At 35.4% G+C, this 576,716-nt stretch overlaps 7 protein-coding genes, 1 long non-coding RNA gene, 2 other non-coding genes and 2 pseudogenes across 28 annotated transcripts; 8 read left to right on the plus strand and 4 right to left on the minus strand.

Moving 5' to 3' along the window:
* Window positions 1-436: 436 nt before the first annotated feature.
* Arfgef1 (ADP ribosylation factor guanine nucleotide exchange factor 1) lies at window positions 437-119,659 on the plus strand. Its single transcript, XM_047547485.1, is given in 44 exon segments — window positions 437-1,132; window positions 28,027-28,057; window positions 28,714-28,870; window positions 30,073-30,219; window positions 31,950-32,129; window positions 44,210-44,372; window positions 44,375-44,404; window positions 44,407-44,427; window positions 44,430-44,483; window positions 46,679-46,789; window positions 50,801-50,802; window positions 52,321-52,411; window positions 52,414-52,493; window positions 53,509-53,645; window positions 62,904-63,138; window positions 66,658-66,757; window positions 66,866-67,005; window positions 67,113-67,221; window positions 68,403-68,604; window positions 75,716-75,827; window positions 76,206-76,411; window positions 76,684-76,768; window positions 79,324-79,495; window positions 81,337-81,488; window positions 85,344-85,472; window positions 86,415-86,573; window positions 86,796-86,946; window positions 92,062-92,152; window positions 97,035-97,075; window positions 97,170-97,339; window positions 97,687-97,838; window positions 97,972-98,144; window positions 99,130-99,290; window positions 100,125-100,255; window positions 101,862-101,991; window positions 102,889-103,024; window positions 103,105-103,243; window positions 105,269-105,341; window positions 108,232-108,364; window positions 112,670-112,809; window positions 113,806-113,974; window positions 115,336-115,474; window positions 116,703-116,820; window positions 118,210-119,659. Coding segments are annotated over 44 exon segments (5,541 nt in total). The 5' UTR covers window positions 437-1,008; the 3' UTR covers window positions 118,375-119,659.
* Window positions 119,660-121,127: 1,468 nt separating this feature from the next.
* On the minus strand, window positions 121,128-247,136 carry Cspp1 (centrosome and spindle pole associated protein 1). Of its 7 annotated transcripts, XM_047547442.1 has the most exons (32): window positions 247,022-247,074; window positions 237,230-237,293; window positions 231,926-232,034; window positions 229,823-229,922; window positions 214,850-214,953; window positions 213,988-214,011; window positions 210,249-210,329; window positions 209,033-209,131; window positions 207,931-208,367; window positions 199,819-199,917; window positions 198,656-198,726; window positions 191,621-191,714; window positions 190,621-190,678; window positions 188,602-188,810; window positions 186,406-186,527; window positions 185,571-185,649; window positions 178,989-179,118; window positions 177,044-177,191; window positions 167,092-167,244; window positions 163,952-164,064; window positions 158,925-159,074; window positions 158,072-158,218; window positions 153,338-153,442; window positions 151,323-151,389; window positions 150,616-150,733; window positions 148,556-148,695; window positions 139,123-139,263; window positions 137,223-137,269; window positions 134,024-134,087; window positions 125,248-125,357; window positions 123,121-123,259; window positions 121,128-121,639 (listed from the first exon to the last, which is right to left on the minus strand). In XM_047547442.1, the coding sequence occupies exons 3-32, from the start codon at window positions 232,022-232,024 to the stop codon at window positions 121,428-121,430; spliced, it is 3,660 nt and encodes a 1,219-aa protein (XP_047403398.1). In that variant the 5' UTR covers window positions 232,025-232,034; window positions 237,230-237,293; window positions 247,022-247,074; the 3' UTR covers window positions 121,128-121,427. The 7 variants fall into 7 exon arrangements, with proteins under 7 accessions (XP_047403398.1, XP_047403387.1, XP_047403404.1 ...); XM_047547431.1 differs by lacking the exon at window positions 237,230-237,293 and having other exon boundaries at window positions 247,022-247,136; XM_047547448.1 differs by lacking the exons at window positions 213,988-214,011; window positions 237,230-237,293 and having other exon boundaries at window positions 247,022-247,136.
* A 2,068-nt stretch (window positions 247,137-249,204) lies between these two features.
* On the plus strand, window positions 249,205-265,356 carry Cops5 (COP9 signalosome subunit 5). 2 transcript variants are annotated; one of them, XM_047529814.1, is made up of 8 exons: window positions 249,205-249,477; window positions 251,807-252,041; window positions 253,207-253,335; window positions 253,927-253,992; window positions 254,970-255,055; window positions 260,566-260,677; window positions 264,098-264,246; window positions 265,121-265,356. In XM_047529814.1, the coding sequence occupies exons 1-8, from the start codon at window positions 249,335-249,337 to the stop codon at window positions 265,203-265,205; spliced, it is 1,005 nt and encodes a 334-aa protein (XP_047385770.1). In that variant the 5' UTR covers window positions 249,205-249,334; the 3' UTR covers window positions 265,206-265,356. The 2 variants fall into 2 exon arrangements, with proteins under 2 accessions (XP_047385770.1, XP_047385779.1); XM_047529823.1 differs by having other exon boundaries at window positions 249,346-249,485.
* A 12,778-nt stretch (window positions 265,357-278,134) lies between these two features.
* Window positions 278,135-331,539, plus strand: Ppp1r42 (protein phosphatase 1 regulatory subunit 42). Of its 5 annotated transcripts, none has more exons than XR_007110358.1 (9): window positions 278,135-278,187; window positions 284,100-284,316; window positions 286,795-286,961; window positions 288,275-288,413; window positions 289,818-289,934; window positions 311,933-312,050; window positions 317,865-317,996; window positions 325,262-325,374; window positions 331,296-331,327. XR_007110358.1 is itself a non-coding variant. In XM_047565601.1 (9 exons), exons 2-9 carry the CDS (start codon window positions 284,188-284,190, stop codon window positions 331,339-331,341), a joined length of 1,008 nt encoding a protein of 335 aa, XP_047421557.1. In that variant the 5' UTR covers window positions 278,135-278,187; window positions 284,100-284,187; the 3' UTR covers window positions 331,342-331,539. The 5 variants fall into 5 exon arrangements, 3 of the variants coding, with proteins under 3 accessions (XP_047421557.1, XP_047421561.1, XP_047421560.1); XM_047565601.1 differs by having other exon boundaries at window positions 325,215-325,374; window positions 331,296-331,539; XM_047565604.1 differs by lacking the exon at window positions 278,135-278,187 and adding an exon at window positions 278,248-278,287 and having other exon boundaries at window positions 325,215-325,374; window positions 331,296-331,539.
* A 1,311-nt stretch (window positions 331,540-332,850) lies between these two features.
* Tcf24 (transcription factor 24) lies at window positions 332,851-340,092 on the plus strand. The gene is made up of 3 exons (XM_047538352.1): window positions 332,851-332,985; window positions 333,556-333,947; window positions 339,509-340,092. The coding sequence occupies exons 2-3, from the start codon at window positions 333,579-333,581 to the stop codon at window positions 339,620-339,622; spliced, it is 483 nt and encodes a 160-aa protein (XP_047394308.1). The 5' UTR covers window positions 332,851-332,985; window positions 333,556-333,578; the 3' UTR covers window positions 339,623-340,092.
* On the minus strand, window positions 339,063-339,162 carry LOC124968467 (uncharacterized; annotated as a pseudogene).
* A 17,759-nt stretch (window positions 340,093-357,851) lies between the features above and the next one.
* Window positions 357,852-360,571, plus strand: LOC124988993 (uncharacterized). Its single transcript, XR_007109534.1, has 4 exons — window positions 357,852-357,988; window positions 359,768-359,891; window positions 360,136-360,198; window positions 360,411-360,571. It is a non-coding gene; the product is annotated as an uncharacterized LOC124988993 (long non-coding RNA).
* On the plus strand, window positions 359,972-360,055 carry LOC124968728 (small nucleolar RNA SNORD87). The gene has a single exon (XR_007105826.1). It is a non-coding gene; the product is annotated as a small nucleolar RNA SNORD87 (small nucleolar RNA).
* A 1,848-nt stretch (window positions 360,572-362,419) lies between the features above and the next one.
* Window positions 362,420-392,023, minus strand: Mcmdc2 (minichromosome maintenance domain containing 2). Its single transcript, XM_047558869.1, has 16 exons — window positions 391,992-392,023; window positions 390,940-391,018; window positions 389,935-390,120; window positions 389,713-389,843; window positions 389,578-389,637; window positions 386,118-386,313; window positions 385,662-385,784; window positions 385,337-385,441; window positions 381,803-381,928; window positions 379,665-379,902; window positions 374,849-375,054; window positions 374,067-374,233; window positions 373,364-373,543; window positions 370,112-370,254; window positions 367,559-367,668; window positions 362,420-362,624 (listed from the first exon to the last, which is right to left on the minus strand). The coding sequence occupies exons 3-16, from the start codon at window positions 390,026-390,028 to the stop codon at window positions 362,458-362,460; spliced, it is 2,046 nt and encodes a 681-aa protein (XP_047414825.1). The 5' UTR covers window positions 390,029-390,120; window positions 390,940-391,018; window positions 391,992-392,023; the 3' UTR covers window positions 362,420-362,457.
* Window positions 381,170-381,278, plus strand: LOC124968429 (U6 spliceosomal RNA). The gene has a single exon (XR_007105719.1). It is a non-coding gene; the product is annotated as a U6 spliceosomal RNA (small nuclear RNA).
* LOC124988319 (proteasome maturation protein-like) lies at window positions 387,425-389,818 on the plus strand (annotated as a pseudogene).
* A 29,681-nt stretch (window positions 392,024-421,704) lies between the features above and the next one.
* Sgk3 (serum/glucocorticoid regulated kinase family member 3) lies at window positions 421,705-532,678 on the minus strand. 8 transcript variants are annotated; one of them, XM_047516931.1, is made up of 18 exons: window positions 485,362-485,431; window positions 478,131-478,241; window positions 470,205-470,430; window positions 464,753-464,836; window positions 461,178-461,250; window positions 455,890-455,965; window positions 451,573-451,660; window positions 447,060-447,109; window positions 443,877-443,934; window positions 439,180-439,263; window positions 438,946-439,077; window positions 434,592-434,704; window positions 434,454-434,490; window positions 433,805-433,891; window positions 431,203-431,298; window positions 428,401-428,556; window positions 425,777-425,866; window positions 421,707-423,728 (listed from the first exon to the last, which is right to left on the minus strand). In XM_047516931.1, the coding sequence occupies exons 3-18, from the start codon at window positions 470,280-470,282 to the stop codon at window positions 423,558-423,560; spliced, it is 1,473 nt and encodes a 490-aa protein (XP_047372887.1). In that variant the 5' UTR covers window positions 470,283-470,430; window positions 478,131-478,241; window positions 485,362-485,431; the 3' UTR covers window positions 421,707-423,557. The 8 variants fall into 8 exon arrangements, with proteins under 8 accessions (XP_047372912.1, XP_047372929.1, XP_047372921.1 ...); XM_047516912.1 differs by lacking the exons at window positions 478,131-478,241; window positions 485,362-485,431 and adding an exon at window positions 532,319-532,672; XM_047516922.1 differs by lacking the exon at window positions 478,131-478,241 and having other exon boundaries at window positions 485,362-485,496.
* Window positions 532,679-576,716: the final 44,038 nt, after the last annotated feature.

Here is a 576,716-nt window from a genome sequence, read left to right on the forward strand (position 1 = left end):
CCAAAAGAGAATCCTCCCTGAGGTGATCGGAGGGCACGGTGCTGTATAGCAATTTCGAGCCCCTGGGAACGAAATTTATTAGAGTCGAGAACGGCAGGTGAAAACCCAGCGCGGCTGAGAATGAGCGATGCGCATAGTTCTGTGACCCCTGGAATGGAAGGGACTATGCTCCTACCGACAGGTTCACCAAAAAGTCGAAATAGGTGCAGCGTAACCAGCAGTTTTGTGCAGCCGACTGGAGCAGGGGCGCCGGGGGGTTGCTCGAAACCCTCAAACGAGAGGCCGAAAGGAGCCCGAAGTGCCAGGCTCTGCGCCGCAGGACGCCCGCCACGCCCCACGCCGCCCTGCAGGCGAAGGAAGGAGGCGGCGAGACCCTGCCCGGCCGCCGTAGCGCTGCGGTTCGGGCAGCTCCTCCCGCGTCACCCTCCGCCCCTTGCCTCCCGGCGCCGCGGCAGCTCTGGGCAGGCAGCACCGCCACCGCCGCTTCCTCCTCTGCAGCCGTTCGGCCGCTGCGTGACGCGTCGTTTCCTCCCAACATGGCGGCCGGGGCAGGTCGGCGGTGATGGAGGCCAGTTCGCGGTCGCGGCGGGTGCTAATTCCCACAGCAGCCAGGGCAGCCCTGCTCTTGCCGGGCCTCTGAGCCGCCGCCGCCTCAGTCCTCGGTCCTTAGAAGACGGCTGCCCAGGCCGGGCTTCCTCGCCGCCACCGGGCCGGAGGAACGAGTGAGGGGGGCGACCGGGAAGCGACCCCCGGGCTACAAGAAGCGGAGGCCCGACGGGCGCGGCCCTCAAGGGGCGGCCTTTCGGGGGCGGCGGTCCTCGCCGCCCTCGCCGGCACCGCGGCTGGTCCCGCTCGCCCGCCCCTTCCTGATCCTGCCGCTGCCCTCCACGCCTCCTCTCCCCCACCTCCACCTCCTCTCCTTTCTCTCTTCTCTTCCTCCCCCACCTCCTCCCCTCCAGCCGCTGGGAGCCGCGGGTCGGAAGAGCCGCCGCCTCCTTTTCTGCGTCCATGTATGAGGGGAAGAAGACGAAGAACATGTTCCTGACCCGGGCCCTGGAGAAGATTTTGGCCGACAAGGAAGTGAAGAAGGCTCATCACTCCCAGCTACGCAAAGCTTGCGAGGTGGCGTTAGGTGAGCTGGAAGGAGGCCCGAGGGCTGGGTGGCCGAGAGGGGAGGGCGGGGGGCGACCCGGCGGGAGGTGGGTCGCCGGGAGCTTGTCCTAGGCCGGCGCGGCTGACCTCAGGAAGCCCTCGCGGAGCTCTCCGCTGTCTGGCTGGAGTTGACACTAACTCGGCTGGATATGGGGCACTGGAGGGGTGGAGGAGGAAGGGCATCCAGCTGGATTCGGGGATCACGGCACGGTTTAGGATCACGGGGCACCTGTGTTTGAGGGTTCGACTGGAGAGAGAGGATTTTGTTGATGGACCGTGCGGTGCGGACAGGCTACCACCCTTTGTGATGAAGCAGATGAGCTGTTGTTTATTAGCTTGGAAATTGAGGTGGGGCCGATATGTCAAGATTGGGCGTGGGAAGGGTTCCGTATCGTAATTACAATAACTTTATCGTTTGGCGTGGTACTTTGGGAAGATAGGCTGAAGTTGTTCCCTTGTTGACGGTCTCGAGAACGGGTTTGCAAGAGGTGCAGCCCGTTCTGACATCTCTCCGCCTCCGCCACAGGAAAAACATAGAGTAATGTTGTAGCTGACTGGACTGACCTGGAAGAACAAGACCAGAGGTTAATGGGTGGGGGCGGCGGTGTCAAAATGGGGAAGGAACGAATCTTTAGATAAACTAACTTTAGGTAACATGGGAAGGGAAGGTTTGAAATGGGGAAAATGAAAAAGACAATGACACCCACCAGCCACATGTCTGGACAGTGGCAGCTGCTCTTAAGCTTCAATTGTGATTTATAGTTCAGATGGAAGAGATCTAGTGTAATGAAGCCTGCAGCAGGGTAAAATCCAAACAATACCTACAGTCAGGGTAGGCTTGTAAGGATTTGTTATAGGGAGAACAGTGATAGATTGCATCTGTCCAAGGTGATATTGTTAAGGAAATACCAGGACATTTAACTCAAAGATAAATTGCTAATGCTTACACTTTATTTTATAGTACTTGAAATAGACTAGGTCGAATTGGCAAGCAATGAAACTTGTTAAATGGGCTTTGGAGAAAAAACGTTCATGAAGGGGGGGGGGGACCCCATAATAGCTTATGTATGCTGAAGTAAGAGGTCAAATGCAGCTTAAAACCAACTTTGCCTTTTAATTATTAAAGTAAACATAATAGCTTGCTATAGTATTCTGTGCAGTTTTTTTTCTTTCCTAGATTCTTAAAATTGATGATATGAAAATCAATCAAAAAATTTCAGTTTAAAAATTTTTGAGTTTGTAGTATAGTGGGCTTAGGTTTAGTTTTTTGCCTCCCTCATTGATCAAAAGTTTCCATTTTGTTTTAACTAACAAAAGACTATTCCAGGCAGATGAGAAGACAGTTGTATAGTGGCAAAAGTTAAAATTGTATCTGGACCTGAAAGGAATAATTATTAAATTGGGGTAGCATGAGGGAGGGAGTGATTTTAAGATTTCTAAAAGAATTATTATATGTAGACTTGTGAATAACTTGGCAGGGAAAGAACATAAGAGATTCAAATTAAAGTTTTAGTTTTTGAGAACTCATTTTCCATGTTAGAATATCTTTTTAATGAGTTAAATTATAAATATCTAAAGAAATGGAGCACGTTGTATATCTATATATATATTTTACCCCTCTCCAAAATGCTAACATAAGTAAGCATGTTTTAGTGGAGAGCTCATGAATCCGGGAACCTGGGTTTAAATCCCTGTACTGTTACACTGAAGTATTATTGGGCAAGTCCCTAGGCCTTAAGTTCCTTCTCTGTAAAATTAGAGTGTTGAACTTAATGTTTATGTGGTCACATTCCCTCTAATGTGCCATGAATGTGAATGGACTTTCGGTTAACTTGTGCATTTAGTGTTCATGCCACTCCAGATTGGCATCTTGAGAGGGCTTATAGCTGTCAAATAGGTCCTCACCATTTCCAAAGGTAGAAATTACTTGGTGCTGTATGTACCTGCCTTACCAGGGTTGTCTGTTTCAGATTTTGCCAGTTTACTTTTTTGTCCCTGCTATATAGTTAACAGATGTTTATTTGGAGAAATATTACCACCTCAGCAGGGGCTTGGTACTAGAGAACTATCTTTACTTGAGATGTATCAGGTATTTCCTCCCTATTTCAGAAAAGTTATATAATCTTAGTGTTCAACTTCATGGTAGCTAATTCCTGATAAACATTGTTTCTTTTAATCATCTATATTATCACTCATGTATAAGTTGATAGGGATATCCTGTTTCATCTTTGCAGAAAGAATAATATCCTGCAGTAAGATGGCATCCCCAAATACGTGTTAACCCTAGAAACTACTGTAGACCTCCCTTCTTTTCACCCAGGCCAGACCCACTTTGGTCTCTTGATAATCTCTCAAGCAGTATGGGAAAGCTAACTGGAATGGCCTGATTTGTTCATCCACAGTCTAGAGTGGGTAAGAGGTTGGTGGCGGAGATACAGAGGTCATTTTGTGTGTTGTTATAACTCTTCTAAGTATGCATGCCTGTATTCATTCTCCTATCAAATGCTTATTGAGCACTTACCATGGAGTTGAAGGGAGATGGTCAATATACAAGCAATAAGTGATATGCCATACTTAACTTTTTTAAAAATTTTGAGAAAATCATCTTACTGGTATATGAGTAGATTTCAGAGCATTGGGTATTCAAAATAATTCAACTGCTTTTTAGCATAATGACTAGTTAAAAAATGAGATTTTTTTTTTTGTAAATAATTGTGAATTTGTAGCTTATGTGTATTCTTAAGAACACGATTTTTTTTGCTAAAAACTATGACTTTTAGAAAACATCATTTAGGTTAGGGGAGATTTTTCTTCATTATCACAACATTCATTCTCAAAGACACTCTATAAAGGAACTTTTATTTTCACACAAACAAAAAAGGAAAAATAAAGGGTATATAGAGTTATTTAAAACGTTAGATTTTCTTAACCTGTCAGATTTGACTTTGAAGAATGGTAAAAACAACAACAACAAAGAACTCTCCCCCCTTTGTTGTTAGAATTGATGTGAGTGAAGCCCACAGGCCCCTGAACAGCTCCAGGTTGCCCTCTCTTGGTACCTGTCTTACCACAACTCTTTGCAGTGAACATTGAGCTCTACTGAGTGAGGAATGTCTAGGCTGCCCTAGCTTAGTCTGATCCACTCCTGCTCTTGAGAATCTTGAATTAAAAATAGTCTGGCCATCTGCTGGCAGATGAGACAACAGCTAAGCTATTTTTACTTTCAAAGAATTTAGGATTGTTGAGATTGGGCTTGAAGGTAGCATTGTTTATCTCTTGAGGAGGGTGCAGGTGGGACATATTCTAAAAGTTTCTTCAATGTTAGGACTGTGATAGTTCAGCTTCTACCTTCTGAGTTCAAATTATCATGAAGATGCTCTACAAATGTTATAGAGTCAAGGTTGGGAACTGGCACTGATGGAGAATAGGAGTGAAGGGGTGATCAAAGAAGGTTTTAAAAGGAAGGGAGTCACATGGGACAGTGATTAAGGGGTTTTCCTGTAGGAATATGGAAGGATGATAGAGAAAGAATTGTTAGTCATTTTTTGCATCAGAGATGGTATGAATTTATATTATTCATCATATTAAGGGATCCTACTGACTTAGTTATCTTATAGCATGACTATATTACCTATAGTTACAGTTTCCCCCAGAAATGTAACTATAATACTGAGACTCAACTTCATAGAATGCTCTTCCTACTGTCTCACTAATTCCACTCTTATTTTGGCTGCTTGTATTATAAAAAAGGGATAAATGAGTAGAGGGGAAACTACCTGAGTGCTTTTGGCCCTGGTTTTCTGCTGCTTTTGATAACTTTATTATTGTCAATCTTTGCCATTTGTATGAAAAAAACGACTTATCCTCAAGCAATATGCTGCAGACTCTTAACTCTTTAGTTATAATTTAAATCAGTTAGCAAGTTGCCTTTTAACCGTTTTTGATATCTGAAGTAAAAGTAAGTTAGGCTATCTGAATTTTTGAGATGGCTAAGAGAGATGAGTATAATGAATGAAAGAAAAATCCTGTTTACTTTTTTTTCACATCTCAGATTGGTTTTAAGTATTCTTGCTCTAGGATAGCACTGAATAAAATGAATGTCAAAGAATTCTAGTTCTTAGAGAAACTCTAAAAAATTTATTTGGGTTGAAAATGTAAGTTTGGTTTACAGTATATAATCTATTTCCATTTTATAAGTTTACATTGTGCGTACGTAACTTTTAGATTCTGAAAAGTTGTTCAAAGAAGAAACTTGTTCAATTTTGTTTAGTTTTTCCTAAATGTACTTCACCCTTTTTTAATCTGTTAAGGCAGTTAACGCCTTTAGGACACTTTATTCCTGGGAGATTGCTTTGGTGCACTGAGGGGAAAGAAAGGTGAAGTGAATGTAATCTTAACTACTCATACTCTCCTTAAGAATAGTCCTATGTTTTGGGAAAGCAGTAGTCCTGTTGAAATTATGAGAAGGAAAAGAAAGAAGTAAGGAGCAGTTGGAATAATCAAGATTGGAGAACTAGTTTGCTGACTAGCTCTTTTTTCTTACTCCATCTAGTGGCAAGTAACTGTAAGGTTTTACAGAGAAAACTGAATGATGATTAATTTGGGGAAACATTTGTCTTAGTATTCCTCACATAATGGAGGGAGGGGACAGTGGAAAATAGTAAGTAAATGAGTAAATTATTGCCATTTCAAACTAGGCATATTCTTGCTGGGCATGGTGACACACAGTCCCACACGTAGTCCCATCTGTTCCAGAGCTGAGAGGGGAGAATTGCTTGAGCCCTGGAGTTACAGACCAGCTTGGGCAGCATAGGGAGGACCCAATCTCAAAAAATCAAGTGAAAGAACTATGTATATTCTTCACTCGGATATTTGTGGAATTCCTCATTTATTTTAGGTACTACCCCAGTACTGTTCATAGAGCAGTGAACTAAACATGCTTTCATGGAATTTAACATTCTAGTGGGGTGAGGATGGTAGAAAACACAAACTAATATGTGTTGTGTTATCAGATTGTTAGCTGAAGAAATAGTTTAGAAGGGTAAAGGGAGGGCAGGAATGCTACTTTAGATAGGGTTGTCTGGAAAGGCCTCTTTGTGAAGTGACATTTGAGTAGAGAGGTGACAGAGTGAGGGATTCAGCCTTTCACATACCTGGATGAAGTGGAAACAGGGAACAAGCAGATAGGTTTGTGGTTGATACGTTTTTAGGGTGTAAGGAGGCTTGTGTGACTGGGGGAGAGGAAAACTAATTTGGAATTTTATTTTAACTGTAGGAATCCCCTGGAGAGTTTTGAATAGGGAAGTTATAGAACATTTATGTTGTACATGCCCACCTGGCCAGAGATAATGGAGACCTAGGCAAAGCTGGTGGTAGGTGAAGAATGAGAATTGTTTGTATTTGAAATATATTTTGAAAGGATCCTCAGAATTTGCTGATAGGTTGATTGGGTGATCAAGGGGATGATATCTAGTTTGTAGCTGGAGTCCAGGGTGGTTGGAGATGGCATCACCTTGATGGGGGAGTACTAGGAGAGAAATAGGTGTTTATATAGTAAAACATTTTCATCCTACATTTTACATGTATTTTGGAATTTTTTAATGATAGAATATCTTGATGGATATTGACTACTGAGAAAAAGACACAAAAAGGTAAGATATTTTCTGCTGAGAATGATGCAAAACAATTTCAAAATGAGTTTTCAAGTTTTTTCAGTGAGTTTTTGGTTTGTTTTCCTAAAGAGAATGAGCTTTTAACTTGTCTGATTCCTTTCTGGAATATGATCTTTGCAGAAGAAATTAGTTAAGACTCTCAATATGAAATCATCTTGGATTGAGAGTGGGCACTAAATCCAATGACTATTATAAGGAGGAGGGGGGCTGGGGTTGTGGCTCAGTGGTAGAGCGCTTTCCTAGCATGTGTGAAGCACTGGGTTTGATTCCTATCAGCACATAAAAAACAAACAAACAAAAAGTAAATAAAATAAAGGTATTGTGTCCATCTACAAATGAAAGTATTTTTAAAAATTAAGGAGGAGAGAGGACACGCAGGCATACAAAGAAAGAAGACCTTGCAAATATGGAGGCAGAGATTGGAGTTAGACTTCGTGCATACTAGGAAAGTGCTCTATCACTGTTGACTCTTAAGATAAAAAAAAAACTTTTTTTTCCCCTGCGGTGCTGGGGATTAAACCCAGGGCCTATGCTTATGAGGCAAGCTATATCCCCAGTGCACCCCCCAAAAAGAAAAACAATTTTATTAAGACATAGTTTACATACTATAAAATTTACCAATTTAAGGCGATAATTTTTAGTATGTTAGAACATTTCCATCTCCAGTAAAATCCGAAATACCCATTTGTGGGTAATCTTTGTTGCCACCCCAAGCTCCAGACATCTATTAATCCACTTTCTGTCTCTAGATAGGCTTTTTTTCTGGGCATTTCATCTAAACACAGTTTACAAGGATGGTGTTTTGTGTCTGACTGCTTTTACTCATTTTGTTTTTGAGGTTCATTCATTTTGGTGCATGTATCAATACTTCATTTCTTTGTATTAGTGAATAGTATTTTATTGTTTGAATAGTATTTTATTGTTGAGTGTCCCTTATCCAAAATGGTTGGGTCTAAAACATTGCAGTTTTTTAGATTTTGGAATATTTGTGTAGATTCACTGGTTGAGCATCTCTAATCCAAAAATCCCAATATGAAATACTCCAAAATCTGGAACTTTTTGAGTCCTGACATGGCATCCAGAAAATTTCAGATTTTGTAGTATTTTAGATTTCAAAGTAAGGATGCTCAAACTGTACCATATTTTGCCTATCCATTCACCAGTTCGTGTACATATGTGTTGAATGAATAATGTTGGGATTATTTGTGTGGACATAAATTTTTATTTCTCTTGAGTAGATAACCTAGGAATAGAATTGCTGGGTTGTATGATAAGTTTATGTATGAAGTGTTATCTCACTGAAACATTGTTAACTTTTTGAAATATTTTTTCCAGACTTTATTCTATAGATACACACCAGAGTGTGGGTACACCTGCACTGAACATATTCTTCAAAACTTTGAGCTATTTAATTTCTAAGGCAATCATAGGAGAAAGGAAAAGTTAACATTTATTGAGTGTTTGTTGTATGTATGTCAGGTTTTGTGTCAAATACTTTTTTGGTTTATTGTCATTTTTTCTCACAAGAACCCTGTATGCTTAAATACTATTATTGTCTGCATTTTTCAAATGAAGAAACTGAGTTTGGAATTTATGTTTGGGAGAGTTGGAATATGACACTTACAGAATCTACACAACTTTCTTGGAACTTGTGCAGTGCTTGCCTTTTGGCGTACTGTGGCAGTCCTAATGTGCACTCTTAACTACCTCACCAAATAAGTAACAGGTTACAAAAGGGAAATTAAGAGCTGCTGTAAAAAACAAAGGTATTGTTGAAGAAGAAAAAGGATAAAACACATAAAAGGCAGAGAAACAAATAGTAAAAATACAGGAAAATGTTGCTCTGTACATGAGTCAATCTCAAGGATACTTGTGTTCTTCATGTGTTCAACATAATGGCATTCCTAAGTCTTATCATGTAAATATGATTATAGTTCTGTGTACTACGTAAAAGTCGAGAAAATTCACATGCATTCCCAAGTGTATCTTAAATTTTTTAAGCAAAAATTTTTGATAATTTAAGCCATTTGGATATTTTGACTGTTCTGCAACTTCCCCAGAATTCTGGATAGGTTAGTTTTTATTGTACTTGTATCCTTAACCCTTTAAAAGTACTTACTTTTTATTTTAATGTTTTATAGCATTTCATATCATTTTGAGAATTGAAATAAAAACAATCATTAAAATGTCATCTTATGTAAAATTACAAATATGCATTTATCTAAAAATAGTTTATATGTATCAGTGGCTTCTTCTGTCAGTTCATCAATGTAATTATTATATAATTGTCATGATTTTCAGTTTTCTTTCTTCAGTATTTCATATGCATTTTCTATATGTCTATGTTGTCTTCCTGTCAAGCATTTTAGTACCATCATTTGTTTAAATGATTTTTAGTATGAGGGCATTTACATTCTACACAGATTCTTTTTATTAATTCCTGCAAAATTGTTTGAGTTCTTATTGTGTATACAGAACTATTTAAAATAACTTTTAGGATTGAGGACTTTGGGTTAGAATATGTCCACTTATAACTCATCCCTAACAGTAAAGTTGCCACAAACATACTATACCTGTAATAATATGTACATGTGTACAACAGAGTACTGAGAAAACAAGATAGTGCTTGGTCTATTCAAATTTATAGTTTTGATCTATTTTTCATCTTTCCTTTGCAATTTTTCTTTTCTAAAAGTAAAATAGACAAGAACTCTATAGTTACAGTAATTGTACTTTCTATAAATTTTATTCATTTTATTCATACTTTTTCCTTAAGATTTATTATGGTTAGGGTTAGTCTTTTCTGACTGCTATAACAAAATACCCTAAGTGGAATGATTTAGAAACAATTATTTCTCACAGTGGGCTGGGAGGTCAAAGATCCTTAACTGGGTATGGTTCCATTACTTATAGACAGACAGCACCTTCTAGTTGTGATTGTACCTGGTGGAAGAAGCAATGGGTTTTCTCAGGTCTCTTTTATAAGAGACCCCATTCATGAGATCTCCATCCTCATGACCTAGTCACCTCACCAGTGGCCCTGCCTCTTAATAGCAACACATTGGGGATTAGGTTTCAAAATATGAATTTGGGGAGAACACAAACATTCATATCAAAGCAGGGTAGGTTATATATTTAACAAGTTCATTTTTTTCCCCTCTGAATTGATAGGTTATTTAACTGTAAGATTTTTACTCAAATAATTTAAAAATAACATTAACTTACTCAATGAGTTATTTTCAGTTTATATTAGCATAGTATCTGACACTTATCTGGTAAAATTGATGAGTCTTCACTGTCCCCTTATTGTTTTATAATATTGTTTGATGCTTTTTTCCAGATAATTTTAGAATTTTAAGTTGTCCAGTGCTCACTTTTAACGTGTTATTAACATATTAATCAGCATTTTTAAACTTTTATTCTTATATATTAGATTTAAAGTGTTACAGTTGAGAAGTTGATTATTTTGTTTCATTTATATTAGATCCTCATGCTTCTGTTCCATAAGTTTTATTACTTAAGCTGTTGAGAATGTGTATAATGCAAAAGGTTATATGTAAATTCTAACATGCATTTATCTTTAGTAATATGAATGGAATTGTGTGCATCTTCTGGTAATGTGAAGAATAAAAATTGAATTGTATTTTTTGTAACATCCTCCCAAAAGGTTTCTACAGATTCAGCCTCATTGAAGTTATCTATCCTATATTTATAAAAGTATTATCTTTCATAAATAGCAAATAAGGAGCTTTGTTTGATTTTGCCACTCTTGCTTGCCTAATTTTGTTTTGTGTAATTAATATATTTTTCACCAGTTTGCTTGTTTAAAACTTTTTTATGAAAGGTTTTGTTGATTTAGTAAACTAATGTTCCCAAATGTTCTTAAGAATGTTGCTTTTTTCAGTTCTTTTGAATTTTTAAATTCTTGCACTTCCCTGTAATCCTCTCTACTGGGACGACTGAGTGAGGTGGAAGGATCTTGAATTTGAAGCCAGCTTGGGGCATTGTAGCAAGACCCCATGTCAAAACAAAACAAACATACACACACACCTTTTTGTAATTCTTATTTTTTTATTTTTTTATTTTTAAAATTTTGATTCTTTGTACCCAAATGGGGTACAACTTTCTTTTCTCTGGTTGTACATGGAGTCACACCATTTGTGTAATCATACATATACATAGGGTAATGATGTTTGTCTTATTCTATTATCTTTCCTTCTCCCACCCCCACCTTATTTTCCTCTATACAATCCATCCTTCCTCCATTCTTGCCTCCCCCCATTTGTATAATTCTTATTTTTAATAATGAATTTTTTATTAAAAATTATCATAGCATTTGTATTAGTCAGCTTTACATTGCTACAATGAAATAGCTGTGACAACTAACTTAGAGAAATAAAGGTTTATTTGGCTCACAGTTTTGGAGGTTCAAAGGCATGATGCCTGCATTGGGGGTTGTTTTGGTGAGGGTAGTAAATGATGGTATTTCATGGCAGGAGGATGTGTAGGAACAGAAAGTTACATCTTTAGCTAAGAACAGAAAAGCTACTCTCCTGAATATCCTAAGGACCTCTGAGTAGGCACCACCTCCTGAAAATTGCACCACCTCCCAACCATGGTACCCTTCAATCATGGACCTTTGGGAGACACTCAAACCAATATCCAAACCATAGCAGTATTTCAAGTCCTTTTTTTATTTTCTTTTTGAGAGTAATTCTCACTGTAGTACCCAAGCTGGCCTTGGAACCCTTGGACTCAGGCCATCCTCTTGTCTCAGTCTTCCAAGTATTTGGGACTATAGGCACATAGCACCAGGCATGGTGCTCATTTCCATTTTTTGAACCGTTCTGTTTATATTCATTTCCTCTGAATTGTCCTTTTCTCCTTTCTTGGTAAACTCTCAGAATCTCTGTCAGCATTGATAAATGAAGACATTCTTGATTCATGAAGACAGATTTTAAAGAAATTGAGACAATTTTAAAATGAGAGTAACTTAAAATACAAATTAGCATGTAGTTAACAACCCTTGATGTGGCCCTCCTGGTGACTGCTAAATTGTGGAATGAAAAAAAAAAAATAAGTTGATGGCAGGTTTTTGCTAGACCCTAGGAAGAATGAGAAGCAGCTAACAGGATTAAAGAAATGAGTTAGGTATGAAAACCAGAGGACACCAAGTCATATGATGACTGTAGAAAACCCAGTATTGAAAAATCAGTATCAATTTTATTCATGCAAATTTTTGGATCTGCATTCTCTCTGGAGTTGGATACCAAGTTCTTTTCAGTTATAGAAACTGCAACTTATTGAATACTTTCTTGTTTATTTCATTTGAATTAAAAAGCAGTAATGTGAGTTGTAGATGTTCTTATTGATAAGTGCTTTCTTGAAATCAGTGAGCTGAAATTTGTGTCTATTGTATAATTTCATTACAACTCATTTAGTCCAGTGTAAATGAACTATGTTTTCCTTCCCTTCCTCATCCATTAGGGAATGTCTCAGAAAGCTGCTTTCATATTACATTAATTCACTATTTATTTGCATTTATAACTACCTCTTTTAAGATGCATATTCTTTGAGGAAATACTAAACATTAGTTACTGAAGTTGGATGCTGTCCTTAGGTTTCAGAAGAGGACTCTCTTGCCTTCATCTCATTTTTGCCCCACTGAGAGAATGATAAATTTGAAATAATGAGAGAATGGAATAATTTTGGAGCATGGGTTATTATAGGGCATGGCAGGACTGGAATAGGCCTGAGGGAAACTCCTAAGGATAGCTTGAGGTTATAGTGAGAGAGAGAATAAATAGGCGCAGAATGGTGCAGTGAGAAAGCATTAAAAATAACTTTTTTTACTTTGCACTTAGGAACAATGCATAGTCTTTAAAAGGTGTAAGTACTCATCATAACTTGCTAACTTATTTTGTGTATGTCAGGAATGAATACCTATTAATTAGTTGTTTTCTTTTTTTAAAAGCAAAATAGATTTTTGCTTCATTGTGGCTTTTTGAGACAACCTAATGTTTAGTATACTAAATTTTGTTAGTGTGAATTCTGATTTCATCATAGGGTTAAAAAAACAACATAAAAGCTGGGCATGGTGGCACATAATCCCAGTTGTCATCCCTGTTATTCAGGAAACTGAGACAGGAGAATCACAAGTTCAAGGCCAGCCTGGGTAACTTAATGAGACCTTGTCTCAAAAAAGAAAAAGGACTGGGGATGTAGTTCAGTGGTAAAGTGTCTTTGGGTTCAATCCCTAGTGATGGAATAAGGGGACAACAATATAAAGACTGATTAGCTTTTGTCATTTTATTTAATAACATTTATTGAAGCTTTCAGTGTGTCTCACAATTGTATTAGATAACTAGGGAAGCCAGGGAACATTCATATATGGTTCCTGCCTTGAAGGAACTGATAAATTTCCTTGGGTGGAGGGAGACAGATTTGCAATAAATTGATGTTATAAGTAATAAGTAGGTGTTATGTAGACATATATGAAATTAATGGAAACCTAAAGGAAGAATTGATCAGTTCTTTCCAGGAATAGTAGTGGGTTGGGGTCATAGATTAGGAATACCTTTGTAGAGCAGTTAGGACTTTTATCACCCTGGACCTCAATCTTGAAAGATTGCCAAATGAGTATGCTATAGAATTTTACAGGTAGAACTTGAGTACAGAGGTATGAAAAAGCATGACTGCACTTCAGGAATTATAAGAAATTCAGTTTGACTGTGAGATATAGTTTAGGGAAGAAAGGAGGAACCAGATCATTGAAGACCTTTTTATGCCATGCTAAGGAGTTTCCACTTTTTCTTATAGTCAGGAAGGTGCCAAGCAAAGGAGTGAAATGATGATGATATATTTCAGAAAATCACATTGCCATTATGAAAAAAAGATTGCTAGGATTCAGAACTGTAGACAGTGAGACCATTAAATTAATAAATTGTTGCTATGCCCAGGTTTGAAGAAGCAGGTGCTTGAACCTGAGACACTGAATTCGGAAAGCTTAGATCTCAGCAAACCAAGGACATTATAACTCTTTGAGTATGTGAAAGGAAGGATTTAGAATGATATTGAAGTTTCTAATGAAGTGATTTGGGACTCTTGGATCGGTTAAAAAAAATGACAATACTAAGAAAGCACTTTTGAAGTGGGTTGAGGAGGAAAAGGGATTGCTATGTTTAAATTGAGTTTGAGATGCAGGTTGGACATGCAGTTAAGATATTTAGTTGACAGTATATAACTTGATAAGCTTAGGAGAGTGATTTCTGAGCTATAAGTAGAGGTTTAGGTGTTACACATAGTTAGACACTTTTGTCCTTTTGGAGAAAAGGAGATGTATTATCTGGTAAAATTTCTCTTTCATTTATTGCTGTCCTCAAGAAACCCTTAAGTGCTTATTTGTTCCAGATTTTATGTTAAGCTAAAGGAATATAAATATATAAATTGGTCTTTGCTCTTAAGGAGCAAATTAAAGGAGATGAAAAATAAATTCAATATTCAAAAAATTTCAATGTAATAAGGTAAGTGCTGTGATTATAATAACTGAAGAAAGTTATGAGAATAGAGAAGTATAATTATCTGGGCCTTAAATGCAGGAGAAGACTTCTTGGAGATAACAGCTGTTTGTTTTAAAAGGATGCATGGGATTTTTGCCCAGGAAAAGATGAGTGGGAAAAATATTCTGGGCAAGGGGGAACATCATTAGCTAAGGTGTGAATTGTGAGAGGTGTGATAAGAGATGAGGCTTATGGAAAATGTGATAGGTGATGGAAAACCACTGAAAGAATTTTAGGTTGGGGAGTGACATAGAACATATGACAGAGGCTGTCTTGAGAAGAACTTGCTGGGTAAATTGATGGTGAAGTGGGTTTCAGGCAGAGAACACAGTTTGAACAAAGCCTAGAGGTATAAAATAGCAGGCCATTTTTAGAGGAGTTGCAACATTTCTTTGTTATTGGGTTGTGAAATACAAAAAAAAAAAAAGGCATAGAGAGAGGTGAGAGTGGTAAACAGGTCAAATCGTGGAGGTCTTATGTGCCATACTAAAGAGCTTGAACTTTATCTTGTCAAAGATCACTCTAGCACTAAGTAGAAGATGAATTGACTTGATGAGGCTTGAGAGTTTGACCTAAAGAAGTAATAGAATGAGAAATCAACTTTAAGGAGTAATAGATAGAGAAATCAACTTTAAGGAGTTAAAAGTACTCACCCTTATCAAATTTATCATGTTAAAAAGGAGATACACCAATATTACCCAAGGAACTTCTTAAAAATGCAACCAACTGCATTGCAATTCTGGAATTTCTGATTCACTAAATCTTGAGAATGAGCCCAGGCATCTTATTTTTGTTTTACAATTTTGCTTTTTATATGGGCATACCATGAAATTGCCTGTATTTATGGTGTACAATTCCATGAATTTTAATACACGTGAAAATTTCCGTAACCTTTATTATAGTCAATATACAGAACTGTATAAGCAATCCAAAAAATTCCCTTGTGCTGCATCTTTATATGCACACACCTCCTTACATACCTGAACACTGACAAACAGTTCATGTAATTTTAATGACTTATGAATGTCATATACATAGGATCTATAGTGTGTGATCTTTGAGACTGGCCTCTTTTACTCAGCATGCTTTTGAAAATCATTTAATTTGTTGCATGTATTAGTAGTTTGTTCCTTTTTTAAATTACTGAGTACTATTCCATTATGTGGATGTATTAGTTTGTTTTTCCATCACTCATTGAAGAATATTCAAGTTTGCAGTTTTGGGGAGTATGACTAGAGTTACTGTAAACATTTGTGTACAGATTTTTATGTGAACTTAAGTTTTCATTTCTCTAGGATAGGTACCCAGAAGTGGGATTGCTGGGTCATATGGTAAGTATACGTTTAACTTTATAAGAAACTTCCAAACTGTTTTCCAAAGTGGCTATACCATTTTACATTCGCACCAGCAATGTGTGTGAGTTCCAGTTGCTCCACATCCTCACCAACCCTTGATAGTGTGTTTTTAAACTATAACTATTTTAATAGATGTGTAGTGGTGTCTCATTGTGGTTGTTCTTTGCATTTCCTTAATGACTATGTTGAACATCTTTCCTTAATGACTATATTGAACATCTTTTCATATGTATGTTTGTCTTATGTACATTCATATATGCATTCTTTGGGGGAATGTCTGAATCCTTTACCCATTTTAAAATTTGGTGGTTGTTTTCTTATTGCTTAGTTTTAAGAGTTTAAAAAAATGTTTAGTCTAGATAAAGGTACTTTGTCAAATAATTTGCAAATAGTTTTCTATAGCTTACCTTTTTATACTTTTTTTTTTTGTACTGGGTATTGAGCCGGGGGTCACTTTACCACCAAGCTGCATGCCCTTGTCTTTTTATTTTTTAATTTTTAATTTTGAGACAGAGTCTCACTAAGTTGCAGGTTCAAAGAGATATTTCTTGAAGATTTTTTGGAATTTTTTACTTAAGACAATAATGCCATCTTTGGAAGAATAATTTTTTTCCCCTTCCAGTCCAAATGTTTCTATTCCTCTTCTCTCCCTTCCTCTTCCATTCCCCTCGCATTTTGTACAAAGGTGAATAGAAGTAATAAGGGTACAAGTGTACTTGCCTTATTCCAGATCTTAGGAGAAAGTATTTATTTTTTCCATCAAGTTCATGTTGTTGGGTTTCTTTTTTTAATAGCTACTCTTTATCAAGTTAGTTCTACTTTATACAACAATCTGATTTTATTATCAAAACAACATTGAGTTCATTAAAGGAGTTGGGAAGCTTTTTATAAATATGTATAGAATTGGTGTTAATTCTTTTATAAATATTTGGTAGGATTTTTCAGTGAAACTGAGTTAGGAGATTTCATATTTCGTAGTTCTTGAACTATTAATTCAGTCAATGTCTTTGGGAGTTATAGAACTGTTCAAAATATTAATTCCATGTTGGGAGAAATGTGGTCATTTTTTTTTCAGGGGGATGGGTCCATTCGTCTCAGTTGACAATTATATGTTTGAGTTTGCACCTTGTCCCTTTCATGTCTACATTATGTGTAATAATATCCTGTTCAATTCCACTCTTCTGAATCTTTTTTTTCCTGTGCTATCCTGTGACTCTTACCACTGTTAATCAGAATTTTTCATTTGTATCAATATTTTCAAAGATCTGGGTTTTTTTTTATTTTTCCTATTTTTATTTTCAATTTAATTGATTTTTGCTCTTGTATTCTTTTTTTCTACTTGATTTGGTTTTATTCCACACTTTTCCCCCTAGTTGCTTAAGCTGGGAAGCTTAGGTTTGGAGCCTTTTCCTCTTTTCTAATGAAGCATTTGATGTTGAATCTCTCATTCAGCATGTTTTAGCTGTATCCCACAAAATTCATTACATTATCGGTTTTGTTCTGTTTCTTTTGTTTTTTAAATTGCCCTAGGGACTTCCTCTTAACATGTGGATTATTTAGAATTGTGTTTAATTTCCAAGCATTTGGAAATCTTACTGTTACTCCCCTTGATTCCTATTTCATTATGCTTAGAGAACCCACTTTGTATGATCTCAATTCTTTTAAATTTGTTGAGTTTGTTTTATAATCTAGTGTGTGGACTGTCTTGGCAAATATTCTGTGGGTGTTTGAAAAGAATGTGTATTCTATTCTTGTTCAGTGGATTATTTTATAAATTTAAATCCTGTTAATGGTATGTTTAGCTCTATCGCCCTGGTGGTTTTTTAGTCTAATATTTCTGTTAATAGTGAAAAGGATATGTAAGTCTTTGGTTATGATTGCAGATTTGTCTTTTCTTTCTGTACGTTTCAGTCATGTATTTTGAAGCTTTTGTTTATTGCATTTAGGATTACTTATGTGTTCCTGATGTTTTGACTTTTATCATTATATAATGAATTTTTTTCTGTAATGTATTTTATTCAGTTATTTTCTTGTTATGTCCACTTCGGATTTAGCTGACATTAGTATAGCCACTCCTGCTTTCTTTTAATATTTTTTTCCATCTGTTTTCAACTTACCTGTACCATTACAATACAGTATTTAAAGTTAGTTGCATGTTACTAGCAAAAATAGTAGTCCACTCCTACATGGGGTTTTGCTTTCCACAGTTTTAGTTGTCAGCGGTCAATGATAATCCAAAAATATTAAATGAAAAATTTCATAAATAATTTTTAAGTTTTACATCTTGCACTATCCCACTTCATTTCATACAGGATACGCATCATTACTTTGTCTGACATGTCCACATTGTATAAACGATTCTCACTTATGGGTCCACTGTCAAAACAGTACTTGTGTTCACATAACCTTTATTTTACCTGATAATGCCCTAATACACAAGACTAGTGATGCTGGCAGTTTGGATATGCCAAAGACAAACCAGAAAGTGCTTCCTTTAAGTGAAAGATGGAAGTTCTTGATTTTTAATAAGGGGAAAAAATGTCATATGTTGAGGTTTCTAGAATCTACAGTAAGAATGGATCTTATATTCATAAGTTTGTGAAGGAAAAATAAATTCACACTAGTTTTGCTGTCATATCTCAGACTATAAAAATTACAGTCATAATATATGATAAGTCATAAAGAATGAAAAAGCATTTGTTTTATGTATGCATTGTATAGGTAAAACATAGTATATGTAAGATTTGATACTTTTCCACAGTTTCAGGTATCTACTGGTGGTCTTGGAATGTATCCCCCTGGGGAGGGGAACATTACTTATAGTAGGTTCATGTTTTTTAAATTTTATTTGCCAAACTCAGTCTTTTAATTATTGTACTTAGACCTTTTATATTTAATGTAATATTGGTAATGTTATGGCTTAAGTCTGCCATTTTACTTTTGTTTTTTGGTATTTTTCTTTCCTTTGTCCCTTTTCCTACTTTCATGTGGGTTTCTCAAAATATTTAGCCTTACATTTTAATTTTTCTGTGGAGTTTATTTAGTGTATATTTGATTTTTTAAATGGTTGTTAGACTTTACATTATTCATTCATAACTTACAACATTATATTGATGTCAGCATTATATTAATTTAAGTAAACTGTAGAAACTTTAGCTCCATCTCTTTACCTTCCCACTTCATAGTATTATCTTAAAAATTTCCCCCGCATACACGAAGAGCAACAACTGACATTATTTTTTTTTTCTTCAGATGTGTAACATATTTAGAAAACTGAAGAGGGAGGATACTGTTAAATTTCTCTGTATCTTTACACTTTTCATGTTTCTGATGTTTCAAAATTTCTTTAGCATTTTCTTTCTGCTTGAAGAACTTTACAGATTCTTTCAGGTAGGTCTGGTGGCTACTAGGTTTTTTTTTTATTTCATCTGAGATCTTGATTTTATATTTCATTCCTTCATGCATAACTCTGTGTAATAGTTCTTTTCTTTCAACTCTTGGAAATATCCTACCACTGCCCCCAGATGATGGTCACCGTAAAGTTCTGTGAGAAATCCATTGTCATTCTAAGGCATTGTTCCTCTGTAAATAATGTGCTTTTCAAGGTACTTTTCTTTGTGTTTAATTTTCTGTAATTTGATTATAATGTGCTTTGGCATTTATTTCCTTGGATTTCTATTTTGTTTTGATTTGCTCAACTGCTTGTGCTGCTCCCCCCCCCCCCCCCCCCGGCCTTTATTTTTAATCCTCACAATACTGGGGATTGAATGCAGGCATGCTTTACCACTGAGCTGCATCCCCAGCCTTTTTTATTTTTTCATCTTGGGTCAGGGTCTCACTAAGTTGCTGAGGCTGGCCTTGAACTTGTGATCTTCCTGCCTGAGCTTCCTGAGTTGCTGGAAGCACAGGTGTTTGCCACCATATCTGGCTCATTCAACTTCTTGAATCTGTAGGTTAGTGTATAGTACCAGCACATTTTGTATTAGTGGTTACAAACCACCATAGTTTGTGAAGTCTCTTTTGTGTTTTATGTCTAATATTGTTGTTTTTAATAAAATAGAATAGAAAATTACACTATATTGAATGTAATAAGAGTAATAATTTAATTTTTACTTTTGTAACATATGTGTAGTTGTGTTCTGGGATCCAGTCTAAAATATTTCTTCCTGTGGTTTGCAGTTAAACAATTTTGAAAACCATTGATTGTGCCCATTCACTGTTTTGTTTTGTTTGAAGAGAAAGGCTGCTTAGTATCTTTGGATTTGAGACTGAAGCCGATGAGCAAAAAGTGTTTGGTGTTTTTCCCCAGACTCACCTAGGTTCTTAGCTTTGTTTCTTCTAGCCAATTAAATGACTTGAAAACCCATGAATTTAAGTACAGGTTATGCTCCAAATGAATCCAAAACAGGTAGCTTTAGAAAATCACAGCATCACTTTCTACCTCTGTTGTTAGATTTAAGAACCATAAGTTGGGAAGGTGTGAAAAAAAGGAAAGGAAATAATAGAGAAAGACAAGGAAGTTGTTACTTTCTTCTCTAACAGTTCTCCTTAATTTGGTAACATTTACTGAACATCTACTTTTTGTTTCTCACACTGACTAGGTGTCAGGAATTAAAAAAAAAAATTAATGTTCCTATTTTTTACAGTAGATCACTAAAGTTTATTCCTCTTGTCTCACTGAAATTTTGTACCCTTTGATCAACGTCTTCTTCCCCAAACTCTGGTAACCACTATCCTACCCTTGTTTATTTAAGTTTGACTTTTTAAGATGCCATATATAAATGAGATCATGTAATATTTGACTTTCTATACCTGGATTATTTCACTAATCATAATATCCTCTAGGTTAATCCATGTTGTTTCTGATGACAAGATTTCCTTCTCTTTCAAGGCTTAATAGTATTCTGTTAATAAAACACGTTTTCTGTATTTCATTCATTCAGTGAACACTTAGGTTGTTTTCAGATTTTATCTACTGTGACTACAACATTTATTGTATATATCAGAATTACTGAGTAGATTTTTAAATGTTTCACTACAAAACGTGATAAATACATGAAATAATATTTTCATTAATTAGCTCTATTTAACCATTTGACAATGCAAACACATCAAAATATCATATTGTACTACATATTGTATTCCCCTTCTATGGGAACACATAAGCAATGATGGTGAGGGTGTGAAATGGTGGGAAACTGTTGCTGATTATGGAATTTTCACCTAGGAAGTGAATTTTGAGTTCCATCTCAAAGGGAGAAGTCAGTTTGCCAAGTCAACTGTAGATTATCCAGATTCCGAGGAGGTAGATAAAGAAGCATTACAAGGAATTTAGGGGACAAAGCAGTAGGTGTATTTTATTAAACATATTTCTTAGTTATCTGCTTTCTGTATCCATATCCTTACAACACATTAAAAGAACTTTCCATGTTCTTGAAAGTTCTTTGTGCCTCTCATTTATCTTGCCCTCCCATTTACTAAGAATTTGTTTCAGACCCCAGTCTTCTTATGCCTCTTAGCTCTTTTTGTTTCAGTTATCTATTGCTGAATAATAAAGCATCCCAAGACTTCTTGATATGACACAGTGACTGTTTTATGTGACTGTTAGAAGTTCTGATGGGACAAGTCTGGAACAATGTTTGGAACCTCAGCTGGGAAAATTCAAATGACTGTGGGAGTTATGAATGGTGGGGAACTGAAAATTGGGGATTCTTCATTCACATGCATGGTGCCTGGGCTGACCTGAAAGCTGGTCTCATCTGGGACTATTGACTGAACCTCTTTTATGTGATTTCCAACTAGCTTGCTTGGGGTTCTCACATCAGGGCCTCTAAGGTCCCAGGAGGGATGTTTGGAGATCCAGCTATTCCAAAAGAATCAGGCAAGAGCTACATGTTTTTTTCTGACCCAGCCTTGACAGTTTTACACTGTCACTTTCACTGCATTCTGTTATTTGTAAATGAATCTTTAAGGCTAACCCAGATTCAAGGGAAGGGGAATTAGATTCTATCTCTTCTTTGGGTTGTGGCAAGGTCGCTTTGTAGAAGAATATGCATGGCAGATATCATACTGGCCATTTTGGAAAAAAATGGTCTGCTACTCTGTCTCCCAGTCTTCAAATTCCTACTCAGGTTGAATATCCCTAATCTGAAAATCATTTCAGAATCAGAAATGCTTCAAAATCTAAAACTTGTTTCTCAGAAAATTTGTGATCTCAGAGCATTTATGATTTCACAGATTTAGATTAGGGTTGTTCAATCAGTAAAGTCTATGCAAATATTCCAAAATATGAAAAACTATAAAATCTCAAACATTTCTTGTCTTAAGCATTTCAGATGAAGGATACTCAACCTGTCTTGGTTCCTGCCAATTATTGCCACTTGAACATAATCCAAACTTACTTCCTCACCTTTTCTCCCCACTGCTATCCTGACACTGTGAGAAAATTGCATTTTATGTCTTAAGTTAATGATACCTTTCATCCAGTCATGCAAGCCAGATCTCTTTTTGCTAACCACCCTCCCTGCAACAAACGAGGTGATTGTATTCTTCCTTGCCTGTGGAATTTACAGTTTTTCCTTCCTCTTGTGACAGCTTTGGTTCAAGCCATTATCTCTGCCATTAAACAGTAACTGCCATTCTGTTTAACTCCTGTATTTTAATTCTTATATGAAATGTATTATTATTATTTTTTCCTTCTTGAAATGTGTTTCTAAAGTCACACATGTGGTTTTGGAAAAGTCAACCTTTAAAAGGAATGCTATTTTCTAGAGTAATTCCTTATATTCTGCATTGTTTTATTAAAAAGCACTTTCATATTTTAGTAAAACATACTTTCATATATATATTGTCATAGTTGATTCCACTCATTGTTTTTATTAACTTTTTTTTAAAAAAATTTTTGATGGACCTTTATTTTATTTATTTATTTATATGTGGTACTGAGTGAGACTCAAACCTAGCACCTCACACATGCTAGGCAAGTACTGTACTACTGAGCCACAACCCCCGCCTGTTAACTCACTGTTTTTAATCATAATTGACATATAGCAACTTCATATAGGGTCATGGGCTTCTTTGTTAATCAAATGAGAATTATGCACTTTTCCCCTGGAATAATGCTTGCATACACTTTTTTTTTGTGGGGGAGTACTGGGTATTGAATTCAGGGCTTTACCTTTTTATTTGAGTCAAGGTCTCATTAAATTTCCGAGGCTGTCTTGCCTCAGACTCCCAAGTCACAGGATTACAGCCATGTACCACCACTCCCAGCTTTGTATACACAATTTGAGATGGATCATAGTACTAAAGTAACACTTCAGATGTATAAATTCTAATGTGTTTATTAAAAACTATTCCTGTGACTGAAATCTTTCCTTATATCACCAGTTTAGTCAGCATTGAGTAACGCTGGTTTTCTGTAAACAACGCTACGAGTAAGATGAAATTGGTGTTGAATTCATGCAGGTATTGTGTTGAAGTTGGTATTTGTATGTCAGTTAGGAAGGGAGCTTCTAAATAAGTTAATAGTAAAAATAATAGGGAATTTTTAATATTTTTAGGAGATCAAATATAACTTGAATATATTCAGTTAAATTACTCTGTGCCTCATGAACATTGTTGTCTTGGTTTCAATTATTGACTGTATCTGAAAGGAATAAAACTTGTGTTCCTTTCAAAACACTTTAAAATCTATTCTTATGCTAATTCACAGTGACCCATTTCCTCCAATTTTGATTAAAAAGATTTTCCACCTGTAATGCACTGCTATGTTTCTAAGAGGTTATTTAAAAATCGTATAAAAGCAGTTCTAAAGGAATAGAAATTAATTACTGAAAGAATTTCAATATTCAAATTGTGGAATTTTTCTAAAAAGAGCTATGGTTACACAGTTAAATATCACTGAACAAATCAAGTGTCTTTGTATCTTATTTCAGCTCAGAAAAGGTAATATCACATATTATCTGGTTATAATGTCTAGTATTTTCAGAGCATTGTTGGAAATATTTAACAGATTGTGGTTATGTTACTCAGCTTTCTGTTACCATAACAAAGTACCTGAGACAATTATAGGAGAAAAAGACTTAATTTGTCTCATAGTTTTGGAGGTTTCAGTCCATGATTGATTAACCCACGTGGTGGCAGACCTGTGGAGAGGTACCAAATCTGGCAGGAGCACATGGTAGGGCAAAACTGTTCACCTCATATCTAAGAAGCAAAGAAGCTTGAGGAGGGGATTGGGAAGCACTATCCACTTCAAGGATAATGACCTAAAGATCTCCTGCTAGGACCTCCTCTTAAAGGTTCCATCACCTCCCAATAGAGCCACTCTGGGCACCAGACTTTAACAAGGGACCTTTGGGGAACATTCAGTATCCAATTATAGCAGTAGCCAACCTTGTTTCTGAATTTAATGAGAAAGTATTTTATAATAAACATGGTATGATTTTTGTTTTAAATATGCTGCTTATTTTGATGCTTTAATAGTTTTTTCTTCTGATGTTTTTCTGTAATAATTGAGAATTAGTTTATTTCTTGAGTGTACTGTAAAACCTAACCCAAATGGTTTCCAAGCTCTAATTTGTTAAAACAGAGACAGTATCAAAGATTGTGTTATAGGACATTCAAAACCTAGTCAAAGAAGTCTTACAGAAACAGTAAATGGCTGTGGATATGTTAGATGAAACCCAGCTGTTTTCCATTTGTTTTTTTCAGTGACTTCTTAGCAGTGATAAACTTGCTTGTGTTTTAGAATTCCCTTGAATACTTTTTAAAATACAGATACAGAACTTTACCTTCAGAGTTTCAGTCAGTCGGTTTGGGGGTGGGGCCTAAGGATTTGCATTAGTTGAGAGCTTGGGAGGTTCTAGCAGGGGAGCACAGCTATTCATATACCCTTGACTGAAGAACAGTTCTTTTGTATCTGGTCCCCTTTGACCTAGTGTATAGCTTCAGAAGGGCTGCATATGGAGTGGTGGGGTAGGGGTAGGGGATACCTGCCTAGCCAGCAGTTCAGCTAGGCTGGTATCTGAAGAGTGACATGTTGCTATCAAATTGCCCTCCCATCCATGATTTGCATTTCTAACAAACTTCCAGGTGATGTCGATGCTGTTGGTCCTGGGACCACACTTTGAGAACCACTACTTTATAAGTTTGCCCTGATAATTTAGAATGATTTTTTTTTTTCAGTTCAGTTGCACCACTTAATAGAAATTTGCTTTAATATAGCACAGTGTAATGGGTACTACATTAAGACAAGAAAAACCAGTTTCTGGATCACTATTTCCCAGCTGTCTGTCCTCAGAATCAGCCATCATTTAATCTGATCCATACTTTCCTTATTCACAAAATAAGCAATTATCCTATGAGAATAAAATTAGTTAAGGTGTGGAAAAGTGTTTTAAACTGTGTATTGCTGCACAAATATAAAGTACTATTGCATATTCTTTTAATATTCAGCTTGTTTTAAAATATTGTGCATTTTAGTATTTTGATAAATAATAATCTCTCTTCCATTCTTCCATTGCCTCTGGTCCTTTTAATCTTGCTTACATTTTAATTTTACTGTCTTTCAGTTTAAGGGACCTTGAATGCCTTTGAAAGGAAATATATTAAGAGGAATACAGGTAGTCTTTGTGTGACTGTAAAAATATAGACATTTTTCAAGAACTAAGGATAACTATGTAGGCTGAAAACATGCAAGCTATTTTAATCATCAGTGGGAATAATTGTGATTGTTATGTGACCTTCAAAATTTTTTGTCAAAACATTAAAAACTTAGATGTATAGGGAAATGAAGAAAAATACTACAGCTCATATTTAGTCTATTGTAATTCAAAGCGTTAGAAACATTGAGAGTTAAAGTACTTTTATTTCTTTGTAATAAATTTATCAAGAGTAGTTTTGAACAGGGCTTCCCTCCTTGTCATAAAACTTACAATATAGAAAGAGAAAAAGGGAATATGAGAGAGGAAGTGGGGAGAAAGAAGAAAATTATGATGGTATCTGAATTAGTAGAGAAACACTACATTCAACTTAGCTTGTATTGGAAGTATTTTATTAGAGTATTTAAACAACTAATGGAGTCATACAGTAAAATGGTTTGTAGGGTCTATAAGATCCTTTGAATCATTTTGGTTTAAAACGAGTCAGCATATTTAGTTTGCAAAGGGCTTTTGGGGCCAAGAGGAAGAATCCAAGGATGTTATGTAGGGTACTTAAATAACAAGATAAAAAGTCTAATACAAATTTTTATTGATGAAATTTAAAATAATTGATATGATTTTTCTAATTCTCATTTAATGAAAAGTAGAGAATTCTTTTAAGGGGAGAGAATATTTGTCTTCATTAGGGTTCAAAATTAGTGTTTCCTATAATTAAGTTAATTGCAAATGTTAGACTGGAAAAATCATAGTAAAGCTCATGGACCATACAAGAGCAGGTGGTGGGGCTGTTGTCCAGTCATGTTTTAGGATATGAGGGACCTTTACAATCTTCTAGTAGTGAAGTGAGAGTTTTTTCTCTTGATCACACAGTTACTTAATGACAGAAGGTATCAAACACAGTGTTCTTTAAACTGTTTTGCTTCTTTTGATATTCTTAATATAAAATTTACTTAAACAGAATACCCTTCCTAATCATTTTATGAATGGAACTTCACCTTTTTTAAAAAACTGCCACCTCTTTTTTTTTTTCCCTGCCTCAAATCTTTTATTTTTTTTATCATACCTACCTGTATTTTAGTCAGAGCTTATCCACTTAAATAATGTAATATTTTAAAATGGAAAGTTACTGTTTTAAAAATTATTTTACATGGATATGTAGGGTAAATAGTACAGCATTTTTCTTTATCCATACTTTTTTTTTGGGGGGGGGGGTGCTGGGGATTGAACCTAAGGTCTTGTGCTTGTGAGGCAAGCACTCTACCAACTGAGCTATATTCCCAGCCCATCCATAAGGTGATATAAACTTTTACCTTTTTGTACTGGTGATCTGTGTAATTTTAGTAGTCAATATGAGATTTCAACTAGACTTTGAAAACCTTTATTAATTAGTATTTTAAGTAGTTCCAGGTAATATTTTTTATACTGACCCTCTTTTTTTACTACCACTGATAAAATGGAAAAAGACTTTGGTTCACAGAGAACTAGACTGAAATTCTGAAAATCAAGTGCCTGGCACATAGTTGGTAATGAATAAATTATACATATTTTATGCATATATTGCATAGCAAGGTGATTTGGCAACATCACTTTATGGAGGTCTTAGTATAACTCCCAGTACATAGAAAATATTCAATGAAGGATATTTTTAATATTACTAAATGTATAGACCTGAGTTGTATATAATGTCCACATTTTACTTTATTCTTAGATACTGCTATATTCTACAATGGTTAATAAACCAGAATCTGCAGTTTGATTACCTGGTATTGAAATCTGGTAAAATGCAGTTAGCCACACTCAACTCATGCAATACTCAGACAAGTTATTCAATCTCTCTACTTTGATTTCCTAATGTTTAAAATGGGAATATCATAGTCCATACCTCATGGGCTTGTTGTAAGGTTTAAATATCTTACTATATGTGATCAGTAATGATCTATGTAAAGTTAGTACATGTCAAATTAACAGTGCTTGGCATGTATTATAGTTGAATGTTTTTCTTCCAGATTTCAAGTAGGTTTAGTCAACTGGAGTCCCCTGTATATCGATTAAATTTAAGGGTCTTCTGTTATAGGTAGGGTTTATCTAATTCAGCTCATTCCTTATTGCATAAATAGTGAAAGGGCAAATTCCCTGTAATTTAAATTGAGCCTGCATATTTTATTGTACCTTTTATGGTCATAAATAGAAAAATTGTTTAAATATTCATACACATAAACATGTTCAAGAAGTTATAGTTCAGGCTTGAGATGCACAAGACTGATACGTTGAGAATTGTTTTCCCTGTCACTCAACATTTGCTTTACATTTTGTGACTTCAGTATATAATATGTATGATATTTTATTCAATACTTGTGGTTAATAGAGTTTCTTGACAGAAAAGGAAATGCTCTGAGAAAGGTGAATACGTTGGGAATTTCACATCTATGGTTGTTAATGTTGGGTTTTGTACTAAATAAATACATATATTAAAACACCCAATTTTCTTTTCAATTTGTATTTCCCCAACTTTTGTAGAAATTCCAAATGAGTTTATAAAGCATAAATTCAAATTACTTAGTGACTTTTCTGTTGTCTGTTGTCAAGTTTTCTAATGTATGCTTCTTTTCTTTTCCCCCGACAGAGGAAATAAAAGCCGAAACTGAAAAACAGAGGTTTGTGGAATTTTTTTTTCTTTAATAAAAATAATTTGCAAATTTGTTAGTCTGGACTGAAATATTAATACAGTCACCTGTATTTTTAATGTAGCAAATTTTCTGTATGTGAGCTTACATTTTTCTTAAAAATGGTTTTTAAGAAATATAATTTGAAAGCATACTTAAATATAAAACAATCTTATATAAATAAGTACAGAAAGATACTTCTGAAATATTATGAGCTATATTTTCAAGTCTTTTCTTGAAGTCTTTGATTTGTATTTAGAAAAATTGTATTTCTTTGATAGTATTAGCCTGTTTAGAGCAGGATTGAATAACTCCAAAGGTCAGTTTAACTTCAGGACAAGTAGAAAATCCATTGCTTTTAAGGTATTATGATCACAAATTTAGATGGCAGTGGGATATTTTTATGAAAGTTCTAGAGATCTTTGTCAATTTATTAGACAAGACTCTTATATATATTCTGTTTAGTAACAGCTCTGGCCACTACTTTTTGACCTTGTGGTAAATCAGCTTTGGTAGCTTTGGTTTCCTCATGACATGTGGTAAGGTAGAGAATTGCTTTAGCAAGGTTCCTTTTAGAACTGAAATTCTAAGTTTCTGTATGTCTCAATAATAAGTGTGATATTCTAATTAGACTCTTTTTATTTTAGTCCTCCTCATGGAGAAGCAAAAGCTGGATCAAGCACCCTTCCACCAGTGAAATCAAAGACCAATTTTATTGAAGCAGACAAGTACTTCTTACCCTTTGAGTTGGCATGTCAGTCCAAATGTCCCCGCATAGTTAGTACATCTCTAGATTGTTTACAGGTGTGTATAAAATAGTATCTAAAAACTCTTATTTGGAAAGTGTTTTTAAAAGACTACTCAACAGTTGATGATTCACATATTTCCATGAAAGCCTTGAATATTCTTTTTTTGAGATGAGAAACCAAATAGTTGCTTATATTCATTAGACATAATACTTGCAAAAAGATTTTTCTGGTTTAGTGATAACAAGATCATTAACTTAGAGAGACTTAAAGTCTTTTCTGAGGTTATCAATAATGAAAATGTTGATTTGGATTTTTTCTATCAGTGAAATGGAAGAACCATAATGCTTATAACCTAATACTGATTTTATATATGTCATTATTTGGAAATGATTTTACTAATTGCCTGCTATTTTAGTTAAAGCAATAGGTTAATATTCCACAACTTAGTATTTCACTGCTGGACCTCAGCTATGGCATTCGTTTATATCAGAAAAATTACTGAGTGCTTTCATCCTGTTTTACATACACACAGACATACACCTACACACAAGATCCTCTTAGATATTTTATAAAACAAGCCAACCTCCCTATAGAGGGATACTTACTTTGGAGATTACACAAATTCAACCAACGATTCAGTGGCTAGGAATTCATGTAATTTGTCCTTAAGATAAGTTAAAGATTAGTTCATCTGGTATCTGACCTTGTTTTCTTCAGAAAATTGAAATTGCAGTATTAGTGCTTTCCTTCCAAGGTATAATGGTAATGATGAATGAACAGATAGGTGTTTTATTGCAGCCACTATATAGAAATAGGGTTTGCTGCAGATTGATAGATCTAATTTGGAAAGAGATTTTGTTATCATTGAAGTGTTAAAATACTTTCCACAAAAGCAGTATCAATAAAACCCTGTTTAGATAGGAGGCAGTAAGCAATTCTAGCACATCAGAGACAAGTTCTCAAGAACTGGCTTTTTCAAAGTATTGCCTGTTTCTATTTTGTGATTATTGCAAGTATAAATAATTTTACCTGTTTATAGGTAGTAAACTCAATCAAAAAAGTTTGTATTGCCTTTGATTTTGATCAAACCTTGAATTTTTTTTGGTGAAAATTTTAATATATATTCAATCATATTGTAGTTTCTATTCAATTTGCGTATATGTATGTGTATGTATATATGTGTGTGTGTGTGTGTGTGTGTGTGTGTGTGTGTGTATATATAAAAGGTTATTAGAATTTTTTTTTTTCCCATTTCAGAAACTTATTGCTTATGGGCACTTGACGGGCAATGCTCCAGATAGCACCACACCAGGCAAAAAACTGATTGATAGAATAATTGAAACAATATGTGGCTGCTTCCAAGGTCCTCAAACAGATGAAGGAGTTCAGTTGCAGATAATAAAGGTAATTAGTTTTATAAAGTGATTTGTTGTTCATAATCTATACTTTTTAAAATCAGAAACCTTTCTGATATACCTTGCAGTATTAGGTAAGGTCCCTTTACATGCATTCTTGCTGTACCAGAGATGATTGGGTGTTTTTCAGACTCCACATCCAGGGATTTTGTTGAATGCCAAGAATTCATTAGAAGACAACTATATTCCTGTATTCCTTCTTTAGAATGTCCCAATTTAGGTTTGGGCCCCAGAGTCTGTTCCAGAGTTTTTCTATTTCTGGTGTGTTTGTCATATGTATTCTACCCTTCAATCTGTAGGGTGGTTCTTAAATCTGTGAGCTCGCTACTTCTTTTTATTGGACTCCTCTCAACCCATGAAACAATCACCACATGAAATACTGTCCACCAGCTTTCCTGATTGCCTTGCACCTATCTGTGTACTGAACCTGCTCAGCAAAACTCTATTCTAGTTTCATGCTACAATGAACCTGGATGGTTGAATTCTTTTTTTTTGCGGTGTTGGGGATTGAACCCAGGGCCTTGTACTTGCAAGGCAAGCATTCTACCAACTGAGCTACCTCCCCAGCCTGGTTGAATTCCTATAGAGAAAAACTAGTTATGTTCAGTTTATTAATGGTAGTATGTTATAGATCAGTAAAAGTTTAATGTGCTATATAGTACTTTTGAAAATTATTTGCATGTATAAAATATTTGATGTGTGAATATAGCCCTTTCTGAGTCTTTACGTTTCATAGCTGTGTTTACATCACACATCTTTATTTTAGAAAAAACAGTTCAATTATTTTGAACTATCACATGCAGTTTGATGGCATTTGGGATTTACTCCAGGTGTACATTTATTAATGCTGACTGTTTTTATAGCATTGTACAAGGTGGAAGATAAAAGCGTTTTTACTTGCTGGGTGCAGTGGCACTCACCTGTAATCCCAGTGGCTTGAGAGGCTGAGACAGAAAGATTGAGAGTTCAAAGCCAGCCTCAGCGAAAGTGAGATGCTAAACAACTGAGTGAGATCCCGTCTGTAAAGAAAATGCACAATAGGGCTGGAAATGTGGCTCAGTGGTCGAGTGCCTTGAGTTCAATTCCTGGTAACCCCCTCACCAGAAAAAATTGTTTTTACTTCAGAAATTCCAGGTTAACCTAGTGTGTGAAAATTCACATATATGAAAGTTGATCACTTTATTGGAGAGGTCACCTTAGAATTATTTTAAATGCTTTATTCTAAAAATTCATAAACATCTTCAACAACAATGTTAATTGAGTCTAGTCAGTAAAAACGGTATCAGAAATATTAGAGGTGAAAAAGGCACAGTGTTTATCCTCCAAGGTTGACAATCAAGTTTAATAGATACATTGTATGAGATTTATATCTGTGCTGTACTATTACAGAGTGCAAATGCCAAACATTTTAATTAATTAAATTTAAAAATATTTATATTAATGAAACCTAGGTTAAAACATATTAATGGTTAAATGGTTTTCTGGTGTTTTGCAATTGGGAAGATAATGTGAAAACTACTGCCAGAATGAGGAAAACATCAAATATTTTAATAGTTGATGACATATTCAAGGCAGGTAAAATATATATGTATCACCTGAAAGCAATAATTGTTTCTGAAAGTTTTAATTCTAATATGAAAAATCTCATTTTTAAAAATTTTTTGCTAAAACTATGGATGCATAAAATTGCTTTGACTTTGCTTTTTGTTCTCCCCTAAGGCTTTACTTACTGCAGTCACATCACAACACATAGAAATTCACGAAGGAACTGTACTGCAAGCTGTGAGAACATGTTACAATATCTATCTAGCAAGCAAAAATCTCATCAATCAGACAACAGCCAAAGCTACTCTTACTCAGATGCTGAATGTTATCTTTGCACGCATGGAAAACCAGGCAGTAAGTATTTAAAATAGAAAAACTGAGTAAAGCACTATAGGCATCAAATACAGAAAGGAGTTTACAGTAATTACAGTTAAATCTTTGTTCTGTGGAGAAGGGCATCTTTCATTTACATTTCTCTTTACTGGAGATATTTTTTTTCCATTAAATATTTTAGGTTTACTGACTTGTTTGACTTTGGACAAAATGTATTTTTTGGTTGTTCACAAATAGAATGTGGTTGCCATCTTCCTCAAGGAAGTGTTTATGAATTGAGACTTTTACTGAATTTCAGCTCAGTTAAAGTGTAATGTAGAAATAAAACTACCTAATTTAATCTGTTCTGGTATAAAATTACATATTGGACCTTAAAAAAATAAAGATCTATATTTGATTAAATACATTTTTTTCTTTCATATATCAAAGGTCTGTGATATTCCTTATACTTAAAACTGTTTCAGGTTGGTTGGCAAGAGGTCAACAATTAGAGAATTATTTAAATTTTATTCTGTTTGGTTTTGTTTGTGTTCTGTTGTCTAGGTCTTCATAATTAAACCAACTTCCAACTTTTCATTTTGAACTAATTTTAAACTTATAATTTAAAATATTACAGAGGGATCCCCTTTACCCTTCATCTTTATTCCCTAAATACCAATATCTTACCTAACCATAGCATAATTCATCAAAACCAGTTTAATACTGGTACAGCATTAATAATTAAACCACAGACCTTACTTGAATTTTACAAATTTTCCCACTAGTGTCCCATTTTGTTTGTGATCTGACAGGATCCTGCATTGCATTTAGTGTGCATTTGGTTGTTGTGTCTTAGTCTTCTCCAGATTCTGACAATTCCTCCATCTTTCCATATCTTTCACGATCTTGCTTTTTTTGAAGGGTATTAATCAGGTTTTTTGATCCAGTGTCCTTTAGTTTGCTTTGTTTCCTATTTTCTCACAATTAGAGTGAGGTTGTACTTTTTTTTTTTTTTGCTAAAATATCTCTAAAATAATGTCTTTTTATGTGTCATGTTAGGAATTGATGTTGATATGTCTTTCTACTGGTGGTGTTAACTTTGATCTCTTGGTTAAGTTTGTATCTGTCAGGTTCCTCCACTGTAAAATTACTAGTTTTTCTCTTGCACTTAATGAATGTCTTGGGAAACATATTTTAAGACTATGTAAATAGTCTGCTGCTCCTCAAATCCCCCATCTCCACAGTTTTGATACCCAACAGTAGATCTCGTTGGCAACATTTATTTCTGTGGTGTTTCTGTAATGGTAATTTTGTTTCTCTTTTTTCTTTTATATTTATTAACTGCAGTTCCTCCCCCTTCCTAATTTACTTGTTTATTCACTTACTTACTTTGGCAATCTGTACTCATGGATATTTAGTTTATTCTGTGGATCATAATCTGATACTGTCATTATTTTTATTGCCCATATTTTCACCTTTGGCCTTGTGTCCTTTGACAAGCTCTCATTTTTTTCAAATACTTCCATCTTCTTCTGGACTCTTAGAATGTTCCATACTCATTTTCAATTTTCCCGCCTTCAACTCTGGAATCTACCACTTCAACTGGGAGCCCTCACTTCTTCAAGTGAAGAATGATGTTTGGAAACCAAAATTTGAGTGCTCAGTGTGTTCATTGTCTTTAGGGTGTTATTGCTTCTAGGCCCTCAGCAGATAGAGCTGGAAAATATATGTCTGTATACTAACCCTTACCATGTTCATCTATCTGTATATATTTAAAACCATGTGTTTGTACTGACACCCTTTTCCTCTACATAGGGTTCATTCAAGGCTTCTCCCTTCTTTTTTTTTTTTTTTTTTCTGATTAATGTGTCTGTGATTATTTTTTATTATTTTTTTATTTTTTTATTATTGTATACAAATGGAATACATGTTGTTTCTCTATTTGTACATAGAGTCAAGGCATATCATTTGTGTAATCATACGTTTACATAGGGCAATGATGTTTGATTATTTTTTTTTCCCTTCCCCCCCCACCCCTCGCATCCCTCTTTTCCCTCTATACAGTCCTTCTTTCCTTCATTCTTACTGCTCTCCTTATCCCTAACCCTAAACCTAACCCTAAACCTAATGCTAACCCCTCCCACCCCCCATTATATGTCCTCATCCACGTATCAGCGAGATCTTTCGTCCTTTAGTTTTTTGAGATTGCTTATCTCACTTAGCATGATATTCTCCAATTTCATCCATTTGCCTGCAAATGCCATAATTTTATCATTCTTCATTGCGGAGTAATATTCCATTGTATATATATGCCACAGTTTCTTTATCCACTCATCAACTGAAGGGCATCTAGGTTGGTTCCACAATCTGGCTATGGTGAATTGAGCAGCAATGAACATTGATGTGGCTGTATCTCTGTAGTATGCTGATTTTAAGTCCTTTGGGTATAGGCCGAGGAGTGGGATAGCTGGGTCAAATGGTGTTTCCATTCCAAGCTTTCTGAGGAATCTCCACACTGCTTTCCAGAGTGGTTGCACTAATTTGCAACCCCACCAGCAATGTATGAGTGTTCCTTTTTCACCACATCCTCGCCAACACCTATTGTTGCTTGTGTTCTTGATAATCACCATTCTAATTGGGGTGAGATGAAATCTTAGGGTAGTTTTGATTTGCATTTCCCTTATTACTAGGGATGTTGAACATTTTTTCATATATCTGTTGATTACTTGTACATCTTCTTCTGTGAAGTGTCTGTTCATTTCCTTAGCCCATTTGTTGATTGGATTATTTGTATTCTTCGTGTAGAGTTTTTTGTGTTCTTTATAGATTCTGGAAATTAGCACTCTATCTGAAGTATGGTTGGCAAAGATATTCTCCCATTCTGTAGGCTCTCTCTTCACATTGCTGATAGTTTCCTTTGCTGAGAGAAAGCTTTTTAGTTTGAATCTATCCCAGTTGTTGATTCTTGCTTTTATTTCTTGTGCTATGGGAGTCCTATTAAGGAAGTCTGATCCTAAGCCAACAAGTTGAAGATTTGGCCTACTTTTTCTTCTATAAGATGCAGGGTCTCTGGTCTGATTCCGAGGTCCTTGATCCATTTTGAGTTGAGTTTTGTGTAGGGTGAGAGATAGGGGTTTAATTTCATTCTATTGCATATGGTTTTCCAGTTTTCCCAGCACCATTTGTTGAAGAGGCTATCTTTTCTCCATTACATATTTTTGGAACCTTTGTCTAGTATGAGAAAATTGTATTTATTTGGGTTTGTGTCCATGTCCTCTATTCTGTACCATTGATCTACCTGTCTATTTTGGTACGAATACAGTGCCGTTTTTGTTACTATTGCTTTGTAGTAGAGTTGAAGATCTGGTATTGCAATACCCGCTGCTTCGCTCTTGCTACTGAGGATTGCTTTAGCTATTCTAGGTTTTTTATTCTTCCAGATGAATTTCATAATTGCTTGCTCTATTTCTGCAAGGTACATCATTGGGATTTTAATTGGAATTGCATTGAATCTGTATAGCACTTTAGGTAGTATAGCCATTTTGACAATATTAATTCTGCCTATCCAGGAACATGGGAGATCTTTCCATCTTCTAAGATTTTCTTTAATTTCTTTCTTTAGTGTTTTGTAGTTCTCATTGTACAGGTCTTTCACCTCTTTTGTGAGATTGATTCCCAAGTATTTTATTTTTTTCGAAGTTATTGTGAATGGGGTAGTTTTCCTAATTTCTCTTTCTGAAGATTCATCACTTATGTATAAAAATGCATTGGATTTATGAGCATTGATCTTGTAACCTGCTACTTTACTGAATTCACTTATGAGTTCTAAAAGTTTTCTGGTGGAATTTCCAGGTTCCTTTAAATAGATAATCATGTCATCAGCGAACAGGGATAGTTTGAGTTCTTCTTTTCCAATTCGTATCCCTTTAATTTCTTTGGTTTGTCTAATTGCTCTGGCTAGAGTCTCAAGGACGATGTTGAATAGAAGTGGTGAAAGAGGGCATCCCTGCCTTGTTCCAGTTTTTAGGGGGAACGCTTTCAGTTTTTCACCATTTAGAATGATATTGGCCATGGGCTTAGCGTAGATGGCCTTTACAATGTTAAGGAATGTTCCCACTACCCCAATTTTTTCTAGTGTTTTGAGCATGAAGGGATGCTGTATTTTATCGAATGCTTTTTCTGCATCTATTGAAATAATCGTGTGATTCTTAACTTTAAGTCTGTTGATATGGTGAATGACATTTATTGATTTTCAAATGTTGAACCAACCTTGCATCCCTGGGATAAAACCCACTTGATCGTGGTGCACTCTCTTTTTAATATATATTTGTATGCGATTTGCTAAAATTTTGTTGAGAATTTTTGCGTCGATGTTCATTAAGGATATTGGTCTGAAATTTTCTTTCCTCGATGTGTCTCTGTCTGGTTTAGGTATCAGGGTGATATTGGCTTCATAGAACGAGTTTGGGAGGGTTCCCTCCTTTTCTATTTCATGGAATAGTTTGAGGAGTATTGGAATGAGCTCTTCTTTAAAGGTTTTGTAGAACTCGGCTGAGAACCCATCTGGTCCCGGACTTTTCTTTGTTGGTAGGCTTTTGATGACCTCTTCTATTTCATTGCTTGAGATTGGTTTATTTAAGTTGTGTATGTCCTCCTCGTTCAGTTTAGGTAATTCATATGTCTCTAGAAATTTGTTGATGTCTTCAAGGTTTTCTGTTTTGTTGGAGTATAGATTTTCGAAAGCTTCTAATTATGTTTTGTATTTCACTCGTGTCTGTTGTGATATTTCCTTGTTCATTCTGAATTTTAGTAATTTGAGTTTTCTCCCTCTTTCTCTTTGTTAGTGTGGCTAAGGATTTATTAATTTTATTTATTTTTTCAAAGAACCAACTATTTATTTTGTTAATTTTTCCGATTGTTTCTTTTGTTTCGATTTCGTTGATTTCGGCTCTGATTTTAACTATTTCCTCTCTTCTACTACTTTTGGTATTGGTCTGCTCTTCTTTTTCTAGCGCTTTGAGCTGTAGTGTTAAGTCGTTTATTTGTTGATTTCTACTTCTTTTTTTGAATGCGCCCCATGAACTAAATCTTCCTCTAAGTACTGCTTTCATAGTGTCCCAGAGATTTTAATATGATGTGTCTTTGTTCTCGTTTACTTCTAAGAATTTTTTTATTTCCCTCCTGATGTCTTCTGTTATCCATTCATCATATAATAGTGTATTATTTAATCTCCAGGTATTGGAGAAGTTTCTGTTTTTATTCTGTCATTTATTTCTAATTTCAATCCATTATGATCTGATAGAGTACAAGGTAGTATCTCTATCTTCTTGTATTTGCTAACAGTAGCTTTGTGGCATAAAATATGGTCTATTTTAGAGAAGGATCCATGTGCTGCTGAGAAGAAAGTGTATTCGTTCTTTGTTGGATGGTATATTCTATATATGTCCGTTAAGTCGAAATTGTTGATTGTGTTATTGAGATCTATGGTTTCTTTATTCAATTTTTGTTTGGACGATCTATCCAGTGGTGAGAGGGGTGTGTTAAAATCGCCTAGTATTATTGTGTTGTGGTCTATTTGAATTCTGTAATTGAGAAGGATTGTTTGACGTACGTGGATGAGCCAGTGTTCGGGGCATAGATATTTATGATTGTTATGTCTTGCTGATTTATGCTTCCCTTAAGCAGCATGTAATGTCCTTCTTTATCCCTTCTGACTAGTTTTGGCTTGAAGTCCACATTATCTGAAATGAGGATGGATACTCCAGCTTTTTTGCTGTGTCCGTGTGCATGGTATATTTTTCCCCATCCTTTCACCTTTAGTCTATGGGTGTCTCTTTCTATGAGGTGAGTCTCTTGCAGGCAGCATATTGTTGGATTTTTCTTTTTAATCCAATCTGCCAGTCTGTGTCTTTTGATTGATGAATTCAGGCCATTAACATTCAGGGTTATTATTGTGATATGATTTGTATTCCCAGTCAATTGACTCATATTTGTTTTTGACATGATTTGGTTTCTCCTTTATTTGGCTATTCCTTTAGGCTAGCGCCTCTTGTTGCTGATTTGCATTGTTGTTTTTCATCTCTTCCTCATGGAATATTTTGCTGAGAATGTTCTGTAATGCTGGCTTTCTTTTTGTAAATTCCTTTAGCTTTTGTTTATCATGGAAGGATCTTATTTCATCGTCAAATTTGAAGGTAAGTTTTGCTGGGTATAAGATTCTTGGTTAGCATCCGTTTTCTTTCAGGGCTTGGTATATGTTGTTCCAGGCCCTTCTAGCTTTTAGGGTCTGGATTGAAAAATCTGCTGATATTCTTATTGGTTTCCCCCTGAATGTAATTTGGTTCTTTTCTCTCGCGGCCTTTAAAATTCTGTCTTTATTTTGTATGTTAGGTATTTTCATAATAATGTGCCTTGGTGTGGGTCTGTTGTAATTTTGTATGTTTGGAGTTCTATAAGCCTCTTGTACTTGGTTTTCCATTTCATTCTTCAGATTTGGGAAATTTTCTGTTATTATTTCATTGAATAGATTGTTCATTCCTTTGGTTTGTTTCTCTGTGCCTTCCTCAATCCCAATAATTCTTAAATTTGGCCTTTTCATAATATTAATTCTTGTAGATTCTGTTCATGATTTCTTACCGTATTCTCTGTTTAGCCAACTTTGTTTTCAAGATTAAATAATTTGTCTTCAATGTCTGAGGTTCTGTCTTCCAAGTGTTCTATCCTATTGGTTATGCTTTCTATGGAGTTTTTAACTTGGTTTATTGTTTCCTTCATTTCAAGTATTTCAGTTTGGTTTTTTTTTCAGTATCTCTAACTCTTTATTGAAATGATCTCTTGCTTCCCGTATTTGGTCTTTTAACTGTTGATTGGTGCGATCATTTAATGCCTGCATTTGCTCTTTCATCTCCTCCTTCAATGCCTGCATTTGCTCTTTCATCTCCTCATTTGCTTCCCTGATCATTTTAATTACGTACATTCTGAACTCGCTTTCTGACATTTCTTCTGCTGTGCTGTCATTGGGTTTTATTGATGTAGTATCTAGGTTTGTTTGGGACATTTTCTTCCCTTGTTTTCTCATATTGGTCAGCTGTCAGTGGGACCCTGAGATATTGCAGATTTCCGCTATTGGCTTATAGTGTCCCGGTAGATTTCCAGTGTATCACTTCCCAGCCTTCAGTAGCCTGATGTCTTGGAGGAATTTGATAATGCAGTGCATCCGAAGAAAGCTGCTCCTAGCCCCCTACTGGTTCCAGGGTTTGGAGCTGGCTCTATGCGGAAAGGCTCTCGCTGTGGGCCTGCACCGTGCAGCTGGCCATGTGGGAGGAGCCCACTGCCGGAGTGTGGAAGGCTACCTGGGGAAGACTCTAGCTGCCCTGCCCTGCTCTGATAAGCCACCTCTATCTGTGCCTGCCACCCAGGCCGAGCTTTACCCAGTGGGCAGACTTACCCGTGGCTCTATTTCAGTCTGAGTCTCTCAGTGCCTCCCCTTCTTAACTCCTGGGTTCTGGAGCGACTGAGGGTGCAGTTACCCTCTAGTCCGCCATTTGGACCGCCCCGTGGAAAGAACCTGGGGCCGGAGTGGTCAGAGCCACCTGAAGAGGTCTCTGACTGCCCTGCCCTGATCCCAGAGGCTGCTTGCGGATCGAAGCTCTCCATTGGTTCGGGGACTTGTGGCTGGTTCTATGTAGAAAGCCTCTCACTGGGCGGTCTGGTTCGAGAAGCTAGCCTTGAAAGGCACCTCCCACCACAGGGGTCTAGGCTACTTGGGGAAGTTTCTGGCTGCCCTATCCTGGTCCCTGAAGCTGCCTGCTTGCTGGAGTACGCTGCGCTGCGCTGGCTCCGGGACTTGGAGCTTATTCTGGTCAGAAAGGCTCTCACTAGGGGGCCTGCTCCGAGAACCTGGAGAAGCTGACTGTGTGGGCGGGGCCCACCCCCGGAGTGCGCAGGACTGCCTGTGGAAGACTCTAGCTGCCCTGCCCTGCTCCGATAAGCCACCTCTATCTGGGCCTGCCACCCGGGCCGAGCTTTACCCAGTGGGCAGACTCACCAGTGGCTCTATTTCCGTCCGAGTCTCTCAATGCCTCCCCTTCTTAACTCCTGGGTTCTGGAGCGACTGGGGGTGCAGTCACCCTCTAGGCCGCCATCTTGGACCGCCCCGTGGAAAGAACCTCTCAAGGCTTCTCCCTTCTTTGTAAATTCTTTCTCTAAACAGTAAGAAATCTGGCTTTAATTTTCTTTGTACTAATTGTTCAATCCTGTTACATATGTTAGTTTTAGAATTGCTAACTTATACCACTGGAAGAAGCAAATTTACTAAGTATATTATAGCATTTATATTCAGTTCTCTGTCTGTATATTTTATGTTCAAACTATTTTCCAAAGTTACTTACGTTAGTTTCTTTCTTCCCCCCACTGTTCAACTTCAGAGGGGTAATTTTATCTCTTTATAATACATTTTGGTCGATAACTTTTTTCATTTTCAGAAACCCTTACATCCCAAATAGTTTTACTTATCTATTTCGGGGGTATGTAAAACATTACAGTGATTTAAGAATCAAAACTGTATAAAGGCATATTCAGAGAAGTTCCATTCCTTTCTAGTTTTTACCACCCCATTTCTGTTTCTCCCTTCTTTCTACTCCTTGAATATAATTAATCTCTTTAGTTTTTAGCTTATCCTTCCTTCATTTCTTAGCAAGTGAGTAGATACATGTATTGCTTCCTATGTCACTTTCTTACATTAAAGGTAGCATACTATGTTAGTTATCTATCATTGCATAACAGATCACTTCACATTTTAGATTTAAATAGCAAACAATCACCTCTTAACAGTTTTAGAGTGTACAGAAACCACAGGTAGCTTAGCTGGGAGGTTCTGGCTTGGGTTTTGCACAAGGTTGCCATTGGCTGCATGGGTCAGAATACCAGATAGGGCTACAGTCATTTAAAGACTTAATCTCGGTCTGGGGTTGTGGCTGAATGGCAGAGCACTTGCCTAGCACAGGTGAAACACTCGGTTCGATTTTCAGTACCACATATTAAAAAATAAATAAATAAATGAATAAAATAAAGGTCTATCAACATCTTAAAAAAAAAAAAGACTTAATCTCCTGGGGAGAGGCCTTAATTCTATACCTTGTATGTCTCAAAGGGCTGCTCCTGACATTGCAGTTAACTTCCCTAGAAAGAATGATTCAAGAAAGAAAGTGACAAGACAGAAACTATTATGTATACCTTATAAGCAGAAATGCTCACACATATTATGCTTAGTAATACAGTGTGGAGGGGAATACACAAGGGAGTGAAAATCAAATAGACTAGAAAGCCACATCATGGTGGCCATCTTAAAGGCTGGGAAACCACACTTGCTATAGATACTCTTTTGTACTTTGCTCTTTTTACCTAACAGTGTCCTGAAAAGCACATTTCATGTCAGTCTTTAGACATTGTCCTCATGCTTTCTTATAGATGTATAGTTCTCCAGGATATACTATAGTCTGTTCTTTTATTCGCCTATATATTGGTTAGTTTAGTTCTGTATTTTACAACTACAAACTGATCTTGCTACATTTTCGGCAGTGTGAATGAAAATAATTTTGTCAATTTTTAATGACAGAAACAGAAATTTTACTGGTTTAATTTGTTCAATAAATTTTTATTGAAATTTTTTGTATGTTCCTAGCACTGTTAGACTTCAGTTATTTAGTGATGAGCAAAACTGACCTGACCACTACCTTCAAAGATCTTACAGGTTGGAGCAAAGGAGGGGAAGATGAGCCTTAAACAGATAATCAGATATGTAACTGAATTGTGGTAAAGGTGTGAGCATGTTTTATGTCATGGATAATTTTAGAAAAGTGGAAAGATGGCAGAGATAAAATAAGGGAGAAAGGAACACAGATAATTTAACTAATGTATTGGCTAAAATCTTCCTAGCTGGAGGTCTAATTCATTTGTATATACTATTGCTAACCCTCACTCTTTCCCTGACCCCCTAACAATAAACTCTTTTCTCTCCACATTTTTTTATTATGTATTATGGATGTACATATAACATAAACTTTTGACAAAACAAATCTTCCTAGACTTTATCATAAAATACTAATTTAAATTTTTTTCAAAGGAGAAAATCCAAAGAAGTTAATATATTCAAAAGCAAGTGTGGGCTGGGGATATAGCTCAGTTGGTAGAGTGCTTGCCGCAAGCACTAAGGCCCTGGGTTCTTATCCCCAGCACTGCAAAAAAAAAAAAAAGAAAAAAATGGATTCCAAAAGCAAGTGTGGTTCCCAGCCTTTAAGATGGCCACCATGATGTGGCTTTCTAGTCTATTTGATTTTCACTCCCTTGTGTATTCCCCTCCACACTGTATTACTAAGCATGTGAGCATTTCTGCTTATAAGGTATACATAATAGTTTTGAATGTATATATTCAAAATCTGGGGGACAGGGAGGCTGCCTCAGGAATATTGTAGACAGAGTTCAGTGATGCTAAACTCTCTGGGATACACGGAATAGAAACCCATAGCAAAGAAATACCTGATCCCAAATGTTAGTAGTTCTGATGTTGAGAAACCATACATTAGAAAGAACAGAAATGTATAGAGAATGTTATTTTTATAAAAGAGAATTTTTCTCTTTTTTTAAGATATTGCAAAAGTTTTTTAACAACTTTGGAATAAATGAAAAACACTAGAATTGATGTCTTTTCCAGACCATGTACTTGCCCCAAGAAACCATGGTGCAGATTGGTTAAAGTTGGGCCAAGGGTGAAATTTAATTGCAAGTCATAGATTTCTCACTGATAATTTGGAAATGGACTTTTCCATGAATGGGCTAAAGTATCGGTTGAGAATTCTGTTATCATCTTCATTGTCACACTAGTCATGCTCATCATTTTCTTTATCTATAAAGTAAGAAATTTGTACCATATGGATTTTAAGGCTTTTCCTGTCTTTTTGGGCATTAAAATCTTTGGATTCAGATTTCTTTTATAAATTCATGTATTTAGTTCCATAACTTGGAATATTAATGGAAAGTATGAAATGTTCATATTTGATACTGTGAAAATTCTGTTAGAATCATTCTTCTCGGGTCATGAGGACTAAGAGAGATGTGTGAGGGGCAGTAAAGTGCTAAAAAAGCAAACTCTATAATCCTGGTTGATGTTTTTAGTATCTTGTAAGAAAGCCAGTTTTATAGATAGTGTTATGTACATTAGAATTACAGGTCTGCTAAAATAAAAATCAGAAATTTGTAGGCACAGTGTTTTCATACTTATTAGGTGACTGGGCAGAATGAGTTAAGCACTCATTGTAACTTATTAAATATAGTTTTGTCATTTTTAAATTAAAAGATTTTTACAAGGTAATATAAGAACATGCTACAGAAAAGCTATATACCAGGCGTGGTGGCACCTGTAATCCCAGCTGAGGCTGAGGCAGGAGGATCGCAAGTTTAAAGCCAGCTTCAGCAAAAGCAAGATACTAAGCAACTCTGTCAGACACTGTCTCTAAATAAAATACAAAAATAGGACTGGGGATGGGGCTTAGTGGTTGAGTGCCCTGAGTTCAATCCCTGGTACACAAAAAAAGAAAAGTGTGTACCAAAAAGTTCCCACCTACTGTTTGTTTCCCATTTGGTCATTTCTGATCCCCATCCTCTATAGTTTCCTATGTATCTTTCTATACTTTATTTAAGTATGTGTAAGTAAAAGTGAATGTGTGCATACCCGTGTATGTGTTTTTCATCTATCCTTTCCTCGTTTAGTGGAATTTTTATTTGATTTGAGGTAAATCCATTATTGGCAATAAGCCAGGTATTACTCTGAGGCTTTTTAGAAATTGTTTCATTTAATTAATGCATTCATAACATTAAATAGCAAATATAATCAAAAGGATATATGTAAAAGTCTTCCATCTGTGTTCTTATGCACCAGTTTCCAGCCACCTAAGGAGTAAACATTATCATTTTGAGTATATTTTATGTTGTTTCTGGTGGGCTATAATTTCCAAGTCTAGAGAAAAGGTGACATCTTACATAAAGGATTATAGTTGGATGAAAGAGCATTCCTCTAGATTTTGAACTGTTTGTTTTACAATATTGAAAATATTATTTTTTTATAGTTGCAGGAAGCCAAACAAATGGAGAAAGAAAGGCATCGACAGCATCATCATCTCTTACAGTCTCCAGTAAGCCATCATGAGCCTGAATCACCTCAACTTAGATATTTGCCGCCTCAGACTGTTGATCATATATCCCAAGAACATGAAGGGGACCTTGACCCCCATACAATGATGTGGATAAAAGTCTCCAGGATGATACGAGCCTGAAAATGGATCTGATATTCCAGTGCAGAAAATGAGCAGACTGAAGCTGATCAGGCAACTGCAGCTGAAAGTAATCTTGAGACGGGGGTGCGGGGTGGTATGGTGGTTAAGGGAATGCTTAGCAATGAGATATTTTGATGAAGAAATGTAGAAAGAATAATATGATTTAATGAATATCAGATACATTATAGTAATTGTGACCTTTTTCCATACTAGGTAGTAAAGTTCATTTGAAATCACACTCACAAAAAAAAAAAAAAAAAAACATCTATTAACTGGAGTCTGCATTCAGTAGCATCTCATAAGCATGCTACTCATAAAAAAAGACTTCTGTGTTTTTAGCTGTTGATTTTTGACCACATCTTTTCCATAACTTAGTAGTGGCATGAATAGATGCCTTTTTACTTTTTAAATAGTACTGTAGTGTTTATTTGAAAAGAGGTGACTCTTATAACCACCCATTCACAGTAGTGAAGCTAGTAGTGAATCCACAATGCTTATGTGATTTACATTTGTCAAGCCTGCTTTTGCCAAAATCACCTGTACCTTTCACTGTGTACTTGGAAAGGAGCTGATTCAAAGAGGTAATCTCTGATTAAGTGGAAATATTATTTATTCCTTCATTTGTTTACCCATAAATTCAGCAACATCCATTGAGTATCCACTGTTTTAGACACAGAGCTAAGATTTGGAATTAATATTATAGATAGAATGATTGTTTTTAGTGTGTTTTTACCCTACCTGGAGGGTCAAGTGAGCATGAAGTATATACAGTGTGATAAGTTTCCTGAAAGTATGCATGGGGCAGTTGTGCTGAGTAGAGTTAGTAAACGTCTTCATAGAAAAATGAGGATGTGTTAGGTATGAATCATGATAAATAGTCAGAATTGGCTAACTAGAAAAGTTGGGAAGTTTTCTAATAGAGGAAACTACCTGGGCTAAGAATAAGAAGTGGGAGCTTCTACTGTATGCATCTGATAGAACTGTAGGTGCCTTATGGAACATAGAATTATAAATAGAAACAGTTTACTGCAATATTATTGTGATTATTTTGACTATAAGGGTGTTTTCCCTCCCAACAGCTGTTACAAATGAAAATTCTTCTTGAGAGCAGTTGGTTCAGAGTACATGTTCTAGAGCACATTCTGTCACTTACTAATTTGTGACTTTGGACATAATGGTTAACTTCTCTAAGCTATTAGTATATGTAATAAATATTAGTGACTTCATCTAATCTATTTGTGTCATTTACTTTGAGGATTTAAATTCACTAATCATTTTGTGCATACTTCTAAATAATGACTGTAAATTTAGTTTATAATTGAAACTTAATTTTTAGACTCAAGGTAATTTATCAGTTTTCCCTTGTGATATTCAGTATTGTGTAGACAGACGGTAACAGATTAGGAATGGTGAAGTTATAGAGGGGACTGGCTTCTGGAAGCCAGAATTATAAATAGTGGTCCTTTACAGTAGTGATAATGTGGAGAGGTAGAGATAGAATCACTACAAGATTTACAGTCTGATGCCTTTTGGTGTGAACAGTGGCTCCCAGGACAATTCCAATCCCAAAGCATTTTAACTTGCTAGTTGAGCCACCATGAGTTATTTTCAGCATTTCAGTTGGATTTCAGAAAATCCAATTGAAATCCTATTTTTATCATCATCAACTTCTTTTAGGCTGTTAAGTTCTGATCCACAGTGCTTATTTTGTTTTGTTTTTTATTCAATTGGAGAATTCTTTTTTTAGTTCTCAAATTTAGTTTTACATTGGAAATTTAGATTTTTGGGGGAAGAAATAGTAAGGAAAGAATTGGTGGAGGCCCAAACAGCCCTGTCTTTGTCTCTTTGAGGATCTCACTATTCTAGTACAATATTAATCTTATTAGTAATCAAAACAGATTTTAATTACACTTAATATATTATTTGAGGAGTAATATAGTATGTATACCATGTATAAATAAACATGTATAAGATATGTTAAAAATGTTTCATTTAGAACATTTGAAGTTCGATCTTAAAAGAAATAATCTGGGAAGTTAATTAAGTTGAATAATCATTTAATAGCTTCTTAAGTGAATCATTGTTAAAATTGGCATGAATTTTAAAAATATTTCAGTTTTGGTTTGTTTATAAATTTTGAAGATTTAATATGTAATTGCTTCTAATTTTATTTTTTTCTTCATTTTTTAAGGAACTTTCTCATCCTACATATTTAGTAAAAGTTTCTAAAAAAAATTAATGTTCTCTTGAATTTTTTTAAAGCATTATCTAAAAATGATATGATATATGATGGAGAAAACCAAGACTGTGAGGAAAAGCCACAAGACATTGTACAGAGCATTGTAGAAGAAATGGTGAACATTGTTGTTGGAGGTAATATAGTCATTGAAGTTAAATTATTGTTTATGGGATTTCATCTGACTATAGAGACCACATAATGTGTTGAACTGAAAGGGCAAAATTATAAGACATTTCTATAAATTAGTGATTTTATATGTGTGTCTAAAAAAAAAAAAAAAAAAAACCACATAGGATACTTTCCAAGATACCTTCCTCCACTGGATATTTATGACCACTAGATAATACCCAACTCAAACATACTATATGAACTGTTTTTTCTTGAACATAGGTACACAAATTTAAAGGTACACAGTGCACCATGGTCATAACTTTTGCAGTTTGACATACAGCAGCAAAACTAACATGATCTTATTTTTCTTTATTCACAATTTTAAGGATAGAAGTTTCATTCTTACTGTAGACCTTGGTAACCACAGCATATGATATTTTTTCTCTTCTTATTAAGTTGAAAAATTTTATCCTTTTACTTAAAGAAAGTCCTTCACAGCTTTTCTTCAGCATATCTGATAAGCCAGCATCCCTGCTTTTGTGCTTTGGGGCCATTGCTAAGTAAAACGATAGTTACTTGAATATGGTCTCTATTGTTGTGACAGTGGATCTGGTAACTAAAGCAACTACTAAGTGACTAATAGATGGGACGCATGTGCACTGTGGATACACTGGACAAAGGAAAGGATGATTCTTATCCCAGGCAGGATAGAGTGGTACAGCAAGAGATTTATTACACTTCTCAGACAGCACACAATTTAAAATCTAGGAATTGTTTATTTGTGGAGTTTTCCATTTAATATTTTTAGATTGCAGTTAAATGTGGGTAACAAAATGTAAAAAAGTGGCCATAGATAAGGGAGGACTGATATCTCTGATTATAGAAAAGTACTCCTTTTCTTCTCTGATTTGTTATATTCTTTTATAAAAACCCATTTTCCCATCCTAATAAAAAAGTTGATTCCATTTTAGTTTTAGTTCTTGGTAAAAGAGGGGCAAGACTGTTTTCCGTCATCCTAAATATGCTAAATTTTATGAACTAGAAAATACTTGAATTGTTTTGGTTTTTGAATATTTTGTATCTGTTGGAGAAAAACATGATTTCTTATAACTTTATCATCACAAATTAGTTGACATAGGGTCAGTACCTATCTAATGAATTCAGTACAATTATTTATAAAACTGTTGTAAAGTTTGTTATGAATATCACTGTTTTTCATGAATACTATTGTAGCTTGGGTTAGATTTGAGACCAATCCATTGAAACTTCTTTAATTCATAATATTTTACACAGGGCTAAGCATAGTCCCTTGCTTATGTATACTTTTAGAAATAGGATTAAATGTATAGTATGGATCTTGGATAACAGTATAAGCATTTCAACTATACCTAATTTCCATTTATAAAATTTCTAAGAACATATTTCCTTAGTATAGATGAAGCAGGCATTCATCTATTGCCCAATCTCATTTTTTTAATCCATCTTTTTATTCAGCAGGTACTTATGGAGTGCATACAGCTGTATGGCTATATAGGGAAATACAAAAATTTAAACCAAGGTAGACCATGCTCTGGAGTAGAGTGGCATGTGAATGTGTGTGTGTGTGTGTGTGTGTGTGTGTATGTACATATATACATACATACATAAATATATATATCACTAATATAATGATAAGTTTTGTTAGAAACAAAAATTCTATTTTAAAATCCTATAAAAACTTAGGGAACAAGAGTGATTATTTGTAGCTAAAATAGTTCAGAAGAACGTCACATAAGTGGTGACATAAGAGACTGAATTCATACAGATATAGGGAAGTGGTATTTCACATATATACCTAAAATCTAAAGACTTACTTTTGGAAATTGGCAGGTGGTGGTTTGCCTGAAGTATAGCATATGTGATGTCATATAATATAAAAGATTATAGAAGTAGTTGGAAGCTAACTAACAGTTTTATAAACTTCAGATTTAGGATTTTGGACTTCATTCTAGGACAAGATAAATTGCCATCGAAGATTTTATAGCTGAGAAATGAAATGGATCAGCACTATGCTTTAAGAAACTAAATCTGAAAAATAAGTTCAGTAGGAGACCAGCACAGTAATTTAAGCCTGAATAGGAAACAGTAACGGTGAAAGTTGGGGGAAAAAAAATGGTTGATAAGGGAGATAATGTATGTTACATCAAAGAGATTTTGGCAGTAGGTCTTTCTAAGGATAGGCAGTAACAGGCCTGCTGTATTACCTCTTTTCAACATGGGTGGTCTTTCAGTTTTGAGCCTAAAAGATTAAATGCATGGTAAAATTATTGGTAGAATTGAATCATGTTAACATTACTTAATATTCCCCCCCACCTTTTTTTTTTTTTTTTTTTTTTGGTACAGGAGATTAAACCCAGGGATGCTTTACCACTAAGCTACATTCCCAGTCCTTTGTTTTGTTTTGTTTTGTTTTGTTTCTTTTAAGACATTGTCTTACTAAGTTGCTTAGGGCCTTACTAATTTGCTGAGACTGACCTTGAACTTGCCATCCTCCTGGCTCAGCCTCCTGAGTCTCTAGGATTACAGGCATGCTTCACCACGCCTGACCTGATATTTACTTTTGGTGTACTGCATTTGATCTTCAGATTGGCCATCCATGTGGAAATGATTATGAAATATGTTATGGGAAATAGATTTTTGGCCTAAGAAATATCAAGGCAAGTGCTATAGATGGAATTTATTGTGTTCAAATTGGTAGTTGAAACCAATAAAATTATTAAGTGGGAAAATGTTAGGGACTAAAGAAAGGTATGAATTTTTTAAAATCACTTTATACTTAGGGAAGAAAGAAAATGGTATATGCCTTGACATTCTTTAAAATTTTAATATTATATGTTAGGGGTTGACAGATTGTTGGCCCATGTGCCAGATTTGGCCCACTGCGCCCTTTTTTTTTTTTTTTTTTTTTAAATGAAGTATCATTGTAACAGTCATGTTCATTGGTTTTCTTATTGCCCATTGTGACTGCTAATTGCATTTCCAAGGTAGAGCTGAATAGTTGCAACAGAGACTGTATGACCTATGAAGCATAAAATATTTACTGTATGATTGCTTATAAAAAGTTTTACTGCACCTAATGTATACAAGTATAGACTATGTATTGAAAGGAGTGTTTTATTTGCAACTTTTTACTTAGAAAAATGTCAAATCTAGAGAAAAGAACAAAAACAACATAATGACCATGAGATGCCCTTCACCTGTATTCACTAATGAATAATTTTACATTTGCTTATGTGTCTTTGAATACACATATAGCATAGCTAAGTCTTTGCTGAACCATTTGGAAATTGCTTGTATACATTATGTCTTTGACCCCCTCAATAGCTTTTTTTTTTTTTTTAAACAAATGAATGTATTGTCAAACATAACCGTAATTTCATTTTCACACCTAAGAAAATTAACAGTTTTTTAAGAATATCTAATATACATGAGTTTAAGAATTTTCCCACTTGTCCCAAAAGTGTCTCATATGACCATTTTTCCTTTTTCTCTTTGAAGTGCAAGACCTACACTCTTATTTGCTGTGTCTCTTTGGTCTCTTTAGTTTAGAACAAGTCCTCTTTATCAAAGTTTCATATTCCTTTGATAAATTTGATAAAGAGAGGGAGGAAAATGGATAAGGGTTGAGGTATGGCAAAAGTTGAAGAAAGATTTTTTAGAATGAAAAGATTTGAATATGTTTTTTGGGCAACAGGAGAGATTCAGTTGTATAAACAAAATTGAAAACATACTGTTTTTAAAAAGAAAATATTCAGTGGAGGAAGATCCTAAAGATAAGAAGAGTAGATTTGAGGACAAATGAATGGATCACCTTAGAAATGCAAAGGAGTATCTCTCCTTAAATGAGAGGGAAGGAAAAAGATTTTTGGAGTTGTCAAGGAACTTTGTCATAATGCAAGATACGATGAGGGAAAACATGTGAAGTTACCTAGTTCTTGACTAAGTTGACAGTGAAAGTCATTTGTTAAGGGGAGGTAGAGAAAGGACCTTAGGAGATGTAATTGGGTATTAGAGAATAAGGTTTGGAATGAGTGCTTTGGGGAATGAGATAGCAACTCAGTTTCTTATTGTTAAAATTTTTTGTGGCTCCTGCAGAGAGTTCTTTGCATATGTAAACATTCTTAATATGTGTAACACATATATGTTACAATAAAAGCCTTGAAAGTATTTAGCATATCAAACATGATATTAAAGCTCTAAAAGGTCCATGTGAGGAAGTGACAAGTTTTGTGTAATATTGAGCTTCTCAAATACATTGTATTACTTAGTATCTTTTTCATGTAATACTTGATAATTACAAAACATGCTTTGGAATTATCCTGTTTAATACATTGTAGTGTACTCTCATTTTTTAAAGAGCAGAAAGCAACTTCATGGAAGCTGGCTCCTCAGAAGCTGTTTCTGGCTTCTCATCCATGAAGCTGCCATTTCTTTCATATTACTTGAACCCACTCAAAAGTTAGAGTTATCAGTTAATAACAAAATTAGTAATAACTACCACTTATTGATCACCTGTTGTGTTCTTTATGTGTCCGTGTGATTTGATGGTTCCTTAGAAGACCTTATTTTCTCTGTTGCTAATGAAAAGCCTGTAACAAGGAAAGGTGAACTAACATAGTGAAATGGTAGAGACATAATTAAACACAGGTCTTTCATATTCCAGAATCTGAGTTCTTTATAGTGGAGTGTGTTTCCTTGGTACAAAGTTATAGTTTCTGTCATTGGTAGCATGAAAGGAACAGTTTCTTACCAGTTAGCTACTAAATTGTGACCACAGACATGGATGTATTGCTTTTTCTTTTTTAAGGCTATACACATTATACCTAGTATAGTTCTAGAACTTGGTGGTATTTGCATTATCTGTGTTTGTTCTACTAGAACTCATTTGTTTCTGTTTATTAATTACAAGTATTGATTATTCAGAGTCACATAATAAAAAGCATTCAGTGGTATCGTCCATCCTTTCCCCAGCTACATTCCAAAGAATATATGTTAGTAGATATATTAATTAATAAGTATTCTTTAAAAAGTGGAGGAGTTTTTGGTAAAACATATTTTGAGAACACTACATAACGTGTATCCCCTTTGGAGAGATTGGTATATATTAGCAGTCTAAAGTCTTTAATAAAACAACCTATTTCCCAGTATCTCCTAAACTTATTTGACAATGGGATATTTTTTCAAGTCATTTCTTTTAAATTTCCAAGGAATTAGAATTCATAAGTACCCAGTTTACAAAGCACTAATATAGACTGAAAAAAAAATCTGCTTTGGTACATCCTGGGTAGTGTTTCATCAGCTGAGTGTGTTTCATTGCCAGAGCATCTTAAGGATCATATTTGTAAGTATGCCAGATGCATTTACTTAGTAGTAAATATGCTGACCTTTAAATGGTGCCAGTATATATTTTACTTCACTGTGCTTTTCTGCCACTGTTTTATTTTAAATAATTTGTGCTTTTTAAATACACTTCAGTTGTTATATGTAATTGCATTTTTAAATTTTATTGTTTTAGATATGGGAGAAGGACTACTATAAATGCAATGCAGACAGCACCATTGGATCTATGAGGATGGTAGTGGACAGGGAAAATATTCAAGCGAATGGATTCCAGGAACACCAATTTCTGTTGCGTATACACCATCCTTACCCGACGACAGATTGTCTGTCTCTTCTAATGATACTCAGGTATAAATTGGTGCGGGGAGAGAGACAATTTATGTTCTATCAACACCTTTAGTACATCTTTCCATTGTTACTGCTGATTGATTTCAGCTTGGGAAATTAAAAAAAAAAAAACTTGATTTTTTTTTTTCTTCCCCTCACGTTATAAAATAGAGCATTTATTTTCCTCATACTATTAATATTTTCATTTCAAATCTAAGGTATGTTTCATCTATGCTCACCCCCCCACCTCCATTGAGTTACATTTGAAAAGACTGTTATATTCACAAGATAATGATAGTATCATGGGTAACAAAAACTTTTAGAAAACTAGGAACGAAAAAAAAAAAAAAACAAAATGACTCAAACAACATTACCCTATGTAAATTTATGATTACACAAATGGTATGCCTTGACTTCATGTACAAACAGAGAAACAACATGTATCCCATTTGTTTATAATAAAAAAAAAAAAAAAAAAACTAAGAACTTCATCTTAACCTTTGGTAAGGGCTACAAAGAAACCAGCTATGATAATGACAGTTCTTCCTAATTCTTCCTCTATACTTTGTGTGCTTTTTTTTCTATCTTTTAGATCAGTGACCTATCTTGAGGAGTAGGTTTTCTTGGCCTTGTTGATCTTCAGCAGTTAACAACTTTTAAACATGGTCCTAACAGTCTGTACTGCCATATGTCTGCCCACAGTAGATAAAAGTAAAATAAAGAAGCATAATACACTCAGTGACATATAGTAGAAAACATAGCTTAGGCTTTTTAAATAGGTATTTTGTGAGGGCATGATGTGCTAGTTTTTTGTCAATAGTAGTATGAACTTGGTAGATTTTTAGAATTTGGTGGCTACATTTTTAAAGATATTATTATTAGGTCTCAGAATGGCTTATCGGATAAAAAGAGCAGTGTGGCAGATTGCTTATCTGGATTCCTTCTAACAAATGAGGAAACCCCAACTGTTAGTGAATTGAATTACTCAGTTAACCTTGGAAAAGGCATTTTATTTCATGGTGTATTACTTCTTTAGGAATCTGGAAATTCTTCAGGACCTTCACCTGGTGCTAAGTTTTCCCACATTTTACAAAAGGATGCCTTTCTAGTATTCAGGTCATTGTGTAAACTGTCAATGAAACCTCTGTCAGATGGACCACCAGATCAAAGTAAGTCATTAACTGTTTGCTTGATAAATAGAGGTTTTTAAGCTTAAAGTTTAATTTTTTAAGAGTGTTTGGATTTCTTCTGCTATTCTTGTTCTATAGAACCATACAAAGTGGGATGGTTATTCTACCTTTCAAAAAAAGAATTGAAAACAGGAAGTTCTAAAACTGCTAGAGAAGATACCTTACACTATATCCCAAAGGGTAGGACAACATTGTAGAATAGTTCCGGATACGTAGTAGGTTATCAATGAATTCTTGAGTGAAGAAATAAATGATTCATATTGTAAGTAACCTTGGAGACAGTATAGCCCTTTTGAAACCAGCCTTATGCTAGACTTCAGAAAACTACAAGTCAAAATGTAATAAAACCTACTGTAATAAAAATTATTCTACTATAACATACTAAAATTACTCTTAAAAAATGTAGAGTGTTTGAGTTTATCCACTGAGGAGACTAGGAACAATAAAAATAAAACCTTTTAAGCTGGAAACCACATTTGTCATAGTTTCCATAAGTTTTATGTTGTCACATTGTTCTGGTTTAGGGAGGAAGACATTTTTAAGTCCAGAGGCACAAGTTCTAAAATCTTTTCAGGCCCAAATCCTGAGAGTCCAAAATACAGTATATTGGCTCTTCTATATTTTGAAAACATGAACTTTACAGAAAAAGGATTAGGTTACATTATAGAATAAACTTGATTATACCACATTTACTTTATAAGAATGTTTTAAAAATTATCAGTTCTTATGAGGGAAATTTTTTTCACTCAAAAATTGATAATTTTGACATCTTTAGAGTTGAAGATCTACTTTAAGAAGGAATAACAAGAAATTGGTATTATTTTTTTTCATTTTTTCATTTTTATTTGTTCTAATTAGTTATACATGACAGCAGAATCCTTTTCAATTCATTGCACATGAATGGAACACAACTATCATTTCTCGGTTGTACATGATGTAGATTCCATACCATTCGTGCCATTATACACGTACCTAGGTTATGACGTGAATCTCATTCCACCATCTTTCCCACTTCCCTGCCCCCTTCCCGCTCCTCATTCCTCTCTGCCCAAAGTTCCTCCATTCATTCCGCCCACCCCCTATTAAGGATCAACCTTCACCTATCAGAGAAAACATTTGACCTTTGTTTTTTTGGGATTGACTTACTTAACTTAGCATGATATTCTCCGACTTCAACTACTTACCTGCAAATGCCATAATTTTGTTTCCTTTAAGTCTGAGTAATATTCCATTGTGTATATATGCCACAGTTTCTTGATCCATTCATCTATTGAAGCACATCTAGGTTGGTTCCATAGCTTAGCTATTGTGAACTGAGCTACTATAAACATTGATGTGGCTACATCACTAGTATGCAGATTTTAAGTCTTTGGGGTATACACTGAGGAGTGGGATAGCTGGGTCAAATGGTGGCTCCATTCCAAGTTTTCTGAGGAATCCCCATACTGCTTTCCATAGTGGTTCCACCAATCTGCAGTCCCACCAGCAATGTATGAATGTACCACCTTTCCCCCCACATCCTCGCCAACATTTATTGTTGCTATATTCTTGATTGTTGCCATTCTGACTGGAGTGAGATGATATCTTAGAGTAGTTTTGATTTGCATTTCTCTACTAGAGGTGTTGAACATTTTTTCATATATTTGTTGATCAGTTGTATATCTTCTGTGAAGTGTCTGCCCAAATCCTTAGCCCATTGATTGACTAGGTTATTTGTTTTATTTGGTATTCCGTTTTTTGAGTTCTTTACATGTCCTGGAGATTAGTGCTCTATTTGATGTGTGTGTGGTAAAGATTTTGTAGACTCTGTAGACTCTTCACGTTTTTGATTGTTTCCTTTGCTGAGAAGAAGCTTTTTAGTTTGAATCCATCCCATTTGTTGATTTTTTATTTATTTCTTATGCTTTAGGAGTCTTGTTAAGAAAGTCGGGTCCTAAGCCAACATAATGAAGATTTGGCCCTACTTTTCTTCTATTAGGTGCAGGGTCTGTGATCTAATTCCTAGGTTCTTGATCCACTTTGAGTTTTCTTTTGCGCAGGGTGAGAGATATAGGGATTTAATTTCATTTTGCTGCATGTGGATTTCCAGTTTTTCCAGCACCAATTGTTGAAGAGGCTATCTTTTCTCCAAGTATGTTTTTAGTGCCGTTGTCTAGCGTGAGATACCTGTATTTATGTGGGTTTGTCTCTGTGTCTTCTATTTTGTTCCATTGGTCTTCCTGTCTATTTTGGTGCCAGTACCATGCTGTTTTTGTAACCAAAGCTCTGTAGTATAGTTTAAGGTCTGGTATTGAGATGCTTCCTGCTTCACTCTTCTTGCTAAGGATTGGTTTGGCTATTCGAGGTCTCATATTTTTCCAAATGAATTTCATAATTGCTTTCTCTATTTGCATGAGGAAAGATCTTATAATTTTAATTGGAATTGCATTTAATCTGTATAATGCTTTTGGTAGTATGTCCATTTTGACAATATTAATTCTGCCTATCCAAGACTGTGGGAGATCTTTCCATCTTCTAAGGTCTTCTTTAATTTTTTTTTTTTTAGTTTTCATTGTAGAGGTCTTTCACATCTTTTGTTAGGTTGATTCCCAAGTATTTCACTTTTTTTGAGACTATTGTGAATGAGAAAGTTTTCCTAATTTCTCTTTCAGAGGATTCATCACTGATGTATAGAAATGCATTACATTTATGGGTGCCGATTTTATATCCTGCTACTTTGCTAAATTCATTTTGAGTTCTAAAAGTTTTCTGGTGAAATTTTTTGGATCTTCTAAATATGGAACCATGTTGTCAGCAAATAGTGATAATTTGAGTTATTTTCCTATTTGAATTCCTTTAATTTCTTTCATCTGTCTAATTGCTCTGGCTAGAGTTTCAAGGACTATGTTGAATAGAAGTGGTGAAAGAGGGCATCCCTGTCTTGTTCCAGTTTTTAGGGGAAATGCTTTCAATTTTTCTCCATTTAGAATGATGTTGGCCTTGGACTTAATTAACATAAGTAATTTTTACAATGTTGAGGTAGGTTCCTAGTATTTTTCCTAGTGTTTTGAATATGAAAGGGTGCTGTATTTTGTCAAACACCTTTTCTGCATCTATTAAGATGATCATATGATTCTTGTCTTTAAGTCTATTGATGTGATGTATTATGTTTATTGATTTCTGTAGGTTGAACCAACCTTGCATCCTTGGGATGAACCCCACTTGATCATGTTGCACTATCTTTTTAATGTTTTTGTATGCAATTTGCCAGAATTTTATGAAGAATTTTTACATCAATGTTCATTAGGATGTTGATCTAAAGTTTTATTTTTCTTTATGTGTCTTTGTCCGGTTTTGGTATCAGAGTGATACTAGCTTCATAGAATGAGTTTGGGAGGGTTCCCTCCTTTTCTGTTTCATGGAATACTTTGGGAGTGTTGGTATTAGTTCTTCTTTGAAGGTGTTGTAGAACTCAGCTGAGAATCTGTCTAGTCCCAGGCTTTTCTTTGTTGGTAGGCTTTTGATGGCATATTCTATTTCATTGCTTGAAATTGACCTGGTTAAATTGTGTATGTCCTCCTGATTCAGTTGGGTAATTCATATGTCTCTAGGAAATTTGTCCATGTCTTCGAGATTTTCTATTTTGTTGGAGTACAAATTTTCAAAGTACTTTCTAATTATATCCTGTATTTCAGTAGTGTCAGTCATGGTATTTCCTTTTTCATCACAAATTTTAGTAATTTGAGTTCTCTCTCTCCTTCATTAATATGGCTAGGGGATTATCAATTTTATTTATTTTTTTCAAATAACTTTTTGTTTTGTCAATATTTTTTCAATTGTTTCTTTTGCTTCAATTTCATTAATTTCAGCTCTGATTTTAATCATTTTGTGTCTTCTACTTTTGGTGTTGATTTGTTCTTTTCTAGGACTTTGAGATGTAACGTTATGTCATTTATTGACTTTCATGAATGAGCTCAATGCAGTGAACTTTCCTCTTAGCGCTATCTTCAAAGTGTCCCAGAGATTTTGATGTTTTATCAGTATTCTCATTTACCTCTAAGAATTTTTTAATCTCCTCCTGATGTCTTCTTTTGTCCATGTGTCATTCAGTAGCCATATCATTTAATCTCCAGTTGTTGGAGTATTAGCTTCTGTCTTTATTTTGTCATTGATTTCTAGTTTCATTCCATTGTGATCTGATAGAACGCAGGGCAGTATCTCTATTTTATTTGCTGAGAGTTGCTTTTTGGCATAACATATGGTCTGTTTTAGAGAAGGGTCCATGTGCTGCTGAGAAGAAAGTGTATTTGCTCATTGATGGATGGAATATTCTATATATGTCTGTTAAGTCTAAGTTATTGATTATATTATTGAGTTCTATAGTTTCTTTGTTTAGTTTTTGTTTGGAAGATCTATCCAGTGGTGAGAGAGGTGAGTTAAAGTCACCCAGTATTATTGTGTTGTGGTTTATTTGATTCCTGAAATCAAGAAGGGTTTGTTTGATGTACGTAGATGCTCCATTGTTTGGATCATACATATTTATGAATGTTATATCTTCTTGATGTATGATTTCCTTAGCAGTATGAATGTCTTTATTTCTCTCTTTGGCTTTATCTGATACGAGGATGGAAGCCCCTGCTTTTTTACACAGACCATGAGAGTGATGTTTTTTCCCATCCTTTCACTTTCAGTCTGTAGATGTCTTTTCCCAATGAGATGGGTCTCTTGAAGGCAGCATATTGCTGGGTCTTCTATTTTTTATGATCTCTGTCTTTTGATTAATGAGTTTAGACCATTAACATTCAGAGTTATTTTTGAGATACGATTTATATTCCCAGTCATTTTGGTTTATTTTTAGTTTTTAACTTGGCTTGGTATCTTTTGATTGGCCTTTCCTTTAGTGTAGTTCCCCCCTTTGCTGTTTTTCATTGTTTTTCATTTCGTCCTCATGGAATATCTTGCTGAGAATGTTCTGTAGTACAGACTTTCTATTTGTAAATTCTTTTAACTTTTGTTTATCGTGAAAGGTTTTTATCTCACCACCAAATCTGAAGCTTAATTTTGCTGGATATAAGATTCTTGGTTGTCATCCATTACCTTTCAGAGCTTGGTTTATGTTGTTCCAGGACTTCCTAACTTGGAGGGTCTCGGTTGAGAAATCTGCTAAGATCTGAATTGCTTTCCCCCTATATGTAATCTGATACTTTTCTCTTTCAGTCTTTAACATTCTATCTTTATTTTGTATGCTAGGCAATTTCAGTATAATATGCCTTGGTGTGGGATTGTGGTAATCTTGTGTTTGATTTTCCATTTCATTCTTCAGGTTTGGGAAATTTTCTGATACTACTTCATTGAAAAGATTGTTCATTCCTTTGGTTTATGTCTCTGTGCCTTCCTCTATCTGGAGCATTCTTAAATTTGGTCTTTTCATGTTATCCCATATTATTTGGAGGTTCTGTTCATGGTTCCTTTCCATCTTCACTGTGTGGTCAACTTTATTTTCTAGATTTTATGTTTTCTCTTCCTTGTCTGAGGTCCTGTCTTCCAAGTGATCTTATGCTTTCTATTGAGTTTTTAATTTGGTTTATCTTTGTCTTCATTTCAAGGATTTCTGATCTTTGTTTTGTTTTGTTTTGTTTTTTCCATTATCTCTATCTCTTTATTGAAGTAATCTTTTGCTTCCTGCATTTGCTCTCATGGCTCTTTATCGAAGTGATCTTTTATTGCCTGCATTTGTTCTCATATCATCCTTTACTTCACAGATCATTTTAATTATGTACATTTTGAATTCCCTCTCTACTGTGCTGTCAATGAATTCTTTTACTGTGGCATCTTGGTTTGTTTGGGGCACTTTCTTCCATTGTTTTTTCATGTTGTTCCTGTTTTTTCCCCTCTAGTAGTACAGATCCAAGGTATTAAGGTTTCTCCCTTACAGATTTATAATGTCCCTGCAGGTTTCTAATACTTGGCCTTTAAGGAGGAGATCAATATTAACAGCACCCAGTGCAAATAATATGCAGCTTTAAATTGATGAGCCCCTATTAAGATGTTTACAATTTTGTCACAATAAACAGAACTGATGTGTTCAATTATTCTTTATAGTATAAACAGTAGGTTTGCAATAGTGTCTACAGTTTCTAATGGTCCAAAAGAGTATGGGGGTGCAGAGTTTGGTGTTTTTTGGGGAAGGTAGGAATATAGAGGTATTAGATCATAAGAGTGAAAGAGGAATCAGCAGAAAGTTGACTTTTAGCAGGAGAGATGAGAGAAAGGGTTTCTCAGGTATAACTAAGCCTGTAGGGTATAACCAAACCTGTAGGGACTTTGGAAGTCGTCTTCCAGGTTCTGGCTATTGTCCCTAGATGGAAATGGCCACGTCTTGGTTGGTGCTGGCAGCACTGGCTTACCTGTATAGGTACCTTGATATTGAACTTCTAGTCTAACTGGTGGCCCTAACTGAAGATGGTAGTGGCAGCAGCAGAGGTAACCCAAGATGGCTGCTGAGGTAACTTAGGATGAAGCTGACCACTTTCAGAGATGGAGCTGCCAGAGTGTCTTGTTCAGATATGTAGAGCTGTGGTGGACTTTGTTACAGTGGGCTGTTGCCTCCAGTCCCTACCTGTTGTCCTAGGGTGGGGGCTACCATGTGGGAAGTGGCTGTGGTATCAGGTGCAGTGTCCCAAGATGGAGGCCGACCTGGGGAGTAATGGGGATCACAGCTTGGGCACTCTTCTTGCCTCCCAGAGGTCTGCCAGCTCGGGGGGTGGGGGTGGGGCAGGTGCTGTCTTTTCCTCTGGGCAGGCAGATGGCTGGGTAGAGGGGCGCTGTCCTCTCCTGGGGAGGGGCACAGGGTATGGCGGGCTCTCTCCTCTGGTGGGGAGGGGATCCAGTGCTCTCCTGGGGGGACAACTGGTGGGGGGAATCGTACTCTCTACTCCTCCTCACCTAAAGCTGGTATCATTATTGATGATCATTTTGCCATAATTTTAAAATATTAGTGACATTAAATTAAGCACCTCAGACACTTTTAGTTTTTCCAAATGTAAAAATTGTGATTTAAAGAAAAAAATGGTAGAAACAGAAAAAAACAAATTTTTTAAAATCCCAAGGATAAATAGAACAAAAAATAGATGATTCTGAAGAGTTCTTTGCAAGGGAGTGTTAATTTAGACCTGCAAAAAGAGTGATGTTATTTTGGAAAGTTGAAATCTTTAATACTACAAAGAAATCTTATAAGGAATAATGTAAAATAATTAATTCTCATTGTTGGTAGATATAAACCAAATATTAAGAATTTTTCGTTGAAGACTTTCTTACTTGACCATCAGGGCCATTAAACTATTGTAATTAAAAACGGAAAGAGGTCAAATTTTCTACCCTTGGAAACTGTTCTTTTTCCAAAATAGAATATATGGTTTTCTTTGTTGAATTTTTTTTGCTAAAATTCAGTGAGCATTTATAGTAATATAATTTTCTTTTTTTGTCTTTCCTTCTCTTTGTTTTCTGGCTTTGCTATGATCCAGGAAGCATTATGTAAACTTGAATCAATTTGAAACTATCCCATGAAAAACTGCAGGCCTGAAATTTCCAGCTTAGTTTGCCTCTCAAAAGTATAATTTAGTATATCATAAGATAATCATTTGATGTTCTGCCATTTGTTAATGCCTTGCACATAGTAGGTCTTTAATAAATCAATGAATAAAAGAGTAAATTAGTTAATGCTTTTAAGCACATCTATGCACAGGTATTGTTTTAGATACCAGGAATATAAGGATAAAACATTAAAAAAAAAAAAAAAACCTTACATGTTAGAGAATAATAAGTTACAGAATTTAATTACTATAGAAGTGAAGCAGAAATGGTGATAATGTGAACTAGACTTGCAAGTAGTAGTTTGTGTGAGCCTTAGTACCCTACAAACCTGAACTTGACTCACTATATTTTCTGATAGCTATTCAAAGTCAATATTTTGCTGTTTCTAACTTAATTTAAGCATTTTTTGTACTGATTTATTTGCTGCATGTATAGCAAATAGATTCAAAGTAGCTAAGTTGAGAACATGATTTTATAATAAGGATTTAGTTTTATTTTAAAAAAGGAAGGTTTTTTATATATATAGGCCTTTTTACATGAAACAAGTATTCCAACAGAGCATGGTAGCACACACCTGTGCTACCAGTGGCTGGGGAGGCTGAGGCAGGAGAATCACAAGTTCAAAGACAGCCTTAGCAATTTAGTGAGGACCTTAGCAGCTTCATGAAACCCTGTCTCATAATAAAAAGGGCTAGGTTTGTGACTCAGTGGTTAAGCACCCTGGGTTCAATCCCCAGTACCAAAAAATAAAATTAAGTATTCCTTTACTTAGATCCTTGAATTATTTGATAATTATAACCATAAAAGTTTTAAGATAGAGATTAAGAGCAATTAAGTTCCCTTTACTGTGTAAATGTGACTGCAGCATTTGGGACCAAAAAAAATTTTTTTTTCTTTTTTCTTTTTCTTTTTTTTTTTTTCTTTTTCAAAGAACCAACTGCTAGCGTTTTTTAAGTGTGTCCTGTAATTGAAATGTTAACCCTGGGATAAGTCTCTTTGGTCTGTTGGGCATAAAAGACCTGTTTCAGTGAGAGAGAAATCATATTTTTGAAATTTAATTTAAATGTTAGATAGCAGAAGCATGATACAGTATATTGACCAGAAAAATAAATTTTTATGCCAGAAGCTTATTTTTCAGCTTTTCATTACAAAAAATATTTAAAATAAGCTACTAACGTTTACAAGAGTTTTTAAATGCTCGAAAAGTTTACTTCAAAAGAAAACAAACTTGAAGGTAGGCTTGAAGTAATGCTATAACTTGTTAGATGCAACCAAACTTTGTATTGTTCTTTAGGATTTTTGAGTAGCATAACTAGGAAAAAAGCATGGTACTTAGTCTGAGAAAGTTTATGGTGATTTCTAAAGAGAAATTTAACTGAAAGAAAAGAACAAGGCATAAATCTTTAAATTATTTTTTGTGTCCTAATGAAAGAGAAACTTGATGTTAAATATTTGTGAAGGATGTTTTCCTCTTTTAAAAAAGTTTTGAAATTATGTAGCATGAGTGAAGTATCCACGGTTAGTGGCTAAGCTTTTTCAAGTACCGTACTTGTTTTATCTGTTCCTCTCCATTTGAAAAGTTTATGAAATTATGTAGTAGCAGGAAGCATTTTTGGATTACCATAATGTTAAACTTGTCTATATACTGTGCTTCTCTTTTGTATTTTAGATCTCATGAATTACGATCCAAGATTCTTTCATTGCAGTTACTTCTATCCATTCTGCAGAATGCAGGACCTGTTTTTAGAACAAACGAGATGTTTATTAATGCTATTAAGCAGTATCTGTGTGTTGCACTCTCAAAAAATGGAGTCTCATCTGTTCCAGAAGTTTTTGAGCTTTCTCTTTCCATATTTCTTACTTTGTTGTCAAACTTCAAGACACATCTGAAGATGCAAATTGAGGTATGTTCTGCATTCAGGCATTAAAGATTATACAATTGGATATTTCATTAGTTTTCTTTTAAATCAGATTATTAACACACTGGAAAGTTTTCTAGAATGTGAAATAATTGTATGTTGTGATGTACTACTATTTTTTTTTCTCCATTCACCTATTCATGTAACACATACCTATGAAATTCTGGATACTCATTAAGCACTGAGAATGCAAAATGAACTAAGACACAGCCCCTGCCTTCAAGAAACTTACACTAGTTGATGAGTGGTTTTAGCTCTCTTAAATTAATTTGGCCTTCGCAATAGCTTTGCCATTGTATATATGTTTTGTAATAATGAATTTGGCAGTATTTTAAAGAAAGTTCCAAATATATCCTGGGTCTGCATGGTTTTACCTCATTTAAATATTAGGTACTTTAAAAAATGTGATCAAGGGGTGTTATATTTTAGGACTTTTAAAAAAATTAATTTTTGCTTTTTTTATTTTTGGAATGTTGGAAGTCCAATTATCATTTATCTTTGAAAACAGAACAACAGTCATGTGCTTCTAAAATATTTTTAGAGATATAGCATTAATAAAGTTAGAAAATCTTTTGACCATGTCTGTACATATTATGCAGGTATATTAGTTTCTGATTTGTTTTTGTTTTCATCCTCAGATAATTCAGTATTTTAAAATAGTACTTTATGTTTTACTGATTTAATAGATGCTTTTCCCAACTTCTTATTTGTTAAATTATTGTTTTGATTGAGATAGTGCATATTTTAGAAATATTCTTTTTTATGTTGGCCAATTTTCACATTCATGTTAGATATGGTATGCAGGTATATTTAATTTTTGTCAATTTTATATTTAATCCTAACTAAAGACTAAGAATTCATTAGATCAAAGGAATAAATTGTTTTCCCAGAATTTTTAAATAGTTAAAATAACCATATTACCCTTTTGTATTAATACTCCATATGTCTATCAAATTCATTTAGAACATTGTTATAGTAATGAAACAGAACAAGGACTTCATATTTTACATATAAAAAACAAAATTTGGTCCATAGTTTTGGACACAAAATGATTTCTAATGTCTATATGTTGTCAAGATTTAGAAGTTTGTCATGTCTGTGAAAATAATACAAGACATTTAGGAATAATTGCTATTTTTAGTTAGTTTTTTCTGCTTTATCTTCAAGAACTACAAATAAAAGAGACATTTTAAAAGACTTTTAGAACTTTTATTTCTGAAACCAGAAGTCTTTCATTTGATCATGACACATTTTAATGATATTAGAGAATTTTGAAATACTTTATGCATTAAATTATAGATTTTTGAACACTAAGACTCCCATAAGGACTGTTTAAACTGTGTGAAATATAAATTCTTCAGCAACTAGGCATCATAAAGATCATTTAAGTTGTGATTTCTGCTTTACTAAAAAAATGAATTTAAAAGGAAATACTCTAAGAAATTTCCTGTTGACTCATAAGTAAAAGATTGTTATCTTAGAACTGCTATAATGTTGTTCTGATTTTTTAAAAGAGACCAGGCGTATTATACTCTTCATTATCCCTGAAGGGGAAATAATGAGAGTAAATGAGATGAGTGTAGATATGCTTTTGAAAATATTAAAGATACCCAAATTCAAGATGAGTTTTGTTCTACTTGGAGAAAATCCAACATATGATTTGCAAAATTTATTTTGTGAGAATATTTGCTTTAGAGTTTTCATAATATGATTTTCCATGCCCATTAAATTATATACCTATTTCAGAAAATACAGTTTATACATAACTTCTTAAGAGAAAATCTGTTGTAGGAACACAGTGCTATGATAAAGCTATTCTCCACATACATTCTAGGTGCTCAAGAAATCATTAAAAGTTTTGATGCATAAAGTATTCCAAAAGTTTTAAAAGCCCCTGTTGTTAGGCATGGTGTATTACAGTAATGGGCTTTTGTTTATTTGCAATTTGATAAAGTATAGATAGTAACTAAAGTTTCTTTTTTCCCAGTGTCTCCAGATCTGTTATTTATTATGTAAATCAGAGTTCCAAACTTTCTGCTTCATGACATCATTAAAGACTCTAATCTTTTCATGGTTCACTTAGAAAGAAATACCTAGCAGTTCGTTTATTAAGCATCTAGGGCCAAACAACTCAACAAATATTTGTCTTAGCCTAGTGTCTGTTTCAAAACAAGTAGTATACATAAATTCAAAGAAAAAATAATGTTTTTGTTTCATTCATAGCTAGAATTCCTTACTACTGGGATGTGTGTGCCTATTGGACACTGCTCAACTTCTTGTATCTTTGAATCAGATTGGACAATGCCACCTATTCTTCAGTAATTTTCACACAATATTTGCTTTTTATCATAGCAACTACCATAACCCAGGTTTGCAAAGATAATGATGTCATTCAAAGGAACTTAGTGTTATCTGATAAAAACTGAACAACTTTTTGAGGTATCCAAATTTTGTCTTAGAAATTCTTATGGTGCCCCTACGAGTTTGCTGCAAGCATTCTGGGATGACTTGATATCAGTGTTCGAAATTGTGACCATTTAACCATAAATATTTATTGAATGCCTGTTTAAGTGCCCTGCAATGTGAACACAGTGCTTAGCAAGAAAGAACGGGTCCCTATCCTTTTAGAGCTTATAGACTATAGGAGATATGTACATTAAGCAAGTAAACAGAAATATCTTGAGTTTTTTGCGGGGGGAAGAAAAGCAAATTATAGAGATACCTAACCCTTGGGGGGAGAAGGTGTCAGTCAACTTACATTATAAAAATGATTATTTCTGAATTTATGTATATTCTATAAATGCTAATTTGTTGCTTTGTTTTGTGATTATCCCTTTGTAGGTCTCAGTCACTTCCAAAATAAATTTGAATGTGAAAATTCTTAGTTGCTAAATTGAAATCTACTTCATTAGGTTCACACCTTTGTGTATAAAATTATTTGGTATAAAGAATAGTGGAAAATAGTTTGTATGTAGTTTTCAGAAAGTAAAGATTTTCTCTTCTGTGAGTAATTAGAAAAGTACACCACCATATAAGAATTAGACCCTTTTTATTGCTTATTGGACTACCATCTACATTAGAATCTAGGAATAATTAGACTTGCCCAGTATTAGAATGTCTAAGAAATATGACTGGATAGAGTATATAAATTATACTCTTGGAGGGAATTTTTTTTTTTTTAACGATGTGTGAGTTCTTAGTTTTGTTGTTAGGTTCAAGAAATTTTCACCCTATGGAACTCCAAATCTTTGCACATTTCATTTGTAGTAGCTCTGTGATGGTAAACAAAAAACATAATATGCAATGCTGGCAGTAGAAAGCAGGTTTAAGTCAACCACCCAAATTATTGTAGTCCTGAGATTTTAGAGATAGAACTTAAATAGAGTTGAATTCCAGAGAATCCTGGGTCCTAATCGCTGCTCTCCATCTTTATAACATTTAAAAGTGATCACACAACTGAATTCTAAGCAATATTTTAAACGGAAGTTTCCCCCAATCTCACAGGTGTTCTTTAAAGAAATTTTCCTATATATTTTGGAAACTTCTACCAGCTCATTTGATCACAAATGGATGGTTATTCAGACACTGACAAGGATTTGTGCAGGTATTTGGATATATCTTTATCTCTTTCTTATTACAAGGTATTTGAAAGACCAAATATACTCATGTACTGGATGCATTTTGTTAAAATTAATAAATTATGTTGTTACAGATGCTCAGAGTGTAGTGGATATTTATGTAAACTATGACTGTGATTTAAATGCAGCAAATATATTTGAAAGACTAGTAAATGATCTCTCAAAAATTGCTCAAGGAAGAGGCAGTCAAGAACTTGGTATGAGTAATGTTCAGGTAAGAACTTTAAAAATGTTTTCAAATTTAAACTTTGCCAAGGAAGAGGAATGCATTTTCTTTAAAAGATCTTTTTGTTTTTGTTCTCTCTTTGAATTATTTTATAGGAATTGAGCCTAAGGAAAAAAGGTTTAGAATGCTTAGTGTCAATTTTGAAGTGTATGGTTGAATGGAGTAAGGATCAGTATGTGAATCCCAACTCTCAGACAACTCTTGGTAAGGTTACATTTTGAGTTATATTCTTCATTATAAATGATTCTTTGGTGAATAGTTACATAAACAGGTTCATGACATATTTCTTTAATTTATAGAAAGCCTTCTTAATATTCAAATAACTAGCTTTAAAATTATTTCTACTTTAGTGTGTTGGTTTGTTTGAGATGTACTCTTGCTGTATTGTCCAGCCTCACCTCAGACTTGTAGTCCTTCTGCCTCAATTCCCTGAGTAGCTGGGATTACAGGTGTATGCCATTGTATACCAGCTAAACTTGGTTAAGATTTTCAATATTTTGAATATTATACAAAATATAGCATATTTATGCAACTTTGTTATAATTATAAAAGAACTTTAAAAAGATTGAGTTGTTCATCTGTTTGATGTTTGCAATCACTCAGAGAAAATTTCAGAACTTGAAAGGCTACTGTAATGTTAACTTAGCCAAGAGTCCTTTGAGGAAAACTATTCCTCATGAAGCACATGCTGATTGCAAAACCTTAGTGTATATAAAACACTGTAGCTGCAAAAAGAATTCTTCCTAATGGTGCAAATTGTATGTGTGCAAATTATGTTTTAATATTAAATATACTCTTTATTTTAGCACCACTATAATTTATTTTGATAAAGTTATCTAAACAACATGAAATACATCACCTTATTCAAGAATTCATTTTCTCTTTCACATTTTTTCCTTTGGTAAATACAGTAGTAATTCCATCCTGCAGTGTTTTTTTTCCATGATTATAGTTATCTGAGGTCAACCACAATTTATGATGAAGTCTTCCTCCATCCTGCTTGGGACATGAATAATCCCTTTCTCCAGCGTACATTGTATGTGTGTCAGCAATCCACTAGTCTTGTAGTGACCTTCTCAATAATCAGATCAACTGTCATGGTACTAAAGTGCTTATATTCAAGTAACCCTTATTTTACTTACTAATGGCCCCCAAACACCAGAGTGGTGATTCTGATAATCGAGATATATGCCATAAAGTGAAAAGGTGAAAGTTCTTGACTTAGTAAGAAAGGAAAAAGAATCTCATACTGAGGTTCCTAAGGTCTATGGTACAATAAGATATTTTGAGAGACTACATTCTCAAAACTTCTATTTTAGTATATTGTTATAATAGTTCTATTTTATAATTAATTATTGCTGTTCAATCAGTTTTTCTTCTTACAGGTCAGGAAAAGCCCTCAGAGCAAGAGATGAGTGAAATTAAACACCCTGAAACAATAAACAGATACGGAAGTTTAAACTCTTTGGAGTCAACATCATCATCAGGCATAGGCAGCTACAGTACACAGATGTCTGGCACTGATAATCCAGAACAATTTGAGGTCCTAAAGCAACAAAAAGAAATAATTGAACAAGGAATAGATTTGTAAGTGTCAAATTGTAAGGGGAAATGTTATTAATAATTCCAGTATTGTACCACCTCTATTCTGGGTTTCTCCTCAACCACTCATGATTTTTATTCCTTTCTTATTACTGTTTACAGTGAGTTAAATGGGGGTTAGTTCTCTTGAATCCAAGAATTCTAATAACTTCTTATTTAGCTTCCCTTATTCATGCCATTCTAGCCCAAACAGACTGATAATACCCGATCCAGCATCTCTTATCATAGAGATTAAATGAACTTCAACTGTTCAGTTTTTCCTTCCACTTTTAACTTCATTATAATATCCCCCGTTGTATTTCCTAATCAGAGGATAACTCAAAAAAATGTTTAAATACTAAACTTCTAATAATCAGCATTGCTCCTTTATAGATTTTATGTTTCCTCCAGTTGTGTTATAAGCATATTGCTCTTATTAGGGATATGATCTTGTCAATGTTTTCATTTTTTTGTTGTTGTTAATGAGGTAATCATCTTCCTTTTCATCCTAATTACTATGCCAGACCCTGATCTTATGAAATCAGTTTTCCTGCTAAGTTTTGTGATGTCAGCCTACTTCTAGACTATTTCCTGTGTGAATATCACCCAGCAGGCTCTTCCTTTTAGTGCGCCCCCCCCACCCCCGCCAAAGAGATGCAATAAGATGAATCTGGTTACTGTGGTGGTAGAGCTCTTACCTAGCATGTATGATAGAGGCCCTGGGTTCAATACTCAGCCCTTGGGTTGGGGATTGGGGTTCTAGCTATTGTAATCTGTTTTTAAAAAAATTCCCTTGCATGTTTACTTGGTTTGCTACTTCTGCTTTAAAGCTTTCCTTCCTGATACTTTTTAATGCCTTCTGTTGTAAACCTATTAAGTCCCAAGTTTTTAATTCTGCGGGTATTTCAACAAAATCATCACGTGTACATTAAAATAGGTTGGAAATCATAATATATGTAGCTTATATATTCTTTATTATCATTAACAATGAAAATACGGATTGTCCTATAAATAGGACACTAGGACAATATAGTATCTTTTACACATATAGGCTATTTTACAAATAGGATATTGGGCAAATGTGATATCCTTTCATATATAATATAATATATAAATAAGGGCATTTCATGACCTTTTCAACAGTAATTTTGGTAGAAGGGAGTGAAATACTTCAAACAAAGGGTTACATTTCATTATTGACAATATATTGTCAGTTTTGCACAACATGGCTTGTTCTGACATTGTTGTTCTTGTCGTTTGAGAGTAATATGACTTCTCATGAAAATCTGTTATCTTAGAAAATAGTAGATTGGAGCTGGGGCTGGGGCTCAGTGGTAGAGTCCTTGCCTAGCATGTGTGAGGCACTGGGTTCCATCCTCAGCACCACATAAAAATAAATAAATAAAGGTATAAAAATACAAAAAAAAAGAAAAAGAAAGAAAATAGTAGGTTGGGAGTATTATCCCTACTGGGTTCTCACTGCTTTGTTTTAGGTAAGCTAACTAGATGTCTCTTTTGAAATCCAACAAATTTATGAGATCCTTCTTGTTCATAAATTTGTGCATTTACAATACACATGTGAGTTATTCAAGTGAATAGAAGCTATTATCATTTTTTGCCTCTCCTAAAAGTGAACTATTTGGAAACCAGCCAATTGTTTTTATCCATACTACCATTGAAATTATAGGTACCCACTACCTTTGGCTGAGGCATATTGACTCTATTCTGTATTTTTTTCCGTCATTTGAACTTTGCCCAGTGGTTTTACTGTATCATAGTTGGTTCTAACAATGACATGTTTTTTATCTATTTTAAAATAAGAATTTCATGATTTATATCAAATCTGTAATCATACAACCCTCCTGCTTGTTTTTTCATCAGTGTTACTGGTTTTAGATGATGCTTCTTTAGACTTTTTTTTTTCCCCTCATGTAAGTTGGAATCCAATATCTCCAAAGCATACCAACAAGTCAGAACCAGCAAATAGATTGTTGAAAAGTACAGTGTGATACTTCAGCATTTGTAGGATTACCTTACTCCCAAGCAAAAGATCATTGTTGGGTCCTTCTTGAGCACTTTTCCCACAATACAAGTCAAAGTTAAAGCAATATCCTGATACTGTTCACAATCCCCAGAATTTATAACCAAATCTATGGGCTTCCCTCTTATAAATTGTTTCAGTGAATTGTGTCTATAATATCTGATAATAATTTCATCCATATTCTTCAGAGATACAAAATTTCATGCATTACTTTAGAATTACACTTGTTAAAGGATGAACTTAAAAACCTTTAATACTCTTCTGCTATTCATTATTGTTGCAAAAAAAGTATGATACTTATTAGTTCCTGGAAATAGTTTCTTGACATAGCATTTTTGACAGTAGGTACACCCAAATCACATCATTTGACCAGTAGTTTCTTGTGGAGGGTAGCTTATGATAACCCGAAAAAAATTAAGAATTCCTAAAAACGTTTTTACTCATTTACACTAAGTTCTTCAGATTGATTCTATGAAATACTTCAGATTGGTTCTTTCTTTTTGTAGTAGTACACATCATATATTTCAGGTGTCAAGAGTCCTTCAAAAATCTCTACCAGGCTGATATTACTCTTAACGAATTTATCATTTTTCTCAAGCATTCAGAATAAGTGTTTTGTCTAATGTTCTTTGGAGTATAGAAACACAGGTCATAACTTGTCAACAAATACCACAAGTAAGCAACAACTTGATATTTTTTCATGCATTCTCCTATTTATAGAATAGCTATTTTTGAACATGGATAATTTGAAATACGGTGTATTCTCTGAAATGAAATAACAACCAGTTCTAAGAAATCCTTTCATGAATGTGGTTTTTTTTTTAATTCATTTTTATTGTAAACAAATGGGGTACATCTTGTTTCTCTGTTTGTACATGAAGTAGAGGCATACCGTTTTTGTAATCATACATTTACCTAGTATAATAGTTTTTGATTCATTGTTATTTTTTTTCTTCCCCTCACCCCTCCCACCCCTCTTATCCCTCTATACAGTCCCTCCTTCCTCCATTCTTGCCCCCCTCCCACCCCCATTATGTGTCATCATCTACTTATCAGCGAGATCATTTGTCCTTTGGTTTTTTGAGATTGGCTTATCTCACTTAGCATCATATTCTCTAATTTCATCCATTTGCCTGCAAATGCCATAATTTTATTATTCTTTATGGCTGAGTAATATTCCATTGTATTTATATACCACAGTTTCTTTATCCGTTCATCCATTGAAGGGCATCTAGGTTGGTTCCACAGTCTGGCTATTGTGAATTGAGCAGCTATGAACATTGTTGGGGCTGCATCTCTGTAGTATGCTGATTTTAAGTCCTTTGGGTATAGGCCGAGGAGTGTGGGATAGCTGGGTCAAATGGTGGATCCATTCCAAGCTTTCTAAGGAATCTCCACACTGCTTTCCAGAGTGGCTATACTAACTTGCAGCCCCACCAGCAATGTATGAGTGTACCTTTTCCCCCACATCCTCACCAACACCTATTGTATGAATGTGGTTCTTATGTGACATATTAGTAATGTATATAATATTTTGTTCCATTGAACATTTAGTAAAAATAACTTTTGCAATAAAGTTTATGCCATTTTCAATAATGAGTTTAAAAATACTTTCCAAGCCAGGCGTGAGCCACACCTGTAATCCCAGCAACCGGGAGGCTGAGGCAGGAGGATCACAAGTTCAAAGCCAGCCTTAGCAACTTGGTGAGACCCTAAGTAACTTAGCAAGACCCTCTCTCAAAATTTAAAAATAAAAAAGACTAGGGGTGTGGCTCAGTGGTTAAGTGCGCCTGGGTTCAATCTCCTATACTCCCTGCTCCACATTTTTTCTTTCTAAATCTCTAATCATTCACCCATTTTCTCAAAAGAGTAGAAGTCTAAAAATATAAGTATTTCAGCATTAATGATAAGTGGTATGGGTTTTAATTAGAAAAAAATTTCTAAAAACATGCACATATTCTTTGTTATAAAATTATAAAATCTTATAAAATGGTCCCAGGAAATAGCCATCAATATTTCATTATTTCTAGGTTTTCAGTCCATATTTGTCTAAGTCCCATCTTTTTCCAATATTATGCTAAGTCCTAGGGAAACTAGATGAATGAGTTGACCTTTCTTTCTGAAGAGCTCACTGTCTAGTATATAAGCAACCATGTATATTGAAATTCTGTTGGTCATTCAGCAAGCATACATTTGGTACTTGGAATTATGTGCACTGGTCATTGTATTCAAGATTATAGTCCAAATATGAGCAAAATATATAATTTTAAATCCTACATTAGCACAGTGTTACACAAAGTGCTGCCAAGGTAAGATAATTCTATTTGAAGTCTTGAGGAGTGAGGGAGAGTAGTTAGGCATAGTCATTGGGCTTCAAAGTGGAATCTCCCTAGTTTTCTGTCCTCTCAGCCACTTTACTTGCTTTTGCCATCATGTAGTCATGAACGAGAATGCTTTTATGGAGCTATGGTCCCTGTATACTCCTTTCCTGACACCACTGTATCCTGTTCCCTTTGGCTTTCTGACCACCTCATCTTAGTCTAGTTATGGGGTATTTTTCTCCTGAATTCTTCTTAACGTTGCCATAGTTCTTTTCTCCAGCCCCTTCCTTTTCTTGTTTTGTCTCTCTCCTTAAGTGATTATATTCTTTTTCTTATCTGTGTGATAATACCTCACAACTCCCGAGCGTTAATTTTTAACATACACACCTCTACTGAGGTTCAAGACTCATTACTAGCCTGTTAGGATCTCCACTGGATATTGCATAATTTCTCATGCATAGCATGTGTATGACCAAAATTATCAGTCTCTATTCTCACCATAGTCAATACCTCCATACTCTTATCCAAAACAGTAAGACAAATAGAAATTCCTATTCTTTCTGTATTTGTCATTTAGGCTAATGACTCCAGCATGCTACTAAATTTATAGACTAGAATCCTAAGAGTAAGCTTTAATTTTCCCCTTACTCTTAGATCTAATATGTCACTATGTCCTGTCAATTCTACTTCCTGAATATCTCTGCAGTCCATACTCTTTTTCTGTATCTTCCACAAGGTATATCATTTAAAGTCCAACTGCTACCAGTTCTTGCCTTGACTAGTATAACCTTTTTCTTCAAATTTTTATTTTTTTTTTAGTTGTCAGTGGACCTTTATTTTATTTGGATGCAGTGCTGAGAATCAAACCCAGTGCCTTACACATGCTAGGCAAGTGCTCTACCACTGAGCTACAATCCCAACCTCCAGTATAATCTTTTAATTGGCTTGCTTTTCTTCAGACTTTTCTCAAATGAAAAGTTTTTTCCATTTTCCTTGCTCTTGAAGAATAAACCAAAGCTTGTTGTGATAGCAGGTTGTACCTTCAGTATTTGGAGCTGCAAGTCTCTAAACTTCATTTCCTGTAAAGTCTCTGTCTCACTTAGTTCCAAAAATGCAGAGCTATTTATTACTGTTTCATGCTGTTTCATGGTTTTGTATATGAGTATGACTTCTTTTCTGGGATGTTTCTTCTATTTCTTATAAAAGTTGTAATCATTCATCATAATCCAGTTCTAGAATCACCTTCCACAAGAAATATATTGTGACCATCTTAGTTATTAGTCACCTCTTCCATGTTGTGTTCTTACTTTGTTCCATTTGTTCTATTTTTAAAATTGAGTTTTCTTTCATTAGAGTGAGAGCTTCAGGAAAGTGGGGATCATGTTTTATCTTGGTGAAAAATGTTTGCTTTTAATTAACAGAGTGGCTGTGCTTCAATTAGAATGCAACAGGGGACTCATTAAGAACATTCCAGACAAATAGAATGACTGTGCACCAGCACCAAAGGAGAGGGAGGACATTTGAGGACTTTTATTCAGTATGGCAGTGCAGGGTGAGGGAAAGTGGCAGGAGGTAAGATGAGAGAATTGAGTTGAATCTGGATTATAGAAGGCCTTACTCTCCATGAAAAGCAGTTTTTGTCTTGTTTCTTTTGGCATTGGCATGCTGATGAAGGGTTTTAAGCAGAGGAGTGGCATCAGATTCCTGTTTGGAGAAATGACCTTGCAGCAAGCCTGAAAGGGTAGACTAGAATGTGGGCAAAACAAGACACAGGGAGATCATTTAGGAACTCTTGCAGTAACCCAGATGACAGGTGATGAGGCATTAAGGTAATGAAAGTAGGAAGAAAATTTGTAAGTGACATTTGAGTTGACTCTTTAAATATATGGGAAAGTTCCCCTATGAGTGGATCTGATAAAGAGCATATAGAAAAATAGTCTCTACAGTTCATTATGTTTAGGGAATGCAATAGGACATATAGGAGCAGGTGAGAGATGAACTAGAACTATGTTTTGTTTTGTTTTGTTTTGGTTTTGTACTGGAGGTTGAACCCAGGGCCTTGGGCATGCTAGACATGCACTCTACCAACTGAGCTATATCCCCAGCCTAGAAGTAGAACTGTATTTGAATTTTGTGTGCCATTCTAATCTGTTTGGACAGATAAGGCAGGGCTACTTGAAGATTAAGGGAAAATGTATATTGAAAAGTATGAGGTAATTAGTACTCACATCCTTACCCAAAGTTCATCTACTATGTGACATTGTCTCTAATCATGTAATTGAACACTGTTTTTATGGATCAGAAAATATGTTATCTTACAACAAAAAGTCTGTGAAATGACCTGGATCAGTGATAAAGAAGGCCTTCCACGGGAGACTTCTTTTTCTTTTCTGTTTCTTTTTGACTGGCAGTTGAATCCAGGGACACTTTACCATTGACCTGTATATCCCAGTCCTTTTTATTTTTCACTTTGAGACCAGGTTCCATTAAATTACTAAGGCTAATCTTGAACTTGGGATCCTCCTGCCTTAGCCTCCCCAGTCACTGGGATTACATGTGCACCACCATACCCAACTCATGTGAGACTCTTCTAAGAAAAAAAGAATAAAACTTAGTAAAATGTAGCATTTTTGTACATTCATGTATTGATTATCTTAAATAAGATCCTGTGTTCTAAGTGCTATCAGAAAATTAATTTACTATAGTTTAAGATCCTCTTTTTTTTAATGTTCCTGTTAACATTAACATCATCTAGATTTAATAAGAAACCAAAGAGAGGAATACAGTACCTCCAAGAACAAGGGATGCTTGGCACCACACCTGAAGATATTGCCCAATTCTTACATCAAGAGGAAAGATTAGACTCTGTAAGAATACCATTTTATTTCATTTCTTCCCTGCAAAATTCTTTTTAAGTTATTAATACATACTATAACCCCTTTAAAATGCATTCCTAAATATGTAAGAAAATAAAACCTAAAGAACAACCTGGATTACATATGAATGTATGTTTATCTAAATATGTAAATATTACATAAATTTTGCTTTTTGTATTTTCTAAAGGTAGAATATCTTGATTTTTTAAACAAATCTAAGTACATTGAGCGCATTTAACTTTTATGTTTAAAATTAATCTGGTAGTTAAAACCTGTGAATGTTACAGGTTTTTCTTCTTTTTAAATGGCTGTGAGGCAAATGCAGTAAACTATTAGAATATCAGTTTCTATCTTTTGTTTTTATGTTAGACTCAAGTGGGTGAGTTCCTGGGAGATAATGATAAATTTAATAAAGAAGTCATGTATGCATATGTGGACCAACATGACTTCTCAGGAAAGGACTTCGTTTCAGCCCTTCGAATGTTTCTTGAAGGATTTCGTCTTCCAGGAGAAGCTCAAAAAATTGATCGATTAATGGAAAAATTTGCTGCAAGATACCTAGAATGTAACCAAGGGTAGGTAAGATTCTTATATTCCTTTTGTGAACTATATCCATGATAGTGTGCTAGGAAGGATCAGGGTTTCGGAGATAATAGGACATAATCCCCTTCCCTCAAGAAAATTTACGTTATCTACAGGTAGAAGTAATAAGTCACATTAATAAAAATTTTATTATGAGATACAACATAAATTCTAAGAAAATTAAAAGTATTTTGGTTTTGTGATGACTTACTCAAGACTATGAAACAGTAAAAGTTTATAATAACATGTGCATTTATTTTTCTAGACAAACCCTTTTTGCTAGTGCAGATACTGCTTATGTTTTGGCTTACTCAATTATCATGTTGACCACAGACCTTCATAGTCCACAGGTATGTGTTTTCTTCTACATCAGTTTTACAATGAGGAGTAAAAATCACATATATTCTTTTGAATTCAGTAAGTACTAGTTGAAATTTTATCTTATAGAGTTAAACTGGTTAGTTACCAAATTGGTACTTTTAGAGTGGGTGTACATTTTACAAAAGCAATCTGTTAGTTAATTCTAAGTAGACTTTTGAGTATATGAAAAAATGTATTTATCATTCCATAATTGACAGTTTGTAACAGTTTTAAGATAAAAGTTGTTTGTATATACTTGTCACAAGAAAAAACACTTTTCATAAACCATCTTTTTTTTAACGTTTCAAACTTAAACAATGGAGAAATCAGTGGCCTTCATAGTTGCCAATTTATGGCCAGTCTTCTAGTTACATCCCTTACTTCCTCCAAATAATTTTGAAGTGAATTCCAGAAATCATATATCATTTCATCTGTATTTATTTCAGTATGTACCTCTAAAAGAGAAATGTTATATTTAAACCATAACCACAATTTTAAATTTTTTTGCAGTTTGAGATTAAACTTTGCAGTACATGGATTTTTTTTGGGGGGGGGGGTGTTCAGAGATGTTTAAGATTGGGTTGATAAGGAAAGTATATGTTAACTTGAGATGGAATTCACCAGAATGAACAACTGTGAATGTGCCACAGATTGACTTGGTTTTATATTAGCTTTTTTTTTTTTTAAATACATTAAGATTGTCATCATTTAACACTTACTTTTGGCATATTATTCACATTATTGTCAAAGCAGCCCATCTTTGGCATTTTTGTTATCCAGTATGATTACTTTTTCCCATGGCAATCCATAGATAATGATTTATTTAAATATCGTTGTTATCAAAGCAATCTGTTAGTTAATTCTAAATAGACTTTTGAGTATTTGAAAAAATGTCTGTATTTTTGAACTTAGAACCTGGACTAACATATCTTTATTTTTAGATTATTCTTTTAAAGACATTTGGTTTTATAAACATAAGCAATATCACATATGACTACGCCATATCTTCTAAACGTGGGAATTTGTGTTATTTTGAAAAATGTTAAAAATTCCTTTTATATCTTTTCATAAGCACTCAGATTGTTAGAGTTGTTGAACATATACCAGTGAGGGAGCATTATCTTAATAGCATTTTGTCTTCAGACTAAGAGATTTGTCCATGAAGTATGCTTGATGTTCTAGCCTAGTGGTAGTAACTGCTTCTCAGACTGTTCCTTATCAGACCTCTAGTGTCCATGTACTGATGTGCATATGAGTTCCTATAAAGCTAAGTAGTCTGTTAGAAAATTTAACTCATAATCTTGGCCCCAGGTGATTTATGAGTAAGGACCATAAGAACCATAACTAGTAACATCATTTTTTAAAAATACAGGTAACTTAAAGGAATTCCATAAAACCAGTTTTTCTCATTGTTAATTTTTTTCAAAGTTCAAATATCGGTGAATTTTAGCAAGCTATTTATCTACCTTATTCACCTAAAATATTTACCTTTTGTATATAATATGAATCAGAAGGTTTTATTAAAAAAAAACTTGAGGTATAATTAAAATATTTGTGTGTATGCGTTTACCTTAACGTTCACTGGGTAGTATCAACCAGCTTTGTGTGATTTAAACACTGAAATAGGCACAGCTTATTTCAGGTAAGTGAGAATAAAATTCAAGAGTTGAGCATTGCATAAAAGATGTCAGGCTAAGAAAAGTAGGATTATGTTTTATACTGCTTCCACAATTCTACCACAGCAGAAATGTGCCACGGTGTGCTTCTGCTCAAACCCAAATGTACAGACATTTTGCCATATTCAAAATTTATAGATGATTTTTATATTCCTTTACCTTTTATTGACAGTTTCATTATTCTCAGTCTCTTTTTCCAAATGCATATGTCAGAACTTCAGGGAAATGGCTTGCTTACATTCATATTTTTTAGTGCCATGATTCAATGAGTTTTTAAAGTTATAATATTCTAGGTCCTTATTTCATTAATAATAAGTTCCTTGGTAATGTTTTTATATTTTTAAGGGAAAGCACTCCTACTAGTGCTTTTCTGCCTCCTTTACAAGAATAATGTCTCATAGAGATTAATCTCTCAGAGAGAATGTTATCTGGTTTTAAATAAATTTCAACTATAGTTATTTTTGCATCTGCCATTTTAGAAAATCAGCTTTTAATTCATTGGCAAAATGTTTATGTTCTTCTGCACTAATATTTGAATCTTCTTGATTCTGTTTCAGACAATTGTTTTGGCCTTAAAAGAGAGCTCTTAAATCTTAGGCAAAACAAATTCATTATCTAGTCGTCCTCCTTTCTTATCACATACTCATATCCACATCAGAGCAAGGTGAATCCCTGTATGCCAAAAGGGGTCTTTTCTTTATTCCCTTCATTTTCCATGACTTCCTTTTTTTTTTAGAGAAATGTTTTATTGAATGTTTTCTACTTTCAGTCTTCAGGGTATTTATAAAATCTCCTGAATATTCAGTTTCCTAAAAATGAGTGAATTTTTAATGTTAATTTTAGGGATTATAATGGTTTTTCCTATCTAGGTTAAAAACAAAATGACAAAGGAACAGTACATTAAAATGAATAGAGGTATTAATGACAGTAAAGACCTTCCTGAAGAGTACCTGTCAGCCATCTATAATGAAATAGCTGGGAAAAAGATATCCATGAAAGAAACAAAAGAACTAACAATCCCTACAAAATCAAGTAAACAAAGTAAGTATCTGAATCAATTGAACCCTGGTGTGTACTGGGGAAAAACATGGTTTCTTAAAAGAGTTTTTTATTTGATTTAAAATAAAGCAACCCCGTATAAATTTGGGATAGAACCATGTTTTGACAAGAAGTATTATACACAGTTTGGTGATTTGATTGTATTGTTTTCCACATTCTGAAGAAAGTACACTGACCAATGATCAATGAAAAACTAAATAATTGCACATTAGTGTTCATTTTATATATACTTGTTTAGCAGTTAATCTTAGCAAGAATTTGGAGGCCAAAGAGTTTTGTTAGACCACCCCACAATAAGATTTCAACTCTGTCTTATTTTCCTGCCTCCTTTTCATCTGTAATCTACATAATCTTCTTTATATCCATCATTAAACATAAACGAAAACTGAAAGTAACAGTGACTAGAAGAGGTGGGGAAGGTTAGGATCACTGAAGTTGGAAATGATTACTTCAGTCTACAAATTATGCCACTGTTGAGTCCCTAGATCTAACCAGTAGTAGGAGCCAACTGTGGACCCATTTCTGGTCTAAACACTAAGTACATGTAGGCAGTGGTGATTAAATTAGAGCTATGATCTGTTCACAGGACATTCCTGGCCCTTTTAGGGTAATGACTCTAGAATATAGCCATAATATATATAGAAAGAGGATTACTATCTTTCTGATCATTTCTATTTGGAAGTGAAATCTCAAGCTTGAGCAGATTACAGTAACTGCTGACAGGAGAAAAGTAATAAAGTTCTTGAGCTCTGTCTATTTCTAAAAGTTGAATTTTAAGAATCAGAGGCTAGGGAGATAATGTCAGTAAGGATATAATATATTTTCAAATACTACAGGGCATTATATTCTAGGGGATTTTGGTAAATTCACCCTCACATTACAAATGAGGATACATGTGTCCAGAGAGATTAGGAAAAAGAATCAGAAACTATTAGCTGACTATAGAATAAAAAACTTATTCAGTCTCTGTTCCTAAAACAGAGAAGGTAAGTGGTAAAGCCAACTCTTAAACTAGTTCATCCTTGGCTGTTACTATGGTTGTTAGTGTTTTTTTCAGCTCTGCTTATAACATTAAGTACGTTAATCAAGGCTTCATTTTTATACTTGAGTAGGTGCCTGTTCTGTATTTAATGTTCTTCCTCTTACCTGTGTTATAACATACTCATATCCCTCTTTCTCTGCCCTCTTTTGTCTGTGATGGTACGAAATCCATGAGAAGCAGAAGGAAATGGTGATGTGCTAAAAATAATAAAATTACCTAGGAGTGTTAGGGACAGTGTTTTCTTGCTAACTCAGGACATCTTTCAAATGCACGAGGTACAAGGATCCCATTGCTTTTACCTCTTTTCTGCAGTTCTCCTATCCCACATTTGGAATGTTCCTTTAACACTTTCACTGTGACAATTCACCTGCTGTTGCTTACTCCTGACTCCTAGTCAAGGAATTATTTTTTAAAATTGTTCACCATTTAAAAGTGAACATTTCTATTGATATCTAGTAATTTACAATGTTGTGCATTCACCACCTCTGTCTAGATCTGAAATGTTCCATTAGCCAAAGTAAAGCCCTGAACCCATTAGGCAGTTATTCCCCATTTCCTTTCCCTCTAGACCCCTGGCAGATACCAGGCTACATTCTGTTTCTGTGGACTTAATCTATTCTGGATATTTCATGTAAGTTGAATCATACAATATATGATCTTTCGTGTCTTAGCTTCTTAGGACCATTTTTACTTAATATTAATTAATGGTGTTTATTTGACAGTAAAAAATCAAAATAGCATTTTAAATACTTAATAATGCCAATTATGTTTATTGTTTCAGATGTAGCCAGTGAAAAACAAAGAAGACTTCTATATAACTTAGAAATGGAACAGATGGCCAAGACAGCTAAAGCACTTATGGAGGCTGTGAGTCATGTTCAGGCACCTTTTACAAGTGCAACACATTTGGAGCATGTGAGGCCTATGTTTAAGGTTAGAATTACTAGTAACTTTTGATTACAATATACATTTATATAATTTTATTCAGCATGTTTTTCAGTTAAAGTATAGTAATAGAGCACATTTGACCTGGAACAATAGCCTGTTACTTAAGGCATAGTGGATATAAAATGAAAGAAAATGAGAACAGGTATGTACTATAAGTAATTAATAGGCACATGATCTTAGGAATTAGAAATCTTTTGAAGAATGATCATTAATCCTTGGCTTGTTTTTCTCTAAGTGACTTGGACTGAAACCTTTGAGTTTAACTCATATTTCAATATGATGCTAAGGCTCTTGCTTCTAGTCTATGAACTAACGTAAGGGTTCTGAGTGTGCCTGGAATCCAAAAAGCAGGTTAAGGATAAGAAGGGAATATTATTTGTGTTTGTGGATTGATTTAGTAAGACTGATGCTTATTGGTTCTTTGCAGTTTGATTTCCCTTTACTTCTTCATTCTCCTATTCTGTCCTTCTCCAAATTCCAGAATGAGTAAGCAGTGTATCATTAGTATTAAAGGGAAGTAGACGAGAATCAGTTCATTTTGAAAAGACAAAGTGAGTGAAGTGTTTCAGTTCATAAGACAGTCTGGTAAGATAGTCTGTGGAGACTGAAGATCATAATTCCAGTTGTCATTCTAATTCTAGCTATATATGTATAGGTAGTGAAAAATGACAAGATTTCTATGCTTGCTTTTAGCTCTAGTATTTTCTAGTTCTGCCCCAACTTTAAGGTCTCAGTGTTACTAAAAGTATCTATAAAAAGTTGATGAAGAATTATGGGGTAAGAGAGGGAGCTAGGGAGACAGTATTAAAAGGAATAGTGAAGTGTAGCTGGCCATATCTTTTAGAATAAAACAGAGAAAGATATTGAAACAAATACTTTTAATCATGAAATTTTTGAAGAGCTTTTGTTTTAAATAATTGTATACCTTTATTTTGCTTTTCTTTTCAGATAACTCTTTTTTGGTGAGGGGGAGTTTTTGTCATTGTTAGACAAAATAAGAAATGTACCATAATCTGCTCAGAAAAAAAAAAAATGACTCTGTTTAGGTACTACTTTTCTACCTTAAATAGTTTGAGCATACCATGTATAGAATTTTATATCTTGCTGTTTCTCATATGAGTGTTTCTCTGTTTAATTAAAAATTCTTCTAGACAACTTTTATAATCTAGTCTCTGGATTAACTGTAGTTATCTAAACATCCTCCAACCTAAACTTAATCTTTCACCAGACTCAGTGGTGCACACCTGTAATTCTAGCAACTCAGGAGGCAGAGGCAGGAGGATTGCAAGTTCAAAGCCAACCTCAGCAACTTGGCGAGACTCTAAGCAACTTAGTGAGACCCTGTCTCAAAATAAAATATAAAAAGGACTGGGGATGTGGCTCAGAGTTCAGTGCCCTGGGTTCAATCCCCGGTACCCCTGCCCCTCCAAAAAAAAAAAAAAAAAAAAAAAGAATCAATCTTTCCCCTGAATGCCATTTCTACTACCACTGCCTTCTTCCAGAAATCCTTATTTCCATCTTTGATCACTATAGTACTCTCCTAACTGGTATCCTTACAGCAACTTTTATATTCCTCTATCCATTTACAAAGGCCATAGTGATTTTTTAAAATACAAAATGAAATGCCACTTTCTTCCTTAAAGCTTTTTTTTTTTCATTACCTCTTTTTATTAGATTTTCATAACTGAATAGAAATAGGTAAGGCGGGTACTATTTCCCCTAGTTTTATGACCTAGATTATTGAAATTTAGAGTAACTTTGTGACTGCAGTGTCCCCTAGACCAAACAGGTACCTTAACTCAGGTTTCCTGAATCTCCTTACATTGACTTTGAATGATGTTATGAAACCTAAAATTTCTGTGGTCTTACTCCACCTACTTCTCTGAATGTCATAGATGGACCTCTTCTCTTTCTATTCTATAATCACATTAGCATTCTTTCAGTTTCTAAAATGTCTCACATTCTTTTCAGAGTGTTCATATAATGTCCTTTGTCTAAAATGTTCTTTCCTTTTTCTAAGTAATTTTCAATTTGAATGTCATCTTCTCAGAGTTCTGCCTCTAACCCTTCCATTCTAAATTAGTTTCCTTTTTATAACATACTATTCTTTTCCCTCATTATATTTACAATGGTTTGTTTGATTATTTATACATTTACACAGCACACATACACACACGTGTGTTTATGAGGCAAGGGATTATGTTTGTTCACTTTTTCCAATATATAGCATAACTCCTGGCTTGTGGTAATTACTCAATAAATAAGCCTTGGCCAAGGAGACAGACTGAATGATAAATTCCTCGAATTAAATTTATGATATTAAGGGTGTAAATATTTGGGGAGGGGCGCTTTACCATTGAGCTACATTCCCAGCCCTTCTTATTTTTATTTTGAGACAGGGTCTCACTAAGTTGCTGAGGCTGGCCTCGAACACAATCCTCCTGCCTCAGTCTCCCAAGTAGCTGGGGTTATAGGTGTGTGCCCCCATGTTCAAAGGGTATAAACAATTTTAAGATTTTTTTTAATGCATTGAAAATTGTATTTCACAAAGGTTCACAGTTATAAACAGGCAGTTTCACTATCTCCAGAATATTATTTAGGTGTAATTTGATAAGAGATACTGTCTTTGATTCCCAGTGAAGTTAAACCTTAGTTGATAAGACTACACTTCATATGCTTCTGATAGCATCCCTCTGTGGTGTCATCTTCAAGTATTATAATTGTAAAGAATATGAGGTTTGGAGAGATTAAGTAAGTAACAGGGCAAAGACTAATAAGAAAATAGATACTGTGGATTATATTCCTTTTGTTTAAAGATTATAAGCGTTTACTTCTAAATTTTCTGGAGTTCAGAAGCAAAGCTCTTGAGTAATTCTATATTTCTTAGAAATACTAAAAACTTCATAGACCTTTAAAAAATTCCAGTTGTCATTTCTCTAGTACACTGATAAAAACATTTTTCATCTTCTTGGCTGTATGGATGCACAGTTTCGCTGCTGCTGCTGCCTTTTGAAAAACTTTTGTCAAGGTGGGGATAAAACCTAGGGGCCTCACCACTTGCTACTCTAGTGATTTTTGCTTCTTGATGACTTATTAAAAGCAGTGAATATCCTTACATCAGATATTTCAAAATGTATGTTTTGTTTTTTAATTTGTTGTTGTCATTGTTGTAGATGGACACAATACCTTTTTATTTATTTATTTGTTTTTATGTGGCACTGAGGATCAAACCCGATGCCTCACAAGTGCTAGGCAAGCTCTCTACCACTGAGCTACACCCCCAGCCCTCAGAGTATATGTTTTGATATTAGGATTTTCCATAGTCAAAAAATAACCCTTTTTGGTTTTATATAAGCTTTATTAAGTATTCAGAGTTAATATTGTCTACCTAGTAACCAGAGATATCACTGTCTTGATGTAAAACATTTTTTAAAAATAAGCTAAATAATGTTCAGGCTTAAAGAAAAGAGAATAATATAATTTGTTGCAAATAGGAAAATGATTAAAAGAATTTTATTGGAAATAAAGAATCTATGAATTATTGCTAGGATCAAAACTTGCAAAGAGAGATTTCTCAAGTCAGGGGTAAACTAATATTTTTTACAAATATTCACTATTCCCAACTTTTATCAATATGAATAATTTTATAGATGTTGTTCTTAAAAATATGTCCAAGGTTATTTACTGATTTTGTGATCTTTCTTTCCCACTTAAGTTCAGACAGCATTTTATAGTTTGCCTCCCTTTCTCTAAGATGGCATTCTCTAAGATGGCATTCTAGATAACTATGCCATTTTTAACTTTTTAATTTTTAATTTTAAACATTTTTAATTTTTCTAGTTGGCCTGGACACCTTTTCTGGCTGCTTTCAGTGTGGGTCTGCAAGATTGCGATGATACCGAAGTAGCCTCTCTTTGCCTAGAAGGAATAAGATGTGCAATCAGAATTGCATGCATTTTCAGCATTCAGGTAATACAGAATTTTACCTTCATAAATCAGTCTGCAAAACATTGATTATTTATTATTTAGTACATTTCAATAATATTTTATGATGAAATCTATGTAGTTCAGTTTACAGTACATTTTAATATCTAACTTATTACAAACTGATTTCAAATTTGTGATAGCATTTAAATGAATCTTAATGTTTAATTTTTGGAAACACTCTGATGGAAAGGGAGGTTCTATACTGATCGTTCTAAAATTTGTATCTTTGATTACAGTTTTTTCTCTATAGAATATTAGCTATATAAAAAGTATCCAAGACTTTGAATTTCTATGTATTAGAGTACTTATTTAAATGTTATTTCTTCACACTTATTGAATCATATTATATAAAATTTTTATTTATTTTATTTTAATTTATTTTGTATTATGACTTAAGCCGAAGAACAAATTATCTTTAAGTAAACCAAGTACCTAGGACTTACGTATCAAGAAAATGGCCCTTTTTTTTAGTATATATACTGTATCTGAGGATAAATTTTAACCAAACTTTTCTGTATTTTTTTGTAAACCCATTTCATATTTAATTGTGAATGTTTTGGCTTAGTACATAACAAAGCACAGTTGAACTGTACAGAAAACAATTAGCAAGTTTATAAATCAGGATTTTGCTAATCTTCACAGTACTTAACACAAAAGTGCTCAATAAATATTTTTTTACTGTATGACTTCATTTGTTACAGCCAAGATCTCAGCTTGAATTGATGCCTCCATTGCTTTTGAATTTTAGGAAGTTATACCTTTTCTGTTTTATCATTTTATAACATTGTGGCATTGTGTGTAATTCATGACATATGATTTATAAAAGCTAAACAATGACTTGTTAGTATGGATTTAGAGATGAGTCAATCTGCTGTATTTAAAACCATGTAAATATAATTTTTTCTTTTTCTTTTTTTTTTTAAGCTGGAAAGAGATGCATATGTCCAAGCACTAGCAAGATTTACCTTACTCACAGTGAGTTCTGGTATTACTGAAATGAAACAGAAGAATATTGATACAATAAAAACACTTATCACAGTGGCTCATACAGATGGAAATTATTTAGGAAATTCGTGGCATGAGGTATAAATATTTTATTTTCCACTTTGCAATTTGGTTTATAAAATGAGCATTAACTAAATATTCTGTCACTGACATAGTTAAGTGGGAAGTTACATTTAAAATAAGTACATTTTTATAATATTTTATAATGAAATCTATGTTTAAATTCTAGCTGCATGTGTTTAAATATTTTACAGGATATTTAAAACATAGAATTTACATTTTCTTCTTTTTTTAATGAAGATTCTAAAGTGCATCAGTCAATTGGAGCTGGCACAACTTATAGGAACTGGAGTGAAACCTCGGTACATTTCCGGAACAGTGAGAGGCAGAGAAGGATCTCTGACTGGGACAAAAGATCAGGCTCCTGATGAATTTGTAGGTCTGGGGTTAGGTGAGAATTTAAAAAAATTTTTATAAAGTATCAAAAATTATTTTTAAGCTGTTTATTATAAATCACTTTATTGTAGCAATGAGATATAATTAGAGAAATTAAATAAAATACCCTTCATCTAGTCTTATGCAAGGTGACTAAGCAGGAAGCTAAGTCTTTTTGGCCTGATCTGGTTTGCAATTAAATAAATGACCCTTAATTTCAGTCTCCTACTTGGACCTGGGAGAAAGGTACAGTTAAATTATCTGTGTGAAAGGTAGTATAAGATAATAGATAGGTGGGACAACTGAAGGAAGTATTCACATTCATAAGCTTTTAAAGACCCTATGCAGGCCTACCCAAACTTATCTGCCTGTATAGAACCTTTACCTAAGGTTCCCCTACTATTCAGTATGGCCAAGAACTTGCAGATTTAACCCAATAGAACAAAAGAAATTAATAGCAAAAACAGAGCAGAAAAATTAAAGACAATACCCTTTTAGTCATAAATGGAAGAAATTCCACTAGGGAAGAAACAAAGTTTAACCTTTGGCCCTGAGTACTGTATTTCTGGGTTTGAATTCTGAATTGCTATCTGATTAAACGTGATGTTACTTTAACTGTCTCTCAGGTTGGGTTTCCACTTTTGTAAACTAAATATCCACTCATAAGATTGTTAAGATTAAATATGAATATATATGAATGGATTTAGCACGATTGTTGGGCTGTTAGACACTTTTGGAAACTGTCCATCCTCCCCACTCTACTTCCAGATAAGAATATAGAGGCATGATTTAAAGAGAACAATAAGGAATATGCTTATGATCCAGGAATGTTTGCCTTTTAAGGCTTTGCACTGTAACTTTACATTTCTGGACATTTTTTATCTTTTAGCAATTTCTCTGTTGCTGCTAGCAGGATAAGTTCTTAGGCAATCTAAGAAGATTTCAAACCTGGAAAAGGATCCATAGGGGAAGAAGTAAATACCAGGACCATGTGCTTTAAATGGACTGAGAAGAATTAGTTCCTGGTGCTAATCCTACTGCATCAATTAACAGTGCAGTTTGTCTCTCATTGATACCATAGAAGCTAGGTAGTATGAGGTCTGGGAGGTTTAAGGTTCCTACCTGATTCCTAGGTGATCCAGCAGCAGGATTTGGAATTGCCTGAGCACCCACATAGTAACTTAACATAACCTGAAAGTCCAACTTTAAACATTAGAACTGTAATTACTTCATGAGGTAGCATAAAGGACAATGAAAACTATTTACAAGCAAGGGAAGTGATTGTGCACTGATTGAATAGCTTTGCATAGGGAGTATGAGAAGGCCACAATAATTCTAAGTGTTCATTGCTAATGCTCAGTTTTGGTAAGTAGGACTATGGAATTAGGTTACTGTAAAATAAAACACTGGTAGAATATTTTAATCTTCTAAAAGTTTTAATAGACAAATAATGATATATGTTAATAATGTTTTCTATTATACTTGAAACGAGTTAAAATTAATTTGTTCATGGTGGTGTTGTGTAACTTGCATTACAAGGATATGAGAAGACTTGTCTTCTCCTTTCAGAAAAAGGGAATTTATGGAAAGATACATTTCAGAATTAGAAATGAAAAAACAGTTAAGGCTTTAGGACCACTCCAAAGACCAGTTACTCTCTCATACTTTATGCTTTCTCTTATACTATATACTTTTCTGTTTAGTCTGATCCATTTTCCACTCACCTCTAGTTCATTGTGCTCTCATTTTTTAGTTATACCCTGGAGGGGAACTAGCCTGTTGACTTGGCCCACATTGGACAGAGTCCACTCTTTAGGCTATCTTCATTGGTTATCATCCAGCTCATGTGGCAGATCTCTACCCCATCCCTCTGTGCCCACCTTCTTTGACAGTAGTTGCTTTTCTAAACCAGGTGGTATTGTGAGAATTTAAGCCAGAAGATGATGCATTGTAATCGAGTCAGTTGAAAACTAATATTCTCCTTTAACAACAGTATCCATGCACCAGTATCCATGTAATCAAGTTGACAGAATTGAATACAGTCTTTCAGTATCCATTTGGGATTGGTTCCCCTGAGCATACCAAAATACATAGACACTCAAGTCCTTTATATAAAATAGTGTAGTATTTTCATATAACCTATGCACATCCACATGTATACCTTAAATCATCTCTAGATTACTCACAATACCTAAGGCTTTTGTGAATAGTTATACTATATTTCTTAGGGAATAAGAAGAACAACAAAATGTCCATATCTGTTCAGTTACAGATATAATTTTTCCCCCAAATATTTTTCTTTCTTTTTTTAACTGCTGGTCTACATCCCCAAGTCCTTTTTATTTTTTATTTTGAAAGAAGGTCTCATTAAGTTGCTGAAGCTAGCCTTAAATTTAAGTTCCTCCTCCTTAAGCTTTCTAAGTTGCTGGGATTACAGGCAGTATTCCCACTGTGCCTGGCACCCCTGCAAATATTTCAGTCCACAGTTGGTTGAATCCATAGATGTTGTAACCCATGGATATGGAGCACTGACTGTATATATTTTTCCAACTGTGATGAAAGTCTTCACTTTTTGGAAACTTGAAGCTTACCACTTTTAAGAATACATAGCATATATAATTTTAAAAACTTATTTTCCTGTACTGGGGATTGAACCCAGGGGTGCTATCCCACTGTGCTATATCCCCAAAACTTTTTTTTTTTTATTTTGAGGCAGGTTTACTGCAGAGGCTAGCCTCAAACTTCTGATCCTCCTGCCTTAACCTCCCAGGTAGCTGGGATTATAAGTAGGTACCACTGTGCCTGGCTTAATTTTAAAATTTGAATCATATTCATTCTGGTTTTTAAAGGTACGTTAATATTTGAAAATGCAATGGCTTAATCTTATAAGTGTTTAGACAATACTCACAGCACATACATCTTCACTACTTAGCCTAAATAGGTTTGAGTAATTTGCTTGGTAAAACTAGAACTGTTTGACTATAATACTGTCATGCAATTATTTGGAAAACCTTCACATATTTGTGAAATGAATGCTTTGAATTCCTAGTCATTTATGTATCCTTTAATTTGTTTAACTAGTTTTAATAATAATTATATATTGTATTAAATATAAAAAGTATAGAAAGCTCTAGAAAGGACATTTCATTTGATACACAAAGCAGGTTATGTGATGATTGGCATGATTTTCTTTTGTAGATTTTTCCTCATATTCCTATAACATGTTATGTGTTCTTCTAGCGTTCCTTAACACTGTTTCCCTACTACTCCAATTCTCTGTCACTTACTTCAGACTCTCATCTTTGCTTTCTTGTGTCATACAAAAAAACTCTTAATTTGTCTCCCTGATTCCAATATCACTTCCCATCTCAGTGTTCTCTAAAAACTACTGGAGTTATTTTTTGGAAAATATATTGAAGTTTGTCAGTCTTATAAGAGGTCTAATGTTCTCAAAAGTAGTACATTAAATGTAATAGTCAAAACTCTTCACATTCTGTCTTTACAACTTCATCATCTACCTTTTTCTTCCTTCTCACCTGCCAAATTCGTTGTTGGGACTACAGCCAACTATGGTGAAACATGATGTGGGCTTACATGCTTGCATTTCATTATATAGTTACCCATTCTAATTTTCTTTTTCTTTTTTTTTTTTTTTTTCTTTCTGCTTTTCCACGTGGTCATCCTTCTAGGTCTGTACCTTGAATCAGTATTTCATCATATGAGGAAACTTTCCGTAGCCAACACCCCATGTGCTCCTTTTCCCTGTCAAAATCAGTTCTTATTTTTAAACAAACTTACTTGTAGTTCATTTCAGCCAGGAAGTAATCATTAAATTATATTAAAGTTTGTTGTAAACTTGCCTGTCTCTCCTAGTAAATTAACTCCATGAAGAGTGTGATTTATCTTTTTCACACTGTTCAGTTCCTATTATAGAATTTGATTTCATCTGATTTAAATGACTTCTTATATGATTTAAATGACATTTTATCTGCTGTGTTTGCATTCAGAAGAGCATCTATTGAGTGTTTGGTCAGTTGTATCAACAAGTGTTTGTCAAGCACCTGCTTTGAATTTAATATTGAATAAGGTAGGAGGGTACCAAAAAAGTTTATGACTTGATTGTTAACCTTTAGGGAACTTATCTGTGTGATAAGGCAACATTGATATACCTAAAATAACTTGCATGAAACTGGAAATAATTCTGATTGGAGTATGCTTATTAAGTAATTGCTTAGTTCAGAGCCATATAAGTATAACAAAGAGGAATCCTTCATTGAGAACTCAAATTGAGTTTTTGATGGTTGAGAGACAGCATGACACATATTTAGAGACACATATTGGTTAAAATATTGAAGAGGAAGTGCCTTAATAATTACTAGGCTACAGTTTATACTTTATACTGTAAATAATAGTAAATAAAGGTAATAATTCAGAAGTATTAATCTGGCAGGAATGAAGGAGAGACTGAAGAGGGAAATAATCAACAGTAGCAAGGTAATTCTGATACTGTTCAATAATCCAGTACTGAGATTACAAAGGTCCTCTGCTTAGTAATGGAGACAGACAGACAGTAATTAAAACAAATCAAAAGAAAGGTTAGTGACTAGTTGAACACTGATGATGGAGGGAGGGGAAGGATATCAAAGATAACTTTATGGTTAAGATTTGAAAACTGGGGATATTATTTCACTGTCCAACATTTAGGACCACTTTTGGGGATAAAGATAAATGATTCTTTTGAATAAGAGAAAGAAATATAGGTAGAATTTCTAGCAAGAATCAGGTTGGAGATTAAATGACAGGAAAACTTTAATTATATGGAATTGGAATCATCCACAGAAGGTGTCACTGGAACTGGAATTAATTTTGTGATCTAAATTTACAGTGCCCCTAATTGGTGTGATCTTTGCTGTTTGTGCCTTACAATTGTGTCTTATATACTACTTTGTAGACCTCACTAAGCATATTTGCCCTTGAAATATGTCACTGCTGCCAAAAGAATTGTTCACCCAAAGTCTTACTTTCATTGAAAAAATAATTAATTTTAGAAATGTGTTTTAGAACTATAAGTGTATTCTTCCACTGAAATAATTATTTTCAAACTGAAACAACTCTCTTTTATTTGTGCTAGTGGGAGGAAATGTGGACTGGAAGCAGATAGCAAGTATTCAGGAATCCATTGGAGAAACCAGTTCTCAAAGTGTTGTTGTTGCTGTAGATAGGTAAGATATTCATTTTCTTCCCTTTGCAGATGAGTACTATTTCAATTTTGTAGCATTTAGATATATTTTGCTCATTAAAAAAAAGTGATTGCCAAAATAATTTTACTAAAATAAACAAGATTATATTATGACATGCCATGATTTAGATAATGAAGTTCATATACTAGATGGGAAGAAGGTAAAATGGTATGAAAATTTAAGTTATAATAGGTACTAATGGGCATTAGAGATATGGTAAACTTGATGAAAAAGAACATAAATATTTTATATCTTTTTATAGAAAACATTATTACCTTTCTGGGTACCTCATGTAAAACTGAAGTATGGATAAAGATGAAAGGGTTTTATTGGAAATTTTCATAAACTTATTTGGAAAGGACTTCAGAATTTACATAGCATGTACACTGTTAGGTATTCCCCATTTTAGCTTGTTTTCTTGAAGAAAACACATACTATGCTTTATTTTACTATGGAATACTTCTGATTTTAAAATACCCAACATGTAAAACCATATTCTTTTGAGGATGAGCTTTTCCCAGATCAGTGTCCCCCAAATTGAAAATCATCATTTTATAATAACAAAATTTAATTTTTTTAACCCTTTGTGTTGGAAACTTTCATAACTATATAATCTTTGAAGGCTGATGCCAACTCATTATTTTCTTTAGATAAAACCTTTTACTCTAGGGTATCCAGTAGTTACTGACCTTGAAATCACTTCCTGAAACTTTTTCCTTGAAAAGAATTCTTAACATGCATTTGCTTTTCTGGTTTTTTGTTTTGTTTTGTTTTGTCTTGTCTTGTCTTGTCTTGTCTTGTCTTGTCTTGTCTTGTCTTGTTTTTAGGAGAGAAGGATCATTCATCTTTTTCTTGTGAAGGTTGAAGAAAGATTGTATCATGCCTACTATATATCATGAAGGCTTGCCACATGTATTACTTCACTTAATCCTTTTACTAACGTCATGAAATGAGTATAAATTGATTCCTCAATTTATAAATGAGAAAACTGGGACAGAAGACACTTAAATAACTTGGCAATAACCAGGCCATTCTTATCTTGATTATTGTGATAACTTTTATTCTTTCACTCACAGAGAATTTCGAGGGGTGGAACCTGCCCATCAGGCAGCCTTTCATTTACCTTTCTGCACTCTTCTCTGCCTTTCTGCCTTTGTGTACAACTTCAGAGTTGTGTAATAGCTGCCCTTCTGCTATCAGGCTATCTTCCAATGATTTTCTTGCCTTCTAGAAAATCATCTTTACTGTCTTTATGAGAGACTGTTTAGGCATTATAAGATTCTGGCTTGGGCAAGATTTAACATTTTTACCTTCTCCTTCTTTTTCTTTATTATTCTTCATATGACCATACCTCATTTTAATTTGTCCTACTATCCACTGTTCTGTTATATAAGGACGTGACACTCATTTGAGCAAATTACACATCTCTTTTAAGAATGTATGTTATTTCAGGGAAAACTTTGCACAATTCTCTTTGTACTTTGTCACCTCAAGCGTGTCATCACTAGATACTTCTGCAAAGACAATTCTAATGTCCCATTTTATATAAAATCTTAATATTTAAATTTTAACTGAGAGTGAAAACATTAAAAGTTATCTCTTTGATTTAGTGTAGTATTTATATTCTTCTGTATTTCCCTTTCTCATTAAATTTGTTCTGATTTTCTTTCTGAATGTGTTGTATTTTCATGCTGTATTCCAACTATAGCCCATAAACTGACTCATTGAGATAACCCTGGTAGTCAAGACAGTAGTGAGAATATTGTCAGACATCATCCAGGAGAGTTCTGTACTTGTCCAGCAAAGTCTTTTTTCCTGTCCTCTTAGGCTTGTTCTGAATACTGTAATCTGTTATCACACATATAGGAACTAAACAAGAAAAAATAAAAATTCTTCTATGTTTAATTCTTTATAGATTATGGAATACTTCAGATTTTGAAATGCCCAGCATGTAAAACTGCATCTTCTAGTATTCTTAACCAACTGAAAAATATGATTCCATGAAAACTTTTAAGATGATAAAATTTTCTAACTTTCTATTTTTGTATGAGAAATCTAATGGTAGAGCACTTGCTAGCATGCACGAAGCCCTGAGTTCAATCCCCACCATTGCAAAAAAAAAATTTTTTTTTTAAGGAAACTAATAGACATTTTAATCTAGTACCTGATCCTCCTGCATTTGCTAGGATAGAATTTTCTAAGTACTGTTAGACTGGACCTATTTCATAAGTATTACAAATTGTATAGGGGATAGATTTTATGCAAAAATGATTTACTTCTAAAAGGCTAAAAATGTTACTTAGCACCAGAGTTTTTGTTTTTATTATTGTTTTTTTTTTTAAACATACCAGATCTAGCCTTACACTGACACACCTCATACTTTGTCTCACCTATTAGAAAATATGTGCAGCACATTGCAACTGAGTTTGCTCATAAATATCTTTCAGTTAAGTCAAAAAAAGTAAATGTTACCTCTCATATTTCACTGTGAAAAACCTTTTTACAGGTATGGTAATCTTGCCAACCATTTTATCCAGAGGGCAGGGGAATTGGTATTATGATATGGATAAAGTAGTCCGCTTATCAGTTTTTTCCCCCTCCTCTTGCTTTTTAGGGCATTTCTTTTAATATTAGCAAGGAAGACTTTTATACTTTTGTCCTTTTGACTTTCCATTTCATAGACTGATTTTGCGAAACCTAGCTGTGTTTTCCTGCCTTAGTATATTAAGGCTTAACTTTAAATGCCTCCGCAGACTGCTGTGCCCTCCCACATGGCTTAACTTTAGTGGAACATTGCTAGAAATAGAGTGACCCCTCAGATGCTACCAAAGTGAGTAGGAATTTGAATGACCCTACCCAGGATGCATGTTCCCCTACCTTCCACCATCACCCCAAGTATACAGAACTTACTTGTCTGCTGATGGTAGTTTTCTGTCCTTGCCCTGTTCTCCACCATTTCACCACCTTCAGAGTTTGTTGCTTCCTTTCCCTGTGGTTGCCTATAATCTCCATCTCTGCTTCTGTTCTGTCTCTTCTACACTTTGCCATTTGCTTTCCTTTCAGTTAAAAGTAAATCCCTTCTTGTTTCTTTTGTGTCTTTTCCTGTCATTTCTTCTTTACTATTTAATTTTGAGTCTGTGACGTGGTTTGTTTATAGCCTTTGCCTTCCCTGGGAATACCTGTAGTTGGAGAGAAATCAGCTGACTACAGCTGTATAGTTTAGTCTGGCAGTTTTCATTTTTGCTCATGTGAGAATGTTGTAGGCTTTATATATTTTAAATTTCTGAGTTCATTCCAACCACTGGATTAAGTGGGACCTGTTTACTCTTGATTTTCCCCCTATGTTGTTTTTTCTGCCAGGTTTTTGAATTACTGGTTCATTCTACTGAAAAGAATATAGACTATCTTAAGACATTCCTTTCACAGGAGCTCAGCTTTTGAGTTTCCTGCCTTGTTTTTGTTACTTATTACCTGGATACACAGACAAACATTCAAGGACATTGAGGTTAAAAGATCATAATATGTGAGAACATTCAGATTGTAGTAGTAAGTAAAAACCAGAATACGTTTAAAATATTTAATTCATGTTTTGTTCAGGTAAGTATGAGGCTGTGTACAGAAGTGGTTAAGAGGGTAGACTCTAGAGTTCGCCTGTCCTGGTTTGAATGATGACTCTAGCATTTACTAGTTCTGTGACTTTGGGGAAGTTATTTAATATCCTTTTGTCTCGGTTTCTATGTTTACAAAATTGGGGCTATAATACTTCACAGGGTATTTTTGTTTATTAAATGAGTATATATGTGTGTTATATATAGCACTAGAATAGTATCCACCTTGTTATTGGTGGTTTTTATGATTACCATTATTTTTAAGCTTAGTATTTGACCTGTTTCTGCCTTTAAAGTATCCTTTTTATCATGCAAATTATATTGTGTGCATTTTTAAATTGAGGAATATTATCCAACCCGTGAAGGTTTAGTCACATTAAATCCTTGCTTACAAACTCAGAATATGGGGAAGAAGACAGATTTTAGAAAGAAAAAAGACTAATATGTTTATGCTGAAATTTTTTATGAAAAAAAAGTCAGCAAAGAAAACTGGGCAAAGCCAGGCAGGATAGTCTATCAGTGTCCTAAAGAAGTGACTAAGCAAGCCACTTGCTTAAACTAAGATTTTTGCAGGTTTATATCAAATCACTTCTAACCATAATCAAATGTATATTATAGCAATAAAGTGTATATATATGTGTCAATATATTTTTATATATATATATATATATTTTTTTTTTTTTTTTCTTTCCCCCAGTACTGGGGATTGAACCTAGGGGCACTCTATCACTGAGCCACATACCCAGACCCTTTTATTTTAAGACAGTCTCACTAAGTTGCTGAGGCTAGCTTCAAATTTGGGATCCTCCTGCCTTAGCCTCCTAAGTAAGTAGGATAGTTGGTGGGCACCACCATACCCAGCATTTTTTTTTTTAAGAACTTGATTAATGCTAGTAGGTAAATCAGGTAAAATGAAAAAGTCTTCATTTCATAGTGTACTAGTTCGTTGGTTTTACAAATTAATATTTTTATTTTTCTTAGAATCTCCTCACATACATATGATATTTGTAAATTAATAAAATTACAACTATATGTATTTACTCTAGTAACATTGGATACATTTGGAGATAGGAGGGAAAAACATTTAAACTGCTATTGTTACTAAACTATATGATGAAAAAATGTTCATTTGACTACCTGATTTGTTTTCCCCTAAAACAGATAAAATGGCTAATACCTCAAGCCACTTAACTTTTGAATTGACATAACAGGAGTAAAACTTTATAAATTTTTAAAACATATTTTATTTTCCCCAGAATATTCACAGGGTCTACAAGGCTAGATGGAAATGCTATTGGTAAGTATATATATTTGTTCTATTTACAAACATGACTTTTAGCTAAAAATTTTTTAAGTTGAGTTTAAAAAATGTATATGTATTTTTGTTATAGTGGATTTTGTCCGTTGGCTCTGTGCTGTGTCTATGGATGAACTACTTTCCACTACACATCCGAGAATGTTTAGTCTACAAAAAATAGTAGAAATATCATACTACAACATGGGAAGAATAAGATTGCAGTGGTCTCGGATTTGGGAAGTTATTGGAGATCATTTTAATAAGGTATTTGAATAATTACAGCATTTGTTTACATTTGTAATATTTCTCTTTGTTTAAAATTGAGACTATTTTCCTTACAAGCAGTTGCCTGTTACTTTTTGTAATTAAGTTCAGAAAACCCTCTGAGTTCTGTTCTTTTTTTAGAAGTGATTACTCAAGGTTTTAAGAATTTAGTTAAAATATCTGTTTTTCCTGTTAAATATTTTTTACCATACCTAGTGCCTTTATGGAGACTTAGGATTTACCTACCTTTGCTGCTAATTTTGTACTTTTTCTAAGGCAAATAAAGGAAAAAGAAGTATAGATTTTACCACTTACATTAGCATTTTGCTTTTTTGTTGCCATTACAGGTTGGCTGCAATCCTAATGAAGATGTAGCTATTTTTGCAGTAGACTCTTTGAGGCAATTGTCAATGAAGTTTTTAGAGAAAGGGGAGCTTGCAAATTTCAGATTTCAGAAGGATTTCTTAAGACCTTTTGAACATATAATGAAACGGAACAGGTATTATGTTTGTCGAATTGCTTAATACCAGAAAAACCTTTTGATTTTCTACAATAGGGTTAAAAAATAGAAGCGGGGAGGGACTCGTGAATTTATCCATATGCCTATGCAAGCAATTATGTTCATATTTTAGGTCTCCAACAATTCGAGATATGGTTGTACGGTGTATAGCACAGATGGTTAATTCTCAAGCTGCTAATATTCGGTCTGGATGGAAGAACATATTCTCTGTATTTCATCTAGCTGCATCTGATCAAGATGAAAGCATAGTGGAACTTGCATTTCAAACAACAGGGCACATTGTCAGTGAGTATTCTTTTAACTGTGTTCAAGAAAGAAAAAAAGCCTAATGTATTCAGATAGTAATTCCAGTACAGTTAAGATTAAAGGCTTTATGTTTACCATATTTTGCCTACAGAACCAGAGTAAACAAATAGTTCATTTTTATACTGAACACTGATTAAGAGTTTGCTGCAAACACTTTCCATGTATTTTCTTTAATCTTCAAAACTCTTCGAGGACTGGGGTTGTAGCTCAGTGGTAGAGCACTTACCTAGCATGCATGAGAACCTGGGTTCAATCCTCAGCACCACCTAAAAATAAAGGCATTGTATCCACCTACAACTAAAACAAAAATATTAAAAAAAAAAAACAAACTTTGCATATCTTTATCCCCACTCCTTTTCTAAAATAGATTAGGAAACTCAGGTGCAGAGGGGTTAAGTAATTTGCCTAAGGTCATAGAACTAGTAACCGATGGAGCCTTCTTTTTGTTTACTACATTGTACAACCTCCTTTGACTTTCGGGGGTACTGAAATACTAAGGATATAAGTTAAGCCTGAATAGAAGATGATAACGATAACCATCGTCAACATCAAGAGTCATTATATTGTTAGCTATCATTTATTCAAGTGTTTGTTTGAATTAAGTATTATTCTAAAGCTTTTAACTTACAATATTTTATGTAGTGCTTAATAACTATCCTGTAAGGTATTATCTCTATTTTATAGGTCAAGAAGCAGAGAGTAGTTACTTTGGCATATTTATTCAACAAAATTGATTCAGTACATCTGTGTTCCAGTCACTTCATTAGGTGCCATGCTTATAGTGTAATCAAAATGGACATGTTTCATTGCCTCCCTACTGAGGACAGACTTGAATCCCATATTTGTTGGATATCAAAACCAACATAAGAAGTTTGTATTACATTTAGAGGTTGATGTATATTGGGAACACTTAGAAATGATTGAAAAATTATAGTCATCTTGGTTTATTTTTTCTCTCTTTTAGCCCTTGTATTTGAAAAACACTTTCCAGCCACCATTGATTCTTTCCAGGATGCAGTAAAGTGTTTATCTGAATTTGCATGCAATGCAGCTTTCCCAGACACAAGTATGGAAGCGATTCGACTTATTCGCCATTGTGCAAAATATGTGTCTGATAGACCTCAGGTATAGCATCATTTGGTAAACAAAATTTTCCTGAGTACTTACTTCTAATTAGAAATCTTAATTTGGGAATTTGAGGATATATGAAGCATTTATTTTTCAGTGAACCCAAAAACAGTCTGAGCTTGATTCCAAGCTATGAAGATTAGTAGTTATTTACCATTATAGCAGGTGTCATATTTTTCTTTCATATGTATTCACTTGTTTAATCTTTATAACAACTTTATGGGTCAGGTAGTGTTATGCCTTCTGTAGATAAGGGAACACAGAGGAGTTTTAAAATGTGCCAGTGTGCTGGTTGTCTGCGTATGTCCTGCAGCATTAAAGTTAACTGACTGAATAAATATAGACTTATCTCTTAATCAAAGGTTGAATTGATAATCTGGCTGCCAGAGTTAACTTGCATATCTGAGTCAATCTTTGTAAGCAAAAAGAAATGATACTTCATAGATTTGGCAATAAGATTTTACAGCATACAAACTTGCACCTTTGGAGTGCTTAGTACTGTTTATATCAATGCATTTAACCTTCACACCTTCCCAATATGGCTAATGTAGCTGTGTGTTATCATAATTATTTAAATGATAAAAATGGGAACTAAATTAGCCAGGCTAATAATGCAGAGAACTACTGACAGTTGAAGGTAAAGCCAATTTTTGGATTTTAGTCCAGTGTTCTTTGTAGACAATTATAGTCTTCATTTTTTAAATTAATTATTGTTTGTTAAATTGTTCACTTTTGATTGGTAGAGCATTTAAATTTTTTTCTTGAGAAATAATGTACTGAATATAAAAGTATTTTGTTTTGCCTTTAATAATCCTACCTTTCTTATTGAAGGCTTTCAAGGAATATACAAGTGATGATATGAATGTGGCACCTGAAGACAGGGTGTGGGTGAGAGGATGGTTCCCAATTCTCTTTGAATTATCCTGTATCATCAATAGATGCAAATTAGATGTAAGAACCAGGTAACAATCAGTATTTGAAATTCAAGTTTTGAAGGATTTAGTTTGACTTTAACCTTTCTTTTGTGAATACATGTTCACAGTTATGTTTTTTCAAATATAGTAATTATTAGACAGATTTTAAAGTTATATATTAGCAAAATGTATTAACATGATTTTAAAATGTGTTATGTAAGTATAGTTTTTCCTCACCCTGTACTTTTGACTGCTAAATTGAAATGGCCAACTTTCATGTCCTAATATCTCAACAAATCTTCAAGCCCATCACGAGTACAACTTCTGTTAAACAAAATCCCTTTTAGTTATCTTGCCCTTTTTTTTAGGAAGAATTATTCTTATTTGTACATGTATCTTTATGGGATTTTTAAAGAAATTATAAAGATAGTTCAAAATTATACCACATCAATGATAGAAATTCAATAAAAAATGCATCTCTCCTTCTTCCCCTACATCAGAGCCATACTCATCAAGGTTAAGCTTTTCATTTTTATAGCTTTATTTATAACATAGTCTTAGGAAATAAATAATCCAAAATCCATAATTATTAAGAACTTCTACATGCGTTCTCATTTGATTCTCCCACAGTTCTGTAGATTTTGGATTAAATAACCAACCTAGAATCCTAGATATTCTTTTTTCCTATGCCAGCTACTATAAAATATTATATCTTTTAAAAATACAAGTTTTTAAAAATATAAGCAGAAAAAATTCTTGGAGACTGTTGATTTCTGTGTTTATTTTGGAGCCTGGGGAAAAAACCAACATTGCGTACGTCTTCTTATCCACCTAAGTCATGGAAGATGGTAGCATCCATTTACCTTGAATGGAAGGAAATGAACTTCAAACTCAGCTGATGGAAACAAAGGAGTCTTGTTAGAGTATGAGAAGGGAACTATAGGTCTGGTATCCAGGGTCAGAACTCTCACAAGGCTCTCCTGTGGAAGATTGTGTCTTTCCCAGAGTATCTTATTACAGTGTGTACCACTGCATATATTACACAGTAGGTGTCATAGGGATCAGATAGACTGTTGTAAATTTGCTGTAGGACTGAACACACATAATGTCATTTTACACATTCACGTAACAAATATTTATTGAGAACCTACTATGTACCAAATGTGTTCTAGGTCAGGGATAGCAAGCATAGCAGCAAGTAAGCTAGACTGTACCAGTCCTTATGGAACCTTTCAAAGAGAAATTTTGTTCTGGCTGACCATCACATTTTTGGAAACAAAAACCATTTCTAAATTAAAAGAATGCCTAAATTTTGCCAGCAAAGAGTAGCATATAGAGGGGAAAAATCAAATGTTTTTTAATGTTTTATTTTAAGAAAGGTAAGTTTCAAGTGCTATGGGATGGTGAGTAGGGAGGGCGGAAGTAATACAAAATAAAGAAATGTACATCCAGGGCCTTTCAAGTTTTTTTCCTGAGTGATATTTCCTAAGGAAACCTGTTGTTTTACAACTTAATTTCTTAAAATCCAATATCATGTGTTAAAGACCAGTTTTAAACTTTCTGATTTTAGTAGTTTTGTGAATTGTGAAAACTATCTTAGGAAGGGGGTGCTTTTTTGTATTATAGCTTTCCTAATAATGTTTTGTCATTTTAGGGGTTTAACAGTAATGTTTGAAATAATGAAAACATACGGCCACACTTATGAAAAACACTGGTGGCAGGATTTATTTAGAATCGTTTTCAGAATCTTTGACAATATGAAATTGCCAGAACAGCAGACAGAGGTAAGAGAACACAAAATCTTCATTCAGCCTATTGAAGTTAAAAGTTTCTTAATATTTTCAGTACATTTTAGAGGTTCAATTTAAATACATTATACAGAGAAGAATTTCTAGAAAATTTTTCTGTAAATAATGAGAAATAATTAATATGTCTTTATAAACAACACTACTTGGAAATATAAGTGAGATAATTTTTTTTTTTGTTTTCATTTTTTCTATTAAACTTTGTTTCTTTTCCACATTTTGGTATTACAAATATAAAATACCAATAACTTTCTTTAGTATTATATTGTGACTTCTTAGTCTGAATTGAGTAAAGTTTGTTGTATTTATTTCAATGTACTTTTTTATAAACCAGTTATAGTATACATTTTAGGCAGTATAGAAAGATAGCTTCAAATTTTTCCATTTTGTCTAATATAGCATTATTAAATGCAAACTTTTGCAATTATCCTTTATATTTTTGGAGAGAAGGAAATTCCTTATACTTATTTTGTATAAACCTTTTTAACTTTTATGGTGTTTTGAAGTAACTATACTTCAGGAAAGTCAGTTTTTTAAACCTGCTAATGCCACTTGCATAAATTCTTTTCTTTATTTCCTTGTTCTGACATACCCCAGAGCAAGGCCAGCTATAAAACTCTCAAAAGTCATGATGTTAATATCAAGACACTGTCAGTGATAGTTTTCTAACAAAGCAGTGCAAAAAATAGCAAAGTTATTTCATATAAATAAATAGATAGATATTAAGTTGAGATGAGTTCAGTGTTTTAGAGGAATTTAAGTGACCTGAAAGGAGAGCACTGACAGTCTCATGTTTTAAATATGCAAACACATTTCTCTTTTAATGCTTGTAGTCGATGAATGGTATGACCTTAATTTAATGACTTTTTTCTTCAGAAAGCTGAGTGGATGACAACAACTTGCAATCATGCACTTTATGCAATCTGTGATGTATTCACCCAATATTTAGAAGTGCTCAGTGATGTACTTTTGGATGATATTTTTGCCCAGCTATACTGGTGTGTGCAGCAAGGTAGGTCTGTGCCATCTGTGTGAAACAGTGTTACATGTGAACCTGGTAATATATAAATGAATTGTTCTTTTCTTTTCTAGACAATGAACAGTTAGCACGATCTGGTACAAATTGCTTAGAGAATGTGGTTATTCTGAACGGTGAAAAATTTACACTAGAAATATGGGATAAAACTTGTAACTGCACACTGGATATCTTCAAAACCACAATCCCACATGCGTAAGAGAATTATTACAACTTTGTATTTGTATATGAGTTTATAGTTAGCAGGGTTTAAAAGTATGATAGTGACTAGTGACTTACATAATGAAAATCCTGTAATCATGCTCAGTGTTACATGAATTCAGATTTTTTATAAGTCAGATTCACATAGAAATATGTGAATTTTTTAGGGAGGAGTTGCTGGGGATAAAATATCCAGGGGCATTTAAGCATTGAGCCACATCCCCAGCTCTTTTTACTTTGAGACAGAGACTAAGTTGCTGAGGCTGACTTTGAACTCACTGTTCTCCCACCTCCGCCTCCTGAGTTGCTGGAGTTACTGAAATTATAGGCATGTGCCACTGTTCCCAGCTGAATTGAACTCTTTATGAATCAAAAGCTTGGGTCATAATGGAATGACTCCACTGACTTTTTAAAAGATTTTATTTGTACACATCCCAACAAGTGGTAATTTTTAATTCAAAGGAAGGAAACCTCCTCAGCATGTGTTTCAGTTGCTGTAGATTTATTATCCAAAGTAAATCTTTCTGAATATTTTATTTTATAATAAGTTGCCATCTTTCTAAAAAGGATATGTTTGGAATTGAATTATAATGAGATAGTTTTTATTGATGGGGTGATGAGGGGAAAAAATTGAGAGTGTGGCTATTTAGCACCTGGGTTATTTGTAAGACTGACTAGAACTTACTGCCCAGCTCAACCTTGGATATGTCTAGTCTGTAGGTAGTTTTACCTTGTATTTATAATTTTTAAATCTGTAGATAGATTTTTTTGAAATATCTTATTAAGTAGACATATGGATATTTACTGATTTGAAACCATATGTGAAAATTAGTAGTTAGTTCAAATTTTTAAGCTTCATAAACTTTCTTGAAATCACTATGTTTGCAGTCTTATAATTCCCTTGTAAATATCATGATCAGTAGTGAATAGGAAGTCAAACAGAAGAATTGCATTCCTAAAAAAGCAGTTCCTAGGTAGAATAACACTGAATGGGCACACAGTAGGTTCTTTCACCTATTTCCAGATGTTGGATAATTTTTCTTTTTTTTCTGGAGTACTTTTTTGTTGGAGCAATATGAATAACTGAAAAATGATGCACGTCTGTCAGTTTATCTATGACCTGATGTCAAAGGTAATATGAATTCTTGCTTTACAGTTGTCACTATGAGATCTTTACAGAACCTAACTAGACTGTGTATTCTTTTTTAATTGCATTTTTATTTTTATGTATGTGCAGTGCTAGGAATCAAATTCAGGGCCTTGTGCATTCAAGGCAAAAGCTCTATCATTGAGCTAAATCTCTAGCCCCTCTCCATTCTTTTTTATAAGAATTACTTCTATTGTAATAAGTTACATACTCAAGACTACATGTACACCTATATCTATATGTGTATATATGTGACATTAAGTAGCATCTAATAAGCATATCTTAATAGAAAATATGCTTCAGCACATTCCATATTGAACTAAAGTGTTCTGTTTGCTATCTGTCTACCCTTTCCCCACAAGCTCCTCAGAAACAAGAACTTGGCCCTTAATCATGTTTCTATTTTAAACACCTAATATGAGGTTGGCAACTTAATTTATCCTTTGGGCCAAATGTTGCTTTATGTATTTTTATGTATTTTTTTAAATAGACTCTGATGAGTCCTATGAATTTTTTTATTTTTAAGTCTATGAATTTTTTTGAAAAGTCTCAAAGTTTTCTAATTCTTGCCTGGAAAAATATTTAAAGATGTTAATACTCAGAAAAGTTCTTAAAACTTCTCAGAAAGTGTATTTTACTATAAAATTGATAACCAGATTATTCCTCTAAATATATTAGATTCTACTAATTAGATGCTACTTAACTACTTTCTGGAAATACATAATATAAACTTTTTAATAGATGTCTTTCAGCAAATTGCTTTTAACAGTAATCAAGGGTAGAATATATAATATAGTCTCATGACACTTACATGTCTATTTCAAAATGTGGCATACCCTCTCAGTGATTGTTGTGATTTTGTTATTTCAAAGGCTTCTAACCTGGCGTCCTACTTCGGGAGAAACTGCTCCCCCACCTCCATCTCCTGTGAGTGAAAAACAGTTGGTAAGTAATTATTTATGATAAGTACCTTTTTACCTTGGGTAAAATTCTTATACATGAGTGTCCTAGGCTGTTCCTACTGCTATGCCAACATACCTGAACTTGGGTAATTTATAAAAGAAATTGTTTTCTCTCAGTTCTAGAAAGAGGTATGAATTTGCTGTCAGGTTAAATTTCCTATTATAAACTTACAGTTTAACTCCAAAGTGCCATAGAAAGGCACACATAATATATATAATATATATAACTTATAAAAATTATTTTTTAATATAAAACATAGGATAAAATGGTTTCAAGAACTGTGAATGGCAGGTACCAGATTACATAGGGATTTTCATGCCAACTAGAAGATATTATTGGATCTTATTTTATGTAACATTTGTATTTGGATAAAATTTTACCTTATAGGAAAGTTGCAGAAACCATACAAGGATTTTCAATATACCCTTTATCCAGGGTGTTGGTTTTCTAAGGCTGCTGTAAGAAATTACCACAAACATGGTTGCTTAAGTTCTAATGACCAGAGGTCCAAAATCAGCAGGGTTACCACCACATTTCCTCGGAAGTCTAGAAAGGGATAATCTTCTTTGCCTCTTTTAGCTCCTTGTGGCTGCTTGGCATTTCTCATGGCTCTTTTACTCTGTGCCTATAGCTCTGCTCTCTGAACCATTCCTCCTTTTTCTTTCAGTTAGCACATATTTACAGCCAAGTAGTTCTGTCAGCCCATTTCCTGATATAGTACCAATACCTTTTTATTTAACAGTTCTTTACTCAGTTTACCTCGTTCTTGTTGCATTTTACTTATAAGCAGCAAGGAAAAACAAGGCCACACCTTTAGCACTACTTAGAAATCTCAGTTAAATATCTTTAGTCAGTTTTGTAAATTCTGCTTTCCACCCCACAGTACAACACAATTCAGCCAACTTTTATTTATATATATATTTTTGTTGTTATTGTTGTTGTTGTTGATGGATCTTTATTTTTATTTATTTATATGCAGTGCTGAGAATCAAACCCAGTACATACTAGGCAAGTGTTCTACCAGTGAGCCATAACCTCAGCCCTCAGCCAGGTTTTCTTCCACTTTATTACAAGGGTTACCTTTCCATCAGTTTCTAGTAACATGTTCCTGATTTCCTTCTGATACCTCTTAAGAAGTACCTGTTAACTTTGATATTTATGTAAATATCCTATTCTTGACCATGTATATTGAAAGATAGAAGAAACTTTCTCTACTGGGCATTTCTCTTTCTTCTGAATCTTCACTAGAATTGCCATTAATGTTTGTATTTCCACCAACAGTCTCCTAAAGGAAGTCTCTGCTTTTTCTATTATATTCCTCAGAACTCTTTGAGCCTTTCCCATTCTCCAATTCCAAAGCCACTTCCCCATTATTACATATTTGTTATAACAGCTCCCCACTTCATGGTATCAATCTTTATCATTCTAACAGAGAAACAACATAGAGGTCAGGGGAAATTTATGGGACAGGTCAGCAGGTTGGAAACTCAAATAGGATTTGAAGTTGCTGTCCACAGGCAGGATATTTTTCTAATTCAAGAAAATATGTTTTACTCTTTGAAATGAGGCCCTTCCAGATTTATTGAGAATAATCTCCTTTACTTAAATCAATTGATTATGAATATTAACCATGTCTATAAAATACCTTCAAAACAATACCCGAATTAGTTTTTAATTGAATTATTTGGCTTAGGTATTTGTCTTAAGTAAGTATATAGTACTTGGTACTACATCCTAGCCAAGTTGACAGAACTAATCATTCCACTGTTTTTCCACCTTATCATTTTACCTCATTTGCTTTTATCATTTCATCCTTTTTTTTCCTCATTCCTCTACCTCCCCCCACATTTTACTAAATTCTTTGAAAGTAATTTGCAAATACAATGCCTCTTAATACTAAAACTTTTAGATTCTTTTTCCTTGATGGGGGAAAAAAGATGTCTTACATAACCAGAGTGTGATTATCAATCATTGAAACAATACTATTATCTAATTGATAGCCCTTATTCAGATTTCTACTAATACCTTTGAGTGTTAAGCCCAGGAGACCATAATATAGCAAAGTAATGCCCATTGACTTGATTTGTTCCCCATAGCTTTTAAATTTCTTAACAAATTATCAACAGCTAAACTTAGATTTCACAGAAAAATAGCATTTTGAATTTCTCTTGGGAACAATGTCAACTGGTATACAGGACCCACATTGCTCTGTGGCTGATCTGGCGAAGCTATTTATTCATCACAGATCCCACCACTTCTTAGGACATCTAGTTGCAAGCCTAAAATGAACTTGCACTCATTTTTGGTTTGCTCCTACTACTGTACAGTATAGAATTTGTAGTGTGGGCTTTGCTGTTTGTCCAAACAAAATCTTGACTCCTCATGGGTCTAGTTCTGTGTCCTTCAGTAAGTCACTCACCCTCTGGGTAAAGTAAGACTCCTGATGAGGATTAAATCAGGTAATGTAAAGCCACACAGTGTCTGTGCCTGATCCAGGATCCAGAGTGGTGAGTACAGGGCTCACAGACTCCTCCAAGTGCTGCTTCTGGTCTCCTGAGCTGCTCATTGTTGCTACTGCCACCACTTCTGATATCCACCTCTTCTTTTACTGTCTTTTCCTTGTATACTCCTCTATACTGCTTCAGTTTTGCCAATAAATGGTGGTGCTTTTTTTTCACTTTCATTCTCAGATGAATTTTCTTGCTGTGCACTTAACGAGTACTCTTTTAAATTAGAGGTAAAAAAATAATACCCTATCACTGTAAAATAATATATATTGGTCTATATACACAATATGATTTTTTTACAACAGTGTAATAGAAAATATTTTCATCCTTTCAGCATGCTTAATGATTTTTTTCTTATTTATTAGGATACAATATCACAGAAATCTGTAGATATACATGATTCTATTCAACCAAGATCTGCAGATAATAGACAGCAAGCACCATTGGTTTCTGTCACCACTGTGAATGAAGAAGTCAGCAAAATTAAATCTACAGCAAGTGAGTTATTTCTCTTAGTAAAAATAAGCTATGTCTTCTATATAGATGGATAATGCTCTAATCGAATAGTCATTTCTTTACTGTACCCACCCTAACTTGTACATACATCACTGACAGATAAATTCTCTTGTCCAAGAACCAGACTTATACTTGCAGTATCAGTTTTTTCCACAATACATTTGGCTAATGTTTCTATTGAGAACATGGGTTTTCCTTCTATATCTCCTCCATATATCAGACCTATTTTCTGTCTACACAGGTAGGGTCCAACATTGCCACTTCCTACCCATCTGTCAGGGCACTTAGTGAGGAACCCCCAGTCTCTAGGCAGGAATACCCAGTTCTAAGGATCAAGCCTTGCCACACTGTTGCCCACTCCACGTATCTACATAGGAAGCCAAGGGCCACCTTTAGTCCTCTCACCTTTTTCCCCAAAATGGGGGAAACTCCTTCAGGGGGAAAATCCTTCACTTTTACTAAATTGGTTCAGTTTCATTTGCTGCAGGAAAATAACGCCTCAGGGAAGACTGTCACCTCCTTAGAAGGGAACAGGACAGCTTTAAGTACTTTTAAAAACTGAGGTTAAATTCACATACCAACAACTATTTTAAACAATTCAGTGACATTGAGTACATTCAGTATGTTGAGCAAGAGCCTCCCCTGTCTAGTTCTAAAACATTCTTTTACCCCAAAAAAGAAACCATGATCACTGTGCAGCCACTATCTAGTCTCTCCTTCCCCAGTCCCTGGTAGCTACCATTCTGTTGTCCACTTATGGGTTGTTCTGTATATTTCATATAAATGGAATCCTACAATGTTTGACCTTTTGTGTCTGCTTTTTTTCACTTAACATAATGTTTTTTTTTATTGTGCTATGAATCAGTAACACATTGCTTTTTATTACTGAGTAATAATCCACTGTATGTGTATATGTAGGTAACCATATTTGGTTGTGCATTCATCAACATGCTGATACATGTTGAGTTTGTTCCACCTTTGTATTGTGCATAGTCCTGTTGTGAACATTCATGAACAAGTAATGCTTGAGTACCTGTCTTCAGTTCTTCTGCAAGTGAATCTAAGAGTAGAATTACTGGCTCATTTGTTAATTCTGTGTTTGACTTTGTGAAGAACCATCAAACTGTTTCCCTTATCCAGTGGCATTATTTTATATTCCTACTAGTAATTCCATATCTTTGCCTACACACACACACACACCCTTTTTTTTTTTTTTTTTTTGTAATTGTAGCCATCCTAGAGGTGTGCTTTTGATTTTCATTTCTGTAATAATAATTAGTGATGGTGAGCATCTTTTCATGTGTTTTTGGCCATTTGTATCTCTTTGGAGAAATTTCTACTCAGGTCTGTTGTTCATTTTTAATTGGAATTGTCTTTTTAAGTTGTTACACACTCTGGATATATTAGACCCTTATCAGATGTGAGATTTGCAAATATTTATTTTCTCCCATTTTGTAAGATGTCTTTTCAGTTTCTTAATGCCCTGCAATGCATAAAAGTTTTTAATTTTGATGAGATCTAATTTATCTGTTTTTTCTTCTTCTGTTGTTGGTCATACTTTTGGTGTCATAGCTAAGAATCTGTTGCCAAATTCATGAAGATTTTACCTTATCCTAAGAGTTTTATTCTTTCAACAGTTACATTTAGGTCATTGGTCTGTTTTGAGTTAACTTTTTTCAGGAAATGTTTTCTTAATTCTGGATGCTTACATTTGTTCTTGGGAGAATATAGGCCTCTGGTAACCTACTTGAAAGAAACTTAGCTTTTGTAACTATATCTTGCTAACTCCTTCAAGAGGTAGGTGGTAGAAGTGGCCCATTTCCATTTTTCATTCTTGTTCTTTGGATGAGAGAATGGGTCTTATAGAAATCCAGTGCAGCTTCAGTCTGCACTGAAAAAATGCTATTAGGATGAAATAGAGACTTTTCTCTCTGATTAGCACTAAGTCTGAACTCGAATGTTCTCATCTTGTGTGACTTGATGGCCACTCATTAGAAAGTTTTCACTTGACTAATGTGGGAATACACCTTTTCCCAGAGCAAGGATACTGTTCTCTTGCCACCCGGAGCCAAGTGCTTTGACTGATGTCCTTGCGTTAGACAACCTGCCCCCTCCCCCCCCCCGCTCCCTCCCCCACCCCGCACGGTTCCCCTGGAAGTGTTTCCCTGTAAGCTGCATCCTGGACTTAATAAGTGATGCCAAAGGAAGAACAAGTGGCCACCATGTTCCCATAAGCTTTTACTTGGTGGGCAGGGTATGGTTCCTCTGTCCAATGAGAATGCCAGCTGTCTTCTGACTCTCTCCTACTCAGAGAGAATGACAGCACAGTACTTCATCTATCTGAAAGGCAACTGCACCCTTTTTTTCTACATACCTTCAGAAAACACCATTGCTCCATCTTGTCTTGTTTCTGTACCTATAGTCCCATGTAGTTAAAATCTATCTTAGTTTGTTTCCTGTCCTGTGGTGAACCAGTGAAATAGTCACATGATATAACCTTGACACTCTCAAGCCTTGTTGTATCAATAGAATTTGTCCAAATAGATTTTGTCTGCAGACCTGTTTCTGGTCCCTACTAGTGGACTATACTTAGGATTTCTGTTAGTTTTCAAAGGGCACCAGAAAGTGAGACCAGGCAAGTTCCCTGTTCAGCCACAGCACAGCCTCATTTGCCAAACTCTCAGTTGTTAGGAGTGTCTGGGTACTTGGGTGCTGCTGAAAGCTCTTAACACCCACCAGCAGCACATGTTGGAACTGAAGAGGACACATCTTCCCTTAGACATCTGTCTACTGTTAAGTCCTTTCTGGAGTCAGGTATACTAGGAGTCTATCCCAGACCAGGTGCTTTAATGACACAAATAAAGGAGTGAGTGCACCTTGTCAGCTGTGACTGAAGTAGAGGAAGATGAAGACTACACTTGGGGAAGAAATAACCATGGAGACCTGTGGGTTCCTTTGTTTGAATCAAATATTAAATCGGACATTCTTTCTGAAATATATCTGGAAAGGAACCTTTTTTTAATGACCTAAGTAAGAATACATTTAATGTCCACAAATTGCTTTTAGAAAAGAGAATTTTTAATGTAATAATATCTTTTATGGTAGAAACTGAGGGATTTTAAGTTATCCAGAGCTGAAATCACTGCCCTGAAACTGATTAACCTGCTGTTGCTCTTGGGCAACTGTGTGGCCTGGCTGTCTGGGCCTTTCTGCCTCTACCAGGGCCACTGGGCAACCACTTGGCAGCCACATTTTCTTTCCTAACATCATGCTTCTATATCTGCATGGTGATTGAAATGTAACATTCTCCTAATGAAATTGTCCTTACAGGTTTGGGGGTTGTCAGAACTGCCCTGTTAAGGGAAATAAGCACAATGGGGACCACTTTTTTTATACCAGGCATTGAACTCAGGAGTACTCAACCATGGAGCCACATCCCCAACCCTGTTTTGTATTTTTATTTAGAGACAAGATCTCATGAGTTGCCTAGTGCCTTGCTATTGCTAAGACTGGCTTTGAACTCTTGATCCTCCTACCTCAGCCTCCCAAGCCTTCATTTCTTGAGGGTTTGTTGTTGTTGTTGTTGTTGTTGTTTGTTTTTGTTTTTTTGCAGTGCTGGGGATTCAACCCAGGGCCTTGTGCTTGCAAGGCAAGCACTCTACCAACTAAGCTATATCCCCAGCTACTTGGTTATTTTTGTAGTAATATGCTTGATATAACTTTTTATAACTTCTTTGCTGTTGAATCCTTTTGAAAATGAGAGGTTTGGCTGCAACGTAGTAATCTAAACCCAAGTGGAATGTATCCTATGGCTAAACTTAGGCATAGTTGATCAAAATTCTTGGCTGTCCTACTTCCAGATCTCATGTAGATCTGGTTCCTATTGTTTTCTTATGGTCCAGGTTTGTATATTACTTATTTTCAAAGATGAGAGTTGGGTTTATAGTAAATGCTATTTACATTTTTAGGTTTTTATCCATTTGCTACATTTATTTTGAGAATATCTGAATCTTATTTAAAAATTGGTGGTAGAACCAACTTGAACATATTCACTGTTCTAAATCATGTAAGGCATTTGTTTATTTAAAATTTTACTTTTCTAAAATTGGTCTAAATATTGATTAAACTTTAATGCCTATGTACCAAAGCAGTATATTCTTCTCAATGTGATGTGCAGATTACCTGAATATATGTTAATGTTTCCTTAGCATTGTAGAGTCATAGAAATTATAAAGGATTCAAAATAATGTTTTGTTTGCATGTGCATTGGGGGGGGTTTCCTCACAGAATTTCCAGAACAAAAATTGTTTGCTGCCCTGTTGATTAAATGTGTTGTGCAGCTGGAACTTATCCAGACCATCGACAACATTGTGTTCTTCCCAGCCACAAGTAAGAAGGAGGATGCAGAAAACTTAGCTGCAGCCCAGGTAAGGACCCTAAAAGAGCCACTGTGTGTGAATAAAGAAGTTAGCGGAAAAAAAAAAAAAAAGAAGTTAGCGATAATGGCCTGGGCTTCAGAGCAGAGGCCAGACTAGAGATATAATTTGGAGGACCTTCATCACAGAGATGTCACTTTAAACCTCAAGAGTGGTTGATATCTTGAGGCATTGAATAGCTACAGCAGAGAGGAGGATCAGGGACTGAGAATGAGAATCAGGGAGTCAGGGAGAAAGTCATCCTCGAAGTCAAATGAAGAAGTTTTCAGAAGGATGTGATCTGATGCTCTGGACAAGTCAAATAATATTATAGCTAAGAATTGCTCTCTAGAAATTTGGAGGATTGCTGACCTTGACAGTATGTCAGTGTTTTACATTGATGACAAAAGAGTAACTGAAGTAGGTACAAAAGGAAAGGATTGAAGGCAGCAAACATTGTTAACTCTGTCCAGGAGTTTTGCTGTAAGAGGATACAGGGAAATGCGGTGGTAACTGGAAGAGGAAGCATGAGAGATCAAGAGAGGGTTACTTTGTTTTGTTTTCCACATTGGCAGTATGGCAACATATGTTCACTTGTGAAAGTTTCCAATAAAGAGCAACAGTATGTCTGAGTGACTGGGGATGGTACCTCGTGTAGGGGTAGGCATCACAGGGACAGTCCATTCATGGTAAATAGGGGGAAGGCAAAGGGTGTGGGATCCAGATGCAGGAAGGTTGGTATATTTGTGGTAGGAGTTTGTCAAAGTTTGTTTGTTGAGAAGAGATGGGAGAACCTGAGGGCTGGAAATAGGCAGGGTGACCAGTGACCATAGGGCCTGGGAGGATGCTTGGTGATCAGAGGGTGGAGAGTTCCCTACTTTCTTTTAATTAAGGTAGAACAGATTTGATTTTTTATGTCTTACTTGAAGAACAGGTTTTTGAGGGAGGGTTGAGTTTTAAATTTACTAAAATTGTGATGACTGTACTGTGGTGGTTTGTTTTTCAAAGAGAGATGCAGTGGACTTCGATGTTCGAGTTGATACACAAGACCAAGGAATGTACCGCTTTTTAACATCACAGCAACTTTTTAAACTACTAGACTGCTTATTAGAGTCACATAGATTTGCAAAAGCATTTAATTCCAACAATGAACAGAGGACTGCTCTGTGGAAAGCAGGTAAACTGCTCAGGTCTCACATGGTATTGTTCACTGTGAAAGGATATACTAGAAATGTGTGCATTATCAGAATTCACCAATTGTGCACTTCAGGTATGTTAATAGTCATGTCATCAGTTTTTTCTAGTCAGCAGTAAACCAAATAACTACCTGGGGGAATTCATTTCCCGTGTGTTTAGCTTTCTCCTTTGTTAATTGACTGACTGGATTAATTGTTCTTTCATCTTGTTACCCCAATCTGGGCCTTCCTGTTATGATACCCATCAGCAAAATAATTTGTTTTTTATTTAAAAAAAAAAATTTAAAAAACATGATATGGGAAGATCCTGCCCATGAAATCTGGCATATGTATTTGAATGACTTCTTTTTACTTGGGAACTAGCCATACCTCAGAATAGAAGTGAATGTACTAGGACAAGAGAGGTCATATTTGTTTTAGACAAATTAGCAAATTTAAATAAGAAGTAAGCTTTACAAATTATACTTACATTGTTAATTTTTTTATGTAAGAGATAGTTATTTGGGCTGGGCACAATGGCACGGGCCTGTAATCTCAGTGGTTCAGGAGGCTGAGACAGAAGGATCTCGAGTTCAAAGCTAGCCTCAGGAAAAGCAAGGCGCTAAGCAACTCAGTGAGACCCTGTCTCTAAATAAATTACAAAATAGTCTGGGATATGCCTCAGTGGTCAAGTGCCCCTGAGTTCAATGCCCAGTATCCCCCCCCCCAAAAAAGTTATTTGATGTCTATTAGAACAAGACAGGGGCAGCAAAATACAGAAAAATAAGGGAGCTGATGTTTATTTAACATCAAGTTTTGCCTCAAATAGAGTGCTTTACATTTGTTTATTTAATTTAAAATGCCTTTTGCATCCTTTTCACCTTACAACCTAATTTCCAGAAGAAACAGATGGTACTTATTTTTTCTCCTTTCCTCACCTTATTGCAACTATTTTTCTGGGACTCTTCTTGCAAAGGTGACCGACCAGGCTCCTTGTTTCCACGCATACTGTGCCCTTTACACCTCTGATATTCAAGCAGTGTTCCCCTTCCTCCTCCTCCCCACCCTGTGCTCTGTTCATCCGGGAGCCCTGCCACTGGCAGACCTCATTGTACTTCTGCAGCTTTGACTGCAGGACTTCAGATACAGTTCATTTGAAGGGTTCTGCTTTCCCAGACCACAAGTTGTTTTAAATCTTATATCAGCTCTATAAGGTCACAGGTCTGTGATTTAAAGCAGTCCTGCTTTATAGACATCTGATGCCAACAGATGAATGCACACAGAATTTGCCTCCCAACAGGCTGTTTGCCTTTAAGTTAAGAAACCTTTCCAGTCTAATCCGGGAAACTTTCCCTTTCTGCAGGCTTCAAAGGCAAGTCCAAGCCCAACCTTCTTAAGCAGGAGACAAGCAGCCTGGCCTGTGGGCTGCGCATTCTCTTCCGGATGTACATGGATGAGAGCCGGGTCAGTGCCTGGGAGGAGGTCCAGCAGAGGCTTTTAAAGTAAGACTCTTGATTGATTTCTGCCTTTGACCCACGTGACTGCGTGGTGCCGAGCAGGAAAGGGACAATGGCAAGATCAAGAAGGTAGCTGAACCTTTGGGGTCTTGAAGCCCCTATTTTACAGATCAATTATAAAAGTTAAATATAGTTTTACAGGTGAATGTGCTTATTTTTTTTTTTTTGAGATAGGGCCTTGCTATGTTGTTCAGACTTGCCTCAAATTCCTGGGCTCAAGCGATCCGCCTGCCTCAACCTCCCAAGAGTCTGGGACTACAGGCATGTGCCACCATGCCTGGCTTAGGTGAATGTGCTTTGTACAACTGGTAACATATAAGCTGATTATGTCTAACACACAGTATGAAGGACAAAACTTTATCTCTAAAATTTAGAAACTTCAAGATAACAGTTTCTAGGTCTTTGTAATATTTTTAGATAATCCATTTTTATAGAGCAATAATTTGTGAAAACGAGAGCCTGCCTGCCTGCCAGCTTTCCTGCATTTGAAAAAATATTTGGGTATTTTATTGGTTTGACTTTTTTTCATTGTTTGACTTTGTGACAACTAAAATTTAAATTCATGCTAAGAATGAAACATGCCATTTAGAAAGAATACTGTCATCTGCATTATATTTTTCTGTCTACTTGGAAAATAGGTTTTTTTAGAGACCAGTTAAATACTTTTTAGAATTTTAAGAAATCACCTAGTCTGTATTCTCCCATTTTACTGTGGTAAGACTATTCAGATCCAGAAGCGTCTGGGGCCTAATAAGAAATGGAGAAGAGCCACCCCAGGTTTCAGCCTAGGTCTCTTGACATCAGGCTTGTGCATACTGTGAAACATTGACTTTAAAGTCATTGAAACTTAGAAAGTTTATAATTATTTTTGTTTGCTTGTTTTTGTGGTACTGGCGATTGAACCCAGAATACTGTACCACTGAGCTACATCCTCAGTCCCTTTTTCAATTTTGTTTTGAGATAGGGTGTTGGTAATTTGCCCAGTCTGGCCTTGAACTTGTCCTCCTGCCTCAGTCTCCTAAGTTATGGGGGTTTTTTAATTTATGGAATGTAAATGTTAATGTTGACACTAATTAATGTAAACACGTGGGATCTAACAATTAGTTCATTAGTAGTTAATGTAAATGTTCCTATTTTCCTAATTATTCTTTCTCAGTGAACACACAAAGCAGCAGGTATGCAAGTTATGTGAAAGGAAACCTTTCTTTTGCAGCGTCTGCAGTGAAGCACTGAGTTATTTCCTCACTCTTACATCAGAAAGCCATCGGGAAGCCTGGACCAATTTACTGCTGTTGTTTCTAACTAAAGTTCTAAAGATCAGTGATAATAGGGTAAGTTTGAGGCCTTGTGTCCCACCTTGCATTTCTAGCCCAGTATTGTTCACTCTCAGAGTCCATGCTGCCTGCTCCTTGTTGCACATTGGGCCTATCTGTATCTCCCTCATTCCTCCTCACTTTGCTTTCTCCTTACTCAGCTTTGCTCTGTAATCAGCAGTTCGTTATAAGGGATTCACTGGGGGAGGAAGCAGAATTCCTTAGGATACCTTGATGAACTCCTGGGCTCCCCCAACATTGAAATTCCCATTCTGACCACTGAAGTCATTAACTTCCTCCATTTTGAAAACAGCTGTCCAACAGCATCATGGCCTTGCACTGCACCCTCTCTACCTGAGACTGTGTCTGTTCCCTGGGCCTGTGCTCCATGTCGCAGCCATCATTTGGTGTATTTAGTGGCTCCATGTGACCAGAGCCTCTAATGAGCTGACTCTTAACTCATGTAAAAGTTCTATACCAGTAGAAAGGTAAAATACAATTATATAACTGTAAATATAAATGCATATTTAAAGATTTTCAAAAATATACATTTCACACACAAAAAAAAATAGTAACTTATAGCTTACATGTAAGGAAACAGGGTCTGCTGTGACCATCTGAGTAAGTTGAAAAGTGCCTTGACACTTTAAACCTCAGGACCATGTTGGGGTAGGATGATCCCACTCAATAGTCAGGTGTTAATGCCCAGTGTCCAGAAGTGTTTCCATCAGATTTGTGAGTTAGGAAAAGCTTGAAGGACTCCAAACTCTCCCCACCCACACAGTGTCTAAATTCACTGCCTGCTTATTTTGCTCTCAGCATGTCATCCTGCATCCATCTATGTGGTGCAGGAAGAGAGAAAGCAACCCAGTCCTAGTGTTCAGAGATGAGGGAACTGCAGCAGATTACAGTACAAATAAATAAATGGAGCTGTAAAAGTGGAATGTACTTTGCCTGGAAAATATTTACATATTTTATATTGTAATGTTTGGTAGAATTTTCCCTGAAATGTAAAAATTATTTTAACAATTCCCTATAACTTAAAAATTGTTTAACAAACAAAAGGTATAATTTCAGTAACCCATATCTGATACAAACTCAACTCTAGTTCCTATTCTGTTTTTCTTTTGCTAATTACTGAGGTTACTAAAAGTTTGTCAAAGATATGTAGTGGAAAATGTTTTTCAAAATGATGATGGAAAACTAACTGAATTGAGTTTGTGTTGAGTCTGTTGAATTCTTCTCAGTCTTTTAGTTCCATAACCCACGTGCTCACTGCTTGATGCAGACTCAGCCCTTCCTTCATCTTGTGATCAGTGCACACCTCAAGTGCTGATTCCAAAGGCAGTTTTAGGCTTGGTTTGTAATGTAAGCACTACTAACGGAGAAATTAATTTCCCCCCCCAGTTTAAAGCTCACGCATCATTCTACTATCCTCTCTTATGTGAAATTATGCAATTTGACTTGATTCCTGAACTTCGTGCTGTTCTTAGAAGATTTTTTCTGCGAATCGGAGTTGTTTTTCAGATATCACAACCACCTGAGCAGGAACTGGGACTATACAAGCAATGATGGGAACTTATTTTTTTCTGTTGGTGTTTACATCCCTCTGCTCTTTAAAAGGACCCTGGAGCTGAGGTTTCCTACCTGAAAAATGGTTTCACAGAATTGCGGCATTTGAGGGTTACTGGTAAATATGCTTAGAGCTATAAATCAAACTTGGAACAGTTCAGTCCCTTTTAGTAATCTGGTGGATTCTTTGTCATGTTGGGCTCATGTTGAGCAGAAAGCCTATTTAAACTGTGTCAGCTTATGCTCATGGGTCCTTTCCTGTTCTCTGAGGCAGGGAGAGCCCCACATATTTTTGGCAGGTGTGGAAGTAAAACTTACCCAAAGAACTATAGATGTAAAGATTGAACTTCTGCAAGAAGTACAACTCAGGAGAGCTGTATTTTGAAGGATAAAATGTTTATAATTAGGGGGGGTTGGTGGGGGAAAAATTATTGATGGTAAAAGATATTTAGCAACTATGGTATTCTTATTCTGAAGATTTTTGCACACTCAGGCTATCTGAGATTCTGGTAATCATCCTTCTGTGAAAAATGTACAGAGATGCAGGTCTGTAATATAAAAATCTTAAAACATTATATAGTTCTTCCTGCACTGTTTTATTTTATTTCTTTATTTTCTTATCCAGTTGCTAAACACCCATAATATTTTGTCAAATGCACTAAACATTTGGGTTGAACTTTTTGTCTTTTATTTTGTGGGGAATTTTAGTTTTGCCCTTTTGGGGGGCTAGAAATTTTGAGTTTGACATGTCCAGAAGCTGTTGTGAATGACACTTGTCAAGATCAACAACGGGGCGGGGGGGAAATAAAGGTAGAAAATATCCCTACTGACAATAACTACCTGTAATATACTTCTCTTAGGGCTTTTAAAGATGAGCCATTAAAATAGAATGATCCTTCATGGACAGAAACTTGAATCACTGCAAATGAATCTAGGTTGCTGTCACTTTCTTTTCTTTTGGGTGGCGGGGCTTGATGTAGATTTTACTCTATGTACAGAATTTAATGTTGAATATATTAAAATAACAAATCTGGCATGGTTTGGGAGGTTAGATTTACTGGAATTGTATTCATACTGTGAATTGTGCTCTGATGGTTAAAAAGACAAGATTGTTAAGCATTCCGTATTAAAAGTGGATGTAGAAATTTTTTTCAGATGGATAAAATGTATATGGTACAGATGTAAAGTTTTCTATGTAAAAAATTCTGTACAACTTTATGTACAATATTCTCATCTGGCATATTCTAATCAAGTTATAGGTCAATAAAGTTTTTGAATTATTTCATCAGTGCAATGAAAACCTGCATAACCCACAGCCCCATGTTTTATTGATTTTTTTTTTCTTAAAAGCCAAAGTCTAAAAATTAGATCCTCCCACACACGTTGCTCTCTTAACCATAGTATATTCAATAATTTTTTGTGTATATTCACTAATAACTCAGAATAAGGCAATATCTTATTTGAATGCTGGGAGAAAAAGCTGAAAGTTCCTTTTGGGGCAGTTTGCAATGTGAGATTCTGTGTTCTAGAAATCAGTTAATGTTATGTGGTGCATGGCTTTAAAGAAAATGGAATATGTCAGTATACTTTGAAGGTTTTGCTAAAAAACAGGAAAAGTTTTCAGTCTTTGCTTTCACATCCTCTTGGATAATGAAGAGTATTAAACAATGCAGTTACACGTGCACTGTATTTATTACTGGTAAGACAGCTTTGAGTGCAAGCTTAGCTGGATGCTAGAGCCAAGAGTTACCTGCCTTGGTGGCTGGGAGCCAACATGACCTTCTGCTCTGAGGGTAAGTGCTTCACACAGCCTGGCAGTTTATTGTTGCTGTAGTATCAGGCCTCTCCACAGAGGAGAGTCTTCTGACTTTCAGATATTGATAGAAGTCTTTAATAATAAAGCAAGAAATAGATAAGATGAACACACTGAATATAAAATTTACCTGTAACCAAAACTTGAAATATCAGAAATGTTCACAGTTGTGATAAACTTCTGTATTTGTCTGCCACTGATGTTTGCGGAAATATTGGAAAAGGTGGTGCCTGGGAGTATTCTCAGCTGTCATGGTGAGTGCTGAAGACTTGACTCCAAGTAAGAATTATTTTCCAGAATTTGAATAAGTACCACTTATCAAGTGATTAGAAAAACTTTATCTTAAAAAAAAAAAAAAAAAAGAAAAACTTTATCTAAGGTCCATGGTGGTGGAGCAAAACTTCCAGTCTCTGTCCTTCACCCCAGGTGTTCCTACCTCTCCAGCTCTAGAAACCTCAGTTCCCATTAAAATAAGAAACTTGAGATTGGTAATAAAAATAATTTATTTCTAAGAAGTAGTTGAATCGTATAAATTAGTAACTTGAGACAGCGCCCTCTGTCATTAGCATAAAAAAGGGGCAGACATAACATTTAGTGCATGGCTCACGGGAGTAAAATAGTTTCCTTAATTTCTGCTGATTCAGTAACTACAAATGACATGAAAATAACTAGCATGTTTGAGTCCTTCTTGGCAACCAGAATAGTCACAAATGTATTTACTAAACGAATTAGTTTGAACAGAAATAACAAAGGCAAATGTGCAAGTAACAGGATATTCTGATTTTACAGTACTCTTCAGACACATTTTATCTGCCTTAATGACTAACAGAATTTTTTTTTTTTTTTTTTTTTTTTTTTGCGGTGCTGGGGATCGAACCCAGGGCCTTGTGTTTGCAAGACAAGCACTCTACCAACTGAGCTATCTCCCCAGCCCGCAGAATTTTAAAATAATGCACATATGGTAATTGAATTCAAGAGTTCATTATCACCCTGATTTTATGGAAAAAACTGGGCAAAATCAATCTATACAACTCTATTATATAAATCAATCAATCATGGCCTTTTATTTATGTACATAATATACATCATATACATCATATGGAAAAATACATTTTATATACAGATGAACCTTAAGTAATTAACTTTTCAGGTAGGACCCAAAAGTAGGATATATTAAAAGGTATAGATTTAACATTCCTTTCACCTTAAAAGGCACTACAGGGTTCAATACACATTTATTTTAACCGTGTGCAGTAGACAGTCCCTGCCAAGTAAAAGTGCCTGGTTTTCCAGGAACCTGCTGCTGCTCCTGGTTCAGCTGTTCTGCCATGAAGTGTTTCAGTGTTTCTGAGGTGCCAGGGCGGAGCCAGGGCTCAGTTGCTACAGAGTTTGATCCATCATCACCCATGTGTCTCAGGATGTCATCAGGGTCCACTAGTGAACTGTCATCATCTATAGGAGACAAGAGACAACTAAGGTGACACAGACACAGTCTGACCTACAGCTCTGCATTCTGCCACATATCTTTTGAACTAGAAGAATGTTTTCTTCAAGCCCTCCCACACACACCCCTGCAGAGGTAGCAGAGCAGGCCCAGGGAGGGGCCACATTTGTGAAGCAAAATATGATCAACTGACTAAATTAATGGACTCCGTGGCATTTGCATCCAGAAGGATTCTACGTAGCTCAAAGGCTCCCCAACCAACCAAGCATTAAGCTAACTGCAGAAGAACAAGCCATCATATTTTGTAACTGTTAGCAAAGTTAACAATGCTATATGGAAATTGAGTCATTTTGGGAAAGTAGTATTGGGAGGAAATTACTTCCATTCTTATACCTAATTTAAAGAAGGCCATGTCCTTATTTGAATTTGACTGTACTTCCATATCTGTATTTGAATTATTAGGTATAATAGGAAAATCTGTCTTCCTACCCCATGATGTCAATGTCTTTAAAAAAAAATAAAATTTACACCTCCAGGTCTGTGAAGGATTAGCCCAGCAAAGAGATATGTATAATTTAGTGATCAGTCAATCCACACCGTACCAAAAAGCTCCTGTTTGAAAGGATAGTGTTAAATAAAAAACAGTTTAGACAATGAAAAACCTTCTCAAAGTAGAATCTTAAAATACTCTTATCTTTTCCCAAATATATCTGTTAAAAGTCTTAATTCAGTTTATTGGTTCTTTAATAGAAATAGAGGCAGTTCTCAGAACTCATTTAAAAAAATGCCTTTAGCTAAAAAGACATTCCTACTATTCTACATTTTTTAATGCTATAAGTTGCAATTACAATATTACAATGTAGTTTGATTAAAGATATTGTCCAAAAAGACCACTCTACTATTTGCTAAAGCTAATAATTACTAAAAATTGTTCCCATTACACTAGGGACTAATAGCATGACAGGGCAGGCTGAGGAATAAACTGTTCTGTCTCCTGTACTCCATGACAAGGTTCAACTGTAAGTCACCAAAGTCCACTCATAATGAAAAGTCTACCATGACTTAAAATACCAGCTATCTTGTTTTGTCTATGGTTCAAAAAGCCAAATTTTTTAAAATGGTAAAGATTTTCTTAGTAAGACACCAATCTATATTATCTTTAAATGTATTATTTAAAGACCTCAAAAGTATCAATTTCTGATAATCTCTCACTTTAGTAATTATCAAATATGATACTAATCTGCACTTTCCCTACTGAAAACAAAACCTGAGCATATTTCATATGCAAAAACTATTAACTGTTTAGAATGTACTCTGAAATATTTTGTCTAGTAGAAGAATCTGATGCAAAATTAATCCTGACATCTCGTTTTGCTGGATAGTTACTGTGCTCCAAAGCCACACAGCTCAAAGGACTTCAGCTATCAGTGAAAGCCAAGATGTAAGGGTTCTTATAGGATTTATACTCTATATGCCACTAAACTTTTACCTGCATTATTATGTTTATTCTGAAGTTCATTTAGTCTTCGCATTCGTTCCTCATTTCTCATTCTAAGCTGATCAACATTAACACTGGAGACAGATTTCAAAGAGAGACCATCTGGTGGTATATTAGGATGACTATTATCCTGTAGTTAAAGAGAATTTCATAAACACTCATTAATAATGAATTAGTGAATCAAAATATGCCTTACTCTCAATAAATTAATAAAACAAAACAGACCTTTTATATTCTGATTCTTATGTTCATCCATACAAAGATGACTTTAGTCAGGGAATAACATACAGCATTTGTGTTGACAGAAATGCTACTAGACTGGATACAGTGTGGGAATTACAGGATCTAAAAGGGAAAAAGCCCTGAACCAATGGGCTCAGATTCAAGATAGTGAAGTTCTGGCAAAGGGGGAGACATAAAGATCAATAAAAGAGAAATAAAAATCCAGAAATAAATTCTTACATGTTTGGATAGGGAGCCAACAAAATGCAATTGGGGGGGGGGTCTTTTCAGCAAATGATGCTGAAACAAAAAAGTGTATCAGTGACATTAAGAGCAAACTATAAAATGATCTTGGGTTAGGCAATGGTTTCTTAGGTAAGACACCAAAAGCCTGAGTGATGAAAGATTGGTAAGTTGGACCTCATAAAAATTTAAAACTTCTAAAAGGATACTACTGAGAAAGTGAAAGACAACCAACAAAATGGGAGAAAATATTTGCACATACATCTGGTAGAGGACTTACAGTCAGAATGTTTAAAAACACAACACCCAATTAGAAAATGGGCAAAGGATCTGAATAGACATATCTTCAAAGAAGATTACATATCTCCTGAAGATGTTAACTGGCTAAGAAGCGCATGAGACAATGTTCAATGTCATTAGGGAAGTGCAATTTAAGATACTACTTCATACTCGGTAGATGGCTACAATAAAGTCAAGAAGTAAGTTATGTGCTAGCCAGGATGTGGAGAAATTGGAATCTTCATACACTGCTAGCAATGTAAAACGTTTGTAAAAGATGTAAAATGTAGAATAGAACAGCTACTTTGAAAAAACAGTGGCAATTCCTCAAAATGCTAAATATCAAGTGACCGCATAACCCAACAATTCTAGGTGTATAGTCAAGAGAAATGAAAATAATAGCAGCATTAAGTATAATAGCCAAAATGTGAAAAAAAAAAAAAATCCATCACCTGTTGAATGGATAAACAAGAAGTGGACTATATATAACACAGAATTCAGCAACAAAAACAACTCATGTACTGACATACTTTAAAGAAGCTAGTCACAAATGCTCACATATTATATGATCTCATTTATAATGAAATATTTGGAAAAGGGAAATCTATAGAGACCCAAGTAAATAAGTGGTTGCTAGGGCAACAAAGTTTCTGCTACCTGGTAAAGTTATACATATAATAATACTAATTAACAGCAGCATCTGTTATTTGCTGGGTCCTTCTGGCATACTTGGGTCAGTGCTAAATGCATTAACATTTGTTATTTTCAGGTCATAGAGAAGGAAATAAACAGAACTTAAGAAACTGCCAAAAGTTGCCTACCCAATGGGAAAGTGACATCATTGGAACATGTATGTACTATATGGGTTATTGACTACATCAGTAGTCAGTGGAACAGTGACCAGAACATGGGTTTGAATTTCAGTCTACTTGTCTATGTAACTTTGGATAATTCACTTGACCCAAATGGAGTTGACACCTATATCATAGTTAAGCTATTAAGAGGCCATAACAGGCTTTCAATATGGTATACTGCCTTTTCTGAAATTCATGTATTCTATAGGGGGAAGGGTTGAAGCTTGGGATAATGAATTAACCTTTATAGGACAGATTTCTGTTCCAGTTCCAGAGCTTCTACTTTACAACCATCCCAAGAGGCAGTAAAATATCAAAGAAGTCAAGGCAGCAAGCTACAAGGAGCTACAAGGTCATCAAGTTAATTGTTGGTAGAGCCTAGATTCAGACCCATGTCCACTTCACTTTCAAAACAAGTGCTTTCTTTTATTGAACCACAAGAATTTATCATGAGTCAGAACCTAAACCCTTCACCTTTTTGAACTGAAAAGAATCGGGGGATACAATAATTCATACATACAAAGTCCAGTCCTTTTAATTTGTTCCTCCTGCGCTCCCTTGCAGAGGGTAGCTGTGTTGGTGGAGGGAGAGCATCATCTTCAATAGCAGGGTAAGTCTCACCATAAGCACCTAAATGGCCACACAAGGGAGAAGTCTTAAGTATTTAAAATCTTTTACCCAGAGCTTAGTCAAAAGCCTATTTTTAATCATTTTATGAAGATATTATTTACCTACCATAAATACACTCACTCCAAGTATACATGGGTTCAGAGAGTTTTAGTGAATTTACAAAACAATCTAGAATGTTTTCATCAGAGGGCTGGGGAGGTAGCTCGTGGTAGAGTGCTTGCTTAGTATAAACAAGACCCTGAGTTTGAGACTCAGCACTATTGGGGAAAAAAAAAAAAAAGGCTAGACTATTTCCATCACCTCAGATAGCTACCTGGAACCCATCAGCAAGCACTTCCAAGCCCCACACCAACGCTATCTACTCTCAATAAATTTACCTTACCTAATGTTTCATGTCAATGGAATCATCTTGTTTTTCATTCAGCATAATGTGTCAGGTTAATGTATGTTGTACTATGTATCAGTAATTCATTGTTTTATTGAATAGTAACAATGTATCATGGATACATCTCATTTTGTCTAAATTTATCAGCTGAACATTTGCTAGATGGTGGTATCATGAATAATGCTGCTATGAATGTTCATATACAAGTCTTTGTGTAGGCATGTTTTCCTTTCTTTGGGGTATATACCTAGGAATAAAATTGCTGATATTAATTATAACTCTCTTCAGCATTTTGAATAAATACAAGGTATTTTTTTAAATGGTTGAACCAGTAGGCTGGGGAGATAGCTCAGTTGGTAGAGTGCTTGCCTTGCAAGCACAAGGCCCTGGGTTCGATTCCCAGCACTGCAAAAAAAAAAAAAAAAAAAAAAAAAAAAAAAAAATGGTTGAACCATTTTACACCAAAATTAGGTTACAGGTTCCCCATATCCCAACACTTGGTGAGTTTTTTTTTTTGTTTGTTTGTTTTTTAACTATACCCATTCTAGTGGGTCAGTAGCCTATTTGACCATAAAGATATATATAAGATTTAGAATCTTTCCAGCTCTTTTTTGGGGGGGGATGTAAGCCTAGAGAAAGTTATATAATGAATACTTAGAATCACCATTTGTGATTTTGCCAGTTTCAATTTGTACTTTGGGGAATGCTGCTGCTTATTTCCTTTTGTTGAGCCAATTTGCTAAACCAGTAAGGTAGAGATATCATAACATTTCCTCCATTAATACTTTAGCATGTATTTTCCAAGAACAAGATCAACTGCTAACAGCACCATCCTAATTATTATTTAGGAAGTTTAACATGTATTTGATATTCAGATATTCCAAATTAGTACTTTATAATGCTTTTAAAAAACCAGAATAACTGCATTTTATTGAGTGAGACATGAGATATTCTATAATTCCAAATGTTTTCTACTTTCTTTATATATGCCCCATTTTGGGGGGTGGGGGGCACCAGGGATTGAACCCAGGGGTGCTTGACCACTGAGCTATATCCCGAGCCATTTTTATTTTGAAACAGGGTCCCTCGCTAAGTTGCTAAGGCTGGCCTTGAATTTGCAGTCCTCTCCTGCCTCAGTCTCCCAAACTGCTGGAATTACAGGTGTGTGCCACCACACTCAGCTAATTCTTTTTTTTTTTTAAGACTTTATTAGATGTAGTCTTAAGTGCACAGCAAAACTGAATGAAAGCGTACAGTACATAGCCTTTTCTGGTTAACTTTTTTCACATAGAAGGTTCTTCCATGTATTTTCATAGTACCTTGGTAGCTGTTTTATTCCCACAACTTCACGTGCTGGAGGTAGAACCCAATGCCTCATGCATGCTAGGCAAACACTCTACTGAGTTATAGCCCCTGCCAACTGGTAGCTCATTCCTTTTTAGCACTGGACAATATTCCATTGATGTACAGAGTTCATCCATTTACCTACTGAAACACGTCTTGGTTGTTGCTCATTTTTGGCAAATATGAATCAGGCTGCTATAAATATTCAGGTACAGGTTTCTGTATGGACATAAGGGTTCTATACCCTTGGGTAAATACCAAAGAATACTGAATTGTATGGAAAGAGTGTTTATTTTTGTACAAAACTGTCACCCTGTCTTTCAAAGTGGATGTTCCATTTTGCATTTCAAACCAGCAATGAAACAGTTCCTGCTGGTCAGCATCCTCACCAGCATGTGGTATTGCCAGTGTTTTGAATGTTGACCCTTCTAGCCAACATTCTACAATGGTATCTCATTTTAACTTAAAAATCCCTGATGACATGTGATAATAAGCACCTTTTCATATGTTTATTTGTGTATCTTCTTTGAAGAGGTGTGTGCAAGTCTTTTGCCCATCTTTTTTTTTTTTTTTTGGAGGGGGGGTTGTTTGTTTTCTTATAAATGAGACTATTTTCTCTAGTAGTCTCTTACTAGGTATGTCTTGTGCAAATATTTTCTGTGCCCTGTCTTTTCATTCTCTTGGCAGTATCTTTCAGAGCTGAAGTAAGATTGTTGTTTTGTGGTGCTGGGGATCAAATCCAAGGTCTTGTCCATGCTAGGCCAAGAGTTCTACCACTGATTTACATCCCCAGCCCTGGATTTTTTTTTTTTTTTTTAACAGAAATCTAACTTATCAGTTATTTATTTCACACTGACTTTAGTGTCATCAAAGTTATAACCAAATTCGAGGTCACCTATAATTTTTTACATTGAGGTCTATAATCCATTTTTTATATTTTTTGTGAAAAGTTAATTTTTGTGTCTTTTTTTGCATGTGGATATTCAGTTGTTCCAGCACCATTTATTTTAAAAATTACCTTTTCTCCATTGTAGTGCCTTCATTCCTTTGTCAAAGATCAGTTGACTACATTTATGTGGATCAGTTTCTAGGCTCTCTATTTGTATATTTTTTCATCACTGCCATCATTCTGTCTTGATTAAGTCTCGAAGTTGGGTAGTAGTACTATGTGGAATGTCTCCAAGAGATCGTGTGGAGGTAGAAAAAAGTTTAAGAAGTGGGGCTTAGTTTTAGGTCATTGAAGGAATGTTGTCAAAAGGGGATCAGGGAACTTTGACCCTTCCACTGTTTTTGTGTCTTGGCCATGAGGTGAGTGGTTCTGCTCCACCAGATGCTCCTGCCATGATGAGCTATTCAACCTCAGGCCTAAAGAAATGTGGCCACCAGTCATGGGCTGGAAACTCTAAAAATGTAAACCAAAAATCCTTTTTAGGTTAGTTTATGTCAGGCATTTGTTATAGTAACAGAAAGCTAACATAGTGACTACTCCAATTTTCTTCTCTTTTGATATTGCATTCATTGGCTATGGTGGATCTTTACCTCCTCGTGTAAACTTTAGAATTGGTTTATCAATATCTGCTCAATAACTTGTTGGGATTTTGATTGGAATTTACACTGAATGTATAGATTATATTGGCAAGAAGCAGCATCTTAATGACACTGAGTCTTTCCTATCCATGAATATGGAATGTCTTCATTTGTTCTTCATTTTCTTTCATCAGCTTTTTATGGTTTTCCTTATACAGAACTTATTTGTGTTGTTGGATTGACACTGCAGTATATCAATCAATTGACACTGCAGTATATCTTTTTGGTGGGGAGGGGCTAATGTGAATGGTATTTTTATTGATGTGTTATAATATACATAATAGGATTCATAATATTAGTCACACATGCACATAACTTGGTCACTTATTCCCCAGTACCTCCTCTCTCCAACATACCCACATTGTGATATGTTCATACATGAACACACCATGCTTAGTAATTTTGTTCCCCAGAACTTCCCCATGCCCTCCTTTCTTCCCTTCCTCTTAATCACCTTCCTCTACTCCATTGGTCTCCCTTCTGTTTTTTGAGGTCCTTTTTTTTCTCCCTCTCTACCTTCCACATATGAGAGTAACATTCAAATCTTGACTTTGTAATGAGTCTGGCTTATTTCAATTGGCATGAATGTTCTCCAGTTCTGTTACCAGAAAATGACATCATTTCATTCTTCTTTATGGCTGAGTAAAATTCCATTTCATTCCCATACCACATACCACATTTTCTTTATCCATTTGTCTATTGATGGACACATGGGCTGGATCCCCAAGTTGGCAATTGTGAACTGCACTGCTGCAAACATCAGTATGCATATATCACTCTATAGTATGCTGATTTCAATGCTTCGGGGTTAATAGCAAGGGAGATAATGGTGTTGTATGGTGATTCCATTCCTAGTCTTTTGAGGAATGTTCATACGATTTCCAAAGTCATGATACTAATTTGCAGTCCCACCATCAATGTACAAATGTACCTTTTCTCCCACATCCTCATCAGCCTTTACTATTTGTATTCTTGATGATTGCCATTCTAACTGAAGTGAGATGAAATCTCAGCATGATTTTGCTTTGCATTTCCCCGAGTGCTAAGAATATTGGATATTTTTTCATTTAGTTGTTGGCCATTTGTATTTCTTTTGAGAAATGTCTAGATCATTTGTCATTTATTGACTGGGTTGTTTTTCTGGTTTTAAGTTTTTTAGTTCTTTACATATTCTGGATATTACTCCCCTGTCAAAAGAGTAGCTGGTAAAAATTTTCTCTCTTCATGCTTTTAATTTGATGCCATCCCACTTATTGATTCTTGGTTTTATTTCTTGAGCTTTAGTAGTGTTAATTGGGAAGTTGATTCCTGTACCAATATGTTGGAATGTTGATTGTTTTCTTCTAGGAGTTTCAGTGTTGACTTTCATGCAGGGTGAGAGATAGGGATTTCAATTCATTCTTCCTAAAGATAGATATACAGTTTTCCCAGCACCATCTTTTTAAAAGGCTGTATTTTCTCGAAGAAATATTTCTGTAACCCTTGTCAAGGATCAGAAGACTGTATCTATATGGATCAATCTGTGTCTCTTATTCTAATCCAGTGGTCTTCATGTCTGTTTTTATGCCAGATATTGTATTTTTAATTTCAAATCCACTTATTCATTGCTGGTATGTAGGAAAATGATTGACTTGTATTCTATAGCTCTGCTATAACTGCTTATTAGTTCCCAGAGTTTTTTGGTCGATTCCTACAGATTTTCTATGGGTAATCATATCATTAGTGAATGATGACAATTATATTTCTTCCTCTCAATCAGCATACCTTTAACTTCCTTTTCTTACTTTATTGTACCAGCTACGGACTTCCAGTACGATGTTAAGGAGTGGTGAGAGAGAACATCCTTGCCTTGTACCTGATCTCAGCAGGGAAGCTTCAAGTTTCTTATTAAGTATGATGTTAGCAGTACGCTTTTTTGTAAATGTTCTCCTACCAAATTGAGGAAGTTTCCCTCCCTTCCTTGTTTGCAGAGTTACCATGAATGGGTGTTAGATATCATGTGGGTTATCAAATTTGCAGGTTACAGAGTTGTTCATCCTATTCCTTGACCTTTGAATATTCATGGGATCTATAGTTTTGTCCTCTCCTTCAATTCTGACATTAGTAACCTGTATGTTATTCTTTTCTTAGCTTGGCTAAAGGCGTATCAATTGTATTGATCTTCTCAGAGAAAGAGCTCTTGGTTTCACTGATTTATCTCTACTGGTTTCCTACTTTAAATTTGTTTTCTGCTCTAATTTTTATTATTTCCCCTCTTCTTTTTCTGACTACCTAGTATGGAAGCTCATATTATTGACTTCAGATTTTTCTATTTTTCTAATTATATGCATTCAATGCTATAAATTTCCCTGTAAGCACTATTTTGCTACATCTCACAAATTTTGATAAGGAAATTTAGTGCAAAATATTTTTAATTCATTGACTTTTTTTGTTTTTTGTTTTAACCCATGTGTTATCTAGAAGTGTGGTGTTTAATCTGCAAGTACTGAGGGATTTTCCAGCTATTAATTTCTGGTTTTTCCCTACTGTTATTATGGACATTGGATGATTTCTCTCATTTTAAATTAGTTAAGGGTGTGCTTTATGGCCCAAAATGTGGTCTTCTTTTGTTTGGATTTTGTGGTTTGTGTTTTGTTTTGTTTTGGTTTGGTTATTAAATGTGGTCTTATTTTGGTGAATATACCATGTGTGACCAAGAAGAATGTTTGTTCTGTTGCTGAATGAAGTGGTCTATAGACATCCATTATAATCGAGTTAATTGACTGTTTTATTAGGTTCAACTATATTCTTACTAGTCTTCTGCATACTGGATCTATTTCTGATAGAGGGGAAGTTCCCAAACACAATAGTGGATGCATCTATTTCTTCCTAAAATTCTATGCATTTCTGCCTCGAATATTTTGACTGAATGCAAAAGCAAAAACTATAACTATTAGAAGAAAACATATGGAGGAAAACTTCGTGACACTGGATATGGCAATGACTTCTTGGATATGACACCAAAGCACAAGCAAAAGGGAACATTAATTTGATATTAAAATCAAAATGTCCATGCAAAGGACACAATCTATAAATTGAAAAGGACAAACCCCTACTGGGAAAAACATCTGCAAATAATATATTTGATAAGGAGTTAATATGTAGAATATATACTGTAAGTATTCCTACAACTCAACAACTTAAAAACATGATTTTTTAAAATAGCAAAGGACTTGAATAGCTACTTTTGCAAAGATGATTATGAATTGCAAATAAGCACCTGAAAAGCTGTTTAATCTCACTAATCATTATGGAAATGCAAATTAAAACCACAATAGGATACCACCTGTAAGGATAGTTACTGTCAAAAAAAAGTTAACAAATGTTTGCAAAGATATGTAAAACTTTGAATTCTCGTGCATTGTTGGTAGGAATGTAAAATGGAGTAAGTGCTGTGTAACTGGAAGAAAATTTTCAAATGATCAATAAAAATTTACCATATGATTAAGCAATGACTCCAGTACATCCCTATACACCCGCATTCATTGCAGCATTTACAATAGCCAAAAGGGAGAAGCAATTCAAGTATCTGTTGATAGCTGAATGGATAAGCAAAATTTGAAAGTACAGTGGTACAATGGCATTTAAGCCTTTTTAAAAAGCAGGGAGAATAATATTCCATTGTGTATATATACACCACAGTTTCTTTATCCATTCATCTGTTGAGGGGCATCAAGGTTGGTTCCACAATCTAGCTATTGTGAACTGAACTGCTAATAAACATTGATGTGGCTGTGTTACTGTAGTATGCTAATTGAAAGTCCTTTGGGTATAAACCAAGGAGTGGGATAACTGGGTCAAAAGGTGGGTCCATTCCAAGTTTTCTGAGGATTCTCCACACTGCTTTCCAGGGTGGCTGCACCCATTTGCAACTCCACCAGCAATGTAAAAGTGTGCCTTTTCCCCCACATCCACGCCACCATCTGTTATCATTTGTGTTCTTTTTTTGCCATGCTGGGGATTTGAACCCAGGAGGGCCTTGTGCTTGAGAGGCAAGCACTCTACCAACTAAGCTATATCCCTCAGCCCTTCATTTGTGTTCTTGATAATAGCCATTATAATGGAAGTAAGATGAAATCTTAGAGTTGTTTTAATTTACATTTCTCTAATTACTAGAGATGTTGAACACTTTTTCATATATTTATTAATCACCTGTATGTCGTCTTCTGTAAAGTATCTGTCCAGTTCCTTGGTTCATTTATTGATTGGGTTCTTTGTATTTTTGGTGTAAAGTTTTATAAGTTCTTTATAAACTTTGGAGATAAGTGCTGTATCTGAAGTGCTTGTGGAAAAGATTTTCCTCCCACTCTCTAGGCTCTCTCTTCACATTATTGATTGTATATTATTCAGCCACAAAGAATAATAATATTATGGCATTTGCAGATAAATGGATGGAATTGGAGACTATCAGCCAATCCCAAAAAACCAAAGGCTGAATGTTTTCCCTGTTAAGTGGATGATGATATGTAATGGGGGAGGGGGTGGGGGTGAGAGAAGAATGGAGGAACTTTAGATTACATAGAGGGAAGTGAGAAGGGAGTAGGGAATGAAAAATGGTAGAATGAGACCAACATCATTACCCTATGTACATGTATGATTACACAAATGAATCTACATGGTGCACAACCATAGAAATGAAATGATGTACCCCATTTGTGTACAATGAATTAAAATGCAGTCTGTAAAAGAATTTTTTTAAAAAAGTGGAGGGAGAGAATCTGAAACATGCTACATACAACATGGGTGAACCTTGAGGACATTATGCTAAGTGAAATAAGCCAGTCACAAAAGGACAAACACTGTATGATTCTATTTGCTTGAGTTTCATGATGAATACATGAATGCATACAGTATATAATTGGTTGGGGTTGGCTTTTTTGCTCAGCATATATCCCAAAAGAGTCATCCAAGTTACTGAGTATTTCAACAAGTGGTTCCTTTTTATTGCTTAGCAGTGTTCCATGGCAGGGATGTATTAGAGTTTGCTTAACCTTTTACCTGTTGAAGGACATCTATACTGATTCTGGTTTTTTACTGTTAGAAATAAAGCTGTTACGAACATTCACGTACAGGTTTTTGTGTAGGCTTTTGAAGTTCATTTTAGCAATTCTGATTTTGAAAACTAAATGTCTTATAAAAGCCATATTTAATGATTACTCATTAAAAGAGTAAAAATAGAATATTACTTTTTTAATCACAATCATCTTGCACAAATATAGTACTAGTTATGAAGAAAAGCACTTAAAAGAATATAAATACTGTGTAATAATGAAATAAAATAGAATTAATGAATTTAAATAAATATACTCACCAATAAAAGCACTATCAGATTCCAATAATGAATTTTTCAAAAAATCATCAGTGTCATCTCTGGGCTAAAAGAAACATCATATATTAATAACTTTTTATCAGTCCTGTGTGGGAAAACAACAAAATTTCCACACTGTCCTCCCAAAAAGAATATGGGGAGAGAAACAGGACTGACTGCTTCCCCCTAACATGACATTCCAGTACCCAGAAAATATTGGAAAGCCTTATTAGCACACACAACCCCCACCAAGATAGTGAAGGTAACAGTATGACTTGATTACTCCTTGAGATTCTGTCATTTAATTCAACTCCTCACTGTCCTCTATGGTTGAAGCTAAAACAAAGGATAGCATTACTGTTGAATATATACATATTAAGTAATGAATCCAATTAAATATTAAAAGTTGAAAAACCATTGTTGAGATTCACTCATCCTTTCAATAAATCTGTGTATAGTAAGCATACTAGTTCCTCCATACTTGAACTAGAAGTACAAAGAATTAAGAGCTTCTGCTCCAGAGTAGACAGACTGTAGTCCCATGGCAAGGAGAGAGGCATGCCCTCATAATGACAACCATATGCAACAGCAACTGTCATGATGACATAGTACATAGCATAGATATGATGGGACATAGAACAAGGAAAAAATAATGCTAGTTTTGGTTGGGTTAGCATTATAATTAGCTCCCAAATGAGAGGTAACATTTACAAATACAGAAGTTTACAGTAATGAATAATGCTACTTTTATATCAAAGGAACCTAAAGTCATTCAATAGCATTTCTCTGCACCACCTTTGCTAGAACACTGAAGCAATGATGACTTGTCCTTTAATTTTTAAGGCAATAATTCCACCCATGCACAGCATTCATTATAAAAATGTTCTCTTACAGTGAATAATTCCATATGCTGCATTTACCTCTCCTTTTTAATTTACTACCCAAGGGTTCTACTTCTACTTTGTATGAAGATGATAATCATAGCAGCTGAATCAAAGGGTCTGAATCAGCCATTCTGAGCACTTCACACATATTGCCCAGCACACTCTTTTGTATCACAGTCCTTCACATAAATGAAGAGTGATCAAAGTTCACCTAAGCCTTATCTTTACCATGACAATCATCCCCAGTTTCATCCTAAATAATTTTTCATATAATCCAGTTCCTAGGAAGATCAGGAGTCCAAGATTTATTAGCTGTTGTAAAGCCATGATAAACTTGTTGGCTTATGTTGAGCTTCTCCTCAGCAAAAATTGCTGTTATTAATCCAGAATTTCAACCAAAACCCCAGATGTTAATTGTCATTATCTTTTCACTGAGAAATACAACCACCACATGTAAAGAAACCACACGTGAAGTCTTCCCCAATAAGTGTCAAAATATTTCAGGTCATGTGGTATGGGGACGAGCAGGAGCTCTGGAGCCTGGCTTGGGTTCAAATCTGGGTGTATTGGCTGTGTGAATATGGGCAAGATAATAAGCCTTTAAATATCTGTCTCTTCTTATGTAATTTTAGGGGTAAGCATACCTTGTGAAATTTAGAGCAATAATAAATGGCAGCTATTAGCAGCAACATTATCAGTTCAAAATTCAGCACTAATTCTAACTGGTAGCCCTGGGAAAGTAAGAGCCTAGCTGAAAATGGGGAAGGTATTACCAATTTCCTAACAGTGCTACAGAAGATTAAATTTGTGTATTTCCATCCTTCATCTTTCCCCTGAACTCTAATCTGTCTATTTATCGACTCCCAAGGTTGTCTACTAAGCAGCTCAAATTTATTGGGCCAAAATTAAATTCCCAATCTTCTCAACCCCCAAAATTGTTTTTCCTACTTCTTCACTTTTATAAATAGCAACTCCCAGCAAAAAACCAAGTCCATCTTTAACTTTTCTCATACTCCCACTTCAGTATGCCAAAAATCCTATCGGGTCTCCTATTAGAGTAAATCCAACTTGAGACCACTTCTACTAACCCTGCCCCAGTCTAAGCCAGTTTATCTCTTGCATAGATTATTGCAATAATCTATCACACTCAGCCTATTCTCAACATATAGCAGTCAGTGATAAGTACAAAACATGAAACTCTTGCATGCCAAGACTTTGGAAGCTTCTTATCATCTGCACAGGCCTGAAGGACAAACCTCACTGCTCACCTGTGTCCCATTTGCCCCCACTCAACCTTGCTTGAATCCCTCCTACCTCCCAGCCCACTTCCTGCTCCTTACATGCACTAGATAACCCCTGTCAGGCCTCTGCCAGGAATATTCTTCCTCCAGATGTAAAACCAATGGTCACCTCCCTGGCATCCTCAATCGAACATTAACTCCTCAATGAGATGTTTCAAACTATATTTCAAACTATTAAGTCCTCCCACCCCAGTACTCCTTAGTCTCTTTTCCCTGCTTATCATTTTCCTTCAGCACCATAATTTAACTTATAAATCTATTTATTGCCTCCTTCCAGAACACAAGCCTCCAGAGGCAGGAATTTGTTTTTCATCTTGACTCCTGTACCCCAGGCATGTGAAACAGTTTCTACAAATATTTGTTAAATAAAAACAGTTCACCCCCCACTTCCCCTTTATTCAGTCTTACACAAATGTCACTTAAGGATAAGAAGAGGTAACATTAATGTCACTTCTTACCTTGCTTATTTTCTTTATAGGCCTCACCACTACTTACATTATAGACCCTAATTAATGCTAACGTTGATGACAGAAAATGCTAACTCTGCACCCAATATAGGCCAGGCCCTCCCTATTCTAAGGGCTTATCCTCACTTAATTCTCACAACCCTTATGCTACATCTTTATTTAATAAACATTTGTATAGAACTTATGTCCAGCTAGTCTGTGTCTTGTAAATATTAATTTAATACTTATAGCCACCCCAGATATAAATATTATCTTCACTTTACAGATAAGGAAACTGAGGCATAAAGATTAAATAATCTGCCAAACCACATGACTAAAAAGAGATTAACTCACACAGCCTAGCATTCAACTCTTATTCTTAGTCATTACAATGTTTTCTCTACATATTACACTAACACTTCTCTAGCTACCCACTGTATTTATGAGACATAATTTAAATTCTTTCTTAATTCAATATTCCTGAAGAATTCAAAATTTGGAATACTTATCATATTCCTAAAAATTTTTACACCCAAACATCTAACTCAAGAAGTTAGAACTGGCTACTTACCATTCTGTGCTCTCGAACTTTGGCACTTGGGATGGAGCTTAAGTCAGCTATAGTCAATGGAGAATAAAAACAAGATTAAGAGTTTAGAATTTTTTTTTTTTTTTTTGGGGGTGCTGGGGATCGAACGCAGGGCCTTGTGCTTATAAGGCAAGCACTCTACTGACTGAGCTATCTCCCCAGCCCCCGAAAATTTTTAATACATAAAAATAAATTTTGGAATATCTTTTATGACTAAGTACTGGAAATTTTCACCTACCACAGTTAAAAATATTTTTAAAATATTACTTGTTTATTAATAAATAAAACCCAGCATCTGCTATATTTGGATAAAATTCTCCCATTCACATTAGTGAATGTAACAGTCATTGTGAAATTAAAACTGATGCTTCAGGTGAAAAAAACTGATTAATGCAGTATTCCCCACCATCTTTGTCATATTTCTATAGCCCACAGAATGTTGAGTGAAAACTGAAAAGGGAATTGAAGTAAGTTCATTCTAGGTACCTAATTCTAGGGCCCGAAATGTCGGATCAAGTATCCCAAGCCTCTACAATCTGACCAGACATCTATGTGTTTCTCCAAAACATTTTGTCCTTTTAGATACTGCCTCTGGGAAAAAAGAGGCTGCCAATAATTAGCTTACATTCCATCTCAAAATATTTTACAGACATCTTTGGGACTGTTAATAGTTAGACCATATTCTTATGAATTACATTATCATAGTGTCTGCTTTAGTCAGAGGGTGTTCCTATAGGGATGGATACACTCCGTCCCAAAATGCACCTGTATCCACTGGAACTACTTTTGGCCTAATCAGTCTTAAGTTGTCAAGGTCCCACAGGATCAGACCATCATTTGAGGGTTGTAAAGAAAAACAATACCACAATGGATATAAAGATTAAAGGCTGCTTGATGAATTCCCTCTCCAGATGATGTACAATTGGGTCATTCTGCTGTCACAGGGAGATACATGAGGCCTTTAGTAAAAATTCTGAACCAGATGAAGGGAAGAAGTTCCCTGTACAAATGTTTATCAAACTTTTCACCTATGATCTGGGCCCAATGTGTTATATCACTTATTCTTGTGATGCTGTCTCATGAGGTCAAAAAACTTCTTCAGATTGTGCAAGCCAGACTAGCCTGCCAAGGAAAAGTAACTGGTAGGACTATTCCTCCTACACTTGTTATCTGATTGCTATGTTTTTATAACTCATTTTTTTGACCACCTTTAGTGGCATGAAAGCTAACAAAATGGATGAGACACAGGTGTGAGGGCCATGCAGTAGATCTGGGTATCAAAAGCACCCACTGATGTTCTCTGAGACTAGCTCCACTCTGCCTTCAGGTGGCCACTCACCCCCACGCCTATCCCCAGTTACTCCCATGGGACCCCAGATTTCTCTTTTGCAATATTCATCACACTCCAACAAAGTATAAGCTCCTTGAGAGCAGTGGCCTATTTCATTCAACACCAAATCACCTGAATATAGGTCAGTATCTGTGCTCCTAGTAGACACTCTGTTGATTGGATGATTATACAAAAACATAACCCAATCTAATGGTTTACAGACTTTATGCCATATCCAAACATACTGCCCATACATAGTAGACATATGCTCAATAGGGCACTAATGTGTTGGCTCAGCATTCCTTCCTTTGGTCCCAGTTCCTGGTACAGATGTCACCTGGAATGATCAAAGTACTCGATCTTCCTGGCTATAGTGAATGGCTGGGCCCTCTCATGCATGAATACAGTACCCTTACCAAGCCAAACTCTGGTACAATGTGTCAAAAACACCACATGAGCATGGAGCTGTGTGGGGAGCACAATATAACAGACATAGAGTTGACAAGAAATCCATCTATCAACACTCTCTGTAATTCAATGACTATTCCTTACCTTCAGCACCTTCCTGCATTTTTATTCTATTCAGCCGCCTCTGCTGCTCTCTTAGCAGGGCTTGCTGCTGAATCTCTAAGGTATGACCATCTCTTGGAGAATCCGGGTACAGAAATTTCAGATCAACTCGTGTTTCTGAATCTGGCACAGAAAATACATTACCATAACTAAGCGAAATCTTATTTTCAAATGAGATTTTTACAGACACAAAAACCTGCACACAGATATTTATAACAGCTTTACTTATAACTGTCAAAACATGGAAGCAACCAAGATATCCTTTAGGAAGTGAATGGATATGGTATATTATTAAATAATGAAATATTTATTCAGTACTAAAAAGAAATGAATTAGCAAGTCATGAAAAGACATGGAGGTAATTTGAATGAATATTACTAAGTAAAAGAAGTACACTATGATTCCAATCATACAATATTCTAGAAAAGGCAAAACTATGGAGACCATAAAAGGATTAATGATTACTAGGGATTAAGGGGTTGGGGAGGTATGAATGGGCAGAGCATAGAAGATTTTTAGAGTTGAGAAGCTATTTTGCGTGACACTACAACGGTGAATATATATCATTATACATTTGTCCAAACTGAAAGAATGTACAACATCAAGAATGAACCCTAGTGTAAACTATGAGCTTTGGGGTGGTAATGATGTGCCAATGTAAGTTCATTGATCATAATTAAATGTACCACTATAGTGCAGGATTGTTCAGAATGAGGCTGTGCATGCATGGGGGCAAGGAGTATATGAGAACTCTCTGTACCTTCTGCTCAATATTGCTGTGAACCTAAAACTGCTTTAGAAAATAAAGTTTATTAATTTTTTCCTTTAAAAACATCCTTATATTAATAAAAATCCTTATAAAACTTTACTAAAGTAACAACATAAATAGTGGGACATCCCCAAAGTCAAAAGACATTAAGATAGCCATAAAACTATAGAACACAAAATTAATGTTCTTTAATAAATGCCCTTTCACAGACTTATCAACATTTAAGAAAACTCCTAAAATAAGCAGCAGCTTGTGATGATGCACTCTGCATCCCTACCTGCCCCAGTGCCCCCATCAAGAAGCTACCCAGAACACCAGCAGGGCAACTATATGCTGGTATATCCAAGTGGTTAGTCACATGGCTATGACTCAGGAAGCCATGAGACACTGTAATCACATCTGATCCCTAAAATATACTGAAAAAATGAAACACTTTTATTGGCCAATTACTATTTTATCCCTTGCAAATATCATGCAGAATGCAGGATAAAGTGCAGATTAATGGGAATCTTGATTTCAAGAAGAAATGAGGATCTAAAAACTCACCTCTGTCAAAATTGCATGAATTACCAGTTGATCAAAATCAAAATGTTAAATACTAATTTTAAAACTTGAGAATATACATATAGTTCATACATATGAAGTACCTTGAAAATATTCTCTTTGACCCACTAATTACACTGTTGGGATATAATTTAAAGTAATGATTCTGAATATGTAAAAAGTTTTATAATTAGATATTATCAAAAGCATATAATAGTGACTATGGGAAACTCAGTATCTAAGAATTGAAAAATGCTTAAGGAAGAACAAAGTTAACAGATGAAGCTGTAGACACAAATCTGGATGAGACCCTGGCTTTACCACTTTTAGGCTCAGTTTCTTCTCTGCAAAAAAACAATACAAAAGACCAAGTCATAGGCTAAATGAGAACTGGATGTGGGAAATGAATGGCCCAATCCTATGGTTTATATCTTTTTGATCTCTAATCTCTTTATACTTGCAAAAATTGTTATTTATGTATCACATACATACATACACACTTGCCATATTTAATATTAAGAAGTTTTTGTAACAAAAATACACAAGAATATGAACATCATCATTTGTCATGAAGCTCCTAGAAAACCCATATGCACAGCAGAAAGTGAAAATAAAGGAAAAAAACGGCTTGGCTTATAATAAAAATAGTTCTGACCTCACAGGTCTCTAGACTAAACTGTGAAACCCAACAGCTTAATACAATGCCTAGGAGACAGTAAGTATTCAATCAAAGATAGCACTAAATAGGAGAGATCCAAGATGGCAGACTAGAGGGTGACTGCATCTCCTATCGCTTCAGAACTCAGGATTCAAGAATGGGAGGTATTGAGAGACTCAGACCAACATAGAGCCACAGGGTGAGTCTCGCCCACAGGGTGAAGCTCGGCCCAGGCGGGAGGCCAGGACAGGGGGCAGCTTCTCGGAGCAGGGCAGTGAGAGTCTTCCCCAAGCAGCCCTGCTCTCTCTGGCGGCAGGTGCGATCCACAGCCAGCTTCTAGGAGCAGGCCGCCCAGTGAGAGCTTTTCCCCACAGAGCCAACCCCAAGCCCTGAACCCAGCAGTAGGCCCCTGCCCGCAGCTGGCTTCTGGGACCAGGGCAGGGCAGCGAGAGACTTCCCCAAGCAGCCCTGCTCCCTCCCACAGAAGGCCCGGTCCACAGCCAGGTTCGCAGAACAGGCCTACCCAGTGAGAGCTTTTCTGCACAGAGCCAACCCAAAGCCCCAGACCCAGCAGCCGGCCCCGGCCCACGGGCAGGGCAGCGAGAGACTTCCCCAAGCAGCCCTGCTCCCTCCGGCGGCAGGCGGCAGGCGGGGTCCACAGCTAGCTTCTTGGAGCAGGCCCACCCAGTGAGAGCTTTTCCACACAGAGCCAATACCAAGCCCTGAACCCAGCTGCAGGCCCCAGCCCACAGGTGGCTTCTGGGACCAAGGCAGGACAGGGAGAGGCTTTCCCCCAGCAGCCTGGCTCCCTCAGGCGGGGGCAGGCCCTGTCTATAGGCAGCTTCTAGGAGTTGGACCACCCAGTGAGAGGATTTCCACGCAGAACCAGCCCCCAGCTCTGGACCCAGTAGCAGGCTAGGGGCAGCTTTCTTCGGAAGCACTGCATTATCAAGTTCCTCCAAGACTTCAGGCTACTGAAGGCTGGGAGGTGATATACTGGAAATCTACAGGGACACTATAAGCCAATAGAGGAAATCTGCAATATCTCAGAGTCCCACTGATATCAGACCAATATGAGAAAACAAGGGAAGAAAAAATGTCCCAAACAAACCTAGATACTGTATCAATAAAACCCAATGACAGCACATCAGAAGTGTCAAAAGGGAGCTCAGAATGTACATAATTAAAACAATCAGGGAAGCAAATGAGGAGATGAAAGAGCAAATGCAGGCATTAAATGATCACACCAATCAACAGTTAAAAGAGCAAATACAGGAAGCAAAAGATCATTTCAATAAAGAGAGATACTGAAAAAAAAAAGAAAGAAATCCTTGAAATGAAGGCAACAATAAACCAAATTAAAAACTCCATAAAAAGCATAACTAATAGGACAGAACACCTGGAAGACAGATCCTCAGACATTGAAGAAAAAATATTTAATCTTGAAAACAAAATTGACCGAACAGAGAAGATGGTAAGAAATCATGAACAGAATCTACAAGAATTATGGGATATCATGAAAAGGCCAAATTTAAGAATTATTGGGATTGAGGAAGGCACAGAGAAACAAACCAAAGGAATGAACAATCTATTCAATGAAATAACATCAGAAAATTCCCCAAATCTGAAGAATGAAATGGAAAACCAGGTACAAGAAGCTTATAGGACTCCAAATATACAAAATTACAACAGACTCACACCAAGGCACATTATTATGAAAATACCTAACATACAAAATAAAGACAGAATTTTAAAGGTTGCGAGAGAAAAGAATCAAATTACATTCAGGGGGAAACCAATAAGAATATCAGCTGATTTTTCAATCCAGACCCTAAAAGCTAGAAGGGCCTGGAACAACATTTACGAAGCCCTGAAAGAAAACAGATGCCAACCAAGAATCTCATACCCAGCAAAACTTACTTTCAGATTTGACAACGAAATAAAATCCTTCCATGATAAACAAAAGCTAAAAGAATTTATGAAAAGAAAGCCAGCATTACAGAACATTCTCAGCAAAATATTCCATGAGGAAAAGATGAAAAACAATGATGCAAATCAGCAACGGGAGGAACTAGCCTAAAGGAATAACCAAATAAAGGAGAAACCAAATCATGTCAAAAAACAAATATGAGTCAAATGACTGGGAATACAAATCATATCACAATAATAACCCTGAATGTTAATGGCCTAAACTCATCAATCAAAAGACATAGACTGGCAGATTGGATTAAAAAGAAAAATCCAACAATATGCTGCCTGCAAGAGACTCATCTCATAGAAAGAGATACCCACAGACAAAAGGTGAAAGGATGGGAAAAAACATACCATGCACACAGACACAGCAAAAAAGCTGGAGTATCCATCCTCATTTCTGATAATGTGGACTTCAAGCCAAAACTAGTCAGAAGGGATAAAGAAGGACATTACATACTGCTTAAGGGAAGCATAAATCAGCAAGACATAATAATTATAAATATCTATGCCCCAAACATTGGCTCATCCATGTACATCAAACAAATCCTTCTCAATTCCAGAAATCAAATAGACCACAACACAATAATACTAGGTGATTTTAACACACCTCTCTCACCACTGGACAGATCATCCAGACAAAAATTGAATAAAGAAACCACAGATCTCAATAACACAATCAACAATTTAGACGTAACGGACATATATAGAATATACCATCCAACAAAGAACGAATACACTCAGCAGCACATGGATCCTTCTCTAAAACAGACCATATTATATGCCACAAAGTTACTGTTAGCAAATACAAGAAGATAGAGATACTACCTTGTACTCTATCAGATCATAATGGATTGAAATTAGAAATAAATGACAGAATAAAAACAGAAACTTCTCCAATACCTGGAGATTAAATAATATGCTATTATATGATGAATGGATAACAGAAGACATCAGGAAGGAAATTAAAAAATTCTTAGAAGTAAACAAGAACAAAGACATATCAAAATCTCTGGGACACTATGAAAGCAGTACTTAGAAAAAGATTTATTTCATGGAGCGTATTCAACAAAAGAAGTAAAAATCAACAAATAAACGACTTAATACTACAGCTCAAAGCCCTAGAAAAGGAAGAGCAGACCAACACCAAAAGTAGGAGAAGACAGGAAATAGTTAAAATCAGAATTGAAATCAGTGAAAATGAAACAAAAGAAACAATCGAAAAAATTAACAAAATAAGAGTTGGTTCTTTGAAAAAATAAACAAAATTGATAAACCCTTAGCCACACTAACAAAGAGAAAGAGAGAGAAAACTCAAATTACTGAAATTCTGAATGAACAAGGAAATATCACTACAGACACGAGTGAAATATAAAACATAATTAGAAGCTATTTTGAAAATCTATACTCCAACAAAACAGAAACCTCGAAGACATCACCAAGTTTCTGGAGACATATGCATTACCTAAACTGAACCAGGAGGACATACACAAATAAATCAATTTCAAGCAATGAAATAGAAGAGGTCATCAAAAGCCTACCAACAAAGAAAAGTCCAGGACCAGATGGGTTCTCAGCCGAGTTCTACAAAACCTTTTAAGAAGAGCTCATTCCAATACTCCTCAAAGTATTCTATGAAATAGAAGAGGAGGGAACACTCCCAAACTCATTCTATGAAGCCAATATCACCCTGATACCTAAAGCAGACAGAGACACATTGAGGAAAGAAAATTTCAGACCAATATTAATGAACATCGACACAAAAATTCTCAACAAAATTTTAGCAAATCGCATACAAAAAAATATTTTTAATATATTAGTGCACCACGATCAAGTGGGTTTTATCCCAGGGATGCAAGGTTGGTTCAACATCAGGAAATCAATAAATGTCATTCACCATTATCAACAGACTTAGTGAAGAATCACATGATTATTTTGATAGGTGCAGAAAAAGCATTTGATAAAATACAGCATCCCTTCATGCTCAAAACACTAGAAAAAATAGGGATAGTGGGAACATTCCTTAACATTGTAAAGGCCATCTACGCTAAGCCCATGGCCAATATCATTCTAAATGGTGAAAAACTAAAAGCATTCCCCCTAAAAACTGGAACAAGGCAGGGATGCCCTCTTTCACCACTTCTATTCGACATCGTCCTTGAAACTCTAGACAGAGCAATTAGACAAACCAAAGAAATTAAAGGGATACGAATAGGAAAAGAAACACTCAAACTATCCCTGTTCACTGATGACATGATTAAATATTTAGAGGAACCAGGAAATTCCACCAGAGAACTTTTAGAACTCATAAGTGAATTCAGTAAAGTAGCAATGCTCATAAATCCAATGCATTTTTATACATAAGTGATGAATCTTCAGAAAGAGAAGTTAGAAAAACTACCCCATTCACAATAGCCTCGAAAAAAATAAAATACTTGGGAATCAATCTCACAAAAGAGGTGAAAGACCTCTACAATGAGAACTACAGAACACTAAAGAAAGAAATTCAAGAAAACCTTAGAGGATGGAAAGATCTCCATGTTCTTGGATAGGCAGAATTAATATTGTCAAAATGGCCATACTACCAAAAGTGCTATACAGATTCAATGCAATTCCAATTAAAATCCCAATGATGTACCTTACAGAAATAGAGCAAGCAATTATGAAATTCATCTGGAAGAATAAGAAACCCAGAATAGCTAAAGCAATCCTTAACAGAAAGTGTGAAGCAGGGGGTATCACAATACCAGATCTTCAACTCTACTACAAAGCACTAGTAACAAAAATGGCATGGTATTGGTACCAAAACAGACAGGTAGATCAATGGTACAGAATAGAGGACACGGACACAAACCCAAATAAATACAATTTTCTCATATTAGACAAAGGGGCCAAAAATATGCAATGGAGAAAAGATAGCCTCTTCAACAAATGGTGCTGGGAAAACTGGAAATCCATATGCAACAGAATGAAATTAAACCCCTAGCTTTCGCCCTGCACAAAACTCAACTCGAAATGGATCAAGGACCTCGGAATCAGACCAGAGACCCTTCATCTTAAAGAAGAAAAAGTAGGTCCAAATCTTCAACATGTCGGCTTAGGATCAGACTTCCTTAACAAGACTCCCATAGCACAAGAAATAAAAGCAAGAATCAACACTGGGATAGATTCAAACTAAAAGCTTTTTCTCAGCAAAGGAAACTAAGAGTAATGTGAAGAGAGCCTACAGAGTGGGAGAAAATCTTTGCCAATCATACTTCAGACAGAGCACTAATCTCCAGAATTTATAAACTCAAAAAACTCTACACCAAGAATACAAATAACCCAATCAACAAATGGGCTAAGGAAATGAACAGACACTTCACAGAAGATGTACAAGCAATCAACAGATATATGAAAAAATGTTCAACATCTCTAGTAATAAGAGAAATGCAAATCAAAACTACCCTAAGATTCCATCTCACCCCAATTAGAATGGCGACTATCAAGAATACAAGCAACAACAGGTATTGGCGAGGATGTGGGGAAAAAGGTACACTCATACATTGCTGGTGGGGCTGCAAATTAGTGCAGCCACTCTGGAAAGCAGTATGGAGATTCCTCAGAAAGCTTGGAATGGACCCACCATTTGACCCAGCTATCCCACTCCTCGGCCTATACCCAAAGGACTTAAAATCAGCATACTACAGAGATACAGCCACATCAATGTTCATAGCTGCTCAATTCACAATAGCCAGATTGTGGAACCAACCTAGATGCCCTTCAACTGATGAATGGATAAAGAAACTGTGGTATATATATACAATGGAATATTACTTCGCCATAAAGAATGATAAAATTATGGCATTTGCAGGCAAATGGATGAAACTGGAGAATATCATGCTAAGTGAGATAAGCCAATCTCAAAAAACCAAAGGGCGAATGATCTCGCTGATAAGCGAATGATGACACATAATGGGGGGTGGGAGGGGTTAGTGTTAGGGTTAGGGTTAGGTTTAGGGTTAGGGTTAAGGTTAGGGAGGAAGACAAGAATGGAGGAAGGAAGAACTGTATAGAGGAAAAGAGGGGTGGGAGGGGTGGGGGGAAGGGAAAAATAACAGAATGAATCAAACAACATTACCCTATGTAAATTTATGATTACACAAATGGTATGCGTTTACTCCATGTACAAACAGAGAAACAACATGTATTCCATTTGTTTACAATAAAAAAAAACTATAGCATATGTCATTGATGATATATATGTCTACTTAAGTGAAAAGAGAAAGTTAAATAACATCTTTTTTTTTTATTTTACTTTTTTTATTTTAATTATGCTCAAAGACTAGATCCAAAATGTTAATGGTATTATATATAAATGACTTAACTAAAGTGATTTCTCCCTCTTCCTATCTTTCTGTACATATTTGCTATAATCAATGCATCTTCCTTTTAAAAATAAAAAGAGCATGTACAAATATTTAACAATGAATTCCACAATGTATGTATAATTATAATGAACTAACTAGAAAAATTTAAATTCTAGCTTATCTGATTTTGTTAGATGATCACATCCCACAATTTGCCTTCTCTGCTCCAAAACCTGCTCTCCTGAATGCTCAAAAAAAAAAATAGAATAAAAATCACATACAACATAAATTTTGGTTCTTCACACATTTTCAGTCTTTCAAGACTCATACCTCAACAATCCTGCTTTCCTACTAAGGTTTCCCTCCCATTCCCCCTAAAAGGGTACATCAAATATTTTATCAACTCTGATCCTCAAATCCCCTCAATTTCCTCCTGCCTACTCAAGGATGCTGCTGTTGATGATTTCTTCCCTTTCCTGTACCCTAAGGTTTTTCTGCAATAGCTTTTCTCACTAATTCCTACCAAGTTCTGCAGCTCCTACAGCCTCTGCTTTCTTTCCCAGGGTGGTCTTAGGCCTACTCTACTGCCTTCTAAATCCTCAAGTCAAAGGATTTAATTGGCTTCTAATCCCATCATTCCCCTGCTTGCAGTCACCAATGCCTCTGATTCAACTGACACTTGCTGACATTCTTCTCACATAATCCCTTGTCCTTAAAGATCGACTTGCTCTGTTCTCTCTGTTTTCAGGATCCCACATTCTCTTGCTTTTCCTCCAGTTGGTCTATCTTCTCCTCCTCAGCCTTTCTCATAAGCTTATCTTCACCTATCCGTCCTCCACTAAATGCCAAATTCCATTCTTCACACTAGTCTATATAATCTCCCCCCATACTGAGACTTTTACAGTGATGCACTCTCCAAAAGAAAATGTTTAGCCAAGTTGAAGTTTCATCTACCAGACTGGTAAATTGAAGACCTATAATGTACCTAGAGTTTATTAATCATAACTTAAAATATACATTATATAAAAAAAATTTATCTTAAACACAGAGTACAAACATCTTTAAAGATCCTTGAATATGGTAGAACACTCTTGCTCTATCTTTAGAGCAGCAACAGGTACTTACCTCTGTCTTTCAGCTCATTAAAATCATGAATATTCTGGAAAGTTGTGGCATCTAAGCCCTTAGGTGACTGTCTTCTGACAGGAGCCTGTACCCGATGTCTAGCCATGTCAAATATATCCATGGGATTCCTTTCTCTTTTCCTGTAGACAAATGACAAAACATGATAAATGTTTCATAGGAAGAAAAACTAAATTTACTGTAAAAGAAATCAGCAATCTTTAAACACAGTATATTATGAAAAATTAACAGCTCTCTTATTTCAACTTATTATTAAAAAAATAGGGTATATATAAAAGCTCATTATAGTCTTTCAAAATGTTCAGATGCAGTTAGAAGAGTGGAATTATTCAGCCTTGTCATAAAATGTTCACGTAGTAAAAAGACTACAGTATCTAAGGGCAGAGACACAGAGCTACTTATTGGCTGTTTGACCTTGATGTTATTATCTATGAAATGATATATGTATCCAGTATAGTCATGTTATTAGCAGGAGAATTAAGAGATATCAAGTAAAGTACCTAGCATAGTACCTGACATGTAAATATCACCTCAGCCCAAAGTAAAACTTACACAAAGAACAATAATTTTCATGTGCTGCTCAATATAAAAGGTATTGTGTGGAGTCCCCAACACTGATTTTTTTAAAAAATTTTAGTTGGATATAATACCTTTATTTTATTTATTTATTTTTATGTGGAGCTGAGGATAGAACCCAGGGCCTCCTATGTATAAAGCAAGCACTCTACCTCCCAGCCACAACCCCAATCCCACAACACTGATTTTATACAATGTTTCCAGGGAATTTAATATTTAAATTAGTCAATTGATACTCTATTCCTGTGGTACCTAGGAAATTAACATAAGCAGGAACCTCAGGAAGAAGTTTTCTGCTAGAGCTTTGAGGGGTTAGGACAGGAAAGGACAAGGATGGGGAATGATAAGTTTAGTTCAGAAAATAAAAAACTGAATATCTATTGCTGCTTCCCTCAGCACTAGATAGGTCCTCTTTTTTAAAAAGTGCACCAAGCTACAATCATAATACAAGATTTAGTCAGACTCCTTCATTTATTTATCATTAAATCTTACCTAAGTCCCTAGATAGGAGGCTAGATTCTTCACAGGTAGTAACCCTACTCTCATGAGTTTCCTTTCTGGCATTTACTAGGTCCATAAAGCAACCCCATCAAGGCTGACACAGACCTCTAATACTCACCTAGGGTGACAGGAAGTCTATGGAAAGTCATTAAAATAAATACCAAAAAGCTTCTAGGAGACTTACATTCATGTCTGTCTAATTTCCATAAGGCTAAGAGTTAAATAGGCTGATAAGTTACAAATTTGGTTATTAGATCATATTTGCATGAGCTACATCATATCTGTTGTGTGCCAAGAACAAAATAGGGATTGATAATTGTGAATGAGTTAAAGAGATTTTTTTTTGTGAAGATATGGAATTTTGTTAGCAGTAACATTTCAATATCAGTTTCTTAGTTGTGACAAATGTACCCTGGTAATATAATATGTCAACAACAGGAAAAGCTGAGTGAAGGGTTTACAGAAACTCTGAACTGTGTTTACAACTTTTCTGTAACTTAAAATTATTCCAAAATACAAGGTTTACTTAAAAAGAGAGTAATAAATTACCCACTATGCTGATTTCAGAACTTACTAAAAGATTACAACTCATAATCTGAAGAACACTGCTTTAGAAAATTTATAAGTCCTGGTAAAAATGCTCAGAGATAATTTGGTAACCTTTTTGTGATTTTGCTAAAAAATAAGTATTCCAGAAAGCATTACATTATTGAAGGAAAATGTAAAAAAATAGTTCTAAAATGGTATTTTCTGTGACTAGTCCAATCCTGAAATTTTCTATCCAATGTCAGTATTCCCTTGTGGACTAAATTTCTATGCCTAAATTTCTAGAAGACTAAGAAAGGGAAAGTAAGGAGAAAGTAAGATGAATCATGTTCTAAAATTATAGAATCACTGGCTAAGTGATACAGATAAAAGAACTCAAGAAAAAACAACAACAACAAAAAATGCAATCCTAAACTTACCTTATATGAATTTCATCATCACTGTCCATGTGTAGCAACCGCCCTTGTAAACGCCTCTCTTCACTACGAAGCTGTTTTCTCATTTCTGATAATTCCATAATTACATTTTTTTTCTCCTCTGCAAATTCCCAAGTAGAAAACAAGGCAAGAGTAAGAACAAAAGATTAAGCATTAAAACACAACCTAACTTACAATACACTAAAAAGCTCAGAGAGAAATTTTTATGAAAGACATTTTATTGTTTTATATATACATGGATCACATTGAAGAACATCATCAAGACTCTGGAACCCACTTTCTGATAGTATAGGAATTTCAAGTTAAGAGATATTCTTGGGAATGGGCAGTGTAACACAAGGGAGTTCCTTTATAAGTGATGGAACAATTCTGAAACCAAATTGCAGTGGTGGTTACACAAATGATACACAATGTTCACCTACTATGCCTGAAATCACATACACACAAATACAAGTAAAAACTAGTAAAAATCAATGAAGGTCTGTGTGCAGAGAGTACCAAGGCTACCTCTTTGGCTGTGGAATTGTACCACATAAGATACCGTTACTACTGGGGGAACCAACTGGAAAGGTACACAGCACCTTTCAATACTATTCTTGCAACTTTCTACAAGTCTATAATTACTTTAAAATAAAAAGTTTAAAAAAAGAAAAACACTCTAGGATTATAGGTTTAAAATTTAACTTTACCTTCTGCACGGAGCTGATTTTTCCTGGCAGGTACTGGAGGAGACTGTGCCCTGGACATGGAACTTTCCTGTTACAACAGTAATGGCAAAAATGTTAAGATGTCTCCTCTACTCAAAAGCTTAAAAGGAGTAATTTAACTTATATGTAAAGGAACCCAATTCCACACACCCCTACCTATAAAACTTGCCCACAACTGTGTCTAATCTTTCTTCTTTTAACAATGGAAGGATCCATGTCCCTATTTAAAGACAATCGCTTCTTCCATATTCTATCTGATAAGTGACTCCAGTCTTCAATTATCTTCTTTTCCCCAAACTCCTCTTCTCAGTCTATGCATAAAATTTATCCCTGCTTTTAAAAAAACATTCTTACCTCACCTTTCTTCACTATATACTGTCCATTCTCTCCTTCCCTTCAAGCCAGGTTTCTTTCTCTCCTCAATACACTAGTGCTTGTGTTCTATAGCCTATTACTTCGGCAACACTGCCCTTGCCAGAGTCACAAAGTGATCCCCAAATGACACATTTGATGGGCATTTTAAATCCTTTTTTTTTGGCCAGTAGCAAATGATACCATTGCCACTTTCTCTTACCTTCTCTATCTCTATTCTTTTCTCTGCTTCTCAAACATAGTAAATTCCCCAGTGTTCCATTCTCAGCCCTTTTTACTTCTTTCTCCACACTCATCCTAGACAATCATACTAATTTGATAAGCAACAATATGTTAATGACTTCCAAAACTACAAATCTAATCCAAAACTCTTTCCTTAGCCACAGCTCATATTTTCAACCCCCTACTCTATGTAACCCCTCACCAGAAACTTGAAAGTTACCATTGACTTCTACATACCACACACTGAGTCAAGAAATACCACTTTTTACTGGGAGTAGTGGTGAATGCCTGTAATTCTAGCAGCTTGGGAGGCTGAGGCAGGAAGCTGGTGAGTTCAAGCCAGCCTCAGCAACTTAGCAAGGCCTTAAGCAACTCAGCAAGACCCTGTCTCTAAATAAAATACAAAATAGGGCTGGGGGTATAGTTCAGTGGTCGAGTGACCCTCAGTTCAATCCCTGGTACACTCCCCCAAAACAAATACCACTGTTTATGTGTCTTAAATATTTCATGAACTTGTTAACCCCACCCTTCTCAGTTCTTTGTGTCAACACCTTTAAGTCCTCAAAGTCTCACATCTGGACCTCTACAAAAGCATCTCAACTTGTCTCCATATTTGTAGTCTTTATTGCCTGATAACATTATACAAAACAAAACTGGCCATGTCATTCTCCTGCTTAACACTGCAATGAATTTCCATGCATTTTCTACCACAGAGCAATTGAATCAAGACTCTCAGGGTAGAATTTAGGAAAATGTTTTTCTAAAACACTTCTTTGCCTATTTGGATATTAGCCTGTTTGGAATTCATGAGCCCATGGCATTAAGTTTAAGTCTTAAGTAGTCTCTCCAATACCCTGCATATGTTGTTCTCTACCCTCTGTGGCCTTATCACTAAGCATTATCAATCCAGACCAAACCACAGCAGATTCTCCATGTGATCTGTCCTGCCCTCCCATCTAGCTGATTTTGTGCATGCTCAAAGTCCTTCACCCTCTTTGTCGTGATGGCCAATTCCTACTCATCCTTCAAGCATTAGCTCAAAGATCAACCCTTCTAAAAGATTTTCCTACTTCACTTTTGATTATAACTCAGCCTAAAATATAAGGGACTTCATAAGCATAACTACAGCTAGCTAGAAAGTAATTTTTCAAAGAAAGGACCTTCTTGAAGAGCCTGGACAAAACCCTTTGCTAAATTATAGTTTGTTGAAAGAACTAAACTTTAGGGCACCAAATACTATCAGTTACAACTTCAGCAACAGACAGATTAATGTAGACATTGTCTGTATTTCAAATTTTAAAAAATTTAATGTACCAAAATATAAATAAGAAAATCTTATTCAATACCCCAAATTCAAATAAGTTAATTAAGATTAACAAATGAAAATAATAAAAAGTATATACATGAATAAAGGAACTTATGATGCTGTCAACTGAAGGAGGTCTTTGGAGTTTGCTTGCAATTTTGTTCTGAAGAGCAGGAACTACAGGAGAAGGCTGTCTTACACGCTGAAAATTTAAAAACAAAAACAAATATATAGAAATGTATACACATATACATGTAAACTATATACACTTAAGTGTATAATACCATTTAAATTGAGATTGCTTAATAAAATATTGAGTCAGAAATTCAATTAAATAAGATCAAGTAGATTTATTATGATAAAAATAAATAAATTTAGATATACGAATTAAAAGAATATGTCTCTAAGATTAGGATTTTTTTTTTTAAATATCAACAAACTTAAAGCAACAGTATTCCAAACACAGAACCAAAGTGAAAACATCTTTTTTTTTTTTTCGTACCAGGGATTAAACCCACAGGTGTTTAACCATTGAGCCACATCTCCTGTCCTTTCTTTTAATTTTATTTTTATTTTGAGACAGGGCCTCACTAATTTGCTTAGGGCCTTGCTGAGTTGCTGAGGCTGGCTCTGAACTTGCAATCCTCCTGCCTCAGATCCCGAGCCACTGGGATTACTGGCATGCGCCACTGTGACCAGCTAAAAACATCATCTTAATAATATAAAAGGGAAAGGGGATGATAAAAAAAAGAAGAAGAAGAAGAAGAAGAAAACAAAGCCACTTTCTATAAAACAATATAAATCAACCTCTAAAATTTTTATCTTTTGTCACCAAAACTATCATAGATGAGGGAATTTTTCAGATCATGGTAGGGTTTTATGTCTCCATGGAAATGAGATTTCAGTTTACAGTGTATTAAAGCTTATAGCTTCCAACTTCATATGAAGGCATAAAACTCCCAAAAATATACAATAAATATTCTCTGTGGGAAAGAAGGAAGGAATCAAGGAATAAAAGGAGGGAAGAAAAGAAAGGAAGGAACCAAGATCAGAATGTCTTCATTTTGCGTGCCAGAAAATCATAAGTTAGTTTCATTGTTGATATTGATAAAATTAGAAATATATATATATATATATATATATATATATATATATATATGAGAAAGATTTTTTTAAAACCTATAGGTAATTTCAGGCTTAATTATAAAGATAATATAAACCTTCTAAAGAAGCATAAGGATGAAGTAAATGACCCATAGTCTATATAAAAAGAAAATAAATACTATCAAGGAAGCAAAACAAAATCATCAGAAATTAAGTTAATATGATCAAACTTACTGGTTATAATAAATATAAGTGGATTTAGCTATCCATGATTAAAAGGTAACTCTGAGGTTAGTATAAAAAATTTCAAACTAGTCAAGCACCAGTGGTGCATGCCTGTAATCCGAGCAGCTCATGAGGCCAAGGCAGAGGATGGCAAAGTTCAAAGTCAGTCTCAGCAACTTAGTGAGGCACTTAGAAACTCAGCAAGACCCTATCTCTAAATAAAACATAAAAAAAGGGCTGGGAATGTGGCTCAGTGGTTAAGCACCTCTAGGTTCAATCCCCACTACCCAAAAAAAAAACAAAAAATTCAAACTAAATAAATACACAAGCTAACTCAAAAAACAAAATATGGTGATACAGGATAAAAACTAAAGAATAGGCAAAAATATATATCATGAATATATAAATATAAAATATGACAGCTAGTAATATTAATTTCAGAATCAAGAAACAAAATTCATTAAATGGTATAAAGCTGATTTAAAACTTTATGGTACTTCACAATTCAACTAATAGCCATAAAAATTCCTTAAAAATATCATTTGTTAAACATAAGAAATCAGTAGAAACACAATTGTGGAAAACCAACAACTCTCATTTTTAATGATGGGTTTTATAATAAAAATTTCTCTGTATTTTCTGTCCAATTCTGCTGTGAACCAAAAACTTCTCTAAAAAGTAAACTTTATTAATAAATTAATGAGCAGACATTTGAATAAGGTTGAACAGCTATATTTATCCTAAGAAAGAAAACTATGCCTAATACTCCTAGAACACTGTAAATAAACAACACAAACCAAAAAATACAGATCTTTTAAATTCTCTTTTAAAGATCTTTCAACAAAATCCTGGATGTGTACACTTATCATTTCTATCACCATAAACCCTGGAATGAAATCAAACAGCACAGTTCAGCTTATCAGAAATGGCTCATATTATGAGTCAGTTATACATTGAACAGTATACCAAACCACATCCTTACACCAGAGAAATTCAAGTTTAAAGGAACCGTTTTTATACATTCAGCCTTAAACAAATAATGTTTAAATAAATATAAATTCCTGTAAACAATGCTCTTACACCAAATGGGCTAGACTTATAATGTAGACATAGGTTTTTCATAGTATGGTCTCCAGACCAACAACATCAAAACCTGAAAAGATAACTAAAATGCACATCTTTGAATCTCCCCCTCAGATTGCTTGCAGATGGGAATCCAGGAATGTGCATTTCTAACAAACCCCCAATGATACTCATACACACAAAGTTTTAAATTTAACTGTTAGTTTTAGCAAGGGTGTGAATTAGATTTTCTTAAAAGTCTATCACCAGGTGCAGTGGTACACCTGTAATCCCAGCAGCTCAGGAGGCTGAGGTAGGAAGATCATAAATTCAAAGCCAGCCCCAGCAAAAGTGAGATGCTAAGCAACTCAGTGAAACCCTGTCTCTAAATAAAACACAAAAAAGGGTTGGGGATATGGCTCAGTGGTCAAGTGCCCCTGAGTTCAATCCCTGGTACCTGCCACCCAAAAAAAAAGAGTCAATTATCTTTCTACAGAAGAAACCTCTAACAACTTTTATTCATGCACCTAACAGGGAATATCAGCCTTTTAAGTCAGCGATACAGTTTTCAAAAAACAGTTTATAGCAAACCACCGTTAATTTTTTAATAAATTTCCATTCTACAATGGAAAGTTGTATAAAACAGAATAAGAATGAATTACTAGGTAAATAAAAACAATGTTTCATTAAAATGAAATTCAAGTCCAATATTTTTATTAGTAGATTGAACAGACATAAAGTTACTTAGACAAGTTGTTAGAAAAGTTTCCAAACACTCTCAATTTCTACATTTAGTCTTACCATGAAAAGAACAAGTTCACAGAGTACTGGTCTGTAGACCACTCTTGGATTGTAATCACAAAAAAAACAAGACTGAGAATGTCTAAGGTAAATAAACACATTAAATTCACTGGGCAGAAAGAACTACCAAACCCCTCTCTCTCACCCTACACAAAACTCAACTCAAAATGGATCAAGGACCTAGGAATCAGACCAGAGACCCTGCACCAAATAGAAAACAAGTAGGCCCAAATCTTTATTCTGTGGGCTTAGGACCAGACTTCCTTAACAAGACCCCCACAGCGCAAGAAATAAAAACAAGAATCAATAAATGGGATGGATTCAAAGTAAAAAGCTTTTTCTCAGCAAAGGAAACAATAACGTGAAGAGAGAGCCTACAGAGTGGGAGAAAATCTTTACCACATGCACTTCAGACAGAGCACTAATCTCCAGGATATGTAAAGAACTCAAAAAACTTAACACCAAAAATTCAAATAATCCAATCAATAAATGGGCTAAGGAACTGAGCAGACATTTCACAACTGATCAACAAATATATGAATAGTAATTTCTAGTAATTAGAAATGCAAATCAAAACTACCCTAAGATTTCATCTCACTCCAATTAGAATGGTTATTATAAAAAATACAAGCAAAGGGTTGGAGAGATAGCTCAGCTGGTAGAGTGCTTGCCTTGCAAGCACAAGGCCCTGAGTTCGATCCCCAGTACCGCAAAAAAACAAAACAAAAAAACAAACAAACAAAAAAAATACAAGCAAAAATAGGTGTTGGCCAGGATGTGGGGAAAAAGGTACACTCACACATTGGTGGTGGGATTGCGAAGTGGAGCAGCCACTCTGGGAAGCAGTATGGAGATTCCTTAGAAAACATAGAATGGAACCACCATTTGACCCACTCCTTGGCCTATACCTGAAGGACTTAAAATCAACATACTACTACAGTGAAACAGCCACATCAATGTTTATAGCAGTTCAATTCACAATAGCTAGATTGTGGAACCAACCTAGGTGTCCATCAACAGATGAATGGATAAAGAAACTGGTATATATCCACAATGGAATATTACTCAGCCATAACAAATAAAATTATGACATTTGCATTGGATGGAGTTGGAGAATATCATGCTAAGTGAGATAATCCAATCCCAAAAATCAAAAGGCCAAATGTTTTCTCTGATAAGTGGATGCTGATATATAATGGAGGGGCTATGAATGGATTGAAATGGGCAGAAGGGAGTGAGGGGAGGGTTGTAGGGGTGGGAAAGACAGTGGAATGAGACAGACATCATTACCCTAGGTACATGTATGATTGCATGAATTGTGTGACTCTACATCATGTACAACCAGAGAAATGAAAAGTTGTACTCCATTTGTGTACAATGAATCCAAACGTATTCTGCTGTCATGTATAACTAAATACGACAAACAATAAAAAACAATATAAAAAAAGAAAGAAAGAACTACCACAGTATTAGCACCGCACACAGGAAGTTCAGTAATAATGCCCAAATTCAGTAGTTAGACAAAGAAGGCAAACACAAGCACCTCTCTTCTTTCTCCCCTTTTCTAACAACTCGACAATTCTCACAGTGCATATGGGTTAATGTATGGATTTGACTGACATTTTTGTCTGAAACTTACCTTTGTTTCTTCTCCAACCATATTTTCTCTTTCATAGTAGTGCTGAAGTTGCAAGTTATGTCTTTCCTCTTCTTCTTTCTTCTTTCTTTCTGCTTCTTTTCGTCTTTCTTCAGCTAAACGAATGAGCTCTTCATTTTTTAACCTTTGCTTTAAAATTAAGAGAAAAATATACACTTCATACATACATTCTAGACTTTATTAAAAAATTTGCAAGAATGGTATGAATCTACATTGTGTACAACCATAGAAACGAAATTATGTACCCAATTTGTATACAATGAATCAAAATGCAGTCTGTAAAAAATTAAAAGCTAAATAAAAATAATAATAAAAAAAATTTGCTACCTTATTTGCCTGAAATATAGGTAAAACTGAAGCTGTAGAAGACATAAAATAAAGAAGCTGTCTGCTTAATAAAGTACCTTTCTGACATCTTCAATCAGCTTATAGCTTCCCCCCGCCCAATACTTGGCTTTGAACCAGGAGCACTCTACTACTGAGTTACACCCATAGCCATTTTTTATTTTATATTTTCAGATAGGCTCTCACTAAGTTGCTGAGGCTGGACTTCACTTGTAATCCTCCTGCATCAGTCTGAGTAGTTGGCATTGCAGGTGTACATCACTTTGTCTGGCCAGCCTATAACTACAGTTTGACTAAAAGAATGATGTATCACTTAAATTAGTTTTCACCTCAATAAAATAATATCCAGTGAATGGATACCAATCTGATATTTTGTAAATGTACTTCAAGACTATTCTCCCTTATAAGTAACTAACAAACATCTTTTCAAGTCAAAATAACAATTTCACATTCAGTTAAGTAGTAAAATAGAGTAGGAGGAAAATTGTACCTCCTCCTCTTTCTCCCTTTTCTTTTCCTGTTCCTCTTCATACTCTTGCTGAATTCGTGCTCTCTGTTCTGCAAGCCGTTTTTCTTCTTTTTCTTCTGCAATTTTCAGTCTCTCTCGCTCAGCTTCCTCTCTTTGTTTCTTTTCTTCAATCTAAAGAATAAACAATTTTTATTTTTAAAAACTATTAAAAAGTCAGTGCTGATCCATAGTCGGGTGGGGGTAGGGAAGAATGAAGGAACTTTGGATTATACAGAGGGGAATGAGGAGAGGGGAGGGGATGGGTGGAGTGGTGGAGTTGGGAAGGACAGTACAATGAGACAGACAATATTACCCTATATACATGTATGATTACACTACTGGTGTGATGTACAGCCAGAGGAATGAGAAGTTATGCTTCATTTGTGTACAATGTGTCAAAATGCATTCTACTGTCATGTATAACCAACTAAAACAAATTAAAAATTTTTTTAAAAAGTCAGACTAGCACTTTTTCCTGGTATCCTACAAATTCAACACTTATACCCTGTGTTTACAAGTTCCTAAAAAGTTCCTAAATTTTCCAGTTTCCTATATCTTATTAACAAGGCTGCATGATGTACTATTAAAAGCTATGAGTTAAATTCCAGTTTCAAATATTTATAGACTGTGTGTAAAGAAATTATCTTGTCCTCAGTATTCTCATCTGATGAGTTAATATCTACACCTCAAAGAAGTGCTCAAGAATGAAAGTGAAACAATGTAAGCAGCATAAAAATCCTTTCTATATAGAAGGCACTCAGTAAATATTCATGATTTTCATGATTATATTATTCTATAATGATTGCCACTATTATATCTCAAAGTTCTTGTATTTGATTACTATTCTCAAACAGTGAAATTAATGTTTTAGTTATGTGTGTGTGTGTGTGTGTGTGTGTGTGTGTGTGTGTAAACACACGATAACTCATTTCCCCAAGATGTTCTTTTCTCCTTTTCTACCTACTGGTAGGTTAACAAAGAAAAAAACAAACACCTAAACTAAATCTTTTAGAGTGAAAGATGATATTTAGAACTCAAAGATTCAGAATTAAGTCTCATTTTGAGTGCTACCTAGAACCTGTAGTGCTGAGTTGGGGAGAATACTGTAAGGCATAGTCTAAGATCTAAAGGGAAGAGAACCTTAAGAGAGTCCATACCTTCCATGAACGAGGTAAGGAAGATGGTAACATGAGTGTCAGGTATTCATGATTCTGGTTTAAGATTATGAAAAGAGTTGTAATTCTCAGCTATGGGTTATGGTTGTTCATATTATTTTTATTTTCTGCATCTCCTCTAGTTTCAAGGTTGCTCTACCTAGTGCTGACAATTTTTTGAATAATGAGAACTGTCTCACATGTAACATGTTTTCATATACCTGAAACATTTTCTAACATTTATCACACTATTAAATATGTACAAGTCTAGTATTTAGTAGTAAGCAATGTGCAGGGGATCTTTTATTCAAATACAACATACCTAGACAAAGCACCATTTATGATCCCAAAAACCTCATAAACAACCCTTCTTCTTACTCCATGAAAATAAGCAGGCTTACATGGTTGCTTCTCCATCAAAATCAAGTATCAGTTTATAAACTATGAATGCATCACACATCTAATAAATGCAAAGTTTAATGCCAACAGGAAAGCTAAACAGTACTTCAATAGAAAGAGGAAAAACATCTTCTAGGTCATGCTTTTCAAACTATAACAACAAAGTACTTCTGGGGTTCTGCAAATACTTTGTTAAAATTTTTAATCTTATTAAATTTAAGTTTTTAAATTTATGTTTACAGCTGTAATTAAAACATCAAACATGCTTGGGAGACTGAGTCAGGAGGATCGTGAGTTCGAAGTCAGCCTCAGCAAAAAAGCAAGGCACTAAGCAACTCAGTGAGACTTTGTCTCTAAATAAAATATAAAATAGGGCTGGGGATGTGGCTCAGTAGTGAAGTGCCCGTGAATTCAATCTCCAGTACCAAAAAAAAAAAATTTTAACACAAGTATTAATGATTTTAACAGCATGAAGGTTTCTTGAGCTATTATTATTTATTTATTTATGCAGACTGTGGACTAAAGTGTCTCTTACCATCTTTATGCAAAAATTTAAACATTTTAGAACACTTATTTTGACATTTCAGTTTGGCAACTTCCTGTCTGATAATGCATATTGTAAATAGTAATAATAAACACCATTTAGCTATTTTATATTTTCTTAGAATTTTGTTAGATTTTGCTTGGTGGGGGGAAATATTTTAAGAGACTACAGGGGGAAAAAAAAAAACTGTGAAAACCACCATATGAGAGCAATCTATTCACAGACACACTGAGGGTAGGAAAACTGAAAACTGAAACTAATACAATCAAACTTTTCTCCACATAATCACATCTACCACGTAATTGCCACACCCTATTTTTTTTCAGTCTCAAAATTGGCTTATGACCTTTCATCTCATAATCATTGCATGGTATAATTCTGTTCCTCAACCACTTAAAAGGTAAACAGCACAATGTATTCACCAGTGGTATATGATGCTCAGTTGTCTTCTCATACACTATGAACCATAAGCCTAGAACTCTCAACACGACCACACTGTCAGTATATTTCAAAAGTCAACTAGTGTGGTTTATTTAGAGCACTAAAGCACTAATGCTAAGCACATCTTATAAGAGTGCCCCTGGGAACATGTCAGATAATGAAACCAATAAAAGCAGTACAGAATCTTTGGACAAACAGGATTAAATTTTCTAAGTCCATACTACAAGAAATCAGTAAATTTTCTTAAGTATAATATTCTGACTCTAATGCACAAGTCAATAACAGTGTTTATTAAACATGTGTATCAATTTGGACTATTCAATTCTAACATATGTTCATGAGAATATTCCATGCATCCTAATGTTGCACAAGACAGTTTACTAATAGGTAATTTTTTTTGGTACTACTTTGAGACAGGGTCTTACAAAGTTGCTCAGCACCTCAATAAATGCTGAGGCTGGCTTTGAACTCACAATCCTCCTGCCTCAGCCTCCTGAATCGCTGGGATTACAGGCGTGCACCACTGCGCCTGGCATAATAGATGATTTTTAAGTAATACTAGAATAATTTTAAAAAAAAAGCTTCACAATCATGATCACACCACTTTTTTGCAAAAAAAAAAAAATGTATGAAATCTGCAATGATTTGCAGTGAAATATGGTACTAGTAGTTTTTTCAAAGTGAAAGACTTCCTACAAATCCCTAGAAATATAAATGTGGTACCTACAAATATGACACCTGAAGTCAAGAGACTTGGCTTCAAGCACTGGCCTCACAACTCTGTCACCATGGACAAGTCTGATAGTCTATGTATCAGTTGTATATATTAAAACAGAGATGATATGATCTTTCCTCAGAGAGTTTTGAAGTTTAATGAGATACTACATGCAAAACAGTACCTTATAAACAATAAAGAAGTTATACAACTGGCAGATATTGGGAGGGGGTTAAATTGTACTTTAGACCATGGTTAAGACTTGCTAAATAAACTCTAGAAACTTAAATTTTGACTTGTTGTCATCATCATAGGCAATATAGCACAAGGTACTTTAAGTTCAACAGATGATTCTATATCCTCAGCAGTGTTACCAACTTGAGAGGCCAATACCTTTGTGATCTCTGATGCCATTCTATCACATTACAATATCCATATCCTGTCATTCCTTAGAAAGGCCTTTTCATTCATTTCACCATTAGTGCTCTAGTAAAATAACCCAGGTTTTCGTCTTTTCAATCTCTTATTAACACATAAACATTAATGCCAGATCAACCATTCTTAAAGACTATACTTATTATGTTATTGCTGTATTTAAGAGTTCACAATAATTATGATTAGAAAGATGACATGTTGGAATGTAATCTGTTTAAGAGGCATCTATTTAAGAGGTTAGGACTAAATTTGATACCCTTAAATGTCAGGCTAAGGGGTCTATACATTTTAGAAAAGTCACTACCAGATTTTGAGTAAAGAAAAATAGCTATGGCTGGGCATGGTGGCTCACACCTGTAATTCTTACTACTCAGAAGGCCAAGGCAAGAGAATCACAAGTTCAAGGTCAGACTGGGCAACTTAGCATGACCTTGTCTGAAAATAAAAAGGGCTGGGGGTACAGCTCAGAGGTAGAGCAGAGGCCCTAGGTTCAATCCCCAGCACCACAAAAATTAAAAAATAAAATGATAAAGAAAAGAAAAATAGGTGTGAAAAGTTGTATCAAAGGAAGATAAACAAGGCAATAGGATTAATCTGACACTGGCGTGTAAACATGGGTGTGGATGAGAATGAAGTAAGGAAAGACGAAACTAGGTCCTTTATGGGCAAGCACCTCATTCATCTCAGACTCCAGTTCTAGTATACAACATAAGGGCAGACAGTGTGGAGTTCAGTAAGTCCATTCACCTAAGAAATAGTAATGCTTAAGTGAGCATTTCTACTATTTTAAATGCCATTTGCTTATATACAAAATGGAGCACATAATTATAAAAGTTGATTATCTTACATCTGATTTTCATTTATTTTCAATTTGTACTAATGAGTCCAGAATATCTCCCCCAACTAAAATTGCCTTCTGAAATCAATAAAATGGGTTGGTTGTTCAAAAAAAAAAATATATATATATATCAAATCATTGGGAAAATTTATAAATGTATATAAAGATTCATTCTATGCAGAGTAGATAATATTTGAGTGCATTTTTGAAATCTCAGCATTCTTTGATTTAATAACCAATGGCCTAATAAAGTTTAGAAAATATAAGCCAACTACTATATATAAAATATCTCCTTTTTCAGATATAGCTGAAGTAATAATGTAATTTTAATACTACCTATATTTAATATAAATTAGATATTTTAGATAATTACATGGCATTTTAGAACTGAAAATGTATCCTGTGGATAAAAATAATCTCGACAAGATTAGTTTGTCAGAATTCTTACAGAACTTTTAAACTATGATCAAATAAACCTTTCACCTGAAAACGAAGAAAATTCTTGTATAATTCTTGCTGTTTAATCTGAAGATCAGTTGGAGGTTCACAAAATATATTTCCCCGAGCAAAAGGAGAGCTCTGTGTTTGCACATGACCTTGAAAAAGACATTTTACAAAAACATACTATTAGAAAAATGTAAAAGTTAAAGAATGAAAAATCTGATAATCAACCCTTATTTAGGAAAGCTGTGCTAAATACAGAATCCAGAGGAAAATCCAAAGAGGAAAGCTGAGATTAGAATCTGAAGACCAGATGAAAAGTATAAATAAAAAGAAAAATGGTAAGACTATAACTAATTAATAGTTGAAAATAATATTACAGCTATAATAGCAAAAGACACTACAGAAATGTAAAAGCTAAGCCTGAACAACTCTCATCACAGAAAAGGCTATAAACCAGAATTAAGAGGAAAAAATACATATTTAAATTCTTATACAGTTGAATACCCTATACTTAAGAATAGTTCTTAATCACAAATTAAAGTGTATTATATACACAAAGTTTTCTAAATTGTTTTTAAAAATAGGTAATTCCAAAATTCTTCCCAACCGTAATTTAAATATAGGATACCAAGTCAGCTATAAGACATTTTTAACAAATCACAGCAAGTCTTAATCATTTTAACAGTTTTTATTTTAAAAACTATTGAATTAGTGGGATATAAACATAAATAATAAATTTTTTATTATTTTATCTATAAATATTATTATTATATATTCTTGAAGGGAAAAATTATTTCATAAAAGAAATTTAAAGAAGTAATTATCTCCCAGGAATCTGATTGCAAACATTAAAAAATGGCATTTAAGCCTCATATAACTTTATATTATTTTTGAGTTACTAACTCATTCTTTACACCATCAATCCAAAGTATGTATTTCCCTGACTTGTGTCATTTTGTATAGGCAGATTGTTTCGCAGTTAACCTGTCATTCAAGCCTACTTTATCCTCGTATTTAAATTTATTAATGTTTATTTTAATAGATCAGCAGAAAGCCAAACTTAAACATCACACTTTTTTCCCCCACTAGAAAATGTTTCTAATGAAAACATAACCAAACATACACCTTGAAGGTTCTTTTAAATCTTATACAGTGGTGGGAAAGCTGATGAACAAAACAAAATTGAGTGTCATCTTTCATCCTGATGTTCACTCTCATTCTAAACCTTTGAGGGCAACTAATGAAGAAATATCCAAGACATAGAAAATAAGTTCTTTTAGAAATAACTTTAAAAATAAAATAATATGGAAACATTTACCCAATGTAAAGAAAATAGAATGTATCTAGGCATGATAGTAAGCCAGAAAGTTAATTTAAGCCAAATTAGCATTAGATCTTATAAATAGTAGCTAATATAAAAACCGTAAATTTAAAAAAGAAAAAAAGAACATTATGTAAGGCCTCAAAAACAGGCCTAATAAAGACAAAACATCACAAGATAAGGAACCTTAAACATACATTAGAACATTCAATTTTCAGATATATTCCAAGTTCCCTAAGGCCTTTAAAAAATACTAAATGGCACATATGTATATGTAAGCACACATGTATGTGTAGATGTATAAATACACATATATACACACACTATATATACGGCATAGAAAAAATTAGGTGGTTTTGGATAGTTCTTGCATGTAGAAGGTTTATTTTAGGCTAATTCTCAGGGAAACAAAGTTGAATTTAGGGGGTTTTCAATTCATAAAACAGGAAATTTTAAACATTTTATGATTTTTATAAATGATTTTTAGAAATAAAGCATCTCTAGCAACACTACCAGCACAGAAACCTGGTAGTAGGAAAGAAAGGCCATAGACAACAAATTCAATTATCAGTCTTATACTCCTGCAAAAGAATCATGGAAACTGTTGATTTTCCAAATGTTTTTCCTGGGTGAGCAGATCTAGATGCCTGAAAGTGTAATTACTAATAAAGAATAAGTTCTAGGCTAAGACAGAACTACAAACAATACATGGTATGGAAGGAAAGGATAAAGATCTGTAGCACTGAGATCTCAATAAAGACTACTAAAAGTAGCAGCAAATGAAGAAGAGAAAAACACTAAGCCAAAATTCTCTTAGCAGCAATAATATGAAAAAGTGTTTTAATGTTCCCACTACACTACACACTGAATTACTACAGAGTAAAAGAGTAAAATTAATAATTTCATAAAATTAAAGATTCCAATTTAAGTGCTCCAAAAATCCAAATTGGACCCAAAGGCCAAAACTCTACTGTGGATCAAAGAGAGTATTTTTTTTTTTCTCTTAATTAGAGATCAAACAATGGAACAGGTTTTCCACAAAAACAGCACAGAACCCATCTCCTAAGGTGTTCTATAAGTTATAAAAATTTTATTAGGAAAACATCCTAATATAAAGTTATTTTCTAGGCTATAATCAAAACTTCTGTGCAGGTACAAAAGGAGAATTTGGTGGTAAATAAATGGTTACTTTTATAAACATCAAAATATAATGCAAGGTGGGATATTCTATATATTTCTTTTGACTCTTAAATATATTAAATACTTTCATATATACTGGATAAAAGAAAATGACAACTTTTTCTAGCAAGTCATAAAAGAGGTATTTAATAATTTCAACATATAGAAATTTTGTTATATTATTTCACAGTAAAGCAAATATATTTGGTTAAGAAAGAAGTCTGTGATCAGATATTAAATTTTTAATTACTTCTTTTTCTTTGGTACTATGATTTTACAAGGGAGAGTAAGTGATCACTAAAATAAGCAAAAAAATAATTTGTAAAATTTATCATAAAATACCTGATACCTTCTCACTAAAGCAGTCACTGATATAAGAAGCAAATTGTATGTGTAAAAACTGTTTGATTTTAAGAACTTCTCCCAATTAGTAAAATTAAAAGGTTAGCAGCAACTGAAGTAGAGAAAAAACAGTATTAAAAACCAACATTTCCCTAATTCAACTTTTTTCAAAATTACTAAGAAGAAAGGTATAATATTCTGACTCAAATGAACCAAATTTTCAAAATCACATCAAGAATTGTGTCAAAGAACAGAAGAGAAATGTTACTGAACAACTTTAGAAATGTAAAAAAAAAAAAAAAAAAAAGAAAGAAAAAAATAGAATGTGATTAAAAACCTGAGTTTTTATTTCCAGAATCTTCTATGTTCTCAGCATTTGAAGTGGCTAAATTTTGGTCTAGAGATACAACAGCCCTTTTATCTTCATATGTTCTTGCATCTGGGTTATGGTAGGCATCTATATTTTGTCTGTGCATCCTATTCAAATCAGCTGAGAGGGAAAAATAAGCCATTTATTTCAATTAATTTACTGGTAGCTTAATACATTTTTTTTAAAATAGGGAATCAGAGAAAAACAGCAATAAGACAAAGCTGGGAATGACTCAATGATATGTTGTTGCTCTGAAAACAGAAACAAAATTATCAAAACTAAGGTTTTCAAAGGATAACCCTGTAAAATAAACTCAAAATTAGTAGAAAAATTAAGGATACATAAATCTCTGACATTCCATACAAGTCATATTAACATCGTTACTTTATAAAGTAGAATTTAATATAGAATAAATGTAGCAATAATTCAAAATACTTCATAGTGAAATTAATTCACCCCAAATCATCAACTATCCTAATGAAAAAAACACATACTCATATGGATTGTGGAATGTACCCACAAATTTTTTGACAGTCTTTCCTCAAAAGGTGGAACTCAATTATCTTCCCCTTTAGGGTCAAAAAGAGTTAGTAACTCACTTGTTTTTTGTTTTTGTTTTTGTTTTTTGGGGGGAAGGGACATGGGGATTGAAATCAGACACATTTTACCACTGGTAAAGCCACATTCCTGGCCCTTTTTAATTTTTATTTTTTTGGGGGAATACCGGGGACTGAACTCAAAGGCACTTGACAACTGAGCCACATCCCCAGCCTTATTTTGTATTTAATTTAGAGACAGAGTCTCACTGAGTTGCTCAGCACCTTCCTTTTGCTGAGGCTGACTTTGAACTCGTTATCCTCCTGTCTCAGTCTCCCAAGCTGCTGCCAGTCCTTTTTAAAATTTATTTATTTATTTTTTGGGGAGAGGGTACTGGGGATTGAACTCAGGGGCACTCAACCACTACGCCACATCCCCAGCCCTATTTTGTATTTTATTGAGAGGGTCTCACTGAGTTGCTTAGTGCCTCACCATTGCTAAGGCTGGCTTTGAACTCACAATCCTCTTGACTCAACCTCCCAAGCCACTAGGATTACAGGCATGTGCTACTGCGCCTGGCCCTTTTTTAAACTTTGAGACATGGTCTAAGTTGCTGAGGTTGGTCTCAAACTTGTGATCTTCCTGTCTCAGCCTTCTAGGTCGCTGGGGTTATAAGCATACACCATCATGCCTAGTGTAACTCACTTATTATCACTAGATACTGAAGAAATTATGGTACATGACTTCCAAGACCACACAATAAGAAGACATGGTTTCCACCTTGTATGATCTATGGATCACTTGCTCCAAAAAAAGCCAAATGCCAAATAATGACACTGAAAGAGCCCTATGGAGAGGTTCATATGGCAAGGAACTAAGGACCCCTGCGCCATGTGAGGGAGTCAGATAGGAAATGGGTCAAATTATGGACCACTCACAAATTATGGATCCACAAAACTACAAGATAGTAAGTGTTTATTATTTTAAAACACTAAGTTTTGGGGTGGTTTTCCACACAGTAATAGATATTTAATAAACATAGCGAAAGTCTGAGCACCTACAACTGGGCCAAACAACCCCTCAATCTCAGCAACATACCTGAATGTTTACAGAGCTCAATGATTACAGTCTTCAATGATTTCTGAGAATGGAATAAAGATAATTGGTCATATTTTTGATACATGTTATAACTTGTATGTGAAAAACAAAAGATGATGAAGAAGAAGTAATAAGGAAATGGAAAGAACCCAAATAAACATAATAAATCTCAATTATGGCAGCAGTTGAAATAAATTCTATGAAGACAATGTAAGAAACACTGAAGAGGCAGAACTCATACATTGGATTTATTAACTAATAGATACAGGGAGTCAAAAAGATTTCATTCATGTCTTTTAGTTTGAATACTATATTATGATGCCCTTTAACAGAACATGACAAGTAAAGATGAACTTGACTTGAAAAGTTGTTTGTTTTGCATGCTAGGTATAAATAATCCCCCAAACATAAAAGGTACAGAGATGCCAAGGCAGGCTGGAAATGAAGTTTTAAAGTGATCAGAGGCAGAGAAGGCAATTTGAAGATCATCTGTAGAAAAGACGCAAGGAGTGACATGGGAGAGAACAGAAGAGATGACGGGGAAAGAATGGATGATAGGATGATCATATTTATCAAGGTGCACATGAGGTCAGAAAATAGTCCTTAGAAGAAAGATCATGGACCAGCTGGGAAGAGTCTAAACAGGTTCAAGATGCACATCCAACAGATATTAACTGAAGAAAAAGCAGCAACTCAGAGAATGCAGAGGACCTGAAGGAACTGTCAACTCCAGATCAAAGAGGATATGGTCTAAGTAAAAACCATTAAATTGAAATAAGGACAATTATTTTTTAAAATGTAGCATCAGAAAGGGGTAGAAACTACAGTCATTATAGCTTTAGCAATAAGAAGACAGTAAATGACACCAAAAGTCTTTGAATATGTTTCATATGATAAAGAGAAGTAGCATGATGAGCAGAATATCTGTGTTTAAGAACACAAGTTTACTAAGCATGTTCAGAGACAGAAAGGAAGAAATGAATGGAAAAACAAAACGCAAAAGAGAAGGGACTGGGTAAAATGACAGAGAAAAGATGACTGCAAAAAAACTCCAAAGTGCCAAGGATTGGAAAGGGGCAGGTAGGTGATCCTGAAATCACCCCCAAATCCAGAGATCTATTAGAATATGGGAGGAGAATAAAAAAAGAAAATGATGGGAAAGTCAAGGTCATGGGCTAATAACTGTGGTCCTACAGTTGTTCAAAAATGAAACAAAATAACTTGAAAATAATTCCAATTCACTAGAACAGCATAAGTAATGGCCTATGGAAATGAGAAGTTCATTGTAAATAATATTACCCACAATATTCTTCTATTTTTTTCTATTATCAGACTTCAGTAGAGCAAGTTCACTCCTTCCAGTTTGACACACAGAGTTCTACTGTAAACCTAGAGAATGCTTAGGAAATGCAATCTCATTTTGATAGTCACCTATACAAAGTACACATTAAAAGATAAATATTCCATAAGTAAGCAAACACTAATAAAACTTCAAAATCAATAACATAATGTACTGTTTTGATTATATATGCACCTCTCGTTTAGCGTGCTATTCAATGTATTTTATATAAAAAGATTTCATCAGAATATATAATTATTATTCAACATTTAAAAATCAGATTTAACAATCAAGATAAATTCATACTGCTTTTTATTAAAAAAAATTGTCCATCTATTGACCACTCCTTGTCTATGTATGTGAAGTAGTAAAATAAAAGGTTTGAAATCAATCAAAAAGTGAAAGAAAGGAAAAAGGTACTCTTCTGGGCAAGAGTGTAATTTGCTAGCTGTGAACACTGGACTTAAATAGAATTCATTTAAAATAAGACTATCAGCATAAGAATAATTTTAAAACAAAAACAACAGCAAACAAACAAAGTCACAGATTCATGTGTGGAAAAATAATTCTACTTGAACAATTTACCAGACTAGGGCTAAACTATATGATCTTACAGATAAATTACATATAAATTGTACTTAATTTTTTCATTATTTATTTTATTTTATAATTTTTATTTTTTGTGAATCTAAATGAACACTTCAAAATTAAAACTAACTTTACAAATCAGGTGCTACTCTTTATACTTCGGTGGAAGTAAGAACTAAAACATTTAAAGAAAATGGCTGTAATATATGTTATAATATTATTAGAAGCCCCAAAATTTCAGTAATCCATGGCTGGCATATAAACTCCTTTGTAATCAGTTAATTCAGAGAGTCAAGCAAAATTGCTACCTCTGACACTACTAATATTTTGAAATTAACCTAATTTAAAGTATAAAACATATATAATAATAAATATAGAAATTGTATATGTACATACACATATATTTAAGAGAAAAAAAATCAAAGATCACAATTTCTAAAATGAGTAAAAATCTAACTGGTGCTCCATGAAATAAATCTCACAAATTTAAAATCAATGAGATCACAAAAAGTATATTCTCTGAACAAAAAACAGAATAGACTACAAGTGAAAAAAAGAAATCTCTTTGGAATTTTTCTAAAATTCTCTTCCAAATAACTGATTGGTCAAAGAAAAATCACCAAGAAAATCAGAAAATTAAATTGAGTGAAAATAAGAATGCAATAAACCAAAATTTGTGAGCCACAGATAAAGAAATGAGAAATTTGTAGCATACTGAAATGCACAGAAAATATATAAGGTCTCAAATCATAATCTAAGCTCCCACATTAAGAAATCAGAAAAAGAAAAGCAAGCATAAAGTAAAATAAAAGAAGAAAACGGTAAAGATAAGAACAAAAATCAAGGAAACAGAAAAGAACAGTAAAGAATGTCAGTAAAACTGAAGCTGGTTCTATGAAAAGATCAATAAATGATACTCCTCTGGCCAAACTGACTCAGGAAAAAAACATGAGAAAATATACAAATTAAAATATCAGGAATGAATGAAGAGCCATCACCACAAAATCTATAGACATTTAAAAAATAGAGGAAAGTTATGAACAACTTTATGCCAATAAATTTGAAAACTAGATGAAATGAAAGCAATCAAGAACACAAAGAGAAAGAGCCTACAGAATGGGAGAAAATCTTTCCTACCTACACCTCAGATCAGGACATATAATGAACTCAAAAGCTTAACACCAAAAATATAACCCAATCAATAAATGGGCAAAGGAACTGAACAGCCCTTTCTCAAAAGAAGAAATATGAATGTCAATAAATAAATGAACCGGGCATAGTGGTGCATGCCTATAATCCCAACAACTGAGGAGGCTGAGACGGAAGGATAGGGAGTTCAAAGTCAGCCTCAGCAATATCGAGGCACTAAGCAACTCAGTGAGACCCCACTGAGTGCCCCTGAGTGCAATCCCCAGTACCAAAAGAATAAATAAATAAATGAAAAAAATGTTCAACACCTCTAGCAATCAGAGGAATGCAAATTAAAACTACACTGAGATTCCATCTCACTGCAGTCAGAATGGCCATTATCAAGAATACAAGTAAAAACAACTGTTCGCAAGAATGTGGAGAAAAAAGGAACGCTCATACATTGCTAGTAGGACTGCAAACTGGTGCAACCACTCTAGAAAGCAGTATGAAGATTCCTCAGAAAACTTGGAATGGAACCACCATTTGACCCAGTTATCCACTCCTCGGCATATACCCAAAAGATTTTAAATCAGCATACTACAGTGACACAGTCACATCAATGTTTACAGCAGCACAATTTACAACAGCTAAGCTATTTTAACCAACCTAGACGCCTATCATAAATGGATAAACTATGGTACATATACACAATGGAATATCACTCAGCCATAAAGAAGAATGACTTTATGACATTTGCCAAGAATTGGATCTTAAGATACAGATAGATTTGACAAAAGAGACAAACAGGTAGGAACTATCACAGACTGTGCAGGAGACTAAAGAAGACATGAAAACTAAATGCAAGATAGGATCTTAGACTAGAGCCTGGAATAGAATGAGGACATTAGGGGAAAAACAAGTAAAAATCCAAATAAGGTCTATAATTTCATTAGTAATATTGTACCAATGTTAATTTCTAGTTTTGATCATTGTGCCATGATTATATAATGTAAAAACATTAGGGGGAATTGGTGTTCTTCATATTCTTTGCAACTGTTCTGCGAGTCTTAAAATTATTTCTCAAAAAAAAATTCTTAAATTATCACCATACACTTAATAGAATGGCAAAATTTTAAAGATGCACAAATCCAAATGCTAATGAGGATTCAAAGCAGTTGGAAGTTTCATGTTTTTCTGGCAGGAATAATAAAAGGCACAACCAATTTGGAAAATGGTCTGGCAATTTTGTACAAACTTAAACACACCTAACTATACAACCTGAGGAGCCCATTCCAAGCATTTAAAAGAGAAATGAAAACTTAAATTCACAGAGAGACTGGTAAGTAAATGTTTGTAACAGTTTTATTCATAAAGATTTAAAATAGAAATAATCCAAATGCTCATCAACCGGTATGGGGATAAACAATTGTGGTACACATCCAAACAATGCAACATTTTTTAATAATAACAAATTACTAGTGACATATGGAAATGTGGATGAATATTACAAATATTATGCCAAAAGAAAAATGTCAGAATCAAAAGATAATACTATCATGACACAAGTTAGCAGCAGCAGTTTGGTAAAAGAAATGACTATAAAGGGACTCGAGGAACTTTTTGCATTGCTGGAAGTGTTCTACCTCTTGATTGTGGTAACAGTGGTTAGTAGAACCAGCCATCAAAATTCACTAAATTTTAAAACTGAATAATTTTATTGCATGCAAATTTTATCCCAACAAATAACATAAGAAACAAACACAACTCCAATACATAAAATACAAATACTTAAGAATATATGAAGAAATATTTAATCATGCTACTAATGAATTAGAACTACGAGATGCATTTGGCAATCTTTTGTGTTGGTTAAGTTTTTAATTTTACTGTCACAATTCTATCTTTGTTGACTTTTGTCTTTGAGTATAGAGTGTTATGTTATTTTCACACAGTTGTATTTGTCTCTCTTTTCTCCTTTGCAGCATTTTTTGAAGGTAGTTATTTTTCATGAATGTCTTTTGAGGGTTAAGATTTTGAACTACTATGTTTTGTTTTGGTTTTGTATTGTTTTTCACTTGTCTTATTTCTCCTGACATATCTTCTCCCTTTTCCCAGCTCCTCTATTAACAGTCAAATTCTATTGATCTTTCACTCTTCCTTTAATTGTTCACTTCTATTTTCTCTCCTCTTCCCTCATAATCATCACATCCTACATCTCTTCTGCATTCTCCCTGTTCACATTTTGGGAAATTGCAAACCCTTCCAAACTTATTGTTTTTACTGTTGACAATTCCTTATCATACCATTTCTGTTTATTGTGCCAATTAACACTGTAGATGTCGAAATACCTAAGTAACAGTATCCACTGACACCACAGAGAAGGAATTTAGAAAGTTCATAGTTGAACTGATTTGTGAGGTCACAGACAATGTAAGGAGCAAAAGCAGAGAGCAAATATAGGAAGTGAAAACTCACTTCAATTGAGATTCTGAAAAACAATCAAAGAGAAATCCTCAAAATGAAGGAATCAATAAACCAAATTAAAAATTCAATGGAAAGCATCACCAACAGACTAGATGACTTGGAAGATAACATTTCAGGCAATGAAGATAAAATATGTAATCTTGAAAATGAAGTTGACCATGGAGTAAACTTGTTAGAGACCATAAACAGAATTTCCAATAAAAATGAAAATTTAAGATTTATTGGGATAGATGAAGGCTCAGAAATATAAACCAAAGGAATGCACAATCTTTCAATGAAATAATATCAGAAAATTTCCCAAAACTAAAGAATGAAATGGAAAATCAGATATAGGAGGCACACAAGACTCCAAATAAACAAAATTATAATGACCCACACTAAGGCACATCATTATGAAAATGCCTAACATATAGAATAAGGGTAGAATTTTGAAGACAAAGGGGAAATGAAGGGGGGGTTGAGAAAGGGAAAGATAGTGAAAAGAATACTTTCCTTTTATATATATATGAATCACCACAGTGAATCTCACCATATGTACATCCACAAGACTGGGATCCTAATAAGAATAAAATATAGTTCATGTTTGCATAAATATACAAAAATGAACTGCCATGTATAACTGAAAAGAAAAATTAAAAATTTCTAAAAATTAGTTCCAATGTATTTGATAAAAGAGTGTACCTTTTCAATTTCATGGCATAACTGCGGTATTAAATAAGCAAACTAAACATTACTACCAAAAATGAAAATCTCAGAAATGTTTTTTTTCTATCCCCATTAGGTCAGACAATTCTAAAACAATATTTTATAATTCAGTAACCCGCATTTATCCTGCTTATTTCCACCAATTAAATGCATACAAAATACCATAACTGTATTATCTGAACTGAAAATAATTTTAGAGTCACTCTGAAAAGATCTAAGAAATTAACCTATTTCCAGTGTTTCAGTCATTAAAGCACCTCTCCCATGGCAATTTTCTATTTTAAATTTCCTGTGGTAAATTTCTATCAACTCACAATTTAGACTTCCAAGAGCAAAACTACTTATATAATTATCAAAACTCCTATCCTCCTCTTGGGCATAGAGAAAGCTAAACTTCCCAGTTACTCAAGCAGTTATGTTGGAATCCACCTATAATTAGTTTTGAACAACAGAATGAAGTCAAAGGTGACATCTCTTCACTTCCAAGTCAGGACTCAACAAAAACCTCAACTTGTAGCTAGACATGGTGGCCCACACCTATAACTATTCAAGAGGCTAAACCAGAAGGATCACAAGGTCAAGGCCAGCCTCAGCAACTTAGTGAGACCCTCAGCAACATAGCAATAACCTGTCTCAAAACAAAAACAAAAAAAGAACTGGGGATGTAGCTGATTCAGCTCAGTGGTAAAGCACCCCTGGGTTCAATCTCCAATACACAGAAAAGTAAAAAATTCTCAACTAGTCCTCACTACCCCACCATGTTCCCAGTCTGTGCAGCTAGAAGTTAAAACAAAATGGAGACATAATGGAAAATATCCAGGTCCCTAAGTCATTTCTTGGAGGAGAACCAACATCAGAATGTGACATAACTGAGAAGTAAACTTCAACTGAGAATTCAGAGTTGTTACAGTGCTTTTCATTAACTGCCTTAATTAACACCTTTAAGTAACACCTTTACTTTAAAAGGAAATACGGCACTACGCATAAATGGAAAATCAGAATTTTCCTAACAATATATCCAAATAAACATTTAAATATTACAATAAAAATGTTCATCTATGCATCACCTAAAATCATCTCATCTACAAAAAAATTTTTTAAAAGTAACATAGAGTTCCATCTTCCACAATTGTGAGGAAAGTATTCATGAAACGAAGATAGCAAAGAAACAAATCTTTTGGGAAGAAAAAAAGTTACCTTATTGAGTCTCAAGTCTATCTTTTAAAAAAATTTAGTGAAGAATAAAAGCCATAATTCAAGGATGGTAATAACTAAATATCTAGCAATCTTCTCATTTTATCCCTTACTTATCCCTATAACATATAACACTTGAAGAACATAAAATCTACATTTTTAATATCTTAATAGGTATTTTTCTATCATCCTTTCTCATTTCTAATCAATTTTCAAAAACATTTATCTTACTCCATTTTTAATCAGTTTAATTATAAGCTAGTTAGAAACTGTTAATATATAAAGCAAGTTATAAAAAGACTTTTTCAAACTGTTCCATTACTAGATCAAAACTTCTGAGAATATATAACTGAAAAATAACAACATAATTCTGCAATCTGACATAAAGTTTCTGAGATCAAGTATTTTTTTCAAAGGAGCTCTTACATTGAGCAGATATACTCCACATATAAATTAAATACAAGCTCCCTTCCCACAATCCCAATTATTTATTTTTAAAATGGCTTACTAGTCTTTAAAAATAAAAAAAATTGTCAAACAGTTTTACCATTTTTACTACAAAATAAAATATTCTAAGTACTAGTTTGGGTAATACTTACCAACTACCACGAACTTTTCTGTGCAGTTGGGTTATATTATCAGAGGATGAACAATTTATAATAAAAATAAATTAACAGAATTCTGAAGTCTTTCTAACCTCTGCTATATTTATTATCAAAATGCTTCTTTCACATTAAGAAAAAAAGAGACCTAGCTTTAAATGTTGAATCCCTATACTCTTCACTCTTTCAAATATGAAAATAATTTAGTTTATTTTAAAAACAAGCCATGGAAACAGCATACTTATCAGGTTTCCTTTTGCATCCCTGAGAGGAGCACCACCTCCACCTTTCCCCCAAGGGTTGTAAACTCTCATTTCAGCTTCCAATTTAGCTTCATATTCTTCTTTTTCTTCGCGTTCTTTCCTCCTCCTTTCTTCTCGTTCCCGGATCTTGACAACATAAGATATATTTAAAATAAGTACTGACGAGTGTGCTGATACAAGTGGTTAGTAACATCATATATTTCATTTTTCTGGTTTAGAAAGAAAAAAAAAACCTGGAGTTTTTTTTTTTGTTGTTGTTTCTTTTTTGTTTTGCAGTACATCTCACTATAAAGTTTATAATTAACAAATAAATGCAATATTCAACTTATAAACACCTGAATAGCTGGAATATATGCCTGCTATCCTTCCCATCCCATCATTCTACCAGAGACCTTTCCAGCTACTAACCCCACTTGAAACTCAACCAACTCCTCCCTCTCTCCCCACTTCTACTCCAATCATTTCCTTCCCAACCTCACCAGTTCTATGGGACCATTAGGATCTCACAGTTTCCTTTCATATATAGCTTTTCATGGTCTAATCCCTACCTCATCAGACCTACTCTTCCTAGGTAGTCTATTTCCAGAATTCAGAAGGTTGAAGGTTCAAAGCAAGTACAGATTTATAAAAACACACAAAACAAATACATTCTTATTATCACAAAGTATAAGCACAAGATTGTTCTCGAGATATATGGATAGGCAATGAATAAAAATCTACATTTTGGAAAGTCATTTTTTAAACTCAAAACCATGTGCATGGTAAATTTAGGTACTCTTTCACTCCAGCAGAGCCAAAGAAGTCATCACACACATGCCATACTTCTAGAGTTGAGAAATCTAGGTTTGTCAGTGATATTTTTAATATGCTCACTCAAAATTAACTCTCCTATTTGTAGAATCCTAACATATAAAAAATAATGGTGCTTATTTGATAACTTTAAAAAAAAAACTATCTTTTATCTTTCCAAAAGGTTCCCCATGTAAAAGTTGAAAAAAAGTATTTTAAGATATCCAGATAGAATTTTACAGAAGTTACCTTAGTTTAGATAGATATATAGTCATCTACACAGATTTATAACACGAGTCCCAGAGCCTTCCCAGAGATAAAATTGGGGGGGAAAAAAAAACCTGTACATTTGATAGTTAAATTTGATATTTAAATAAACTCTCTTTGAGCATTACAAGCAATAACAGAACCCATTACCTTCTCTCACTAAACATATTCTACTACATGTATTTATTCCCTGTCTTGATTTATAGCCTCATTATTCTCCTACATTAGAACATTCAACACTCAGAATCACCTTCAAGCCCTCTGCTCTTTCTCATTCACTATATCTAAGTCCTATCAATGAAACCTCAGAACTGTCTCTTGGATATCCTCACTGCTTCTTCATTTGGTTCAGGGCCTTAAAACCTCCTGACTGGACTACCTCAGGATTTACTGGATTTCTCGGCCACATCTCTTTGCCAACTGTTCACAAGTTATCTTCCTAAAAGTCAAATTTCCTTATATCAACTAATCCTTTCACCTTTCTCAGATTAAAATTTCCTTCTTTTTGGCTGTCCATAACAAGATGAACCTGAAAGCTCTTTATTACCTAATCCTTCACAATCCAGCACAATCTAACTCTCCAGCCTCTCCACCCAAAACAATTTAATTCTCCTAATATGCCAGGAATGTCCAACTTATTCTTCATATAACATGCAGTTCAACCATTAACTACCATGTGAAGCCTACCCAATAATCCCAGGTAATTACTCTCCCTATTCTATGCTTTCCATAGCATTCCAGTATATCTATTTCAAAACTTATTAAATTGAATTATAACTGTTTTTTCCCTGCCCTGCCATATCCTGAGTTCTAAAGGACCACTGTGTTAACAAATAAGATGTTAGACACAAAATGAATGGTGAATACCTGCTGTTGCAAAGCTTCTTGATAAGACTGAAGTGATTGTTTAGAAGGCTTTGGTTTATCTTCAAAAAACAGTCCTGAATTTACTGCTCGATCATTTGTGATTTTCAGTTCATTCTGTCCAACTGTATTCCTACATCAAAAAAATAATTATTTGAATCCATCTGTCATTCAAGAATAAGAAAATTCAAAAAGAACATGCAATAGTCCTTTGAAACAGATCGGCATATAAAAACATCTTCAAATAAGAGGATATTCTCTATAGGTCAGAGAGTAAACCTTAGGCAAGTAACCTCTTCATAAGTTTCTTGCCCCTGTCTGTTTTGAAACTTTCAAATACCTGATCTATTTCTTGATCTAGGTGATTGTTGCTTGGGAATGAAAACACTTTGGGATAGTTCATCGAAAAGTTACATAGGATTTAGGCACTTTTCTGAATATATAAAAATAACCACACACAGGAAATTCCCCAAGTAACACCATAACAAATAATGGTTTACTTAGTAAAATATTTAACTAATAAAAATTACTTTCTAACCATCTCAAAAATAAAACAATATAACATAAAAAGTCTGTTCCAAATAGAAAGGGTTTTAAGATATATGTAGACCAAAGTTCAGGAAGAAGGGAAGAAATACAGGGGTATGAATTTTATATACAGATCAATAATTTTTAGCAAATTTACAGTTGTACAATCATCACCACAATGTAGTTTTAGAACATTTCCATAATCCACAAAATATCCCTTATATCAATTCCAACCAATTCCGACTCCACCCTCCTCCAGTCACTAAGTAAATAGCCTAATTATTGTCTCTACAGATTTTCTCTTTTGGAACATTTTATATAAAAGGAACCATATAATATGTATGGATTCCTTCAATGACCATATTTTGAGGTTGATTCCTTTCTATTGCTGAATAGTGTCTTCATTGTGTGGATACAAAATATTTTGTTTATCCCTATTTACAAGTTGATGGACATATGAATTATTTCCACTTTTTGGCTATTATAAATAATACTATGAACATTCAAAACAAGTCTTTGTATGTATATGTTTTATTTATCTTGATTGTATGCACAGGAGTAGAATATAGTAACTTTTTATTTTAAAAACTGCCATTTCCTACAACTATTTTTATACATTACTTTTGCATTCAGTAATTCTACCAAAACACTTATTAATTCTAACATATCTGTATATGCTTTTTAAAATAATACTACTTTTCTCTCTTCTTTTCTCATCCATGTATCTATGTCAGTATATGCTTTTATAAATAATATCAGTTTTCTCTCTTCTTTCATCCATATATCTATGTCCTTTCTTTCTCTATTATTTTTGCCCTAGTTACAATTATTAGGCTGAAAAGAAACCGTGTTAATAAGAACAATCTCAAAAATAACGTTTTAAATATGTCATCATTAAAATAATAATGTAGCTTTTTCACATTTATTCTTTCATGAGTTATGTAATAGTTATTAAACTAATGGACGCTAAAATTTATTTTTTTTTTCTGTACCAATTGATAGGATCACATAGCTTTCCTTTCTTATTAGTATATTACAGTAATTGATTTTATAATATTGACTAGATCTAAATCCAGTTTGTATGTCAGACACTGTTCGAGAAACTTCACATATTTAATTCAGCCAATACTCGTAATATCCCTATATGTTTGCAGAAAGAAAGAGTTTAATAATCACAGTTACCTGAGGCAATGATAATAATTCAGATAAGCAAAAACCTAACCAATAAAAGTAAAGGAAAAAATGTGGGAAATGGTATGTTTATAGAGTCTTGAAAAGCTCCAACATATTTCTGGGAAAATAGAAAGCCACATGCATGTGCTGCTGGGCAATATTCAGAAAGGCTCCAAGAATAATCTCTCACCTCTGGCTGGCATTGAGGATCTATGAATATAGGAAGTGAAAGCTAAAGTAAAGACATAAACTGCCTGTATACTGAAGGCTTGCCTCAATACACACACAGAACTTCTTGGCAAAGGCTGAGAAACTTCCTGGTTCAATGACTTTATAGAAATCTCAGTGCAACCATAAGCTTAGCTATTAAGCTAACCTAAAAGAGGCTTCAGGGGTTAACTAGCCACATAAGGTACTTAAAATATAGACATGAAAACAAAAAACAACAAACAGCAATAACAATTAGGCATGTGGAGGGAAGAGAATCTGATTTTCAAAGATGCCAAATTATGTTTTTCTAAATGTACAATTTTCAATTAAAAAAAATTACGAAACTTGCGGGGTGGGGGGACAGGTAAGTATGGGTCATATGCTGGAGGAAAAGCAGTCAATACAAATCATCCCTGAAAAATCCTAAGCTTTAGACTTACTTAATATAGATTTATAAACAGCTGTTAGAAACACATCAGAAGAATTAAAGGAATTAAATTATGAGAACAAAATTTACCAATGTTTATCAATGAGACAAATTTTTTGAAATTTTTTTAAAAACTAAATAGAAATGATAGAGTTAGAAAGTATAACAACTGATAATAAAATAAATTCTCTAGAAGAACTCAACAACAGATTTTTAACAGCCAGAAGGAGCAATCAGTGAATCAGAAGACAGGTCAACTGAGATTTTCTAGTCTAAAGCAAAGAAAAAGACTGAAGAAAAATGAGCAGTGCCAGGCACGGTGGCACAAGTCTGTAATCCCAGGGGCTCAGGAGGTTGAGGCAGGAGGATGGAGAGTTCAAAGCCAGACTCAGCAAAAGTGAGGCACTAAGCAACTCATTGAGACCCTGTCTCTAAACAAAACACAAAATAGGGCTAGGGATGTAGCTCAGTGGTCGAGTGCTCCTCAGTTCAATCCCTGGTACCCCCCCCACAAAAATGAGCAGAGCCTTAGAGACCTTGTGGAACACACCCTCAGGTGAACAATGTATGCATAATAGGAGTCTCCAAAAAAGGAAACAGAGAAAAGGACATAAAGAATATTTAAAAACATACACACACACACAAAAAAAAGAATATTTGAAAAATGGACAAATATTTTGCAAAATCTGATGAAAAATATTTACACATCCATTAAGCTCATCCAAATGAGAAAAACTCAAACAGATTCACAACTACATATATCACAAACTGCTAGTAGATAAAAAAACAAAAAGAAAACCTTGAAAATAGCAAAAGAATGACCAACCACTTATCATATACAAGAAATTCTCAGTAAAATTAACAGTTTATCAGAAACCACAAAGGACTGAAAACAGGGAAATGACAAATTCAAAGTCTGTCAACCAATATAATTCTATATCCACCAAAACTACCTTTCAAAAATGAAATTAAGATACTAAGAAACAAATCATTCCTAACACACCTGTTCTATCAGAATATTAAATATTAAAAGAACCCTTCAGGTTGAAATCAAAGAACGTTTGACATAACCAAGGAAACACAAAGAGCAATAGTAAAGGTAACTACATATACAAATAAAGATATTACAATGTTACTATGTTAATGAGATTAAATAATCAAAGATGTAATTTGACAGTAATAGTATCAAGTAGAGGAAAAGGAATGATATTGAAGAAAAAGTATGAATATTAACTTGGGATTAATCTAAACTCAATTATTCTAAATTAAGATATTAATTTTAATCTGAGCAAAGCCACAAAAAAACAAAGAATTATACTAAAATAAAAAGGGAATTAAAACATAATGCTATTAAACGTTTAAAACAAAACAGTAAGGGAGGAATAGAAAAACAAAATGACATAAATGTATTAAAAAAAACTAGCAAAATGGCAGATAAAAATCCTACCTTAACAAGAATTACACCAAATGTAAATACTGGCCAAGGCTAGAAGAATGGGTAAAACAAATAAAAAAATAAAAATAAAAACCAAACTACAACTGCCTTTTTGTCTACATACAGAAATCTTTTGGAGTCAAAGAAAAATAAATTGAGGGCAAACTTGGAAAATGTTGTTCTAGGATAAAGACAGACATTCAGATCAAGGAAACAGAACAGAGAGCCCCAAAATAAACTCTTATATGGCCAAATGAGTTTTCACAAAGGTGCCATGACCCCTCACTAGGGGAAAGGATAAATGGGCTAGGAAACCAAGATAACCACATCAAGAGAATGAAGCTGAACATTCAACATCATAAAAAAAAAAAAAAAAACTCAAAATGAATCAAAGAATCCAAGGAAAGAACTAAAACATAAAATTTTTAGAAGGAAACACCAGGCAAAAGTTTCACAACATTGAATTTGGCGATGATTTTTGAATGTGACACCAAAGGCATAGGCAACAACAACAAACAAAAGATCAATTGGACTTCATGAAAACTTAAAAATTTTGTACATTAAAAGACAATATAAACAGAGTGGGAGAAAATAGTTGCATATCATATATCTAATATAAAGAATCAGTATCCAGAATATATAACAAAGAACAAATCAACAAAAACACACACAAAAAAATACTGGATTAAAAAAACCATTTGACCGGGCTGGGGTGATAGCTCAGTCAGTAGAGTGCTTGCGTTGCAAGCACAAGTCCCTGGGTTCAATGCCCAGCACCGAAAAAAAGAAACATTTGATCCAGCTATTCCACTTCTAGGCCTATACCCAAAGAACTTAAAATCAGCATACTACAGTGATGCAGCCACATCAATGTTCCTAGCTGCTCAATTCACAATAGCCAGATTGGTGTCCTTCAGTTGATGAATGGATAAAGAAACTGTGAGATATATCTATCTATCTATCTATCTATCTATCTATCTATCTATCTTTCTATATAGATAGATATATACACACAATGGAATATTACTCAGCCATAAAGAAGAATAAAATTATGGCATTTGCAGGCAAATGGATGAAACTGGAGAATATCATACTAAGTGAGATAAGCCAATCTCATAAAACCAAAGGGCAAATGATCTCGCTGATAAGCGGATGATGACACATAATGGGGGGTGGGAGAGAGGCAAGAATGGAGGAAAGAGGACCTGTATAGAGGAAAAAGAGGGGTGGGGGGGGTGGGAGGGAAGGGAAAAAAAAAAGTAGTAGAAATGCAAAATTTTTTAAAAATCCTTTTCTAGTTGTTGATGGACCTTTATTTGTATGTGGTGCTGAGACTCAAACCCCGTGCCTCACGCATGCCAGGCAAGCGCTCTACCACTGAGCTACAACCCCAGTCCTAGAAATGCAGATTTTAATGTGAAAGCCTCAATTTTAAAATGCAGACTTACATATATGATAATACAGGCCAAACGAAATGTGACTGTAAGACTAATTTGACTTAAGTGCTCCTATGTAAGATCTTAGCTCTTTGGTGTAGGAACTTGGGGTATTGAATGTCCTTTTATTTATCTGTGAGATAAAACAAATCACAAATTTCTCAAAAAAAAAAAAAATTGGCAAAGGACTTGAACAGATTTCTCCAAAGGAAATACACAAATAGCCAAAAAGCACACAAAAATATGTTCAATATCACTAAATCAGAAGGGAAACACAAATCAAAACTATAATGAAATACTACCTCATATCCATTAGGATGACCAATATTAAAAAAAAACTGAAAATAGCAAGTGTTGACGAGTATGTGGAGAAACTGGAACCCCTGTGTCCTGGTGGTGAGAATAGAAGATGGTATAGCTAATGAGAAAAGAAGTATGATCAATTCCTTTAAAAAAAAAAAAAAAAATTCAGAGGTTTGGGGCCCCAGGCCTTGTGCAAGCTAAGTAAGTACTCTACCACTAAGCCATAGCCCCCAGTCCCTTTAAAAAGATTTTTAAAAGAATCATAGCCAGGCACAGTGGCACACGCCTATAATCCCAGAAGCCTGGGAGGCTGAGGCAGGAGGATCACAAGTTCAAAGCCAGGCTCAGCAATTTAGCAAGGCCCTAAGTAACATATTGAGACCCTGTCTCAAAGTAAAAAATAAGAAGGGCTGGGGATGTGGCTCAGTGGAAAAGCACTCCTGGGTTCAATCCCTGATATCAAAAAAAAAAAAAAAAAAAAAAAGAATAAACATGATCCAGCAATTTCATTTCTGGACACATGTCAAAAGAATTGAAAACAGGGTCTCAAGCAAAGATCTGTAAAACAGCAGCATTTTTCAAAACAGCTAAAATTTAGAAGCAACCCAAGTTTCTATGAATGGATTAATAAGCAATATTTATGGTATATAACATATAATGTACTATTATTCAGCTTTCAAGTAAGGAAATTCTGATGTGCCATAACAGATGAAAATTAAGAACATTATGTTAAGTGAAAAAAATCACAAAAAGACAAATACTGTATGGTTTCTACTCATATAAGGTATTTATAGTAGTCAAAATCATAGAAAATAGAATGGTGGCTTATGAAGAAAGAAGATTATGAGAGAAGGAGACATGAGGAATTATACCATTATTGTTCAATGGCTATAGCATTTCACCTGACAAGTTAAAAAAGTTCTGGAGATGGTCGTATAACATTATGAATGTATTAAGTACCCCCAAAAAAGTTTGCTTAAAAATGGTTAAGATGGAAAATTTTATGTCATGTATATTTTAATCCATAAAAAAAACAGTAGGGAAAAAAATTGTTCTTTTAACTAACGACTTACACAATAGGCTGGGCTAGTTGTTGGGTAACAGGAGTCCTAACATAAGCTGCAGGTTGTACTCCCATCATTCCTGAACCATCTTAAAAGAAAAAAAAAGAAATAAAAACAATTATTTCAGAGTACCCTTTTAAAAACACTTTATCCCTAAAGGAAAAAACACATGATGAAATGTTTGCTGAGTAAAAGCATCAATATTTTCTTCTGGGTTAGGGATTAGCAAAGACTACCACCAGAAAACAAAATAATTATGTCTTAAATCTAGATGAAAAGGAAATAACTATCAAATATTACTAAGTTTTTAAGTGGGTATTGCTATTGGTTCAATTTGGTTTGTCCCCCAGCACTCACACAGGAGTTTAATCCCTTAACAGAAATAAGAAAGTAAAAACTTAAACTGACTGTGGTGTTTACAGTGAGAACTTTAAGAAGTAATTAGATTAGGTTAGGTTATTAGGTTGGATTCCCAATGATTGAATCCTGGTGGCTTTATAAGGAAGGACTACATGAACAGAGATCTATGTACACATCTGCCACAATGGCATCTGGCAGATAGGGAGGGACCTCACAAAAGCCTATACAAACTGTTTGAATTTTGGGTCTCCAAAACTATAAGCCAAAATAAACCTCTATCCTTCAAAAAGTAGCCTGTTTCATGTATTTCATTATAATAACAAAAATGGACAGATATATATGTTTACTTTATTAAGTTACTCAGTATGTAATACTTCAATTTAGAGAAGCAGTAGGCTTTTTTATTCACATATTTTTGCCTGCATATAAACCAATGCTCTTATGAAACCACTGGAAAAAGATATTTACCCTAGAGATCACTTACAATAAGCAAGACCAGGATCCAAAGTGTTTCTGGCACCATAAAAATAGTATGCATCATCATAAGGAGTTCGATAGTTGGTAGCTAGAGGTGGAAGAATGGGAGGTGGAGGCAGAGGTGCAACCCTATATCAAAAGAAAAATGGAAAATTCTTCTCTTTACAACAAATTTTTAATCATTATTATTTTGCAAAAGTAAAATAATTGGAATCCCAATTGCTAGTTTAGAAAAAGCACACTCTAATTTTACTCTAATTCGTTAAAAAATTATGATTAAAAGCAAATCATACAGCATAATATTTCACAGTCTCAAGTACAACACTTACACACAACAAAAACAAGAGTCCATCAATTAATACCCAATAATCATTATGTGCCAATATCAAACAAAAAAGAGATACAATCCCTGGCACTCCAAAATAATAACAAAAAGTAAACAATTACAATCAAGTACAGGAAATGAAATAAAACAAATAGACACAAAGTGCTATATAGCAATACAGCATAGGGACATTTGAACTTCAAAGAAAAAGAGGAACATGGAAAATTTCCATGTTATTATAGTCAACTACACACAGAAAAAAGGAACCAGTTCAGGAAGAGAGGTAAACAAGCTACAAAACATTATAATTACAAATTATTCCATTTGGGGAAATGGGTATATTTTTTTAACTTATAAAATGTTCTTTCACAGGAAGTGAACCATAATGGGAAATAAAAATTACTTAAATATCAACAGTAAAAGTCTTGATGAAATCTTTAGTATTACATAAACTTAAAATTTCTAAAAAACTCAACTTTGGCATTTTATTACTAATTAGAAAATAGCTCTGTATTTCCACCAATGCAGTATTTTTCTAATACTAAAACTGATAAAGGGAAATCCTGTAGTTAACAGAAAGAGAAAAGAAGCAGTCTAAAATATTTTCAGTTTTGAGTTTATCTTAACAGATTCTCCCTTATTAATGTACTCCAAAATGATTCTGAAGAGTTAAGAAATGCATTAAAGAATAAAGTTCTGAGAGCATGAAAAAACATGCATTAAAGTTCTCTTCTGTAGCAAATATTTCTCACATTTACTAGTTACTCCATGTGTCTAACCTCACTATCTTCACATCAAAGATACATCAACAAAGAAGCTAATAACTATTATGAAAAAGAGCTGTTATCATCAACTCCTAAATTTTATAGACTTACATAATATTTAATCCTCACAACTCTGTAACCATAGGTAAGAAAAATATTCCTATTCCACTTTTACAAATGAAAAATTAAAGTTCAATAAAGGTGTAGATGTGAAGTAAAGTATTACTTTATCATCTAATGATAAAACCACAATGCTCTGTCCTTTCAATCCCCATCCCTGTCTTTTGAGTACAGAAGCCATTAGAGGAAATGAAGTACTTGAAAAATACAGCCCTATGATTTGTTAATAACAAATAAAAGACCAAGAAGGAAGGACCACCCAGAAATATCAATGTTTTAAAAGTTTTAAAACAAAAACCTATAGACTTAAATACATTATGCAAATGTAATGAATGTTAATACTAGTAGACAAAAAATAAGATTGAATCCTACAAAAAGGAAGTATAAACCAGAAAACAGCAGTGTTAATAGGATTTTCTTTATGTATATAGTCTAGTACAGAATGATGCCTTTTATAGAAATCAAATCTTTACTCCAATACCTAAATTACAGTTTTCATACTCTCCATGCTTTTATTCCAGACATTTGAGTTGCATAGCATCATAATAATCACAGAGAAAGAACTGAAGGAAAAAGAAGCTAAAATAAAATCATATATACAAAAGACCCACATTAGAAACTTCCTGCATAAGTTGAAGGAAGAACTCAATGTTTGCCAAGTGGAAATAACAAGATTGAGGATAATGCATACCTTCTTTATGATAAAGGATTATAAAAATATGACCTAAGCCTAAAATTTACTTAGTAATTCATTCTACAAATATAATCATCTTTAAACCAAAAAAAAAAAAGAATGTTATAAAGATTTCCCTTGTTCCTATAATAGTTTTAGAGCAACAACAAAAATCAATTTCATGAAAAATTATTTGACAAAGCTATTAAATGATACAAAACCTCCGAAGGATAATGTCATCTGCTTCAGCATATCCTTCTAAACATAATATATAACAATACCTTACCTAATTCCAAAACACAAAACATTTTAAACAAGCACCTGGGAGGCACCATTTCACCAAAAGTACTGTTGAGTCCATTGTGCAAATCTTCATTCTGAGAAGGGACGGAGTAAACTGATGGAATGGGTGGGACAGACGGGGCAGATAAAGGAGGGAGAGGTGTCTGGAAAGCTACTCTGGGTCTTTCAGGTGGAATCATCTCTTCAAAGTGTCTTGGTGCTGTACTAAACTGCTTTAGTCTATCAGGCTAAAATAAAGAAAGAAAAATCTGTTTGTTAACATAGAAATTGTAAATTAAAAGATGGAAGGGACCTTAAGAGACCCTTTATCCCCATAGTCACTTAAGATAGTCACAGAATAATTTTACAGCTATAAAATATTTAAAGATCTAATTCTTATATTACAAATGAGTAACTGAGGCTCCCAGAGAATTACATGAATCACATAAGGTCTTGCTGTTAAATTTAACATGCCAATATATCGCATTAAAAGCTCAGGTTTATAAAAGGAAAGTGAAAGCTACTTCAGAGATAAAAATACTTGTCCAACAACTAAAGCCAAATAACAATTTTAAATACAGTACTCTATTATAGCACAATTCTATGCTACTTCTCAATCCATTTCTAATAGCAAAATACTCTGGAGAAGAAGGTTGGCAAACACTTTCTGTAAAGGGCCAGACAGTAAAGATATTAGGCTTTGCAGGCCACATAATCACTTCAGAACTACCGAACCCAGCCACAGAAATGAGGGAGGCTGTGCTGCAATAAAACATTATTTACAAAAGCAAACAGCAGCAAGGTTGGGTACAGACCACAGTTTGCTAATCCCTATTCTAGCACATAATTTTTAATTATTATTTGATTTGTTATTTGATTTGAACATCAAACATAAACCCAAAAGTAATGTTCAATTATTGTTTCTAATACTTATTTATTCTCATAAATCAACTTGACTCTCTTTAGGTATTTCAATTTGAAGATAATGTCACACAATCTAAAATTTAACATGCCAATATATCACATTAAAAAGTTCAGGTTTATAAAAGGAAAGCAAAAACTATTTCAGAGGTATATGTTGGTAGAAGAAAATATATTTAGCTTTGGAATTTATTTTCTTTTTCTCTGCCATGGTTTTCTTCTCAGGTTAATCTACAAGTTTTATTCTGTGAACAGTCAGAAGCGCATGGGGGAGATCCTGGTATAGTATTAAGCTTTTTTCTGCTGGGGTTTGAACACTGGGTTTATGACTGTTAAGCACATACTCTACCATTGAGCTGTATCCCCAGTTCTAGTATTAAACTTTTAAAAGCAGATAATCCAAAGGATGTATACTTAGTAACTAAGTCAATCAAAAGCTACCTATAGTTGAATAATAATTAGAATAATTTTAAAGATTTGCTGTAGCCCTTTTAAAGAATGAACTTTTTAATGAAATTAAAGGTCATAACTATCATTTAAAGATAAAACAAACACTTCCCTTAACAAACAAATACTATACACTCAACTACAAAAAAAGTACATTGTGGTAAGAGCAATAAATTGTTACCTCCTTCTTACTTAACTGCAATGATGTGAGTAATTCATTCCACTTAATGATGAGAATTGCAAAATTAAAGTAAAAATAAGATTATCATCTCTCTAGTTTTACATTAAATAACAATTACTAAAATGTTTAATGACTCAAATTAAAGTTTTCAGTTTCTTTGGAAATCACTTCCATATAAGAAAAGTAAGTAGCTAAGACATACATACCAAGAAAACTATTCACATTGATTCTAAGTTATACTGAGATAATTTTCCTCTGAAATGGTACAAAGTAAAGAACTAATTTAAAAGAAACTAAAAAATGATGCACAAATTAAAAAGGAAAAATTGTCTTAGGGAAATAAAAAATAGGTAAGAGTAAAGATTTATATTTCATAAGAACTAAATTAATTCCTGCTTAAACTGCTATAATCTTATAGTCCCCCAATATCCTCTATCCCCACCTGCCACTGCATTCAAGGCTTATTTGAATTAAAGACTGAAATATTAGAAGATGCCAGGAACCCTTACCGATTTCTCTGGGTCTTGTACTCCAGAAGCTGCCACTCTGAGTTCTAAATCTTTTTCTCTAAACAAAATTAAAGTTTTATATATTAAAAAGTTATTGTAAACACTATCCAAATTATAACCATCACTGAAACAAAAGTCTTCAAATATAAGTAATTCCTTTAACAATACAGCCTTAATACCAAAAAAATCAAATTTTCTGACCTGGTACAAAGTAAACTGGAATTTACATGGAACAGACTTAGAATAAGTATCTCAAAACCAGTGGGTGGAATAATTTCAAAAACGATTCACACAGAATAAAATACTAAAGTAAAACAAATCTTTATGAAACAAAACAATTATTTTTAGGGTACATATGTATTTTCAATTAAAAAAAAAAAAGAAGGGTAAAAATTTACAACCACACTTTCTAATAAGAATTTTTAAGAAAACAATGTTAAAGATGGCCAACATCCAATAGCAAATATTAGCTTCCTCTTAGGGTTCCAGGGTACCAAATGATGATAGATCTCAAATTCTCTAGAATCAAAATTTCCTGATTTATATCTTGTATTTTCTACAAGACAACAAACACTGAGACTTTTATACAATACAAATACCTGTAGTTCACCACATATTTATACTTACATTGCATATGTGTGTGTGCTTACCATATCAGAATGAAAAAAGGCCACATACTTTTATTTTGGTTTATATGTAAGGGATAATCCAATGGGCATACAGATAATGTTAAACACTACTCAAAAACAAAAACTGAGCAAATTAATGAAGGAAATAAAAAGCCTTTTATAGCATACATACAGTCTCATGTATCTATAACAAAAAATGAACACTCGTATTTGTTTCATTTTCCTTATTGATTTACAATGAAGTGATTAAATTATAGGTGATTTATAAATGAAAAATCACATTAGATCAAACAGCTCCTTAGTTTACCATGTCATTTTATGAATACCTTTTAAATTCAAAATACCGGTGTTAAATGCAAACCTTTCATTACCGTCTCTTGTTCTTCTGTTGTTCAGCCATTTGTTCCAATAGTTCTTGTCTGTATTTTTCTTTCCTTCTCTGAATAAGTTCCCGATCTTCACCTCCTAGACAGTGGTAAGAAAAAAACGCAGTCTTAGCATATACAACTCAAACTCAAGCTAAAAAAATAAAAAATAAAAACTTCATTTTTAATTATATCAGAGTAATTACTAAATATACAAGTACAGAAGAAATAATCACATGTATCAGTACCTCTTCAATTAATTTCATAATTTATGAGCTCCTACCATGTGTCCAACACAAGATACACTAGTAAATTCCCAAGCCTCTACCTTTAGTCAAAAATCTTCCGAAATAACATAATATTCTAATCCCCATCTCCAATGATTCCCCCATCTCCAATGCTCCCCCACCTCCAATGCTCCAATATAATATAGTTAATAACTCCATAAAACCCTTAAATTTAACAAATGTCCATTCAAAATGGACCTCTCAAAACCAACCTCCCCATTTTGTTTTTTGCTAATGGCCCAAATAAGGAGCCCTAACACCTCTCTATAACTTTGTTCATTCTCTCTTATTCAACCACATGAGTCCCCTTCTTTCTATTCAAAAAGCCATTAGCCTAGGAAAGGACTGCAGCAATAACTTCCTAACTACTCTCCCAAATTCCCTTCCCTGTACTCCAATACATCAAAGTACACTCACATAAGATTCAATGTCTTAAAATACAACACTTAATTATCTCTCAAAACAGGTCAATGGCTACCTCCATTCTACAGGGAAAAAAAAAAAAGAAATACAAACCTCTCGCCCTGGTATCACTTACGTAAAAATTCAGTTGATTAAAACCTTAGGATCCAGAGAAGAATATTATGATTATTGCATAAATTAGTGCCACAAAATAACCTCTTAATAAAGATATGCACAATCTAAACAACACTTAAAGTATGAGATACCAAAATGTAATAGACTCAGCAACTTGTCTACTGCCTTAATTATTGTTCTCTCAACCATTAGCGGGTATGCAGCATCTGAGACTGTCCACTCAGCATATATGTCAGCAAGAGTGAAGCTCCCCAAGTAGTAACCTGAATTATGTTCAAGTTAATAATGTTGTTTTATAATCAAAGTAATTCTCCATTCCACTTCTGACCAGGATGGAGTAATAAGCACAGCACTGTAAAAAACTAGAAAACTGGGCAAAACATAAAATAACTATTTTCCAGACACTAGATAACAAGAAGCACAGGATTATAATACCCAAGAGAAGGAAAATAAATGAGGTGAGCCCTATAATTATTTGAGTTTCTGCCCAAATGCAATTTCCATACCATGTGCACAAGGCAAAAAAAACTCAAACAGAACCAAGAAACCAAGTTCAAGTGAGCAAAGAGGGACTGGGAGTGGAAGGAAAGGCGGATCAGTGATAGAGTGCATCCTCGCTATGTGCAGGCCGGCCCTGGGTTCAATCTCCAGTACCACAAAAAACTAAAGTGAGCCAAGAGCAAAATTCAGGTATAAGAAAATGCCTGGAAGTTGTAGGGCAAAGATCCAAAAGGAAGTGTGCCCTTCAGACTTGCCTTCTAGTCTGAACATTCACATATTAATCCATTTGGCTAGAAAAAACACAAAGCATAACAAATAAGTGAAATTCATAGACATGAAACAAAGTAGAGAAACTCAAGTTCCCAAAAACTACTATAGAGTTCTCAGTGATTCCTTAGGGTTTTAAGGGAAGACCCAGAAAGGTCACTCCATAATAGTAAGCTATCCCTTGGAATGAATACTACTGTACACATCTCTAACTAAATTTGAAAAGAGGCCTCAAGAAGATAAAAATTCCTCCTTAGGAAAAGAGTAATGTGGCGATGTAAGGCAAAATTTGAAGATGATTCCTATGTTCTTTACTCCCTGGTGATGACTGCCTATATAATCCCCAACCCTTGAGTATAGGTGGGACCTATGACTTGCTCTTATATAATAAGAAGGAATGAAAGAAATTTACAGATGTAATTAGGTATCTAATCAGTTAATTTTAGAATAATCAAAGGGGATATTATCTTGGGTGGACCTGATATAATCAGCTTAAGGCCCTCAGATAAGAGAAAGGCCCTCTTTGAGCTCAGAAATTCTCAATGCTAGCATTATCAAGTGAGCAGTCTCAGTGAGAAAGCTCACATGGTGAGAAACAGCAAACAATCTCAAGTAACTCAATGAGTCACTAGTGTTCATCCTGTAAAAAGCCAGGCCCTCAAAACCAAAAGAAATAAATTTTGCCAAAACCCTGAAAGAGAATAAAAGCAGATACTTTCCCAAACATCCAGGTGAAAAACACAGCCTGGCTGATACCTGAATTATAGCCTTCTGAGACCATGAATATGTGTATGACCTTAACTAAGTAATGCCTAGACTTTGGATCTACACAATTTAAGATGTAATAAATGTGGATTGTTTTGAACCACTGAATTTATGGTAATTTGTGATAAAGCAATAGAAAATTAATAATACAATGAGAAAGCCATAACCATTAGAAAATTAGTCAATTAGAAAAAAAGCAAATAAATGACAGAAGATGAAACAGATAAGGATATTCAAATATATACTTATGCTCAAGAATTTAAGTGAAAATAGAAACATAATGAGAGAGAAAATGGAAGCCATTGTAAAGAACCAAAGGTGGAGTTTTGCTTATGCTTAGAAAGTAGAAATCCACATGGCTGGTGTAAGAGAAGAATGGAGGAACTTTGAATTGTGCAGAGGGAAATGGGGCAGGAGGGAGTGGGAAAAGAAAGCAGACTGAGACAGATATCATTACCCTATGTACATGTATGATTACATGAATGGTATGAATCTACATTTTGTACAATCATAGAAATGAAAAGTTGTACCCCATTTGTATACAATGAATCAAATGCAGTCTGTAAAAACTAAAAAATTTTTAAAAAAAGAAAGTAGAAAGCTACAAAAAAAACTATGCTCTGATCCTAAAATGAGAAAAAACCCAATCATTAACAAAATCATTAATTTTTTAAAAGCTCTTCAGAGAGCTAAAGTTACAAGCAACCAAATGAACTAAATGCCAAAGAGTACAAAAAAAAAAAAATGGAGAGATGGGATAATGCAAGAGTTTTAACTTAAGAGTTGCCCACCATAAAAGCAGGTAAGAAAACAGTAGAAACTTTAATAAATTCTTAAGACCATGTGTGGGCTAGAATAAGCTATGGAAACCCTGGAAGCCCCAAACAGAAATCTGTAATCAATATTCAGCCTCCACCAGATGCATATCAGAAAGCTTTGGATGGGGAAATACACGAATCCCAAAAGAGACCCTTCTGTGGCACTTAGGCAAAAATACATTACCCACTTTTCAGACTTTTCTCTCATACAAAGCAAAAGCCATAATCTACTGTTGAGAGGCAGAAAACTAGCTTAGACCCAGCATCCTACACTCTTACAAAGCAAAAGGTTGCTGCTCTTAGGTCAGGAAATTCTGATGCAAAACTCTGCACAGAATAAAGGAGAGGGCTGGGGTTGTGGCTCAGTGGTAGAGTGCTTCCCTAGCACGTGCGAGACACTGGGTTCGATCCTCAGCACCACATATAAATAAATGAATAAAATAAAGGTCTATCAACATCTAAAAAAATTAAAAAAAAAAAAAATAAAAAAAAAAAGAATAAAGGAGAGTTTGGCTACTACTCTGGAAAGGGGCAGAAACACTGAGAAAGTCTCATCCCTCAGATCAGATATACAGGAATAGCCCTGCCCCAAGTAACAGCAATCCACTGCTGAGGAGAGGGAAGCGTAAATAAGACACCCTCTGTTAGGGGCATTCAGGTCTTGCTGAAAACCTGAAAAGATGCAACAACACTGAGAATATCCCTACAGCACTCTAAGCCTCACACTGAAGGCAAGACTGTCAGAGAACTGAATACTTTCCTCTATGCAGAAGCAGAGAAAAATCATTAAGGATACATAAGACATAAAGACATTATGAACCAGCTTTACTTAATTGACACTCAAAAACCACACCATGCACATTCTTTCAAGTACACACAAAACATTTACCAAAAATAGGCTATATTCTGAGCCATAAAAAAAAAAATCAACAAACTTGAAATTATTGAATTATACAAATTAGGCTCTCAAACCACAAAAGACATCAACAGGCAGTCCACAATAAAAATACAAAAGGAAAAAAATCCCCAAATACATGGCAATTTATATACTACTTCTAAATAACCCATGATTCTATTACAAATTCCATAATACATTGTTATTTCACCCTAAACAGTCAACTATTTTTTTTGAGGATGAAAATAAACACACTAATGTATTATGCACATATTTACCAATTTTTGTACATGTATATATGTACAGATGATGGTATAAGAATACAAAATTGAAACTTTTATGTTATAAAATGGAACATAGAAAATTATCTATGCATAAAATAGTCTACCTGAGAACCTAATCAATTCAACTGAAAACATCTTAGGACTCAAAATATTCAGGAAGATGACATATTATAAAATGCATATTCAAAAAGTAAAGGTCAGAAATGAGGTTCTTTCAGCAAAATAGAAAGACAAATTTCAATTCAGTTGAAATGAGAATATCTTAACACTCAGAGCTGCCTAAAGATGGAATGCCCTGACTCCAGACATTAAGAACCCTGCAGATATATTCAAATATAGTCTGAGGGAAAATGACTTTAATGATTTGCTCCAAATATTATATAAAGTCGAATATCTCACTAAACAGTCAAAAGTAATTCCCCAGTTACACTAATGATAAACTCTTGCTGCTCACTTTTAAAATGTCAGTCTTAATCCTTTAATTAATAAAATTATCACTGAGTTTTCAGCTTAGAAAGGCATTTCTCCTATTTTTATTATAACAACTATATCATTAGAACATAGCGTATACTCTGACCTATTGCCAGGTTAAACTGGTCAGTTCTCACAAACATTACACTAGAATGAAATTCTAGATGCTGCTGGGCACAGTGGCACATGCCTGTAATCCCAGCGACTCAGGAGGCTGACGCAGGAGGATGGAGAGTCCAAAGCCAGCCTCAGCAAAAGTGAGGAGCTTTACTCATTGATACCCTGTCTCTAAATAAAATACAAAATAGGGCTGGAGATGTGGCTCAGTGGTTGAGTATCTCTGAGTTCAATCCCTGGTATCAAAAAGAAAAAAAGAAAAAGAAAAAAAAATTCTAGATGCTATGCCATTTTTCTGTAGTTATTTCAAGGAAACAAAAGTCTGAGAGTATAATGTGATTAAATGTCTCTAAGCCAGGATTTAAATTACTGACTGCTCTTAGGTTTAATAGGCCTAACATATTATTTAATTTCCTCATATATTTTATTAGAACCAAAGTTCAGTTAAATTTTTTTAACAGTTTTCACACAAATAAGAGACCTCTTTTGAAAGATACAAACAGGAAACAAAGTTCTCCTCGCACCACTTCTGAAATTGTGACAAGGGTAATACAACGAATTCGAAAGTTATATATTCTGAAAAGATCTTGACTTCTATATCATTTTGATCTGGAATGTTCCCAAAAAACTCATGTGTTGAAGTCGGGTCCCCAATACAGCAATGTTCTGAAGTGGGACTTTGGGGATCATGAGGGCTCTGATCTCATCAATGGATTAATCCACTGATGGGTTCATAATTGAGAGGACTATCAGGAGGTGGTAGAAACTGTAGAAGGTATAGTCTAGTGGGAGAAATAGGTCACTTAAGGACATTCTTTGAAAGGGTAAGTCTTGTCTCTGCCCTACCCCCACTTCCTGGCTACCATGAGGTAAGCATGTCTGCTCAATCACACAGTCCTGCCACATGATGTTCTGCTTTACCACAAGCCCACAGGGGTAAGGTCAAGCAACTATGAACTGAAACCTCTGAAAATAAATCTTTCCTCCTTTAAGTTGTTTATCTTAGTTAGGCACAACAACAGAAAGCTGACTAATACAACCTCTTATAAAACAAATATAAAATTTGGACCACTGTCATTATTTGAACAAAATACTTTCTCAGAAACTATATGGAAAGAAAACAACAAAGGAAAAAAATGGATCAGTTCCAAGAAATTGAACTAAAATACAAGGTAGTTTTGTGCCAGCTGAAGAAACAAGAAAATACAAACAACAACAACAAAAAATCACATATAAAATAGCATTTAAAAAAAAAAAAAAAAACAGCCATACTACAACAAAGTAACAAAGTACTAATAAAGCCAAATACAGTGAGTGGTGTACACCTATAATCCCCCAACTTGAGAAGCTGAGGCAGGAGGATCACAACTTCAAGCTCAGCCTCAGCAAGTTTAGAAAGACCCCTAAGCAACTCAGCAGGACCCTGTATGGAAATAAAAATAAGAAGAACTGAAGATGTAGCTCAGTAGTAAAGTGTCCCTGGTTTTAATCCCTAGTACCAAATTAAAAAAAAAAGAAAGAAAGAAAGAAAAAAGCCCATAAAATATTAAATTAAAAGCTTTTAACTCGCCACATGCAGTGACATGAACCAGTAATCCGAGTTATTCAAGAAGCTGAGGCAGCAAGGTTATAAATTCAAGGTCAGCCTGACCAACCTAGTGAGAACCCATCTCAAAATAAAAATTTTATAAAAGGGCTTGAAACAGACTTCTGTCCTGCTTCAGGCTGGCAAGCTCAGTGGCAGAATGCTTGCCTAGTATTCTAGGAGGTCCCAGTTTCAAACCCCAGTACCTCAAAAAACAAAAAACAAAAAAAAAAAAAGAGAGAGAGAGAGAAGTTATTAACTGAAACCAAAGTTTCATTCATCGTCTACAGAACTTATAGAAAGCACACCACCAAGCTAATTAGTTTTACAGTTATACACAGAACTATAAAATGCATGGTAAATGCGTAGCATGGTACTTATCATGAAGTAAGCACTGTGGATAAACATATTCTACTCTTACTAAAAATAGTACTACTTAGAACACCGAGTTCTCACTAAAACCTTTTATACAACATTCTGTAAAAGACTAATCAATTGGAAATTTTGTACATACCAAAGAGCATCCCCGCAAAAGGACTACAGATATCTCGATTAGCAGATTTGGATAGTTCATTATCTCGAGCACTACAACAGAAAGAAAAAAAAATTTTTAATTATTTTCAGGAAGCCAAATTTCAGTAAAATGTAGGTATGACAGTATAATATTTATATATTTGTAAAGGTAAAGAAAAATCATGGCATTTTAATTATTTATACAGTGGGATTCCAAATGTATTCAGGCTTTACAAAAATATAACCCTTGTCTTCAGTCAGTTTGATTGGCTTTACAATTCAAAAAATAAAATCCATTCTCATTAGAAATTATCCTATAAGGAAAATAAAGAAACTTGCATGTAAATAAGTCCTAAAAAAAGAAGAAACAGTATAGCCAATGCACACACTTGGAAAAGATCATTCCTTTAAAAATAAAATAAAATAAAAATAAAATCTTCCTTGAAAGGAGAAAAAAGATAAAAATCCCGCAATGAAAACTTAATTAGAACCAAATAGCAAATCCATTATTGCAAGTACTCTATATATAGTGTTACATATCCTCAAAGAAAATAGATACCTTTCTTGACATATGACAATATTACTTTCATTATATACTATAGATTAGAACTATTTATTCTTATGTATGAAAAGGAAAGCCACTAAAATGAAAAACTATTAACAGTTTGTTCTTTTCAACAGCAACGTGTAAGCACTAATTGTACAAAGGAAGCATAAATGTCATCTACTTGATAAGCTAAAAAAATCAAAAATAAAGTTCTGAAAAAAAAATTCACCCTTCAGGAATATTTTCAATGTATTTCCAAAGTGCATTACCATAACTCTAGGATATCTTTGATTTTTAGTCCATTAAATGATGCTTATTTCTCCTTTCATTATTTCAAACAAATTTACATACTTTATAATGATACTAATTCTGAACACCTTGGCAAGCTTTATAAACCAAAAATTTGTTCTTCAAAATGATGCTATAATAGTACTATAAATTTCCATTTACCATAAGCTTCTCACTCCCATTTTTTTTTCCCTCCTTTTAATTCCTCTCACCAGAAAGGAAGGCAATTAATACTATATACCTTTCTACTTTTTCAGTCAGTCATTTTTAGGCAAGTGCTGTTTCATAGTGTAATGACTCAAGGGCAGAATTTATAGCAAATACTATACCTTTTACTTCCAGCAGATGAAATTCGTATATTTGATTGTTCTGTGACATCACCATCATTCTCCATAGAAGGCACGTTCCCTCGTCTGTTCCCATGCATCCTTAAAAACATATTAGCTTACAGAGCATATTCCACATACAGTGGGGCCTTTCATGACTCTTTTGAGTTTTAACATGTATTGTTGGAAACATTAAGGGAAACAAAGTATTATAAACTTTGTTATACATTATAAAATTAATTCAAATAAGATTTGTTTTAAATATAATCTTCTGGTTAATAATAAACACTAAGAGTTTAGGGGTTTTTTTTATTTGTATGGGAGATATGTTTTAGGTTTCTTTGTTCTAGGCATCTAACCCAGGGGCTCATATATTCTAGACAAGTGCTTTCATTCACTAAGTCACATTCCCAGCCCCTAGAGTATTATACTCATTTCAATATAACTTCTAGAAATTTTTTATTTCAAAATTACAACACTGAGACATATTTTTAAAGTTAAGTTCAGGTAATATACGAAAACTATTTTTTTTTTTTTTTTTTTTTTTGGAAAGGGGTCCTTTTGGTCCTTTTTTGTTTGATTCTGTTTTGTTTTTGGTATCAGGGAATTTAATCCAGGGATGTTTCATTGCTGCCCACATCCAGCCATCCCCAGCCCTTTCTGTTTTATTTTGAGACAGGATCTTGATAAGTTGCTTAAGGCCATGCTAAATTGTTGAGGCTGGCTTTGGATTCTCCTGCCTCGATCTCCCAAGACACTGGGATTACAGCAGTGCACCTAAGACTGGGCTCTAAGACTTCTTTTTAATCATTCACTTAAGTTAAAAATTGAGCATCTGGTGCATGCCAGCTACTCTTTTGGGCACTTGGATATACAGTCCTCGAACTCACAAAGATTATCAAAATTCAAACTGATACTGTTTTCTAATTCAAAATTCATACATTCTGGTAATTTGTTTACTGTGCATACAAACCTTTTTAAATTAAAAATATAGTAGCAGTCTTACCATTCAATTAAACCAAATATAGAAAACGATGCAAAATCACATCAAAATATAAATGTTACCAGGGCTGGGGTTGTGGCTCAGTGGTAGAGCTCTTGCCTCGCATGCATGGAGCACTGGATTCAATCCTCAGAACCTCATAAATAAATTTTTTTTTTTTTTTAAGAAAAGAGTATTGCATCCATCTACAACTTAAAAAAATTGTTTAAATATTTTTTTTAAATGTTACCAAAAGTTGAATGGAAAACATTATAAACAGTAGGTGATGTATGGGATGAAAATGATTAGTTCATGTTATTTACAGGGTTCACAAACAAAAAGAAAGATTCAATTTTTTTTAATTTTCTTCTTTAAAAACCTTTTTGGAAAATAACAAAGAAAAAAATGTTTTTCAGTACATCTTTTTTTTTTTTTCCATTTGGCAAACACTGATTTTTTTTTTTAATCTTAATCTCTCATACCATACAAAACAACATGACTTTTTACACCAACATTTATCAGCACCATGGAAACCAGCATTTGAGTTAACAAACTGCATTTTCTGTCTCAAGAGGACTAATATAAGAAATATGGTTGTTAAAGTATTCAATATTTTAGATGAATTTCATTAGCTGATTAAAACTTAGCAATTTTTAGTTTTAAAAGAGAAGGAACTTTTCATTCTCCATAGAACAAGCATATGAAAGTCTTTCTTTTGTTTCTATCACATAAGGCATTGTCAATATCATCTGCAAAGAAAAAACTATATTTTAATCTTAATAACTATGACTTGGCATGACACATGAATGGTTTCCACTTTTTATCCATATCTAAAACTGAACCCTTCACAGGTCCTTTTAAAAAAAGAATTTCAAAATTACGTCAATTTCTCAAAAAAAAAAAAAAAAAAAAAAAAAGCTAGTTTTATCTAACCTAAAGTCTAGGTACTTAAATCTCTTTAAAGTTCACACATCAGTTTTGGTTCAATCCCTACTTCTACCACTGAAAGAAGAGGTATTACAAACTCAAATTCAAATTTATAATTAACAATGCCAGGTAATAACCAGAATTAGTTATACCAGATCTATACAAATACACATATGCACAAGATATAACAGTGCAGGTTCAAAACTGCCTATTCTTAGAATGGCTGGATTGTACAGGTGGTCCTAGGCTAGTACCTGGAACATAAGAGTTTAAAAAGGGTTCTCACTACTCCAGAATGGCTAACTGTTCCTAAACTATTTACACAAACAATATAGTCCATGCTGAAACACCTACTTTCCTTCAGGGAGTCTCAAATTTTAAAACAGCTAGAAAAGAAGTAATATGACTTGCCCCAAACAAAACCTTGGGCAGCCCAGAATAAAAATCTTGGGTACTGAGTCTCTAATGAGTTTCCTGATTGTCATAATTCAGTGCCAGAGGAATTAAGCATCTCCTGTTTGACTTCACTGGGAAAGAATTTCTAGAAGCTCCTCTCTGGTTTCCTTCTGAATTTGTCAGAATGTACATTTTTCCTTAGCTCATTTTTCCTTGTATTCTTTGATATAATAAATCATTACCATTAATATAACTATACACAAAGTTCTATCTTCTAGCAAATCACCAAACCTGGGAACCCACAATACAACACACAAAAGAAATTAATTGATATAAGAAAGTATATATAAAAATGAAAATTTTAAACAGAGAGAAATTAAGTTACAAATATTTTAAATCATAACTTGTGATCTGAGAATTAAAGGCCATTTAGACACACAAAAATTTGTTCAAAAATTTACCCAAAAGCTTGTGACTAACTTCCTGGATTTTCAGTTGTCTAAACACAGTATTCAAAGGTACAATCTAACTTATTTTATTCTACTATCCAAAGTATCCACACTAAAATATGTTTTAAAGGCTCTTCAACATATATAGATAATAAAACAAGTATCATATGACTAAGAGGTTATTTTCAAAGTTCACTTTAAATCTAAGAAATTTAACAAATTATTTTATTTATGTATAAGATCAAGGTCTCTGCTAAAATCTAAAGTAAAGTCACAGATTTCCCAGTGAACAGTTCATGTGAAAAATGTCCTAAAGTGTACCTTCCACTGAAGAAGAAAAATTCATAACAAGATTATAAAAGTCACCTGTCACTAATAATTATAATAAAATCAATATTGAAGAAATGGTGAAGAAGCCAAGAAAAAGAAAAGAAGTATGCATCTCACTAAAAAGAACATAATACTATTTCCTCTTCATATCATATAAATCTTTAACCTTTAACTAAAAAGATCATTAAAAAAACCTTGAGGCATTAACTTTATGAAATGATTGATATGACTGTACTTAACTTTGTTAACTTAAAAAACTGCTGTTTACAACTAGAGATTCCATAAATATTTTTAAGTAACTAATATAAGATCTAAAGAAAAAACTGCAAGAGAACCTAAGCTATGAAACCATGTTATAGTTTAGAAAGTTATCCACATTCTCTAAAAAAAAAATAAAATAATAATAATTTTATGGAATTTCCTTCATTTACTAAATTTCCTTTCAATAAAGTTTTCCCCAAGCTTCCATCCAATAAATTTAGAAATTAATTACTCCTAACCATCCCTGTTAGTTCATTAAACAAATCTAATGGTGGTTTTACAACTTATTTTAGAAACCTTTCCGGAGATAAATGAAGTCTTCTCTGAAGAAAGGAACTAATAAGATTCACCAGTGGTTTTACTATTGCTATCTCATGGTTAAGGGGTTATTAATAATATTCAAGAGTAATACGCTCTCTAAATGCCTGCGAACAACCTGACTTCAGTCAAAGTCCAGGGATTCAGTTTAGGTCCTATGTGCCTTTTTGTTTAGCTGAGCTTTAGAGTTAATACTAAATTAAGACTATACCTGCGACCCAGAAATAATGTAGTCTATGGCTTTAAATACACAGGTTCTCTTACTACTTCCCAAATCCATGGGCTTTTGTTAAAGAGAAAGACTTCATATAAAAGAAAATATTTGCTTCCTTTGACATTCAAGTTAGAATATATTAAGGGAATAAAAGGACTACAAAATAGTTTCATCATCTACTATCAAAAAAACTAACAAAAAAAAAATCTAGGACTATACCTATAGTCCCAGTTACACAAGAGGCTGAGGTGAAAAGACCACTTGAGCCCAGAATTCCAGTCCATACTGGGCAACACAGCAAGACCCCATCTCATAATAACGAAATAAATTTTTAAAAGGTATGTTAAATAGAAAAAGATTTTTCTCCCTATTTCCTTAAAGACATGAGTCAACAACTCAAGTAAATATGGTTAAAAAAAAGTATTTGTACTATAGACTGATACCACAGGAATGCTCTACCACTGAGCTTCATCCCCAGTTCTTTTAATATTTTCATATATATTTTTAGTTGTTGATGGACCTTTATTTTATTCATTTATTTATATGCAGTGCTGAGAATTGAACCCAGTGCCTCACACATGTAGACAAGTGCTCTACCACTGAGCCACAACCTCGGCCCCCTTTCAATTGTTTTTATTTTGAGACAAGGTTTTTTGTTTTTGTTTTTGTTTTTTAATACCAGGGCTTGAAATGTGTTGCTGAATTGCTGAGGCTGGCCTTGAATTTGCAATCCTCCTGCCTCTGCCTCCTGAGTTACTGGGCAGTATAGGCATGTGCAACCACACCCAAACCAGTTGAGGTAAAAATCTTAATGCCTACAGGTACAGTGGCCCAAGTCTATAATCCCAGCTACAGGGAAGTTTAAAGCAGGAGGATGTCAAGTTCAAAACCACCCCTAGCAACTTAGCCAGACACTGTCTCAGTATGGGGAAAAAAAAAAAAATGCCGGAGATGTAGCTCAGAAGTGGAACATTCCTGGGTTCAATCCCCAGTACCACCAAAAAAGAAAAAGAAAAAAATCTTAATGCCAAAGAAACCAGGCTAGAAGCCAAGTTTACCCTAAAAATTAATGCACTTTTGTTTAAAAAAAAAAAAAAAACTCTCTTCGAAAGTAAAGCAATTGTTAAAAACAAGTGTTTACAGCTAATTTAAACAATTTACAAATGGTAACAAATACCTTTTCCTTTTTCTTTAAGAAGTCACCCTACTTCATAAGTAAATTTACAATGTTTACACTATCCATAATAACACATTATAAAAATAAAATATTTACCATTTGTTGGTCCTATAAACACAGCACACAAGAAGCATCCAACTTTTCCTTATTTAAAAGAAACCATCTAACTCATAATAGCAGTTACATCACTTTACTCTCATATCAAAAATTTCTGTCTTGTGAATGAATTCTGCTATCAGTGTTATTCTTGTTGTAAGAAGTGAAAGAAAAACTCTTGAGATGTCAACTGTCAGCCACCATTTTCCTGTTTTCAGTTCTTTCCTGATTTTTATATTTACTTTAATAACTTTTCTATTCTCTATCTTTAAAGTAAGGAAAAATATTAAAATATCCTTTCCAAACATAAATGAAAATTAACTAGAAGAAAAAAAAAAGTAATACCAAACTAAGTAACTTCAATTCTAATATGACATTCCTCCCCATTCTATGCTTACATAATAAGCTTAGAAGACTGTCCTGCACTAAGTCAGCACTTAATCTTCATGGCTAACACAGATTCCAATTTCCAGTGTTATTTCAGATGAAGTGTTACTTCAGAATTTTATTAAATGACTACTAATTTTAAACTAGCAAATATCAACATTTAGGTAGAATACAAGTGCTAATCACATTACTCACACAGAAACTAAGGCAGCTTTTTTTAATGCTAAAACCTTCTTTTACTCATTAACATTAGTTAAAGTAAAACATAAGGTAATACATGAACTTCTACAACTCAAATTAATAAATAATAGGTTGGTTATATTTTAAAAGTCTATAAACTCCTAGCTATCAAAAGACAAACTATTACATTCAACTGAGAAAGCTCCTAAAACAAATTTTACTCAAAATAGTAAGGATGTACAAATAAAGAATACACACAAACATACACTGAATGCTAACCTTCTTGTTAATTATTTAAGAACACGATCAGTGATTAATAGTATGAGGTTAGGAAAATAACATTTCTTGAAGAAATCTTTCAGTTTCCCATCTTGAAGGTACAGGAAATGTTTCAATAATAAATATATTAATGTATGTTATAAAGTTTATAATTAGAAGCAAACAAAAATATGAAAGGAAAGTATTAGTATATACAAAAACTAGAATTTATCAAAGACTGGCTTTAAGAAGGGAAAAAAACAGAACTAGGTAAACTTAGAAGAATGAAGGAAAAGCAAAATTTTCACTAATAGAGTCATTTCTCCTACTAACCACTCTGCCTATTAAATATAAACTAACTGGATGACTAATATGAAATATTTTTTGAAGGGAGGGCTGGAAATAATTCCAATCACCAGAGATGTATGTGAAACACCTTAACTTTTAGACATATGAATTGATAACAAAATCAAAGTATCTTATAATGTGATTTACATTCTGAAGAAATACTTAAAAAGTGTTTAACTAGACTTAAGTTTTTGAGTATGAACTCAGTCACCTTCTATTTAACCTATTCTCAAAATATTGTTTGGGGAAGTAGATATTAAAAGTTCATTTCATTTATGGGACACAAGAGAAAATACAATAGTTCTCAATAAAGATGAATTTCACTTGTTAGTTTATATGTAAAATTATCATATGCCATAAATATAAAAACTAACATATACCAAAAAATAAGCAGCCAAATTTAAAAAAAAAAAGATTCTAAGCTTAAAAGGTATGCTTACATTTGCACTCTAAAAATAAACATCAAAATTTACAAAGAAGGTATCACCAAGAGTCCAAAATTACCTGTAGTTTCCCAATGGAGATAGACAAGTCAATTTTGTTACGACCTTTAAATAGATAAAATCATTTTCAAATAAAACATTATAGGATTTGAAGTATTTTCTGAAGTACAATTAGATTCAGATTAGATTAGATTGGAATTAAATAGGGATTCTAAAAATCTAATTTTACCCAAATTACCTATGTCTGAGTGAATATTAAAAATATTTTGTGAACAGGACATAATAGCTGCAGAATAAGAAATAGAACACAGAGAACTGTATTTATATTGTTATTCATAATTAAAATACTGAATATGCAGCATTACCCCTAAGAAAATTTTCTAAAATACTAAAAATATAAATTATTTGAACTAATATAAATGAAGTAGATTTCATAAACTTCCAAATTTAGATTTATAGCCTGTCCAAGTTAAGAAGTCAATGACAAATATGGCACCTTGTGATATCTCTATATCTAAATCAAAAGTTAGGTAAACATATGGCAAGTTTTTGGTATTAAGACAAATACAACAATAAGACTTCTTTGTAGTAAAGAAATTATGGTCTCACAAAAACAAAGAAACTGAAAAGCATCTGAAAATCTGAATTTAAAAAACACTTAATTAATATGAATGTCCCAGAAGTAACTGTAAAACAAATAATTTGATGAAAATACAAGCAGCATATGAACATTAAAGGAATAAACTATATTTCATTTATGTTAAGGTGTTCTTTCTTCCCCACATTTTAACATTATAAATTGGGATGGCCATCAACCTGGTTTGTCAAGTTGTTGAAAAGAGTATTTATTTTACTCCTGTCAGTCATTCAGGGACCCTATCAATCAAGACAACTCTGATTTCTTGTCTTGGGTTGTTTTGTTTTTTGTTTTGTTTTGTTTTGTTTTGTTTTGTTTTGTTTTTGGACACGACCAGCGATATAAATTCAGACTATGAACCTGAATCAGCAATGGTCTACATTCCATTCCCAGGGAAGATTTTGGTAGTTTATTACCTTCATTCAGTGCCAAGAAACATGGAAGTTTCCTTTATGTCCCTTTCTCTGGGAATGTCTATTTACCATTTTTATATTAAGGACATCCATAGCTTGTCAGTGTTCCAGCTTTACAATGGGGTCCCCATCTTGGATTTTCTTTTCCCTCTTAGTGGCTCAAAAAATAATGATGCTTCATAAAACTTAAAATTAATCAAGTATGGTAAATCAAATTAAACTCCTTCTCCCTAACATAATGATAGAAAGTAAGAGTGATATGAAGCAAATAAAGAAAATAAAAATGAAGATATAAATACCTGTTATTTGTATACATTCTCAAAGGCCGTCTATCAAAATCACTTTCATATCTAAACTTCTCGTCCATTTCTTCACTTACTTCAGGATCTTGGTCTGGTCTGTAATACTGTCTATCAAAAACATAATCCTCATTAAACCTGTGAAATCTTCTTTCTGGAATGCCAGACTTGACAGCAAACCTTTGATGTTTTGTATTGGAAATGCCCACTTCTTCATTAGTTTTTTTAATAATTCTTCTATTCCTTAATTCAATTTCATCATCTAATTGTCGATATCTGTCCTCCTCTAGTCGTCTCTGGTTTAGAAGCTCTTCATATGCCTCCGAAGTTAAAATCTCCCGCCTAGGACCCTCTGAATTTGTGCCAGATGTTTGTATTTGTGGAGGTAAATCAGGTTTAACTTGACTAGTAGAATTTTTATTTCTTTGACTCTGAGGCTGTATAATTAGAAAAGAAAAAAGAAACAAATCTTAATGTGATAATATTACTTAAAAGGTAACTAAAGCCTCTATTGTACTTAGTCTATCATCTCAATTCTGATATTTAATCACCCATAAGAAATATCTTTCCTTTTGGAAATAAAGAACTTCAAGGAAATTTTACAATAAAAATTAAGTATCAATGGAAAAGCAACACTAGAACTATAAACACAGAAAATAAATTGAATGCAAATTGTATCCCAAAAGATACCAGACATATTTTGGTATTTAAATGTTACTTACAAATTAAATCCTTTTCAAACACAAAGAATACAAAAGGTGGTGAACTTTTGTCCCTACTAACATCATTCTAAAATTTGGAAAAAGAAAAATAACATAGAGAACTAGAAATTGTCAATATTTTAAAAAAACCTTAATAAACAAAAATCTCTTAGCTGATCTCTAAAATTAATCTCACCAATGAGGTAATTTTTTTTTCTTCAATGAGATAAAGCAGTTTCCAGAACTAAATATTTAAATGTTCTGTGTCTGACCTCATTTGGCTTAATTTTTCAAATGTTTAGATAAAAAAACAATTGACATCTAAAACATAAAAAGTTTTTCAAGTAAGTACAAAATATTCAGCAAATGGTATTAAAATTTTATTTTAAAAACAAACCTACCTCAGTATTCTTTTCTAACTGTTTAAACTTTTCAATGCATTCTTCCTTATCCCTGAGAAACTGATTGTATTCTTTGTTGCGTTCAAGTTTCAATCTTTCCTTAAATTAGAAATCAAAAGGCAACATTAACTTCAACTTCAGGAAAAAGGATCTCAATGTCAAATCAGAATCATACAAATCAAAGCTTTTACCCAGAATCAAGCTTTACTAATAATTTCAAGAACAGAAATCATTGCAAGGAAAAGAAGCAGAAAAAGGTATGACCATCATTGCAGCTCTTCAGGTTTCTCTTGCCACATACACGTGGCTACATGTTTTGGTCCGCTAGCACATGAGGTCTTTAAAAGAGAACGGATTTGCTCTAGTTATGAAACATCTCCACTTTATATTCCAGTACTTACAGAGCTTGGATGACATTCCAAAGAGGCATGTCCCATAAATCCATAGATTCCAGGTTTATTCACCAAAACCAAGCTTAGCCAAACCAGGTACATTCTGCTGAAAGCATTCATACTCCCCAATCCATCCCTGAAACACCTATGGCTAACCATTTCCTTCCCAAGTTTAAAAAATGGCTCTCATTATAGTTTAAACAAAATAATAATAATAATAAGATCATAGACACTAAATTACTACAATGGAAATGTTCTGTTGAAACAAGAATATGTTACATCAAGAAATTTTCTTGAATGTTAAAGGACACTAGATCTGTCTTCTGGAACATATTATCTGTCCATTTCGTGTTATAGACTATTTCAACCTTGGGAATTGAATCTGTAAAAGAGGTACAGAGTGCTTTATCTTTTCACCTCTAAAAAGTATGGACATGTTGTCAAGTGACTGAAATATACGTTCAAATAGCTTCTACCCATATGCACTCATTTCACTTCTGTAACTTAGGACCAACTCTGTAAATCAGAAACCAATGCTAAAAAAAAAAAAAAAAAAAAATTCTGAATATTCAATTAAGTATAATCAAATAAGAAAAAAAATTAAAGAAATATATCATATTACATGGTTATAAATGTAATGTTCAAAACACTTTTTAAACAGCACAACTAGAGAGAGACTCCATAGATTTTTTTTTTTAAAGAAACGCACTCAAATTTGGAAAAATCATGTGATCTTCTGTTTGCAGTAACTTAGGAATATGTTGTCTCATGATTCTGATGCCTCAAAAAACTGCTACCAACAGTAATTACTCCTATCCACCTACCTTAGCAGATAACCTCTCACCAATAGGAAGAGAAACTCCCAGAGTAGATGGATCTGTTTCACCCGTGGATAGAAAATTTTTCTGTATATATACACATTAAAAAAATATATTACCCAATTGCCTTTTCAAATGTTTCATAAATGTCTTTATATTCTACATTCTAATCTATTACATTATGCAAGCAAAAGAATGAAATGGAGATGAAAACAGAAACTACGAATCTATAGATTCATACAAAAGTTATTGGAAAAAAAGAGAATTTTCTTCCAATCAACAAATCCTTAAAAAAAAAATAGAATCCACCATTTCTAAACAATAGATATAAATGGTTAAAGTATAAAAAATACTTTTCCAATTTATATTCTTCTAAGCATATATTCTTCATTTTCAATGCTCTACTGTTCTTTTATACTTAAGGCAAATTTTAAACTTCCTCAAAAATATCTTTACCCATGTCCATAATGTTTATTTTTTCTATTTTCCTAAAATTGAAAAAGACCTACTCAACTGACAAAAGATAAAAACTATAAACTTTTTTTTAAATTTAATTTTAGTTGTCAATGTAGTTTTTTTAATTCATTTATTTACATGTGGTGCTGAGGATTGAACCAAGGGCCTCACACATGCTAGGCAAGCATTCTGCCACTGAGCCACAACTCCAGCCCCTAAACGTTGTTTCTTTATGTGTTCCTACACTCTTGTACATTAAGTATTTAAGTGAGGCAGTATAACAGAACATTAGACTGGGAAGCAAAAGACCCAGGTCTCTACAACTAGCCCCAACACTCATTATCTCTGTAACACTGAATAAGTCAGCTAACTTCTCTGACATATTTCTTCCATAAATGAGAATGGCTCCTGCCCTGCCTACCTACCGAAGTTGGTATAAGTATCCAGGAGGCTTAAAAATGTAAAATTTCTGTAACCATTATAAAGCAAATACAAGCAATAATAAAAAATGAACACAATCCCAAACTTACTGATACTGCTACTTTGCAGTCAAGGTGAAACAAGTTATTCAACTCCTCAGTTTTTTCATAGGTAAAACAGGGATAATATTATCTACATCACCAGGTCATGAAGATTAAATCAATCAAGGTTTGTTAGCATGCCTGCTTTTATTTATTCATTAAACAATATCATCCAACTAATACTTTCCAGGGACTATTTTAGGTGATAGGGAGGATAACCATTAAGTCTATGTTCCCTCTACTCAAGAGATTTTACAATTCAATTAGGAAAACAGACATTTAAACAAATAATGACAAAGACAATGTCTGATATAATAGCATTATATTCAAAACATGGGAAGAGAGTTTTAAACAATGATTAATAAAAGTTTCATTAAATGTGAACTTACAAATGTGCTGTGCTATAAAAGTTCACTTGAAAGTGGACTGTACCAAGCTTTTTTGTCAAAGAAAACAGTAAGACACCCGACCAGACTCTTAAGTCAGTTTACCTCCTACATACTGAAACACAGTATAAACCTAATCATTCATAAATGCACACACACACACACACACACACACACAAAAAAAAACATGTTCTGAATTCCCAAGCTGGAAAGACAACTATAAATCCTCACTCCTGATCCAGGCCAATAATCCCAGCAACTTCAGAGGCTGAAGCAGGAGGTCAGCAAGGCAGGAGGATCACAGGGCAGGAGGATTGCAAGGTCAAGACCAGCCTAAGCAATTTAGGGAGACACTCAGCAACTCAGCAAGACCCTATCTCAAAATAAAAAATAAAAAGGACTGGGGATGTAGCTCAGTTAAAAGCAGCCCTGGGTTCAAATCCCAGGACAAAAAAAAATTTTTTTTTTTAAATTCACTCTTTCATTGGGCAATTCCTCACTCTCAACCTCTCAACACAAGTCTACAATGTTTATAATTTTCAATACAATGAAAAATAAATAAATAAGGACAACATTGTTTTCCAAAAAGTTGAATTTTAGTCATTCCCTCATTCATTTGATAAATAGTGCTACTATGTGCCCAAACTCTGATACATTTGGGAAATTGGGAGACATCAGTATATCAGATGGTCATACTTCCTGTAACCAAAAAATATATATATATATCAAAAATGTTTTGATAGCTCAGACATCTAGGGAATGAGAGTGAGAAGAATAGAAATGAGTCCCGGATAGGCTGGGACCTGAAAGATATATGCCATGCTATGGAATTTGAACTTTTTTTTCCCTGAAATCAATGAAGAGACACTGATATATTTAAATTGGTAAAGAATAGGATCATTCTGAAGGGCTGGAGTTGTAGCTCAGTGGTAGAGCACTTGCCTAACACATGTGAGGCACTGAGTTCCATTCTCAGCACCACATAAAAAAAAATAAAATAAAGTTATTGTGTCCATCTTCAACTAAAAATAATTTTGAATAAAAGGATCATTCTGGAAACCAGCACGGAGAATGGACTAAGAATTAGTGCAACAAAATCAAGCTAAGAAGCTATACACCTGGGTGCAGTGGTGCATGCCTGTAACCCCAGCAGCTCAGGAGGCTCAGGCAGGAGGATCACAAGTTCAAAGCTAGTCTCAGCAAAAGCAAGGTGCTAAGACTCAGTGAGACCCTGTCTCTAAATGAAATACAGAATAGGACTGGGGATGTGGTTCAGTGGGCAAGTGACCCTGATTCAATCCCTGGTATAACCCCCCACAAAAAAAAAAAAAAAAAAAGTTATACAGTAGTAATTTAAAACAACAAGAGTCTCTAACACATAGAACTAACTGTGCTACAACACAGTTATCATATTTCCCAAAGGTTATTTAAGGAAGTATATTGCTTTGCCAATTCCTACCACATGCAAATTAAAAATCTACTGCCTTCCAATATGGTCCTATCTACCTACATCATCATTTTTCACTACTCTGAAAAGGAACTGTGTTCTGATCCACTCAAACTAGTAAATCTAGTATGTCTCAATCGTACAAACCTAAAGTCTATCCTCTAGCTCTTCTTACTTCCATATTTTATGTCAAAAAAGCTTTCTCTCCTTCGTCCTTTTGATTGTCCAAATTCTACCTATCTTGTAATAACTTACTAAATAATATCTCCCACTTTGAGGTCTTTCCTTCTCTTGTAGTTACTACTTTCTGAATTGTATGAATATTCTCTCCATTAGATTTTAAACCCCTTGAAGAAAGACAGGATCCATACCGATACACCTTCATGATGAGCAATTTAAAAATGTTAGCTGAGTGGTAAATGAATGTGTGAGATGATCTTTAAAAATAGTCTTGAAAAAAAATAGTTTTGAAAAACTATAAAATTGCTTCTCTTTGTTTTCCAATATAAATTTATAAATGCAATCCAGTTTTGGGCAGAAAAATATCAAGCAATTCAAATCTTGACACTACAAAGTTCAAAACATTTTCAAGTATCTTGACTATTCTATTACTCTTACTGTAATTATCATAATTTGGTTAACAAAACTATCATGCTGAAAACACATGAACTTTCAATCGCTGCAGAATACTATAAAGGAAGCATAAAAAAACAATAAAACAAATGCCAAGCAGGAATCAAAAGTAAAGATTATATTAATGAGAAATTTTGGTGTGTAGACTGTCATCTCGCAAAACTAAAAGCAAAGATACAAAATGGGACCATTCAAAAGTCTTAAAATCATGAAGCTGTTTTTCTAATTGGTTTGAATCATACCAATGCAGATGATTGCAAGCTACTAACAAAATTAAAAGAACATTTTGCAGGTAACCCTACCTTTCTTTTTGCTTGTGTAATTCCCTAAAGTCAAGAGAAACAAACCATTGATAAATTGTATTCAAAGTCCATTCTCTCCATATGCAAATTACAATCAATAAGAGACCACTTATACATTTGAAAAAAACATTTGAAAAAAACATAAAGCAGTGGAAAAACCAAAAAATATCTTAGGATCAAGAAACATCATGATCATTTAAAATATTTATTATAACCTAAAAAGTAAACTGCATTCTAAAACTCAATGAAAAAAATTAGTTTAGCTATTAATTTTAAAAATAGACCTAAAATAAGATTTTTGCTAAATAAATCATTAAATCATAAAGCAAGGATTTCAGCAGTTAATAAATAAGTTAAATCAAAATTTTATAAGCTTAGCTCATAGGAAAATAATTAGCAACCAGAATTCCACATATCATTTTAATACATGGTTGGGGGGAATTAAGGCTTTGGAAAGCATAAGTAGTCTCCTTTAAACCATGATAACTTTACAGAAAACATGACTAACCAGAGTTTAACAATTTCATTTAAAATTAGAACCCATTGCCCTAGTCCAAGAGGCTTAGAGTCTGCTACTTACTGCTTCCCCAACCCCAGGTGCTGGGGGAATCAAACATAGGACCTCGCATGTGCTAAGCACACATTTTACCACTGAGATATTAAGAAAAGCCTGTATTATTCCATGGCATAAATGCCCAGAATCATTTTTCTCTCTACCAAAGTCATGTATCACCTAACTTTGACCATATTACCTTACTGGATACCACTGAAAACCAACATACATGACTAATATTTTACAAAAACAAATTTAAAAATATGAATTCTAAAGCATAAGATTCAATTCATTAATGGAACTCATTACCTGAGTAAGATAACGTCTATAATCTTGCCTCAATTCTTCTTTTAACTTATGTTTCTTCCGTTCATAATCTTCCCCAAGTGGTAAACTTAATCCATAATCAATTCCTAGAAAGAAAATAATTTCTTACATAATATAGTTCATTTTTAGACATATTTCAATGACATTTATCTTCTATATCAAAGCAAAGTAAGAAAAAACATAGTTATGTTGATGCTGGGACTAGGAACAGGAAAAGTTTATGTAAAATGTTTCAATGGGTAATACACAGAAATAATGAAAAATATAATTTCTATGAACCCTTACTACCCTGTTCTCTTGCCCCCCCACAAAAACCAACATTATGTTTCTTCTGTCTCCTTTTGAGATTTTTCTATGCATTTACAAAAAAAAAATACTTTTATGTTATTGCATATACATTTATGTGTGTGTATGTTATATTTACTTTTCCCATTCAGACAAATGATGCTGCACAGTTAAGCATCTTGCTTTTTCAAGGACAGAAAAATTAAAACAAAGAAAAACTAATTACCTCTTCACTCAATTTTACTTTAATCTTCATAGAAATAAATACCTACAATCTTAATATGTCTGTTTCTCAGTCTGGGAAGACTAATAATTTGTTTAACAAACAAGAATATCTTTATTATAACACATTTCTGAAAAAAAAATTATGAGGACTAGGTAGGTGGTGGTTAGGATAAAGTTTCAATTAAAATTTTGAAGTTAAGCCACCAGTTCTAACTTCACATAATTTTTTATTGTGGGAAAATTTATATAATAAGAATCTATCATATTCTTCTAAGCATACAATTCAATGGCAATAAGTACATATATTCACAAGGGTGTACAATTATCACCACTATTCGCTTCCAAAACTTTTTACCATCCCAAAAAGAAATGGGATGATAAAAAAAAGATGTTAATTTTTGAAGAAAACCTCCGTTGTGAATAGTGTTCCTCTTCATAAAATTCAAAAATTAAATTATTTGTTGAGATAATGACAATGGTGATGAGTGTACAACTTGTAAATATACTAAAAACTACTGGTTTGTATACTTTATGGTAAACTTTGCAATACGTGAATTATATCTCAATAGAGATGTTTAAAAATCATACTTTTCAAATAGTGAATAGTAAAATACTATGTCAAGAACCACAGATATCAAGTGAGTATTCGGATTTCTAAAGTCTCTTCCCCTTTTTTAGTACTTCTATATATATGTACTATTATAGTATTTAAAAACTATCATTTCTAAATACAATAAAAAATGTATAGTACTATAAGCACTATAGACAAAATAAATGATTGCAATTTATAAACTGCTATAAAAATCACCATTTTTGTGCCTTATTCTTCAAAATGCAGCTAAATGATGGGAACTTATCAAGCATATGTCATATCACTGCTTTATTACATCACTGAAAATACTTGGGCTGGGTGAAAGCCAAAGTAGTATAAATGTACATGGATGTCTATTCATTTTTACTGAACACAAAATTCCACTCCCCACTATAAGCACTGTGGAATTCTCTTGATAAATACTTCTGGCCTGTTTAACTCCTTGGTAATAAGTATAATAGAGAATTCCTTAAAGAAACTTCTACCACATGCTCCCAACTCTACAAAAGAATCTAAAGCATTCTATATGCTTGGAATTTTATATCATCTTAGAAAGGAACTCTTTCCTCACAAAGGAATCTAAACAGAAGTTAAGCCTAAGGAGAAAAGGAGTTTTGAGTCTCACATTCAGAATAAAGAATCACATATGACACTAAACTATATGATCCACAAAGGTAAGGTTCATGCTTTACTCAATTTTATAATGCCAGGCACACAGCTTGTGCCCAAGAAATGTTCATCAAATCAATATGTAAATGAATACATAAATGAATGCCTGAGCAAAAAGTAACAGGATGGTTCATTCCCGGGTCTCGGCACCAAAAAAAAAGAGTAATGGGAAAAGGGGCGGGGATGGAGAACACACTATTTTCAATATTATGTTCCTGATTTTGGCAGTCTTACTGAAGAGTGAGGAGAAATAGTAATTAGTAAATAGAGTTAAATATCTAGTCACATAAGGTCACAATGAATATTCTGTGTCAAGGAGAGACAGACAACAATGCTGCAAGGATGTTAAATCCCAATAGGCTCAAGCAATTTACAGCTTTGTGTAAAGTCACATGTTGAAGAAGGACTTTTACCAGTGTTTTTCAATTCTACTTGGTGGGTTTACATGGAAAAATGGAAAAAAAAAAAAAAAAAAAAAAAAAAAAGAAACCATGATTCATTTTCATTTATAAATTACTGTTCATATTGTTTGATTTTATCAAGAATATATGTTTTTTACTATTGATTTAAATGGCATTTATAATAATTGTCTTGGTAGACAAGTAACCATGTATAATGCTCGTGGAATTATCTATAATTTTATTGATTTAAGGTTTAGTCAACAGAAAACACTAACTTTTTAATTCTTATTTGTGTCATTTTTACAGCACTGGAGGCAGCTCATAAAAATTAAGAACTGTAAGGAACAATTTAAATATCCTTATATTTAACTATGAATTAACAATGGCATTTTAATTGACTTAATGAGGTAAGACCATGATGAGACTTACTTATTCAGTTGTTATCTTCTGATGTTTCTAGTGGCAAGTAAATGATTAGTGTCATTTTAGGGTCATTTGAAGTGATGTCACTTCATCAGGTAAACATCAATGACCCTAAGAAGGTTAACATGATGTTTCAGGATTATAACTAGAAGCATTTAGTTTCTCCAGCAATTGTGGGTTAAATAAAACATTTAAAATTAAAGCATATCATCTTTTTAAAAGTAATTTATCTTCTAACAAAATATTTGTAATAAACACTCTAAAACAAATTACTACAGAATATTTACCTTCTTTTTTAATAGTTATATTCCATGATAATACCATCAAAAAGCACTACGTAAAAACAATCAAAACACAAATTGTAGGAAATAATAATAGGCCTCTACATAAGCACATGATTTATAAAGACACGTGACTGAGGAGAACATGTACTCACATAAACATCATATTACTATAAGGACCCATCTGACTCATACAAACTGAAAAAAAAAAAAAAAAAAAGAATGCCTGGGATTTCATTATGAATATGCTAAAAGAGTGCTAATTAAAAGTTTAAAAGTAAACTAAAAATCAGTGAAAACTTCAATAACTTCCTTTACTTTATAAAACCTGTTTTTTATAAACACTGCAACTTTTACCTTAGCCTAAATTTTAGAGGTACATAAATTTTGGTGCTGTTGTTTTCTAATATTACTTTTAAATTTCAACAATGTGATTTTTTTTTCCTTCCTGATAATTCTTTCTTTCCCAGATTTCCAGGAATTATATTGAACATGATTTTTTTAAAGCATACCATATAATTCCTAGAATAAAATCTCCTTATCTTACTTTGGCACTTTATAATCTTTCTTTATAATTTTTTGCAGATTTATAAAATAACAGCTCAAGACATGAAAAATAAATCTAAAGAACTGTGGAGCCTGCAATACTGATCAATGGCATTTTGATTTAAAAGAAATATTATCTAGAATGTCCCCACCTAAAAATGCCTAGGGACTTAAGATACAGAAGATAGAATTTCTGCAGTACCCAAAACTTAGAGGTGAAAAGGAACCACAAAAAAATAGGCAATAGCAGTAGATGGAAAGTCCCTAAGACCACCCCCAATTTTCAGTGATAGGCAAACAGGATGAGGAAGTCCTATACTCACTGTAAAGATACAAAGCAAAATTATCAAAGGGAAAAAACACATAGGGCAAAGTCCAGAAGAAACTAGGTACAAGCTTCCAAAAGTTCTTCCTCAATAGTCACACAGGACACACTTAACTCCTTTGGCCACAAGTTGTGACCAAGTTTTTGTCTACTAAGGAAGCTTATTAGGGAATCAGTTTTACTGGACTGGTCACATAGGCATCCTCCTGCATACAATGTTTCAAGTCTCTGAACTCCCCAGGAGAAAAATATGTGTTCAGTATAAACCATATGATTTGTACAAACAGTTTTGGACACAATACACCATTATCATTTAAGGAATGTTTTATATCAGTGTAGGGAACTGTTTACTAGCTAAGTTCCAGGCTCAGGCCAACCTTGTAAGCAGGTCTTCCTAAGGATAGGCAGTTCCATATCTACTATATTAACAATTTTCTGTACAAGGAAGAACTAATAAAGTCCTGAAAGTCAAGAAAATAAAACATTTCAAGAAAATGTCTAGAGGCTAAATAAAGGAAATAATGAAAAAGGTGATATTTAAGAAGTGAACATTGAGCGTAGTTCTGTTAGGGGCTATTACTGACCTTGAACTTTGTGGGTAAGCAATATAAAAGAAAGTCTAAGGAGGAAGAGAGTTGAAGTGAGAGGAAGTGGAATTATAAAAATAGACTACTCTGTTAACAAGTTTTGTGATAAAGGAGAACCAAAAAATGTAGCCTGAGGAACATAAAGATTTTTATTTTTTATAAAACAAGTATAGTAATGGTTGTATTCTGATATAAAGGATCCTACTAGTAGAGAGGGGAAAAATTATGATTCAGAGGAGAGGGCAAACTAATGAAGTGAAATTTTAAGTAAAAAGGACTATTGTAGAAATGGAAAGATTAATCTAAGGCACAAATACAATTCATCAATGTAACTGAAGGCAAAGCAGAATTTATAGGTATAAATGTGGGCTGACTGAAAGATATAAGGGGAAGAGATAATTTTTAAATTCTTTAAAAAAAAAAATCTAAGGGCTTCTACTTTCCCAATGGAATAGAAAGCAAAACCATTGGGGAGGGTATATGCTAGAGTTGAAGAGACCAATAAATAAATAAATAAATAAACAAACAAACGAAAAAACGAACGAACTAGAATGGTGGGGTGGTACATGGATTAGGGAAATGTAGTAAAACTACCCAGCAGCATTAGGTCCCACTTGAAGTTGGTAGTAACTGCTTTAACATAAGAAGAGTTACACAGCTATATGTTTTCTCCACCAAAATTCAGCTACAGAGGTGCTGGCTAACATGAGACACAAAACAGGATTTAATTAGAGGATATCTTGCCAAGCAAATAACAGGAAAAGAGGCAAGAAACATGAGTGCGAAAGAGAGTAAATATTGGACCACAAAATTCAGGCTGCATAAAAAGGGAAATGATGAAAGGGTAGAATGTCATTTAAAGGGGTAGAATCAAAGAACTGTAGATCCTAGTAGGGTCAATTATTAAGAATCAAACACGTTTTAAGGCAAAGTTCAAGAGAGAATGAGTCCGAAAAGTAGGAAATGATCATCAAAGAGTAAGATACACACAACTTTAGTTACATAGGTCTAGAATAGGAGGACCACTGGCATGGATAGGTGGGTAAGGAAGAGCAGAGGACAATATCGTATAATGAAAGGAGGTCGAAAAAGTAAATAAGTACAAAAATCTTAAAGGATTAAGGAGTGCTTAAAGTCATTCAATTTTTTTAAATGGGCAAAAGACTTGGAAGAGCATTTTAGAAAAGAGAAAAAAAGCCTTTGGAAACTAAATAACTGCAATGAGAAAGTAGTGGATGCAAAAGTCTGGCATTGTGAATTTCAAACAGTTGGATTATAGGGAGAAGGAAAACCATAATGGCCTGGAAGTCACAAAAAGGAAAAAGCATGACATCTACTCTATAGGTATAAGTAAGAATCTGGCACAGCATCTGACACATAGTAAGCACTTAATATGTTAGCTGATAGTAATAGCAAGAAAAACACTAGCAGTAGCAGAAACAAAAGTAGAAACAACTGAACAGTGAGTTTTAATATGATTTTTATTGACTTGTCAAACTTTAGGATTCTTAAATTATCCTGCTGGTTTCTGTTGTCACAGGTACAGGTACCAATAAATCTACATTTTCTGGCAAATCACAAAATACCTACTCATTTTGAGAGCTTCCCACAGTGTTTTTAGTCAGCTTTTTTGCTGCTGTGACCAAAAGACCTGACAAGACGAATTTTAGAGGAGAAAAAGTTTATTTGGAGTTCATGGTTTCAGGTCTCAGTCCACAGATAGCCAACTCCATTGCTCTGTGCCTAACGTAAGGCAGAACATCATAGCAGAAGAGTATGGTAGAGGAAAGTACCTGGGGACATGGCATCAGGAAACAGAGAGAACTCCACTCAATAAGGACAAAATAAAAGCCCCAAAGGCACAATGCTGGTGACCTACCTCCTCTGGTCACACCTTACCAGCCAACAGTTACTACCCAGTTAATACATTCAAGTGAACCAGAATACTAATTAAGTATAAGGCTCTCATAACCCAATCATCTAACCTCTGAACTTTCTTGTTATTTCTCACACATGAATTTTTGGGAGACACAATATCTAAACCATAATCATAGTGAAAAGCAAAGAAAACTGCCTTCTACAAGTCTAATTTTTTAAAACTGACAAATAATACAGTAAAAACCTTACACATAGTATTCAATGAGTTTCCATACACTCAGCTAACTAAAACCCAGATAGAGACTTCCAGTACCTCAGAATTTACATTTATGCCTCTTCTCCCATCAATATCCTCTCCAGGGTTACAAAGTATTCCGATTTCTATCAATGCTATTCTTATTCTTGGACGTCAAAAAGAATCATGGTTTATACTCTCTCACATCTTGCTTCTTTCACTCAATAGGTGTGCGATTCATCCACACAGTGGGCACAGCAGTGGCTCATCTTTTGAATGTCTATGTAGTAGTCCATTATGTGAATACCTCACAATTTTTATCTATCCTACTGTGAACAGACACATGAGTTGTTTCCTTCTGTTGGGGGCAGAGATATACTATTATGAGCAAAGCTCTACTGACATTTTTATACTTATCTTTTGGTGGATACATGCATGATTTCTCTTGTCTATATACCTAAGAGTGGAACTGTTAAGCCACTGGACAATTCCACAGGATTCTGTACACATTGCCAGTTTTTCAAAGTTATTCCATTATACATTTCCACCAGTAATCAATATCATCAGTTCATTCACATTACTCATGATCTGTGTATTTTAGGAGTACTTTAAGTCTTAAGACATTCTACTGGTATGCAATGGAATCTTCACTATAGTTTTAATCAACATTTTCCTAATGATAATGATGATGAGCACCTTTTCAAATACATGTGAATCTCCATAGCTACAAAATGCCTATCCAAGTCTTTTGCACAAATTTTAAATGAAACTTTTTCCTATTGATCTGTGAAAGATGCACACACTGACACAGACGCACGTACACACATCCTTCATAAAAACTGCAAATATGTTTTACTGTACCATGGCTGCCTTTTCACATTCTTAAGTATCTTTGAGTAGCAGTTCTTAATTTTAATGAAGCCCATTTAATCAAACTTCTCCTTTATGGTTAGCACTTTTCAAGTCCTATTTATGAAACCTTACAAATACCCTACCCGCTTACAAGGCCCTGAAGACATTCCTCCATGTTTTCTCTACGAGCTATTCAGTGTTAGGTTTACATTTAGGTCAATGATCCCTTTTGAATTAACAATGCATATAATACGAGGTACAGGTTGATTTTTGTTTTGTTGTATGATGGCCATCTCATTAATTCAGAATTATTTGTTGAAAAGACCATCCTTTTCCCACTAAATTGTAGAGGCACCTATATCATATATCATGACTATATTTAAATGGATCTGTTTCTGTGCCCTTTGTTCTATTTCAATAGTCTCTATCGCAAACCTTATGCCCAAACTATCTCAACTACTATCAGTTTATATAAATCCTGACATCTAACACTAAGTCCTCTAACTTTGTTCCTTTTCTCCACAACTGTCAGGGCTTCCAGGTATTTTTTATTCCCAAAGAAATCAGCTTAATAAGAAGCCTATTAGTACTGCATTGGATCTACAGAAATAAGAGGAGAACTGACAATCTTAATATCTTAGTCTTAATATACTGAATCTTAAAATCTGTGAAAATTCTCTCTCCACTTATTCAGGCTTCTTAAAATATTCTCAGCAAAGTTTTGTACAGTCCTAATTTCGTTAGATTTATTCCTAAGTATTTGGTATTTCCGATACAATTGTAAATGTTTTCAATATCATTTTTTTCTTTCATCTCCTCTCATTGCTTTGCACATCTTTAAAAACAAGAGGTTTACTAATGATGGAAACTAGGAGTATAAATGTGAATACCTCTGTATGTGTAAGTGTGTAAGTGTGTGTGTGTGTTTGTGTATAGTTGGATATCAAACCCAGGGCTAGACAAGTGCTATACCACTAGCCATATTCCCAGTCCTCAATTTCATTTTCTAATTGTTTGTTGCTACCATATTGAAATACAAATTAATTTACATAACCTTATATCTGGTAACCTTGTAAAACTGACCACTAATTCTAATGGTTTGTAGATTCTTTTTGATTTTCTACCTAAACAATCATGTAATCTGCAAACAATGATACTCTTTCTCTACTTTTCTAAATGTTATACCTTTTTTTATTGCCTTATTGTACTAATTAGAACTTTTGGTAAAATATTTTTAAAAATAAATGACAGAAGATAACTTTGTATTATTCCTAAATTCAAAGAAAAAGAAATCAAAATTCTACAGTTATGATAATAAAACATAGGGGCTTCTGAGCTATACTTTATCAGATTAAAAAGTTTAGTACCGAATTTTATCAAACACTTTTTTGGCATTTATCAATAATTACATGATTTTTTGTCTTTGTTAAGATGATAAATTACATAGATTTGACTTTCAAATATTAACTGAATCTTGCATTCCTGAATAAAGTTCATCTGAACAACATGCACAGTTCTTCTTGCTTTGGATGATAATGCAGGACTATAAAACTCACCAAGCAAAATGAAATTGTATAGCAATGGGAAAACTGCAATTTTTCTGTGACTTTCACAAATGTTTATCAAAACATTAAGAACTCTCACCATGGGGGATGCAAATTAGTGCAGCCACTCTGGAAAACAGTGTGGAGATTCCTTAGAAAACTTGGAATGGACCCACCATTTGACCCAGCTATCCCACTCCTCGGCCTATACCCAAAGGACTTAAAATCAGCATACTACAGAGATACAGCCACATCAATGTTCATAGCTGCTCAATTCACAATAGCCAGACTGTGGAACCAACCTAGATGTCCTTCAACTGATGAATGGATAAAGAAACTGTGGTATATATATATACAATGGAATATTACTTCGCCATAAAGAATGATAAAATTATGGCATTTGCAGGCAAATGGATGAAATTGGAGAATATCATGCTAAGTGAGATAAGCTAATCTCAAAAAAACCAAAGGGCGAATGATCTCGCTGATAAGCGGATGATGACACATAATGGGGGATGTGAGGGGCTAGTGTTAGGGTTAGGGTTAGGGTTAGGGTTAGGGAGGGGGACAAGAATGGAGGAAGGAAGGACTGTATAGAGGGAAAAGAGGGGTGGGAGGGGTGGGGGGGGAAGGAAAAGAGGGGTGGGAGGGGTGGGAGGGGTGGGAGGAGAGGGAAAAATAACAATGAATCAAACAACATTACCCTATGAAAATTTATGATTATGCAAATGGTATGCCGTTACTCCATGTACAAACAGAAACATGTATCCCATTTGTTTACAATAAAAATAAATTAAAATTAAAAAAAATAAAAAATAAATAAAAAATAAAAAAATTTAAAAAAAAAAGAACTCTCACCATCAGTTATAAATGTATAGAGTAATTTAAAAATAGTAAACTAGTCAGGCACAGTAGGGCACATCTGTAATCCCAGCAATTTGGCTGGCTAAAGCAGGAAGTTTATAAGTTCCAAACCTGTCTCAACTTAGCAAGACCCTGTCTCAAAATAAAAAATAAAAAGGACTGAGTATAGTTCAGTGGTAAAGTGCCCTTGGTTTCAAACCCCAGTACCAAAAAAATAATATTAAAAAATAAAATAGTCAAGTTAATAATGATTTAGTTCACTAAAATTTAAAATATTAGAAACATTGAAAATAAAAATGCTTTCTTTGTTAAAGAAAAACTTAGCAAAAGAGTAATTTGAACATTGCTTGCCTTCTCATTACGTAACTTCCAATATGTCATTCTGTAGCTTCCAATATGCTATGCCCATCTTTTTCATGTTCTGGCAATCCTGACACTGAGAGATTTCCAATTCAAAAACAGAATGTCTCTCCATTTACTTAGACATCCTTCAATTTCTCTCAGTCATGTTTTGTAGTTTTCTATGTGTAATCTTATACTTTTTCATTAATTTCATACTACTATGAATGGGATGGTTTACTTGATATTATTTTCAGAATATTCATTGCTAATACAAAAATATAGTTCACTTTTGTATACTGATCTCATTTCCTCTGAATTTGCTGAACTCATTTATCAGTTCTAATAATTTTTGTGACTTCCTTAAGATTTTTTACAAACAGAATCATGTCATATACAAATAAAGATAGTTTTATTACTTCTTTCTAACCTTGATGGCTTTTCTTTTTCTTCCCTCATTACTCTTACTAGAACCTTCAGTACGATGTTGAAAGAAGGGGTGAAAGCAGACATTCTTGTCTTGTTCCTGCTCTTAGGAAGAAAGCATATAGTCATAAAACATTATGATGATGTTGGCAATAAGTATGTTACAGATTTCCTATTTGGGGATAAATTTCTTCTATTCCTAGTTTTTTTTAATTTTTTGATTTTTTTTAGTTGTAAATGGACACAATACCTTTATTTTATTTATTTATTTGCTTGTTTGTTTATTTATTCATTTATACATGGTGCTGAGGACTGAACCCAGTGCCTCACACATGCTAGGCAAGCACTTTACCACTGAGTCACAATGCCAGCCCTATTCCTAGTTTCTTGATCTCTTTTATCCTGAATGGGTACTAGATTTTGTCAAATGCTTTTCCTGGATCTACTGGGATGATCATGTTAACTCTATTAATTTGGTACATTACATTAATTGTCAGATGTTAAAACAGCTTGCATTCCTGGAATAAATCTCTTGACTACAATTAATAATTATTTTATACATTGCTAGATTCAACTTGTTGATATTTTGTTGAAGATGCTGACATATTTATGAGGAATATTGGTCTGTAGTATCTTTGTTATTCATGGTAGGTCTCTTGCACCTCACCTAATAATTCATGAGATAAGTCATAGTAAGGCGCTAGAAAGTTTATAAAGAGATGACACAGATGGGGGCCAGTCATGCCAAAAAGACCAACCATGTGATTAAAGGGTTGGTCCCTGAGTCATGTGACACCAGTGATATCTAAGGAGTGTAAGTGTGTTGGAGACTGAGTAAATGGCAATGATTCAACTAGGCCTACACAATTAAATCCCAACAAAAACTCTGGACAATGAAACTCAGGTTAGCTTAGTTGGCAATACACTGTATACTCTCATATACTGATAAGCCAGGAGGGTGATGTACCCCTAGGCCAACAGATAAATCATATTTGGATCCTCTCACACCTTGCCCTATGTGTCTCTCCCTTTGGCTAGTTCTGATTTGCATTCTTTGGGTTAAATATGATCCTAAGTACAGCACTTTCCTGAATTCTGTGAGTCATTCTAGTATATTATTGAACCTAAAGGGATGGTGGGTACCCCACATTTCTAGCCAGCTAGCCAAGAATTGGGTAACCTAGGGATCTCTGAACTTGTGGCTGGTATTGAAAGTGAGAGGATTGTGTGCTTAATCTATGAAATTTTGGTTCAACTCAAATGTATCAAAACTCATTGTAATTCTATCTCAGCTTCTCTTATAGGAGGTAAAATGGTAGAAGAGTGAGCTACATAGATAGCATTATCCCTGTATTTCAGTATCTGACAGAAATAAAGTTATAAAGTCATAAAAACATAGTATTACATGAGTTATATACTGTAAGCTATTGATATTATTTTCATTAGCTAAAATGAATATTTAGAATGTATATACTTCTGATTGCTATTATGCTCAATTATTCACTCTATCTACTATGGTGTCACAGAGCATTAAGGTCAATACATAATTTCCATCCTGACCTACAATAGGCCAGTTTTTTTTTTTTTAATGATTCCTAGATGAAACCACTTAAGGAAAACTCTCCATTGCCAAATTACATTTTTCCCAAAGTTAAAACCCATGTATTTGGCCTAATGTTAAAACCACAATTATTCAGGTTAGCAATGATTAGAATAAAAAAAAAAAAAAAAAGAGAGAAAGAGAGAGAGAGAGGTTAGCAACAAAATGCTTATAAAATCATAAAATCAAATTTCCTAGCAACTCAGAGAGCTGAGGTGGGAAGACTGCTTGAGCCTATGAGTTTGAAATCAGCCTGGTCAATAGAGCAAAATCCTGCCTCAAAAAAAAAAAAAAAAAAAAAAAAAGATCAAATAATATTTTATTATTTAATAAGATTCAATGTGAGTCAAAAATAATTATTTCAAATGATAATTTTTTAAAAATAGCATACCATGAAAATCAAATTCTACAAGGCCAAGAGAACAGACTTTATACTAGCAATAAGGACATTAATTCATTCATTCAAAACATCTTTTCTACTGAGCATAATGGCACAAACTTATAGTCCTAGCTACTCAGGAGGCTGAGGCAGGATGATTTCAAGTTCAAGGCCAGATAGAGAAACTGAGTAAGACCTTATTTCAAAATAAAAAACAAAAAGACTGGGAATGGCTGGGCACAGTGGCACACGCCTGTAACCCCAGCAGCTCAGGAAGCTCAGGCAGGAGGTCGCAAGTTCAAAGCCAGCCTCAGCAAAAATGAGGTATAAGCAATTCAGTGAGACTCTGTCTCTAAATAAAATACAAAATAGGGCTGGAGATGTGGCTCAATGGCCAAGTGCCCCTGAGTTCAATCCCCAGTACCACTACACCCTCTTAAAAAAAGAGAGAGAGAGAGTAAGAGAATGGCAGTGGGGGTTAAAGAAAAGTGAACTTATTTGAGATTTAGGCATTAGAATCAACTGAATTTGTATAATTTCTTGATGAACAGGACAGAGAAAGAGAGGAGTCAAGGATGACCTGGCAGTTTGCTAAAATGGAGAATAACAAAAAGTTGAAGAAGAGATGTAAACTAATTTTACATATGTTGATTTTTGAGTCCATGACATCCCACTAGAGATGTCCACTAGGAAATTAAATATATATTTCTACCTCAAGTTCATTATTGAAACTGGAGTTGGGATACAGATTTAGAAGTCATGAATACATGGTAAATAAAGTCCTATGAATGGATATAGTCACTTATACACTTAGCAGTGTATAAAGTATGACAAGTGCTTAGGTCAGAACCTTAAGTAACTCCAATTAAAGAACAGGCAGAGGTCACTGTCTTCAAGTTATACATTAAATTCTCCATATTTGTAAAAGTAATGATCAAAGAATAGTTTTTAGATTCCTCAGATAAATCTCGAAAACCAAAAAACTACCTTTAAAAAGATGTAAAAAGGACTGGGGAGATAGCTCAGTTGGTAGAGTGCTTGCCTTGCAAGCACAAGGCCCTGGGTTCGATCCCCAGCACCGCAAAAAAAACACAACAACGACAAAAAAAAAAAATAAAAATGGTTCATTTATATGTTGTTGTCTTTTCATATGTATTCAAATACTGTCCACACAACCTTTAAAGTTCATGTCAATTAGTAAAATAAGGAAACAAATAGTTCACGACAAGTCCCAAAGGCATAATAAAACCAAACTGGAATCCAAGAATTTCAAAGTGATTCTGTATGACCTTAGTGACCCTAAGTGCTTGAAAGAACATTCTATTAAACTTTTCTACATATTCTCTCTTAGAATAATCAAATACTGAGTTCATAAAAGTTTAGGAGCAGAAGTTAATCCAACTTATTTTATAGTTAAAATAAAGGACTTAGAGATTAAGGAACTTCACAGAAATATAATACTTTAATTCACTAAATCATGTATATTAGATAATAATTTGTAAGACTTAAAACTGAAAGAGTTATCTATATATCAGATCCTAAAAGTAGGGCATTCATTTTGAGCTGTTTTTCTGGTAGAGAGACAGAACATCAGCATCCAGTGACATATAAAGGCAAAGAAGCTATATTTAGGAAGAATATCTAAGGTTATGAAAAACAGTGCATATAAGAAAAATGCTTTTACCAAATAAATTCATCATATTTGGATTTTTGTAAAAAGTTTCAGTCATCATCAATAATTCACAAGATGCACTTTTAAAATATTCATATATCTTTTTTTTAAAAAAGTAGGGCTGGGGATATAGCTCAGTTCATAGAGTGCTTGCATGTCAAGCACAGGCCCTGGGTTCAATCCCCAGCACCACACACACACAAAAAAATTAAATTAAATTAAAAATTTAAAAAAAAACATATATATATACATATATATAACATATATAAACTATATATATATAAACATATATATATATATATATATATATATATATATATATATACCTACCAACGAGGCAAAAAGTATTTTTATACCAAACCATAATCAAAAGAATCAGTATGGCCACAGTATTAATATCTTTACAACCATAATAAGGTCATCAATAATTAAATGATGGTCTTTCATCAAACAACATTTTACATCCTTTAAGTATATTTCTTTGACTTTTAAACAAAAACAAGTCCACCATTTTTATTTCATTACAGTTTCCCTATTCTTCTCTCACACACAGAATTCCATTCAAATTTTTTGTTTGTAATTATGTATAAAACAAAAAAAACTTGCTACTATAATTTCCGTAAATTAAAACCAAGACAATATCACATAAAAAAGGTATAGGTTTCTCAGTATGAGTTATATTTCATATGTAGATCATGTTGTCACATGTAAGATTCCACAAAAGAAAGTTACCAAGATTCCAAAGAAATCTTTTTTTCTGACAAGACAAACCTCTTTCACAATTGCCTGCTAAGGATATATTAAAATGGGTTTAGCACATCTAGCAACATACCTAAGGAACTCCTGGTCTGTTGACTGTTGGGCGGTATGTTTTCCTTAGCCATGGAGATTAATATTTTACTATTTTCAGAAAGTTTCTCTGATGCCTTTCCCTGAACGAGACATAATATTTATAAATCAGTGGAGGCGGGGGCAGAAAACATAAAATTAATCAAAACTTATATTAAATGCCTTGACAAAATTACACAGTACATTGTAGAAGAAATTTAAGCATAAGACAAGAGACTAGCCAAAAGCATTTAAAAACTATAATAAATATCTGAATATTTAACTCATTCTCTTATTAACAAATATTCACTGAGTTCCTGTTAAATGCTAGGCATTGTGCAAGGCACTGACAATATATGAGTAAAAATAATACAAGAATAGCTGCCCTTGTAGAGCATAAACTATTGCGGAGACACATAAAGATAATACATAATTAGATTATGTGACATGTAAAGAGTGACAGGGAAAAGAGAAAATAGCAAGGTTAGGAGGTCCAGAAATGCTGTTTGAAGGACTACAAAGCCTCAATGAGCAGGTGGTTCATGAAGTGAGACTTAAAGATTATTATTTATATATTATTTAATATTAGCGATTATAATAAACCTGTATTAAAACCTATGTACTCCAAACTATGTAACTCCAAACACCATACACTAGCCCTCTGTACTAGAGAGTGATGAAGAAGATAGAATCTGGATTTGGATGAAGGTTTCAATCCTGCATCCCCCACTATGTGTACCTGGACAATTTAACTCCTTTGAGCTTCAATTTCTGGAAGTGTATAACAAAAAATTTCCCCCTACTTTACAGGGATGTTATTATTAAATTAAGTGAAATACATAGGGCTGGAGATGTAGCTCAGTGGCAGAGCACTTGTCTAGCATGTGCAAGCCCCTGGATTCAATCTCCAGTACCAACACCAAAAATAGTCCTTGTCATGACTGCCTGTTTGCTTGATAATGGCAGATTATGGAAGAAAGGCAACCTAGCATGATGGCTTAGAAAACAAGCACTGGAGTCAGGCTGCCACGGATCAAAGCCTATTCCACCAACCTTCATCATTTAATCTCATTACCATACTTTCCCATGTGTCAGTTCACTCATCTAGAAACTTAAAATAACAATATATGTCCTGTCCATAGTTAACACTCAAGACAATGAGTGTTACCAATGTAAGTAAAATTATAATCAGAGCGTCCAAAGTATTTATCATCTCAACCAGGATACCACTGTCCAGGAGAAATGCTAAGACACAGACAACAGGTAAGCCAGAAATCACTTGGGCAAACTACAATGTATGGTTTACTCTCACTAGAACAGAACATAGGGCACAGACTAATCTACATGCTATATCTTAATATTTACACATGAGAGATGATGCTATATCTGTCTAAATTAGTGCAATATTCTCAGAGCATAGCACAGTACCTAGCATAATCTCATTAAGCATTTGCTAAATGGATGAATCACTTTTTTACCAAAATGAGAAAAACTTAGAGAACTTTATAGAAAATGTATTCAGAAACAATCACTTTAACAAATTTATATTCTGAAAAGCAAATAGTACTAAGTAAACAACTCTAACAAACCACTGATGTACATTTCAAAGAAAATTGTTTTAATCAATTCATTAAATAATCTAACTTTTTTACTTAAAACAAGAACTTGCTTTTACATTTGGTTATATTCTGGAAGTTCTCTGTCCAAGAACTTATCTCCTAATCATCTTATGAAGCACGTAATTATTCATTAAAACTCACAACAAAAGAGAGGAGAAATACTGTGAGATATAAAATATCACAAAAGAAAAACAGCACTCAAAAATTACTGAAATCGAGGGCTGGGGAGATAGCTCAGTTGGTAAAGTGCTTGCCTTGCAAGCACAGGGCCCTGGGTTCGATCCTCAACACCGCAAAAAAAAAAAAAAAAAAATCACTGAAATCTTGCCTGGAGTCAGGCTCTCAGATTTAGAATGACACAGCATAACCAAATTAAAATAAGAAACAGAAGATTCTCACTCATAGAAGAAGATTTTTTGCATTTATACAGGTATAATCTAATCCTTAGAAACAATCTCAATAAAACATAAGAAAATTATTAATTTTACCTTCATTTCCATGTAAGGTGGATCACTTTCCAATTCTGCTTTGTCTTTGGCCAACTTGGCTTTTCTCTCTTCAATAAATTCATCCAAATTATCAGTCATTTTTCAGCTTCTGAAAAAAAAGAAGAAATAACAATTCTTCAAGGAGCATGACTATATTACAATATTTTTACTTTCTCACCATGCAGGCCTACAATCCTTAGTATTCAATCTCATTTATCAAATTGAAAACTTCAACCTTAAGCTTGATCATAAATTTGCCTGCCTGATTACTCTCCCAATTCTCCAGAAAAGCCTATGACATATTTTAAAATATCTGAAAATGAATAAAAAAGAAAATGAACCACCACCACCATCATCACAAAGACAAACAAAAACAAGAAAATTTTAATCCTTAAAGCACTTTTTTACCAAAAAATACCCAGATAATCTTTATCAGTTCTCTACTGGTAAAATTTTGCCCCACTTTCTTTAACTTCTGTTTGGTCCCAGTCATTTTCTCTATACAATTTTTTCTAAAATTATTCAGAGGGTGAATTACGTTTAGCATAGTCCTTTGCTCCTAAACTCTCCAGTGTGTATTTCTTAAGAATTAGGTCAGGGCTGGAGATGTACCTCAGCAGTAAAGCACCTGCCTAGCATCTTTAGTTCCATTCCTAGCACAACACACACACACACACACACACACACACACGCCAGGTCTACTGGCACAAGCCTGTAATCTCAGCTACTAAGGAGGCTGAGGCAGTAGCATCACCAAGTTCAAGGCTAGACTTGGCAATTCAGATCCTGTCTCAAAATAAAAAATAAAAAGGGCTGGGAATGTAGCTTAGTGGTAAAGCACCCCTGGGTTCAGTCCCCAGTACAGAAAAAAAAAAAAAAAAAAAAAACTTAAAAAAAGATAAAATTGGGTTATCTTCTTCCATAGCCTCAACATAATTTACTAACTTCAGAAACAATAATTGTTTTAAAAGTCTAATCTACTATACATATTTCAATTTTGTCAAGCGGTACAATAAGGCCTTTACAGCATATTTTTCTTTTTCTAGTTCAGGTAATTCATTTCATTGTCACGCCTCCTTAGCCTTCTTTAATTTGAATCATCTTTACAACCTTCCTATGTCTCTCATAACATTAATACTTTTTAATATATAACCATCCACTATCCACCTTTTTAAATAGAACATTCCTCATCTGAGGTTTGCCTGACATTTCTTCATGACTAAATTCAAGTTATACACTCTCCACAGGAATACTACTTAAGAGGTGATGTGTCTTTCTCAAGATGTCACCAGTAACCAACACATACATACTTGCCCCTCACTAATGAGATTGACTTAATCACCTTGGACAAGATGTTGTATGATTTCTGTACAACTGCTCCCTTGTAATAATAAGCAGTCTATGAGGGAATACTTTTATACCATGCAAATATCCTACTCCTGATCAAAATTTTCCCCTAGATTTAGATTAGTGATTCTCGACTGACCCAATTTTTTTCCTGTATGGCTGCAAAAGGTTAATTTTCTAATTCTGCCACTTCCTGCACATTTATTTACCATTCACTTATCATTCCAGTATAATCAAAAGTCCTTCTCTCGTCTCATTCATTTGGTTTATCATCAGTGTGGAATCATGAATTCCTTTTTTTAATAAGCCCTAGCATTGTTTTTAAGTTCATAAGCTGCTGTCTTAACTGATAATTTATATATCATAAAATTCACATTTTAGTGCATAATTCCAATAACTTTAAATTCATATAGTTGTTCAAGTAACACCACAAACATGTTTTATGTTTCTACCACCCCAAGAAGCTCCTCCATTCTTCTTTGCAATCAACCCTCACTCCTACCCCCAACACAGGAAACTATCTCTTCCTCTATAGTTTTGATTAATCTGGAAATTCCATACAAAATGATCATGTAGAATATGCAGTCTTTGTGTCTAGCTTCTTTCACTTAGTGTTTATGAGATTCACCTTTGTAGTATCTATCTTGAATAGTTTGTTGTTTTTTATTAAGTCATAGTCCATTGTATAGAAATATCACACTATACAATATCTAAGCAGAAATATTAGTAATTTAGAGAAACAAATTCACCTGTTGCTGGATATCTAAGTTGTTTCCATATTTTGGCTATTTGTGAAAAAATGCTGTTATGAAAACTCATGTACAAGTTTTTATGTGAACATGTTTTCAATTTTTTTCTACATACATACACAGAATTTCTGGGTCACATGAACTGTTTAACATTTTGAGGAATGACTAAACTGTTCCTTAAAGCATAGTGGTTATATCATTTTAAATTCCAATAAGCCATATACAATGGTTGCAATTTCTACATCTTCACCAAGGCTTATTACTTTCACTATTTTTGATCTTAGTCATTCTATTGAGTAGACAGTAATATGTATATGTAGTTTTAATTTGAATTTAATTACTTTACATGTGTTTATTTGCCATTCATATATCCACATATATAATCACTGGGACCGTATCCACTCAAATCTTCTGCTCATTTTTGTAATTAGGTTGTTTTATTATTAATGAGTTACAAGATTTCTTTTCATATACTGAGTATAAGTTCATTATCAAACATGTTTTGTAAACATTTTCTCACTGTCTATAATCTGTTAAGTCTTCTTAATGATACCTTAACAGCTAAAGTGTTTAATTTTTATCAAGTCCAATTTATGAAATTTTTTCAATTTTTAATTAATTCATTGTGTCTTTATGTCATAGCTATGATTTCTTTACCCAACCCAAGATCACAGGTTTTTCTGTTTTAGAATTTTTTTTTACAGTTTTCTCTTAAACTCTATGAGTCATTTAAATTTAATTTTTGCAAACTGGAAGGGTCAAAGTTTAATATCTGGGTTTGTTTTTGGGGGGAATACCAGGGATTGAACACAGGGACACTCTATGACTGAGCTATACTCAGAGTCCTCCCTGACCCACCCCCACCTTTATTTTTTATTTTTTTTTTTTTTTGGGAGACAGAGTCTAAGTTGACAAGGCTGGCCTTGAACTTGCAATTCTCCCGCCTTAGCCTCCCAAATCACAGGGATTACAGGCCTGGTCATCATGCCTGTTTCAAGGTTTGATTTTTTAAGATTCAATTTTTTTTTCTGAATGAATATAAATTATTCCAGTACCATTTTTTGAAAAGACTACCTTCCTCATTGAAACTACAATTTTTCTAAAACTGTTTTCCAAATATCCATCAAATTTAGTGGTTAATTAGATATATGACCAAAAAAGAATCACTAATGATGACAAGGTTTCAGCCTGGAAACAAAATATACATGGAATCCTGGACAAAAATAAGTCAGAACAAGGTAGCTGGTTTGGAAAAGTGTGCCTTACATTTGTTAAGTTGAACCCAGTAAAAGTGCTAATGGAAATTTCTAGCAGAAAGTTAAAAATTCAAGCTCCAAATTCAAGGAAATGAACCACAGAAGAAATGTTTACTTAGGAATTAACTATTTTACTGGGCTGGGGGTGTAGCTCAGTGGTAGAGTGACTTCTTAGTATGTGTGAGGCCTGGGTTTGATCCCTAGCACCACCACCACAACAAAGAGTTAACTATTTTGGGGCTGGGGAGATAGCTCAGTCGGTAGAGTGCTTGCCTTGCAAGCACAAGGCCCTGGGTTTGATCCCCAGCACCCAAAAAAAAAAAAAAAAAGAGTTAACTATTTTAAAGAGTTAAATCAGCTATTTTTAAGACCCTTGTAAATGACCAAAGGCACTAAAAAAGAGAAATAACAAAACAGAACAAAATGCTGGGCAATGTTCACTTAAGGAGGTAACAGAAGAACTGAAGCTGTAAAAAACTGTAGAAATGGAATAATTAGGAGGATATAGAGAAAACTCAGTCAACATATTTAGCAAAGGGAAAAAGAGATACAAGAACTGATAAAAACAATACTGAAAGCTAGAAAATTAAAGGAAAAAAGTATCTAATGAATTTAATATTTGAGGGACAATGATAATTTGTAAAAAGGTAGAAAACCGAGTTTTACCAAAAAGAAATGAACTTTTACCAATAAAATATGTAATGCAAACTTCAAACTTCATGCCATGATTTACTTCCAAAAAGAATACTTTTTTTTTTTTTTTTTGGGGGGGGTGGTGTACTGGGAATTGAACCCAGGCTCTTTACCACTGAATTAATATCCTCAGCCCTTTCTATTTTTTGTTTTGACACTGGGTCTCACTAAATTGCTTAGGGTCTGTGCTAAATTGCTGAGGCTGTCCTCAAACCTGTGATCCTCCTGTCTCAGCCTCCTTAGTCACTGAGATTACAGGTGTACACCACTGTAACTGACAAAAATAATAATTTTAAAATATAATTTTACCAAAATATATTCCAAACTAAGTTATTGTTCATTTGCTAATAGTCACAAAAGACTTACTAGATTTTTTAGAACAGCTCAGCAGCAAAAAAATTTTCATGTCAAAAAATCACTTCCTTTTTTTTTTTTTTTTTTTTCTTTTTTGTACTAGGGATTGACCCAAGGGCACTTAACCACTGTGCTACATCCCCTACATCCCCAGTCCTTTTTTATATTTTATTTAGAGACTGGGTCTCAATGAGTTGCTTAGTGCCTCACTAAGTTGCTAAGGCTGGCTTTCAACTTGAGATCCTCCTGCCTCAGTCTCCCAAGTTGCTGGGATTACAGGTGTGCACCACCACAACCGGCAAAAAAAAAAAAAAAAAAATTCTCTTCTGAAATCCTAATTTTCCTAAATATCTTCCATCTGATAGAAATAAAAGACAATGAATACACTTTGCTATAAGATTTTATACAATATCTAAGCAGAAATATTAGTAATTTAGAGAAACAAAGTAACAAGATTCTCACACTGAACTCTAATTGGTTTTCATACCAACCCTATAAGCAATTATTAATTAATTAAACAATTAATTTAGCATGTTCATTTATATGTCTTTTAACCAGAATTTGAAACATCTCTCTTGAACTCAAAATACTTATTTTCTTTACTATAATGTAATACCCATTATTACAAATTCTATAACTGAGTGTAAATAACAGTAATCACAATAATAAAACTTTTAAACAATGGTAGTGAGTATAGTATATGACATAACTAAAATGCAAAATTTACCAGCAATGTAAGTATGTTTTTAATTATTTCCAACTTGGTCCTAACTTGATTAGATTACATCTTTAATATTAAATTGAAAAAAATCAAAGAGGTTAATAAGTTTTCTCTTGTTAATTATCTACAGCTAAAGACCACCAGGATCACTATTATATTTAAATAAGCTGGATTAACTACTTACCATACTGAGAATTGCAAAAAAACACACACCATAAGCAACACCTGGGTATCTGTGTAAGCAGGTACTAAAAAAGACACATGATTGAGGTTTGCATTAGAGTGATTTGCAGGAAGATTTAAAGAAGCAGAGCTCTGTTGTCAGGAAGTGGGAGTAATTCTATAATTGAACATGTTAATAACACTTAACTATACATTAGGCTAAAGCTGTAACTGACTTTAAAAAAAAAAAGCTAAAGTCATTTCTATCAGCTAAGAGAAGGGATGTTTTTGATGTTTTGTGGCTAGGACAATGTTCATGTTTTATCTGTTTGGATATGGAATATTTGTTTTTGTCTTGAACCATCATAGGCACAGAGAGGTCTTATCTGATGTCAATGTTCTGTACAATTGTATATCTTTAACAGAAGCACACCAAGTTACTTTTAAGTACCAGACCAGTTCCTAGCAACACTAACACCTAGGCAATACAATTGACCAACTTCTAGCTGTTGATGACTACCTAAGAGCATGTAACAACTTACATAAAACTACTTCAACTATAAAATTTATTCCTAAATTACTTAGTGAATAACAGATTAGGTTGATGGGTATAGCCTACAATGGTACAAAATACAGTAAGAATTAAATTGCAAGGGCAATCAGCTGAAAGAAACCTAAATGGGTTATATACTATATATTTTTAGTTGTAGGTGGACACAATATTTATTTTATTTTATTTTATTTTATTTACTTTTTTTTTTTTTTTTAAATGTGGTGCTGAGGATCGAACCCAGTGCCTCACGGATTCTAGGCAAGTATTCTACTACTGAGTCACAATCCCAGCTCCCTAAATGGATTCTTAATCTTACTGACACCTACCATGTAAAATCACTCACAAGTTTTTTTTTTTTTTTTTAAACAGGTATTTTTCCCCTTGGTAGATATATACACAGTATGTACATAACAATTTTCAGTTTTACTTGAAATACTAGGATTTGAAATCCATTTCACAGGACTCTATGTGATTGATGTCAAGTATGTTCCTTAGTCTCTCTATGCCTAAGAGTCCTTCCCCATCTGAAAAGTGGAAATACTACCTTCTCCAGAGTTACGAAGAAAAAAGCAAAATAATGTTTCAAAATGTATAACACAAAATCTGACACTCAGAAATCAATACATCAGTTATCTTATTAAATACTGCTATATTGACATAGTCTTTGTGTGTACAGACATACTTACTGTTTAAAAAGAAAGCCTCTAGGCTGGGGGAGGGGGAGTGGCGCTCAGCAGCAGAGCACACGTTTAGGATGCTGAAGGCTCTGGGATCTATCCCCAACACCAGAAAAAGAAAGAAACAATGGAAGCCTTCAAACTTAAAGTATGCTGGAATTTGGGTGGGAGGAAGTCGCTCACTGGTAGAGCACTTGCCTAGCAAGCACGAGGCCCTGGGTTCAATCCCCAATACCACAAAAATGGTATGCTAAAATTTAAATCACCAAAAATTGCAAATTGATCCTGGTTAACAAAATGCAAACCAACAACTCTAAATTGTTAATTTAGGCCCTGGATGCTTATAATAAAGATAGAAATAGAAGCAGATTATAACTTACCATTCTGCTAAGTCTAGGGAAATCAGAAATAGAAGGACCCAGAAGAAACAATATATCCAATTCCTTCTCCCAATTTCATCAATCAGAAAAAAGGCGGGGGGGGGGGGGGGGGGGGCCTCCTATCATTATCCCTCTCAAGGAGTGAAATACATATTTTCTCCCCTCTGCACAAGTAAAAGCAATGGAAAATGACTACACTCCTAAAGCAGGACATTATGAAGTATGCTGGGAGGATAAAAAGAATAAAGCATGACCCTTGCTTTAAAATTGAGATAAGCTAATGTCCCTTGCCACAGAGACTCAGTCTAGCCAGACAGGAGTTTAAGAGTTGGATATGACATACCCCTAACAGATCTAGTGGACATATCAAGAACACAAATTGACAAACAGGGAACCCAGAATGGAATCCAGGCTGGACATAAAGATTTAGCAATGTTTGAACATTACAAATATTAAGAAGAGTAAGATGGCAGATTGCAGTCAGCACTTATCTGCTGCTCCATGAGGTTAAACTAAATCGAGAGGTATGCAGCCGCATGTTGAGGGAGGGGGGCCCATAGGAAAACTGTGGAGTGCAATTGAGGAGAGTTGTGACCATGTGAAACTCAGAAATATTGATATTTAGAATAATAAATGAGAGTACACCAACACTGAGCTCTGAGGTGGCACACCAGGGGAGAAGTACTCTTTCAGCAGGTTGAAAGATCTCCCAGAGTACAGTCTGACACCCTGTAAATATGCAGTCTGAGCAGACAAGAGACTTGGGCTCTGTATAGAGAGCCAGTATAAGTTTTATACCTGGGGCTGGCCATATTTAGAAAGTAGTTTAAGTAAAAAGAAAATAAGAAACTATGAGTAAAATGTACTCTGGGCAACATTAAAGAAAAACTTAAGACCCACAGATCTAGAGGAAGGAGCAGAAGTACAAGCTAAAATGTACTCAGTGAAATAACAGCAGAAATTTCTCCCAAATCTTGGGAATGATATGGACATCCAGGTACTAGAGGTATTTAGAACCCGAAATACATGACCAGAATAGAACCTCTTCAAAACATATTTAGTCAAAATGCCAAAAGTAGAGAAGAAAAAATATTAAAAGCTCTACGAGGGGCTGAGGATATGGTTCAGTTGGTAGAGTGCCTGCCTCGTGAGCACAAGGACCTGGGTTCAATCCCCAGCACCGCAAAAAAAAAAAAAAAAAAAAAAGCTCTAAAGGCCAGGAGGGCATGAAATGCTATATTTCAAGCCCTAAAAGAAAATAACTTCCAGCCTAGATTATTATTATATCCAACAAAGTTATCTTTTAGAATTGGAGAAATATTTCCCAAGTACACACTACAAGAATTCATGGTCATTAAATCAGCATTACAGAAAACACTCAAAGGAATCCTATACCCAGCTGAGGAAACAAGAAAACACAACCACAAAAACACAGGAAAGAATAAATCTCTATAGAAGAAAAAGCAAAAGAGGAATAGGAAATTATCAAGCATGATTATACAGTAAACCAACAAATCTCTAAGATAAATAAGGAAGAAAGGAACACAAAATTCTCAAAAGAAAAACAACAAAATAACAGGAACAAGACATGTCTTTCAATAATAATCCTAAATGTGCATAATCTGAATTCTTCAATTAAAAAAAAATGAAGACTAGCTGACTGGATTAAAAAACAAGACTCATCTGTTTGCTATTTGTAACTCACCTCACTACAAAGACAAATAGGCTGAAAGTAAAAGGATGGAGAATGATAGTCGAATGAAATGGAATCCAAAAGTAAGCAGGAACAAACCAAACCCAAAATTAGTTGAAGGAACTAATAAAGATCAGAGCAAATGTAGAGACTAAAACAATACAAAGCATCAATGAAGAAGAGCTGGTTCTTTGAAAAGATAAACCGAACTGACAAAACCTTAGCCAAATGAAGCAAAAAAAGAGAGAAGACCCAAATAAATTAGAGATGAAAAAGTGTACAACAGTTATCACTGGATTCTAGGTCATTAGCAAACATTTTGAAAAACTACAATATATTGGAAAACCTACAAGAAATGAACAATTTTCTAGATACCTATTATCTACCAAAATTGAACCAGCAGGATACAAAAAGTCTACACATATCAATAACAAGCAATGAGATTAATTTAGTGATAAAAAGCTACCTAACAAGGAAAAGGCCAGATTCAGACAGATTCACTGCTGAATTTTATCAAGCTTTTAAAGAACTAATACCAATATTCCTCAAACTCTTCCATAAAATGGAAAGGGAAGAACTATTCCAAACTCATCTTACAAAGATAGCATTATCCTACTACCAAAACCTGTAGGGTCACGACGACAACAACAACAAAAAAAACAGACCAATGTCATTGATGAACAAAGATACAAAAATCCTTGGCAAAATTCTGCAAATCAAATTCAACAGCACACTGAAAAGATGATACACCATGATCAAGTTGGTTTCATTCCAGGGATGCAAGCTTGGTTCAACATATGCAAATCAATAAATGTAATACCCTACAAACTGAATGTACAAAACCCAGCAGATACCTATACATCAACAATGAACTGGGTTGGGGATATAACTCAGTTGGTAGAGTGCTTGCCTCACTAGCAAAAGCAACCTACAGATTCAATACAATCCCCATCAAAATACCAATAATATTCTTTAGAGAAGTTGAAAAAAAATCCTAAAATTCATATGGAAACATAAAATAACCAAGTTGCCAAAGCAATATTGAGCAAAAGTATAAAGTTGGAGACATCACAATAACCAATTTCAAAATATACTATAGATGCATTAAAACAAAACAAAAAGAGCATGGTATTGGCATAATAAACACATGAACTAATGAAATAGTCATCTACAGCTATCTGATTCTCCACAAAGGAGCCAAAATATATACTGGAGAAAAGACAGTCTGCAGAAAATGATGCTGTGAAAATTAGAATTATATATGTAAAATATTGAAAATAGATCCCCATCTTCACTGTATAAAAATCAACTCAAAATGAATCAAAGACCTTAACGTAAGACTTGAAACTGAAAGTACTAAAGGGAAACACTTCAATTTTCAGGTATAGGCAATGATTTTCTGAACTTGACTCCAGTAGCTCAAGAAATAATAGCAAGAATTGACAAATGGGATTAAATCAAATTAAAAAGGTTCCACACAGCAAAGGAAAACAATCAGCAGTGTGAAGTGATAGTCTATGGAATGAGAGAAAATCTTTGCCAACTATTCATGTGAAAGAGAATAGCCAGAATATGTAAGGAAGTCAAAAAATTTAACAGAAAAGCAACTCAATTAATAAATGACCAAAAGAGCTGAACAGACACTTCCAGAAAGAAGTAAAAATGATCAATAAATCTCATGAAAAAATGCTTGACATTTTTAGCCATCAAGGAAACACAAATCAAAACTACACTGACATTCCATCTTATCCCAGTTAGAATGTCTATTATCAAGATTAAAAAAATGCTGGTGAAAATGTAGGGAAAAATAACTTTTATATGCTATTGATGGGAATGTAAATTTGTACAGCCACTGTGGAAAACAGTACCAAGGTTCCTTAAAACACTGAAAATAGAACTATCATAAGACACAGCTGTACCACTCCTGGGTATATATCTGCAACAAAGTCAACATACTACAGTGATACGTGCATACCCATGTTTATCAAGGCACTATTCACCACAGCCAAGTTATAGAATCAGCCTGGATGCTCATTAACAGATGAATGTGTAAAGAAAATGTGGTATATGTACACAATGAAGTATATCAACATAAAGGAGAATAAAATCATGTCATATGCAGAAAAATGGATGGAACTAAAAATGGTAATGTTAAGGGAAATAAACCAGACTCTGAAAGATAAGTATAACATGTTTTCTCTCATATGTGATGTCAGAGAGGGGTGAAGGACTATGTGAAAGCAGAGAGGAGACTATTTGGGAAGGGGGTGAACTGGAAGGGTGAATACAATCAAAGTGGGTTATCTGCATGTATTGAATTCCATTGTTTTGAACAATTAATATGTACTATTATAATGAAAAAATTAAATCATCATCATCATCATCATTCTGTCAGAGGTGAGATGGAATCTCAATGCTGTTTTGATTTACAAAATGACATTGACTAAGAGAAGAGGTTGCCTGACAAAAGAGACCTTGCAATATGAAAACAGAACCAAAGACTTTAGAGAAGTAATAACATGTAGGCATGTAAGGTGAGAAAAGACACCTGGGAAAAAGACCTAGGAAAAAAGAGGAAAGGATGAGGTGACCAGGACAATGTTTCTCACTTATCTACCAGGAATCTTTCCACCCGAATGACAGGTTTTTCTTCTGGCAGATGACATTCACATGAGCAATTTACTTCCAAGGTCACACTCAAATTTTGACAAATCCCTCTCAAAGTTTTATGAAGTAAATGCCATGTTGCTGGGGACAAAGAGGGAAGCTAGAGGACAGGATACCAAGAGAATGAATCTATAAAACCATTTTAGCATACATTAAAGATGTATTATAAATTTGCCTTAGGGATGTCCTGTCCAGTGTTGGCGTCTGGCTGCTTCAGCACTGGCGGAGACATATTGCCTGGACCACGGTCCTCTGTGGTCGCTGGACCGCCGCCCTGCCCTTTGGGGAAGGCCGCCACCCTCCAGTTAGTCCGCTCCCTCAGGACCCCATCCAGGATCCCAAATGATATTCAGTTCCTGTCCCTATAGACTTCTCTTTGCGGGTGAACAGTTTCTCAGACCTTCCTTGTTCTGATGACCTTGACAAGGTTGAGAAGGGCCTTTCAGCTGCAGACGGACAAGATACCCTTATTTTCGTTTATTTATTTTCATGTGGTGGTGGGGATCAAACTCAGTGCATCACAGGATCTAGGACTGCTCTACATTATGCCTGTGCCTTTGGCAAAGCAGAAATGGTGAATTTTCTAATAAAGAAGAATTGTAAGATAGACCTCAGTGATCTTGATGGCAACACACCATTGATGAAGGCACTACAGTACATGGAAGAGCGGTGTGCAAATATCCTATTAGAACATGGTGCCAATCCACATGCTCACAACATCAGGAATGAAACAACTCTCCACCTGGCTGTTGCTTTGGAGTAACCAACTTTAGTGGAAAAATTGATTTCACAAAATGTGAATTTGGAAGCCAAAACCAAGAATGGCCATATACCACTTTTACTTGCCATAAAGTATAAAAAAGAGCTGATGGTAGAGACTTTAATTCAGAGGAAAGCAAATGTATGTGCTGTTGACCTGAAGGGAAGAACAGCCCTCATGTTTGCTATGGAGCACAAATCAGAACACAGAGGTGAGCTCCTTCTCCAGAATGGTATTGATGTCTCTGCTACAGATAACTTTGGACAGATGGCATTAGCTTTTGCTGCTGCTAGTGGTCATAGTGGTCACAGGGAATTAATTCTTCAATATATGAAAGCAGAACCTAAAAATTCTGAAAATGTCAACCCAGTGGAAGAAAATTCTACAGATTACCCTAAACAGACGTTCCACTGAAACTGATCCTGATGATCCCTATCATACATTGGATGAGCTCTACTATCAATGTCATTTGAAGAATGTCCCCAAAGAAGGAAAATCACATCAAGCTTCTGCTGAATTAAGGAAAGAAGAAGCAAACACTGACACTAGGGAACCAGAAATCAGAACATTACCTGACAACTGTAAGGCTGACCGTAAAAAGAAAAAGGTGTTTGAAACCACTCTTGTAAAACATTACAATATAAAGAACAGTCGTATTCTCTTCACATTCGTTGGCCCAAAACTCAAGCAGGCCAACGCTTCATCTGGAGACTTAAATGTGAAAAACTTTCATCCTTGCCTACCAGGAAGTGTTATGGAAACCTTACCAGCTGAAGAAGAGAAAGGCATCTCTCTGAGTCTTCCTCAGAAATGCATTGGTCATTTTTCTGGTGATGCATATCAAAGAGAAAAACATGGCATATCAGGACCTATAGAAGTATGCCATCAAGAATGAGAGTGTTCCTGCAGACAAGTAAGAAAAGTGTTTGACTCCACATCATTCCAATGGGCTGCATGTCTCCCACTCCTGCTCCCATTTTCCATTCTCCTAAGAAACTGCCACCCCATCCAGTCCTTACCAGTGCAACATCAAACAAAAAGATACACAATGAAATAATATTCAGCCACAAAGAAGAATAATATTATGGCATTTGCAGATAAATGGATGGAATTGGAGAATATCATGCTAAGTGAAATAAGCCAATCCCAAAAAACCAAAAACCAAATGTTTTCCCTGATAAGCGGATATATAATGGGGGTTGGGGGATGAGGTGAGAGAAGAATGGAGGAACTTTAGATTATGTAGAGGGAAATGAGAGGGAGGAGGGGGTTATGAAAAATAGTGGAATGAGACAGACATCATTACCCTATGTACATGTATGATGACACAAATGGTAAGAATCTATATAGTGCACAACCATAGAAACAAAAAATGTACCCCATTTGTGTACAATGAATCAAAATTCAGTCTGTAAAATTAAAAAAATAATAATTAAAAGATAAAAAAATAAATTTGCATTAGTAAATATCATTACCATTTCAACATTAATAGGTCAGTAGCGTACATTACATAGCCTTTGGGTTACACAAAATTGCTAAAACACTTGCTCAAACACCTTTGTTTACCACTCAGAAAGCACATCACAAAGTATGTCAGAATGATATTAAGATAACTTGATGTGTAAACCCACACCAGCTCCCTCCTAAATCATCAGTGCTGCAAGAGATCCAAAATGTCCTCCCAGTGGCGCATTTCAGCAGATATTTAACCACCAAAAAGTCAGAAGAATGATAAGAAAAAAGCATCTTACTGGTTTCCACCAGATTCCTTTTTTACTTGTCAACATGACAAGCCATTCTTTCACATAAAACAAGAACTTCTCAGGATAAATTAGGCTTTTTACAAACTCATATTGTACATATTTACTCATGTTTTACATAAAGGGTTGTTTTTTTTACATATATATTTTTAGTTTTTGATGAACCTTTATTATATTTATTTATATGCAGTGCTGAGATTCAAACCTAGTGCCTCACACCTAGGCAAGTGCTCTACCACTGAGCCACAACCCCAGCCTAAAGGGTTGCTTTTACACCCTTTTTAGGTATTTTGCATTTGAAAACTGGACGGTAGCTTACTTCAGAATTTGTCTTCCCCAAAATCCTAGTTAAGCTTCTTAATCCTATAATCTTTGACCACCAGCCTCTCTCAAAAGATGAGTCCCACTGCTAACACTGAATGAAAATTGCATTTAATTTCCATATAATAATACTATAATCAGAAAAGATTCAAGCTCAAGCTACAAAGCAAACACAGGGGTAAGGGGAGGATAATAACAGCAACGACCTCACAGGGACATGGTGAAGATTAAGTTTTACTTGCAAAGCCCTGGGAACAGTGCCTTCGCGCACAAGCACTCAAATGTTGAACATTAACCGGCCCGGAGGAGGAAGAAGAAGGGCGCTCTGGGAGGCTTAGCAGAACAGAGGCGGCCAGGCCTCCAAGGAGAGAAGGTGCGCGGGAGCAACGGCTCAGTACAGCTTGTCTCCAGGTGCTAGGGGTGGCTGACTCTTTAGAAAGCGTCAGTGCGTTGTCAGGCAACCGGCTCTCAACAACACCTGAGGAGGCGGCAACCATGGTGGCCTGGGAATCTGGACCACTTAAGCAGTGCATCGTCTCTCCCAGACAGTTGAGAGACCCCAACACATGGAGAACCCCCGCCCCTGTAACCTGGGTACCGCCCCCATTCTGACCGACTGCCACCAGTCCGACAGGAGGCCCTGTAACTCGAGCACCGCCCCTGCCCAGCCACAAGTCACCACCGTGAGGAAACCCCCGCCCCCAACACCCGTGACCCCGTCACCGCCGGCTCGCCTCGCCGCCGCGAGACCCCAAACTTCCACATCTATAACTAGGGCCACCTCCTCCGTCCCACCCAGCAGGCTCGAGACCCCCACCCGGCAAGAAATCCCCACCCCAGCCCCTGTAACTCTGGCGTCGCCAGCAGGTTGCCACGCGACCTCCGCCCCCGGGAGCCCCTGCCTCCGCCCGGGTGCCGCGAACTTAGCTCTGGAAGCCTCTCACCCCACCCCAGGCCACACCCCGCCCGGCCTTCTCCCCAACCGCAGCCAGCGAACCCTTACTCAGGAGAGCGGGCTCGCGTCCGAGTAGACGCACAACGCTCTAGCGAGGCTCTCTGCGGACCGAATAAGTGGTGGCGGTCACCCGGCGCGGGAACAGTGTGACAAGCCGCCGGTCGAGGCTCCGCCTCTCCGGCCCAGCCCTCCTCACGCCTTTCGCCAACTGCCGTGCGCGACCCCGCCTCCACTGAGGCCCTCGGGGGATGCCGCGCGGCGGAGGTCGCCCCCTGCCGTCCCGGAGGCCGCACAGCCCCGCTGGCTGTTCGCACGGCTCTCCGGTACCCAGGCTACGGAGGATGCCACCAGGTTTCCCTGCTAGGCTCAGGGTCTGTCAAACCGTGGGCGCCATTTCCCAGGCTAAATCGGTTACAGTCTTTCCAAACCACCCCTCCCCCACCCCACGAACTGGCTAGTCAGGTCAGGAAACAGTGTCAGTCTTAGAGGCACTGAGAGGAACTCTTGACATAGCTTTGCAAGGATTTAGTCCTAGTCCAGGAGTCTGGTAAACGATGTGTCCTGAACTTTCATTACCATTTCAACATACAACGTAGTTCACCCCAATCCTGATTGGTTACATGCTACCACTAAAAAGGAAATATCTAGCTTCCCAGGAGAGTGGAACTAATGGTATTAGTGTATCATAAGGGCCCTAATCTATCTTGACTTATTTCCGTAAGGTGGTTTTAAAAGGCAAATTTTCTCCAACTTAATGTCAAAACGGTAGGCTACCGATGTAGGGTCAATTTTGTTTTTAACTACCCATCATACACTAGAAGTGGAGGATACAACCCAAAGCACACAGTGAAAAGGAAAATAGCCTATAAACAAGTACCTTAGACACTGTGAATGAAATGGTTACTGGAAAGAAAGAGTTCATAGGTTGAGATCTCTAAACTGTTTTTAAAGATTAATATCAGCACAGAGGTAGAAAAGGAAGAGCATTTCAAGTAATGCTGAACACAACTGTATTGCTAAACCAAAGTGAAGTTACTGGCATTGATGGAATGAAAAGTTTCAGTGGGGACTGAAAGAAACTGGAGGGGTATAAAGCGATCCAGTTATGAATAGCTGTGATGCTTTTTTCCAGCAAAATTTGTATTGAAAACATTCTAGTAGTTAGGGATGAAACAATGAACACAGATCTAGACCATGTCTTGAAACTCAAAATCTAGTGTGGAGGGATGAGAGTACAATAACTAAAACAAACTAACAAATGAAACAATTAAACTTCCTATTAGTTGCTGTAAGAAACAAAAAGATGGCTGTGATTGATTCTGCCCGGGGACAAAGGCAATTCATTGTACTGTTAAAGACCAAATTGTAACTTATTATAAAAACTATGAAAACTGGAAGCCTGCATGGTGGCGCATGTGCCTAAGCTGAAACAGAAGGATCCCAAGTTCGGTCAGCCCACAGCACCCTAGCAACTCACAGAAAACCTTCTTCAAAGTGAAAAATAAAAAGGACTGGGGTGGTAGCTCAAGGGAAAGCGCCCCTAGGTTCAATCCCAATACCAAAAAGGACTGAGTACTGGACATTTTCAGAACACCAATAGCTCACAATACATAAAGTTATATAAACACGTGAAAAAATATGACCTTAGAAATCCATGAGTTTCCACTACCTTCTCGGAACACTAGCAAAAGCCCATCTAAAAACGAGGCGCCAGGCGATTTTACGAGCCTGTGGGATTTTACTTATGGGCAGTGAATCATCTTAAAACAGAATGACATATTTGTCTTCCTCTCCAGAACTAGAATCCAGAACTACTTCCATCTCGTTTTTCAAAGGCATTCTTATTTTTCAGTCTTTCAAAGAACTGATTTCACTTACTGTGTCCTACACCCACACACACTTTCACCCGTGCCAGCTTAAAGCTCCTCCCCAACACACTTAATATGGCGGAGGCCGCGCCTGCGCAGTATGAACCTAGACGGCCAAATTCAGTTTCTGGCATAATATTACAAGCCCTTCTTCCGGTACGAAAGGCTATACCATTCTTAAATCGAATCATTGTTTTCTTCCTAATTCACACATACAGTTTTCCAATACAGTACATTCCCATTTCAATCACAAGACTGTTCCTCTCTCCCTAATTTTTAAAGTAATCGCTTGTTACATAGTCGTGTCCCCGAAGGTCCCCTGCCATTCCGAATGGTCTGTGCCTACCTCACCTCCGGTGCTAGGTGTCATGGCTGCTCCAATAGTCTATTAAGAGTTTGCACCTGAGGTGAGGAAGGTCTGAAGCCCACACCTGGAGACCCAGAGAGCTGAAGTTCGTGTGGTTATAGAGGCGACAACTCCGATTCCTTGGCGATGGCGGCGTCCGGGAGCGGTATGGCCCAGAAAACCTGGGAATTGGCCAACAACATGCAGGAAGCCCAGAGTATCGATGAAATCTACAAATACGACAAAAAACAGCAGCAAGAAATCCTGGCGGCGAAACCCTGGACTAAGGAGTGAGGAGGTCCCTGGCGAGACGCAGGGGTGGGACGGGATGGCGGGAATTTAAGAGACCCAGGGAGAGTGGGAATCGAAACGGGTGGAGAGTTTTTTTTTTTCTTTCTTTTTTTTTTTTTTTTTTTTTGTTTGTTTGTTTGTTTTGTTGTTTTTTTTAACGGGAAAGTGAAGGATAGAAAGAGAGCTTTTGATTTGCCTTTATCCTTGATAATGACGCCTAAGCCTCTCGGCGGGGGCCTGTTTGACTCCCCTTTTTTTAATCTATTTACCACCCGAGGATGTAAAGGAAGAACAAGCAGTGATTTAAACTGACACTTTTCAACATCTTTCTTGTCACATATACCACACACTGTGGTGAACCGGGTGTCGACATGCAACTTGTTGGGGCCTTCAGCTGATCCTAAACTGGGGATTGCAGCTGCAATCAAGTTATCATGCCAAGGGTCTCAAAAATAAAAGAGACCTTTTTTTTTTTTTTTTTTATTGTTGGCAATTATTTCCGAGGCACATTGAGTCTCTGTCCAACCTCCAAAACATTATTCCACCAGTTCACATGAGCAACTATTTATAAAAATTGAGTTTAAGGCTCTTTGCTTCTTAGTAAAAGTCTATGTATCCCTGAAAATGATGATAGGTCAGGGGAGCGTTCTTTACCTATAACATTTACCCTTTCTTGAGAGCAGATTTTATTAGGAAGAGAGTAAAAAGAGCACAAAGGACCCTATCTAATGAAGAGATAGGAGAAATGTGGTCAACAATAGAACATACTTCATCAGCCTTACAGTTTTTTACAAAGTTAGCCTTAACTGTCCACATATTCAATTTCAGCAGTGTTTATTGAGAATTTAATATGAGCCAGGCATTGAGCTAGAGATTTTCATGTCATTTAATCTGCATGAGAACCAAATACTGTATTTCCATTCCTTTTTTGCAAATAAGAAAATGCATTAAGAAACTTACTTCATGGTCACACTGGGGCAGTAGACCTAAGACCAAATCTCACAATTGTCACTGAACTAGTTGACCTTAGGAGATTAATTTCATTTATCTGTAATATAGAAATAAGACCTACCTATTGGTGTGATGTCATGAAGATTAGATGAGTTAATGTATTAAAAGAATCTAGAATTATGTAATGGGAACACATTAACTATTGTGTGTGTGTGTCCTTGTGTCTTGTGTCACCACCCCCGCCTTTTCCCATTAAAGGGTAGAGCCAAGATTTTAATTCATGTCTTGACTTCTAAAAGCAGGTCTCCTTATCTTTCAGCTTGTGATTGAAATCTGGCAAATGTTCGGATTAAACTTGGTTGTTTTCTGTAGGCAAGCTTCTTAAAAGGCTTCCCAAGAGACATTTACTGACTGCTTTGTACAGCCTGGTTAGATTGCCTGATCATCTGCTTGCTTCTATGGCAGGCTCTGCTTTCTAGGTTGATGTAGTCTGTTTGGAAACTATCAGCTTGCCTCACTGATGCTCTCATTATATTCCAGTTATCTTCAGCTGCATCAGTGATATCAAAATATATTTTTTTATTCAAGAATGTATTCATCTCCAATGATGAAAAACTCTGGAATAGCAATCATAGAAGTAGGGATATTAGGTCTATTTTTTTATTTTGAGGCTGATATCACAGAGGGAAACCATGCCCTTCAACATACTATTCAAGAGTACCATAATGGAGGCTGGGGAGATAGCTCAGTTGGTTGAGTGCTTGCTTCGCAAGCACAAGGCCCTGGGTTCAATCCCTAGCACCGCAAAAGAGTACCATAATCCTAGTAACAGCACTTAGGGTTTTAGTATGTGTCAAGCACTAAGCTAAGTATTTTATACACATTTTTCACCCTAACAACTTTGAAGTATAAATAAGAAAACTGAGGCACAAACATTAAGTGGTTGGCCCAGCACCACAGCTAGAGCATGGCAGTGCCAAAATTCAGACTTCAGTGTGGGTGTTAGAGTCCACATTCATAACCATTAGGCCAGAAGGTTACACTTGAGAAGGGTTAGACACAAACATTCAACCTCAGAATCAGAAATATGCTGATTCCAAGTCAAGGTAGAAAAAGCCTATTCAACTGACCATGTTTTTCCCTCTTGAACCTTATATTTAAAAACTATTTCAGACTTTTCTCTTCCCCCAGGGGAGAATACTGTACAGGACTATGACCTGTTTATTATTTCTAGTGCCCTGTAGAAACTCCTTTTCTACTTTTTCTTTCCACATTTATCTCTGTAAATCCCTTCAGTACTTAGTATCTCATGAAAACCATCTTTTGAAATTGTACTTTATATAAAAAATTTAATTACACCATGATTTTGTTTTGTAGTCACCATTACTTTAAGTACTGCAAAATCTCAGCATTGGCTCTACTGAAAATGGTGATGCATGCCAGATCAGGAGGCAACTTGGAAGTGATGGGTTTGATGCTAGGAAAGGTGGACGGTGAAACCATGATCATTATGGACAGTTTTGCTTTGCCTGTAGAGGGCACTGAAACCCGAGTAAATGCTCAGGCTGCTGCATATGAGTACATGGCTGCATACATAGAAAACGCCAAACAGGTAAAAATGTTTTCTTAAAATTCGGTAACTGCAAAGAGTCTCAAGGTGACTTTTGAGTTTCTAAACTTAAAACTATCCTCTTTACATTAAATTTTATATTTTAAATTCAACAATTTCTATATAAAATGTATATGAGATTAAAAACATGATAAGATTTATAACATAGGGACTGAGGGTATAGCCAGTGGTAAAGCACTTTCCTAGCATGCTTAGGGTCCTGGGTTTGATCCCTAGCACTGGGGGTAGGGGGAAGATTTAGAACACAGACACCCCCCAAAAAATAAATTCTTATTCATTACCAGATGTGTGTTTAAAATCAAAAGTCTGAGCCAGGCATGTTGGCACACACCTATAATCCCAGCAACTTGGGAAGATGACGCAGGAGTATCACAAATTCAAGGCTAGTCTCAGCAACTTAGTGAGACCCTAAACAACTTGGCAAGACCCTCTCTCAAAATTTTTAAAAAAGGCAGAGGGCACTGGAGATGTGACTTAGTGGCTAAGCATCCCTGAGTTCAATACCCAGAACCAAAAAAAATAAAAAGTCTGGGGACTGAGAATGTAGCTCTGTGGTGCAGTGTATACTTGGCATGCACAAAGCCCTGGGTTCAATCCCTAACACCAAAAAAATTGGGGGAAAAAAAAAAAGTTTGGAAATGACCTAAATATTCATGAATATAAAACTAGTTAAATAAATTATGGTACATTCTTCTTAGGCAGTATTTTTTTTAAAAAGTAGTTATGTATGTATTTACTTGTATGGAGAAAACTCTAGAATAATTATCGTGTAAAAAAAAAGCAAAATATAAAACACTGTATGTGGTATGCTATTGTGTGTCTCTGTATTTATTAAATTACATGAATGCAAGATACCTCTGTAAGATTATGTAAGCAGTCAGCAACAGGGGTGATACCTGTGCTGAGAAACCAAGTAGTTGAGGTAAAGGAGATGGGAAGGAGACTGAATACCCTTATCATTCTTGTACTTTGTTAATTTTGTGCTATGTACACATATTATCTATTCAAAGAATTCCTTTTTTTAACAAAAGCTACATATGCTAAGGACTATTCTGCATAATTTTACCATAGTGCTACATAAAACAATGACAAATATCTTGAAAATTAAACAGAAACCTAAAGCTCCTTTGTCCTCTTCATTTGTTAGGTTGGTCGCCTTGAAAATGCAATTGGCTGGTACCATAGCCACCCTGGCTATGGTTGCTGGCTTTCTGGGATTGACGTTAGTACACAGATGCTTAACCAGCAGTTCCAAGAACCATTCGTAGCAGTGGTAGTAAGTACTTTTAAACCAGTTATTAATAAGTTCTTCATGAACATTTACTAGAACAAGGGTTAAAATAGTATGGTAGCTGGGGAGGGGTGGCACACACCTGTAATCCCAGCAACTCAGGAGGCTGAGACAGGAGGATCAAGAATTCAAAGCCAGCCTCAGCAGTAGTGAGGTACTAAGCAACTCAGTGAGACCCCCGTCTCTAAATAAAATACAAAATAGGGCTAGGAATGTGGCTCAGTGTTTGAGTGCCCCTGAGTTCAATCCCTGGTACCCAAAAATAGGTAGGTAGATAGATTGATTGATTTATAAAAACATTTTTAAAAGAGATGAGCAAATTCTCAAATAGTATTCTTAAATGATATAATAATTAAATGTAATCTCTAAATTTACTGTGAGAAATTTCTGTGTTTAACCATTTCATTGAACTTTCTGGTGTTTTGGCTTGGTTATTTTTTCCATATTGTTTGGTCATTTATTGTATATGTGCACAGTGTTACATATACATATGTATTTCTAGATTTATATTTGAATAAATGGAGGCATATAATTTATATTGATAGATATTAAATATTAAGTATATCTTTCTTGTAGATTGATCCAACAAGAACAATATCTGCAGGAAAAGTGAATCTTGGAGCCTTTAGGACATACCCAAAGGTAATTTCTAAAATTATGTCGGTATACTTTTTTAAACTCCCAAATATTTCACTTATTTTTAAAGTTTTGGCATGATTAGTATCTCCTTCCTAAAACAATTTAATATATTTAAAGTAACAATTAGGGCTAGGGTTGTGGTTCAGTGGTAGAGCAGTTGCCTAGCACATGTGAGGCCCTGGGTTCCATCCTCAGCACTGCGTAAATTAAATAAATAAATAATCTTAAAAGTATCGTGTCAATCTACAACAACAACAAAAAATAAAGTAGCAAACTAACACAAACTTTTTTTAATTTTTTTTTTTTTTTTTTTTAGTTGTAGGTAGACATGATACCTTTATTTTATTTATATGAGGTGCTGAGGATCAAATCCAGTGCCTCACACATGCTAGGCAAGTGCTCTACTGCTAAGCCACAACCCCAGTCCCCTATAAATTGTCTCTTAACAAAAGAAAATACATTTATGTCATATGTTGTTAATTTTGCTAGGAAAGCAACCTTTATTTAATAGTATTTGTGTGACTGGCATTCTGACAGGCACTAGAGAAAGAACAAGCTACAGTTTCCTTCTCTGGAGGGAACTTGTAGTCTGCAGTACATAATGCATAGGTATATATCACCTAAGGTGGAGAAAAATTAATCTATAAGCCAAATCCAGACTACAGCCACAAAATTGGGTTAGAGAAGTTAGATGAAATATACTTTTTTTCAATTACAAAATGTTTTAATGAATAAAGGTAGATTGAGTAAAATAAAGAAGTTCCTTTACCTCTCTTCTTAATGTGTTCCTCCCCAAAGGTAACCCCTGTTAACAGCTACTTTTAAATTCAACTACTTTGTGTGTGTGTGTATTTTGGAATATTTATGTTGAATATTTGTCTCTCCAAAATTAATGCTCCTATAAATAAAAAGCTGCATAGAAAAAAAATTTTCTTGGGTTTTTATTTTGTTTTTTTATCTTCTGTTTTATTTTTGTGCAGGGCTACAAACCTCCTGATGAAGGACCTTCTGAATACCAGACTATTCCACTTAACAAAATAGAAGACTTTGGTGTACATTGCAAACAGTAAGTAAATTAAAAAAAAAAAAAAAAGTGTCTGAATCCAGTCACAGGAAACCTCAGAGCTGATCCAGCTCAAGCCCTTTATTTTACAGATGAGAAAAAGACTGACAAAATGCATTTCATACGATAACACCTTCTGAAATAATAGTTTAAAACGTGGATTTAGGATAATGTTAAAATTTTTATTGATTGTTTTAATATAGCATGTTATTTGCCTTTCAAACAACCTAAAACATTTTTTCAGTGTACATGATATTTGACCCAAACCAAAATTAACGAGTGAGAGATATATTCAGGGCCAGCCTGACACTAGCATGCTTGTAGTCCTTGTCCCACTTAGCAGACTCTTTCTATATATTTGCATGCCAAATTTAAGCCATATTTAAAAAAAAAATCACTGAATTATATATATATCCTTTTTTAAAATGCTAGACTTCATGGTATACAAATTACATCTCAAAAAAAAATTTTTTTTAATGTATTTTTTAGTTGTTAATGATCTTTTATTTTATTTATTTATATGTGGTGCTGAGAATCGAACCCAGGGCTCACACATGCCAGGCAAGCACTCTACCAATGAGCTACAACCCCAGCCCCTCAAAATTTTTTTAATGTTAAAGAAGCCAGTGAAGTCAGTTTTCTTTACCTTCTACATATATCTTAGCACCTTTCTATCACCTTCATCCAAGCCACAACTAGTCCTACACATACACTTTACCTCTTAAAGTTGTTTTCTCAGCCAAACCGATTCTGTTAAAATGTAAGATTGTGGTCCTTCTTAGAATAATTTCCCATCTTATTCTTTCTAAGAATAAGATCCTAAAGCCTTACCATAGACTACACAACCCTATGTGGTCTAGCCCCTACATTATCTCAAGGTTCATCTCTTAACACTGACCTTTGGTTCTCCCCAGTTCAGCAGTACTGACCTCTACCGTTTCTCAGATATATCCCGCAGGCTTCTGCTTCAGGGCTTTTGTACTTACTGTTCCCTCTACCTGGAACTTTCTTCCTTATTTCCATATGGCTCTCTAACTATTTTAATCATTGACTATCTGTTTAAGGTCATCTTGACAGAAAATGTTCATTGGTCATCCTCTCTCAGATAATACCTTCCTATCACTTTGTGTCTACTTTATCTACTTTCTTTTTCTTTGTAGCACTTGTTGCCATCTGGTATGTTTGCTTTCTTATTATTGAACATGTGGATTTTATGGGAACAGAATTATTAGCTGCTGTAACCTTGCTTTTAAAACAGCAAGGCACACAGAAGAGTGGGCACTAAAAAACACCTCGTATCCCAACTTCAAGGAATATCTTGACTACCCATGTGCTACTTACTGTACTGCTCTTATTTTTCTGTTTAGAAATTCTTAGAAAATTCAGATTCTCTAGAATTGAGCTTTTAAATATTCTGGTATTATCTCTGACATTGTCCTATAATAACTACCTTTACCCTAAATGTTTAGGATTAAGCATTTAATTTGCCCTTTTGAAAAGAATGTAAACTATTTATATTTAAGAGAATTGCTTCTAATCATGGAAACCTTTGCTGCAAATTCTCATTTTCTGAGTAACAGTCAATTGTGTTTTCATATTTATATATGCATATTTTTTTTTTCTATAACCTAACAGAGCTACTTTCCCTGTTTTTCTTTCTGTTGTTTCATTCTTTTGTCTTCCTTAAATAACTTTCTTTTGGCAAGTACTCTACTTGCTATTCTGAAATAGGAGCCTATCAGAGAGGAGTAGCTACTTTGCTAGTTCCTACATTGCTAAAGTCTAGAATTTTGAACCAAAAATTGCTAGAATATTCAAAACCATTCTCTTACTTTGGATTGATTCCTAAATAAGAAAGAGTAAAGACAAGTAAATTACTGGATTTATTTTGGGCAAATATTCAGGGAAACACAGTGCCAGATCAAAAGAACAAGGGTTTTGCATAGGCTAATTATACATCCACTTCCTAAATTATTTGATGATGAGTTATTATTAGCAGTTTATATTGGATTTTCTTTTTCTTACCTTAAATCCCATCCATATCATAATGCACACTCAAAGTCTTGGGGCATTTTTTTGGTTGTTTCGTTTGTTGTTTTTTGTTTTGTTTTGTTTCATTTTGCAGTGCTAGGGATCAAACCCAAGGCCTCACACATGCTGAGGAAATGCTCTATCACTGAACTGACTACCAGCCCTCAAAATCTGTTTTAAGGGGCTCCAGTTGTAGCTCACTGGTAGAGCACTTGCCTAGCATATGCCTAGCATATGTGAGTCACTTGGTTTGATCCTCAGCACCACACAAAAATAAATAAAATAAAGGTATTGTGTCCACCTATAACTAAAAAAAAAAAAAAATTTAAATCTGTTTTAAACAGTGAATCTGATGTGTTAACTATTTTAACTTTAAAAAACTTTAGTGGAACTAGAATACAAAGGGTTTTTGCAGTGTTGAGGATCAAACCCAGGACTTTATACATGCTAGGCAAGCACTCTTATTACTGAGGTGTGTCCTCAGCCCCAAATATATTTTTTTTTAATTTGCTTGTATTTTATTAGTATTATAAGTACACTGTTTAAATAATCAAATGAGGGCCAAAGGAGACAGTGTGCACCTGTAGTCCCACTTACTTGTGAGACTGAGTGAGGTAGGAGTTTGAGGCCAGCCTGGACAACATAGTAAAATTCTGTTTTTCTTGAAAAAGTCAAATGATTTTATGAAACATGAAAAGCAACAGTCTTATACCTTCTTCTGTCTTATCCCCCAGAGGTAGTCACATAAAATGTTATTGTTGTTCCTTTAAATGTTTAACCCCCATGTCTTCAAACAACATGGTGATAATGTTACTTCTTGATTTTAAATACTGTTCTGTTTTTCAACTCTGTATCTGGGATATTTTAGGGGAAAAAACACATTTTATCATCCTAAGGATTTAAAACAGTAATTATGTTAAGGTGATCCATAAATTTGAAAACAAAGAGTCTATTCAGGACCCTCAAATTTGAGTTCCCTATTTTCCACTTTTTTTTTTTTTTAAGTTTTGAGACAGGGTCTCTGTCACCCAAATTGATAGTATTACAGGCATGCACCATCAGGCCCTGCTTATTTTCCATCTTTTATGAATCTAAATATCCTTTATTATATTTATCCTCTCCTTCCCCCTGCCCCCATGTCTGTGGTTTAACTCCTCCTTTCTAAAAGTAACCTTTTCCCTTGAGTGCCTGCCCCCATCTCTGCCTCTAACTTTTTCCTCAGTCTTGGGGCCTCACTTCTTAAGTGCTCTCCTAAATGTCAACACTTTATATTTAAAAACATAGACTGAGGTTTTAGTAATGGACATAACTGTTTTATTATCCTTTCTCTGCCTCTTGCTAGCTGTGTAGCTTTGAGCAAGATCTTTGTGTTAGTCAGCTTTACATCACTATGATAAAATACCTAAGATAATAAACTCATAAGAAGGAATGATAGGGCTGGGGTTGTGGCTCAGTGCCTAGCATGTATGAGGCACTGGGTTTGGTCCTCAGCACCACATATAAATAAATGAATAAAATAAAAGTCTATAAACATCTAAAATTTAAAAAAAAAAAAAAAAAAAAAAAGATACTAGGGGGGAAAAAGAAAGAAAGAATATATTTTGGCTCAGAAGTTTCATGGTTCATTAGTTCTGCTCTCAGGCCAGAAGGGCCTGTAGCAAAGCAGTACATCATGCTAAAACCATGTGGTAGAGAAAGCTGCTCCCCTCATGGTGTCATGGAAGCAAAGTAAGAAGTAGAAGGACCAAGGCCCCAATATCTCTTTTAAGGGCATGCCTCTAATGACCTAACTTCCTTCCACTAGATTCTACCTCCTAAAGATTCCACCACTTCCCAGTGGCGCCACAGGCTAGGGATCAAGAATTCAACACGTGGGCCTTAGAAGGACACTCCAAATCCAAACTATAGCAGTCTTTAATCTTTGAATCTGTTTCCTTGTCTGCAGATAGAAGATAATAAATCCTTTCCTTACGGTTTTGGGAAAGATGAAATCAGAATATAGGTGGGACATAATAGATGTTTGAGATACTATTCCACTTCCCACCTTTCACTGCTCCTTTTCTATCTTTGGATATACACAGGTGTCTTAGTCTTGAAAAGGCCTTCACTTTATTCTGATGTCTTCAGTTTTTTATTTTTTATTTCCTCACTGCTGAACTTTAATCAATGGGAATTTTTTATTGTGTACATGTCACTTTTATCTTTTGTACCACTACCCCAGAATCTGAACCTTTATCTCTTCCTATCTGTCCCACTCCAATGGCTTCCTTTCTTCATCCTACCTCCATTTTTTTAACCTCTAGCACCTAATGGTATTACCACAGTCAGCTTTCTAAAACATCCCTTTGACTATATCATTGCTTGACTCCAACACCTTCTGTGAGTCTTAAGTACCTAAAGAATAAAAAATTTAAATTTCTTAGCCTTTTATGTAACATCTTCCAGCAACTGGACCTCCGTATGGCATTATAAATTTCCCTCACAATATACTTCCACTCTTGCTAAATTGTCTGGCCAAGCCAATTCGCTTATTACTCTTACATGTTTCCTTTTCATGGATGATGCTCTCTACATCATGCCTTGTGTTCTTAACATAGCCACACCATAGACTCTTATGAGCGTTACCTAAAATCCTGCCTTTTCCCTGGGGATTTGCAGCCAGTTGTAGCTCCAAATGACCATTTGACATCCTCTTTAGAGTACTCATTATCTTTAATACTCAATTGGTAATTGGTTCTTTTTATATATGCACTTTGGCATCACTTACTGTTTTTCAACATATTTCATTATATTTAAATTTTTTGATTCATACCACTTTCCCTATATAAATGGTGAGTTCCTAAAATAAAGAAATTTTTGTGCTTCTTTGTATCCACTAATGTACATAACCTACTGAGAGTTAAAATTTGTTACTTTTAAAATATGTATGTTTTTTAGACATTAACCAAATTTTCCTAGCTACAATCTGATTATAAATTAAGCACCTTTGGAAGCAGTAGACATTCTTTTAGGCACCTTAGGACATACTTTAAGGTTTTCTTTTCCAAAAAGTAGTAGCCCCTAATCAGAGAATTAGAAAGGGAGAAATGAGGAATACACGTGTCACTTTCAGTGTATTTTAAAAGGCTAATAAAAATGATAGTAAATCCTAAAGAGGCAACTCATTAAGCTTATGTACTGTTAGAATTTATAAAACTTAATAACACAAACATATCATTCAGAAATTCTTATTAGTAATATTTTCTTGGAAATTCTGGGCTTTACAGAAGGAAAACATATAAAACAGAAGTTTTATAGATAGAAGATTTGAAATCACAACCCCTGAAGTAAAAGAAACCATGGTTACCTTTTATTCTATTAGACTAAAAACTAAAACATGACTATTAGAATTTAAAATATAATTTGCTTAAATTTGGCTATGACTTCTGTATGTTGTAATTGAATATTCTTTTACTTATTCAGTTTGTGCTTTTGTTTCATAGATATTATGCCTTAGAAGTCTCATATTTCAAATCCTCTTTGGATCGCAAATTACTTGAGCTTTTGTGGAATAAATACTGGGTGAATACACTGAGTTCCTCTAGCTTGCTTACTGTGAGTATTCTACTTATAAGGGATGCATTTGAATTTTATATATGCTATAAAAGCTGTTTATTATTTGAAACCCCCTTCCACACAAAGGCTGTACCCAACTTGCCCAAAACACAAGGATTGGGATGGCATTCTGCATTGCTAAGTAGATCAAAATGCTAGGAAAATCTAAGGTCTGTCATATGCCAGAGAGACCAAGTATAAATGGCAAATAGAGTGGCCAGATCAGGGTGAGATCTGCTGTGCATGCCTTAAAGAGATGTATACAGAGGCTGGGGTTGTGGCTAAGTGGAACAGCACTCACCTAACATGTATGAGGTTCCACATAAAAATAAATAAAATAAAGGTATTGTGTCCATCTACAAGTAAAAATAATATAAATGTTTAAAAAATGATGTATAGTGGAAAATACAAATATTTGTTGTATCAGATGTCTTTTGGACCACAGTTTCAAGTAATAGGACACTCAGAGAAATAAGAAAGGGAATCATGGTGGGAGTGTAGCTCTGTGGTAGAGTGTATGCTTGTGGTAGGTCCTGGGTTCACTCCCCAGCACCAGGAAAAAAAAAAAAAAAAGAAAGAAAGAAAGAGAAGGGGAGGGAGGGAAAGAGAGAGAGAGAGAGAGAGAGAGAGAGAGAGAGAGAGAGAGAAGTAAAGAGGGAAAGAGAAGGGAAGAGAGTTAAATAAGTTGCAAAGCCTAGGAGTAGAGCTTACCTTGGGCACAAATAAGTTTACATTCAAGCATTTACAAAGTCTCGAATTTTTTTCTCTCAGCTCTATCAGTTAGTTTCAGTTTCAGGTTTCATGTGGAAGCAAGATGGCAGCTTTAGCCTCAGATCTCCCATTTTCATGTTCAAAATAGGAAATCAAGGGCTGGGGTTGTAGATCAGTGGTAGAGCGCTTGGCTAGCATGGGTGAGGCGCTGGGTTCTATCCTTAGCAGCACATACAAACAAATAAATAAAGATTAAATTCTTTAAAAAAAAATTATATCAAGAAATACATTTACCCGTGCATATTCTCAGGCAAAGAAAGCCTCATTGTTTCTGACTGAATTTACTTAGGACACATGCTCATCTACTTAGACCTTGCTATAGGCCAAGGGAATGAAGTCATTGAGTGCTGCGCTAGGGTGGAGGCAGCTCCTTCAGGAGCATACTAAGCTGGGGAAAGAGAGGTCCCAGAGAGAAATCAGAAGACTATTACTTTAAAGCAACAGATAGAGGGCAGCAAAAAAAATAGCTATGTATTCACTGAATGTTTTTTGATTGTATCACTAAAACCTAATACATTTAGAAAGATATCTGCTTAATAGTTTTTTCTATATTTAGAATTTAGAAACAGTTTTTTACTTTTTTTAAAAAGTAAGCTATTTCATTTAGTGCAATGTACATAGTGGTTAGAACCATATTTGGAATAAAATAAACTGGGTTAGAAAACACCTGTGCCACTTTAGTAGTTCTGAGTGACCTGAGTTATTTAATGTGACTGAGCCTTTGTTGGGTATAAAATGATGATAATGCTACATACATCATTAAATACACTGAGGAAGTTAGGACTTAATATAAAGCAATTAACCAAAAGCCTGGCATATAATAAAGTCTCAGTAAGTGACTTTTGTTTTGTTTGGTGCATTATATACACAGAAAAAGACTCACTTAAGTCTATTTATAGTGATTTTAAACAATTCTGACAAGGTTTCTGTTCTTACTGCTTATCCTCAGTAGTCAGAAGTAGTAGATTAGAAAGAAGAGATTGGATCAGAATAGCAAACATTGTTTCCTTTGTGCCAAACACTGCTAAATGCTATATATTTGTTGTTTCCTTAGAGGCAAATGTACTAATAGCAGCCAAAAGTGACACCTGATGGCAAGCAGTGAAAACACTGTAAGACCAGAGCAGTCTGAGCCTTTGTGTAAAGACAAGCAGATCTATCTACTCAGCCCTGTGGCTATCCCTGTATTATAGGTTTGCATATACAAGGACATTAATAATCAATTAAATTTCATTTCCATCCTTTTTGTGGTTTTACATAATTACAGCATTTGAAGAAAAAGTTTGGAAATATGTGTTCAGCTTTTTCTCCAGCTAAAGTAGTTAATTATAGCATGTAACCAAAAAACTACCAGAAAAAAAGTTATTTTCTAATTTAGGAAAATAGTTCCTTATATTCATTCTGTATGCACTGGAAATGTAATTTGTATTAAAAAAAAAAAAAAAGAAATGTAATTGGTTGTATTTTATTGTAATTTTAATAATAGCTATTTCTAGTGACCCACATTTTCATGGCTTAAGTAGCTTCTGATTGTGAAGTGGTCTATAAGCCTTAAGAGTTTTTTCCAAGTCTATGGTGGAAAATTATTGATTTCCTAAACCACTTATAGCCAGACAAAAGGAACACAGTTGCATCTTTTAACAATATCATAAGTTTGTAAAATCATTAGAAGAACAAGTAACATTTTAAAGGACCCTCTTATAGCTGTGATGACAGCAAATAACTTCTCATGTTTGGTGATGAATCTCTGTTTCCTGTATACTATCTTAAAAATTGAGCAAGTAGGATAATGTTCTTTTTTCTGCCAAGTTGTTATTAATCTTCATTCTCTTCTGTCAAAGATTTAGGAAAGAAATGTAATACATTACAACTTCACCTTCGTGATTTTTTTTACATTTTACACTACAACACAACTAAAAAATTATACCCCCTAAGTATATATTTTAAATATTATAATTAACTGTGTACTTGTAACTATTAAAATTTTTCCTTTTAAAAAGGATGTAATATTCTAGAAAAATAGTATAAACCAGTTTTCCAAATGTAGGTATGCATGTGAGAATATAGCATTTCTCCAAGGTATAACTGCTCATAGTTGGGTGGAATAATTACAAGTGGGTTTATTTTCTTCTTTATATTACTCTACATTTTCTAAATTTTCTGTGATAACTATTAATTTTATAATCAAAGTCTAAAATATTTTTTAAATATTGTGATAAGTACTATTCTAAAAGTTCAACAAGAACACTAACAAAATTAGCTAACAATTATTAAGCCTTTTCTAGGTGCCATGCACCATTCTAAGAGGATATAAAACTTCATTTAATTTTCATGACAGTCTTAGGTAAAAATTATTGCCACCCTTTCCCATTTTCAGAAGAGGACCAAGAGGTGCACGCCAGGCTTCCGATCTAATCTGCAGTAGGGTTAGAACCTAGACTCAGATCTGTGTATTTCAAAGCCTCCCATAACAACAAATATTATGATAAATTGATCAAAAAGAAAATTTCAAAATTTAATCTTAAAATTGTAAAAGGAGAAGTATCTACATTCTAACTCCTTAAATTTAGAAGCAGTTCTTGTAGATGAAGAACATTTTAAATTGTGTTTTTCATATTGTGCCCTGATACAATGCTATTTTCTCTACAGAATGCAGACTATACCACTGGTCAGGTGTTTGATTTGTCTGAAAAGTTAGAGCAGTCAGAAGCCCAGCTGGGTCGAGGAAGTTTCATGTTGGGTTTAGAAACACATGACCGAAAGTCAGAAGACAAACTTGCCAAAGCTACAAGAGACAGGTAAGAGGAAGATTCTTGACCCTAACTTTTTCTTTCAAAATTTGCAAATAATAGTAAGATTCAAATTCCTTATGGTTTAGCTCGGTTTTAACTTAGAATGATACCCGAATATTAAAGCCTTGGAACTTTGAAGAGTTGTCATATGCAGATTTTAACTTCAAAAATTTAGGAGACATTATATTAAAACATTAAAGGCACAAATCAATGATCTAGTTCTGGGTATTGTGGTATACACCTACAATCCCACTTACTCCAGAGACAGGGAGGGGGATCACAAGTTAAGGCCAACCTGGGCAATTTAGTAAGACCCCATGTCCATAAAAAAGGTCTAGGGATGTAGCTCAGTGGTAGAGCACTTACCTAGCTCATGTGAGGGCTCTGGGTTCAATCCCCAGCACCACAAAAAAAAAGAAGGAAAAAAAAGCATAGGATTATTTTGTAAATTATTCTAAATGAAGGATAAGGTTTTATGTAATATTAGAATCCTATAGTTACAGATTAATGTGTCATTAATATATAATTTATATATACTATTGTACATAGTACAATTTTCATAAATATAATAATATATAATTTCAATTGTCCTCTAAAACAGAACTTTTCCCAGAGCTGCTGACAAGTAACAAAATTAACTATTTGGAATTGTATCCAATTTTACATTGTCATTCTTTTGTGAAGGTTCTAGTAAATAATGAAATAGGTTTAAAGATATGCAGAAGGCTAAAATTCACAAGGGTCAACTTTAGATTTGTATGGTTTGGGAATATGAATGAAACTGAAAAAATATTGGAAATGTAGAGATGAACGTGAGAGGAGAATTGCATGTTTGAACCATTTTTAGTTTGTGATATTATATGATGTTTTTTCTTTCCAGCTGTAAAACCACCATAGAAGCCATCCATGGATTGATGTCTCAGGTTATTAAGGATAAACTGTTTAATCAAATTAACATCTCTTAAACAGTTGCTGATAGTACTTTTGCCTGAAAACTGGTATGTGAAAAATACTCAAGTAATACTTTTAAAACGAGTTACCAAAAATCTGATTAGAAGTATAAGGTGCTCTGAAATGTCCTGAATATTAACATCCTGTAATAAAACTCTATAAAATGAAATTGTCTGTTTCATTGTTTCATGGGCAGAATTGCATTGTTTTTCTAGTATCCTTTAATGCTCTCGAATATGAAAAAAAAAAATTAGACCCTTTCTATTTTTTGAAGCATGGTGCCTATCTAAATTAATGAATTTCAACCTTTCACTTGACACACTTATGGCCAGAACCACTTTTCATTTTTGCCTATACCTTCTTTTGAAAGTCTGTTAGTAAAAATAAAATTTAACATTTTTATATTCCTATAAAATAGCAGCCAAGTCAGACCGAAGATCATTTTCCTGAAAATCAAGTAAACTTATTAGAATTAGAACAAACCTAGCCCAGAGTATTCAAATGTTCGCTAGTGATTTTCCTGAACCAGGCCACTGGTACTCTCTCTGGAGATAAACTGAACAAGCTGAACATGAGCGCTGTCCTCACAGAACTTAACTATGGAGTCTAAGGCTAAGTTGACAAGCACATAAGTACACTATTGTGAAGGGAGAAATAAAGTGTGCTGGTTAATTCCTGGGAGAAACACTTCTTCCAAAGAGGGCTTAGCGAGGTAGTCTTCCCAAAGGAAGTGACCTGACCAGGTAAAACTTGAAGGAAAGGAGGACTACCCAGAAAAGGGTAATAAGTAGGCAATCACTATTACAGGTAAAGAATACAACAATGAATTACTTTCTGCCCGGTGGTCTGGGGCAGAAAGCTTCAAGGAAATGAGATCAGTTTGACTTGAAATTATCTGATAGAAGGATAATTTCTGATTAATTATCCCATAGAAGATAGGAGATAATTTTCTGATTAAAGGAAGGTAGGTCCTACAAGGGGTCTTTTGTTGGAGTTGATCCTAATAGCAACGAGGAGTTAGAGTTATAAACAGCAGAAATGTTCTGCATTATTTTTTTTTAAGAGCATTCTAAAGATTTGGCAATAAAGGCTGGGTGAAAAAGGATGAAATAACCTTTGTAATAAAGAATCAATAAAGGGGCTGGACACAGTGGTGCATGCCTGTCAGGAGGCTGAGGCAGGAGTCACAAGTTCAAAGCCAGCCTCAGCAACTTAGGCCCTAAGAAACTCAGCAAGACCCTATCTAAATAAAATATTAAAAAGGCTCAGGATGTGGCTTAGTGGTAATCACCCCTGGATTCAATCCCCAGTACTCCCCATCAAAAAAACGAAGAGAGGGCCTAAGACTGAATCATGGAAACATCAAATTTTTTTAATGGGCAGAAAAGAAGACCACAGAAGCAAGAAAAAAAAAAGACCTTTAAGAAAGAATTTAGCCAGTGATTTCACATGCTGCCAAAAGGTCAATAAAAATGGTCTAAAGGTTTTCTAAGCTTTAGAAATAAGGCAGTCTTTGGTTAAAATGAGAAAGTTAGTGCTGGGTTGTGCTCAGTGGTGGAGTGCTTGCCTTGCATGTATGAGGCACTGGGTTTGATTCTCGGCACCACATGTGTATAAATGAATAAAGGTCCAACAACGATTTAAAAAAAGGAGAAAGCTAATTAACATTAGCATTCAAATGCAAATACTATATGGACAGCCAGTATGTGAGCATTTTGGACATGTTTTATTAAGTAAAATTATACACTTAGAATTTCATGACTCAAACTCACCTCCATTTTTATGCCCTTAAAAAAAAAAAAAAAAGACTACCCCCAAAGAATAGCCAAAATCTGTATTTAATGCCACAGTTTCAGCAACATCAATACCATATTGAGTCATCCTGCTAGAAACACTAACAAACTTGATGGGGTTTCCCTGACTGTCATGATTTAAGTATTTAAAATTTTGACCAAAAAGAGTAAGGAGTCATTACAATCACCATGAAAAGCATATTAGTTTCCATACTGGAATACAGTTATCCACATTTACATTGGTGAACTAATCAATATGTCTCAGTGACAGAAAATACTTCTTACAACGGAGAGAAATAACCAGGAAAATTTTCTTTCATTATCACTGGACTCATTTTGAGAAGTCTCAGTGTGTCAATAAGGATATCTTGATTGGAAGTAACCAAAACCAAAATCACTTAAATGTTGGCTCTCCTAACTCCAGGGTTCAGAGTTATAAAGGCTTAGGAAGAGTTGGAGTAGACTTCTGTCAGGGTTCTCATCTCTGCCCTCCTCATATTAACCTAGATTTAAGTGATTTCCCCCAAAGTTAGTATTTTTTAAAATATTTTTTAGATGTTGATAGACCATTTTTTAAAAATTACTTATTTATATGTGGTGCTGAGAATCAAACCCAGTACCTCACACATGCTAGGCAAGCACTCCACCACCAACCCACAACCTCAGCCACGCAAAGTTGGTATTATACCACACCATCCACTTAGGGGGAAAAGCTGCTCACCAGTGTCCAAATAAGGTTCCGACTTCACTCTGATCTGACTGGAGTGACAAGCCCAGTTACATATGACAAGGGTAGTTAAGGGCTACCCTTGACCTCAGAGTGGGGTCAGTAACCCAAAACACATAAGTACTACACAATGGGTTAAGTAGATGCCAGAGAGACTACCAACAATGACCCCTCAATCGGCCATCCTTCCTAGGCAAAAAATAGCCCCAGAAGGGAACATTTGTATTTTATTTGAAATATAATTACTTTAAAGTCTTTTGCAGATGTTTTTAAAGCATATCTTTAAATTTTAATTATTTTCATGATCACTTTCATATACACATTCCTATTTATAACATCGAGCTTTTAGCAACTCAGAGTTCAATTTGCAGCCATAATTTATAAACCGAAGTCAGGAGATGGGGTTTGTTGCCTTTTCCTGCAAAGTATTGTCTTTACAGCCTTGAGCTATTCAGGAGCTAAAAAGGCCATTTTTCCTGAATGAAATCTGTTTCTTGTTCAGTTTCAAATTTTTCATAGATAATTTCTCAAACTCTTTGGTGATAATATACAGGAAATATCAATCGTCATAAAAAATTTAATCCCAATGTCCAAGTGATTTTTTTAAAGGAATCAGAGCAGGACTTCAAGTTCAGGCTCTAGTGGAGATGGAAAGACAAGTCAGTGGATATGGAGTGGGAATTGAGGCCAGTTAGGGGATCCAGTGAGATCCCCAAAATCAAGGGTGTTCCAATTTTTCCAGGTTGTTTTAATATAGAGAGGTTCTACCTCCAAACAATTGAATAATATGAACTTATATATAAATTGTTGAGAATTTGGGGCATTTAGTACTATTTTTATGTTATACTTTACAATTATATGAGTACCTTGATGTGCTAGTTTTTATTGATTACCAGTAATACACCACTCAGGTCGTTATTTTGAAATCAATAACACTGCCAAGAACAAAAGGGCTAAGAAAAGCCATTTGTGCTCCATTGTTTCTGAATTTGGAAAATAAAAACTCTGACATCAAACATTTCTTGCTCCCTTGGAGGGATCAAGTCTGAAGATCGTCACAAATTAGTATGAATACCTGGTATACAGGACCTTCAAAAAATCAGTGCATTGCACAATAGAATAATAAACTGCCCCAAAACACAGCCACTTAAAAATAAACACAAAGGAGCAGAAGCATGAGTAACTTTACAATGAATCAGAGAAGCTGGGAGTTGAAGTGCTGCATGTTGCAGAGGTTCAGTTTCCAAAACTGTCCTGTGACTGATGAGGTACAGACGCGTAAGTCATGCATGCAGGGAAGAGTTCATTTATATTACTAAGTCTGCACTGTATCCACATGTAGCTGAATAAACTTAACAGAACATAGACCATTAAGTTTCTAAGGTTTCTTTTGTATTTCTGGATTGTTTTAACTACAACCTAAGATATGCATATATCTTAGTGAGTAATGTGGTTTTCTGTTTTGTTTTTGAAGACAGAAAAATGTAATGCATAGAATGATGACTTTTTTTGCTCATCCTTATAACTAAAAGATAATTATGTTCAAATTATGATGAGGTAATATGTCACCCACTATTAATAATTGAAGTGTCTGTGTCATTGTTTGCAAAATATTAGTTAAGAAATAGAAAATACAGTTCGGTATTCTTTCATTTTGACCTATTTTCAAAACAAGTTCCAATAGCCAAAATACTAATTTCAGGATTCCAAGTAACTTCTGAGATAATCAATCTATAAGTTTCTAAAAGTTTTTAAATCTTTTATCTAAATGTTAGCAGCTGATATACCATTCATCTTTGTAAACATAATGTTATAATCTACTTATTTTAGAAAATTAATAACATGAAATTCAGGTCAACTGTGACCACATTAGCATACTTAAACTTTTGATCTCACATATCAGAATATTACAAAATAAAATCAGAAACTCTGTCATTTCAGGTCAAATTTGGGAGGAAACAGCTAAAAGCATAGCTTGATAACTAACACCAGTGATTAATTGCTTTTTCAACATGTGGATTATCTTGGTGCCAAAAATTATGGAACAATTGCCTAACAAATTGGAGAGTCCCTGATGTCAGTACTCATATTTTCTTTGGATTATACTAAGCAATTATGCTAAACTTTCTAATGACTGAGTAAAATAGTATTGTGCCTTGGGGCACATTTTGATGAACTACAGTTGTACTTTTCAAAGCCTAAGAGGCATATGCATAAAGAAGTATATTGTCTAGAATAGAATTATGTTTGGCCTTTATGTTGGACTCTAAAAGATCATAAAAATCTATCACAAAACTATGAATGCTTTGAAAATCATTACTTTAAAAATCCTGAAAAATTACTTGGTATAAAGTCATCTCCAAATAAATATTTGATTTATATGATAAATTTTTGTTCCTATAACTTAACTACTTCATATCTCCTCTTTATATTCAGTTTTCTATTATTTGTATCAATAATGTTAAATAAGTCCTTCATAACATGTATATGTTGAGCTTTAATTTTTTACTTCAATTCCTATGTAATCCATCTATGTTTTCATCTATAACTTTTCAATATAGTTGAGGCTATTTTAAGATTTGGGGCTTAAAAAATAAAGTAATACAGAGACAAATAAGAAATTAATTTTTGTTTTTATATATGAGGATACTGTATTGAATAACTACAACCATCTGAAATATTCTCTAGCTTCAAGGAAGTTCACTTGACATGCTATTGATGTCAGAATTACACATGAATGCCACTTTTAGGGGGTATTTTCAAACTTCCTAACTAATCTTAATATTTAAAATAAACATTACATCGCTTAAAACTAAGGAAGTATAAACTAATGAAATGGCAATTCATTTAGACAAACATTAACAAGGACTGCTAGTTCTCCCAAGATCTAAAAATAAAAATAATTTTTTACCATGTGCTTTACCTATTTCACTAAAGAACAAAACTAAAACAAAAGTTATATTGAATAAGAAAATTTGGAACACAAGTTGAAATTATATATTTTTTTTCATTTTCACAAGACCTTTTTATAGTGGCATTAATTCATTCTTGTGGACATAGCTTTCATGACTAAAACACCTCCCCAAGGGTCTTAGTCCCCAGTACTTTTGCATTGGAAATAACATTTTTGAAATTATATTTTCTAATTCTCAGGATCTTCCTGACATATCTAGGGTCATCCCCAATAACACTATTCATTACATTAGTATCACACTATAAGAATATTATATTTCCATCAGATTTTTTATTTTCAACTTATAATAAGTGGCATCTACTCTCTCCCTCAAATTCTAAATATAATAGGGTTTTCTAGTAACAAAAGCAAAGTTTACATTCTGCCTTAGGATGTAAATGCTGCTTTGTATCAAAATTTGAATTTCACTGCGGCTTATGTGGTTTGTGGACTGGGGCTGTAGCTCAGTGGTAGAGCACCTGCCTCACATGTGTGAGGCACTGGGTTCAACCCTCAGCACCCCATAAATTAAAAAAAAAAAAAAAAAAGGTAATGTGTCCATCTCCAACTTAAAAAAAAAAAAAAAAATCTGGTTTCTAATTCCTTCTCATTCCATTCTTCCCTCCCACACTGATCCTTACATTCACTCAGCTTCTTATCTCTCCCAATTCTCACTCTGGCTGCTTCCAGGGCCTGGAAGGCTCCTTGAAGGTTCTCACAGGCTTGGTTTCTCATTCTTCAAGTCTCTGCTCAGATTCCCTTCTCCTAGATACCTGATTTGTCCCCTTCACCTTAAAAAAACACTTCTTCCTTTCCTTCCATCCTCATTTCTAAACCCTAGTTACATTTCACTCTATTGGTTTCCTTTACAGAATTTACTACAACAGGAAATTATCTTGTTCACTGTTTATTTACTTGTCCACTGTCTCACCTTTCTAGAATGTAAGCTCCATGGAGCCAGGGACTTGATCTAACTCACTAGCATCTTATTGTAGGCACTTGATAAACATGTTCAGTGACAAAAGAAACTCAATTTGCTTTTAAGAAACAACAATATAGGGACTGGGATGTGGCTCAGTGGTTAAGCACCCCTGGGTTTAATTCTTGCATGTGTGAGGCACTGGGTTGGATCCTCAGCACCACATAAAAATAAATAAAATAAAGCTATTGTGTCCATCTACAATTAAATATATGCATATATATATATATATATATATATATATATATATACACACACACACATATATACAATGTTTTTATAAGGACAAAATTAAACATGTTCATGCCTTTTTTTATGGGAACATGACTTTTGTCACACAGTAAGATCATTATAAAATGAATACCCTTTCCCAAAATTTCTTCACAGGGTTAAAACGGGAGTTTAAAAAAAAAGTTTATTTTTTCAATGAAAGCTTGTTATTGCAAAAAGTCATAAACTAATTTTTAAAAAAGCACCAGCAATCTTCAAAAACAAACATGAAATAATTATAATGTACCAATTTTTTTAAAAAGCAAGGAAGGGGAACTGTTTTTAATTTCAAAAAACAGATAGGTACCCCCAAAATGAAGCAATTAAATAGGGGTATAAATATATAAGATGTTTTCACTTATTTTAACAAATTTTAAAAGACATAAGGATAGGATTGCTGCCTCAATCCATCACCAACTAATTAAACTTTTGCTGAACTTATTATTGGCCTGATAAATTAAGCAAAGTCTTGGATCTCTACTCAAAGACAGAAAGGTTCTCCACCAGTGGTATAAAAGATCTTTAAAAAAAAAAAATCTTAAAATATAAACAAGGAACTGTTTCTGAAACTTAACCTACACTTTTTCTTTGTTTTAACCTAAACTTTTTCTATAATTAGAAGTCCCTTTCTTGCAAATTCTTCATGAAAAACTTAACTGTTAGGTTATTGACAATAAATGTTTCAGAAATAAATATGAAACATAAATTAGAATGCCACTGGAAATTTTTAAAACATATTTTTCAGAAAACATCTTGCTTACTATAACCGTATTCAGCTTTAACAAAGCTGATTTTCAACTGAGATCCTTTAATTTATGACCACATTTCACAACATATTTATTGCAGTTTGCCCTTCTAGTGGAAGTGTATGTTCATATTTAAAAGTGCACTATATTAAAGCTGGGGATATAGCTCAGTTGGTAGCATGCTTGCCTAGCAAGCACAAGGCCCTGGGTTCAATACCCAACACCAAAAAAAAAAAAAAAAAAAAAAAGTATCAATGAACCTTTATTTTATTTATTTATATGTGGGGCTGAGGATTGAACCCAGTGCCTCACACATGCTAGGCAAGTACTCTTCCACTGAGCCACAACCCCAGTCCAACATAATAGACTTTTCAAAACAAAACCTGAGAAAATCTTTATGTGTTCAAATTACCAGAACTTAAAAAAATGTAGAGCTTGACAAAATCCTTTCCCATGATTCTTAGGTAGTGATAGGGACAGTGGTGAAATAATTAGTTTTGAAAGTTGTTTCTGAGATTAAGGAGATTTGATTTGGTGAATGAATGTGGGGTTACTAGTATATGAAAGAGTGTTGGAGATGGCTCTCTGTACTTTGGTTTTTTGTTTTTGTTTTTGTTTTTTGGGGGGTACCAGGGATTGAACCCAGGGGGACTTAACCACTGAGCCACTTCCCCAGCCCGTCTTATTTTATATTTTGAGACAGGGTCTCATCAAGTTGCTTAGGGCCCTCACTAAGTTACTGAAGCTGGCCTCAAACTTGCAATTCTCGTGCCTCAGCCTTCTGCATTGCTGGGATTACCGATGTACACCATGGCACCCAGCTTCTCTGACTCTACTTTGTGTAGCAGGATGGACTGTGGACAAGCTGAACTAGAGGAAGCATATTAGATTTGTGCAGGATAGAAAAGACAACAGTTTTTGACACTGAGTTTTCAATGCCTCTACGATCTTCATGTCCAGGTGAATTGAATATCTAGAAACCTGTTGGATGAATAGGTACAAAAATTAAATACTATGGATTGCTTTACATATAATATATAGAGCAATCATTTATATTTATAGAATATATCACATGACATAAATCAGTTACTAAGTTTTTTAATCATGTTATTGGGGGTCATATTATATACATCATGGCATTAGAAGTCTCCTAATATCTTCTACAGAAGCTCTCAAGTACATGATCATCTACAGGTTACAGAAATAAGGAGTGAAAACTGACTCGCCCATAACTAAAAGGACTTTGTATTGTTTCTACAGCTTCCAGTTGTTATATATAGATAGATGTTCAAAACTTTGGTTCCACTTCCTATAGTCACTTTAATTTCTGTCCTTTGAGCTTCCATTCAGAATGTTCTATGAAAATGGGAATCATGACTCATATTTCTGAATAATAAATCTTCTCTCCTTAAGGAAATTGTCCATTGCTTCCAGTATTGCTGTGTAACAATCACCCCAAAACTAAGTGGATTAAAACAACACACATTTATTATAACAGAGATATTATGGGCCAGGAATCTGGGTCCTCTTCTTCAGGGTCTCTAACAAGGTTACAGTCAAGCACTGGCTGGATATAAGGCATCATCTGAAAACACAACTTGGGGACGAATCAACTTTTCAGCTCAGACAGGGGTTTGGGGTATTAAGTCGGTCAATGAACTAATGCCTCAGTTTCTCACTAGCTGTTGGCTGGAGACTACTGAGATCCTTGCCACGTGGGCTTTCCCAATTACAGATTGCCTAATCAAAGCACCTGAGTCTGCTGTTGTAACCTAATCATGGAAATGACATCCCATAAATTTTACCTTATTTTATTAGCCAGAACAAGTCATTAGTTCCAACCCACACTGTGGTAGAAAAGACCATGCAAGGGCCTAGATATCAAATAAATGTTAATTTTTCTGTGTGGAGTTATGTGATGATATACATGTCTGGGCCCTTTAATTTCTTGGTTTCTCAATGAAAGGTAACTAATCTTTACAGTGTTTGCTTAGTGCTTCATGTAGTACTATGAAGTATATACTCAGGAAAACACAGTGACTAACAAAGAACAACATATGAAATATAAAGTATATTTTCATCTAAAGTTACTTGGAAACTCTAATTGAGGCTTTTAAAATGGCTTTTTAGCATCATTCTTTTAAAAGTGCATTTTAGGGCTGGGTATAGCTCAGTTGGTAGAGGCAAGCACTCTAAAGTCCTGAGTTCAATCCCCAGCACCACAAATAAATAAATAAATAAAAGTTCATTTTAAAATGATTCTCAAGACTTCACAACAGTTTTTTTTTTTTTGCAAATATAAATTTCCTAACATCTGTCAAAGTATAAACCTTGAGGGTATTTTATGCTAAACTTACAAATGTGGTAATGAACACAAGTATTTCTTATAGTCTGCCAAATTTCTGCCACATTGGAAAATACACAGATGACTGTTGAACACTGTGTGCCACTAGACAGGAATCATATTTCACATCTTATGAGAGAATACTTTCTTAAACCTGTTGAATTAAAAAATTAATTAGTAATTCAAACCATTTTAAACACCAGCAATTACAAAGTGATTTTTAACCCCATGAAGATCAGGATCCAAAGTGAACTTTCAAAATGTAATTTTATCATTTTAAAAAAAGCCTAATTGCATAAAAGAAAGAAAGAAAGAAAGAAAGAAAGAAAGAAAGAAAGAAAGGAAGAAAAGAAAGGAAGAAAAAGAAATTCCTAATCCCACCACCAGGAAATAACCACTCTTAAATATTTTGGTGTATATCTACATATCTATCTATATATCTATTATTTATCTATCTCTTCTTTTAGACACTTGAAAGTACATGTAGCTAGGAATGGTGGTGCATACCTGTAGTCTCAGCTACTCAGAACACAGAGGCAGAAGGGTCATTTGAGCCCACGAGTTTGAGATCAGCCAGAGCAGCATAGTTAGACACTGTTTCTAAAAAATACTAGTAAAAATGAAAAATGTTAAGCTGTATATAACTTTACTACATATGAGATCATACTCCTTGTTATAATGGTATACGAAATTGTTCCAAAAACAAAGATTTTCAGATCCCGATCTTCATGAAACCAAAAATCACTTTGTGACTGCTGATGTTTAAGATGGTTTGAAATGCTAATTAACAATTTTAATGGAACAGGTAAAGTTTTAGAGAAAGTATTCTCTCCAGCCACAAAAAATGAAATTATGTCATTTTCAGGAAAAAGGGTGCAACTAGAGACTATTATGTTAAGTGAAATAAATTGCACTCATAAGTTCAAGGGTCATATATTTTCTCTCAAATGCAGAAGCTAGAGAGAAAAAGGGGGAAAAAGTGGGGACAAATTTCATGAAAAACAAAAGAGATCAGTTGAGGAAAGGGATCAAGGGGTGGAAGGGTGGAAGTGTTGGGAGTGATATTGGCCAAATTATATTATTATATTGTGTGCATGTACAAATATTTAATAACAAATCCCATCATTATGGACAACTATCATGCACAAATGTGGGGGAAAAAAAAGAAAATATTCTCTGGGTACAATGTGAAGTGAGACACTGTTATACAAGGTTTCTAGCAATGTAATGTTAACAAGCATTACATTGTTTGTTGGCCAGCCCTGAACACATTTTTAAAAGTGTTACTTCAGAGGAATGACCTACAAGAGATCAGAGGAACTTCTGACTTATGCCCTAGTGTTTTAACCATGTTATACTGATCACTCTTACTTTTTATCCTTTTGTAACTTTTGATTCTGTTAGGTACCCCCCACATATACACCTTGAACTCCTTTTTCCCTTGCATCTGAATCTGAATTACCAGGTTTTGGATCACTATTATTTGTTCTCAGAACAAATTTCACTTCTGATAAATCTTTCTTTGACATCTTTACCAGCTTTGCTTCCCTCTTCCATTCAAACTAGTTGGCATATCTATTGACCCACTATTTCTCTTTCCTAACTTTCTCCCTCACTATCTCTATGGCCTCATGGTCTCAATAATTAGTTTTATACTGGAGACTGACTATTAAAACCTCTCTCATCTCATATTCAAGGTATACAAACCAAACTCATTCCCATCCCCTCAAATTAATTGCCATCTCTCCTCTTTCTCCAGTATTAATACTTTATCCTAGCTAACACCTTGGGAATTATCTTCTCCTCTCCCTTTATCCAATCTCTATTAAATCATATTTCAATAAATCTCCTAAATTTGTTCATTACTTTATACTTTTTTGTCTTCATCCCATTTGGGGCAAGATTACTTCACAAATGGACTTTACCAACAATATTTTGAATGAAGTTAGGGTTTCTCTGCCCTGATCTCCAACCCTCTAAAGCTATTCCTATTGTAAGGAAAACCAGATTTGAAATCAGGAGCCCAAGAATAAGTTCCCTCTCTGCCACCCCAGGTGTGACCTTCAACATATTTCTTTCCTCTTTCTAAGCCCAGTAGTCTCCTTATCTGCACGATGGCAATTGGACTGCCCTTACTGGCTCTAAGCTGCCTTGTAACTTTAACAGATACACTCTTGATGCTTCTTGGCTCAAGAAATTGCAATGATAACCTTGTACTGTCAGAACACAGCAGGTACTCTCAGATATGCTCTGTCCTTTACACTCAGACTTGTTTCACTGTAAGTCTATTAAGCCTGTCTCTCTCCACTGTAAATATCTGTTCTTTGTGCTACTGTTCTTTCTTTCATTGATAAATTATTCATTTTACATACACTTAAGAAGTGACTTCTCAAGGCACCTTCCTGGTACCTGGGAATAACAAGGTAAAAGACATAATCCTTGTCCTCAAATAATGTGTCACCTTATTGGAGTACGGATAAATAACAAACGGTAAAGTGTTAAGTGCTATGCTAAAGAACTTAATACATCCCAGCTATGCTGGGAACAAAAAGTAACATCACTTAACAAAGATGGAGTCTGCAGAAAGGTCTTCAGAAAGGATGCAAATAATGAAAGCGGGAATAAAGTGTGTGCTATCGCTACCCTGTAGGGAGAATTAGGGAGGGAAAATCTTTTTAGAACTGGGAATACTGGGGAATTCTGGAGAGTAGGGGTCAAGGGGTAAACGGTAAGGGGAGACATGAGAATGCTCTTGAATGTCACCCTGAGTTTGGGTTTTATCGGAGAAAAGGTGGAGAACTGGCTGCACCTTGATTCAGACAATTCCTTTTCTGATCTGATAGTGGGACAAAGCGGTTACTGGGCACTTCAATAGTCAAATCTGATGCTCCAAGAATGGGAAATGGTGACCTAACAAATACTGTTCGGTGTACTACCTATGAAACCGATGCCTCACGGCCAGCTCAATCAACTGGCCTCAGTTCGGAGACTGCCTAGTTGGCAACATCAAACACCTTGCCGCCACGTCACAATCCACAGGACCGCAGGGGCCACGGGAGAGGGTGCTTCCTGCAGCCTCGCGATACTTCCCGCGAGCCGCGGGTAGACCGGGAGCGTCTAGTTGCTCGGCAACTGCGTGGAGGCTGCGGAGGACCCGAGGCCGGCGCAACTTACCAAACCGGAGGTACTGACCAGACTAGTCCAGCGAGCGGTGAGGGGACTCGCGGGAAGGAGCGTTGAGACAGAGGAAACCCCATAGCCACGTTTCGCAACCTTGCCTGCCAGTAAGACTCTCCTGGGACGATTGTTAAAATGCAGGTCCCTGGGCCCTGTCTCTAGACATCTAGAATTTCCAGAAAAACGCAGTCTGAATTTTTAACAAATGACTAGGATCAGGCAAGATTGGGAAACAGCTCCGGAGGAAGGAGGCGGTGGAAGCGGGGGCCGCCGGGCTGAGCGAGAGGCAGGCACCGCGGGCGCGTCTGAGTTCCAAAGGGTTTTGAAAGCTTGAGGGCTGAGGTCGCTGAGCCTGGGACTCGCAGAGTAGAAATGTAGGTGGAAATTAACTTGGGAAACTGTCCATCTCGTTTGGCCTGTGGAAATCCCGGGGAATGAAAGTCGAGGGGGCCACTTAATGACTTCCAGAACGCAGCTGTAAGCTGTTCCCACGGGGATCTGGAGGGAGAGCCTAGCTATCGGAGCCCGAGATGACATTATCTAGTGGGAGGAAATGCAGAAAAGGCGTTTCTCACACTTTAGAAAATAATGAATCTCATTTAAAAGAAAAGCAAGGACACACCACAAGTGTTGACGTAATTGTTTTTATTATTATGTTCTAAAATGTATCCAAACCCACACTATTGGGTTCAGTTTAGACTTCTGAAAGTTTATAATTTATTTACACAATGAAACTACAATACCAATAAAGTTTAAAGTTTTATTTTAACAAATGTGACAAGTGTTTTGCGAAATAATCTTCCTTGTGCACTGCTACAGTGCAGGTTCTTTTGAGTTAAACGTCGATGATTTTTAAATGTTCAGTTCTGTCACTTTCACATTCAAATCCCTGGAAAGTTTTTTTTTTTTTTTTAATTATTGATTAGGTCCTTTGACTTTCCCTTGGTTTAATAAATACTTCATTTAAGTTTGCCTCTTTCTACTTTTAATTATCTGAAATTCTTAAAACTTTTCTTCTCCACAAACATCCATTGTAGAGACAGAATTCCTCTATAGTGACAGAGTTAAGATTATGCCATCCTAAAATATGCTGCTCTGGCATATTGACTGTATTGAGCTAAAGGCTTTAAGGAACAACAGGTGCAACATTACTGACCTTTTATTTTGTTTCTTAAAAGCAACAAATGCAATTTCCATGTGAAAAAGTTCCTTCCTATAGTGGAAAATTATCATTCTTACCATCATGGATGGGAAGCTGAGGTCCAGGAAAATCCTTACAAATTTTTGATTAACCCTTAACTTCCTAGCCACTTCTTCACAGTTGGCTACCTTAGCCCAATCCCCTTTGCCTTGTCACATTTTCACGATTTCCTACTCTTAATTCAGTATATAAGTGCTCAGCTGTATGTCTTTGAGTCTTCATGTCAAAGGTTCCCTTGCCACTTAAAATTTGTATTAAATAAATTTATATGCTTTTCTTCTTTTGCTCTGTCTTATGTCAATTTAATTCTTAGGTCCAACCAGAAAAAAAGGAATCCAAGAGGGTAGAGATTAAAGTTTGCCTCTCTTGCATGTGGATAGGCCTTTATGAGGTTTTAGACCCAAAATTTATTTTAATTCAGGTTGAAAAACAGCCGTAAGCAAAAACTTGTGATAGCACTTTTCTTGGGTTGCAATCTCAGGGAAGTAGAGTGAAGGAAAAAATGAACTGGACAGAGATGGAAGGAGAGCAAATAGAAGAAATTGTTACTCTGAAGACTACCACATGTTTTCAAAGAGATGTTCTGAAATGAATATGTTTCCCAAAAGTCCATGAGGGAAAGGAGGATAAATCCATTGTGACTCCTGTCTCCCTTTCATCAGAGTTAACCCCACTGGGATCACCTCCTCCATATTACAGGGTTGTTCCTGAAAAGACACCAATATAGCAATCTCCCTCAGTTACCAGGGGAAGGCCCTGGGATGGATAACCTCTTTTAAATGTACATTTTCACTGGGCTCTCCTGTAATCCCAGTTACTCAGGAGGATCACAAGTTCCAGAGACCCTCAGTAACTTAAGACTCTTGTCTCAAAATAAAAAATAGAAAGGAGAGGTAGCTCTGTGGTAGTGTCCCTGGGTTCAGTTCCCAGTGCAAAAATAAATAAATTAACAAATGCATTTTATAGTTACCAGTATAAAAAGGACAATTAAATTTTTCAGGAAAAAAGGTTCTAAGATTTAAAAGTTTTAAATATGGGCCAACAAAAGCATAAAAGGATATTAAAAATTGAAAACATCTGTATGAAAAATCAAATCTGGTAGAATCAGCTAAGAGTAGAGAATTCTAATCTTAAATATATTTATGTATATTTATATTAGAAGATAGACTAAAATTAAAGCAAGCATCCACATCTAGACCTTGGGGAAAACACAAAATAAATCTGAACGTAGGAGGAAAGAAAATTCAAAAAGAGAAAAATGAAGTAATAAAATTGAAGCAGAGATACAATAGAGATGGTCAACAAAACTAAAATTGGTGTCCTTTGAATGTTGTGCTAACAAAACAGACAACCTGATTTGAGAAAAACCAGAAAGACTAATCAAGGGGAAAATGGAGAAAAAAAAATTAGGGATGAGAAAGGGAACTATCAATCAAAGCAGTAGCAAAGACTGGCATATTAAAATAGAATAACTTTCTGACAGTAAATTTAAAATATAAGCAGAAAGGTTAATTTCCTATGAAATACACAAAATATACCAAAATGGATTCCAAAAGAAACAGAAAACCTGAAGAGACCTATAACCATTAAAGAAACTAAAGCAGTAGTTAAACATTAATCTCCTCAAAATCATTACCCCCCAAATGAGAACCCACCAGGCCCAGTTGGTTTTACAGGAGATTTTAATCATATATTTGAGGAAGGAAAAAGTACGAATATTCACTAGCTGATTTTAGTTAGCTTTGGATACCAAAATCCAGCCATCAAAGAATAAGAAAAAAAATGACTGGCCAAAGTCCCTAAAGAAGCATAGATAAAGTAGATCCTAAATAAAATATTAGCAAACTCAATTCACTTAGATCCAGTGTATCTAGTATATGCTATTCTGTGTGATATATCTCTGGAACGTAAAACATTTTAACGTAAGTCTATTAACATATTAACTATTTCACCACATATTCTAATACACACATTTGCATGCACGTGTGTGCACACACTCAGAGTCAACATCCATTCAGGAATTTTTTTGGTTTTTGTTTTTTCTTTATTGGTGCTTGAAATTGAACCTAGAACTGCACACAAATACAGAACAGGTACTCTACCACTGAACTACACCTCCAGCCCCCAAATTAGTGATTTAAAAAGAAATATTTACAAACTGAGTAGAAAAGAACTTTCTTAATCTGAGAGTGGCTACCTACAAAAAAAAAAAAGCAAACATTATACATAGTAGTGAAAATTGCAAATACTTTGAGTTCAGCAGTAAGACAAGTGCATACACTCTTTCTTTCCACATGGCCATCCCAGCCCATCCCACCACCTTTCTTCTCCTTTTTTCTCTCTAGTTTCCACATATGAGAGAAAACATACACCCTCACTCTTGACCTTCTGAGTTTAGCTTATTTTGCTTAACATAATGGCCTCAAGTTCCATCTGTTTTCCTGCAGTAACATAATTTCATTTTTCTTTATGGCCGAATAAAACTCCATTATGTATATATACACCCCATTTTCTTTATTCATTCATCTATTGATGGAAACAGGCTGGTTCCATAGTTTGGCTATTGTGAACTGTGCTGCTATAAACATGAGAATACATGTATCACTGTAGTATGATGCCTTTAATTATTCTTTTTTTCTTCTTCTTTTTTTGGTATCAGGAATTAAACCCAGGGGTGCTTAACCACTGAGCCATATCCCTCAACCTTCTTATTTTTGTTTCAAGACAGGCTCTCACTATGTTGCTCAGAACCTTGCTGAGTTGCTGAGGCTGACTTTGAACTTGTGATCCTCCTGCCTCAGCCGGCAGGAGGACATTGCACCTGGCAATGTCATTCTTTTAAAATTAGGGAAGGAGTTACCACAAAAAGCACAAAACATGAACGGAAAGTGATGCACAGGGCTAATGTTCAAAAACAGAAAAAACTTCTAGTTTTTAGAAAATAACTTTAAAAACAAAGAGAGAGAGAGAGAGCAAATAGACTAGCCGATGAAAAAATATTTGCAACAGATATAATCAATAGTATCTGATAGAAATATGTGTGTTCTAAAAATTACTTATAAAACAAAACTCACTAGCAAATATAGGTGAAATATAAGAAATAGCAATTACATCCATTGGCTTGAAAAAGTTTGTGTAAGTGATGATCTGGTTGTGAGGAACTTCTCTTATTACATATCACCCACAGAGAATAAATACCTTGATCATTTAGAGAAACTACAGTAAAATTCAATATAGAGTCAGTCTTCTTCTCCAGGAAACTCAATCCAGCACTTACTGTGAGGTCAACTATTTTAGAAGGAAAGAGAAAAAGTGAAAAGTATTCCTTGAGGGGGATTGGGTCCTCCTACCTCAGAAATAGATACCATTTTTCTTGTTTTATTTATTCTTTTGAGACAGGTTCTTACACATTCAACAGGCTTCAAACTCCTGAGCTCAGGGGCTGGGATTGTGGCTCAGTGGTAGAGCGCTTGCCTGGCATGTGTGAGGCCCTGGGTTCTATTCTCAGCACTACATACAAATAAGTAAATAAATAAAGCTCCATGGACAACTAAAAAATATTAAAAACAAAAAAACAAAAAAACAAAAAAACTCCTTCTGGGCTGGGGATATAGCTTAGTTGGTACTAAGCACAAGGCTCTGGGTTCAATCCCCAGTACTGCAAAACAAACAAAAATAACCTCCTCCTGCTTCAGCCTCTTAAGTACCTGAACTATTGTACCCGGCTCCTTATTTTGTTTCTTATTTTATTATTTTTGTTCTACTGGAGATGGAACCCAGGGCCTCAGGAACACTAGGATCTACTGCTGAACCATGACCCAATCCCATATATTATGAGAAATTTGAGATAACCTAAGACTGCCTACCCAGTGATCAGTGAAGCCAAAATCTAAACCAGGCCATTTGGACCGAGAAATACTACATTATGTTGCCTCTTTCAGGATTATAGCTGCAGTAACATAACATAACAAATTCCTAGGCTAGCTCCACTTTTAAGTGTCTTGTAGCATTATCCTCTATATAACTCAAGCTTTTCAATTTATCTGTTCTGATTTTGGAATTTTGGAAACAGATTTACTGTGGCTATTATGTGAAAAGGAGCCAGAAAACCTGATGTCATTCTCAACTGCCTCTAGATTGAGTAATTGCAGATAAATCTCTGGGACTTAGTTTCTTCACCTATGAAATGAGAACAATAGAAAATATTCCTTGAGGTCCTTTTTGACTCCAAAAGATAATAAATTATCCTTCAAAAGATGCCCACAATAACAGTTCAATGCTATTTGAGAGGAAAAGATTTAAAAGTAAATGAATACTATGCACTTAATTAATTCTTAAGTCTTTAATATATGCTTAGAAAATACCTCAATGCTCATAAAAATGTCTGTGGACTAACTCATCAAATAGTTTTATTTAAGAAAATTAAAGAAGCCGGGTACAGTAGCACACATTGTAATCCCAGCTATTTGGGAAACTGAGGCAGGAGGATCACATGTTCATGACCAGCCTGGGCAACAGAGTAAGCCTCTCGCAAAAAACAAACAAACAAACAAACAAACAAAACTAAAAGGGCTGGGGATGTAGCTCAGTGCTGAAGCACTCCTGGGTTCAATCCTCCATGCTGCAAAAGCAAAAGAAAAAAGAAAAAACCTAAATCAAAATAACCTTTCCTAAATTGCTATGTGATATCATAATATTCCCTTTTTTTTAATTTTTAGAAAGTTGGAAATAAACAATATCTAAACCTGCTTCTGGACATGACATCAAAACAGAGCTATTGCTGAGAGTTTGGTTTATAGAGAAATCATGGTTCGACTGACCTTGGAACTAATTGCCAAAAACAGCAATCTTAAACCCCGAAAAGAAGAAACCATGGCACATTGCCTGAAGAAATTAACTCATATAAATTTTTCAGACAGAAATATAGATGCAATTGTAAGAACTCAAATTATTTCTTATTTTTATATAATTAACCAATGTAAAGTTTAGAAATTGGTCTGAGGGTATACCTAACATATTAACTCTATTATTAATTAAACTTATTAACTGTATTTTTACTAGTAAGCTTTATAGTATGTTTTCTTTTTAATTTACTTCTTGTGATATCAAACTTATTTTCTATAAATGTACCATTGTGATTTTCATGAATATATTTTAGATACTGTTGTTTCTGTTCCCCTACAATACTCTATATAGTGTGGCAATCTGGATTTGAAAATAATTTCAAAGATGTTTTTGTATTATTCCAGAGCCTTGCAATATAATATTTGACACATCAAAATGTTATGAAATAACTATGTGAGTACCATAATTCAAAAGTTCAACAGTGGCAGCAGGGATATAACTCAGTGGTAGAGTGTGTGCTTAGCATGCCCAAGATCCTGAATTGGATCCTAACAGATGCCACCCACAAAAAAATGTCAATTGAAATTGTTTTGCACCTAATTTAACTGGTTATATGTGTGTGTGTGTGTGTGTGTGTGTGTGTGTGTGTATGTGTGTGTGTGTGTGTGTGTGTGTGTGTTGGAGTGGGTTAGTTTTATCAGACAAGAATATGTTGGACTTGAATATATTCTGAAATTGCATTTTCTCAGTGCTAGGGTAATTCTTGGCTTTAATTTAGGAAATTTTAAAGGCTGAAATAACTTTTTGTGATCATTTGTAGATACCAATCTGTCGTCCCCAGTATGTCTTAAAGACTACAGATGAGAGAAAATTTCTCAGAAACATAGAAGTTACATGAGGGCAAGGATCATGTCTATTTTGTACACATCATTCTAAACCCCCTATCCAGTACAATACCTGACTCATATTAAATGCCTAATAAACATTTGTCAAATGAATGGATGGATGAAATACCAAAGCCCCAAGCAAAAACTGTCCCTTAAGAATGTTTTGAGGGGGTTGGGGACATAGCAAAGCAGTAGATCACTTGCCTGACATGCCTGAGTTCAATGCTTGCTATCGCAAAATTAAGAAAAAAAAAAAAGGTTTTGTTTTTGTTTTTGCAGAGCCACAACCCGCTCTTATATCATTTCTGGTTCTCTGCTGATCCTTCTCTCCAAGGATCCAACAGCCCCAGGCCTCCTGTTTCTCTTTTGTTGCTCAGAGCTCTCTACCTTATCATACTATATAAGATTGCTTTCTCCAGGAAGACCCAAAGAGCCCTTACGTAACTATATTTCCACAGCATGTTTGATCTTTGTCAGGAGGAATGCAAACTAGTTAAAGTAATTCACACTAAAATAAGAAGTTATAAACTTAAAGTTTCCAAAAATGTGATGTTGATGAAGGCTGACACATTTTGTAGCAGAATTTTCCTCTCTCTCTTGTAGGGAGAATTATTCTAGGGTAATTCTGCCACCATTCAAGAAATAACAGTCTTTTAAAATTACCTTTATTTAGGCTGGGATGTAGCTCAGTGGTGAAGTGTCTGCCTTGCATCCCCAAAGTCTTGGGTTGAACCCCCAGTTCCAAAAAAGACTAAATAAATAAATAAATAAGATAAAATTACCTTTTTTCCCCCTTACCTCAGATGTAATTGGTGTTTAGCTGAATGTGGTACCACGCACCTGTAATCTTATTCACTTGAGAGGCTAAGGCAGGAAGATTGAAAGTTCAAGGCCAACCTCAACTTAGTAAGACCCTATCTTAAGACAAACTAAACAGGACTGGGAGTGTAGTGCAATGTTTGAGTGCCTAGCATGTACAAAGCCCTGGGTTTGATCCCCCAGCACTGAGAACAAATTTTTTTAGAATAAAATATATATAAAAAGAAGAAATATCCTACCATTCAGAGATACCCATTTTTAATACTTAGGTATTGTCCTTCCAGTCTTTTCTAGGCATGTAGTAATATAATTTTCCAAAATTGGGTCATAAGGAATGCACTGTTTTCATTTAATTATGTATTATTAAATTTGTAAGGTAGTACTATAGAAAGTATAAGGATAGTTAATGGTTTTACACTATTCACTTCAATAGCATTATCATATTTTTAGTTAATCCATTAATCTTGAATATTGGATGACTTCTGCTTTTCAGTATTATAAACAGTAGCAGTTCACTTCCAGACACACAGAAAGAGCAAGCCTGGTTTTTTAACATTGGAACAATAATTTGTTCAATGCTTCTACTTTCAGAGGACCCTAATTGCTTCCAAGGAAAATTGCTTGCACTGGGAAAAATCTTAACAAATACAATTTTACTGATATAATTATAGAATGTTAAATCCTAGAACTTATTTTGTAATCATTCTAGTATCATTTTGACTATGCCAAGAAGAGAGAAATATTTTTCATTTATATAAACCCTAAGGGAATTTATAGAATGTTCACATGAAAAACTCTCTAGAAAACAAATGTCTCAGTTTTTAGGAGAAATTAAAAATGACTGTTGTTGTTTTCCTTTTAGGAAGACCTCTCTCTTTGCAAAAATCTTAGTGTTTTATATTTATATGATAATCGTATTAGTCAAATCACTAACCTGAATTATGCCACAAATCTGACCCATCTGTACCTACAAAACAATTGTATTTCATATATAGAGAACCTCAGGTCATTAAAGAAACTGGAAAAACTGTAAGTGCTTTTATTTTTTAATAATGTTAACTGTTTGTCATCCTTAGAGTATATATTTTATGTAGGCAGGCATTTCCATTTTCTGCATTGTTTCACAAGTAAATTTAATATGTAATTGAGTCTGATTCTCACATATGTTTTGTGGAACAGGCTTCAATTTTTATTTTCTTACATATTGTTATTCATATGAAATAAACTTTCACATGTAAACTGAACAATTTATGTTTTATTAAGCTTGATGTATCTTTCTTTTTTGGTGGAGTAAGTTGTATTATGAACTTATAGGGACACCTAAAACATCCTCCTATGACTTAACTAGTGAAAAAAGTTTCCATGGAACCCAGATAAGTGCTGTGCCTTTCAGAATCACATGACTCAAAAGATCAATGTCATAGAATTGATCATGTTCATGTACATTTGATTGTAAAAAGGCATTTACTGCCTATAGTAATTATAATTAGGCAATGAAGACTGGTAGATCCACATTTCCCCAGCCTAGAATAACTACCATGCTTCACAAAAGTGGACCAAAGGCCTCATAATGGGGACAATAAGAGCAGGGTGGGGAATGCTCATTAAAAATGACTGGGTTCTTGGGAGGGAGGTAAGAATGGAGGAAGGACTGTATAGAGGGAAAAGAGGGGTGGGAGGGGTGGGGGGGAGGAAAAAATAACAGAATGAATCAAACACTATTATCCTATGTAAAAGTATGACTACACAAATAGTATGCCTTTACTTCATGTACAAACAGAGAAACAGTATGTATCCCATTTGTGTACAATAAAAATAAATTTAAAAAAAAAGACTGGGTTCCAACCTAGATATCTAAATCAGAATTTCTGGGAGTTATGCCAAAAAATCTTCATTTTTAAACCTACAGGTGATTCTCTATACCCTAACACATGAAAAGCCCTGGTAGATAGTTTACTAAGGACTGTCTCAATTCTCACATTTTAGAAAAAGTAAAAATATATTTCTTAGACTAACTTAAGTGTAAAAATATAATTTATTGCTATTTAGATAAACCTTTCATAGATTCAATATAGAAGTATAGTATTCTGTGTATATAATTTTCACACAGCTGAGTGATTTTATTACACTTTTATTATGTGTAAAGACCGTAGCATTCTTGGGGTTGGGGTTGTGGCTCAGTGGTAGAGTGCTTGCCTAGCACGTGGGAGGCACTGTGTTCAATTCTCAGTACCACATATAAATAAATGAGTAAAATAAGGCTCAATCAACATCTAAAAAATATTTTTTAAAAAAGACCATAGCATTCTCAGAGTCTATTTAGAATTATGTCTATGTTTCAGATATCTGGGAGGCAATTACATTGCTGTCATAGAAGGTTTAGAAGGATTGGAAGAACTAAGAGAACTTCATGTTGAGAGTCAGAGGCTTCCCCTTGGAGAAAAGCTTCTATTTGATCCAAGAACTCTTCGTTCTCTGGCAGTAAGGCCACATTTGAATATTTTGACAAAGAATATAATGATTAACAAGTTATAATGGAACTGGGACATGGTGAAGGTATATTTGGACACTGCAAGTTCTCTTCCTGTTTGTATGACAGGTTGAGAGCTTGAGGACTGAAGCTGCTTTTCCCACATTATGTCTCAGTGTCACGATACTATAAAATAGGATAGGAATGCCCACCTCCTAGATAAGTAAATGAATATGGAAAGGTTATGTAAATTTAAGTTCTAATGCAGATGATAAGTCATTCATAATTTGGGCCTTGGTGATTATCATAGCTTAAAATTTTAAATTTTAGAGAAAAGTCTAAGGAAAAAGGAATGCATAATTATTTGGCAGCTTTTAAACAATGCAGAGAAATGAACTAGTTTTTATCCCATCCTCTCATGATCATCTGTAAGCAACCACAGCTCAACCTCAACTGCTCCAATTAGACAGACCCGACTGTGGGGATGGCTAGTTTTAGTGGTGGAAAACACCACTCAAAACATTTTTACTAGCTCAATTTTTACATGGATTCAAGCAGATTCTGAAGTTCTAAATATGTCATAATTTTTTCAGGTTTATTTCAAGTGATGTATCAGGAAATATTTTTTCTAAAGGTTGATCAGTGCAGATCCTCAGTGGTATACTCAATCTTGGTAGAGATTTCTGTGCCTCAGATTTAAGATGCCTTTGATTTAGTGTTGCCATATTGTATATTTAAGTCCTCATTAATAGCTTACATCAAAATTCTTATTAATTAGCTTACTGTTATTTCAAGTGACTTTTGAATATATGGACAGTAAAGAGAAACCACTATAGAGAGGCAAATATAAACATAAAAACCAGATATTTGTTCTTGCTTGGTTATCCTTCCTCTTCACAAAAACAAAGATAAAAATTATCTCTTCCTATGTAAAGCACAAATCTTAATGATATTTAGCACAAAATATAATTTGTTTAAATTACAATAAGCATTTTTCTGTTTTCAACATTGTGTTTGGGGGAGCATCTTTTTTTTTTTTTTGGGTGCTGGGGATCGAACTCAGGGCCTTGTGCTTACAAGGCAAACACTCTACCGACTGAGCTATCTCCCCAGCCCCCTTTTTTTTCTTTTTTTATTCTTGGCTTCTTTATTCTGTAAATCTTTTATTATGGAAGAGGAAAATAAAAATGTATGGAGAAACTACAGGCAAAACCAAAATTTACATCACATACTATGTTCTGAAAGTTCCATCCAAAAATAAATAGCACTAAAACAAGATCCCCATGGTTTATTTTCTTGCATAAAAAGCAAAACAACCTGATAAATCTTACAACTTCTTAAGAATTCGTATTTTTATTTCCTATGTATAGTATTTAACCTATTTACTAATGCTAATTTAGTTATTTTTCTTACAGAAATCCCTCTCTATACTGAATATCAGCAACAATAATATTGATGACATAAGAGACTTAGAAATACTGGAGAATCTTAATCACCTTATAGCAGTCGACAACCAACTTATACATATAAAGGTAGTATAAAGAAAATTAATTTTAAATATTTACATGAAATGGTGATTGAAAAGTATGTTTTGAAATATCTATAAAATATATCACTTTTAAAATTTAATGTGGATCTGTTTTAAAACTATCTTGTGAATCTCTTCTTTTTAATATATTTATTTGTATAATTCTGCTCTCTTACCTGGTTTTCTTCTCCATATCCCAAGTCCTCCATCTTTTACCAACAGAATAAAAGATTCTCTGAGAATAAATTATATGCTTTTTCCTGTCTGCATCATGTATCCATCAAACTTTTCCTTCTAGACTAGATTTCTTGCCCTTTGATCTCCCAATGAATGAACTTCTAGTAACTGTGACTACACCTGAGCTCTCTCCAGGTTGCTCCTATTTGAAGAACCACCCTGGGTGTTGAATTTATTCTACTTTGTACTAGCTATATTCATGCCATGTTATATCATATTGTGCCACATTCATTCAGTTACTCATTTATTTGAATATGAACTGGGCGCCTACATATTTGTCAGGTATTGTACCGCAGAAGAAGGAACAATTCAGTTCCAGGTCTCAAGAAACTTACAGTAAACAAATAATGATACTACAGTGTCATCCTGTTTAGTATGGTAACCCAAACATAACAGCCTAGGCTTGGCAAAGCTTCCTGGAAATAATTACCTGTGAGTTGAGTCATTGCTCTGACCTCAAAGTTTCTGTTATGGCAGTGGGATGCACTGTGGTATCATTTATTGACATTGACATAGGAATCACAGGAGGAAAAATGAGCTTCTTTATCCCACATACAGAGATCTTGTTTTCAGAGCTACTTTCAAACAGCATCAGCTTTATTTACAAATTCATATCTATTGACTGATCCATCCCATAACTATTATAAGCAGTAAATTGTGAAAATAAATATATGTATTCTAGTACAAATGAATTCCTCGAAATATCCAAAATTTCACTGAACAATCAGGGTGGATGTTTAAAAAAGACCACACAGCAAGTCCAACTCAAGTAGTTGTTTCAACTTACAACATGAAAGATTTAAGTATTTCACTAAACAAATTCTAAACTCAAAAATATTTTAATTTTAGAGTTATTTTCTAATCTTATTTATTGAGCATTTTATATTTGTTATCAGAATTTTCATTTTCTTATATATATACATGTATTTATATACATACATGTATGTATACATTTCTTATATATACACACATATGTATACATACACACAGTACATGTGATACTATTCAAAGTGACAGAACCAGAATTGGTTTTTTTATTGACAGAGAAGACCTGGACTATGTACAATATTCCATATTCACCCCTCCAAGAAATGGAAACAGTGGTCAAGCAAAGAATTTTGCCTTTTCTTAAGAGAGAATAGTGGAAGATTCCAATCTTCCAAATTGGCATCAATCTTAAGTGCAGGATAAGTATTTTCCCTAAATGTTTTTCTGAACCCAGGTCTTAAGCACAATGCTTAGCAAATAATCTATAATAAATGGTGAATATATAAATGTGTCTTAATGTAATCCAAATAGTTATTATCATAATTATGAAGTTCATTGTAGTTATTGCCATTACTTTAAAAAAAATTTTGTAGTTGTAGATGGACAGAATGCCTCGATTTTATTTGTTTTTTATTATGTGGTGCTGAGGATGGAACCCAGTGCCTCATACAAGCTAAGCAAGTGCTCTGCCACTGAGCTACAGCCCCAGCCCTGCCATTACTTTTAAAGTCTTATTCTATTATGCTTTTAACTCTGAACAGAGAAGGAAAGTTTGATAACAGGACAAAACTGCTAGGCTCCAAATGATCCCAGTGGACATTTTCCTGCGTGACCTTATGATCAAACTGTTTTGTCTACAATGATAACTCAGGCCATGCTAATAACAGATAGCCAGAATAAAATTGTAACCACAGTCTAACAACCTATATCTAGCTCAATTTCTGACACATTGCAGTTGCTCAATAAATAATTGTTGAGTGAACAATGAGGCAACAGAATAATATGAGATTAGAGAGAAAGGTATATGGGCCAGATCATCAAGGTCCTTTTAGAACATAATCGTAATTCATAAAATGAAATTCTGATTTCATTTTAAGTGTACTAGAAAGCCAACCAAAGGATTATATTTTTTAAAAGGATTTCTCTACTATGTGAAAAATGAGTTTCAAGAGTGACAGCAAAGATATCAGGAAACTATTGCAGAAACTAAGTAAAATGGTTGCTTAGCAATGAAGAAGAGTGGGTAGATTGGATGTTTATTTTTAGATAAAAACCTATGGAATTTATTTGAGTAGGATGTGGGCATATAGAAATGAGAAGAATCAGGGTTGACTAATAGGTTATTGTGTGAGGAAATGGATAGACAGTGGAAGCCTTTATGAATTGGGGATACTAGGGAAGGAATAGATTCCTTCTCTTGCATTGCCTATTGGATATTGAAATGGACATGTCAAATAGATGTCTGGAGTTCAATGGAGAGGTAAGATAGATGAATTTGAGTCAACAGCATTCACATCACATTCAGAGTCCTGGGACTGGGTGAAACACAGAAAAGAGGAAGGATAAATAAGGTCAAAACCAAGCACAGAAACACACCAACATATAGAGACCAGTTAGAAGAGAATGCTAGTTAGAGGCTTTTAGAAGACTAGTTAGGAGTCAATGATTTATGAGAACAGAAAAATGAGCTTCAAGAAAGAGGAGGTGACCACTTGTGTTGAATGAAATTCAGAGGTTAACATGAGAGCAGATAAGAGGTTAACAGAAATGTACTAAATTTATCAAGAATGAGAGTATGTCTGGTAAAGTACCATGCTTTTGGCATGTTTCAGGATAGAATGCAGGGGTTTTACACTGGTTTTCTCTTCTTCTTCTTCTAACTAAAGCCATATAAACCTGTTAGAAATTTCTTTCCATGTGATATGGTTTGAGTTTGTTCCTCAGAGGTTCATATGCTAGAAGCTGGGTCTTCAGTGTGGCAGTGTTGAGGTGGTAGAACCAGGTAAAAAGTGATTAGATCATTGGGGCCCACCTTCAGAAAGGATTATGTTCTTGAGGGACCTAGGTTAGTTCCTATGAGAATGAGCTATTTAAAAAACAAACAAACAAATAAACAAACAAAAAACCCTGGTCCCTGAATCTCTCTGGCTTCCTGTCTTGCAATGTGATCTCTCACTCTTGAATTGTGTTCCCACCATGATGCCATCTTGACTTCTTGTCCTGTAGCCAGAGAGTCCACACCAAAGCCAAGCAGATCTTGGACCTCCAAAATTGTTAACTAAATAAAGCTCTTTTCTTTATACCTTACCCAGCATCAGACATTTTGTTATAGCAGCAGCAAATAGATTATACATTATTCTCCATTTTATAGTTTGAGAAACTTCTTTCATGGCTTATCAGGGAAATACTTTCCTTATACCTGAACTTTCAATGCATAAGCTAAAGGGCAAAAGGAGAGAAAATTAAAAGACTGCCTAGATAGAATACCTTAATAAAGTTATAGGGGACAAGTTTAATCTGTGAAGAAGTTGAACTGGAGAGGCTGTGAGTTAAAAATCATAACAGAGGGTAATGTTGAAAAATGAGAATTTAGTGAAAGACTAAATACTGAAATGTTAGAGAGCCAGTGCTTGCCTCCCTTGGATGTACACAAACCAGGCTCCCTGCCTTGTGTGTCTTAAAAACCCTAAGCAAGAGTTGTGCTTTAGGGAATCTGACTATCCCAAAGAAATCATCCTCAATTTCAACACTTAAGCGTACCACAGGGAATATACCCAGATACCTGACCAATTGCTGTATCAGGAGACTGACTGGGAAATAAAAGGGATTCATAACCTTGAAATAAAAACAGGATTCCATTTTTTTAAAGTAACATTAAGTGAATAAGAGAGAAAACTTAGAAATTAAAATAGGATAGGAGAAATCAAACATTCATATAAATTTAAATGATAAAACTGAAGCAGTTTTCCAAAAAGAACTAAAAAAGAATGGAAAATGAACAAGTAAAAAAGAAACTTAAAAAATTAATTCAAGAAATTCAATATATGACTAATAAGAGTACCAAAATCAGAGAATAGCTTTGTGCTACTGTAACCAAATACCTGAGACTGGATAATTTATAAGAGTAGAAATTTATTTCTCACAGTTCTGGAGCCTAGTAAGTTTAAGATCATGGCACCAGCAGATTTGGTGTCTGGTGAGGCCTGCTCTCTGCTTCTAAGATTGTACTTTGTTGTTGGATCCTCTAGAGGAGATGAACACTGTATCTTCATGTGGTGTAAGGGACCCTTTTATAAGGCATTACTCCATTCATGAGAGTTTTATCTTTATGAATTATTTTCACCTCCTAGAGACCCCATCTCTAATGTATCACATTAAATTTATCACATTAAATTTCAACATATGAATTTTTGGGGATACATTTGGATCATAGCAATAGTTGTAAGGATAGGGAAAGAAAATTACATTGAAAAATTATATAATGGGCCATGAACAAGAGCCAGAATCACCCTTCACAAAATACAAATAAAAAACTAGCCAAAATATGTAAAACAACTTTTCAGACTTTGAACAATAGGCAGCACAAGCCTGTGTTTCCTAACACAAGAACAAATCAGGTGAGTACTATGTTATCTCAGCTGTCTGCCCGAAGGCACTTTTCAGGCCACCATGCAGGGAGAGAGACAGCAAATAAGAACTATGAGGATGTAAATCATAACTGGAGAAAGATTCATTAAGGAAAAAAAAGTGTCAAAAATGGCATGGAGAAGACAGGACTTTTAAAAAACTATTATAAATGTATTTCCAAATTTAAAGAAGTCATGAACACAAGAAGAGAAATAATAAATAGGAAAAAAGTTACTTCTAAAGCTGAAAAATGTATCTAAGATGAAAAATTCATTGGACTGAATTGAGTGAAATCAAAAGCTAGAGCATTGGGGACTGGGGAGATAGCTCAGTTGGTAGAGTGCTTGCCTTGTAAGCACAAGGCCCTGGGTTCGATCCCCAGCACCCAAAAAAAAAAAAAAAAAAAAAAAAAAAAAAAAAAAAGCTAGAGCATTAAAAAAGATAGAGCATTAGACCCATCCAAACTGAAATATGGGAAGAAAATAAGCACTAAAAAAGAAAAAAGAAAAAAAGAGAAAGAAAAAAATGAGCAGAGCCTCAGTGAATTGTAGTAGAGCATTACAAGTATTCAAATATGTATTTAAATGAAGTTCTAGGAGAAGAAAAGGAGCAAGAACAGAAAATACCTTCGAAAAAATAGAGGCCTCAAGGTACCCACAGCAGTTAAAACTGTCTTGAGGGCTGGGGTTGTGGCTCAGTGATAGAGTGTTTGCCTAGCATGTGTGAGGCCCTGGGTTTGATTCTCAGTACTGCATATAAATAAATTAAATAAATAAATAAATAAATATCCATTGACAACTAAAAAAAATATTTTTAAAAAACTGCCTTGTAGGGCTGGGGATATAGCCCGGTTGGTAGAGTGCTTGCCTCGCAAGCACAAGGCCCTGTGTTCAATCCTCAGCACAGCAAAAAAAAAAAATAAATAAATAAAAAAAAAAAAAAAAAAAAAAGAACTGTCTCATAAAGAAGAAAAAAACTGGAGGATTCACACTTTCCTATCCAAAATTTACTACAAATGTATAGTTACCAAGAGAGTATAACACTGTCATGAGTACATACATTAAGTGTACTCATAATTATTCAGTGGAATGGGATTGGGAATTGAGAAATAAGCCCTCATATTTGTGGTCAACTGATTTTTGACCAGAGTGCCAAAACGATCCAGTGGGGGAAATAGTCTTTTCAGCAAATGGTGCTTAGATAATTGGATAGCCACATGCAAAAGCATCAAACCAGATTTCTTCCTTATATTACAAATAAAAATTAATTCATAATGTAATAACTAAAACTATAAAACTCTTACAGAAAAATGTAGAGATAAAAATTCTTGTCATAATGGTGGTACTGAAGATCAAACCAAGATCCTTATACAAGGAAGCTAGGCAGGCATTCTACTATTGAGCTACATTCCCAGCCCTAAGATAAATCTTTATGACCTTGAACTAGACAAAGACTTCTCTTAGGTATGACAACAAAAGAATAACCAAAAAAATTTTTAAAAACCCAAATAGATATACTGGACTTTAATAACTAAAAACTTTTGTGTCTCAAATGGTATTGTTGAAAAGCTGAAAAAGACAAGTCACAGACAAGAAGAAAATATTTGTAAATGCCGTGTCTAATAATAGACTTGGAACTGGAATATTTAAAGAACTCTTACAGCTCAATAGCAAATAAGCAAACAATCCAGTTTTAAAATGATCAAAGGACTTGAAAAGATATTTCTACCAAGAAGATATGCAAGTGACCGATACTCATGCAAAAAGATACTCAACATCATTAGTTGTTAAGGAAAGACTAATCAATACCATTCAGATGAACTTTGAAGACACTGTATTAAATACTCCAGTCAAAAAAAAAAAAAAAACTCAAGAGACTGAGAAGCAGAAGGATCACTTGAGGCCAGGAGTTCAAGGATAGTCTGGGCAACATAGTGGAATCCCATCACTTAAAAAACGAAAGAAGTAAGATGGTGGTTGTAAAGGACTCGGGGAAGCTCAGCAGGGGGAATGGAGAGTTATTGTATAATGGATATGAGTTTCAGATGAGATAGATGGTAGTGATGGTTGGAAAACATTATGAATGTATTAAACACCACGAACTATACATTTAAAATGGATAAGATGATAAAATTTTATGTTATGTGTATTTTCCCACAATAAAAATGGGGAAAAATTCCACAATGAGATATCACCTCACCCACTATGGCTATAAATGCTACTATTACTACTACTACTATGACTACTACTATTAATAATAGATAATAAAAAGTGTTGCAGGGCTTGGGAGATAGCTCAGCTGGTAGAGTGCTTGTCTTGCAAGCACAGGCCCTGAGTTCAATCCCCGGTACCACAAAAAAAAAAAAAAAAAAAAAGTTGCAAATATGTGGAGAAATTAGAATTCTCATATATTTCAAAGGGTAATGTAAAATGACTATATTGCTTTGGGAAACAGTTTGGTGCTTCCTTCAAATTTTAAACACAGACTTATCATATGACACAAAATACCACTTCTAGATATACATGAAAAGAAAAGAAAACATGTCTACACAAAAGCTTGTACATGAACATTCATAGTATTCATAATGGCCAAAAAATGAAAACAGTTCAAATTTCCATCAACTGATGAATGGATTAAAAAATGTATTTGTCCATACAATAGAATAATACTTGACAACTAAAAGGAATTAAATACTGGTTCATACTACATCATGAATGAGCATTGAAAACATTATGAAAGAGGACAGATACAAAAGCCCACATATGGTATGATTTCATTTATATGAGATGTTCATTACAGGTGAATTTATAGGGTTGGAAGGTTGGGAGAAGATAGGAAGTGATATTAATGAGTACGGGTTGTTGTTTTTTTTTTAAGTAATGACAATGTTCTAAAAGTTGATTGTGCTAATGGTTGTTCAACTCTGTGAATATGCTAAAAATCATTGAATCATACACATTAAAACAAATGGTTATAAGAACCAAACAACATCAAAAGCAATAGGAAAGAAACAATGCCCCCCAAATCTTCAAATATGAGAAAAGTATAATTTCTAGATACATGAGACTCAACAAAACCCAAGCAGGACAATCCCAAAGAAAATTACACCAAGGTGCACCATCATAAAATTGCAAACAGTCAATTGATTATAAGAATATCTTAAAAGCAACCAGATATTTTATGTACAAGGAAAGATAAGAATTATAGACAGGGCTGGGGATGTGCCTTAGTGGTAGAGTGCTTACCTAGCATTCAGGAGGCCCTCAGTTTGATCCCCAGCACTGCAAAAATAAAAATAAAAACAAAAAACACAACATATTTTTGTTAAAAGCAATGTGAGCCAAAAGACAATGGAACATCTTTCAAGTACTAACACAAACAAAAAAACCCCATCAACTTAGAATTATATATCCAGAGAAACTATTCTTTTACAAAGAAAGGCAAAACATTGTTCTCAGAAAAATAAAACCTGAGAGAATTTGTCCCTGGAAGACCTGCACTATAAAAGATTAAAGCAAGTTTTTCACACTGAAGAAAAATATGGTAATAGATGGAGGAGCTTTTCATGTAAACAAGGGAATGGAATGTTGAAAATGCAGATGTAGATCAAATATAAAAGATTTTTCATATTTTCTTAAACAGGTAATTGTTGAAAGTGAAAATAAACATTTATCATGGAGTTTGATATATAATAATGATAATATACAACAATGTACATTTAATGACAATACAATATATGTAATACAATGTACATAACAATATCCTAGGGGGGGGCTGGGGAGATAGCTCAGTTGGTAGAGTGCTTGCCTTGCAAGCACAAGGCCCTCGGTTTGATTCCCCAGTACTGCCAAAAAAAAAAAAAAAAAAAACAATACCCATACCACAGGTGGAAAAAATGATGGTATGCTATTATTAAGTTTCTGTATGTGAAGTAGTATCCTATTATTTGAAGGCAAACTGTGCTTATTTAGAGATTGTTTTAAATTAAAAGTAAGATTATAGAAAATGTATAATAGAAACACAAAACAAAGAAGGCTGTAGTGACTATATTAATATAAGACAAATAGACTTTAGAACAAGAAACAGGAAATAAGGAAAATCTTTAATGATAAAAAGTGCCAATCCATCAAGTAGATGTAGCAATTCTTAAATGTTTATGCTCCTAATAACAGAGTTTCAAACTGAATGAAAAACTGACGGAAGTAAAAGGAGAAATAGACAAATCCAAATTATAACAGATTTCAACACTCCCTCTTAGTAACTGATAGAACAAACAGATGGCAAACCAGTAAGGATTGAAACAACTTGGTACAGCACAACCAAGCATCTTGATCTAAAGTTTGTCATTATGCAACACTCCATCTAACAATAGGAATGGAAGTGTTCACCGAAATAGCCCATATTCTGAACTACAGAGCAAATCACAATAACTTTAAAGAACTGAAATTATACAGAGTATGTTGTTTGACCACAATGGAATGAAATTAGGAATAAAAAATAAAAAAGGTTATCTTTTTTTTTTTTTTAATCCAGGGGCACTTAACAACTAAGCCACATCTCTAGCCCTTTTCTTTGTATTTTGTTTTAAAACAGTGTCTCACTAAATTGCTTAGGGTTTCACTAAATTGCTGAGGTTGACTTTTGAACTTAAAATCCTCCTGCCTCAGCCTTCTGAGTTGCTAGGATTATAGGTGTGTGCCACAGTGCCCAGCAAAAAAGGTTATCTGTAAAATCTCAAAAGGCTATCTTTAAAATCTCCAGTTGATTCTAAAATTTATAAGCAAGAGACTTAGAATACTAAAACAACATTTGTCACATATTTGGAAATTTTAAAATACAATTTTAAATAACCTCTGGGTCAAAGAAGGAATCACAAGGGAAACTAGATAATATGTGAACTAAATGTAAATGAAAAGAAAACATTTAAAAATTTGTGGAATGTGGTAAAGTAGAATGAAATTTATAGCTTAGAATGTTTACAGTAGATAAAAAAAAAAAAAAAAAAAAAAAAAACAACCTCGATGTAAGCATCCATCTCAAGAAGCAAAAAGCTAACTGTAGTGACACACACCTGAAATCTCAGCAACTCAGGGCACTGAGAGGAGGAATGCAAGTTGAGGGGCAGCCTGGGCAACAAGGCAAGACGCTGTCTCAAAGTTAAAAAGGATTGGAAATGTATGTAGGTTAGTGGTAAAGCACCGCTGGGTTCAATACCCAGTACTGGCGGGGGGGGTGGGGGGGGACAGGGGGAAGGAGCAAGAAAGATAAATGCAAACTAAATTCAAAGTAAGTAAATTTTGAATTTACTTACAAATATTAATACAGCAAAAATTAATGAAATAGATAACCATTAGAGAAAAATTAAAAGCTGGTTCTTTGAAAATGTAAATAAAATCAATAAACTAGCTAGGCTGATTAAGAAAACAAAAGAAGCCACAAATTAACAATATTAAGAATGAAAAAGATATCTCTATACTTAAAAGGATAATAAGGGCATGTTGTGAAGAACTCTATGCCAATAAGGTTGACAACTCAGATAAAATAAATTTCTTGAAAGACGCAAGCAAATTGCCAAAACTACCTCAGGAAGAGATAAAAAATCTGATTAGTTCTATATATACATATTTCACAAATAAAAATCTTTTCAAGATCAAATTACAGATTTATAGTCTAAGTCCTCTTAAAATCTTTAGTTACCTATAAAACAAAAGTATATATATCTGACCTTATTAATGAAAGAATATCTGTAAAATTGTAAACTTAAAAGGTTGTGGAAGTACATTAGGGTATGAGAAAACTAAATATATAAACTTTGCTTTATGGCAACTATGTATTACCTGTTAAATAAAATAGTATCAGGGTTTTTTTAAGCCTTTCATGTAGAACTTGACAATTTTAGTGATACAATGTTGACTATATATTGTACTTTATTTGTATTAAATATAGGTAACATATGATTCCATTGTTTATGCTTACTGGACCCAATAGTGGATAAGTTTTCGGGGCAGTGCAGAGTTCAAGAAGAAAATTGAGAAATACTATGAAGTTCAAACTGTGGCAGAACTTATAAATTTGGTTATTAGCCTTAAATAGATTAGAAATGAAAGAGGGGTTTATTTCCCAAACCCCTTGAGTTTATTCTCAGTATTAATAGAACTCTTATGAAGAAAAATTTGCAGAAGTACTATTTTAGTTAATTAAGGGCTTATATGTGTGTGTGTGTGTGTGTGTGTCTGTGTCTGTGTGTCTGTCTGTATGTATCATTCTATTACTCTTAGCAAATAACTATTAGATGTATTGATTATAATAAGATCTAACTGTCACAGTTACAATGACAAGTCTGGCAACTGAGCTTTGTTGACATTAAAATAACATGGCAAGAAATTTTGGCAGTAAAAAATTCTTATCCAAATACAGTATGTAGCTAGCACTGAGAAGAGGTTTTTATAAAGTTTTTACAGCTATCTTTCCAGAATTAGAAGCCTGGGTTCATTTGGAGACATGGACTCTTATTTATTTGGAGAAAGAAGTTGATTCTTAAATTTGATTCAAAGTAATGATTATTATACCTTTTGTAATGCTTCCTTCTTGAGGTTCTTTTCTCCTGAACAAAGCTTAATCTGTTATGATCAAAATGTTATTTGAAGCAGGTGAAATATTCTAACCTCAGACTTAGTTACAAAGCACTGATTTTTTTTCTCTTGATACAACTGTATGTAATTTTGTTACATTAGTGAGTCTTACTTTGTTTATTATTTCTAAGAACCCCTCACTGTATTGCCCAGATAAAAATTTAAGTGATATTTATTTGAGTCATATTATAAAGGGACACAGTTATAGTCAGGTAGAGTATGTTTTACTCTATCAATTCATCCAAAAATTAATTTAAAAAAGGCTTGTTCACTTTAAAAAAGAAATAAAAAATAAAACCTCAGCCTTTACATCATACACAAAAATTTACTCAAAATGGATCATATCTAAATTTAACTGCTAAAATATAAACTTCTAGAAAAAATGGATTAGAGAAAGAGTTTAGGTATTAAAAAAGCATGATCCATAATAACTGATAAACTGGGCTTCATGAAAATTTTTCTTTGAAAAGTTTTTCTCTTTGGAAGACATCATGAATGAAGTGGTAAACCACAGACTGAGAGAAAGTATTAGCAATAAATATATCTAAAAATTTGTTTCTAGTGTACATAAAGAACTCTTAGAATTCTTTAGCAAGAATACAGCTAATATATTTAAAATGGACCAAAATTTTCAACAGTAACTTTATAAAAGGACATATATCAGCGATCAATAACACAAGAAAAGATGCTCAGTATAATTATTCTTCGGTAAAATGTACACTAAAATCAAAATGTGGTACCACTGCACATCCAGTAAAATGACTAGCATCAAAGAGGCTGACAATATCAATTGTGAATGAGGAGGTGGAGCAAATGAAACTCTCACCTGCTGAGGAATATGTAAAATGGTACAACAACATCACTGGAAAACAGTTTGATAGTTTCTTAGAAAGGTAAACATGGACTAACCATTTGACCCACCAATCCCACTCTTAGGCATTTAAACACTCCAGTGGAATCCAAACCTGCATCCATACACATACCTGTAGCAAACCGGTATAGTAATTGTATTTTCATTATTGGAAACAATCAAATTTCCTTCAAATGGGGAATAGATTAACCGTATTCCATACAATGGAATAGTACTCTGCAATAGAAAGGAACAAACTAGTGATGCACACAATGAATTTTTTTAAAAAAGACAATTTTTTAAAATTCATTATACGCAAATGGGGTACAACTTTCTCTGGTTGTATACGAAGTAGAGTTGCACCATTTGCATAATCATACATGTACATAGAGTAATGATGTTTGTCTCATTCTATTATCTTTCCTTCCCTCCACCACCTCCCCACTTCTCATTTTCCTCTATACAATCCATCCTTCCTCCATTCTTGCCTCCCTGTGCCTTCTGTATTATCATCTACTTATCAGAGAAATCATTCAACCTTTGGTTTTTGGGGATTGGCTTATTTCACTTAGTAGGATATTCTCCAACTCATTCATTTATCTGCACATGCCATAATTTTATTCTTCTTTATGGCTGAATAATATTCCATTGTGTATATATACCACTGTTTCTTTATCCATTCATCTATTGAAGGGCATCTAGGTTGGTTCCATAATCTAGCTATTGTGAATTGAGCTGCTATAAACATTGATGTAGCTGTGTCACTGTAAACATAAGTTAAATAAGCCAGACACAGAAAGAGTACATACTAAACTCTTTTATTAAATACTGTGTGTAATATGTAAAACTTACATATTTTATATACCATTTTTTAAAAACTTTTTTCTTTTTTTATTGCTAAAGATCAAACTCAGGGCCTCATACATGTCAGGCAAACACTCTAACACTGAGCCACATCCCCAGCCCTCACACTAAACTCTTGAAAAATAAAAGCAAATGTATACAGTAACACATAGAAAGTCATTGGTTGCTTAATCAAGGGAATGGGGAAGACTTTGACTGGAAAAGACCATGAGTGAATATTTAGGGATGATTGAAATGTTCTGTATCTTGATTATAGTGATTGTCATATGAATGTATATGTTTGGTCATTTAAGTGGATGAATTTGTTGCATGTAAATGATAATTCAGTAGTTGATTTTAAAATAATATTTAAAAATTATCAGAACCAAACAACAAAAACTTGCATAATGAAACTGTCTCCGAAAATGCCCAGCATACTGGATGAAAACTGACCCTCACAAAGGTTCATCCTTAAAATTTGGGGGACACCAGCAGAAAGGAAGAAGAATATCCTAAAGATTTCTACAGAGAAAAAGAGGATCATAATATAAAGAATCAAAAATCAAATGGATTAGAGTTGTCCAACTTTTCAATATGGAAGACAGTAGAACAATACCTTCAAAAATTTGAGGGAGGGGCTGGGGAGATAGCTCAGTCGGAAGAGTGCTCGCCCCGCAAACACAAGGCCCTGGGTTTGATCCCCAGCACCGCAAAAAAAAAAAAAAAAAAAAAAATTGAGGGGAAAATATTCTCAGCCTAAAGTTTATATACTCATTAAATGTTCAATCAACTATTAAGTATAACACTATTAAGTATTAAGCACGTGTGTTCTCAAAAAAATTTATATCTTACATGCCCTTTCTCAGGCAGCTCTTGGAAAATGTGTTCTACCTAAAGAGGAGAGTTAACTAGGAAAAAGGAAGGCATGTATCTAGGAAAAGGAGAAAAGTCTAAGGAAATTCCCAGAGGGAAGTTAAAGAGAAGTCCTAGGACAGCAGCTGTATATTAGACTATAGGGCAACCAGCCCCTGCCTTAACAGGCTGAACGGGTAACAAGCACAGAGAAAAACTGAATGAATAATTAAACATTTTTTAACTGTACAAAAAATAAGTAATCATGATGTAGTATGTAATTTAGCTGTGAACAATATTTACCTGTAAAGTTGTGAGCTTTAGACTACAGTTAGTGGATATTAGTTTTCTAGTACCGTTTTATAGTATAGTCACTGAGTATTAGTAAACTTTTCTATTGATATATAATTATCTTGACATAATGAGACAAAAGAAGTGTAGTAGGAATTGGAGGTGGTACTTGTGACTATTAGATCACCATCTTCCACAGTAGGAATTCGGTAGATAAATATGTAAGATTTAAAACCAATAAATAGCTGTTGTTATTTAGCAAAAAGGAGGTAAATTTGTGTAAAAACTGCTGAGTTGGAAGTTGATTTGTCATAAGCCATAAGGTACTCTTAGGTTTTATTGTCAACATTACAGACTTATTTGACATTTTTTAAAAAACGCATTGAGTGCAACTTTTTATTTATTTATTTATTTTACTTTTTATTTTTGGCAGTGCTGGGGATCAAATCCAGGACCTTGAACATGCTAAGCACTCTGTCACTAAGCTATACCTCCAGCCCATACTACTATAATTTTTTAACACCTAATATAAAAAAGAATGAATAGTTGGTAAAGAAACCTCGTTAATATGATTCTGATATTTTATATTATTGTATCCCCCATCAGACTGGAAGCACAAAGAATTTTGATTTATTGACTTTAGGATTAATACAAGTGTGCCTGGAATATAGTAGGCATCTACTACATGTTTATAGAATGAATGAATAAGATAACAAAAATATTCAACTATCTAGGGAAAAAATATAAACCATTCTGTAAGTTCAAGTGGTTGGAATATGCCAAGAGTTGCTTTTTCCTCCTGTAGAAGATATCCAGGGATTGAGTATAAAAATTCCAAACCCTTTTACTTCCAGTGTGAAAACACAAACAATTAAAAATGCCTAGGCATTACTTATTAGGAATCTGAATATAGACACTGCCCAGAACACATCAGAAAGTGCTTTTGTGATTCATTTTAAGTCATCCTCTGAAGGCTTAATCAAAGGACAAATTGTTGAAATCCAGCATCAAAATAGTAACTTATTTCTTTGTATGTATTCTAAGGTCAATATCTCTATTTGAGGACTTTAAATTTTCCTTTTCTTTTCTTTTTTCTTTCTTTCTTCCTTTTTTTTTTTTTTTTTTTTTTTTTTTTTTTTTTTTTGGTTCATTTAAGTTGACCCAAACCCACTTGGCATCAAACCCTATACCATGAGGGAGAAATTCTCATGCCATACATAAGGTCACTGACATCCATCTTAAAAGACGTCAGCAATAGACAGCTTTGTGCCACAGGGAAAAAGACTGGACATCATTAGAGAATCCTAACAAAACCACTATAATTACCTAAGGGTTTTAGCACTTAGAGCAGCTGCTTTTACATGAACATCAGTAGGTTCCTCAAATACACCTATAGAAAATATATGAAATAAGACTGGGGGTGTAGTGGTGTAGCGGTAGAGTGCTTGCCTAGCATGCAAAAAGTCCTGCATTTTATCCCCAACACCACACACACACACACACACACACACACACACACAAATATATATATATAACTGTCATTCTTACATAGCAAAGTATAACATTAAAATCATTGCTTTTGCAGATACTTCACTATCATCTCCAAAAATAAAACTTCAAAATTTAAAGTCATTATTCAAATATACAATAAAAAGCTACTTTAGTCATTCATTCTCATTTTATTAAATTTTTTTTGAGATGTTCTTTTTTATTTGGTTTAGTTTGGTCATGTGTGCATGTTTATTAAATGTTATAATAGATTTCCCAGTAATAAGAAAAGTCCTATTAGTCAATTTTATACATGAATTTTTGTGAAGTCTTATAAACTAAAATGTTAAGTGATTTGTATTTACAAAGTTTTTGTCATGAAAAACTCATTTTTAAGTGTTGGCTATAAGAAAAAAATTTAAAATAATGGTCTCTTAGAATGATTATATAACTGAATCTTCCAGTCAGATTCTGGCTTAAGCAGTGAAAAAGAAAAGATATTTCCATAAATTTTAAAGGAACATATATAGCAAGGAAAAAGTACTATATCAGACAACTGAAATCATTGAGCCCCATAGAAATAAAAGAAAAAGAAGAGTGAATTGTGTCACTAGGAAATAGGCAGCCTCCAATAAAGACCATACCCTAGCTAATTTAGTGTCCAAGAACCACAGGGAAATGCCTGCATTAGTAGCCAGGCACAGAAGATAGACCTGTAAAAAGTTAGGTGGCCAAGTGATTTCTGTCCCTTCTTATAGGAATATCATTTCCTTCCCTCTTCTCATTCTCTAGACCTTCGGTTGTCAGGGACACCTTACTCTATGATCTAACCCTACACTCATCTCTGCAAAGCTGATGCTAGTCTAAAACTGCTCCAGAACAGGGACTTCTAGAAGTATTTAGAAAGGGAGCGAGTATGTAGAGAAGGAAATAGAAGAAAAGATCAATTCTGTGTTTCCTCCTTTTTTCATGTCTGCAGCCCTTCTAATTAACAGTTTTTCAAAAACAGTATCATCTTATTTCTGCCTTATAACTCCTGTTCTGATTCTAACATCAGACTCTCTGCTCTTCTATCCATTAGTCTCTTCTTATCCATTCATTGAAAATAACTGCTTCCTGGCAGCACTTGCTAGACAATGGGGGAAATAATAATGAGCAGAAAACTGATATAATCCCTGGCCCTGAGGAACTCTCAGCATGAAGAAGAAAAACATTAACATGTAATCCTGAAAAACAAAGTAAAATTGCTTGAGTATCATAAAGAGAAGTAGGTGGCTCTGAAAGCCTATAATGGGTAATATACCCTCTAGTTATGGAAGTCACTGAAGGCTTCCCTGAGAAGGGATACCTGAACTGGCTCTATGAGGAGAGGACTTACAGGCAAAAGAAATAGCATGTGCAGAGACTCTGAAGAAGGTGGAAGCATGGTAAATATGAGGAATGGGAAGTTGAGAGTGAAGATGGCACTGCGTACAAAGACTGATGGGTAGAAGGTTGCATAGGTTTTTATCCTAAGAACAGGGAAGTCACTTCAAGTGTTTTAAGCCCATGGGTAAAGTAATTAGAAATTAGCATTTTGAAAAGATCTTTATAGTTACAATGTAAAGAACAGATGAAGCTAGAGATGGTGGAAACCTTAATAGGGTGGGGGTGGAAAGAGACTGGAGAGCTGTTTAAGGAGTAAAGTGAATAAGACTTGTTTGTGAGTTGGATATAGGGAATGTGCAAAAGGAGGTCAAGAATGATTCCTGGGCTTTGGCTTTGTACAATGGGAAATAAAGAACCTAACAGTCAGGTTTGGGAGACATGGAGAAGATCATGAGGTTATTTTTGTTTGTTTTTTAATTATACATGACAGTAGTATGAAATCATGAGTTTTGGTCATGTACAGTTCAGGAGGTTTCTGAAACATTTCAGAGAAAATATCAAGTAGACAATTGGACGTATGAGAACACAGCTCAGAGGATAGATCAAAGTGGGAGTCTTTAGTATATGGGTTTAATGATCAATGGAAATGCCATCATGGATGAATTACAGAATGCATGTGGCACTCTTTTCTGTAAAGAGTCTAAGTGAGGAAGTTGATCTAAGTGTAAGTGAAGAAACTGGTTTTTTTTAGCTGTGATTTTACATTCCGCTGTGGTTCAATGAATGGAAACCAATACATTTGAAAGGAATAAATGTAGATTATAGAAAAGGAAGCAAGTGAATTGGTCACTGAAAGTCTGTCACAGGGGATACCTGCTCCTGTTCCTTAATGGGAGCTATGGTGCTCTGGAAAATGCCGATGTCTTATGGGGAGATTCTATAGCATTGTCATGACACAGGTGTTCTTCAATCTTTTTCTCAATTAAATAGTTTTTCTCAATTGTTTCCATGGCCTGACCCAGGCAACAGTCTTTCAGGTATAGCATTGTCTTTTATGTGACCTGCTCTCAGTTTTCAAAAAGCAACTTTTAGAAAACAACCTTTTCACATATTGGGGATGTCTGTGGTCAGAGGCTTATTACACATGGATCAGACATTCATGAAGGATCCATAAAGACTGAAGAAATGTAAAACCACAAATCCATGAAGGAAGTGGTCCACGGAGTAAGATGCTCCACAGAATTAAGACAGGGAAAATCCATGATTGGTCAAGTCTGGCTCAATGATAAAGTTAGCAATGTCTCTTCAGTGGAGCTAGTGTGTGGGAATATGTGATGGTTGAGAAAGTAAAGGCAGTGGCCTAGACTCTTACAACTCCAAATGGAGTTCTAGGACCAGCAGCAGCAGCAATGCAGAATCTCAGTTTCTGTCCCAAACCTAAAAAATAAGAACCTGCATTTGAACAAGATTCCTTGAACAATTGAGAAGTATTGGTCAAGTTTGGCAGTGGTAAGAGCTTGGATAACAGTCAGAGAAGGAAGATTAGAAATGGAAAATCAAAAAGAAAAAAGATCACAAGAGAAAGAGGTGAGGATCAAGAAAACTGACTAAAATGGGGGAAGAAAGCAATATTCTTTCTTTGTTAAGAAAAATGGGAAAAGGGGGTAGAAGAGGAAGTATGAGAGACTAGGCCAATAACTGAGAAAACTTTATGGACAGATAACCTATTTCTACCCAATAAAATTGATGGCAAGGTGAACCACTAAAGAGGAAAGAGAAAAGTTTTAAGCTAAATAATATACAGTTTAGAAACCTCCTTTCTTTAGCTCTTAGAGTTCTAGCTTAAATGTATTTTTGGTTAACATTCCTTTGCATTTTTTTTTTACCTGTAACTTCTTTAAACAGGTATGCATCAATGTATAGAAATATTAATAATGGTGATTTATAGTAAGACTTTTGCATTTCTGCAAGTAGTTGATGAGTATAAGTTGAGTTTTGAACTTCATTAGGGCCAACATTAAATAAATCAGCCAAATCTCAGTTTGCAAAAATGTATAAGCACTTGAAAAAATAATCTTTACCTATAGTTTTTATGTCTAAAAAGTTTGCTAAATCAATAAATGATCTGAAAAATTCATCTCACAGATTCATTAGTGATTTATTTAATTGGTTTTTTGATGACCATTTATCATGAGGTATAGAATCTTCAGAATGAATGGGGGAAATAAAAACCTTGACATGCTTGCCTTTTATATAAAGTAAATATTTGATTTATAGGACACAAATGAACCAACTTCTATGGCCTGTCATGTTTTCTTAGTTTCTAATTTATACAACCTCTGCTCATTATTGATCCTGACAGCAGAGTGGCCCAAAGATAAATTTATTCATTCTACAGTTTAGTCAGGAACAAGCCCAAAATTATAGATTTTCCCAGGCAGATGATGACAGGCAGTCAGGGGGATGACAAATGGCTGTCTTTAGATTTAGTAAGGACAGTTGGGCCAGACGTTTCCAATAAAGATTGAAGCATGCTGGTCAAATACAGGTTCATCAGCGGTCATCATTAATGGTGAGAGAGCATTGCCATGCAGCAGACACCCATACAGGAACCTAAGCACCAGTCCCGCAGAGGAACCAGAATTGGCTCCTCAGTATTTTGCAGCACTCCTCTAAGTGATAGTATGACATGATCATTTATCAAACAGAGACTGTCCAGAAAAGTGTCTGCTTCCTTTAGTAACTTATTGAAGGGCAGGAAAGTGAAAGCATTTTATTAAAGACAGGAAGGCAATGAACAACCAGAGCGTATCCAAAGGGTAATCGTATTTCAGCACAGGATTAGTTTAGTCTTAAATAAACATACACTGCAGGGAGTACGTTGAGGGTCATTTATCAAGTGAGGAATAATTAGCAAAACTTGGAGCACTCTTTTTATCTATAACAATTTAAAGTTCTCATACTGTAATTACTTAACTTTTTGGATGGTGGGCATTGTATTCAGCACTGTAGAAAAAAATGCAATCCCTTCCTTAGAGGTTCTTAAAGTAAGAGTAATACAGTGTAACTCTCTGTTAAATACTGTTGAATAAATGCTATGCAGAGGGCATTGTCTAGGGCCCAAGGCTGAGGGCTGAAGTTATAGTTTGTGAAGAAAGCTTTCTTATAAGAAGTCAATTACTTGTTTGTGAGTGGGTCAGAAGTTTCTTCTTCCTTACTTACAACTTTTTCTGTGTTGGCCAAATTTAAGAGAAAGAGAATTCATTGAGGAGTAACAGGGTAGGCAAAGAGAGAATGAACATATTTCTTATTTACCGCTTTGTTTCCAGCACTGTATATGCCATGACAATTATTGCAATTATCCTCACTTTATAGAGGAAGACATAAACTTGCCTAAGTTCTCACAGTAAGCAACAATGCCTGGGAATTTAGGATTGCCTTTTAAAAAATAAGTCCTATATTTTCACATAGATTATTTATTGGGATCCCTCAGGGTCAAGCACAGACTTAAATTCTGGGTATATATCCAAAGAATATGAAATCATATTTACACTATGTTCATTGCAACATTGTTTGCAATAACCAAGATAGGGAAACAACCGAAGTACATTATCTTTTTGGTATAATTCATGATAGATTAAACATCTAATTTTTAAAATAAAAACCAGAACTTTTTGGCATATATAAGAACTACTCAAAGCATATTCCATTTCTATTTTTTAGTATTTTGTTTTAGGTGTAGGTGACACAATATCTTTATTTTATTTTTATGTGGTACTGAGGTTCAAACCCAGGGCCTCACACGTGCTAGGTGAGCGCTCTACCACTGAGCCACAACCCTAGCCCTATATTTCATTTCTGTTAAATAGCAGTTAAGACAAAAAATTTGTTTAAAAAAGGGTTGAGCCTGGAGCTGCATGCCTGTAATCCCAACACCTCGGGAGATCTGAGACAGGAGGATTGGGAGTTCAAAGCTAGCCTCAGCAATGGCGAGGTACTAAGCAACTCAGTGAGACCCTGCCTCTAAATAAAAACACAAAATAGGGCTGGGTATGTGGCTCAGTGGTCAAGTGCCCCTGAGTTCAATCCCCAGTACCCAAAATAAAAAGTGGGGAGCTGAGATTGTGGCTCAGTGGTGGAGCGCTTGCCTAGTATGCAGGCGGCACTGGATTCCATCCTCAGCACCACTTACAAAACTAAATAAAATAAAGTTAAAACAAACAAACAAAAAAAGTTGAATTCTAAAAAAATTTTTTCTTAAAAAAAGAGGAAGGGAAGAAGGCAAAACAAATGACAAAAACTGTGGGAAAAGGAAGTGACAGTGGATAGGAAAAGAAATCCAATTAGAGAGAAAGAGGCATTAAAGAAGGCAAACTGGCAGAGTTGGTTCTTATGTGCCATTAATCTGTTTTTCCTCACATTCAGTTGAGTTGTAGAACATGAAATAACTTAATTATTCTTTTCTTGTAAGCAATTAAAAGCATGCAAGTATTTATGGTAGAATGTAAAAAATTACACCCAGAGTATTGATGCGAATTTAAAAAGAAGTACCTATACTCAAAAAAGATTATGAAGATATAAAAGTGATCTTTGAGTGATAAAAAGTGATCTTTTTCTTTCCACTTTTCCCTTTGATAAATTCTTTATAAAAGGCATCAAAGTATATTTCTTGCAATGCCAATGAACTATTTACTCAGTATTCTCCAATTGCCTTCATCTGTAAACTTCTATAAATTTCACTAAGAATAGGGCCTCTTCTACAGCACAAATGTTATCTGAGCTGCAGTTTGGGGCCACTTAAGGGAGGTATGACCAAGAACAGTTCTGTGACCCAAGTTAGGATGTCACTTTTTTGCCTCTTCTTTAGTCCCTTCTACTACCAGTATGTCATTTTATTTAAAAACTAGTTATTATGCATCATCTGAGTACCTGACACTGAACTAGAACTCTGTGAAAAACAGTAATTTAAAAAAACAGTAATGGACATTCTAGAAGTATTGAAAATTATGAAATATTTATGGCTTGCTTTTTCTTCTCTAATTTTAGGATTTGGAGTTTTTACTGAACAAGCTGATGAAGCTGTGGAAAATAGATCTAAATGGAAATCCTGTTTGTCTCAAACCAAAATACAGGGACAGATTAATATTGGTGTCCAAATCATTGGGTATGTGTTTTATGTTAATATAACTTTAAAAAAATTTTTTTTAGTTGTCGCTGGACATTTATTTTTATTTATCCATATGTGGTGCTGAGGATTGAACCCAGAGCCTCACACATACTAGGCAAGTATTCTACCACTGAGCCACAACCCCAGCCCCACATTAATATAATTTTCACAGAGAAAGATATCTGTTCAACTTTACAGTTAATTTATCTGCAAGCTTTCAGAAATATAAATATGACATCTTAACCTATGAAATGGTCAGCTTAAAATTCAGTATTTTGAATAAAAGCAAAAGTTAAAATTGCTAAATAAAATACAAAAATATCTGCTGTTAGAAATAAAGCACCAGACTCTTTAAGGATAAAATGTAGATGATACCAACAAAAGTGGTTAGTTATAAATGTGTAAACTTGCTGACCTTTTGCGAAACTTTCATTGGCACAAATCCTCTGATGATCCCAAGAGACTCCTTAGCTCTTGGTTCTGTAGATAAAATTGATCAAGTTTTCACTGTGTGACATTTGCCAAATGTACCCTAAACATATAGAAGTGCCTTTCATTTGAAAGGGGAATAGAATGATGAATTCCTTTATAAAATCCTTAAAAATAATAGCATTCCTGAATATGCACTATAATGGAGGAAATGGACTAAAGTACTTGATCAATAGTGGCCAAGTTACATAGTATCAGACAAGCAGTGCTATCTCACTAAGGAGCCTCATGAGAGGGTTTCCTATAACAGTACCTCGGTGACATGATGTGCTTGAGTTTAAAAATTAGCTGTATGATAAAACCACTTTGAAGCTCATAGCTGTAGTAAACTTTGATTAATCATAATGTTAGTAAACTGATTAATTATAATACTAATGCTGTGATTCTCTGGAAGGAGGATGAAAGGCATATCAGAAAAATATAAGACTAGGGAACAGAGAACACCTAGGGACAACAGTCATATAGTTGTTTTGAGTTTTTGGAGGGGATTTGTTTATTTTTGTTTTTGTTTGTGTGTGTGGTACTGGAGAGTGAACCCAGGAGTACTCTACTTCTGAACTACCTCTTTAGCCCTGCCCCACCCCTTTTTTGGGGACAGGGTCTCACTAAGTTTCCCAGAATGACCTCAAACTTGCAATCCTACAGCCTTAGTCATATAGAGTTTTTAAAAACTCTACAAATGATTCTGCTTGGAGTCTGTCACCCATCCTCCCCTCCCCTCCCATCTCTGCTCACAACACACAACACTGTATGAGTCCACCTTTATTGGCTTGCAGAGTAAAGTAAATACAATTAATGTTTAATGATTAAAAACCTTCCAACATTCATGAGACCACTTCTGGAAACATTTCTCATTATATAATACTATTGGGGGGACTATAAAAGATGTAGAGATAGCTATATTGATTACCAAATAAAGAAGATTTATTCAAAGTTTGTTTTGAATAAATCTTTTCTATGACATGTTTATGATTACAAAACTAATACATATTTTTCTTGTAAAAATACAAAGAAGAAAATAAATATAACTCATAATCCATCATAAACCTGCAGTTAACATTTTAGTATATGTCCTTCCAGGCTTTTTTCTATGCACATATACGCATATAACAAATTCTTTTTGATTTTAGCTTTTCTTATTCCCATTTCTTTCTTTTTATTAAGTGTTAAAAAAAATCAATTGAGGATCTGGTTTGATCCTAGTCCTAGTAAGAAGGACTTCTAGGCAGTCATTTTTATGTTTTATAAGTTAACCATTCTTCACCATATGGAACAAGTCATATATTTGGTTTACTTGACATGAAGGGAAGCAAATTTTATCCTGAAAGCAGCTCAATAAAATAAATCTCATAAGATCTTGTGTCCATTATCTGGCTTCTATACATAATAACCTCAAATAAGATCATTTGCTAAAAATGAGATGGAATCAGGTTAACTGAGGCACAATCCTCCAGTCACTGCTAGTTCTGGCTGGGACATTAACATAAAGAAGAAATTGGCCATGCAGAGTGGTGCATACCTGTAATTGCAGAGATTCAGGAGGCTGAGACAGAAAGATCATAAGTTTGATGCCAGCCTCAACAACTTAGCAAGATTCTGTCTCAAAATAAAAAATAAAAAGGATTGGAGATGTAGTTCAGTGATAAAGTGTCCCTGCCTCAATCCCTAATACAAAAAAAATTATGTTAAAAGACTTGGAGTTTTCATTCCTTATTTTTATAATATGTTGTTTTAAAAAAATTTTTATAGTTGTATATGGACAGAATGCCTTTATTTTATTTGTTCATTTTCATGTGGTAGTAAGGATCAAACCCAGTGCCCCACATGTGCTAGGCAAACTCTGCTGCTGAGCTACAGCCCCAGTCCTATAATAGATGTTTTTTAAAAATATGTATTGATTATACACATTCCCTCAAAAAATACAACAAATTATATAATTATTAATAAAAATTAACCAGGAAAGACATGAATAAGTTAAGTAGTTAAGAAAACTGAATATAAAAGAATGACCCTTAATGGAAAGTTATAAATACTAAGATGTAGGTTGATAAAACATTTAACCAATTTCTTGAAGTGCTATTAAGTTAAGAAAAGTTCATGAATAAAATATGAAGACAATTATATTTCTAGGGTTCATGATTCTAATTTATATATTAGTCCCCCTTTTATCTGTGGTTTTGCTTTCCAAGATCAGAAAATACATTATAGCACAATAAGATATTTTGAAAGACCACACTCACTTTTATTATAGAATCTTGTTTTAATTGTTCTATTTTATTATTAGTTATGTTAATCTCTTACTATGCCTACTTATAAATTAAATTTTATCATAGGCATATATGTATAGAATAAGCACAGTATATATATGGCATTCAGTAGTTTCAGGCACCTCCTGGGGGTCTTGAAGTATATTCACCATGGATAATGGGGGACAACTGTGTTCCAGTTTCATCACTTTATATTGTGCTTTGGATATAAAGCACAATACAGATTATTTTTAAATGGCAGTGTTAATACTTTCAGCAGCACAATTAATATTTTATCAATTCTCACTTTTCCTGAAAGAGTATGATTTAATTTATTTTACTACATCCTTACCACATTCTGGTATTCAGGGGAAGATATTACATGTATGATGAGAGAAAACATTTAATTTAAAAGTTATACAGGAATGTTCTTAGAAAAGATAAGACTTTTCATTACGTGAAGACCACATAAATCATCTTATTTATGTGATTACAAATGCTAAATAGAGCTGGGTGCCATGGCACACGCCCATAATCCAAGGTGCTCAGGAGGCTGAGGCAGGAGGATTGCAAGTTCAAGTCTATCCTGGGGCAATTTAGCAAGACCACATGTCTCAAATAAAAAATTAAAAGGGCTGAGGTGTTACAGCACCCCTACTTTTGATCTCCAGTACTGAAAAAAGTAATATAGGCAATATAAGATATCCTGTAAAAAGAGATTTGGCTGAGCACAGTGGCACATGCCTGTAATTCCAGTGACTAGGAAGCCTGAGGCAGGAGGATCCCGAGTTCAAAGCCAGTCTCAGCAAAAGTGAGGTGCTAAGCTCACTAAATAAAATACAAAATTGGGCTGGGGATATAGCTTAGTGGTCAAGTGCCTCTGAGTTCAATCCCCAGTACCGTCCCCCCAAAGAAAGAAGAGAATTATTCAACATTTTATAGCATACTCATATACAAAAGAGTACTATCAGCCATTAAAATTTGTGCTTAAAGAAAATTTCTTTAAAATTTGTTTAGAGAAAGATAATAATGCTCACAATTGAATATTTTCAATATTTCAAAAGCGATTTGAAAAACTATAAAACTGAAGAATTTCATTTTGTATGCTATACACGTACATCCACCCAATACATAGCAAACAAGAAAATGCTAAGAAATATTCTGAAGTGTTATCAGTGATTTTCAGTGATTATTTCTTGTGGACTAAAGCAATTTTATTTTTTTTTGTATTTTATATGTTCCAAATATCTTACAACATACAAAAATTATGTTGTAAGAAGCTCAATTTTTAAAATTTATTTATTTATTTATTTATTTATTTATTTATTTATTTATTTTTGCGGTGCTGGAGTTCAAACCCAGGGCCTTGTGCTTGCAAGGCAAGCATTCTACTGACTGAGCTATCTCCCCAGCCCAAATTTATTTATTTTGATTCATTATAAACTTATTTCTCTGGTTGTACATGAAGTAGAGTCATACCGTTTGTGTAATCATACATGTGCATAAGGTGATGTTTGTCTCAATCTATTATTTTTTCCCTTCTCCCCAACCCTCCCACCCCTCATTCCTCTTTACAATCCATCATTCCTCCATTCTTGCCTCCTTCCCACCCCCCATTATGTATCATCATCCACTTATCAAAGAGCTCATTCGGCTTTTGGTTTTTTGGGATTGGCTTATCTCAATTAGCATGATATTCTCCAGCTTCATCCATTTGCCTGCAAATGCCATAATTTTATTCTTCTTTATGGCTGAGTAATATTCCATTGTGTATATATACCACAGTTTCTTTATCCATTCATCAGTTGAAGGGCATCTAGGTTGCTTCCACAATCTGGCTATTGTGAATTGAGCAACTATGAACATTGATGTGGCTGCATCACTGTATTATGCTGATTTTAAGTTCTTTGAGTATAGGCCAAGGAGTGGGATAGCTGGGGTCAAATGGTAGTTCCATTCCAAGTTTTCTAAGGAATCTCTACATTGCTTTCCAGAGTGACTGCACTAATTTGCAACCCCACCAGCAATGTATGAGTGTATCTTTTCCCCTACATCCTCGCCAACACCTGTTGTTGCTTGTATTCTTGATAATTGCCATTCTAATTGGGGTGAGATGGAATCTTAGTGTAGTTTTGATTTGCATTTCTCTTATTACTTCTCTGTGAAGTGTCTGCTCATTTCCTTGTACCATTTGTTGATTGGGTTTTTTGTATTCTTGGTGTAAAGTTTTTTGAGTTCTTTATAGATTCTGGAGATTAGTGCTCTATCTGAAGTATGTATGCCAAAGATTTTCTCCCACTATGTAGGCTCTCTCTTCACATTGATGATAGTTACCTTTGCTAAGAAAAAGCTTTTTAGTTTGAATCTATCCCAATTATTGATTCCTGCTTTTATTTCTTGTGCTTTGGAAGTTCTGTTAAGGAAGTCTGGTCCTAAGTTGACATGATGAAGATTTGGACCTACTTTTTCAAGAAGCTCAATTTAAAAAACTTTTTTAGAGGAACAAAATATAAAGATAGCTTAAATCTCATCTCAGAACCAAGAGATCAGCTTTGTAGGTTGTTCATATTACATCCTCTGTCCTAGAATATAATAAACAGTATTAATGTTGTATGTACTTTAAAAATACCATGTTACAGATTTAAAACCTGTTACCCATTTTAACAAAAATGCTTTTCCTAAGAATAATAGTCATTATTTAAGTCAAGAGAATATACTATTTAATTATCATTGAGTGTAACAGCATTTTTGTTTTAAAAAACATAGTCTACACAAGACCCTAGAAGGGGGGACCATATGTCAAAATTGTTTACAGTGATTATCTTTGGTAGTGATGAGAGAGAGGAATATGGATAATTACAGAGTCTTTTCATGTTTTTTACAATCACATTTCAGTTGTTTATAAAAGCACATATTCTTTTTGAGATTAGAAAAAAATAAAAATAAAAACTCAACAAAATGTAAGTCACACAAATGAGGTAAGTCATATGGTGTAACTTGAGTTCATGTGAAGTTAATTTTTATTTATACATTCATATGTATATGTTGTACTTTTATCATATGTATTTTTTTCCAGAATTTCTTGATGGAAAAGAAATAAAAAATATGGAAAGACAATTCCTAGTAAATTGGAAAGCATCCAAAGAAGCCAGAAAAATCAATAAGAAAAGGAGCAGTAAAAATGAGGGTGAAAGCAACTCTTATATAAGTAAGCACACTGTTCCTCAGTAGCTACTCATTCACTTACCACTTCAAGCACATGAATAGTCTAACAAGCAAAAAACTGTCAAGAAATAAGGGGGTTTGTTTAGATTTAAGGTTTTTTATTTTGTTACTCATTTACTTAGTTGTGAATGAAGATAAATGCAATTGCTTGGACATTTTATTTATTATGAAAATGGTAGCTAGTATGAACAAAACCTGTGGTTGGTTTGTATTGGGTAAGGACACAAGAGTGGGCAAAATGTGTGATTTTATTCCAGCAAAAGTATCTGATACAAATGGTCGATAATCATATGAAAAAATGCTCAACATCTTTAGCCATCAGGGAAATACAAATCAAAACTACATTGAAATTCTGTTTCATCCCGGTCAGAATGGCCATTATCAAGAAAAAAAAAATAACAAATGCTGGTAAGAATTCAGGAAGAAAAGCAACTCTCTATACTATTGGTGGGAATGTGAATTAGTACAGCCACTATGGGAATCAGTAAGGAGGTGCCTCAAAAAACTAAAAAAGAACTGTGATCCAGCAATATCACTCCTGAGTACATACCTGAAAAAATTAAAGGCAGCATAAAGTAGAAATACCTGCAAACCCATGTTTATCAAGGCAGCTTTCACAATAGCTAAGTTATGAAATCAGCCCAGATGCCCATCGAAAGATGAATGGATAAAGAAAATGTAGTATACATACACAACGGCGTATTACTCAGGCGTAAAGAAGAACAAATTCATGTTATTCACAGGAAAATGAATGAAATTGGAGATCATCATGTTAAGCAAAATAAGTTGAACTCAGAAAGACAAGTATTGAATGTTTTCTCTCCTGTGTCATCTCTGGGGGCGGTGAGGAGACAACATGAAAGTAGAAGGGGAAGAAGATGACAGGGGAGAGAGGGCAGGGGATGCAAGAGAGGATAACAGGAAGGGTGGATAGAATCAGTATACATTATATACATATATGAAAATGTAACCCCTTTTGCAATTAATATGCACTAATTATAATAAAAACGGGTTTTAAAAGTGCACAAAACTCGGTGTGGTGGTGCATTTCTGTAATCCCAGCTAGTCAGGAGACTGAGGCAGGAGGATTGCAATTTTGAGGCCAGACAACATAGTGAGACTCCATCTTAAAAAAATGAAGAGAACCAAAAAGTATACCATATCAGTTATGTAAATGGTAATACAACAATCAGCCATGCAAATTGTGAAACCTAACTCACTAATATATTTATTTAGCAACAGCACAGACATCAAGATAGAAAATAAAAATGCATCACAAAATGTTTTTCATCAGGGAAGAAAAATGTATCACAACTGCATCTGGCCTGTACTCTGTAGCCTATCTCTCTTCTTATGCACACACCTCAAAACCTAAATATTTGGATTATAATATACCTAACGTTGTGTGTTACAAAACACAGCAACCTCACTGGGCACTGTGACACATGCCTGTAATCCCAGTGACTCCAGAGGTTTATGAGGCAGGAGGATTCCAAGTTCAAGGCCAGCCTGGTCAATCAACTTAACAAGACCCAGTCTCTTGGGGCTGTGGTTGTGGCACTTGCCTAGCATGTATGAGGCATTGGATCCTCAGTGCCACATAAAAATAAATAAATAAAATAAAGATATTAAAAAAAAAAAAAGACCCAGTCTCAAAATAAAGGTCTGGGAATGTAGCTCAGTGTTAAATCTCCCCTGGGTTCAATCCCCAGTACTGAAGGAAAAAAATACAAATAAAAAAAATAGACACACTAACCTACCTTGCTTAACTAGTGCAACTAAATGTAACTAATTGTACTGCATAACAGTTGTTGTCTTTATCATATTTGAGAGCATCCCAGAATTGACTTCTCACAAGTTCTATAGTCCAAAACATTGCAATGAACCTATTCCTTCCTTCCATGATAGAATTTGAATGCTAATGTTCTTGTTCCACAGCTGACTATAGCAGGGGATGAGGAAACTGCAAAGGGCTTAGGCCCAGAGAAAGGGAAAGGCAAACTCTTATTAGGATGTTATGGATATTGTATCCTAGGAGTTTTGTTGCTCTAGAACAAGAAGATTGAGCTAAAGAGGAGCAGGGCTAAAAAGGCATGCAGTTCTGGTGATCTTGTTGTATCATGTCCATTGAACATGAACTGTGCAAAATCATTTAGAAGGGGACTTATCTGATGGTACATACATGAGTGGTACTGTGTTGGCAATGTGAATTTCTCACAGCCTGAAACTTGTGAAATAGGAAGACTTCTTCCTCTATTTATCTTTCCCGGCGACTGGCTGTGAAGGGCAGGATGAGGTCCAGGGTAAGAATTCCAGTGTTTTAAGTATTTTCAGTATTTCATGGAAGATGCCAAAGTAACTACAGAATTCAGTACTAGCTCATACCCCAAATTAAGCCTGTGCTAAAAATAATCTAGTTTCTTTCATCTGAGTAGATTTCAAATTTCTTCCTAATTCAGGGACAATTAGCTAAATTAATTTTTCACTTCTCCCAATGAACTTTGACAAAATAATGATAGTAATGTGTCTTAAAGTTTATAACTTTTTAAAATTACAGTCACTTAATTTTCTCAAGACAAACCTTATTAATCTCTTCATAATCTAATATGATGCCCAATTACCTAAAACAACCTTTAAAGTTATAGAGATACAGTAATATCAAAGAATGTGAAAAAGAAATTAGTAAAACTATTCCATTTACAATAGAGAGCATCAATAATAAAATAACCCAGAATCAACATAGTTAGAAAGGTGAAAAACTTGTATTCTGAAAACTACAAAATAATGATAAAAAAGACACAATGAAAAGACTTCCTATGTTCATGAACTAGAAGACTTAATATTGTTACAATATTCATATGAGCAAAAGTAGCCTACAGATTCCATGCAATGCCTATCGAAAATCTCAATGACATTTTTTACAGAAATAGAAAAAAATTCTAAATTCATTTGAACTGACAAAAGATCACCAATAGTCAAATCAACTAGAGAAATAATAACAAAGCTAGAGGCATCACATTTCCTGATCTCAAAATATATTACAAAGTTGTCATAATCAAAATGGTATGAAACTGGCCTAAGACAAACATACAGAGCATTGGAATAAAAGAGAGCCAAGAAAAAAATTCACGCATATACAGTCAATTGATTGTGCCAAGAATACACAATGGGGAAAGGAGAGTCTCTTCAACAAGTGGCACTGGGAAAACTGGATATCCATGTGCAAAAGAAATGAAAGTGAATTCTTATATCTTACATCACACTCAAATATCAATTCAAAATGGATTGATGTTATAAAGACTTGAAATTATAAAACTTCTAGAAGAAATCATTGGGGTAAGTTTCATGGCGTTCATATTGGCATTGATTTCATGGTTATGACACTAAAAGCCCACAAGTAACAAAAACAAAAATAAATAAATGGGACTACATCAAACTAAAGAGTTTCTGCATAGCAAAGGAAACAATGGAGTTAAGTCTATAGAATGAAAGAAAATATTTGCAAACTATCTGACAGAGGTTAATCTCCAAAATACATAGGGACTTTTACAACTCTTCAGCAACAACTAATAACCTAATTTTAAAATGGGTTATGGACTTGAATATCTCCAAAAGAGATATAAAAATGGCCAGAAGGTATATGAAAAAAATATTCAATGTAACTAATCATCAGTAAAATACAAATCAAAACCCAATAAGTGGGGCTGGGGCTGTAGCTCAGTGGTAGAGCGCTTGCCTAAAATATGTGAAACACTGGGTTCGATCCTCAGCATCACATAAAAATAAATAAAGGAATTGTGTCCATTTACAACAACAACAAAAAAATACAAAAACAAAACAGAAAACAGTAAGCGCTGGACGCAGTGGCGGTCACCTGTAATCCCAGCAGCTCAGGAGGATGAGGCAGGAGGATCTCAAGTTCAAAGCCAACCTCAGCAAAAATGAGGTACTAAGTAACTCAGTGAGACCCTGTCTCTAAATAAAAATATAAAATAGGACTGGGGATGTGGCTTAGTGGTCAAGTGCCCCTGAATATTCAAAAGAGTAAAAATCAGGATCTCCAAGAGATATTAGCACACCTATGCTCATTGCAGCACTATATCCATGGAAAAATGAATGAATTTTAAAATGTAGTACATATATAAAGTATAACATAGAACACTATTTAGCCTTTACAAAATTACCAGAAATTATGTAATATGCTACAACATGGATGAACCTTATGTGAATAAGCCAATCACAGAAAAACGGATACTGTATGATTCCATTTATAAAAGATATCTAAGATCATAAATTTGTGGAATGCTGGTTGCCAGTGTTTGAAGGCATGGGGAGTTATTAATCAGGCATAAAATTTCAGTCAAGCAAAATGAATAAGCTCTAGAGATCTGCCATACAAGATTGTACCCTAAAGTCAACAATGTAGGAAACACTTTTAAAATTTTTCAAGAAGATCTCATGTTACATGTTCTTGCTACATTTTAAAAAAGACATAGAATGTTATAGTATAGAAGTTTCCTTTCATATGTGTAGTTGCTATGATGATGATCATTAATAATTTAAAATGGAAAGCACTCAGGTATAAAATAAGAGGGAGAATGAGAAGAAAAGAGAGTCAAAATATATTGTGCTAGATATTTCAAATATTTATATACATTAATGCATTTAATCATATAACCTGTGGGGCAGAACCAGTTTGCAGGTAAGAAGTGAGTTTCAGAAAGATGAAGGGATTTTTTTGAGGTCACAACACTAGGAAAGGCAGCGTCATTAATCAAGTTACCTAACTTCATAAAACACATTTGTCTTCTAGTGAACACTCTAACACTGGCTGAATAAGGACAATAATGACTTCTCTACTTAGAAGTTCACTTCAGTTTTGGGGAGAATTTAGAAAAATCTAGATATGGGAAGATGTGATATGTAAACGATTTTCATAAGTAAATATGAGCTATAAGAAAAAATGGGATACGATATTATGAAACAACTTAAAATTGAAAGGAGTATTCAAATAGATTATAAGTTTTATATCAAAAACTAAACTCTTGGGCTGGGGCTCAGTGGTAGAGCACTTGCCTTGCACTTGTGAGGCACTTGGTTTGATCCTCAGCACCACATAAAAATAAATACATAAAAAAGATATTGTGTCTATTTACAACTAAAAACAAAATATTTAAAAAAAGAAATTAAACTCTTGGGACTGGGGCTGTAGCTCAGCCACAGAACGCTTGCCTAGCATGTGTGAGGCACTGGGGTCAATCCTTAGCACCACATTAAAAATAAACAAATAAAATAAAGGCATTCTGTCTGTCTACAACTACAAAAATAAATAAATAAATAAATAAACTCTTAAGATCAATTAAATTATAGTAAAATTTAGAATGAAGACTCTAGCTGCAACAGAAAATTATCTGGACTTTCCTCGCAGTTATTCTCCCTTATCAGTTGTGGATTCCTTCATCCTCGCCCCTGCACATTTACCATCCCCATCCAGATAGTACAGAACTGAGTCTCTCAGACTTAAAAGCAAGGACACCCCCAGATACATGCATGTAATGTGCAATCATTTTATTTTTATGTATGTGGCCAACAGTAGCAAAACACTAGGAGAGGCAGAGTCATTAATCAAGTTACCTAACCTCATAAAACACATTTGTCTTCTAGTGAACACTCTAACACTGACTGGCTGAATTGTGGCTATAAGGACAATAATGACTTCTCTACTTAGAAGTTCACTTCAGTTTTGGGGAGAAGTTATGGGTTTTACAAAAGAGGCTCTTTGTAAAAAATTTTTTTAGTTGTTGATTTATTTATATGCAGTGTAGAGAGTGGAACCCAGTGCCTCATGCAAGTCAGGCAAGCGCTCCATCACTGAGCCATAACGCCAGCCTCCTAAGAGGCTCTTTTATTACTACTAACAAGAAAGAAAATGCATAAATTAGAATCTAGAGTATAGATTGTCTTTCTTTAAAATTATTTTTATGGGCACAGTACCTTTATTTTATTTATTTTTGTGTGGTGCTGAGGATTGAACCCAGTGCCTCACACATGCTAGGCAAGTGCTCTACCACTGTTTAGAAGAGCAAAGATGAACCTTTTAAAAGTATCTGTACAACCAAGTACATTTTATATGGATTGGAATTCTTAGATAGTAATCTGTGTGTGTATGTGTGTGGTGTTGGAGATCAAACTAGGGCCTGGTGCATGCAAACACTCTTATCACTGAGCTACAGTGTAGTAGTAATCTTTGTACATGCTAATCTTTTACACTTTTAAATGTTTTTGATAGCCTTCTAAGTTTGGAGTTCTAAAAGGAGAATTAGAGTAAAATTGTAGAGATTATAATCTCTAATTTAGATTATATGCCAGGGATCCTACAATAAAAAATGATTATGCTGGGGATGGGGTTGTAGTTCAGTGGTAGAGTGCTTGCTAGCACATGTGAGGCACTCTGTTCTATCCTTAGTACCACATAAAAATAAATTAAAAAAAAATAAATAAAGGTATTGGGTTCATCTACAACTTAAAAAATTACCCAAAATATGGCCATATAACTCAAAATGGGGAACTTAATCAAATACTTTAATAAAATCTAAAACATGCATATCACTTAGTATTTATTTGCATAGTGCTCTTATGGAAAATTCACATATTTGTTTAATACACATTTGTTAAGGGGGCTGAGAATGAGGCTCTGGATTCACTCCCTAGCACCAAAAATAAATAAATTAATAATAATAATAATAATGTCTAGCATTAGTCAGAGCACTGAAGATTAGAGGTAAATAAGGTAGTCCCCACTCAAAAGGACTTGACTAGTGGAAAGGAAAGAGAATGTGTAAACAGGTAAATGTTAAGTGCTAAAATAAAGGGTATGAACATATCCAAAAACTTACATGACTAATTTACCTCCCAAAGGCACTTTGAAAAAATATATTAACTCAGAACAACAAAATTCAAAGGAGTTAATATTTATATTAATGCTAGCATGCCCATTTCATAAGAGTTGACCATAAACTTTCCTGTATAGGCTTTTAATATATAAAAATCTGTGATGTTTATCATTGATTTTACTATGGATTTATTTAGCCTTAACTCTTTTCATAAAATATAATTTTAGATAATCTACTGTAATATATCATTGTTACAATTCAGTTATTAGTTTCAAAGCAGAATGCTTTCAATTCTTTGTATGCTACAGGTAACTTTGAAACAATGCATCACATAGGTCCTGTTTATTACCCACAGGTGGGTAAGCCAAAATTAGTGCTTTTCTCCGACTCACAGAGATGTCTTATAAATGGAAATACATCTCCAGAAAGCTGCCAAGATGATAACACTAAAATTATTGAAGAGATGGGGTAGGTTCTTTCAAATATTTCTACTATTTTTTAGAGGGATGGGACATCAATCAGCAATACAGATGAAAGGAGGCCCTCCATTTGTTCTCAATCTGTCTTATCCAAGCACAAAACAAAAAACTTCACTATTGGTCAATCATAAAGTTGCAGTGGGAGAGGTGGTTCAGAAGAGTTGGGAGTTACAGACTAGATACACTCATTGAGTTGGGGTAGGTGACTCAGGAAAGTCCCAGAAGACATAGATAAAGATGTCTGAATGACCAAGGATAATATCATAGGATCCAGAGGCCACAGTTGATGATCAGTGTCCCACCAGTGTGTGTGTGTTGGGTGGGGTGCATTGAGGCAGAGACTGCAGTAAAGGCATAGAGTTACAGAAAGGAGGTAGAGCCCACACGAATAGGTGGGCTCCTTTGACTGTTTCTCCAAATCAAAAGTTCTCTGAAGGAGTCATTAGAAATTTCATTAGATTTTTAAAGGGGTTTATGATCAAAAAATTAGTTTAAAAATCATTATTCTAAAGCTTGATCTATACATAATTAATTTAGTTCCACATGAATCAGCTCAAAATCTCCTGACAAGGAGAAAAGTGCTTATGTTTTAAAATTAGGATATTGCTTCCATGTAAAGATAAACCACATCAGAAAATAACTGCATTTATTCTAAAACAGACATCTGCCATATGCCAGGTAACAATATAAAAATTCAAATGAGACAAACCTAATCTCAAATTCCTTGCAAACAAGCTAGGTGGGGAGTCATATCTGATACAATTGCTTAGCATGATAAATGCTATGGCCCTTATAAACCAGATCCTACTACATCGTATAAATTTTTCATTGAACTTTTTAATTTGTAATCAGTACGATTCTATATTGATCTCTCCAAGCATATCATACCAGTCATTACAATATAATGAAGGGCAATAGCATATTTCATTGAGAAAGTACTCAGGGTGAGGAGACATACTCTGGAATAGTTCTGTTTTTCCCACAGCTTCTTGCTGAAGGTCAGATGGGTCTGTCACGACACCTTCTTTGCAGGATCCAGTCTAGGGGAGGTGATGACATCTCTAGCAGAGCCCACCTGAAGAAGTTCAGTAAGCAACACTGCTGCACTGTCCTACCCACTCCCTGCAGTGCAGCTCAGTGCAGCTCAGGCTTGCCAGACTGGTCTGTGAGTCTGGAAATGCTTTATTTAGGGGGGAGAGAAAGAATATATAGAGAGTGTTCTCCATTCACAACCAAATGGGAGCTGTGTGAGAATTTGCTTTACTCCTTACATACATTGTCATTACTGTCAAAGCCATAGCCAGTTTGTCCGTAGCACCCTGATGGTTTCTTAAAGACTGACACAATTGATACCAATTCCACAATAGTGTTCTTGAGAATTATTTTTCTTTGCAAAGCATTTTGAAAAATCTTGCTAGTATATCATCATGGTGGTAAATCAAACAATAAAAATGTACACAGCCTTGGAAAACAAAGTTGGTAAATTCTGTGCATTACCACAAACACACACTAAGTTAGGTTAGTTGTGAACTGTCAGATCACTAGGATTGCATTGATGAAAGCAAGCAAATCACTCTGCCTTCACTTTTCTAACAAGGAAGACAAAATATAAACTCTTCCATATTGAAAAAGCAAGCTGCCCTAAATGAAGTTAGCAGAATAGAGGAGTTCTGTGTGAAGAACATAAAGAATTCCTGCTTCTGCCATTGTCAGTGAAGTTGATTGTTCAATTCTAAGTTTTCAGCTTTATCCTATGGGAAAAAAATACATAAATAATATCTTTTAAATGTTTATTATGTCTTCAGCTAACTTTTTACTGCAGGCATGCCAAAATACTGTTTTGATATCTCAAAGATTTGAGTCTTATTTGATGGGAATATCAGTTATGTCCCTGTTTAAGAAGAGACCAAACATCATGGAATTTCATCAAGCTCTTGATACAGATTTTTCAGGGTGTGCTTATGAATAACATTTTAGTAAGTTAATGTCAAGCTAAGAGATAATGAGAATAAAGTTAGAAGGTCAATAAAGTGTTAAAATACCCAGGTTAGGGCTATAGCTTAGTGGTAGAGCACTTGCCCAGAATGTTTAAGAGCCTGCACTCAATCCCCAACGTGACAAAAAAGAAAGAAACAAAAACAAAAAAATCCCCAACTGAAACACTAGCAATAGGTTTTTAGTTTCTAGAAAATTGATTAAAGCAACCTCTTCCCTTAATTACTTTAAGGAAGAGAATGAGCTGGTATCTGCAGAGATGTATTTCCCTACACCTCTTTAACATTTGAAGTGAGGTGCCTGACAGAGGAGGAAAAAGGTCTAGAATGCATCATCCAAAAAGCTAAAACTATGTGTTCTGCACTCCTTTCAGGGTTCCACATACTGGGAGCTGTGCCTGTATCCTATATGGAGCACAGTGAAGCAACATCTGTCCAAAGACGGGAATGTTTTCCACCTCTTTTATAAATGCATGCAGTCTGTGCTCATGTATATTTACACAAGCCTGCTTTCCCTACAGGGAGGAAAAAGTCAGACTCATTGACGTTGTTTTTGACCCTCAAACTGAACTTGATACTATCAATGTACACTTTAATTAAAGATTAGGTCAAAACTTTTTTATTTAAAGGCTGATTCTGAACAAATGCCTTCACTGTTCAATTAAAAATAATATATGGTATTAAACAAACAAAAAAGGGTACACCTTATTGCCTCTTTCTGTGTTTGTCACAGTAAATACTTCTGACAGATGTTTCCTCTCAAACATGCTAGGAGGTGCTTGAGCCTTAGTAATTTAAAAATAGACATTAAATACATTTATATATTCCATATAAGATTCATTGAAAATATTGTACAGCACTGTACAATGAAAAAAAAGCTAATTGTTTCTTGATTACTTAACTATCTTTCAAGCTCAAGCAATATCGATAGTTAATCAATCTTTTTTGTTTAGTGTAAATGTAAGTTTCTAGCTGGGTTGGAATTCTCTTGGTTAGATACGGTTAGGGACCCATAATTCATAGGTTTCTTGAATTAAAAAGTTAACTCTAGTAGTTTCTTTGAATTAAAAAGTTAGGTTTCTTTAAATTAGGTTTCTTTTATTTAAAAAGTTAGGTTTCTTTGAATCTGGTTTCTTTGAAATAAGAAGTTAACCAATCATTAAAATAACTCGCCTTCACCAATGTTATGTTTGAACAGTTGTAACAACAGATCAGTGTGCTTTCCAAAAGAATTGGTAAAATTTAGGTTAATATTTATGGTCATAAAACTCTAGGATGTTCTTATATAAAACTCACTTGCAAAACTCAAAATGCCTTTAATTTTACTTTGTTAAACCTAACCTCAGTCTATTTAATTTTTTATGCAAATAAGGTTAACATTTTGATTTGCAGTTCCCCAAGAACTTTTTAAAAATTAAGATACCTTCTTCCCTCCAAGAAAGCAATAGTAGTAAGAAACAAATTTTTTAAAAAAATTCGAATAGACTAGTTTTTGTGACTTCTAGTCTCAATCAATGACTTACTATGTGAATAAGAGTATATTAGACCCAATTCAAAAGAATTGTATTGACTATTTTCCATTTTAACTTTAACATGCCTATATTTTGAAAGCTGACTGACTGTTCATTATCCAAATTTTAAGCCCTTTGGAGCTGTTTAAGAAAGGAATAGAATTAGCCCCATTTTACAGATGAGAAAATGAGACTTGAAGAAGTATGTTCAAAGGAACCCAGATCATTGACTCAAATGACCAAACTCTCAGCTACTCCATTAAGGGATCTTAAACACGTTCTCAGGGACAGGTACTACAGTAAGTAAGAGAAGCAGGTGAGGAGGAGACTAAGGTGAATTGTAGAGCACATGTCCAACAAAGGCAGTTGCAGCTATTCAGCTCCAGAACAGTATAGGCAGGCAGACATAGTGAACTTGAGAAATCACACTAGCTGACAAGTAAGATATCTAGATTTAAAAATATTTGCTCAATTTTTATTTATATGCAGTGCTGGGGATCAAACCCAGTGCCTCACACATGCCAGACAAGTGCTGTATTCACTGAGCCACAACTCCAGCCTCTAGCTCAATTTTTTCTTAAAAATTATGTGCTAGAATGGATAAAAATATAAAAGAAACTAGTAGTACTGGCTAGGATGTGAAACAACTGGAACTCTCATTTACTACTGATGAGAATGCAAAAATAAAAAATTATTGTCACTTTGAAAAATAATTTGATGTATTATTTTATAGCTATCACATCTAGCAGTCCCACCTCCTAGGTATTTTCCCAAGTGAAATAAAAACTTTAAAAAACCTGTACATAGTGTTTATAATGGTTTATTTGTAATCAAACTGAAAACAACCCAAAGGTGTCTCAACTGAGGAATGGATAATACAATCTGTGATACATCTTTACAATAGAATACTATTCAGCAATGGAAAGCATTGAACAATTGACACATTCAAAACAATGGATGGGTTTCAAAAGCATAATGCTAAGTGAAAGAAGCTAGACTCAATAGTCTCCAATACTGTGTGCTTCTATTTGTATTATGGCAAAGCCAAAGTCATAGAGACAGAAAACAGATCAGTTGTTACCAGGAACTGGGGGTAGGTGAAAGGATTTATTTACACAGAGTCAGGGAATTTGAAGGATGATAAAAAGTTCTATATCTTTATTGTGGTGGAGGTTATAAGACTGCATATGTTTATCAAAACTTGAACTCTACACCCAAACAGGTAAATTGAACTATGTAATTATAGCTTAATTTAAACAATGAGGGAAATAGTTGAAAGATAAAGTACCAATTAATGCAATTGTTCTATATATGTGCAAAATATTTTATATCTTGTATTTTATGTAAATGTTTTATAAAATTTTTTTGCATTATAAAGACAATATTATTTGCATTATAAAGACAATATTAATAAGTTAACAGTGTAACTTGACATATTTAGGAAAAAAGACTTAATTCTAAGACCTACACCACAATCAGAAATAAAACCTGTAGTCTTCCAAAAAGACTAGACAATTAAGAACTCCAAAGAAAGATACACTATGAAAACAGGAATTGGATTGTTAATAAAGAATCAAATTATTTAAAGTATGAACTTTATTGAAATTAACAGATGCAAAAAATGTTTGGCATACTATAAAATATTCTACAAATACTAAATAGAATAGTATAGCAAAGAGCCCAAGTGTAAGGGTCAATCTGTTTGGTTTGAACACTGTTTAGTCACTTTTTAGCTATGTGGCCTTGGACAAGTTACCTAATCACTCTGACCTCTATTTTCCCAACTGGGAGAAGGAAAATTTTGAAAAGACTAAATGAGAAAACACATATAGTGCTAACTATGAGGTACCTCTTACTAATTTTGTAAATAATAGAAATTCTGGGTTTCTCATAATTTGAATTTAATTACAAATATGGGTTTCTTTCAGGAATTAGGAATACTTAAAATCATCAGAGAGGCAGAAGTTAGAAGAAGCAAGTCGGTTGTGGAGCAACATAACCATGTCACTGCATGACCATGTTGTTGGCAGTAAAGAGCCTTGTCTTTCCTCCACATCATCACACAGGAGACTCTAGCAGGCTGGGCCAGGCTTGGCAGGTGACGTGCCAAGAGTGCAAGATTTAAGGAGCTCCAGGCACCTCATCTGCCTCACTTTAGCCTGGGTCAACATTCCCTCCAATATTATTATTTCCATACCTCTCCCAACTCATAGATTCCTCACATTTTTCCAAAGCAGAAAAATCTTTGTTTCTGCTTCCTTTAAAGTCGTCTTGAAAAAATTCAAAGTTTGGTGACTAATTATTATCCATTACTGTCATTGTATCCTGGATTCTATGTTTGTGTTCTTTTTTGAATACTTTCATCTTAAACTAAACACTTTTTTTTCTCTTTCTTTATACACCAGGAATCTCTCTTTGAAGGAATCTAAAAGCTTGCTAACAAAAAAATGATGTGCATGAACCTCAACTTCTCCATAATCCAAAAGTAAAAGAAATTTTGCTGAAAACAAGTAAATTCAACTTCAAGTGATCTTATTTTTTAACTTCATAATTCATAATTTGTTTCTTTATAGAATCTCAAACTTTTGTGTTCCACGTGTGAATTCAAAGATCTGTTTATTACTCATTGTATACAATTCACTGGGAAAATAAAGATGAGCTCTCCTATTCAATGAGGGTCTTTTGAATCAATGGAATTTGGATGTGCCTCTTTCTAAAGTGTGAATCTAATTACAGTATTTGGAGGAGAACTGAGATAAAAAAAAAAAAACCTGAAGGTCCTTCTGATTTACAAATATACTTAATGTTTGGACTGGTACATCCAAGTATAACAAGTGCCACCATTATTATCTCAGCTTGGTAATTCCAATTTGGAAAGTTAGAAAGCTATGGAAAGTATACAAAAACATATATACAAGAGTTGGTTCTTGGATAACATTTTAAATTTGATATTCTTTATTTACTCCAAAGAGAAGAGAATGTTAGAATTGTAGACTTTGTTTCTAATAAGTCCTAATTACGACGTTGCTAGAAAGTATTGTGTCCACTCAGACTTCAACTACGAAAACGACGAGTCCAGGACGCACCGCAGCTTTATGTTACCTCAGAGTATGAGTTCTTTAATTTTTTGTTTGATGTGCTTCAAGAAAAACGGAGGGCTGGGAGCCTCAGGCGGAATGCTCGTCCGGAATCGGATTCGGGGCGCAGCGCCGGTTTAAAAAGGAACTTTGGATCGGGTCCCTCCTCGCACTGCTGCAAACCACGCTCCCCGCGGGGGCACAGGTGCAAAGTCAGTAAAGAATTTTATGTCTAAGAAATGAAAATGAAAAAGTTGTTGCCCCGAGGGAAGAGCTGGCCAGGGTCCGCATCCCCAGGAAGAGTTCCTAAAATATAACAAAGGAGACATTCGAGGTCTTAGGGAAGGGCAGTTTTATCTCCCAGCGCCTGCCTGAACTAGTCACGGAGTACTGAGGGGGGCGGGAGGGGGAACTACTGCTATGCGTAACGAGGACAATGCATCGACGTGGCACACTCGACATTTCCTCGCAGAAAGTTAAATCACGCTCAACCAAACAGCAGCATTCCCACCTGCGCCGGTTGGTAAAAGTGCCTAGAATCAGACTGGGGCCAGGTGGGAGGACAGCGGCTGGGCGAGGTAATTCGCTAGGTCTGGAGTTCTCAGACTCAGACCCCCTCCGGCCCCACAGACACCGCCCGCTCTGGACGCGGTGAACACTGCGCCCCGCCTCTGGGAAAGCAGGGCTCAGTGCCTGAGCCGAGTCTGGCGGACGCCCCACCCCCTGGCCCGCCCCGCCGGGCGGTTTGATTAATGAGTCTCCCTCTGCCGAGCCTCCTCACGGCCTCATCCCGTAGCGTAACCCCCCGGATGGGACGTGCTGTCGCGGTTGGAGATACATGCTCATGGCCTCAGGGATCCCTGCATAAAAGGCGTGACCAGAAGAAGCTGAAAGCGGCCTTTGGCTTCGACCCGACAACGATGGAGTGACCCGCGCGGCCCTGTCCACGCAGACCCGGTTTGACGCCCCTGACCCCTTGCACAGCAGATTCAAGACCCGCAGGACAGCTCCAGGAAAGGTGAGGTTCCTGGTCCCTATCGCTCCGCACAGTTCGCGAGTTTATAGTGGTAGCGGATGCCTTCATTCGGGGCGAGGCCAGGGGTCCCCCATTTCTCAGGCGTAAATTCCCCAGGGGTGCAGATGGCCCAGGGACGTGCCACCTCGCGTGGGAGAGAGAGACCAGGGCTTCCCGCGCAGTCGGCGAAAATGACCTGCAACACTTCCCGCGGGGCTGGCGGAATAAATGATGAAGCACCAAGTGTCGAAACGGAGCTGTTCTTCTGAGCACTTCTTTCCCTGGTAGAGTACCCCTTGAGCTTAATTTGGCCTTGAAAAAGCAAAGCCCACACCACGCCCCTCTTCATACTTCTAAGAAGCCCCGAAACTTTGAGGTCCCACGTTCCCCCCAGACGCTAGAAGGCAAAACATGCTGGAAGGCAAAATATACTCCCTACAAAAGAGCTCATCTTTGAGAGCCCCTGAATTACGTCGAGCGGCCGGGCCGGCGCGCAGCGTGAGCTAGAGGGTTGCACCATTCAGGCTAAATCTAACCGCGCCCTGTCCTCACTGCGCTTTCGGTCCTTTGCAGAGCGCTTGGCGCTGGAATTTGCCATGGACCGCGGCCGCCCGGCAAACAGCCCTTTAAGCGCCAGTGCTGAGCCGGCGCCCCCAGGCACCTTCACCCGCGACTCAAGCCCGGGGCGGATTGGGATCGGTGCGCGCTCCGGAGGAGGCCGGCCAGCTGCAGCGAACGCAGCGCGGGAGCGCAGCCGCGTGCAAACCCTGAGGCACGCCTTCCTGGAGCTCCAGCGCACGCTGCCGTCGGTACCGCCAGACACCAAGCTGTCCAAGTTGGACGTGCTACTGCTGGCCACCACTTACATCGCGCACCTTACCCGCAGCCTGCAGGACGACGCCGAGGGACCTGCCGACCCTGGTCTGGGAGCTTTGAGTGGTGACGGCTATCTGCACCCAGTCAAGGTAGGCGGGCAGGGCGCACTGCGGGGCTGGGACCGGGAGGAGGATACCTTGTCTGCCTTGTCACCGTCTGGGCAGATGCCACCGAGCTTACATTCCTCCCGGTGGGTGAGGAGACCTCGGCCTGAGACGACACTGACACTAAGGACCCAGTACAAGAAGCTGCTGAATGAGTCTTTAAACCTACGTGGCTTGAACCGGAGTCTCTTATGCCCCTTACAGGATAGCAGTTCAAGGATTTTTGCACCTCTCAGGGTAAGAAAGCGGCGATTTGGTTGCAAGTCCTGATAATTTGTAATATCTGTGTTACATTTATGACCTTTGTGTGTATTTAACTTAGATAATTTCAGTTTCATTGTAATTTTGATGGGATATTTGAAAGCTATGATGAATTAAATGGAGTCATGATAATTATCTTCCTTTAAGTAATCCTAGGAAAACAGCTGAATTTTTTTTTTTTTTTTTTTTTTTTTTTTGCTAAAACCAGGAAGAACAAATGAGACCGTCTACATCTCCATGACATAAATTTTCAGTCTGTTTAAATAAAGGTTAAACATCGTAGACTAGACAGCTAGTAAGAATGTTAGAAAAGCTATAATGTTTTACGTGATTTTCATAAGTAGACATGTACATTGAGTGAATTGATTAAATATTATATTCAAATTTTGTAATGTACAAAACTAACCAAGACAATCCGTTTGCATGATTTGTTTACATGTAGGTAGCATGATCACAGATGTCATTTAATATGATGTATAGGACTATAACTCATAACTTATTGCATAATCTGTATAATCCTTTTCCCCTAGATTTGATTGTTTTTGAAACCTTGTATTAATCTGACTTTCTACTCAATATGCATAATCTTTTCTATATTTGCTAAATCTAAATTTTCAAATTTTTGTTTCTACCATTCTGAAGTATTTTACAACATACACAAAGAAAAAATTAGGACTTAGCCTTACGTATATCATTGGTCAATAAATTAGTGAATAATCATTATTGAAATGTGGTAAACATACTAATATTAGCTGAACCTACAATCACTGGGTGAGGTTTAACAAAATTTACTTTTACAAATATAATATGTGAGGCACTGGGTTTGATTCTCAGCACCACATATAAACACATGAATAAACTAGAGGTCCATCAACAACTAAAAATTTTTTTTTAATTTTAAGTATATGTTAAATTTCTCCTTTGTGGGAAATATGATTCAGAATGAGACATCAAGTTTTTCACCTTAGTTTCATGGAGTGAGCTTTTTTTGAATGAATAATATTGGAAGCATCAATGTTAGAAAATAACAATAAGCACAGAAAACTTTTTTATACTTGATTCGTGTACCAAATGTTTTTGTAATCATAACTATTTTATGAAGTTAAATTTCATTTGTCCTCTGAATTATTTTGATATTTCATAGACAATTCTAAACATTTTGATAGAGGCCAAAGGTATCTCTTAAAAGTGAAATTGATGCCTAACAAGTAACAATTTATTTAAAATCAAACATTTGAGTTCCTGCTATGAGTAAAGCAGTATTTTAGGATAGTAAATACCATTATGAGTAAGACTCAGTCATTGACCTAACTGAACATGTTACAGAGATAAAAAATAAACATACAAATAACAGTGAATGCTATTAGAGAAAATGTTATATTTGCCATAAAAGAGTTTATAACCATGTGCTGTGGAGGTTCAGAGATTTTATATATGCACTCGAAACCACCTGTTAACATATTATGTTATAGACACGCCAAAATGTTTAAATATTAAATCTCTTTACTGCAAAAGGAATAAAAATATTCTGATCCTTTTTATTTTAGTTAACTAAAGGTTCATTGTAAATTTATAGCCCTTGGTAAGTGTTCTAAAATGATTTGTATTTCTGCTTTACAATAGTGTTATTAAGTTTTACTCTGATAATGAAAGATCTTTTAACAAATACTTCGGTGCTGTGATTTTGAAACATTAATCTTTATTACCAATATTATTAGCATGTAAGATCTGTTGGGGACTTACATGAAAATATCTGAAATGAGAAATCAGGGATGTAGCTCAGTGGTAGAACTTATGCTTATCATTCTTACCATCCTCAGTAGCCAAAAAAAAAAAAAAAAAACACCACCTCAAATGAAAATGAAACTGGGGTTTAAGAAACCAGGCTATAAAAGCTCTTGGGGCCTAAGCCCATTTTTATTTCTTTGGCCCACAAGCAATTTGGATTAGTATCAGTGAACCAAAGAGCAGTGATTCTATAGGAGATCAAGAATGTATTTTTAGACCTTTACTTTGGGAGAAAAGCACAGATGATTTTATTAATTGTTACACCCCTTGAGAATCATTGTCCATAATACAGATAAACAATTTTTTAAAATACAGGATTTTGTTATTTTGTGGTCATTTAACTTACCAAGAATGCATTTTATTTCTATTTTTTATATATATATTTTAGTTGTAGATGGACACAATACCTTTATTTAATTCATTTATTTTTATGTGGTGCTGAGGGTGGAACCCAGTGCCTCACACATGCTAGGTAAGCACTCTACCACTGAGCAAGAGCCCCAGCTCCAAGAATTTATTTTCAAAGTCTTCAGTTTCAAGGTCAGTTCTGGTTAATTGTGAGTTTGCTAGAATTTTCTAAATTTAATGAAACTAAATATTTTAAATATATTTTAGTAGAAAGTAGAGTTCAGGATGGTTACTGTACATGCTACTTAAACAAACCATTGAAAAATGGAATATAGCCAGGCACAGTGGTGCGTGCCCATAATCCCAGCAGCTTGACAGACTGAAGCAGAAGGATGAAGAGTTCAAAATCAGCCTCAGGTTAACCTAACCAGGTGCTAAGCAATTCAGCAAGACCCTGTTTCTAAATAAAATACAAAAAGGGGCCTAGGGATGTGGCTCAGTGGTTAAGCGGGACTCATTCACTGGTACCCCCCAAAAAAAAAAAAAGGAATATAAATCAGTCAACTGGCTTTTTTTTTGGGCATCTTGTCAACATGTAACCCAACTAATATTTGCAATCTAATTTTTGATCCTTCAAACTATTTCAGTGTCCCAGCACGCCAGTAATCCCAGCGCCTCGAGAGGCTGAGGCAGGAGGATCGTGGGTTCGAGGCCCTAAACAACTTAGTGAGACCCTGTCTCAAAATAAAATATAAAAAATAGTCTGTGGATGTATCAACGATTAAGCGCCCCTGATTTCAATCCCTATTACCCCTAAAAAAAACTATTTCTGAGCCTACATTAAGTTGAATAAGATCATTTATTTACAAACTTTGAAAATCAAGGACACAAAATTTGAAAGCTTTATTATCCATGGAAATAATCCACATGTACATTTTATGTTTGCTTCATTCATTACTTACGTCCTAGCAAGGATATAAGGAATAGACTCTTTGATTTGTCTCCATGTGTAGTTGAATTATTTAGAGCAACTGTAACATAGTGGGATCTGGGTAGCACATGAGAGCCAGAGGGGAGCATTCAGTAATATTTCTGTCTTATTTGATTTTAGATGTATTTAATTCACATAATTCTCAAATTACATTTGAAACATGAGCATGAAATTTTTATGCTTATGAAAATGGGGCAGGAGTATAAAATGTTGATTTCTGCCCTACTTTATTCATTGATCACATGTATTAGTCTGCTCAGGCTGCCATAACAAAATACAACAGACTGGACGTTCTAAACAACAGAAATTTATATTCTGATAGTCTGAAGTCTAGCAAGTTCAGAGCAAGGTGCTGGCATGGGTTAGTTCCTGTTGAGGTCTCTCTTGCTGGCTTGCAGATGGTCCACTTTTCTGTTTTCACGTGACCTCTCTTTGCTGATGCATGCACACCAAAGAAAGGACGGAGGGGGGAAGACAAGACAGACATAGAGACCCAACTATCCCTTCAAAGGCCACTAGTCCTTTATTTTTATTTTTTATTTTATATATATATTCATATATATATATATATATATATATATATATATATATTTGTTTTGTTTTAGTTGTTGATGGACCTTTATTTTCTGTATTTATATGCAGTGCTGAGATTCAAACCCAGTGCCTCACACTTTAGGCAAGCGCTCTACCACTGAGCCACAACCCCAGGCTGCCACTAGTCCTTTATGACCTGATCTAACTCTGATTACCTTCCAGTTATCACCTTGGGGTTTTTATGACTTCAAGTCATGCATTCTGTCTTTAATACCACAGCACTAGAGTCTTTATTGTAGGACTTAAATCTGATCTAACAGTTCCAGACCTGGACATATCAGATGAGCCTCAGGCCATCTTCTAAAACACAGGTTTGGCAGGGTGGCAGGAATTCTAAGGACAGGACCAGAGACAGTGATGTACCCAGAATATATATGAATGTACACGTGTGATTTTTTTTAAAAATTTCTGAAATGAATTTGGAAAGATAAATATCATAGTGTCTGTCTTCTTTCTGTATCCAACATACCATACAAGGTTATTTACAGTAAGACTAAATAAGAGTAGACTGTTTTAAATTCCAGGTGACACAAATTTTAAACTTTATTTGTATTTAAGATCTAGATTCTTCAGATGGATGTGGTGGTATATACCTGTAATCTCAGTTACCCTGAAGGATCATGGATTCAAGGCCAACCTAGGCAACATAGTGGGACTGAGCTACATGGGAACAAATTCACCTATCACATCTGGAGACATTAAAATAGAATGTTTGTTGGATGCCACAGAACAGAAACTTTCAAGATAATATCACAAGCCCGTGCCCAGTTATTATTTCTTTTTTTAACTTTGTTCTAATTGATTATACATGACAGTAGAATGCATTTTGACTTGTTGTACACAAATGGAGCACAACTTCTCATTCCTCTGACTGTACATGGTGCAGAGCTTTCTTTTTATTTTTATTAAATTTTTTAAATTGAAACAAAAATTATATATATTTATGGAGTGCAATGTGATGTTTCAAGACAGAACATGTATGTAATATCATGTTTAAGTAAGGGTAAGGATGTCTTTTCAAACATTTGTCATTTTTATTCAGAAAGTCTTGTGGCTTTTTTGAAATACAAAACATGTAATCCATAGTCACCCTACTATGCAGTAGAACACCAGAACTTAAAAATTTGAAATGCTTCATGAATTTGCATGTCATCCTTGCTAAAGGGGCCACATTAAGCTTCTCTTTATCATTCCAGTTTTACTATATTTAGAATGTAATTGAGTTCTCATTCTTTAGAGCTAAGTTTTGCTTATTTAATTTTGTTTTAGACAGTTTATAAATCTGGATAGACAGATTTTTCAGTGCTTAACTATATTCATTCTGATTTCTTATCCACCTGTGCACATAGCTTTACAGTTATAATCAAAGTCTGAGTATAATTTTACTTATCTTGTTAGCATTAATAAACATTTTCTCTCACATTCTATTAGACTTCATTATTATAATTATTACTAGCTGTATAATGCATTTTTCTGGGATATTTGGAATTTTTAATATTACAAGTTTATTATATACGTCCCAGATACTAACTTTTGGAATCTTATTTAAATATTCTCTTTTCAGAAGTGGCCCATGCGATCAAGATTATACATCGGTGCTACTGGTCAGTTTCTGAAGCATTCCATCTCCGAAGAAAAAGCAAATCATAGCAACACTCCAACAGACTCACAGCCTTAGACTCTCTCGTGGTGGGGGCTGGTAGAGGTGATGTCTATTGTTTTTAAATACTATGAAAGAATTACGTATTTATTACATCAAACATAACAAACATCATTTCTGATAGTTCACATTAGAGCCGATAGTTTGATGTCCAGATTTATCTGTCTAAATGTGGAGTGAAGTAATCAATCTTATATAAAACACACAGCTTATCTATTCATTGTGAGAGTCATTGCTGTATAGTACAAAAGAAACTATTAGAAAAAGACACACAAAAGGAAACAATTATGTATATATCCAAAGAAGGCACACATTTTCTGTAGTATACCTATTATAAACTTAAAAGCCAATATCTATTAGTATAGTCTTTCTTGTTTAAAAAAAAAATCGTGTTTGTGGTATCTCAGTGTTCCATCTTTGTGAAGACCAAGAAGTCATTTTAACTGTCAGATGCAAGATCTTTCATTTAGTTTGGCTTTATATGTATAAAGACGATTGCAGTAGCTTCTATTGCTAGTGATTTTTCCCTCTTAGAAGACTTGTTTGGAGTATCAGAAATCATTTGCTCCCTAGGAGAGCGCGTGCCCATTTTTCAAAAGGTTTTGTAAGTATTCAGACATGACTTACATGTTTCCAAATTGTCAAAGGCACTAAGAATATAGGCAGCCAGTATGAACAGGAGTCCAGGTGTCACTGGGCAGCAGCATCATCATGCTTTCCCCTGGTCACAAACCTATCCATCCCTCCTTTCAGGTTCTGAACTAGGTGAGCAAGTTCAGCTGTAGCCATTTTGGAGAGAGTGGCATTTCCAGACCTTGTGGAGCCTTCAGTGAATCCCCCTGGCCTTCCTCAACCAGTGGTGGTGTCAGATCCCTTCTTGTGTCAGCTGTTCATAATCTACTGATTTGGCCATTATGAAATGGGGAAAATCCTGTCTGATTTGGGGATTCTGGCACTGATCTGTACCTTGAGGGGATCTAAGGATACAGTGCGTGTCCTGAGTTAAATTCAGGCTGGAGCCTAAATCTGCCCCAATATGAACCTCCATCAGTAGGCCTCCCACTGCACTGAACACCATTAAGTGCTTAGGGAACAACTGGTCTGACTGATGATGGCTTCAGTTTGCAATAGGAGTCTTCTTAAAATCGTGTTAAATAATGGAGCTTTGCCTCTGACGACATTGTTTTTTATTTCTTCTTGTCCAGTTACGATTGTTTTAATGCCAAATCAAAGAAGTGCCATTTCTGTCATAGATTTGTATAACATTTTATTAAATTGTTAAATATGCTAATAGCTTTTAGTAAGTGGGAAAATCTCTGTATGTGGTCAGAGCCTTGAGTAGAGATAGATGTTTGTCAAGGAACACTGAACTTGGAACAATGGGGTGCAGTAGAACTTATCAGTCCTCTCTTTGCTGACTTAGATTCCCTTTTATCACTTCTTGCTTTTCTCCTCCGTCTTTACTCTTCACTTTTCCAACTGTGAAAGTTCATATATTTCTTAATAACCTAGTTTTAATGTTGATGAATTTGATCCAAGATTAGCAAATAGATAGCAAAAATAATGGACTTGGTTGAATTACTATAACGGTCGAACCATCATTTTATTTAACGGCACCTCAGTTTTCTTCCAGCTTTTGGCAGTGAAATGAAGTAAAAGATCATTTGAAAGCAAGAACTGTCACTCAGTTGATTCAGGACAGCATGACCATGTTTTGGCTTATATCCAATAGTTTGTAACTTTTATTATTTTAATGTGAATATCTTCCTTCAAATGTGACCAATAGTAAAATCTTTCTACATATTAATATGTAACACAAATGTTTGTATATTTAAATGTTTGCGACTATGTTTACCTACTCATCTAACATTGAAAGGAATAAAAAATAAAATAAGATTTGGATCGAGCCATTCATTATTGTTATTGGCATAGGAAATGCTTAACTGTTTTTCATAGTAAGGAATGAAATCAACTTCTTTAAAGTTACCTCAAACAGGCCTGTAAACGCTAAATTTGATAAGAATTTCAGAAAAAGCATTTTCTCATTAATAATGCTAATCAATTTGACTATAGTTTATTTAATTGGGAAAAAACTGACATGTTATTAGACTATTCTAAATCATACTGTGAAATAGTAGATATTTTGCCTTTGATGGTATTTTTATTTCTACTTGTCCAGTGATAAATGCCAAAGAAATGTTATTTCTGTCATAGATTTTCATTACATTTTATGAAATTGCTAAATATGGTAATAGCTTTTATTAGGTTGGAAAATCTTAGAGGAGAAGTTGCATATTTTCACCCAAAGGTCCAAAGGAGCATGCTGTTTTAATTAATGATGCATGGTCAGGATAACGATTATTATTAAAGTAAAATAAAGCACTAATTTGAAAATTAGTCTGTTTATTTTGCATCTGTCTCTTGGAATATTTAACAAATATTGATGGCACATTTGAAAAAAATCTTTTTTTTTTTTTTTTTTTCTTCTGATACTGAGGATTGAACTCAGGGGCACTCTACCACTGAGCTACATCCCCAACACTTTTTATAGTTTAACTTTGGGACAAGGTCTCACTGAATTGCTGAGGCTGGCCTCAAACTTTTAATCCTCCTGCCTCAGCATCCTAAGTGGTTGGGATTACAGGTGCACACCACTGCACCCAGCTGAAGATCCTTCTGGAGCATAGATACCTACCCAGCTTCTTCACCATGTTGTCCTAAATAGATTATATATTAGAACTAGGGAGGGGATATATTTGGATCACAGTATTTATAACCCTGTAATCTGCTGGGGAAATCCTCAGTTAAATTCCTTTCACTTCATTCAGCCTTTCCAGTGATATAACACATTTAAACTTATTTTACACTGATAATTTGGGGGACTTGGGAAATGCTTTTTTAAAGGCAGAACCATTTCTGGTCAACTAAAATATTTTTTTCTGATTATGAAAATATAGCCATCTAGTTTATTATACATCAATTTTACATTAATAAAACTATATTTAAAAGCATATATTCACTTGTTTTAAATAAATAAACAACAAAAAGAAGTGAAGTAGAAAGTAAAAGTCCTCTCATGGAGATGTCTGGAATGGATAAAGTTGGGGATTATGTGTTTTATGTTACTTGGTAATGAAGAGAGGTCTTGTATATTTATAAGTCTTGTTTTTAAACCACATTATTCTAGTCTGCAAAGTTGCAGATAACCTAAACAGTAACTTTCTTATCTGTTCACGGAGGAGACTTTATTTAAATGTAGAAGAATCTGCAAAAAGAAAATAAATGTTGATTGACCCTACTGAAATGCAGAGTAATTATTTTAGTTGAAATTGCTTCTTAGGTTGAATTATTCAGTAATTTCTCTTTCTCTCAAAGGGCCTCATTTTATATTCATGAAAGCAACTAACCATTTACTTTCAATTAAAGAGAAAATATTCAGGCTCTAGTAAGTACTTTTTTTTAGGAGACAGGGGAGATAATTATGTCTATATTTTCCAGAACATTATTTAATCTTTTTTCTTTAGGCTTCAGTATATCATAGTGTCATTATGAGGAAATAATCAAATACAGACAAAACATCTCTGCAGTGGCCATACATGATTCACTCAAAAATGAACACATAAATTGTATTTTTCATTGTGATAAGACAGGTTACTTGTTGGCTCTATTTTATTGTTGCTCTTCTTAGCTGGCAGGGAGAAAAAATACAAATCAAACAGATTGCTTCTGATCTATATTTATGAGGTATTTTGAGAAATCGCTTAATCTAAATGCTCTTTTCTAACAATGTGTGCATGTTATCACAAATTATATGTATTATATATTTTATTTGAAAAGCTATGAACTTTGACTTTTTCAGCACCAGCAGATTCTGCCTTAATCTGGTGACAAATTCATGTTTAAAAAAAATCATTAGATGATTTCCAGCAGTTTTCTAGATGACTTACAAGTAGCAATATGCTGTCCCTTTTTCTCCAAGGTGTACATTTTTTAAATTTCTTAGTTGTTTTGCTTTCATTCTTGTATTTAAAAAATATCCACAAGCTGAGGTTCGAAATTTTTAAAAGGAGTACTTGAGGGAAATGTTATTATAAAATTATTCATCTCAAAGAAATCAATATGTACTTTGTTAAATAATGGTAGCTGGTGGTCTTATATGTGACTGTTGTACTGAAAAATAAATGCCCCATAAATCCCATAGATTTGCTTCCTGTAGACTGTGAGCACAGCACAGATGGAACTGCAGCACACTTGGAAATGAGGGACATTAATATTCTTGCCTAACTACATAAACCGGAGAAGGGTTTCCCTTCCTCTGTTTACACAAGTCTTAGTTTCAACTCATAAGAGAAACCAGTTCAGTGAAATATACCCCAGTCACTCAAATGCTTTCATTATAAATTATACCATAGCATTTAGTTGTCAGAAGCTTTTGAATTATAAACTGGAGAATAATCTTAACTATTAGTCTTAAAGATTATGTCAGTCGTTATTTCCTGAGCACATGGATGTTACTGAAGAAACATGCATTCCTGCCGCCTGGGGACCAAGAGTTATGTCCTGCGGATGAACTTTAACCGCTCCTTTCCATTTTTATGGCTATTGGAAACTGGGAGCCATTTCAAAGTGTACTCTAAATAAAAATTGATTTTCAACATTTTCATTTTCAAATAAATTCTGAAATCACTTAATTTAAATTTTCTTAATGTGTGCAATTATAAACCATCTTAGTAATTCTTTAGATGGATCTATCATGCGGACAAAAATTTTTTCAAGTAAGTTGTATTAAACAAAAAAAAGTTCCTTGCGAGATTGCAGTTTGTGGCACATCAGCCCCCTTAGTACTGTGAACTCCTGTACAATAATCATCTTGAAATGTGGGCAACAGCCAAGTAAAAACAGAGGTATACAATAATGGAGACAGAGTCAAAAGAAGGAAGAAAGATGAGAAGTTGAATTTAGATTCTCCTTTTAGAAATAGGTCTCTTCCTCCAGGGTCCAATCAGGCTATAGGTAGGATTATATTCTAGAGACACAGGGAGAGACTGCCCTGAAAAAGCAGATCCGATCTCATGACCAGGTCAGAACAAGAATCTAAAGTTCCTAACTCTGGGTAATGCTCAACCCAAGAGACACAGGAAGCTGCCACACTTAGTGATGTACTGGCCAATATCCTTCTCTGGACTGACACCGAACGTCGAGGTGATAGTGGCAATGGAAGTGGTTTAACCCAACACAGAAAACTTCTTGTTGCCTTAAGCAATGATTGTTGGTCTCTCCACTTCCCGCAACCCACACAAGCCCCATCCAGACTTGTGGTCACTCAGGTGCACACATTGCATTCATGAGCTCCCTCTCTTCCCTTACTGAAAGAAAGCAGAGGTTCCTGTAGGAATGGAGAGTATCCTTCAGTGGCTAGAGATTGTTACTCCAGATCGAAATTTAGTCAAACTTGAGGAAGGGATGAAGGTGGGGGGCAAAACTGAAAGAAGAGGAAATTGACTCTAGAAGGACTTGGAAATCCCACTTCTTAGTAGGAAATAAGTTGGAGAACCCCTATATGAGTAAATATTCTTAGGGCATGCAGCAGTTTACTAAGAAAGGAGGAGAGTGTATGTTTTTAATTACTCAAGGGTGGTTCTCAGCCTCTCATTCATTGAATTAAAGTCCTCTACTTAAGGGCAGATACCCCCTAGAATGAAGTTATTCTACACCTTTGAAAATGCAAAACAGACCTTCAAAATCTCTAGCATGACAATAAACTTAAATTTCAGACTTCATTAATGGGGAAAACAAAATTCTAAATCCCAAATCTACCTTCTATGTACAAGAGCCAAGACTGAAGGTCCTTATATGGAGTTTTACTCAGAGTGGTAACAGTTGGGAGAGGAGCTCAGGTCAAAGCACTAGGTAGGAGAAAGGAACCAGTGGAGACATCTGCCCACACTGGTATCTACTTTGGGCAGAGTGGGAGGAGGGAAGGAAAGAATTGGAAAACAAAGCTGACCTCACCCCAAGTCTGAAGCCCCCAGAAGCCTGGATTCCACCCAAAGCCGCGTCCAGGCAGCAGGGTAAGAAGCAAGGACTGAGGGAGGAGACTGGAGACCTTTGCTGGCTGCCACAGGTGGAAAAGTTGCCACAAGTACCCAGGACTAGATACCAGGAGTCAGGAGGAAGCAGAGTTTGAGCCCTTAAGAAGAGGAGGTGGTCAGTAGGACTCAGGACCTCAGCAGTTGGTGCCAGCATGACCTTGAGAGACCGGATGGTCACAAACATCACATGCCAGAGTCCACGCTAGACCCAAAGTGAAGGGACAATGGGTTAAAAAAGCTGCAGTCATTTCTCCCCTGCTACTTTGCTGCCGCCATTATTCTGCCTCCCCCACACCATTTTACAACCTAGATTGCTAGCCTGCGAACTTCCTAGTCAGTCATTGGTCCAGATTGTTAGCTGCCCATGAAAATTCCACTTCTTAAGAATATCTCCCCCACCATTTTCCCTCTCTCTCTCTCTCTCTCTCTCTCTCTCTCTCTCTCTCTCTCTCTCTCACTTTGCGGGCAGACACTCTGCCTGTCCACATAATAAAATCTCTTGTGTGAGGTCCCGTGTCCAGAGTGGTTTTTTGGGTGCTTTCACAAAGGACAGACAGTAAAGGAACCTGTGCTCCCTCACTCTGTCCCCTTTGGATTCACAGCTTTTCCCTAAGTTATCTAGGAATCAGAGTAGGAAGGGCAGTTAGGAAGCCCACTAAGAGGGAAAAACAACCCTGATAATTTCAACTTCTACTTGACTGAATATTTGACAGACTAATATTAAATACAGACTAATATTAAAAGACACCTGTTGGTTGGGTGGTTTTCCTCTTCAGGACTAGGGCTTCTAGAACAACATGAGGTCAGATACTGCAAAAAAAGAAAGCTACATTACTCCCTCATGTTTGAGTTGTAGCATATACATTTGGTAGGGTAGAGAGAGACTACTGGTGTTGACAATTTACAACTTGATCCCTCAGTGTAGTTTTGTGGTTTTGAGTACCTTCACAGACCTTTACAAATACATTGGAAAAAACAGAGTGAAAGGAAAATGCCACACAGATGAGCAACGGCAGAAACCAGGTGAGGAGATTCGCACATAGAAAGTTTTATTTGCCAGTCAGGGTCTGATCAAAGGCTATCACTCCGCAAAAGCGAGAGAGGCAGGAAAAACTTGGCTCTGGGGTATTTTATGAGGTGGTTTGGATGGCCTGGGTAAGTCGCATGCTTGCATAAGAACTTAAGATGGTCTGACAGGCAAGTAAAGGGATGTTCCAGTGGGGTAGTTAATGAGAGGTGGGGAGGGGAGGTTACATTTTAACTCTTGTTTTCTCTTTCTAGGGTGGGAAAGCAACTTATGGTAAGAATTTAGAATGGCTGCATAGATGCTAAGCCTTGGACCTAATACACAGTCTGAGAAACTTGCTGAGCATTGTAAGCTCGAGGACGAGGGCTGGTGGTCAAACAAAAGAGGACAAAAAGGGCCGAAGCAAGCTTTATTGGAATTTGTCTCTCGGGAGAAATTCCCAGTCCTCCGGGGTACAGGCCATGGTGGAGAGCCAGAGAAAATCGCATGTGAACCCGGCTGCCCAGGGTCTTCATAGGCCGGAATAGGCAGGGGTCCCGCTGAGTGATAGGTGAATGTAAGAGTCAGTGGAGTTTATCTATCCGTGTTTGATTGGTCGCTCTTTGGTGCGCTGCCTGCTGCTTCAGTCGTTTTGTTCCCTTTGTTCCCTCCCACGTAGCCCCTCAAGTCCCGACCTAACAAGCATTGTCCAGCTAGTCAGTGGTAGGGCACAGATTCAGATCCAAGCAGTCTATGCTGAGTCATTTCTACCCTAGGCTGTGTGAGCAAAAATAACCAACACAGTTTCAGCACCATAATGAAAATAGAAATAACCAGGAAGGAAGCAGACCTCAAATGGCAAGTTTTCCTTTATTCCGCAGCAGAATCAATCAACTAGGCGTGGGAAGGCTCATTTTCTGGGTATGAAAATGACCCACGGCTTACTGAAGGAGTTTTTATAGTTTACATTGAGGGTGAATTAATCATTGGATGTGCCATTTGGAAAGTCAGGGAATTAGTTGTGCAGGTTAAAATTTTAACTCAGGAAGGCAGTTATAAAAAGTCTGAAGCTCATTGTCACCAGGAGAGAGAGGAGCTCAGATCCCAAGGGATGAATACTCAAATCCTGCCCATTGCTTTTCTTCTTCTTCTGGGATTCATTGTTTCCCAGAGTTTTGTTATTTACTGTGCCTCCACTCACGACTAATTTGCAATAGGGGAGTTAAATTCCAGAGCCCAGCATTCAGTATCTGCCTCCTTCCTTCAGCGCCCTTTGTTCCTGGGAAAGGATTTACTGGGAGAGGTTTAATGTTTGGCTAATTTCCTTTCCTCCTCCTGAGCTATACTGTGTTTCTGGGTGCCCCCCGCACAGCTGGGGGGGGGGGGGCTGTCTTGTAGGAATATTATTTTCCATACCCCTTCAGACTGCCTTCAGTTAGCTGCCTGGATGCCTGAGGTACTTATATTTGTACACCTAGTGTGGTTAGAAAGCATTAACCTTTGCTCCAGTTCTTCCAGTGCAGTAAGCGCTTGACATATGATTGACCCTCAATAAATGTTCCTTGCCTTTTTTCCTATAATATGGTAACTGAGAAAGTACATGTAGGCAGTTCAGTACAAGTCAGGCACATCTTCTCTGGCTAATTAGCATTTTAGTTGAAGAGTATAAGATGGCAAGAAGTGTCTTTCTCTCTCTCATACACATAGACATATACATAACCCATAAGATGCCATGAGGAAAAGGTAGATAATTTGACTATCTAAAAATAAAGTCATAAAACAAAAAATCCAAATTGAGTGATACTAGTATTAATAAGGATCCGGGTCCCCATTCTTTTGGTGTTGAAGACTGAGCATCTGAGAAACACCTGAGAAACTCTGAGGAAAGAGCAAAAACTTTTATTTAAAGGATAGAATGGGGGGGTGGGGGCGAAGACTTCTCAGCAGAGGAGGGGGGTCCAAAACTGGTGACCAAGGGAGTGGGAGTGTACTGCCCCTTTTGTAGATTTTAGATTTCCTTTGTTCTCTTGCCCCCTCCTCCCATCCTGCCTACTGACTAAAAGGTGGTGTGGTCCAAGGGCAGAAATGGAACCATGGGGACAGGCAGGAAGGGAACAGCCCAGGGGCTACTCGTTAATAACTCCTTGCAAGGAGGAACTATTCCCTGTAGGCAGGTAACCTTGGCAACAGGTTGGAGGAGGGGGAAGTGCTGTGGAAGTATTAGCATTTTATTTCCTTTGAATCAGCCCCCATCTTCCTGATACAATCATTCATTACTTATACTGAGTGTCCTTTTGCCCGGCCTCACCTGTAATCCCAGATATTGGGGAGACTGAGCCAGGAGGATTGCAAGTTCAAGGCTAACCAGGGTAATTTAGTGAGACCCTGTTTCAAAATAAAATAGAAAGGTTTGGGGATGTAGCCGAGAAGTGGAGGGTTTATAGAGGGTCCTGGGGTTCAACCCCCAGTGCACACGTGCACACACACATACACACACACACACACACACACAAAATCCAAGCCAGGCATAGTGATAGATATCTGCACTTCCAGTTACTTGGGAGACCAAGGCAGGAGGATTGCTTGAGACCAGGAGATCAAGGCCAACCTGGGCAACATCATCTAAAATAAACAAAAACTGAAACCATAAACAAGGTCAAAAAAAAAAAAAAAGCAAAATTTTTAAAAATGCACTGGGAAATCAGAAAATATATGACAGAATAGTTATTTCCTTATATAAAATCAATAGTCAGACAGAGCTTGACACTCACTCACCTATAATCCCAGCTACTCAAGACCCTGAGGCAGGAGGACTGCACATTCAAGGCCAGCCTAAGCAACTTAATAAGACCTTGTCTCAAATTAAATAAAAAGCATTGGGGGCATAGCTCAGTGGTAGACTTCTTGCCTAGCATGCATGAGATCCTAGGTTATATCCCAGTACTGGGGGGGAACAAAAATCAACCCTCGGAATTTAAAAAAACAAAAAGAACAACAACTAGATAGAAAATTCTACAAATGGTATGAAAAAGAAGTTCATAGAAATCAGTCAATTGTCTTCATGAAAAAGACACACAAAAGCACTTAAAATAAATATAAATTTAAAAAGCAATGAAATAATATATTTCACCTATCAGAATGATACAAACCAGAAATACCTGTTATTGGTGAGGGTGAGAAAATGACTCTTGCAGTTTTGGAGTGTAAGCTGTCTTAAATTGTTTGGCAATATCCTTCAATATTTTAAGTGTATACATTCTGACTTAGCAATCCTGTCTTAAAGAATTGTCTTACAAGTATACTTATATTCACAAATGTATATAAGAATAATTATTGAAAGTATTTATTATCTTTCACCTTATTATTTGTAGGCTTAACACTTTTCCTAGCTTTTAATATTAACTGCATCCAAATAACCTGTGAAAAATACAAGCCCAATGACATAACACATTTACTTAAAACATTTCAGTGGTACCCCATGAACTAAAGGTGAAGTTTAACCCCTTAATTTGATTTACAAGACCCCTATCTAATGTCACAGGCCTTATTCTCTACAACTTCCTGTTTTACACTGTGAGTTATAGTAAACACACACACAGCTCTTTCATGCTTCAGTGAGTTTGTTCATCAATCATCAGTTGGTCCCCAATTTCTAAAAAAATAGTATAGCAGGCATTGTTCATTAGTTATTACATCAGTTAAGAACTCCATTGAGCTGCTAGTAAGACAAATCCAACTATAGTGGCTTCAATTAATTAGGACTTTATCCTCTCATGAAAAGGAACTCCATATGTAAGCAGTCCAGGGCTGGTAAGGTAGCTTCATAGAGTTATTGGGGTCCAAGTCTTCTACTTATTTCTCGATGGCCTAGACTGAATCACAAGATCACCTCTAGGTATATGACATATATTTCCAGCCTGACTTTCCAGCTAATTTTCAAAGAAAGGGGCTTATTACAGGTTACTAGTGATATACGGAATCATGGAATGTATTAATAAGCTTTCCATTATTATAACAAAATACCGGAAATAATCATATTTTAAAAAGAAAAGACTAATTTTTACAGTTTTGGAGATTTCAGTCCATGGTCAGTTAGCTCACTTGAGGCCATACAACATGGTGGGAATATGTGATGGAGGAAGTTGTTCATGGTGGCTGAAAAGTGAAAGAAGGAGAGGAGGCTCCAGGCATGCTTCCAATGACCACATTTGTCCAGACCCGCATCTGAGAAAGGTTCTATCACCTCCTAATAGTGCCACAGGTTGTGGCCCAAATCTTTAACACATGAACACTTGGTGGATAATTATCCAAACCATAGCATGGGATATGACACTAAGTTGGGCTGGAATTATAGGAACAATTTCTTAAGGCATTCCATGGGACTGGGCTTCCAAGGCAGCTGATACTTCTGCCATGATCTGGACTCTGCCAAATGGGAAACTTCCCCTTTATTGGCTGATGCCAGAAGCATGTTGGCTTTGTCACACATATGATGGTTAATTTTTTATGTCAACTTGGTTAGGCCAAGCAATACCCAGGTAGTGGGCTAAACATTATTTCTGGAGGTTATAGACTGAATGTTCTCCTCTAAGATTCATATGTTGCACTTCTAACTCCTAGTGTAATAGTATTAGGAGGTGGGGCCTTTGGAAAATAAAGTAGTCCCTCTATATCTATAAGGGTTATATTCTAAGATATCCAGTGGATGCCTAAAACCACAGATAGCTCTAAACCTAATGTAGAGTATTTTTTCCTATGCCATAAGTATATATCACTATGATAAAATTTAATTTGTAAGTTAGGCATAGTAAGAGATTACCAACAGAAGCTAGCAATAAAATAGAAAAATTATAACAAGGTACAATATAAAAGTTTTATAATGTGGTCTTTCAAGGGAGTATTTCACATCCAGAATCATAACTCAAGACAGTCTGAAAACATATAATATTTATCTTTCCAGTCTCAGAAGTACACAAAGGCCAGTAAATGAAGCTGGAATAGCTATTGAGTGAGCCAGTACCCAGAATCTACCAGAGGAGGCAGGGGAAATAAATGAAAACAGTGAAATAAATGGCTTGGTCCTAGGACTAAGCACAAAACACAAACATAATCAGGATTCCTTTATCAGGGAAGAAAGTTGGGATGGTTACTAGGAAAGCAATAAGAGTGGCTGCCTCAATTGCTTCCCCTAGTCTTAAGAGATCTGGGAAGATCAAGAAGAATAAGAATATTTTCGATATAGGAAAAAGCAGACAAAATCATGCTGCTTTGAAAGTACACAGGGGAGAAAAAAGATAATTCATAAGTATGATTTAATTTACCCCTCACAAAAATTCTAGGAGTAATGGAATGTGTCTCATCATCAAAAAGAAAACATTCCCTGAGGTTTCTGAGCAGATTTCCCCTTAAGTCCCAATGACCAGTATGAAACATTTGAAAACATTCCAGTACATTCAAAATTTGTCATAGTTGGATTTAAGTAGTTGTTTTCAGAGTTTATTCTTAATATGCAACTTAAATTGTTAAACAGAACAAGAAAACCTTAGTATTTCACATTGACAATTAAAGTCACTATGGCTAACTCATTATTTTAGATCCGGGAAGAAATCACAAGTAATTTAGATAATTTTCACCAAAATTATCTCAGTAAAGTTCATGTACTTCAAGTGCTTAAGAATCAACTTTCATTCAGATCAATGCCCTATTTTCTGACAATGTAATGTATTTTTCCACAGATTTGGAACTTTAAACTTGACAAGATGTATAAATGCTATGATTATCTCAATGTCAATATTATGTTTAAAAATAATCTTGCCTGAGGCAAAGGAATCTTATGGAGAAAAGTCATGCATTTATGACTAAGGTCATTTAAGTTTCTATTGCATTAGCTCTATTTTGACATGCTTACTATGGAGCAAGGGAAAACATAAGGATGTGGTTATTACAGTCAACTTCCTAGTAGTTCCAACCTCATTTTCTGCTGCAAACATCTAGACTTGGGAGGTTCTTCAAATCATTCACTGATATGAAAAAGGACTGAGGGCCAAATGTATTAATTTACTAATGAGATTTACATGTGTTAAGTGCAGACTATAGATTCTGACAGCCTCTGAGAAAATACTATATTTGCTCCTGAATCTACATGTACGTCATTATACAAAATACAAATTTTCTATGGTAATCCTGGTTATACAATCAAGGAATGGTTATTTTTAAGTTACTTTCTTTCTTTTTTCTATTACTCTTTTCTTTTTTTCTTTTTTCTTTTGGTACTTGGGATTGAATCTCAGGATGTTTAACCATTGAGTCACATTCCCAGCCCTTTTTATTTTTTATTTTGGGACAGGGTCTCACTAAGTTGCTTAAGGCCTCACTACATTGCTGAGCCTCCTTTGAACTTTCTATCCTCTTGCCTCAGCCTCTGGAGTTGCTGGGATTACAGGTGTGTGCCACCGCACCTGGCTAAATTACTTTTGATAAACTGTTATATCAGGTTTAAATCACTGAACTTTTCACTTGAAGTGGTTTTAGTTGTATTCACACTAGCAGAATTAACTCGGTTCAGACTTTGGACACCAACAACCCCCAAGGATTCGTTGATGGAGAAAACTGCACATCATCTTTTCATAATGTCAGTCTGAGTGAAGAAGTGAAGGACAGCCTGCAAGACAAAAAGTACTACTTTAATAATTATTTTTAAATTTTAATTATAAAATCAATGTATACACACAGTATAAACCCATGTGGTAAAGAATGCCAGAAAATAATAAAAATGTCACTCTCCCCACAAATCCTCATGTTCCATTCTCTAGAGATGTGCACTGAAAACAGGTTCTTTTGTAAGCTCTCAAAATTATTCTGTGCTTAAAAATTCATATACAGTATGTTCTTTTGATTTAACCCAAATAGGTATTTTTTTTTCAAATACCTTCTGCAACCTAGCTTTTACATTTTTAAATATCTTGAGAATTTTCCAAATTAGTGCACACATATCCATGATTTGTTTATTTGTTCAGGCAATAAATATTTACTAAGTGCTAGGAGCTATATCAGATGCTAAGAATAGCAAGCTGAACAAAACAGACAAGTCTTTCCTCTCACAGAGCTTACATTGTAGTGAGGGTACAAAAAATTAATACAAAAGTATTAATTTTTAAAAACATAATTACAGATTATGGTAAGGGCTATTAAGGAAATAAAACAGGAACTGTGTTGGAGTGTGCCTACTTTAAACAAGCAGAGCAAGTGTGGCTCACTGAGAAGTTGACATTAAAGTTGAGATTAAAGGAAGAAGTCAGTCATTCAAAAATCTGGGGCTAGCGAAATTTACACCAGAGCATAGGCACTGGGATGTGGAAATTGTTTGTTTTAAGAACTAAGAGAAGGCCAGGATGACTAGAGTGTAGCAAGAGATGAGGTAGGCCAGGTGAAGCTATGTAAACTTTTTTCTTTTTAAAAAATATCTTTAAATTTCTTTATTGTGATAAAATACATAAAACAAATTCATCTTCATCATTTTTATTTTGGTACCAGGATTGAACCCAGGGGCACTTAACCACTGAACCACATTCCCAGCCCATTTTTATTTTATATTTTGTAAGACAGGGTCTCACTAAATTGCTTAGGGCCTCACTAAGTTACTGAGACTGACTTTGAACTTGGGATATTCTTGCCTCAGCCTCCTGAGTCACTGGGATTCCAAGCATGGGCCACCACAACTGCTCTCTTTTTTTTAAAGCTAAACTATATTCCACTGTAAGTATATACCATATTTTTTTTAATTCATTCATTTGCGAATGGAAATTTGGGTTATTTCTACTTTTTGGGTGTTGTGAATAATTATACTATGAGCATTGGTATACAAGTACCTGTTTGAGTCCCTGCTTTCAATTCCTTTGGTTATACATCCAGAATTAGAATTGCTAGATCATATGGTAATTCTATATTTAACTTTTTGAGGAATCTCTATACTGTTTTCCATTGTGGCTGCATCATTTTATATTGTCTAAGCAATGTACAAGGGTTCCAATTTTTCCACTTGTCATTGATTGCTATTTTCTATTTGTTTTATAATGAACAACTTAATGGGTCTGAAGTGGTATGTCATGGTAGTTTTGACTCACTAGCGATATTGTTGAAAATCTTTATCATATCCTTATTAGCCATGTGCACATATTCTTTGGAGAAATAGCTATTCACATCCTTTGTCCATTGTCTATTTTTGAATTAAGTTGCTTGGTATTTTTGTTGTTGAATTATAAGAGTTCTTTATATATTCTGAATATTAATCCTTTATTAGATATGTGCTTCCCAAATATTTTCTCTCATTCTTTGAATTACCTTTTCATTCCCTTGATAATGTCCTTTGATGCACATGCACAAAAGTTTTCACATTGGTGAAGTCCAGTTTACCTATTTTTCCTTTTATCACCTGTGCTTTCCGTGTTATATCTAAGAAATCACTGCCAAATCCAATATGGTGAAGTTTGTTCCCTATATTTTCTTCTAGATTTTTGTAGTTACAGCTCTTACATTAGGTCTTTAATCCATTTGAATTAATTTTTGTAAATGGTCCAACTTCTTTTTTGTTTTTGTTGTTTGTTTATAATGTGGATATCCAGTTTTCCCAGAACCATTAGTTAGAAAATCTATCCTTTCCCCAATGGACAGTCTTGGCACCCTTGTCAAAAATTAATTCACACAAGTGGATTTTAAAAAAGTATAACGGGAAGTGTTTGACATTAGTAATCAAGGTTATTAGACAAATCTGCCTTTGAAAATAAATGTCCTCCTTTGAAAATGAGAGACTGAAAGAGAAAGGTGAATTCTAAATCCCCAAAATCCTTTACTATTAAGAGCAAAACTTACATGAATGAACATTAAGTTTTACATAAGAAGAGAAAACTCAAAATATGAACTCAATGAAGAGAGGAAAACTCAAGGAAGTTCCCAACAGAGGAAAAAGAAACACAAAGTCTTCAAATGTTAGATTGAGAAGGAAGGGAAAGAGAAGTTTCAAGAAGAGAGGGACTGAGATAGAATGGAAGAGGGGACAAATATGTTTACCATGTGAAAGTAGGATTTTCATTCCATTTTATGAATGTATACTAATGTCACCAGCCTCCGGACCTTTAGGTTGTTAAACACACACACACACACCATTTTGAATCTATTCTTCAAATCTACCTGCTGAATTAACCAACCTTATAATACCTCTAGATTTCTCATAATGTGGAAGGCACCCTTCATTTTTATTTTTATTTGTTTCGTACTAGGGATTGAACTCAGGGGTGTTTTACCACTGAACTACATTCGAGCCCCTTTTACTTATTTATTTTTTGCAGTGCTGGGAATTGAACCCAGGGCCTTGTGTTTGCAAGGTAAGCACTCTACCAACTGAGCTATATCCCCAGCCCCCCTTTTATTTTTTTATTTTGAGATAAGGTCTTGCTAAATTGCTGAGGCTGGCCTTGAACTTGTAATTCTCTTGCCTCAGTTTCTGGAGTTGTTGGGATTATAGATGTGCACCACCACACCCAGTCATACTCTTCATTTTTAAAAATACTTACTTTAGCTGAGTATTTTATTACAGTTGAAGAAACATTTATTTAAGGTCACTATTAATCAATTAAGATAGCAGCTCTGAAACGAAAACCTGAAAATGGGCAGTTGTGCAGTTTAAAAACACCTAAATTTTAGTCATGGTATTTATCTGTATGCATTCTAAGGAAAGAATATATTGTCATTAAAGTGTGGCCCCTTCCATATCTATCCACCAGGCTCAGCTAACTCTTGGCAATGGAGATGGAAGAATGTCCTTTGAGCACCCGCAGGTTGAGACAATGGAAAGCTGTTAGCAACTTAGGGAATTGTGACAAAGGAAGGACATGTCTTTTGTCTCCAGTTTTTTCTCACATGACCCAGGACTGAGTGACATTAAGAATTTACATAAATTGTTCCCTTGGTATCTATGGGTTTAGCATCCAAAGTCATCCCTTCTAATACCTTACCAGAGCTACCCACACAATTGCAAGCAAACACCTGAAGCAACATGAAGCCAAGGTTCAACAAGTCCATGAGGTAGGCTGCTTGACAGAACAATTTGGCACTGGGGACCTCAGACAATGATTTTTAAACTTCCGCAGATCACTCAACAAAAACCTATATAGACAGGTTTGGCTAGATTTAGATTTTCATACCATACGTTGCCTTGAGACAAATTTGTACGTTGTACTGAATTATGTACTCCTTTCTTAGACTTCCTGTTTTTTGAGACTGACCCATCTTTTACTGATTCGATTGTTCAATTTATGCTTTCATGTGTGCTTTTTCAGGCAACAAGATTATAAATCTTTTAAGGCTAAGCGTAGTGCTTTGCAGTCGGGACTCAACAATGATTAAGAGAAATAAGTGTAATAAAACATGAAAATCCCTAGCAAATTACAAACAACATAGGTAGCTGCTTAATGGATACTTAACAGAATTTTTAAAATTCTATTATTACCAATAAAAATAGTAATGGTGCTACTGTTATAGAGAAAATATATAACAGCTTTTCCTTTTCCTGGTAACTTATTTTCCGTGTGTGTAAAGGCAATTCCAGAATGCTTACTCTAAATGGGGCTGCCCAATACCACCAATTTTCTATTTGTTTTTATTTTGCTTTAGGTAACAGGGATTAAAACCAGGGACACTTAACCACTGAGCCACAACCCCAGCCCTTTAAAAATATTTATTTAGAGACCAGGTCTTGCTAAATTGCTAACTGCTGGCTTTGAATTTGCAAACCGCTTGGGGTTGCAGGTGTGCGCCATCGTGCCCAGCACCACCTGTTTTTCTAAATACAGAACCATATGAGGGTGTAGAACACCAAGCAAAGTACTGAGAATAGAAGACCCCTTTTTTTAGATTATTATTATAAACTGGTAGCCTCATAATTTGCATATTGAATGAAACAGCCCTAGCTGAGGTACTCAATGAGCCTTAAATGCCTCTAGGGAAGTTCCAAAGTTCCAGAACACTAGCTGAGACACCAGCGTAGTACCCACTCTACAAGACCGTCCCAGCGCGTTGCCCATACTGGCGCCAAAGCCCCACTGAGAGGCGGGGCCCAGGACCTGAGGGGCGGAGCCCAGAGCCGGAAGGGGCGAGGGAAAGGGCCGGGTGACTAAGAGCAGTGCGGGACCGCAGCTTTCCTTTTCCGCGCAAACGCCGAGAGTGGAAGGTGTTTCGCAATGGCGATCGGGTGGCAGAAGAGCTCGCGGGCCCGTTGCCGGGTTCTTCGAGGTGAGAGTCCTCAGGATCTTAGTATTTCCTCTCTTCGGTGTCAGGTTCCTCTGCCCTGTGGGTTATCCGACGGCAGTGAGGGGTCTGCGGATGCGGGCTGAACGCAGGAGGTAACGCTCTCCGCTCTCCCTATGGACGCGGCCTAGAGATTTCCCTTCGTGCGGTTCGCGTAGTTGTGTTTTATAGATAAACCGCCTGCGAACCTTAACTGACCTTACTCCGTAGTGAACGCCGGTTAAGAAAGGGTTTTCTGTGACCCAGGAGAGCTGAGGAACGGACATCTCACTGCTTCGTTTTTGCCCTCCCCGGCTTCCACCGAATCCCTTTAGAGTCCCCAGCAAAGCTGTTGCCGAACTTTGGCGGTTTCAGGCTCCCTTGAGTGGGCTTTTTACTTTTCCTTAAGGGAACATTTTTTAAAAGATCACGTTTCTTTTAAAGGTGGAAGGCACTTAACTGTACAAAATGGAGGGGTTTGGAAAGCAGTAAGCACAACTTAACCACTGAACTCAACATAATGGTAGAATTCTAGCATTTGTTTCTGGATCTCCCTTGTAAATGTAAAAAGGCCTTGAAACTGGAGAACCGTATATGGAAGTATAGAGGCCTTTGGACCACAAATGCCTGCTGTACACGTAATCTTCCATTTACATGAAAATGTGTTTTTGGACATTAAACAAAAGATTCCATTCTACAACTGGGAGGCTAGGAAAAAAAAAGTGTTACCTTTCAAAAAACTAAAGATTGATAAAAGTATCCCACTAGTTGCTGTTTGCTTACTGCCTTCCACCTCGAGGTACCCACCATCTGGAATTTTGTAAGTCTAGGGTTTTGGTGTGTTTTTCTTTTTTCTTTTCTTTTCTTTTTTTTTTTTTTTTTTTTTTTTTGAGGGAGTGCTGTAGTTGCAATTTTGTTAATACTGTGCATTTGTAGACTTTCATTAGGTTTTAAAAGTATGTTAATGCATGTAGTTACCTACTTTCTGTGAATAAAACAATTTCTCAGTTTGGAACTATTCATTACCAAGTTTATATTGTTTTCCTAATATTGATTTCGTGAAACATTAAAGACTTGTTTCCAAGTTCCAGTTTTATATGTTTTCATAAACCGTTTCCAGTAGCTGTCTGGTTCAATGATTTATCCTCTTGGGGTGCTGTAGGACATGATTTGTGTCTCTGGCCATTACCTTAGCACTTGGTGTACTTTTGGTCAACTTAACAACATAGGTATTCTTGCCCTAAATCTACTAGATTTGCCATTGTAATGTTTTTTAGGTGAAGGTCTGCACATTTGTTTCAGTATATTTAACCTTTATCTTTGCTCATAGTTTATCCTGTCAAGCTTTGAGACAGAAAAACGATGGCTTTGATACTCATAGGAGACCATCATGTCTTAAAATTAATACTGCTGCCACAGTTATTAAAAAATGTTTCCAGGGGTGGAATTGTGGCATAGTGGTAGAGCGCTTGCCTAGCATGTGTGAGGCATTGGGTTCAATCCTTAGCATCACATAAAAATAAATAAATAAAATAAAGGCATGTTGTCCATCTACAACTAAAAATATTTTTTAAAATGTTTCCACAGATTTTCCTGCCCTTCCTAATAATTCGAGTTTCTAGCTTGTAAAGAAGCTCCTTTATGGAATTAAGTTGAGCCAGTTGGTAAAATATAGTTGTGTTTATGCTTCTGACAATAATGAAGTTCTCATTGAACTCTCCCCACACATAAGGTGCCAAACAAATAGAAGTATGAAAATTCACAATTAAATATTTTTGTTTCTAGGTGCAACATCCAGTGGGTTTTGAAGATGTATGGAGGTCATTGGAACAAAAGCTTTCCAAAACCTTGTCATAGAAGATGACTGCAGAAAACTAGGATCACATTTGACATGTAACACGGTACCATAGTGTGTACTTTTGTTTTTCTTTGTGATATTCTCACTAAACCAAAATGTGTAATATATTCTTGACATAGATGGGTTTAACTGCTGGCACAGTGATGACAAATTTTTGCCGTTTACCCAACTGAGGGTTTTCTTTGAAGAAGTAATTTTAAGACTGAGGTGCCAGTAATCTATATTTATTATGTGAATTACTGAAAATACTGTTTTTGCTGAAATTAGTGAAATGTTCTTTCTCTTCTGCATACAGGTACCTGTCGGTGAACGCTCTGGTCCTTTTGCTCTGGTATTCAGAAATACATCTTTTCCTCAAGTAAGTGTGACTTCTCAAGCACCACATCTTTTGATAGCTCAGAAGCATTTGAACTCCGAAGGAGTAGGACCAATTTCTTTTGAAGTTGCCTTTGCATGTCTGGGGTGTGGTTTCCTTTTAGCATTAATATTTTGAGGGTTCTTGATGGCTATTGAGCTTGAGTTTTGAGTTTGGGTAAAAGTGATTTTCATTGCTGCTTTCTTATTTTCTAGAGGTGTGGCATACAACATTGTGGAAGGAAAAAATGAAGAGTTTTTCAAGAAAAGGAATAGCAAACTGAAAATTTTATTTGATATTGATAAACAATAATTATGTGGAAAAATACATGCTTGACGATTTTTAATTGCTGTGGACAATAAATTGTTAAAACATCCTTTTTAAATAGCTTTGTTCTCATAGTTACTCATCAGGTCTGTTTTTAACATACTTTGATAATAGTTCTTGTCAGGAAGTAGCTCGTTTGTGGATAGTGAGTGTCACTGACATAGGCAGCTAGGGAGATAGTAATGGCAATCTTTTTTTTTTTTTTTAATACACAATATCTTTATTTCTTTTTTTTTATGTGGTGCTGAGGATCGAACCCAGTGCCTCCCTCATGCCAGGCAAGTGCTCTAACACTGAACCACAACCCCAGCCCCTAAATAGCAATCTTATACAATAAAAATATTTTTTTTTCCTATAAATTGAGGCTACTGTATGTTTTTATAAAAGTGTTGCTTTGCTTTCACCCCCAAAGACAGGAAATTGCAGTGTGTTATAGGAAAAGCCACAAAACAAGGCTCTTTATTACAAACAGGATTATAATAAATATTTTGTTGAAAACTAGTTTAGCCTGATGAAAACACTGTATAGTTGCTGGCACTAGTAGGTATTCAGTAATAGTGAATGACCTCTCAGGGTCCTATAAAGAAAGCCTTCCAGCTGTATGGTGGTTAAATAAACTGAATTGTCAGTTTTGAAGAATTAGAATTTTAGTAACTAAGGTGGCACTTGTGTGACACGTTCTGCATTCTTTGAGTAGAATCTTTGATTAGTGCTTTGAAAAATTAAAACTGAAAAGGATTTGAGGATTTTATTGTCCCTACTTTTTCAGAGCAAATTTGCTAAAATGACTAGCAGTTACTGAAGTTGAGGGACTGCCTGGGTGACAGGGAGACCTTGTCACAAAAAATAAAAATGTCAAAGTATGTAACTCTAAAATGCCCCTGGGTTGGATCCATACTACCACAGAAAAAGTGCCATGGTGCTTGCCGTAATCCAGGCTACTGGCAAGCTGAGGCAGAATTGCTTGGGCCCCCAGGAATTTGAGGTCAGCAGAGTGAGACAACCCACCTCAGTAGCATCAAAAATGAAGACTGGGACTGTGGTTGTGGCTAGAGCACTCACCTAGCATACATGAGGCCCTGGGTTCAATCCTCAGCACTACATAAAATAAAGGTATTGTGTCCACCTACAACTAAAAATATCTTTTAAAATGAAGACTGGGTTTGCATGTTGGTTTCACTGCATCATGGAACCTTTCTTAATTTAGGGTCAAACTGGTTCCCTATATATATTTTTTTTAAATCACAGTTTATATGTAGAAATTTCCAAGGCTTTTCCTGACTATATGTAGGACTTCTAAAACAATGTTCACATACTACATAGGTAAACAAAGCTGAAAAGGCCTTAATTTAAAAAAAAAAAATTTTTTTTTTTTTTTTTTTTAGTGATGGACCTTTAATGTACTGAGAATCAAACTCAGGGCCTTATACAAGCTGGGCAAAGGACTCTACCACGGCTACAACCCCAGCCCTGAAAAGACCTTAAGTTTAAAGCTTCAAGTTATACAAATTGGTTAATTCAGCAAGGGGAAAAAATGGTTTAAAATTTGTAAGTCAATAAGGTTATTGCCATCTTGTGACAAAATAGTGAACTCCATAAGTAAACCATTTTTCACATTGTAATGCCGTTCAATTTTTGTTTTAGCACATGCATTGGGCTAACCAGAAACTTAAAAACAGAGGATTCTCTTTGGTAACTTCACCTTAAGCATCCACGTTACTCTCCTAAGATTTGGAATTTTGTTTATAGTTTTAGAGGTTTGGATTAGTGTATATCCCAATAGCAATTGATTTTGTGGGAACCATGTTTTATTTTTTTAAATGACATTCTTATGTACTTCTGTACACAGTATTATCTGAAGCATTACTTCAAAATTACTCAAATACACTTTCCCATTGCTTAAGTAGAAATGACAAGGAAATTTTCTCAAACTGCTTATTCATCGCTAGTGAAAACGGCTGTTCCAGGTCCATATGTGTCTATAAACTGTTGGAGCTGTTTCTGGCACTGAGTCAGATAGAGATCCCTTTGCTGTAAATATTCTTCATTATACAGTTCAAAGGGAAATACTGCATTTGGAGCAACACAAAATACAGTGGCCCCTAAATGAAGAAGGAAAATAGCATAAATGAGAAAGATTTCTTAAAATGCTAAATAACTACACTACATTTTAAACTTAAGTAATGAAAGTTTTTAAAAAATCAAATCCTGGTTGTGTGTTGTGGCACATGCCGGTAATCCGGCAACTCCAGAGGGAGGAGGATCACAAGTGAATTTCAAGCCCAGATAGCTCTCAAAATTAAAAATAAAAGGCCGGGAATGTAACCAGTGGTAGAGTACCCCTGGGTCCAATCTCCCATACTGCAAGAAAAAGTTCTAACCTGCTGAGTATTTCACTGATTATTCAAATCTTATTTTTTTGAAGACCAAAATTATGCCCTGGAGAGTAAAACAAGCCCAAAGTTATAAACCTTATCTCATTCTGTATCCATTTTCTTATAAATTCAAGAAGTGACGTACATGAGTCTAATTCCTTAACATGTGCTCTGGATCTGATTGATTTCCTCTCATTTTTCTTAAGGATTTAACTGCTTTGATTTCATCCCACCCCAACACCCTTTAAATTTTTTTTTTCCTCTTTTGAACCCAGGGTTGCTTAACCACTGAGTCATATCCCCCTAGCTAAGGCTGGCTTCAAATGTGAGATTCTCTTGCCTCAGCCTCCCAAGCTGCTGCGATTACAGACGTATGCCACTATGCGCGAGGCCCCATATTTTTTTAAAGATGAGGTCTTGTTATGTTGCTCAGGATGGTCTTGGACTATGGGTGTGTACCACCATGATTGCCATCTTTTAGTAGTATTACTGTATATCATGATTTAGTACCTTATGTCTTAAAAAAAATAATCCCTTTTTGGACCACACATTCTTCTCTAGCTAATATTCTATTTCTTGTCTTCATAGTCAACATCTCAAAGTTGTCTGTGCTGTCTTCCTATCCATTACCTCCATTCCCACTCCACAGCTCTCCAGATAGTTTTGATCATGTCCACCCACAACCTCTGGGTTACCAAATATACTCTTAAATAAATCAGTAGCCTGTGAGACAGCTGGCCAGTCTGCTCCCTTTGGAAGCCTGCTTTCTTGGTTTCTGTAATACCACACTTCATTTTCTTCCTATATTCTAGCTCCTGCTGCTTTGTTCACCTTCCTTGACCCCATTTCTGAGTATTGGAATTCTCTTTAGTCCCTCTGTAGGTGATTTCATCCACTTCTTGGCTTTGAATACCATCTCTATGCTGATGGTTCCTAAATTATATTTCTAGGTTAGAACTGTCCTCTAAAATCCAGCTTCTTTATCTGTGTATTGATTTCTTGATAGAATATCACAAACTCATCCATAATTTGATTTTTTCCCCCAATTCCTTTTCTTCCCATTCTTGGTACCTGGTTGCTCAAGGCAGAAGCTTGGGAGTTTTCCTTAATTACTCCCTCTTCCTCTCCCCACTTCTGCACTCAACTCTAAGTCTAGTTCATGAGCAAAACCTATTGTTTTTTGCATCCAAAATGTATCTCTAAAACTCACTAATTTCCATTTCTACTGTCTCCACCTAATCAAAGCTCCTATTATTAATCACCTAGACTTTGACGACAATGTTCTAACATCTTTTTCGACCCTCTAACCCCTCTAATCTATTCTTCATATCCACTATAGACAATGATACTTAAAATATATAGTTGATTATACTAGGTCTCTGCTTAACCAGCAAACCTTTCATTGGCTTCCTGTTTTTGGAAGAAAAACACCATTTTTTACCATGGTATGTGAGACTCTACAGTATCTGGCCCTATTTTTTTCTGCAACCTTAATGTGTGCCTTTATTTACTTTTGTTTACTATGTTTTAGCCACCCCGCCCTCTTTTCATTTTCTTTAAAGTACCAACACAATATAGTTTCCCTCTCTGGATTTCTCATCCTTCAGGTTAAATAAATATCTCTTCAGAGATGTCTCCCTAAAATCCAGTCAAAATAAGTCCTTTTTATTATTCTTGCTCATAACATCCTGTATATTTTCTTCATAACATCTATCTCAATTTGTATTATATATTGGTATTTTTTAAAATAAATTTCTTTGTAGTTGTAGATGAACAGAATGCCTTTGTTTATTTTTGTAATGCTGTGCTGTGCTGTGCCTCACACATGCTAGGCAAGTGTTCTGCCACTGAGCTATAGCCTCAGCCCCAGTATATCAAGCTTTTTTGTCTATTCTCTCACTAGGCTGTAGGCTACAGCTGTGTATAGACTATGTCTATTTTTTTTACCACTATATCAGGGGCCTAGCACCTAGTTGTCAATAAATATTTGTTGAGGTACTGACTGGATAAAATAATTACGAATATTTAATTCATGTAATGATAATTACAAGGTACAATAGCACATAACATACTAATTTTAATACATTGATCCATAATTTATTTCTAATTACCTTTATAGTTTATAGTATGCAAATAATGTAAAAAGAGTAAATTAATTTTAATAATTTAAGGTAATAGTCACTAGGAAACCCAAGTGTGGCTTTGTATCAAGGGTTCCTAGTCTTCTCATGTCAATTCTACCCAAGAAAAATTTCCCTTGGAATCATTTTCCTCTGTTTAAAGTAATATTTAATAAGTTCTTAACATTAACTTAAGATTTAAAATCAGTATACCTAACTGAAAGTTCTTATGAAAGCAAAAGTAAAGGTAAAAATTTTTTCACATAGTTTTAATTCCCTCAAATGCTTTCTTAAATGCTTCATGGAAGTCTTGACAAAATAGTTACCAAGTAAAAATATTCTGTCAGGAGTCCTTAATATTATAAAACCATAGTTTTTCAAACCTTAGTTTTTAAGTGTTTGTTTTTTTTTCCCCTTCCAAGTGCTAAGGATTAAACCTAGGGCCTTGCACATACTAGGCAAACACTCTACCACTGAACCACATTCTCAGCCCTTTCAAACAGTTTTTAAATTCAAAGACATACTTTGTTGTTTTCTTTTTGTACCAGGTATTGAACCCAGGGGTACTCAACCACTGAGCCACATCCCTAGCCCTTTTTATATTTTATTTTGAGGAATGGTCTTGCTAAGTTGCTTAGGGTCTCACCAAGTTGCTTAGGGCCTTGCTAAACTGCTGAGGCTGGCTTTGAACCTGAAATCCTTCTACCTCAACCTTCTGAGCCACTGGGATTACAGGATGCACCCCTGTACTTTTGTTTTATTACTGAAACTCAGATATGACTTAACAATTGATGGCAAGTCATTGTAAAGTTTGCAGCATTTTTTTTTTTTCCTTAATGATAGACAAAATAATGTTCCTTGGATTTGATGAAATATTGTCTTAAATATAGATTAAAAGAAGAATGTAAAGATAAAGCAAATTAAAAATATTTACATATCCTTATTTAGTGTTGGTTGGGAACTAGTGTTTTTATCTTTTGGTTAATAAAACTAATTCAGGATGACAGTCTTTTCTGGCAGTCATGAATCTCTAAGGCATACTTCATAAAACTTAAAAATCTCTTCCTAGAAAAGGGCACACATACACATATTTGTATATAACTTAAGGATCAGCAAACTTCTAGGACTTCAAGCATCCATGGATCCTAAGTAAAAGAACACTTGATTTAGACAATTATAGAACAAGGTTGTAATATTCTAATGGATCTTTGTGTGAAATTAATACAATATAATTAATTTTAAGCAAATTTATATTTATTTATTTTTTTTTTTAGTGTGTCTTTCAGGTTTTTTTTTTTTATTTTTAATTGTATACAAATGGGATACATGTTGTTTCTCTATTTGTACATAGAGTCAAGGCATACCATTTGTGTAATCATACGTTTACATAGGGCAATGATGTTTATTTTTTTTTCCCTTCCCCCCCACCCCCAAATTTATATTTATTTATTTATTTATTTTGGTACCAGGAATTGAATCCAGGGGTACTTAACCACTGAACTACATCCCAAGTCCTTCCTATTTTTTATTTTGAGATGGGTCTCACTAAGTTGCTGAGGCTGGCATTGAACTTGAAATCCTCCTGCTTCTGCCTCCTGAGTTGGTGGGATTACAAGCATGCACCACAACACCCAGTTATTTAAAGCAAATTTGAACACTAAACACACACAGCAAAGTTACTGTTAAAATAATAAAGCTGCAATTAGTACATCATCTTTGAGCACTTTCAAGTCCCAGGATTAGAATAAAAATCTGGTTTGAAGGATGATATCTCTTACCACTATTAATATCTAATTCAACAAAAACTTTATAAGAATAACTTTACTCATCCTTGAAAGCTCTTTTGTAATTTTATGAACAAAAGCGTAGTAACTGCCTTTCATTTCAAATGATTAAGTGCAGTAGTCAGTATTAAATTTTGCAATTCAGAGAAGGTGATTTTTTTTTGGTTATATGCCTAACTCCGCTCTGCTGTGGGGGACTGCTTGACAAATGTTGCATGTTTTATTTTATTTATCTTATTATTTATTTTATTTATTATTTTTAAAATTTATTTTTGCAGGACTGGATTGAACCCAGGGACACTCTACCACTGAAGTACATCCCTAGCCCTTTTTTTTTTTTAATTTCTGAGATGGTATGGCCAAGTTGCCAGGGCTGGCCTCCAAATTTCGATCCTCTTGCCTTAGGCTTGCCTCCCAAGTTGCTGGGATTACAGGCATGTGCCACTAAATTTGGTTGACACGTTATTTTAAATGGAATATAAATTAAAATCATTTCATGTTTTGTATTAATAAGTACTTACCCCCAGAATTCTTTAAGCAACACAAAAGTTCAAGCATTGATGCAATCATGTATAATAAGGAACTTAGTATCAGTTGAGGATACTACTACTAAACAATTAGAAAATGTTTAAATTCAAACAAGTCTTGCCTGATATTTGTTATTCTTTGAAGTAATGTTTAAATATAGTAACAATTTAATAAATTAATATTTAATTGTAAATAAAATTATTTGTAGGGATCATTAATAATACATTACCATATTTCAATGTGAGAGATGTTTCAAATAATAAAGCTGCAATTAGTACATCTTCTTTGAGCACTTTATTCCTTAAGTTTAGTCGTGCATGGGCTTCAGATAAGGAAACTCTAAAAAAGAAAATTGATGCCAATAAAAATATGTTGATATTACAAAAATATATTTTGGTGGAAATAAACAAGACATATAGGAATATGACTCACGCACATGAAAGAACAACATATTCTTACTTTGAAAAAAATCTTAGTCCTTTTTAAAGTATTTTTTCCCTTCAACTTAGACTATTCCAGGACAAGCAAGTATCATCACTTATTGTCATAGAATTGGTTTCAATCCTGGCTGCTACTTACCATTCCACCCAACTTCTTAGTTCTGTTCAGATAAATATGCAGTTGAGAAAGTAAATCTAACTAAATATCTTTAATAGACACATCCTTAATGCTTTTATCCATCTGAAATCTTTGTAGAATCTTGCAATTTCAGAAGTAGAAAGGATCTTTGAGTTCAAATACCAAATTCCTATCAAATGATTTTTTTTCTGTAACATCCTGAACTATCCATTATCCAGTCTCCTGAACTTCTCCTAGCTTTTACTGTTTCATGAGGCAATATTTTCCTTTATTTTTAAAAATTTTTAACCAGTTTTGATTACCTGGAAGATCTCTCTTAAGCTTTCATTATATAGATGTAATATAACTGGATGACTGCTGGACTTGAGAATCAGAAAAACCTATGCTGTCTCTCTAGAATTTTCTAGCTGTGTTATTTTATATAAACTGACTTATGAGATTCTTTTGGAACTCAGCTATAAAATAAGGATACTAAGTAAAGGCATTTCAAAGTTTTGCAACTACCCTAAAAGCTTACATACATCTAAACTGGTTTCACTGCAGTTGTCACCCACTGGTCTCTTATTCTATCTTTTGGAACTACAGAACAAGCCTAATACCTCTCAAATGTGATGGCCCTTCAAATTTTCATGTAACTTTTATAGTTGCCCCAAGTTTTCTTTTCTCCAATTTATATATTCCTAGTATCTTTACTATGTCATAAGGGCTGGGGGTATAGTTCAGTGGAAGAACTGGGTTTGATCCCCAGCATCAGGAAAAAAAAAAGTAGTTAAGTCATGAGACACAATTTTCAGCCCCTCACCATCCAGGCTATTCTTGTGAGGAAATAGGACTTTCAAAAGTTTGAAGCAATATAATTTGATCTAAGTATTTTAAATGTTACTTCAGAAAATGGAAAGCATTATATAGTAGTTTATTATTTTAAAATATATCAGAGTTTTATTTTTCTACCTAGGTTTATCTTTTGCATTTTTCAGCTCTTTGAAGATAGTTGAAACAAATTAACTAAACATAGCTATCTTTCATAGACCTCTTCTTGATCTTTCCTGCCAGTTTTTCATCTCTTACTTTATGCTAAAGTAATAACAAGATACTTTATTTGTTTATTTAATGGATTATTTTACTCCTGGATCCTGTTTATAATTTGTTGGAGATTATACTTTTTTTTTTTTTTTTTTTTTTTTTTGGTACGGAGGATTGAACTCGGGCACTCAACCACTGAGCCGCGTTCCCAGACCTATTTTGTATTTTATTTAGAGACAGAGTCTCACTGAATCGCTTAGCACCTCGGTTTTTCTGAGGCTAGCTTTGAATTCTCAATCCTCCTGCCTCAGTCTCCCGAGCCACTGGGATTATAGGCATGCACCACTTAACATGGCTGGAGATGATACTTTAATATTGTATCAGATGAAGTAATTAACAATAGGTGACTACATAAATTATGGTAAAAGCACATCACAATATCACACATCACAACTATAAAACTGTGATGTAGCTATTAAAATGGAATAAGGTAATTCTGTATATGAAAAATTCTATTTGGGCAAAAAAGCATATTTATCCACATGAAAATATACATGTATATATTTATATGCATACATATGTTTAATGCATTAATTTTAGAATGTAACAGTTGAATAAAATGTATTTTACATACCATATTTAAATTATATATGTATATACTAGCATTTGAATGGATAATTTCTGGAAGGTCACATAAAAACTGTCAACAGTAATTATCTCTGGGATAACAGTAATTATAAGAATAGGTACAGTTAAGATACTTTCCTTATTTTAGATTTCTATAATGTCTGTACTTCCTTTTATAATAAAAATAATTTTTTAACTTTTTAAGGAACAGTAACAGATGAGTCCATTAAAGTATTTAAAAGTACAGAAAAAATATATTTAAGAAATTTTCTAGGTCCAACTGCAAAATACTTGAACTATAGTCACATTTTAAAAAATTATCATTTGACATTTTTCTCAGACACATTTCATACAAGGGAACCAATAAAATAAACAGTGAAAAGAATTTTGGGGGTTCATATGAATCAAAAAATTATCAAGTCCTCAAATTCTTTTGGAACAAGGTATATTATAAACCAATCAATCGATAATCAAACAAATTAGATATATAAGTTAATTAAATTCACCACTTAAAAGTCAATACTGGCTTTAACATCTTGAATTGAATACCTACAAATATTTTAATGCAGATGCTGACAGTTTTGATCCATATATAAAATCTGTTCTGATTCTGCGACTGGCTAGATAATAGCCATGAATCATTCTTTCTGCCTCCAAGCTGAATTCTACATCCAAATTCTTTGCAAAAGCCAGTAGCTAAATTAAAAGTGAAAAATTTAAGAGATTTAAGTTTTATTATAAAATCTATAACAAAAATCCAAAGTATATTGGTTTCTTATTTTTTGTAGTGAGCATATTTTTAAAAATTGAGTAAATATCTGAGACCATCTGGAAGTCACAAGGCACTTTAAGTCAGTCTTATGTTTTGAAAAGAATATTAAAGTTTATTTAGAATAATTTCCTCCCTCATGGTGCAAATATAATGTATTTGAAAGACTAGCTAGTCTTTCAGTGAGAGAAAGGCTCTTCTCCCTCAGAAGATCATTTTTCTTTTGAATAGTTTTCTTTGACAGTTTATTTTCACATACCTTTCTTTTATTGGCCCTAGAGCTACTTGCTCTCCTAACTTCCCTTCCTTCCTTTTAAAAGAACATTTTCACTGAACATTTGCAGTGGGGGAGGTACTATACTAACTGCTATGAAGGTGGGCGCTGGAGATTCAGGAAGATTTAGATAGAGAATAATTCTTCAACACAAAGATTACCACTGTTTTCTCTAAGTTTTTTTTTTTTTTTTTTTTAATTTCTGAATCAGTGACTCACAGTTCCTTATTAAGTCCTTATTCATGGCATAATTTCCAGATTTTTCACTGTATTAGTTGTTTTCTACTTTTTCAACTCACAGAACCAAAGGAAAAAAATAACTATAATAAGGTTGCTCTTAACTATAACATTTGCATTTTAAATATAACCATTTTAAAAAAGCATAATGGCTATATCCTGGGTTGGAAATATCCTATATGGATGTGTCCTGTCTTTATTTTCCTTGCTCCACAATTTTCTCCAGGCCTTCATAACTGTATAATAATACAATTGATATTAATTAATTAATAACATCAATATTCCTCTCTTAAGTTTTATCCCGTGGTGGCATGATGTTATACCACCTGTGTCAACCTTTAGGTGATATCTTGCTCCAGCTACTGGAAATGCTGTCAGTAATGGCTTCTTGCTGTCAGGCCCTTCAGTGATTGCCTCAGGACAGCCCACATCGTATAACTGATTGAAACAGAAGCAGGGAAGGCATTATGAAGCTCCTCCATTTTTGTCCAAAGCTGGACAACTCTGATGGGTCTCAGCTCCAGAGTTCCTTTGTAGGCCAGTAGAGGCTAGCATTGGGTCTGATGGCAGGTTGACTCCTCCCTCTACCTAATTCTACCTCATCCCTTCCTCAGGTATTGATAGAGCACTCCCTAAAACACATTGGCACGCTCAACTCCACTTTTTCAGCATGCAGTCTGCCTTCAGGAGAGCCCAGACTGCAACAAATTTCACCCACTCTGATTTGTGTGGTATATTTATCTTGCAAACAAACCATTTTCACCATTTTATTGCCTAGTAACATCTAAACTGTTCGATACAGTCTGACAAATCAACTAAACTTCTGAGAGCTTCTTGGATTATTGTAAATTGCCACATCCCTGTGAATCCATGATACAGTTTTTACTCTAGTCAAGCTAATCTTCTCATAGTTTCCATACATACTTATTTCAACTTCTCTGTTTTTGCTCCTACTGTTACTCCTGCTTAAAATATCCATCCTTTCTGACATCTAAATTTTACTTTTTCTTAAGGCCCACTAAAGTCCCAACTCCTCAATGAAGTTTTCCCAACTCTTGCCTTCTATACTGATATCTTCATTTTTCTCTTTCTTTTTTTTGGTGGGAGTGGATACAGGGAATTGAACCCAGGGCCATTCAATCACTGAGCTAGCCCCAGAACTATTTTGTATTTTATTTTGAGATGGATCTCACTGAATTGCTTAGCACCTTGCTTTTGCTGAGGCTGGCTTTGAACTCTTGATTCTCCTGCCTCAGCCTCCTGAGCCACTGGGATTACAGGTGTGCACCACCACACCCGGCAATATCTTCATTTCTGAATTTCTAAAATACTTACAGTTGGCACCTCTCAGCTTAGCACTTTGAGTTGTTCCTTAATTGTTTCATGTATCTTGTTTTTATGTCAGTTAAATAATAAACTATTAAGAGAGTTTTATATTTCTATGAGAATATAAAAGTGAAAATAGGCTAATATATATTAAGTATTTAGTAATACTAATAAATCCATAGTTTTTTGTTTTGTCACTTTACAGAAAAAAAATAAGCAAAAATTTCTCTGGGTCATTACTGTGTCTATATCTAGTGCCCTAATTCCTAGAAACTATTCTTTTCTTATCTCCTAAGAAAAAAAAAACCTTACTATATTATAAATATTATTAATTTTCTATCCTAGTCTGTGTGAACAAATAATTTTTTAAATTCATCTTTAAGTCCACCTTGCCTTTTAACCTTTTACTCATGCAGTTTGCTTACACGGAAGGCAAGTAGGAAGAAAAAAAATTTTAATAGCTATAGATTTCTACTGCCAAATATCTCCTGCCTTTTATCTATGCTGCCCAGATATTTTACTATGGATAGATTTCTGAAGAGTTAAAAGGACTACAGTTGCAAAAATCTGTATGCCTTTATTAGCTATGAATGAATACTAAATTTATATCATCTGCTCTATAGTTTTCTGAACATGCCACACATGTTTTCACAATGTTAGGATATTATGGGCTGGTGAGTTATATCAATATTCCTGAAAGTAATAATTCTGAAAACATCATATGAGGGAAATCCCTTCAAATGGTCTGTAAAATGTGAAAAAAAATGTATATATATATAGTCTATGATAATTTTCTGTAGAAAATTTTTTTTTTAAATTTTTCATTGACATTTTTTAAGCCCTAATTCAACAGTTTAGATATCTGGGAGTTTTTGTTTGTTTGTTTGAGATAGGGTCTTATTATTTTGCCCAGGCAGGCCTTGAACTTGCAGTCCTCCTACTTTGGCCTCCTGAGTAACTAGGATTTCAGGCACATGTCCTATGCCCAGCTTAAACTCAATATTTCAATATCCACTTCCTTTCATAGTTGTTTATTTAATTATAATCTTAAATGATTTCTATACATGTCCTTAAAATGGTTAAAATCTGGAAGCACTTGGAATAAAAGAATCCTACATGAAATATGCTCAAAGAGATGTCTATTTAAGTTTAGAAACATTAATATAGGCATTTTAGGTAACCATTATATCTGCCTTTACCTTTTCAAAATCTTCAGTTGTGAACTGTTTAGAAGCAAAATAAAAGAGCCCTTCAGGATCAATAGCTTTCTTTAAAGTATGTTGCATAGTAGGAAAAAGTTGGTGGCAAGGAGATGATTCATTGCAGTTAATCAATAATCCAAATGTCTCCACAAGGTTACCTGGAATCAAACTGCAATCCTACATCAAACCAAAAGTTAATAAACAGTAAGCTATGTAATTTTCACAGTTTGGAAATAATTATAAATTAATCATTATATATATGATTTATTGTTCAAATTATTAATTATTTTATCAACTACAATTTAAAGCAATATCTAAATAGCCTGGGAACTTGTAAAGAGTTTTTTTTTTTTTTTAAAGTTCTTCATTGAGTATTTTCTTACACATTATTAAAGGCTCTCCAGTTAATGATTCAAATAGAAATTTCTACTAAGCAGACATCTGATTTGCAGCACTGGGGATGTACTCAGTTGTAGAGCACTAGTCTGGCATGCATGAGGCCCATGCATTCCCAGCACAACACACATATACACACACACACACACACACACAAATAAAAAATAAAAAATTTAAATGATGGGGTCATTACTGTTTATAGGACCTGATATAAAAGTGGGTTAATAACAAAACATTAAGAAGATATATTAAAATCTGCAACAAAATCCCTGAACAACATTCTAACAATAAGTGTATACCTTACCATCTGACCAATTAGATTGTTGTTTTTCTGTGCATTTCTCCTTGAAGATGAATCCATATCAACAAAAGACCAAAAACTGCACTTAACTGGAAAAGTCATTTGTTGATCAATATCATCCCCAAACTTCTTTCCTGGGATGTACACTGTAATGCTTCTGCTCTCCAGAACTATGTTCAGAAGACATTATCCATTTGTTACTTAAGTTCATTTTGGTCTATATGTATAAAAATTAATACTAAATTATATAAAATTTTACTGTCTTAAAATTCAGATGGTGAAGAGAGAACTAAATTTGATTGTTTTGCAAGATATTGCTAAATTAGAGCACCTGCCATAAAAAAGAACAAGACAAGAAAATGTTGAATGTTAATGTGTCCCATGACCTGATGAGAACTGTTAGTCCAAAGCATGTAGCTGGAATTGTGGTTGGGCATCTGGGTGAAGTAGACAGAGGTCTAGAAGCTTTCCCACTAAGATCAGAAACAAGACAAGGGAATGTACCCTCTTACTATTGCTTTTCCACATTGTGCCAGAAGTCTTAGTTAATGCAATAAGAAAAGGAAAAAGCTGGCAGAATACAATTTCACATGTTAGCTCAACTCAAAGCAAAGGCTAAAACATTGCATTTACACATTAAGTTTCTCTTTTTATTTATAAAAATGAAATGAGAAATGACATTTAATATAATTTCTCAACTGCTAAAAGGGTAATACTGTCAAATAACTCTGTCATTGTTAAGAGGTTATATAGGTAAAAAATAATTTGATAAAAATATTGTTTACCTGATTGAAGTTGTTCAAGTTTATCTTTTTTATGTGAAGACAAGTCTCCTATAAAGCAGATACTGTCTTTAGCTAACAAAGCACTGCCAGCTTGAATGCTAACTGCTCCAGTTCCATATTTATTTCTGGATAGAGTAGGAAAAATTTCAGTAGAAACCGGATGGTGTATACCACGGGGAAAAAGGTTTATGCTAAAATTCAAAAGCCTAGGGAAAAATAATTTATTCATTACTACTATTTAATGTTTGATTTTCAGAAGTCATAATATATTAACAACTACACAAATTGAATTTGACTTAGCATTTAGTATATCTGTGTATACTAGCTATGAACTAGGAATAAGAACATATGAAATGTAGTCCTCAACTTGAACAGCTCACCCTAGAAAGAGACATGAAAACTAACATACAATGTGATGAGTACTAAAATATTATCTTTAGGACACACATAAGTATTATTTCTTTCTGAGAGAAAAGAGAGAAATCTACAGAAAGACAATATTGGAATTGGGTATTCTTTTTTTTTTTTTTTTTTTTTTGGGTGCTGGGGATCGAACCCAGGGCCTTGTGCTTACAAGGCAAGCACTCTACCGACTGAGCTATCTCCCCAGCCCCGGGTATTCTTTTTTTTATGACTCGCTTTCTTTTGCATATCCAAAACCTTTACATTAGGCTTGTCAGTGCCCCATTAGGTCTACTGCTGTGTCTGTATCACAGCAACTCTTGATACACCCTTTCATTTTCTAACACCCTGTAATTGCCTTGATTTCTTCATTTCTCAAATTCTGAGAAAGAAACATGATTATCTTAGCTTAGCTTTGAAATTCTTGCCACAGAAATTACAGCTTGCTGATGCAATCAACTATGATAAGCAGATGTAGACATGCAATGCATGTTGAGAGTAGTATCCTTACATATGGACAGGTGGATGCTATAAAATATGTTTAGTGTATGTACCATTTCAAGGATCTACTCCATACCACTTAGGATCTATGGAAGTGGTACACAGTCCTAAGTTATTTTTATTTTTATTATTTTGAGATGGGGGTCTTGCTATGTTGCCCAGACTGGTCTCAAACTTGTAATTTGAAGTGATCCTTCCACCTCAGAATTCTGAGTAGGTGGGGCTCCAGGTATGCAGCACAATGCCTGGCTATGTATTTTTTAAACCTGTCTATATATTAGACTCAGGCGCCTCTGGGATGCAGCCAGGCTGACAACTTAGTGATATGGAACAATGAGTCTCAAACTTCTCTAAAAATTGGAAGCAAATGAGGAATTTTTTAAACTGATGCAAGGTTACAGAATACAAGGTCAAAATTTAAAAATTGATTTTATTTCTACATATCTATAGCAAATGATTGAAAATGAAATGAAAATATTATTACATTTTTGGTTTTTTAAAATTATTTATTATTTATTTTTATTATTTATTTATTTTTATTTTTTATTTTTAACAAAATATATGTTAATTTAACAAAATATATAATTTACAAATGTTTACAAAATATTGCTGAGAGAAATTAGACCTAAATAAATGGAAAGCTATACCACATTTATGGATTAAAATATTTAATATTTTTAAGATGTAAATTCTCTTCAAAATTAATTTGTAAGTTAAATGCAGTAGCAATCAAAATCAAAATCCTTAAAAGCTTTTTCTTTGATGGGGGGATGTTGGTATTAACATTGATTCTAAATTTTATAAGAAAATGCAAAGACCCTAAAATAATTTTTAAAGTTTTGAAAACAAAGATTAAGGTTGCATCATCTGGTTTCAAGACTGAATACAGAACCATAATAATCAAGGCAGTGCACTATTGACATAAGCATAGACAAACAGACCAAACCAACAGAGAATAGAGTTCAAATAGTTCAATTTTATATTCAATTTCTACCCAGTTAAACTAATTTTCAACAATGGTACCAAAACAGGGCTGGGGCTATAGCTCCCACCCTGGATACTCAAACCCTTTCCCCTGCAAAAAGACACAAACAAAAATGGGGGAAAGGAAGATCTTATCAAAAGATGATGTAGAAAAATAAGACAATGCTTTGGAAAAATATTAATCTTTATTTCTACCTCATACTATATACAAAAGTTGACTTGATATAGATAAAAGACCTAATATAAAAGCTAAGATTATTATAATGCTTCTAGAAGAAAGCATTTTTTAAAATCTTCATGAAGTCAGCCCCTATAACCACCCCTATAATCCCAGCTACTCAGGAGACTTAGGCACAAGGATCTTCATTTCGAGATCAACCTGGGCAACTTAGCGAGACCGGTCTCAAAATATAAAATGAAGTGAAATGAAATGAAATGAAATGAAATGAAATGAAATAAAATAAATGGGGATGTAGCTTAGTGGTAGAGTACCTCTGGGTTCAATCTCTAGTATCACAAACAAAATAAACAAAACAAAACTTCATGAGCTTGAGGTAGGCAAAGATTTCTTAAACAAAACTCAGAAAACATGAAACATAAAAGAAAAGAATAAACTGAACTTCATCAAAATAAAAGTTCTGCCCAAAATTTCTTTAAAATTTTTAAGAAAACTCTTAAAAAACATGGTTTAGAATGGGAGAAAATTTCATACTACATATATGTGACAAAGGACACTCATTGAGAATAATCCAACTAAAAAGTGAGCAAAGAATTTGAACAAATAATTTTAAAAAGATACATGAGCCAAGTGTGGTGGCACACACCTGTAATCCCAGTGGCTCGAGAGGCTGAGGTAGGAGGATTGACAGTTCAAAGCCAGCAAAAGCGAGGTGCTAAGCAACTCAGTGAGACCCTGTCTCTAAATAAAATACAAAATAGGGCTGGGATGTGGCTCAATGGTCAAGTGCCCCTGAGTTTAACCCCAGGTACCCACCCCCCAAAAAAGATATATGAATGGCCAATGAACACAAGAAAAAGTTTAAATGAGTTGTCATTATGGAAATGCAGCTAAGAACCGCAGGACACCACTTTACATCTACTAGAACAGCTAAAATGAAAAAGACTGTTAAGAAAAAAAAGAAGAAGAAGAAAATGACTGTCAACATCAAATATTGGTGAGGATGGGGACAAAGAAAACTCTTACATTGTTGTTGGAAATGTAAAATAGCACACACACTTTGGAAAACTGTCAGTTTCATATAAAGTTAAATATCCAATTACCTTATGACCCAGGAATTCCACCCCTAGGCATTTATCTAAGATAAAAAAAAATATGCCCACAAAAAGACATATTTAAGAATGTTTACAGCAGGACTAGGAGTATAGCTAAGTGGTAGAGCATTTGACTAACATGTGCAAGACCTAGCACCAGAAAAAAAAAGAATGGTTACATCAGATTTATTCATAATAGTCAAAACATGCAAAACCCAAATGTCCACCACTGGGAGTATAGATAAATAAATTGTGGCATATTCACATAATGAAGTAATAATAATAATAATAATAATAATAATAATAAACTACTGATACAATTGAATCAATCTTACTGATTACTCATTATATTGAGCAAGAAAAACTATACACCAAAGAGTGTGCTCTGTGTGGTTCCCTATATATGAAGTTCAAGAATAGGAAAATTATTCTATGGTAACAGAAATCACCTGTGGAAATAGGAATTGGAAGAGAGAGACAAATTTCTAGAGTGATGAAAATAGTTTTATTATGGTTATGGTTATAGGAGCATATGCATTTGTCAGAACTCATTGTTTTAAGTAATAATATTATCTAATTATTTTACTATATATAAATTTTACCTGAAAACAAACAAAAATCATGTTTCTCATACAGCCCCAAATACCATAAAAAAGGCAGACTGATTACAAACAGAAAAAGAGACAAAGGTCTTAATTTCCAACAGGTGTCACAACTCAATATAAAACAGATAATTTAATAGAAAAAATTGACAATGGTCAAGAACAGGAAGTTTGTAGAAAAATAACACAGTGCTTAATAAGCTCTAAATTATGCTAAAGTTTATTTCCAATTAAAGAAATACAAATTAAAATACCATTTTCACCCATCAGATGGCAAAATTTAAAAGTATGACAATACTCAGAGTTGGTGAGGCTCTGAGGAAGCTTTAAATACTCTCATGCTCTATGAGTGGAAGAATAAATTGGTGCAATCTGTAGCACTTAACAACAAATTTACATTGTCAGTAATGGTTTAATTTTAGTGAAACTTCATCTGTTTGATTAACGTTAATTTGAATTTTTAAAAAATTTAACTTCATTCTATAAATTTATATTTGATTAGAATTACATAAAAGATATTAATGTAGAGACTTTATTTCCAGCTTCATGAACATTTAAGTAACCTGTTTTTTAAAAGGTACTTGCTAATAGGAGCCCCAAAATGCTGAATAGAGGCTTATTCCAATGCTGCCCCCCAAATAAACCACAATAATCTTGACATTTTTTTTATAGCCTCATCTGAATGAATTTGTAAGAAAATAATATGAAAATGGCTTGTTGGTTCCTAGTAAGATTATTTAAAAAGAAAAACAAGGTATAAAAGCAGGACACTGAGCTAGGGAATGGGGAGTGGGGGAAGCCTGGGAAAGATGCATTCATTTGCATTCAGTAGAGGTTTGACTGGGGATATTGGTTAAAACTTTGAGTGGTTAGATTCTCAAAATATTAAAGCAGCTATACCAATGTTCAATTCATGTTTCAAAAGTTCTGAACTTCATTGATAAAAACTGATTTAAACACTTAGATACTCATCTTGGAATAATACTTATGGTAAGGATTTATACAATTCTGTTACCAGTTTATAATTTGGGAAAGTTCATTACACATCATTTTACCTGTCTACAAGTAGAGTATCACTTGTTATAATTAAAATATCCAGGCAATCTTCTAGTTCCTTGTTACGGTCACTTGTCTGTACTAGACTCATCAACAAACAGAGTTTGAGTAAATTGTAAGTCCCAGGAGGAACAATTTGTGATGCAAAGATATTGGCAAGTATTGCTGTAAACTTCCAGCATGAGCTAGAAGTCAAGGAGAGGAGACATCTGAAGTTGTCACTAATTCCTGAAGGAACTGAAGGTAACAAACAAAACAAAACAAAACAAACATTATAGACATTTGATTCCACTTATTCAAATTTTATGAAATTATCGCTCTATTAATGATGCCATATTCAAATTTTTATATTAAGTTATGAGTGGAGGTAATGCTTATCTATCATTTCTATCTCAGAGAATGCAAAAATAATAAAGTAGTCACCTCATTGTGTTCACATAACTTGTCTATGGGTTGAAGGCAAATCTCTCATTCCCCTAAGACATAAATGAGCAAAGCAGATCTTGGGATTCCTGAATTGCTGAATATGATCCTAAATTTCTGTGTCTGAAATAATATCACCTTCTGTGAGGACTAATGAGAAAAATGAGAACTACTGGAATATTGTGGTTTAAAGGAAAGATTTATATTCCACTAGTTCGAAAGCACTGTCTTACAGTATATTGTAATATTCTAGATCTTCTCCACCACCTCACTCTTTCCAGCTCCTGAAAAGGGTAAGTGATTTATCCATTTGGTAAGTTTGGGAGGAACAGCTGTGCATGAATAACCCAATCCCTTTCTCCTTTCTCTTGGGCTGCCAGCATAGATTTCATCATAATTTCCTGTATTCTCCCATCCTCATGGACTAAAAGATGCCTATCTTAGTCTAGATCTTGCCACATGTGACTGGTTAAATCTGTATAATTCTGGAGTACAGCATAAGAAAGCATACTTTTCCACCTACAAATAAGTCATGTTCTGCTATCAAAATCCATAAATCTTGAAATATTTCACAGTTGAAAATATAAAAAGGTCACTAAACTCTCTGTGGTCTATCAATGCTTGCTTTCCTCAACATTTTTGTTCTTTTAAGTTTTCTCTTCAAGATAAATTGAGGTATCTAGAATCTACTTATATTCAAAGTCAACTTGGGTCTCTATTACTACAGATGGTTACTTTAGAATTTCAAAAAAATTCTACTCTACTCAAGATTTAATTATCCTTTCCTTTATTTACATATTTGTGAACCAAGTTTAAAAAGTAGGCCTGCTTTCTATTACAAAAATAGAATATACATAATATAAATAATATGATATAATATAAACATAACATATTTATATTTATAAATATAAATTATGTTGAAGCCCTTACAGGAAATTTTTAGTAATAAAGGTGATATTTTGACCCCCATCTGACTTTATCTGTTTTCTTATTTCTGAATTCAGATAAGAAAATGGGTGTTATTTTTTTGAGCTCTCTTTCTCAGTCATTTTCTATTTCCTTAGCTAGAAATAAAAGGCACTGCTGCACACTTTGGCAGCACATACACCAAAACTGAAATGATACAAAGAAGAGTAGTATGGCTCTTGGGCAAGGATGACATGCAAATCTGTGAAATGTTCCATATTAAGATAATAAATGAACTAAATAAAAGGTACTGTAGAAAAACTCTTGGACTAATCTCTAACTCTTGGCATCCTGAAACCTCTTTCTTACTGCTAATTATAAAAAAATCAAAATAACTTAAACAAATTTTTTTTGAGACGGTCTGGCTCTGTGTTGCCCAGGTTGGCCTCCCATTCCTGGGCTCAATTGATCCTCCTGCCTCAGTGTCTCAAATAGCTGAGATTATAGGTGTGTGCCACTTTACTTGGTTCAAAATAATATTTAACTCAAAGGAAGGGGTACTGCCTGACAGAAAATTGTACATTATCCCGTTTTATTTCCTCCATAGAAATTTTTGTCAGAAATTATCTTATTGATTAGTTTACATTTTACTGACAATCTACTGTATGATTTAAGAGTAGGAACTTTGTCCTGTTTACAACCATATCCCTACTGTTTAGATGAGTGCCCAGAATAAAGGCAAACAATATTTATTTGCTGAACAAATGTATTTAAATTTAAGTGTTTGTTAATATACGATTTTCCTTACCTTTTAGATTGCAAAGAGTGATGCTATTTGCTTCTATACAGACAGTAGTTTGTGAGGTTTTGACACAGGTTGGAATTCCAATAATTTTATACTCATTTCCTATGTTCATTTTATTCACTAATTCATCTAGAATGATCAGGGGAAAATAATATTCACTAAATGAAACTTGTACATGATCCAGTAACAATTCAGTAATTGAGTTAGTAATGCAGTATTTACTTTTGTTTAGTATAATATTCATAAACAATGGAACCAATAACATAAACTAAGGCAATTTTATTGCTGATAAATTTTGATACTTGGCTGCAATAAGAATTAACTTCAAGAAGCAGGTGACATGGCAACTAGATATCCTCCTATAATACAATCAAGAAAAAAAGATAATTCTATATAAGATGAAATATCTTTTCCTTAAATGATAAGCAATGTTAATAAAAATGATCTTATAAGTGATAACATTATTTGGGAAAAAGTAATTGTAAAAGGTACCGTTTACTTACTGTTTACAATATTTGTAAGGTACTTATATGTGTATTATGTAATTGTAAACTGTAAAGTAGATATTCTTATCTCCATTTTATACATGAAGAACTCAGAGGCTAAGTGACTTGCACAAGCCTAAATAACTAGTAAGTGGCAGAACTGAAATTCATATCGAGTTCAGCCTTCCTCCAAAGTCTATACTTTTACATTAGGCTAGGTTCTTGTCTTATACCCACAGATTGGGCAGAGCTTTTGCATGCATTCAATGTTTATTTTTTTTAAATGTAATATCTTAATCTTCCATTCCATAGTTAGAAATTGATTGGTTGTAAAGCTATGAAAAAACGGTTTACAAGGAGGAGCAAGGGTTAAATTTTCTCTGGATAGAAGATAGAACAGTGATCTCCCACCCTCTTAGCTCCAGAGAGCATACTGGTGTACCCTGCAGACCTGAAAGGGAAGAATCAGGCTAAAATAACTGAAAAAATAAGTCAAAACAAACACTAAAACCTCTAAACTAATCAACAACCAACCAACCAACCAACTAACCAACCAGACAAACAAACAAAAAAGGACTAAAGAAATGAATGAATTACTAGAGGAAAACAAAACAGAAACTATTATCTCTCTAAATGAATAAATTTTCAACAGATACATGGAATCAGTTTGGTGGGTGTATCCTGAGGTCACAGAAAGATCAAGAGGAAGGCAAGGAAGCTGCCTGGGTATCTTTTCTGAATGTCAACCCCAAAAGGCCTGCTTTATTCATTTAATTTTTATAGTTTTATTTGGGTTCTTTGGAAGAGTTTAGAGAAAATGTTTTCTTCTAAAATGCAAGCTGAATAGTGTTTTATTCGACTTTTTCATTGCTGTAACCAAAAGACCTACCAAGAACAACTTAAAGGAAAAAAAGTTTATTTTGGTTCACAGTTTTAGAAGTTCAGTCCATGGTCTGTAATTCCATAGATCTGGGCTGGAGGTGAGCCAGAACATCATGGTGGAAAGGCATGGCAGAGGAAGGTAGTTCAGATCATGGCAACCAGGAAGTAGAAAGAGAGTTCTGCTCACCAACGACAAAATATAAACCCCAAAGGCACACTCCCAGTGACCTACTTCTGCCAGCCACACTCGACCTGCCTATAGTTACTGCCCAGTCAATCCATATCTGTGAATTAATCTACTGATTAGATTACACCTCTCATAATCTAATCATTTCACCTCTGAATATTCTTGCATTGCCACACACATGAGCTTGTGGGGGACATTATATCTAAACCATAAGAGATAGCTACTCATATTTCTATATTGAAACGTATGGCTTGTATGCATATGAATATATGTAATATAATGAAGTGGTTAAAAACACAGACTTTGGACTGGGGTTGTGGCTTAGTGGTAGAGTGCTTGCTTAGCTCATGTGAGGCACTGGATTTGATCCTTAGCACTACGTAAAAATAAATAAATAAATGAAGGTATTGTGTCCATCTACAACTAAAATTTTTTAAAAATTAAAATAACAGGGCTGAGGCTGTGGCCCAGTGGCAGAGTGCTTCCCTAGCATGTGTGAGGCACTGGGTTCGAGTCTCAGCACCACATACAGATAAATAAAAATAAAGGTCCACCTACAACTAAAAAAAAATATTAAAAAAAAAAAATTAAAATAACAACAACACAGACTTTGAGACCAATTGCATGATTCTGAATCTTGGCTTGCAATTTACTAGCTGTGCGACCTTGGATAAGTTACTGTACCATTCTGTGCCTCAGCATCCACATTATAAAACAGAGGTAATAATAGAATCTACTTATAGGGTGCTCTGACTAAATAAGTTAGTATATGTAAGAATGCCTGGCACACAGTAATTGCTATATAAAAATTATTATTATTATTTATTTATTTATTTATTTATTTATTTTTGTGGTGCTGGGGATTGAACCCAGGGCCTTGTGCTTGCAAGGCAAGCACTCTACCAACTGAGCTATCTCCCCAGCCCCTATAAAAATTATTTATTATCATCTGGGCTTTCATCCTTCTCAGATCATGGGGAAAAGAGTTCTTGTTTGAATCCCAACTCTTCTAATTCCCGTGTTTCCTGTATATGGTTTACCAAGATTTCTCTTTCTGAACAGTTTAAATTCTCCAATTTTAGCCAGAAGAAAAGGTAGAGCCCCATTCTTATTTTCAATTTTGGCTTCTGAATGAAGACTTAATGATTCCTTAATAATGATTTTCTCCTTTGTGGCAGACTGTCTTCTCATGGGTACTTATTGATGCAGTTAGTCATTTGTGAATGCTTATTCATTTATTTAACAAATACTTATTGAGTTTTTACTATGCAAAATAAGAAACAAAAGTCGTATCTATTTTCATGAAACTTACATTCTAAAACAATAACCCCAACATTAACATAAGACATATACACATAGAATAATGGAAGATCATTATCTTAAAATGACTGTGACCCTGGGACTTAGTATAACATTTGGGACACTGCAGATGCTAATATATATATATATCTTTTTTTTGAAATACTTTCTTAGATGTTGATAGACCTTTATTTTTATTCATTTATTTATATGTGGTGCTGAGAATTGAACCCAGTGCCTCACACATGCTAGGCAAGCGCTCTGCCACTGAGCCACAATCCCAGTCCCGCTAATATATTTTTAAGTGAATGTTGTATGCCTGAATGAACAATTGATACATTAACTAAATGAGACTCTTTAAAAAAATTCTCAAGAAGAAAGATGACAATTTGTGTGCAGGTGTGTGGGTGGGGGATACTGAGAATTGAACCCCAGGGCACTGAACCACTGAGGGCATTCCCCAGCCCTTTTTATTTTTTATTTTGAGACATGGTCTCACTAAGTTGCCTGGGCTGACCTCGGACTTGCAATCTTCCTGTCTCAGCCCCACGAGTTGCTGAAATTATAGGTGTATACCACTATGTCAGACAAGATGACAATTTTTAAGCCACAGAAGTACATATAAGCATACACTAGTCAAGTCCACATTTTATAGAAATTTGAGTTCAAATAGAATTTACATACCTCTTAGGAAAATTGTAAGTGATTGAAACCTAAATGACTGGGCTTTTGAATGTCCTTGAAAAGCATGAAGTGCTTTTGTAGTAATTATTTCAACTACCTGTTTATCTTTAGGCAAAGAACAAAACAAATTAATTATTAGACTATATATTCAGGTTAGTTTTTACATTAAAATATCAGAAAAATTTTTTTTCATGGTCAAGGATAGAACTCAGGACCTTGCACATGCTAGCTCTACCATAAAGCTCTGCCACTGAGCTAAATTCCCAACACCTATATCACTCAATATTTTGAAAATTATAATTACAAAATGTAAGTGCATTTTTACCACCAAGCACTCTAAATTTTCTGTCTTCTTGGAGTGAAGATGAACATAGATTACACAAAAAGTCATTTCTTACTGTTGCAGATTCTGTAGCACCAGGCACATGTACTCTTATATATTGAAATCCTGAAAGAAAACAGTGGTAAACTAAACTTGCTTCCAAATTTACCTAATTTTGATCAATATTGGTCTAATTAAGGGATATTTAATTCAGTTTGCACTCAGATTCAGAGTAGACTAATTGTTCACTGCATGGCTGTTTCTGGCCCAACACTGTGCTGACACTGGTAATACTGACGCTAAACACAATTTCTATTGAAGATTATGCAAATTAAACTTATAAACATTAGGAGATACCTATTTTTCCCATTTAGTCTACTTTGTAAATGATTATAAATGTTAAGATTAAAGAATAAAAATAAATTGTTTAATCTTTCAACTTTTCATTTTAATATTTACCTTTTGAAAAAGGACAGGTTTCATCTGAACAAAGGAATCTTGCACCTTGGGTATACTTGGTTACAGTTGTTATTGCAATCACAATTCCTTGCATCATATAAAATCTCTGAGATGTATAATCAAGTGGAAACTCACAAAGATCAAGACAATAACTTGGCAGGAAAGGTAAGTGTGTTAATTTCAGCACTATATTAATCTGATAAGAACAAAAGAATATTATTAATAAAAATTACAGATTCAATTGAACTTGCATTATGACATAATAAGTACATTTCAAAGTAAGACAAGTAAGAGATTTGTTAGTGTTAGGAACCAAAAAATTTTAAAAAATTTTTATTTTTAGTTGTAGATGAACACAATACCTTTATTTTATTTATTTACTTTTATGCAGTGCTGAGGATCAAACTCAGTGCCTTTCACATGCTAGGTAAGTGCTCTACCACTGAGCTACACCCCCCAGCCCAGGAACCAAAATTTTGCCTGAGAGTAAAGAGAGTCAAAATTATAGAAAGAAAAATCTTATAACCTAATATTTTAATTGAAAATATGATAAACTCATTTTTTCTCCTTAAGAATATACATTTCCTGTGTCCACTGAAAAAGAATTTTAAAATAATGTTAATCCAATAGCAAAGAACACTACTAGTGCCCAAAATGTGATCACTAAATGTTGTTTCTCACTTAAAGGAACCAGGGCTCTTTAAGGGAGATGGTTGATTCCAGGTCTGGGACAGAAAATATACCAGTTGGAGTTGGTGCATCTTATGCCAGAAATGAAGGGAGTCATAAAAAATATTAATGGTATGTGTCAAAAGAACATAGGAGCAAACTTGAAGGAACTCCTAAAGATTAAAGGTATGATAGTGTAAGAATCAAAATGATAACAGATTCATTAAAACATATGAAATATATTAAAAATTCATGAGTTTCTCATATTTAAACAAAGAAAAAACAATATTGGTCATAATTGGAGGCTGAATTCAACTCATTACCCTCTGAAACTTTATAAAGAATCAGACATATATCTCACTTTTCCTGTACAAATCATGTTTTAGAATAATCAAATAGTTTGATAAAATAAAATTTCTTTTGTTGAATAATTTCAGAAAAATGCTAAAATTAGAAAAATCGCTTTTTTTTTTTTTTTTGCAAATTCATGTGAAATGATGGCTTCTAAGTATTTTAAAACCATTAGGTGAATGTTAACAGGAAAGTCTGCAATGGAGGGATCCAAATAACATCGCCACCGATCCATTGTGACATTGCCAAAAGTGGGACAACTTTATATGCTCCTGATAAAGCGCAATATGGAATGTATGATGCTATATTAAAGTTATATGAATCTGAATCTAAACCCTTAAAGCAAAATTCTATTTTAGATACATAAGATATAGGAGAAAAAGTACCACAAGAAAGTAATGCCATAGGACTTGGATCTCAACTAAAAGACAGTATTCCAGTTTCGAAACTTTCAGTAAGTGGGTCTTTTGAAAGTCATGATCTTCTTTGGAAAGGTTTTTCTTGTGTGAAAAATGAACTTTTGCCCAGTCATCCTCTTTAATTATCAGAAAAAAAAAACTCTAGCTCAACTAAGATAAAATGAATTTTTCCACACTGAGAAACATTCAATTTGCTCCTCTAAAATTACAAATGGAATTTAAGGCAGTGCAGTAGGTTCAGTGTCTTCCATTTCTTTCAAGCTCAAACCTGTCCCTGGATATTTTGAGGGGTAATGATGAGACTATTGGATTTGAAGATATGCTTAATGATTCATCTCAAAGTGAACTAACAGGCGAACCACATTCGATGGTGGAATCTAAACTCGGTTTATTGTAAGATTGTGTGCTGTTCATGAATCAGAGGGACTGCATCTTGTTATAGTTGTCTATTTGTTATAATTCAATATATTCAACATTGAAAGTACTGACAAATGAGAGTCTACCTAAATAGTATGTGTGATTATTTGAAATTAATTGAGTTTTCAATTTATGACCATGTGACAGTTGAAAGCACTAAAGGAAGATGATTTTAAAACTCCTAATTTATAGTAAAACCATAGCTTTTTTGTTATTCAAAATTATTTTTCAGGAATATTATACATTGTCACCAGGTTCTAATTCAACTTACTTTCTAGATATTCCATAAGTTTAATTTTAAAAAAATCAAAGCAACATCTTTCAGAATAAACATTTGTAATTAATTTCAATGACAGCACTTCAGAATGAGTACAGAAGATATTTATCATGCTTCAGTATAGTCTGTGTTATAGTGATGGTATTTTAGAATTACAGCTATTCTTTGATTCTTTTATGATGGAAAGTATATTTCAAGAGTTTTCATTTTGCCTTTAAGTGAAAAAGCAAAGTAACCAACAGATGTAGATTAAACTCTTGTACTTCATGGATTTAATATGTATTTGATATATGAGCAAACAACACTATTAAAGAATAGTAAAACTCATTTTTATATACACTGTGCATCCCTGAACAAGTTTCCTAATAATTTGTTTCAAGCAATTTTCACCTTGATTACTCTTCTTATAAAGTGTTCTTTATGAACCTGCTTTATAAAAATTAAAGATTTTTAGAACATTAAAAAAAATCAGATAAATCCAGATTATGTAACATTTCATAAGACAAATTAACTCATTTCTTCAAAAAGGGAAGGAAAGGGAATGTCTCTAGATACTTAGTGGGATATAAAAACCAATAATAATGTATGAACCTTGTTTTGATACTGATTTGAACAAACTAACTGAATGACGCTAGGGTAATATTGGGCAAATTTAAGTACAGACTGGATATTGGATGATATCAAAGAATTATTATTACTTTTGAAAGGGGTGATGATGGCATTGCAGTTATGTAGGAAAAAAGTCCATAATACTTCGAAGTCGATACTGAAGTATGTAGGGGTAAAATAATAGAACATCTGGAATTTGCTTTAAAATATTTTGGATAAAAACAGATGCTGCAGACACAGTGGTATATGCCTGTAATAAAGTCAATTTGGGAGCTGAAGCTGGAAGACTGCAAGTTCAAGGCCAGTCTCAGCAATTTAGCAAGGTCCTAAGCAACTTAGTGAGACTGTTTCAAAATAAAAAATAAAAAGGGCTGGGGATGTAGCTCAGTGGTAAAGAGTCCCTAGGTTTAGTCCCGTACAAAAAAAAAAAAAAAAAAGTTGCCATATGACAAAATATTTTAACACTGAATTTGAGCAACAGATATAAGAGAGTTCACTAATTCTTTCCTTTTGGGTATGTTTGAAATGATTTATTATAAAAATGTTTAATTGTATAAGTGATAACATAGGAAATAATGATGCATATTTAAGATTTTATTGAACTTTGAGAATGTATTATACCTTTTAACAAAAAGTATGCATATAAAAATATAAAATTAACAAGTCATCTTGAAAGTGTGCCCATGAGTTTTCTTTATTAAAGTTAATTAAAACTTACTTGAGTTTCAGTCTGTAATTGTCCAATTAATGAGAGAGTCTTAACAGCAATAAAACAAACCTGTGATTTCAAACAAACATACAGATTACTGAAAATAAAAGTATTGGCATAAAAGTCTTTCTTTCTTTAACTTACTGATTGAAAAACTTGAGCAGCTTTTAATGGGTAGTGTAAAATGTGATTTCCAAGTTCAGCATATAATTCAACGACATCAGAAGGATTTATTAAAATATTGAATCGATAGACAGCACAACTTTGTTTTGAATCTGTGAAAATACACAAACGTCTAAGTCTGGATAGTTATATGTAGAAATATATTTGAAAATTTCTAACATAAATCGTCTTTGTTGAACATACCATTATAGTGCTTGCAATCATCTATAAACTTTTGGAGACCTCCACTTCTGTCAAGATAGATAAGGGCTGCCTCTTTCATTTTTAGATTTGACATTTTCTCCTAGTTAATGTTTCTTCTTTACTACTTAAGGAGTAAACCACTAGCTACTGATAATGATTACAGATGGTCAGAAAAGCTGAGAAAACCTAGAGATAAAATAAATTTTACTTTTGAATATCTCTAATAAAACTTTACAAACTATTAAAATTGAGAGTAAAATAAAACTAGGCACATATTCCAACTCTAAAAAATTCCTATATAAAAGGAAACAAAACCTTGTTTTCTTTTGTTAACTTTTTATTTTGGGCAGGGGGAAGGAAGTCCTAGGGATTGAACCCAGAGTCTCACATGCACTAATCTTGTACTCTACTACTCAGCTACACCACTAGCCCCCAAATAACATTTCAATCAACACTCATTATCCTTCACAAGGTAATAAACTTATGATCAAGAGTCCCAAATGTCTTTACAGAGTAGGTACTGTAAGCTCGGGGGCAGGGTTAGTGGCCAAATAAAAGCAAGCAGAAAAGTGGCGGAAGCAAGCTTTATTGGAATTTGGCTGGGGTGTTGGGGTTGGGGGGCAGAATTCCCAGCCCCGCGGTATGGTCAGAGTGGGGAGCCTGAGAAAATCGCATATGGCCCCGGCTGCGGGGGATGGGGTGGGGGGGTGTTCTTTATAGGTGGGAATAGGCAGGGGGGTCCTGCTGAGGGTGAACAGTAAGGGTCAGTAGAGTTTTTCTGCCCGTTTGATTGGTCTTTTTTTGGCGCGCTGCCCTCTGCCTCAGTAGTTTGTTTTTTCTCATATATCGGTTCCAATCCCGACCTACATGTACTCCAAAAATGATTGTTGAAATAAACAATATTGGATGGTGAATTTCTTCTTATAGTCATTGTTTAAAAAATAAAAGTAGTAAAAGTTGTTTCATAATTGAATCTAAATAACAAAGAGTAGAATGAGTACTAACCTAGTAAATTTGAGAAATTAGTTCTTGACTCAGCATTTGTTTAGATGGGAAAATCACCTGACCGGCTTAGTATCTTTACCTAGAAAATGAAGGAATTGTATTAAATGATTAAGACTTTCTTCAGTAAAATCTTGTATTCAGTATTCAACATGTAAAACATTAAACTGTAGTAATAAGTAGAGGGTAAAATATGAAAAAGACAGAAAACAATATATGCCAATACAGTAATTATAATATGTATTAGGAATAAGGATTAAGATTGGATCCTGCCTTTGAGAAGTTGCCGGTTTAGAGAAGTCAGAAATAATGAGTAATACATTTATCCATTTATTTTCAATTATTTATTTGGCATTTACTATTTATTGGCTAACCTATACTAGACACTAGAAATACAAATATGAGTAAAATGTGGTACCTATCTTTCAGAAAGAGTACAATAAGGGAATAATGATATGGAAACAATTACATGACACAAAGAAATATACTCTGACGTTTCACTTCTATGTGATAGTTTCACTTTTCACTGGAAAGTATGAATGTATTAGGGAGTGTGAAAAGAACAAGTATGTTCACAAAATTTGGGGTCATCCTTGTGTATGAGTCAACATTTTCTATTGTTTTAGTACATTTTGATTGAAGATAGTAAGAAGACAGTCACAGAGAAGCAGCTATGAATTCTACTTTAAAGGTGACATTTGGCGGCTGGGGAGATAACTCAGTCAGTAGAGTGCTTGCCTTGCAAGCCCAAGGCCCTGGGTTTGATCCCATTTGGGAGATGAATTGCAGGAGAGGTAAACAAAAGGAAGAGAAATTTTCCCCAGATAGAAGTTAAGATCCCCAACCTCCATTATGAGTTACATACTATTGGATCCACATCCCTACTACCTGGAGTTCAGGCTACTTTCCAGTGAAAAGTGAAACTATCACATAGAAGTGAAACGTCAGAGTATATTTCTTTGTGGCCATAAGTACAATCATCTTAAAGTTTGCTCAGTACATCAATCACATCTTTGCTTTATTATAACATCAGGTTTGCCGGCACTGGCACACACCTGCAATCCCAGGGGCTTGGGGGGCCTAGGCAGGAGGATCTGGAGTTCAAAACCAGTCTCAGCAAAAGTGAGGTGCTAACCAACTCAGTATGACCTTGTCTCTAAATAAAATGCAAAATAGGGCTGGGGATATGGTTCAGTGGTTGAGTGCCCCTGAGTTCAATCACTGGTACACTCCCGAAAAAACAAAAAAAAACTAGGTTTCTGAAGTTGAAGGAAGGGAAGCAATTGATAATGAAATGGTAAAGTTCAAAATGATTATATAAGCAAAAAGAAGCTTACGAGGAAATTTAAAGTAGAGGGAAATTATGATTTCTTAATCAGCTTCTGCTGCCAACGTGGAAAATGAGTTGGAAAAGTCAATTATCAGTTTTTAGCTATTGTAATATTCTTAAGAATATATGGACCAACCTATGTCCTTAAAAACAAAATGTGAAGAATTCTAGAATTTTAAAGATTCCATGCTGGATTTGATAAACACTCCATAAAATGTAGGGGGAAAGGTGTCAGAAGGTAAACGAGTTTTAAATAGGGGTGAATGGGTGCAACTCCTCTAATGGAAATATGAACCCAGGAAGAAACACAAGGAAACAATAAGGAAAAGTTCATTTGAGATATCCTGACTCTGAGGGGCTCTTGGGACGCCTAGATATAAACCCGAGGGGGACCTAAATCAGGACCTGGAATTCCCAAAAGAGCTGGAGCTGAAGTCTGGGTATCATGTGTACCCTGGGGGTGACTTAAGTAGAGGAGAAGACATGCACGCCTATGGGAAAGCATTAAATAAGCCATCAGGGATAAAATTCCAATTCTCTAAGTCTTCCCACGGTCTAAAAACCCAACTATTGGTTCACGTGAATAGGTGCAGATCGAGTCTTCTCTCCTCATCCCCTCAGCGCCAAGGATGAACTGGTGAGAAGACGGCGGCAGGAAGCGCCTCACAAAACCCAAGCAGAAGCGAACCCTGACTCACTGGCGGGGATCGCGAACCCCTCCCAACCACAGCCCTAGAACTGCCCCGGAAGCCGCTCAGCCCAGGTAGTTCGCGCCAGCCCTGGGGTGCCGGCGGGGCGGGGGGTGGCCGCTACCGCGCATGCGTGAACTCCCCACTGACCGTTGGTGGTACGCAGGGGCTGCCGGGACAGCGGACCTCAGGAGCAGGTCCCGCCCCTTCCCCACAGTATTAATTTCCTCACTCTTGCTCCCTCTGCAAGGCAAAGAGACCTGGCTACATTTGGTTTTGTTGTTACTACAGTCCAAAGATGTTGGTGTGTTTTAAAAAACTTAAAAATTTTTCAGCTGGAATGCAAAATGGCACAGTCACGTTGGAAAACATTTCAATAGGTCCATAAGGGACTGTTATAGGCTTAATTTCACTTTGCAAAGTGTCTTCATGTTGTAAAATAAGAATTTACTGAGTTTTAATGCCTGAAAAATATTCCACTGAATAAAAAAGATTGATTTTTTCTATTTGTTCGGAGTTTCTTTTCTTTTTTTGGTGATAAGATTGAACCCAGGTTTTACACTCAGTCAATTATACAGCTTGTCTTTTGAGATGGTGTCTGTGTTGCCAGCTGACCCGAAACTTCTGGGCTCAAGAGATCCTCTTGCCTCAGCCTCCTGAGTAGCTGATACTAGAGGCACGCCACCCTGCCTGTAAAATTAAACAGTTTAAATGGGTCAACTGTATAATAAGTGAATTAAATCACAATAAAACTGTTATCCAAGCCCTACAGTTGGTTCCTCCACTGCTAGTATTACTTGGTACAGTTAACTTACTCCATTGCATTGGGGGAGAGTGGTAGTCAAAGAATGGAGGATTGGATCAGTTTCCATGGGAAGTAATTGAGGTCATCCTGTTGCCAAAATCTTGATCCTTGTCCCTAATGCCAACCCAATAATGAGGACACAATTTATGAGAAAAAGGAAAAAAATTTATCTCTTTGCTACCAAAGGAGAAACAGGGGACTCCTGTCCCAAAGACTGTGATTCTGCCCATCAGCAGAAATAGGGGGCTTTTAAAGAGGGATATAAAGGCTACATTCCACATGTTCTCTGTTGAAGTTTGTAAGGTCAGATGCAGGTGATGAGTTAGGAGTCAGACCAAAAGCAGTTGAACAAGGCTTTATTGGGTTTGGCTCTCGGACAAGATTCACCAGTCCAGGGTGAAGGCCAGGGTAGAGGGCAGGGAAATCCTCGCATGGCTTCAACTGGCTGTTGTCTTTATAGTCCAGAATTGACTGGGGGGGGGGGGTCCTGCTGAGTGACAAGTGGGTGTGAGGTGCCTTTAGGGTTCATCTGCTGGCGTCTGATTGGTTGTTCTTTGGAGTTCGAGAGCTGCCTGATGCCCCTCCCTCATACAGCTGCTTAGACCTCCTTAACATTTTTTTTATGATTTAGGGCACCGTAGTCCATCTGGCTACTTCCTGCTTATTAGGGGGTGTTATGGGAAGAAGGCTCAGATGTGGGTATGGTAGGCAGGCAGATGTTTGGGTGCAAGAGCATTTGGTTGTATGTTTCTCTGGCAACCTTGCTCATGTGATTCCAGATGAACCTGAGAAGACAGGGAGCAATCATTAGTAGGAATCCTATCACTAATATGAGAGTAAAGGATAGGGGTCAGCCAGGTGACAAAAGTGGAGTTTAGCCACCCTGGCCAAGGTTCATTTGATTGTTGTTGCTTCAGCCTTTCACTCAGATGCCTGAGAGTTTCGAAGTTTTTCTTGACTAGCCCAGTTTCACTGATGTAGTAGCAGCATTGTTCTTTTAGGAACAAACATGTACCCCCTTTGTCTGCAATCAGGAGATCTAGTGCTTGACGGTTCTGCAAGAAAAGTTGGGCAATAGATGTAATTTGTCTTTGTAGGGATGCTAAGGAGGCAGCAGATGCCTCTATTGCCTTCTAGAGTTGCTCTTCTAGCTTTTGGGTGGCAGTGACTGCATAACCAAGTCTTCCTGCCCCCAACCTGGAGGCCGTGAGTGATAGGCTAGGGAGAGTTCAACCACCACTGGTAGGAAAATAGCCCCTTGTAAAGTCATCTGGGGGTAGGTGCTTCTATGAGAGAAACAAAAATACATGAGCAATGAAATGAGATTAATACAGAATAAATGTTGCAGCATCTGGAACATGGCAATGAATATCACGAAGATGACAGAAGTCAATCTCTCACCAGGAGGTGGAAGAACTGAGTTGTTCCCATGACAAGGCCTAACAAAGGTTGGAGAGGACAAGGCCTTTATTTGGGAACTTTAACATTGTCAGAGTTATCAGGAATGTAAACACAACATTTAATTTCTAATGTCACTGATGTCCCCAGAAAATATAGTTAAGCCACTTAATGTCATCTGAGTTCTGTAAAATATCCTTTTATTGGTATAACCTGTGTTTAGTTGAGATCTCTATATTTCTGTTACTTAGGGCTAGATGATCATACTAGCAAACGTAGATCAAGCCTACCTGTGTAGTTTAGGAAGATCTGTAGGCTTTAAACTGACTAAAAATTTCTGACTTTGGCAGTTTCTCTTGATAGTTGTCAGGCACATATGCCTAAGAATCTCTCTTTTGTAGCTTCCAGTCTTTACTTATTCTAGGGAGTTAACACAAGTGTACATCTGAAGTTACATTTAACTATTGTTTCTTTTAAATGCCCAAGAATGGCTATGTTTTGGTTTGAACAGTTTTGCTAGGTGTTTAAGACCAAGCCGGTCAAATTAACCTGTTCCTGTCTGTTAAGAGTCAGCTGAGTTCCCACCAGGTTCACTCGTAGGGAGCTTTTTTTTTTTCCCTCTCATTTTCCCGGCAGGGGATTTGAACCGGGGTCCTTAGGCATGAAAGGTGAGCGCTCTCCAAAAGTAGCCATTTCTTCAGCTCCTCGTGGGGAACTTAAGAGCAGCTTCTTAGCTCTTTCAGTGCCATTCGCTAGGTAGGGTGTCCTTGATGAGGTGACTTCTCTTGGAAACATTAGGGATGTCTTCCATTTTCAATGACCCTCCTCTGATTGGCTTTTCATTCTCCAGTGGTTTTATCAATCTCCCTGATCAGGAGGTCGTGTGGCCAGTGTTCCAAAGGTCCTTAGAGAAGTTCTCTTGTTCCCTGGATTCAGGTTGCATCTGAGTTTTTCTTGGCCCCTTTGTTTTAATCTCAATCTGTAAGTTTGATCTTAAACATCCAGCAAGCCAGTCTTACCGTCATAAAGTAAGAGTACTGGATTTTATACCTTACAATCTATAACCTTACAGTCATTTACCCCCTTTTATTTAATTGGGGTCTATATTATCTTATCTGTCCTATAGGTGATGGCTTATTGTCTCAAATTAATTCAGGTTGTTTGTTCTTTGAGCAGTACTTCTGTAAAACAATCAGGCAACAGTTGTAGAATTTACAAGGAAAATACAAAATGGAATCAACAACAGTAAAACATTTTAGTTTGTGTAATAGCAATCTTGTTTTTTAGCTGAGCTATGTATTATATCCCCGTTTGAGATCACAGTAATTGTTACAACAAACATCAAACTTTTGAACTAATTTTAAATGAGTTAAAGTCTGGCTTATTTTGGAGACATTCTAACATGCAGCATGGTGGGAGGCAGAGCCTTATCTCAGGTAAGGTGGAACTTTTCACAAATCTTAGGTAAAGTGTTCTAATTCTGAAGCTGATTTTTGCCTCTTTTGCAATGACCAGCACAACCAAACTCTCAGGTCCAGTGAGGGGTAAAGGAGGATTGGAAAATAAAATTTATAAACACAGATTTTGAAGATTAAGCTGGGATTAGATGGAGCTCTGTTCTCTGATGGAGATGCAGATCTAAAGAGTTATGCCAGCAATTTATATTTATATATGTCTTATTATTAGGTTAAAGATTATGTAAGCATTATTCTTTGTATTCAGGAAAGTTACAGAGAGTAGGACATCTATGTAACTTTTTCACAGCTGCAAAGTTCTATGTTAGGAGCTCTGTGTAGCTCTCAAGAAAGTTCACTGTCCAAAGTTACTGTAAGGTGGGTAGGAACCAGAGACGGGAGCTGATGAAACATCGTGGTTGTCTAGCAAAAGAATTCCTTCCTGCCCAGGAGCTATGTGCCTGAGATCAATGTCTGAGCTGATAGGACTTCTGCACAGAGCCTCCCTAGGCAGGGCACTGCCACAGTAGCCAGGCATCTTGTTCCTCTGCACAGGAACACTCTCAGGCACTGGGCATGCTAAGGCTATGAGGTCATCAGAGACTCCAACCTCAGTCACTGCTGTCCATCCTCCACTATCACCCTTTCTTAAACACCACTTTACAAAGTTTGCATATTTTGCTTTCAGAGTCTATATGAACATTCATTAACATAATACAACATTACATCTAAAATATAAATTAAAGAAAGTCTGAGAGAGCCTTTAACTTTCCTTTTGTGTGGAAAAGCAGCAAAATGCTTCCATATTTTACAACATTAACCTTTAAATAGATCAGGCTTTCAGCTTTCTTTAAAAATACATTTAAAATTTTTATCTTCGTGTAAAAAGATACCATATACCTTATTGATAATAGGTCCTGTTAATGATACAAATAAGTCCCCAATAAAATTTGCTATTCTTATAAGTTTAAAATCACCATTACAGACAAGTTTAGTTTGGAGAATAGCAGCTTGATAAATTTTCTGCTTTAAAGACTTGTGTACCTGGAAGATATAAACATATTTAATATAACCCTGTAAATTAATTAGATATCTCCAAGAAACACACTTGAGTAATCCCACACATGTCAAATCCAATTTACTTATTTTATTGTAAAAACCAAGATGCGAGATAGTATATTGAACAGTATCCGCCATCTCTTTTCTGTTGAAGAAAAGTCCTAGAAACAATTGATTAATATCAATTAACATTTTATTAATTTAACCACCTGGAGACTTGTGAGGTAAGTCATGATATCACATACATGATTTTTGGACACACAATAGACAACACGAAATACACATAACACAAAAGCAAATGCCTTGTAGCTTTTTATAGGTGAATCTCCATTGCAATGTAACAGATGTTCAAAAACTGGAGCAGAATAAAAATAAGACTGATCAAAAAACATTAATGTTATGAGCTCAAAAATTATAGAATTTAAGGGAAAAAACCAGCAGTCCTGGAAAAATGACATGGCCATTAATTATTACTTTTGCTGGAGTTCAGGTAAAAGACTTTTTTTTGCACCTGTGGGAGAGTTACATCCATTAGGTGGAACTGGTCAGCATGATTTTGTGCTGTTTGCTGGATGTGGGGTCATTCATCTGGGTGAGAGTGGAAGAAAGATATAAATGTCATGCCAGGTGAGATCATAAGCCAGAGAAAGATATCTAATTCCTTAATATAAGTAGAGGACTCAGCAGTGAAAGATCCTAGGTGCTTTTCGATCTGGGAAAGATCCTGAAGTGAGAATGGGATGTGGACTCGCACAACGCCCTCTGCACCAGTCATTTCCTGTAGAGGACAAGGAGTTCCGAGTTGGGTGGGGAAGGGGCCCAATGAGATTGGGTGTGAGCACTAACAGGAGAGGAGAGAGGTGAGGAGGAGGAGGAACTTTCTGGTGAAGGAGAAGGAGAAGGAGGAGGAGGAAGTCTGGCCTGAGTGAGGAGGGGGAGGGTGGAGTTGAAAATGTGGACAAAGAAGTGGGAGAACAATGAGGGAGAGGTTTGGGACCATCTCTGGCAAGGAAAATTTGGGCAGTAGAGCAGGTAGAACAAAGGGAGGGGATGAGACTCAGTCCCAAAAAACCTGAATAAAAGATAATTCTGATCATTTTTATGTCTGGGAACAGTAATTGCCCAAATCAGTGAGGATTTGAAAATCAAAGGTTCCCTCTACTGGTCATTTTAAGCCAATATCTAAAATGTACTGGGGCCAGGCCACAGTCAAGTAAAAGCCCAGCTGCTTACTGTGTAAGTATTGGGCGAGTCCTAATTTAGTGAAATTAAGGTACAGACAGCCCAAAGGAGTCTTGCGGTCTAGGGAGGACCTGGCATTGCCCATGGCCTTTCAGTATTACCCAGGAGGCAAACAGGAGCAGAAAGAGGCATCCCAAATTCTGATCCTGTTCACCAGAGGAACAGAAAGTGGGCGAGCCAAGGTCGAGATGTCTCTGCAGCCTTTGGGGGCCCAGAATGGAAGGTGGGGTTAGCCAGAGCCTAGAACGTCTTCACAGTCTGCTGGTGCCAACATAGAACCAGTGGGCTTCTGTGGCACACTGGACTTATGGACAGAGACCTGTAACAGATGGGGCAACCGAAAGGCCAAGGGAAGCATAAGGGAGGGAATTTACCCCACTTCTGTCAGCCCAGATGAAAAGAAGAGGATGGTTTTGGAGTTTCCTGGTTCATCTGAGGGAGAAGGTGGACCTCAACCCTGATGGGGGAGGCCCGAAGACCCTCCCAGGTTTCAGCACCAAATGTAGGGTAGATGCGGGTGACCAGATAGGAGTCAGACCAAAAGCAGCTGAACAAGGCTTTATTGGGTTTGGCTCTTGGGCAAGGATCACCAGTACTCCAGGGTGAAGGCTGGCCGGGGTCTTTATAGTACTGAACTGGCTGGAGGTCCTGTTGAGTGACAACTGGGTGCGAGGTGCCATTAGGCCAGGGCTGCCTGATGCCCCGCCCCCACACAGCTGCTCAGACCTCCCTAACAGAGTTGTGATTCACTTGTTAATTTGGGAGAAAGTGGGGCTGTGGCTGTGGCTTGGTGGTAGAGCAGTGGCCTAGCACGTGGGAGGCACTCGGTTTGAGTCTCAGCACTGCATATAAATAAATAAATTAAATTAAGGTATTGTGTCCATCTTTAAAAAAAATTGGGGAGAAAGTCTTCTCTGAGATCTTCTGGTACCATCCCCTACTTCATTCCTGTGGTGGGTGAGTGGTCAAGGACAGATAACTCTGTCTAGGATAGGGAAGAATGGTTTCCCCTGAGATTAGGGATGGGGAGAAATTAGGGAGGAGCAGGGAGAGAGGATGAGAAAGAAACATGTGCCTTTTAAAAATAAGTTGCAGTGGCAGAGCAGCAAGGTTATATTCAAAGCAGAAAGTGGACCACTATTAATCCTTTTCCATACATAAACATTTGTTTTTCTGGAGGAATATAATCTATTTTAGTGGTGAGGTGAAGACTATACTTTTCTGGAGTAGAAATCAATTAGAAATAGCAGGGGGGCTGTCCCAATTATCTTCTACTACAATTCTGTGGTTATGAGTACCACCTAAGATGGGAATAGGTTAGTCTGGTGATGGACTTCCCCCCACTCCCCCAATAGGAATTGAACCCAGTGACACTTAACTACTGAATAACATCCCCAGCCCTTTTTATTTTTTATTCTGAGACAGGGTCTTGTTAAATTGCTTAGGGTCTCATCAAGTAGCTGAGGCGGCCTTGAACCTGAGATTCTTCTGCCTCAACCTCCCAAGTTACTGGGTATTAGGTCCAAGGCTTAGCATCTATGCAGTCATTCTATATTCTTACCATAAGTTGCTTTCCTGCCCTAGAGGGGTACTTACAGAGAAAACAAGAGTTAAAAATGTAACCTCCCCTCCCCACCTCTCATTAACCACCCCATTGGAACATCCCCTTATTGTCCTGTCAGACCATATCATAAGTTCTTACGCAAGCAGCTCACAAGAGCTCATGCGACTTATGCAAGCCATCCAAATCGCCCCACAAAATACCCCAGAGCTACGTTTTTCCTGCCTCTCTCATTTTTCCCCAGTGATGGCCTTTGGTCAGACCCTGACTGGCAAATAAAACTTTCTATGTGCGGATCTCACCTGGTTTCTGCGTTGCTCATCTGCGTGGCATTTCCCTTTCACTCTGTTTTCCCAATGTATTTGTAAAGGTCTGTGAAGGTGCTCAAAACCATAAAACTACACTGACCAATCCAGTTGTAAATTGTCAACACCAATAGTCTATCTCTACCCTACCAAATGTGCATGCTACAACTCAAACATGGGGAAATAATGTAGCTTTCTTTTTTTGCAGTATCTGACCTCATGTTGTTCTAGAAGCCCTATAAAATGCCCCAGGGCTAAGTTCTTCCTGCCTCTCTCACTTTTCCCTAGTGATGGTCTTTGTCAGACCCTGATAGGCAAATAAAACTTTCTATGGGTGAATCTCCTCGTCTGGTTTCTGTGTTGCTCATCTGTGTGGCCATTTTTCTTTCATTTGGTGCCATGACTCAGATCGGGTTCCCCATTGTGCTTGCTCCCCTTGCTTTAAGGGTCTGAGCTGCCCTGGAACCTGATCTGAGCCTCTTTGGAGATCAGGCTTCTATTTTATCGATTGCTCTCCTTCACATCCAAACACTGGCCTCATCAGGTAAGTGGCTCCTTCCCCAGCTTTTGGTCAAAAGACCCTCAAGACCTGAGAAGTGACTGTTGAGCATCCAGCACCCCTGAGACTTTCTGCGGGTTGGGAGAACCCCCAGCCACAGTCCTTGCAACTATGGCTGAATCCCTATACTAATTGCTGGGGGAGAGCTCCGGGTTGACCGGGGACTCTTTTCTGAGAGGACTGCCTCTTGTGAGACCTACTTTTCGTCCTAGGTTTTGTCTCTTTGACTCCTTCTCTTCAAAGCCCCAGTGCTGGGCACCCAGGCACCCTACAGGCTAAGCCTTGACACTTACCTAGCGGTGGTGACGACGCCTCTTGGTAACCCATCATTCACTAAGGTGATTCCCTAGGGGCTAAGGGAAGCCTCACCTCTATATTCACCAATTCCTCTCTCACCATGGGCAGCTCACTCTCAATCCCCGCCCATAGCCCTCTGGGTTGCCTCTTGGCAAATTTAGAGTCCCTCTGCTCATCTGGGACCTCAAACCAAAAAAGCTTATCTGTTTATGTAATCAAATTTGGCCATTATACACTCTAGGTAATAACTCCAAATGGCTGCTTAATGGCACTTTAGATCCCAATATTCTCAAGGATCTTTCTAACTTCTGCGAGCACTAGGGAAAATGGAAGGAGATCCCTTACATTCACGCTTTTTTTCCCCTGTGTTCTAAACCTTCCCTTTGCAACTTCTGCTCTCATGCTCAAATCCTCTTGGCTCTCATTAAACCTGCATCTGTTCTATCTAAAGCTGAAACCTCTACTTCAGACTCTTCTTCCTTTGATCCTGCTGATGAACTTCCACCTTATCAAATTCCTCCTGCCATTGCTCTACCTTCCCCCAATGACTGCTACAACCTTGGCCCCGCCTTCCCTCAGTGTTGGGACTAATGACACGTTAACTAACTCAGGCTGACTCCTTACTCCCTGGCGAGTGAGCAAGATCAAGGCCTCAAAGGCAGTTTCAATAGTTAATGACAATAAACCAGACCACCGTCAGGGATTGGTTAACAACAGTTCCACGAACGTGATCAGCTTGTGCTTGCCATATAGTCCTATGGGACTCTCGCCTGTGTGAACAACCCCCCCCCCGCTGACCTTTAAGCTGATTGGTTCCCGCCTACCCTCCACCCTACATAAAAACTGTGTGACTTCCTCAATAAACGAGATTCCTGCTGTGACTGGTCTCCCTGATGCTTCTGATTGTCCTCTGCCCAGAGGGCTGGGTGCAGGCGGTCAGTTGGCCCTACCTATCCTGGTCTGGCCTTGTTGGGGAGTGCTCCCTTCCCTTGTCACTGGCCGAGAAGAGCAGGGGGGCTTAAGATCCCGACATCTGGTGCCCAACGTCGGACCCTCAAGGCTGATCTGCAGCCAAAGCGAAGAGGCAACTTCGAAACCAAAAGTACTGGCAGATTGGGCCAAGCGAGTTCTGAGGTAAGGACATCCCTGAAAAGATGGGGCAAACACACACCACACATAGTGACCCTGCGCTCTCAACTCTTAAACTCATGCTGAAGACTAGGGGCCTTGAACTGTCTGATACACAGGTGGAAAAAGCCTGGGACACCTTTACTCGGGTGGCCCCTTGGCTTCCTGCCGCTAATCTTTTTTTTTTTTTTTTAAATTTATTTTTATTGTAAACAAGTGGGATACGTGTTGTTTCTGTTTGTACATGGAGTAACCTGCTACTAATCTTTTTGACTGGTCCACATGGGATCGTGTAGAACAACTTGTTAGGAAGAGGGAAATCAATTTAGGGGAGGGTCCCCCATTGAGAGTCTGCCCTACATTATCCGCCCTTAAGGCCTGCTTCTCTCCAGTACCTCCCAAAGGGGGCTCCAAGTTTCTCCCCAAAGAGCTGCCACCGAAAGATGATACTGGGAGAGAACTCACTGACTCTAACCTCCCCCCTCCTTGTATGGCCTTCTGGGTAAATGCTAAAATGTTATTTTGGGAAGGAATGACTACTGATCACAAATTGGCCTGTGCAGGGATGAAAGATCGCTCCATGGGAAGGTGGATTGTGACTACCAAAGATATTGGCACACAGCTTCCATGAGCGAGAAGGCAGATGGAAAGGGATTCCTTATCTTCAAGTCTCTTCTTTCTTGCGCTTCTATGCTCTTCCTGCAAACTCAAATGCCTCCTTTGCCTCCTTCTCCCCCTCTTAATCCCTCCTCCTCCTCCAACTTCAACTCAGCTGTTTCTGCTTCCATTCCTGGGAGATAATGTTTAAATTGATTACTAATGAGGAAAAAATGGCTAAAATGCCCTAGGCACAAAGTTTCTGCTAAAACCTGTCAGCTCCTTCCAGATCTCAGTCAAGGTTTACATTGAAATGTAAATAAGGGAAGCCTAAAGACTCAGTAGGAGACCGGTCTCAAACCCAAGGGGGGGAAAAAAAAAGGCAAAAAGAGTCTTACCTGAACTCCAGCAAAAGTAAATTTTATGGTGCTTTACTAAAGTAAATAACAGCTGTATCATTTTTCCAGGACTCTTGTGTTTTCTTGATTTCTACATTTTTTTTGGGCTCATGACTTTTTGATCAGTTCTATTTTTTTTTATTCAACTAGAGTTTTTGAACATCTGTAATATTGCAATGGAGATTCACCTATAAAGTTATAAGGCCTTTGATTTTGTGTTATTTGTATGTCGTGCTGTCTGATGTCATGTGTCATCTGTATCAAAACTGAGCGCTCCTAAAATTAAAATTTAAAAATGGATCCAGATACTTTTAATTCACATGATTTAAAAAGGTTCAATTCAAATTGGGTAAACTAATAAAAATAAATGTCTAAAAATAACTCGCAAGTCTCTAGGTGGTCAAACTAATAAAATGTTGATATTACTATGTCTCATATCAATTGTTTCTTGGACTTTTCAACAAGAAAGAGATGGCATATACTGTTCAGGACACTTGTATGATATCTTGGTTTAAGAAAAAAAAGTGAATTAGAGTTGACATGTCTTTGTCATCACTAAACTAAAAACAAGGTTACTAAGAGTTATGTCCTAACAGGTACAAAGGGTTCCAATGGTTTCAACTGTGTTTCAATTAGAGTACTATAAATAACAAAATATTTAATCTTATCAAAATGGAATAATTTATATAAATTAAGAAATTTCTTAAGAGTTGTTTCAGAATGTGAACAAAAAGGTCAACACATAGGAAAGAAAAAATAAAAGGATCTAGATATGGAAATGTATTTAGTGAAAAACAAAATGTTTCTGGGTAAGAAAGTGCTTATGTGATAAAATACATGAGGGTCTAAATAAGTGCTAAGAAAGTCTGTAAAGGGCAAGTTTCAATAAGTTTGCATGTAACTAAGTTAGGTGTGTAAGGAAATCCCACAGAACCATGCCGGACACAGAAAATCACATAAGGGAGTTTATTAAGCAAACAGAGTGTCTCCCTGCAGGGTAAGAGAGAAAGTGAGAGGAAAAGAGAAAGGGAAGAGAAAGGGCGTGAGCTAGAGAGAGTGCGAAAGCCTGGAGGATAGAGAAAAAGTGAGGAGGAAAGACAAAAGAATGGGAAAAAATGGTGGGGAAGCTATAATAAACAGTTGAATTCCACCAGGCTAACAGGGGACCAATATCAGAGAAGGATACTTGCAAGCTGACTGATGAACCAATAGCTAGCCAGGATGTTCACAGATTGACAAGTGGTTGGGAGGCGGGGAAAATGACTGCACCTGATGGGCGGAGGAGCAGCTTTATACATTACAGGTTGTATGTATGTGACACAGTTAAAGCTATTTAAGGTTTTTCCTAAGGTGAAATACTAATGTTCTGATATAAACCAAAGTTTAATCTATATGGTAAAATGACAAGGATTTCTTAGAAACACTAATTTACTCTTAGTTTTGTGTCTATTGGGTTTATTCTTTAGAACAATCAGTCTTGAGGGTTGAGGTTTGTGCAGTTATGGTTGGACAGCTGTTGGAATATTGTGCTATGTTAGAGTCTAAATTTTTTCTTCAAAAACTAAATTTAGTAATGTAGGAGTGTCAAGGTAATTGTGAAATGGTCACTCTTTGTATATTAAATGTGTTCATATTTTCCAGGTATACAAGTTTTTAAAACAGGAAATTTATCAAGCCGCTATTCTCCAAACTAAACTTGTCTGTAATGGTAATTTTAAACTTATAAAGAGTAAATTTTATTGGGATTTATTTCTATCATTTAATGTTCTATTATAGGATCTGTTATCAATAGGGTATAAAAGCTCTCTCAGCCTTTATTTAATTCATGTTTAGATATAATGTTAAATTGTGTTAACTAATGTTCATATAGACTCAGGAGTCAATATATGTAAACCTCTTAAAATGACATTTAAAAAAGAGTGGAATGTGCAGTAGCAAAAATGGGACAGCAGTGATTGAGATTGGGGTCTCTGACCTCATGACTTTGGACAGTGGACTTCCTTGAGAGCTACACAGAGCTCCTAACATTGCACTTTGCAGCTCTACCATCTTAGATCTACAGGTTCAACTTGATTCCTGGGCTGCTGTCGTCCTGCAAAATCGTCGTGGTTTGGATCTGCTAATGGCGAAGGAAGGAGGGCTTTGCCTGTTCCTTGGTGGAGAGTGCTGTTTCTATGCCAACTGCTCTGGCATTGTACAAGATAAAATCAAAAACCTACAAGAAGATCTGGAACTTTGTAGGAGTGAGCTCTGCTCTGGACTGGGTTATACGGGTGGCTCCCCTACCTCCTCCCGTTTATGGGACTGCTAATCACCATTATCCTTGTGTTCACCTTTGGGCCTTGCATAATCAATAAGCTTATCCATTTCCTGAAAAGCCAGGTTAAGTCTGTGCAGCTCATGGTGGTCCGACAGCATTATACCGCCCTTCATAATGATAATTGAGAGCCCTATAGGATCATGGAGCACTTGTATCAGGACACTGGGGTCTAAGTGCCTCTCCCTTAAGCCCTGCTCCTCCTGAGGGGCCCACCTGAAGTACTAAGGTGGTAGTCAATGACAGTAAGATCCTCAGAGGAGGACAACCTAAGATAGACACACCTTCGAGTAAGGTGGACCCCCAAACTGCTAGGGTGATGTTCCATGATGGGTAAGACCTTCCCAGGGGCAACCTAAGACAAACACACCCTTAATATAAAACAAAAAAAGGGAATATGTTGGGACTAATGACACGTTAACTAACTCAGGCTGACTCCTTACTCCCTGGCGAGTGAGCAAGATCAAGGCCTCAAAGGCAGTTTCAATAGTTAATGACAATAAACCAGACCACCGTCAGGGATTGGTTAACAACAGTTCCACGAACGTGATCAGCTCGTGCTTGCCATATAGTCCTATGGGACTCTCGCCTGTGTGAACAACCCCCCCTGCTGACCTTTAAGCTGATTGGTTCCCGCCTACCCTCCACCCTACATAAAAACTGTGTGACTTCCTCAATAAACGAGATTCCTGCTGTGACTGGTCTCCCTGATGCGTCTGATTGTCCTCCGCCCAGAGAGCTGGGTGCGGGCGGTCAGTTGGCCCTACCTATCCTGGTCTGGCCTTGTTGGGGAGTGCTCCCTTCCCTTGTTGCTGGTTGAGAAGAGCAATGGGGCTTAAGACCCCAACACCTCAGTGACTCTGCTACAACCTCCACCTAGCTGGCAGCCGCCACAGCCACCACTGATCCCCTCCACCCCCCACCGAGCCACAACCTCCATTTCTCATGCCCTGCCTCCCTCTGCCACAGCTCCTCCCCCTACCACTCAATCACAGACTGCCGCCAACCAGTCTGCCTCCATGTTCCCTCTGTGTGAGGTGGGAGTGGATGGTGTAGTCAGGGTTCATGTGCCTTTCTCCTTGTCTGATCTCTCCCAACTAAAGGAGAAGCTTGGGTGCTATACCTCCAACCCACTACCTACATCGAAGAGTTCCAATACTTAATCCAATCATATGACCTGACCTTCCAGGATATCCACATGGTCCTATCCAACACTCTTATCTGAGGAACACAGGTGGGTTTGGGAGCAGGCTAGAGTCTATGCCAATGAAGTACATCAGACTTCCCCAGCACAACCAATTGTTGTTGAGGTGGTTCCTGACCGTGACCCCAATTGGAATTATACCTCACCTGGTGGGATCAACAATAGAGACCACTTTATCACCTGCCTTATGGTCAGATTAAGGAAAGCAGCCTATAAGTCCATTAATTATGATAAACTCCAAGAGACTGTCCAAGACAAAAATGAGAACCCTTCAGCATTCCTTGATCACCTAACTCAGGCTTCATTACAATACACCAATTTAGACCCTGAGAGCCCAGATGGAAAACAACTCCTAATGACCTACTTTTCTCCCAAAGCTTTCCTGACATTAGGGCAAAACTTAAATATCTAGAGAGGGAACCCTTAATTCCCCAAGCTGAGGTTCTAGCTGTGGCCTTCAAGGTGTAAAATGGGAGAGATGAAAAGACCTTCAAGCAGAAATACCAGATGCTTATTCAAGCCATCCATACAGGTCCTGCACCGGCTCCAGGTTCCTCTGGTCCAAAGAGGGGTCCACCATGACTGCCAGGACCCTGTTTCCAGTGTGGTCAAATGGGTCACTGGGCCCGGGTATGTCCTAAGCCTCATTGACCCCCAGGCCCTTGTCTTAAGTGCTGATGGGAGGGACACTGGGCTGTTCATTGTCCTCGAGCACATAGTGGCTCCACACCATCTGGCCCTCCTGACCCTTTATTCCAAGTTTTAGGACTGGCTACAGAGGACTAATGAGGTCTGGGATCCCCACACCTGACCACTGCCATCACTCATCAAGAACTCTAACTGTCCAAGTTGCAGGTAGGCCTATTTATTTCCTTTTAGATAGCAGGGCCACATACTCAGTCCTTATAGAACATTGGGGGCCTACCTCTCGTTCAACATCCTCTATTGTGTTGGGGTAGAGGGCAAACCTTCACAACCTTTACAGATACTTGCTCTTGTCTGTACCTTTGGGCCCTTAATTTTTACCCACTCCTTTCTAGTGATTCCAAAATGCCCCCTTCCCCTTATGAGTAGGGATATCCTTTCCAAATTGGGGGCTATGATTTCCTTTGCCTCGAGCATGGGCTCCTTTCCAGACTCAAGTGTGACCCCTCTAATCCTAACTTTCACTACCAGTCCCTCTTCACTAACCCCCACTTGCCCCTTCCCTTTACCTACCTCAGAGGTTAATCCCATTGTATGGGATGTCTCAAGTTCTTCCCTTGACCGACACCATGACCCTATACAAATCCACCTCAAGGACCCCTGCTCCTTCCCAGCACAACCCCAATATCCACTTTCCCAACAAAAACTCCTGGGTTTGTTGCCCATTATCCAAGATCTCTTACAAAAGGGCTTTCTTAGACCCACCAATTCTCCATATAATACCCTAATCTTAACAGTGAAAAAACCAAATGGCTCCTATCACTTGGTTCAAGACCTTCGCCTCATTAATTCAGCTGTCATACCCATTCACCTGAAGCCACTAATCCCTAAACCCTCTTACCCACCATCCCCTCAGGCACCACTCACTTCATGGTACTGACTTAAAGGATGCATTCTTCTCCTTTCCCCTTCATCCCAATTCTCAAAACCTCTTTGCCTTTACAGGAGCAGATCCTCACTCCCATACCTCTTCTCAGCGGACCTGGATTGTTCTCCCACAGGGATTTCGGGACAGTCCCCACCTCTTTTGGATAATGGGCAACAAACCCAGGAGTTTTTGTTGGGAAAGTGGATATTGGGGTTGTGCTGGGAAGGAGCAGGGGTCCTTGAGGTGGATTTGTATAGGGTCATGGTGTCGGTCAAGGGAAGAACTTGAGACGTCCCATACAATGGGATTAACCTCTGAGGTAGGTAGGCTTTGGTCAAAGATCTAGCTTCATTACATTTTAACAAGTCTATGGTTTTACAATATGTTGGTGATCTCCTCTGTTAAGAAGCAAGCTTCTTAATTTCTTATCCTCCTGCAGCTACAGTGTCTCCCTCCGAGGCCCAGTCGTCCTCAACAATGGTCACTTTTTTTTTTTAATTTTTTTTTTTATTAAAAATTTATTTATTTTTACAGACACATTTTGGTTAATTGTACACAAATGGGGTACAACTTTTCATTTCTATGGTTGTACACGATGTAGATTCACACCGTTCATGTAATCATACATATATATAGGGTAATACTGTTTCATTCTACTGTTTTTTCCATTCCCACCCCCTCCCATCCCTTTTTCCTCTACACCATCCAAAGTTCCTTCATTCTTCTCATCCCTTGCCACCACCAATCATTATATATTGTCATGCACTTATCAGAGAAAACATTTGGCCTTTGGTTTTTTGGGTTTGGCCTATTTCACTTAGCATATTTTCCAACTTCATCCATTTACCAGCAAATGCCATAATTTTACTCTTCTTTATGGCCGAGTAATATTCCATTGTATATATATACCACAGTTTCTTTATCCATTCATCGTTTGAAGGGCATCTAGGTTGGTTCCACAATCTAGCTATTGTGAATTGAGCTGCTATGAACATTGATGTGTCTGCATCATTGTAGTATGCTGATTTTAAGTCCTTTGGGTATAAACCGAGGAGTGGGATAGCTGGGTCAAATAGTGGGTCCATTCCAAGCTTTCTGAGGAATCTCCATACTGCTTTCCAGAGTGGTTGCACCAATTTGCAACTCCACCAGCAATGTATGAGTGTACCTTTTTCCCCACATCCATGCCAACACTTAATATTGCTTGTGTTCTTGATAATAGCCATTCCGATTGGAGTTAGATGAAATCTTAGGGTGGTTTTAATTTGTATTTCTCTAATTACTAGGGATGATGAGCACTTTTTCATGTATTTGTTGATCACCTATATATCTTCTTCTGTGAAGTGTCTGCCCATTTCCTTAACCCATTTATTGACTGGGATCTTTGTATTTTGGGTGTGAAGTTCTTTAAGTTTTTTATAAACTTTGGAGATGAGTGCTCTGTCTGAAGTGTGTGTGGAAAAGATTTTCTCCCACTCTGCAGGCTCTCTTTTCACATTATTGATTGTTTCCTGTGCTGAGAAAAAACTTTTTAGTTTGAATCTATCCCATTTATTGATTCTTGCTTTTATTTCTTGTGCTGTGGGGGGTCTTGTTAAGGAAGTCTGGTCCTAAGCCAACATGATGGAGATTCGGCCCTACTTTTTCCTCTATTTGGTGAAGGGTCTCAGGTCTAATTCCTAGATCCTTGATTCATTTTGAGTTGAGTTTTGTACAGGGTGAGAGATAGGGGTTTAATTTCATTTTACTGCATATGGATTTCCAGTTTTCCCAACACCATTTGTTGAACAGGCTATCTTTTCTCCATTGTAAGTTTTTGGCACCCTTGTCTGGTATGAGGTTACTGTACTTATGTGGGTATGACTCCATGTCTTCTATCCTGTACCATTGATTTACCTATCTATTTTGGTGCCAGTACCATGCCATTTTTGTTACTATTGCCCTATAGTAGAGTTTAAGGTCTGGTATAGTGATATCTCCTGCATCACTCTTCCTGCCCAGGATTGCTTTGGCTATTCTGGGTCTTTTGTTCTTCCAGATGAATTTCATGACTGCTTTTTCTGTTTTTATGAGAAATGTCATAGGGATTTTAGTTGGAATTGTGTTAAATCTGTATAGCACTTTTGGAAGTATGGGCATTTTGATAATATTAATTCTGCCTATCCAAGAACATGGGAGATCTTTCCATCTTCTAAGGTCTTCCTCAGTTTCTTTCTTCAATGTTTTGTAGTTTTCATTGTATAGGTCTTTTACCTCTTTGGTTAGATTGATTCCCAAGTATTTTTTTTTTTTGAGGCTATTGCAAATGGAGTTGTTTTCCTCATTTCCCTTTCCGATATTTCATTGCTTATGTATAAAAATGCTTTAGATTTATGCATGTTGATTTTATAACCTATTATTTTGCTGAATTCATTGATGAGGTCTGGAAGTTTTCTGGAGGAGTTTTTTGGATCCTCTAAATAGAGAATCATGTCATCAGCAAATAGTGACAGCTTAAGTTCCTCTTTTCCTATTCGTATCCCTTTAATTTCTTTAGTCTGCCTAATTGCTCTGGCTAGAGTTTCGAGGACAATGTTGAATAGAAGTGGTGAAAGAGGACATCCCTGTCTTGTTCCCGTTTTTAAAGGGAATGGTTTCAGTTTATCTCCATTAAGAATGATGTTGGCCATGGGCTTAGCATAAATAGCCTTTACAATGTTCAGGTATGTTCCTACTATCCCTATTTTTTCTAGTGTTTTGAGCATGAAGGGGTGTTGTATTTTGTTGAACGCTTTTTCTGCGTCAATTGAAATAACCATATAATTCTTATCCTTAACTCTATGGACATGATGGATTATGTTTATTGATTTTCGAATGTTGAACCATCCTGGCATTCCAGGGATGAACCCCACTTGATTGTGGTGCACGATTTTCTTAATATGTTTTTGGATATGGTTTGCCAATATTTTGTTAAGGATCTTTGCATCTATATTGATCAAGGATATTGGTCTAAAATTTTCTTTCTGTGATGTGTCTTTTCCTGGTTTGGGTATGAGGGTAATATTAGCTTCATAGAATGAGTTCGGTAGGGTACCCTCCTTTTCTATTTCCTGGAATACTTTGAGAAGTATTGGAATGAGTTCTTCTTTGAAGGTCTTATAGAACTCAGCTGAGAATCCGTCTGGTCCTGGGCTTTTCTTGGATGGTAGGCTTTTGATGGCTTCTTCTATTTCATTGCTTGATATTGATCTGTTTAAATTTGTATGACCTCCTGGTTCAGTTTGGGAGGAGCATATGTCTCTATAAATTTGTCGATGTCTTCAGTATTTTCTATTTTGTTGGAATACAGATTTTCAAAGTAGCTTCTCATTATGTTATGTATTTCAGTGGTGTCTGTCATGATATTTCCTTTTTTATCACAAATTCTAGTAATTTGCGTTTTCTCTCTCCTTCTCTTTGTTAGTGTGGCAAAGGGTTTATCTATTTTGTTTACTTTTTCAAAGAACCAACTTTTTGCTTTGTCAATTTTTTGAATTGTTTCTTTTGTTTCAATTTCATTGATTTCAGCTCTGATTTTAATTATTTCTTGTTTTCTACTACTTTTGCTGTTATTCTGTTCTTCTTTTTCTAGGGCTTTGAGCTGTAATGTTAGGTCATTTAGTTGTTGACTTTTCATTCTTTTCTGGAATGCGCTCCATGCAATGAATTTTCCTCTTAGTACTGCTTTCATAGTGTCCCAGAGATTTTGATATGTTGTATCGTCATTCTCATTGACCTCTAAGAATTTTTTAATCTCCTCCCTGATGTTTTTTGTTATCCATGTTTCATTCAATAGCATATTATTTAGTCTCCAGGTGTTGGAGTAATTTCTCTTTTTTATTTTGTCATTGATTTCTACTCTCAGTCCATTATGATCTGATAGAACACAAGGCAGTATCTCTATTTTTTTGCATTTCCTAAGGGCTGCTTTGTGGCATAACATATGGTCTATTTTCGAGAAGGTTCCATGTGCTACTGAGAAGAAAGTGAATTCGCTCGTTTACAGATGGAATGTTCTATATATGTCTAAGTCTAGGTTATTGATTGTGTTATTGAGTTCTATGGTTTCTTTGTTTAGTTTTTGTTTGGAAGATCTATCCAGTGGTGACAGCGGTGTGCTAAAGTCACCCAGAATTATTGTGTTGTTGTCTATTTGATCCCTTGTATTGAGAAGGATTTGTTTGATGTACATGGATGTACCATTGTTTGGGGCATAAATATTTATGATCGTTATGTCTTTCTGATTTATTTATGCTTCCCTTAAGCAGTATGAAATGTCCTTCTTTATCCCTTCTGACTAACTTTGACTTGAAGTCCACTTTATCTGAAATAAGAATGGAAATCCCCATTTATTACTGAGTCCATGTGCGTGGTAGGTTTTTTCCCATCCTTTCACCTTTAGTCTGTGGATGTCTTTTTCTATGAGATGAGTCTCTTGAAGGCAGCATAATGCTGGGTCTTTCTTTTTAATCCATTCTGCCAGTCTATGTCTTTTGATTGAGGAGTTTAAGCCATTAACATTCAGGGTTATTATTGAGATATGATTTGTATTCCCAGTCATTTGGGCTTATTTTTGGTTTTTAACTTGACTTGGTTTCTCCTTTGAATGGATTTTCCTTTAAGGTAGTTCCTCCCTTTGCTGACCTACATCGTTGTTTTTCATTTCCTCCTCATGGAATATTTTGTTGAGAATATTCTGTAGCGCAGACATTCTACTTGTATATTCTTTTAACTTTTTTTTATCATGGAAGAATTCTATTTCGTCTTCAAATCTGAAGGTTAGTTTTGCTGGGTATAGGATTTTTGGTTGGCAACCATGTTCTTTCAGAGCTTGAAATATGTTGTTTCAGGCCCTTCTAGCTTTTAGAGTCTGGGCTGAGAAATCTGCTGATATCCATATTGGTTTCCCCCTACATGTAATCTGATGCTTTTCTCTCGCAGCCTTCAAAATCCTATCTTTATTTTGTAAGTTAGGATTTTCATTATAATGTGCCTTGGCGTGGGTCTGTTGTGATTTTGTGCATTTGGTGTTCTGTAAGTCTCTTATATTTGATTTTCCATTTAATTCTTCAGGCTTGGGAAATTTTCTGATATTATTTTATTGAATGGGTTGTTCATTCCTTTGGTTTGTACCTTTGTGCCTTCCTCAATTCCGATAATTCTTAAATTTGGTCTTTTCATGATGTCCCATAGTTCTTGGAGATTCTGTTCATGATTTCTTACCATCTTCTCTGTTTGGGCAACTTTATCTTCAAGATTAAAAATTTTGTCTTCATTGTCTGAGGTTCTGTCTTCCAAGTGGTCTGGTCTGTGGATAATGCTTTCCATTGAGTTTTTTATTTGGTTTATTGTTTCCTTCATTTCAAGGATTTCTGGGGGTTTGGGTTTTTTTGTTTGTTTGTTTGTTTTTTGAGAATCTCCATCTCTTTGTTGAAATGATCTTTTGCTTCCTGCAGTTGCTCTTTCAACTGCTTATTGGTATGATCATTCATTGCCTGCATTTGCTCTCTTATCCCATCCTTTGCTTTGTGAATCATCTTAATCATGTATAATCTGAAGTCCTTTTCTGACATTTCTCCTACCATACTGTCACTGGATTCTATTAATATAGAATCTCAATTTGTTTGGATCATTTTCTTCCCTTGTTTTTTCATGTTGTTCATGTATCTTCCTCTCTAGCAGTGCAGATCTGGGGTATCGCAGTTTCCCCCCTATAGGCTTATAGTGACCCTATAGGTTTCCAAAACCTTTTCTTTAAGGGGAGATCAATATTAGCAGTGCCCAGTTCAGATAGTATGCAATCCTAGACCAAATAGCCCCTATGAGGACATTAACAATAAACAGAATGAGTTCAATTATTATCTTCAGTATAACAAATAGATTTGCAATAGGTCTGCAGTTTCTAATGGAGGACAAAGAGGACACAGAGGGGTATAGGATATAGCTGTTAATGGGATAAGAAAAGGATATGTGGAAGTTCTAGATCATAGAGTGAGAGTGTAATCAAAAGAAGTTGGTTGTTAGCATGAGAAAAGGGAGAAAGAGACTCTGAGGGAACAGGTAAACAAAAGGAAAATAGAGTGAGAAAAGTGAAGAAATAAAAACTTAAAATTTTTCAATAAGGAGAAAAAAGAAAATGTACACTATAACATTCATACAGTATTCAAACCTCCCAGTCTTCAGTAGCCTGTTGTATGAGAAGTACCTGACAATGAGCTTCAAGTCTCCAGCAGGAGTCTCAGGATGGGATTTGCCCCACCTAAAGATCGGCTTCCGGGATTATCCAAGATGGCCGCTCTGGCTTCCAAATGTGTTGGCAAATGGGAAACTGCAGCTCGGGGTGTGGACGTGGTCGGCTTGAGGTCCTGGAGGTAGAGTGCAGTCAGTCTGGGGGTCCTGGTGGCGGGGAGCAGTCAGTCGATGTGAGGGCCCCAGAGGCAGGGAATGATTGGTCTGGCTGAGGGATCCTGGAGATGGGGCTCAGTCAGTTTGTCCAGGGGTCCTACAGGGCCTGGCCGTTGTCTCAAAATGGCAGCAGCCACGTGTAACCAAACCTGCAGGTACTATGATAGTGAACTTCCAGGGAACAGCAGGTAGCTGGTGTGCCACTGGTGGTCTGTAGTCAGTTTGCTGACTGCTGTCGGATGATCAGGAGGTGAACCTTGGTGGTGGGTGATGGGTAGGTGAATGGCAGGCGATGGACAGGCAAGAGGCAGGCAAATCGTGGATGATAGGTGCCAGACAGTGAGCAATCTGCACTCAAAAATGTGTCACTATTCTGGCAGACTGCATATGATCACAGTAGACAAATCAGATAAGCAGGAGGGGATCGATAAGCAGCAAAAACTGCCTCACCGAGAAACAGATATCCTCTGCTTGAAACCTTAGTTATGGAGCGACGAGGAATGCAGCCTTCCTCTAGTCCACCATCTTGGATCCTCCAATGGTCACTTATTTAGGCTTCCTCTTAACACCAACTCATAAGGCCATTACTGTTGATAGAAAGGGCCTTAATAAGCAATAATCTTATTGCTTATTAATAACCTTATTGCTATCAGTTCCCTCCACTAAGGAAGAAATTCTCTCTTTCTTGGGTGTGGCAGGATTCCTCTGTTCCTGGATCCCCAACTAGTCCATACTAGCCACGTCCCTATATGACGCAGCCTGGGGCTCACTCTCTGAACCCCTATTGCAACCCATCATCACACACTTTACTAAACTTCAGCAATCCCTCCTTAACACACCTGCCTTTCACTTGCCTAATCTCTCACACCCCTTTCTACTTTATGTAAGTGAAAAAAAGGATTTGCCCCTGTGGCCTACCTATCAAAATCCCTTGATTCTACCACTAAAGGCTGGGTTCCTTACCTGTGAATGGTAGCTGCTGCCTCTTTACTGGTTAATGAATCCAAAAAGTTTACCTCCTGGGCCCCATTGACAATCCTAACCCCATACCACCTTAAAGAGCTTCTTACCTACAAGGGATTACATTCCCTACCCCCTTGTTGCATCCTATCTCTACAGGTGTCTCTGGTGGAGGACTCTAGCCTCATCTTTCTTGCCACTGCTGAACTCTGCTACACTTCTTCCTATTCCACACATTCCTCTTCCCATTCACTCTTGTACTGAAGCTCTGGAAGAGCTTCTTCCACATCCCTCTCACATACATGAAGGACCATTGCCCCAAGCAACTCATACCTGGTTCACAGATGGCTCTTCCTTCTTACATGAAGGAACCCAACTAGCAGGATATGCCATAGTTTCCTTAACATCAGTTGTAGAAGCCTCCTCACTTCCCAACAACACATCCAATCAGCAGGCTGAACTTATTGCTCTCACCAGGGCTTTCACTTTAGCCAAGTGGTCCTCCCTCGACAAGTACACTGACTTCAAATATGCCTTCCATATACTCCTCTCTCACTTAGTCATCTGGAAAGAACATGGATCCCTCTCCACTAAGAGCACCTCTATTATCAATGCCACCTACATCACAGATCTGCTCCAAGTCTCATTCCTCCCCACTGCCATTGGCATCTCTTACTGTAAATCTCATCAGACTGACTCCTCCTTTGTCTCAATAGGCAACAACAAGGCAGACTTCGAGGCCTCCAGCAGGCTGCAAAACACCCCCATCTCCTTCCCCTGCTCTCCCCTCCTACAACTCTTTCACCACAAGATCCTTCACTTAACACACAGCCAACAACCCAATAGATACTTACTTACCTCCATAAACTCTTCCACCCAAATACTGCCTCTTTATGGTACTTCATTTCTTTCCAACTCAAACTTTCTCCTGAAAACTCTCAATTCCTTTTAACCTTTCCTCCTCCTGCAACATTTTTTAAAAAACCAATCCTACCTCCTACCTCCAACCCCCTCCACTTTCCTGTCACATCAGGTGAGGGAACATCTCCCAGGTTCTTATTGATTGGCATTTGGACTTTACTTACATGCCTCCTGTGAAGCATCATAGGTATTTTCTAGTCCTTGTTGATACTTTCATGGGATGGGTTAAAGTGTTCCTCACCACCAACAAATGTGCTTCTACATTAGCCACTGCCCTTATTACACACATAATTCCTCTATTTGGCCTCCCTACATCTCTTCAGTTCGACAATGGTCCTGAGTTTACCTCTCATCTTTCACAGCTAGTAGCCAAAGCCCTCAACATCTGGCAGTTCCACGTTCCCTACCATCCACAATCATCTGGAAAGGTAGAACGCACCAACCTTACTTTAAAAACCACCCTCACCAAACTATCCCTTGAATTATACCTAGACTGGATAAAGATCCTTCCTCTAGCCCTCCTTAGGCTCCGCACTCTTCCAAAGAAACCCCTCAACATCTCCCCATTTGAGCTCTTGTATGGGCAACGGGTCTCCCTCCTCATGTCCCGACCCTAGAGTCACCTTTGCCCCCTCACCTTCTTTCCCCTCTACTCACTTACCTTAGGAACCTCCTCTGGGAACAAGCAGATAACTTTCTGGCTAAACCTAACACTGACCCCCATTCTCCTTCAACTCTCTCGCCTGGAGATCTAGTACTTCTTAGCCCACCCAATAAAACCTCCTCCTCCTCTTCCCACCTTACTCCAAAATGGACTGGGCCTCATGGGGTAATACTCACCACCCCCTCACCTCGCCTTGAAGGTGTCCCTTACTGGATACACCATTCTCACCTAACCTTATTCCATTCTCCCTCCTATTCGGTCACACCCACAGGGAACCTCAAGCTGCGATTCTCAAGAACCATCATTCCAGACCTCCCTTCAATTCCCAAGGATTTCAAGACCAATGACCACACTCCAGGAGAGAACCCCATCCCACCCAATGAGTGAAGTTATTACCCTTTACTGATATTATAGGTTTCTCCAAATCTTACGGGAGTAACTGTCTCTTGACATTTTCCGACTCCACTCCTTCAGTCTACTCTCACTACTACAGGATCTCCACCTCCAAGGATCATTTTCTGACTTCACCCACACGAAACATATGTATACCCTCACCTCCTACTTATCTCTCACTCCTTCTTTATACTATGAGGATAATCCCCACCATCCCTCTTCATGTTTTACATGCTTCCCCACTGGGACATCTCACCCTCCAGGGACCAGATTCATCTGGCAATTTAAAATCTATGTCACAGACTTTAATCCTTTTTTTTTTTTTGGTGCTGGGGATCGAACCCAGGGCCTTGTGCTTACAAGGCAAGCACTCTACCGACTGAGCTATCTCCCCAGCCCCTATGTCACAGACTTTAATCCTCCCCACCTACTTAAATCAATCCCTTGCCAATCTCAGGCTGCACACAACCCATTACCTTTGACTTACCTTTGACTTCTCCCAAGCATGCAAGGACCATTGCCTTTCCTGGGAAGAATACACTATAGGAGAATATGAACATCATCGATTCTTCCTCTGCCTGAAATTTGAAAACACAGGTTCTAATGACCTCACATACCCCTAACTTCTTGAGACTATGCCCCACTCCAGCTGGAAGTAGCTTCAAGAGCAATCTCCGCCCACATCCCTGTCCAAGGTCCAAGGCTTAGCATCTATGAAGCCATTTTAAATTCTTACCATAGGTTGCTTTCCCACCCTAGAGGGGTACTTACAGAGAAAACAAGAATTAAAATATAACTTCCCCTTCCCACCTCTCATTACCCACCCCACACACTGGAACATCCCCTTACTTGTCCTGGCAGCCCACCATAAGTTCTTACACAAGCAGCACACACAAGCTCATGCGACCTTACGCAAGCCATCCAAACCGCCCCATAAAATACCCCAGAGCTAAGTTCTTCCTGCCTCTTTCACTTTTCCCCAGAGATGGCGTTTGTCAGACCCTGACTGGCAAATAAACCTTTCTACGTGTGGACCTCCTCACCTGGTTTCTTTATTGCTCATCTGCGTCACAGTTTCAGTTTCCTTTCACTGGGATTTCAGACCTGTCAACATGCCTGCCTATGGGCTTTGTGTTTTAACAGACTCAATGTCCAAGAAGGTATTTGTATATTTTTAAAGTTTTGACTGATCACTTAATCATTATAGTTCACTTATGTGCCAAATAAAGGAGTTTTATATCAACCAAGTTCAGTAAACTTGTCTAATAGATTTTATGCCTTTAATACATATTTAAAATATTTTAGATTTAATATCACACTGGATATGTATTTAAAATTTTTTGCAAAGTACAGAATTTCCTTTTTAAGAATGAGTAGTATTCCTTATGTGGTACATATATCACATTTTCTTTATGCATTTATGCACTTAGGTTGATCACCTAACTTGGTTATTATGAATTGTGATACAATGAATATGACATTGTAGGTATATTTTAACAGACTTAAAATTTTGGGGGTAATTCTTTTTTAGTGCAAGTGCATGGCAATGAAGACCATAATGACTACTACTCATACAGTACGTTGCCTCTGCTTCTTAGCACAGATGTAGCCGTTTTATCTACTATTGCTTTCATGCCACCAGTGGCAAGTTACGTTTTTTTTTTTGTTTTTTTTTTTGTTCATACTGGGGATTGAACCCAGAGCCTTGTGCTTGTGAGGAAAACACTCTAACAACTGAGCTATCTCTTCAGCCTCACAAGTAGCATTTTAACATTATTTCAAAAATTCTTTTGAGTTCATGAAGTCCCCAAAAGGGCCTGGGATCTTCCAAACACCTACCCACCACACGCTACCTACCATTCTAAGTTCTAATTCTGTCAGTTTTGGTTTGGAAATGGATGTGTGATGCAAGGCTGGCTAGGGAGACCGGAAGGAAAAGAAGTCAGCTGTGGGGCTTCTGAGAAAGTGGGGAAAGTGAGCATCCTCTTTTTGCCTTGAGTTAAGTATTTCGTCTGTTGTGACATCTGAGAATACTAGAGCCATATGGGATCAAAAAAGAAAACTTCCATGGGATGAAGTAAATGCAGAGTGGGAGAGCAAGGGAATCTGGGATCTTGGTGAAATTGTCTAGCCACTGATCAAAACATACCTGCTAGACATTTTCCTTCATACTTAATGGAATAATTGTCTTTAATTTAAAAAAAATAATGACTTGGTGTTCAACATCAATAGATCATTAACAAAGTAAGCTATTTTTTTTTTTTTTTCAGTGCTAGGGATTGAACCCAAGGCCTTGTGCATGCTAGGTAAGTGCTCTACCTCTGAATTACACCACCACACTTAAGCTATAACTTTTGCATTATGATTTACTATCGAGTCATTAGAGGAGAAAAATCAACAGAGAAATGCCATATTAACTATCCGGAAAGGATTAAAAAAAATCCGATGGAGATAAAATTTGAACATTTGAGTAGGTTGATTTTTCTGTATATATGCCTCCTGGAGTACATGTGTTGACCATTTAAACAGAGAACATTTAAATATTGACAACTCACTGTAGACTTTCCTACACAAAATTTAACTAAAATTGAAGTGGAAATATCTGCTCCCTAATTAGTGAATTGCTCAAAATATTTTAAGGGGGAAAAAAAGATGAACCCCTGTGGTGGCATATGCCTATAATCCCAGTGACTCAGGAAACTGAGGTAGGAGGTATGCCAACTTTGAGGCTGGCCTCAGCAACTCTGCAAGACCAACAACTTGTCTCAAAATAAAATATAAAAAGAACTGGGGATGTAACTCAGTGGTAAAAGTGTCCCTGGGTTCAATCCTCAATATAAAAAAATTAAAAAAAAAAAAGGGAGAGAGAAAAGTGGTAGAGAACCTCAATATTTTTATGTATGATTTTTACAAAGCTACACAGTACTCTCCATCCTGCCCATTAATCTCATTTACACACAAAATTTGGCCTATCATTTCAAAGTACTCAAATCACCTGAAACTCACTAAGTACACTTGAGGGTTTCATATTGATATGCTCTGCATGTTTGTCCCCACAATATTCATGTTGTCATCAAATCCCAATGTGACAGTATTCAGAGATGAAGCTTTGGGGAGGTTAATGGAATTAGTGCCCTTAAGAGAACCCAGAGAGCTAGCTGACCCCTTCCTCTCCACAAGGAAATAGTGAAAAATTTCCACGTATTAAGAATGGGTCCCTGCTAAACAACAAACCTTTACTTGGGAATGGAATAATCTGTAAAACCCAGTAAAAGAAAAATCAGTAAAGGCAAGAGGCAGAAAATTCCACTGAAAAAATGGAGCTAACTTCCAAGTGGCACAAATGAGCAATTAAGTCTTCATTTAGACCTTTGAGTTTACTAATTACCATGAAATAGTTCAATTGTTCGAAGGGCATGTATTTTACCAAAAGACATGCGGAGAGAAAAGATAAACTTGGAAGAAATTTTGTTAATCCGTTCAAAAATTTTGGTAAAAGTTTATAATTTTCTTTCCCACATATTTGTAAAGACTGTTGTAATCATTTCCAATTTTAATTTCAAATAATGACAGGCATTAATCTTTTTTCTAATTTTATTATACTATGTCAATTTGTATTTCTTGTGATCTGAGAAACAAAATTCTATTCTAAATTTGTTCTTTAAAATATACAATATTGAACTTTAACTTTTGGTAGTTTAATTAAAGAGCATCTGAATTTAAAAAATCATACAAGAAACTACAATTTTTGTTTTGGTTTATCACAAAGAGCTTTGTGTAAAAGCAGAACTTACAGTAGTGCCAAACCAACCAAATATTTACAGTGTAGATATTAAATTGACCTTCTAAAGGAAGATTCAGTGTATTGAATGCAAATATTATTAACTGAACAAAAGCATCTCCTCCTTCCCCATTCTGTTGAACAATGAGCCAAAGGGTATTGGTGAGAAATGCTTTTGTGATTTCTTTCTCAAAAGAATGCAAGGAAGGGAAGTTTATTCTTAGAGACATCTAAACTGAGGGGTGACTAAACTCTCACAATACTGCTTCCTACATGACTTGAAAATCCACCACTCTAAGAACCAGAATTCCAAGTTAAGCATTCTTTTTTGTTTTTTCTATAGCTATTCATTTTTAGCATTACAAATATACAAATTACTAGTATGCTATGATTTTAAGGTCAGTTTCCTTACTTTTTTCTAAGGTACATACAAATATTGGAGAATTTGGGGTGTAGCTCAGTGGTACAGCAGTGCTGGGCATGAGGCCCTTGGTTTGATCCCCAGTACCACCAAAGAAAATTTTTAAAAAGATAGTGAGTATGCACCTGCCTGAATTACTTTTAATTTTTATTACAGTGTAGTTAAACTACATTCATTTACACTGACCCAGATTTGTAATTTTACTCTAATTCCCAATCAGGTAAATATTCTAGAGAGCTACACATTTCTTTTTATGTAACCAAATAGGAAGATAGTTTTTAAATAGCTATTTGCAAAAGTAAATACCAAGATTTAGATTTAACAGTATATTAAACATTAAAAAAAACCAAAAGGAACATAAATAGAATATATTTGTAATATAAATATATGATGCAGAGACATTCATTTTTGGCACCACCTAAGAAAAAAATTCTGGCAGTACTTTATTAACCTCCAGATCTTTGGGAATTCTTAAAATTTCAAACCATTAAATTTTTAATTTTCCTGTAGATGAAAAATAATTCACAAATTTGAACCGGTATTTCAAAAGCAAATGACTTCCCTTTGTTTCTTATTTTATTGTCTGTAAAATGAACAATTATTTAGTATTAACTAGCAGCCAATATGTTAATTATGCTTTTACATTTTTACCCAATTATTTCAAATAGTGGTTTCTCATGGAAAGATGGTTTCTTCTTAAACACCAAGTACCAATTGCATAGTTCTGATTTGATAATAAAAATCATAGTAGAGTTACAAAGGTATTAATATAAGTTAAATGAATTGAAATAGACTGTTAAAAAACAGTCTATCTTGGGTGTTAGTGTAAACTTAAGAGGGAAAAAGAACAGTCAATAGCAAAAAAGTTCTCTTTAAAAATAGGTTAATGCTAAGAATAACAGTTTTTAAATTTTCTGTTTAAAAATAAGCTTAATAAACAAGAATACAAATTTTAATCCAAAACAGCTCTTTGAAATGCCCTATTTTCTTGCATACAGCAGAAAATACATTTTTCATAGTTTTCAACATTACATGTAAAAATGAGGCACTGTTATACATATTTGAATATATTCACAAAAATAGGAGTCTCAGTCCCATCCGTAGTCTTGTATTTGCATGACAGTTTCTGAATAGCAAACTGTTCACAAAAATAAGTCTTCTGAAGGAGGTGCATATGAGAAACCAACAAATGCATCATCAGCCTCCAGGACGCTGGCATTCACTATGGAATAGTCAGAAGACACACACACGGAATATGGAACTGTTTCCTCTGTAAATGCTGTGTCAAAGTTCCTAATATCATCTGGTCCAGCCTAAAACATCAAAAGAACAGTATCAGTCACCTTGGTTTTTCTTTCATTCACCTTTCATTAAAGTGTTTTTATGACTATATACTTTTTTTCCTAGCAAGTTTAGATATTTTCCTACTTTAATTTTCTACTTTTCCTTTCTGAACTTTTATTTAGGTAAGGCTATCTGCTCTAACAGTTAAGGTCTTGTCAGATGGAGAGAGGAGAAAGAAGGTCGAGCAAGGCTAGCATAATACAGTCCTCCTTACCTCTGCTAATTTGAATCTGAGACCCTGTAAACTGACCTCCTTTCTATCCCTACCACTAGCCCTGTGTTCAGAAACAAGGCTTGGGTAGGTTTTCAGGACAGCATTCTACATTCTTCCACAAATGCCTGCCCATCCAGTTTTTCAACTCTGGATAAATGAAGCCTTTTGATGGAGGAATGAAAGGGCTATAAGTAAAACTGTGAAAGGTCACTCTTGTGCTACAGAGATCACGCAGTCTCTGATAGGGCATCCTTAGCTATGGAGATCTAAGGGGACCAGGTGCATGGGAAATGGAGTTAAGGTGGTGACTTAGGTTCATAGGCAGTAGTTTATTCTTCCTTTATGAGTCTGATGCAAGCTAATGAAACCTACCATTTGACTATATTTACAGATAAAAAGTGATACAAATTCAGGTGATTAATTTTTTCTATTTTACAGGGAAGGGAATAATTGAAATGTCCAAACCATAAAGTAAAACAGAGATGAATGAAAAGACAGGGATTCAGAGAAGAGATTATAAGCTGAAAATATTAATTAGGCTGGTATGTCTACAAATTGAGCAGAGACCAGGGATACCTAGAATGCTTGATCCTTCCACTTAAGAAAATCCCTTACAGGGGACAAAGAATTCTAAAAATGATAGCATTAAAGATTTTAAGCATAAAAGAAATACAATTTTTGAAAATTTGCCCTTGAGAGAATTCTGAAGCATGGGTTTTTGAATTTTGTGAAATTTGCAAACTGTTAATTCTTCATATAAATTACCTTATCTCTTAAGCTTGTTTTCTCTTCTGTAAAAGAATACAGGCTGAGTATCCCTAACATAAAAATCCCAAATCTGAAATGCATCAAAATCTGAAATTTTCTGAGCATCAATATGATGCCACCAGTGGAAAATTCTTCACCTGACCCTCATGTTATGAAATGCAACCAAAACTCAGGTGCACCAAAATATTATATAAAACTACCTTCAGGCTATATGCATACATTGTATATAAAACATAAATGAATTTTGTGTTTAGATTTGAGTCCCATCATCTATAAGATATCTTATTTTACATATGTACATATTCAAAAATCTGAATCCTGCCTGAGCTTCCCAAGGTGTTAGGATTATAGGCATGTGCCACCAAACCTGGTACATATCTTTGATACAGTTTTTTGTATAAAGAAACTACCTTTAGGTAAAATGTTTCCATCAGTAGATTTAACAAGTTCTAGCTAACATGAACATTTTTATAATACTATCTTACTGTTTTCCAAAAAGCGTATAAAAATTTATATTACCATTAAAAATGTCTGCTTGTGCCTAGTTTTAAATCATCTAGGGAAAAAACTATCCTTAGTGTTACTTAAAAATGTTTATTGATTTATTATGTATAAAAATGAAACCTAATAATTTAATTTGCTTTTTTTTCCTTTTTTTACTGAGTTCATTCCTTTCTTACCCAAGTGCCAAAGAAACATTTCACAACTGTGCTGGAAGATATTTTCATTAACCTAATCAAACTACAAACTTATGAAAGTTATTAGTAGTACTAGGCAACCCTGTGTGACATATTTCACAAATATTTAAATAATGACTTTATTTCATTCAGGTTAGATTTTGAGATCTATTTCCAAAATGGTAATAACTACAGTTCTATGCTTCCCTAGTTTATTTGTTTGTGTGTGTGTGTGTTTTGTGGTGCTGGGGATTGAACCCAGGGCTTTGTGCTTGACAGGCAAGCACTCTATGAACTGAACTATATCCCCAGCCCTTGTTTCCCTACTTTAGAAAGAAAGATTTGGGTATATACTCACCACATTAGGATTAAATGGTGGTGGAATCTTCTTTTGTACAAGGTCAGTCCAGCTGAGTGATTCAAAAAAAGGATGATTCTGAATTTCAAGCTGGAATATTGAGAAAAAAATTTTTTTTTACTAATGATGAAGAATATATTAAATATTCACTGAAGAATTTTATGAGACCAAACCATTACCATTTGGCTCCCCAATATTTTTTTTAGGCAAATGTTTATGTCATTCATGTGACAAAACGGTGAGCAGACTTGTGAAAGACAGTTACTTCGAATGACCTACTTAAACTTATGTTGTCTTCATGACAGTTTTTCCACAGGTAAAATTGGGTTAACATTTCTGACCTAAATACTTCACAGGTTGTTTTAAAGATGAGCACAAAAAATATGGAAATAAAAGTGCTATGAAAAGAATAAGGCACAAAAGAATTATTTCCTGAACAGAGGATATAAATAAGTTGAGCCAATAGTTCTACACATTGGAGCAGAAGTAAAGTCAAAGCGATGAGCTCTACTACTAGAAAAAAATAATGTACTCTGGGTTGGTACTATCAAAAGTGATACAGTACTGATTGTAGCATTTTTTTTTTATTCCCTGCAAGGTGCCATGGGAATGTATAAAATAGAACCCAATGTAGTCTGGTGGGTTAAAAAAAGATTTCTTAAAGTGATGTCTGACCAGGTGTCTTAAAGATGAATAAGACAAAAATAAATAAATAAAATAAACGAAGAATGATCCAGGCAGAACAGGAAGGTTCTGTGATGAAAATACAGGTCAGTTTGGCCAAGAAAATGAGACTCTGGTATCTCAGAGATAGAAGGGACTGTCACAACAGGTGAAGCTCGAGAGCTAAACAGACCATGCTGAGTCTATGTTAAGAATTTTAGATTTTAATCCAGGGTTATGGGAACCCATCAAGGAGTATTAGTTATAGGAATGTTAACTGTTGCTGTTGTTGTTTGGCTGGCTTTTTAAAAAAACTTCCCTGGCTATCAAGGAGAAATGAATTGGAGAGTCAAGACAGAAAGAAGTGTCTGGTTATTGGAAAGATTTAGGTGGTAAATGCAATAAGACCTGTTATTAAATATGGAAGTAAATAAGAGAGAAAAGTCAAGAATGCCTTTCAGATTTTTTAACAGAAAAACCAAAGGACAGTGATGTCCTTTAATATGAAAGAAGATAATAGGAGGATGAGGGCAGGATTTCAGTTTTCATGCACACATACACATAGGTAGGTAGATAGATTATGTTTGGCAGTAGTAAGGATTGAATTCAGGGACTTGACCATGCTGGGCTAGAATTCTATTATGATCTACTTCTCCAGCCCTAGGATTTCAATTTTGAACATGCTGTCACTGAGGTACTCTAAGGAAATCCAGCTGTGGGGGAAGTGGGCAGATACTCTGTAAGTCTAGAGTTTAGAAGAGGTTTCAAGATATAAATATAAGAGATAAAGACATACAGATAGCTAAAGCCACAGGACCAAAATGAAATTGTCCAGAAAAAGAGCACAGAAGAGAAAGAGGGTTTAGGACAACCACAAGGGAGTGATGTCCTTTAATATAAAACACATCTAATAGGCTGAAGAAGAGAGGCTCACACAGTAGAGTATGGTGGGACACCTAGAATGAGATGAGTGTGTTCTAGTATGAGCCCCAGGAACTGGAGAATGTTGCAAATTTACTGCTCTGAGAGTAAGATTCTTAGCAAGGGGACAAATGGAAATGGACCTTTTCCACCATAACAGGGAGAAGGAATGGCAGATAAAGGTGTATGTAAGGCCTGCAAGTTTGATAGCAGGAAGCTGAGTTAGTTCCACTCTGATGGTCTTTTTCCCTATAAAACAGAAAATAAGATCATGTGCTCCAAGAGACTGGTTGGGGAACTATTTCAAAACATTTCAAAAGGTCTACAGGAACATACACATTTACTTTTCTTTTAGTGGTGTTAGGGACCAAACCCAGAAACTTGCAAATATGCACACTCTTCCACTCAGCTACATGCCCGGCCCACATTTACCCACCGTACCCCAGCCCGGGTCCTGAAGACTGAACCCATGGTGCTCTATGAAGTAAGTAAGGGTATGAAAGCTAGATGTGGAGTATAAAGAGGAGATTAAATTATTATAAAGATTAAATGAAAAAATGTAAGTGAAAGTGCTTTAAACATTACATAGTCCTATTATGAGTACTAGTGAAAACTGTGGGAACCAGTATGCTTTTCTCAGTTGTGTTATTCTCTTTTTTTTGGTGCTGGGATTGAACCCAGGACCTCATGCATTTTAGATAGTGCTCTACCACTGAGCTTTAGTACCCCACCAGTTGTACTATTCTTTATTTTTCAGGTACTGGGGATTGAACTCAGGGGCACTGAACCACTGAGTCACATCCCGAGCCCTATTTTGTATTTTATTTAGAGACAGGGTCTCACTGAGCTGCTTTTGAACTTGTGATCCTCCTGTCTCAGCCTCCTGAGCTTCTGGGATTACAGGCGTGCACCACCGCGCCTGGCATGTGCTATTCTTTAACAGCTATATTTATACCATTAAATGCCACATAAAACAAGAATTTCTCTACAAATTTTAAATAAGATTAAATAGGGCTTATGTTGGGAAACATATTACGTACAAAGTCTTCTTTGGCCCCAAGTCGATTTTGTCTGTCTTTTTCTAGGAGTTCTTCCAGAATGGACCAGGCTGTGAGGCTTACTCCTGGTCTCAAACTTAGAGGTTTGTGAAGAATATTATCATACATTTCAGCAACATCTCGGCAGTAAAAAGGAGGCTGAAAAACAGAAAAGCAAAATAAACTTACAGGTAAATGAATTATACCAAAATAATTTTTAAACAGTTGGATTTGGCTTTGAGCTGCAGAGAGCAGCTGGGTCTGGACAGTGGCAGAAATGTACAGCCCTCTCAGGATATGCAGATATCTGCAGCATGGCCTCCTGATGTAAAGAAATTCTAAAACCTAGTATGTGGTACAGTTTCATGTTCACTGAGTAAATAAAGCTCAGCTCATTCAATAGTACTTTGAAGATAACTGTTAAACTGCATACAACTCATAATGGTAGGTTGTAGAGAAAACCACCAAACCAACCTCATCATCACAGTTATGATAGAACCACTGGAAATAAAAACATTAAGTAATTTGAGACTTGGGAATAAAACTCATTCTAGGAGAGACTGAAGCCTGAAGATAAGTTTCTAAGTACTTGTGATAGTAACAGCATTATGAGTATATTTTGCAAAAATAGAAAAAGGCTAGTATTATAGTCTATATCTATATAGCTATAATTGCAACTTCAATATGAGCATTGGCCAGTTAATCATCTAGTTCAAAGTTTTAAGGTAAAAATAATTTTTAAAGTTAAGGAAGTTTTTTCAAAAAATTTTGGTTATAGATAGACACAATACCTTTGTTTTTTATTTATTTATTTTTATGTGGTGCTGAGGATTGAAGCCAGTGCCTCACACATGCTAGGCAAGCGCTCTGCCACTGAGTCACAGTCCTAGCCCCCTAAAGTTAAGGAAGTTTTATAGGCCTATCATTTTTTCATTTTATGGGAAAGAAAATAACTTTACTTTTTGCCTTTGGAAATGTAACTTTGGGGCTAAGGTTGTGGCTCAGTGGGAAAGCACTTGCTTAGTACATATGAGACCTTGGGTTTGATCCCTAGCACCACATAAAAAAGCTAAATAATCAAAATAAAGGTATTGTGTCCATCTACAACTAAAAATATTTTAAAATATAAATATATAACTTAAAGCCAAGGCATGGTGGCATAAGACTGTAATCAAAGTTACTTGGGAGGTTGAGGTAGGAGAATCACAAGTTCAAGGCTGGCTTCAGCAACTTAAGGAGATCCTGTCAAATATATATATGACATATACACACATACGTATTATGTATATGTATATATATATTTGTGTGTATATATGTATATATACATGTACATATACATATATATAACTTCATTTTATATTTTCAAAGTCCTCTAAGGAAATAAAAAGGATTCTGAAATATCAAGACACACACTCAGTGAAAGTACGGTGGTTAAGCTGTAAAGTAGTTTTCTAAAGGTTGAGCTGGGGTATACAGCTCAGTGATACAGTGCTTGCCTAGCATGTGTGAGGCCCTGGATTCTTCCCCAGTACAGAAAAATAAACAAACAAGGTTCTAAGTTGCTGGCATTACTAGAAAAGTAGCTCTTTTAATATGTTCTTAGCCAAGAGCACTGGCTTTTCCTAGAACTCTATCATGCAAAATTAGTGATATGAAACAAATACTCTAACATGCACCTGATTATGCCAATCAAACTTCATTGAGAGCTCCAGTTTGTTGGAAAAGCAAATGCAAACGCATGTATGTGTGAGCATGCACACGCACACACACGCGCGCGCCAGCGCACACACACACACACACACGATACATCTCAGCTGATGGTAGCATTTAGCACCAGGGATTAGTATATAGTTCCCAAGGATGGGACTGCTAAATACCACAAAGGGAAACTAAAACTAATTCATTCAAATATTTCAAAGAACCTACAGAAAGATATAATTTATTCTTTTCTAAAAATATTTTAAAATTTTTAATAAATTTTTGAAGTTGTAGAGGGACAGCATGTCTTTATTTATTTTTATGTGGTGCTAAGGATCAAACCCTCATGCATGCTAGGCAAGTGATCTGCCACTGAGCTACAGCCCCAGCCATAATTTATTCTTCTAAAGATATGTAAAATTACTAAAATGCCTAAACTGTTTGCTTTGGGTTGGAGCAATGTTACCTCAATGCAGAGATACAACTACTTATTATTTATCAGAAGCTCTGACTGGCCTCATGTAGCTGTGCTTATTAAAAACTGAATAAATCCATTACACAGTCAACATTACTTTTCTCCCACGAAATCTTTAAGACATGGTGTCTCAAGAGACGGTAACAGAGGGTGATATTCAGTGACAGAAAAAGCTGAGTGACCTGTGTCATTTAACAAACCCCATAAAAAAGAACAAAACTCAAAAGGCATTATCTTTTGAAATACAATATGTTGATAAAATGCAAAAATCTTTTTCTTTTTCATTTCTTTGAATTAGGGAGATGATGTTTGGGGTACACGGAGTAAAAGCAGGTAATTTTAAAGTTACCACTAGATGTCTATTTATATAAGTGCTAGTAGAATGAAAACACCTAAAGCAGCGATCTGTATGACAGAGATAATTTTATTAATTTAAAACACTAGTAAAAAAATGAAAAAAATTAATTTTTGTGCATACTCCTAATGTGGGCTTAAATTCATTTAACCAGGGTATAACTGCTCTAGTAGTGTTACCTAAGTGTCTGTGAGATTACTGAGAGAGAGAGGGAGAGAGAAAGTGCCAAATCAATGATGGCATATTGGAATAACAATCAAAGAATAGAAATACATACCAATCCATACAGCATTTCATACAGAACAGCACCAAGGCACCACCAATCTACAGTGTTGTCATAGGGCTGTTTTCTGATTACTTCGGGTGCAAGGTACTGAAGAAAAGAATGAAATACAAGAGCAACTCAATAAAACTTGGGATGAAATTTAGGAAAAATTGATAAATTTAACAAAGTGTTAAGTGTTTTATTATCACAGTAAAATCACATCATCTTGATTTTCAACAGGTTGGGAGTTCTCACTCTGTAACAGTGGTTCTTAGGCAGTGCCAGCTGGAACACTTTTCAAAATACACACCCTCAGGCACATCCCCCAGAAACTGCTGCAGCTGATGTACAGAAGCAGACAGCAAATGCAAGATCTACCGAGTATGTGAAGTGGGTGTTTTGGGAGAAAGTCTTCTATCAGATTAATTTATTTTAGGAATTCATCTGCTTATTTATGTTTTCTCCTTGAAAAAGAATCCTTTCCTTTCCCTTCTTTCTTTCTTTGAGATGGGGTCTCACTGTTGCTTAGGTTGGCCTAGAACTTCTGGGCTCAAGTAAACTTTCTGACTCAGTTTACCAAGTAGTTGTGACAGACACATACCACTGTGCCTGGTTTAAGAATTCTTAATGTGGCAATTATAATCAATTTTTTTCAGTGAAAGAAAATAAGACTAAATTACATTCTTATTTGAAAATTACAGTGGCAATTCTCAAACATATTTTGAAAACTTGTGTAAGCTATTAGGTGGCTATTTACATTTTAATTGGTAAAAAAACTAAATGCATCATAATTTCACACTTAGAAGATGATGAATTTGAATTTTTTTGTCTTGTTTTGTTTTGGCAGTGCTGGGGATTGAACCTAGGGCCTTGTGCATGTGAGGCAAGCATTCTACCAACTGAGCTATATCCTCGGTCCCATGAATTTGAATTTTAGACTTCAAGATATATAACCTCTTCTCACATGAAATATACATAAGGAAATAATTTCATCTTATAATTTTTTATGTGAACCAAAGAAAAGGTAACAAACTGTTAAAAATTTGACAACTTTTGATCACATTCAGATTTAAACGACAAAAAACTTGTTTCCTTTCTAAAAACTATAGAACTTACGATTTTATTAATTATGAATTCATTGTACCTTCACAAAAAGTGTTTCTTTATACTGTAAATAAAATAGAATGGTTACAAATATATATATATATGTATATATATATATAAGATCTAAAGTGAGATTAGAGAGAGAAAAATACAATTTAATGTAAATATTACCTATACTTTTTAAAAAAATAATTTAACCTTTATCTTACTTATTTTTTTAATGTGGTGCTGAGGACTGAACTAAGTGCCTCAACCCTGCTAGGCAAGCACTCTACCACTGAGCTACAACCCCAGTCCTATTACTTATACTTTTAATTATGTTCTAGATCTTTTTTTTTTTTTTTCATACCAGGGATTAAACCCAGGAGTACTTAATCACTGAGCCACATCTCCAGTCCTTTGTTGTATTTTATTTAGAGACAGGGTCTTGCTGAGTTGTTTAGGGCCTCGCTGAGTTGTTTAGGGCCTCGCTGAGTAGCCAAGGCTGGCTTTGAACTCACAATCCTCCTGCCTCCCTCCAAGTCGCTGGGATTACAGGAGTGTGCCACCGCACCCAGCTTGTTTTGGATCTTGATCAGAAAGAAGGTCATGTAAACATTTTATCATGTTTTCTTTCTTTCTTTTTTTTTTTTTTTTTTCTTTTTGTGAGGTACTGGCTCTAACCCAGGTTTCAATGTCAGCACTGTATTTGCGATTACTCCACAATAATGTTGAAATATGATATGGTACCTAAGATCACTATATAAATACAATAAAAGTAGGATATTTTGAAATAAACGTGTGTGAGGTCAGAGTAAGGCTTTCAAATATAAGTTGTAAGGTTTATTAATGTCACAAATGAAAAGACATTTTTCTCCTAATGTGATCAGAGAAAGGGATTCTTGGGTTGTGAATTATGATTTTTTATTTTTTTCACATCTATGGTTTTATTTTCTTCTATTAAATAAATTATTTTATTCACAAAATATTCCAACCATATAGAAAAATGTAGAAATCAATAAAACTGCCACGCAGATAAATGCAGTGTTAATATTTTATCCTATTTGCTTTGGCTCACTACAAAAAAAAAACTTTATTAAGATAGTCACATACCATATAATTTATCTTTTTAAGGTGTATAATTCAATGACTGTTAACATATTCACAGCACGGTAAAACCATGACCACAATCAATTTTAGGATAGTTTAACTGATTTGTGATTTTTAAAAAAGGATTAGAAATATAATCAAATGCTTAAAGATGCCTAAGGTAGAATTTTCAACACTAAGAACAAATAAGCATAATTTGGTTGGATTATTCAAAAGGGTTACATGGTATTTTACAATGCCAGTGAAAAATACCAACTATCAATAAAATCTAAATGTCCAGAAGGGATGATTACATTTCTAGCTGGCTAAAAGGTGAAATGAGTTTTTATTCTACTTTTTCTATTTCAGTTTTGTATATGTAAATGTGATTCATATTTGCATCTTATAAGTGATTATATCAATGACAAGATATGCTTCTTACCTCTGGAGTTCCACAAAAAGTGGTGGTAGTATCAGAAATAGCAATTCCTTCTTTACAAAGCCCAAAATCTGTTAAGACAACATGTCCCTGACAAATATAGAGGCAGTAAGATAAAACAATGCAGGAACACAAATAGACAATTTAAGAAAAACCCTTTTTATTTTGAAATAAAAAAAGAAAATTACAAAAATAGCACAGAGTCCTGGGTACCCTCACCCAGCTTCCCCAAATGCTGACATGTCATTGTAGTACAATATCACACAGGAAACTGACACTGGAATAACACTGTTAATTAGACTGAAGACTTTATTCAGTTTCACTATTTTGAACACTCATGCTTGTGTGTGTGTGTGTGTGTGTGTGTGTGTAGTTCTGTGCAGTACACATGTAGAGATTCATGTAACACCCACCACAATCAAGACAGAGAGCTATTCCATCCCAGAGGAATACCCCTGTCTGCATTCTCTCCCCTTGGGCCCCCCAACTCTCTGCCTTCCAACCACTGATCTGTTCTCCATCTCCATGGTTTTACATCTTGAGAATGTTATATAATGCAATCGTGTAGTATGAAACTTTTTAAGACTTTTTTCCCACCATAAATAACAACAGAAAATTGAGAACTAGTAGATTCTTCCAAGACAATACTTACCACTGAATCCAAAAGAATATTTTCTGGTTTTAAGTCTCTTTAAAAGGAAAAAACAAAACAAAAACAAAACAAAACTGAGTATTACCTAAAATAAAATATTAAAATGATATTTTTACATATAATATTTAAACAATTTACCTGTACACTATTTTGATGGAGTGCAAGTAACCCAATGCACTGGCAATTTCAGCAGCATAAAACCTTGCTCTGTGTTCGGGAAAGGACCGTTCTCTTTGTAAGTGAAAAAACAGCTGCAAAATGGGGAGGGGGAGTGGTTTAGGATCTTTCACACAGCATTAAATAAATATATTCAGTAAATAAAAAAGTAAAACTTGGTTTTGGTATTTTGAAAGTCAGATAAAAATGCACCAAAGCACAGAGCTGTGACCCTTCCTTGTCCATGTCTCTTATCCAACTATCATACCATTCTCTCTTCAATCCTGCATTTTTGTTTACCCTTGCTAACTTCACTTGTCTCCCCTGTACACCTCTATGCTTAATATCATGGTGTCCTCACCACTTCAGAACACCATTCTAGGAAAGGTCATTGTTGAAAAACAATTTGATACTGCCATGGAATTAACTTACTGGGCCTTTCTGGATTGCTTTTTCATTAAAAACAAAGGAAAGTAGTGGCTAGTAGAACAAATATAACTCACAGATATAATTTGCTTGAGATAGATTCTGTTTTTAGAAAAATCTGAATTAGCTGAGAACATAAATACCGGGATTTGGTGGGGGGAGGTGGATAAAAATTGTGTTTTAGTTTCTTGGGGGGGGAAAAAAAATGGAAAGCTCTGCCCCATTAGGCCTAAATTCAATGTGGTAGCAACTGGCTGGAGTGAAGCAGCAGCTGGACTCTCCAGTTTGTTTCTTAAACTTTCCAATTTTATTTCTCACAACCTGCCCTTTGGCCATTACATTATCTGCTCCAGGGAAGTCTGTACTAGGACCCTGGAATTCTAAAATGATAATCTCCTCTTGGGTCTTCTCCTATCTTGGAGAGTTCCCTCTGTGCTCCTTTTTGGCTCCAAACACTGAAGGGACACAGTTTCTGCCCTTGGTCCACTGTTATTTTTCCTCCAAATAACCCTCTCAGGTAACCTTATCTATTCCAATGATTTTACCCATCACCTCTCTGTTGGTATCTCCCACACAGACTCCCCCAGTTCAAGCCTCTGCTTGGAGCTGCTCCTGAAAATATCTCCTGCTGTCTCTTGAATATTTTACAAGTAAACAAGTTTAATTTGTTTAAAACAGAGACTCTTGTCTTCGCTTACAGACTTACTGCTACTACTGTGTTCTCCCCAGCCCTCTTAGCTACAGGAGGCAACAAGATACTGTGGAAAGAGCATTTGTAGCTGATTAGACTTGGGTTCAAAGTCTGGCTCTTCTCTTTTGTGTTGAATTCATTTAACCTCTGATTATCAAAATTGTTTTAAAAGGATCTTAACCTCTTCTGAAAGGTGGTGGTAAAGATCAGTTATATTATATCCTGACCAAGAGAAATGGGGCTGGTCTGGGATTCACCTAAACTATCCTTTACCCTTAGCCCTTGCATCTAGCTTCCATTTTATCTTCTAATTATTTCTGGAATACTTTCTTCTTTTTACCCCTAACCACTGCTTCTACTAGCTGTGGGCAACACTACTAGAATATTCTATTTGCTGCTCTCCCAATCTCATTTGCCCAACATTCTATTACTAATGTAAAAAAACTAAAATGAAAATTGAACCATGTCACTAAAAACAGTTAACATGAATTGCTTTGTAAATAAAAAACACTGTGCTTGCATTACTTACTCCATCCAATAATTCTGAGTTAGGAAATTAAAGAGGAAGCTAAGGCTCAAACAGGTTTGCTTATATACCCAGTATCATACAACTTATTTATTTGATATTTAACTTTGCTCTAAAGAGATGAAAGTACACAAAAAATAATATTACATGTCAAGATTAAAGTATAAGTATGGGGCTGGGGTTGTAGCTCGATGGTAGAGAACTTGCCTAGCATCTGTGAAGCACTGGTTTGATCCTCAGCACCACATAAAAATAAAAAAATAAAGTAAAGGTATCATGTCCATCTACCACTAAAAAATAAATAAATAAATAAATAAATAAATAAATAAATAAATAAAGTATAAGTATGAACATGAGGAGGAAAGTAACAGTAATTACAGCAGGGAACACAGGATGAAACCATGCTCCTGATATTTCTATCTTTTCTCCTCATCTTCATTCCTCATCTGCCTCCTGTCCCACTCAACTCCTACACCCTCCACTGCATTCTATTATATTTTACTCTCTTAGCCAAGTGCATCTTTTAGATGACAAGCCTACTCCTTTTCACCTCTGTTGCTCAGTTTATGAGCAGTCAAGCAGTCAGTGTGTAAAAAGGACTCAAAAGCAAACTCCTAAAACAGCATGAATAAACCACAGATAGAGGAGGAAACGTGCAACAGGATCTCCTCCTTAGTTACATGCCTCACATAAACATTTCAAAGAAAGAGTGGTATTTAAGAGTGGGCTTTGCCACAGGGCACAGTGGTGCACCTATAATTTCAGCTACTGGGGAAGCTGAGGCAAGAGGATTTCAAGTTTGAGGTCAGCCTGGGCAATTTAATGAGACCTTGTCTCAAAATAAAATAAAAAGGTCTTGGGGTATAGCTCAGTGGTAAAGTGCCCGAGTCCAATCCCCAGTACTGCAAATAAAAAACTAAAAGAATGGACTTTGCAGTAATGATGTCTAGATTAAATCTAGAGTCTGACACTTTCTGAAACATGACATTGAGAAAATTAACTCTGAGCCTCAATTTCCCTATGTATAAAATGGGTTGTTAGAGTGTTTATCTCAAAGTTGTGATGATTAACTGAAAAAATGCATGTTAAGTAAATTGCAAAGTGCCAAGCCCTCAGTAAATTCTCATTATCTGTTAGCACTTGTTACACACAAAATAAAATGACAACTTTCAATGCAGGAACAATGTGGGCTAATCTGTATCTCTAAATTACAGTGCCTGGGGGAGGACTCAAAATCTTGTCTCTATTTTGGATCTTAAGGAACTTTTGTCATAGATGCAGAGAGTTGAATAGATTCCTTTTTACAACCTTGCCCCAAGGTAAAGTTTGACAATCATTCAGATTTGCAGAATAGAAACTGGTCTTCCTAGTTCCTTTAATCTATAGTCAAGTGTATTACAGTAACACTGAAATGTCTTCTTCCCCCTTCTCTGAGACTAGGGGACAGAAGATTCCTTTGTAAAAATATGATAGTATCTACTAGTTAAAATAATTTTAGAGACATTCAGAGGTCAAAGATCAAACAAATTTGGTGCGAGGATGGAAAAGTAGAGTAACAGGTATAGTCACCTGCTTAGAACCTAGCAGACTATCTGATGTCTTGAGTTCAATTCCTGCCTCCAATACTTACCACATGACACCAACAACCAACCTGCCCTCTCTGTACCTGAATTTCTTTGTCTTATATAATAAAACTGCTCTGAAGATAAAATAATATAAAGAATGCTAATACCTAGTAATACTTGACACATTAGTTATTACTATAATTATTCTCAAACTAGCAGTATTTCCCAGAGTGTATTTTAATATCCTTCTGAATCAGAGTTTTGGGAAATATAATTAACAGATAAAGTTCAAACAAAAAAGAGAACTCTGATTTTTTTTAAAAAAATATTTTTCTTCATTTAATAAATCCTTTGTTTAAACTGGGCACAGTGGTGCATGCCTGTAATCCCAGCTACTCAGGAGGCTGAGGCAGGAGGGTCGCAAGTTCAAGACCAGCCTCAGCAACTTAGTGAGACCCTATCACAAAATAAAAAATAAAAAAGGGTTGAGCTCAGTGGTAGAGAGTATCCCTGGGCTCAATCCCCAGTACAAAAGAAAAAGAAAAGAAAAGAAAAAGGAAAGGAAAAGAAAAGAAAAGGAAAGGAAAGGAAAGGAAAGGAAAGGAAAAAAATATCCTTTGTTTAAGGCAGATCTTCTCAAAGTTTAACAAGCTGATACACTGTGAATCACCAAAAAGGTGATACAACATGAAGCATTTTCCAGCTGACTTCATTACAAGGCTTTTTATTAGAGGATCACTGATTAATAGTTTGTATATTTTAGAAAATGACAGGTTGGAGTGATATTTATATGGAACTGCTGAAACAATCATTATCTAAATTACATATCATGTTTTATTCTAATATGTCAGTGTATCATTCTTGCTACACAGCTTAGTGATGAATCTATCCATGGCCTATAGCTTCATATCAAGGTTCTTTTATGAATCTTCCCACTATGCCATATGCTTAAGGTCCCCCTCTTAACACTTTTCTACATCTTGTATTGTACTTTATCCCTCAAATATTGTTTTTACTCAACAAATAGCTATTGATAACACACTGTCATTTTAAAACTTACAAAAAAAATTATTTCATACTTTTTCTTCTAACCATTATCAATATTAGAAAACTAATTACAAAACTCACCTCCCCTCCATTAATAAAATCCAGAACAAAATAAAGTTTTTCGGTTGTTTGGAAAGAATAATGTAATCCAACCAAAAATGGATGTTTCACATTTTTCAAGAGTACATTACGTTCGGCCATAATATGTTTTTGCTGGAAAAAAAGGCAAAGGATCAACTTGTATTATACACTAGGAAAACAAATTTGTTAATTAAGAATATGGGCTCAGGATAAATGAAAGCTATTTTATTTTACCTCTTTTCTGTTGAGAACTATTTTTTTCTGTAATACTTTGACAGCATAAAATTTTCCATCCATTTTCCGTTTTGCAAGAAGAACCTGTTATAAAGATTGTGCAAACTATTAGAAATTTTGAGTTTTTTATAGCAATGATTCCCTTGTCAATAAACCAATAAGTCTCAAATTTTATAAAAAGCAGGTTCACGAGGGATCTAGATAATATTTTTATTCTGAAAGAGCACTATGGAATTCATTTCTATAATGGGATTTTTACTAATTTAAGTGCCAAAATCTACACTGCATGAGAACACTGTGTGTCAGTCTTGAATCGTGAAGAGTGCCCTGAGAAAATACTGAGGCTATAGTATAAACTTTGTGGCTACATTAAAAAAAAAAAAAAATCAGGACATGATTTTTAGTTTATCAAATGTATTGTTTACATTCGTTTTGTAGGTTTTAAATTCAAAAGAGTTCAGAGAAGGAAGCATCATGTATCACTGATTTTCTGTAATGGGTTGGGTTACATGTAGATACTTCAAAGAATCTGAAGAAACCTAGATGATCTCACCCCAGAAAAAGGAAGACATTCTCAAGGTTTTGCAAAGATGGTTGGTTGTGTACTGCCTAAGAATGTTTTGGTCAATGAAGGATCACAAATATGATGGTATAGACCATATAGCTAGGAATATAGGAGGCTAATGTCAGTACCTTCAATGACATTTGCTCAATGATGGAATCACATAAGAACATGTTCCCACTGTTAGGTGATGCATGACTTATTTGTAAGGGATTTGAGACCACCTGCACATTGAGTAAGTGAGAGTGTGTGTGTGTGTGTGTGTGTGTAGTGGAACCCAGGGCCTGCACATGGTAGGCAAGTGCTCTACTGCTGAACTATGTCTCCTGCCTGAAGATGTGTAACTATTAAATGACATGTTCCAAAGTTTTTTTTTTGAGACGATTGGACATAGCAACACTGCTGGGGTTTATTTCTAAAACCTCTGTGGTTTTCCTTGCTAAAACCTGTAACCCCAGGCTGAACACGTGAAAACATCAAAGCCCAATATAGAGGGAATTTTATAATTTACTGTAGAGCATCCCAGAATATATTTGTCCAGTAATCCTCAAAACTGTCAAGGTCATCAAAAAACAAGACAAGTCAGAGAAACTGTCAAAGCCAAGAGAGTCATGAGATATAAATGTAATGTGATATCCTGGATGGGATCTTTTTTTTTTTTTTTCAGCTGTTAATGGATCTTTATTTTATTTATATGTGGTGCTGAGAATTGAACCCAGTGCCTCACACGTGCCAGGCAAGTGCTCTATCACTGAGCCACAGTCCCTTGGATGAAATCCTGAAACAGAAAAAGGACACATGGCAAAAACTAAGAAAATCTGAATAAATTATAAACTTCTATTAATAATAATGTATCAACTTCTGTTTATTAATTGTGACGGGGCTGGGGAGATAGCTCAGTTGGTAGAGTGCTTGCCTTATAAGCACAAGGCCCTGGGTTCAATCCCCAGCACTGCAAAAAAAAAAAAAATGTATTAATTGTGACAAATGTAAGATGTTAATAAGAGGGCAAACTGTTGGGAACACTGGGAATTCTCTACTTTCTGCTTTCTGTAAGTCTAAAACTGTTTTTAGATTTATTAATAAAATACAATAAGGTCTGTTAAAAATTTTTGTTCATAAAGATGGAGTCAAAATATCTTTAGTATGAAAATGTTCTCAGCTCAACTGAATTTTTGTCATTTCTCAGTTTTTAGTTCTTGATCGTATTTGACTCTGTTGAATGTTCCTTCTTAAACTTTTTTCCTCTTCTTGACAACTACCACCTGCCTGACCTTTCCCTCTCTAATATTTCAACTGATTCATGTTCAGTACATTCCTAGAAAATACTTCAAGGAATGTGGCAACTAGAATACTGATTGACTTTAAGTAGGCAAGTTTTCAGTAGGTTGGCAGATTTGGACAACAGACAGGTTAAGCCAAACGGCAAATTAGACTGCCCCTACTTATTTTCAGTTTATTAAATATTTTTCCAGTTTTCCAGCAGATTGTAAATTGTCATTTGATTGCTTTTCCTTCTTTTTGTGTATTTTTATTCTCTGATTTATTGCATTTCACTAGCTTCTAGCCATTTTGCAAGATTTAAAATTTTTATTAAACAGTGTATGTATAGAAAAACTCACAAGTCAGTATAGATCAATACATTTTTTACAGTGAATACACCTATGTAACCACTATCCAGGTCAAATAAAACACACAAATAACCTGAAGCCTGTCTTGCCCCACTCCAGTCATGACTCATGTACTTCTTCAAGGGAAGTATCACTATTTCAACTTGAAGTAATTGCTAAGTTTTGTTCTTTTAAAAATTTTATGTAACTGAAATCATACAGATGAAATTGTCTGTTCTTTACTTCTTTTACTCTAAATTATGTAATATATATACATGTTGTGGCAGGTAACATAGTGTTCATTGCTGTATGTATTCACTCTTTCATCTATAAATATTTAATTGTTCATGAATAATGATTCTATAAGCATGCTTACACATGCTTTTCCTAGTACACATGCATTTCTATTGGAGAGCTAAGAGAAGATCCAGTGTCTCACAGGTAATGCCTATATTCAGTTTCAATAATTTAAATCAGGTTTCAACAGTGTCAAAAAAGAAACACCTAGGAATATATCTAGTTAAAGACAGGTGTAAAAAGTTCTACAGAGAACACTATAAAATACTATTGAGGAAAATTTAATAATGAACTAAAGGGGGTGGGGAGATAGCTTAGTTGGTAGAGTGCTTGCCTTGCAAGCACAAGGCCCTGGGTTCAATCCCGAATACTGTGGGGGAAAAAAAACAAAAAACAAAAAACAAAAAAAAGAAAACTAAAATAACAAGATTATAACACGATCATGGATTGAAAGAATTAATGTTATAAAGATGCCAAATCTCCCCAGATTAATCTATAGATTCAACACGATCCCAATCAAATTCCAACAGAATTTTTTGCAGAAACTGACAGGACTCTAGAATTTATACAGATATGTAGAAGGCTAAGAATAGCCTCTTGAAGAAGAACAAGGATTAAGGAACTTATTCTGTTGGATATTAAGCAACAGTTGTCAAGACAATGTGACAATGGTGTCAGGATAAACAAATAGACCAAGGGAAGAAATATAAAATATAGAAACAGAAATACAAACTATAAAATCTAAAAGTGGATCTGTACATATGTGAACACTGGATATATGATGAAGGTGGTCCTGAGATCACTGGGGAAGGAATGGTTTTTTTTATACATTCTGTAGGATCAGCTAAATACCCACATGGAAAAAAATGAACTGTGACTACACCACACATTATATGCAAGAATGAATTCTCTTGGACTATAGATCTAAGCACGACATTTACAAAACACAATGCCTTTTTTGTTGTTTTTTGAGATGATTGGTCTCACAATATTGCACAGGCTGGCCTTGAACTGTGATCCTCATGACTTGGCCTTCTGAGTTTCTGGGATTACATGCATTCATCACAGAGCCTGGCTAATGCTTTTGTTTTTAATGACAGACTACCTCTAGCATCCCAACAGACTACAACCATTTTGAGAGTAAACCTTCCAGTTTTCTGTGCTTAATATTAGTAAAATGCCCAGCATATAGCACGTGGTTCATATATATTTGGTGAATGAATAAACATACATGGGTTTAACTGCATGGTCAGTTTCTGGTCTCAAGGGAATTAAAAAAAAAAATAGATTAGAGTTACCAAACTATAAACACATACATATTCATTTTTTACTACAGATTAAAAAATAATGCAAAAAAGCCCCTAAATATAGTAAATGATTCTGACAAATTATCTATGACACTTTTCCTAATAACCTGTCCTTAAGTGATTCTCCTTCTTTGGTACAGCTACATTGTCGAGTTGAACAATTCAGATGATACTATATGAGAATAAAAAGGGTTTTTGCATATTCCTTCCCTTCTCCAACTCCTATTTACAGATGCTTATTTTTGTCTTTCTAGCTTCAGCTTAAATAGCATATCTTCAAAGACGCATCCTTGACCAATACATCTAAGTAGAGATCCCCCCAATAGCTGCCCTATTGTCCTCTGCCACTTCACCCTTTTCTTCATTTCTGTCATTGCCCCTTTACTATTTATATTTACCTGACTGCAAAATTTTTTTTCTGGTACTAGGTTTTGAACTTAGGGCCTCTCTATCACTGAGCTCTAAGTTCAGTCCTTTCTATTTTTTGAGACAAGGTCTGGCTTAAATAGCTGATACAGGTCTAAAATTTTTAATCCTCCTGTCTCAGTCTCCCAAATAGCTGGGATTACAGGTATGCACCAATACTCCCAGCTATGACTACAAAATTTTAGTGGACTATTTCCCCCACTAGCTTGAAAGCATTACAAAAGTATAATCACATCAGTTTTTTCAACAGTATCTAATCAGTTCCCAAATGAGTACTTGGCACATAGTAGGTACTCAATAAATAATTGTTCAATAAATGAACTTTTAGAAATTGAGTAGATGGCTTATTTCTTTAATTATTCTGTTAACACTTTGAGGGTAGGACTGAATCTTAACTTTATATCCTTCAAACAAAAAAGTCCCATAGCTCACACACATAAAGCATGCATTTCTTAAGTATTTATTCACTGAATGAGAAAATAAAAATATTCTTACCTTGCCAAAGCTGCCTTTTCCAATAACTTTTAAAAAATCAAAGTCAGTTGGCTTAGCACTGAAATAAATTAACAATGACGAGAATTAACCTCCTAGAAATTGGAAAGATGTTGACGTAAACATTTCCTAGTAAAGGATATGGAAAATAGGCCCCAAGGAACTTCTCTTACTGTTCCCTACCTGCCCTGCCTAAATGATCCTGCCACAAAATCCCCTCCCATGACCTGTCCCTGCTCCCCAAAAGGCCCTGCCAAAAGTAACTTACTCCTCCCATGACCTGGCTCTGCTAAGGCCCTTTTATAAAACCCAGACCCTCATAGTAGCCCACCGCCATTTTCCCCCTCAGATGTGCCCCTCTGGTGCTGAACAAAGCACTGCTGGTCCATGAGTCTGCCTCCATTTTCCTTCTCTTTTTATATTCTCCTTCATGTGCTTTCACCCAGCACCACGTTCTTTAATAAATAAATTTAGGTTCAAAATATTTAAGTATGATGATTCCAGTTTTTACACTGGTATTAATGCATCTTTTTATATTAGTAATACTATCTATGTTCTGATAACAAAATATTTTATATCTTCCTTTTGGTAAGGCACTTCAATAATATTCTCTTTGGAAGAAAAGGACGGAGCTAGATCTCTAAACAGAACACACATACAGTTTTGAACTCAAAGCAGCTTCTGTCTAAATCAATTTTACTAACTCATCGGCCTCACCAATGTTGTTAGTAAGGAAACTGAATAACCACATAAATACATTCCAAGGACACTGGCAATTCTTCTGAAAAGAAAATTACTAAATGTGAGGTGTAATAAAGATGCTAAGAAAACTAGGGTGGGAAAAGAGAAGAGTCTTCATAGACTTTTACATGTAAATCACATATTTTATATTATAAATAAAAGCTCATTCTCTTGAATGGTAATAAAGGAAAGCTAGGACAGAAAAGCCAGAGGGAATACCAAAACTGTCCTTTTGTTTATTTTAAACTATTAGGTAACAAGGGCACTGGCTATATGTAGGCAAACACAATGAACAGCAGAAAATTGAGCTTAAGTAGCCAGAAGACCTACTTCCTTCATGACAGGCTGAATTCCTAAATTATACTGAGGAAAGAGAATAATTCCAATTAGAATTGAAATTTCCATCAACTGATTAAAAAAAAAAAAGTTAGCCCAGAATAGTGGTACATGACTGTAATCTCAGTGATTCAGGAGACTGAGGCAGGAGAAATATGAGTTTGAAGCCAGCCTAAGCAATTTAGAAAGACCCTGCCTCAAGATTAAAATAAAAAGGGCTGTAGATGTAATGGTAAAGAGTCCCTGGGTATCATTCCCAGTAGCTCATGCACACAAAAATAAAGCCAATTCATAGCTAAGAGAATCACCAGGGCAAAACAGTAACAGGAAAAGTTTAGTGAGATAAATATTTAACTACATTCAGATGTTTTTTCCTTAAAAACCTGTTCTCTGGACTATTTTGATCTTGATATGCTAAAATATTAAAATAATTTTTTAAAAAAAGCCAAGATGGCCTGGTGGCACATGCCTATAATCCAAGTGACTCAGGAAGCTGCGGCAGGAGGATCCCAAGTTCAAGGACAGCCTCAGCAAGTGATACCCTATCTCAAAATAAAAAAAAAATAAATAAAAAGGTCTGGGGATGTAGCTCAGTGGTACAGAGTCCCTGGGTTCAATCCCCAGTATATGGTGGAGTGGGATACAATGGGGGGGGGGACGATGACTTGGGAAGCATCAAAAGCAAACAAATGTAACAGTACAAAATGAAATCACAGCAGAGAGGCTAAGGTCCCATGGTTTGCTGTTGGTGAGGAACTCTAATTCAAAGCAAATTTCTCTTTTGTAATGACAGTTTGTTCAATGCTATGAATGACAGCAAAGAATGCTCAAAACCAAAATGTCCTCTTCTATTCCATTTCTTTGGTTTCCTTTGCAGCAATCCCTAGCCCTAGGATGTGTTCTAAACTCTTCCCAGTAGGGGTCTATACAGCTGTCCTCTTCTCTAGTTCTCTTGTGAACCCTTTCCCTATCAAGGTCTTGTGCCCAACACTATTGAGACTGCTCACAGAAGTCATCAATGATTTATCAAATCCAGTAGTCATTTTTCAATCTTTATCTAACTTGCCCTATCCAGTAAGGCTTAGAGTTTAATTACTCCCTCTTCCTTGAGACATTCTCTTCTTCTGACATTAGGACACCACATTCCTGGTTTTCCTCCTATTTTCCTGATTATTCTTTCTCATTCTCCAAGATCAGTTTCTTCCCTTGAACTCATGATGTTGAAGTGTCCCAGGATCTAATCCTTGGTTCACCTCTTCCATCCGTTTATACTCACTCTCTATGTAGAAAAGGGTAGAGAAAGTATGTGGTGCCCTGGGATAAAAGAATGCTTTGGGATTAATCCAGTAATCCTGGAAGGCTACAAATTAGAATGACAACACTACATTCTTCCTCCAATCCATGCCAGACATCACTAATCAATCTGGGCACTTCTCAAACTGACTCAGGCAGCAGTCTTGTAATCTTTTGTATTGAGTGTTCTAGGCATTCACTTCCAATTAACTGTTGGAGCTAACACTACAGATGGTGTTTTATTTGCCATCTCTGGTCCTGTTCAACATTTCTCAGAATGTGTTCCTTGAAATGTTTCCCCTGTGCTCAAATAAATACAGAAATACGTGGGAAACCAGACAAAGTTTAATACCTTTTAATATGCTCATGTCTATAGTGACACCTCAGGAACAAGTTGGCTAACAACTAGGGTGTACTAACAACACTGAGTACCACGTAAATAACAATTCAGTCTGTGACAATTTCCACCCCTCCCAAGAATACAGCACAGGACCTATGGTCCATTGGAAAATATGGTCAACTGATTTTACACACACACACAAAATCAGAACAGTGAAAAATGACAAATAAAATTCAATTAACAATTTATGGTTTTAAAAAAACCTTAGCCCTTTAGAAAAGGGCTCTACTAAAGTAGTGAAAAGCTAGAATAGTAAGTTAGTTAAGCATACGGCAGTACTATTTTCACTGTAATTACAGTCATATATTATAGCCCCTCCCCCAGTTAAACTGATATAATTACATATATCTTCACACTCTTAAAGAAGATCTTCCTAAAATGTGGTTAAAAGATTGCTTGAAATAAATTAAACCTACTGAGGATTTCCAGTTGGTCCCAGGTTGATGTTCTGTGAGGTAGAGTGTAGCTGTGTGAATGGGGAGAAAAAAACAACATTTTTATTGGAGTTTTGAAGATTATCAGTCAGTGAATGATTTGAAATAAAATACACATAATTATACTACAGCTATCAGTACAGGTTAAAGAAACCTAAGGTACTAACTCTTAATAACTGAGTAGATTTATGTGGGAACAATACAATCATTTTAACATAACTTTCAAGAGCAGTTGTTAAGGAAAAAGGCAAGCCAAAAATCAAGTTTGAAGTTGATAAATCAATGCTGGAAGCAAAAAAAGCTCCTTGGAAGAGATGGGCACTGAAATCATAATTTAAGAGTGATCTTTTTCACATTTTGAAAACTGGTTAAAAAAGGCTGCTTGTTTTTCAAATTTTTAAATGGTTCATTAATAAGTCAGAAAATGGTAGGATGAAGGCAATGATGACTGTCAATACTGGGCTTTCAGTTTTAACTTGATGATAGGTAAATTTATTTCTAAAGCAAATATAGACAATAGTAGTTTTCTGATTCCAACATCACAGTTGTAGTGAAATTTTAAATAGACTTTTCTCTTTTTAACCACTAACATAGTAAATTTAATTCCTGGTATTAACTTTGAAACAAATCTAAACTCACCTAACATGCCATAAAATAATTTAACTAATAAAAGATTCTAGCTCACTAATATCAGCTAGAAATTCAGCTCAAAATCCCAAAAGAGTAATCTAGTTATCCTGTCAGAGTGAGCATTTAGTTTTGTCATGTGATGCTGGGGGTCAAACAAAGGGCCACCAGTATATGCTCTACCAACAAGCTACGATCCTAGTCCAAGTAGGGCTATTTCATAAAAGCCAAGTATAGGTTAATCCTGCTTCACATAAATTCACTTTGAAGTTCTTTATACATTGAGAGAATTAAATCGGTCATAAATGCTCTAAGTATGTATACTTTTACAAGAGCCCTATATAACCGAATTTCATATAAGCTATAAATAGGAAAAAAAGCTTTTAAAATTTTCTCTTTAATCAGAACTAAAAACATTTTATCTTATTAAATTTCTTTTGGAGACATTTAATACATATTTTCATTTAAATTCATTTCAAACTTATAATCTCCAGAAGACAAGGTATTTTTTAAATTTAATGGCAAATACTCTCATCCCTTGAAAGTTCTGAAGTATGTTTCTAACGAAAAAACAACGACAGCACTGGCTTTATAGTTACAATTAAAATGTATCTCCTACCAATACCTTTATATGAAAAAATCTTCATATAATAAAACCCTCAGTTCCCAGAAATCAAAATAGTATAAGACAAAAAAATTTATAAATACTCCAGGGTGCATTAAATTAGACCTGCTCTGCAGTGGTATAATTTTAACATGCGAGTAACATTTCATATTTAAATATTAGTGTTCCAGAGCACCTGACAACATAATTCAAACAAAGCTGAAATTTCAATATACTTATTCTTTTATTGAATGTGCAGATAACTGGGTCAATTTTCTATTCAATGAAATTTTTTTACATTTATCAGGGAATCAAGTAAATATGGATTAAACATCATGGACAATTTGTCCCCTAAATTATATTAATATACAGTTAGATCTTTAATTTTTTGGCAATGATTTTACTAGTGGAGCACATCCCTAAAATGATGAAAATATTGGGATACCCAATTAAACAATTTTCCTTTGTTTTTTTGGGGGGGTATTGAACCCAGGGTCTTTTACCCATGCATACCTATTTTTTTAATCTTCTTTTTTAGATGTTGATAGACCTCAATCTTATTTATCTATTTATATGTGGTGCTGAGAATCTAACCCAGTGCCTCACACATGCCAGGCAAGCACTCTACCACGGAACCAAAACTCAGCCCATGAATACCTATTTTTAAAAATGACATCTAATCACTAAATTGGGGGTACAGTATAATTTATTAATAGAATGAAGACTAACTGACATCATAACTTTCTTGACTTCTCTTGATCTCTATTTTTCCTTAAATAAGGCGGTAGAGGTCCAAATGTCCTCTAACATATCTTCCAGCTATGAACTTCATTTTGTTATCTACCTAAATGTTCTTAATAATTACATTCTAAAAATGACCTAAACCAGCAATACTCTCACATATGTAGCAAGCAAAACATGGAAAATCATAGTTACTATGGATTTTTTTTTGTACCAGGGATTGAACCCAGGGGTGATTAACCACTGAGCCACATCCCTAGCCCTAGCCCTTTTTTATATTTCAGTTAGAGATAGTCTCACTGAATTGCTTAGGGCCTCATTAAGTTTAACATTTTTCAATTAAAGTATACATCCATAATTGGAATACATAAAAAATACTAGAAAAAAGATGTTTTTAAACATCCACAACCTTACCAACAGATAATTCTGCAAATATTTACAAGTAATTTCATTTAGTCTTTTATATTTTTAAAACTGATTGTTGTTCACTGTGTGAATATGCACATAGTTTTTTTCTCAAGTTTTATATACTGAATTCACTTAATAGCATGCCAAAGATTAAAATATTACCTTAAATACTTTAAAATACATAATCATACAGAGACTTTATCTGATTGAGTTCAATCAGGCTCTATCTGATTGATGGTAAAGATTGACTGTAATGTTTCTATAAATCATACTGAAATAACAGCCTTTTTCCCCCCTGTGTAAAGGATTATCTTATTTGCATAAATTCCTAAGTGAATAGAATTTTTAAAAATATTTGATACATATTACATTGTTTTCCAAAAGAGTTGCATAAAATCATGATACCAATAATGCCCAAGGGTTCTTATTGTACTTATCCTCATCAGTCCTGTAGTATTTTATTTACTTTATACCTCTGTTAATTTGGTAGAGAAATAAAAATCTCTCCTTTAAAAATTCCTTTTGTGAACTGGGGATAGCTCAGTGGCAGAGTGCTTGCCTAGGATATGTGAGACTAAGGATTCAATCTTCAGTATAATGTTTTCTCTCACACACAAGCAAACAAAATTCATCTGCCATTAGCATCAAGGTTGAACAGTTATATATATATATATATATATTTTTTTTTTTTTTTTTAACTAAGAGTATTTCTTCATGTTCCTTTTATCTACTAGGTTCTTAAGTACCATTGTTTTAAAAAATCCAACTGTATGAGTTTTTTACATAGATGACTTTTCTTCTTATGCAAATGTTTCCCCATTTGTTGTTGTTTCTTGACTAGGTACATGGAGATAAAATAAAAATATTCTTTTACATTGTCCTAGGAGCAACCATGTCACAGATGCCAAAGTTAACTCTGTTCTCTTAACTGAGAATTCTCCTGGGGCATCAGAGAAGGAAAAACACTACTTTCTAAAAATCACATAAAAGAAATAGGTCTACTTTCCAAAAGTAGACTTTAGCTCTGGTGTTTCAAATCATATTATCATCTTTTTAAAAAAATTTAGTTGCAAATGGACACAATACCTTTATTTATTTATTTTTATGTGGTGCTGAGGATCAAACCCAGTGCCTCACAAGTGTTACGCAAGTACTCTACCATTGAGCTACAACCCCTGCCCTCTATTATCTTTAAAACACAAAAGCAGAACCATAACACAATTAAAAGACACTATAAAGAAAAATGACTTCAACTCTTATAATTTTCTTGCATATATTCAATAGTTATAATGAATATCATATTTATACAGAATCTGTAACTGATATTCTAATTATTACATCAAAATACTTTGATTATACTATTACAATTTACCTTTACCCATAGCTTTCAAAGGTAAATGCTGGAAATATCTTCATAAGACACAAGCTTATTTTACTTATTTGCTATCACAATTTACTTTAAAAATTAGGAATAGCCTAATTATTAGGGATACCTGTTGACTATGTACGTAGACAACAAAATAAAAGTGGATGCCAACAGGTGTACTGACTGTTCTATGTACAAAAACCTGACAATGCCAAGGAAGGGATAGATAATATTTTGGTTGAAAAAAGTCCTTCCTGCTGACCAAAATTCAAAACAGTAGTTTCAAGTATGATGATGATGATAATAAAGATATACAATGGTCAAAAATAAGATGTAAATTGAAGAAAGCAGAATATAAAACTGTACACACTATGTAATTTAGATATCTTTAAAAATCCTATATATTAAGACAAAATTGAAAAGAAAAATCACTAAAATGTTAAAAATTACTACGTCTGGGTGGCAATAATATGGATAATACTTCTCACCTGTTATTTTCAAATTTTCTTTAGCATGCATTAGACTCTTTACTATAAAAAGTACTAATTCTACGAATTTTATAAGAAATAGTGATCAATAATTGGTACACACATTGTTTTTGGTATCCTCAAGAGTAAGAAAATCTACTGTGGATGAAAATCTATGCATAAAATGACTTCCTTTTGAGAAATGTTGTCCTAAAGTAACTAATTTCACTTTTGGGGAATACTAATTTTTCTGTTAAAAAACCCCACAATTTCTCTTACTACCTTCTGAGTACTTCTTTCATCCTCATCTTCAGATGGATCTGACTGATGTTTTGGGCTATCCATTTGAAGGAATGCTCTGACATCTGGACTAAAAACAAAAATTAATTTTATTATGAGCTTGAAAGCATGTCTAGAGACTTGCTCCCTTTAAAATAAAAATCAAAAGAGAAACCACTATTTTAGCATTTATAACAAGAAAGCTAAGTAAAATGTATTAATAGTCATTATTGTAAAACAAATAATCAAATTAACTTTTTAATAAACAGGGAACACAACAAATATTAAAGGTATAATCAGGCAGTTCACAAAAGAGAAAAACCAAATGGCAAGCAAATTTGTGAAGATGCTAACTTTACTATGAAATCAGAAATACAAATTAAAATGATTATGAGGTAACACTTTTAGTCCATTAACTGGCAAAAGTTAGAAAGATAATATTATATATGATATATTAAAGTATATTCTACTGTCTGCATAACTGAATAAAACAAATGAAAAAACTAAAATGCAAAAAAAAGGAAAGATAATAATATCAAAAGTTGGTAAGAATAGAGGGAAAGAGATGCCCTTATATGTTTGTTGCTAGTGAGAATGCAGAATGAAACTTTTCTAAAAGGAAAATCTGGCAATATTTTGAGGAACCAAGTATGCATTTTTTCTGGACCCAGAAATTCCAGTTTTAGGGATAAACAAAGGAAAAAATTACATAAAAGTCCAGTGAAAAGTATCTAACGAGGATATTCATTGCAGCCTTCTCTATAGTAGTGAACTGGAAGCAAAACAGGCATTTATCACCAGGAAAATGAGTAAATCAAATATAGTAACTGCCTAAAGAGAATACCAGTCACAGCCAGAAACAAGAAACAATAGCAAAGTACCATCTATATATGTATATTAAATACAGACACAAAGCAACAGTCTAAATTTTTCCAAGATACGGAGATCTCTCCAAGAACATATATTGAACATATTAAAGTCAGCATCCCCAATGGAGATGAAAAAATGGGTAAAAAAATACAAGATGAAGAGAAAAAAAAAATGGACTAAAATTGAAAAAGGCCATGCATAGACTAAAGGAAATCCTGACGAATGGTTAAATTGCTATAGCTGGTACCTCCAGCCCAAATTATTTTTAATAATTCAATATAAATACTATACATTTATTGTAGGAAATCTGAAAGATAAAAAATTACTTTTAAAAAGGGAAAGGCTGGTGTGAATGTAAAATGGCACAAAAACTGTGGAAAAGTTTGGCACTACCTTGAAAAGTTAAACATAATTATTGATATTCCAGCAGTTCCATTCCTAAGTATATATCCAAGAGGAGTAACAACATATATTCACACAAAAACTCATATATGAATACTCATAGCAATATTATTATTATTAGTAGTAATAACATTATAGTAATATTATTATTACTATTATAGTATTATTATTCATAATAGCCCCAAAGTGCAAACACTTCAAATGTCCATCAAATGAAAAATGACTAAACAAAATGGGTCATATCCACATATAGACATAACTCAGTAACAAAAAAATAAATGAACTACTGACACATGTTACGACATGGATGAACCTCAAAAGACATTATACTAAATAAACAAGGGGAGGAAAAAAAGCTCATATATCCTATGACTTCATTTTAAATGAAATGTTCCAATTCAATCTTTAGAGATAGAAAATAAGTTAGTGGTTGCTAAGAATTGGGGGAAGAAAGAATGTAGAGGTACTATTCCTTTTTGGGGGTGGTAGAATCGTTAAACTTGAGGTGATAATAACAATGGTTGTACATGATGAATATATTAAAAAACCACTGAATTGTAAATTTAAATGGTTAAAATGTGAATTTTATCTCATAATCCCAGAGATTTGGAAGGCTGAGACAGGAGGACTGCAAATTCAAAGCCAGCCTCAGCAATTTAGTGAGGCTTTAAGCAACTTAGTGAGATCTTGTCTCAAAATAAAAAATAAAAAGAGGGTGGTGGCTGAGGATGTGGCTCAGTGGTTAAATGCCGCTGGGTTCAATCCCTGTTACCATTAAAAAAAAAAAAAAAAAAAATTAAAGGTTAGCAAAAGATCTTCGATTTTACCACATAGCAGCAACCACTATTAAACATTTTGGCACACTTCGTTTTTTTTTTTTCTGCAAAATTTTTATCTTACTGTTTTTCCCTTAAAAATTACAGCGTAAGCATTTCCCTATGTTGTTAAAAACTCTTTGTAAACAATCATTTTTTTTAATAGATGTATGAGGTTATAAAATATAGAATCACTGAAAGTTATATTTTCCACTTTTGGATAAATGGCTTCCAACTTTTTACTACACAACTTTCACTACTACAAATAAGTTACAACTGACAATCTTTGTGCCTAGTCCTAGAACTGCATTTATGATTTGCAGAATAGATTTTTAGAACTATAAAACTTGGTCTGAGTTATAAACAATTTTAAGACTTAAAAATACTCTGTTAAACTGATTTCCAGAGAGGCTGTACCAATTTATTCTCTCCTAACAGTGTATGAACATCCTGAAGACTCTTTCAGCCTTGGTTAGCATTAAATGCTGATGTAAGTAATTTTATATTACCATCACTGATAATTTGGTCAACTTTATTAGTAATTAGTGGAGTACAAATTAAAGCAAAAAAAAAGATACCACTAGCCAGTCACCAGAATGGCTAAAATTGAAAGACTAACAATACTAAGCATGGGTGAGGTGAGCAATGTAATTCTGTACACTGATGATCAGAGGGCAAAATTTTAACAATCACTTTGGAAGGGCATCTGGTATTATACACTAGAGTTAAACATATACATATCCTATAACCCAGAAACTGCAGAAATGTATGTACATGTGTAACAAAAGATATGTTAATGGTGTAAGAAAGGAAGAGAGGGAAGGAGCAAAGAATAAAGGAAGGAAGTGCAAAAAGAAAAAAAAATAAGTTAATTAAGTTTAAAAAACTCTTGGCTATTTATTTTATTTTAGTAGTTAATATCTTCTATCCCGAATGGCATGGCAGGGTTGTAAGGTGTACAGGTGTATATAAAAAGAAATCCATTGAGCTGCATACTTACGAAATATGTATTTTATACTTCAATATTTTTAAAATTGATAATTAAAACAAGCAAAATTATTTTTAGCTAATTTTAATGCCAAATATTAACATCTTTATAACAGTATACTTCAAGGTCCAGAATGAATATTTAGTATTCAATATATAGTATTAGAAGTTTAGACTAACACTTGCCAGTGAAATGCCAATTCAAAGTAATCTCCCCTGCATACAGCAAAAATTAGAGGTTAGAAGAGTAGACAGAAGAGGAAGACAGCATAAAACTTGTCCTAGGGGAAAGGCATAAGGTTAAAAAAAAAAATTATACAAAAAACCAACTAACAAAAGTCTCCTTGTGGAGGAACAGTCGTGATATGGGAACTCTGAGTTAAAGAATGCTCCTCAGCTTTGAAATAGAAAATACTGCTTTTACTGCACTGGCAATCCTGGTGCTACTACTACAGGTACAGGACCTCCCTGAACCTTGTTCAACCTGTGAGCATGGGGGGAAAACCATAGCTGTAGGCAGATCATGTCAGACAGGGTCTAGTCATAGTATTTTAATTAATTTAGTAAAATAAATAAATAATTTAGTAAACTAAAATAAATAAGTTTAAAAAGGTCAGAGCACCTCCTCAGAATGGAAGAAGTCCTCTGTGAACTGTAAAGTACTATACAAATGGCGATCGTCATTTTAGAAAGATGGCTCAGGGCTGAGAATGCAGCTCTGTGGTAGTGTACTTGTCTAGCATGTGCAAGGCCCTAGGTTCAATTCGCCACAGTACAGATACAAACAATTAAAACTGCTCAAAAATATAGTTCTTCAGTGTTGTGATTCTGACAAATCCGATAACCATGTATCCTGTTCACATCGTCACCCATAAAGCAAAGTTTATATTACACAAATAGGTGACCTGTGAAAAAGTTCCCCAGTTATTTTTATTTTATCCTCTTTTTTTTCTTCTTTGTTTTTTGTTGTTGTTCTTGTTGTTTATTTGTCTTTGTTTTAAGTACTGGGGATTGAACCCAGGGGTACTCTATTACTGAGCTACATCCTTAGCCCTTTTTATTTATTCATTTATTTTAATTTTGAGAAAGGGTCTCACTAAGTTGCTGAGGTTGGCTTAAACTTGCAATTCTCCTCTCAGCCCTCCTGATTAGCTGGGATTAAACATATATATAAGCTACAAATTACAACACAATCAATACCTAAGAACAAACCACCAGACTTTAGAACATAATAAAAATTACTTACTGGTTGTAAAGCTCTGGGTACCTAACTAAGTTCTGAATGAATTCATTCAGTCCTGCTCTCCTTTGTTTAATAAAATCTGTAAGAGAGATATAAACTATTAGGAATATTTATGTTAGCCTATGTAATTATCATCAAAATATTCAAAGCACAAGATAGTAAATTGTGATTCATGATCTATTTCTTAATTCATGCTACTTGGTATGCAAGGAGGAACTAATTCTTAAAATATGTATGTGTATATATGAGGTCTATATGCAATGATTAAAGAATTAGCATAAAGCAAGTACATTTCTCAAAAGAAAATTCTCAAGAACTGCCTATTTTAGATTCTAAATAAGACTCGCTACAAAACTTGGAGAGGCATTTTGCTTTGTCCACCTCCTTATGCACCACCAGGAAGTTAGTAAAAAATCAATACTGTGATATTGATAACTGCAAATCATACTAAAAAAGCAAACAAAAAATAAGGATTACTAGAAATCCTTTAAGGCTGGGTAATGACAATTAAATCATTAACAGAATATTACCAAACCACTGGTTTAATCCCTGCTGTTAAAAATCCCTTGAAAAATACACCAGTGTGCTTTCCTAACAAATAATTGTCCAGTATCTACAGTGTTCTATTTATGGACAACTGAGGCTAATGCAACTATCAGTACACACTTTAGCAATAAATGTTAAGCACAAGTGTTTCTTGGAACTGGAAAACTTTATTCAAGTATCTTGTCTCTGTTACTCACTGACCTTGAGTATTTTCAAGACTTAATTCCTTACTTATTAAATAATAACAATATTTTTACCTCACAATTAAAGGACTAAATGAAAAATGCATGTAGATTTACACAATATCTAGCAGATAAAAAAGCGATCATTAGCCATTATTGTCATATTATTAGTTATCATAGGGTCAAAAAATCACTCTAAACCCTAATTATTAAAAAAAGGCTTCAAAAATTGAAGACATAGGCTATTTGAGACAGTGCCCCTTAATGGTGAACATCTAGATAAAAACCTATAAACAATATTATACTTAACAATGGGGCATAGTGAAATTGATTTCCACTCAATAAAGGTTTTAATATATAGTGCTTGTCACCAAAGTTATGAGTTACTTCCAGTCTAAAGTTTTTCTCCTACTTCTTTATATATGTGTGTGTGTGTGTGTGTGTGTGTGTGTATAATTTTTTTTTTAGTTGTAGGTGGACATGATACCTTTATTTTATGTTTACGTGGTGATGAGGATCGAACCCAGGGCCTCACCCACGCGAGGGGGGTGCTCTACCACTGAGCTATAACCCCAGGTCTTCCTACTTCTTAAATGTAAGTAAGGTACAGGTGTTCAACACAAAAAATAAAATATAAATTTTAAAGACTGTAGTTCAAAGACATTTCTCAGGAACTGGATTTAGTATTTTGTAAGAAAGAACTAAAATGAATGATTTCATTTATAATGTTAAAAGAAAATCTAATGACCATATGGAAGCAGTTTTAAATTATTCTGTGGATACTTAGAGAAGATATATTTTACTTTGAAGACCAGAATGAAAATAGGAATTTCTTTTCCTCTTTGAAATATAGCTCTGCTATACTCAGTCCTGCTAGACTTTTCATTTCATTACTGACTTTACACAGACTTGGAATCCCTCTGTAGGCTCTCTATGAAAAGAGAAGAAAAAGCAATGAAATAACAAGTCCAATAGTAGTCAGACTTTAGGGGCAATTTCAAACTTAATTTTAAAATCAAAATTAAGCACGCAAATATCTGAAAATAACTCCAAATCAGACTAAAATGTGCATTAAAATATGCCCTTTAACTGAGTGCAGTGGTGCATGCCTGTAATCTCAGTGGCTCAGGAGGCTGAGGCAGGAGGATCTCGAGTTCAAAGTCAGCCTCAGCAAAAGCAAGATGCTAAGCAACTCAGTGAGACCCTGTCTCTAAATAAAATACAAAAGAGGGCTGGGGATGTGGCTTCACTAAGCCACACTGAGTTCAATCTCTGGTAACCACCCCCCCAAAAAAATGCTCATATTTGGTACTTGCTGAGGTTGACATACTATCTTTAAGATATATATAAGGTTGACATACTATCTTTAAGAACTATAGTTAGGGCTGGGGTTGTGGCTCAGTGTTAGAGTGCTCACCTAGCATGCATGAGGCCTAGGTTTGATCCTCAGCACCACATAAAAATAAAGATATTGTGTCCACCTACAACTAAAAACCCAAAATATTAAAAAAAAAAAAACTATAGTTGGAGATATATACTTTTAAAAATCTTTCCAATAGAGACCTTACATTAATGTATCTTTAAAAGATGAATAGAAGGTTAAAATTGAGAAATAAAAAGTGGTTTCTACAAGAGCTGTTGACGGCAAGGATCATAAAAAATCTTGCTAGATGGAGTAGTACACACCTGAAAATTTCAGCTACTAAAGAGGCTGAGGCTGGAGGACTGCAAATTCAAGGCCAGCCTCAGCAACTTAGTGAGATCCTGTCTCAAAATAAAATTTTAAAAGGGTGATTATGTTGCTCTGTGGTAGAGCACCTCTGGGTTCAATCCCCAGTTCTGCAAAAAATCAAAACCAAAACCAAAAAGCAAACCAAAAAACTCTTACTATCTTTAGTCCTCAACATAGTACCTTGGAAAGCACTTAATAGACACTATGAATAAGTTTAAAAAAATGTCTTAGAAATTGTTTTGTCATTGCATTTTTATTTTTGTTTTTAAATTGTTTAAAATGTGTACATGGTTCCGAAGTCAAAGAAATAAACAAGATGAGACATCTAACTTCCACCCCTGTTGCTTCCCCTTGTCTTCTTCAGGGGTTTTATTAATCACTGGTTTATTAATTTCTGATTTATTTATTACTTCTTCTTGAATTCCCACACTTTTTCCTACACAAAAAATACACACTATACAAACTCATCTGCACCCTTTTTCTGGTCACTCCATAGCAATACACAAAGAGCTTTCTGGTTTTTACAGCTATATTGCGTAACAGACTTGGAAGGATATTGCAGTTGATTTCAGATTTTGCTAGTAAAAATCATGTCACAGTATACATTTTTTCATGTATATCATTTCATATACAGTTTCTCATTATATGCAGTTTATCTTTGGGATAGATTCCTAAAAATGTTATTTCTTGGCCAAGGTGAAATATACAAAAAAGTTTTGCTAATATTATCACATTCCTTTCCTGAAGGAATACTGTGCATGCCCACCAGCACGATATGAGAATGCCAAGCATCTTATCTATCTTTGGAGCTTTTAGTAGATTTGATTTCCTCAGTGCAGGGCTTTTCAAGATCTCTATGATACACATACAATCTGCTTCACTGTCAGCAAGTCATATACAATATGCTCAGGATAGATTTCAAATGGTTCTTTAACAAAAATCAATTTTTAGGGTCAAATAGTTAATTCACCAAAACACGCAGCCTGGTGTATTTTGCCTTCTCTAACAAAGCAGTGACAATGCAAGTCTTTTACTGTTTTGCCGCCTGTCCTTGATGAAATAATTCAGCCTCAAGGATTCAACCAAGGGCTCCAGAGAACACAAATCCAAGTTCAAGTTTCATCATTATTAACATGCAGTTGGGTTCGTCTTAATGCATTTCTGCCACTTCAAATTAATTAATTGTCTCAGTCACCCAGGTCTTACAGTTTTACTATTTTTGGTTCTCCTTTTACTTAAGTAATTATCAAGATTTCTTCAATATTTTTAATTAAGAGTCTTGCACGTGGCTCAATTTTTACCTCATGAGCACTCCAGTCTTCATGCTCATTATCTAATGCTAGGACTAAGAATATTCCCTACCAGTCTTCCATCTCTGTTTAGTCTCTTCTCTTTGCTGTGTCTACTGCATATTTTAGTTCGCCTCATATCATGTCAACCCTTGCTCAAATATCTCTAAGGCCCACATCTTACCCATATGATGCTTTTCAACCTATGCTCCAAAAAGATACCTCTCTGTTGTACCAACAAAACAGTTCCATAATTATTTGATTTACATATTTTCTGCATAATAGGTCAACTGGGGGAAAAAGTATTCTGATTCTCAAGACAAGAATACAAAACACATTGGTCCATACAATCAATCCTACAGAATCTAACATCTGGCTTTGTTGTACCAACTCAATTTTTCCTTGCTTCTCTTTATTAATGACTTCATGTATATACAGTACTATTTTAAAATCTAGTATATACCAGATACTACAATCAACTTAAAGATATCGTTTCCACTTTCACAAAATCTACAGCTCAACAAGACAGGTTAGTAAATACAATGACATGTACTATACACCTCCCAGGAAAAAAAATTTCTGCATATGACAGTAAGAACATTCTCTAATCAATCCTGCGGTTCACAAGGTGTAAAGAATATAGAACCTTCAGTTGAAGGGATAATCCAGCAACCTTTCGGGGGAAAACAAGGGTTTAATTAAAGCAAGAATGTGAAAAAAATATTTAAAAGATGGAGACTAAAGAGGAGTTTGTTAATCATGGGCAGAATTCCACAGGAAATAGTGAAAAGTAGGTTGGACAGAGAAAATACAGTCAAGGTAAGTGATTTGAGAGCACTTCTCTCAAGGGACCATGAAAGCAGATATGCAGGTATCATAGATTTAGTGGGGTTAAAGGATATAAACAAATTAGTTGGGGAGGAAGCGCAATCCATTCAGAATTCTGTGGAATAGAGATGAGTTCTATCTCCTTATGGAATTCATGATGAATAAAGAGACTTCTATCACTACAAGTAGCCAACTATGACCTAGATCCATCACTTGGATTCTAGAGAAGGTTTGAGTCTCTAGATTCCTTAGACACTGGGGTCTCAAGTCTCCCAAAGGGTAATCTTTTTGTTATGCCATAGAGAAGACTGTAGGATGCTATGTACAGAGCATGTACCTAAGAACCAGTAAATTTACCTGAAGTCAGACTGCTTGAATTTCCTTCCAAATCTGTAATTTACTACCTGTATAGGACCCTGGCCAAAATAATAAGCCTATAAATGCTTTAGTTTATCAACAGAGTAGTGATGATTAACAGTCATGCCCATCTCCTCAGGGTTGTTTTGAGAAGTGAATGAATTAAAGAAAACACAAAAAGTGCTTAATCGTGAGTAAAGAGAGTAAATACCTTCCTGAGGCATTATTTTAACAGAACATGGAAGGAACTGACTTTTAAAATTCTTGTACTACTATGCAATGCAATGAATAAGTTAACTACTTCTTCAAACTTCAACCATAACTTACTTAATGGTTGTCTATAAAGTTAATGCTTACCTGGATCAAAATTATCACCAAATATTCTCTTGGCAGGAATCTTCAGGGCCATAGCAGGAAACTGCTTCTTCAACTAAAAATTTTTAAAAGTAGAATCACGTGAATTAATTTTAAAGGTCTTCTAGTAATGTATATACTAAAACCAAATACAATCTGATTTTGAAGAAAATTCACCCTAATATATGATCACTTAAATATATGATCATACAATGTATAATATTAAATCATTCCAATAAAATACCACAGATTAACCATTCTATTTTGTCCCAATAAAACACTCAGTATCTTTGTGACCTTGGATAAGTTACTCAATATCCATATGCCTCAGTTTTCTTATAAAAACTCAGCAGAGGAGATCTGCATCAGAGACAGGTCTTCATGAGGTTTCATGAATTAAGCAGGTGGTGATTACTTAGTTGGGTTATTAATATTTGAGAATCTTTAAGCATAAAGATAAAAGAGGAAAGCTTGTTTTGGTTATCTTACTGCATGATTACTTTTATTTTCTTTTTCCAGAAGCATCCATCTATAAACTTTATACAGAAAAATTTCCTAAACTCCCACTGAGCTACACAACCCTAGCCTAGGCCAGGTTTAACCTGCTCTCTGTAATTTCAAAGAACACAAATGATATCAGTCTCCTAGTTTTTTCTTTGTCCCTCACCACAGAAGGCAGAATTAAAAGCAGTTAGGTTAAAAAAGAGACAAAGAAAATGATGAAATAAGAAAAAAACCTGCCAGGCACAGTGGTGCATGCCTGTAATCCCAGCAACTTTGGAGGCTGAGGCAGGAGGATCCCAAGTTCAAACCCAGCCTCAGGAAACTTAGCGAGGCCCTGAGCAACTCAGCAGACCTTGTCTAATAAAATATAAAAAAGGGCTGGGGATGTAGCTTGGTGGTTAAATGACCCTGGGTTCAACCCCTGGTATAAAAAGAAAGAAAAAAAAAAAAAAAACCCCAAAAAATGAAAAGGAAGAGAAATATAAGAAAAATAAGACAGATGATAAAATCTGAAGTGTGTTGTGTATATCTGTGATACTACTGCTGTATTATTTTTACCCAAGAATAACTTAAATGTTTTGATGGGTTTAATAAGATTTGTATAGACCTCAAAAAAATGCTAACCATGTAGATGACAGGTATATAAGAGCTTTAATGGGTATTTTAAGGGTATTTTAGATCTAATAGTTCAACCCTCACCCAGGCTCCAAAGTATACCATTTCTTAAAAAAAAAAAAAAAAAAAAAAACTAAAAATTATAAAGGATATTCCCACATACAAACTCTATTGTTAAAAGAATCTCATATCCTTTGATCAAGTAATATTCAAAGCTATAAGCTATTTCAGTTGCACATATATTAAAGAAAATAATACAGAATAGAAGAAAATACAGTAAAATGTATTTATGAATTTTTGCAGTGCCAGGGGTTGAACCCAGGGTCTCATGCGTGCTACTCAAGTACTGTACTACAGAACTACATCACCAGCCTGATGACTGACTTTAAAGTTTAATCTAGTTTTACTTAATTATTTAGATTTTCTAGAATATATATTAATTTTTCACAGGAACAAATGTCATTTAAAAACTTTAATATATTTTTTGAGTTTAATTTCGACTAGGATGTTATTTGAATGTTATTTGGAATAAATACAGCTATAGTGAAATGCTAAATAAGATGGAATAATGCAAAGTTATATAGACAGACATTATTCTGGCCCATTTAGGAAATAATTTGTTTTGTAATGGAGATATGCTTAACTTCCCTCATTAAAAAAAAAAAAAATTCTTATGCTGGTCATGTAGCTCCGAGGTAGAGCACTTGCCTAGCATGTGTAAGGCCCTAGGTTCAATCCCTGGCTGAGTGGGGAAAAAAAATTGTTTAAAAAAAAATCTTACAAATAGTAACTTACAGATTTATATAGCTCAGGAAACAGGGTTAAAAAATTTTAAAAATTACCATATTATGTATCTAATACAATTTTCCCAGAGGATGCCTAGTAACTTTTCACTTATTATACAGTGACACTGGGAAATCCCAGTATTATGAAAACACAAAGAACTGAAACTTGGAATTTGAGTTGTGTGCTTTGTTTTATTTTTGGTACCAGGGACAGAACCCACAGGTGCTTTACCACTTAGCTACACTTTCAGTTTTTTAAGTTTTTTTTTTTTTAAGGATCTTGATAAGTTGCCAAGGCTGGTCACAAACTTGCTATTTTCCTGCCTTAGCCTCCAGAGTCTCTGGGCACCACCATGTCTGGCCACAATTGCTTTTTACTTAACTGAAGCAAAGTTTGGAACCCAGAGCTACCCTAATGTGGGGTTGAACTAAGAGGCATTCTTTGTCCTCCACATAAGGCTTTCAATGCAACAACCCCCATCAACATTAGTACTTGGTGGGATCTGGCCTGATGAGTTATAATGACCTTGATGTTTTGCTATCAACTTTAGAAAGTACATACAACTTCAAACATTATTATTATTATGAATATCTTTACTATATTAATTATGAACATATAAAAACAGGGTTTAGTTATTTAAGTAGTCAATGGTCTCTTAAGATCTCACTCATGGCAAAATACATTCTACTGACATATATATCTAAAAACAAACCAATTTTTTAAAAAACCCACTTAAAAAAAATCTTACTCATCAGGCATCAAAGACAATTAATACTCATTTCAGTTGTTTTAGTTACTTAAAATCTAGAATCTAAAATGGTTGGACACAGTGATGTACACCTGTATGCCTGTAATCCTACTTACTCAGGGAGCTGACCCAGGAGGGTTGTAAATTTAAAGCCATCCTGAACAACTTAGTGAGACCCTCACTCAAAATAAGAAAAAGGGGTAGAGTGAGGGAGCTGGGCTCGATAACAGAGTTCCTCTGGGTTCAGTTTCTAGTACAGCAATAACAAACAAACAAAACAATTCTGGCTGGTCATGGTGATGCCCAACTATAATTCTAGCAACTTGGAAGGCTGAGGCAGGAGGATTGCAAGTTCAAGGCCAGCCTCAGTAACTTAGTGAGATCCTTAGCAACTTAGCGAGACCCCGTTTCAAATTAATACTTAAAAAAATAGCTGGGGAAATGGTGATGTGGTTCAGTAGTAAAGCACCTCTGCATTTAATCCACAATACAAAAAACCAACCAACCAACCAAACAATAACAACAAAACCACAACAATCCTAGGACTTATCCCTAACTAAAAATGATATATGGAAGGAGGGTGGGCTCATAATAGACTTTCAGATCTAAAGCTTACAGTTGGGCAATTCCTTATGATGAGTAACAACTATTATTTGGTATGAAGGATTATTTCTAATATTCTATGATAGTAAAATGTATAAGCAGTTCATTAGTTCTCATATTTTCAACAGTTTATTTGGAATCAGTCAATAGTCCTCTTTACATCCTTATTTGTAAGAATTTCAAAGTTAGGATGCTTTTGAAGAATCCCTTACTCTTTTCTGCTTGTCTGATGTATGTGAGTATTAAGTTATTCATTCAAATAAATGTTCTTTTGGGGTTTTCTCAGGTGTTTTAAGTAGAAATCCTGTAGACAATTACTTACAGTGTTGTAAAGTTTGTCAAACTCTGCATATCTCCTGAAGACAAACCATTCACTCCTCCCCACAGAGACAAGAACTTTATAAACCTGCAGATATAAAAAAAAATTAACAAATTTTAATTGCAAAAAAACGCCATTAGATAAATGTGTAAAAATTGTTTTCATACTTGTGCAACTGGTATTAGATTAATGTTTATATCATTCTCAAGTACATAAACATACCAACTAAAATGCTTATCTTGTCAAAAGGTGATTATTTATTTTAAAATATTTTTTTAGTTGTCAATGGATCTTTATTTTTAAATTTTTTTTAGTTGTTGATGGACCTTTATTTTACCTATTTATTTATATGTTGTGCTGAGAATCGAACCCAGAGCCTCACACATGCTAGGCAAGCACTCTACCACTGAGCCACAACCCCAGCATTGTCAATAGATCTTTTATTTTATTTATTTATATGTAGTGCTGAGTATCAAACCCAAGGCCTCACACATGTCAGGCAAGTGCTCTACTACTGTGCCACAATTCCAGTCTGCTGGTTATTTTTTAATGTTATGAAATATTGCTATAATTTTTAGAAAATATGGTGAACATACAAATATTCACTATTAAATCTACTGAATTCTAACATTTTGCCCTTCTTGCTTCAGGTTTTTCCCCCAAGAGTATAACATCATATATATTGAATATTATAGAATTTATAAAGAATTTTCAAAAGTAATGCTAGAAATTATCAAGTATTTTCAAAAGTAATGCCTGGTACAGAGTAAACACTAAACTATTAATATTCTTTTTTGCAGATCATCTTTTACACAGTACTTTTCTAACTAAGAGTTCATTCTCAGATTTTCTAATACCATCTTACGTGGGCTTAATATTTTCATAATATATGATCTCATAATCATAATCAACAACCCTATGAAATAAGGAGAACAAATATTTTTAACCCCCACTACAGAGGAGAAAATGATAGGCAAAAAGTTAAATAATATGTCTAAGTTCACAGTCTTAATAAACAACATAAAACTAAAGATAAAAATCTCAATCTTCTACTCTTTGTCTACCAAACCAGTATCAAATCATCAATAGTTGTAGAATGAACTCTCATAATTCATCCCATAGATACTTTCAGAATATAATTACAAGAAAAGAGTTTGGGACCTCAAAGATTTTGTATCATTTCTAAAGGAAAAATAATAAGAATTCAGGTATATGATGAAAGGCTGGTTATGTAAGACTTGGTTTATCAACCTCATTATTTTACAGTGATGACAAGAGAAGAGATGGAAGTTGCTTTTGAGATTTATGATACTTCACATAGTTTGTCAGACAACTTAAAAGAGAAACCAGGTTTATCTCAGAAGACAAGCACACAAATGAATACAAACTCTCCTTTCCCAAGAAAGATAGGTAACCTATATTCACAGGCTCATATTAGATAATACTGTGAGGAAAGCACTGATATTTTATGTGATTAAACTGTGGAAATTCTGTAGTATTATTTAACATATGGACACTTTAACAGGGTCACAGTTTCACTGAGGGACCCCAAAATATAAAGCCTTCTGTGAGAGACGGGATAAAGCCTCAGCTGGAAAGTGAAGTAAAGTCACTGGTGTCAGTCACCTGGACAAGGGATATAGGATATATATCACTCAGATGGAAAAAAAAGCACTCGGGTACCATGAGATTACAGGTAATCTGGTTCTTCTGATCTTAACCAAGAAGACACTGAGCTGTCTTAGAGGGAGTTGTTGGGTGTAACATGTTAGAATTAGTTGTCAGGTAACACTCCCCCAAGAGAGAGTGCAGAAGTAAAGGGCAGAAGACCTAGTCGAGATGCCAGTGAAGCTATGATAAGATTATATATCATATAGCATGTAGGATCTGACAGGCCTGGAAGCAGCACTGCTATGGAAGGACAAAGACCTTAAGTTTTTATGATTGTGAGCGTCTTAAATCCTTTCCTTTCTTTTCTTTTCTTTTTATTTTTGGTACTGACAACTGAATGTAGGGGTGCTTAATCACTGAACCACAAGAGCTGGGGAGTTCTTTTTATTTTTTATTTTGAGACAGGGTCTCACTAAGTTGCTGACCCTGGCCTTGAACCTGTGGTCCTCTTGCCTTAGCTGCCCAAGTCACTAGGATTACAGGAGTTCACCACCACATCCGCCAAGCTTCTTAAATTCTTTATGTTGATTTCCTGGTGAGGACAGTAGTCCCTAGAAATGTCAAGTGTCCTCCCCTAGCTCCCAAGTACAGCCAAGAATACAACCAAGCTTAGGTTCCAGGCTGGAATGGATCTGCAGCAAATATATTTACAGGAAATAAGGCCTTGGGAAATTATTAACTACCAGTATGGTTATAAACAAGTGCTTATTAAGTAAGTTCTAATAAAACAGGCAAAAACTATTTAAAATTTAAAAACATATTTTTATTGGCAAAAAAACAGGATTTCACAGAAAATAATACAATACTTATTGTAATATGAAATTATTTTTATTTGAGTGTTTACTTGGGTATCTGTTTGCCCACCAAAATGTAAATTCTTGAGAGCTAGAGCTGTGTTACGCACTGTATCTCTACTGCCTTGAAGAGTACCTGGAATAATATAGAATTCACTGACAGTTTGTCAAATGGATAAATGAAAATACAATGTAGACTTGGTTTAAGTCAAGACATGCTAGAATGCAATGCATGAAGATATGGAAGTTACATAAAAAATGTATGAGAAGAGCATAATAATATTATTGAATACTCAGTAACACAATGTCTGTTTCTGTTCCACAGGCATCTGGACTTTCCGAAGCTGAAGAGAAAGTCTGTGTTGGGGATGAGGGGTCTATCTGTGCTCACTAGAACCAAGTTTCTTGAGGACTGAGGACAGCACTATTGTGACCCAGTAATTAACACATGAACTTAGTACTGCCACTTTCATTCAACGGGAATTCAACAAATACTTATTGAACATCTACTATCTCTGTTATAGGCTGGTGAAATAATGGTGAGGGAAGTTCCTGCTTCAAAGGACCTTGCTTTCTAGCAGCAAAGCACATGTAAATAAATGCCAAATGTCAGGTGGTGATTACAGCTATTAAAAAATTACATAATCAGGACAGAGAGAAAGGGTGTTTGGGGGTGGGGTGAAGGTGCTATTTTATATTTTAAGAGGTCAGAAAGAGTCTCTCTAAGAAGGCAACATTTGGGAATCTGAAGGAAGTAAATGAACACGGTGATTTGGACAAGGCTTCTGAGAACTCAGAGCACATGTGGGCACAGCTAGGTAAGAAAGTTGTTGAAGTATTCCCTGACCCTTTCCCAGAAAACATGGAAATAGCTATACCTTGAAAAATCAAAGGACATCTGACATAACCAACAGTCCACGTTTTCAATGTTATGAATTTCTGTCAAACTTGGCAGGAGGTAAAGTCCCTGAAGTAGAGAATGGCCCAAAGGTAAAAATAAGGAACAGGAAGGAAGAAAACTTGCACACACTCCCCTATTTTATCCAAGATTTAACAACCCTTGTTCACCTTTAATGTGATATTGTTAAAAATGTGTTTATATTGATGTGTAACAAATATACACTGTTTAAGTTATCCCTCCGATATAGAGACTGACAGCACACATGAAAGAGGTAAATAGACATACGCACCAACCTCTGCTCTGCACTTCAGTGCAGGATGTGAGAGGTATGTTTAAGAAGGGAGAACAGAGAGCAGAGAGGTTGTTTCTCTTCTTCCTTTCTTGGGAGAAAGTCACCATTTGGGAGCACCTAACTCCCACAGTTAAGAAGGCAGAGTACAGTGTTCAGACTAAGGGTTTCGTTTAATTCTTCGGCTTTCCTCATTCCCACGTGACATGGACTCTGAACTGAAAGTGGCTTCTGTGTCATAGCCTTAGGGGGCTCTTGGGCTACTGAGAGCTGAAGCCCTGAGTCAGCAGAGGGCCCCTTTAGGACCCTGGACAAGCTAGCAAAGGAGAGATCCCAAGTTAATCCATCAGATACAGATGCCAGCAACAGAACTGATAAAATGCCCAGGGCTGGATCATTTAAGCCACATCTGGATATGTACAAGACCAACCACTCTACAGCTAGAACAGCAAAGATCTGCAGGGATGATCAGAATACAAGAGATTTCTCTAGGCTACCATAAGATCAGTCACCTACTCAATCAACACTGTGAAAGGAGATACCCTCCTGCCCATAAATTAAGATGACAACCTTGGGGCTGGAGTTGCAGCTCAGTGGTAGAGCACTTGTCTAGCATGTATGAGGCACTGGGTTCGATCCTCAGCACCACATAAAAATAAATGAAGGCACTGTATCCATATACAACTAAAAAAAATATATTTAAAAAAAAAAGATGACAACCTGGAGAAGTGTGTTAAAATAAGAAAAAGAGTAGAACACAACCTGGGCATTTTTTACCTAGATCAAAAGAAGTGTTAAACAGAACTAAGTTATTAAATGAATTTCTGAACACCATTCAGCAGAGGGGAATTTATAAGGAAACCAGATCACTTACAGACAGGATAAATGACTTTTTTTTTTCCAGAAGGGCAGATGATCTTTGTATATACTAACTGGACTACCAGAAATAAATACAATATTGTATGTTTCATTACGCTAATTTAAAAAGTGTCTATTCTCTATTAATTGTCACTAATAACACTGACTCAGGAAATATTCATTGGGTTTACTCTTTATAAAGTCCTACAGTAGATATACTATGGTATTAAAAAATGAAATCAGAAATGGACTTTGCCTTTAAGATGAAATAAAGATAAAACAGTGGAATATTTTAAAATAAAATATTAAAGATAAAATAGAAAGTAATAAATGTCATAAAAAAGATACTATGGAAACTTCATGACAATAATTCTTAACATGGTCAACAACACCTGACAGCATAAATAAAATTATCAGTGTGTAGACCAGTATGTATACATACATACATTTCTTTTCTGTTTCTGGTACTGGGGATTGAACTCAGGGGCACTTAACCACTGAGCCACATCCCCAGTCCTTTTTTACATTTTATTTAGAGACAGGATTTCACTAGGTTGCTTAGGGCCTTGCTAAACTGCTGAGGCTAGTTTTGAACTTGTGATCCTCTTGCCTCAGTCTCCAGAGCTGCTGGGTTTATAAGCGGGCGCCACTGCACCTGGCCACACACATACATTTTCTGATAAAGAAGTTTTGAGATAGTTTTGTAACATTCTCCAAGGAAATAGGTAAATAGGTAAAAATCTGCACTAAAAAAGGAAATTTTATTTTTGTTAAAGTAGCAGGGTAGGCTCTGTGGAGGACACATCACTCATAAGAAATACAATCTGGATATTCAGAAATGGAGGAAGGGGAGGCATTTTAGCTTAGGGAAGAACAAAAACAGAAATGGAAATTATTTTTTGTAATAAAAATTTCCCCAAATGCTTTATGTTACATACTTACAGTAAACCTCTTCTTTTTCTCTCTGTGTTCATCAGAGCTGGGAATGCTTACACTTGGGCAGTTTTCTTTGTAGTCCATGATATGATTTCTTTGTGTTTAATGACTCAAAAGGACACCAAAAAAACCAAAAAATGAGTCCGAAGAAATAATCAACAGAGGATGAGCACAATTAACTAATCCAAAACATGAAACCTCTTGAAGTAATGTTCAAATTCCATCATGCAACCTTAACCAACAGGGGGGAAAAAAAAGAATTGATTAGCAAGACAATTTAAAAATACTATTAAGATTTGCCATTCTTTGTAAATAGGACCCATTTGATGTTTATTCTGGCAGGAATTTATTTTTGCTCATAAATATCAGCCCAGGCTAGAGATTTAGTTCCTGTTGTATTACTATCACAATCAAACAGTTGCATCCTATCTACCTTCCTTACTACCTGGAAATTCCAGGAGTCTATATGCTGCAGTTCATGTGGACTAAAGGTTAATTCTCACTAAAGGAGTTCTGGTTGATGATCAGAGGCTTGCCCTCCTGTCACAGTGGTAGACTGTGGTACTGGTTAATATTGAAGGGGATGGAGCCCAAGGCTCTTTTAAAGTAGATTAGCCTTAGTGGGAGGGCACAGGATCCACCTTATCCCACCCTTCAAGAGACACCTCCACATGTAGTAGAGATGAGAGGAAGAAGGTTATGAGCAATCCAACACTCCAAGTATGGTTTTCAGACTTTTTTGTCTCAGGTCAAACCAAAGATGTGATTGCTGAACAATTCAGATTATAATCCTGTTTGGTAGGTAACTTTATTTCCATTTTACTAGTAAGAAAACTGAGAGACAGAGAGGATAAATAATTTGCAGATCCAGAATTTTGACCCAGGCTGTCTGGCACCAGAGTCCTAACTCTTAACCACTGTGTTATGCTTTAAAAACTGGATGAAGCCAGTGGTGCACACCTATAATCCCAGCAATTTGGGCAGTTGAGGCAGGAGGATCACAAGTTCAAGGCCAGCCTTGGCAACTTAGTGAGACCCTGTCTCAAAATAAAAAAAATAAAAACAGTGGGGATGTGGCTCAGTGACAGAACACTCCTGGGTTCAATCCCCAGTACTGAGGGGTGGGGAAGACTGTGGACAATTCTTACGCACTGGACTAGGGATCAGAGACATTGTAATAGATCTTCACAACAAACAAATGTAATATGCTAAAATCATTCCACCCATGAACAAAGGGCTTGAGATGTCACACTAATGTCACCTTTGTTACACACAGCAGACCATAGTTTTCACTGACACCAAATAATACCTTTTAAAGGGTCTGTATGCCTGGATAATTTCCCAATCTGGATTAGCTTTATTTGAGAGCCCCATGACCCACCATAGCCCTCTCTTGCCCAGAAGCAAAGGGGATCCCTTGAGAATGTGGTGCTTAATTCTATATGAATTTAAACATTTGTGCCTTTTGTGCTATAACCCATAGCAGAATTACAGGAAAACATCAGGCCTCAGGCCTTCCCTTTGGAAGGCACAATAAGATACCACATTGAGGGGAATCAGGAAAGAAGGAGGGGGAAATGGTTGAAAAAGCTGTTTCATACAAAGAGCCCAGGGGACATCTAAAATTAAAGGTAGAGCAGGAAGTTAAATGTAGGAGCCTACATTCAAGGTGCACACTCAAACCTGGTCAGAGGTTACACTTTGTGCTACATTTAGATATTCTCCATTTGCCCTTCCACATCCAATCATCACTCTTTTTCCACCCTGCCACATCCCAGAAAGCTGACCTGTATGCACTATACACAGAGGCCTTCCACCTTCTGCCCTTGTCCTCTGGTTAGATTCAGTCAATGTGAGGCGCTAGCAGAACAGGGCAGGGGCACTGAGATGCTAAGTATATTATCCCTTTGATCCTTATTGGACAAGCAAAAGGATTTCTCTATCTAAGGCCAGTGTCTACCAGGCAGCCCCTTTTACCCCAGCTACAGTTGGAAGGTCTAGGAGTAATGATGGGCTCATGACCTTGCTGGGAATGAGGGTGCTTCACCATGCCTTGGTTGCCTTAACCCTGCCCACACCACCTTAATAAACATTCCTTTGTTAGACTCCTTCATTACACTTGAGTATGACTTGTGACCAATGCAGTTAACTGGTACCAACAATGATCCTAGGAAACAGAACCTCAAAAGTGAGATATATATTTGCTAAGTGTCCCCATAATCTTCCCAAGGAAGAAGGGGATGGCACACAGTGACATCATGATCATTCCAATTACCTCCTGTGCATGGTGTTACAGGATGGAGTGCAGATGGAGGGCAGGGTGTTGGAAATCCAAGTGGCTAATGAAAATGCTCACTTCAAAGATTTTAACATGGGCTGAAATTACTTCTGGCTGTTCTTGAGAATGTGCACAAAGCAAACGACAAGTTGAAAGCCATGAATTCCCAAATAAATGGGTAGAATAGATGGCTATTTTAGAGAGTCTATTATCTCTTATAACTGCCAAGCTGATAGGACTAAGGATCAAGACTAGAAGAACTGCAGAGCTAATTAAACTTACAACACTGCAAAGTCTCATACACTAACACAAGGCACACTGGCTAGAAAGCAAAATAACTCAGAAACATGGACTCAGACAGCTGAGAAGACACAGATGACACTGAAAAAACTGAACTCCAATTTAGCTCAAGTTCCCTGCTGAAAGCAGTTACCTGCATCCCTGAGGATACTGAGACTACCAATGCACCCATAAAACCCTTTGAGGTTGTTTTACAAGAGAACCCCAATTCTCTTCACTACCTACTCCCACCACCCTTTATTGCCTCATAACCCTAAATAACCCAGAAAGAAGTTCAAGTCCTACTCTGAAAGAAGACTGCCTTTATACCAAAAAAATCTGCAAAATCTCAACAACTTTTACCAGCAGCAGTCTTAGGAACACATATGGAGTACATTCAAACAGTATTAGACTACAATTAAACCTAAAATTGTAACCCTTTAGAAGGCCATAATCGTGTACTCTTGATTTTTCTCCAGGCTTTTCCGAAGAGTGATCCACAGCAATTCCCAAGGATTACTGTCCACTGAACCAAGGGAAATCTATTATCCTTCCATAGGTTACGGGATGGGATACTACCTCCGAACTGACACTAATGCCAAAATGTGGTCCACCAGTGATAGTGGGTCTCCCAGAGATAAGGTGAGAGATGAAGCTGGACTTGGTATCTTACAGTATGTCCAATGGAATCATAACCTTGCCTTTTGTTTATTTTCCTAGTCCTATAATTTTAGTGGAAATAAATACAATATTAACTGGCTAAAATCCCCACATTGGCTCCCTGCCCTATGTTATTACAGGAGAAAGGGCCATGCAGAAGCCTCTGACCAGCAGCAAGAGAAGAATAACAGTTGCAGACCCACTAAGGGTTTGACAACAACTACTGTCAATTTGGTTACTAGTGTAGAGCCCTTATAACTATTTTCCCTGTCCCAACTAAGAAAGTAACAAAAAATTATACCACATCCCTGTGAGCTCAGAAGTCAATACCACTATCAAAACCTTGAAAGGGGTTGTGGCTCAGTGATAGAACACTTCCCTGGCATGTGTGAGGCACTGGATTCAATTCTCAGCACCACATAAAAATGGATAAATAAAATAAAGGTATCGTGTCCAACTAAAATTAAGGGGGGAAAAAAACCCTTGAAGGTTGCAAGGGTGTTAAATTCTGTCGTATCCCCATTTAACTCACCTATTTACCTGAACCAAAGCCAGAAACATCTTAGAACATGACTATGGATTACCATAAATTTAATCAGATAGTAATGCCAACTGCAACTGCAATTCTAGATGTGATATTTTGGGTTGAAGAAAATCAGCACAACCCCTGGTATCTGATATATGACTAGTGACCTGGCAAATGCTTTCTTTTCTCATAGCATCAGCAAGGACAATGAGCAATTGTTTGCCATGAATACCTAATCCCTTTTGTTGTCTAACCTGACGGCCATGTTTGAATTGTCATAATAAAATAGTCTGGGGGGCCGTGATCATATTGATGGTCCATAGATCACCACACTGATATACTACATTATGGCACTGCCTTAATTGGACATAAAGAGCAAAAAGTACCAAGTACCCCGGAAACCTGTAGAAACACATAAACAAGTGAAGGGATAGGAGAAAAATTTCATGGAAGTTCAGGAATCTCCAAATCAGTGGTTTTTAGAATTCCACTTGTCTGAGGCAGGATGTCCTATCTCAAGTGAGAGAAACAGCCATACCTTGCCTTACTTAGCTGAGAAACAGGAAAAATAACTGTGTGCTTCCTAATTGGACATGCTGTTCTGACCCATCCACTAGAAAACTATGAAGATGTTAGTTTTTATTGAAGCCTATTCAAAGAGTGGGTTCTCTAACAATGAAAACTGCTCTAACCCTTGAGTCTCTGCCTTAGCACACCCAACTGTAGGAGAAATGACCTAATAGGGATTTGTTAAGGGGGCCTATAATAAGCATCAGGAGAATAAAGGCTGCAGATCCCTTAGGGTTTGCTAACAACTACTGTTCATTTGGTTTCTGACTTGTTACTAGGCCCTGGGAGAAATTAGATAGTTGCCTATGGAAAACCAAGAAACTGGGCAGTAAGAACATTCATCATGAACAAATCATTATTTGATTCTCCAAATCACAAAACCGGACATGCACAGCAGCATTCTAACTCAGTATAGTAAAAGCAAGATTGGGTGTATACAGGTTTGGCTGGTACATGTGAATTGCAGAGATAAATGGTACAGACCTCCATGGTGGCAGAGTTAGGATTTGAACCTGGTAGTCTGATTACAGGGCTCATTAGATCATATTGCCTTCACGTATATGCTTTAGAGTCTTCTAGGGATGAATGAAGGTTTAAAACCTTACATTTCTGTGTTTTGAGACAGAAAAAGGTCTCACTATATTGTCCAGGCTAGTCTTGATCTTCTGGACTTAAGCTAGCCTCCTGCCTCCATCTCCCAAATATCTGGGACTATAAACTACAGATTACACCACGCCCAGTTTTCATAAACTAACTTCTAAGTGGTTAAAAGTAAAATTGTGAAAAATTAACCCTAATATTATTATGAATTTAATGTATAATTATTCTATGAAACTAAAAGGAATTAAAATTCTATGAAATCATCCTCTGGTCAGGTAGCCAAATAGGATAAAATGAGACGGGGACTGACATAAAAACTCACAAATAAGAAATAACAGGACAAAAAACTACGTTGTTCATGTGGGAAGAAAAATTGAAAATTTCTGAGAGGTTCATAGGTATGCAGGGCTTTTCAAAAAGCAACAGGAGGGCTGGAGTTGTGGTACAGTCAGTGGTACAGTCCTTGTCTCACATGCGTGAGGCACTGGGTTTGATTCTCAGCACCACATAAATAAATAAAATAAAGGTATTGTGTTCATCTACAACTAAAAATTAAAAAAAAAAAAACAGGAAAAAGATCAAATTCTACTCTGCTGGTAAGGCACAAGATAATAACATACAGGAGCAGCTGACTTGCTCAGGAGTAGGTCACAAGGCCCCAAAGAGACAAATTCATCAGATGCTAACCCATAATGGAAAAATTAATCTGACTATCCACCTCATGAATCAATTCAGACAAGTCCAACAAGACAGAAATAAATAGGTCGAAAAAGACTTTCAGAGGTCAGCCAGATCTTAGGAAGGACAGTGAATTTGCAAGGGTAATGTAATAACTAGTAAATACTATATAATGCTTCCCATCTGGGGGCAATTTTGCCCTGAGGGGATATTTGGCAATGTCTGGAGACTTTCAGATCTCTTAACCTGGCAGCAAGGCAGGGGTCAGGAAAGATGCTAAGCATCTACAAGGCCCAGGACTGCATTGTTTTTGTTGTAGGGGGTCTATAGGAAAAAAAAAATAAAAAAATCTGGTCCAAAATGTCAACAGTAGTGAGATCAAGAAACCAGCATTTATTGAGCACTACCACCAGGCCTGTTATAAGCATCCACATCTAACACCTCACACAATCCACACAGCAACCTCTGAGGTAAATATCATTATTCCCATTTTATAGATGAAGAAGAAAGCTAGGCTATGAAAAGCACTTCCAAATGATTACACAGCTGTGGATGGCAGCATCCTGACCCAAGAGCCCAACTCACACCATGTCCCTCAATTTCTTATCCTACTATTGTATGCATCCTCTCATAGCAAAGGCAGATTTTGATTCTGTCACCAAGAAGAGTTGGAGTTTGGGCAGCAATGGCAGGAGCACCAGGCTCTTGACTTTCCTCTCTTGAAACATCACATGCAGGCATCTACACAATAGCTTGGTAGAGAGCTGGCCCCATCACAAAGACAACCAAGGGCTAAATTATGAAATAAAGAAGACACAAGAAATGATGCTGTTTAAGGACCTTGGTTTTAGAAAAGGAAGGGGGAGTTTATCTTTTTTCAAAAAGCATTTATAGATTAAATTTTTTTTTAAATTTGGAGCTATAAAAAGTAGGAATATAAGTGGCACTCTGTGGTGGAAAATCACCCAAATTCTTACGTTAAAATTTTGTTGATTCAAATACTTCTTAAAATTTGTGTACAATGAATAAAAAAAAATGCTCCTTAAAAATAAATGGACATGTTGGGTGCAGTGGCACATGACTTTTTCCAACAGGCAGGAGACCTGCGAAACCAAGGCTAGCCGCCTGGGCAACCTAACAAGACCCTGCCTTAAAATAAAAAATAAAAAGGGTGGGAGATGTAGCTCAGTGGTAAAACACCCAGGTTCAATCCCAGTACTGCAAAAATAAATAAATAAATAAATAAATAGTCATCACTCAAGACTTTTTAAAAGCAATTTTCCCTTTACTTTTTTATGTCATTTAATCTATTATATGCTGATTACTGTCCTGAATCTTACTCATCTTTGAAACAGTAAAAAAAAAGAAATAAATAAATAAGAAGGGTAAAAAATTCTTCTGCTTTCGCCTCTAAAAAAGAAGTGTTACTGAATCCTATTTCCTTCACATATCAAAGACTAGTGGATCCTACTCAGATTATAAAGTAGATGTAAGTTATCAGTATTCACTCTTAACCTAATATGGCAATGAGAGAGGATCGAAGATTTACAACAAAGAACAAAGAGAAATAAGGACAAGACTGTCCCAAACAAAAGGAATTAGGCTTGAAAGAACTGTAAGTTTTCTTCAGCAGGAGCACAGAACTGGGTACCACTATTTGAGAACAATGGTACCTAAAGGTGGAAGTTAACAGGAAGACACAAAAGAAAACCCATGCATGTAGAATGCAACACTACAAAATTTCTAGAAGATAACAGAAGAAAAACTAGGTGACTCTAGGTGTGGTGATGACTTTGTAGATACACCAAAGGCATGTTCCTGCAAAGAATGTCAAGAGAATAGAGGACAAGTCATGAACTAGAAGGAAGTATTTGCAAAAGATATTCAGTAAGCTGGGTGCTGTGATGCATGCCTGTAATACCAGTGGCTCAGGAGGCTGAGGCAGGAGGATTGCAAGTTCAAAGCCAGCCTCAGGAACTTAGCAAGACCCTGTCTCAAAAATAATTAAATAAATAAATAAATAAATAAATAAATAAAATGAGCTAGAGATGTGACTCAGTGGTTAAGCTCCCCTAGTGTTTAATCCTTAGAAAACATAAATAATTAAAAAATTTAAAAACCCTGTGGGTGGGGGAAGGCATTCAGTAAAGGATTGTTACCTATAATATATTTAAAAACTCTTAAAACTCAATATTAAAAAATAGCCTAATTTAAAAATGGGCAAAAGATCTTGACAACTCACAAAAGAAATTATACAGTTGACAAATAAGTATATGGAAAGATGCTGCCTACCATATGTCAAGTGAAAAGCAAATTAAGACAAGAAGATACCAATACAAACCTATCAGAATGACCAACTTCCAGAAAACTGACAACATCAAAGGCTGGTGAGAATGGGAGCAACAGGAACTCTCATTCATTACTGGTGAGAATGCAAGATGGTACAGTCACTCTGGAAAACAATTTGGCAATTTCTTACAATACTAAAATAAACATTTACTGCATAATCCATAAGTTGTGCTCCATGGTACTTACTCAAAGGAATTAAAAACATGTCCACACAAAAACTTGCAGGTGGATATTTATAGCAGATATATAACTGACAAAACTTAGAAGCAATCTAGATATCCTTCGGTAGATAAATGGATTAACTGGTACATCCAGACAATGGAATATTTTTACTCACTATAAAGAAATGAACTATCAAGTATGAAAGCCATGGAGGAAACTTATATACACATCACTAAGTTGACAAAGCAATCTGAAAAAGTTTCACACTGTATGTATCCAACTATTTGGCATTCTAGAAAAGGCAAAACTCTGGAGAAAGAGTAAAATGATTAATGGTTGCCAGGAGTTGGGAGGAGAACATATTGAAAGGATGAATAGACACAGAACAGAGGATTTTTTTTTTTTTTTTGTGGTGCTGGGGATCGAACCCAGGGCCTTGTGCTTGCAAGGCAAGCACTCTACCAACTGAGCTATCTCCCCAGCCCAGAACAGAGGATTTTTAAGGTATAATCTGTATGACTCTTAATGGCAGATAAATGCCACTATCCATTTGCCCACAACCATAGAAATGTACAAAAGCAAGAGAGAACCCTTATGTAAAACTATGGACTTTGGGTGTTTATGTTAATGTAGGTTCATCAATATAACAAATGAAACACTGTAGTGGGGGATGTGATAATGGGGGAGGCTATGCACATGTGAGGTAGGGGGCATATAGGAAATTCCCATACCTTCCTCTTAATTTAACTGTGAAACTGAAACTTCTCTAAAAATAATAAGTTAAAAAGGCACAATCCCTGGGCATGGTACAGAAATCAGGTGGGAACTAGTTTGGGAACTGGAGACTAATCCAGGAAATAAGAAAAGGGATTAGAGTAGAGGGGAAAGGGATTATTCATTTTAAATTACATTAAAAGCCACCTTCCCAGGAAATTCAAACCCCAAAATAACTGATTTTTGGTACTGAATGTCTACTGTAACAGTATTTAATCTGTGTCTGTTTATTTCCGCCTCTCAGGGTACTAGCTCCAAACATATCTGAAATGTTTCAACAGAAACAAAGCACATCTTTGTCACATCTGTAAATTAGGTTCAAAGCAGAATAGATTAAAAATCCAACAGGATCTGTCAATGAAAGATACATATTAACCTTCTCCCCTTCCCTCAAACACATCACATGATGAATCAGATACAACTTTTCCTGTTTTCCTTCCTTAACAACATATCCTTCCTTTAATTCCCGGTCTACCCACCTCTGGTTTTCCCTCATTCTGTAATCACAATTAGTTATGTTTTCCCTGAGCTTATCATACCTCAGATTTGAAAGATCTTTTATTTATCCTGATTCTTAAGAAAAGTGATAAAGGAGTTTAAAACAATAAACCAATATACGTACAAAAAAAATTAGCTATGTTGGGACAAACAATAGAGAACAGTGTGAATTCAACAATTTGAAAGCGATGTCCAAGAACCTCAACAAAGTCACAGAGACCTACGGAGTCCCTGAAACTGGCTCTATATTTATTACATTCAGGGAGGGGAATGAGTAAGGGGGTGAAAGTAGACAACCCTTTGTTTTCCATACTAGAATTAAAACTACCAGGATAAGGAGGAAAGCCCTATACTTACTCCAACATGCCTCCATTGGTGCAGAATCTACAGGGTAGGGACCCTAGCAGTGGCAGCAAGTTTGTGCCCTATCCTTCTCTGCCTTCCAAGTTCACTGGTCTCAATCACAAGAACAGCTGTACTCTTCCAGCTTCCCAAGCTTTTCCATTCAGAGTCACACTTCTCCTAGCACATCTTGCAGGCAGATGTGAACTCAGAAATCTCCAAGGACAATTCCTAGAGGACTGTCATTACTGGCAGAATGAGGAGGCCTAGGGTAAAGCTGGTTGTGACTGTGGAGGCTGTGTGAAGAATTTGGACTGAGGTATCAAAGACAAAACAAAACCTACAGAGTCAACAATCACCACCAAGTCTCAAAGTCTTTTTGGAAAACCTTGATCTATATCTGCTTCTGTTCTAACGCCCTTACAATCCTTCCACAGTAGCCAGAGTGATGTGAACTGGATAATTCCAACCCATTTATATCTTTTCCATGACTTTCCACTGCCCCTAGAATAAAATCCAAACTGAAAGACAGCCTACAGACTACTTGCCCAGCTACATCCACTGGGCTTCTTGCCCTCTGTTCAGAAGACTCCCTTTAGAACAACCTTCTCCCTAGTTTGCACACACACACCAAACTTTTTCCCATCTCTAGTCTGTCTCTTGTACCTATGGTCCCTTCATGTGGGATGATTTCCCCTCAGCTCTTCACACAGAGGCCTTTGTTCAAATGTCACTTCTTGTGATAAACCGTACTAAACACTGTAACTAAAATGTTCCCTCCCCAATTTATCTTCTGCCATCATCCTGCTTATTTCCATTTTAGAATTTATGGACTGCTTCTAGGATTGTATTTTGCTTGCTTATTCAAAGGTTCCCTAACTGGGGTGTAGGAACTTTGACCTATTCACTGCCATGTCCCTAGAAGGCCCTAATAAATATTTATTTAATTTATTCATTTAACAGGTAAAAGAGACATGCTTAGAAATTCGACTTGTCAAATTATGCCAGTGAGATCTTCAAAGTAAACAGTGCTTCATCATTCCTTCGTCAATCTCCTAAATCATCACTTTCTGCCTCTTTACTGGGTCACCCCAGTATACTAATAGGCTATGATAGCTTAATAAAATCCTCCCTAAAAATACAGATTTACTTCTGTAACAGTTACTTACATAGTGCTCACCATGTGCTGGGGATGTATCCCTAGTCTGTGCCCCAATTTTAATTACTTAACACCTTTAGCATTTTAAAAACAAGAATCAGGATAAACACAGATGCTTACATAGTATGGTAAAAGGAAGCTTCACTCCAGAGCAAGTATTTGCTTTCAAAATTCTTCTCATGGTAAAACTGTGTTAGCACACTAGAAGACATTTTCCAAAGCACACAAATTACAACCAATTACCTATTTAAATTATAATATCTACAATGACATTGTAGCACATTTGAGCTAAGTCCTTTTATTGGCTATATTATTATAAAATATGTAAAATTGTATCTTAAACGTTTTAACAGTTCAAAAATTAGGACCTCTATGTGCATTTTCCCTACTAACTCCCTCCTATCAGTAGAAACTGCAGCTTCGCCTAGAAATGATGAAATAAATTTACTTGTACCTATAAGTACTCAAAATCAAGAACAAAGAAAATAAGGCTAATGCATGCCCTAGAATGGAAAAACCCAGTTAAAGTTTGCAAGATAACAAGATAAAATTAAATGTCAGAAACATCTACAGAAATCCTTAAATTAAGTATTGATCTGAAAGTCACAAGTAAAAGAAAAACACTGACTCGAATGGAATATGTGCAAGGAGATGGCTGTAATGTAAAATTAGGTAAAACGTGTTAAACCAAATGCAGATATCAAACTTAACTGTAAGACTGAACAACAGAAAAATTCAAGTATCTTCTATCTACCACCTTTCTCTGAATAACTAAAAAACTTCTGGCATATATGTTCATATATCTGGAAATAAATGAAGAAAAAGGAGTGAACTTTTTTTAGATTAAACAATGAAAGGAGGTAAATTAATTCCCACAAGACCAGAGAAGAGATTGTTCAGTCCTATTCAGTTCAAAAAACAAAACAGAGAAAGAGTATAATGTGTGCCCAAAGATATAAAACAAAATATAATTTAGGAATAATACTTCACAAGAAATTCAAAGCTATAGACGTTGCTCCATAAAGTCTGCCTTGTCCCAACGGTTTCCTGAGTAAGATTACTGTGTATGTTTTTAACATTTGACTATGTAAGTGTTGGGTATGTTGCTTTTCCTATACCCACCTGCTTCTACAAACTCAGACCTGGATATCTTCATTTTTATCTTTTGACTTAATACTGAATTTCCCCTGTCATTTTCTTTATATGTCCATCTTGTAGAAATAAATGTTGCAGTTCAATCTTAATAATTTAAAGGTCTATTAAACAGAACTTTAATTTTATTTTATTTAAAAAGCAGCCAAGTGGATGTGGGTCTTATATTTCCTTTAAAAGTAACTGAAAAGAAAACAAATTAAAGGAAAAGAGATAACAGGAATTTTTCTGTGTGTGCTTCCTGGAATTTATGTGTGTGCTTCTTGTCCTTCAGTTTATATTCAGCAAAAAAGAAAAGAAAAATGCTCAAAGAATTACAATTCAAAGTAGAATGTGATAAATTCCCTTGAAAGTCATCAGAACTCAGAGGAAGACAAAACCACCTTCAACTAAACTTATCTACTACTGTGGGGGGACGCTCGGAGGATGAGCACACAAAACCGAAAGGGCAGCAGAAGCCTTCAGCTCAAACAGGGAAAAGCTATTATTAGTCCAGTTTATCTGAACAACTACCTACACTGGGGAAAAGTCCAAATCATTAATTAAAAAAAGGAGAAACTGTTATGAAGCAATACTCATTTCCGGACTATGTAAGATGCTGCCATTAAAGCTTTATCTTACTTTCATGTTTATAAACCTAAGTTGGAAATCACTGTTTTTATCTATAGGAGATATAGCCTAAAAACGTGGATTTGAGATCACATTGTAGGGAGTTTTGAATGCCAGGTTTCTCACTGTGGATCTCATTCTGCAAATGAGGATGTGAAAGTATTTGAAAAGGGAACTGCAAGACTGTAGATGTAGAAGATGGAATGAATAAAGGGACACAAAGAAAGATGGGCTCGGCAACAACATGAGTGTCAGGTTCACAAAAAACTGACAGGTGAAATATTGTATGTGGGTGCAAGATAGGAGGAAGAATTAAGATCGCCTCAAGGTTTTATTCCTGGGTAACCAGGAACTAGAAGTGGGGTGGGGGGGCAGGGCAAAATGATAGTGAATTAGCTTAAGTAATTACTAGTCTTGTTAGAAATGTCTACATCAGATCCACACATCTGATACATTCTATGTGCTAGGCACTGCTTCCAGGGACTTAGGATACAGCAGTGAACACAACTGGGAAGCACCCTTAGCCACATGGAACTTACCCTCTAGTGGCAGACAACTGATAATGAGTAATTATATAAACAGGTAAATATATATTATAGGATGTGTGGGGTTGTGTGCAATTTTAAATAAGGTAACATCTGAACAAATACCCAAAGGTGAGGGAGTGAGCTATGCAAAGAGCTGAGGAAGAGTCAGCAACTAACACCTCAATATCTCAAAATAATTTCATTCCAAAATGCTTTTGAAGTTAGCAGGAACATTGCAACACACTTCTTCAGGACCCAGACCTATTTCCTTGGGCAAGCATTCAGGGTTCCATTTCCTGACTCTATCCTGTCTAATTAAGAAAACGTCACCAATAACACAGTGATAACAAACTGCCAAGTAGGTCAATTTGTTTATACTGGCCATTTACATTCTGTACATATGAGAAAAGGGCTACAATTTAAACAACAAAACCAAAGCACTGTTAGAACATGTTTGTACAAAACTTAAGAAGACAATCATCTTGTTCTCAAAGCAATAATTGATGTAGCAACTTTGAGACTTGTGATTTCAATCAAAGGTGCTGAAGAATGATTATGAATCATGCAATTAAGCTACCAAGCAGGATGTTGCTGAGAGAAAAACCATTCATGGTACCATAAAACTGTCAAAAATAAAAATAGTAACTATCATTAAAACTAGAAGTTATCCTTCTGATTTTACAATTCCTTGATCAGTATAGCTGAATCCCAGTCTAAGTTTGGCCATTGTTGATTCTGGGTCTCTGGCACCACATCTTTATCTGTAATGACCAGCTAGTCTGATTTTTCATATCCCTTTAAATTCTGAGAGTCTATGTAGCAAGCCATGATGTCTGTTTGCCTATTTTGGATGCTCTGGTTTACCTACTCTTGCAATAATAGAATAAGCGCCTAGATTAAACAGAATAATTCATAAGTTCTGTATAAAGTGACAGGAACTGTTTCTAAACAATCCTCAACTCGGTACTTAAAATGAGGCTACATTCACTTAGAAGTGATACTTTTTTCATATCTCTTTTAGAACAGCCTTCAAGACTGAGGTGTCTGAGGGTTGGAGGTTTAGTTAGGTGGTATAGCACTTGCAGAAGGCCTTGAATTTGGTTCCCATCACTGCCAAACAACAATAACAAAAGACGGGTATCAGTACATTCCAGAGTGGATATGATTTAGAACAAGGAGGATGAGACCTCTTCTTGTAGAACCCATCTTACAAAAACTGTTCCAAAGTAATCCCCAAACATTTCTAGCAATGCCTCTAAGGAAAAGGTGTAGGTTTTCCGGTGATGACAAACTTTGGAGATTAATGATCATCTAAATACATAATAAAGAAAAGAGCCAACACTCATTGTTGCCAAGCATTAGGCAACAATCTCTCAATCTTTACAATCTTGTAAGTTTGGGACATATGCGAGCACTAGGGCATAGAGAAAGTTTTTACAGTTAATTAGTTGACTCGAACCCAGACATTCCAGCTTCAAAGCTGAAATACCTAATATTCCCATGATATATTTATTCCCTGGTGCCCTTGTTTAAATAACAGTCCTATTACCAATCTCACCTTTCTCGCAAACTGAACAGTCAATATAAAGCCATCCCGCAAGGTCACACTGCAAAAGTTTCTCCTACAGTCCTGAACCACGGACTATAAATGTATTTTAAAGAATAAAAGAACTTAACAAGTACCTGAGATTTCTCGAGATTTGAGGAGGAGGTGTGTGTGGATCAACTCAAAAGTTCTCTGTTCGGGAGCAAAGTGCTGCGAAGCTAGAGCACCACCTGCTGCGGGCCCGGCGGCGTCTCCAGCTTCAAAGTTCACCCCAGGGGGTCGCCCGACCGCCCGCGCCCAGCCTGCCTCTCCAACTACGCGCGCGGAAATGGCACCCTGCCAGTTCTCCCAAAACACACCTGCCCTGGGGGCGCCCGTGGGGTCCCTACACCTGGCCAGTGCAGTACTGAGACCCCCGGGTTCCCCGCACGAGCTCGGCGAGCTACATGCTTACCTTCGGGTACACACCTCCGGCGCGTGGCGACAGGGAAGCGCCACACCACAGCTGCGCCACACTTGGCCGGGCGCTGCACCTCGCCGCGCCACCCGCTCCCAGCGGCGAACGCCTAGCTCGGCGCCCGGGCCCAACCTCCAGGCCCCGCCCCTCAATGCAGGGCCCGCCCTCACCAAATCACAGGCACCGCCTACCTACCGAAGGGGCGGGTCCTCCGCTCACTCAGCCCCGCCCCCAGCACGCTCGGGGCGCTAGGGCTAGAGAAGCGCAGGCAGGGTCAAGTCGGGGGAGGCCATAAGTAAATATAGGCAGTGTGCGGGAAGCCTGGGCATGTGTAGCACCGGGGGAGGAAGGGCTGGATGCCGACAGACAAAAGAGCGAAAAGGGCAGCGAGCTCCACCAGCGGAAGATAAGAAAGAGGCTTGAGAAGGGAAAGACAAAGCACTTTCCCCAGGTTCCAGCCAAGACGTAGGACCAGTTGAGATCTTAAAACAAAGTTCACTCATTCAGGTCATCGGCATACTCTCTCCTCAGGCAGAATAGAAGTCACACACGAATTCGGGGTTTCAAGAGTGAGAAGTCATTGGGAATGGTATTCAGAGGGGCTAAGAACAGAAGTAATGCCTTTACTAACACCCTTTGCACGTCCTGGTGCTTCCTTTTAAAAGACACTGACTCCCAGAAAGAATCCTCACCCTAGGCTTGAATTAATGTTAATGATTTCCTCTCACCTTAAACAGATCAGGCACAGTGGGAAAAAGGAAACACTTTACCCCAGGCAGGCCGAATATGGCATATCTATATAAAAATTGTAGGAGGCCATTGTTTTTGACCAAGCTCTTGCACTAGATCCCAACAGACCAGACTAAAAATCAAAACGTTATTACCCATGATGAAGTTCCACATCACCAAATGCAAACTAAGTTGGGTTTGTGTGTGTGTGTGTGTGTGTGTGTGTGTGTACTGACTAGGGATTGAACCCAGGGGCACTCTTCCACTGTTTATACCCCAGCCTTTATTTTTCTTGCTAAATTGCTAAGGATCTTTAAATTGCTGAGGAGCACGTGTTCCTCTTTGTCTCAGTTTTCCAAATTGCTGAGAAAACAGGCTTGTGCCAACTAAATTTTTATCTGATCTAGGGGAGGAGGGGTGTAGGGGTGGAGGTGGTATGAGAGAGCCAACTTTCCCCAAACAGGTCAAATCAGCATGACAATGAAGTTCCCTCACTTTAATCCTTATATCCATTAATCCCTAAAAAAAGTAACTGGAAGTAATCTGTTAATTTATCAATTTATCAGTTACTTTTCCATTGTTCTGTTTCTCTGCCCCCACTTTACAAGGAAAGCAACTTTCCAAATGATCATTCTGCTTTTTGTTCTTTAATTCTATTTTCTATAGTCCTTCCCCTCGGTTCACTGGGACATTCTTTCTATGATAGGTAAGTAGATAGATGGAGTTTATATAATATTAATTAGAGAACTGCAAAATAAACCAATTAATATCTTTATTTAACTAAATTGTAATATTTTACATGGATATTCATAGTGTACTACTTAGAAAGTTGGTAACTGGGTGTATAAATAAAGGGAAAGAAGATTAATTTTATTATTTCAACTATGAATGCATCCACGTTTGAAAAATCAAGTCAATAACTGATTTGATTAATAATTGAATCAAGACAGGGAAACAGGCCTCGCTTTGCCAACAGGCAGGACTGACACACAGAAAACTATACTATATGAATTTCAGAAAAATACCAGGAGGCCAACCTAGCTGCATGGACTTAAAGAAAGTCAGAATATCTGAAGCTCTCAATTTGCACATTATTAAAATAAGGGGATTCAGCCAGGTGCCCTTCCACACATTTGAGTTTATCCTGCCAGGCTCAACTCAAAAAAGGTTCAAGAAATGTTCGTCAGGGTTCATCAGGGCTATTACATTCAGGAACCACACAGAGAAGGTCGGAATTTTTAGCAGAAGTCTCCTTCTGGGATCTCTGGGATCAGTTCATTCAAGCTCTCCTTTCTGACTTTCCGTTTGTAATAATAAAAGTGTCATTCTTGTCCTAGCTCAAAAGCTTTGACTTCTTTTCTCTCAATCTTGACATTTAGTCTCAAGGTCCTTCACTTTCTCCTTTACAGAGTCCTTTAATTACTCTTCCCATTTTCATTGACATCTCTGTATAAAGTACAAATTCGAAGAATTTTTGATCTTCAAATTGACCCTAACCTACCTTTTCCACTTAATCTCCAACTTCTCTCTTGTGTACACATTGGTGTCTCCTCACTGTACAAGTATTCACAACATACAGCTAACATTCCTGCCACTGTACATGTCTAACCACTACTTCCCAGTTCAGAATAACCTCTGCTCAGTCCCAGCTGCTGGTACCAACACAAATACTCAGCTCAGGTGCCTCTCTTTACAATAAAATACTACAGTATTTTATTAAGATCTGCACCACTTAACCTGGCACTTAGCAGAGCTACCCTGGTTTTGTTATTTTTGTTATTGTTATTTAGAGTATTTATCTCTAAAAACTAAGCTGTAAATCACTTACTAGATGTACAAGCCCCAGGCAATCCCAGCAGAAAAATCTATTTTCAATAGCTGAAGAAGCCTAAAAGAAATTGTATATCCATCTACAATTAGGCTTTTAAGGTTACCTATAACAGTAAGATTCTCTATTTTTGAAATATTATGTTACAGTAACACCAGTTACTTCATTCTAACCAAAAGCTTTGGTTGGCAGTTATAAGTGACTGATGTATAAAAATTGGAAAAATAAATTTTTATTACATAAGACTCGTTGGAAGACTAGATCTTTGAGATTCCTGGAGATAAATAAAAAATAAAAAATAGTCTATCTGCTCTTTGTCATCCATTGCCCTAACAAGTTATATGCCCACAGTAAATGCTTTAAAATACATGAATCAATCTATGATTATTTTAAACTTTTCTCATGTTCTTTTTTTTCTTTCTCATGCTTTCTTGCTGTAACTAAAACAATGGTTTTTTTTTTCTCCCACGCAAATAAGATAGAATTTCCCCTTATATTTTCATAGAAATTCTCAAGAATAAGACAAGAATCACACAGCACTTCTTGGAGCTGGACTAGAACACTTTTCAGTGTCTAGAAATAAACCCTCAACTCATAATAAATCCCCTACATGAGGGAGTTCTACATACTATTAAGATCTCCAGAAAGTAAATTTTCCTTAACCGCAGCCTTACCCAGATGGCACAAGTAGAGGCAGAACCACGTTTGCAGAATGACTACCAAGTAAGAGTGAAAACTGATTTGCAATCTATCAATGGCTCCTTGTATTTTGAAAATGTCACCGGCACATTTCAAGGAGGTCCCAGAGCTCTGAAGTCTGGCCCAAACAATCTATAAATCACTACTCACAGCAAAACTTCATAATGTTCTAGAGATTTAAGAAGTACTAAATGGGACTGGGGTTGTGGCTCAGTGGTAGAGCACTTGCCTGGCATGTGAAAGGCACTCACATGTTCAATCCTCAGTGCCACATACAAATAAATGAATAAAACAAAAGATCCATCAACTACTAAAAAAAAATTTTTTTTAATTACTAAATAGGCAGACTAAATAAAAGCTACACACTTTGTTTTACAATGTGGTTGTACCAAGGCAATTGGTTATATAGACTTTTGGAACTTTTGTCTTCCTCTCCTTGAAATGTGAAGTGACTATTAACAATAGAATTTTGAGGGACTTCTGAATTCAGCCAAGATTGAGTAGCAAGGACTAGATTGACCTTCCCACCTGAACCAACCAAAAGGAAAAAATAAGCAGACAAAATAAATGAAACAAAATTTTTCAGACTATTGGATATTATGCAATGAAAGCAAGTGATCCTCAGAGATGGAAAATAAGCAAGTTTATCCCAACTTGCTACATTCAGAGAGCTTACAGGGATGGGGGAGGGAATTCAGGAGAGCCCAAACAGACTCTGAGTTGAGCAAATAGAACTGGGAATCCAGAGAGAACAAGATAGCCAAATTTCACAAGGCAGAGTATAAGAGACAATTAACTGCACAGAGAACCCCAGAGATTTCCAGGAGGGTTCTCCTTGAGAACTTTACAGTGCTCATCAGTGCATGCATGTAAAAACAAACAAACAAACAAACAAACACAAAACAAAACAAAAACTATGAAAGGTCCAAGAGATAAACCATTTGAAATTATTAGAGGGAACAATAGTGGGCACTTACACAGAGGACCAAAAATCATTGCTCTTTCCAGCAGGCTGACTAGAAAACCTCCTAGTTCCATGGGCAAAGTGTTCAGAAGAGTCTTGACTAAGTATGAGGAAGAATTCACTCTAGACTAGATGCTGTTTGTGTCTTGCCAATAAAAATCATAGAAATAAGATCCAAAAGGATCAAACAATTTCTAAGTAATTTAACTCCATCTCAAATTCAAGTACTTCGTGGGAAAACAAAAATATCCAGCACTCAAAACTGAGTTCACAATGTCTGACATTCAATAGTCAGTACTGAATAACAGGCATTCGGTATCACAAGTCATGCAAAGAAACAGAAAAATATGATCCATTGTAAGAAGAAAATTCAATCACTAAAACTGATCCACAACCTATCTAGATGTTAGAATTAGCACCCTAGAACATTAAATAAGTTACTATAATGCTAATATACTAAACAAAGTTAAGTAGAGATAAGGAAAGTATAAAATTATTTAAATTCAATTTCTAGAAATAAAAATAATCTATAAGGTGAACATTATAGCAGGTGAGATTAATAAAAGATTAGACATTACAGAGAAAAAGATTAGTGAACAGCAAGAGAAACTTTCTCATGAACTATAGAGACAAAAAGAATTAGAAATAAAAAGTCAAAAATGAGCTACAGCTGATAAGTGGATGATGATACATAAGTGAGGATGGTTAGGGGTAAGAGAAGAATGGGGGAACTTTGGGTTGTGTAGAGGGAAATGGGGGTGAGGGGGATGGGGGGAGGAAAGATAGTGAACTGAGATATCATTACCCTATGTACATGTATGATCACATGAATGGCGTGAATCTACATCATGTACAACAATAGAAATGAAAAGATATACCCCGTTTGTGTACAATCAATCAAAATGCAGTCTGTAAAAATAAAAAAAAATTTTTAATTTTAAAAATGAGCTATGAGGGGCTGGGATTGTGGCTCAGTGGTAGAGCACTTACCTAGCATGTGCGAGACACTGGGTTCGGTCCTTAGCACCACATACAAATAAAGCTTCATCAACAACTAATGAAAAAAAATTTTTTTAAATATGAGCTGTGGGTAACTTGTAAACAGCCCTAAATACTTGTAATTGGAGACCCTGAAGGAGAGGATAAAGGTGGTTTGTGGGAGAGGATCAGAAAAGACATCTGAAGAAATAATGGCAGACATTTTCCAAATTTGATGAAAACTGAACTCACAGATTATATAAGTTCAGTGAATTTAAATTCTAGGAAAATGAAGAAAATGACACCAAAATACATCATAATGAAATTACTGAAAACCATAGATTTAAAAAAAAAAAGCTGCTGGATATAGTGGCCCATGTCTGTAATCCCAGCAATTTGTGAGGCTGAGGTTAGTCTGGGCCTCCTCCTCCTTCTCCTTGAACAAGAAATGTTCAAGGAAGCCCTACAAACCTAAGATAGTTTATTCATATTTCTGGAAATATAGATGTGCACAAGAAATAAAAGAGTACTGGAAATAGTAAAAATGATGATAAATATATTTTTATAATGTAAATCTCCTTAAAATAACAATTATTTAAAAAATGATAATAATTTGTTGTGGATTTTATAGCCAATATATGAGTACAATGACATTAGTAGAATAAAGGCTAAGAGAAGAAACATGAAAATTAACTATTCTAAACATAAGTATCCTATAAGTAATGTATTATAATTCAATTGAAGATAGACTATAATAAATTAAATTTGTATACTTAACACCTAAAACCATTAGTAAGAGGAAAAAAAGAAGTTGTAACTAATAAGCCAACCAAGGAGATAAAGTGGAATTGCTCAATCCAAAACAAGGCAGAAAACAAAGAAAAAAGGACATAACACATAGGTCAAATAAAAATCAAAGAGCAATATGACAAACTTAAACTTGACTCTCATATACATAATGGCATCAAATTTCGTGGTAAAAACATCCAGTTAAATAATCCGTCACACTGAATTTTAAAAAATCCAAATATATACTACCTACCAAAAAAAAAAAAAAAAGACCCTGCACTTCAAATATGAAAACACAAATAGATTAAAAGTAAAAAGTTTGAAAAAGATATGCCATGTTAATGCCACATATTAATATGCCAAGAATATTTCAAAATAAACACTATTACTGGAGAAAGAGAAGATCATTTTGTAATGATAAAAGTCAATTTATCAAGAGACTATAATAATCCTAAACATTAATTCACCTAATAACAGCTTCAAAATAGATGAACAAAAACTGAAACAACTTAGAGGAGAAATAGACACATCCACAATTATAGTCAGAGGTTTCAAAACCACTCTCATAATATTAGCACAAGTAGAAGGAACCACAGCAGAAATATGGAAGACCTAAACAACACTACACCCTTCTTAACCTAATTGATATGTACATAACACCCTCAAACATAAAACTACATATTATTTTCAAGTGTATACAGATATTTACCAAGACAGACCATGTCTGTGTCATATAACCAGTTTCAATAAACAACAAAAGATTCACATCATATAAAAGTATGTTCTTTAATAAAATGAAATTAAACTAGAAATCAACAGCAGAAAGATGTTTGGAAACTCTCCAAATATTTTACATCAAAATATATGATTCTAACAACCCATGGATCAAAGAAGAAATAAAAGAAAAATTAGAAAATATTGTACTGAATGAAAATGAAAATACAACTTACCAAACTTTTAGATAGCATTAACACGGTAATTAGAAGGTAATCCCATGTTGGAAAAGAAGAAAAGTCTTGAACAATGAACTCAGCTTCCGCCTTATAAAACTTAAAAGAGAAGAGCAGGGGGCTGTGGCTATAGCTCAGTGATAGAGCACTTGCCTAGCAGGTGTGAGGCACTGGGTTCAATTCTCAGCACCACATAATAAGTAAATAAATAAATAAATAAAAGTATTGTGTCCATCAAAAACTAAAAAAAAAAAAAACAAAAAATTAAAAAAATAACAAATTGATCCAAAATGGGAGAAAATATTTGCAAATCATATATCTGATAAAAGTCCAGAATTCAGAATCTATAAAGAATCTGTGCAACAACAAAACTCAAACAACAAAAATTCAACAAAAACAAACAAAAAACCCAATATGAAAATGCGCAAATGAGGTCGGGGGTTGTGGCTCAGTGGTGGAGCGCTTGCCTAGCATGTGTGAGGCAGTGGGTTCAATTCTCAGCACCACATATAAATAAATTAAATAAAGGTCAATTGACAACTAAAAAAATTTTTTTTTAAATGTAGGCAAATGACTTGACTAGATGACATATTTCCAAAGAAAATATACAAACAGCCAAGAGGCACTTGAAAAGATGCTCAACATCATTACTCATCAGGGAAATGCAAAACAAAGCCACAGTGAGATACCCACTAGGATACCCACTAGGAGAGCAAGGACAAATAAAAAACAAAGTGAGGATGTAGAGAAATTAGAGCTCTTGTACACTTCTGGTAGAAGTGTAAAATAGTGTGGCTGCTGTGGAAAACAGTTTGGTGGTTCCTCAAAAAGTTAAACATACAATTACCATATGACCCAGTAATTCCGAACATTCTCTGGAATATATCCAGTATTCACTGGATATAAACCCTAAAGAACTAAAAACAGGCACAACACTCAAAACAAATACCTGTATGTGCACGTCCACAGCAGCACTATTTACAGAACCCTAGAGGTATAGACATTCAAATGTCCATCAGTGGGTGAATAGATAAACAAATTGGGGTATATACATTCGATGGAATATATTCTGGATTCTAGAACTTTATATGATATTTTCTCCCACTTTGGTTCAATTTGCTCTTCTTTTTTTTTTTTTTTTTTTTTTTTTGGTTTTATAAGGTAGAAGCGGCAGTCATCAATTCAAGACTTTTTTCTTTTCCAACATGAGCATTACCTTCTAATTACTGCCTTAGTGCCAGTCATAAAAATGAATGAACATGCTACAACGTGAATGAACCTTAAAAATATTATGGTAAGTAAAGGAAGCCAGACACGAGAGATCACAACTGTATGATTTCATTGATATAAAAGATAATTTCTTAGAAACAGAAAGCAGATTGGTAGTTGCCAGGGGCTAGGCGAGTGGGTGATAACTGCTTAATGGGTATGGCATTTTATTTTGAGTTGAAGAAAATGTTTTGAAAATAGATGTGTCCATCATATAACACTGCAAAAGTACTAAATGTCACTAAATTATTCACTTTAAAATGGTTAACTTTATGTTATGTGAATTTTATCTCAATTTTTAAAAAATACCTTAGCTGGGCACAGGGGTGTTTACCTATAGTCCCAGCTAAACAGGAGATTGAGACAGGAAGATCATCAGCCCAGAATTTCAAGACCAGTCTGGGCAACATTTTTTTGAGACCCTGTCTCAAAAAAAAAAAAAAAAAAAAAAAAAGAGAGAAAGAAAGAAAGAAAAAAAATACTTAAGAATATCCCACTGGGGACTGAAAAAAATCTTAACAGCTCAGTCTCCTTGGTCTCCCATATTCTTATCTTTATAAAATCCTACTTCCCCTGCATGCACACCATGCTCCAAGTAAACCAAACCCTTTCCTTTAGGTGCAACACAGCACACTTCTCTATATGTTTAAGTCCTACTCAACCTTCAAGGCAAAATTCGAATACAAGCTCCTACAAGAATTTTCCTCATTCCTTTAGGGAGGAATACTCTTTCCTGTAAGCTCTTATAAGCAGTTTATCTATAACTCTGGCCTTCTACCTAAGTTATTTATTTGTATTTATATGTCCTATTTTAGACAGTAAGTCCCAGAAAGATCCATATGATTAATCCTATTATTCCCAGAGTCCTCTGCATACTCTTTGGATGCACAGTAGTCACCTAAGTATTTGTTAAAGGAAAAAGATTAATGTAAAATGACTTTCTGCATGTGAATCCTCTTGGTTTTCCTTTAAAGATGGAGATGTGTTTTTCTGGGAAATAGTTAATGCTAGCATGTTTAAATACCTTTGCAAATTACATATAAAATATTATAATTTCCTGATGAAATAGTTAAAATATTTCTGAACACTAATGTAAAATAATTAGAACTATTTGTATTATTGACAATAACTCCTGATGGTCTTAATGGTAAAGATCATAATAATAATAATATCTAACATTTATATAACATTTACATTCCAGATTCTCCAAGCTTTTTTATATTACTTCACTTGATCCTCACAATAACTGTATGAGCTAGGCAAAATGATCAACTCCATTTTACAGGTAAAAGAAACACCAGAAAAGTCAAATAATTTGCCCCAGAGTCACACTAGTGAGTGGGGCTGGGATTAGAACCCAGACACTCCAATTCCAGGTTACAGGCTTTTAACCATTATACTTTTCTATAGTAACGGTTTAATAAAATGACTTTGCAAAGGTCAACAAGTTTCCAAGAAAACATTTCCTAATATTCTAGAGAAGGTTAATGTCAAACTTTCACTGTTTTCTCAGATTTTATGCCCTAGAATTGTAACCTGTTTCCATTAATAAAATCTGAATTAAGCAGTTTTTTTTAATAACAGAGATTGAACCCTAGAATTCTTAGATGGCTGGTAACTTCTAGAAATAAACTTGATTTCTGCAGGCTAGGGATGTAACTCAGTAGTAGAGCATTTGAGCTCTACACAAAAACATAAGAAAGCATACAATTAAAAATACAGTAAATGAACTAATGACAGGGATATATTACAAGTTTAAATAAAGCAATGAAGCTGTACATTTACTAAAATATAGACAAAAGAGTCAGAAAATTTTCTGTAGAAAGATTTCTGATAATTCTTTTAATAGTGATTTCCAGTAATTTCAATATAATTCCTATATAAAATAGTGCTTGTATGGGGCTGGGGATATAGCTCAGTTGGTAAAGTGCCTGCCTCTGGGTTCGATCCCCAGCACTGCAAAAAAAAAAAAAAAAAAGAAAGAAAAAAAGAAATAGTGCTTGTATACTATTTTTAAATGCATATTGATTTTCATGAATTCTAATGTTCTATTAAAGGAACTGAATTCTATAAAGGAGAATTATTGACCTATTATATAATTATATTTAAGTCTCACTAAGCAGTGATCCATAAGAAATAAAATATGAGAAACAACCATTAGAGGCTATTCATATTGAAGAGGAAACAAAAATCTTTAAATCTGACATCCAATTAAATCTTTGTCTCTACTCTCAAAAGTTAGTTTTCTATTAATCTTGCATACAGAAATTACCTTAGTAATGATGCATTGAGTGATTTTATTTGACACTGGAATTTGGGATAGGCCTTTGGGTCAAAATTTTTCTCAAATGATTTGTGAGATATGGTCAATAGTTTTAAATTAATGTTTAATTGCTCTTATTTCTTTAAGAATGTTGCTGAGGCTGGCGTAGTGGCACATGCCTGTAATCCCAGTAACCCGGGAGACTGAGGCAGGAGGATCTCAAGTTCAAAGCTGGCCTCAGCAACTTAGCGAGACCCTGTTTCAAAACAAAAGTAAAAATGGCTGGGGATGTGGTTTAGTGGTTAAATGCCCCTGGGTTCAATCTCTGGTATAAAAAAAAACTGCTTAATTCAGATTTTATTAATGGAAACAGATTACAAGCACAATCGTATAATGTTTATAGTTAGGCATTCTTTTGCATGCTAAGGGGAAAATTACTTTCCACTATATTTTCATGATTCAATAGATTATGTCATAAATAAGAGGAGTTTGTTTTCAATTTGAGCTCCAGGGTTCAGCACTAACATTCATTCATGTGAACTTAATTCTTAGGGTTTTACTATAGTTTCACCTCTTAATTTAAAAAAAACTCTCAAGTTCTCTTCCTTTGAAAGTTTTCTCTGTTCCTACCAACTTTGAATCACAATCACATGTATCTTTTTAAAATAATTTTTAATGTATTTTTAGTTGTATATGGTCACAATACCTTTATTTAATTTATTTTTATGTGTGCTGAGGATCAAACTCTGCACCTCACTCGTTCTAAGCAAGTGGTCTACCACTGAACCACAACCTCAGCCCTCTATTTTCTAATTAAGGAATCAAATAGGAAAAGATGATCCAAAGTCACTTATAGAGAATGAGGGGAAAAGGGAAGAAAAGAAAAATAACTATTCCTAATTCCAAATTCTTGATATGATATTATGAATAATAAACTGATAATAACTGATTTAGTTAATGCTTTTATTAATTAAAGACTAAAATTTTATTTAGCAAAAGGCATAATAAAAATTCAATTTAATTCAGAAAGTACCTAATATGTACATAGCTCTCTACTAGACTCTGTGCATGTACATTGGTATATAAAATTTTCTTAAAAAAAAAAACCTTTGAGGCTACTATCTATTGTGCATAGAACAAGAAATAAAGGTTATTAAGTATAGAAATTATAGAGAGTGACCAATGAAGTTGCCAAAATGGTGACCTTCCTACGGTGAGGGGAGGAGGTCATGCTAAGTGAGCTCAAGCCTCACCTATTATAATTACGTGCTTAAAGATGTACAAAGTTGAAAAAAAGGAAGGCGTAAATTTATTATTTAGAGATATGGAGGGAAACATAAAAGGAACTAAAAGCAGAAATGATTAAACATGGTTCCATCTCAAATTTAAATAAATGAGCCTGATTAGAGGAATTTTTTTTTTTTTTTTCAGTGCTGGGGATTGAACCCAGGGCCTTAGGCAAGCACTCTACCAACTGAGCTATCTCCCCAGCCCTGATTAGAGGAATTATTTCAAGTGATTTGAAAATACAGGATATCCCTAGTGGGATAAACCCTAAGGACAAAAAGAACCATAAAAATCTTAAACTCTATTCAAGTAATCATATTATTGATGATGGAATTATTATTACTGAGACCAGGATTGTATTGTCAGATAAGAAAATGAGTAATTACCTAGATGCCCTTAGAACCAGGAATTTTTATGTGGCAGAAAGAAAAAAATAAATGAGCTGAGATTTAAAACAAAACAAAAAGATATAGTATTACATATCAGTTGGAAGTATGAAAATGAATAATTGTTATATTTTACCTTTTAACCATATATCTGTAAAAGGCTAAAAATCAATGACTAACCCAGTGAAATGAGCACCCTTAATATCAAGGTTATGGTCTCTTAAGTATTCCCCAGTAAAATGAACCAGGGCATCTTGTAAAATTGGCTGTTTGCTGACCTGCAGCAGAAAATGTACAAGATGAGCCTAGAACGTAAGTATTTTCTTACTTACTGGCATGATATCAATGACTACTAGAGTCATGCCAAAGGCCTAAAAAACCTATTTGAAGAATTAACCAAAGACAGGGTAATTGAGCATAAAAAAGAATGACTGTGATGAGTTGAAATACATCGAATATTTAGTATCTTTATAAAGATACTAAAAAATAGAAAACAAATCTTACAGATTACTTTTAGATAATGCTAAAGCGCTAAATTATTATTTTGGAAACTGGTAATAAAAGGTAAGAATCAAGTCTTTATTCTACCTTTCCAATACAGACTTCACCCTGGGGTAACCAAATAGTCATTGAAGGGAAGTTTTTCTTTACATAAGAATTCTAGTCAATGAATAAAGAAGAGACAGAGAGGCTAGCAGTGCTAGCCGTGTAGTTCAGTAGCAGAGCACGTGCTTAGCATGCATGAGGCCCTGGGTTCAATACCCAGCATCCAAAAGGAAAAAGAAAGAGAGAGAATATGAGAATATAACCATTTTGCAACAAATTAGTTAATGAATTAATGTATGATGGCAATGATCATCAATGGATGCTTATTTCATTAAAGGAGAGCTGACCAAACATTTTATACCTCCTGATAGAAAAGCACATCATTTACAAAGTATTCTTGCCCAAATATTTGAACCCAAATCTCATTAGGACTCTAGCTCTAACGTCCAATTTATAGAAAATATAGGGGACATAAGCACATGTTAAACAACATCATAGGAATGTGATAAGCAAAATCTAATGGAGAATTCTGGTCAAATGACCTAGTTTCTTCATTATGTAAATTGTAAGGAAAAAGAAAGGCAGGAAGTACATAGATGAAAAGACTTAAAGAGATATATCAATTACCAATTGTAACGTATAGTTCTTATTTAGATCTTGATTAGAATTAAAAAATTGAAAAATTATGAAGCAATTGGAGCTATTTGAACATGACTGGATGGATATCAGGTGACATTAAGAAATTTTTAGTCATGTATAATTAGAACAAATTAAAAAATAAAAAAAATCATTTTTAGGTACGATGGTATTATTGTGCTGTCTATTTAAAGTAGTCCATATTACAGAGATAATACTGAAATATTCATAAATTAAACAACCTGATGTCAGGGATTTGCTTCAAAATTATGTGTGAGGAGGGAGGTAATTAGCTGAAATAAGATTTAGCCATAGTTAGATAACTGTTGAAAAGAGAAATAGGTTTATGGATGCTAATGATACTATTCAGATTATTTTGTGTATGTTTGAAATTTCTACATTTAAAGGGCTTTTTCTTTAAAATAATATTTGCTTCGGAGGAATAGCAAAGTAGGAGACTTGTTTTTCATTATAAACTAACCTGAATTTTTTTAAATTTTTAGATATGTGTGTGTATTTTATTTCTAGGGAAGTAAGCCTGTTAATGAGATAAGAAATATACATACATTTTAAAAAATTAGTCTATTTTTTAGTTCTAAACCGAATGATATACACTAACATTTCTTAAAGCATAGTCACAGAACCCTAGAAGACCCTCAGATCCCTTCAGGGGGTCTATGAAGTCAAACTATTTTCATAATAATACTAAGATATTATTTGCTCTTTTTATCATGTTGACATTTGCACTGTTGTTATAAAAAGCAATTGAGGCTAGAACTGCCGGGCCCTGGAGTGAATGGAGGCAGTGGAGTCACTGTCAGTAGTCCCTGCATTCCTCACCATCATTTACTTGCAGTTAAAAGAGGAGAGGGGAGCTGGGGGTATAGCTAAGTGATAAAGCACTTGCCTAGGCATTTGTGAGCTCCTGGGTTTGATTCCCAGTAATGGGGGGGAAAAAAAAAAGATTCACTTAAGATGACACTAATAAAGCAGTAAAAATTACTAATTTTATCAAATCTTGACCTTTGAGTACATTTCTTCTTAGTATTTGGTGTGATAAATTAGGAAGTATGCAGGGCTGGGGACATAGCCCAATGATAAAGGCGCTTGCCTAGCAACACACAAAGCCTTGGGTTTGAGCCCCACCACTATTAAAGGAAAAAATATCCAGAAAGTACATCAGCTATATACCAAAATCTACTGACTGGAGGAAAAATCCTTGTGCGATTATTTGAGTTGCAAGCTGAACTACCTGCTTTAACGTAAAACTCTTGTTTTTATTTGAAAGGATGACTGACAAATGATATTATTTGCCAGCCTTGGGTATTTGGCAGACACTTTCTTGAAAATGAACAAATAAGCCTGTCACACCAAGGAAAACAACTTAATGTGTTTGTTGGCAATGTTAACATTCAAGCTTTTAAATGAAACAGTGTTTTGGAATATTTGTTTCTGTCACCATGAGCTTGTCTGCTTCCCTCCACTGAGAGAATTTGCTGATACACTCAGTGATATTAACGAATAAAATTTTTAAAACATTCCCACAAAAATAATGGCTAATGAAATGTGTTAACATTTGGAAGATCTGCATAAATCAGTGAACAACTATTTTCCAAATGACTAATGCATGAGATTATAAGACCATACATGCATCAAAATCCATTCAAAATGTGACTATAGTAGGTTGAATGGTGGTCCCCAGAAGGATCTTGAGATGAGATCATCCCAGTTATCCAAGTGAGTCCTAAGTCCAATGACAAGTATACTTTATGAGGGACAGAAGAGGAGAAGACACAGAGACACACAGAGAACTTATAAAGACAGAGGCAGACAGAAACTGGGAAAACTGGAAGGGATCGTATCGTCTCCTAGTCATTGGAGAGAATGCAGTTCAGCTTGTACCTTGATTTCAAATTTGTTTGGCTTCCAGAACTGTGAAAGAATATTTCTGTTGTTTTAAGCCACCTAGTTTGTGTTAAGTTGTTATGGTCCTAGGAAACTAATACAATGACCAATGGACCTTAATGTAACTGAGTACAAAAGTATATTGAGAGGCTGCGGTTGTGGCTCAGTGGTAGAGCACTTGCCTGTCATGTGTGAGGCACAGGGTTTGATCCTTGGCACCATATTTTTAAAAATGAGTAAATAAAATAAAGGTATTGTGTCCATCTACAACTAAAAATATATTTTTAAAAAAGTATGTTGACATGGATTCAGAATTCACATTGCATCCAATCTTTTAAAAACTTAACACTTATTAAGTCTTGAGAAGATATCCATAATTTGTTTTTTTTGTACCAGGGATTAGACCCAGGGGTGCTTAACCACTAAGCTATATCCCCATCCCCTTTTTATTTTATTTTTTTCATTTTGAGACAAAGTCTCACTAAGTTGCTTAGGACCTCACTAAATTGCTGAGGCTGCCTTTGAACTTTCCATCCTCCTGCCTCAGCCTCTGGAGTTGCTGGGATTACAAATAATGTGCCACCATGCCTGGTGGAACTGTGTATTCTTGAGTGAGTTTTAATTTCTTTGTACCTAGGTTTACTCATATGTAAAGTAGAATTAATAATGGTACCTATCTTTGTGGTTGTTGTGAAAATTAAGTGTGATAATGTTATAACATTGTCATATGCTTAGCACCTGAAATAGGAAGCATCCAATATGCATCAGTTATTTCTTTTAAAGTTTTGCAATTTTCAGACTTTTCACCTAGTATGATATCATTTGATCACCTTATAAACCTGTGATTTCCCCATACTCCTCTAACTCTTCACCCTTTCCTTCTCCCTCTCCCCAGCCATGTCCCAGTCTCACTGAAAATATACAGGCTATTCATCTTAATCTCCCTTAGTATCTCCCATATCCTCAAACTGCTGTGTCTGAGCACCTGGGTTTCCTTCCCCTACCCCACTTTAGCTACTTCCCCTTCTCTTTCTGGGAAAAAAAGAAACCACTTTCACTTCTCTAAAAACCACATACAGGACACATTTTGGCCTGAAATGTTTTTTCTCCTCAGTTTTTGTCAGGGTAACTCCTCCTCCTTTCTCTGGATTCATTTCAACTCCATCACCTCCCAAAGTTGCCTCTATCTTCTGCAACTGGGGTGGGGGAGGGTTCCCATAGCCTCCTAACTTTACTTCTACCCACATATAATAACTCTCTTTGCATGTCTATTTTCTTTTTTAAAAATGTTTTTTAGATGTTGATGGATACTTTTTCTTTTATTATTTATATGTGGTGCTGAGAATTGAATCCAGTGCCTCATAAATGCTAGGCAAGGGCTTTACCACTGAGTCACAACCTCAGCTCCATGCATGTCTATTTTCTTTATATCCTCAGAGCTTAGCATACTGTTGGACACATAGGTGGCCAATTATCCTGTTTTGCCTGGTAATTGTCTGGTTTTAACACTCAAAGTCCCTGTTTCAGAAAATTCCCTGATCACCATCCCACACACTCAGTAACTTTTATTCAATGAACAAAAAATCCACACTTGCTTCTTCTCTTCCACCTCTACTATTCCCTCTTTAATTCAGTGTCACCAGCTTCTTTTCTTAACCTCCCCAACCTACTGGCACAGTGCTTTCCTCATGGCCATATCTAATGGACACTTCACAGTGCTTCACAGGTCAACTTCTCAATAAATGATCTGTAATAAGGAGAGATTATTTACCCAGTAGAACCATTCTTATGCTGAAGCAATGCAGTATTAAAATGTCCACATTTATTAAGTATTTAAGTAGATTCAAGGCATCATCTCATGTACTATTTTACATAATTCTAAATATCATACCATACTTATGATTTCATTAAAGTAATCACAAGAATATACTCAGGACTTCTAAATTTTTGTTGATTAAGAAATTTCCAGAAGTGATGTGCTCATAGTATTAGTAAAGTATTTAAGGCAATGAGGAAAGCAGTTCTCCTTTTTCATAAAATCCAAACAAGAAAACAGAATTGTATTTTAGGAGGCTCATAATAAAGATTTTTCTTTTTCTTTAAAACTCTGAAAATAAACAGACATAACTCTAAAAATGAATATATAAACAAGAACTTAATTTTTGTTTGTTTGGTTTTTGAGACAGGCTCTTGCAATGTTGCTTCGGCTGGTTTCCAATTGACAGTCTCTTGCCTCAGCCTCCCAAGTAGCTGGTATTACAAGCATGCACCATCACACCCAGCTTTACAGGTACTTAAATTTATTAAGGGCTTTTTTAAGTTAAAGAATAGGATTTGGTTTTTGTATTTTTAAATAACATTCGAAATATTTTCCTCCACCCTCTCATTTTTTAAGACTACATATGAACCAACACTTAACAGAGAAAAATGTCTGGGAGTTGCCTGTTAAACATTACTCTCTCCTACTGAACTCCAAGTTCTTTGAGGGCAGGATTGAATCTTGTTTCTTACTTTATCTCTATTGCCTAGATAAATAGGTACCTGGCCCCGGCAAGGGCAAAAATAAATGTCTTAAGCAGAGAGGGAGGAAATAATGGAAGAAATAAAATGTGAGCAAAAGATTATAAAAACTAGGATTTTTCAGAAGGGAAGGCATTGTATCAGAAACATACATAAATTTTACTTGTAAAACATTTTTTCATATGTACAAAAGAAAGCATTGGAGCTAGGTACAATGGTGCATACCTATTACTCCAACTATCGGGAAGGCTAAGGCAGAAGGATCACAGGTTCGAGAATGGCCTGGCTAGCTAAGTAAGACCTTGTCTAAAAATAAAATAAATAAATCTAAAAAAGGACATAGATGTAGCTCAGTGATAGAGCACCCCTGGGTTCAACCCCGAGTAGGACACACACACACACAAAGAATTGAAAATAAACACTAATTGCAAAATTCTAATGGTCATTATTATTATGGGGGGAGGTACTGGGGATTGAACTCAGGGATACTCAACCACTAAGCCACATCCCTAGCCCTACTTTATATTTTATTTAGTGACAGACTCTCACTGAGTTGCTTAGCACCTCATTTTTGCTGAGGCTGGCTTTGAATTCACGATCCTCCTGCCTCAACCTCCTGAGCCACTGGGATTACAGGAGCGCACCATCGCACCCTGCTTCTAATGGTTGGTATTGACTTTTCTTGAATTTGTAAAATTTCAAATATCATGGTAAAAAAATTAATAATTAATTTAGCACCTTAATTCCGGATACTAGAAGATGCACTGAGTATCAAGGTGGACTGAACATATAGAAAACAATTCCTTTTTTGTTCAAAAACTAAGACATCTGAAGGCATTTTGTCTACTCTGATATTCAGACATTCACTCAAAAAGGAAAAGAACTACAAAAACAGATTCACTTACACACACACACACACACACACACCCAAAAGAGTATTTCCAGATATGTGCCAAGACAATCAACCTGTTCTGTATGTATTTAATATTTTAGCCATAATAGTTAATATATTCCAATTCTTGAAATTGACTATATGCTTTGTATCTTTATATGTAAACATCTCTAAATTACCTGAAATTTATGACTTCATGACCTTTCTAAATAAATCAATTATCTCTTATTTCAAAGGCAAACTATTTTTCTGAGAAAAATTTCTAAAATTGATACAAAATTATCAAACCACTCATTTGGACCAAATTATCTCAATCTCAGATCCTCCTTAAATTCAAAGAAAAGAAAATCACATTTCATATAAAATTTTAAAATTAAACAATTGGCCTACCAATTCCGCCCTCACTCACCTTCATCAAGGGACAGGTATCGGAAATTTATACTAGCCAAAAAACTGTAACAACCTAAACATATATCAAGAGAAGACTACACGGTGAGGTGTGGTAGTGAATGCCTAGGTCCAGCTTCTGGGGAGACTGAAACAGGCAGATTGGCTGAGCCAGGAGTTTGAAGCTAGTCTGGGCAACATGTTGAGACCCTGACTCAGAAAAAAAAAAAGAAGGTATAGAGGTCATAGTGCAGGAGTAGAGCACTGCTTAGCATGTGCAAGGCCCTGGGTTTGATATATAGCATTGCAAATAAAGAGAAAGAGGGAAAGAGAATAGATATTTAAATTGTGTGATTGTGATACAATGGGATGCTATACAGAAGGGAAAATGAATAAGCCACACCTGTCCACATCAACATGGACTAATATTCCCAACACTGTGTTAAAATTAAGTATCAGGAAAAACTGTTCCATTCCTATAAGTGTCAAAGTGGAAAAAATTAAACCATATACTACATAGGAATAAATGTAAATTGTAAAGCTAGCTTTCTAAAAAGTAAAGAGGACAATAAAATTTTTTATCATAGTTACTTAGTGAATAGAGGGAGGTAAACTAAATTGGAAGACTCTACTGTTCATATTCTATTTTCAAACTATGTGGTAGATAAATGAGAGTTTCATTGTTATTCTTTATATTACCTGCATATGCTATTAATGTTCTGTTTGTATTTGTTTAATAATGTATTTTTTGGCGAGCAGGTATGGGAATTGAGCTCAGGGGCACTCAACCACTGAGCTACATCCCCTGTCCTATTTTACATTTTATTTAGAGACAGGGTCTCACTGAGTTGCTTAGCATTTCACTTTTGCTGAGGTTGGCTTTGAACTGGCAATGCTCCTGTATCAGCTTTCCAAGACACAATAATGTGTTTTTAAAAAGTAAATTTGGGGGGCTAGGGATGTAGCTCTACAGTATAGTGCTTGCCTAATATGTATGTGGACCTGAGTTTGACCCCCAGAACCACAAGGAAAAAAAAGAGTCAATTTTTAAAAAAACATTTAAAATAATACAAATCTAAGTTTACTATATGCCTAGAATATTAAACCTTTGACTTTTTAAATAAAAGAGTAAAAAGAGATTTTTAGCTGAAAAAAAATATATCAAGAGAGCTATATAATATTTGCCATTAAAATTTAGAATAACAGTGTTCAAAATGCAAGAAACTTAGCTTACTATGCAATAATTTTGACCATTTTGCCATATGTTGACCAAAGGTAATGGATTTCAAAAGTATATAAAAGAATACCTTTCTGAATAGTACAAAATCAACCCATCCTTAAGGCCCTTCATATTTTTTTTACACCATCCTCACCAGAAATATTCATACAGTTACAATATGTAGTCATAGTTTCACAGGAAATAATTTAATAGAGAACTCAGAAGTCTCTAATGGCCAACTCTGACATGATAGGTTTCAAATTGATGAGTCCACCATTTTTGTAAAAGTAATTCAGACAAATTGATGACAATAGTATGTAGGCAGTTTTCAAAATTAAAATTGATGAGCCTGCTCCCTCTATTTGTCAGAGCTTATTGATCATAGTAATAGCAGTGGTATTAGAGGGAAATGCAAACTGCTAGATTGGTCCTGTGGGTCCCTTGCCTGCTGGCAAGCACTAAGTCAGGTCCTGCAGGACCATGATACTGATGTTGCAGTAACAGAAGGGAAGACACATGGCCCGCAGGCAGGATAAGCCCAGCATATTGATAATATATTAACATAAGACGGAAGAATCAATCAAGACTTGACATATTTATAATTCCCCTAGGAAACACTTGAAGTCTGAGAGCTTAGCAAACAGATTATTTAAAGAATCTGGAGTTCCCTTCTCCAGCAACTCACTGGTGTTTTTACAGGCTGCTAATTCAGCACAGACAGGGATCAATTCTTTTTTTTTCTTTTTAATGCTTTAGTATTTTAACTGAAGTTAATTTTTTTATTTGTTTATTTTTATGTGGTGCTGAGGCTCAAACCTTGTGCTTTACACATGCTAGGCAAGCACTATGCAACTGAGCTACAGCCTCAGCTCAGGGATCAATTCTTTAGAAGTCCCTGAGCATAAACAAATACCACTTCAGTGGCAGAATTTTTTAAATTTACCCAAACTATCTCCAAATGAAATTTTCTAAGAATCAGAGGAAAGGTTTTCAATTATATAACATTCTATTGGTCTTTTTGACTCAGCAGGACATCCTGAGTAAGCAGGAGGAAAAGCACTGTGTTAGATGATTTACATACCTCAATAAAAAGAGCCAAACACAGTGCTGAGAACTTCACATGCGCTACTTCATGTGAGCCCTATGAGGAAAACCTTACGCACTCCCTTTGACAGATGTGGAAAGTGAAACATTCAGTAACTTGTTCAAATTCATACAGTACAAGAATTTCAGTGCTGGAATCCAAGCCGAGATCTGACAAACACTAATGCTTGTGTTCTGTCTGCCATGCTGTGCTGCATAGCACAATGCATTCATTTTTAATAAATACTAAAACAGATTTTTAAAAAATAAGTTGCTAAGTGACTAAAAGTTTAAATAAGAGGATTTTTAGCTTTATATTAAAATGGCACATTAGCTGAGCACAGTGGCACATGCTTGTAATCCCAGTGGTTCAGGAGGCTGAAGCAGGAGGATCACAAGTTCAAAGCCAGCCTCAAAAATTTAGTGAGGTCCTAAGCAAATTAGTGAGACCCAGTCTCTAAATAAAATATAAAAAGGGCTGAGGATATGTCTCAGTTACCCCTGGGTTCAATCCCCAATACCAAAAAAAAAAAAAAAAAAAAAAAAAGCACATGAAAGAATTTTAAAATGATCACACATCATACTATTCTTCCAAAGCACAGCATCATATCATGTCTTACCTTCTCCAGTCTTTCCATGAGTTTAGCCCTGAGCTTTCTAAAAGGGGCATTTTGTACTGTACACTCAGAAAGTCAGGGCTGTTTAAACTACTTGAAGATAGTCTTATTTGTAAGTAATTACTCTGTAAGAAGTTTAATGGAAGTTACTGAGATGGAAAAACCACAGTCATATACTCAAAAAGAAAGAACATTAAAATGAGGTTAGGAAATAAGACCATCTATTTTTAAAATAAACCTCACACCTTAATATTATGAGAACTCACAACATTCACAAAGCCACATTCAGCCTGTTTCGTGTTATGAACAGTCTCCTGATGTCACGACTCTGGATATTTGAATTGGCCATGAGAGACCAACGAACACTGGTCTGTCAAATTCTAAAATTACAAGGGCAAAAACAAACTTTGCTTTTTTGAAATGGGAAACCCTAAAAGGTAACTTAAAGTCTACACAGCATTCTTTCTAAGTCCTCTGGAAAACAGCATACTAATGAATACTTTCACAAACATTTCATCTTCATAAATGCATTAATATTGATTAGTTAGGTCCCAGTAGCCCTGTGTATGAGAAATTAGCTTAGCTTATACTCTCTGTTTTTAATGTTGTATATGGAGAAACTTCACCACTGAAAAGGTTTTTTTTTTTGTTTTTAAAATGTTACCACAAAGATGTTTCATTCTTTTTCTTTCAGATTCCCCTCAAAACAATAGGGAAAATACAATAGAGGCTGGACTGGTGTCATAAGCTTGTAATCCCAGGATTTGGGGGCTGACACAGGAGGATGGCAGATTCCCATCCAACCTTGGCAAGTTAGCAAGACTCTGTCTCAAAATAAAATTAAAACAAACAAACAAACAAAAAAAAGGGCTAGGGATGATGGGCAATAGGGGGAAAAAAAATCCAAAACCAAAAATAAAAAATAAAAAAATTAGAGGATCAATTCAAAAGATCCAACACAGAACTAATTGAAGTTATAGAAATAAAATTATTTCTCTGGTAATTTTATTCAACCATGATGATGAAATTATTGAAGAAATAATAAGAAATTTTCCAAGAAATGAACAACATAAATCCTAGATTTCAAAGATCCATTGAGTATCTAGTACAGTATCTAAAGAAAGGTCTTCTTCCTCAGAATGAAGGAACTTTGAATGGTGTAGAGGGAAATGGGGCAGGAGGGGGTGGGGGAAGGAAAGATAGTGGACTGAGACAGACATTTTAACCCTATGTACATGTATGATTACACAAATGGTGTGAATCTACACTGTGTACAACCATAGAAGTGAAAAGTTGTACCCCATTTGTGTACAATGAATCAAACTGCAGTCTGTAAAAATAAAAATAAAAAAATAAAAAAGAAAGGTCTTCTTCCTCACAAGGCAGAAAGTTTTCATTGTGAAATTTCAGAATAGAAGATATAAAAAGATCTTAAAAAGTCTCCAGAGAAGAAGAAGCAGGCCACATATAAATGTTGAGAATAAGAATGGCATGGCCTCTTAACAGCAACAGTGGAAATTAGAAGACATCAGAGTAAAGCCTTTGAAAGTCAGAGAGAAAATAATTTTCAAACTGAGTTCTAAAACAAGCCAAATTATTATTCAAATGCGAAGAGAGAATGCAGGCATTTTCAGACAACATAAGATTTTTAAAAATGACTTCCAGAGCTGGGCATATAACTCAGTGGTAGAGGGTTTGACTAAAATATGTAAAGCCCTGGGTTCCATCCCCAGCAATGTCAAAAATAAACAAACAAAAACCCTCTCACACATACTTTCTCAGGAATCTATTAGATTATGTGTTCTACCAAAATAACAGAGAAAAAGGAGAAGGAACAGGATGAGGAGTAGGAGGAGGAAGAAGAAGAGGAGGAGAAAGGGATCCAGCCCTGGTAATAAGGAACAGAAATTTCCAGGATAACAACAGTGCAGCAGCATCCAAGCCTAGACTGGGATGAGAGAAGAGTCCTAGAGGAGGATTTCCAGGGGAAATGGAACTGAGAAATTCCAAGCTGCTAGACTTGACTCTATGGAAAATTTTATAGTAAATTAGGAAGATTTAGAGACAATTTCAAAGAAATCAACACTTAGGATAAACAAAGTAACACCCTAAAAACTACATGAAGTACAGTGCCTCAGTGACAAGTCCCGTCTTCAGGGAACATAGAATCTGACTGAGGAGCTAATCCAGAAAGGATGTGAACCACTGTTTCTAAAAAATTTTTTGATGAAGACCCACAATAAGAAACACATTATACACAGTGAGCCAGTAGTGCAACAAAAATACCCTGAAACAATATCACCCCTTTCTATGTACAACACATTTTGATATTTTCTATTCTGATTTATTTTAATCCAGTCTTTTTTGACAGTTCATACCCCACTAAATTGATTTCACTAATGGGTTACAACCTACATTTTTTAAAACACTGAGCAAAAGACTACGGTATATTTTATTAGAAAGAAAACACTTCTGGAGTAAAGAATTAGAGGAGGCAAAGAGGATGGCAAGAAATCCAGAGATCTGATAGGAAAGTATTTGAACTAAGCTTTCAAGAAAGAATCATATTTAAAGCTGGGCATGGTACTGAACACCTGTAACCTCAGTGGCTCAGGAGGCTGAGGCAGGAGGATTACGAGTTCAAAGACAACCTCAGCAACTCAGTGAGGTCCTAAGCAACTCAGTAAGAACCCTGTCTCTAAATAAAATACAAAAAAGCGCTGGAGATGTGGCTCAGTGGTTAAGTTATCCTGGGTTCAATCCCCTCTGCCAAAAAAGAATAAAATGGTCATATTTGACAGAGAATAGGAAGAAGGCCATCACAGGTGATGGAAAGATGAAGTAAAGACTCAAAAACAGGAAAACAAAGGGTTGCTAAAGGTAGAGCAGAGAAAAAGGTAAGTCTAGATGAAAGAGAGGAGTAGAAGATGTAGACAGAGGCAGGTTGGAGAGTACCACAAGAGGTTAGACAACTGTACAAAGGAGTCTGATATTTTTCTAACAGCAATGGTGATCCAGAAGTAGGGTGGTGGTGTGCCAGCAAACTGCAGCAATCATGTCATGATAATTTACTCATGAATTTTATATGCAATGAAAAGTATAGAAATTAAGACATAGCATGTGGCCAGAAATTGAGTTGAGTTGTTAATGAACCTACAGTACATTTTATTCACCTGAATTTTTTTCTCTTAAACCTTATGAAAGAAAAGAATGAATTGATTGCCACCAGTTCAGACCCTGAGGAAGAGTATAAGCATGTCCCTCATAGGACAAAGAGATATCCTTCCTTTCCATTCATCATCAACAACAGTAATACCCAAAAGTCCTTGTACCTGAGTCTAGCCTTAAGAAACTTCTCTCACTTTCTTGACTGCCCCAGGCTCTCTTCCCACCAGGCTTTTGTTCTTGCTGCTCCTTCAACCCCTAATGACTTCCTGATAGCTCACCTCACTGAACCAGAGAAGCCCCCACCTGATCCCACAGCTTGATATGGTACCCTTGTTGTGGGCTCCTGGGGCACTCCCCTTATCCAGCATTTTTTACCCTAGATTACAGTAGTTTGTCTGCCTTTAAAATTAAACGAAAACCTCCTATGGAAGCTATGTTGATCTTCATATAACCAAAGCCTCATTCTCTGGTATAGTACCTATCCCACTAAGGGCACTCAATACATATTTGGTGAACACAAAGCTTTTCTTTAGGGCACCAACAAAGAATGCTAAAATATATCATCTGAAGCTAAATCTAGTTTTGAGAAAAATCAAAATCCATTCTAAGTAAGAACAAGTAATCCATATTCTCTGCCTGTTCTGCCTATTAAGTAAACAGATATAACTATACAAACTGATTCTGTAGAAGGGTTGCCTAAAACAGGTTAAATAGGTAAGACAGGGTGAGGAGTTTTAACTTGAACTAATAAGGAGCTTTTGTGGGTTGAGAAAGGTAAGCATGCAATTATAACAGGACTTTAAGAAGATTAGTCTCCTCTGGAATGCAGGGAAAATTTTTTTCTCCATTTTTTTTAGCCTGTATTTTAAGGTGTGAGCAGATGACCATGCGAACGTGAATAATCAACTACAAAGGCTGAGTTTGCATGGGTGAAGTTTAGTGTTCATTAACTCAATGAACAATTTTTGAGGGTCTACTATGTTCTATGCATGTGCTATGTTATGATCAAAAAACTTCGGAGCTGGGAGTGGTGGTGCACACCTGTAATCCCAGCTACTCAGGAATCTGAAGCAGGCGATGACAAGTTCAAGGTCAGCCTGGGCAACATAGCAAAACCCTATCTCAAAACAACAAAAACTTCAGGGGCTGCAGTACAGCTCAGTGATAGAGAGCTTGCCTAACATACACAAGAACCTAATTCAATTCTCAGCATGGAAAAAAAAATTCAAATTATAACCTAATAAATACTGAGAGGGATATGAAGTGTTGAGAGCTAAGTCACATTAATGTGTCACCATTCCTATAAAGTAAAGGGAATCTATGATGCTTGATATAAATAGGAAAAAATTCATACAAAATGACTGAATTCATTATTCTCAAAGAACCAAATCACACTTTTCTTATTCATTTCTTGCTTTGTTAGTGCTTCTGTATCAATAAATAATTTCAAAGAAACTTATGACTCCTGCTTCTGGAGATGAGCAGAAGCCTACGGAACACGTCTCAGGAAGACTTCTTCATGGGCTACAGAAGTACAAAGATATCAGAAAGATATAACTCTAACACAATAGTATGTTAGGATAGAAGCATCTAGAGGTTACAGTGGAAACACCTGGAAGAGAGCAAGTATTTCCACTTTGGAAACATGTAGGGAGGAGAAAAGTTAAAGGTGGCTCTTGAGCTCAGGACAGACTAGTGAACTTTAGAGGGACAGTATTCTAAGAACATTGGTTCATTAGCATAGTGAATCTGTTGCATTTTTACTACAGCTTCTTGAGGACCTCATTATCTTCTGCCTGTTGCAATGGCTTCCTCAGAAGTGATCTGTCTATATACAATCTTTTTCTTTTCTTTTCTTTTTTTTGGTACTGGAGACTGAACCCAGAGTCACTTTACACTAAGCTCCATCCCCAGCTCTTTTTAATTTTTTATTAGTGTTTGTCTGTGTGGCAGTAATTAGTACTGTCGGAGCTGAGAGCATAAGCCTGGGAACATCAGGTCAGCAGATCAAAATAAGCCTGACAAGTCATGCTAAGAACTTTGGCCTTGATCTTGCAGGAAATGAAGAATATATATGTAGGAATAATACATAGGTACAATCAGGTCTGCATGGTAGACCACTTTGAAATCAACATGGAGAAAGAATAGGGAGTTGTTGAGATTGGATATGGAAGCTGGGCATGGTGACACAAGCGTATAATCCCAGCAACTTGGGAGGCTGAGGTGGGAGGATCACAAATTTGAGAGGTCAGCCTCAGCAACTTTCTGAGACCCTGCCTCAAAATTAAAAATTAAAAAGGGCTGGAGGTGGAGCTCAATGTAAAGTGACTCTGGGTTCAGTCTCCAGTACCAAAAAAAAAAAAAAGAAAAGAAAAGAAAAAAGAAAAAGAAAGAAAGAAAAGAAAAAAGTTTGGACATAGATCACTTCTGAGGGAACCACTGCAACAGGCAGAAGATAATGAGGCCCTTGAGAGGCTGTAATAAAAATGCAATAGATTTAAGAAGTATTTAGGAGGTAAAATCAGAAGGTTTTTGTTTGCTTTTGCAGTACAGGGGATTAGAACCCAGGAGCTCAAGCCTGCTAGGCAAGCACACACTACGTTTGATACATCTGCAACCATGAAGTCTGGAGGGTAAATGCAGAATGTAGTCACTCATGGACATCTAGCAGCCTTACAGTGCCTCTCAGGCTTCTGCGTGAATGACAAAGCCATAAATTGAATACAACTATAAAAGGAAAATAAAATTGGTGAAAACTGGGAGTGGGGCATAAGGAGGAGGGTAAAGAAGATGTATTGTGTTTTACACATGTTGAATCTTCACTGTATAAAGCTAGTTATCTAGTAATAGGCAACTGGGCACATTAGTCAGAAGGGTAAAGCACAGAGTTCAGGATAGAAGTCATGAATTTGGGATTCATAAACACAGATGCAGGTTAAACCATAAAGAATAGTTTTCGTCACCTATAGAGAGTGTAGCCCAAAGAAAGGGCAAAGGGCTGAAGTCAGATACCTGGGAGTCTAATGTTTGGGGAAAGGGGCTTATCACCCCTAATGCTCAATTTGGGAGTCAGTTCTAAAAAATCCTCCCTTCTTTCCTATTATCCAAAACTCTTCCTTAACAGCTTCTTAGGACTTCATGGAGAAAACATTGTGCTATGTCTTCCTTTGAAATAATTAACAGAAAATAAAGTTAAGGCCATGAAATATATTCAATTAAGTATTACTAATTGACCTTTACTGAGCACTCACTGTGTCACAAGTACTGCATTAGGTGCATTACAAGTATTATTTATTTTAAACTTAACCCTGTGAGGTATGTTACTATGCCTGTTCTACAGGTGAAGAAATTGATTTATAAGTGATGGATGAGTCATCACTTGAACAAAGGTCTGGATAAATTTAGAGTCTCTATTCTTTATTTTTGTTTTCACAGTATTGGGAATTGAACCCAGGACCTTGTGCGTGCTAGGCAAGGACTCTGCTACTGAGCTGCATCCCCAGCCCTTTCTTTTTCTTTTCTTTTTTTTTTTTACACAGGGTTTTGCTAAATTGCCCAGGCCAGCCTCAAACGTTGATCCTCCTGCCTCACCCTCCTGAGTTGCTAGGATTCCGTGCTCCACTGCACCTGGCTAGAGTCTCCATTCTTAACCACTCTGCAGTATAATCTCTCACAGAAGCTGAAAATAGATTATGAGATACCAGAGCCAACCTGCTACTTCTATACATAACAATTTCTGCCCATGATATTCACTCCACTTGTGATCATCTTATAACATACATTACAAAGGGAATAGATCGTATAAATAATTGTACCAATGTTTGGATAAAGTTCTATTAATGAGTCCAAAGACTCGATCCTAGAAAGAAATGTCAAAATTGAAACCTGAGAGCTGGGAGTATAGTTCTGTGTTAGAGCACACACTTCATATGTGCAAGGTCCTAGGTTCAATCCCTAACACCAAAAATAAGTAAATAAATAAAAATTCCAGAAAGTTCCAAAAAGCAAAACTTGAATTTGGTGTACTTCTGAGCACTATGCTGCAGCCACTCAAACGAAGTGATGTGTAAGCATGTCCTGCTGTTGCCTCCACCTTTTCACAGCTCCTCAGCCTCTCTCCAGTCACACTGAGCACTGTTTGCCTGCTGTCTTGTTTGTGTACTGTGTAGTTAGGCCAATGTTTTTTGTTGTACATAACACATACAGATTTTTTCCTGTTGTTATTCTCTAAACAATACAGTATAACAACTATCTCATCACATGTACATTGTGTTGAGTCTTGTAAGTAATCCAGAGCAGGTTTAAAGTATATGAAAGGATGTGTATACATTATATGCAAACACTATGCCATTTTATATAAGGTACTTGAGCTCTTCGGAGTTTGATAGCCACAAAGGGTTCTAAAAACCAATCCCCCATGGATACCCACAACTATATACACCATCCTTTTCATTAAGAATTTGGGAAATCAATCATTTTGAGAGTGTCATATGCCTGATAGATTCTTCTACTTCTGTATATACTTACACAATAAACCATAATGACTCATAACCAACTATTCATTACTCGAATTCATGTTTTGCAATGTGTTTTCCACTCTTCCCTTCTTTAAAAACTGAACTATATAAATAGACAGCATACAAGGAATTATGATAAATGAACATCAGTAGCATGAGTTTAAGATAAAAACTTTTTAAAATCCTACTATACACTTGGATGGCCTGCCTCCTGGTTTTCCCAGAAAACCTCAAACAGAGTGTGTTCCTTTTTTTTTTTTTTTTTGCAGTGCTGGGGATTGAACCCAGGGCCTTGTGCTTGCAAGGCAAATGCTCTACCAACTGAGTTAAATCCCCAGCCCCAGAATATGTTCTTTTAATAGGGGTGGAAATTTTTGGTTTAGTTCTCACAACTTTAACAGTTTTTCAATAAAGTATACTACATAGTAAGATTCCATATGCCATTATATAAAGACTTTAAAAAAAAAAGAGGATCACCCATGTTAATTCGTTCTCTAACAGTCACACCACATATCATTTGCAAATGACAAAAATGCTTCTAAAATTTAAATTATCATTAGTTTTTTACTAGAAATTACACGAATCCAGAAAATAAATATAACAAAAGGCTTTGATAGTTTATCAAACAACTTTGGCCAACCTGAGCCACGTTTCCAAACTCCTTTTCGCTGTGATTCCCGCAGCGAATTCCACTAGTACATTTTAGAACTTTTGCAAATTAAGTTAGAAGTACTTGTTCACCTCAATTCATCTCTAGTGAATGGCTGTGTGGAACTCTAAATTTAAGTACAACTGCATTACTGTTCTCTGATTCGTGTAGAATAATTCTTGGATTCATGGCAATGCCAAGCTAAAATGACACTGCAAAGAAACTCTTTGTTTTCAAATAAATCTGTGCCTGGCTTTAGATAATGCTATAAAGAATCTTATTCATGCAGCATACCCTAGTTAAAATTATCAAAGTTGAAAATAACAACAAAAACTTTCACCTCTATTAAAGAATAATCTTTATTTAAAGTTTTTTTTCTATATTGAATTTAAAAGAACCATAAACTTCTAGTTCATAGACAGAAGTTAAAGTAATTTACAGGCAAAGAAAACAAAATCACACTTGCTCATTGTTCCTTAAATTAGTGGCAGATCTAATACTAGGGCTCAGGCCTTCTACATTCCCTAGCCAAGGTTATTAAATATTATAGAACATTAGGTTAATATCAGCCAATATTTATCAAGTGCCTACTTAATGCTCTTCACTGTGCCAAGCATTTTCACATCCATCATTTCTTTCCTAAATTAGTTCATAAGTTAGAATAAAATAATTAAAACAATCACATTCACTCCTTTGGGCGTTCTGTGTTGCCAACAGAGTATTGTCACAGGATATAAATGAAAAAAGATAATTTAATTACTGCAGTAAGTATACTATGAAGAAGATGTGTTTCAACAACACACTTTACTCTCGGTAATTTCTCTCCCAGAAATGGAAAAAGATTCAGAAGTCTTAGGGTACATTTCTGGATAAAAGTCTCTTTGCCAAGACTTATAAAGATGTCTACAATGACCTCCTCCTTCATCCACTGCCACACGTTTTTTCACTATCACATTCTTGATTCTTGGTTCTTCAGTAGCTGCTGTTTGTTATTTCATCCATATTTCTAAATTGTTATTCCCAGATGGTGTTCTAAAGTCATTGTTATATAACAGCCCTCATTAAATTAAGAGAGATCACTCTAATTACACATATAGTTTTTTTAAAAATCTAAAATGTAAATATTTGCTTTCTTATAATTTCAAAACAAGATTTTATTTTTAAAATACAGAATAATTTTCAAATTCCTGTGAAGAAAAGTCAAATTATATTGTTTTTACAAACACATAGTCCAAGTGTTGAAAAGAATTTACCACTATTCATATGCTGACACATTTAAAATTACTTCTACTAGGGGTTGGGGCTGTGGCTCAGTGGCAGAGCCCTTGCCTAGCACATGTGAGGCCCTGGGTTTGAGCCTTAGCATCACATAAAAATAAACAAATAAAATAAGGCATGCTGTCCACCTATGACTACAAAAAAGAAAAAAATTTTTCAAACTTTTTAAAAAATTACTTCTACAGGATTGCACATGACTTTTCTACCACTGAAAATTCTGATATGTCTGTTTCATAGAATTCTTATAGATGCAAATCAAATAATCACAAGACAGAAAAATCGACCACTTACCAATTCTAGTTAGGATGAAGATGCAGTGCTATAATATTTGGGGGGTAGGGATGTCCTCTTGACCACACATTTGAAAATAAACTTTTAAATTCCAAACAAAAAGGCAATCAAAATAGGAATGTTAATATATTTGAGATGGGTGTCAATGCTGTCTGAAAAAAATATTCTAGTATATTTCACTTGTAAATCCTATCACACAAACACAAAAGAACCATGGACCTGAGAAAACAAAGCACTGAACTTAAGTTAGATTTAAATTATAGTATCTAAAAATAATGAAAGTAAATAATTTTGAATTTTAATTTTATCTAAATAGCTCACTAAAACATGTTTGAATTTAAGTCATTTGTCTTGGTAGTGAATTTTCATATTTATACTAACATGATATACTAAAATAGTACTTTTAGTAAGGGAACCAGCTAGGGAAAAGATCAACAAGGAAACAGCAGATATGAATGAGACTATAAACCAACTGGACCTAGTAGACATCTATGAAACATTCCCAGTAGCAGCAGAATATACATTCTGCTCAAGTACACGTGAAATGTTCTCCAAAATATTCCATATATTAAGCCATAAGACGGTCTCATGAAATTAAAAGGAGCAGAAGTCATACAAAGTAGGTTCTCAGATGGTAACGTAATTAAGTTAGAAAGCAATAACAAAGAAAATTTAGTAAATTCACAAAACACACTTTTAAGTAACCAGTGGGTTAACAAAGAAATCACAAGGGAAATCAGAAAAGATTTTCAAATGAATGAGCCAAGTGCAGTAGCATGGCCTATAATTCCAGCTACACAGGAGGGTGAGGCTCTTAAGAGGATAATAAGTTGGAAATTGGCTGGGCAATTTAGCAAGACCCTGTCTAGAAAATAAAAAGAGCTGGGTATGTAGCTCAGGGATAGAGCACTGGCATGTGTGAGCCCTGGGATTCAATTCCCAGAAAGAGACGGGGGATGACACATTCAGATGGTGAAAATGAAACCACAACATATCAAACCTCTGGGATGCCGCTAATGCAGTAGTTAGAAGGAAAGATATAGCTGTAAATGCCTATATTATAAAAAGGTCTCAAATCAATAGCCTCATTTTCCCAACTTAACAAAATAAAAAAGGCCAGACATGACACCTGTAGTTCCAGCAACTTGGGAGATTAAGGCAGGATTGCTTGAGCCCAGGAGTTCAAAATAGTGAGATCTTATCTCAAAAGAGGGAAACTAATAATTAATTAAAGCTAAACACAAAGCAAATAGAATTAATAATGATTAGAGCATAAGTCAATGAAATAAAAAAATAGAAAATATCAATGAAATTAAATTTGATTCTCTGAATAAAATAAATCTTTAGCTAGATTGATCAGGAAGAAAAAAAAGAATCATATTAATAAAATCAGTATAAAAAAGGGAACATCACTCCCAACTCACAGAAGTAAAAAGGTCTACAAGAGAATGCTATGAACAATTAGACACCAACAAATCAGATAACCCAGATGAAATGGACAAGTTCACAGAAAAAACAAACTAACAAAACTAACTCAATAAGAAATAAAAAATCTGAATAGATATATAACAAGGAAAGAAATCAAATTAGTAATTAAAAAAAAAAAAAAAACTTCTACAGGACTGGGTTTGTGGCTCAGTGGTAGAGCATTTGCCTTGCACGTGTGAGGCACTGGGTTCAATCCCTAGAACCACATAAGATATAAATAAACAAAGATAAAGATATTGTGTCCATCTACAACTAAAAAAAAATTTAAAAAAAAAACTTCTACAAAGAAAAACCCTGGTACAAAACGGCTTCACTAGTGAAATCTACTAAATGTTTAAAAAAGAATTAATACCAATTCCTTATGAAATCTCACCCATCCCCCAAAAAGGAGTGAATACTTTGCAACTAATTCAATGAGGCCAGTATTACCATGATACCAAAACTAGATGACTCTATCATGACAAAGTTATAGACCAATATGGATGCAAAAAACCTCAGTGAAATATTTGCAAATTAATCCAACTACATACAAAAGGTATTATACACCATGATCAACTATGATTTATCTCAAGACTGATTTAACGTTGAAAATCAATCAATGTAAACAGATATTTAAAGGACAAACCCACATGATTATCTCAATAGATGCAGAAAGGGCATCTGAAAAAATTCAACGTCCTTGACTAATAAAAACACTCAACAAACTAGGAATAGAAGGGAATTTCCTTAAGTTAATAAAGGCCATTTATGGCAAACCCATGGGTTACATCATATACAGTGGTGAAAAGGTGAATGATTTCTCCCTGAGATCAGGAACAAGACAAGTCATATCAGTTCACTTCCATTCAACTAGAGGTTTTAGCAGAGCAATTAGGAAAGAAAAATAAATTTTAAAAAGGCATCCAGATTGGTAAGGAAAAAGTAAAGCTATCTCTATGTGCAATGACATGTTCTTACATATAGAAAATTCTAAGGAATACACCAAAAATTACTCAAAAAGTGGGCTGGGGAGATAGCTCAGTTGGTAGAGTGCTTGCCTTGCAAGCACAAGGCCCTGGGTTCAATCCCCAGCACCGTGAAAAAAAAAAAAATTACTCAAACAAATATATGAGTTCAGCAAGATTGCAGAATACAAGATCAAAATTTAAAAATCAATCGTATTTTGATACGGTGGTAATGAATGAATACAAACAATTTAATTTGCAATAGCATTAAAAAGAAGAAAATTCTTGGGAATTTAACAAAAGTGCAAGACATACACCAAAACTACTTTCATACACTGTTGAAAGAAGTTAAACATTTTAGTAATGAAAACAACCCACATCCGTGGATCAAAAGACTTAATATTGTTAAGAGGATAATAGTCTTCAAATTAATCTTCAGATTCAATACAATCCCAGTTGTCCTTTTTTCAGAAATCAATAAACTGATCCTAAAATTCATATGGAAATACATGGGATCCAAAATAGTCAAAGTATTCTTGGAAAAGAATGAGGTTACAGAATTCACACTTCCTGATTTCAAAATTTTCTACAAAGCTACATTAAGCTAATTAGGATAGTGTGGCAATGATATTAAGCTAGACAGATCAATGGGCTTTAATTGAGAACAGAAAAATAAACCTTTATTTTTAAGGTCAATTGATTTTTTTACATGGATACCAAGACAAATCTGCAAAAATTAGTCAACAAATAATGCTGGGTCTATTGGATACCCCATGCAAAAGAATGAAGTTGGACCTGTACCTTACCATAAACAAAAATTAGCTCAATGACAACAACAACAACAGCAAAACCCAGAAAAGTAAATATCTGTGATGTTGGGTTATATAATAATTTCTCAGATGATATGATACTAAAAATATAAGCAACAAAAGAAAAAATAGATAAGCTGGAATTTATCAAAAATTGAAACTTTCATGCTTCAAGGAAATCATGAAAATGAAAAGAAAGTTCATGGAAAGGGAGAAAACATTTGCAAATTATATATCCAATGTATCTAAAATATATAAAGAACTCTCATAATTCAACAATAAAAGGACAATCCAATGTTAAAAAAGAATAAAGAATCTGGACATTCTTCTAAATAAGACATATAACAGGTCAATAAGCACATGAAAAGATGCACAACATCAATAGTAATTATGGAACTATAAATCAAAACCACAATGAGATACAATTTCATATCTACTAAAATAAAAAGGCAGACAACAAGAAGTGTTGGAGAGGGCTGGGGTTGTGGCTCGGTGGTAGAATGCTTGCCTAGCACACGTGAGGCACTGGGTTCAATCCCCAGCACCACGTTAAAAAAGAAAAAAAACTAAATAAACAAAATAAAGGCATTGTGTCCATCAACAACTAAAAATATTTTTTAATAAAAGAAGTGTTGGAGAGTATGTAGAGAAATTTGAACCCTCATACATTACTGGTAGGATTGTAAAACCAAACAGACACTCTAGAAAAGAGTTTGGCTATTCCTCAACTACTTACCATATGAACTTAGCAATTCTGCTCTTAGGTATACACTTAAAAATAAAAACACATGTCCACATAAAAATATGTAAAAAAAAATTCATAGCAGCATTTTTCACAATAGCCCCAAAGTGGAAAACAACTGAAATGTTCATCAATGGGTGAATGAATAAGCAATACATGGTATATCTACACAACAGAATATTTTTTCAGCAATTAAAAGATATTAAGCACCATAAGCTGCATCATAGAGGGAACTTGAAAACATAAGCTAAGTGAAATAAATTCACAAAATAACACATAGTATATGCTTCAGTTTTTTATTAAAAGTTCAGTAAAGGTAAATCTTCAGAGGGAAAATAGGTTTGTTGTTCCCAGGAGCTGAGGGAGGGATGGATGGGAATAACTCATAATGGCTCTAGAGTTTCTTCTTGGGGTGATAAAAGTTCTGGAATTAAATAGTGAGAGTGACTGCACAATTCTGTGAATAACTAATGAATTGGGTTTGTCTGATGAACTGGAGTTTAAAAGGGCAAATTTAAGGTCATGAGTATATATCTCAATAAACCTATTTTAAAAATATTAAGTATGAGACTTCCTTTGAAACTAAAAGTTTGCAGATTCTTTTTAGATTTTCTACATATATAATTTTATACACTGAGTAATGGTATTTTTATTTCTTCCTTTCTAATCTTTATAATTTTTTTCTCCTTATTATGCTATCTTGAGTAGAATGTTGAAAAGAAGTAGTGATAGAAGGTATTCTATCTTTTTTCCCTTTTATGGAGAATGCTTTCAATATTTCACACTTAGGTATAATGTTAGCTCATAGGTTTGTTTTGCAGATAACTCCATATCAGATTGAGGAAGTTTTTTTTTATTCCTAATTTGCTAAGAGAGTATATAAGTGTGTTTCTTACAAATCATGTTTGTTTATCAGATGTTTTTCCTTTATCCAGATAATCATGATTTTTCTCTTTCAGTTTATTGATGTTGGTGAATTACATTAGTTCATTTCCCAGTGTCAAATGCATTCTTTGAATAAACCCAATTTATATATTTTTTTAAAAGTACAAGAGACTCTAATGTCTTCTCCACTCACTGTGACATTTTACTTTTTAAACTTTCCCCATCATTTGAATTTTCTTAGCATCTTCCTCAGCATTTGTATTGGTCCATTTGTGCAACTATAATAGAATACCTGAGACTGGATCATTTATAAATAACAGCAACTGACTTCTCACAGGGCTGGGAGTGTGGCTTAGTGATAGAACACGTGTGACGCCCTGGATTTGATTCCCAGAACCATAACAAAAAGGAAAAGAAAGAAAGAAGTTTATTTCTCACAGCACTGGAGGCTGGGAAGTCTAAGATTAAGGTGCCGGCATCTGATAAGGGCCTCCTTGCTACATCCTCACATGGCAGAAAGTACAAAGGACAAAAACAGACCAACTCCATGTCCTCACATGGCAGAAGAGCAGAGGAGGACAACCCATTCCCATAAGCCCTTTTTATAGCAGCTTTAATCAGTTCCAGAGGTCCAATCCTCAATGACCTAAACAGCTCCCAAAAGGCCCCACCTTCAAAACTGTTGCATTGGGATTAAGTTTCCAACACACGAATTTTGGGAGATACATTCAGATCACAGCACCATCTTCATCCAGGAATGTAAATACAATTTATTAGATGATAGAACCACTGGATATTGTAGCATACAAGAATTCAGAACTGAAATATTCTATTAGTTTTACTTAGTTAAGAGTTCATCCCATATCCGCCAAGCTAACTTTCAACAAAAGTCGGCAAAGTGATTTCTCTACTCCCAAGGATACATGTAAGAGGTGCTGGTTATCTTTGTTAGGGGTTTTAGAATATGATAGCAGTATTTGTTATCCTTGGCAAGTTCAACGGACTTTGGTTGCTAATAGGAGTGTGGCAGTTCTGCACATAAAGTAAGACATTGAAATCCTGTGGTTCAGAATTTATCACAAGCAGTTTTTAAAATTAGAATTTTAAGGATTTTTCTATTAGGCAGGAACTACATGATATTTAAAACCTTTTTAGTTTTCTTCTTGAAACCTGGCACTAGTTTCTAGATTAAAACATTAATATTATTTCACAATAAAAAGGTAATAATGCATAGCCCATTTTTCAAACTCACTTAACCACTGCCTCATCAGCAGGCAGTAATCTGGGTTATTTGTAAGTCATTTCCACCTGTACTTTCTGATGAGGTTTTGAGGGAAGTCAACTTTTACACTCTTAATAATAGCACAATGGGGAACCTCAAGATAAAGCCAAAGAAACCAAAGAAATCAAAGAAACCATGGATCAGCTCTGTTCCACGTTGACCAAAACCCCAAAAGCAGCAACCTTCAAACATCACTAAGCCCAATTTGTTCATTTGTCAAATAAAAATACCTATCTAACCCATAGTTATTATGAATATTTAAAAAAATAAGGTCTCTAAAGCACTCAGCAAATGGTAGGTACTCAATAAGCATTAGTTCCTTTCTCTTTGCTCTCTGCAAGATAAAATACAGATCACAAATAATAATAACTACAAAAAAAACCGGATGAAAGAATATATTTGGTTTAGCATATACAATTGAAAATAGCAGAATTACCTAAACACATAAAGTATACCAACTAGGAAACAACTGAGTATTCAGTTGGTAAAATACTGCAAATAATTTCAATTAAGTGGTTCTTCCAAATAAGCCAATGAAAACTTAGGGTTTGGCTGTATTTGCAGTATCAGAATTTCCTAATGGAAGACTTCATAAATGAACAATAGTTGCATTTGAAAGCAGTGAAGGGGAACAAAGCCATGGCAAGATGCCTACAAAATACTAGTTTTGAAATGAGACTATGCATGTATTGTTAAAGCAGAATTTAAAACAATAACAACCTGGGCTGTGGCTGTAGCTCAGTGATGGAACGTTTGCCTAGCATTTTTGACCCTCAGCACCACATAAAAATAAATAAATAAAATAAAGGTATTGTGTCCATCTACAACTAAAAATAAAATAAAATAAAAAATAAATCTCACAGGCAGATGTTTAATCCTAATAAGTTCAATGAAAGTAATAAATAACTTCAATGGTACAGGGCCTTTTGTTCACACCTGAGTGGACTTTTAAAAAGGAACAACAAAAATAAGAGACAAAAAAAATTTTTAAACAAGGAAAAGAAAATAAATGATGTCAATGTTTGTGAGAGTCAGAAATAATAGAACTCTAAAGAAGACACAAAATGCAAAGGGGAAAAAAGGGACATAGTCTTATAACTCTTAAAATTTTTCTCTACTAAAACATTTAAGTATTTTGTCTTTCATTAATTTAACAAAATCCCTTACAGACAAAAAAAAGTAAATCCAATATTGATAAGAGAGAATGGGATAAAAAAAGATCAATTACAAACAAAAGTACAGTATTCATGTCAGAATGGCCTAAACTATCAACTATAAATGATTTAGAATTATAAAAAATAAGAACCATTTTAAAAAATTTTGTACTTTAGATAGATGGCATGCTTTTATTTTGTTTATTTTTATGTGGTGCTAAAGATCAAACCACTGCCTCACAAGTGCTAGGCAAGCCCTCTGCCTGTGAGCCCCAGCCCCAGCCCCAAGAACCATTTTTTAAAAAGTAGTTTTTAAGTCTTCCAAATGTTTATTAACAATGGGCCCAATCCAAATAAGCAAATAATTAGGTTTTGTCATGTTTCAATTTTAGTACCATATCACTAAGAGACTGAAGAAAAACATCTTTTCAAAATCTTTCTTATTCATATTTATGAAAACATATGCCTTTACTTTGGTGCAGTTTAAGTTGCTATTGTGCTGGTGTGAAGATTCTCATCATGGCTGGCCCAAGCACCTCTACAGGTGAGTTGAAGTTGGTAATGCAGTGGACTATCAATCCTGACCCTCCTTTGTCTCTATCTCTTGTGGAAGTTTCTAGTGGAGACCCAGCATTTGGAACCAATATTGTTTCCTATCTGATTCCCAAGGATCCAAACCAATCCAGGATCTCACCCCTGCACATCCCTACTGATGAAAATCCAGAGGGAAAAGAATCTTGATATACTACTTCTCAAGGCTTGCTAACCTTTGGTAGAATAGCTTCTTAGTCTTCAACTTAGTTGGAGGGGGAGGTTATTTTTAAGCCAGATACTTCAAACTTTGGACATATTTTCTAAAAGGAACAGTAGTCATATCTGGGAGTTATCTTTCCAGACCAGGACACTCTACACAATCCATTATATGACTGATCTTCAACAGAAAAATAGAACACAACAATGCTGTTGCAATCACAGGAACAAAAATAATTATAAATAGTTTAAAATGTTTTAGTTCATGCCAATGCTTAAGGAAAAACAGCTTATTTAGAGAAAAGGAGGTGGGTGGAGACTTCTGTGGATATTTTGAAAGGAATTACTGGGTATTCTCAAGGGTTTTGAAGGTTGAAACCACTAGTTCTTTATAATGTCTACCTTTCCTTCCAAACTGAAAGCTTTCTTTTTCCTTATTAAAGGCCTGCTCTTAAATGTATCACTATGATTATTATCTTTTTTGCTCAAGACCAAAATGAAGAGAGTGAGATGGAGAAAAGGATAGGGAGAAATTTTCTTGAAGCAGGAAATACAAGAAAAGGAAAAAAGAACAAGGTTTAAAAGGAGACTGAACTCTTCACGAATTTTTTCTTTTTTTTTTTTGCAGTATTGGGGATCGAACTCAGGGCCTTGTGCAAGGCAAGCACTCTACCAGCTGAGCTGTCTCCCCAGCCCTAGACTGAACTCTTTGAAAGGAGGCCACAAAAGGATATAGGAGGCAAGTGTGGGCCACAGTTTGTATATGTGTGCCCCTGGAGAAGAAAAGGGAGATGTCAGCACATACATGCCGTGTTGGAAAAACTGGTGGAATTAGTATATAAAGAGGGAGATGTGTGCATGAAAGTACACTGTTTCTAACCTGGAGACAGCCTATACTGTAATAGGATCATAAGAAACTTGAAAGTCACCTATTCCCACCACTAGTGGCAGAGCTGTTAAACCTATTACTTCAAACAATGTGCTTATCATTAGGAGAATATTTCAAAACATCTCAAGTTCAACATTTTGATTTATAACTGAACTTTAGAGAAGCCACTTTTCCCTTGGTTTGAATCCATTATTTCTGCTGCTTTTTTAGTGATTATGATCAATCATATGAGAATACTTTATCATTTCTCTTATTAAATATCTTGTATTTTAGATGTACTTAAAATACGAATATTAACTGACCCCCATTAGAAGGATATGTGCTTAATGTTGATTTGGATGGATTTGTCAGTTCATCCACACACCCTCACCTCATCCCCTTTATGAGCAGTAGTATAAATTTCCAAGAGTGTTAGCCAGGTTTGGGGTATGGCAGGTGGCCAGGAAACACAGTAAAATAACTAGTTCAAAGGTGCATGGAATCTGTGACGCTGGTTGGCTACATAAGCATGATTCTCTAACCAACAAAGCAAGTCTGTATAAGAGAATGTTTCTTAAATGGCGCTGAAAATATGTATGTGAACACAGAAATAAAATTCTGAAGGCTATACTCTAAAATGCTATAGTTTTTATAAGGAGTGACAGGTTTATAGTGACTTTTTTTTTTTTTTTTTTTTTTTAAAAAGGACAGGGGTCTGGCTATGTTGCCTATGTTCTCCTGAAACTACCAGGTTCAAAATATCCTTCCATCTTAGCCACCCATGTATGTAGTTGGGACCATAGGTACATGACAAAGCACCCAGAATAGTGATTTTTATTCTTCCCTCTTATTTTATTTTTCAAAAACATGTACTATTTTGGCAAGTAATAGAAATAGATAACTATCAAGTGAAATACTATGCAACTGTCAAAACTAATGAATCAATAAAGTCTATGAAAAAGTGTTAAATAAGAAACAAAAGAATAAATTGCATAGATAATTCTCATTTAAAAACTGTACATATATAATCAGAAATTTATAAAAGCAAGGAAAAAGGTCTAGACACAAAAACTTAGCCACGTTTATCTTTGTGGGTAATATTAGAATAGCAAGGACTTTTTATTACACATGATTCTCAACTGCTTGAATTTAAGGGCATGCATTTTTTTAATTAAAAGTAATGTTTAAAAATATGACACAGTTGGGTGTGGTGATACACACTTGTACTTGGAAGGCTGAAGCAAGAGAATTACAAGTTCAAGGACAGCCTTGGCAACTTAGCAAGGCCCTAAGCAATTTAGTGAGACCCTGTCTCACTAAAATAAAAAATACAAAGGGCTGGGGATGTAGCTCAGTGGTAAAGTGCCTCTGGGTTCAATCCCCAAAGCCCCCAAAATAGTAGTTAAAATAAATAAAAATAAAAATATGACACAAACTAAAAAATAGGGGGAAATGTGTACAATTAGGAAACTTAGTTTCTTGGGAAACTAAGGCCATGATCCCCAAATTCCCTTTTAGATGTTCACATGTGAGAGCACACAAAAACACACACAAAAAAATGCATGTGCATTACATTATGTAATTTATACTATGGTCATAGATAGACAAATGTTGGCATACTGAATTGGAAACTGCATCATTCTAAGTTACCTTTAATCTATTTTTATTTAAAAGCCAGGAAAGTAAATAATGAGAGCAAGTCAGTAATGGTACACCTGTAATCCTAGGTATTTGGGAGACGCAAGCAGGAAGATTCCTTTAGTTCAGGAGTTTGAAGCCAGCCTAAGCAACATAAGTAGATTCTATCTTTAAAACACAAAAACAAAAACAAAAAAACAAACAACAACAACAACAACAACAACAAAAACACCAACTCTGGAGTAATATAGTTCTTTCTCATTTCCAAACTCAAGTAAGCAAATTAGTGGAGTCTTAGAGAAGTATCTCTGTACCTGAAGATATTTCATCTAGCAGTCTATATTCTGAATAATCCATCAGTGAGTTCCATTTTTGTAGATGAATATATTGTATATGAAATCCATTTTACCAATAGAGAACAAAATGTTTGGTATTAACTAACTGAACAAATATACCAGGAAACCAAATGGAAACAATTAACCTGAATTATGCTCATTAATATAGGCCATGTGAATGCAATGTTATCTCAGAACAGTGAAAAGAATAGACATCATCTCAACATTACAGGCATTCTCAAAAGCTTTAAAAGGGTACAAAATCTAGGCCCTTGTCCAATGAAAAATTTGTCAAATCAACTTTACTCTTAAAAGACACTAAACCAAGCCTCTGCATTTTTAATCATCTGCAAACAAACTCACTTCATGGCCTGAAGAAAGAGATACCTGTAAGAATACTTCTGCACTTTGCGGTACAAAGGAACTCTGACCACCAGTGTTTTCTCAAGCCAACAGATGTGTCCAGTCCTTCCCAGACTTCAATCCCTTATAGGTCTTTCTTATGCTTTTGGCCCCACAGGGGAAGCAGAGCTGTAACACATAGGAATCTTTCCCCATGAAATCTCATTTATAGCTCTTATTTCACCCATATACCTCCTATTTTTCTTTCCATAAAACATGTTATCAGTCGCTTACCCTACAATTCCCTTATATCATTACCTCCTTCACTCATCCAGAACACTACCCAAGAAAAACAGATTTTAGTTTTGAATAATAGAAGAATTGTGGCTATAAGGAGGTAAGTTTAGGCAGGTTTTCAGGACCCATGGGAAACAGGAAAGGACCTGAGAAATCATACAAGAGTAAGGATGCTGCACACTGCTCTAACTCCCTCTGAGAACCCTCAGCTTCAATCTTAGACTGGCAATATAATTTTACTTTGCTGCTCTGAATTGACCTTCAAGGTCTCATTTCCATATTACCTTCCTTGGCAATGATAATTAACTCAAAGCTAGTGCTGAATTAGAATTATTGTTGATGTGAACTAAGGATGTGGAATTGGTACCTCTCAGATTTAGCACCTTTCTCCATGAAAAAGAAGGTAAAAGTGAAATAAGAATAAAGTCTCCACATACAAATGAAACAGGTAAAGGAAAAAGAGACATTGAGTGGTTTAAAATACTGTGGGAGCTGTTTCTATCAGGAATAACATGTTACATAACTTGAGTTTCATGAATCAGCAGTTTAGTCAGTAATTTACATGAATTTTTAAAAAAGAAAGAAACCATAAGGATTGGAAAAGGTAAAAGTGGTTTCTGAAGCAAGGCAGGTTTCAAAAGAATTTTATCCCACTCTCAGATAGAAGACTGACAGGCAAATGACTCACTCTGGCTTCATTAAAGTTTTCTTACCACCTAATATCCTTCATAGAGAAAGCCATCCCATCTTTCTCCCTGATAACCCTTCCCAATTTCTTCTACCAGGTAATGACCATATTTTCCTCTCTAAGTGAAATTTTTCTATCTGAGATCACATACTTAATATACAGAAGATTATGCTTGAAGGATCTAAATAGTTGAGAATTTTTCTGTTTTTTACTTTTTACTAAAGTAATAGCAATATTTCAACACACACACACACGCACACTGAGTGATCTCAGACACTTATTAAAAAATGAGGGCTGAGACTATAGTTCAGTAATAGAGCACTTGCCTAGCATATATGAGGGCCTGGGTTTGAATCCTAGCACTGCAAACAAACAAAACAATCAAAAAAGACAAAACACTGTGTGTTTGAACTTGATCATAAACCCAAGTAGCTTAGAATCTACAGAAGAAAGCTGTCAACACAAACACTAACACCATGTGTTCAGTTGAAACACTTTCAAAAATCAGAGAGAAAAAAATAGAATGAGAGGGGAAAATAAAAAATAACTAAGCTATTTTCTTTTTCAAAAACCAGAGATGACAAATCCAAAGAAATTAGTCCAGAGGGTATTCCTGTCCCTTTTGTAGAAAAGGTAGTATACCAGATGTTATATGATAAAAAAGCACTAGATTAGGCCTGGAAATCTCTTTGGCACAAATCAATTATGAGAGGTGTGCACAAGATATCTGAAGGCGTTTAGAGTCATTCATTCCACAAATGTTTATTACAGGCCTGCAAGTGCCAGGTTCTGTCCACATGCTTCTCTATTCAAGTGTTGCCTCTCACCAGCTGTGTGTGTAATCAGGGCTACATCATGTTAACATTTCTCAACTTCAGTTTCTTCACTTGTACAAATGGGAATGAAAAATGGCTACCAACCTCACAAGGTCTCTCTATTGACATCTGAGCATGTCTAGAGGCACTTTGTAAACCATGAAAGTGTTAGGTATCTTGGCTGAATTGAATTCATGAGTGCTACTAATGTCTGTTGTGCCATAAATTATATCAGAGGAAAGTGAGTCTTCCTGCTTCAAGAGGTACTTTATAATCCCATTAAATAAGGTTTATGGTCTCATTTAATCACCTCCCTGGAAATTTAACTATATGAGAGAGAAGGGGGCAGAGAGAGAGAGACAGACAGACAGACACATACACACACATGCACACACATGAGTCCCCATTTCAGATCTCCATCCACCTCTGGCCATCAGGCCAAAGTGCTCTTTGAAGAGAGCATTTTATTCTGGAAAAGCATCATATATATATATACACACACACACACATATACACATATATATACACAAAGCATCATATATTTGACATATATACAAATCACAAAATGAACACCTACTAGTCTGATCCACCAACTCTGTTAACCAACAGCAAATGGCGGTAAAAATTAGGAAACGTAATTTACATGGATGTGTAGAAACAAAAATGTTATTTTATTGTCCATTTCAAGTTCAATCTGACCTTGGCATCTAAAGTCATGTCCTATGAATTGTCAAAAAGATTAGGAACAAAGTTCCTTTAAAAAACAAAATGAGGCTCCACGCAGTGGCAGTTGAAAAAGGGGGAAGTTCTGGTTTCTCCACTTAGCTAATGGGCTCCATGGTAAAATGGCAAGACCATTTTACAAAAGCCGCTTGAGATCTGGTGAGACCTGCTTGCAACAGGTCTTGTTCCCCGGAGCTACAGACAAGCTTCCCCAGGGAATGCAGGGTGGCGGCTTGTCTTATGGGAGTGGTGGCCAAGGGGGCCAGAAGGCACACCCAGCGCTAAAATATGCCCGAAACTTCTTCTAATGTTTCCAGCTCTTGCTATGACATTCAGGGAACTAAAGTATACAGTATCTTCATGGCTAGAACCGCTATAATTTAATATTTCGAGTCAAGAATTTGAGTTAATATTTATTAAGCACTTTACAACCCCTTACGTAGGAAGAGCAAAGTGGTAAATAAAGAGGGCACTTCCCCATGGGTTGGGTGAATACTCAACCTAATGAGAAGGGAGAGAGTATCAAACTACACAAATCTATTTTCACTCTTACAAAGATTTTGAAATTGTAGTGCTCTGTATTTATTCTTTAATCTCAAATACACCATATAGCGCCTGTTGTGCCGGGTTGAAATTCTACTCATGTTCAGAAATAATCGTGCAAAATTAAGTGAAAATTGAAGTTCCGAGAGATGAATCCTTTCTCTTCTCTATGTTACGTTATGCTCCCGTTTCTATGTTAGTAACCATCACTAAAAATGCCTCTAGATGGTACATACCAGTGCTAAAACTGCGAGAATTAACACAGGGAGATTGACTTGAAAAGAGACGCAAAGGGTTCAAGTCACTGAGAACTTAAAAGAACAGCAACGCATTGAAGTCTCATCCTAATAGCTCCGCTGACAACAGGTAAAGGGCTCCTGTCCACCCCTGCGGCGCCGCCCGCATCCCGAGCCTCGCAGGTAACCCGCACCCACTTCCTCCTCAGGTGGGGTCTTCTACCCTCCGCGTTCCCGGGTCCTCCAGGCTCCGGGCTGCGCCCTGGGTAACAATGTCCTTCCACCGACATCCCTCGGGCGTTTAGGAATGTCAAAGCACAGTCCGAAATCACCTCGAGGAAACAAAAGACCACAAACTTAAAGAGTCGGGGGCTGGGCGGGGGCACTGCTTTTTCCCTGCGGATCTTCTCGGAGATTCCCGGGGGAACCCGGGAAAGTCACGTTTGCTCCGAGGAGAGGCAGCAGTCGAGGCCCGGGCAGCCCTCGCCCCGCCCCGTCTCCTCCCGCGCAGGGGCTCCGACCGCAGCCCGGACCGCGCGGACCCTCCCGCCGGCCCGTCACCTACCCAGCTCAGCGGTGCTGCCTCCCGGCGCCGCGGGCGCCGAGTCGAGCGCGCTCGCGCTTCCTCCTTCCCGGCAGGGCCGCCAGGCGCTGGCGTTTCCTCCCTGACGCGTCACGGCGGCCCGCGGCTCCTCCCGCGGGGCGGCGAGGACAGCCGCAGCGCGCCGGGGAAGGAGCCCGCTCCAAGCCCGTGGGGCCAACAACCGGGAACGGCCCGCGGGTGGCGGCCCGCGTCGGGCAGGGGCTGCAGGCTGCGCAGCCCGACTCAGGCCCGCCGCCCCTGCCGCGGAAACCAGCCTCTTCTTTTACCCGAGGACCCGCGGGAAGGGCCGGGCCACCGTGCACGGTCTGCCCCTGTCACGCGGTGTGCAAAGTTCAACAGGACCCTGGTGGATCCTTCCTACGAACGCAGACCCTTTGTGGTTTCCCGCTGCTCAGCTGATAGTGACCACTTCCCTGGGGCTCAAGAGCGGCGTGGGCCAAAGCGCGGGGCCAAGGCGTGAAATGACCTTAGTTTGTGTAGGGAGCAAGACTGCTTGACCACCAGAAAGGACGAGACACCCCACGAACAGAATGGGGGCCATGTGGCTTTGTAGACTTAGAGAAGTGAAACAAGTATCCAGATAATTTAGGAGCACAAGTATGTTTCATTTAACATTATTTGAAGTTTTTCCACTTTTTTTCAATCAGCAGAATTTTGGCCTTTGTGTTTATAGATAGGCCAGAACTTTCACAAATTGGCAGATCCTCTGTACAGAGAAATATTCTTTATGTGCATATTTTTACATCTACTAACTTAAATCTTGTTAATGTCCAAATCAACTGAGGGCAGGCTTAACAGCTTGTTACTCATCCTTTGACTGCAGAAGCTGCATTTTAGGCCTACCATTTTATCTCTTTTCTCCAGATAAGATAAAGAGGTACAGAATGTGAATTGAAAACTAAGAATTATATGATTCAATGGTTGTGGAGTAAAGTGGTTTAAAAGATTTTGAAGTAGAGGGGATTTGGTTTTGTTGTTGTCCCACAACCCATTGTAGTTTAGATTTTATACAATATCACTTGAAAATAGACCTGAACAACTAAAGATTCCCATGTACATGTCACACTTCAGATTTTGAAGCAATGATCTATACTTCAGATTGAATGATTCCAGAAAATTTGCCACAATCTGTGAACAAGTAAACTGTTAAAGGTAATTAGAGGAACTGCGATCCATGTGCGACTTCCTTAAATTCAGGGGACATTTCCTTAGGTTTTAAAATGATACTCAAAGACTTAGCCCCACAAGTAATGGTAAGAATATTCATTTTTACTGTCCATATCACTGTATGACCTCGTTCTTAAAAAAATGAATTATAAAATAAAATATTTTTTATACTTTGAAACATAATAGTCATACAGAACTTTCTAAACAAAGGTTCTCAGTGGCATTCATATATGAATATAAGAATAGATGCAAACCTACACATTGCCAATGGTCCTTTAAATCTTTTTCACTGTGGTCCACACACAAAGCAATCCACACAATAAAGCACAGACAAGTTCCTTCCTTGGAACAAAATCAACAAATGATCAGTGTATCTCTTAATTAAAGCCATATTCACAGTCTGAATTTTTTCCCAGACAAAAGGAAGTTCTGTGTCAATAAACATCAAGTGGAATGACATCATTCTCACTTTAAAGACAAATCCCTAGCTATCATCACATTTTGACTTTTTTTTTTAAACAAACATTTGGGAACTATTACAACATTTCCAGGATAAATTTGTATTCCTGCTGTGAAGGACACACACACACACACACACACACACCACCTACCACAATGCATAAACCTTTTAAGATAGAAAAGGGGATGAACTACTTTCAATTGAGAAGAGATTGGGTATTTTGCCTTTATAATTATAATTTGAGACTTGCAATTTAATAGATTGATTTCTCAAAAAAACTAGAAGAGATAAATATATTCAGAAACCACTGAGGTTTTTCTCACTTAATTTCCCACCCCTGGGGATGGAGCCCAGAACCTCATATATGAACACATCATAGACCAATGCTCTATCAGTGATCTACACCTTCAGCCCCTAAAATTAATTTTAAGGGCTCACTTTGATGCTGATCACTTTAAACACATTCCCTTATAAAGATATAGATTATATTCCCATTTTCTATGGCTTCCAATTTAAGTTGTCCCCTTTCCTCCCAAGTCAATGAGATGGGAGTCTTGCTATGTTGCCCAAATCTGGCCTATAATTTGTAATCCTCCTGCCTCAGCTTCCTGAGTTGCTGGGATTATAGGTAAGGACTCAGCTTTCCAATTTGTTTAAACTGTAAAAGAAGAGTTAAATGTTCAGCTGAATGTCTAGATGATGTTTATGCCTTAGTTTCATGTAAACACATTTTAAAATAGAGAAAGTTGGTTTTTAGTTTTTAGGATATTTTGGTCAGAGTATGGGTTCCAATATTTGTGGAGTAGAAATTATGGAACAAGCATTAGAATGGGACAGACCGAGGTTTAACTTCTGGCTTTTTCCCTTTCTGCCATGGGCAAATCATTTCATCTCTCTGAACATTCATCTCATTAGTAACATGAGGATATAATAGTATTTTTCTTCCTCAAAACAGAGATAAGAGTGCTTAATATCTTCAAATTGTCGATTAGGATCATATTAACTTGGTAGAATGCCTAGAACATAATATCAATTGATTGCTATGGTTTGAAAGTGTTTTCCAGTGAGGCATAATGCTGCACACTTGTAATTCCAGCAATTTGAGAGGCTGAGGTAGGAGAATCACTAGTTCAAGGCCAGCCTTGACAATTTAGCAAGACCCTGTCAAAATTAAAAATACAAAAAAAAAAAAAAAAAAGAAGACTGGAGATGTATCTCATTAGTAGAGGTTCAATCCCTGGTACTGGAAGAGAAAAAAAAAGTGTTTTTCAAAGTTTATTCTCTGGAAACTTAATCCTGGATGCAACTGTGTTGAGAAGTGATTAGGTCATAAGGCCTGTGTCCTCATGAATGGATTAGTGCCATTTGCAAGGGAGAGGGTTAGTTATTGGGAAGGTGGATTTGATATAAAAGTGAGTTTCATCATCTCTTGCTCTCACCTTCTCTTGCCCTTCTACCTCTGCATGGGATGATGTAACATGAAGGTCCTTACCATATGCTACTGCCATATTCTTGGACTTCTCAGCCTGGAGAACTGTGAGCCAAATAAACTTCTGTTAAATTATAAGTACGCATTCTCTGGTATTCTGTTATAGCAGCAGAAGACAGAAGAAGACAATCATCATCATTAGCTCTGAAACAGATATAAAAATGCCAATATTATATATTTCATTTGTAGTCATGTAATCAAATTTTAAAAGTTTTTTAAAATTTTTAATTTAGAAGTTCTAACAGGAAAAAAATTCATAAAAGAAATACTAAGATATGTTCAGAATTTGGGACAATTTAAACTGACAATGATGTAAATTGTTAACCCAAACATTTTTTAAAAAGCAACTAACTGCATGACAAGATAATTTAATTTTTTAGATAATATATTCCAATGAAAATGAGCACTTGGTTTCATCCTCCACTATTCAAAATGGAAAATCTTTTGTCTGAAATGGTTCTTGCTATGGAAGCATTACTATTTTTATGTCATAATAATGCCTTCTATTATTTGTAATTCTTTTTTGTAACCTTAGAAGAGGTGAAGGGCAAACAAATACAAGTAAGAGCACTTCTATTAGGGAGAAAAATGGAATAAATGGCAGTTACAGGGCCTGAATGACTTTTCTTCATAAGTCAACTGGTTAAAAAAAGTAAGGGCCAGTATTCATGAGAACATTTGTTTTATAGCACATAAACTGTTCAGTCTGGAGAGTTAATAATAACCAGTGACATGGTTACAAAAGCAAAGATGTTTTTGAGTCATATTATTTGCTTTTAGAGCATCTTTTCCTTCAACCTATTACAGTCTCGCCTACTTAAATGGGTCAGACATCATGAGTTGTTGCTATAGTTTCCAGCTATGTTTATCAGGTGATACACCAATCGCAGCATCCCACAACCTCAAATAAAAGAAAAACATTTTTATGGGGAAGGTAGTTTAAGATATAGTCCTAATCATGAATTGGCTTGAATATAATTTAAAAGAAAAGCATGCTGTAAAAATGAGTAAGAATGTGGGAAAACAAAAATGACTAATTTATTGAATTTTCTGAGCAAAATAACTTAATAAAACACAAAGCAAGCCAAGTATCGTTAGAAAAACTCAGACACTCATGAGAACTGAGACAGAATAATAAATCGAGAGCAGTTAATACCTCCTTAGCACAGAGCAGAATTAACTTGTTTCTTTGATCTAGAAAATGGTTCAGTGAGTGCTCATTTGAGGTTTGAAGGATGCAGGTGGAAGACCCAAAGCTCAAGAGCATTTCTTGGGCCAAATCAACCAACTTCAAACTCAAAACCTGAACTGAAATGCCTGAGGTTCAAGTATGTTTTCTAATTAAGAGGAAATTGCATTTTAAAACAAAACTGTCTCAGGATAAAATATAAGACTTTCAGATCACAGGACTTTCTCACTTTCTATGTTAGACTCATGAGAAAAGCCAAAGGGAAGTGTTAAACTATCAGAACCCTTAACTACTAGAATCAACCTTTTGAAAAGTAGGTAGAAATTATTTTAAATCCTCCCAAAACGATGATTATCTAAAGGAAAACTATTATACTTCCCTATTAGGTAAATCTCATTGTCTCTTAATCTATTCTAAGTATCAAAATAAAATAAAAATCATCCTTTTTATCCCCTTCCCATCTTGTTTGGATCGTTTATTATGTACATAAACGATGTCTACTAATAGTAGACAATAACTTATGTAAATAAGTCCTGTCAGCAGTTTCTATGTTCAGAGAATCTTATTAGAACTTTGAGCTCAAACGTGCTAGGTGGACTTTGAAGATAACTATTATTTTAGTTGCTTATCGGTGGGAAATAATAGTTTTTCTTAAATACTGTTCATTTGAAGACTCAGTTATTTACTGTCAATTATGTGCAATTAATAATAGAATCCCTTTCAAAAGCAAGGGCTTAATAGCCTCTAACTTGAAGTGATGCATTGCTGTTATTTCCTCAATTAATTCTATAAGGAATCTGTGTTTGGTTCAACCAGAAATGTCAAAGACTTAAATAGACCCCTTAGGATTAAAACTCTTCATATATTGGAAGACTTACATTCTTCTAGGCATTCTACGATCAGAAACCCCAATGCTTTTAACTTTTTCTCATACCTTTTATGTTTCATGACCTATATGATTTTTCCAAAAATTCTCCACATCCCTATGTAGATTTTAGATGATTATATAGAATGAGACATATATCTCTAGAAAGGATTGGAGGTTTCCTTAATATAATGAGAGCATTCTTTCTTCAATGCATGCGCTTATAATGCAACCTACTATTGTTACATTTGAAATTACATTTCACCATTATATAGTGAGACCCCTGTCTCATTCACCATTATAAGATTTTTAAACAGTGACCTCAGCCTCCTTTTATTTCTCACATTATATTTAAGGAGCAGTTTTGATTACCCTATCAAATTGCTCTGCACCTATTTTATTGAAACTATTTCTGCTGGGTGATTTTAAATGTCTTCTTATTTACTGAAGCAAATGACCAAAAATGAAAGATACATATCTTATAAGTGTTCAAGATAATCGACTATAGTTCAGAAAGAAAATATTGCGATGTCTATTCGTTTTACCTAAAAAAATAAGGCAGAAATGAAGCTTCATTATTTAAAAGACATGTTGACACTGACATGCTCATCCTATACAGGCCTTTCCCAGTTATGGCAAACTTGTGCTGTGTAAGGTCACCTAAGAAAGGTGGGCCTTCCACAACTTGAAGGGGTTGTCAAGGATGGCTTTATACACAGTCTACTGCAGTTTTGTGTAGCATAGAAGGTCATTGATGTGGTTAATTTTGTAAAGACAAATCTTTTCAGCATAATCTGTAAAATGCCTATATACTGAACTAGGGTGTGGTTGTGAAAACGCTTTCTCCCAGAAAAGTATTTAAAATACATGTGACTAAAAGCATAGATCCTGGATCTACATTGCCTGGGTTGTGACCATTCTTCCACCATTACCAGATGACACACAGAATCACATGCCTTTCTGCCACTTTCTCTGACTTCACTCTCAGGCCTTCATTTTATTTTATTTTATTTTATTTTATTTTATTTTATTTTATTTTATTTTATTTTATTTTATTTTATAGTTTTTGAGACAGGGGTCTCACTAAGTGTAATCATGGGCAAGTTACTTAACACCTCTGGGTTCAGTTTCCTCATTTTTAAAGAGGAGAAAATAACAGTATCTACTGATTGGGATTGTTCTGAAGATGAAGTGAGTTACTATGTTCATTCCACCGGAGGATTCCACATTTGTGGATTCAACCATGTATTGAAAATATTTGAAAAAAAAAAAAAAGAATTGTGCCTGTATTGAGTATATACAGACTTTTTTCTTATCATTACTCCCTAAAAAATAGAATCAGTATTTACATATCATTTACATTGTTTTAGGTATGATAAATAACCTAGAGATGATTTAAAGTATATGTATACAAACTAGATGCAAATGCTGTGCCATTTTTTTTGTGCCATAAGGGACTTGAGCATCTGCAGATCTTGGTATCCATGGGGGTCCTGGAACCAATCCTTCATGAATACCAAAAGACAACTATATATAGAAATCTCTTACTATAATATCTACCACCAAAATAAGCATTACATAAGCACTAGCTGTTATTACTTTGAAGAGTAGTTAACTATTGAGATGAAGTGATACTGCCTTTGGGTAGTATGCTACATAGAGGATAATTCTCTGTCTTTCTGTCTCCCTCTGTCCCTGTCTCTGTCTCTCTGTGTCTATCTGTCTCTCTCTCTCTTATATACACACACACACAGAGTTTTCTTTTATGGTAAAGTTTTAGCAATGAGTGATAGGGATTCCCTCCCTCCTTTAAGTGTATTTGTGTTTTGAAAGAACTTTTAAGAGTGTTTTGAAAATATTTGGAAATATGTTCAACAATGTGTGATTTTTATTGGAAAAAATGTGTTGTGTGTGAACAAAAAACATGCTAAACTCAGTGTACAATAAACTCCAACACACAATTTTCTAGATTTTCCGAATAATGAATTTCAGTGGATCCTCCAGGAGTCCTCTACCACTGAGCTATATCTCCAGTCCTTTTTGAAAATGTATGTTTTGAGATAGAGTCTGGCTAAGTTGCCCAAGCTAGTCTCCAACTTGTGATCCTCCTACCTCAGTCTCCCTAGTGACTGGGATTACAGGCATTCCTTACAGTGCCCCATTTAGTGGGTCTTAAACATCTTTTGAAAAGATAAAATGCAATGTCTTTCCTTTGCAAGAATTGCCACTGGTAGCTGAGAAAATGGAAATTTACTAGTCAAACTTCAGCAAAAATGTTTGTGAAACTGGTTGATGGGACTGAAAAAGAAAATGAGTACTTTTAATAGATATAGTGGAAGACAATGCATTTCTTCCATTTAAATCTAAATGTCTTTTTGAAATATCTTTTTCAGCTATGACAGCTATGAAAATGAAGTATTAGATTCTAACTAAACTTAGAACTAAATCTTCAAATCACTGTATCACAGTGTCAAACCAAGATTTAAAAAAGGAATGAACTACCAAGTAATAAAGCATCAGATGGAAGCAAAAAGACTTTTATATTATTAATAAAATACCATTAAATTATTTTGAGTGTATTATTTTACATTTAAAATTTTGAAATTTGTGTTTTATAATGTCTACAAATATTAGTGTAAAAGGTTACAAATTTGTGATTTATAAGTGGGTGTGCCTTAAACTCCTGGGCTCAAGTGATCCTACTGCCTCAGCCTGAGTAGTTGTAGCATGATAGGCACATGCTACAACACTTGGCTTGCTGAAATATTTCTAAGGATAAAAGCATATATCCAAAATCAGGTTGTCTAAAAACACAATGACTTTTGTTCTCTTCCTTCTTTTGAGTATCTCATGTGTGCTAGGAACCACACTAGTCTCAGAGAGCTAGAAATTAAAAATATAACCACCACCCTGAAATGGTACTTAATATCATTTATGAAACATATAATAAGGAACTATTCCCACAAACCAGCTCCACAATATCACGTTTCTGACTCCACCCTCAGGCCTTTATTTTATTTTATTTACTTAAATAATTTTTGAGACTGGGGTCTCGCTAAGTTGCCCAGTTTGGCCTGGAACTCACAGTCCTGCCTCAACCTCCTGAGTAGCTGGGATTTCAGGCTTGCCCAAGCCCAGTTTTTTCCAAGCCTTTAAATAGCTAACCATCCACTGTAGATTTAGATTTGAATTTGAAACTGGTCATTTGAACACCCATTTATTTTTTATGTAGTTTAAATGAACCGTTATGACTTATTTTCTCTTCTGGATATCTGCAAGGTGCTTTTATGACAATCATGTGAATACAAACATTACTGGTTCAACAAACATTTCCTTTGCAAAGTAGTGTGTTGAGACAGGGCAAGGTACAAATATGCACAGTACTTTCAAAGGGATTTTATGTTCTAGATATGTATAACATGAGAGAGAAAACTGAGAAAAGAACCTTAATTTTTCCTCATGCTGTGTGGATCATTTTCAATGTTGAGTATATTCCTCAGGACATGGCATTTCTAACTACCACAGTATTTCTGTCTTATGCTGTTTCTTCCAGCCTAGTACTATACCACTGAAAAGTTTTACAGGCATTCTGTTTGGCTGCAGTCACCTCTTTCAGATTTTATCTCATTATCTGTAATTTCAATTTGTGACCAAGATAAATTACATTTCATTGTTACTTCTTTGCACTGAAGAATAATAATCTGAAAAGCAGGTAGAACAACACACTGTTGGAAACTGAGGTCATATAAATGAAAATTTGAATATGCCTAAAATGGAATCTTACACTTCTCCCTAAATAGCAATGAAAAAGTGGTGATTTGAGGTATTCAAGGCAAGACTGGATCACATGATGTCTGGGGTCTTGTTTACTTTTCAACTTTGCAAATAAGCAAAGTCAAAGCTCAAAGCCTTAGAAGAATGTATACCAGTTTAACTTTTAAAAGCGAAGCAGTGCTAACAGTTCAGAAACTCTGGTCATGGTATGAAAAGCAAAAATAAGTTACCAAAACTCAATAATAACATATAAGCAGCACACTAAAGCAATTTTATTGCTAATAGAAATAATATTTGAGTTTTATTTGAATTATTTGAATTTTAATTGATATGTACTTCTGGAGTTATCCCTTCTATGAAGTAATCCAATTTTCACAATAATACTCATTTTATTGGAAAACAAAAAGAAAAATACAATTTGAATAAGTTTTAATATAGCCCAGTGACAAAGGACATGATTTTAAAGGAAAACAGCCCTGGGCTCACTTTGTTACTTACCAACCCTGGACCCAGGCATATTTCCTAACTTCCCTATCATCAGTTTTCCTATTGTAAAAGTAGAAAAATCCACTACTGTAAAATCTACTTTTACTTTATAGGGTTGTTGTGAGAATTTAATCAGATAAATTCATGCATGGTAAATTTTTAAATTATATATATAATGTATATAATTTCAATTATATAATGTATTTGATATATAATATATAATGTATATATAATTTATGTATATATATATAAATAATATACATATATATATAAAATAAATACTCATTATATGGGCAGATTGATGGCTCCCCAAGTTGTTTACAGTCCAGTCCCCAGAACCTGTGTATATGTTACACAATATGGCAAAGAATTAGGGTTGTAGATGGAATTAAGGTGGCTAATCAGTTGATCTTAACAGAGATTATCACTGGTGGGTTCAACATAATCATAAGGGCCCTTGAAAATGTAAGAGGAAGGCAATACAAGAATCAAAGAGTTGATAGCTCAGTCATAGAACACTTGTCTAGCATGCATGAGGCCCTGAGTTCAATCCCCTGCATTGCAAAAAGAAAAAAAGAAACAACATATGGAGCTGTGACCATGGAAAATGGTCAAAACCCTCAAACAGTACTTAATATCATTTTTGAAACATATAACAAAGTTTAGAAGGTGTAGAATGGGCCACAAGTGAAGGAATGTGGATGGCCTCTAGAAGCTAGAAAAGGCAAGAAATTAATTCACTCCTAGAGCATCCAGAACAGGAACACAGTCCTGCCAACACCTTGATTTTAGCCCAGTGACACCCAGGCCAAACTTCTACCCCACAGAACTGCAACCCTGTTTCTACTGTTTTAAGCCTCCAAGTTTGTGTCTATTTATTACAGCAGCAAATAGAAAACAAATTAGCTGTTAATATGTATAGATAGGGCTGGATTGTAGCTCAGTGGTAGAGCAATTACCTAGCAAGTGTAAGGCTTGGGGTTCAAAGACACATACAGATAAATCAGGAACTCTTCAGAAGATGTAGGCAAGTGTAGACATGTGAAAATTGTCTTTCACAATTTTTTTTTTCAATTTTGGAAACCATGCTAACTCACCAAATTTTTCATTTTTATTCAGTTTATATAACATTTCAAGAACTTGGTTTATCATATAATAAGATTACCTTCAAGCAATAGGAATGCTTTTGGATTACAATAACTTAACCCGTTATGGCTTCTTGATGATGACCTCATGATGATGTCACATGACAATTACAAAAAATAAATTATATCCAGTGGTGCAAGCCTATAATCCCAGTGACTCGGGAGGCTGAGGCAGGAGGATTATAAGTTCAAAGCCAGCCTCAGCAAAAGCGAGATGCTAAGCAACTCAGTGAGACCTGGGATATAGATTAGTAGTAGAGCCCCCCTGGGTTCAATTCCTCAGTACCAAAAATAAAATAAAATAATTGAATTGATAACTATTGAAAGTAAATTTTACTGCCAACAGTGGTGCAACACTGGTGTATATCTGTCCCAGCTACTCAGGAGACTGAGGAAGGAGAATCACAAGTTCAAGCCCAGCCTGGATAACTTAGCAAGGCCCTGTCTCAAAATAAAAATAAATGACTGGGGATGTAGCTCCATGGTAGAGTACATGCCTAGCATAGGTGAGGCCCTGAGTTTAATCCCTAATACTGCAGGGGGTGTGACAGGGAAAAGCTAGGAATATATATTTTTGTGTGAAACAGCATAATTTTGAGATGCTAGAATCTAGGTCATATTTTCTTAGAAATGAAACATATTTATCAAGTAAATCTGCCAATTTGAGACCACTAATGTAAACCATAGGCACCAACAGTGACCCAGAGAATATTACCACTGGTAGTGGTGCTGAAAGAGAAGGTGTGGGAAGATCAGACTAGATTACAAAGCCCCCTTGTTTGTGGGATGCTGAGGATCAAATCCAGGGCTGTGCACATGATAGGCAAGTGCTCTATCTCTGGGCTACATCCCCAGTCCCTGGGTTAGATTTTGTTTGAGCTCCTTGAGTGGAGAAGGTAGTTTACTCTAAGGACAAGGGAGGTTTCTTGTGGGCATTGAAGCATCAAAGAGAAGGGCACTGACTGAACTTTTCCACAGAATCTTTTCAAAGACACCTGTCTAACCAATAATTAGAGTGACTCTAAACATACTAAGCCACCTGGTATATTTTTCCTTTTCTCATTACTATTACATAAGCACTTTTGGGGAAAATCTACACTGACAGATATACTAATCTGTCATATTTCTATAATAATTGATATCAAGATTATGCTAATAATTTTAATAGAAAATGGCATTAATCCAATTTTATGTGTCTGCAAAAACATTAATATAATACCTGCTCAGTCAAAAGAAATGGTATAAGACTTTGAAAATATTCATTCAAAATGATGGACTATCAAAAAAAAAACTATATTAAAACTTGTATATATTTGTTATGGTGTGGATGTGAGGTATCCTCCAAAAGCTCACATGTGAGGCAATGCAACAAAGTTCAAGGGGAAATGATTGGGTCTTGAGAGTCTTAACCCAATCAGTGAATTTATCCCCCAATAGGTGGCTGGAGGAGGTGAGAATTGGCACATGGCTTTGAGTATATATTTGTTTCTGGCAAGTGGAGACCTCTCTCTCTGCTTTCTGATCATCATGTGAACTTCTTCCCTCTACCACACTCTTTTGACATGATGTTCAGCCTCACCTTGAGCCCTGAGGAACGGAGGCTGCTGTCTGTGGATTGAAACCTCTGAAACTGTGAGCCCCCAAATAAACTTTTCCTCCTAAAATTGTTCTGGTCAGATCTTTTAGTCACAGTAGCAAAAAACAGCTGATTAAAACAAAATTTGGTACTGAGAAGTGGGGTCATTGCTATAAGAACCCAGAAAACCACGCCAGACACGGGAACTCACACAAGAGAGTTTATTAAGCACACAGACAGAGTGTCTCCCTGCAGGGCAAGAGAGAAAATGAGAGGAAAAGAGAAAGGGTGCACGCGCAGGAGAGAGAGAAATGGAGGAGACAGCATGAAAGAGAGGAGGAGAGAGAGAAGCATGAAAGTGAGGAGAGGAGAAGAGAGAGAAAATGGCGGGGAGCTATCCTTAAGTCGAATTCCACGGGTTTACGGGACCAATAACAGAGAAGGATACTTGCAAGCTGACTAATGAACCAATAGCTAGCTAGGATGTTCACAGACTAACAAGAAGTTGGGAGGGGGGGAAATGAATGCAGTGTAAATAAAGCGTGGGGGAGCAGCTTTATAATATAATCGCTGTGACTAACCTGACAGTGTGGTTCATGTTTGGGGAGAATTTTAGAATTGATCAGAGGAATTTTGAGATGTTTAGCAGTGCAAGCTGGAAATGCTTTAGAGTGTTGTAAGCAGAGCTTAATGGCCAATGGCCAATTCTGGCAGAGCTCAGAAGACCAGAATGCCATTAGGATTGTGGACAGTGAAAACAGGGCTCAAGAGGGCTTAGAGGAAAAGGAGGACACTATTCGTACCTGGACTAGAGGTCATTTGTGTTATGTTCTGGCTGAGAAGTTGTCTGCATTTCACCTGTGTCGTGAGGCTGAGTTTAAAAGTGATGAATTTCTTAATTTGGCAGAAGTAATTTCTAGACAGCGTAGCATTCAGGAAGTGGCATGGGTATTGCTGGCGGCTTTTAGCCAAATTTATTGTGACAATCAGGAGCAGAAAGCAGAGCCGAAAGACTTGGAAAATGTGGACTTGAAAGGCTGGAGTAAAACTAGGACTAAGGAAGTTGCAGTGGTTAAAGACATTACTACCACTAAAGAAATGCTAAAGACTTTGCCTAGAGATAATAAGATGACTCTGAGGGCATCTTAGGAGCTGGTAAGACCACACCCTTCTCAAGGTCAAATGGTTATCAGTGAAAATTCTCTTGAGAAGAGACCAGTGAGGCACCTTTCCTGCACAAGGGAGCCTAGGAAGTTTTTTTCAATATGCTCAGCCACCCAAACACTCAGAGGCTGCTGCAGCAAGTGTCCCTGGAGTCTTGGCTACTACTGGAGATGGCAGCAGATCTTGGTGTTAACCACATGGCAACAAATAAGGCCACAGGGGCAGAGCTACACAAGCCCTCTGGAGAGGACATCATGTCATATTTTAAAGTGAACTGCAGTTTAGGAGGATCACAAGCTCAAGGGCAGCCTGAGCAACTTAGCAACCTTGTCTAAAATTTTAAAAGTGCTGGAAGTGGAGCTTAGTGGGTGAGTGCCCCTGGGTTCAATCCCCAGTACTGCAAAGACAAACAAACGATACACTGCAGTTTTCAAAGTATTTTCAAAAATAGATTTTATTATTTTTAAGCCAGTTTTAAGTTCATAGAAAAATTGAGAAGATAAAAAAAGGTTTCCCATAAGCTCCTTGCCCCTCTGTGCATAATCTCCTCCATATCAACACTTGCACCACAGTGGGACATTTGTTAAAATTGTTGAACCCTGTGTTGAAACATCATTATCACCCAAAGTTCATATTTTCCAATGTGGCTCATTCTTTGTCTTGTACATTCTATGGGATTGGACAAAGGTATAATAACATTGTGGGCTCCCTTACGGTATTGTACAGAATAGTCTCACTACCCTGAAAATTCTCTGAGTTTCACCTTCTTATTCTTGCCTCTACTCAACTCTGGATCTTTTTGCTGTTGATACAGATTTGCGTTTTCTAGAGGGTCATGTAGTTGGATTCATACAGTATGTGACCTTTTCAGATTGACTCTTATTTCACTCAGTAGTATACTTTTCAGGCCTCCTACAATCTTTCCGAGGCTTGATAGTTCATTTCTTTTTTAGAGCTGAAAAATATTCCATTATGAGGATGTACTAGTTTATTTATCCTTTTACCTACTATAGGACATGTGGTTATTCCAAGTTTTAGCAGTTACGAATAAAGCTGCTACAAAAATTCCCGTACTGGTTTTTGTGTGAACAAAGTGTTTTTGCATACGTAGTCCTATATAGATACCAATTTTCTCAAAGGACTGGAAACATAGCTCAGTGGTAAAGTGCTATCTCAGAGACCAGTTTTCTCAATCAAATCCTAATGAGCTAAATAAAGCACACCAAATTAAAGCATTTATCCTTTTGACAGATGAATTAATCTTTAAAAAAAAAAAACAAGAGCTGAAACATTATGATGTTAGGAATGAAAAGTTCAAAACTGATGATCTCACAAGTGTAAGGAATTAACTATTTCATCATCTCCTCCACCCCCAATCCTTAATACAGCATGATATGGCGGGTCAAAGACTCTGTACCTGGTTGCTGGTATTTGTTTCTGTTTGAATAACAGGGCTCTTACACTTATGAACTACATGACTTGGAGCAAGTTACTTAACATCTTTGTGCTGCTTCTTCTCCAATATCTGTAAAATGGGAAATTTTAATGGTACCTACCTCATGATTGAGTTTATATGCATAAACTTAGAATAATAACTGGTGCACAAATGTTTGTTAAATAAAATATATAATATGTATATGGATCTCTGGTGTGAATGTTAACCTCACAGAGTTGTACACAATTATAATGATGATGTCTTGTTGACTCAAACTGTCAGGTCTGTGATTTTATTTTATCTTACAGTCAAGAAGTTAGCCTGTTACTGTTTCAGGGATGCTAGAAGAAGACATTGTTACTGAACTACACAGTTTTACCAGCCACACTGTTTGCCAATCACTGAGCCGATGAGTTTTGCAAAAGAATTTATTCTCAAGATAGCAGAATGTAGAGGGGAAGACCCAAATCTTAAATCTGCCTCCTTGATTATAGGGTTTGGGGAAATGTATGGGATAAATAAGAAAGGCTATATAAGGTGTGGGGAAAGGTGATTGGAGGGGAAATAATCAGTGGTCTACACATGCATAATCAAACTTCATGGCATTATCATGATCTGAAACTGTTTTGTTTTGGTACTGGGAATTGAACCCAGGGACACTAACCACTGAGCAACATCCCCAGTTCTTTTTCATTTTTTATTTCAAGACAGGATTCTCACTAAGTTGCTTAGGGCATCACTAAATTGCTGAGGCTGGCTTTTTTTTTTTTCTCAATTAGATTTTTAATTTAAAACTAGTACACTTTGGGGGTGGGATTGTGGCTTAGTGGTAGTATGCTTGCCTAGCATGCGTGAGGCCCTGAGTTCAATCCTCAGTACCCCTTTCATTCATTAAAAAATTTTTAAAAAACTAGTACACTTTTAAAGTCTATTTTTTGTAATAACACTTTAGATCTAACTTTTACATTGAAGTCTAATTTTCTTCTCTATTCTAATTAGTTATACATGACAGTAGAATGCATTTTTGTACTTTGACATATCATACATAAATGGGGTAAAATTTCTCATCTTCTGATTGTACATGCTGTAGTATCACATTGGTCATACAGTCATACATGTACATAAGGCAATAATGTCTGTTGCATCGAACTGAACTGCTATAAACATTGACATGGCTGCATCACTGTAGTATGCTGATTTGAAGTCCTTTGGGTATAGGCCAAGGAGTGGGATAGCTGGGTCAAATGGTGGTTCCATTCCAAGTTTTCTGAGGAATCTCCATACAGCTTTTCAGAGTAGTTGCACCAATTTGCAGTCCCACCGCAATGTGTGAGTGTAACTTTTTCCCCCCAGCCTTGTCAACATTTATTGTTGCTTGTATTCTTGATGATTGCCATTCTGACTGGTGTCAGATGAAATCTTAGAGTAGTTTTGATTTGCATTTCTCTGATTGCTAAAGATGTTGAACATTTTTTTCATATATTTGTTGAATGATTGTATTTCTTCTATGAAGTGTCTTTTTAGTTCCTCAGTCTATTTATTGATTGGGTTATTTGTTTTTTGGTGTTAAGTTTTTTGAGTTCTTTATATATCCTAGAGATTAATGCTTTATCTGAAGTGCACGTGGTCAAGATTTTCTCCCAATCTATAGGCTCTCTCTTCACATTATTGATTGTTTCTTTTGTTGAGAAGAAGCTTTTTAGTTTGAATCCATTATATTTATTGATTCTTGATTTTACTTCTTGCGCTTTAGGGGTCTTGTTAAGGAAGTTAGATCCTAGGCCTATGTGATGAAGATTTGGGTCTACTTTTTCTTCTACTAGACACAGGGTTTCTGTTCTAGTGTGAGGCTGACTTTGAATTTGTGATCATTCTGCCTCAGCCTCCCAAACCACTGGGTTTACAGTTATGTACCACTGTGCCGGGCTGAGAGTGGAGTTTTTAACTTCCTGATGTCAAAAGGTCACTCATCAGACACTTGCTCAGGCCCAAGTAAAGTGGTTTTGATTCTTTAAAAATGGCTTTGAAGTCCCTAAAAAGTATCCTAGGCAACCATTATTATGAGGTGTTATACAACAAAATTAGTGGGAGACTAATAATATATCAATCAGCCATGTGAACCTCCAAAACTAATGATTTTTAAAGTCAACTAAAAGCAAGTAACTAAAAGCAAGTGAAGCTAGGTTTATTCAAGTTTTCCTTTGGTTTCTGCATGAGATAGCTGAGAGAACTTGATTATTCATAGCACAGAAAAAAATCTAAAACATGAGTATCAGCATATTTTTATTTGTTTTCCTCTTGCCCCCAAGTTTTACAAGGGTGGCATGAAGGGGCCCAGACAGTGGGTTTGCATTGTAGCTGGGGAATATTGAGCTTGGAGACCCACTGCTTTTATAGCAAGCAGTGAATTTAGCCTATTCTCTGCCCCAGAGATGTTACCTCTCATCCCTCAAATTATAAATGGGGTTAAGGTTGTAACTCAGTGCTACAGCATGTATTTAGCATGTAGAAGGTTCTGGGTTTGATTCCCAGCACCCACTCCCCCCCAAAATTGCAAAATTGTGGCTTCTGTCTTGGGCATTCTGTGATGTTCTCCCTGTCACTCACTCTGTGGTAAATTGCCTTATGTGGTAAAAGGAATATATGGTTCTAACCAACTGTCAGTAAGAACTTGCAGCCCACCAACTGCCCTGTGAGTGAGCTTGGAAGCACATAATCTCAAGACTTGCCGTGACAGCAGTCCCAGTCTACACCTTTACTATAACCTTGAGAGAAATTGAGCAAGAGGCATCCAGCTAAGTTGCATCCAGATTACTGACCCATAGAAACTGACAGGAAATAAATAATAAACTTCAAAGCATTGGGAGCAATTGGTTATGTGGTGATCTATATATGTTACAAGAAATCAAGGTCTTACATTCTTGACATAATGAGCAAGACATGTGAGAATACGAGATTCATAGATAACCACCTCCCAACAACAGGGTAAATCTTAATCCTAGGAGTAGGCAGTGCCATTATCTTAGTCTGTTTTGTGTTACTATAACAAAATACCCGGTGCTGGGAATGTATAAATGACAGAGATTTATTTAGCTCAGTTTTGGAAGCTGAAAAATCCAAGATCATGTGGCCCCATATGGTGAGCCTCTGGTGAGGGCCAGTGGCTGCACCACATCACAAAGGGAGTATGAAACAGAGGCAGGTTGCCTGTGTGGAAGAGATCACATGGTAAAAAAGAAGCAAGAGAATGGAGAGGGTCCAGGTTTGTTTGTTTCCCCCCCACCCCCGCCTCCCACCCCGGTATATTACTGTGGATTAAACCCAGGGTCTCACACATGCTAGGTAAGTGCTCTACCACTAAGCTACATCCCCAGCTCTTTTTTTTTTTTTTTTTTTTTTTTTCCTTTTTGAGACAGGGTCTCACTAAATTGCCCAGGCTGGCATTGAACTTGTGATTCTCCTGCCTCAGTTTCTTAAGTAGCTGTGATTACAGGTATGTACCATCATGCCCAGCTCAGGCTTGCTCTTTCAAAACAACCTCTTTCTTGGGAACTAATCCCTTTCCCAGAGACACAACCCACTCCTTAAGGCTAGCATTAATCCATTTGTGAAGGTAGAACCCCCATGACCTAGTCACTTTTCACCAGGATTCACTCTTTAAAAATTCTACCATCTCAACACTGCCATACTGGGAACCATAATTCCAACACACAAATCTCTGGGAAACAAACCACACCCAAACCATAGCAACTATCTTCCCAAAAGAGGGCTAGCATGCTTAGTTCTCATCCTCTAAAGAAAAGGCAGATATTGAGACTAGAACCTAGAATTTAGAAGGAGGTCCTTGTGTATAATTAACCTTATCAATCTTGATTTTAGAATAATTGAGCTTGTTTGAGAATATTATGCAAGGTAGGAAAAAGTGATTTCTGTTTTGTGTTTATAGAGGGAAGCAAGGTAGGGAAGAAACCTTTTAGTGTTAAGCACCATACTGTCTAAACTGCATTCAGTGAACCAGATTATATAGTTGTATATTACTCCCTGTATTCATTTGGCATCTGTTGATCTGAAGCACTTTGTAAAGTTTTAAAATATTTTTCTGGGTCTCATCAGTATTCCAGAGAATTGGGTCAAATGCTTGAGCCACAATATTAAAGGAGAAACAGTGCCCCCTGGAGGTCAGAGTGGGAAAGACCAGATTTCAAGAGACCCAAGGAACTAGCTAGAGTAGGCAAGGGAGATGGCAGGGATTCCTTATAAATATTTGATAAAACTGAAAAAAAAATTTTTTTAAAGTTAAAACCTTTAATAAATTAGTGGTAATAAAGAGATAGAAATGCTTATTATCCTGGTTTGATTATTATGTATTGTATACGTGTATTGTACTATAATGTACCCCATAAAGATGTACAAGTATTATGTCTCAGTTTTTAAAAATGTAAATAAGTAAACAAATAAATAACATGATATGGAGATTTTCTTTCTTAACACAATAAAGAACTTTTTTTCCCAAAGAAAAACGACAACTTTATACTTAACTGAGGGCTAGATAATACAGTTATTAAGAATGTGGGCTTTGCAAACTTAGAAGGTCAAGGGTCACATGTTTTCTTTCGTATTTGTAAGCTATTGAGGAAGAAGGAAAAGAAAGGTGTGAAGGGGTTCACGAAAATCAAAGTGAGATCAGTAGAGGAAAGGAACCAAAGAGAGGGAAAGGGGAAAGACTGGGGAATGATATTGGTCAAATTGTGTTGTTATATCATGTACATGTATGAATATGTAATAATTGATTCCACGTAAAGATAATGCACTAAGAAAAAATTGGAAAAACGATGGACGTGGTGGCACATACCTGTAATCCCAGTGGCTCAGGAGGCTGAGGCAGGAGGATTGTGAGTTCAAAGCCAGTCTCAGCAAAAGTGAGGGGCTAAGCAACTCAGTGAGATCCTGTTTCTAAATAAAATACAGAATAGGGCTGGGGATGTGGCTCAGTGGTCGAATGCCAATGAGTTCAATCCCCCATGTCAAAAAAGAAGGAGAAAAAGAAAAAAAAAAAAGAATGTGGGCTTTGGAATATGACCAGCCTTCCTTTTGTTAACTGTGTGTGTATCCTGGGCAAATTGATAAATCTGTTTGAGCCTATCTCTTTATCTGTAAAATAAGGATATCTCACTGGATTATAAAGAAGATTAAATGAGATTATGAATAGAATGTACTTACTACTTGGTAGGCACTCAATATTTGAAAACTGCTATTATTCTTTATTATTTACTGTTACTACAACTGCTACAATATTAATAAGGGTGTTCCATGTAACCACAAATAATATACAATTACACACACTAGTAATAGAATTTTCAGATAAGAAATTATAGAAGATATAAATCAGCATAAATGGAAGAAAGGAAGAAGTAGTGAGCAAGAAACCCAAGAATATCTGGAAAGGTAGGGGAAAAAATAGAATCCTTAGAAACTTTCTATCCATTATGTAGAGAGAGTTCTCACAAATACATAATTAACACCACTAGTCTATTGGATAAGTGGTCAAAAGAGATTTTAAAAAGCAGTTTAGCAAGTTGCATGCCAACTTATTAAGAAAAATAAATTTCAGGTCTCATGCATCTGTTAAAATTTCAAATTGTAATGAAAAAAAATTTAAAAATTGGTATTGGAAAGACATAGGAAGATGGCATTGACCCTAGAACATGATGTGCCAATTCTGCCTCTTACCAGCTGTGAGGGGTAGAAAGGTGACCTCCCCTCTCTGTTTCTCAGTTTCCCTATCTGTACAGATGAGACAGTAACAACATTTTTATAGACACATCATGAGGACTAACTGAGAAAGTTGTGTGGAGTCCTGGGCACAGTGTCCAGCTCTCCACAAAGAGACTCATCATCCTCATTGTCTGTCTTCATTGTTTTTCCTGAGGCTTTGGGGTTATTCCAGGAAGCACTAGGAAGGGGGCTGTTTCCTTAGGAGATGCTGCAGTGCAATATGTGATAAGAGCTATAAAGTTACATTGAATCAGTTTTTTTCTAGTCATGGGAAGAAATCTGAAGGGGAAAATTATCTAATTAAAGATGTTTATAGCAGTGCTAGTTATAATCATCAAATTGGAACAGTTTTGTCCAGAATTGGAGGAGAGGTTAAGTAAATAATACATGAATCATAGTTTTACTATGTATTGGCAAGAACCTGTTTGAAAATATACCCAGTATGGTGGTGCAGGTCTGTTATCCCAGTAACTCAGGAGTCTGAGGAAGGAGGACCTCAAGTTCAAGACCAGCCTGAACAACTTAGGGAGACCCTTTCTTAAAATAAAAAATAAAAAGGTCTGGGGATGTAGTTCAGTGTTAAAGTGCCCCTGGGTTCAATCCCTAGTACCACACAAAAAACTATATGTGCATATAACATATATTTTAAAATTATATACAGAATATATGTGATATATATTTTGCATATATAAATTTCATTTATAATATCATAAATATAAACTGTCTAGAAATAAATTCATAAGGATTGTTCAAAACCTGTGTAAATAATTATCCCCATATTGAGCTATAAATTCTAAAAAATGTTTACCAAAATCCCAATGAAATAAGTGAAATAAGTCAATCCCAAAAAACCAAAGACCGAATGTTTTCCCTGATAAGTGGATGATGATATATAATGGGGGAATGGTGAGGGGGGTGAGAGAAGAATGGAGGAACTTTAGATTAGGTAGAGGAAAATGAGAGAGAGGGGGTTATGAAATATGGTGAAATGAGACAGATATCATTACCCTATGTACATGTATGATTACACGAATGATATGAATCTACATTGTGTACAATCACAGAAACAAAATGATGTACCCCATTTGTGTACAATGAATCAAAATGCAGTCTGTAAAAAAAAGTTGATTGTCTAATTTATCAGGAAGATAAATGTTTGAAAATAGCCTAGAAAGTTTTGGAAAACAACTTGTAACAAAATAATATAAGATGGAAGAACTGAAAAACTACAGGGTAAGTAGGCGGGGTGGTACTGTTCAGGAAAAGACATGTAGATCAGTGGAATGCAGCAGAGTCCAGAAAATAACCCAGGTTCATACACGTTAAGATTTCTTACCTGTTCAAGGTGGTATTTCAAATTAGTGGGGGGAAACTAAAGTATCAATAAACAGCACAAAGATAACTGGCTCTCCTTAAATTACTGGTGGTTGAAAGATCTGCATACACTGTTTGTTGGTTGGTTTGTTTGTTTGTTATGAGATGGAGCCCTGCTTTCTTGTCCAGGCTGACCTAGAACTCCTGGGCTTGAGTGATCCTCCTGCCTCAGCCTCCCTAGTAACTGGGACTACAGGTGTGTGCCATTGCACCCAGTTTTGGTTTAAAAATCTAAATGTAAAGAACTAAAACCATAAAACTACTTGTAAAAAAATATTTTAAAGTAGTTTTGTAGACTCCAGGTAGGAGAGAAACTTTCTTAGTCTGACAGAGTACAGAAAGCCATGAAGGAAATGAGGGATTGATTAGATTATATGAAGATTTTGTACTTTGTACAGACTCCAACTCTAGTTTACCTTATCTTCTTCCTTCTCCCCTAAGAATCGCTGAAGTTAACAGTGTGCAGCAATGGCAGGGGTAGGAAATGAGAGTTGGAAGTTCTGCAAGGCACACCAGGAGGCTTTTACTATGATTTGTTTTGACCCTGAGCATCACTCCAAGCTCAGATAGCAAAAAGCTTTGAGCACTTGGAGTTTTGATAAATAGGTTTTTGAAACATGTCCCTGAGTCCTGATATTTTTGATTGTTAAGTGAATTTGAATGAAATAAAAATCCATTTATATGCTCCCCAAACACCACCATAACTTCCACAGAGCAAAATAAACCATAAATTTAAAATATGAGTGAGTACTCTGGGTGCTGTGATGTGTGCCTGTAATCCTAGTCATTTGGGAAAATGAGGCAGGAAGAGTTTGAATTCAAGGACAGTCTTGGCAATTTAGCTAGACTCCTTCTCAAAAATTTAAAAAAAGATGAACAAGTTGGGTGAGGTGGTGCTTGCCTATAATCCCAGTGACTCAGGAGGCTGAGGCAGGAGGATTACAAATTCAAAGCCAGCTTCAACAATTTAGTGAGGCTCTGAGCAACTTAGTGAGACCCTGTCTCAAAATAAAAATAAAATAAAATAAAAAGGGCTGGGGATAAAATGAAAAGGGCTCAGTGGTTAAGTGCCCCTGGGTTTAATCCCGATACTTAAAAAAAAAAAAAAGACATTCAGAAAGAATGTTTGCAACATGTGTAACAAAGGGTTATTATTCACAATATATGAAGAGTTCCTTTAAAACAATAAGAAAAAGACACAAAAGAAAATAACCAAAGTAGAAAAATGGGCTAAGGATTTAAGTAGGCAATTCACTAAGAAATATGAATTGTCAATGAACAAAAACGCATTCAATCTCATTACTAATCAGAGAAATGCAAGTTAAGCAAGACAACTTTTTCTTTTCTTTTCTTTTTTTCTTTAACCTATTATCAGTAAACCAAAGTGGGTGGGCATTGTGAGCAATCGCAGGGAAAAGGCAGGCAACAGAAGTTCCGAAATTTGAGACTAGATTGGGAAATTTAGTGAGACCCTGTCTCAAAATAAAAAATAAAAAGAACTGGGGATGTGATCCAGTGGTAGGGTACCCCTGGGTTGAATCCCTGGTACCTCCCCCCCAAAAAAAAAGACAGTAAGAGATTGCATTGTCTGTATAAGATTTTTAAAAATAAAATTAGTCACCATGCTCCAATAATCTTAAATAAACTTAGTGGTTAAAATATCCTTTCTTACAGCAGCAGGCTGTTCCCACTAACTCTACTTTGGTAGGCCCCTGCCTACCAGAGTGGCAGAAATGTAAAAGATTGATAGCATTCCATGTTAGTGATGCCCATAAACTGTTGGTGGAAGTATACAGCTTTTGTGGTTGGCAAACTGGATTTTAAATGTTCATATCCTTTGATCTAGTAATTCTATTTTTTAAAAATCTAGAGCCCTAAAATATCTCCCAAATGTCCCCAAAGATATATATATACCAAAAAAGTCACATAGACTTTGTAAGGGGGACATTTTGGAGCACAACTCAAATTCTAATTACTTGAAAAGTGAATAAATAAATTATAGTATTTGTCTAAATTCTTTGGAATGGCTTTTGAAGATAATTTTGACCTTTGAAGACAATTCAAAAACAGGGGCTTCGAAAAAAAGATCAATGAAAGCACTAATGAAATAACCATGAAATATCTTAAGATCATCATTAAGAGGAAGAAATTAACTTTTAAAACATTTTACTTTGGTTCTAGAGATGTAGATCAGTGGCAGAGTGCTTTTGCCTTGCATGCACAAAGCCCTGGATTCAATCCCCAGCACTGAATGTGTGCGTGCATGTTTACGATTGTTTCAAAGTAAAATTTCATTTTCTTTCCCCATGCTGAGATTGGACCCAGGGCTTTGTGCATATGAGGAGAGTACTTTACTACTGAGCTATATCCCCAGTTCAATACTTACTGAACTCAGGGGCACTTTACCGATGAACTACCTGCCCAGCACTTTTAATTTTTTATGTTGAGACAAGGTCTCACTAAATTGCTTAGGATCTCACTAAGTTGCTGAGGCTGTCCTCAAACTTGGGATCCTTTTGTCTCAACCTCCTGAGTTGCTGGGATTACAGGAGCCCATTTCGTATGCTTCCAGTTGTATGAGTTCCTAGAATAGTCAAATTCATAGAGAGAGAGAGTAAACTGATGGTTGCCTGAGGTGGGAACGGAGGGGAGAATGGGGATTGTTCAATGGCTATACAATTTGTTATGGTTTGGAGCCAGAATGTCCACCAAAAGCTCATGTGTTCTTCAACACATTGCTAATGCAGCAATATTCAGAGGTGGAACTTTGGGGGATGTGATTGGGTCATAAGAACTCTAACATCATGAATGGATTAATCTATTGAAGGTTCATGAATGAGTGGCATTATTGGGAGATGGTGGAAACTGCAGGAGATGGGGCCTAGTTGCAGGAGATAGGTAACTGAGGGCATGCCCTGAAAGGATATTTCTTATTCCTGCTTTTTTTTTTTTTCCTTCTTTTTTCCCCTTGTTCTCTTTCTCTGCTTCTGAACCACCATGAGATGAGCAACTAGCTTTGCTCTGCCTCACTTCTCTGCCATGATGTTCTGACTTATCTCAGGCCCAAAGCAATGGAGTCAGCCAACTGTGGTCTGAAACCTCTGAAACTGTGAGCCAAAATAAATCTTTCCTCTTTTTAATTGTTTATATCAGGTATTTTGGTCACAGCAACAAAAAATTGACTAACACCAAATTTCAGTTTTGCAAGATAAAGAGTTCTGGAGTTTAAGAATGAACTTATTACTCAACTATACACTTTAAGATGGTTACGCTGGTAAATTTTATGTTGTTTATTTTACCACAATTAAAAAAATAATGATGTCAATGAATTCCCTTCAAATAAAAAAGAAAAAAAAATGCCCTTTCTCATTCATTTATTTGGAAGTCAAATTTTGATTGCATTATTGTAGAAAAATGTTAGAGAGTACATTTAGAATCATATAATGCATTTACTATTGGCAATAAAGAAAAGCACTAGCACTAGAAGGAATGATTTGGGAATTTACATACTTGAATAGGTTAACTCATGTTTTTCTGGAGTGAGTGGAGGATCTGGTTTCTTAGAGTATGGAAACTGGGCATGCTCCCCAGCATGGTAGCATCTGTTCATAACCAAGTACAAGGAGCTGTGTTTTTCATTTCATTTTCTCAGTTCCCATAATTAACAGAACTCTTCATCTCAAAGAATTTAAAAACTTTTATGTATCTTGTGAGTTTCACATAAAATATTGGGATTATTAAAATTTGTCAGACAGGTTTTCTAACACTTGATGGGAATCTTCTTTGGAGAGTTAGTATACAGTAATGATTAATAAAGAAATGAGTATAGTTATAATTCCATTTACTTGCTATTATGATTTTAGGCTAAGTGCATAACCTCTTCAAGTTTCTATTTCTTCATCTTTAAAGTGCAGTATTGTGAAGATTCAATTATAGACAGTAAGCAAAACAACTAGTACAGTTCCTGACATAGTTGCTATCCAATAAATTGTAATTATTACATTTAAAGTAGCAAATTACTTTTTTGTAGGATTCCTGTGACCTATAAATCCTGACATTATTCTTTTATTATTAAAGATGATTCCTGAGTCAAACACAACTAAAATTGTGAACTCTGTGAGAACAGAGACAATGACTTTTCACTTTTGCATCCTGGGAAACCAAGTAAATGAACATTTATCAAGATCTCATTACATTAAAAAGTTCTATGCTAAGTACAAGAAGTTAGAAAGGTAAATAAGATGTGATTCCTGCTCTCGAGATTTTTAATTTTAATGGAATGTATATTTTGTACACAAATAAATATAAGGCAGGATATGATACATCCAAAGAGCAATGGAACACTAATTATAAGAGTGATTAATTATCAGTGAGTATGGAAACGTCAGTCAGTAACTACAAAATCATCCAAGACTCTATATTAGGTTCTAGCCATCTCTATGGCTAATGACTGTCTAGGCTGGGGGTCCTCTACATGCCTATCTACTGAAAGGATTGAGAGTGGGTTGTGGCTGAAGCCATAGTAGCTGGTTGATGGAAAATGAGGATTCAAGAATTTTGGCTCCCAACCCTCTGTCTCTTTCATCCGGAAGTAACTAATATGTGTCCCTATAAAACGCCTTCTAGTTTAGGGCTTGATCCAACAGACATGCCCAGAATTACCCAAGCTATGCTTTAAATTTGCTATTTCAGTTATTATCCTTACATCCTATGTGTAAGTAGGGAATATACATTTTACATGAGAAAACTATGGCTCAGAAAATTTAAATGATTTTTTAAGTATGCCTAGTAAGTGGGAGAGCCAGGATGAAATCTAGAATGTGTGAGCACAAGTCAATGGAAGATAGATAACTGGTGTTCTTGGGACTGGGATTGTGGCACAGCAGTAAAGCACTTACCTAACACATGTGAGGCACTGGGTTGATCCTCAGCACCACATAAAAGTAAATAAATAAAAAACATAGAGGTATTATGTCCATCTACAAGTAAAAAGAAAATATTTTAAAAACCCAGGGTTCTTCACATGTGTTTTTTGCTTGATTTAGAATTATACCCTTGCTTTGAATTCTCAAACTAGCCAACTTTAAAATGATTAACATTAGATGAATATTTAAAATCCTTGTACTTTAATTTTATTAATAGTATCCATTGAATACAATATGTCGAAGCAACAAAACCAAACACACCAGTGATTTAATTCCAGTTACTACTCCATTGGCAACAGAGGCTAATTATAGCAAAGCAATGAAAGGGTTATTCTTAGGGAAGAGAGAGATTGAGGTGAAGAACACAAGTATTCTCTGGTCACTGCTGCTTCTGTGCATCCTTAAAGTGGAAAGAAACTTGGTTTTTACTGATGTTACCTCTAGTTCACTTATTTTTAATTTTTTAATTCCTGAAGTAAAGAAGGCTGAGGTTAGCAAGCTGAAGTATCACCTCAGTTGTTTTTTAAAAAGTTTTAGAAACTGTGTTCTACTTTCATATTCTGTTAATTTAATAACAATTGACAAATCACAGTGAGGAAGCAGGTCAAGAACCTAAGAACAGGGAGGGGCTGGTGTTGTGGCTCATTGGTAGAGTACTTACTTGCCTCGCACGTGGGAGGCAGTGGGTTCAATCCTCAGCACTGCATAATAAACAAATAAAATAAAGGTATTTTACCCATCTACAACTTAAAAAAAAAAAGGAAAAAAAAAAGGAATCTGAGAACACTGGATGATAACATTAAAACATCAAGCATATTCTTATTAAACAGCTTGCATATGTGTGCCAAGTGTGGTTAGTTTTACAGTTCACTGGGCTTTATTGTATCCAGACACTTCAAAGAACATTTCAAAAAGATGGTCTGACTTACTGGAAGTTTCAAGTTAAGTCTCAAACCCCATATTTTGCCCTATTTTAAAAACTTTAATTAAGTTTTTATTACAAAGTGTTGAGACATTTTACATGACAATCCAGTTTCTAGGAGTCAATAATGTAATTTTTTAAGAGAGGAGAAAAAAGAAAATAAAAGAAAAAGGAGTGCCCTGCATTAAAAGAGAATTAAAAGGTCTAACAAACAAATGTACTGCATGTACATTATTTCAATTCTGATTTCAAAAAATTAATTATAAAAAGATTTTTGATATAATCAAGGATATTTGGTTATGGAACTGGTGTTAGAAATACCAATAAATTGTTAATTTTGTGAATATGACTTTATGGTAGTTAAGAAAATGTTCATATTTTAGAGCTGGATACTTGATATATGAAAGGACAAAATTATATGATATTTGGGATTTGCTTTTAAGCATTTCAGTGAAGGAAGACCAAAACAAACAAACAAAAAAAGGTGAAATAAGTATCAGATAACTTAGTAATTATTGAATCAAGGTAATGGAAGTTTATTGTACTATTCTTTTTTTGTGAGTTTGAATTTTTCAAAATAAAATTAAACAAAATTTCCATAAAATTTAACTAAGATGGGGTTATTTTAGTTGTAATGGTAGATTTTCTAAACCTATGAGCAGCCTAGACCCATGTTCATTGTGAACTATGAAAACAGTTCTTTACAGATAAAGTTTTCATTTGCTGGTATGTTTTTAGTAAATTTCTGACAAGAGGGAAACACACTCTGAGGTCACCAAAATCCATTATATCCTAACGTTGCCCTGAATTGTATCCCTGTTTCCACTCTTGACCTTCTCTAGTCATTCTCCACATTCTACTTAGAGTTGTATTTAAAAACATAAAGCTAGTCATCTCACTCTCTGCTTAAAACCCTTCAGTGTGCCAGGTGCACACCTGTAATCCCAGCACACCGGTAATCCCAACAACTCCGGAGGCTGAAGCAGGAGGATCAAAAGCTCAAAATCAGCCTAAGCAATTTAGTGAAGAATCAGCAACTCAGCAAGACTCAGTCTCTAAAGAAAATATAAAAAAGAGCGGGGATGTGGCTCAGTGGTTAGGCAACCCTGGGTTCAATCCCTGGTACAAAAACAAACAAAAATCCCTTCAGTGGATTCCAATTCTTGGAATACAATTGTGAGCTCTCACATGGCTCTCGCCTTATCTGTGAGCTAGCCCCTGTCTTTTGATCACCTCCCGCACGCAAGCCCAGTCTTCCTGGCTTTTCTCAGACCTTCCGTAGCCAAGGTCTGTCCTGGTCCGTGATCTTCCCAGAGCTGGCTGCTATGTTCCTCTTGGAATATCATTTTCCATCCATTTTTTTCTCTGTTATGCAAAACAGGGTTTTTCCTTCTTTGCAACCTTTAAAATTTGTTGTTACTGTTGTTGTTTTATGTATGTCCCACCACTCTTATGGAATCTCCATGTGTATTCTGTTTACCGCTGGGTCACTGAAGAACATTCCTAAGCTTCGAATCCCATTAATACCAAAGTGATATTTAAATTTTATTTAAAGAGGAAATTTTGTGAATCTCATCCAAAAAGTTGGCTTAGACTTTTGGAAATAGGGTTGATAAAATGGGCATTCAAGAGAAGTATCAAAGGGCAGCAAGTGGTGACTAAGCTGCAAAGCAAAACTTTACAAAAGGGGACATGGTGACTCACTATGATTCTCAGTGTGTCTGAATTAATTTCCATGTCCACGTGATGCCCCTTCTGCTTGGTCAGTGATCTGCATCATTAGTTCTCTGCAGGACAGTGAAGCACAGTCCTCACTAATGGGATGGGTCAGGGACAGGATCCAGACAACTAAACAAGATCTCTCATTCCTCTGCCAGGGAGCCAAAGTTGGCAGGAGATGTGTGAAAATGTACAAGATCAAAATCACAGGAAGATTTTAACATAGTTCTCTAAAAAGTGAAAGTTCAAACATACTTGTTGAACAAGACAGTAACAAATTTGAACTATTGAACTTACAAATAACTGTCCATTATCATCATTATCATCATCATCATCATCCCTGGGGATTGAACCTGCAGCATTTTACCTCTGAGATACATTGCCAGTCCTTTTATTTATTTTGAGACAGGGTCCTGCTTGGTTGCTGAGAATGGTCTTGAACTTGTGATCTTCCTGCCTCAGCCTTGTGAATAGCTGAGATTACAGGTGTGTGCCACCACGCCTGGCCCATATTATTATTTTAAAAATTTAACACTACTAGAATACCTGGTGCTTAAGATGCACAAAGCCCTGGTTAGAAGTTCTTTTGTGTGTGTATGTGTGGTACTGGGAATTGAACTCAGGGGTGCTTAACCACTGAGCCACATCTCCAGCCCTCTTTTTATATTTTATCTAGATACAGAGTCTCACTGAGTTGCTCAGTACCTTGCTAAGTTGCTGAGGCTGGTTTTGAACTCCCTATTCTCCTGCCTTAGCTTCCCAAGCAGCTTGGATTATAGGCCTGCACCACCATGCCCAGGGTTGGTTGGAAGTTCTTTACAGCTATTAATTAATTTAAAGAGTTAGCCAGGTGTGGTCGTACACATCTGTAATCCCAGCAATCCCAGCTACTCAGGAGGCTGAGGAAGGAAGATTACAAGTTTGAGGTCAGCCTCAGGCAATGTAACAAGAACCTGTCTCATGGAACTGAAGAATATCATGCTAAGTGTAAATAAACCAGTCCTCAAAAACCAAAGGTTGCATGTTCTCTCTGATATGTGGATGCTAACCCACAGCAAGGGAGGATAGGGAGGGGAAGAATAGAAATTCATTGGATTAGACAAAGGGGAATGGAGGGAAGGGAGGAGAGAATGAGAATAAGAAAGACAGAATGAATTGTACATAACTTTCCCATCCTTACGTATGAATACTCGACCAGTGAAACTCCACATTGTGTACAACCACAAGAATGGGACCCTAATTAGAATAAGTTATACCCTATGTATGTATAATATGACAAAATATACTCTACTGTCATCTATATCTAAAAAGAACAACAACAAAAAAGGAGGTAGGGATGTATCTCAGTGGTAAAGTAACCCAAGTTTCAATCCCCAGTAGTAGAAAAAAAAAGTGTGCTATAGATGTTAGTTTTCTGGATTTTGTTAATTTTTCTGTTCTTATGTAAAAGAATATCCTTGTTTTTAGGAAATAATCACTGAAGTATTAACGGGTTAAAAAGGTACTAGGGCTGGGGTTGTAGCTCAGTGGTAGAGTGCTTGTGTAGCATGTATGAAGTACTGGGTTCAATCCCCAATACCACATAAAAATAAATAAAATAAAGGTTCACAAACAATTGAAAAAAAATTTTAAAAGGCATCATGTCTGTAAACTTGTAAATGGCTCAGGAAAAAAGTCTGTGTCATACACAGAGACAAGGACAAAACAAATGTGGGAAAATATCGACAACTGGGAAAATGAGAAGGGTATATGGGAATTCTTTGTCATATTCTTCCAAATTTTCTAAAAGTCTGAAGCTAAGTAAAAGATTAAAAAAAAAAAAGTTGAACTAATCATGGCAAACTCAATTATGGGTAAATGGATGTCACATTATCTTCTTTACATGTTAAGTATTTCATGATTTAAAAAGGAAAAAATTAAATCAATCATAGAAAATTGTTCATAAAAGGAAGTCAGATAGATGAAGCTGTCAATCACCCCACAGAAGGCAACTTGTGAGTAAACTGACAAAAGGTACCCTCAGGTGGCCACACTACTCCAGGAGGCTCTGCAAGCAAAGGGAGTGAGAGCCTTATCCCCATCGTGGCCCATGCAGGAAACAACCCGCCCAACTCTTCAGCCCTGTCCTGGCCTCTTATTTATCAGCAAATGGCAGTTTTTTCTCTAGGACAGAGCAAATAGATTAGGAAGCATTAAAACACTTCTAAAGTTTCTTTACCCATTGTTCAGTTCCTGTGCATGTATGCCAGTGTTGTTTAGTCAGCATTTATAGGATGTTCTCTGTAAACAAAATGCCCCGTTAGATATAAAAAAGATTTAAAATAAATAAAAAATGTGACCAAATGCTCTCCCAAACCCATAATCTGACAGAGGGAGGAAGGGCCTTAATTGCCTGTATGTGCCAGTGGTCATATATGTAATACAAAGCTGCTCTTTCCGGTGCAGTCATTTTCCCTGCCTCCCAACCACTTGTCAGTCTGTGAACATCCTAGCTAGCTATTGGTTCATCAGTCAGCTTGCAAGTATCCTTCTCCGTTATTGGTCCCGTTAGCCCGGCAGAATTCAACTGCTTCTCGATAGCTACCCCGCCATCTTTTCTCATGCTTCTCTACTCACTTTCTCTATCCTCCTTGCTTTTCCACTCTCTCTAGCATGCCCTTTCTCATTCCCTTTCTTTTTCTCTCATTTTCTCTCTTATCCTGCAGGGAGACACTTTGCTTAATAAACTCCCTTATGTGATTTCCCATGTCCTGCGTGGTTTTCGTGGGATCCCTTACAATATATCCATTTTCTTTTCTTCCTTCCTGTCTCCTGTTTCTCTCTCCCTCTCCCTCTCACTCTCTCCTTCCCTCCCTCCCTCCCTTCCTCTTTCTCTTCAGTACTGGGATTGAACCCCAGGGATTCTCTGTCACAGAGCTACATCCTGCTCCTTTTTTTTTTTTTTTTTTTTTTTTGAAACAAGATCATGCTAAATTGCCCAAGCTGGCCTCAAACTTTGTGATCCTCCTGCCTCAGTCTCCCCAGCCACTGGGGATTAGAGGTCAGCAACACCACACCCAGCTGTCCACTTTCATTTTTGCTGCCTCATTTAATTCTAGAAGGATTTCATTTATTCCCACTTTATAGAGGAGGAAACTCAGAGAAGTTAGCTGGTCCCAAATTACATAGCTCCTAAGTGACAAACAGGGAGTTTACAAGTCTGACTCCAAAGTCCAGGCTCCCTCTTCATCTTCATGGTATATAAGTCACAGAAACATGAACTAACACTGAAAAATTTCACTTACTCAACATTCTCTGGAATGAGTCATGCTGGACAGATGAGTAAGTGAAAGACCATCCTCTAGGAAACTGTTCAAATCCTTCCAAAGTTAGATCAGAGAAGACTCCAGAACCCTTTGGGGAAAATCTTTTCCTCCCTGCATTACTTTTCCCTCTTGGGCTTCTGGGAATTGAAGCCCAGCATACCTGATCTCTCAGTAACATGTTCTCCCTTAAAGTTCCAGCACAAGAAGGCCAAAGATCCCTTTTATCCTTCTCATTCTCCCAAACCACAAATAAGATAGAAGGAAAATTCAGAAATTGTTTTAATACATATGGAAGGAGAACAAAACAGAAAACATTTACAGAAAATACAATCAGTATCAAAAAGCTGGGTGTTCAAAGCACATTACCTGATACCACATTAGGCATCCACACAATCCTGTATCTTAAAATGATGCCCCTTGAGCCTTGATGGGGGTACAGCTTTGCAGAGTTGTTTCTCGCCTTTGTGTGTGTGTGTGTGTGTGTGTGTGTGTGTGTGTGTGTTACTGGTGATGGGACCCAGGATCTTGTGCACACTAGGCAAGGGCTCTGTCATTGGGCTACATCCCTTATCCTTTTTATTTTTAGATAGATCTTACTTTTATGAACAATTTTCTATGGCTGATATAATTTTTTCCTTTTTACCCTAGCCTGACCTTGAACTTGCAATCCTCTTGCCTAAACCTTCTGAGTAGCTGGGATTACAGGCCTGCATTTCCAGGCCTGACCTGTTTCCCCTTTTATTTGTCAGCATTTTGTTACCTCCTGATCAGGTAACTTTTGGTATTTATGTTGTTCTTAGTTTTAGAAATTGGCCTAATGATTCATTCTATTCCTACTATATGTGACTTCCCTAAATTTTAGTTTCATCATTTATATAAAAAGCTGTGCATGGTAGTGCACACATGCAATATCAGCTACTCAGGAAGCTGAGGCAGGAGGATCTTGAGTTTCAGGCCAGGTTTGGCAACTTAGCAAGATCCTGTCTCACAAAATTAAAAATAAAAATTTCAAATAGCTCAGTGGTAGAGCACCCTGGAGTTTGATCCCTAGTATCAGAAAAAAGGGCGGGAGAATAGACATTTGAGATCAGAGAAATCATGCAGGTATATGACACAAAATGAGAACTCAAGCAATTTTTCTTCTTTTTCTTTTTCTTTTTTCTTTTCTTTTTTTTTGCGGGGGTGGGCGGTGGGCACTGGGGATTGAACCCAGGGGTGCTTTACCACTGCACTACATTCCCAGCTCATTTTATTTTGAGGTGGTCTTGCTAAAGGCCTTGAACTTGCAATCCTTCTGCCTCAATTTCCTTGCTGGGATTACAAGCATGTGCCACTATGCCTGACTTTTTGTGCACTTGTCTAATAATAGTAGCAATTATAGCTAATGGTTGAGTACTTACTATGTCCCAGGCACAGAAAGAGGGACAAAGAAGTTGCCCAAGTTTAAACATCTAATAAATAACAAAGCTGGGACTCAATCTAGACAGGTAGGGTCCAAGACCAGCATTTCTAATCGCTATACAGAGAATGGATCCTCGGTGCTAACGGTCAACCATCCTCCTGTATTCTACTCAGTTTGTCTCTCTAGTCTGTCTCCAAAATCAATAAAATGTATGTTTGTATGTGTATACACACACACACACACACACACACACACACACACACATACATACATATACATATATAAAGGGAAATTAATTTTGGTGAAAAATTACCAAGCATAGTCACTTTGTAAAGGAGGAGGAATTGCATATAGGAGGGAGTTTTTTACTTGTTTATTTTAATGTCAAATTGCTTTAAAACAACCTCTCAGTAAACAGTGAATATTTTCCCATATCATGAGGATGGTGATCAAGAACAAGGGTTAAGAGTAGCTACAGGCTGAATTCAAACACTATTTTACTAGCTGTTTAAATGTCACCTACCTTCTCTGAGTGTTTTCTTGTCTATAAGTAGGAATGATGATTCCTATCAGGTAGGGATAATGTTAGACATAAGTAAGACAACATAATTAAGGTCAGATTCATAAGAAACATTTAATATTTTTCTTTCTATAGTAGCACTTTAATGACTGAAAAGTATCTCATCTCATGAGATAATGATTCATTGAATCAGTTCCATACTGTTAAACATTTAGATCATTTTCAATATTAGCAACAATACAAAAAATAGCAAAGTTTTCCCATACATGTCTATTTCTTTAGGATTAAATCTTTTAAGTGATGATGTATGTAAACTTTCAACATACATTATAAAGTGTTTGTGAAGTTTATCAAGGTGGTACATGCCTGTAATGTCAGTGACTTGGGATGCTGAGGTAGGAGGATCCCAAGTTCAAGATTAGCTTGGGAAACCTAAAAAGACCCTATCTCAAAACAAAAACAAATATATAAAAGGACTGGGGATATAACTTAATGGTGAAGCACCCCTGGGTTCAATTCCTGATATATCTAAATCTATGTCAATATATAGTTTTACCAAGTTAACATCCTCCACATTGTATTAAAGGTATATATATTCAACTTGTCAACACTGGACATTTTTAAAAGAATATCTATGCTGATTTTACAGGCAATATCCCCACAACTCTCTTAAAAAATTTATTGGTGCATTGTAATTACAGATAATCCTGGAATTCGTTATGCCATATTAGTACATGCACATAATTGGATCCCTCTCATCCCCTAGTACCTTTCCTTTCCCTCCCCTCCTCTGCTTGCTTTACTGATCTCCCTTCTATTATTATTAGTAGTAGTAGTAATGGTGGTAGTAGTATAACTGTATGAATAAGCAGGATTCATTCATGACTCATTTTTAATTTTTTTTATTCAGACATTTCAATGTCTTGTTATAGATCTCTTAGACCCAAACTTTAAAAGTGTGGAATTGGAATTAAAAGAAAAATAACTTGAATAGGCAAAAATTTAAATGTAGTCTGTTACAGAGGTGGCATTTGACATCATTTGTAAGAGGATAAACTTTTCCAATGTTTTTCAAAATTACTCTCTGGAGCTGTGGTGGGTGGGTAGGAGATGCTAGCTGAGTGGAATAACTCTCATTCTTCCTCCCTTCAATTACATTGACCTAGGGCTGGGGATGTAGCTCAGTTGGTAGGGTGCCTGCCTTGCAAGCACAAGGCCCTGGATTCAATCCCCAGCACCACAAAAAACCAAAAAACAAAAAACAAAAAACATTGATCTGTTTTACATATTGAATTTATTGGTAAGCTTTGATCTGAAGGGTTCTATACCTGAAAACAAAAGTAAAAGCATATTGAATGCAAAATTCCACAATAAATAAATAGATTTAAAAAGTTTACTCACATTATATAAAAAAATACTTCAACTGGATTAAAACATTAAATGAAAAACAAATCACACAAATTACAAGAAAATATAGACAAGTGTTAACTGATTTGGGGGATGAATAGATCTTCTTAAAGCATCCTGATGAGGTTCTACTCACATTGCCTGACATGTGTGCCTTGGAACAGGTTTGAAGTGGTTCTGTAGCCAAAGATGTATGGAAATGCCACTTAGTGATAACAGTGCCAAGAGGTGGCCCAGGGCACTAACACCCCTATTATCTCTATTAAAATCTCTAGGTCACCACAAAATACATTCTAAATAATAATTAAACAATGTACAAAACAAGCAAATATCACTGAAAAATGTGCCCTCGTGTCTTATGCCCCAAACAGACACTTGACAGACTCCTCTTCTTAGACATTCTGGAGCAACTCCTGTTGCCCTCTGTTTGTAAATTCTTTTAACTTTTGTTTACCATAGAAGGATTTTATTTCATCTTCAAATCTAAAGGTTGATTTTGTGGGGTATAGGATTCTTGGTTGGCAACCGTGTTCTTCCAGGACTTGAAATATGTTGTTCCGGGCCCTTCTAGCTTTTACAGTCTGGACTGAGAAATCTGCTGATACCCATATTGGTTTCCCCCTACATGTAGTCTGATGCTTTTCTCTTGCAGCCTTCAGAATCCTATCTTTATTTCGTATGTTAGGCATTTTCATTATAATGTGCCTTGGTGTGGGTCTGTTGTGATTTTGTGCATTTGGTGTTCTGTAAACCTCTTGTATTTGATTTTCCATTTCATTCTTCAGGTTTGGGAGTTTCTGATATTATTCATTGAATAGGTTGTTCATTCCTTTGGTTTGTACCTTTGTGCCTTCCTCAATTCTGATAATTCTTAAATTTGGTCTTTTCATGATGCCCTATAATTCTTGGAGTTTCTGTTCATGATTTCTTACCATCTTCTCTGTTTGGGCAACTTTATTATCAAGATTAAATATTTTGTCTTCATTGTCTGAGGTTCTGTCTTCCAAGTGGTCTAGTCTGTTGGTGATGCATTCCATTGAGTTTTTTATTTGGTTTATTGTTTCCTTCATTTCAAGGATTTCTGTTTATTTTGTTTGTTTTTTTTGTTTTTGTTTTTTTTGAGAACCTCTACCTCTTTGTTGAAATGATCTTTTGCTTCCCACAGTTGCTCTTTCAACTGCTTATTGGTGTGATCATTCATTGCCTGCATTTGCTCTCTTATCTCATCCTTTGCTTCATGAATCATTTTAATTACGTATAGTCTGAACTCCTTTTCTGACATTTCTTCTACCATATTGTCACTGGATTCTATTAATATAGAATCTAGGTTTGTTTGGATCATTTTCTTCCCTTGTTTTTTCATGTTGTTCATTTATCTTCCCCTCTAGCAGTGCAGATCTGGGGTATTGCAGTTTCCCCCCTATAAGCTTATAGTGACCCTATAGGTTTCCAAATCCCTTTCTTTATGGGGGAGATCAATATTAGTGCCCAGTACAGACAATATGCAATCCTAAACCAAATAGCCCCTATGAGGATGTTAACAATATTGTCATAATAAGCAGAATGAGTTTAATTATTATCTACAGTGTAACAAATAGATTTGCAATAAGGTCTGCAGTTTCTAATGGAGGACAAAGAGAATGGGAAGGGGTGTAGGATGTAGTTGTTAATGGGATAAGAAAAGAATATATAGAAGTTCTAGGTTGTAGAAAGAGTAAAAGTATAATCAAAATAAGTTGGTTATTAGCATGAGAAAAGGGATAAAGAGACTTTGAGGGAACAGGTAAACAAAAGGAAAATAGAGTGAGAAAAGTAAAGAAATAAAAACTTAAATTTTTTTCAATAAGGAGAAAAAAAAATCTACACTGTAACAGTCATATAGTATTCAAACCTCCCAGTCTTCAGTAGCCTGATGTATGAGAGGTACCTGACAATGAGCTTCCAGTCTCCAGCAGGTGTCTCAGGATGAGATTTGCCCCACCTAAAAAGGGGAGATATGGCTTCCAGCATTATCCAAGATGGCCGCTCTGGCTTCCAAATGTGTTGGCAAATGGGGAGCTGCAGCTTGGGGTGTGGACGTGGTCAGCTGGCGGTCCTGGAGGCGGGGTGTGGTTGGTCTGGTTGTGGGATCCTGGAGGCAGGGTGCAGTAAGTCAGTCTGGGGGTCCTGGCAGCAGGGAGCAGTCAGTTGGTCTGAGGGCCCAGAGGCAGGGAATCATCGGTTGGGTTGAGGGGTCCTGAAGATGGGGCTCAGTCAGTTCGGTCAGGAGTCCTACAGGTCCTGGCTGTTTTCTCAAAATGGTGGTACTGTGACAGTAAACTTCCAGGCAACAGAAGGCAGCTGGCACTCCACTGGTGGTCTGAGGTCAGTCTGCTGACTGCTGTCCAATTGGCAGGTGAACCTCTGGTGGTGGGTGATGGGTAGGTGAAAGGCAGGTGATAGACAGGCAAGAGGCAGGCAAATGGTGGATGGTAGGCGCCTGACAGTGAGCAATCTGCACTCAAAAAGTAGTCGATGTGCTGGCAGACTGCAGGTGATTGCAGTAGATAAATGGGGTCCCCTGTTGCCTTCTGGAAAGTCAAACTGTCATTAGCAAAGAGAGGTTCTGAGAAATCCTACAGTAGAAAAAGAATAAAAGTAATTCAGATCATATTTGACTACTGAACCTTTCATTCAACATGAAGCCTATTAATGTCCATGAAATTCGTGGTGTGCTTCCTGCCAAATGCCAGGTGATATGGAAATTAATATTTGAACAGGAAAATGCTGCGTGAGAGGTGCTTTGTAAAGGGCATACTACTTATTGCTATTTTACTGATGCTCAATTTGAGGTACTCTCCAATGTGATCTACTGACATCTAGTGCTGCTGCTTTAATTAAGCTACTGCCCACCAAAATAACAACATCTACTTGCAGACTTCCTTGGATTCAAATTCTTATATATCATTATTACAATGTACTTATATTGTGGAATAATATGAAAGGATTTATGTAAATGATCCACAGGGTTAAAAACGTATGTAGGCTTATACTTTTACTCTTCTCTCACCTATTAAAATATACCTTATGCAACTATAAATGCAAAAATGTGTCAGGTACTTCTTGTTCTGATTTTTATGTCGTACTTGCAAAAAGAACTGAATTTAGATTGTGTTTAAGGAATAGAACTATATAGTTCAGAGAGGGGGGTTAGGCTCTTCCACAAAAACTCAAGATTGTTACTAAAATGAAGATACAAGTGTTTAAAACCTTATTTTTTTACTCTAAAAATATACTTTAGATTTAAAATAAAGGAAAAGGAAAGACAAGGAAGAGGCAAAGATAATACAACTGCAGTGATTAGTATTCCCTGTTCCAATCATATTAGTTACTTGTACTTGTTACTTAAAATTAGCATCAATTTAAATAGCAAAGCATTAAGATTCAAGTTCAGGGCTGGGGATGCTGCTCAGTCATAGCATGCATGAAGCTCTGGGTTGGATCCCTAACACCATATACACACAAAAGATATATTTCTATATTAAATGTATTTCTGTATGTTTGATAATGTCAATGCAAATAATATATGTTTTCACAAATATATCATATTAGCAACTTCTAGGTCTTTTGTTGCTAATTTGATATAATCGGATTTTTAATTTTTTTTTCAGTACTGGGGATTGAACCCAGGGCCTTGTGCTTGCAAGGGAAGCACTCTAGCAACTGAGCTATATCCCCAGACCCAAATTTTGAATTTTAATAAAAGTTCTACTGGGGCTGGAATTGTGGCTCAATGGTAGAGTGCCTGCCTCACATGCATGAGGAACTAGGTTCGATACTCAGCACCACATAAAAAATAAATGAATAAAATAAGGTCCATTGACATCTAAAAAAAATTTTTTTTTAAATAATAAATGTCCTACTGCTACAAAATCATGGAATGTCAAATTTATTTGATTATCACTTGACTCTTGTTTTAGACCCTTGAGAGCTTTATTTATTTTTTATTGTTTGTTCTATTTAGTTATATATGACAGCAGAACACATTTTGATTCATTGTACACAAATGGAATATAACTTTTCATTTCTCTAGTAGTACATGATGTAGAGTCACACCATTCATGTAATCATTCATGTATATAGGGTAATGATGTTTGTCTCATTCCACCATCTTTTCACCCCCTCTACCCCCACCACTCCCCTCATTTCCCTCTACACAATCCAAAGTTCCTCCATTCTTCCCTTACCTCCCCCGACCTGTTATGTATCAGCATCCACTTATCAGAGAAAACATTTGGCCTTTGGTTTTTTGGGGATTGCCTTATCTCACTTAGCTTGGTATTCTCCAACTCCATCCATTTACCAGCAAATGCCATAATTTCATTCTTTATGACTGAGTAATATTCCAATGTGTATATATATATCACAGTTTCTTTATCCATTCATCTATTGAAGGGCACCGAGATTGGTTCCATAGTTTAGCTATTGTGAATAACTGCTATAAACATTACTGTGGCTACATTACTGTAGTAGGCTGATTTTAAGTCTTTTTGGTATAGGCCAAGGAGTGGGATAGGTGGGTCAAATGGTGGTTCCATTCCAAGTTTTCTAAGGAATCTCCACACTGCTTTCCAAAGTGGTTGCACCAATTTGCAGCCCCACCAGCAATGTATGAGTGTACCTTTTTCCCCTCATCCTCACTAGCACTTACCGTTTCTTATATTCTTGATAATAGCCATTCTAATTGGAGTGAGATGAAATCTTAGAGTAGTTTTAATTTGTATTTCTCTTATTGCCAGAGATGTTCAACATTTTTTCACATATTTGTTGATCGATTGTATATCTTCTGTGAAGAGTCTGCTCAGTTCCTTAGCCCATTTATTGAATGGGTTATTTGTATTTTGGTGTTAAGTTTTTTGAGTTTTTAAAAAAAATTCTGGAGATTGGTGCTGTATCTGAAATGCAGGTGGTAAAGATTTTCTCCCACTCTGTAGGCTCCTTCTTCACATTATTGATTGTTTCCTTTACTGAGAAAAAGCTTTTTAGTTTGAATCCATCCCATTTATTGATTTCTTGTTTTTACTTCTTCACTTTGGAAGTCTTGTTACAGAAGTCTGGTCCTAAGCGACATGATGGAGATTCAGGTCTACTTTTTCTTCTGTTTGGTGCAGGGTCTCAGGTCTAATTCCTAGATCCTTGATCCATTTTTAGTTGAGTTTTGTACAGGCTGAATGATAGGGGTTTAATTTCATTTTGCTGCATATGGATTTCCAGTTTCCCATCATCATTTGTTGAAGAGGCTATTTTCTTCATTTGTGTTTCTTTCTCCATTGTGTTTTTGGCACCTTTGTCTAGGATGAGATAACTGTTTTTATGCGGGTTTGTCTCTGTGTCTTCTGTTCTGTATCATTAACCTGTCTATTTTGGTGTCAATACCATGCTGTCATCACTTGACTCTTTTTTTTTTTTTTTTTTGCGGTGCCAGGTTTGAACCCAGGGCCTTGTGCTTGTGAGGCAAGCACTCTACCAACTGAACTATCTCCCCAGCCCATCACTTGACTCTTTAAAGCAGTCTTAACTAATTTTAAGTAAGATTAGTATTTGTATTTGAAATTCACATTAAATCATATCTAATCTGATATTGCTAGAAACTGAAAAACAGTTCCTCCTGTGTTTACTATGTCATTTACAGTGACTAAGTTCTTGTGAATATGTGTATGTGTGTGTGTACATTTTGTGTAGTTTGTTTTTAATAGGAATGTGGCACTGACAAATGCAAAGCTGGTTCTTTTGGGTCTGCCATGTCTATGCTACTAGATGTATGATGACTCAACACTCCTACCTCTTTTCTTTATAACAGTGAACATGAAACTTTATCTAGACATTTTGCCGTGATATCCTTTATCTTTCAATCAATATAAATAAAATCCTAAACTCAATGTGAACTCAGGCACTCAAAACTCCATTTTAAGATGCTCAGCCAGAAAATCATAAATAATATTACTTTGTTTTAGATTGGCATCAAAATAACATTACACAATTTTTAAAATTCTTGCAGAGAATTGGTGGAATCTCCAAAAACATGTTTGGAACTCAGGCTGAGACACACTGCCATGGATGACAGCCATTCATTCAACAATACTTATTGAGGCTAACTATGTGCCTGGCACAGGAAATCCAACAATCAACAAACTGCCTGCCCTTGTGAACAGCCTGATTTACAGTCTAGTGGAGAAGGAAGACAATAGACAAGTATAAATAATCTCAGATTATGATTAGTGGTGTAAAGAAAATCAGAGAGCTAAAGGATGGAGAAAAGGATGGAAGTGCTATTTCAGAGAGGTTGGTGAGGAAAAACATCTCACTGGAGCTGAGATTGGCACAGACACTTACATGAATTCTACCTGGAAAGAGCTTTCTAGGCAGCAGAGTGAGTAAAGAGCCTTGAAGACAGGAACACACTTGGGAGTGTTTGAAGACCAACTAAGGAGGTCAATGTCTCAGCCACATGAGCCAGGGAACATGAGAAGTAGCCTGGGGCCAGATCATACAGGGTCCTACATGTTATAGTGAGAGCTTTCTTGACCCTTAGACAAGAAATTGGATAGCAGGAGGTATGTTTTAACAAACTGGAGGTGGACGTTCTAGCTCTGGAACTTGACCTTTAAAAGAAAAATTAACTAAAAAAAAAAAAATCTTAACTGATACATAATAATTTTTTACCTATTTAGAGGATATCAAATGATGTTTTGATATATTGTATATATTGTATAATATTCAAATCAGGGCAAACATAATCTCTCCTCAAATCTTTTCTTTATCTATATACAGCCCACTATGTAAAGAACTATAACTTAGAAGAAGTACATGTTAATCAACCTTCCCCCTTCTTTGTTTTCACTTATTTTTAATATTTTTTTAGTTGTAGATAGACACAATACCTTTATTTTGTTTACTTATTTTTATGTGGTGCTGAGGATTGAACTCAGTGCCTCATACATGCTAGGCAAATGCTCTACCACTGAGCTATAATCCCAGCCCTGTTTTCACTTTTTAAAATTGATTTTATTAAGGAATCATTCACATAAAACAAAATGCATTTTAGGAGTACAATCTGCTGAACTTTGGAAAATGTATAAATGTATGCCATACCACGTAATCAAGATAAAGAATATTTCCATCCTCCCCTAAGTTCCCTTGTTCCCCTTTGTAGTCACCTTCCAATCCATACCAGAGCCAGGAACTCAACTGAGATTCTGGGACTCAGCATTATTTTGCATTTTGGGGATTGAACCCAGGGCCTTGCACTTGCTAATCATATTACCTACCACTGAGCTACATCTCCAGCCCAATGGAACTCATCATTTTTAATGTGTACTTTGTAGACCCAAGATCTGTGCCGTCCAATATGGCAGCCACTAGCCACAACTGGCTAAATTTAACTAAATAAAATTAACAATTCTTAGTTGCACTCACCACATTTCAAGTAGCTAGAGAGTGCCATAATGGACAGTTTTAAGCATAAAACATTTCCATCACCATGGACAGGTTTTGTTTTGTTTTGTTTTGTGATACTGGGGATTAAACTCAGAGCCTCACACATGCTAGAAAAGTACTATAATACTGAGCTATATCCCCAACCCTTTCTTCATTTTTTAACTTTTATTTTATTTTATTTTTTTTATCTTGAGACAGGGTCTACCTGACCTGGAAGTTGCCATCCTCCTACCTTAGCCTTCCCAGTAGCTGGGGTTAAAGTGTGAGCCAACATATCTGGCTTGTAAATAGTTCTATTGGGCAGTTACTCATGGAATTTGACCTTTATCTTACAGAGGTAAGCTAAGTAGCCTGAAAACTGAGTCAGTCATACAAGTCACATTAACTAGATTTATGTTACTATTTGTGTTTATTACCTTTGTCACCAAATAATTAACAAAGTTCTGGGATGGAAGTTTTAATGACATCAAGATTGTTCATGATATGACTAAATAACATAGGTTAAAAGCAATCTCACAGAAGAGTGAGTACGGCATAATAGTTAAGTCCACAGGTTCTGGCAACAGATAGTTTTGATTTTAATCCTAATTATGCCATTTACTAGTAACAAGAAAATTAACCTCTCTCAGTTTCTTCATCTAAGCATATAGAACCTGCCTCAGAAAGATATTGTAAGATTAAGTAAATGCATGAAAAGAACCTGGTACACAGATGATGAATAGGCATTAATAGCTATTATAATGATGATATAATTTTGGTTTCTTTCTCTTTTTGGGGGGGAAGG

Source organism: Sciurus carolinensis, chromosome 1 (genome assembly GCF_902686445.1).
Source record: "Sciurus carolinensis chromosome 1, mSciCar1.2, whole genome shotgun sequence".
Lineage (NCBI taxonomy): Eukaryota > Metazoa > Chordata > Mammalia > Rodentia > Sciuridae > Sciurus > Sciurus carolinensis.

Excerpts from the sequence above, each read along its gene's own strand:
- Cspp1 (XM_047547431.1), bottom strand. The coding sequence starts at position 232,024 with ATGACTGATAATTTGGATGAATTTATTGAAGAGAGAAAAGCCAAGTTG. Across the intron at positions 190,679-191,620 it reads CAACAGAAGAACAAGAGACG|AGAAAAAGATTTAGAACTCA; the intron begins GTAATGAAAGGT and ends AATTTTGTTTAG. Across the intron at positions 121,640-123,120 it reads GAATAAACATAATAATGCAG|ATGATGACAGTTCACTAGTG; the intron begins GTAAAAGTTTAG and ends TGTCTCCTATAG.
- Cops5 (XM_047529814.1), top strand. The coding sequence starts at position 249,335 with ATGGCGGCGTCCGGGAGCGGTATGGCCCAGAAAACCTGGGAATTGGCC. Across the intron at positions 249,478-251,806 it reads GCGAAACCCTGGACTAAGGA|TCACCATTACTTTAAGTACT; the intron begins GTGAGGAGGTCC and ends TTTGTTTTGTAG. Across the intron at positions 255,056-260,565 it reads TTTGGTGTACATTGCAAACA|ATATTATGCCTTAGAAGTCT; the intron begins GTAAGTAAATTA and ends TTTGTTTCATAG.
- Ppp1r42 (XM_047565601.1), top strand. The coding sequence starts at position 284,188 with ATGGTTCGACTGACCTTGGAACTAATTGCCAAAAACAGCAATCTTAAA. Across the intron at positions 284,317-286,794 it reads ACAGAAATATAGATGCAATT|GAAGACCTCTCTCTTTGCAA; the intron begins GTAAGAACTCAA and ends TTTTCCTTTTAG. Across the intron at positions 288,414-289,817 it reads GAACTCTTCGTTCTCTGGCA|AAATCCCTCTCTATACTGAA; the intron begins GTAAGGCCACAT and ends TTTTTCTTACAG.
- Tcf24 (XM_047538352.1), top strand. The coding sequence starts at position 333,579 with ATGGACCGCGGCCGCCCGGCAAACAGCCCTTTAAGCGCCAGTGCTGAG. Across the intron at positions 333,948-339,508 it reads GCTATCTGCACCCAGTCAAG|AAGTGGCCCATGCGATCAAG; the intron begins GTAGGCGGGCAG and ends TTCTCTTTTCAG.
- Mcmdc2 (XM_047558869.1), bottom strand. The coding sequence starts at position 390,028 with ATGTCAAATCTAAAAATGAAAGAGGCAGCCCTTATCTATCTTGACAGA. Across the intron at positions 385,442-385,661 it reads AAAATTTAGAGTGCTTGGTG|ATAAACAGGTAGTTGAAATA; the intron begins GTAAAAATGCAC and ends CTTTGCCTAAAG. Across the intron at positions 379,903-381,802 it reads CACTCTTTGCAATCTAAAAG|TTCCTTCAGGAATTAGTGAC; the intron begins GTAAGGAAAATC and ends TGTTACCTTCAG.
- Sgk3 (XM_047516973.1), bottom strand. The coding sequence starts at position 470,282 with ATGGACTACAAAGAAAACTGCCCAAGTGTAAGCATTCCCAGCTCTGAT. Across the intron at positions 439,264-443,876 it reads GAAAAGGCAGCTTTGGCAAG|GTTCTTCTTGCAAAACGGAA; the intron begins GTAAGAATATTT and ends TCTTTATAACAG. Across the intron at positions 423,729-425,776 it reads CACCATTTAATCCTAATGTG|GCTGGACCAGATGATATTAG; the intron begins GTGAGTATATAC and ends TTGATGTTTTAG.